Source organism: Sceloporus occidentalis, unplaced genomic scaffold, assembly GCF_023333645.1.
Source record: "Sceloporus occidentalis isolate IW3139 unplaced genomic scaffold, rSceOcc1.0.p SCAF_2, whole genome shotgun sequence".
In the NCBI taxonomy this organism is placed as follows: domain Eukaryota; kingdom Metazoa; phylum Chordata; class Lepidosauria; order Squamata; family Phrynosomatidae; genus Sceloporus; species Sceloporus occidentalis.
Window position 1 is genome coordinate 146,024,521 of NW_028316982.1, and position 540,876 is coordinate 146,565,396.

General features: G+C 42.6%; 7 protein-coding genes across 12 annotated transcripts; 2 read left to right on the forward strand and 5 right to left on the reverse strand.

Moving 5' to 3' along the window:
* Positions 1-40,283: 40,283 nt before the first annotated feature.
* Positions 40,284-49,894, forward strand: ACOD1 (aconitate decarboxylase 1). The gene is made up of 5 exons (XM_089508388.1): positions 40,284-40,362; positions 42,597-42,758; positions 44,329-44,418; positions 45,338-45,543; positions 48,937-49,894. The coding sequence occupies exons 1-5, from the start codon at positions 40,351-40,353 to the stop codon at positions 49,892-49,894; spliced, it is 1,428 nt and encodes a 475-aa protein (XP_089364514.1). The 5' UTR covers positions 40,284-40,350.
* A 1,810-nt stretch (positions 49,895-51,704) lies between these two features.
* LOC149319119 (glutamine amidotransferase-like class 1 domain-containing protein 3, mitochondrial) lies at positions 51,705-60,083 on the reverse strand. Its single transcript, XM_089511138.1, has 4 exons — positions 59,941-60,083; positions 57,391-57,562; positions 54,180-54,384; positions 51,705-52,004 (listed from the first exon to the last, which is right to left on the reverse strand). The coding sequence occupies exons 1-4, from the start codon at positions 60,049-60,051 to the stop codon at positions 51,812-51,814; spliced, it is 681 nt and encodes a 226-aa protein (XP_089367264.1). The 5' UTR covers positions 60,052-60,083; the 3' UTR covers positions 51,705-51,811.
* Positions 60,084-75,336: 15,253 nt separating this feature from the next.
* Positions 75,337-180,708, forward strand: CLN5 (CLN5 lysosomal BMP synthase). Of its 2 annotated transcripts, XM_089511140.1 has the most exons (5): positions 75,337-75,761; positions 75,909-76,083; positions 167,299-167,438; positions 169,916-170,141; positions 177,408-180,708. In XM_089511140.1, the coding sequence occupies exons 3-5, from the start codon at positions 167,355-167,357 to the stop codon at positions 177,923-177,925; spliced, it is 828 nt and encodes a 275-aa protein (XP_089367266.1). In that variant the 5' UTR covers positions 75,337-75,761; positions 75,909-76,083; positions 167,299-167,354; the 3' UTR covers positions 177,926-180,708. The 2 variants fall into 2 exon arrangements, with proteins under 2 accessions (XP_089367266.1, XP_089367265.1); XM_089511139.1 differs by lacking the exons at positions 75,337-75,761; positions 75,909-76,083 and adding an exon at positions 160,757-160,865 and having other exon boundaries at positions 167,273-167,438.
* On the reverse strand, positions 91,443-145,780 carry LOC149319121 (ATP-dependent chromatin remodeler CHD2-like). Its single transcript, XM_089507971.1, has 12 exons — positions 145,583-145,780; positions 144,647-144,688; positions 143,730-143,959; positions 143,246-143,384; positions 142,989-143,139; positions 141,750-141,875; positions 141,060-141,194; positions 94,439-94,585; positions 94,043-94,221; positions 93,087-93,186; positions 92,553-92,742; positions 91,443-91,803 (listed from the first exon to the last, which is right to left on the reverse strand). Exons 1-12 carry the CDS (start codon positions 145,693-145,695, stop codon positions 91,742-91,744), a joined length of 1,614 nt encoding a protein of 537 aa, XP_089364097.1. The 5' UTR covers positions 145,696-145,780; the 3' UTR covers positions 91,443-91,741.
* LOC149319122 (inactive C-alpha-formylglycine-generating enzyme 2-like) lies at positions 155,964-161,034 on the reverse strand. Of its 4 annotated transcripts, XM_089511141.1 has the most exons (4): positions 160,864-161,034; positions 158,177-158,245; positions 157,613-157,767; positions 155,964-156,436 (listed from the first exon to the last, which is right to left on the reverse strand). In XM_089511141.1, the coding sequence occupies exons 1-4, from the start codon at positions 160,945-160,947 to the stop codon at positions 156,409-156,411; spliced, it is 336 nt and encodes a 111-aa protein (XP_089367267.1). In that variant the 5' UTR covers positions 160,948-161,034; the 3' UTR covers positions 155,964-156,408. The 4 variants fall into 4 exon arrangements, 1 of the variants encoding a protein (XP_089367267.1); XR_016280131.1 differs by lacking the exons at positions 155,964-156,436; positions 160,864-161,034 and adding an exon at positions 160,540-160,602 and having other exon boundaries at positions 157,616-157,784; XR_016280132.1 differs by lacking the exons at positions 155,964-156,436; positions 160,864-161,034 and adding an exon at positions 159,913-160,268 and having other exon boundaries at positions 157,616-157,784.
* A 1,036-nt stretch (positions 180,709-181,744) lies between the features above and the next one.
* On the reverse strand, positions 181,745-197,091 carry FBXL3 (F-box and leucine rich repeat protein 3). The gene is made up of 5 exons (XM_089511143.1): positions 196,966-197,091; positions 192,311-192,677; positions 188,449-188,571; positions 185,903-186,074; positions 181,745-184,157 (listed from the first exon to the last, which is right to left on the reverse strand). Exons 2-5 carry the CDS (start codon positions 192,674-192,676, stop codon positions 183,514-183,516), a joined length of 1,305 nt encoding a protein of 434 aa, XP_089367269.1. The 5' UTR covers position 192,677; positions 196,966-197,091; the 3' UTR covers positions 181,745-183,513.
* Positions 197,092-201,584: 4,493 nt separating this feature from the next.
* On the reverse strand, positions 201,585-379,865 carry MYCBP2 (MYC binding protein 2). Of its 2 annotated transcripts, XM_089511144.1 has the most exons (86): positions 379,409-379,865; positions 359,853-359,928; positions 352,290-352,505; positions 352,011-352,164; positions 350,622-350,818; positions 348,928-349,170; positions 348,660-348,731; positions 346,987-347,083; positions 344,941-345,014; positions 343,006-343,144; positions 342,380-342,456; positions 341,552-341,756; positions 339,340-339,504; positions 337,895-338,053; positions 334,028-334,232; positions 333,222-333,367; positions 331,145-331,246; positions 326,549-326,656; positions 318,644-318,763; positions 317,954-318,035; positions 316,687-316,804; positions 314,547-314,751; positions 314,201-314,354; positions 313,005-313,177; positions 312,132-312,257; positions 311,594-311,721; positions 311,330-311,421; positions 310,700-310,834; positions 310,486-310,569; positions 309,370-309,466; positions 307,925-308,117; positions 307,157-307,431; positions 306,707-306,928; positions 305,085-305,276; positions 304,394-304,600; positions 302,620-302,751; positions 302,077-302,255; positions 300,287-300,429; positions 298,991-299,091; positions 296,993-297,211; positions 293,391-293,616; positions 292,741-292,859; positions 291,140-291,227; positions 290,168-290,217; positions 288,610-288,782; positions 287,675-287,819; positions 283,286-283,507; positions 282,436-282,491; positions 281,536-281,651; positions 279,938-280,035; positions 276,495-276,611; positions 273,719-273,859; positions 267,137-267,211; positions 265,982-266,206; positions 265,015-265,147; positions 263,636-263,761; positions 255,022-255,207; positions 246,332-246,433; positions 242,830-244,476; positions 241,467-241,636; positions 240,566-240,810; positions 239,167-239,334; positions 237,654-237,811; positions 236,456-236,655; positions 234,254-234,403; positions 230,970-231,130; positions 229,728-229,884; positions 229,002-229,226; positions 228,479-228,544; positions 225,636-225,875; positions 223,843-223,941; positions 222,619-222,699; positions 221,032-221,298; positions 220,585-220,868; positions 220,307-220,403; positions 218,059-218,178; positions 215,479-215,580; positions 214,470-214,598; positions 213,792-213,924; positions 211,980-212,083; positions 210,207-210,395; positions 207,814-207,921; positions 206,283-206,492; positions 204,598-204,705; positions 204,318-204,483; positions 201,585-202,395 (listed from the first exon to the last, which is right to left on the reverse strand). In XM_089511144.1, exons 1-86 carry the CDS (start codon positions 379,756-379,758, stop codon positions 202,280-202,282), a joined length of 14,460 nt encoding a protein of 4,819 aa, XP_089367270.1. In that variant the 5' UTR covers positions 379,759-379,865; the 3' UTR covers positions 201,585-202,279. The 2 variants fall into 2 exon arrangements, with proteins under 2 accessions (XP_089367270.1, XP_089367271.1); XM_089511145.1 differs by lacking the exon at positions 326,549-326,656 and having other exon boundaries at positions 255,022-255,183.
* Positions 379,866-540,876: the final 161,011 nt, after the last annotated feature.

A 540,876-nucleotide genomic window follows, 5' to 3' on the forward strand; every position in this document is an offset into this window, starting at 1 on the left:
CACGTATGGCAAGGTGATTACAGGTTTTGAGATAGAAGCAGGGAATGGTACATGAGCTGTTACAGATTTGGTAGGGGCATATGGGAACTGTAACCAAAAACAGATGGAGGGCCAGAGGTTTTCCAACCCACTGTAGCTAACACACATGTCACTCAGGTTGATTGGCAGAAGCAGTCGGACACCACTTTAAGTATAGTTTGACACCACTTTTAAGTGCAGTAGTGCCATCCTGTGGAATCCTGGGGTTTGTAATTTTACAAGGTCTTTAGCCTTCTCTGCCAAAAAGGGCTGTGGTGCCTCAGATACAAATCCCAGTATTCTGTAAGATGGAGCCACGGCAGTTAAAGTGGGCACGAACTGCATTATTTCTGCAATGTAGATGCACTCAAGGTTTCATCTTGTGTACCACCTTCTACTAGGTGTACAACCTTAAACCTGACTCATAAGTGGCACAAATAAAAGCCCCCCTGGCTGTGACCATATGTGTGTTCATCCTGCTCTTGAAAGAGGCTAATTTACAGGGGCTGTTTTAATGGTTAGTATAGGACCATGTTGGCAAACCTGTGGCATGCGTGGCCTCTCTGACACGCAAAGCTGTCTCAGAGGGCATACGGCAAGGGAGGCCTGGGCCACAGCAAGGAGGGTCGGGGAGGTGCATGTGGCTGGCCCGGCTCCTTGCCACAGCCTGGTTCTCCTGTGAAAAACCAATCCGCAACAAGGAGGGACAATGCAACCCTTCTGGCTGGAAGTGCAACCCACACTGGATGACACCAAACCCCAGGATGCCGTTGCCTGGAAAGTGTGTGCCCAACCCTCTCTCCAAGGACACTTGGAAGGAGCCTGCTCCCTGGCCAAACAGCCGTCCTTTCCAGCCTCCCCAGCGTTGGGAGTGTCATTCTCCTCCTGTTACCCTTCTTCAGGCTCTCCTTCATTGCCAGAGACTTCTCCCAGAAAAGGGCAGCAGAAGGGTTGCTCCTAGTCCTGGACGGGAAAAGTTGCTGCCCTCTGATAAGGCACAGGGCTGGGGTTGGGTTTTGTGCCTTGAAGTCCTTTTCAACTTATAGCGACCCTAAGGTGAATGTATCATGGGTTTGTCTTGACAAGTTTCTTCAGAGGGGCTTTCCATTGCCTTCCCCTGGGGCTGAGAGAGTGTGACTTGTCCAAGTTCTCCCAGTGAGTTTCATGGCAAGCTGAGATTCAAGCCCTGGTCTCCAGTGTCACATGCTCACACTGCTGGCTCTCTTTGTTCTTGTGCTGTGCCTTCTGTTGTTGTGTGCCTCCAAGTTGTTTCCATCTTATGGGCCTAGAGCACTCTCCCTCTCTTCCAAGTGCCAGTTCCTGGAGACCCTAATGTAAAACTGTCATGGGGCAAGCTTCATCAGAGGGGGATTTCTATTGCCATCCTCTGAGGCTGAGAGATCATGGCTTGTGTGTGTGTGGTGCCTTCAAGTCATTTCCGACTTATGGCAACCCTATGGTTAAACTATCGTGGAGTTTTCTTGGCATGTTTTCTCACAGGGGGTTGCTATTGCTCACCTGAGGCTGAGAGAGTGTGCCTTGGCTCCCCCCCCCAGATATCCCACCCCTGGAAGTCCCACCCTCTGGAGGGCAGAAGTCCCGCCCCAGAGGTCCCACTCCCCAGGAGGCCGAAATCCTGCCCTCCGGCACCAGGTGACACTTGGTGCGGGAACACCACTGAGTTTGGGCAATCGGTCTTTAAAAGGTTCGCTATCGCTGGTATAGAATTATAGAGTTGATAGAGACCACAGAAACCATCCAGTCCAACCCTCTGTCACACATGGATACACAATCAAAGCACTCCTGACAGAGGGCCATTCAGCCTGTGTTTAAAAACCTCCGAAGAAGGAGACTCCAGCACACTCCAAGGCAGTGTTCCACTGTCGAACAGTAAGAGTTTGTCTGCATTTAGTGTGCATATCACACACATACAAATACAGAGCCTGAAAAAAGTTTTTTGTTTTTTTTACATCTCCTGATATCTGGGGGACTCTGAGAGTTGTTCAAAAAGTCACTTCTCTGGGCACCACTGCCAAAGCATATTCATGTCAGAGGCCATGCTGAGTAAAGGATTCTGGGAGCTGGCATCCAAAAATGTTATTTTCTCTCCAGGCACTGCCTTGCTCCTGTGCTTTCCAACAGCAACCTGAAGCTCAGAAATGAAAGCAATATATGAGCTGAGTGAGCAAAATTTCACCTGCTAAACATCTGGAGCTCAGGCTGCAGTCCTCTTGCTACTTATCTGGGAGTAAGTCTTGTGGAATTCAGGGACACTTACCTCTGAGCAGGATGGAGAAGCACAGTACTTGATTCCTGGGCTGTGCAGCACCCACTTTCCTGGTAGTAAGTGTCTGTCAGTGAATGGGTTTACTTGTATATAATATTGTACTGTCGTTATACTTTCAGAAAAGTGCAATCTGTGTAAAAAAAATTGAACAGAAGCAAAAATTAAAAGTGCCAACAAAAATGTTCCATTCAGTTTAGTGGGAGGTGCAAGACTGGAGTGATAGTTTCTTGACTAGCAATCAAAGAGAATATAACAATCATAATGATATTAAACTAAGCTGTATTCATGCAGTTAATACCACAGTTTTGGGAAGGGAGAAAAGATGCTTTCTGTTAATTAATTAACATTTTGTGAGATTTGTTAAGAGTGTTAGGGATGCTTTTCTGTGCTTTCTTCCCATGATGCTTTATTTAGCATAATTTATTTATTTGGATATTTTTAGATTGCTTTTCAATCTGAAACAAATTATCAAAGCAGATTAGGGAGGAAAACATTTTACCCAACAAAGATGACTTCAAAACAAAATCAGAACAAGAGGAGAACAAAACAATTAAGACTTCAGTCTTATGCACTTACCTAGAAGTAGGTCCCACTAAACACAGTACACCCCACAAGCAAGTCACACTCTCTCAGCCTTAGAGAATGACAGTGGCAAACCTCTTCTAAAGAAACATGCCAAACAAACCCCAGTCCAGAGCAGCATGGAGAAGCAAGACATTCTCAAGTGTGGCATCACCAGTAAATAATGCCCAGCAGCCAAGATCTACTCTTGCAGTTCCCTATCTAACTTCTGTGGAATTGGCATTTTCTTCTCATTCTCTCTGGTGCTCTCGTTGCAGATACAACACACAACCATGCAAGAAACCCAATGGGCTCACTGTCCTCTGAAATTAGAGTAGACCAGGGACGCAGGAGGGTTGGCCTTTTGGTGGATGCAGTAGGATCCAGCAGAAATACACCATCAGATTGTAGCTACTTGTCTTGTTGCAGAACAGTGTAGTTCCCAGCTTCTCCAAGGATTCTGTCAGTGCTAGACACTGAAGCACATTACTGCTGTAGTGTAAGCTACTCAAGCGTTCTACCCTTTACATCTACACGTGGATTCACACCAACTCCAACATAGCATATGAATAAAAATATTTTGTTTATTTGGTGTGCGTATTTTTATTCAAAGATTCCTCTATATCCACACTGTAACATTACATAAGGAAATAACATCATTTGAATTAAAATAGTTTTATTTTATTTAATATGTAACTCAACACAAATTTTACACATAAAAAAGTCATGGCCTCCAGGTCTTGTGGCCTTCTTGAGCAACTGTCACCCACACACCCTCCTCGTGATCCCACCCGACAGTTTGAAAGCCACTGGCATAAGCTTTCTTGAAGGTAAATAAAGCAGCAGATGGTCCACAGCAGAAAAGCATTCCAGCCCTTTTGCTGATGTGGTCCAGCACCCCTCACAGCCAATAGGAACACCGGGCCCTGAAACAAATTCTACCCAGACTTGTCCTTCCAGCTGAAAATCAAATCAAATCCTTATTGCTGGACATATAGGGCACCTGGGCTGTCCTCCTAGGCTGAGGCAAATGGATGATGGACTCCAGGGTTATACAATGCAGAAGCAAATAAATCTAAAGTGTGCAAGCCTGATCCATCTCCCCCTTATCAGAATGAGAACTGTTCAAGCAGGTTAGCAAGAGAGAAAAATTCACTCATCCTTTAGTTCTCAGCCTTAATATCTTGTCCCAGTCTCAAACTGCAAAGGCAATGCAAAAAGTATTCAACAAGGTTACCCATACAAGTTAACCTTTTCTTGCCACTGGATAACTGTAAGGTTTGGCCATGGTGCTAACACGGACTCCAGAAGCCATCGGCTCAGTGGCAGAGATCCAGCTCAGTACACCACTGCTGGCAGAAATGTATATGGGAGTGGAAGTATGCCCCACACAATACGTTTTGGACCATCTCAAGCTATGGACTTATACCTTCAAGAGAGTGTCCTCTTTGAGTGGCATTGCCATCACATGAACCAGTGCTTCATCTGTGCATAGTTCACTGTCAAGTATGCAGGCCCATGCCCTCAAGGTATGCTGTTCTCTCCTTTGTTGGAATAGAAGATTTCATTTTCATATCCAGACATCACAGCTGCATTTTGACATAGGCACTTCAATACACAGCATGATAACATAGTGTTATTTAAAGTCTGTACTGCATCAGTATGATTAAACAAGTGGGCTGTGCAACAACGTTGGGGCAAAGCATCCATTTTCAAAGAGACCACTGAAACAAATGAGCAGCCTAAATACCCTAAAGGCACCAGATACGGTCTGATCTTGAAAGTTAAGCAAGGCTAGTTATGAATTCAGAGACACAGCTGCGTCAGTCTTAAATATCAATAGGCAAAGAGACCTTGTAGCACCTTTGAGATTAACATAGTGAAAGATGTAGCAGCATAAGCTTTTGAAGACTTTATCTACTTCCCCAGATGCATGGAGATCTATGCCAATAAAACAGTTCCACCCTTCATTGCACTGCCATTTGACAACTGCTTTCAATAATAGTTAACTTGAATTACAGAAATGACAGGCTCACCATGTGAATGGACACCATAAGCAAAACACATACATGGCTTTCCAGTATCCAGGAAATAAATAAAAAAGGCCATGACAATGATCTTTGTGTCCCATACACTATCAGTTTCCACACATAACCCAAATGCTGACAAGTTTATCTGGGTGTTATTAAGGTTTAATATTAGGCTAATGCTGGATATTAAGTGTTCTTTCAGCAGCAATAACTAGAAAAACATTTTGGTGAACCACTTGAATGTATATTTAGTGAAATGATATGTGGTTCCATATTACACTGTGAGCATTCACAGGCTCAATATAGTTGTGTGTGTACATTTCGCTCACATTTGTCTCCTAATTTCATTGCAACCTTACAGTCATATTAGGAAAATTCTCTCTCTGTCTTGGATATTCATTTATAAGCCAGAAATGTAACAACTACAACTTATTTATCCAAGAAAGTCAGATATGAGGGGGTGAGATCTATGTCAGGAAATGTTTGGGCCTAATCGCTACATGTCTATATCAAGTCTGACATTTTTAATTCAAAGTGCACAATCTGGTCAAAGATCCTGGTTTAACCTCTCCATGTTGTGATGCAGATCTTAGGCAGATACATAAAGGCAGGTATCCCAGTCCCACGCCACCTAAGGCTTTCAAAGGAGTGCAACCATTTCAGTGCTGGGAAGATATGTTTCTGGCAGCCAGAGCTGCCAAACACATTCTGTATCAATGGGAGTTTCTGACTAGGCTTCAAAGGGATCCCCAGGTACAAAACATAGAAGTACTCTAATCCATTTAATTCATCTGCTTAATTAAGACAGCCATTTCCTGAGTCTCTCTGTATGTCCCTCTTCCCACGGTGATGAGGGAAACTGATGCAGATGGACCCACTCACCTTTGAGTATCACTACCGCTAACTGACTGGTGGATATGCTGTCTAATATATGAGAATGAGAATTACTTTGCTTTTCTTCCCTATTTCCTTGCTTTAAGAGGAAGTCATACATTTTCTAACTTTAATTCTGAATTTAATTAGCTTTTCAAAAAACACTTAAAGTAGCACTGATGCATTTATTTATTTATTTATTTATTTCACTTATATCCCACCTTTCTCCCAAAATGGGACTCATCAGCAATGTTTTCTGATGTTTGGTCACTCGAGATGTGGCCATAGCCCAGAGTCAAACTATACACTGAGAAGAAAGCTGGTTCCCAAGGATTCTGACAATGAGATTTCAAATAAGAAGCTGAGCTTTAAATTATTCAGATATGGAAGAAACCAAAAGCAACATAGCTCCATCTTTTCTCCCCTCGCTTCTCCATATCTTCAATCTCTCTCTCTCTACAGGCTCCTTCCTGTCGGACTTCAAACATGCTCTCATTTCCCCAATTCTGAAAAAACCTTCTCTTGACCCCTCCTCTTTGTCTAGCTATCGTCCGATTTCTCTTCTTCCCTTTCTTTCTAAGGTTTTGGAACGGGTTGTTTATTCTCGCTCTCTTGAGTTTCTTGAAGTCAACTCCATCCTCGATCCCTTTCAGTCTGGTTTCTGCCCAAGGCATACTACAGAAACAGCTCTCACTAAGATCTCGAATGACCTTTTACAGGCCAAGGCTAATGGCCTTTACTCTGTTCTCATCCTTCTTGATTTGTCTGCAGCCTTTGACACCGTTGATCACTGTCTCCTAGTTGACATACTCTCTGACCTTGGGTTCTCAGACTCTGTTCTCGACTGGTTTAGATCTTATTTGTCAGACAGATCTTTTGCAGTGGTTGCAGGTGGTCAGACTTCATCTCCTGTTCCCTTATCTGTTGGAGTTCCCCAGGGCTCTGTCTTGGGTCCCCTTCTGTTTTCTCTCTACACACTGTCCTTAGGAAAACTCATCAGCTCTTTTGGTTTTTCCTACCATCTGTATGCCGATGACACCCAGTTGTATCTTTCTGCCCCTGACTTTTCTCCAAGGCTTGAATAGCAAGTTTCGTCTTGCCTCACAGCTGTCTCGCAGTGGATGCGCCATCGGCGTTTGAAGCTCAACATGTCCAAGACAGAGCTTCTTGTATTTCCTCCTAAGCCCACCCTTCAACACTCCTTTTCTGTCTCTGTGGACAACATCTCTATTCAACCAGTCCAGCAAGCCCGCAGTCTTGGTTTTATCTTTGATTCTTCTCTGTCATGTATCCCTCAGATCCAGACCACAACCAAGGCTTGTAGATTCTTTTTATACAATATTGCCAAAATCCGACCATATCTCTCCGCCTCAACTGCCAAAATCCTGGTCCATTCCCTAGTGGTCTCACGATTACTGTAACGTCCTCCTGGCTGGGCTTCCTCTTTCTCACCTCCGTCCTTTAATTTCTGCCCAGCATTCAGATGCACGCATTATCACATCCGCCAAAAGCTGTGACCATATCTCTCCTGTGTTGGCATCCCTTCACTGGCTCCCCCTCCCTTTCCGTATTCAGTATAAGCTCCTGCTGTCCACATTTAAAGCCCTCCATGGGCTGGCCCCTCCTTACTTATCAGGCCTTATTTCTCCTCACCTTCCCACCAGGGCCCTCCGTTCTGGTAGTCAAGGTCTGATGTCTCAGCCCAGGATTTCCTCTGCCCCATCTTGGATTCGCCCCTTTTCACTCGCTGCCCCTCACTCCTGGAACCTTCTTCCCCCGCGAACAAGAGCCATCACTTCTTTAACCAGCTTCAAAACGGAGTTAAAGACCACCCTGTTCAGGGCAGCGTTCCCAGGCATTGCATAATTGTTGCTTGCTATTTGATGTTCTTTTGTTGTCTGTTTTATTGAATCATTTCCTGTATTGCTATGTATTTTATATGTATCATCCTACTAGAGAAGCCCCTTCCTCACCACCACTCCCTTCTCCTTTTGTGTCGTGTCTTTTTAGATTGTAAGCCTGAGGGCAGGGAACCGACCAATTAAAAAGATTGTATGTACAGCGCTGTGTAAATTTACAGCGCTTTATAAATAAAGGTTAATAATAATAACAACAACAGTCCATTCTTGCTACTTTTCTCATATGACACTGAAGCTGTTGGGAGGGTGGTTTGCTGTCTTAGAGGTGATGATATGATCGAGTCCACTGACCTCTTGATTTTTTAAAATTTCATTATAAAGAAAAAAACCTCAAACAGGATTTATAATAAGTAGCAGAGAAAAATGTCAAAAGCATGGAAAATTAGCAGTCAGGTATCAACAAGCTGATTCAAATTCAAAGGATGAAGATGATGTAACAGTGATAGCAGGAGTAAAGGTAAAATGGTTACCAGACACTGTAAAAATATGAAAAGATAAAAGAGAGGAAATAAAAGAAACAAAGAAATAATAGACTACCCTTGGCAAAACAAGAATTCCCGAGTAATCTTGCCAGTATATTAAGGATGATAAAAATGTACTGAAAATGTTTACTGTGCAAATGAATGAAGTTACAAAAAAACAGAAGCAGCTCTCCAGGTGAGTTTAAAGTGTGAGAAAAAGAAAAGGTTATGCAACATTACTGAAAAACTTTTTTTAAAAGAGTACCGAGAAGATACAGATTATTACATGAAGATTTGCTTCCACTATTTTCCAGAGGGAAAGAATCAAAACAACCTCCTTTGAACTAATCATCATGTGGATTTAAGAAGTACAGCATTTTACAGTCTTTAAATAAATGTGAGGAGGGAATTCATCAATCATTGGGCCCTCAGCCCCAGCAAGACAGGCAATTAGCTGGAATGACTAACAAACAGAAGCTCCACCAAGATCTGTAATTTTATTTGAGATATATTGTCATAATGCCATGAATAAAACAATTGGGCAAGGTTCACGAATATGTAGAACCGTCTATTATCCCCTCTGTTGTAAGCCGCCCGGATTCCCAGTGATTGGGCGGCATATAAATAAATCCTATTATTATTATTATTATTATTATTATTATTAATATGTCAGAGAAAAATCTTTGGAAAATCCAAGGGTATGAGTCTTGTATGGTAGGTAGATTTAGGTCTAGAAATACCTGTGAAACAATGGGGTATAATTTGGACAACACCCTGTAAATCAATATCTACCTAGGCTAATGAAAATGCATCCAACCTGTCCATGAATGGCTAAACTACATAGTGTCAAAGTTTCAGTGGAGAGTTTAGGTAAAATATGAAACTGGCAACATGTGTGGCTTACTTTTCCAAAAGTATGTAGTTTCTGGGATAAACCATTAAATGGGTTAAGCCAAATAGCGCATTTTAGAGGAGCCAAATTGCCAAAGTGATAACACTTTTATTAAGGGCTATACCATTAAAAATAACAAAATTGTGAGACACTTTAGCAGGCCCTCTCTATACATATTCCATAACAGAGGAGCCAAATAGAATCAATTTGCATCAGTTTTCATAATGAGTAAGAACAATGATTTCCCAAATGTTAATTTACTAATTCCTGTAAGAGTATTCTGTTTTGCTTTGCCAAGAAGAGCATATAATGTTATCACTATTTCCTTGGATGTTTATTTCTATTTTCATGTGGACATGTGGTAAATCCTCCTTACCACTTGATAAAGACATTCTTGATACTCTGATTATAACCAGCCACATGCATGGCATGCCATGCCATATCTTTCAACATTTCTCCAGTGCAAAATGAGACTATACGGCCAAGCCATATCAGAGTGTGGTCAAGATGACAAAAGTTATTAACAAGGAAGAACAGACAAACTGCAGCAGTTGTCTTCTGCCTGAGCCTACAGGGAAGGATAAGATTCTCCCTGCCCTCTCCATCCTGCTTAATCAATTGAGCACAAAATATTTTTGCATTTTGAATTCACTTTGCAGCAATTGATGTAAGCCAGGGTTATAGAGTAAAGTGGGAGGAGGAAAGAGAAAGTGGGACATCTGAAAAAATGGAATGACCAGATGATTAATCGTGGCTATTCCTGCCAAATCAGTTGAACAGGACTATGGTGAACATTCACTACATAGCAAATGAGCACTTTGAATTCATCCCAAATCTGCACCGTATTTGAGCTCCTTTGATTCATAGTAAAAGTCCTAAAACACAGGATGCAATCAGTGATAGCAATCTGTCATTGTTTTTGTATATCAGCATCTGTAGGTGGTACAAAATGCAGATTAAAATATGAGTTGGGTTTCTGCGTGTATGTGTGTGTTTGTATTTGAAGTGTGAGCTGTGCTGTCTCTCTCTTTTTGTAAGCAAATCAGCAACAGCTTGATATGCTGTTCGTTACTGTCAGGGGCATTGCAAATGACAGACTAGGTGGTCTTTGCTGCAGGCTTTTCGGCTGTGATCCCTGCTTGGGAATTCTCTCCATAAAAGAAGACATCATAATTTTAGACAAGAAGGAATGCTATGTGATACTTTTTTTCCCATGCAGTAAGAAATGTTTTAGCAGCACAATTCTGTACATGTTCACTGAAAAACAAGACCCACAGGATACAGGTTTGAAGACTAAATAATATTACCTGTCCCTTTAATGTTTTGATTTCTAAATCGCATCAAAAATATCTTCAAATGTTATGTCTCCAACCATTGAAACCTGTGGAAATAAATAACCATGGAGGAATGAGTGTTTCAGGGTGTTTTACTGTTGCCATACAAATGCCTTCCTAAACTACTCCCATCACTCATGAACATTGGCTGTGCCAGCTGGAGCGCAACATCACCATGCAGATCTGCCAGTCTTGCTCTGTTGTTGGTCATCCATTAATTGGGATCCAAAACTACTGTAACCACTGTCTTTAATGTGTGTGTGCCTTCAAGTCACCTGTCAACTTAGGGTGACGCCATTAATTTCTTAGGGTTTCCTGTGTAAAGAATACTGTTGCCAGTTCCTTTCTCTAAAATATAGCCTATACAGCACCTGGCATTTGTTAGTGGTTTCCCATCCAAGTACTAACTAGGGCTGATCCTGATTAGCTTCCAAGATCAGATGGGATCTGGTGCCTTTAGGATATTCTTCCAAGTTCTATGGAAATATTAGCAAGCTTTTTATGGCATTTTGAATGAGGATGAAAACTTGAAAAAGATACTTTTTGTAGTATAACACCCAGAATATCCCTGCCAGCATGGACACTGATCAGAGAAGAATTAATAAGGCTTTCCTTTGTGTTTTTGGACTGAGAGTGAAACATGAGAGATAAAGAACAAAACAGGAGAGGGAAACGCATAAGAACTGCCAATGCAAGAAAAATAAATGGAAAAGGGAACCAAGGCCACGATCATAGACCCATTTAATTGGGACTAACCCCCATTGAACTCAGCTGGGCTTATTTCTGAACAGACATTGGACGACTGGGCTATTAGTGAGGCTGAATGCCACAATCAATGAAGATGCTCAGCTTCAAAAAAAACCAAGAAGTTAGCAAAAGACAGAAGCAAAAGCAACTGTAATAGATTCAAAAATGGAAAGAGAAAATGTACACAGACACAAAAGGAGTTGCACTTGCACACTAAGGGAGAGCTCTCAAGTCACCTCTCCCTTTTGTTGCCATGGTGGAGATTTTTTTTTTAAATCAAATCAATATCCCAGCATAGCAATCTATTCTTCACTCTGGTGCATGACAAAAGACATGAGATATTCTGAAGTCTGTTGTTCTGATGTGCTTTCCAAACAACTAATTGTGCTTTCAGCTTTTGATCTACAGTCTGCTACAGTTTTGATCTACAGTTTGGTACAGGTAATGTGATAAGAATGGAAGTGATTGCAACTCATTTGCAGTTTCTGGGATTCTGTACAGGCTTTACAGCACTGTATATACTGCTTCTGTATATTTTGTTCTAAATAAAAAAATCATTAACCCATTGGCCTTGAGAAATAAACCTCAACCACATTTTTTGTTTGCAGAATATTCTCAGTCCTTTAGAGACTGTGGGGCTTTACAGATTGGCAGGAAGGGACGGCAAGACGCCACCCCTTTCTGCCCCGGAAGCTGGCCGCGGCAACTACACACTGCAGACTGCGCACGGAGCAAAAAGCCCTGAAAAGGGGCTTCTTTTTGCACTGTAGAAGGGGCGCCATAACTGCCGCGGTGTGACGTTATGATGTCCCTTGTGCACAGTGCCGTGTGGGAGCTGCGCACAAGAGACGTCATCATGGCGCACCCCATGTAAACATCAGTGTTCATCTTTGCAAGTTTGGTTGCTCACACATGCAAGCATTCCAATAAAGATGGAGTTGTTGATGTAAATGCATTAAGAACACATTCAAGGAATGCAGAGTTTTACCTTGGGTCTATTCAGGTCTATTTGCATTGGTTATTCACTCTAACGATGATGCGTATCTTTTCTAAAAACTCGGGGCGGGGGGGGGGGGACTCAATATCAATTATCCCAGTTTTGGCAACACCCCCCCCCCCAAAAAAAAGATCTAATTGGGTGCATTTGGGATGCGTGTGAACAATGGAGATTCAACCCGGATTCATCCTGGATTATTTTCACCATCTCAATAACCCCTTGGGTTTCTGAACTCTGTTGTTCATGTTCATGACAGTGACAGACATCTTTCACCACTTGGGGTGAAAAGACATGTTCAGTGTGTGATCTAGTTTGTCTGTAAGAAACTTCAGTGGCCAGCAGTGGATGAAGGTGACTTTTTCAGTGCCCCCCCAATTCAAAGCCTCTCTTGAGGATAAGGGGACCTCCCCGTATCTTTTCCCTCCACTGCCCAGCCTATGCAAAAGGTCCCCTTGTCTCAGCAAGAGGTTTGGTGGAGTGGGGGGCAGCCCATCCTTTTCTGGCAGACCCAGATCCCGAGGTTTAATAACAGTTCCACAGGGTTGTTTTAAAAACTTTATAAAGAACTGTGGGGATAATCAGGGCCAATAACCTTTTCCTTGTGCCATCCTCCTAATGAAACTGCTTCCCTTCATCTGTTCTTTGCCACAAGGTAGAAGATGCCATGGGCGCTAGTGGACAGGGAAGGAAAACAATGGAGATTATCGCACTGCGTTCTGAGAACGTTCCTATCATCACGTGATGAAAACGTTCCTGGAACAGATATTACTGCATTAGTAAACTAGAACGTGATCAGAACGTGATCAGAACTGCATTTTACCGCACAGCGATTCCTGAAACCGTTCCGAGAACATATTCCACCAAGGCCGCCTCCGTCTCCTGATTGGCTGAAAGAATGACAGGCAGGGAGGCAGGAAAGCAAGCAGGCGAGCGACTGCAGTGAGGGAAGGGGGGTGTGTGAGAGAGAGAGGGGGGAAAGGAGGAGGGAGGGAAGGGAGGGAAGAAGGAGGGATCGGGAGGAAGGCAGGGAGAAAGAGAAATGGGGAGAGATCAGCCTTGCAAGTTACATCCCAAACCTCCTTTGCAAGGCTGGGAAGAAGGAGGAGCTCCATGCAGGTCTCTTCAAGCCGAAGAAAAGCAAGTTGCCAGGGAGGGGACTGGGCCAAGGGCAGAGCCCCGGCAGCCATAGCAGCTCTTTAAACCGGTTAGAAAAGAAGAGTCCTCTGCTGTCATCCCAATTCCCCATTTTGGCTGCTTGTCAGCCTTTTGCCTCCTGTGTGTGTGCGCATGTAATGTGTGCCTTCATAGAATCATAGAATCATAGAGTTGGAAGAGACCACAAGGGCCATCCAGTCCAACCCCATTCTGCCATGCAGGAAATCACAATCAAAGCATCCCCAACAGATGGCCATCCAGCCTCTGCTTAAAGACCTCCAAGGAAGGAGACTCCACTACACTCTGAGGAAAGAGTGTGTTCCACTGTCGAACAGCCCTTACTCTCAGGAAGTTCCTCCTAATATTGAAGTGGGATCTCTTTTCCTGGAGCTTGCATCCATTGCTCCGGGTCCTAGTCTCTGGAGCAGCAGAAAACAAGCTTGCTCCCTCATCAATGTGACATCCCTTCAAATATTTAAACAGGGCTATCATATCACCTCTTAATCTTCTCTTCTCCAGGCTAAACATCCCCAGCTCCCTAAGTCGTTCCTTGTAGGGCATGGTTTCCAGACCTTTCACCATTTTAGCCGCCCTCCTTTGGACACGCTCCTTTTTGAATTGTGGTGCCCAGAACTGGACACAATATTCCAGGTGGGGCCTGTGAGCTTCCCTCCCCGCTTTAATTCTTGTCTGGCTCTTTGCTATGGAATTCTGGGAGTTGTTTGCTTGCTTTTGTGTGTTGCTCCAAACAGAGGAGCTTTTGTGGGTTCCTTCCTGGAGGGAAGGAGGAGAAGGTCCTGGGCATCCCTGCCATCCTTGCCTCCTGCAGGCTGCCAGCACAGGAGCCCCGCTGGACATGACACTAGAGGCCCCCGCAGAAGCAGCCAGACCCTCTCCCTCTTGCTCTCTGCCCTGGCCCCCTGTTTCCCTCTCTCTTTCTCTCTCTTTCCCTTCTTTCCTCTTCTCTCACTTGTCCCAACTTTCCTCCCTTCCCTCCCTCCTTCTTTCCCCCCTCACACACACACACCTTCCCTCACTGCAGTCGCTCGCCTGCCTGCCTCCCTCCCTGCCTGTCATTCTTTCAGCCAATCAGGAGACGGAGGAATGAGAGAACGGATTTGAGAACAGATAAGAATATCGCACACACCTCTGTTGAAACGTTCTCATCACGTTTCAGCTCTCTGGGAACACATTCATATCTGTACCCTCCTGGAACACATTTGGAACACATTTAAGCGTTCTGAGAACCCGATTGGAACACATACGTGCGGTATACTCAAATGCGTTCCGTTCTCATCACGTGATGAGAACGGTCTCAGAACGCAGTGCGATAATCTCCAATGGCTCTAATTCTTGAGTAATTAGTTTAGGATGAAGAAATGCTATCTGCCCTGTAAGTCTTTGAAAGTAGTGTTTAGCAAAGTTACTTTTTTGGGCTGCATCTCTCTCATCCTGCAGCCGATATGGTCAACAATAACCTTATAATTTTGGCAAACTCTGCAGCATCTTAACTATTATTGCCACTTCATCACAAAAAGCGCACACATTCTTTTGTAGACAGAGTGAGGCATACAATCTCCTTGGCCTGGTATCTCTCCCATTTGTTCCAATTATCTTAATCAGGTAAGAATATTCATACATTCAAATGAGCTGTGGCTCCCTGGCCTGCACTACTTTGCTAGAGTTGCCTTCAAAACACTAAAAAAAATGGCCACCTCGGCTAATTTATATTTTCAGTATTTTTCCTCCAGAAGAGGAGTTATACAGGAGTCTGGAATTATATTCAAATTGTCTAGAGTATGGCAAGGTTTCAAATAACAAAGATATGGAGAAAGATAGGCAGCTCCTTAATATTTTTTATATTTTTTTGGTATTTATTTATATTTTGTACTTACTTCAATATATGTCTGCTATGTAGCCATAGGTTTACATGAGCTTAACTGGAGTTATTGGGGAGGAACATGTGTTTTTGCATGCTTCAGCAAACAAGCTAACAAAGTTATGAACACATTGGTGTACCATCTCATTAGAGCCCAACTAGAAATTGTTGCTTATTCACCACATAGTTTGAGACTATTAATAAAACCAGCTGTCTCTTATGCATTTATTTATTCCCAATTAGTTTCACTGCTGAAATGACTTGAACCTACACTTTCCATATCCCATCCTGACTTTCTAAGCATGACACCACACACTGTTTTGCCAAATAATTACTAAATGGTGATTAGAACATCTATCTGATTCCATGGACTCTTTTGTCTAGACATCTAGGGCTGAATCCACACCAACAAAATAATCCAGCCACAGTGACAGTAGTCTACCTGGCTTTCATTCTGTTAATGCCACACCTACCGGTAATAAACTGGACTCAAATTGTATTGATAGCCACACATTTCCCCTGCGCAAATTTAAATCAGTACAAAATGATGTTTCTTCCCATGCTTCAATTGGAGTATTTTAGATCACAAAATAGCAGCAGCTGTACTCCCCCCCCCTTTCCCAGCATGCATAAACCTATCAACTCATAGCCTTTCTTAATTTTCTGCCAGTTTTACCACCCACATTGCTATCCCTTTTAAGAAAAATTTCTAAACCAAGACATCAGATTCCAATAGAATATTGACTGTAATTTGCATTTTAGCATGTATTTTATAAATACACGAGGCCTTAAATGCATTGATTCAAGGATGGACATCTTGTGGCCTTCCAGACATTGTTGGACTGCAATGCCTATATACCTGACCATAGCCAGTAATGAAGGGTGATGGAATGTGCAGCGATGTCTGGGGTTCATAGGTTGCTTTTCAGTGGTTTAACTTAAAGAAGAGGACAAATTGGTGTTGTTGGTTGCCTTCAAGTCATTTCTGACTTATGGAGACCCCAAGACAAACCTATCATGGGATTTTCATCATAGAATTTATTCAGAGGAAGTTTGCCATTGCCTATCTCTGAGGCTGAGAGGTTGTGACTTGCTCAAGATCAGCCAGTGCAGTGGGTTTCCATGGTCAAGTGGGGATTTGAACTTTGGTCTCCCAGTGTCCTAGTCCAACACTCAAACCACTACACTGTGCTGGCTATCTAAGAGGACAAATACTCTACCAGACATAGCCACTGGAAATTGTGGCATCTGGAGATTGTGGCCGCATAGTATGTATGCATGCACATATTTGTGTTTGTTAAAAAAAAGAGATTCCATATATTTGCGGTTTAGTATATCCTGTACATTCCTGTTGTACTCCATACTTAATGGTGCAGAAAAATAAATTCTCACATGAGTTTTAGTTATTTTCAGTCCTTTTATCAGGCTTTTTAGTTGCTTTTTTTGCCAAAGGGCACTCAAAACAGAATCCCATCAGTAATCATGAACAAAAAACAGAAAGTCAATATTATATCAAAATGAAAACCCCATAAAACAAACAAGCAGATAACCAAACAAAAAAGCACCTGTAAACAGAAGCTTTTAAAAGCATCCCTGAATAAGAAGATATTCAACAGATGGTGAAAACTAAAAACATAAATAGAAGGGTGGACAGGCAGTCTTTGAAGGATGGGCCACTGAGAACTATAAATTCCAAGAATCACTTTAAGTGCTTTTGATCTTGGACATGCAGTCAGACCCGTTCTGAACCCATGTATTCAAACTCCTCTTCTTTTGGCAGGTGGGAGTGATAGCCATGAAAACCCATTGACCACCATACAAAAATCCACAAGCATGGCACTGCTTCTGTTCCTGCCTCCCACCTTACAACCCTTATGCAAACAGAGTACTTGCACAAGATGTTAAAAGTACAAAGAGATTACTGGTTGTAATGAATTAATCAGCTCTAAAGCATCACAATTCTAATCTCCTCTATAGGCATTGAATTCAATGGGAGAGTAAGTACCTGCTTAAAAAGCTTTCACTGGAATGCCTCAGATTTAGAGGGATTAGTTGTTTGGCATGATCAAGCCTTTAATTTCCAGGCCTTTTAGGGGCCAAAAGAGATGCCAAATTAAATTCATTTGCATTACAAGCCACAAACAGCAGCCTCTTGTGGGAGGACTGATAATTATCAATTTGAGCTAATGGAGAGAGAGCTTGACCCTTTCCTTCCAAGCTGCAGTCTTCTTGAGCAAAAATCCTCACTGTCTGTAGAGGTTTGTGCCAGTACAAAGAGCAACTTTTAAAGGATATCCTTTTTGTCAGAACCACAGAAAGAAAGAAAATGATGAAACGTCCCCACCTAGACTGCTAGGATCCTGCAGTCGGTTAAACTACCTACTCAAACTACGGTTTGAGAAATTTTGTAGATGATGGAGCATTGGACTAGGATTTGGAATATTCAGATCTGAATCCTGTCTGAACCATAGAACTGGCTGGTTCACCTTAGTCTACTCTCTCTCTCTCTCTCTCTCTCTCTCTCTCTCTCAACCTGACTTACCACATAGATTATTTTGAGAATGAAATGGGAAGGAGGAAAGTCATGTATACTGTCCTGATGTCATTGGAGGAAAGGCGAGATACAAAGCAAGGAATAAAATAGAAATTGAATGGATAGCCCAATGGGTGCTATTCCGTCCACCTCCTAAACAATGCATGTGGATACAGTTGGCCCTCCATATCCATGGATTCTTTATCCATGATTTCAAGTATCTACGGCTTTAAAGTATTTTTTTAAAAATATAAATTCCTAATAGCAAACCTTGATTTTGCCATTAATATAAGGGACACCATTTTACTATGCCATTATATTTAATGGGGCTTAAGCATCCAATGATTTTGGTATCGTGGAACCAAATCTCAGCAGATATCAAGTGTCCACTGTACAGGGTTGCATTTAACTTCACATTTGGTTTTAACTTCACATCATACTAACTGAGGTACTGTATTGAGGTACTGAAATGAGAGCCAGCGTGGTGTAGTGGTTTGAGCATTGGACTATGACTCCGAAGACCAGGGTTCAGTTCCCCGCTTGGCCATGAATGCCACTGGGATGACCTTGGGCAAGTCATACTCTCTCAGCCTCAGAGGCTGGCAATGGGAAAGCTCCTCAGAAAATATCTTACCAAGAAGACCCCATGATAGCTTCGCCTTGGAGTTGGCATAAGCAGGAAATGGCTTGAAGGCACGCAACACACACATGTGGAAATACTAGTGGCAATATTACATCCAAATGATCTATAAAAAATTAAAGCTGCCCTTACCTCTCTGATCAGGAAATGCAAAAGACTGGGAACACTGAGATAGCCACTTGTTTTTCTTTAAAAAAAACAACAACATTGTGTTTCATTACCATTAGATGTAATGAAATTACATTAAATTTTAAAGTAATTTTATTAAAATTTAAATTTTATTTCCTGGACGATATGACTCTTTGTCTCCCAGAACCCACATGGTCAGAAGGAGGAGTGGCCCGCCTTAATGAATATCCCTCCATACTATCCTAAATGTCAACAGCAGCAGGAAGAACAACAACAACAACAACTTGACAAAATGCAGGCTTGTCGCTAACTTTTTTTTTCTTTGTCCTTTATAATTTTTTGCCTGATGAAGAAGCCAGTGGAGCTTCAAAAGCTTGCATCATTTATTTTGTGCATTTTGGTAGGCCCAATAAAGTATTACTCTTTTGTAGATGTTGGACATTATTATATTTTGCTATATGGCCAACACAGCTATTCCTGGATATACTTTAAATATATTACACCATTTGCATTTTGCTATGTTGTTGTTGTTGTTGTTGGTACTGCTTTGTACTAAGTGTGCTTCCATACATCTTTAGCCTTCCTTACCACAGGAATCCTTCTACGTCCATATCAGATCTAAGATGCCTTGCAAGGTCATACAGCCATGACTATCACTTGATTACTGAATACTTGTTGAATAGAAGATAAATGTGAAAACCCATTATATTCAGGCTCACACTACACATCACTGGGATTAGTGTGTGGACATTACCAAGGCACATTTCCATGGTAACATGTAGTTGGAGAAACCATGAGGCATGATATGATCCCACTAGCACTTTCCTCTCCTCCCCTGTTTCATTGGCTGCTTGCTGTAGGCTATCTAGAAATAGTAACACAAACACATTGTGTCACACTTTTTTCCAGCTAATTTGTTACTGTGGATATTTTGCCTTGAAAGAAATAGTTTGGACCCGAAAAGGACTTTATTGAGGCCCTTCCCCACACTCCATGGTATTCTAATCATATATCCCAAGCCATAACAGAGAGTCTTTTCACTCTGTACAATTATAGCACTATGATTCCATATTAACTGGCATAGCAACAGCCTACAGAATCCATGAATTTGCAGTAGAGGAATCTCAGGCAGAGATCAGCTTTTTGTTGTTGTTAGTTGCCTTCAAGTCAACTTCAACTTATGGTGACCCTATGAATGAGAGTCCTCCAAGTCACCCCATCATCAACCACTCTGCTGAAGTCTTGCAGACTCAGGGCCATGCCTTCTTTGGTAAAGTCCATCCATCTGGAATGTGGTCTTTCTCTTTTTCTACTTCCCTCCACTTTACCAAGCATTATTGTATTTTCTGGAAAGTCATGTCTTCTCATGGTATGGCCAAGGTATGACGGCCTCAGTTTAATCATCTTGGTGTCTAGGGAGACTTTGGGCCTGATTTGCTCTAGGACCCTTTTTAGAAATCCACAGCATCCACAGAAATCATCTCAACCCAAATGCATGTATTTTCTTTCTTCTTGTCAGGTTTCTTCACTGCCCATCTTTCACAGTCATACATAGGAACGGGGAACACAATGGCATGGACCATCCGAACATTAGCTTTCAGTAACATATCTTTACATTTTAGGATCTTGTCGAATTTCTTCATAACTGCCCTTTCAAGTCCATATTCTCCATATTTGTTGATAGATTTTAGTTAAAATTAGAGCTGATTGTGTCTTTGTAGACTGAAGCAGCTCTATTGGTATGACATCTGTTCTTCCAAGTGCTCTGAGTGATGCTTCCACTTCACTTTCATTTTCAAATGGTTCTTCCTTAAATGATTCTGTCATCCTTTCATCTCTTTTATATAGTTCTTCAATATATGTTTTCCATTGTCTTTTTATTTCCATTTGGTCATGTAATGTGTTCCTTTGCCAGCCACAGAGTGTCTCCACTCTTGCTTTAAATTTCCCTTTGATGTCTCAGATCTTGTTGACAAGGTTTTTGGTTCTTCCTTTTTTGTTCTCAACTTCTGTTTCTTTACATTGATTATTATAGTAGTTCTCCTTATCCCATAGATGTTTCCTTATCCCATAGGCATCAACTCTAGTGCCTCCCTAAAGTACAAACCCCAGGATTCCATAGGAGATAGTAGTGGCAATTGAAGTAAAAACATAGTGCTAATGCTTTTAGTGTTGGATTATGACTTTGGGGGGCAGGGTTCAATTCACTGCTTGGCCATGAAATCCACTATGTCCTTAGGCAAGTCATGTGCTCTCAATCTCAAGGGAAAGCAATGGCAAGCCTCCTCCGAACAAATCTTGCCAAGAGAACCCCATGATAGGTTCACATTAGGGTCGTCATAAGACAGAAATGACTTGAAGGTACATAACACACACACACACAAAATTGGGAAGCGTGAAAGGAGCTTTGATGTTAAAGCAGTAATGCACTGAATGAAGAAAAACAGACTAAAGCTGAATCTAGACCAACTGGAGGTACTCACAGTAGGGGCCCTTAAAGCAGGTATTGGGTTACAACCTCCAGTCCTAGATGGTGTCAAGCTGTCCTCAAAGGACTGTGTTCACAGTCTGGGGATGCTCCTAGATTCGTCACTCCAGATGACAAATCAGGTAAACGCGATGGCCAGGAATGCTTGTTATCAGCTTTGGCTAATACACCAGCTGCACCCTTTCCTTGAACTGGGGGACCTAGAAACTGTGGTACATGCACTGGTAACCTCACAACTCCATTTCTGCAATGAGATCTACATGGGGCTACCCTTGGGCTTAGTCCAGAAACTCCAATTAGTTCAGAATATGGCAGCCAGGTTGGTCACCAGTAAAACCAGGAGTGACTATGTAACACCTATCTTGAAATCACTTCACTGGCTGCCTATTGATTTCTGGGCACAGTACAAGGTATTGGTTATTATCTTTAAAGCCCTATATGGCCTGTGTCCATCCTATCTAAGGGATTGCCTACTTCCATATAATCCACCCCACACGCTCAGATCCTCTGGGAGGAATTTATTGCAACCTATTAAATCCAGATTGACTGCAACCTCCCAGAGGACTTTTTCTGCTGCTGCTCCCAGACTGTGGAACACCCTGCTGGATGTTGAATGACTAGCTTAGACAACTTTAAAAAGGCTGTCAAGACAGATCTCTTCCAGCAGGCCTTTCCTGAATAGAACCACTCAGCCAAAAATGAATTCCCTTCCCATCATGTACTGTATATCACTCAGCTCATTTGGTTATTTGATTATTAATAGTTTATTTTAATTGATAAAATTTTAATTGCAATGTATTTAATTTTTTTAGCGGGAATGGGGGTATTATATGTACAGTGTATTGTATATTGGACTAATTTTACATGTAAGCCACTTCGTTTGGCAACAGAAAAGTGGGGTATAAATATTATTGTTATTGTTATTGTTATTATATAATCAGTATGTTTAGGGCTGGCATTACCACCAGACAGAAGCAAGCACCTCTGATGGCAGCTATTGAGTGTGTGTGTGGCAGTGACAGTCCTTCAACAACTCCTTCTGAGTCTCCTGGTGAAGGAAAGAGTTGTGTACACTGTACAATCAGTGCTGCGCCTTTTAAACTAGATTGCTGCTCTATTGCCAGTAAGATTCAACTGCCAATCTCATTTCCACTGGTATAAAGAATGGGACCTCGCATCTTGTCCTTTGCATCAAAATATTTAGGGCTGACCCTGATCATTTGGTGAATTTGTGTGCAGGAATAAGCCAGTTCTCAGCTTAGGACACAACAGTATTCCCTATATTTTATTAGCAAGACAAATGAGAAACTATCTACTAAAATGTACCTTTATTACCTTTATATACTGACTTGCCTCTGGGCTGCTCAAAATAACATTAATAGGGTTCTCTGACATGTGGTTAGGCTCAGCTGAATTTCTGTATCATGTCTCTTCAGGCCATGCCTTCAACCACTTGATGGATTTTGGAAATGTATACCCAGCTCTGTTATTCTGTGAAGAAAATTCAAGTCTCCATGGTCATTTAGATGGAAAACTAATTAATCTCCCAGCCTCCATTTCTGCTACTGTGAAAGAATTTTTAAAAAGGTTTTCCAGAGATAACTGTGAGGCTGAATTGGATTACTAACCTGAATGTATTATGATGGAAATTTAGTATGTGAGGCACTGATTGTCTTTACAGCTAGCGTCTTTGTCATAGGAACATGAGAAGACCTTTACTGGAACAGACCAAAGACCTATCTAGTCCTGCACTCTGTTCCCATAGGAGCCAATCTGATGTTCACAGGCACTTCACCATCAGTTTCGTTGTGGTTGTGTTCCTTCAGGTTGTTTCTGACTTATGGTGACCCTAAGGTGACCATAGGGGTTTTCTTGGCACAATTTCTTCAAATTAGGATTGCCATTGCCTTTGCCTGAGGCTGTGAGCATGTGACTTGCCCAAGGTCACCCAGTGGGTTTCATGGCCAAGCTGGGAATTGAACCCTGGTCTCCAGAGCTGCAGTCCAACACTCAAACCATTATGCCACAATGACTCTCAGTACACAAGTGCAATAGCCTCCTTATGTTCATGTTCCCCAGTAACTAATATAGAGATAAGTAGTGTTTCTGATACCGAAGGTGAGATATAGCCATTCCCATAGATTTGTTTAATCTCCTTTTAAAGCCATCAAGGTTCACAATCACTGCTTCATCTCGGTGTCACAACTTCCACATTTTAACTATACACTGCATCAGTTTATTTGTCCTGAAATCTTGCCATCCAGGTCCATTGAATGACTGCCATGATTTAATAATATGAGAAGAAGAAGAAAGAAACACCTATCTCTATTAATTTATTCAGCACCATACATAAATTTATACAGGTAAGCAGGTATAACTTTACGGAGGTAGGCAAGAGAATAGCTGTGGATACATGCCCACAAACCCTAATACTTCTGCAATGTATTTCTGCACTCCATGGCTTGCCATATCATTTGCAGCCTCCAAAAGTAGGTATGTGTGTGTTTAATGGAAGGGGGCAAACAAAAAGAGGCAAAGCTTTCTTTGCTGTGAAAAGTTATGGAATTCTATAGTTTTTTGTGGGTTTTTTGGGCTATGTGGCCATGCTCTAGAAGAGTTTATTCCTGACGTTTCACCTGAATCTGTGGCCGGCATCTTCAGAGAATGCATTCTCTGAAGATGCCGGCCACAGATTCAGGTGAAACGTCAGGAATAAACTCTTCTAGAACATGGCCACATAGCCCGAAAAAACCACAAAAAATATGGATGCCAGCCATGAAAGCCTTCACATTATGGAATACTGTCACCTTGGAGGCCTGATTGGTGCCAATATTGCAATCATTCTGGTGCCAAGTGAAAATACAATTGTTTATTTGGGGCCTAACTGGTTTTATACAAACCCTCGCAGCATGTATATGTTTTCAAGTTGTTTTAAATGAATTTAACCAATTTTAATCGGTATGTTTAACTTGTTAAATTGTTTAATATGTTTCCATATAATTATTTCAACTATTTATGCTATTTTAATTTTAGTCAGGTTGGCTTTATTGTATGCCACTCGGAGATGTTGTAATAGAAAGATATTGTATTTAATCTATGTACAAACACCTGTGTGAGCATGAAATATATATTTGTGGTTATAACCTGTTGAAGGACAGTTGTGTTGAAACATTTTTAAACATGAAAAGAACATTTACAAAAAAGGTTTTGAGTGAAGAACATAGAAGTTCAGTTTCACCCTCAAATGGGCTATGATTATTATAATGATATAGAAGTAGGATGCCTACTCCCTATGTCATTTGGTTACATAAGGCTGTCGTAATCTCCCCGGCATCTTTTGCTGTCATCTCGATTGACGCAGGAGACTATTAAGTAAAAGAATATGCACTGTGCAGAGATGCTGCTTCTGGAACTAAATGGTTTCATCAGAAATAGAGCCTGCTCCCCATGTGAGAACCTATTTATGGTGCAAACTGACAGCTTGGAGACTCATACAAACACTGCTGTGAACTTCCAGCTTGCCATTTCAGAATTAATAACAAATACCTGAAATCAAACAGCCAAATATTTTGTGCATTTCTTTTTGCAGAATCAAAGGACTAGATAGCCCTAAAAGGCATTCCACCCACCCTCTTCGCAAACAACCATATAAGATTGCCTTCTATAAAGTTGCCCTATTTAGAGTTGCTCACCAGTGTATATGACAGCCAGAGTGCTGTAGTAGTTTGAATGTTGGGACTATGAGTCTGAAAACCAGGGTTCGAATCTCCACTTGGCCATGGAAACCCACTGGGTGACCTTGGGTAAGTCACATTCTCTCAACCTCAGAGAAAGACACGGGCAAAACTCCTCTGAATAAATCTTGCCAAGAAAGAAAACCTGTGATAGATTTGCCTTAGGGTTGTCATAAGATGAAAATGACTTGAAGGTACACAACAACAACAACAACAACCAGTATATAGTTTTCCCTCCATCTGGTCCATTATTTTTTGTTGCTGTTGTTCTAACATGTCTTGGGGGAACCATAAATATAGAATTTGTGAAGTTACTTTTTGAAACTAAGAGTTAGGATTACCATTTGTAAGAGTTACAATTCTGTTTAATTTTTCATTATCAAAAATAACAAAAATAATTGCTTTTAGCTTTTGTTTAAAAAAAAACAACAACCAAAAGCTACAAACTACTTTGATGCAAAATATACTTAGGTTATAAAGCCATACACATGGCGTATAACTATAAAAGTAATTTAAATAGTTTCAGATACTCTACAAAAAATTACATTAATTAAGCAGCAATTGTAATATAACCTTATTATTTCTTACTTATTGTCAAATGGAAATTAATTGTAAGCAGCTTGTTATTTGTAACCAATTACTCCCAAGCTGTTAATAGAGATGCAACATTATGATAAATTTGTTTATTATGTTATGTGATCAACATCTTTCATCATCCCTCAAACCTCAGTTTGCAAGCAGAGTGCTTACCTATTTGGTTTCAGATACCACACATGGATGCTAAGAATACAGGGATGCATATAGATATTTTCTGTTGGAAAACTCTTGGTTTAGGAAGAAGATGTGTATTTTGCAAGGAAAGGGGAGCACCTAGTGGATAGAATTTTAACATGCAGCTCTTAAAAGATACTACAAGAAAATAAGGGATAACTGCCATGTTTGTTGAAAGTGCTGAAAGGACAGCTATAACCAAACTCCCATCACTGAATATAACTTGCATGTTTACAGGATTCATTACATGCCACATGATACACATCACTCTTTCCTCTGATGCTGCACTGCCATCCTCTGCTTGTGCCATCCGAGGTGACACCTTCTCTCTGACTAAAGCAAGGACCAGACCAAAACAGATACATAACATTAAAATATGTAATAATATATATGCACAACATTTTTTAAAATGAAGGGCCACAGCTTAGTCTCCTGAAAAATTACCAGATGGTTCACATTAGTTTTGAGGGCCAGCACGGTGTAGTGGTTTGAGTGTTGGTCTAGGATATTCGGAGAACAGATTTCAAATCCCATCTCAGCCATGGAAACCCACTGACCAAGTCTCTCAGTCTCCGAGGATGGCAATGACAACCCCCCACTGGAGAAACATGCCATAGAGCTCTATGACAGGTTCACCTTAAGGTTGCCATGAGTCAGAAATGACTTGATGGTACACAACAACAACAGCAACAACATCAACAGGGACTAGACACAGTTGCATGAACCCATTTTCTGCCAGTTAGTTATCTCTGCATAAAACTTTCCTTCATTACACATGCAAAAATCATGCGTTTTTGTTAGTTTTTATATAAAGTGGAAGAAGAAAAAAATGTCTCATGTGCTTAAGTAAATGGCAGGCAAAAGAGATGCAATATTTGAGAGAACTGGGGATACCGTGGTTCTGGGTGTTGAGAAAGCTTGGTATCTTTGGTGTGTTACAGACCGCCGCTTTGCTGCGGTCTGCCGGCGCTGCTAGTTGCTCCGCGAGGGAGCTGCAGCAGCCAAACCGCGCGGCTCCCACGCAGAGCAAAAAAGAAACTCCAAAATGGAGCTTCTCCCTGCGGTGCAGTTATGACGCCGCGAGGCGCCAATGGCGCACTCGCGACGTCATAAGCGCTGCGGGACGTGCGGATGCACAGCGTCCGCTACATCAATATGGCGGCGGCCATGTGGAACGGCCGATGCCATATTGTATGTATTCACTACGTACTAGGGTTAGGGGGTGCGGAAGCACCGCCCCTTCCTAACCCTAATACGTAGTGAATACGTACAAAATGGCGGTTTGTAACCCACCTTTCTTTCCCAGTGAAGAAGCGAAGTACATTTTGCAAACAGAGCTTCATTTGGTTCACTGTCCCACAGAGTGGATTTCTACACCTCCGAGGCAAGGATGGGATGAGTGTGGTTAAACTGCTCTTTCAAATTATTTTAATCAGTACCAAACACCTGTAAGTATGCTTGAAACGATTTTGAAGCAAAATATTTATCATGCACTTAACGGTGGAAAATAGTTCTAGCATAATCATAATTTAATCATAAACAGCTCTTGAGGTTTAAAGAGCTCAAAGATATCTTCCTCTTTATTTCCTGCAGAAAAAGAGGAAATGCAGCAGATTTAGCAATGAGGTTAGAAAACGCGCCAGTCTGCTTCTTGATTTTCTTCATTTCTGTACAGAAGCCTGTGCTGATCTGTTGCTGTCACTCCAGCATGGCACAGAAGTCACCACTTTGGTACATGGAATCACATTCATGCCAAGAGAATGTAAAGTTGTGAAGACGTTAGTTGCCAACACAATCTGACTGATCTTTTACATATCCAGAGTACAGCAATGTTCATATTTGATATGTTGCTTGTAGATAAGGGTAGAAAGAATACTTGTAATTATTTTTTCCTAAGTGAACAATTGGTTTCCTGAAAGCCATGAAAAGTGTCAGCAAAAAAATAATAGACCAATGAATTTTGCAATTTTCTTCTGGCATTCAAATATCCTGAAATACTCGGAGGAATGATTTTGCAAAGAATTACACATTTTTGTGCAAAAAACAAAACAAAAAAACTGTTGTCTGCACAGAAAATGGTGCTTTGAGGTCCATGTGTGTTGGCCAAGAAGTGATCTTGAGACACTTGCAAATACCATGAGTCAATATAAAATACTCGAGTTCTGTTTTAAATTCTAAGGAGATGTCCCACTAGCAAGGCCATCTAATTTTTTTTCTTCTCAAACTGTGTTGGTTACGTTGCCAATAATAGCTTAGCTTCTATTATGTCTTCGCATTATCACCACAAACACCAGGACATTAAGGGGTCAACTCTATCAGAGCCATTCTATTCATGGCAGTTCATGGATAATTTAATCTCCAACAATTTCATCTTCAGGGAGACTTACTATCCCAGACAGGTTATTGCCATCTTTAAATTTAGACTGAATACAATATGGGTAATATGAGAGTAATCTATGCCCACAACATTTTTCACTGCTGTGAGCATCCGCATGTTGCTGCTCATTGAATACGTCATGAGTGCACCAATGGCACACTCGTGATGTATGCAAGGCGCAGCAAAAAGAACCTGGAAGAACCAGATTCTTTTTACTGCAGAGGGACACCACACGGTTTGGTGGATGCAGCGTCCTTCCACAGTTAAAACGGGCAACTCCAGCCTGCCATTTCAGGGCGATCTGTACTGCCCCTTTGACAGCCTCATATTTCTCACTCTAACCTGCATATTTCACTCTGAGTGTAGTTAATAATAATAATAATAATACCATTCCCTTCTCCCAACAAATCCTTAGTGTATTGCATATATTGCACCTCACATACATTGCCATGTAATACCTTAATTTCTCTAATAAATACAACAACCTTTTCCCACCAGATGTCCATAACATCACATGTCTCACACCACATCTGGATTCAAGGGTGAAGGGAGGGGGGAGGCTGTGTTGAATCACAGTGTTGGAAATTGGCCCCTGGACCAATGGATCTTGTCTACCTCACCTTAGACCAATATTACTTGTTGCATATATATACAGAGAAGTTATATGAGGAGCCAGCATGGCATAGTGGTTTGAGTGTTGGATTACAACTCTGGAGACCAGGATTTGATTCCCAGAGCAGCCATGAAACCTATCTGGGCAAGTCACATGCTCTCAGCCTCTGAGGAAGGCAATAGCAAATCTCCTCCAAACAAATCTTGCCAAGAAAAACCCATGATGGGTCTGAAATGACTTGAAGGCACACAGCACACACACACACAAACACACATACACACACATGCACAAGTTATATGGGTATACACCACAAGAGTCTAGTTTCCATTTTAATTATCCACAAAGTGATGTTATGTCAGAGGTGTTATGGTGCCCAGTACTGCTAAGGAAATGAAGACACTGGAGCTGGTGTCAGCCATGAGCCCTGGTGGGTACTGAGGGCCAGGAAGCTACCCAAAAATGCCAGGTGTTGATACCATCCTGGTTGTAGGTAACACTGCAGAGCTTCTCTTGATAGAAATTAATCCTTGAGCACTAAAGGAATGAACACTGTGTTGTCCAAGAAAGATTAGTTTTGACCTCCACTTGATAGCTATCTATTAACGTATCAGTAGGATTTTTATTTCTACAGTGTAAAAGAAAATTCTAGCCCTTGTGATTGTGGGTTTGAAATGAGGAAAGCAACTGTCGAGCCAGAGAAATAAAAAGACATGCCCATTTCTATTAAGACTGAAGGAGATAATTAAAGGTTTTCAATTCAAAGATTATAATAGGGTAACTTACAATGCAATCATTTTATCCCATCCTAATAGGAATGCAAGTTGTCCAGTAGTGGGAGCTGAGCAAGCATTCATCGCCTTAATGAAAAGGATGTGCAAATTAGGCTTATACCTTGTAACTAGATAAGAGGCTCATGGTGTATTTTACATATGGCTGAAGCATTTATAAATTGGTTCTTCCTGTTGTTGTTGTGGTTGTTGTGTGCCTTCAAGTTGTTTCCAACTTATAGTGAGCCTAAGGCAAACCCATCACAGGGTTTTCTTGGCAAGATACGTTCAGCGGGGGGTTGCTTTTGTCTTCCTCTGAGGCTGAGAGACTGTCACCCAGTGGGTTTCCATGACCAATTTGGGATTCAAACCCTGATCTCCAGAGTCAGGGACATCATTGGGGGGTGCAGGGGGTTCAGATCATACTGGGTGACACTTTCCACCCCTGTCTTTGCTGCATGGGTGGAGGGAGGCAACCAAGACCTTCCCTCTGCCAGCATCATTGGAGCTGTAGGGTGGCTACTGGCCCAGAAGTGACATCATGAGTTACTGGGTGACACCAACCCTAGTATTGCCACTGTCCAGATTTGTAGGCCATTGTTCAAACCATGACACCATGCTGGCTCTCCTTAATGAATTATAGGACTATATATAATGAAAATATGACATCAAGCAATTCTAAATTATTTGTCACCCTTACTCTTCAGTTTGAACATTGTTTTTTCTCTCTCAGCATAGCCCTCCTTGGCAGAGTTGTAAAAGAAGAGCTGGACCTCATACCTGCATTTTGAAACAAGTTTTTTATGAAGCTCATTTTCCAACAGGATTGCTGAAAATGAAAGACGGCTGGATCTAACAGTGGGTACTAATCTAGTTCACAGCACTGATTCAGTGTGCCCCACTTCAGTCTTGGCATCAGTTTCTACCATTTTCTGTGCTTCTTGCTCTTCATTTCCACAGCTTTACCTTCCACACCTATCTCAGCCACCTCACTTCTAGCAACTTCGTTGCCTTAGAGGGAGGGCAGCCAACCATCATTTTGATTTTTTGAATTTTGGCAGAAATTGTTATTTTGATTTGAGGGAGGGTTATTTGTGATGAGCATCTGCTTAGCTTATCAGGAGCACAGAATAGTATATATTGGGGTTTTTTTTCAACTGCACACCTACAGACATTTAAAATTGAGTTTAGATATTTTATTTTAAATATCCAACATAAGCAGCCATACAATCACTCATGGAATTGAAGGTTCTTGGCAATTTGTGATATTTGCTGTGACAGAGCATTCATTTCCCTCCTCCTCAAATATATATATTTGGAAGTTAGACCATGCACCATTTGTTGGCAGCACAGAGTGCAAACTGAATCACTTTTTAACAACCAAAGCAAAGCAGTGGGCTTGCCAAATTTTAATGTCCCTACATGACATTACTAAAACTATAGTTGTTGTATGTATTCAAGTTGTTTCCAACTTATGGAGACAGAAAGGTGAACCTATGATGGGGTTTTCTTGGCAAGCTTCTTCAGAGGGGGTTTGCTATTGAAATCCTCTGAGGCTGAAAGAGTGTAACTTGCTCAAGGCCACCCAGTGGGTTTTTCTCTTCTGCTGGTGAATTGGTCCTTTTGTCTGCAATGATGGCTGATTCCCTGAGCTCAAAAAAGTCAGGAAGGGGGTTCTCTTGGGAACATGATGAGGCATTGGACTTTTCTTTTTTAATAACATTTGACAGCTTATGCGCATTGTTGCTTTTGCATTGTTGCCATTCTCTATCATTATGAAACTATCTTTAAATACTGATGTAAGCGGTATGATGAAGATGCACATCATTTGACTGACATTTTTTTAAAAAACCAAGAACTATCGAACACTTTTGAAATGGAGGCTTTATGTTAAATCACTACTACAGTAATGTGAACATAAGTAGGATTAAAATGCTACGGAGAGATTCGATCATGGTAAATGTAGTGGGAATTTCGATTTGGTATTGCATCACTGAATCTTCCCAGATCTCCTCAGTACAAAAATGTGAGTGTGAATGACTCCTGAGAGAAGTCTGTGGAGGAGGGAACAACAGGAGCCCTGGTGGTGCAGTGCTTAAATGCCTGCACTGCAGCCATTCACTCAAAACCACAAGGTTGCGAGTTCAAGACCAGCAAAAGGGCCCAAGCTCGACTCAGGCTTGCATCCTTCCGAGGTCGCTAAAATGAGTACCCAGACTGTTGGGGGCAAATTAGCTTACTTGCTAATTAGCTTACTTGCTGTTCACCGCTATGATCTTTGGAATAGCGGTATAGAAATAAAACAAATTATTATTATTATTATTATTAATAATAATAATAATAAATTTTATTTCTACCCCGCCCTTCCATGGAAATGATACAAAATTTATAAAAACATTACAATACAGGATTAAAAATTCAGTATAACAATTAAAACCATTACTACAAAAAACAGGAACAGGAAACAGTAAAATAGGAAAATACATATATCAGGGGCAGAAGAAAAATGCAAAAAAGTTCCATCGGTCCAGGGTCAGAAGGGAAAAAAGGGGGCAGGAAGAATAGACAAACAAATTAAGGTGGGAAGGCCAGCCGGAATAGATATGTTTTCAGCTGTTTTTTAAAAACAGCTAATGAGGCGGCGGAGCAAAGCTCTGCAGGGAGCTTATTCCAAAGTAAAGGGGCAGCAGTAGTAAAAGCCCTCTGTGAGGTCCGGGTAAGGTTAGACCTAGGGACATTTCCCCTAGCAGAGCAGAGTCTGATGTCTATAACTAGAGGTGGATACACAGGCCTGAGATGCTTGAACTCCTTATGGAGTTACTGGATACTATCTCATTGTGCTTCTTAGAGATTAGTTTTAAACCGTGTGCCACTCTGAGTTTGCCTATGGTTTCCTGCCCTCTGTCAGAATTCTTATGAATTGGTTGATTTTGGATAAGTTGAATGTTTATGTTTAAAAGTTATAGTTAATGTTTGACGGTTTTTAATATAATGTTCTAGGGAATATATACATAAGAGCCAACATGGCATAGTGGTCTGAATGTTGGATTATAGAATCAGGAGACCAGAGTTTGCTTCTTTGCTCGGCCATCAAACCCACTGGATGACCTTGGGCATATATCACATGCTCTCATCCTCAAGGGAAGGCAATGGCAAATCTCTTCTAAAGACATCTTGCCAAGAAAAACCCATGGTGTAAGGTCACCTTAGGGTCAGAATGATTTGAAGAAATGATTTGAAGGCACATAACAACAACAACGGTGGTCTTGAAACAGAAGATATTTAAAGACCTCTTGGAGGTCTTTAAACAGGGGCCTGATGGCCATCTGTCAGGGATGCTTTGATTGAGAGTTCCTGCATGGCAGTGGTTTGTACTGGATGGCCCTTGGGGTCTCTGCCAACTCTATGATTCTATGATTTTACGCTATATGTGTGTGTCTGAATGATGGGAGGTGGAGTGATGGAGAAACCCAGGCACTGGCTGGATCCTTGTGTTAAAGAAAATTGGCTTATTAAGGAATGTGTGGGAAATGCTGTTTTCCACAGGAAAGTACCACAGCATATAAAGTGAAAGTACAGTGCCATCTATGGCCATCCATGGGCTTGCCATCCACAGAGTATCCATGGACAGCAAGCCCCATTGTCCCAAATGGTGATGTGTGCACATGGCCACACTGTGTGCATGTCACACCACCATTACAGACAACAGCACTTGAGGTCCTGCTTTTTTTTTGTATCCACTGAAAGGGGGGGGGGGGTCTGGAACAGATTCCCTACAAATATGAAGGTCTGACTACAGTAATGGGAGGGTGGGCAATTTGGATTGAAAGGGTGGTACACAGAGTTGTACTGATTCATCGACAAATTGTTAAAAATGCCCACCAAACTGTAGGGCATGGTAAAGAGCATACTGGGCTGGTTTATGGGAATGATAACAGTTCTATCTTCAGATATCTTCCTGGTAACACTTATGGTTACAGTTTTACTGTTTGAAACACATAACACTGGTTCACTGAATTGTGTGTGGGTGTGGGAGAGCAGTTCTTGACACCCTCCTAGTTAAGCAATGCCTACATTAATAATTAATAATAATTTGTTTTATTTATATACCGCTATTCCAAGATCATAGCGGTGAACAGCAAGTAAGCTAATTAGCAAGTAAGCTAATTTGCCCCCAACAGTCTGGGTACTCATTTTAGTGACCTCAGAAGGATGCAAGCCTGAGTCGAGCTTGGGCCCTTTTTTTGCTGGTCTTGAACTCGCAACCTTGTGGTTTTGAGTGAATGGCTGCAGTACAGGCATTTAACCACTGCGCCACCAGGGCTCCATTCTGTCCTGTTCTAATATGGTGCACCCTGGTTGTTTCCTCTTTCCAGTAAATGTGGGTGTTGGTGGGATGGAGGCACTGGGCACAATTCTTCCCCTTCCTCTCTTTCAATTGACAAGGAACTGCCAAAAGAAAACACAAGTAGAAACGTGAGCTATGCACTTCAATATACATCCACCTTTCCATCAATGTCTGTGAAATTCTCTTCTCCCAAGCTCTTGCCATTGGTCTCCTCAAACCCATCACCTCCTGCAGCTGTGAAATAAAAGACATACATTCAAGGGTTCAAGGCACATGCCTTTGCTGTCCACATGATATCTAGTCAGGCTCTGATGGTATGAGTGGGAAGCCTAAGAAGCAGAATAAGCAGAGGTTTCCCAAGCTGTGGGTGGTGACAGCCGATTAAAAAAACCAAATGACACTTGCAGGAGGAGCTATTGGTGCGGTACTAAAAAGGGAAGAGGAAAGGCTTCAGATCTTCCTTCAGCTTAGGTACATAAAAATGATACCTAGCAGCACTGGAAGGAAAGGTGTTTTCTTAAGGATGTTCAGTGCCCTTTTGATACAGTGATTCTATCAACTGGGAAACAAATAACTTTTTTAATGTTTAGATCCACTCAGTAGTTGAACAAGTGAGCAAAACTAACATTTACATTTAGATATGGCTTTAAAAAGAAAAACCATGAGCAGCTGCCATATAACACTTGGCAGGCTGCCGAATGTTTGGGAGGATTTTTGAGGGATACAATCCAGTCTTGTCAAACATCGCCAAGCCTCCCCATGGACCCCTGTGATCTGAAACCATGACTTGAAGGACAGACAGTGCTCCCCATGGGTGCATGTTGCAAGGGAAGACTACTTTAGTACCTTGTTGTCACAGTGGGAAACACCTGACAGGTTTCCAAGCAATGTCAGCTAGTGGCTTTGATATCACTGGGGCAGAGAATCCATTCTAGGTATTAACCTGAATGTTAAAGGAGCTATACAAGGTACTAAACTTATTTTGGGGGTAGAATTCAGCATCTTGCATGGCTTCTTTAATGATGGTGATGATACAATTTATTTTCCAAGGTGGTAGCCTTGCTCTGTCATGTGCCCTAGCGCACCTTCTGCTGGTTGAAGGCATGTCTTGAATCAGCCTTCTGTCTCAAGATGCCCTCTTTATGAAGAAAATGAAGAACCTGGAGCCCTCTAGATGTTTTTGGGCTCCTGTAAATCCTAACCAGCAAGGCCAATGGTCAGGGATAAAGGTTCTTACAGTTCAACAAGAGCTAGAAGGCCACACACAACCTGATTGAAAGGTCTTTTCAAGGCATGTCTGAATCTGATTTAAAGATGAAAAACCCTAAAAAGGGAGAGACTTGAAAGGGACTTGAAGTTGCCCATCAGCACTTAGCACCTAAACAGCCCTTAGCACCTAACAGCACGTAACACCTACAAAGCAGGCAGACAGAGCACCTGGTCAGAGTCTTTGTTATTAAGATGACATTATTTATATCTCTATTTAAATTATAGAAATTCTTTTTATATTGACGTCTACTATAAAAAGGAGCACAGTTAAGAAGGTTACTTTTTAAGAGGTATTATCATAATGCCAAGCTAAAACCATCCATAATGCACTAGTTGTAGAATGATAATAATAATAATAATAATAATAATAATTTGTTTTATTTCTATACCGCTATTCCAAAGATCATAGCGGTGAACAGCAAGGAAGCTAATTAGCAAGTAAGCTAATTTGCCCCCAACAGTCTGAGTACTCATTTTAGCGACCTCTGAGGTCTCAAAGCATCATCCAGCTACTGCTCAGATATGGATGGCTTCAACATGTCATTACTTTAAAAACAATTTGCCAAGTTCTGAAGAGAGCCAAAAAAACAAAAAACAAAACCCAGTGGGGGGGGGGGGGGATACCAAACTTGTCACACTTTCTTGGCTTAAGAGGAAGGCAATGGCAAACCTCCTCTGAAAAAATCTTGTCAAGAAAAGCTTAGGCTAGGGTCACCACACGTTGGAGCTCACTTGAAGGCATATATCAACAAGAAGTTATGAAAATGTACATCTTCAAATCTCTTTTCTCTTTTGGAAATTTACATGGAACCCTGCCTTTTTGGGTTTTTTAAGCTACTGATGGAATAAAATAACCTGTACAAAATGTACCACTTTCCTACAAGTGCCAGCCTGCTTGGAGAGAATGAGATTTGGAGTTGATCTAACTGACCTTTCATGGAACTCTTCCATCTCTGTGATTTATGTTCTCAGAGCTATCCATGTGGGTTCCCCAGAGATAGGGTTGCCATAGCTGAGGACCTCCAAACCGGGACAAATGCAGGACAAGGTTTAAAAATGTAGGACCTTTTTTTTTTTTTTATTTCCTGGCCAGGAAATTAAAAAGAAAAAGTCCTACATTTTTAAACCTTGTCCTCCTTCACCTTCCCGGCTTGGGAGGAAGCCTTGGCCTGCTCCCAGGCTGGGAAGGAGTGTGAGGGCCGACTGTCATCGCGGCAATTGCCGCAATGGCAAGCGGCCTCCTCCTCCTTCCCGGCTTAGGAGGAAGCCTTGGCCTGCTCCCAGGCCGGGAAGGAGCGCGAGGGCTGCCTGTCATCGCGGCAATCACCGCGATGGCAAGCGGCCTCCTCCTCCTCCCCGGCTTGGGAGGAAGCCTCGGCCTGCTTCCAGGCCGGGAAGGAGCGTGGGAGCCGCCTGTCATCGCAGCGATCGCCGCGGTGGCAAGCGGCCTCCTCCTCCTTCCTGGCTTGGGAGAAAGCCTCAGCCTGCTCCCAGGCCAGGAAGGAGGCGGGGGCCGCTCCTAATCGTGGCAATTGCCACGATGGCTGGCGGCCTCCTCCTCCCCCCGCCTCACGGAGGCCTTGGAGGACCCGGCGGCCGGAGCTCCGACCACGGAGCCGCTTCCAGGGCCTCGCTGGGGCCTGGGAGACAGTGTCTCCCAAGCCCCAGAGAGGCCTTGGTTGGCTCCCCGATCGCGGAGCCGCTTCCAGGACCTCCCTGGGGACTGGGAGACAGCGTCTCCCAAGCCCCAGAGAGGCCTTGGAGGACTCTGCGATCGCGGAGCCGCCTCCAGGGCCTCGCTGGGGGGGCGTCCCGGGGCGGGAACAAACTGGGGCAGGACCGTGTGGACCCGCCCCAAACCAGGAAAGTCCCGCCCACAGGCGGGATATGGCAAGTCTACCCAGAGACAATATAACTTGAGATTGGGAGGGAGAGAAGAACTGGTCATAGCTCATAATATTTTGGTAATGACTCTCGGTGAGAGCTAAGACAGTCCAAAAAGGCACAAATGATAGAAGATGGCTCATTGTTATTCCCCTAACCTTCTGGAAAGGTAGTTTGTCAAACAATCTTGCTGTGAAGAAGCTGGCAGGTTTTAGAAAGAGAGAGAAAAAAAACTGAGGGATTCTTTTGAAGAGTCCGTTGATGCTGGCAAATCTACCAGAAATCAAATTATTTTTAAAGGTATTAATGTAATGACATGCTAAAGCCATCCATATCTGAGCATAGTAGATAATGGAGTTGTAATGCTATGAGCGTCTATTTATTATGAACTTGTGTATATATGTAAAAAATATATCTGAAATGCAGTCAGTCTCTAAGAATCTCTTACCAACTAACTATTCTCTGAGTAAAAACACTTATATCTTGGAGTTCTTACCACTCATACAATAAGTGTGTAAGGTCATTAGATAGAAGTACATAATATCTATTTTCCAAAGGAGGGAAGGAAGCTGGTTGTGAGAAATGCTGCATGAGTTTGTTGTCATAGAGGAAAGAGGCAACACTATTTCCCGGAGCCTGCCTGCTTAGGCTTCCTGTGTTGTGTTCAACATGTGTTTTGAAGAAGTTGAAAATGAAAGGGGAAGCTCAGATAGTAAGGATGACCCATGTTCTTAGATTGCACAATCTTAAATCGTAGCATCACAAAGCACATGCAAAGGAAATTTTGCTAGCAGACAGAGTTTCCCAAATTTAAACATTTACAAAAGTCACCACTCAGACTTTTTCTTTCAATCCATCTACTTGTTGTGCAGCTAGGTTGGAAAAAGAATGATAGAAAATGGGAGGAGAGAAATGTATTGTTGTTGTTAATTGCCTTCAAAGTTGCCCTTGACTCAGGGCACTGCAGAAATAATCCAGTTTGACACCACTTTAACTGCCATGGTTCAGTGTTATGGAATTCTGGGAATTGTAATTTGTTGTGGCACCAGAGCTCTCTAACAGAGAAGGCTAAATATATCACAAATCTACGATTCCCAGAATTCAGTGGCATTGAGCCATGGCAGTTAAAGCGGTGTCAAGCTGTATTAATTCTGCAGTGCAGATGCAGCCATGGTGACTCTATGAAAGAGAGATTTCCAAATCTCCCTATCTTCAGTCATCCTGCTTAGGCCTCGCCTTGCAGACTCAGAGTTATGGCTTCCTTTATGGAGTCTATCCATCTGTAATGTGATCTTCCTCTTTTCCTACTGCCTTCTACCTAACCAAGCATTACTGTATTTTCTAGTGAATAATATCTTCTCATGATGTGACCAAAGTACAACAGTCTCATTTTAGTCATCTTGGCTTCTAGGAAGAGTTCAAGCCTGATTTGCTGTATGACCCAATTTTCTTTTTAGCAGTCCAAGTATCTGCAAAACACTTCTCTAGCACCACATTTGAAATGAGTAGATTTTCTTCCTATCAAGCTTCTTCTCAGTCCAGCTCTCATATCCATACATGGAGATGGAAACATGGCACGGACAATCCTAACCTCTTAAAGTACATTATTGCCTCTACTCTCATATGAGAAGCTTGAGGCAACCAAGCTATATGATTAGCTGAATCATATCATTCAGTCCTCTCTTGCTGGAGTACATTACTACAGGTAGGATAGCACATGTTCTATCTTTTTTTGCTACATAAAAACCACCGCATCCTTAATACAGAAAACTACAAGTTCAAGACACAAGCTTGGCTAGAACTTCACGTGCACATTAAATGGTGGGAAGGGGGGACAAACTGTAATTTTAATATGCAACCCCAGCAAAGGAGTGAAGTGGTACGGTGCAAACAAGCACTGCATCACACTATTGTGTTAATCACAGAGACTAATGGGGTCTACTCACTCCTCCTCCGCCTGGACTACCTGACACGATTGTTGTGAGAAGAAAGATATGATAAAGAAGGAGAGCCATGGGTTCATTGGAGGATGGATGGAATACAAGAGTAACTTATAAACCTCCTCTGAGCTTTGAGTCCCTTGGGCTTAATAAAGGAGTAGGGTTGCCAGGTCAGGATTATCCCATGTCTTGAACTTCAGGGCCAAAATCTGAAACCTAGGGATGAGCCACTGTGATATCACAGGGCAATATGACAAAGGGCAATATGACAAAGGGCAGCCCCTGGTGGTGTTATAAAGCATGAGACATTAAGCATCAACCATAGTTGTGTGAAGTATGCCATACAAATTTCAATGGGAAATATACACATTTCTTCTTCCTTGTTATGAAGACCAGAGAAGAAGGGTCTGAGATTTGAGAACCCTATACAGGAGCCTTGAGTTACAGTTGGCCCGCCATATTCACAGATTCTTTATCCATGGTTTGAATATATATATATATATATATATATATATATTCCAAAATGCAAACTTTGATTTTGCTATTTTATATAAGACACACCATTTTACTATGCCATTGTTTACCATGGAACTTGAGCATCCATACATTTTGGGGATCCTGGAACCAACCCCAGTGGATAACAAAGGCCCAGTGTATTTGCAGTACATGGAAGTCCTTACACAGGACATTAATAATAAATAATAATAAAATTTATTTATATTTTCCCACCTCTCCCAAGTGGATCGAGGCAGGATTGGTGTGCTCTATCTGAGGGGTAATTCACACACTGATTTTTTACCACTACAATATGAATCATCTTACCCACACATTCCGAGTTATTCACACTATGGAACCACATCAACCTCAACTCTGGGATGCATATGAACATGTAGAACTCCTTTTTATGGGGTGATGAAAATAAACCAGGATGCATTCAGGATGAATCTTTGTTGTTCACATGCATCCTGAATACACACTATTATGTTGGAAGGGGGGGGGGGTTGCCAAAAATCCTACTTACCCCAGGATAATCAATATTGGTCTTTTTCCTGAGTTTTTACGAATGATTTGTATCATTAGTTGTGTGAACAATGATGTGAATAGACCCGAATAGACTCAGGTTAAAACTCATCAAGCCTTTAATGGGTTTCAAAGGTATTTGCATCATCAACAGTCCATGTGGTTGAGAAAACATCACTCCTTCCCCAGATTAAGTGGGGGGGGGGGGTTGGCAGACCTCCCTCCAAAACTTAATCAGGTGCATTTGGGATGTGTGTGAACAATGGAGATTTAACTCGGATTCATCCTGGATTATTTTCACAATGTGAATAACCCTTGAGGAGTATAGCCTGAGGATTACTAGCTCCCCAGCTCTGTTTGTGTTTTGCCTCTACTTGAAAATCTGAAATGCTTTCTGTCTTTTTTGTACATGACATAAATTTGACTCACACACTGCTGCAATTCAGGATCCACGGTAGTCTTCAGCCAGTGTGAACTTAGTCAGGGGAAAGTTGGAAATGTTGAAAAGGGGAAACTTCTGGGCAGAGGCAGGGCCAAGATGGGAACTCACACTCCACACAGCAGTTCTTCCCATCATATAAAAAGGAAGGGGGCCTTTTGCCTTTCTCAGGAAAGCTGATCACTTCCAAGGTTGCTCCTGGGACCTGATTTGAGAATCAAAAAGAAAGTGCCACTCACTGCAGGATGTGGGCAAAGGTATTCTTTTCATTTATTACTCTCTAGAGGGAGAAGCAGGGTATGTGGAGGCTCTAAAATCCTTGCCGAATCAAACAGCTGGAGAAAGAGGAAGATCAGGCCAGGGCACTTTCACATACCAGCGTGATAAAATTTGCTGGCATCCTATTAGTAGCATATGCAGGCATATATCCACTTTATGCCTGTGTATGCCTTTTTGAGGGACCACTGCTGAGGTTAGTATTCTCTTCCATCCTCTGCAATGATCAAATGGATCTCCCTGGATTCACTGAAGCCTCTCCATGGATAATGGGGATGGAGGATTGAAGAAACATCTGGCTATGCTCCAGATGCAGATAATTAGGAATAGCAATAGCATGTACATTTCTATATCAGTGAACCCAGCACTCTCTAAGCAGTTTACAGTCTGTAAGCTAATTGCTCCCAACAAGATGGGTACTCATTTTACCAAGTTACAATAAGATGGAAGGCTGAGTCAACCTTGGAGCCCCTGGGATCGAACTCACAACCTTGTGGCTACACTACCTAATCTATTAAGACTTCCAGGAGATCCCAATGGATCTTGATGGACAATGTAATCAGTCTGTGTCTGACTACAGGGACACAGTCAGACACTTCTCCAATCCCTCAGCCCACTCTCCACAAAACCACAGAATAGCTGCAGGGAGGGATGTGTGCTGCAGCAGCTAAACGACAAATCTGGGTGGTGTTGAATGGCCAGCTGTACAGTATTTCCACATGCAAAACCAGGGCATTGTGTATCTGCTGGGATTGAAGGGATCAGGTAACAAGTGCTAGGAAAGGATTTAGTCTGAGAACCTGCAGGTGAGGCACTGCCAGAGCACAGAAGATACTGGGCTAGGCATAAGACCAGCCCAAGAGATTTTGTTGCCTAGGGTAGTGCAACAAATGGTGCCACTCACCCAACCAAGTGAAGAGGCAGAGTACCTGAATTCAGAAATGGGTATTCTTACTTTTTGGACTACTACTCCCAGTACTGTGGGAACTAAAATCCAAAGAGTAACATTTCTAAGCTCTCCCTAAATCCTGCAAAGTTGTTATTGTTGTTGTTGTTGTTATTATTATTGGTAGTATTTTGGCTTCCTGGCAATAAATATATATAATATAACACATTAAATCATTATCTGGTGCCTTTTCTTGTTGCCCCCAAACTGTTGCCTCTTAAATGTGGAAGCAGTCTAAGGAAAGGGTCCTTAGGACAAGGAATTTGCATGAATATGAGGCAGCTTCTTATATTCCAAAGAACAAGACAACGTGGAAAATTTAATGTATTTGGACAGAGCTTTTAAGGGAACTGCAGGTGGCTTATTGCAAGTATTTGTTCCCGTGGTGTGGAAAAGGTCTAACCCAAATAACACAAAGAGGTAGCAGTCAGATCAAACCAAACCCAACCAAACTGAAATACTTAAAAAGCACACAACTGCAAAGCTTATAACATAAATCAATTTAATTGCAAAAACATAATTATAGAAAGAAAACATTTTCTCTCTATAGCCGTCTGTTTGCAAGTACATTGATTTGTTTAATATGATTTGCACTTGTGATCTTTTGAAGCATTTTGTTTTTGTGTAGAGAAGGTTTGCATAAGTAGAAAGCTGGCAAGGAAAATGCAGTCCAGCTCTATGGATGAAATCTACTAGGAACTGGATAGCCTTCCCCTATGTTTGTTGGGGCCAGGCTAGCAATTGGATTTGAAAAATAGACTTGGGATTAGATATGTTGGTCAGTCACTTGCTGTGCAAGCCTGGTCTATACATTCTCTTCTCTTTGTGGCCAAACTTATTTTGCAGATTTTGGGACTGTAGAAGACACCTAGAGCAATGGTTATGCTTATACTAATGCCACCCTGTTGGTTAAATGTCAATCAGAGGACACCCATTCAATCTATTACTGTAGTAGATATATCTAATGGATGCGGTGTATTTAGGCCACTGTTTCCAGCCCAAATTGTTGAACACTGAACAGTGGTGGCAGATGTATATGAAACTGCTTGTACTATGGCTCTCCAACAGAGTTTGGAAGTGTTCCTTCTTTGGACCATCTGAATCATCCAGGCAGCTTTTTAGAGCTATAGTCCTAAAACAAAACAAAACATTTACCCAATTCAGATCTGTGGAAGGAGTTTAGAAAATAGCAGCTATGGGGACAGGAGTGACACTGAGAATACTAAACATTGATAACTAAGAAAGATTGTTTGTTTGTTTGTTTGTTAGAATATTACTGGAAATTTTGCTAACATAATCCATGGGTTGAAACCAAGCTACCTGACAGATGTGGTGGTCCAGAGGAGCAAACGGATGATTCTGGACACCCTAGGAGTTGGGTTGCTGGGCACCAGGACGGATGTTTTTCAGAAAATGATACAATACAGTAAGGTATGATTCTCACAATATCCGTAATGTGAACAATTATTCTTAAAAGCAAGTACAGATTGAGTTTCTCTTATCTAAAATGCTTGGGACCAGAAGTGTTTGGGATTTTTTCATATTTTGGAATGTGATATCTTGGAGGTGGGACCCAAGTCTAAACATGAATTTCATTAATGTTTCATATACATCTTATACACATAACCTCAAGGTAATTTTACATGAATTGTTTTTAATAATGTTGCAATAATTTTTATCTATAAATACTATGACATTGCATAATGTATTCTAATTTATTTATTTATTTATTTATTTATTTACTTATTTATTATGCCACCTTTTTCCCAGGATGGGACCCAAGGTGGCTATACTCTCTCTCTCTCTCTCTCTCTCTCTCTCTCTCTCTCTCTGTGTGTGTGTGTGTGTGTATTGCTAGAAAGTATGTGTAGCATAGAGCACTGGCCCCAACACCAGCAGAAATTTTACTGTCCATCTGCACTTACAAACAGACTGTGACATCGTATATTTCATGGCATATGTTCATGGACTTGAGAAGAAAGGAATAGAGTACATGCAAAAGTTCCAGGGCCAGTCCTTGGCATCTCCATTGAAGTGAGGTGAGAAACCTCTCCTGACTACGGTTTCATCTACACTGTAGAAATAATGCAGTTTGACACTGCTTTAACTGTCATAGCTCCATCCTACACAATCCTGGGATTTGGGGTTTTTTGAGCACCAGCACTCTTTGGCAGAGAAAGCTAAAGACCTTATAAAACTCAGGATTCCATACACTTAAAGTGTTGTCAAACAGCATTATTTCTACAATATAGATGCCCCATGAGACTCTGGAGAGCTGCCACTTTTCAGCATAAACCACTGCTTTTCAAACCATTGGATGGGGTGGACCAGCATTCCCACCCCGCAAAATGCCAGGGATCAGTCTCATGTTTGTGCCACATTATGCTCATATTTGCATAGTTTCTTCCATGAGGACCGTCACGACTTTAAGTAGCGCTAGAGTAAAAAACAGTGGGCTGAGGCACCAACAGTCTAACTTTGCAAAAAGCAATTTCTGCTATTCTAAATTCAAGGCTACAAGAGAGCTCTCTGCAGATTTGTCAGATGCAGTGTGAACCTGAGCTTCCTCATGGTATTGCAGCGGTAATGTCCGACAGTGAGTAAGAACAAACCAGGCACAGGCTGTTAGTACTCTCACTTCTCCTGTAATTTAGGCAGGAAGTCTCCCTTATCTTTGATCCAGGCTGATTTTTTATTTTTTTTAAAAAGCTTCCTGCATGCCTTAATCTGAGGTGTTTACTGACCCTATGAGAATTTTGTGTATTGCAAGGAATACAAATGTCCATGATTGTAGCGGTATTTGTGAGGAATGCAAATTCTGTATTTTCAGAACACCCTTCTTTCTTCAAGTGGTTTCTGTGTAATACATTGAGGCAAAAACTAGCTTTATTTCAGTGGTATGAATTGGGGTGTTCGTCCTGCAAAATACTGAACTTAAAATGACATGTCTTTATGTGCCTTGTGCCTGAACTGTATATTAAACTGTGTCCTGTGATTTCAGATCTACAGCTCTGATACGTCCAGTTCTGTCTGGGGTCACTCAGATCTCAAGCTTCCTGCCCTGTATGCAGCTTTTGTGAATGGAGTGGCGGTAAGGAATGCTACAAACACACTTCTAGATGGTGCATGCTTTGCAGGCTATTTCAGTGTACTGTTAGACTGGGCGTTTAGTGAGAAACCACTGTGCTTGACATACAGTGCAATCCTATTCATGTTGATTCAGAAAGAATTTCCATGAATTCATAGAACTTACTCCCAAGTAAGTGCTGCATTGCAACCTTACTTGCATCCTATGAGGCATTTTACATGCTATATTCTTGCAATTTCTCTTTTCTGCACATCTGTCTTTTTCAGATCAAAGAAAAATCCATGTTATTGTTGCTCATGAGATAGCAATGTAGTTTCTAGTGTTATGTAGCCCAGAACCTATGGGAAAAATACTTTTTTTGACCACAATCTAGAATCCATATGCCACCATGATGGCTTGAGGATACTGGGTGCTACACTCCCCCCCAAAAAAGAAAGAAAGAAAGAAAGAAAGAAAGAAAGAAAGAAAGGTAATATTTCCAATCTTTCATGTAGTTTGAGCACTATTCTTCCACTTTAATAAAAGGTCCTGTCACATACAATGATGTCTTGGGCAAGTGAACCAATCACCAGTCTGCAGCCGGTTGCTATTTCTACATTAGTGTTAAAATATTGAGCCAGCAGTGTAGTGGTTTGAACTTTGGACTAAGACACAGGGAGACAAGGTTTCAAATCTCCACTCATCCATGGAAATCTACTGGGTAACCATTCACAAGTTATACTCTCTCATCCTCAGAGGATGCCAAAGGTAAACCCCCTCTGAACAAATCTTGCCAAGAAAACAGGGTAGCATTAAGTCAGAAATGACTTGAAAGTCCACAACAGCAATATTTTAATAGGAAGTCTTGAGATCAGCATTTTTATTTTTATAATATATACAAATCTTTGATTTAAAATTAGGATATCTTTCCTTCTTTCAAAAGACTCACTCCATGGATTTTGATGACACTTGGCATCCAACCACACACCCCTCTGGAGCTGTGTTGCCGGCTCTCCTTGCTGTCTCTGAAGCTGTGTCTGAAAAGCAAAGGATTTCTGGTCGGGACCTGCTTTTGGCTTTCAACATAGGCATTGAAGTACAAGGTAGACTGATGCATTTTTCCAAGGAGGCCAGCAATGTTCCAAAAAGGTATGTTAAGTATATAACTTCAGTATAGTAGAGTGAAGCCGAGTACAGTGTAGTTCTTATAAAAGGTGTTCACTGAGACAAAGCATAGATGGACCTTTGGACTTTGAAAGGTTTGGGATGCAACTTGTGTTTCACTTGACAAATTTCTCCCAGGCATATCTCGGTTTTCTGAGCTCAGGGCAATGAAACACTTGTATAGACAACTAGAATGATGAACCTGACTAAGTATGAGTTATAGCTCATTTTAGAGCATGTTTTGCAGCAGTGAAGGCAGCAAAGAAACAATTCTCTACTGCCTCTGTCACATCAGCTAAATCTCATCCAGCACCGCTGTTCCAGGTAGATAAAGGTCAGATTCGTTCTGACTGAGACAAGTACTTGTCCAGTTTTGATGGATGAGTTTCACGTATTATTATTATTATTATTATTATTATTATATTTACTTTTATCCTGCCTTTCTCCCACTACAGGAATTCAAGGCAGTGAACAGGAAGTTTAAAACAATACAATTTAAAAACTATACGAAAGCAATAAAATGTATAAATATAAATATATTTATATTTATATATTTATATAAATATAAATTGTAAAAACAATTAAACCATTTCAACAATTAAAACAGCTATGCTTTAAATTCTAAAATATGTTAAAAGCTCTATACAAACCTTAAAATCTAAAATGCTTTTAAAGCCCAACCCTTATCAGTTTGAAAAAGCCTGATGGCACAAAAGTGTTTGTATCTGTCAGTGGAAGGAGAACAAGGACAGGCCTGTCCTGGCATCTCTAGAAATGGAGTTTCAAAGTCTGGGAGCAGCCACCAAGAAGGCCCTCTCTTTTTCCCACCAAATGAGCCTAAGGTGGTGGTGGGACAGAACATCACCATGGCCAGATGCAACTTCTCCAGGAATGGGTGCAGTTGGCACGCTAGCTTTAACTGTGCAAACGCACTCCTGGTTACCATCGAAACCTTGGCCTCCAGGCTCAGCACTGAATCCGGACATACCCCCAAATGATGAAATTGAGTTTTCAGGGGGAGTGTAACCTCATTACAGCTGTCAGGTACTGGTTTAGTACAGAAACAGCTTCCATTGGATTAGATGGTAAGAGGTGCTAGAGCTGAGTGTCATCAGCATATAGGTGACACCTCACCCAAAACTCTGGACAACTTCGCCTAGCAGTTTCATGTAGATGTTGAAAAGCATAGGGGACAAGGCTGAACGCTGAGGGACCCCATTGGCCGATGGCCAAGGAATCAAACTGGAATCCCCCAGCACCACCTTCTGAGAACTCCTCTCCAAGAACAAATTGGGGCACTGAAGAACTGTACCTCCAAGCCCCATCCCAGAGGGGCAACTCAGAAAGATACCATGGTTGATGGCATCAAAAGGAGCTGAAAGGTCCACTAGAACCAACAGGGACACACTCCCCCTATCCAGTTCCCTACATATGTCATCTATCAAGGTGACCAAAGCAGTCTCTTTCTCATAACCAAGCCTGAAATGAGACTGACATGGATTTAGATAATCCGTTTCATCCAGGAACTCCTGGAGTTTAGAAGCCACCACACTCTCCAGTACCTTGCCCAAAAATGAAAGGTTCGAGACTGGCCTATACAGTGGGCTCTCCCCATACATGGGGGATCCGTTTCAGATGCCCCTGCGCGTATGGGGAAAAACATGTATGCTCAAACCCCATTTGTTTTAACGGGGAAGCATTCCCATGTGCGCTGTGGTGCGTGTGCCATTATATTCCAAGTGGCTTAACCTTCCACATAAGCGTAAAGCCACGTATAGCGCACCAGCATTTGGTGTGGGCACACTATAGTTATTTAATATAGTATGATCCAGGGAAGACTTTTTCAGAAGAGGTCTCACCACAGTTCAACATGATGATGTGGACAAGTGCTTGGGAAAGTGAGGCTACTACTTGTATGTTAGACCCAATGGCCAATTAAAGCTGCCAGAGGAGGACTGGCCACTTGGGTTGTGAAGGTTGTAAATCTTTTGTTGGAAAAGGATTATGTTCCAGTCTCTCTCAAAGAAGCAACTATAAAAGCTTTGTTGAAAAAGTCTTCATTGGATCCCACCTCTCTAGGTAACTATTGGCCAGTCTTTAGTCTCCCCTTTCTAAGTAAGATCCTAAAGAGAGTGGTATCAGCACAAGTCCAGACATTCTTGGTTGAAACGGAATACCTGGACTCATTCCAATCTGCGGTCAGGCCTGACTGTGGGAAATAGCCTTGATCACCTTAGTGGATGACCAACACAGGGAGTTGGACAGGGGGCATTGTGTCCTTGTTGATCCTCCTGGATCTTTCAGTGGCATTTGATATCATCATCCATGGTTTCTTTCTGGATTGTTTGGCTGATATGGGACTTGGAAGCAATGCTTTCTAGTAGTTCTAGTCTTTCTTGGTGTAACATTCCCACAGGGTGGTGCTGGGAGACTGTTGTTCAACCTTTAGGCCATCTGTCTGTGGTGTTCCATGTGGGTCAATACACTATGCTTTTTAATTTCTACATGAAGCTGCTGGGAGAGGTCACCCAGACCTTTGGAGTTAGCTATTATCAGTATGCTGACATTACCCTGCATTTTCTCTCTTTTACACCTGATGTCAAGGAGCCTGTGGTAGCACTGAATCATTGTCCGGATGCAGGTGAATAGACTGAAGTTTAATCCAGACAAGAGAGTAGCAAAACTAACCTTGGTTTGGGATTGCAGCCTGTTCTGGATGATCTCCCTCTGAAAGATTAGCTTTGTTCCTTCAGGGTGCTCTTGGACCCAATGCTGCTCCTGGAAAGTGTCCAAGAGCACCTTTGCCCAGCTTTGGCTCGTGTGCAAGCTGCACCTCTTTTTGGGAGAGCAGATCTAGCCACAGTGGTTCATGCCTTAGTTACACCCCAATTATAGAGGCATCCTAACACCCATTTTGATTAACTGACGCTAGCTTTATTCTCTCTCTCTCTCTCTCTCTCTCTCTCTCTCTCTCTCTCTCTCTCTCTCTCTCTCTCTCACACACACACACACACAGACACACTACCCAAAACTGCTTTAGTTACATTAATTTGTTTATGTATCTTCTCCTGTATTTCAATGGCATTGCCAAATATTACCAAAACATTATTGTAACAGACAAGTTATCTTTTTATCACAGGGACACCAAGAATTATCTGGGGTCAGGTTAGTGGGAAAGCTATTGGGACAGAGAGGATGGTCCAATTCTTTCACTTGCACTTCAGGTGGATATTGTGAAGAAAGAAACGTTGGTAACAGGAGACAAGCAACTATACATGGAAATATAAGGAATCATGTGTTGCTTTATGGGGAAATCAGTGGTTTCAACAGTGTAACATGAGTTACACGGCAACTAAAGCTGTTTCGGTCCTTTCACAGGTTTCACCCACCATCCATACTTGGCACCATGGGAAGTGCTGCAGCCACCGCTAAACTCCTGGGTCTTGATCAGTTTAAATGTAAGGAAGCCTTAGCTATTGCTGCCTCTTATGCTGGTGCCCCATTGGCCAACGCAGCCACCCAAACGAAACCTCTCCATATGGGCAATGCAAGCCGGCATGGCTTGGAAGCAGCCACCTTAGCATCCTTGGGTCTCCAGGGAAACAAACTGATCCTGGATCTAGAGTCAGGCTTTGGGGCCTTCTACACAGACTACTTGCCTCAGACTCTGCCAAGCTTGCCATCCTATTCTTGGCTGCTGGATCAACAAGACGTTGCAATCAAGAGCTTCCCAGCACACCTGGGGACACACTGGATGGCAGAGGCAGCCCTAGCAGTAAGGAGGCACCTCGCAAAGAACGGAGAGTCCCTTCCCAGTAGTCTAATCAAGACAATCGTGCTTAAAGTCCCAGATATGCAATACGTTAATAGGCCTTTCCCTTCCTCTGAACATGAAGCTAGGCATTCTTTCCAATTCGCTGCATGCTCTGCACTGCTAGATGGATGCATCTCCATTGAGTCATTCAAGGAGGAGAACATCTCCCGCCGAGAACTAAATGAGCTACTCAGCAAGACACACCTAGAGCATTCTCCCAACAACCATCCCAGTTTCAATACCCTTTACTGTGAAGTTGTCATCACCCTCCAGGATGGATACACCTTGTCAGAGCGTTGTGACACCTTCTATGGGCACTGGAGGAAGCCACTGAGCAGGGTGGACCTAGTGAAAAAATTCCATGCCAATGTCACCTCTGTTCTTTCACTGGAAGGTGCTGAAAGCATAATTGAAACAGTTGATCATTTAGAAAAACTAGAAGATTGCAGGGTGTTGACCTCACTTCTCCAAGAGTCAACAAAAGGTCAGCCTAAACTTACCTGCTCTGAAAGAGGCTTTTAAGATCATGCTTTGTTCTGGAAATATTTAGATGTCCTTGAATGTTTAAGAATGTGACTAGTATTCTCAAAAACCTCTTTGTTTGGACCAGGTGAACTTCTGCAAAGTGAATCCAAAATCTGTATGACACATAATGTATTTTATGTGCAGATCCTATAACTAAGAGCTAAAAACAAATGGACACTGCATGTATATATAGGAGGGAGGGAGGGATAGTGAATGTTATTGGAAGAAAATCCTCTATCAAAATGGAGGTCGAGATAAACAGCCCCAGTGCTTTAGCATAGCAAGACCAGCTCTTCAGAGCACAATGACACTTGCATTTGCAGAGGTATATATTCTTCAGGTGGCCCCTTCCACACACCACTTTTGGTTCAAAATATGGGTTGTTGTCCAAAAAGTAATATTTCTAAGCTCTGACCAGGATTGATTCAACGCAGTGTGCACAATCCAACTTTCTGCACAAACATGTGAAAGCTACAGGAAACCCCAAGTCCAACAGCTGGGGAATCTCTTCTTTTTATTTTTTTAAAAGCAAGTTTGTACCCCTTAGAAGTGTATACTTGAGTCATTTGGTTTAGTTTCCTGATATCTCTGTAGCTAGGCATACATCAAGAGTCTCCAGTCATTGGGGATGAGATTGCAGTGCACTGCACAAGTGGCCCCTAGAGGACTAGGAAGGTGAATGGAATCATGCCAAATAAGAAAAATGTTAGGAACGAGCTATTTTGCCCGAAAAGGCATAGGGCTTTGGTTTTTTGTCCAGATATGTCATACTGGCTACAACAAGAATTACCCAGTGCCAAAGATCTGTAGTTTTTTTCTTTTAGGGGTGGAGGGAGAGCCTTGTAAAATCAATATTCTCTACCTACAAAAGGGGCCGGTAGCCTCCACAAGGCAGGGACAGCTTGAATCTCAAGGGGAATTACTTTTCTGTTGCTAATAGAGCTGAAATTTGATTACCTGGATATACTTGTTTCCCAGTCCCACATGGCCAAAAATGGGGAGTGGCCTCTGCCTACACTAATGATCCCTCTGGAGCATCTTAACTGACAACAGATGAACAACCTAAAACAAAATATATGCCTGTAGCTCTAACATTGTCATTTCCTTTCTTCTGTATGATTTTTAACACCTTTGCCTGATGAAGAAAGCCAGTGGAGCTTTGAAAGCCTGCATCACATATTTTGTGCTTTTTTATTTGTCCCAATAAAGGTATTGCTGCTTTGTGGATTTTGTTATATTTTGCTGTATGGCCAACAAAGTTGCTACTGGACATGTAAATATAAGTGGCTGAAACTTGGTAATACTGTTTGCTGATGCAGAGGTAATAATATCTTGGGAGACGGTGGGACTCATGCAGTTCAATAATCCCTAGCCTAGGAAGACTATACTGTACTGTAGATCCACCTATATATAAATCCTGCATCTGTAGGATGATACTTAAAGGGCAGTGCGGTGTAATGGTTTGAGCACTGGACTAGGCCACTGGGAGACCAGGATTCAAATCCCAGCTCAGTCATGGAAACCCAATGGCTGACCTTCAAAAAGTCACATTCCCTCACCCTCGGGGATGGCAATGGCAAACCTGCTCTGAAGAAACTTGCTAAGAAAACCCCATGACAGGCTTGCCTTAGAGTTGCTATAAGTTGGAAACGACTTGAAGGCATACAACAATAACAAGACAATTGTCCACCTCAGTGCAAGTAGAAATAAAGTTCATGATGTATTTCATGACTAGGAGAAGAAACAAACAAACCTAACCTAATAAAAGATTAAAATAATTTAAAAACCACAAAACAATGTTTAGGGCTGTTGTTAAAATGTTTTTTTATTAATTACACTGATCATCCTAAGTTCCATTTGTTAAACATAATTACCAGCAGCCACCAAGTGCTACCTTAGTCTAGTTGTCCCCACTCATGCAATTTTCAGAACTTCAGCAACCATGGTTCCAACCCCATCAAAAATCTCATGCAAGGGGGCCTTGCACATGAACGCACAAGTGGTGACTATCTTGTTAGCAGAATCAACATGGGCTTCACTCACATCTTTACAAATGTGCTTGCATCCAAGTTCTTCTATTGCAGCCGCTGTGTCCGAATCAGGAAATCTGCAAGAAAGAAAGGAGAAGTGGGCTTCCCTTCCCCAAAGTTTTAGCCAGGCACTTTGTGGGATAGCAATTCTCATCAGTCCTTTTCAGCATAGGCAAGTGGCAGATGATATGAGCTGCAGTTAACAACACCTAGAGACAGACTAGTATTAAGGGAGGGGTTAAAACCGATTTCCAGTCATGAATGACCCATTTTCATTGCACCTAGCAACAAGCTTTAAAGCCTCCAATTTATATTTCCTCATTTCCACAGCATAACAGAGACAGCCAGCGTGGCATAGTGGTTTGAGCGTCGGACTATGACTGGTGAAAAGGATTCAAATACTGGCTCGACCAGGTAAACCCAGTGAGTGACCTTGAGCAAGTCTCACTCTCTCAGCCTCAGGGGAAGGCAACGGCAAAAAACCTTGAAGAAACTTGCCAAGAAAAAGTGTATATCTGCCAGTGTGAAAGGAGGAGCTGAGCATGCCTGGTTGATGAGCATGCTTGGGAATGCTATGAGGACTGGCCTACAGGGGAGAAAGGATGCAAAACTCAAGATTGTCTCTGAGAAGGCAGAGGGGGAAATGATGGTATACAGATAAGGAAGTACTGTAAAAGAGATAGGATAGTCAGCCTGAGCGAAGATCTGAACAAGGTTTAAAATAGTTCAGGGTTTAATGTTTGATCTAATTGTTTATTAATAAAATTCTACTTTTTTATTCTTTTCTATAAATTGCCTGACTGTTCCTGTTAAGTTTTGGTAGAATCTGGTCACACTTACCACAGTGAACCCATTGAACAACATATTCACTGGTTGGATCTGATCTGGGGGGGATGTTAGGGGAAAAGGCCCAAAGTGAATGACAGGAGCCTAAGGGTTTGAACACAGCTTGGGTCCAGACTATTTGAGAGACTAGGCCCAAACAGACAGGCCAAAATAAAGCTGCTTCACGTCACTATGGAGGTATGCTGTTTAAATGCTGCATGTGTCCTAAGAGGCCAGAAACTGCACCAAAGCTATGCTCCAATCCTAAAGACTGGAGCTCAGCTTTGGTGCAGCTTCTGGTCTCTTAGGACGCATGCAGCATTTAAACAGGATACCTCCAGAGTGACCCGAAGCAGCTTTATTTTGGCCTGGCTGTTCAGGCCCTGTATCTACCCATATGAAGCTGCAAGAGCCCTAAGATCTGCAGAAGAAGGCTTTCTCTCAGTTCCATCAAAATCACAGGCTCGATATAACCACTTGCCAGGCTTATGTTGCTTCTTATGTCTTCTCTCCCCACTGCTGATATATGGTGAAAATATACTTTATGTCAAATGAGAAGATGAGCATAAATATTAAGAAAATGTTGTATTTAATGGAAAAAAATATCACAGGCTCGCCTGGTGAGGACACGAGACAGAGCCTTCTCAGTGGCTGCTCCCACTCTCTGGAATGCCCTTCTGCAGGAGGCTAGGCTGGCCCCCTTCCTGCTGGCCTTTCACCGGGAAATAAAAATACTTTTATGTCTGCAGGCTTTCTGTACATAATGCATAGCAGTGTGGTTTTATGGAACAGGTGGGGTTTTAGTCTGTTTTTAACTTGTGTATATTTTATGCAATTTTATATGGTTTTAATTCTACAACAATTTTAAAGGTTTTATCTGTGAACCGCCTTGGGTCCCTCCAGGGGGAAAGGTGGGATATAAATGAAATGAAATGATACAAACAAACAAACAAACTGTAGGGTAAGTCTGGAGAGGCAATCCATACTAGCTAGCACTTCCAGGCACTCTTGACAGGGAATGAGTCCCTGGCTGCAGCTCTGTCATGTATACACTGTGGAATGCTTCCTATGGCTGGTCCCCTAATAGAATAATCCTACATACACCTCCTCTAGAGTAGGTTTGAGGTGCGTGGGGCTCATTCTTACGAAAATGTTTATACAAGTCTTCCCCAATCTGGTGGACTTCCAGATGTTTTGGGAAGCTCAGTTCCTATGATCCCTCATTATCAGCCATTTCAGCTCAGAATGATAGAAGCTAGAGTGCAAAACATTTGGATAGCACAGATTAGGGTAAAACTGATTTACAAGAATGCAGTGCAATTTATTAGAGATTCCAGTGATAACAGCTAGAGCATGAAAGAGGAGATCAGCAGCCATGTCCCCACATGCAGAAAGACGATATTCCAAACTGCCAGCTGTTTTCTTACCTTCCATCGACATTTTTATTGTGGCCAACAGTGACTTCACAGCCTGGGAAGACTTTTGCTGCCAGCACAGGGGAGATACAGCACAGACCAATAGGTTTCTTTGCACTGTGGAAAGCCTCAAGGGTGGACTTTACAAGTTCATTGACAGTGCAGTCCTTTCCTTTCACAGCCCAGGAACACAGGTTCTTAGCTACACCAAAACCCCCTTAAAAGGAAAAAAAAAAGGAAACTTGAATATTGGGAAGAAATGTCCCCTTTACCCCATGACACAACACCTCCTATTACTTAACCAAGGTTTCCAACTGAACCATCCATATACTCAACCCCATGTGGGGTCAAGGGAAGAGGGGAAGAGTACTACACTGGATCTTTCCTTTTATGTGTGGCCATGGCCCCTCTAATTTATGATGAAAAAGTTGTGGAGAGGCAAACATTTTTTGTTGTTAAGCACTTATGTCACTTTTCCTGGGGGGGAAATCTTCCAAGTTAGTTTACTAAAGAGAATGAGCTTCATCACACCAACACTGTATCAGCTGAATGGTTTATCAGTTTCTGAAGCTGATTCAAAGTACTGATACTAAGTTTTAAAGTCCTAAATGTTTAAAAGCTGAACAACTTGAAGGGGCAACTGTTCCATATGTTCCTGCCTGATTACTGTCATCTTCAGATGGTCTTTTCTGGGCACCACTACTTTAGATGTGAAGATCCAGGAATAAACACACAGATAAAACATCGGGGGGGGGGGGGGGAGAGACATTTCCCCCATTTTTTTTTCAAAACCTCCCCCGCCCAGAAAAAAGATAAATAATGTGTGATAGAGTTTGTTTTTTTTTTTAGAAAGATGAACAAAATATTTACGATAAGGTGTTCCTCTATTTACCCCACGACCATCATATTGTTTCTAAAAACTATGAAGTCTTTTCTGCAAGACTATGCATTTCTCATCTTGTTTTCCTTTTCTCGTTTCTTTTTTTGGGGAAGAGTGTATTATGTCTGCTTGGCACTATGGAAGCCCAGAGGAGACAAGTTTTGTTTTACTAATGTTGATAGTTTCTGCTGTTTTTATTGTTTTTTCTGTTTCTCAAAAACTGGCAAGACAGAAGAGGTTCAGGTTCCCCTTAACTCCATTTGTAGCATGCATAAATAAATAAATAGAATTTCAAAAGCATATTCAATTTGCAATTATATTTGAACAAACTGTGTAATTCATCAAAAATGATAATTGTATGCCAAATCAAGTTACACAATGCATTTTATGCTCCTAAAATAATCAATTGACTTTCAATCTGTAAAAGGAGTTAATACTGCATTTTAAAACTTTTCCAAATTTTTCCAATTATTTTCTGGGGGGGGGGGGGGGAACTCCAGAAAAAGTTCCCCCCATTTCAACCTTTCCAAAAATGTTATATCTCTTTATGAGTGACTTTGTAATAATATAAGAAAGAATTACAATTACTGTATATAACAATATAAGAAAGAATTATATTTTAATGTAATTCTTTCTTATATTGTTATATTCTAATGTAATGTATATAATTAATGTAATGTATATAATATATAATAATAATATTTTAATTATATTCTGTTTTTAATATGTAATTAATAGTTCTTTGGTCGATTAGAGTCTATATTGGCTGATAACTAACAGAATTTTGTGTATCATTAGCATTTCCTTTGAAATCCATCAATTTTGCAGAGGATGTTAAAACCAACTGACATAAAAATACTGAATCATAGAATAGAATCGTAGAGTTGGAAGAGACCACAAGGGCCATTCAGTCCAACCCCCTGCCATGCAGGAACTCTCAGTCAAAGCATCCCCAACAGATGGCCATTCAGCCTCTGCTTAAAGACCTCCAAGGAGGGAGACTCCACCACTCTCCGAGGGAGTGTCTTCCACTGTCGAACAGCCCTTACTGTCAGGAAGTTCCTCCTAATGTTCAGGTGGAATCTCCTTTGCTGTAGCTTGCATCCACTGTTCCGGGTCCCAGTCTCTGGAGCAGCAGAAAACAAGCTTGCTCCCTCCTCAGTAAGACATCCCTTCAAGTATTTAAACAGGGCTATCATATCACCTCTTAACCTTCTCTTCTCCAGGCTAAACACCCCCAACTCCCTGAGTCTTTCCTCATAGGGCAGAAGACAAAAGCATATGCAACACAGTCAGGCCCCAGACTCCGTTATTATCTTTTGTATCACCCCATGCCACTCCTGTATGGAGTTGCAGCTCCAGATCATTTGGAACAACAAAAGACATTATACCCTGCTGTCCTGACACTCCCTAGAGACTACCAAGAATCTTAACACTTTGAGGAGTGATCACCTGATGAGTTTAACAACCCATTTTTACAAGAGTGTAATCCAAGACATGTAGACTCATAAGCAAGTCCCACTGAAATCAGTGGGGTTTGCTACAGGTAAGGTGTTGTAGCAGGAGTGAGGAACTCTATGCTTCCTTTGGCACAAAGATCAGAAAATGGACAATGGGAGTAGGACAGACTGTATGGGGAGGACCTTGCAGTAGAACCTTCTTCAGTATCACCTGATCAGCTCACGTAGGAGGGGGGCACAATCTGCTGTCTGGCCCAAAACATTTCCCTGCTCCTGGATGACACACCTTAAGTGGCCAATCCAACCTCTCTTTCAGCCTGAAAGGCTTTGGGTAAACCTACACCAGTGATTCCCAAACTATGGTTCTCCTGGTTTTTTTACTTCAACCCCCAGAAGCCTCAGCCATCTTGACCAATGGTCTGGGATTCTGGGAGCTAAAGCCCCAAACATCTGGAAAACCAGAGTTTGGGAATCACTGATCTACACTGTAGAAATAATGGTGCTTGTCCCCAATTTAACTGCTGTAGCTCCATCCTATAGGATCCTGGGATATTTAATTTTGTGAGGCACCAGCACTCTTTGGCAGAGAAAGATAAAGACCTTGTAAAACTACAAATCTCAGGATTCCATCGGATGATGCTACAGCACTTAAATGTCAAGCTCCATTATTTCTACAGAGTAAATGCATCCTTTGGGCCCTCAACTTCTGCAGTGCTACAAAGAGATTTCAAGATTTCAGGTATTATGTATTTGAGGATGTTGTCGCGCTAGCAACACTGAAAGCTCACTTCACACCTCTCTCTTATTCCATAAAAGCAAAACTGTCATGGAACACAAAGAGAAGTGCATGGAGATTAAAATAATCACTTGTAAAAGGGCCCACCTGGGAAAATGACAGCATCAAATTCATCAACTTTCAATTCAGCCAAATCTTGGATGTTCCCTCTTGCAAGCCGGGCACTTTCCACTAAAACATTTCTCTTTTCTTTACTTTCGCTGCCTTTTAAATGGTCAATAACATGCATTTGCTCAATATTTGGTGCAAATATCTTCACCTGAAAACAACAGCAACAAATAAATGGCAAACAGGTGGATTATATAGTGAACAGGGAACTAAACACTCCTGCAGTTTCATGCATTGAGTAAACCATTTTTTAAAGCAAGATAATAATTGCAAGCATCCAGATTAAGAGGCTTCCTAAATATGAAGATCTCAAAATATAGTGAGACAAGACCTTTAAAATCCAACCAAATGTTCTCTTAAATTTTATGCATTATGTTATTTTAAATACTCTCTACTGACTTGGATCACCTGGTAGTAGAAATACCACAATTCAAACTTGCTTTTCCTAAAGTAGGCTACAGCACAGTAGTACAGTTACATACAATGCTGACAAGCTAGTTACCCTCCAAAGCATATGTTAAATTTAATAACATTTAGTTCATGCTAACTCAGGAGTGAACCTCTGAGGTTGAGAGAGTGTGACTTGTCCAAGGTTCATGTTGCTATTTAACTTGTGTTAAACACGCTCAGCTTCAGGGGAAGGCAATGGCAAACCTTCTCTGGACAAATCTTGCCATGAAAGGCTTGCCTTAGGTTCGTCAGGGATTTGGCAGGCCTCCCTAAACAGAAATGGAGTTACTTGACCTTTGCAGCAACAACACAACAACCCCCTCAACCCACACTATGCCACTTGATTTGAGGTTCACACATGAACTGGGGGTGCCTAAAAGCAACTGAGGCTGCACCTGCACAGCACAATTAATCCACTTTCACACTGCTTTAACTTTCTCAGACTTGCCCATAGAGAATAAGAGGATAACAGGGGAATACTTGCCCACAAAGAATAATAGGAGAGCACTTGCCTATAGAGAGCCATTGGAGAATACTTACTAAGATGTTTATCACACTATACTCTTAACAAGCCATGATTCCAGTGTGACTCCTCTAGCTGCCTCCTGCTGCATTCTGGGATTACCCTCCTTAAAACTGCCAATCCCAGAATGCAACAGGAGGCAGCTAGAGGAGTCACACTGGAATCATGGCTCGTTAAGAGTATAGTGTGATAAACCTCTAAGAATACTTGCTCAGTGTTTCCCTATGGGCAAGTATTCTCCAATGTTTCCCTATGGGCAACAATTCTCCAACAATTTCTTATGGGCAACTATTCTCCAGTGTTTCCCTATGGGCAAGTGTTCCCCAATGATTCCCTATGGGCAAGTATTCCCCAATGATTCCTTATGGGGCAAGGATTCCCCAGTGATTCCCTATGGGCAAGTGTTCCTCAATGATTCCTTATGGGGCAAGGATTCCCCAGTGATTCCCTATGGGCAAGTGTTCCCCAATGATTCCTTATGGGGCAAGGATTCCCCAGTGATTCCCTATGGGCAAGTGTTCCCCAATGATTCCTTATGGGGCAAGGATTCCCCAGTGATTCCCTATGGGCAAGTGTTCCCCAATGATTCCTTATGGGGCAAGGATTCCCCAGTGATTCCCTATGGGCAAGTGTTCCCCAATGATTCCTTATGGGGCAAGGATTCCCCAGTGATTCCCTATGGGCAAGTGTTCCCCAATGATTCCTTATGGGGCAAGGATTCCCCAGTGATTCCCTATGGGCAAGGGTTCCCCAATGATTCCTTATGGGGCAAGGATTCCCCAGTGATTCCCTATGGGGAAGGGTTCCCCAATGATTCCTTATGGGGCAAGGATTCCCCAATGATTCCCTATGGGCAAGTGTTCCCCAATGATTCCTTATGCGGCAAGGATTCCCCAGTGATTCCCTATGGGCAAGTGTTCCCCAATGATTCCTTATGGGGCAAGGATTCCCCAGTGATTCCCTATGGGCAAGTGTTCCCCAATGATTCCTTATGGGGCAAGGATTCCCCAGTGATTCCCTATGGGCAAGTGTTCCCCAATGATTCCTTATGGGGCAAGGATTCCCCAGTGATTCCCTATGGGCAAGTGTTCCCCAATGATATCTTATGGGGCAAGGATTCCCCAGTGATTCCCTATGGGCAAGTGTTCCCCAATGATTCCTTATGGGGCAAGGGTTCCCCAATGATTCCTTATGGGGCAAGGATTCCCCAATGATTCCCTATGGGCAAGTGTTCCCCAATGATTCCTTATGGGGCAAGTGTTCCCCAATGATTCCTTATGGGGCAAGGATTCCCCAATGATTCCCTATGGGCAAGTGTTCCCCAATGATTCCTTATGGGGCAAGTGTTCCCCAATGATTCCTTATGGGGCAAGGATTCCCCAATGATTCCTTATGGGGCAAGGGTTCCCCAATGATTCCCTATGGGCAAGTGTTCCCCAATGATTCCCTATGTGGGCCAGTACTGTCCCTCTCTAAGTGGATTCCAGGGCATGGCCTTTGGGGAAGGGGAGGGCCCCTCTTCCCAGACGTCGCTCCAAGGGGCCCGGGGGCCTGACCTCCGCTCCGCTGCGGCTGAGGTGGACCAGGACGGCGGAGGCCTCGTGGATCTCGCTCCCGTCGAAGACCCCGCAGCCGGCCAAGACCACCGCCACCCTCTTCTTCCCCATGGCTACTCTTCCTGCAATACCCACCGCGCCCCCTGCTGGCCCTGGCTGAGAAGACAGGCTCGCCACCTCTTGCGCTTGCTCAGGCGCTGCGCATGCCCAGAAGGAGGCCCTCGGGCGCCATTTTGAGTACCTCAGCACCATCCTAGGGAATCATGGGATTTGTAGTTTTTTAGAAATATTTTTATTCATGTTTTCCTATTTCTTTTTAAAAAATCATATAATCAAAGACAATTTACAATCAGTTTACACACACCAAGCTCATGACTTCTTTACATCACAATCAATTCAAACAAAACACTACCTCCTTCTAGTCAGATAACTACCAAACATATATCCCTCTACTATTCACTGCTTTATTTTCTGTGGCCTATGGGCTTGGCTAAATTTTACATATTTTGTCACAAAGGCTGCATCCACACTGGAGAGATAATAACCCGGTTTGAAACCGCTTTAACTCTTTTTTGGCTCTTTGCTATGGAATAGGGTTGCCATAAGTGAGGACCTCCAAACTGGGACAAATGTAGGACAAATGTAGGGCAACATTTTCAAATGTAGGACACATTTTTATAAAAATGGAGGACGCGCAAAAAATGAGGTTTTTTTAAAAAAAATGTTAATATAAATGCATGTTTTTAGGCATGATCAAAATGGAGGACATTTTGGCATTATTCCTAGACAGATGGCAGGAATGTACTTGCCCTCGGGTTCAACTTTACTTCTCAGAAGTGTGTACTTGGGCAAGGGACTGTGGTTTTTCTTCACTGCGCATGAGTCAGAGGCTTGTTGATATCAATATCACCATCATCATCATCATCATCATCACCACTATAATTGGCCAAGAAAGGCAGACTTGTTAGCATTCAAAGCACCATAAATACACAAAAAATGCACTTGCATATATTTAATAATAAAAAATAATGAAAAAATAAACAAGGCAGGGGTGTATATATTTGATAATAAAAATTAATGTAATAAAATAAAAAACAAGCAATAATAAAAATTAATAAAATAAAACAAAAACAAGCAATAATAAAAATTAATAAACTAAAACAAGCAATAATAAAATTAATAAAATAAAACAAGCAATAATAAAATTAATAAAATAAACCAAGCAATAATAAAAATTAATAAAATAATAAAAACAAGCTATAATAAATATTAATAAAATAAAATAAAAACAAGCTATAATAAATATTAATAAAATAAAATAAAAACAAGCTATAATAAATATTAATAAAATAAAAACAAGCTATAATAAATATTAATAAAATAAAATAAAAACAAGCTATAATAAATATTAATAAAATAAAAACAAGCTATAATAAATATTAATAAAATAAAAATAAAAAGCAATAATAAAAATTTAAAATATTAAATAAAATAAGTATTTTATATTTTTAAAAATAATTTAAAAAAACCCCAAAAACAAAGGCAGACCTAATGGCCACTGACTCAGCTTTCCTCCTCCTCCTCCTCCTCTGCCCCAATTCTGCCCTGGCCTAAGTTCAGGCACCCTTCCTCCGGCTCCTTCCTCCTCCTCCTCCTCCTCTCCCCCCTCCTCCTCCTCCTTATGAAGGCTGGCGCGCGTGCGGAGGGAAGCAGGGCAGGTGCGCGCGCGCTGCGCGGAATGAAGCAGGGAAGGCAGGCGCGCGGGGAAGGCAGGCGCGCACGCGCGCAGAGGGAAGTGGCGAAGGCGCGCACGCTGCCCCTGGCCCCTGCTGAGGCCTGGGCGGCGCGCAAGCCCTCCCAGTGGGGGCGCGGTGGCGGCGGCGCTTCTGCCGCCCGCTGAGGAAGAGGAGGAAGGCGGAGCCGGAGGAGGAGGTGTCTTGGCGCCGCAGCAGCCGCGTTAGCGGCAGCGGCAATGGCTGGAGCGGGCCCCCAAACCGGGAACAAGGCACGGGTGGGGGCCCAAACCGGACCGGGACCGGGAGGGGCCCCCCGAAACCGTGATTGTCACGGGGGCCGCCGGGATATGGCAACCCTACTATGGAATTCTAGGTTTTGGAGTTTGTTGTGGGGTCCACTCTGGAGACAAGGATTCAAACCCATTGGGTGGCCTTGGGCAAGTCACACTGTCTCAGCCTCCTCAGGGGAAAGCACGATAGCAAACCTCCTCTGAACAAATCTTGGCAAGAAAACCCCATCATAGGTTCGCATTAGGGTCACCCTAACCCAGATAGGACTTGAAGGCACTCAACAAGCACAGCAAGCCAAAGAGTGCTGGGGTCTCACAAAACTACATATCCCAGATTTCTGTAGGATGCAGCCATGGTAGTTAAAGTGAGGTCCAACTGCATTATTTCTACAGCGTGGCATGATGGTGGTTTGAGTGCTGAACTATGATTCTGGAGACCAAGGTTCAATTCCCAGCTCAGTCATAAAATCCACTGGGAGACCTTGGTCAAGTCACACTCTCTCAACCTCAGAGGGAGGCAAAGGCAAACCCCCTCTGAACAAATCTTGCCAAGAAAATCCTATGATAGGTTTGTCTTAAGGCTGCCATAAGATGAAAACTTGACAGGTCACAACAACAAAGACCCACCTCCTGTCATGAATGTTGGCTGCTCGCTATTCCTACTTGGAAAACTTTGCACCCCTTTCTTTCCCCACTGTTTTTCACCCCTTTTGTGTGATGCTTTAGATTTGGGCTGCCTGAGCCTGAAGGCCAAGGGCTGTTAAGTGACTTATTTCTTCCAAAGGGCTAGGGAAGCCTTTGTTTTGTGTGGCTCTTCGGTGAAAATGGGAATGGAGAGTTATTTATCATGAATAGTGGTAGAATTCAAAGATATAGCCATGTTAGGGCCTGTACAGACAGGCCAAAATAAAGCTGCTCTGGGTCACTTTGGAGGTATGCTGTTTAAATGACACATGCATCTTAAGAGGGTAGAAGCTGCGCCAAAGCTGCACTCTAGTTCTTAGGACTGAAGCATGTTTGGCATGGCTTCAGGCCTCTTTGGAAGCATGCAGCATTTAAACAGCATATCTCCAAAGCAAACCGAAGCAGCTCTATTTTGGCCTGTCTCTTTGGGCTCTTTGTCTATAGAATCCGTACATAGAAAAATCTTGTAGCACCTTTGAAACAAACTAAAAGAAAGAAGTTGGCAGCATGAGCTTTCATAAGCTTAAATCTACTTTAAATGCATCTGAGGAAGCAGAGTTTAGTCTAGGAAAGCTCATGCTGCCAACTTCTACCTTTCAGTTAGTTTTAAAGGGGGCTACAAGATCTCTCTACATAAAGATATAGCTGTGTTAGTCGGTAAAATCAGTATATAAAAATCAGTATCTTGTTGCCCCTTTTCTGAAAGAAAAAAGTTGGCAGCATGAGCTTTTGTAGACTTCAGTCTACTTCCTCAGATGCATTTGGTGGAGTGGAAGCCAGGCACAGACATGAGGATGTCAGTCAATTACCAATGTCATGCACATATATATGTGTGTGTGTGTGTGTGTGTGTGTGTGTGTGTGTGCCTGGCTTCCCCTCCACCAAATGCATCTGAGGAAGTAGACTGAAGTCTACAAAAGCTCATGTTGCCAACTTCTTTAATGCAGTCAGTCTCAAAGGTGCTACAAGAGCTTTCTACGAATTAATCATGTTGGGTGCCAATAACGGCTATTTACTCTCAGCCCCGCCCCCTACGTCACCGCCGTTGCCCCACTCACAGCCCCGCCCCTTCCCTCACCATCCTCGCCATACACATTGCCTCCGAGAGGCTAGCCCCGCCCACTTCCCATCTAAATGCGGCGATTGGGCGGTGGCTTCTCCTAGCAACGGCCTCTCTGCGCTGGTTGGGAGCGAGCGTCGCCCGTGTGCCCACCCATTCTGCCTTCGAGGGCTCCCATTAGCTGCGCTTGACGTTCTTCCCTGCCTCCTCCCACCCTGCCTCTCTGTCCTGGGTTGCCGGTGGCGGGCGCCGCCGTCACATGGGGGAAATCAGGGGGAAAGTGAGGGTTTAAACGGACATTAGCCCATAAAAATCCTGTGAATGATTTGTTGTTGGTTATTACCTGTTTATTGCCAGAATAAATCCTCTTTGATTGCAACATGTGAAAATCTTCACCATGATCACATGATTTGCATGGGCTAATGTCTGTTTAAACCCCCGCTTTTCCCTGATTTCCCCCATGCGATAAACTTCATATAGTCTTACTTGGAACAAGCCACTAAAATCATTGAGTCTGAATTCACAACTAACTTAAGTTCCATTGATTTATGCCTACATCTGGATTAAAACTATTGTCTTCTACTGATTTTTTTCTTAACAAAGGGTTAATAAGATTCATGAAAGAATCAACTCATACATGAAAGAAAGTGGACCCAGAGTTATCTTTTTTAATGTGGGAATTGGAACGGCCTAAAACAGACATCTGCCAAAGTTCTGAAAATCTCCCCATTAATGTATTTAAACTCAGATTTGAAAACATTTTTGTTTAAATGTGCACCTGCAGCCATTTTCTTGCTGCTTTATTGGCATTTTCAGAACATGGAACGGGAGAAGGAAGAGAGTTATAGCAGTCATTAATCTTCAACAAAGACAGTCAGGATGCTAACATGATTAGGCAGAGAACTGACATGCAAAATAAATTGAATCTAGCAGCATTGTGAGTATTTTTTTTAGTATATTAAAGACAAAGCTTGGAAAAGTTACTTTTTGAGTACAGTCCTCAGAATCCCAGTGAGCACAGCCATGGCCCATGCAGCCTGGGGATGCTGGAGATGTTAGTCCAAGAAAGTAATGTTTCCAAACTCTGATCCTAAATCTTCCAGGCTTTTCCCAGGGCTGAAGATCATCCTCATCCTCCCTCCCTCTCACCTGTGCACTGGCAGCTTCGGTTGAAGAATTTCAGTGGCCTATAAGACGACACCCGGCATATAAGACGACCCCTGACTTTTGAGAAAATTTTCCTGGGTTAAAAAGCAGTCTTATACACCAGAAAATACAGTGTGTGTGTGTGTGTGTGTGTGTGTATTCAAGCAGTGGGTGGGTGAATTTGTAGATCCAAAGTGATGTGAAACTGTTATGACTGTATAATGTAGATACATCCTGTGGTTCTCTTGACAACTATTAGAAATTCCCTCCTGAATAAATTGTGCCAAGAAAAAAGGGAGCAGGAGCAAGGAGAAAACACAGGATAGCTACAAATCAAAAATAAAGACTGTCCTGAAAGCACATTCTGGCCGGCTGCCAGGGGAAGGAGCCTCTGGTCACCTCTCCCTGTCATATCCTGACCACTGAGGGCCCCAAAGTGTCCCTGACAGGCCGGGAAATAGGCTTTGGAGGATGGCTGCCAGAGCAGGGAGCCTCTGGTTGCCACCCTCCATCATTTCCTGGTTACTGAGCATCCCTTTGGATCCCCCAGAGGCTGGAAAACGGGCTTTGGAGGATGGCTGCCAGAGCAAGGAGCCTCTCGTCACCTCCCTCCATCGTTTCCCAGCCACTGACAGTCCCTTTGGGTCCCTCAGAGGTCAGGAAATGGGCTTTGGATGATGGCTGCTGGAGCAGAGAGCCTCTGGTTGCCATCCTCCATCGTTTCCCAGCCACTGAGCATTTGTTTGGGTCCCTCAGAGGGTGGAAAATGGGCTTTGGAGGACGGCTGCCAGATCAGGGAGCCTCTGGCCCAAATTTATAGAACACATGCTTCATATTTACACTGGTAGAGCGAGAGTTGGAAATCCCACCTAACCAGAAGGAATTTCAATTGGAAACGCACCCACCACAAGCAAAACATTTTCACCTATCAGCGAAAGACCTATTTCTTAGTGAAATCAATTGTCTTTGACGTTACTGGTGTACCAAACCATAAACCCTGACCCTAACCATAAAACCTTACCATACACCCTACCCCTAAACACTAAACATTAACACTAATCCTCACCCTAAACCCTAACCGTAACCCTAAATCGATTGTCTTCGACTGTGCTGGTATTTCCATTTTTGAAAGTCTTTCTATTCAAACATTAACCTTAACCCCTAACTCTAACCCCTAACCCTAACGCTATATCCAAACCCTAACCCTAGTGAGCTGGTTTGGATTTATAGGGAGTCCTACATTTATAGTACATGTTTTACATTTTCAGGTTGCTCCCTCCTATCAGCTGAACACCAATTTCTTAATGAAATCGATTTTCTTCCATGGTATTAAATCCTACCCCTAAGCCCTAACCCTAACCCTAACCCAAACATAACCCTCATGACTTTGTGTGGATTTATAGGGAGTCCGACATTTGTAGGACGTGTCCTACATTTTCTGGTTGCCCCATCCTATCTGCTGAAGACATATTTCTTAGTGAAATCGATTGTCTTTGAAGGTGCTGGTGTTTCCATTTTTAGAAGTCTTTCAACAATAACCCTAAAACTTAACCCTACACTTTATCCCTAACCCCCAAACCCCTAAACCCTAATCTTAACCCAAACCCTAACACTAACCCTAAACCTTAATCCTAACCCGAACCCTGAATCGTAATCCTAACCCTTAATCCTAACCTTAACCCTAACCCTAATTCTAAACCCTAACACTAACCCTAACCCCTAACCCTAACCCTAGCCTTAACCCTAACCCTAACCATAATCCTAACCCTTGTGATCTGGTGAGGACTTATAGTGAGTCCTACATTTTTTGCTTCCCCATCCTATAGAATCATAGAGAAGTCGAATGTCTTCAACAGTGCTGATGTTTGCGTATTTGGAGGTTTTTCTATCCTAACCCTAACCCTAAATCCTAACTCTAACCCTAACCATAAATCCTAACCCTGGTGAGCCGGTGTGGAATTATAAGGAGTCCTACATTTTCTGGTTGCCCCATCCTATCAGATGAAGACCTATTTCTTAGTTAAATTAATTGTTCGATGGTGCTGGTGATTTCATGTCTGGAGGTTTTTCAACACTAACACTAACCCTAACCCTAAATTTAAACATTAAAACCTAACCTTAACCCTAAACCTAAACCCTAACCCTAATCCTAACCTAACCCCAACCCTAATCCTAATTTTAAACCCAAACCCTAAGGCTAACCCTAAACCCTAACTCGAAAGATAACCCTAACACTATCCCTAACCCTGAATCCTAAGCCTAACCCTAACCTAAAACCCTAAACTGTAACCCTAATCCTAACCCCTAACCACTAAACTCTAAACCTAACACTAACCCTGGTGAGCAGGTGTGGATATTTTGGGAGTTCTACATTTGTAGGATGTGTCCTACATTTTCAGGTTGTCCAAATTTATTGGGTGCATGGTTCTTTTTTATACTGCTAGAGCAAGAGTAAGCAATTTCTTGCTGTAAATACATGTGCCTGAACAATAGCAATTGTTGCAACCAGTTGCAACCAGGCAGGAACTCTTATCAAAGACCTCTTAGTACTGCTGTTTGTACCATACAGCCAGCATACTGGGTCACATCCAACTCCTAGATAGGAGCATGGCTTCTGGGACTGGTAAGCATTGCTCATTGCAACACTTTAATTTGCTACCCACTACCACCTGTTTATATACCTTAGTTCATGTGGTTAGTGTGCTGTGTGTGTGTGTGTGTGTGAGAGAGAGAGAGAGAGAGAGAGAGAGAGAATATGAGGGAGAGAGTTTGGTGTGTGTTGATTCCACCTCTAATAAACAAACTGAACTAATTTGGAACATGCATCTGGAGTCCTCTGGGTTCAGAACCGATATACAAAGGCTTAAGATCTCAGCTATATGTTACCAAAGCCCTCTCGCTGCTTCCTATTGAGCTAAAGCAGTTTCCCCATTGAACACAACCTGTGGGTGCCCTCTCAAAACCCATAGCAATTTAGGTAACAATATTAATGAAGTAACTATTTGAGAGGGAATTAAGAGTTCATGAACTCTGGTATTAGAAGGGAAAGGTTATTACTTTGTGATTAATTCATGTTTTAAAGTATAAGGGTTAAACATAAAAGTCGCTTCTTTAGCTCCATAGTAAAAGCCTACATTGTGCAGACCAGCTTGAGAGGGATAGAATGAATATCTTGGTTAACTGAAGAGAATACCAAGTGTAACAACACACACTCCTTCACCTTATGGCAGTCCTATGGGGTTTCCTAATTCTACCCCACTGACATCCAATTTATGTACCGAACCCCCTTTCTTATGTGGCAGGTTCACAGTATTATATAATATAGTAGCATGGATATAATATATATGGTAGACAAGCCTTTAGATAAAGCAAAATATGAACTTTATTAAACAAAGGGTTTAAACAGATATGACTTGAACTACATGGTATTAAACAGCTATTAGTTCAGGCACGTGTTACTTTGTTACATTTGTATTCTTTATTTCATTAACTGTTATTTCTCTTTCCCCAACTATTCTTCAACCGCCTAAGGACTTCCCTGTCCCCCTTTAGGTAATTCTTTTTACTAACTCAGCCAACAAGGCTATAATATCTCTCAAGAAATAATGTAACCGAAACCCCTCTCTTAGAGTCCAGCTACCCTGAGTCTCTCTTTTCTAGACTCCCCAAAACTAATACGGTCCCTCTCTGGACGAAACAGTTCCCTAACTGAACATTATTCCCTCAGGAACGTCTGGAACACAGTTCTTTCTTGGACTTGACTGTTGCCTCAACATTTTAAACCCCAACTGACAAAACCAATTGCATCTCTCCACATTCTATTGGCTGGTCCTCAGCTGCCTTCTGATTAGTGGGTTTTGAAATTCAGTTCGTCACACCAAGGAGTTTGACAGGTTAAGCTGTGTGTGCCTCCAAGTCACCTGTCAGCTTATGGCAACTGTATGAATTTCCCAGGGCTTCCTTAGGCAAGAAATACTCAGAAGTAGCTTTGCCACTTCTTTCCTCTGAAATATAGGGGTTGTACAGATGGGCAGGAAGCCCCGGATTAGTGCTGCAGAGAACGCCCACCGAGGCACCGATCCGACTTCTGCAGAGCACAAAAAGGAGTCGGGTTTTATTTGGCTTCTTCTTTTTGTGCCCGTGAAGGAGCACCATAGCCGCTGCTGTGCTGCTTGATAACATCCCTTTGGCACAGCGCCATTGCACCGTCTGAACGGTCATGTGCCAAGATAGCAGTGAGGGCTTTGAGCATGGCTCAGCCTTCACCCCTCCCACAGGATGATGCTTTTCACCCATCTATATTGGGCCATAGTCTACTTGTCCTTGTATTTGTTAGTGATTTCTCATCCAAGTACTAGCCAGAACCAACCCTCCTTAGCTCCAAAGCTTAGATGGGTCCTGATGCCTTTTGAAGCTCTATGCTACCAATAGGCAAAGAGGAAAATGTAGTATAGAAGAACATCCATAAGCTGGAGCTGACTCAATGGAAAATGATAAGGTCAACATCAAACAAGGACACAAGGAATAGCACCATAACATGTCTGCTCAGACGTAACCCCCTTTGACTGAAATGAGTGTAAGAGAGGTATGGATACTTGGCTGTTTAGATCTGGCTGCTTGTAATTTGCATGGCACTAGCCAGCATGGTCCAGGTATGGAGTGGTTGGGGGCAGGACAGGACATATCTGGAGAGCTGGAGGATGTGTTGGCTGGGTTATTTATGAATTTCAAAGATTTATATTCCTCCTTTCTCTGACAATGGGATTCAAGGAGGTTTACAGGGATAGTAGAGTCTACAAAGAATTTTTTTGTTGGGTTTTTTGGGCTATGTGGCCATGTTCTAGAAGAGTTTATTGCTGATGTTTCTCCAGCATCTGTGGCTAGTATATTCAGAGAAGATCCCAGCTACAGATGCTGGCGAAATGTCAGGAATAAACCCTTCTAGAATACGGTTACGTAGCCCCAAATACATTTTATTTAAATGTTTTCAGTTGAGGATGGTTACGCTTTTAAGTCAGGGGTGAAGGTGTCCCTCAAGGTGTTGCTGTTGTTATCCTTTGATAACTACACTGATGAATCTGATCTAAAAGCATGCACCCCTAGTCTTAAGACTGAAGCAAATTCTGCAAATTCTGCAAGCCAGAAATAAAATAAAATAAAATAAAATAGTGTATGTAGTGGTGATGGGGATGGGAAGTAGAGTCTACTTTGAACTTGGGTTTTAGAATTGTTCATGATCACACGATGTGTAATGGTTTGAATATTGGACTATGACTCTGGAGACAACAGTTCAGTTCCCCCTACTTGACCATGGAAACCCACTGGGTGACCCTTGGTGGGTCACACTCATCCCCAGAAAACCCTGTGGGCTGAGGGTTGCTGTAAGTCAGAAACAATATGAAAGTACACAACAGCAAATGTCCTGATAGCCATATTCTTGGCCTTCATTAACATGGAAGATCTTCTTTTGAATCACAGAGTTGGAAGAAACCACAAGGGACATCCAGTCCAACCCCTTGCCATGCAGTAAATCTAAATCAAAGCATCCCTGACAGATGGCCATCCAGCCTCTGTTTGAAGACCTCTAGGGAAGGAGACTCCACTACACTCCGAGGGAGTTTGTTCCACTGTCGAACAGCCCTTTCTGTCAGGAAGTTCCTCCGAATGTTGAGCTGGAATCTCTTTTCCTGGAGCTTGGATCTACTGCTCTGGGTCCTGCCCTCAAGTTTATTTCAATGGCTGCAAAATGAGTCCAAATTGCAAAAGGACTTTGCATTGGACTACCAAGACTTCCAGAGGACTCAGTGTTGGATCTGGGAAAAACATGGAAATTCCAATGAAAAATTATTAATAGAGTTGTACAATATGGCTGAGGCAGCTATATTGACAAATTTGTGAAATGATAAAATAATTAAACAGAGTTGCCATAATGACTTGGAGATACACAACAACAACAAATACGTAACCTGTTTTTGTGTCTTTGTGTTTTTTTAGTGGTTAAATGAATAAAAATACTAATTGTCTTAATCTCTCACTCTTACCACTGCAAAAAGCCGCAGAGAAGGAGCATGCCTGCCATCTGTTAATCTTTTCAGGGAGAAGGAAGGGCCATGGCGGGCCACGTTCCCAGCAGCAAGCAACAGAGAGTCCACCTTGGAGGATTTTGGAGCTTATGGAGGAGGAGAGAGAGAAAAATAAAGAGTGTGAGGAAAGGATGTGAGAGGGTCCTGGGTTCAAGAGGTGCCCAATTACAGAGAAAAAAACAAGCCCTCCCTTCATCCTCCATCTTGAGGGAGAGAGAGGCAGGCTAGCTCCACCAGGCCTGCCTGGAAGAAGACAAGCCCTCCCTTCATCCTCCATCTTGAGGGAGAGAGAGGCAGGCTAGCTCCACCAGGCATGCCTGGAAGAAGACAAGCCCTCCCTTCAGCCATCATCTTGAGGGAGAGAGAGACAGGCTAGCTCCAACTGCCTGCCTGGAAGAAGACATGCCCTCCCTTCATCCTCCATCTTGAGGGGGAGAGAGGCAGGCTAGCTCCAACTGCCTGCCTGGAAGAAGACAAGCCCTCCCTTCATCCTCCATCTTGAGGGGGAGAGAGGCAGGCTAGCTCCAACTGCCTGCCTGGAAGAAGACAAGCCCTCCCTTCATCCTCCATCTTGAAGGGGAGAGAGGCAGGCTAGCTCCAACTGCCTGCCTGGAAGAAGACAAGCCCTCCCTTCATCCTCCATCTTGAGGGAGAGAGAGGCAGGCTAGCTCCAACTGCCTGCCTGGAAGAAGACAAGCCCTCCCTTCATCCACCATCTTGAGGGAGAGAGAGGCAGGCTAGCTCCACCAGGCATGCCTGGAAGAAGACAAGCCCTCCCTTCAGCCACCATCTTGAGGGAGAGAGAGGCAGGCTAGCTCCACCAGGCCTGCCTGGAAGAAGACAAGCCCTCCCTTCATCCACCATCTTGAGGGAGAGAGAGGCAGGCTAGCTCCACCAGGCATGCCTGGAAGAAGACAAGCCCTCCCTTCAGCCACCATCTTGAGGGAGAGAGAGACAGGCTAGCTCCAACTGCCTGCCTGGAAGAAGACAAGCCCTCCCTTCATCCTCCATCTTGAGGGAGAGAGAGGCAGGCTAGCTCCAACTGCCTGCCTGGAAGAAGACAAGCCCTCCCTTCAACCACCATCTTGAGAGAGAGAGAGACAGGCTAGCTCCAACTGCCTGCCTGGAAGAAGACAAGCCCTCCCTTCATCCTCCATTTTGAGGGAGAGAGAGGCAGGCTAGCTCCACCAGGCATGCCTGGAAGAAGACAAGCCCTCCCTTCAGCCATCATCTTGAGGGAGAGAGAGACAGGCTAGCTCCAACTGCCTGCCTGGAAGAAGACATGCCCTCCCTTCATCCTCCATCTTGAGGGGGAGAGAGGCAGGCTAGCTCCAACTGCCTGCCTGGAAGAAGACAAGCCCTCCCTTCATCCTCCATCTTGAAGGGAAGAGAGGCAGGCTAGCTCCAACTGCCTGCCTGGAAGAAGACAAGCCCTCCCTTCATCCTCCATCTTGAAGGGGAGAGAGGCAGGCTAGCTCCAACTGCCTGCCTGGAAGAAGACGAGCCCTCCCTTCATCCTCCATCTTGAGGGAGAGAGAGGCAGGCTAGCTCCAACTGCCTGCCTGGAAGAAGACAAGCCCTCCCTTCATCCACCATCTTGAGGGAGAGAGAGGCAGGCTAGCTCCACCAGGCATGCCTGGAAGAAGACAAGCCCTCCCTTCATCCACCATCTTGAGGGAGAGAGAGGCAGGCTAGCTCCACCAGGCCTGCCTGGAAGAAGACAAGCCCTCCCTTCATCCACCATCTTGAGGGAGAGAGAGGCAGGCTAGCTCCACCAGGCATGCCTGGAAGAAGACAAGCCCTCCCTTCAGCCACCATCTTGAGGGAGAGAGAGACAGGCTAGCTCCAACTGCCTGCCTGGAAGAAGACAAGCCCTCCTTTCATCCTCCATCTTGAGGGAGAGAGAGGCAGGCTAGCTCCAACTGCCTGCCTGGAAGAAGACAAGCCCTCCCTTCATCCTCCATCTTGAGTGGGAGAGAGGCCTGCCTGGAAGAAGACAAGCCCTCCCTTCATCCACCATCTTGAGGGAGAGAGAGGCAGGCTAGCTCCACCAGGCCTGCCTGGAAGAAAACAAGCCCTCCCTTCATCCACCATCTTGAGGGAGAGAGAGGCAGGCTAGCTCCACCAGGCCTGCCTGGAAGAAGACAAGCACTCCCTTCATCCTCCATCTTGAGGGGCAGAGAGGCAGGCTAGCTCCAACTGCCTGCCTGGAAGAAGAAAAGCCCTCCCTTCATCCTCCATCTTGAGGGAGAGAGAGGCAGGCTAGCTCCACCAGGCCTAGGGTTGCCATAAGTGAGGACCTCCAAACCGGGACAAATGTAGGGCAAATGTAGGGCAACATTTTCAAATGTAGGACACATTTTTATAAAAATGGAGGATGCACAAAAATGAGGTTTTTTTTTAAAAAAATGTTAATATAAATGCATGTTTTTAGGCATGATCAAAATGGAGGACATTTTGGCATTATTCTTAGGCAGAAATGTATTTGCCCTCGGGTTCAACTGTACTTCTCAGAAGTGTGTACTTGGGCAAGGGACTGTGGTTTTTCTTCACTGCGCATGAGTTTGTAAAAATCACAGCAAGTTACATTGGCCGTGCCTCAGAGGCTTGTTGATATCATCATCATAATCATCCTCATCCTCATCATCATCATCATCATCATCATCACCACTATAATTGGCCAAGAAAGGCAGACTTGTTAGCATTCAAAGCACCATAAATACACAAAAAATGCACTTGCATATATTTAATAATAAAAAATAATGAAAATATAAATAAAAAACAAGGCAGGGGTGTATATATTTGATAATAAAAATTAATGTAATAAAATAAAAAAACAAGCAATAATAAAAATTAATGAAATAAAATAAAACAAGCAATAATAAAAATTAATAAAATAAAATAAAAACAAGCAATAATAAAATTAATAAAATAAAATAAAAATTAATGAAATAAAATAAAAACAAGCAATAATAAAAATTAATAAAATAAAATAAAAACAAGCAATAATAAAAATTAATAAAATAAAATAAAAACAAACAATAATAAAAATTAATGAAATAAAATAAAAACAAGCAATAATAAAAATTAATGAAATAAAATAAAAACAAGCAATAATAAAAATTAATAAAATAAAAAAGCAATAATAAAAATTAATAAAATAAAAAAGCAATAATAAAAATTAATAAACTAAAAACAAGCAATAATAAAAATTAATAAAATAAAAGCAAGCAATAATAAAAATTAATAAAATAAAAACAAGCAATAATAAAAATTAATAAAATAAAATAAAAACAAGCAATAATAAAAATTAATAAACTAAAAACAAGCAATAATAAAAATTAATAAACTAAAAACAAGCAATAATAAAAATTAATAAACTAAAAACAAGCAATAATAAAAATTAATAAACTAAAAACAAGCAATAATAAAAATTAATAAAATAAAAGCAAGCAATAATAAAAATTAATAAAATAAAATAAAAACAAGCAATAATAAAAATTAATAAAATAAAAAAGCAATAATAAAAATTAAAAAAATTAAATAAAATAAGTATTTTATATTTTAAAAAATAATTTAAAACCCCCAAAATACCAAGGCAGACCTAATGGCCACTGAGTTAGCTCTCCTCCTCCTCCTCCTCCTCCTCCTTCTTCTCTGGCCCAATTCTGCCCTGGCCTTCAGGCACCCTTCCTCCGGCTCCTTCCTCCTCCTCCTCCTCCTCCTCTCTCCCTCCTCCTCCTTAGGATGCCTGGCGCGGGAGGAAGGGAAGCGGGGCAAGCATGCGCGCGCATGCGCGCGCGCGGAGGGAATGGAGCAGGCGCGCGCGCGCGGAGGGAATGGAGCAGGCGCGCGCGCGCGGAGGGAATGGGGAAGGCGCCGCGCGGAGGGAATGGGGAAGGCGCGCGCGCTGCCAATGGCCCCTACTGAGGCCTGGGCAGCGCGCAAGCTCTCCCAGTGGGGGCGCGGTGGCAGCGGCGCTTGCCGGCCCGCCGAGGAAGAGGAGGAAGGTGGAGCCGGAGGAGGAGGAGGAGATGGGTCGGCGCCGCAGCAGCGGCAATGGCCGAAGCGGACCCCCCAAGCCGGGAACAAGGCACGGGTGGGGGCCCAAACCGGACCGTGACCGGGAGGGGCCCCCCGAAACCGTGAATGTCACGGGGGCCGCCGGGATATGGCAACCCTAACCAGGCCTGCCTGGAAGAAGACAAGCCCTCCCTTCATCCTCCATCTTGAGGGGGAGAGAGACAGGCTAGCTCCAACTGCCTGCCTGGAAGAAGACAAGCCCTCCCTTCATCCTCCATCTTGAGGGAGAGAGAGGCAGGCTAGCTCCACCAGGCATGCCTGGAAGAAGACAAGCCCTCCCTTCAGCCATCATCTTGAGGGAGAGAGAGACAGGCTAGTTCCAACTGCCTGCCTCGAAGAAGACATGCCCTCCCTTCATCCTCCATCTTGAGGGAGAGAGAGGCAGGGTAGCTCCAACTGCCTGCCTGGAAGAAGACAAGCCCTCCCTTCATCCTCCATCTTGAGGGGGAGAGAGACAGGCTAGCTCCAACTGCCTGCCTGGAAGAAGACAAGCCCTCCCTTCATCCTCCATCTTGAGGGGGAGAGAGACAGGCTAGCTCCAACTGCCTGCCTGGAAGAAGACAAGCCCTCCCTTCATCCTCCATCTTGAGGGGGAGAGAGACAGGCTAGCTCCAACTGCCTGCCTGGAAGAAGACAAGCCCTCCCTTCATCCTCCATCTTGAGGGGGAGAGAGACAGGCTAGCTCCAACTGCCTGCCTGGAAGAAGACAAGCCCTCCCTTCATCCACCATTTTATTTAGGTACTATGTCTAAGAAATATGTCTGTAGCTTTAGGAGGGAAGCAAAAAGGGGGTGGGAACAAGGAAGAAATTAAAGAAGTAAACAAATATATGTGGTTTATTTGTTTGTGTTTATTTAATTTATACTCTGCTTTTCTCTCAATATAGGACTTGAAGCAGAATGAAACCTGAAGATGTTTGAAGACGGAAGAAGAGAGAAGGAAGAAAAAAAGATGGCAGAGATGAAAGGAAAGAAAGGAAGGAAGAAACAAAGGAAGATAGGAACGGAAGGTAAAGCAATGCTAAGGTGCGGATGAACTGAAGCCAACTCAGTGAAGACAAGGTAATAAGGCCTTCCATCATGAAGGAAAATGCTGCACAAAAACACACAAACACATAAACACAGCGACTCCCATCCAAGTTTAGATGTAGGTTAGATCACACTCCAGGGATCTGTTTTAAAAATGCCTTGAGCCACAGGGGTTCTTGGAAAGAATTTGCAAGGAGCCACTGCCAGAGTTTAGCTAAACTTATACCTAGTGTTTAGATGCCACTGAGAAAGTGAAGAGTAATAGCATAGACACCCTCAGTTTCCTTCTTGCGCTTAAATCGAGATTGCAGCCTTGAAGACCTGCCTTCATAGCAACGGAAAACTGAAAATTTCCAATGCCACACCTAAAATAGGAACTCTTAAAACAGAATAGAAAAATCAGAATTGGGAAAATATAGCTAATGGAGTGGTAAAACATTGGCAATTACAAAGGCCTCTTCTTAGCTGAGGCAATAAGAAGGTTTCTCTCTACTGGGAGAAATCATCCTAAAAAGAAAGAAAATTTAGTAGAAGAGGCCCAGGAAAAATGAAGGGAGGTGGCCTCTCTACACTTGGGCCTCATATTTATGGAAAGCCTCTCTGACTTTACCTGCAGCCCCTATTAGAGTAGTTGAGACGATGACAGAACCAAAAAGGGATTTTGAATGTGAGAGAAAGACTTAGAGCGTATGAATTAAGGTATTATGTAAAAGACAAGACTAGAACAGAATCTTTATCATGTTCCTAGACTAGCAGAAGCATAAAAGACATTTAGTCTGAGCTATGGCCCATAAGATGCCTTAGAGGCCAGTGAACTCTCCTTCATTGGAAAGTCAAAGCAGAGGTTCTGTCATCACTGTCAGGAGACCTTTAGTGTGGATTCTCTGTCAGGGATGGTCTTCATGACCCCGTCTAACTTTATTGTTTTACAGTTAGGATCTGAGCCATAAGTTGAGAGATGGCAGAGATGCCTTTCTTTGCTCACCCTACAGTGTGGCTCTTGGCATCCTCCGCCAGGAATGGCTTTCTGTGGTCTGCCACAGGACCCTCTCTGGGCAGAAGAACAAAAGGGCAGAAGCCTGAATGCAGACCCTCCTTCTTTGAAGGTGATCTTTGAACCTTGGATGTCCCAAAGGGCATCATCTTCCAGGCGTGCCTTTACTGTCTGTTCCTGCATGGCAGGAGGATGTTGGACTAGATGGCCCTTAAGGGCCCTTCCAACTCGAGTGCCACCAAACTGGTAGCAGAGCCTTTTGCCCTCCCTGGTCATTCATTCTCTATGCTGCAAGTAGACCTTTTGGATGAAAAACAATGGGAAGGGATTTTGGAAAAAGAAACCCTTGGTTTGGGATACATTCTCTAATTGGAATCCATGAGTAGATATATTAAAAGAGAGGAGTCCTTTCCAGGTGTGTTGCACTTCTTCAGGGGGTCCCATGGTGGTTTCAATTGGGTCAAGACCACTGGCTGGTAATAAGGGTTAGGAAGTCAGTGGCAAAACCTGTTCTGAGCAGTAGTCCGAACTAGCCTTGTCTTTCTCTGAGTGTGGTGCTTAACACCCACTTGGTTTCTTCTCTGACTGTCCATGGGTTAGCTTGGGGTGTGGCCAATGGAGGCTGAGCTAAATCTCATGCCCTACTCTCCAGTCCAAGTCAAAGTTAAGGGGCAAAGGCGGGCAGGGACTGAGAGCGAGGTCTGAGGCTGTGATAGTGGCACCCAAGGAGGCTGTTGTTGAAACAGCAGAGACTCACTGAGCCAGATATTAAGGCTAGGGGCTCAGTGGCTGTAGCATTTAGCAGATTTCTAGAAGGGATGCACCATCAGCTGTAGTCCAGGTGCATGCCTCTCCTGCCATTGGCCAGAAGGCAGGGTGGTCCCAGGCAGAGCTCTGGATTTATGCACAGGAATGATGGAGGCGTGTGGCATGGCAGTGGCTTAGCTTAGGGTAGGGTTGTGTACTTCAGCTCTTGTTGAGACTGAGGTGCGGACAGAAGAGGACTTTGTTAATGGTTAGGAAAGTGCCTCTTCAGATGTCCTGCTGCTCGGTATTCCTTGGTATTGATCTCAAAAAGTCTTTTGACCCTTTCTAATATGTTTGTTCAACTAGGAATGGTTTTGGCCATCCATGGCTTTCAAATCAGAGTCTTTCAAACTTGATTCCTCAGGTAATTTTGAGGTGGCTGGTTCTCCTCCCAGAAAACCAGTGTTAGGACAGATTCAGTGAGAGAGGGACCAAGACCAGCCATTGGCTCATTGAGGAGTAGATCCCTGGCCATGGCTCATTGGGCAGTTGATGACAACCAGCCATGACACTTGTCATCCCACAGCTATACACTAGATGTTTGTTTTTTCCCCAGTTCTGTTCTTTGTCTCCATGCTTTAGTCAATTGCTATGTATCCCTTTGAATACTCTTCCTTTCTCCTAAGCTTTTAGTCCATTAGGAATCTGGTTTTAGGTTGGAGGGAGCCTCGGTTCCAGCAGGTAGGGCCTCATAGATTTGGATGGCTTTCAGGTAGGTTTTCCTCTTCAGGCTTTGCTGGCAGAGGGTGGCACACATTCCTTTCATGCCAATGTCCCCTTCCCTGGTGTCACTGGCTGTTGTACTGGGGACTCTCATCCTAGCCACCATTTATTTTTCCTTTTGGGTCTTAGCTGGGAAGGGGCAGGGGACAACTGGTCACTGCTTCCCCCTCTTCCTCCTCTGCTGCTTCCTCCTTCTTTGCTGCTTCCCTTGTGCCGCCGTCACTTCCCCTTTGCCGCCGCCGCCGCTTCCCCTTTCCCTCCGCTGCTTCCTCTTTGCTGCCACTGCTTCCTCTCACCCATTCGACGTTTCCTCTGCATTCGCCGCCGCTTCCCTTTGCTGCTGCCACTTCCCCTTTGCTGCCGCTGCCATTGCTTCCCCTTTGCCTCCCCTTTGCTGCCGTCACCACTTCCCCTTTGCCGCCGCCCCTTCCCTTTTGCTGCCGCCACTTCTCACCCATTCGCCATTTCCTCTGCATTCGCTGCTGCTTCCCGTTTGCCGCCCCTGCTTCCCGTTTGCCGCCCCTGCTTCCTCTCATCCTTTCGCCATTTCCTATGTGCCGCCGCCAGCATTGCCTGCCCCATTGACACCCTGTGATCCGGGCAATGCGTGTAGGCACTCATTGCCTTCTTTGTTCCAGCTCCATTTCACTTGGAAGTCAAGAGGAAGAAGTCGGGCAAAGCTCCATCCGGTCCATGTTTAGAAGCAAGCGAGGAAAGGTCCAACTAAGGAGGGAGAGAAGAAGAGGGGGAGGGGGAAGAGCCATCCCCATCAAAGCCCAGTCCTGGATGAAGGAAGAGAAGTCTCCGCTGGACCTGGTCTGTTGATACAAGTGTGAGCACGCAGAGTAATCTCGGAAGCCTGTATGAAGATAAACAACCGACAGGCTTGAGCTGGCCAGGAAAACAGCTGCTAGATGAAAGCACACCGAAGCCTGGCTTTTCTCCAGAGAGGTACTGTTTATTTTTAGTTGCAAAGACAAACATGAGAACAATACTATACATCCACCAACTACAAACCCCACAAACTGTACAATGAACATCTGGGCATATATACACATTTGCCATGCGGCCACTTTGCCCAGCCCCTTCCTGTACAAGTTCCTGTGCATCTTGGAATACTTCCCCCCATCCAAAGATGACACAGCATATTTACATATTGCTACGTAGGTACTCTCTGGCACACGCTGTGACCTTGGACATCACCTGCTGCCTCTGGTCCCAGCTGCAGCCAATTCCAGGCTTCTGCAAAGTAAATGACCACATCTCAACATTTTCATACAACTCTATACTTCAACATGGTCTCCCTTCCCCACTAGATTGTAAGCCTGAGGCAGGGAACCCCCCAACTGAGCCACTTGCTGAAAGACTTTTTAAGCTGAAGAGTGAGATGGAAATACTTGTCAATAAAGACATAATTTTGGTCTTCTTGGATTTTAAGGATTTGTTTTCAATAAACCGCTCCTCTTCTCCACATCAGTACACAAAAATAATAAATGTATGTGTTAAATATTGCATTGTATTGTTCTTTCTCTTCCAAATGTATCTGAAGAAGTTGACTTTAGTCTAGGAAAGTTCTTGCTGCCAATGTCTTTTTTTCAGTGGGTCTCAAAGGGGCTACTTACTGATTCGTGGCTTTGACTTTTGCAGATTTGGGAGATTATCGCACTGCGTTCTGAGAACGTTCCTATCATCACGTGATGAGAACGTTCCTGGAACAGATATTACTGCATTAGTAAACTAGAACGTGATCAGAACATGATCAGAACTGCATTTTACCGCACAGCGATTCCAAACCTCCTTTGCAAGGTTGGGAAGAAGGAGGTTTGGAATCTTCAAGCCGAAGAAAAGCAAGTTGCCAGGGAGGGGACTGGGCCAAGGGCAGAGCCCCGGCAGCCATAGCAGCTCTTTAAACCGGTTAGAAAAGAAGAGTCCTCTGCTGTCATCCCAATTCCCCATTTTGGCTGCTTGTCAGCCTTTTGCCTCCTGTGTGTGTGTGCATGTAATGTGTGCCTTCATAGAATCATAGAATCATAGAGTTGGAAGAGACCACAAGGGCCATCCAGTCCAACCCCATTCTGCCATGCAGGAAATCACAATCAAAGCATCCCCAACAGATGGCCATCCAGCCTCTGCTTAAAGACCTCCAAGGAAGGAGACTCCACTACACTCTGAGGAAAGAGTGTGTTCCACTGTCGAACAGCCCTTACTCTCAGGAAGTTCCTCCTAATATTGAAGTGGGATCTCTTTTCCTGGAGCTTGCATCCATTGCTCCGGGTCCTAGTCTCTGGAGCAGCAGAAAACAAGCTTGCTCCCTCATCAATGTGACATCCCTTCAAATATTTAAACAGGGCTATCATATCACCTCTTAATCTTCTCTTCTCCAGGCTAAACATCCCCAGCTGCCTAAGTCGTTCCTTGTAGGCCATGGTTTCCAGACCTTTCACCATTTTAGTCGCCCTCCTTTGGACACGCTCCTTTTTGAATTGTGGTGCCCAGAACTGGACACAATATTCCAGGTGGGGCCTGTGAGCTTCCCTCCCCGCTTTAATTCTTGTCTGGCTCTTTGCTATGGAATTCTGGGAGTTGTTTGCTTGCTTTTGTGTGTTGCTCCAAACAGAGGAGCTTTTGTGGGTTCCTTCCTGGAGGGAAGGAGGAGAAGGTCCTGGGCATCCCTGCCATCCTTGCCTCCTGCAGGCTGCCAGCACAGGAGCCCCGCTGGACATGACACTAGAGGCCCCCGCAGAAGCAGCCAGACCCTCTCCCTCTTGCTCTCTGCTCTGGCCCCCCTGTTTCCCTCTCTCTTTCTCTCTCTTTCCCTTCTTTCCTCTTCTCTCACTTGTCCCAACTTTCCTCCCTTCCCTCCCTCCTTCTTTCCCCCCTCACACACACACACCTTCCCTCACTGCAGTCGCTCGCCTGCCTGCCTCCCTCCCTCCCTGCCTGTCATTCTTTCAGCCAATCAGGAGACGGAGGAATGAGAGAACGGATTTGAGAACACATAAGAATACCGCACACACCTCTGTTGGAACGTTCTCATCCCGTTCCAGCTCTCTGGGAACACATTCATATCTGTACCCTCCTGGAACACATTTGGAACACATTTAAACGTTCTGAGAACCCGATTGGAACACATACGTGCGGTATACTCAAATGCGTTCCGTTCTCATCACGTGATGAGAACGGTCTCAGAACGCAGTGCGATAATCTCCCCAGTTATTTTGTTCTCTCTAGGTATTTGTAGTTCATCCAATACAAGACTATAGTCAGCGTCTGCCAGAAATTGCATTAGAGGACCTAGGGATTCCTAGAAAAAACACTCCTCCAGGCATTTGTGGGTCTTCTAATACAATTCTATGGTCAATTTCTGATTTTTTAAAAAGGTGTCCCCCCCCCCCCCCCCAGTTTTATGGTGGCTCTGCACTTCTAATGCTAATGGTGTGGAGATTCCATTGTAGTTCATAAACTATATAGCAATGGCTTCCTCCTGCAGAAACCTGGGATGTGTAGTTTGGGGAGAGCCTCAGTGCCATAGTCCAGGGGAGTGGATTGGCTTGTGTACCTTGTTCCCAGTTTATGGCAATTCACCTTAGAGAGTGGTTTGAACATTGGACTATGACTGGAGAACATGAATCCTGGGGGCTGATCCTGAGCAAGTCACACTTTCTCAGCCTCAGGGGAAGGCAATGACAATAGAAGAAACCTGCAAGGAAAAAAACAAACCCTGATAGCTTTGCGTTAGCCAGAAATGACACAAAAGCACACAACAACATAGTACCATCTATTTAAGCCTCAATAAATGTGCTTTATTGGTTGGAAATGACCTCTTTAAAAAAATCTCTCTTTAATTCCAAAAAAACCAACAGATTCCATCAATCTGGTGGTTTTTGGGAGTAACAGTATTTCTAGAAATTACTCAAAGATGGAAGGAGGAAGAGGGGAAGAACTAGCCATTTAAAAAACTGGAAAATGAAAAGTACAACTGAAAATGCCTCTAAAACAAAGGACATTGGGGAAATAGCTAGTAACCATTAGCAATAAGTAAAAGGTGATATAAGAGTCCAACAATTCTGCTTTTATTTGCTGGGTCACTTTTCAAATGTAACTATCTGATGCCCTAGTTACCAAAACAAACCAGTTTTTTGACTTGCGACAGTTAACTTGTAGCTTACTGCTTGGGAGTCACTTGGAAGTCAGTAATGAACTAGTATTGTTATTATAAGAAGAACAATGATTTATTATTCTTTTTCTTAGTCTTATTATAAGATATACCTGTGTTAGTCTGTAGAATCAGTATGCAGACAGATCTTGTTGCACTTTTGAGACTGAGGAAATAACAATAATGCATTATTGTTAATATTATTATAACAAGAACAATGATTTATTATGCTTATTCCGATTATAAGACATACCTGTCTTAGTCTGTAGAATCAGATGAAGCTGAGGAAATAACAATAATGATTTATTATTATTATTATTGCAAAAGCAAATAATTATTATCATTAGTAGTAGTAGTAGTAGTAGTAGTATAAGATATACCTGTCTTAGTCTGTAGAATCAGTATGCAGAGAGATCTTGTAGCACCTTTGAGACTGAAGAAATAAAAATAATGAATTATTATTAATATTATTATTACAAAAACAATGATTTATTATTCTTATTCTTATTATAAGGTATACCTGTCTTAATCTGTAGAATCAGATGAAGCTGGGGAAATAACAATAATGATTTATTATTATTATTACAAAAGCAATGAATTATTATCATTAGTAGTAGTAGTAGTAGTAGTATAAGATATACCTGTCTTAGTCTGTTGAATCATTATGCAGATCAATCTTGTAGCACTTTTAAGACTGAAGAAATAACAGTAATGAATTAGTATTATTATAATAGCAACAATTAATTATTATTCTTATTATATGTTATACCTTTGTTAGCATGTAGAATCAGTATGTAGAGAGATATCTTGTAGTACCTTTAAGACAAGAAATAACAGTAATGAATTAATATTATTATTATAACAAGAACAATTATTTATTATTCTTATTCTCATTATGAGATATACCTGTGTGAATCTGTAGAACCAGTATTGAGAGATATGTTGTAGTACCTTTAAGACTGAAGAAATAACAGTAATGAATTAGATATACCTGTGTTAGTCTGTAGCATCAGTATCAGATCTTGTTGTGCTTTTGAGAGGAAGGAAATAACAATAATGAATTATTATTATTAAAATGATTTATTAATATTAGCTTATTATAAGATATACCTGTGCTAGTCTGTAGAATCAGTATTGAGAGATATTTTGTAGCAGCATTAATACTAAACAAATAACACTAATGAATTAGTATTATTATAATAGCACAAAGGAATTCACTTCAAACATTATTTTTTTCCAGTAGAAAGGTGGTATATTAAAAAAGATGCAGGAGGTTTAAAGGGAAATGCATCTATTTTTTCTTTACATATGCAATGCAGTTATCCCAAATCTCCAACAAAACATTGATATCATCAGATATTCCCTTGGATCTGTAACCTAGTTGTGTGTTTATTTTGGTAATGAATTCACTTATTATACTTTTTTACCCCAGTGGCAAGGTGGTATTTAAATAAATCTGACTGGCCTATAAACTTCATTGAACGGCTCTCACTGAAGACAAAGGTCTGTGTCCCATTGTGTCTAAGCCACTTCGTGGCTTCCATCCTAGCGGGAGAGTGGATCCATGTTGGTTTGAATCCTGACTGGCCAAGACATTGAATTTATTGGGGAGAGGAGAGTTCATTAAAAAGTTTGGGTGGGTTTAATGTTGCCCTGCCCTGCCCTTTGTTACTTTAAGGATAAATTCTCAGTAGGGAGGAATAACTAGCTGTCTTTGCAAGAGAGCCAGATGGGAACCTGCTGCCCAACTCTCAAACACCATGGAAAGTGCATGAGGCTTCTTCTGTACCTTGTCAGTTAGTTCCAGTTCGTCATCTGATTCTATCAGATCCACCTTCCTGTAGCCATGCCAGCAAGATCCCTGGGGCAAACGTGAGCCATCCTGCGATTCGCATTCAACAGCCAAATGGGCTGCTTTGACTCCAGAGGTCAGAGAAGACATGTCCATTTGAACAAAGAGTAGAAGGATGAGATGGTGCCCCTTTTCCATATTGTGGCTTTTCTCCTAAGGCCAAGAATCTATTGCATAAAGTGTCCTAGACTCACTTGGCTCCCTCCTCTGGGTCAGCAGGAATGGGCCGATTCAGGATGGCCACCTCTTCTTCCTTTCTCATGTCGCCTTTGCCGTTCATCTTAATGCCAGACAATTATTCTTTCCAAGTCCTTTGTCTGGAGAATAATTTTTAAAAAAAGTCTAAGAACAGACTAACTTATAAATACAATTTTACTTCAGCAAATTAAGTGAAACTCAGAAGAAGCATCATAGGATATATCAGGTAGAAATCTCTTCATGCATCTCAACCTTTAACAGGTTCGCTAGTGGTCACGTCGATGGCAGTTCTTCATTTGTCTGGGTTCAAAGGAAGTTTGTCCTAGGCCACCTCCGCCGTATAAGTGTGGATGAAAAAACCCACCAACTTATATGCCTAGGAAAACAAATTGAAGGCACCTTCCTGGTAGGATTTTTCTTGAACTGCCTCCCAAATAATACATCTTTTGTGAAAGATTACAAGCATTGTGTTTTTAAGGAGCAAAACTGTGAATTAGCATGGCCGTGAAAGAGGTTCATAAATTTCTGCTTGGGATGGAGAAAGTGGAAGGAGACACAGTTTTCTCCTTCGTTCTTCACGCTTGATCTTGGGGTCATTTAGTGGAGCTAGGAAATTCAGGTTATAACCAACCCCTTGTATCGTGCCCGGAAACTAATTGGCAGGAAATGAAGAGATTTCTGTGCAGGTGCTATGTGGTCGGTTCCAGGTGTTCCAGCGAACAATTTGGCTGCTATATTTTGTACCAATTGCAGTTTCTGAACGTGAAACAAGGGTAACCCAAGGTAGAGCTCATTGCAGAAGTCCAGTTGAGAGGGTACCAGTGCGCGGACCACTGGTTCTAGGTCACCTGGCTCCAGAAAGGGTCGCGGCTAGCATATCAGCCGAAACTGATAGCAGGCACTCCTGACCGTCGCGTCTATCTGTGCTGTCAATTGGAGAGATGAGTCCAGGAGCACCCCCAAGCTGCAGACACAGTCCTTCCGGGGAAGAGTGACCCCATCCAGAACTAGTTGACATATCTCCATTCCTGGATTAGGGGCCCCTATAGCAAGTACCTCCGTCTTACCTGGATTCATTTTGAGTTTGTTTTCCCTCGTGCAGTCCATTACTGCCGTCAAACAGTCGTTCAGAGGAGAGATGCCATCCTTAGTTACTGCGTCAGTCCGAGACGTAGAGAAACATATTTGGGTGTCATCAGCGTACTTGTAAACGCTTGAAAACACCCACCGGCCTATACGCGGTGTAAAACACATTTAGGGCACCTTCCTGGTAGGATTTTTCTTGAACTGCTTCCCATATAATATATCTTCTTTGAAAGATTACAACCATTGGGTCTTTTAAAGGGGAAAACTGTAAATATCCATGGCCGTGAAAGAGGTGCATAAATTTACACATGGGGTGGAGAAAGCGGAAGAAGATGCGGGTTTCTCCCTCTTTCATAATAGCTGATCTTCAGGTCATTTGGAGGAGCTAGCAAGCTCAGGACAACAACTTTATTGATCGGTTTCCAACATTTCTTAAGTTTGCAAGGCGACATTATAGATGACTAGAAATTGGCATGTACATTATTGAGATTCCCATGGCTTCATTTAGTATATATTTTAACAAGGAACAATAGAGAATCGTAGAATGGTAGAGTTGGAAGAGACCACAAGGGCCATCCAGTCCAACCCCCTGCCATGGAGGAAATCACAATCAAAGCATCCCCAAGAGATGGCCCTCAAGCCTCCGTCGAAAGACCTCCAAGGAAGGAGACTCCACCACTCTCCGAGGAAGGAATGTGTTCCACTTTCCAAGAGCCCTTACTATCAGGAAGTTCCTCCTAATGTTGAGGTGGAATCTCTTTCCCTGTAGCTTGCATTCTTTGTTCCATGTTCTAGTCTCTGGAACAACAGAAAACAAGCTTGCTCCCTCCTCAATATGATATCCCTTCAAATATTTAAACAGGGCTATCATATCACCTCTTCGCCTTCTCTTCTCCAGGCTAAATATCCCCAGTTCCCTTAGTCGTTTCTCATATAGCATGGCTTCTAGCCCCTTCACCATTTTAGTCGCCCTCCCTTGGACACGCTTCAGTTTCTCAACATCCTTTTTGAATGGTGGTGCCCAGAACTGGACACAGTATTCCAGCTGAGGCTTGCCCAAAGCAGAATACATTGGTGCTATTACTTCCCTTGATCTAGACACTATACTTTTATTGATGCAGCCTAAAATCGCATTGGTCCTTTTAGCTGCCGCATGGCACTGTTGACTGATGCTCATCTTGTGGTCTCCTTGGACTACTAGACCCCTTTTGCATGTCGTCTCATTCAGCCAGGTGTCCCCCACCCTATATCTATGCGTTTCGTTTTTCCGCCCCGAGTGCAGTACCTTACATTTCCCCGTATCGAATTTCATTTTGTTAGCTTTAGCCCAGCTTTCTAGTCTATTCAGGTCATTTTGAATTTTGATCCTGTCCTCTGGGGTATTTGCTATTCCTCCTAATTTGGTGTCATCTGCAAATTTGATAAGTATGCCCCCAATTCTGTCATCCAGGACACTGATAAAGATGTTGAATAGCACTGGGCCAAGGACAGAACCCTGCGGGACCCCACTGGTCACTTCTCTCCAGGATGAACAGGAGCCATTGTTTTGCACCCTTTGGGTTTGGCCAGTCAACCAATTACAAATCCATGCAACAGTTGCCTTGTCTAGCCCACATTTCAATAGCTTGTTTGCAAGAATGTCATGGGGAACCTTGTCAAAGGACTTACTGAAATCAAGATATACTGTGTCCACACCATTCCCTTCATCTGCCAAGCTGGTAATTCTATATATAAAAAAAGATACGATTTGTCTGGCATGACTTGTTTCTCTGAAACCCGTCTTGACTTTTTGTAATCATGCCATTGCCTTCTAGATGTTCACAGACTCTCTGCTTAATGATCTTCTCTAGAATCTTTCCTGGTATTGGTGTCAGACTAACTGGACGATAATTGTCGGGATCCTCCTTTTCCCCCTTTTCGAAACTGGGAGCAACGTTTGCCCTCCTCCAGTTTGCTGGGACTTCTCCTGTTCTCCAGGAGTTTTCAAAGATTATTGCCAATGGCTCTGATATTACATTTGCCAGGTTGTTTTTTTTAACACCCTTGGATGTAGTTCATTTGGTCCTGGAGACTTATATTCACTTAGATGAACAAGGTATTCCTGTACTATCTCTTGACTTCTTCTGTGCTGAATTTCCCCTATTCTGTCCCCTCCTCCTTTATACTCATGTTTAGCACCCTTTGCCTTTTCTGAGAAGACTGAAGCAAAGAAGGTGTTGAGTAATTCTGCCTTTTCTCTCTCCTCTGTTAGCATTTTGCCATCATCTCCACGTAGTGGCCCTACCCTTTTCTTCTTCCTTTTGCTGCGGACGTACCCAAAAAAGCCCTTCTCGTTGTTCTTAATTCGTTATGTATTATTTTGTTTGTGGACTTTTTAGCGTGAGCCGCTCTGATTGTCTTGCTACAGAAGAGTGAGATAGATATCCACGATTGATTGATTGATTGATTGATTGATTATTTATTTAACCGCTCTAGCAAGCCTGAATTCATTCTGCGCTTGAGCTTTTCTGACTTACCTCTACATGTGCTGGCTATTAGTTTGAATTCCTTAAGGGTGATTTTCCCATTTTACCATTTCTTATACATGTTCCATTTAAAACTTAGCTCTGTTGAAAGTTCTGGTTTCTTGAGACACCTCCCATTTTTCTTTCTCATTGGAAGTGTTTTAAATTGTGACTTCAGTATCTCCCTTTTTAGAAACTCCCGTCCATCCTGAAATCCCTTCTCTTTTAGTATTCCTGACTGTCAGATCACCCCCCATATTTCTCTAAGTTGACTGAAATCAGCTCTCTTAAAGTCTGGAATGTGTGTCTGACTATGCCTGGCTTCTCCTTTCCACTGTCTAACAAACTCCAGGAGAACATGGTCACTTCCACCTAAGGATCCCACCACTTGCACCCCAGAAACCAAGTTATCCCTGTTGGTTAGGATCAGATCTAAAAGAGCTGACCCCTTTGTTGCCTCTTCCACCTTTTGGAAAATGAAATTGTCTTCCAGGCAAGTGAGGAATTTGCTAGACCTTGAGGTTTTGGCCGAGTATGACTTCCAGCAAATATCAGGGACATTGAATTGATTTCTCTTTAGTCAGGCCCTGTACAGAAAATGTATCAAAAGGGACCCATTTCATACTGGGAAGTGCAGTCTCCAAAAGTCTTGCAGCTGTAACTGCATCTCTCTCCGTTCTGCTGCTCAAGGTTGTTTCTCAACGGTCAGGACTCTGTAGTACGGTTGTACTAGAGGACCCAATCTACCTTCTGTCAGTCTCATAGATATTGATCTACTCGTTGGATTGTAATTCTGTGCTGCCAAGGTTTGGAAGGTACGGGTTTGATTGGGAGAAACTATTGATATCTTTCACTATTGATTGTAAATAGAGTGGAAACACTGCAAATCACCGTTGGGCTAAATTTTATGAAAATAAAGTAATTTCTGTGGGTTTAAATTTTGATTCTCCCCTTTTACTTACCGAAAAGCAGTGTCTTGAATCTATAGTCACTTTGGGGGTACTCCTGAGCTGGTTTCAGCACTGACCTGGAGTGTTTTCGCAGAGTTACAGCTAGTGTGCCTATTGCACCCATTCTGAAACAGAGCCTACAGCACCTGGTATTCATTGACAGTCTCCCAGCCAAGTACGAACCAGGACTGACTCTAGGTATTATTATTATTATTATTATTATTATTATTATTATTATTATTATTAACCTTTATAGCTTCCAAGATCAGATAGGATCTGGTGCCTTTAAGGTAAATATGCATCCCCAACGTGGAATCTCATCCTTGCACTGAGAAGCCCAATCGGTCCACCTTGTCCAGTCTTGCGCCTTACCCACAGCCCCACTAAAAACTGGTAGTGTCAGCAAATACTATATCCTGGACTTAGTCACGGGATACTGAGTACTCTTGATCCCACTGGAAGCCAGGAAACCCCTGAGACACAGCCATAAAACCCACTGAATGACCTTGGACAAGTCCCATGCTCTCAGCCTCAGGGGAAGGTAATGGCAAACCACGTCTGAACAAACCCCAGGACTGGTTTTCCTTAGGGGTTGTCATAAGCTGGAAATGACTTGAAGGCACACAACAACAATCCTGTTGTTGAGAATGACTCCCTGTTTGAACACGGTCTGTAACACGACTGGGTAAAACACGAAGCAGCGTAAGGCAAGAAAAGGAGATTCTGAGCCCGTCTTCCGTTGCCACACAAGCATGGATGTGCAGCTTTCCTTGACTTTCTGCAGTAATCCCAGATCAAGTTTGGAGGGCTGAAGGTCTTGGGCCAGAAAGCAGGCCTAGTAGGATGTCAACGCATCCTTCTGGGGTCCTATTTCAAAGCTTACTTTAAAAGAGTCCAGCACTATAAAAGCCCTTCTCTTGTTAACAATCAGTTCCCAAAGGCTTGGGATAGAAAGGTCTTGTGTATCTCATTGAATACTGGTTGGAGAGAGCAAGCGAGCAAGAGAACAATTCACGGAAGGTCCATTTTGTAAACGGCTTTAAAATAATGATGACAGAAGACTTACAGACTTATGCTAAGCCTAAGAGGCAGAGGTCCACGTAACATCACTCAGGGATGTATGTGGCCAAGCAAATGCTTGAGATCCGGATGATGAGATAGGCACAGGATTAGATGAAACTGTCCGATTTTAGAGTCTTCCACAGACAATATTAAACACTTTTTCAAAGATGCTGGCATCAAAGGACTTGCTCTTCATTATCTTCCATGTTTCTCACTCTCACAAACATGCACAATACATAGCCTAGTTGTGTCCTGTGTTTAAATGTGGAGAAGAAATTTGACACATTGGACAGTCCCTCAGAGAACTGCCACTCTGTATGGAAAATTCAAAGGGACTGCCCTGTTATTTGGGAAAGTCGGTGTGCAAAGGAATCTTGGAGGACCTTTGAGATTAACAAAAAGAGAGAAGCCAGTAAGATCAGCTTTCATAGATGTGAGTCGACATCTGCTTCTGAAGAAATAGATGCAAGTCTACAAAAGCTCGTGCTACCAGAGTCTTCCTTTCAGTTAGTCTCCAAGCTGCTTGGAGATCCTTTTGCACGCTGTATGGAAAACGGAACCCATGTTTGGTTGGTTGGTTTGCTTATTGATGCATTTTACAGCTCACCTCTAAGGCAAGGGGTGGTGGTCTTGGTTTGGAGTATTTTGCAGTCTTTCTGCCGTTAAGAGCTTGACTCAGAGACCCAAAACAAATTCTGTCCAGCAAAGAGCTAAAACAGAACTCCTCCTAACCCCAGTGTGCATCTCCCTATTACTGATCTCCAAATAAAGATGTCAATAAATAAACATCCTAAAATACAAGGAGCAACCCCAAAAAAGCACAAGGTAGTGAGCAGATGAGTGAAAATGTCCATCTTACATTTTATTACAGAAGAATACAAATTACAGCTGTTTTACAATCTAGGAAATTGAATAATTCCTAAATGTAATAAATGTAATAACCCTCTAAACAGCATACTCACTCTCTAAACAACAGATTTAGATCAGAAAACACTCGGTCATTGGCAAAGTGTTGTCCTAAATATAAAGGAATGCTAAGTCCTCTTTCTTTCTTTCTTTCTTTCTTTCTTTCTTTCTTTCTTTCTTTTGGTTTCTTTCTTGAGGCTTCAGAACTAGCTGATCTTTTCCCAAGACATCCAAGATTATTTTAAATTAATATTTTCTTATTTTTCCAATGTTCTTCAATAAAAACAGAAGAGTCAATATTGTATTCAAATCTATATACCTATATATATCCATACACGTAAGATATGGATCAGCACATGGTTCCTAGTTGAATGGAGACTTTCTCTTCCTTTTCCTCTCAATGGAATTCTTCTTACACCAGGGCTGGTGATAGGGATGGTGCCTTTATGCACCCTAGACGTGGTTCCTGTTGCCACCATAGTTGGACTTACGGTCCCGCTGCCACCTGCCTCGCTCTGCAAATAAAGGAAGGGGTCAGGGAAAGGCCTCAGTCTCTTCTGTAAGACACCCAGGAATTGAGTATTTTTGCTGGTTTCTTTGTTCCTGAACAAGATGCCATGCAACCTTTGGGGTTCTGCCTGAGCCGTAAAGGGGATTTCTGCCAGAATACATCAGTAAGGACAATCTCCTGTAGGGATGCTTAGGTAACATGCAATTGCCATGCTGTTTGATGGCTTGATTGCGTGATGCATCAAACAGACAATTACATTTTTATCATGTGGCTGAGATTGTTTTTAATCTTATGAAGCATCAGTTATAAAATTAGACATCAGTGGATGGCTACACATAAATTCAGTTCTTTCTTTCTGGTAATGACATCAAAGGGTGTATCCCCGCTGCAGAATTGAAGCAGTTTCACACCACTTTAACAGCCATGCCACAGCAGCAATAGCAAGTACATTTCCGTGCCGTTTCTCAATGCCCTTAAGCACTTTCTAAGCAGTTTACATAGTGTAAGCTGGGAACACATTTTAGTGACATACACCAGGAGGGCCAGTTGAAATATCTTCTTCTTCAAAAGCATTAAAGGAAGAGGAGCTCTCTCCAGTTTTCACTCCAGCAACCCTACAGAACCAGGACTTTGGGAAGGGACTTCTTTTCTGTGGCTCCCTCAATGTGAAATTCCCTCTCTTTGGAGATCTGACTTCATTACTGAGAAATAATGGAAGGTGCTGTGTGTGTCAGCTTCTGCCTGGACTCTTACCTGCACGACTAAAATATCTTTCGTTTGGGTGGTCGGATTTGCGGCGTTGGTATCCGTGCATCTGGGGAGGAGGAGGAGGCTGGTGGACCTTCTGAGGAGGACCATGAGTTATCTGAGGGACCACAGAATCCTGGCTGCTCCCAGAAGGCTCTGACTGAAAGGGCACAAGCTCCTCCTTCCGTTTCCCTTCCTATCAAGAGCAAAAGAGGGGAGAAAGGGAGAAGTTAGTAGCAAACTTGAGAGCAAACTGGCCAAAAAGGCTACTGGCTACTGACAGAGCTACCTGAGGGCAGCCTAAGAATGGAGGGTTGTGGTTTCCCTATATTCCCCCTCCCCATATCTGCAGGGCAGTAAATTCACTCTAGGTTCTGATCTCAATTCCTGAGCATCTATCAAAGGTACGACACCCAATGCAAGGAAAGCGCTGGGGATGGTCCTTTAAACTTCCGGAAACCCATATTGTTTCCATTCAGTGAAAAACGTCCCCATGACCGTCAACATATGTCCCTCCCATGTTCTGATTTTCAATCTCACCTCCTCATCCTTGGTCCGCTTCATGCGTGCCTTTTTGTAAACCCTGAACAAGCTCATCGCATCAAATTCAGCCAATTTAGATACGAATACCCATAGGTTCCTGGGAAATCAAATGAATGATATTTTCACTTTGTGCTGACTGCTGAGCAGCTATTCGACAACAAATATTCCAGCTAAGTTTCTCTTGAGAAAAATCACCCTCTCCTGACCCTAAAACAGCCAGGGCCACCTGAAAGTCTGCCAAAATCCCCCCCCCCCGCCGGCCACCCTGTTGGTAGGTGGCATTCAAGGGCAATCTGGGAGGTGCAGCCCTGCAAGGGCCCCTGGGGCAACAATTCAGCCTTCTAACCCCTAAATGTCTATAAAGTTGGTGTAGACCTCTAATTCCCAAATGTTGGTCCTTTGGGTGTTTTGGACTTCAACTCCCAGAATCACCAGTCAGTTTGAGCAACAGTCAGGAGTTTGGGGAGTTAAAGTCCAAAACATTGAAGGGATGAAAATCTGGGAATCACTGGTCTAGAATGGCTGGCGGTATAGAGCTGCCATATCAGAGTGTGGCCAGCTGAAGTCGGGTCATCTTGTCAAATTTAGTCTTTGCCAGAATTTCACACAGCAGACCATGGACAAAAAACTCTCATGCCATCTCAGCCCTTAGAGCTTCCAGATATTCTGGACTTCAGCTCCCAGAAGCCTCAGCCATCTCGATCAACGGTCTAGATTTCTGGGAGCCAAAGTCCAAAATACCAGTTTAGGCGTCAGTCCCCTAGAAGAACAATCCTAAATAGAAAGCAATGGCTGCCAAAGGATTGATGATGGTAGAATGGGGTGTTCTGGAAGAGGGCCTCAGTTATGATAAGGGGAGCCACCGAGAGCCAAATCAGCTCCATTTCTATAGCCTTGTCGGGGTCATTGGGTTCCATGGCAAAAGGCCTGGCAGGTAAGTAAGTGAGGCTTACCTTCGCCAGAGTATAGTTTTCTGCTTCTTAGGATAAGCTTTCAAGCACTCTCTGATGTGGTCGCCTATCTCCAGTATGCAGCTGTGCATAAGATTCTCCAGTTCTTCCACCGAGCGCCCCTTGCCTGGGTTGCCCAGATCTTGTATGGCCTTCCCGACTGGCCGCATCTTCTCTTCGCACTGAAGAGGGGAATAAAGAGAGAGGAGAAGCTATACTTTAGCCATGTGAAAGTGAAGGGTGGGAGGGAAGGCGGGAGAATTTTTTAAACTTGCCTATCGCATCGGACAGCTAAGGAGAGAGGAAAATCAGTTCATCTAAAATGTGATGCTGGAGAAGAGTTCAACGGATACTCTTTTCTGCATGCTTTCAGCATGCTAGGAGTGGCAGTAAACTTACAATGTCAAATGTTTCCTGATCCAGTAGCTCTTCCTCCTCTTCTTCCTCCTGTTTTGCCATAGCTATGGGCTCGCTCCCAGCTGTAATGTAGACAGGGCCCTGGGGTGGCTTCCCTTGATCTCCAACTTTGGCCTCACTCTCTTTGGCCTGTGAAAGAAGAAAATTGGTCAGATTAGTCCTAAAGCAAAACGAGAGATCTGACCCTTGGAAGAAAGGAGGGGAAGAGGGTGTGACATTGCCTTGTTGTGGTGCTGCTGCTGGTGGTGCTGGCGTGTCTCCAGGTCATTTTGGACTAATGGAGTCCTAAAGGCAAAGCTGTCTTAGGTTCTTCTGGGCTAATTTCTTCAGAGGGGCTTCAGAGGTACTCAGACGAGTGCGGTGCCTGGGAGGAAAATGACAGCATCCTTAGCTTTGTTGCGAGAATTCTTCCAAGGGACGGGGAGCATTAAGGACACGAACGGGATCCTGCAAGTAGATCAATCTAACCCTTGACCTTTTGACCTCTGAAGCTGACCTTTGACCCTGACCCCTGCCCTTTGATCCCTGGTCCTGACCCCTGACCTTTGACCCTTGACCCCTGACCTCTGAAGCTGACCTTTGACCTTGACCCCTGACCTTTGACCCCTCGCCCTGACCCTTGACCTTTTGACCTCTGAAGCTGACCTTTGACCCTGACCCCTGACCTTTGACCCCTGGTCCTGACCCCTGACCTTTGACCCTTGACCCCTGACCTCTGAAGCTGACCTTTGACCTTGACCCCTGACCTTTGACCCCTGGCCCTGACCCTTAACCTTTTGACCTCTGAAGCTGACCTTTGACCCTAACCCCTGACCCTTGACCCCTGGCCCTGACCCCTGACCCTGGCCCTGGCCCTGACCCTGCCACCCCCGTTTTGCAAGTCGTTTAGACCGGATTTCGCAGAAAAATGTTGGATTCCGGAAAGTACCAAAGTAATTCTGACTCCATGGTCTGATCATGGGATGCTTAGGATAGGATTCCGGATGGGAACCAAAGTAGAGAAGGGGAGGCCTCTTTGGAGGATCTCACCCCAAATGATGGAGGACGAAAGATGTGTCCTAGAGCTGGAAAAGAAAATCGCTCTTCTGCAATTGTTAAAAGGAAAAGGAGACTTTGTCCCAGTTTCGTGGTGGGAAGAGCTCAAGAGAGCCATGAAAGAACGGTGTGTGCAGTTACTGAAGGGCTATTATAAACAAGAGCTAAAAGATTACCAAGAAGCACTTTATCTCTTTTTGAAGATCCATTATAGGATTAGTAAGGGGTTTCCTTATGATCAGCAAAAGCTGGATCAAGCCAAGATGAAGATTAGAGACTATCACAAACAACAGAGGAAGATCAGGGTAGAAAGGCAGAGGAATAGGACAAAAGGACCGGTTTTGGAGAAAGGAGAATGGGAAAAAGACAGGATAGGAAAGATTAGAAGTGAGGAAATGACTAGCCTCCAGAATAAGAAAGACGGTCAGACCGTAAGCAATACTAGGGAGATGCTTTCGCTGATGGGACAGCTGTATGGAGAATTGTACGAGGGAGAAAACATTGAGGCTGAGACGATAGATAACTTCTTGAAAAGGGTGAACGGGGATAGCCATCAGGGCCTCTTGACGGAAGAGTAGAAGGAAGAGTTTTGTAGACCCATCACACCGGAGGAGGTCAAGAGAGTGATTACGGAAGGGAGGGTCAAGTCGGCCGCTGGCCCCGACGGTCTCAATTATAGCTTCTACAAAAGGTTTAAAGAGACCATGAGTACCATTTTGGCAGGAGTTTTTAACACCGCTCTGGAGACAGAGAACTTGGGAGACGGTTTTTATACTGGTCTCCTTATTTTCCTGCCCAAGGCGGGAGATGCCACGCTTCCAGAAAACTGGCGTCCCATCACCCTCACTAATGTGGACTACAGGATTTTGGCCAAAGTCCTGAATAATAGACTGGTAAAGGTCATATCGAAACTGGTGGTAGGTACTCAGACGAGTGCGGTGCCTGGGAGGAAAATGACAGCATCCTTAGCTTTGTTGCGAGAATTCTTCCAAGGGACGGGGAGCATTAAGGACACGAACGGGATCCTGCAAGTAGATCAATCTAACCCTTGACCTTTTGACCTCTGAAGCTGACCTTTGACCCTGACCCCTGCCCTTTGATCCCTGGTCCTGACCCCTGACCTTTGACCCTTGACCTCTGACCTCTGAAGCTGACCTTTGACCTTGACCCCTGACCTTTGACCCCTGGCCCTGACCCTTGACCTTTTGACCTCTGAAGCTTACCTTTGACCCTGACCCCTGACCTTTGACCCCTGGTCCTGACCCCTGACCTTTGACCCTTGACCCCTGACCTTTGACCTTGACCCCTGACCTTTGACCCCTGGCCCTGACCCTTAACCTTTTGACCTCTGAAGCTGACCTTTGACCCTAACCCCTTACCCTTGACCCCTGGCCCTGACCCCTGACCCTGGCCCTGGCCCTGACCCTGCCACCCCCGTTTTGCAAGTCGTTTAGACCGGATTTCGCAGAAAAATGTTGGATTCCGGAAAGTACCAAAGTAATTCTGACTCCATGGTCTGATCATGGGATGCTTAGGATAGGATTCCGGATGGGAACCAAAGTAGAGAAGGGGAGGCCTCTTTGGAGGATCTCACCCCAAATGATGGAGGACGAAAGATGTGTCCTAGAGCTGGAAAAGAAAATCGCTCTTCTGCAATTGTTAAAAGGAAAAGGAGACTTTGTCCCAGTTTCGTGGTGGGAAGAGCTCAAGAGAGCCATGAAAGAACGGTGTGTGCAGTTACTGAAGGGCTATTATAAACAAGAGCTAAAAGATTACCAAGAAGCACTTTATCTCTTTTTGAAGATCCATTATAGGATTAGTAAGGGGTTTCCTTATGATCAGCAAAAGCTGGATCAAGCCAAGATGAAGATTAGAGACTATCACAAACAACAGAGGAAGATCAGGGTAGAAAGGCAGAGGAATAGGACAAAAGGACCGGTTTTGGAGAAAGGAGAATGGGAAAAAGACAGGATAGGAAAGATTAGAAGTGAGGAAATGACTAGCCTCCAGAATAAGAAAGACGGTCAGACCGTAAGCAATACTAGGGAGATGCTTTCGCTGATGGGACAGCTGTATGGAGAATTGTACGAGGGAGAAAACATTGAGGCTGAGACGATAGATAACTTCTTGAAAAGGGTGAACGGGGATAGCCATCAGGGCCTCTTGACGGAAGAGTAGAAGGAAGAGTTTTGTAGACCCATCACACCGGAGGAGGTCAAGAGAGTGATTACGGAAGGGAGGGTCAAGTCGGCCGCTGGCCCCGACGGTCTCAATTATAGCTTCTACAAAAGGTTTAAAGAGACCATGAGTACCATTTTGGCAGGAGTTTTTAACACCGCTCTGGAGACAGAGAACTTTGGAGACGGTTTTTATACTGGTCTCCTTATTTTCCTGCCCAAGGCGGGAGATGCCACGCTTCCAAAAAACTGGCGTCCCATCACCCTCACTAATGTGGACTACAGGATTTTGGCCAAAGTCCTGAATAATAGACTGGTAAAGGTCATATCGAAACTGGTGGTAGGTACTCAGACGAGTGCGGTGCCTGGGAGGAAAATGACAGCATCCTTAGCTTTGTTGCGAGAATTCTTCCAAGGGACGGGGAGCATTAAGGACACGAACGGGATCCTGCAAGTAGATCAATCTAACCCTAACCCTAACCCTAACCCTAATCCTAACCCTAACCCTTGACTCTTGGCCCATGGCCCTTGGCCCTTGACCCCAGACACCTGACCCCTGACCCTGACCCTTGACCCTTGACCCCTGACCTTTGACCCTTGACCTCTGACCTCTGAAGCTGACCTTTGACCTTGACCCCTGACCTTTGACCCCTGGCCCTGACCCTTGACCTTTTGACCTCTGAAGCTGACCTTTGATCCTGACCCCTGACCTTTGACCCCCTGGTCCTGACCCCTGACCTTTGACCCTTGACCCCTGACCTCTGAAGCTGACCTTTGACCTTGACCCCTGACCTTTGACCCTGGCCCTGACCCTTGACCTTTTGACCTCTGAAGCTGACCTTTGACCCTGACCCCTGACCTTTGACCCCTGGCCCTGACCCCTGACCTTTGACCCTTGACCCCTGACCTCTGAAGCCGACCTTTGACCTTGACCCTTGACCTTTGACCCCTGGCCCTGACCCTTAACCTTTTGACCTCTGAAGCTGACCTTTGACCCCTGGCCCTGACCCTTGACCCCTGGCCCTGACCCCTGACCCTGACCCTTGCCCCCTGACCCCTGACCCTGGCCCTGGCCCTGACCCTGCCACCCCCGTTTTGCAAGTCGTTTAGACCGGATTTCGCAGAAAAATGTTGGATTCCGGAAAGTACCAAAGTAATTCTGACTCCATGGTCTGATCATGGGATGCTTAGGATAGGATTCCGGATGGGAACCAAAGTAGAGAAGGGGAGGCCTCTTTGGAGGATCTCACCCCAAATGATGGAGGACGAAAGATGTGTCCTAGAGCTGGAAAAGAAAATCGCTCTTCTGCAATTGTTAAAAGGAAAAGGAGACTTTGTCCCAGTTTCGTGGTGGGAAGAGCTCAAGAGAGCCATGAAAGAACGGTGTGTGCAGTTACTGAAGGGCTATTATAAACAAGAGCTAAAAGATTACCAAGAAGCACTTTATCTCTTTTTGAAGATCCATTATAGGATTAGTAAGGGGTTTCCTTATGATCAGCAAAAGCTGGATCAAGCCAAGATGAAGATTAGAGACTATCACAAACAACAGAGGAAGATCAGGGTAGAAAGGCAGAGGACTAGGACAAAAGGACCGGTTTTGGAGAAAGGAGAATGGGAAAAAGACAGGATAGGAAAGATTAGAAGTGAGGAAATGACTAGCCTCCAGAATAAGAAAGACGGTCAGACCGTAAGCAATACTAGGGAGATGCTTTCGCTGATGGGACAGCTGTATGGAGAATTGTACGAGGGAGAAAACATTGAGGCTGAGACGATAGATAACTTCTTGAAAAAGGTGAACGGGGATAGCCATCAGGGCCTCTTGACGGAAGAGTAGAAGGAAGAGTTTTGTAGACCCATCACACCGGAGGAGGTCAAGAGAGTGATTACGGAAGGGAGGGTCAAGTCGGCCGCTGGCCCCGACGGTCTCAATTATAGCTTCTACAAAAGGTTTAAAGAGACCATGAGTACCATTTTGGCAGGAGTTTTTAACACCGCTCTGGAGACAGAGAACTTGGGAGACGGTTTTTATACTGGTCTCCTTATTTTCCTGCCCAAGGCGGGAGATGCCACGCTTCCAAAAAACTGGCGTCCCATCACCCTCACTAATGTGGACTACAGGATTTTGGCCAAAGTCCTGAATAATAGACTGGTAAAGGTCATATCGAAACTGGTGGTAGGTACTCAGACGAGTGCGGTGCCTGGGAGAAAAATGACAGCATCCTTAGCTTTGTTGCGAGAATTCTTCCAAGGGACGGGGAGCATTAAGGACACGAACGGGATCCTGCAAGTAGATCAATCTAACCCTAACCCTAACCCTAACCCTAACCCTAATCCTAACCCTAACCCTTGACTCTTGGCCCTTGGCCGTTGGCCCTTGACCCCAGACCCCCGATCCCCTGACCCTGACCCCTGACCCTTGACCCATGGCCCTGACCCCCTGACCCTTGACCTTTGACCCCTGACCCTGACCTTTGACCCCTGACCCTGACCTTTGACCCCCTGACCCTGACCTTTGACCTTTGACCCTGACCCCTGACCTTTGACCCCTGACCCTGACCTTTGACCCCTTACCCTGACCTTTGACCCCTGACCCTGACCTTTGACCTTTGACCCTGACCCCTGACCTTTCACCCCGGACCCTTGACCTTTGACCTCTGACCTCTGACCCTTAACCTTTGACCCTGACCCTTGACCTTTGACCCCCCGAACCTGACCTTTGACCCCGACCCTGACCTTTGACCTTTGACCCTGACCCTTGACCTTTGACCCCTTCCCGTGACCTTTGACCCCCCGACCCTGACCTTTGACCCCTGACCCTGACCTTTGACCCCTGACCCTGACCCCTGACCTTTGACCCCTGACCCTTCACCTTTGACCCCTGACCTCTGACCCTTGACCTTTGACCCCCCCGACCCTGACCTTTGACCTTTGACCCTGACCCTTGACCTTTGACCCCTGCCCTTGACCTTTGACCCTGGCCCTTGACCTTTGACCCCTGACCCTGACCTCTGACCCTTGACCTTTGACCCTGCCCTTGACATTTGACCCCTGAGCTGACCTTTGACCCCTGACCTTGACCCTTGACCCCTGGCCCTGTCACCCTGACCCTGACCCCTGACCCCTGACCCCTGACCCCTGGCCCTGGCCCTGCCACCTGCGTTTTGCAAGTCGTTTAGACCGGATTTGGGCAGAAAAATGTTGGATTCCGGAAAGTACCAAAGTAATTCTGACTCCATGGTCTGATCATGGGATGCTTAGGATAGGATTCCGGATGGGAACCAAAGTAGAGAAGGGGAGGCCTCTTTGGAGGATCTCACCCCGAATGATGGAGGACGAAAGATGTGTCCTAGAGCTGGAAAAGAAAATCGCTCTTCTGCAATTGTTAAAAGGAAAAGGAGACTTTGTCCCAGTTTCGTGGTGGGAAGAGCTCAAGAGAGCCATGAAAGAACGGTGTGTGCAGTTACTGAAGGGCTATTATAAACAAGAGCTAAAAGATTACCAAGAAGCACTTTATCTCTTTTTGAAGATCCATTATAGGATTAGTAAGGGGTTTCCTTATGATCAGCAAAAGCTGGATCAAGCCAAGATGAAGATTAGAGACTATCACAAACAACAGAGGAAGATCAGGGTAGAAAGGCAGAGGAATAGGACAAAAGGACCGGTTTTGGAGAAAGGAGAATGGGAAAAAGACAGGATAGGAAAGATTAGAAGTGAGGAAATGACTAGCCTCCAGAATAAGAAAGACGGTCAGACCGTAAGCAATACTAGGGAGATGCTTTCGCTGATGGGACAGCTGTATGGAGAATTGTACGAGGGAGAAAACATTGAGGGCTGAGACGATAGATAACTTCTTGAAAAGGGTGAACGGGGATAGCCATCAGGGCCTCTTGACGGAAGAGTAGAAGGAAGAGTTTTGTAGACCCATCACACCGGAGGAGGTCAAGAGAGTGATTACGGAAGGGAGGGTCAAGTCGGCCCCTGGCCCCGACGGTCTCAATTATACCTTCTACAAAAGGTTTAAAGAGACCATGAGTACCATTTTGGCAGGAGTTTTTAACACCGCTCTGGAGACAGAGAACTTGGGAGACGGTTTTTATACTGGTCTCCTTATTTTCCTGCCCAAGGCGGGAGATGCCACGCTTCCAGAAAACTGGCGTCCCATCACCCTCACTAATGTGGACTACAGGATTTTGGCCAAAGTCCTGAATAATAGACTGGTAAAGGTCATATCGAAACTGGTGGTAGGTACTCAGACGAGTGCGGTGCCTGGGAGGAAAATGACAGCATCCTTAGCTTTGTTGCGAGAATTCTTCCAAGGGACAGGGAGCATTAAGGACACGAACGGGATCCTGCAAGTAGATCAATCTAACCCTAACCCTAACCCTAACCCTAACCCTAATCCTAACCCAAACCCTTGACTCTTGGCCCATGGCCCTTGGCCCTTGACCCCAGACCCCCGACCCCTGACCCTGACCCTTGACCCCTGACCCTGACCCTTGACCCCTGACCTTTGACCCTTGACCTCTGACCTCTGAAGCTGACCTTTGACCTTGACCCCTGACCTTTGACCCCTGGCCCTTGACCTTTTTACCTCTGAAGCTGACCTTTGACCCTGACCCCTGACCTTTGCCCCCTGGTCCTGACCCCTGACCTTTGACCCTTGACCCCTGACCTCTGAAGCTGACCTTTGACCTTGACCCTTGACCTTTGACCCCTGGCCCAGACCCTTGACCTTTTGACCTCTGAAGCTGACCTTTGACCCTGACCTGACCCTTGCCCCCTGACCCCTGACCCTGGCCCTGGCCCTGACCCTGCCACCCCCGTTTTGCAAGTCGTTTAGACCGGATTTGGGCAGAAAAATGTTGGATTCCGGAAAGTACCAAAGTAATTCTGACTCCATGGTCTGATCATGGGATGCTTAGGATAGGATTCCGGATGGGAACCAAAGTAGAGAAGGGGAGGCCTCTTTGGAGGATCTCACCCCAAATGATGGAGGACGAAAGATGTGTCCTAGAGCTGGAAAAGAAAATCGCTCTTCTGCAATTGTTAAAAGGAAAAGGAGACTTTGTCCCAGTTTCGTGGTGGGAAGAGCTCAAGAGAGCCATGAAAGAACGGTGTGTGCAGTTACTGAAGGGCTATTATAAACAAGAGCTAAAAGATTACCAAGAAGCACTTTATCTCTTTTTGAAGATCCATTATAGGATTAGTAAGGGGTTTCCTTATGATCAGCAAAAGCTGGATCAAGCCAAGATGAAGATTAGAGACTATCACAAACAACAGAGGAAGATCAGGGTAGAAAGGCAGAGGAATAGGACAAAAGGACCGGTTTTGGAGAAAGGAGAATGGGAAAAAGACAGGATAGGAAAGATTAGAAGTGAGGAAATGACTAGCCTCCAGAATAAGAAAGACGGTCAGACCGTAAGCAATACTAGGGAGATGCTTTCGCTGATGGGACAGCTGTATGGAGAATTGTACGAGGGAGAAAACATTGAGGCTGAGACGATAGATAACTTCTTGAAAAGGGTGAACGGGGATAGCCATCAGGGCCTCTTGACGGAAGAGTAGAAGGAAGAGTTTTGTAGACCCATCACACCGGAGGAGGTCAAGAGAGTGATTACGGAAGGGAGGGTCAAGTCGGCCCCTGGCCCCGACGGTCTCAATTATAGCTTCTACAAAAGGTTTAAAGAGACCATGAGTACCATTTTGGCAGGAGCTTTTAACACCGCTCTGGAGACAGAGAACTTGGGAGACGGTTTTTATACTGGTCTCCTTATTTTCCTGCCCAAGGCGGGAGATGCCACGCTTCCAGAAAACTGGCGTCCCATCACCCTCACTAATGTGGACTACAGGATTTTGGCCAAAGTCCTGAATAATAGACTGGTAAAGGTCATATCGAAACTGGTGGTAGGTACTCAGACGAGTGCGGTGCCTGGGAGGAAAATGACAGCATCCTTAGCTTTGTTGCGAGAATTCTTCCAAGGGACGGGGAGCATTAAGGACACGAACGGGATCCTGCAAGTAGATCAATCTAACCCTAACCCTAACCCTAACCCTAACCCTAACCCTAACCCTTGACTCTTGGCCCATGGCCCTTGGCCCTTGACCCCAGACCCCCGACCCCTGACCCCTGACATTTGACCCCTGGTCCTGACCCCTGACCTTTGACCCTTGACCCCTGACCTCTGAAGCTGACCTTTGACCTTGACCCCTGACCTTTGACCCCTGGCCCAGACCCTTGCCTTTTGACCTCTGAAGCTGACCTTTGATCCTGACCCCTGACCTTTGACCCCTGGTCCTGACCCCTGACCTTTGACCCTTGACCCCTGACCTCTGAAGCTGACCTTTGACATTGACCCCTGACCTTTGACCCTGGCCCTGACCCTTGACCTTTTGACCTCTGAAGCTGACCTTTGACCCTGACCCCTGACCTTTGACCCCTGACCCTGACCCCTGACCTTTGACCCTTGACCCCTGACCTCTGAAGCCGACCTTTGACCTTGACCCTTGACCTTTGACCCCTGGCACTGACCCTTAACCTTTTGACCTCTGAAGCTGACCTTTGACCCTAACCCCTGACCCTTGACCCCTGGCCCTGACCCCTGACCCCTGGCCCTGGCCCTGACCCTGCCACCCCCGTTTTGCAAGTCGTTTAGACCGGATTTCGCAGAAAAATGTTGGATTCCGGAAAGTACCAAAGTAATTCTGACTCCATGGTCTGATCATGGGATGCTTAGGATAGGATTCCGGATGGGAACCAAAGTAGAGAAGGGGAGGCCTCTTTGGAGGATCTCACCCCAAATGATGGAGGACGAAAGATGTGTCCTAGAGCTGGAAAAGAAAATCGCTCTTCTGCAATTGTTAAAAGGAAAAGGAGACTTTGTCCCAGTTTCGTGGTGGGAAGAGCTCAAGAGAGCCATGAAAGAACGGTGTGTGCAGTTACTGAAGGGCTATTATAAACAAGAGCTAAAAGATTACCAAGAAGCACTTTATCTCTTTTTGAAGATCCATTATAGGATTAGTAAGGGGTTTCCTTATGATCAGCAAAAGCTGGATCAAGCCAAGATGAAGATTAGAGACTATCACAAACAACAGAGGAAGATCAGGGTAGAAAGGCAGAGGACTAGGACAAAAGGACCGGTTTTGGAGAAAGGAGAATGGGAAAAAGACAGGATAGGAAAGATTAGAAGTGAGGAAATGACTAGCCTCCAGAATAAGAAAGACGGTCAGACCGTAAGCAATACTAGGGAGATGCTTTCGCTGATGGGACAGCTGTATGGAGAATTGTACGAGGGAGAAAACATTGAGGCTGAGACGATAGATAACTTCTTGAAAAGGGTGAACGGGGATAGCCATCAGGGCCTCTTGACGGAAGAGTAGAAGGAAGAGTTTTGTAGACCCATCACACCGGAGGAGGTCAAGAGAGTGATTACGGAAGGGAGGGTCAAGTCGGCCGCTGGCCCCGACGGTCTCAATTATAGCTTCTACAAAAGGTTTAAAGAGACCATGAGTACCATTTTGGCAGGAGTTTTTAACACCGCTCTGGAGACAGAGAACTTGGGAGACGGTTTTTATACTGGTCTCCTTATTTTCCTGCCCAAGGCGGGAGATGCCACGCTTCCAAAAAACTGGCGTCCCATCACCCTCACTAATGTGGACTACAGGATTTTGGCCAAAGTCCTGAATAATAGACTGGTAAAGGTCATATCGAAACTGGTGGTAGGTACTCAGACGAGTGCGGTGCCTGGGAGAAAAATGACAGCATCCTTAGCTTTGTTGCGAGAATTCTTCCAAGGGACGGGGAGCATTAAGGACACGAACGGGATCCTGCAAGTAGATCAATCTAACCCTAACCCTAACCCTAACCCTAACCCTAATCCTAACCCTAACCCTTGACTCTTGGCCCTTGGCCCTTGGCCCTTGACCCCAGACCCCCGATCCCCTGACCCTGACCCCTGACCCTTGACCCATGGCCCTGACCCCCTGACCCTTGACCTTTGACCCCTGACCCTGACCTTTGACCCCTGACCCTGACCTTTGACCCCTGACCCTGACCTTTGACCTTTGACCCTGACCCCTGACCTTTGACCCCTGACCCTGACCTTTGACCCCTTACTCTGACCTTTGACCCCTGACCCTGACCTTTGACCTTTGACCCTGACCCCTGACCTTTCACCCCGGACCCTTGACCTTTGACCTCTGACCTCTGACCCTTGACCTTTGACCCTGACCCTTGACCTTTGACCCCCGAACCTGACCTTTGACCCCCCCCGACCCTGACCTTTGACCTTTGACCCTGACCCTTGACCTTTGACCCCTGCCCTTGACCTTTGACCCCCGACCCTGACCTTTGACCCCTGACCCTGACCTTTGACCCCCCTGACCTTGACCCCTGACCTTTGACCCCTGACCCTTGACCTTTGACCCCTGACCTCTGACCCTTGACCTTTGACCCCCCGACCCTGACCTTTGACCTTTGACCTGACCCTTGACCTTTGACCCCTGCCCTTGACCTTTGACCCTGGCCCTTGACCTTTGACCCCTGACCCTGACCTCTGACCTCTGACCCTTGACCTTTGACCCTGCCCTTTACATTTGACCCCTGAGCTGACCTTTGACCCCTGACCTTGACCCTTGACCCCTGGCCCTGCCACCCTGACCCTGACCCCTGACCCCTGGCCCTGGCCCTGGCCCTGGCCCTGCCACCTGCATTTTGCAAGTCGTTTAGACCGGATTTGGGCAGAAAAATGGTGGATTCCGGAAAGTACCAAAGTAATTCTGACTCCATGGTCTGATCATGGGATGCTTAGGATAGGATTCTGGATGGGAACCAAAGTAGAGAAGGGGAGGCCTCTTTGGAAGATCTCACCCCGAATGATGGAGGACGAAAGATGTGTCCTAGAGCTGGAAAAGAAAATCGCTCTTCTGCAATTGTTAAAAGGAAAAGGAGACTTTGTCCCAGTTTCGTGGTGGGAAGAGCTCAAGAGAGCCATGAAAGAACGGTGTGTGCAGTTACTGAAGGGCTATTATAAACAAGAGCTAAAAGATTACCAAGAAGCACTTTATCTCTTTTTGAAGATCCATTATAGGATTAGTAAGGGGTTTCCTTATGATCAGCAAAAGCTGGATCAAGCCAAGATGAAGATTAGAGACTATCACAAACAACAGAGGAAGATCAGGGTAGAAAGGCAGAGGAATAGGACAAAAGGACCGGTTTTGGAGAAAGGAGAATGGGAAAAAGACAGGATAGGAAAGATTAGAAGTGAGGAAATGACTAGCCTCCAGAATAAGAAAGACGGTCAGACCGTAAGCAATACTAGGGAGATGCTTTCGCTGATGGGACAGCTGTATGGAGAATTGTACGAGGGAGAAAACATTGAGGCTGAGACGATAGATAACTTCTTGAAAAGGGTGAACAGGGATAGCCATCAGGGCCTCTTGACGGAAGAGTAGAAGGAAGAGTTTTGTAGACCCATCACACCGGAGGAGGTCAAGAGAGTGATTACGGAAGGGAGGGTCAAGTCGGCCCCTGGCCCCGACGGTCTCAATTATAGCTTCTACAAAAGGTTTAAAGAGACCATGAGTACCATTTTGGCAGGAGTTTTTAACACCGCTCTGGAGACAGAGAACTTGGGAGACGGTTTTTATACTGGTCTCCTTATTTTCCTGCCCAAGGCAGGAGATGCCACGCTTCCAGAAAACTGGCGTCCCATCACCCTCACTAATGTGGACTACAGGATTTTGGCCAAAGTCCTGAATAATAGACTGGTAAAGGTCATATCGAAACTGGTGGTAGGTACTCAGACGAGTGCGGTGCCTGGGAGGAAAATGACAGCATCCTTAGCTTTGTTGCGAGAATTCTTCCAAGGGACGGGGAGCATTAAGGACACGAACGGGATCCTGCAAGTAGATCAATCTAACCCTAACCCTAACCCTAACCCTAACCCTAATCCTAACCCTAACCCTTGACTCTTGGCCCATGGCCCTTGGCCCTTGACCCCAGACCCCAGACCCTGACCCTTGATCCCTGACCCTTGACCTTGACCCTTGACCCCTGACCTTTGAACCTTGACCTCTGACCTCTGAAGCTGACCTTTGACCTTGACCCCTGACCTTTGACCCCTGGCCCTGACCCTTGACCTTTAGACCTCTGATGCTGACCTTTGACCCTGACCCCTGACCTTTGACCCCTGGTCCTGACCCCTGACCTTTGACCCTTGACCGCTGACCTCTGAAACTGACCTTTGACCTTGACCCCTGGCCTTTGACCCCTGACCCTGACCCCTGACCCTGACCCTTGCCCCCTGACCCCTGACCCTGGCCCTGGCCCTGACCCTGCCACCCCCGTTTTGCAAGTCGTTTAGACCGGATTTCGCAGAAAAATGTTGGATTCCGGAAAGTACCAAAGTAATTCTGACTCCATGGTCTGATCATGGGATGCTTAGGATAGGATTCCGGATGGGAACCAAAGTAGAGAAGGGGAGGCCTCTTTGGAGGATCTCACCCCAAATGATGGAGGACGAAAGATGTGTCCTAGAGCTGGAAAAGAAAATCGCTCTTCTGCAATTGTTAAAAGGAAAAGGAGACTTTGTCCCAGTTTCGTGGTGGGAAGAGCTCAAGAGAGCCATGAAAGAACGGTGTGTGCAGTTACTGAAGGGCTATTATAAACAAGAGCTAAAAGATTACCAAGAAGCACTTTATCTCTTTTTGAAGATCCATTATAGGATTAGTAAGGGGTTTCCTTATGATCAGCAAAAGCTGGATCAAGCCAAGATGAAGATTAGAGACTATCACAAACAACAGAGGAAGATCAGGGTAGAAAGGCAGAGGACTAGGACAAAAGGACCGGTTTTGGAGAAAGGAGAATGGGAAAAAGACAGGATAGGAAAGATTAGAAGTGAGGAAATGACTAGCCTCCAGAATAAGAAAGACGGTCAGACCGTAAGCAATACTAGGGAGATGCTTTCGCTGATGGGACAGCTGTATGGAGAATTGTACGAGGGAGAAAACATTGAGGCTGAGACGATAGATAACTTCTTGAAAAGGGTGAACGGGGATAGCCATCAGGGCCTCTTGACGGAAGAGTAGAAGGAAGAGTTTTGTAGACCCATCACACCGGAGGAGGTCAAGAGAGTGATTACGGAAGGGAGGGTCAAGTCGGCCGCTGGCCCCGACGGTCTCAATTATAGCTTCTACAAAAGGTTTAAAGAGACCATGAGTACCATTTTGGCAGGAGTTTTTAACACCGCTCTGGAGACAGAGAACTTGGGAGACGGTTTTTATACTGGTCTCCTTATTTTCCTGCCCAAGGCGGGAGATGCCACGCTTCCAAAAAACTGGCGTCCCATCACCCTCACTAATGTGGACTACAGGATTTTGGCCAAAGTCCTGAATAATAGACTGGTAAAGGTCATATCGAAACTGGTGGTAGGTACTCAGACGAGTGCGGTGCCTGGGAGAAAAATGACAGCATCCTTAGCTTTGTTGCGAGAATTCTTCCAAGGGACGGGGAGCATTAAGGACACGAACGGGATCCTGCAAGTAGATCAATCTAACCCTAACCCTAACCCTAACCCTAACCCTAATCCTAACCCTAACCCTTGACTCTTGGCCTTTGGCCCTTGGCCCTTGACCCCAGACCCCCGATCCCCTGACCCTGACCCCTGACCCTTGACCCATGGCCCTGACCCCCTGACCCTTGACCTTTGACCCCTGACCCTGACCTTTGACCCCTGACCCTGACCTTTGACCCCCTGACCCTGACCTTTGACCTTTGACCCTGACCCCTGACCTTTGACCCCTGACCCTGACCTTTGACCCCTTACCCTGACCTTTGACCCCTGACCCTGACCTTTGACCTTTGACCCTGACCCCTGACCTTTCACCCCGGACCCTTGACCTTTGACCTCTGACCTCTGACCCTTGACCTTTGACCCTGACCCTTGACCTTTGACCCCCGAACCTGACCTTTGACCCCCCCGACCCTGACCTTTGACCTTTGACCCTGACCCTTGACCTTTGACCCCTGCCCTTGACCTTTGACCCCCGACCCTGACCTTTGACCCCTGACCCTGACCTTTGACCCCCTGACCCTGACCCCTGACCTTTGACCCCTGACCCTTGACCTTTGACCCCTGACCTCTGACCCTTGACCTTTGACCCCCCCCGACCCTGACCTTTGACCTTTGACCTGACCCTTGACCTTTGACCCCTGCCCTTGACCTTTGACCCTGGCCCTTGACCTTTGACCCCTGACCCTGACCTCTGACCTCTGACCCTTGACCTTTGACCCTGCCCTTTACATTTGACCCCTGAGCTGACCTTTGACCCCTGACCCTGACCCCTGACCCCTGGCCCTGGCCCTGGCCCTGGCCCTGCCACCTGCATTTTGCAAGTCGTTTAGACCGGATTTGGGCAGAAAAATGGTGGATTCCGGAAAGTACCAAAGTAATTCTGACTCCATGGTCTGATCATGGGATGCTTAGGATAGGATTCTGGATGGGAACCAAAGTAGAGAAGGGGAGGCCTCTTTGGAGGATCTCACCCCGAATGATGGAGGACGAAAGATGTGTCCTAGAGCTGGAAAAGAAAATCGCTCTTCTGCAATTGTTAAAAGGAAAAGGAGACTTTGTCCCAGTTTCGTGGTGGGAAGAGCTCAAGAGAGCCATGAAAGAACGGTGTGTGCAGTTACTGAAGGGCTATTATAAACAAGAGCTAAAAGATTACCAAGAAGCACTTTATCTCTTTTTGAAGATCCATTATAGGATTAGTAAGGGGTTTCCTTATGATCAGCAAAAGCTGGATCAAGCCAAGATGAAGATTAGAGACTATCACAAACAACAGAGGAAGATCAGGGTAGAAAGGCAGAGGAATAGGACAAAAGGACCGGTTTTGGAGAAAGGAGAATGGGAAAAAGACAGGATAGGAAAGATTAGAAGTGAGGAAATGACTAGCCTCCAGAATAAGAAAGACGGTCAGACCGTAAGCAATACTAGGGAGATGCTTTCGCTGATGGGACAGCTGTATGGAGAATTGTACGAGGGAGAAAACATTGAGGCTGAGACGATAGATAACTTCTTGAAAAGGGTGAACAGGGATAGCCATCAGGGCCTCTTGACGGAAGAGTAGAAGGAAGAGTTTTGTAGACCCATCACACCGGAGGAGGTCAAGAGAGTGATTACGGAAGGGAGGGTCAAGTCGGCCCCTGGCCCCGACGGTCTCAATTATAGCTTCTACAAAAGGTTTAAAGAGACCATGAGTACCATTTTGGCAGGAGTTTTTAACACCGCTCTGGAGACAGAGAACTTGGGAGACGGTTTTTATACTGGTCTCCTTATTTTCCTGCCCAAGGCGGGAGATGCCACGCTTCCAGAAAACTGGCGTCCCATCACCCTCACTAATGTGGACTACAGGATTTTGGCCAAAGTCCTGAATAATAGACTGGTAAAGGTCATATCGAAACTGGTGGTAGGTACTCAGACGAGTGCGGTGCCTGGGAGGAAAATGACAGCATCCTTAGCTTTGTTGCGAGAATTCTTCCAAGGGACGGGGAGCATTAAGGACACGAACGGGATCCTGCAAGTAGATCAATCTAACCCTAACCCTAACCCTAACCCTAACCCTAATCCTAACCCTAACCCTTGACTCTTGGCCCATGGCCCTTGGCCCTTGACCCCAGACCCCAGACCCTGACCCTTGATCCCTGACCCTTGACCTTGACCCTTGACCCCTGACCTTTGAACCTTGACCTCTGACCTCTGAAGCTGACCTTTGACCTTGACCCCTGACCTTTGACCCCTGGCCCTGACCCTTGACCTTTAGACCTCTGATGCTGACCTTTGACCCTGACCCCTGACCTTTGACCCCTGGTCCTGACCCCTGACCTTTGACCCTTGACCGCTGACCTCTGAAACTGACCTTTGACCTTGACCCCTGGCCTTTGACCCCTGACCCTGACCCCTGACCTTTTGACCTCTGAAGCTGACCTTTGACCCCTGGCCCTGACCCTTGACCTTTTGACCTCTGAAGCTGACCTTTGACCCCTGGCCCTGACCCTTGACCCCTGGCCCTGACCCCTGACCCTGACCCTTGCCCCCTGACCCCTGACCCTGGCCCTGGCCCTGACCCTGCCACCCCCGTTTTGCAAGTCGTTTAGACCGGATTTGGGCAGAAAAATGTTGGATTCTGGAAAGTACCAAAGTAATTCTGCTTCCATGGTCTGATCATGGGAAGCTTAGGATAGGATTCCGGATGGGAACCAAAGTAGAGAAGGGGAGGCCTCTTTGGAGGATCTCACCCCAAATGATGGAGGACGAAAGATGTGTCCTAGAGCTGGAAAAGAAAATCGCTCTTCTGCAATTGTTAAAAGGAAAAGGAGACTTTGTCCCAGTTTCGTGGTGGGAAGAGCTCAAGAGAGCCATGAAAGAACGGTGTGTGCAGTTACTGAAGGGCTATTATAAACAAGAGCTAAAAGATTACCAAGAAGCACTTTATCTCTTTTTGAAGATCCATTATAGGATTAGTAAGGGGTTTCCTTATGATCAGCAAAAGCTGGATCAAGCCAAGATGAAGATTAGAGACTATCACAAACAACAGAGGAAGATCAGGGTAGAAAGGCAGAGGAATAGGACAAAAGGACCGGTTTTGGAGAAAGGAGAATGGGAAAAAGACAGGATAGGAAAGATTAGAAGTGAGGAAATGACTAGCCTCCAGAATAAGAAAGACGGTCAGACCGTAAGCAATACTAGGGAGATGCTTTCGCTGATGGGACAGCTGTATGGAGAATTGTACGAGGGAGAAAACATTGAGGCTGAGACGATAGATAACTTCTTGAAAAGGGTGAATGGGGATAGCCATCAGGGCCTCTTGACGGAAGAGGAGAAGGAAGAGTTTTGTAGACCCATCACACCGGAGGAGGTCAAGAGAGTGATTACGGAAGGGAGGGTCAAGTCGGCCCCTGGCCCCGACGGTCTCAATTATAGCTTCTACAAAAGGTTTAAAGAGACCATGAGTACCATTTTGGCAGGAGTTTTTAACACCGCTCTGGAGACAGAGAACTTGGGAGACGGTTTTTATACTGGTCTCCCTATTTTCCTGCCCAAGGCGGGAGATGCCACGCTTCCAGAAAACTGGCGTCCCATCACCCTCACTAATGTGGACTACAGGATTTTGGCCAAAGTCCTGAATAATAGACTGGTAAAGGTCATATCGAAACTGGTGGTAGGTACTCAGACGAGTGCGGTGCCTGGGAGGAAAATGACAGCATCCTTAGCTTTGTTGCGAGAATTCTTCCAAGGGACGGGGAGCATGAAGGACACGAACGGGATCCTGCAAGTAGATCAATCTAACCCTAACCCTAACCCTAACCCTAACCCTAATTCTAACCCTAACCCTTGACTCTTGGCCCTTGGCCCTTGGCCCTTGACCCCAGACACCTGACACCTGACCCTGACCCTTGACCTTGACCCTTGACCCCTGACCTTTGACCCTTGACCTCTGATCTCTGAAGCTGACCTTTGACCTTGACCCCTGACCTTTGACCCCTGGCCCTGACCCTTGACCTTTTGACCTCTGAAGCTGACCTTTGACCCTAACCCCTGACCCTTGACCCCTGGCCCTGACCCTGACCCTGACCCTGACCCTTGCCCCCTGACCCCTGACCCTGGCCCTGGCCCTGACCCTGCCACCCCCGTTTTGCAAGTCGTTTAGACCGGATTTGGGCAGAAAAATGTTGGATTCCGGAAAGTACCAAAGTAATTCTGACTCCATGGTCTGATCATGGGATGCTTAGGATAGGATTCCGGATGGGAACCAAAGTAGAGAAGGGGAGGCCTCTTTGGAGGATCTCACCCCAAATGATGGAGGACGAAAGATGTGTCCTAGAGCTGGAAAAGAAAATCGCTCTTCTGCAATTGTTAAAAGGAAAAGAAGACTTTGTCCCAGTTTCGTGGTGAGAAGAGCTCAAGAGAGCCATGAAAGAACGGTGTGTGCAGTTACTGAAGGGCTATTATAAACAAGAGCTAAAAGATTACCAAGAAGCACTTTATCTCTTTTTGAAGATCCATTATAGGATTAGTAAGGGGTTTCCTTATGATCAGCAAAAGCTGGATCAAGCCAAGATGAAGATTAGAGACTATCACAAACAACAGGGTAGAAAGGCAGAGGAATAGGACAAAAGGACCGGTTTTGGAGAAAGGAGAATGGGAAAAAGACAGGATAGGAAAGATTAGAAGTGAGGAAATGACTAGCCTCCAGAATAAGAAAGACGGTCAGACCGTAAGCAATACTAGGGAGATGCTTTCGCTGATGGGACAGCTGTATGGAGAATTGTACGAGGGAGAAAACATTGAGGCTGAGACGATAGATAACTTCTTGAAAAGGGTGAACAGGGATAGCCATCAGGGCCTCTTGACGGAAGAGGAGAAGGAAGAGTTTTGTAGACCCATCACACCGGAGGAGGTCAAGAGAGTGATTACGGAAGGGAGGGTCAAGTCGGCCCCTGGCCCCGACGGTCTCAATTATAGCTTCTACAAAAGGCTTAAAGAGACCATGAGTACCATTTTGGCAGGAGTTTTTAACACCGCTCTGGAGACAGAGAACTTGGGAGACGGTTTTTATACTGGTTTCCTTATTTTCCTGCCCAAGGCGGGAGATGCCACGCTTCCAGAAAACTGGCGTCCCATCACCCTCACTAATGTGGACTACAGGATTTTGGCCAAAGACCTGAATAATAGACTGGTAAAGGTCATATCGAAACTGGTGGTAGGTACTCAGACGAGTGCGGTGCCTGGGAGGAAAATGACAGCATCCTTAGCTTTGTTGCGAGAATTCTTCCAAGGGACGGGGAGCATTAAGGACACGAACGGGATCCTGCAAGTAGATCAATCTAACCCTAACCCTAACCCTAACCCTAACCCTAATCCTAACCCTAACCCTTGACTCTTGGCCCTTGGCCCTTGGCCCTTGACCCCAGACCCCCGATCCCCTGACCCTGACCCCTGACCCTTGACCCATGGCCCTGACCCCCTGACCTTTGACCTTTGACCCCTGACCCTGACCTTTGACCCCTGACCCTGACCTTTGACCCCCCTGACCCTGACCTTTGACCTTTGACCCTGACCCTTGACCTTTGACCACTGACCCTTGACCTTTGACCTCTGACCTCTGACCCTTGACCTTTGACCCTGACCCTTGACCTTTGACCCTAACCCTTGACCTTTGACCCCCGAACCTGACCTTTGCCCCCAACCCTGACCTTTGACCCCCGACCCTGACCTTTGACCTTTGACCCTGACCCTTGACCTTTGACCCCTGCCCTTGACCTTTGACCCTGGCCCTTGACCTTTGACCCCTGACCCTGACCTCTGACCTCTGACCCTTGACCTTTGACCCTGCCCTTGACCTTTGACCCCTGAGCTGACCTTTGACCCCTGACCTTGACCCTTGACCCCTGGCCCTGCCACCCTGACCCCTGACCCCTGGCCCTGGCCCTGGCCCTGGCCCTGCCACCTGCCTTTTGCAAGTCGTTTAGACCGGATTTGGGCAGAAAAATGTTGGATTCCGGAAAGTACCAAAGTAATTCTGACTCCATGGTCTGATCATGGGATGCTTAGGATAGGATTCCGGATGGGAACCAAAGTAGAGAAGGGGAGGCCTCTTTGGAGGATCTCACCCTGAATGATGGAGGACGAAAGATGTGTCCTAGAGCTGGAAAAGAAAATCGCTCTTCTGCAATTGTTAAAAGGAAAAGGAGACTTTGTCCCAGTTTCGTGGTGGGAAGAGCTCAAGAGAGCCATGAAAGAACGGTGTGTGCAGTTACTGAAGGGCTATTATAAACAAGAGCTAAAAGATTACCAAGAAGCACTTTATCGCTTTTTGAAGATCCATTATAGGATTAGTAAGGGGTTTCCTTATGATCAGCAAAAGCTGGATCAAGCCAAGATGAAGATTAGAGACTATCACAAACAACAGGGTAGAAAGGCAGAGGAATAGGACAAAAGGACCGGTTTTGGAGAAAGGAGAATGGGAAAAAGACAGGATAGGAAAGATTAGAAGTGAGGAAATGACTAGCCTCCAGAATAAGAAAGACGGTCAGACCGTAAGCAATACTAGGGAGATGCTTTCGCTGATGGGACAGCTGTATGGAGAATTGTACGAGGGACAAAAGATTGAGGCTGAGACGATAGATAACTTCTTGAAAAGGGTGAACAGGGATAGCCATCAGGGCCTCTTGACGGAAGAGGAGAAGGAAGAGTTTTGTAGACCCATCACACCGGAGGAGGTCAAGAGAGTGATTACGGAAGGGAGGGTCAAGTCGGCCCCTGGCCCCGACGGTCTCAATTATAGCTTCTACAAAAGGTTTAAAGAGACCATGAGTACCATTTTGGCAGGAGTTTTTAACACCGCTCTGGAGACAGAGAACTTGGGAGACGGTTTTTATACTGGTCTCCTTATTTTCCTGCCCAAGGCGGGAGATGCCACGCTTCCAGAAAACTGGCGTCCCATCACCCTCACTAATGTGGACTACAGGATTTTGGCCAAAGACCTGAATAATAGACTGGTAAAGGTCATATCGAAACTGGTGGTAGGTACTCAGACGAGTGCGGTGCCTGGGAGGAAAATGACAGCATCCTTAGCTTTGTTGCGAGAATTCTTCCAAGGGACGGGGAGCATTAAGGACACGAACGGGATCCTGCAAGTAGATCAATCTAACCCTAACCCTAACCCTAATCCTAACCCTAACCCTTGACTCTTGGCCCTTGGCCCTTGGCCCTTGACCCCAGACCCCCGATCCCCTGACCCTGACCCCTGACCCTTGACCCATGGCCCTGACCCCCTGACCCTTGACCTTTGACCCCTGACCCTTGACCTTTGACCCCCCCCTGACCTTTGACCTTTGACCCCCTGACCCCTGACCTTTGACCCCTTACCCTGACCTTTGACCCCTGACCCTGACCTTTGACCCCTGACCCTGACCTTTGACCTTTGACCCTGACCCCTGACCTTTGACCCCTGACCCTTGACCTTTGACATCTGACCTCTGACCCTTGACCTTTGACCCTGACCCTTGACCTTTGACCCCCGAACCTGACCTTTGACCCCCCCCCGACCCTGACCTTTGACCTTTGACCCTGACCCTTGACCTTTGACCCCTGCCCTTGACCTTTGACCCCCGAACCTGACCTTTGACACCCCAAACCTGACCTTTGACCCCCGACCCTGACCTTTGACCTTTGACCCTGACCTTTGACCTTTGACCCTGACCCTTGACCTTTGACCCCTGCCCTTGACCTTTGACCCTGGCCCTTGACCTTTGACCCCTGACCCTGACCTCTGACCTCTGACCCTTGACCTTTGACCCTGCCCTTGACCTTTGACCCCTGACCTGACCTTTGACCCCTGACCTTGACCCTTGACCCCTGGCCCTGCCACCCTGACCCTGACCCCTGACCCCTGGCCCTGGCCCTGGCCCTGGCCCTGCCACCTGCGTTTTGCAAGTCGTTTAGACCGGATTTGGGCAGAAAAATGTTGGATTCCGGAAAGTACCAAAGTAATTCTGACTCCATGGTCTGATCATGGGATGCTTAGGATAGGATTCCGGATGGGAACCAAAGTAGAGAAGGGGAGGCCTCTTTGGAGGATCTCACCCCGAATGATGGAGGACGAAAGATGTGTCCTAGAGCTGGAAAAGAAAATCGCTCTTCTGCAATTGTTAAAAGGAAAAGGAGACTTTGTCCCAGTTTCGTGGTGGGAAGAGCTCAAGAGAGCCATGAAAGAACGGTGTGTGCAGTTACTGAAGGGCTATTATAAACAAGAGCTAAAAGATTACCAAGAAGCACTTTATCTCTTTTTGAAGATCCATTATAGGATTAGTAAGGGGTTTCCTTATGATCAGCAAAAGCTGGATCAAGCCAAGATGAAGATTAGAGACTATCACAAACAACAGAGGAAGATCAGGGTAGAAAGGCAGAGGAATAGGACAAAAGGACCGGTTTTGGAGAAAGGAGAATGGGAAAAAGACAGGATAGGAAAGATTAGAAGTGAGGAAATGACTAGCCTCCAGAATAAGAAAGACGGTCAGACCGTAAGCAATACTAGGGAGATGCTTTCGCTGATGGGACAGCTGTATGGAGAATTGTACGAGGGAGAAAACATTGAGGCTGAGACGATAGATAACTTCTTGAAAAGGGTGAACGGGGATAGCCATCAGGGCCTCTTGACGGAAGAGTAGAAGGAAGAGTTTTGTAGACCCATCACACCGGAGGAGGTCAAGAGAGTGATTACGGAAGGGAGGGTCAAGTCGGCCGCTGGCCCCGACGGTCTCAATTATAGCTTCTACAAAAGGTTTAAAGAGACCATGAGTACCATTTTGGCAGGAGTTTTTAACACCGCTCTGGAGACAGAGAACTTGGGAGACGGTTTTTATACTGGTCTCCTTATTTTCCTGCCCAAGGCGGGAGATGCCACGCTTCCAAAAAACTGGCGTCCCATCACCCTCACTAATGTGGACTACAGGATTTTGGCCAAAGTCCTGAATAATAGACTGGTAAAGGTCATATCGAAACTGGTGGTAGGTACTCAGACGAGTGCGGTGCCTGGGAGGAAAATGACAGCATCCTTAGCTTTGTTGCGAGAATTCTTCCAAGGGACGGGGAGCATTAAGGACACGAACGGGATCCTGCAAGTAGATCAATCTAACCCTTGACCTTTTGACCTCTGAAGCTGACCTTTGACCCTGACCCCTGCCCTTTGATCCCTGGTCCTGACCCCTGACCTTTGACCCTTGACCTCTGACCTCTGAAGCTGAACTTTGACCTTGACCCCTGACCTTTGACCCCTGGCCCTGACCCTTGACCTTTTGACCTCTGAAGCTTACCTTTGACCCTGACCCCTGACCTTTGACCCCTGGTCCTGACCCCTGACCTTTGACCCTTGACCCCTGACCTCTGAAGCTGACCTTTGACCTTGACCCCTAACCTTTGACCCCTGGCCCTGACCCTTAACCTTTTGACCTCTGAAGCTGACCTTTGACCCTAACCCCTTACCCTTGACCCCTGGCCCTGACCCCTGACCCTGGCCCTGGCCCTGACCCTGCCACCCCCGTTTTGCAAGTCGTTTAGACCGGATTTCGCAGAAAAATGTTGGATTCCGGAAAGTACCAAAGTAATTCTGACTCCATGGTCTGATCATGGGATGCTTAGGATAGGATTCCGGATGGGAACCAAAGTAGAGAAGGGGAGGCCTCTTTGGAGGATCTCACCCCGAATGATGGAGGACGAAAGATGTGTCCTAGAGCTGGAAAAGAAAATCGCTCTTCTGCAATTGTTAAAAGGAAAAGGAGACTTTGTCCCAGTTTCGTGGTGGGAAGAGCTCAAGAGAGCCATGAAAGAACGGTGTGTGCAGTTACTGAAGGGCTATTATAAACAAGAGCTAAAAGATTACCAAGAAGCACTTTATCTCTTTTTGAAGATCCATTATAGGATTAGTAAGGGGTTTCCTTATGATCAGCAAAAGCTGGATCAAGCCAAGATGAAGATTAGAGACTATCACAAACAACAGGGTAGAAAGGCAGAGGAACAGGACAAAAGGACCGGTTTTGGAGAAAGGAGAATGGGAAAAAGACAGGATAGGAAAGATTAGAAGTGAGGAAATGACTAGCCTCCAGAATAAGAAAGACGGTCAGACCGTAAGCAATACTAGGGAGATGCTTTCGCTGATGGGACAGCTGTATGGAGAATTGTACGAGGGAGAAAACATTGAGGCTGCGACGATAGATAACTTCTTGAAAAGGGTGAACAGGGATAGCCATCAGGGCCTCTTGACGGAAGAGGAGAAGGAAGAGTTTTGTAGACCCATCACACCGGAGGAGGTCAAGAGAGTGATTACGGAAGGGAGGGTCAAGTCGGCCCCTGGCCCCGACGGTCTCAATTATAGCTTCTACAAAAGGTTTAAAGAGACCATGAGTACCATTTTGGCAGGAGTTTTTAACACCGCTCTGGAGACAGAGAACTTGGGAGACGGTTTTTATACTGGTCTCCTTATTTTCCTGCCCAAGGCGGGAGATGCCACGCTTCCAGAAAACTGGCGTCCCATCACCCTCACTAATGTGGACTACAGGATTTTGGCCAAAGTCCTGAATAATAGACTGGTAAAGGTCATATCGAAACTGGTGGTAGGTACTCAGACGAGTGCGGTGCCTGGGAGGAAAATGACAGCATCCTTAGCTTTGTTGCGAGAATTCTTCCAAGGGACGGGGAGCATTAAGGACACGAACGGGATCCTGCAAGTAGATCAATCTAACCCTAACCCTAACCCTAACCCTAACCCTAATCCTAACCCTAACCCTTGACTCTTGGCCCTTGGCCCTTGGCCCTTGACCCCAGACCCCCGATCCCCTGACCCTGACCCCTGACCCTTGACCCATGGCCCTGACCCCCTGACCTTTGACCTTTGACCCCTGACCCTGACCTTTGACCCCCTGACCCTGACCTTTGACCCCTGACCCTGACCTTTGACCTTTGCCCCTGACCCTTGACCTTTGACCACTGACCCTTGACCTTTGACCTCTGACCTCTGACCCTTGACCTTTGACCCTGACCCTTGACCTTTGACCCTAACCCTTGACCTTTGACCCCCGAACCTGACCTTTGACCTCTGACCTCTTACCTTTGACCCCCGACCCTGACCTTTGACCCTGACCCTTGACCTTTGACCCCTGCCCTTGACCTTTGACCCTGGCCCTTGACCTTTGACCCCTGACCCTGACCTCTGACCTCTGACCCTTGACCTTTGACCCTGCCCTTGACCTTTGACCCCTGAGCTGACCTTTGACCCCTGACCTTGACCCTTGACCCCTGGCCCTGCCACCCTGACCCCTGACCCCTGGCCCTGGCCCTGGCCCTGGCCCTGCCACCTGCCTTTTGCAAGTCGTTTAGACCGGATTTGGGCAGAAAAATGTTGGATTCCGGAAAGTACCAAAGTAATTCTGACTCCATGGTCTGATCATGGGATGCTTAGGATAGGATTCCGGATGGGAACCAAAGTAGAGAAGGGGAGGCCTCTTTGGAGGATCTCACCCCGAATGATGGAGGACGAAAGATGTGTCCTAGAGCTGGAAAAGAAAATCGCTCTTCTGCAATTGTTAAAAGGAAAAGGAGACTTTGTCCCAGTTTCGTGGTGGGAAGAGCTCAAGAGAGCCATGAAAGAACGGTGTGTGCAGTTACTGAAGGGCTATTATAAACAAGAGCTAAAAGATTACCAAGAAGCACTTTATCGCTTTTTGAAGATCCATTATAGGATTAGTAAGGGGTTTCCTTATGATCAGCAAAAGCTGGATCAAGCCAAGATGAAGATTAGAGACTATCAAAAACAACAGGGTAGAAAGGCAGAGGAATAGGACAAAAGGACCGGTTTTGGAGAAAGGAGAATGGGAAAAAGACAGGATAGGAAAGATTAGAAGTGAGGAAAAGACTAGCCTCCAGAATAAGAAAGACGGTCAGACCGTAAGCAATACTAGGGAGATGCTTTCGCTGATGGGACAGCTGTATGGAGAATTGTACGAGGGACAAAAGATTGAGGCTGAGACGATAGATAACTTCTTGAAAAGGGTGAACAGGGATAGCCATCAGGGCCTCTTGACGGAAGAGGAGAAGGAAGAGTTTTGTAGACCCATCACACCGGAGGAGGTCAAGAGAGTGATTACGGAAGGGAGGGTCAAGTCGGCCCCTGGCCCCGACGGTCTCAATTATAGCTTCTACAAAAGGTTTAAAGAGACCATGAGTACCATTTTGGCAGGAGTTTTTAACACCGCTCTGGAGACAGAGAACTTGGGAGACGGTTTTTATACTGGTCTCCTTATTTTCCTGCCCAAGGCGGGAGATGCCACGCTTCCAGAAAACTGGCGTCCCATCACCCTCACTAATGTGGACTACAGGATTTTGGCCAAAGACCTGAATAATAGACTGGTAAAGGTCATATCGAAACTGGTGGTAGGTACTCAGACGAGTGCGGTGCCTGGGAGGAAAATGACAGCATCCTTAGCTTTGTTGCGAGAATTCTTCCAAGGGACGGGGAGCATTAAGGACACGAACGGGATCCTGCAAGTAGATCAATCTAACCCTAACCCTAACCCTAACCCTAACCCTAATCCTAACCCTAACCCTTGACTCTTGGCCCTTGGCCCTTGGCCCTTGACCCCAGACCCCCGATCCCCTGACCCTGACCCCTGACCCTTGACCCATGGCCCTGACCCCCTGACCCTTGACCTTTGACCCCTGACCCTGACCTTTGACCCCTGACCCTGACCTTTGACCCCTGACCCTGACCTTTGACCTTTGACCCTGACCCCTGACCTTTGACCCCTTACCCTGACCTTTGACCCCTGACCCTGACCTTTGACCTTTGACCCTGACCTTTGACCTTTGACCCTGACCCCTGACCTTTGACCCCTGACCCTTGACCTTTGACCTCTGACCTCTGACCTTTGACCCCCGACCCTGACCTTTGACCTTTGACCCTGACCCTTGACCTTTGACCCCTGCCCTTGACCTTTGACCCTGGCCCTTGACCTTTGACCCCTGACCCTGACCTCTGACCTCTGACCCTTGACCTTTGACCCTGCCCTTGACCTTTGACCCCTGAGCTGACCTTTGACCCCTGACCTTGACCCTTGACCCCTGGCCCTGCCACCCTGACCCCTGACCCCTGGCCCTGGCCCTGGCCCTGGCCCTGCCACCTGCCTTTTGCAAGTCGTTTAGACCGGATTTGGGCAGAAAAATGTTGGATTCCGGAAAGTACCAAAGTAATTCTGACTCCATGGTCTGATCATGGGATGCTTAGGATAGGATTCCGGATGGGAACCAAAGTAGAGAAGGGGAGGCCTCTTTGGAGGATCTCACCCTGAATGATGGAGGACGAAAGATGTGTCCTAGAGCTGGAAAAGAAAATCGCTCTTCTGCAATTGTTAAAAGGAAAAGGAGACTTTGTCCCAGTTTCGTGGTGGGAAGAGCTCAAGAGAGCCATGAAAGAACGGTGTGTGCAGTTACTGAAGGGCTATTATAAACAAGAGCTAAAAGATTACCAAGAAGCACTTTATCGCTTTTTGAAGATCCATTATAGGATTAGTAAGGGGTTTCCTTATGATCAGCAAAAGCTGGATCAAGCCAAGATGAAGATTAGAGACTATCACAAACAACAGAGGAAGATCAGGGTAGAAAGGCAGAGGAATAGGACAAAAGGACCGGTTTTGGAGAAAGGAGAATGGGAAAAAGACAGGATAGGAAAGATTAGAAGTGAGGAAATGACTAGCCTCCAGAATAAGAAAGACGGTCAGACCGTAAGCAATACTAGGGAGATGCTTTCGCTGATGGGACAGCTGTATGGAGAATTGTACGAGGGAGAAAACATTGAGGCTGAGACGATAGATAACTTCTTGAAAAGGGTGAACAGGGATAGCCATCAGGGCCTCTTGACGGAAGAGTAGAAGGAAGAGTTTTGTAGACCCATCACACCGGAGGTGGTCAAGAGAGTGATTACGGAAGGGAGGGTCAAGTCGGCCCCTGGCCCCGACGGTCTCAATTATAGCTTCTACAAAAGGTTTAAAGAGACCATGAGTACCATTTTGGCAGGAGCTTTTAACACCGCTCTGGAGACAGAGAACTTGGGAGACGGTTTTTATACTGGTCTCCTTATTTTCCTGCCCAAGGCGGGAGATGCCACGCTTCCAGAAAACTGGCGTCCCATCACCCTCACTAATGTGGACTACAGGATTTTGGCCAAAGTCCTGAATAATAGACTGGTAAAGGTCATATCGAAACTGGTGGTAGGTACTCAGACGAGTGCGGTGCCTGGGAGGAAAATGACAGCATCCTTAGCTTTGTTGCGAGAATTCTTCCAAGGGACAGGGAGCATTAAGGACACGAACGGGATCCTGCAAGTAGATCAATCTAACCCTAACCCTAACCCTAACCCTAACCCTAATCCTAACCCAAACCCTTGACTCTTGGCCCATGGCCCTTGGCCCTTGACCCCAGACCCCCGACCCCTGACCCTGACCCTTGACCCCTGACCCTGACCCTTGACCCCTGACCTTTGACCCTTGACCTCTGACCTCTGAAGCTGACCTTTGACCTTGACCCCTGACCTTTGACCCCTGGCCCTTGACCTTTTTACCTCTGAAGCTGACCTTTGACCCTGACCCCTGACCTTTGCCCCCTGGTCCTGACCCCTGACCTTTGACCCTTGACCCCTGACCTATGAAGCTGACCTTTGACCTTGACCCCTGACCTTTGACCCCTGGCACAGACCCTTGACCTTTTGACCTCTGAAGCTGACCTTTGACCCTGACCCTGACCCTTGCCCCCTGACCCCTGACCCTGGCCCTGGCCCTGACCCTGCCACCCCCGTTTTGCAAGTCGTTTAGACCGGATTTGGGCAGAAAAATGTTGGATTCCGGAAAGTACCAAAGTAATTCTGACTCCATGGTCTGATCATGGGATGCTTAGGATAGGATTCCGGATGGGAACCAAAGTAGAGAAGGGGAGGCCTCTTTGGAGGATCTCACCCCAAATGATGGAGGACGAAAGATGTGTCCTAGAGCTGGAAAAGAAAATCGCTCTTCTGCAATTGTTAAAAGGAAAAGGAGACTTTGTCCCAGTTTCGTGGTGGGAAGAGCTCAAGAGAGCCATGAAAGAACGGTGTGTGCAGTTACTGAAGGGCTATTATAAACAAGAGCTAAAAGATTACCAAGAAGCACTTTATCTCTTTTTGAAGATCCATTATAGGATTAGTAAGGGGTTTCCTTATGATCAGCAAAAGCTGGATCAAGCCAAGATGAAGATTAGAGACTATCACAAACAACAGAGGAAGATCAGGGTAGAAAGGCAGAGGAATAGGACAAAAGGACCGGTTTTGGAGAAAGGAGAATGGGAAAAAGACAGGATAGGAAAGATTAGAAGTGAGGAAATGACTAGCCTCCAGAATAAGAAAGACGGTCAGACCGTAAGCAATACTAGGGAGATGCTTTCGCTGATGGGACAGCTGTATGGAGAATTGTACGAGGGAGAAAACATTGAGGCTGAGACGATAGATAACTTCTTGAAAAGGGTGAACAGGGATAGCCATCAGGGCCTCTTGACGGAAGAGTAGAAGGAAGAGTTTTGTAGACCCATCACACCGGAGGAGGTCAAGAGAGTGATTACGGAAGGGAGGGTCAAGTCGGCCCCTGGCCCCGACGGTCTCAATTATAGCTTCTACAAAAGGTTTAAAGAGACCATGAGTACCATTTTGGCAGGAGCTTTTAACACCGCTCTGGAGACAGAGAACTTGGGAGACGGTTTTTATACTGGTCTCCTTATTTTCCTGCCCAAGGCGGGAGATGCCACGCTTCCAGAAAACTGGCGTCCCATCACCCTCACTAATGTGGACTACAGGATTTTGGCCAAAGTCCTGAATAATAGACTGGTAAAGGTCATAGCGAAACTGGTGGTAGGTACTCAGACGAGTGCGGTGCCTGGGAGGAAAATGACAGCATCCTTAGCTTTGTTGCGAGAATTCTTCCAAGGGACGGGGAGCATTAAGGACACGAACGGGATCCTGCAAGTAGATCAATCTAACCCTAACCCTAACCCTAACCCTAACCCTAACCCTAACCCTTGACTCTTGGCCCATGGCCCTTGGCCCTTGACCCCAGACCCCCGACCCCTGACCCCTGACATTTGACCCCTGGTCCTGACCCCTGACCTTTGACCCTTGACCCCTGACCTCTGAAGCTGACCTTTGACCTTGACCCCTGACCTTTGACCCCTGGCCCAGACCCTTGCCTTTTGACCTCTGAAGCTGACCTTTGACCCTAACCCCTGAACCTTGACCCCTGGCCCTGACCCCTGACCCTGACCCTGACCCTTGCCCCCTGACCCTGGCCCTGGCCCTGACCCTGCCACCCCCGTTTTGCAAGTCGTTTAGACCGGATTTGGGCAGAAAAATATTGGATTCCGGAAAGTACCAAAGTAATTCTGACTCCATGGTCTGATCATGGGATGCTTAGGATAGGATTCCGGATGGGAACCAAAGTAGAGAAGGGGAGGCCTCTTTGGAGGATCTCACCCCGAATGATGGAGGACGAAAGATGTGTCCTAGAGCTGGAAAAGAAAATCGCTCTTCTGCAATTGTTAAAAGGAAAAGGAGACTTTGTCCCAGTTTCGTGGTGGGAAGAGCTCAAGAGAGCCATGAAAGAACGGTGTGTGCAGTTACTGAAGGGCTATTATAAACAAGAGCTAAAAGATTACCAAGAAGCACTTTATCTCTTTTTGAAGATCCATTATAGGATTAGTAAGGGGTTTCCTTATGATCAGCAAAAGCTGGATCAAGCCAAGATGAAGATTAGAGACTATCACAAACAACAGAGGAAGATCAGGGTAGAAAGGCAGAGGAATAGGACAAAAGGACCGGTTTTGGAGAAAGGAGAATGGGAAAAAGACAGGATAGGAAAGATTAGAAGTGAGGAAATGACTAGCCTCCAGAATAAGAAAGACGGTCAGACCGTAAGCAATACTAGGGAGATGCTTTCGCTGATGGGACAGCTGTATGGAGAATTGTACGAGGGAGAAAACATTGAGGCTGAGACGATAGATAACTTCTTGAAAAGGGTGAACAGGGATAGCCATCAGGGCCTCTTGACGGAAGAGTAGAAGGAAGAGTTTTGTAGACCCATCACACCGGAGGAGGTCAAGAGAGTGATTACGGAAGGGAGGGTCAAGTCGGCCCCTGGCCCCGACGGTCTCAATTATAGCTTCTACAAAAGGTTTAAAGAGACCATGAGTACCATTTTGGCAGGAGTTTTTAACACCGCTCTGGAGACAGAGAACTTGGGAGACGGTTTTTATACTGGTCTCCTTATTTTCCTGCCCAAGGCGGGAGATGCCACGCTTCCAGAAAACTGGCGTCCCATCACCCTCACTAATGTGGACTACAGGATTTTGGCCAAAGTCCTGAATAATAGACTGGTAAAGGTCATATCGAAACTGGTGGTAGGTACTCAGACGAGTGCGGTGCCTGGGAGGAAAATGACAGCATCCTTAGCTTTGTTGCGAGAATTCTTCCAAGGGACGGGGAGCATTAAGGACACGAACGGGATCCTGCAAGTAGATCAATCTAACCCTAACCCTAACCCTAACCCTAACCCTAATCCTAACCCTAACCCTTGACTCTTGGCCCATGGCCCTTGGCCCTTGACCCCAGACCCCAGACCCTGACCCTTGATCCCTGACCCTTGACCTTGACCCTTGACCCCTGACCTTTGAACCTTGACCTCTGACCTCTGAAGCTGACCTTTGACCTTGACCCCTGACCTTTGACCCCTGGCCCTGACCTTTGACCTTTAGACCTCTGATGCTGACCTTTGACCCTGACCCCTGACCTTTGACCCCTGGCCCTGACCCCTGACCTTTGACCCTTGACCGCTGACCTCTGAAACTGACCTTTGACCTTGACCCCTGACCTTTGACCCCTGACCCTGACCCCTGACCTTTTGACCTCTGAAGCTGACCTTTGACCCCTGGCCCTGACCCTTGACCTTTTGACCTCTGAAGCTGACCTTTGACCCCTGGCCCTGACCCTTGACCCCTGGCCCTGACCCCTGACCCTGACCCTGACCCTTGCCCCCTGACCCCTGGCCCTGGCCCTGGCCCTGACCCTGCCACCCCCGTTTTGCAAGTCGTTTAGACCGGATTTGGGCAGAAAAATGTTGGATTCCGGAAAGTACCAAAGTAATTCTGACTCCATGGTCTGATCATGGGATGCTTAGGATAGGATTCCGGATGGGAACCAAAGTAGAGAAGGAGAGGCCTCTTTGGAGGATCTCACCCCGAATGATGGAGGACGAAAGATGTGTCCTAGAGCTGGAAAAGAAAATCGCTCTTCTGCAATTGTTAAAAGGAAAAGGAGACTTTGTCCCAGTTTCGTGGTGGGAAGAGCTCAAGAGAGCCATGAAAGAACGGTGTGTGCAGTTACTGAAGGGCTATTATAAACAAGAGCTAAAAGATTACCAAGAAGCACTTTATCTCTTTTTGAAGATCCATTATAGGATTAGTAAGGGGTTTCCTTATGATCAGCAAAAGCTGGATCAAGCCAAGATGAAGATTAGAGACTATCACAAACAACAGAGGAAGATCAGGGTAGAAAGGCAGAGGAATAGGACAAAAGGACCGGTTTTGGAGAAAGGAGAATGGGAAAAAGACAGGATAGGAAAGATTAGAAGTGAGGAAATGACTAGCCTCCAGAATAAGAAAGACGGTCAGACCGTAAGCAATACTAGGGAGATGCTTTCGCTGATGGGACAGCTGTATGGAGAATTGTACGAGGGAGAAAACATTGAGGCTGAGACGATAGATAACTTCTTGAAAAGGGTGAACAGGGATAGCCATCAGGGCCTCTTGACGGAAGAGTAGAAGGAAGAGTTTTGTAGACCCATCACACCGGAGGAGGTCAAGAGAGTGATTACGGAAGGGAGGGTCAAGTCGGCCCCTGGCCCCGACGGTCTCAATTATAGCTTCTACAAAAGGTTTAAAGAGACCATGAGTACCATTTTGGCAGGAGCTTTTAACACCGCTCTGGAGACAGAGAACTTGGGAGACGGTTTTTATACTGGTCTCCTTATTTTCCTGCCCAAGGCGGGAGATGCCACGCTTCCAGAAAACTGGCGTCCCATCACCCTCACTAATGTGGACTACAGGATTTTGGCCAAAGTCCTGAATAATAGACTGGTAAAGGTCATATCGAAACTGGTGGTAGGTACTCAGACGAGTGCGGTGCCTGGGAGGAAAATGACAGCATCCTTAGCTTTGTTGCGAGAATTCTTCCAAGGGACGGGGAGCATTAAGGACACGAACGGGATCCTGCAAGTAGATCAATCTAACCCTAACCCTAACCCTAACCCTAACCCTAATCCTAACCCTAACCCTTGACTCTTGGCCCATGGCCCTTGACCCCAGACCCCCGACCCCTGACCCCTGACATTTGACCCCTGGTCCTGACCCCTGACCTTTGACCCTTGACCCCTGACCTCTGAAGCTGACCTTTGACCTTGACCCCTGACCTTTGACCCCTGGCCCAGACCCTTGCCTTTTGACCTCTGAAGCTGACCTTTGACCCTAACCCCTGACCCTTGACCCCTGGCCCTGACCCCTGACCCTGACCCTGACCCTTGCCCCCTGACCCTGGCCCTGGCCCTGACCCTGCCACCCCCGTTTTGCAAGTCGTTTAGACCGGATTTGGGCAGAAAAATATTGGATTCCGGAAAGTACCAAAGTAATTCTGACTCCATGGTCTGATCATGGGATGCTTAGGATAGGATTCCGGATGGGAACCAAAGTAGAGAAGGGGAGGCCTCTTTGGAGGATCTCACCCCGAATGATGGAGAACGAAAGATGTGTCCTAGAGCTGGAAAAGAAAATCGCTCTTCTGCAATTGTTAAAAGGAAAAGGAGACTTTGTCCCAGTTTCGTGGTGGGAAGAGCTCAAGAGAGCCATGAAAGAACGGTGTGTGCAGTTACTGAAGGGCTATTATAAACAAGAGCTAAAAGATTACCAAGAAGCACTTTATCTCTTTTTGAAGATCCATTATAGGATTAGTAAGGGGTTTCCTTATGATCAGCAAAAGCTGGATCAAGCCAAGATGAAGATTAGAGACTATCACAAACAACAGAGGAAGATCAGGGTAGAAAGGCAGAGGAATAGGACAAAAGGACCGGTTTTGGAGAAAGGAGAATGGGAAAAAGACAGGATAGGAAAGATTAGAAGTGACGAAATGACTAGCCTCCAGAATAAGAAAGACGGTCAGACCGTAAGCAATACTAGGGAGATGCTTTCGCTGATGGGACAGCTGTATGGAGAATTGTACGAGGGAGAAAACATTGAGGCTGAGACGATAGATAACTTCTTGAAAAGGGTGAACGGGGATAGCCATCAGGGCCTCTTGACGGAAGAGTAGAAGGAAGAGTTTTGTAGACCCATCACACCGGAGGAGGTCAAGAGAGTGATTACGGAAGGGAGGGTCAAGTCGGCCCCTGGCCCCGACGGTCTCAATTATAGCTTCTACAAAAGGTTTAAAGAGACCATGAGTACCATTTTGGCAGGAGCTTTTAACACCGCTCTGGAGACAGAGAACTTGGGAGACGGTTTTTATACTGGTCTCCTTATTTTCCTGCCCAAGGCGGGAGATGCCACGCTTCCAGAAAACTGGCGTCCCATCACCCTCACTAATGTGGACTACAGGATTTTGGCCAAAGTCCTGAATAATAGACTGGTAAAGGTCATATCGAAACTGGTGGTAGGTACTCAGACGAGTGCGGTGCCTGGGAGGAAAATGACAGCATCCTTAGCTTTGTTGCGAGAATTCTTCCAAGGGACGGGGAGCATTAAGGACACGAACGGGATCCTACAAGTAGATCAATCTAACCCTAACCCTAACCCTAACCCTAACCCTAATCCTAACCCTAACCCTTGACTCTCGGCCCATGGCCCTTGGCCCTTGACCCCAGACCCCCGACCCCTGACCCCTGACATTTGACCCCTGGTCCTTGACCTTGACCCTTGACCCCTGACCTTTGAACCTTGAACTCTGACCTCTGAAGCTGACCTTTGACCTTGACCCCTGACCTTTGACCCCTGGCCCTGACCCTTGACCTTTAGACCTCTGATGCTGACCTTTGACCCTGACCTTTGACCCCTGGTTCTGACCCCTGAGCTTTGACCCTTGACCGCTGACCTCTGAAACTGACCTTTGACCTTGACCCCTGACCTTTGACCCCTGACCCTGACCCTTGACCTTTTGACTTCTGAAGCTGACCTTTGACCCCTGGCCCTGACCCTTGACCTTTTGACCTCTGAAGCTGACCTTTGACCCCTGGCCCTGACCCTTGACCCCTGGCCCTGACCCCTGACCCTGACCCTGACCCTTGCCCCCTGACCCCTGACCCTGGCCCTGGCCCTGACCCTGCCACCCCCGTTTTGCAAGTCGTTTAGACCGGATTTGGGCAGAAAAATGTTGGATTCCGGAAAGTACCAAAGTAATTCTGACTCCATGGTCTGATCATGGGATGCTTAGGATAGGATTCCGGATGGGAACCAAAGTAGAGAAGGGGAGGCCTCTTTGGAGGATCTCACCCCGAATGATGGAGGACGAAAGATGTGTCCTAGAGCTGGAAAAGAAAATCGCTCTTCTGCAATTGTTAAAAGGAAAAGGAGACTTTGTCCCAGTTTCGTGGTGGGAAGAGCTCAAGAGAGCCATGAAAGAACGGTGTGTGCAGTTACTGAAGGGCTATTATAAACAAGAGCTAAAAGATTACCAAGAAGCACTTTATCTCTTTTTGAAGATCCATTATAGGATTAGTAAGGGGTTTCCTTATGATCAGCAAAAGCTGGATCAAGCCAAGATGAAGATTAGAGACTATCACAAACAACAGAGGAAGATCAGGGTAGAAAGGCAGAGGAATAGGACAAAAGGACCGGTTTTGGAGAAAGGAGAATGGGAAAAAGACAGGATAGGAAAGATTAGAAGTGAGGAAATGACTAGCCTCCAGAATAAGAAAGACGGTCAGACCGTAAGCAATACTAGGGAGATGCTTTCGCTGATGGGACAGCTGTATGGAGAATTGTACGAGGGAGAAAACATTGAGGCTGAGACGATAGATAACTTCTTGAAAAGGGTGAACGGGGATAGCCATCAGGGCCTCTTGACGGAAGAGTAGAAGGAAGAGTTTTGTAGACCCATCACACCGGAGGAGGTCAAGAGAGTGATTACGGAAGGGAGGGTCAAGTCGGCCCCTGGCCCCGATGGTCTCAATTATAGCTTCTACAAAAGGTTTAAAGAGACCATGAGTACCATTTTGGCAGGAGTTTTTAACACCGCTCTGGAGACAGAGAACTTGGGAGACGGTTTTTATACTGGTCTCCTTATTTTCCTGCCCAAGGCGGGAGATGCCACGCTTCCAGAAAACTGGCGTCCCATCACCCTCACTAATGTGGACTACAGGATTTTGGCCAAAGTCCTGAATAATAGACTGGTAAAGGTCATATCGAAACTGGTGGTAGGTACTCAGACGAGTGCGGTGCCTGGGAGGAAAATGACAGCATCCTTAGCTTTGTTGCGAGAATTCTTCCAAGGGACGGGGAGCATTAAGGACACGAACGGGATCCTGCAAGTAGATCAATCTAACCCTAACCCTAACCCTAACCCTAACCCTAATCCTAACCCTAACCCTTGACTCTTGGCCCATGGCCCTTGGCCCTTGACCCCAGACCCCCGACCCCTGACCCCTGACATTTGACCCCTGGTCCTGACCCCTGACCTTTGACCCTTGACCCCTGACCTCTGAAGCTGACCTTTGACCTTGACCCCTGACCTTTGACCCCTGGCCCAGACCCTTGCCTTTTGACCTCTGAAGCTGACCTTTGACCCTAACCCCTGACCCTTGACCCTTGATCCCTGACCCTTGACCTTGACCCTTGACCCCTGACCTTTGAACCTTGACCTCTGACCTCTGAAGCTGACCTTTGACCTTGACCCCTGACCTTTGACCCCTGGCCCTGACCCTTGACCTTTAGACCTCTGATGCTGACCTTTGACCCCTGGCCCTGACCCCTGACCTTTGACCCTTGACCGCTGACCTCTGAAACTGACCTTTGACCTTGACCCCTGACCTTTGACCCCTGACCCTGACCCCTGACCTTTTGACCTCTGAAGCTGACCTTTGACCCCTGCCCCTGACCCTTGACCTTTTGACCTCTGAAGCTGACCTTTGACCCCTGGCCCTGACCCTTGACCCCTGGCCCTGACCCCTGACCCTGACCCTGACCCTTGCCCCCTGACCCCTGACCCTGGCCCTGGCCCTGACCCTGCCACCCCCGTTTTGCAAGTCGTTTAGACCGGATTTGGGCAGAAAAATGTTGGATTCCGGAAAGTACCAAAGTAATTCTGACTCCATGGTCTGATCATGGGATGCTTAGGATAGGATTCCGGATGGGAACCAAAGTAGAGAAGGGGAGGCCTCTTTGGAGGATCTCACCCCAAATGATGGAGGACGAAAGATGTGTCCTAGAGCTGGAAAAGAAAATCGCTCTTCTGCAATTGTTAAAAGGAAAAGGAGACTTTGTCCCAGTTTCGTGGTGAGAAGAGCTCAAGAGAGCCATGAAAGAACGGTGTGTGCAGTTACTGAAGGGCTATTATAAACAAGAGCTAAAAGATTACCAAGAAGCACTTTATCTCTTTTTGAAGATCCATTATAGGATTAGTAAGGGGTTTCCTTATGATCAGCAAAAGCTGGATCAAGCCAAGATGAAGATTAGAGACTATCACAAACAACAGAGGAAGATCAGGGTAGAAAGGCAGAGGAATAGGACAAAAGGACCGGTTTTGGAGAAAGGAGAATGGGAAAAAGACAGGATAGGAAAGATTAGAAGTGAGGAAATGACTAGCCTCCAGAATAAGAAAGACGGTCAGACCGTAAGCAATACTAGGGAGATGCTTTCGCTGATGGGACAGCTGTATGGAGAATTGTACGAGGGAGAAAACATTGAGGCTGAGACGATAGATAACTTCTTGAAAAGGGTGAATGGGGATAGCCATCAGGGCCTCTTGACGGAAGAGTAGAAGGAAGAGTTTTGTAGACCCATCACACCGGAGGAGGTCAAGAGAGTGATTACGGAAGGGAGGGTCAAGTCGGCCCCTGGCCCCGATGGTCTCAATTATAGCTTCTACAAAAGGTTTAAAGAGACCATGAGTACCATTTTGGCAGGAGTTTTTAACACCGCTCTGGAGACAGAGAACTTGGGAGACGGTTTTTATACTGGTCTCCCTATTTTCCTGCCCAAGGCGGGAGATGCCACGCTTCCAGAAAACTGGCGTCCCATCACCCTCACTAATGTGGACTACAGGATTTTGGCCAAAGTCCTGAATAATAGACTGGTAAAGGTCATATCGAAACTGGTGGTAGGTACTCAGACGAGTGCGGTGCCTGGGAGGAAAATGACAGCATCCTTAGCTTTGTTGCGAGAATTCTTCCAAGGGACGGGGAGCATTAAGGACACGAACGGGATCCTGCAAGTAGATCAATCTAACCCTAACCCTAACCCTAACCCTAACCCTAATCCTAACCCTAACCCTTGACTCTTGGCCCATGGCCCTTGGCCCTTGACCCCAGACCCCCGACCCCAGACCCTGACCCTTGATCCCTGACCCTTGACCTTGACCCTTGACCCCTGACCTTTGACCCTTGACCTCTGACCTCTGAAGCTGACCTTTGACCTTGACCCCTGACCTTTGACCCCTGGCCCTGACCCTTGACCTTTAGACCTCTGATGCTGACCTTTGACCCCTGGCCCTGACCCCTGACCTTTGACCCTTGACCGCTGACCTCTGAAACTGACCTTTGAACTTGACCCCTGACCTTTGACCCCTGACCCCTGACCCCTGACCTTTTGACCTCTGAAGCTGACCTTTGACCCCTGCCCCTGACCCTTGACCTTTTGACCTCTGAAGCTGACCTTTGACCCCTGGCCCTGACCCTTGACCCCTGGCCCTGACCCCTGACCCTGACCCTGACCCTTGCCCCCTGACCCCTGACCCTGGCCCTGGCCCTGACCCTGCCACCCCCGTTTTGCAAGTCGTTTAGACCGGATTTGGGCAGAAAAATGTTGGATTCCGGAAAGTACCAAAGTAATTCTGACTCCATGGTCTGATCATGGGATGCTTAGGATAGGATTCCGGATGGGAACCAAAGTAGAGAAGGGGAGGCCTCTTTGGAGGATCTCACCCCAAATGATGGAGGACGAAAGATGTGTCCTAGAGCTGGAAAAGAAAATCGCTCTTCTGCAATTGTTAAAAGGAAAAGAAGACTTTGTCCCAGTTTCGTGGTGAGAAGAGCTCAAGAGAGCCATGAAAGAACGGTGTGTGCAGTTACTGAAGGGCTATTATAAACAAGAGCTAAAAGATTACCAAGAAGCACTTTATCTCTTTTTGAAGATCCATTATAGGATTAGTAAGGGGTTTCCTTATGATCAGCAAAAGCTGGATCAAGCCAAGATGAAGATTAGAGACTATCACAAACAACAGAGGAAGATCAGGGTAGAAAGGCAGAGGAATAGGACAAAAGGACCGGTTTTGGAGAAAGGAGAATGGGAAAAAGACAGGATAGGAAAGATTAGAAGTGAGGAAATGACTAGCCTCCAGAATAAGAAAGACGGTCAGACCGTAAGCAATACTAGGGAGATGCTTTCGCTGATGGGACAGCTGTATGGAGAATTGTACGAGGGAGAAAACATTGAGGCTGAGACGATAGATAACTTCTTGAAAAGGGTGAACAGGGATAGCCATCAGGGCCTCTTGACGGAAGAGTAGAAGGAAGAGTTTTGTAGACCCATCACACCGGAGGAGGTCAAGAGAGTGATTACGGAAGGGAGGGTCAAGTCGGCCCCTGGCCCCGATGGTCTCAATTATACCTTCTACAAAAGGTTTAAAGAGACCATGAGTACCATTTTGGCAGGAGTTTTTAACACCGCTCTGGAGACAGAGAACTTGGGAGACGGTTTTTATACTGGTCTCCCTATTTTCCTGCCCAAGGCGGGAGATGCCACGCTTCCAGAAAACTGGTGTCCCATCACCCTCACTAATGTGGACTACAGGATTTTGGCCAAAGTCCTGAATAATAGACTGGTAAAGGTCATATCGAAACTGGTGGTAGGTACTCAGACGAGTGCGGTGCCTGGGAGGAAAATGACAGCATCCTTAGCTTTGTTGCGAGAATTCTTCCAAGGGACGGGGAGCATTAAGGACACGAACGGGATCCTGCAAGTAGATCAATCTAACCCTAACCCTAACCCTAACCCTAACCCTAATCCTAACCCTAACCCTTGACTCTTGGCCCATGGCCCTTGGCCCTTGACCCCAGACACCTGACCCCTGACCCTTGACCTTGACCCTTGACCCCTGACCTTTGACCCTTGACCTCTGGCCTCTGAAGCTGACCTTTGACCTTGACCCCTGACCTTTGACCCCTGGTCCTGACCCTTGACCTTTTCACCTCTGAAGCTGACCTTTGACCCTAACCCCTGACCCTTGACCCCTGGCCCTGACCCTGACCCTGACCCTGACCCTTGCCCCCTGACCCCTGACCCTGGCCCTGGCCCTGACCCTGCCACCCCCGTTTTGCAAGTCGTTTAGACCGGATTTGGGCAGAAAAATGTTGGATTCCGGAAAGTACCAAAGTAATTCTGACTCCATGGTCTGATCATGGGATGCTTAGGATAGGATTCCGGATGGGAACCAAAGTAGAGAAGGGGAGGCCTCTTTGGAGGATCTCACCCCAAATGATGGAGGACGAAAGATGTGTCCTAGAGCTGGAAAAGAAAATCGCTCTTCTGCAATTGTTAAAAGGAAAAGAAGACTTTGTCCCAGTTTCGTGGTGAGAAGAGCTCAAGAGAGCCATGAAAGAACGGTGTGTGCAGTTACTGAAGGGCTATTATAAACAAGAGCTAAAAGATTACCAAGAAGCACTTTATCTCTTTTTGAAGATCCATTATAGGATTAGTAAGGGGTTTCCTTATGATCAGCAAAAGCTGGATCAAGCCAAGATGAAGATTAGAGACTATCACAAACAACAGAGGAAGATCAGGGTAGAAAGGCAGAGGAATAGGACAAAAGGACCGGTTTTGGAGAAAGGAGAATGGGAAAAAGACAGGATAGGAAAGATTAGAAGTGAGGAAATGACTAGCCTCCAGAATAAGAAAGACGGTCAGACCGTAAGCAATACTAGGGAGATGCTTTCGCTGATGGGACAGCTGTATGGAGAATTGTACGAGGGAGAAAACATTGAGGCTGAGACGATAGATAACTTCTTGAAAAGGGTGAACGGGGATAGCCATCAGGGCCTCTTGACGGAAGAGTAGAAGGAAGAGTTTTGTAGACCCATCACACCGGAGGAGGTCAAGAGAGTGATTACGGAAGGGAGGGTCAAGTCGGCCCCTGGCCCCGACGGTCTCAATTATACCTTCTACAAAAGGTTTAAAGAGACCATGAGTACCATTTTGGCAGGAGTTTTTAACACCGCTCTGGAGACAGAGAACTTGGGAGACGGTTTTTATACTGGTCTCCTTATTTTCCTGCCCAAGGCGGGAGATGCCACGCTTCCAGAAAACTGGCGTCCCATCACCCTCACTAATGTGGACTACAGGATTTTGGCCAAAGTCCTGAATAATAGACTGGTAAAGGTCATATCGAAACTGGTGGTAGGTACTCAGACGAGTGCGGTGCCTGGGAGGAAAATGACAGCATCCTTAGCTTTGTTGCGAGAATTCTTCCAAGGGACGGGGACCATTAAGGACACGAACGGGATCCTACAAGTAGATCAATCTAACCCTAACCCTAACCCTAACCCTAACCCTAATCCTAACCCTAACCCTTGACTCTTGGCCCATGGCCCTTGGCCCTTGACCCCAGACCCCCGACCCCTGACCCCTGACATTTGACCCCTGGTCCTTGACCTTGACCCTTGACCCCTGACCTTTGAACCTTGAACTCTGACCTCTGAAGCTGACCTTTGACCTTGACCCCTGACCTTTGACCCCCTGGCCCTGACCCTTGACCTTTAGACCTCTGATGCTGACCTTTGACCCTGACCTTTGACCCCCCTGGTTCTGACCCCTGACCTTTGACCCTTGACCGCTGACCTCGGAAACTGACCTTTGACCTTGACCCCTGACCTTTGACCCCTGACCCTGACCCTTGACCTTTTGACTTCTGAAGCTGACCTTTGACCCCTGGCCCTGACCCTTGACCTTTTGACCTCTGAAGCTGACCTTTGACCCCTGGCCCTGACCCTTGACCCCTGGCCCTGACCCCTGACCCTGACCCTGACCCTTGCCCCCTGACCCCTGACCCTGGCCCTGGCCCTGACCCTGCCACCCCCGTTTTGCAAGTCGTTTAGACCGGATTTGGGCAGAAAAATGTTGGATTCCGGAAAGTACCAAAGTAATTCTGACTCCATGGTCTGATCATGGGATGCTTAGGATAGGATTCCGGATGGGAACCAAAGTAGAGAAGGGGAGGCCTCTTTGGAGGATCTCACCCCGAATGATGGAGGACGAAAGATGTGTCCTAGAGCTGGAAAAGAAAATCGCTCTTCTGCAATTGTTAAAAGGAAAAGGAGACTTTGTCCCAGTTTCGTGGTGGGAAGAGCTCAAGAGAGCCATGAAAGAACGGTGTGTGCAGTTACTGAAGGGCTATTATAAACAAGAGCTAAAAGATTACCAAGAAGCACTTTATCTCTTTTTGAAGATCCATTATAGGATTAGTAAGGGGTTTCCTTATGATCAGCAAAAGCTGGATCAAGCCAAGATGAAGATTAGAGACTATCACAAACAACAGAGGAAGATCAGGGTAGAAAGGCAGAGGAATAGGACAAAAGGACCGGTTTTGGAGAAAGGAGAATGGGAAAAAGACAGGATAGGAAAGATTAGAAGTGAGGAAATGACTAGCCTCCAGAATAAGAAAGACGGTCAGACCGTAAGCAATACTAGGGAGATGCTTTCGCTGATGGGACAGCTGTATGGAGAATTGTACGAGGGAGAAAACATTGAGGCTGAGACGATAGATAACTTCTTGAAAAGGGTGAACGGGGATAGCCATCAGGGCCTCTTGACGGAAGAGTAGAAGGAAGAGTTTTGTAGACCCATCACACCGGAGGAGGTCAAGAGAGTGATTACGGAAGGGAGGGTCAAGTCGGCCCCTGGCCCCGACGGTCTCAATTATACCTTCTACAAAAGGTTTAAAGAGACCATGAGTACCATTTTGGCAGGAGTTTTTAACACCGCTCTGGAGACAGAGAACTTGGGAGACGGTTTTTATACTGGTCTCCTTATTTTCCTGCCCAAGGCGGGAGATGCCACGCTTCCAGAAAACTGGCGTCCCATCACCCTCACTAATGTGGACTACAGGATTTTGGCCAAAGTCCTGAATAATAGACTGGTAAAGGTCATATCGAAACTGGTGGTAGGTACTCAGACGAGTGCGGTGCCTGGGAGGAAAATGACAGCATCCTTAGCTTTGTTGCGAGAATTCTTCCAAGGGACGGGGACCATTAAGGACACGAACGGGATCCTACAAGTAGATCAATCTAACCCTAACCCTAACCCTATCCCTAACCCTAATCCTAACCCTAACCCTTGACTCTTGGCCCATGGCCCTTGGCCCTTGACCCCAGACCCCCGACCCCTGACCCCTGACATTTGACCCCTGGTCCTTGACCTTGACCCTTGACCCCTGACCTTTGAACCTTGAACTCTGACCTCTGAAGCTGACCTTTGACCTTGACCCCTGACCTTTGACCCCCTGGCCCTGACCCTTGACCTTTAGACCTCTGATGCTGACCTTTGACCCTGACCTTTGACCCCTGGTTCTGACCCCTGACCTTTGACCCTTGACCGCTGACCTCTGAAACTGACCTTTGACCTTGACCCCTGACCTTTGACCCCTGACCCTGACCCTTGACCTTTTGACTTCTGAAGCTGACCTTTGACCCCTGGCCCTGACCCTTGACCTTTTGACCTCTGAAGCTGACCTTTGACCCCTGGCCCTGACCCTTGACCCCTGGCCCTGACCCCTGACCCTGACCCTGACCCTTGCCCCCTGACCCCTGACCCTGGCCCTGGCCCTGACCCTGCCACCCCCGTTTTGCAAGTCGTTTAGACCGGATTTGGGCAGAAAAATGTTGGATTCCGGAAAGTACCAAAGTAATTCTGACTCCATGGTCTGATCATGGGATGCTTAGGATAGGATTCCGGATGGGAACCAAAGTAGAGAAGGGGAGGCCTCTTTGGAGGATCTCACCCCGAATGATGGAGGACGAAAGATGTGTCCTAGAGCTGGAAAAGAAAATCGCTCTTCTGCAATTGTTAAAAGGAAAAGGAGACTTTGTCCCAGTTTCGTGGTGGGAAGAGCTCAAGAGAGCCATGAAAGAACGGTGTGTGCAGTTACTGAAGGGCTATTATAAACAAGAGCTAAAAGATTACCAAGAAGCACTTTATCTCTTTTTGAAGATCCATTATAGGATTAGTAAGGGGTTTCCTTATGATCAGCAAAAGCTGGATCAAGCCAAGATGAAGATTAGAGACTATCACAAACAACAGAGGAAGATCAGGGTAGAAAGGCAGAGGAATAGGACAAAAGGACCGGTTTTGGAGAAAGGAGAATGGGAAAAAGACAGGATAGGAAAGATTAGAAGTGAGGAAATGACTAGCCTCCAGAATAAGAAAGACGGTCAGACCGTAAGCAATACTAGGGAGATGCTTTCGCTGATGGGACAGCTGTATGGAGAATTGTACGAGGGAGAAAACATTGAGGCTGAGACGATAGATAACTTCTTGAAAAGGGTGAACGGGGATAGCCATCAGGGCCTCTTGACGGAAGAGTAGAAGGAAGAGTTTTGTAGACCCATCACACCGGAGGAGGTCAAGAGAGTGATTACGGAAGGGAGGGTCAAGTCGGCCCCTGGCCCCGATGGTCTCAATTATAGCTTCTACAAAAGGTTTAAAGAGACCATGAGTACCATTTTGGCAGGAGTTTTTAACACCGCTCTGGAGACAGAGAACTTGGGAGACGGTTTTTATACTGGTCTCCTTATTTTCCTGCCCAAGGCGGGAGATGCCACGCTTCCAGAAAACTGGCGTCCCATCACCCTCACTAATGTGGACTACAGGATTTTGGCCAAAGTCCTGAATAATAGACTGGTAAAGGTCATATCGAAACTGGTGGTAGGTACTCAGACGAGTGCGGTGCCTGGGAGGAAAATGACAGCATCCTTAGCTTTGTTGCGAGAATTCTTCCAAGGGACGGGGAGCATTAAGGACACGAACGGGATCCTGCAAGTAGATCAATCTAACCCTAACCCTAACCCTAACCCTAACCCTAATCCTAACCCTAACCCTTGACTCTTGGCCCATGGCCCTTGGCCCTTGACCCCAGACCCCCGACCCCTGACCCTTGACCCCTGACCCTTGACCTTGACCCTTGACCCCTGACCTTTGACCCTTGACCTCTGACCTCTGAAGCTGACCTTTGGCCTTGACCCCTGACCTTTGACCCCCTGGCCCTGACCCTTGACCTTTTGACCTCTGAAGCTGACCTTTGACCCTGACCCCTGACCTTTGACCCCTGGTCCTGACCCCTGACCTTTGACCCTTGACCCCTGACCTCTGAAGCTGACCTTTGACCTTGCAATCCTATGAGGCTGAGAGTGTCTGATCTGCCCTAGGTCACCCAGTGGTTTTTTGATGTTTGATCAGGGAACTGAACCCTGATCGCTAGGGTCCTAATTTAATATTTAAACAGGCATGCTATACTTGCTATACCTTCTCTGTCTTGTCCTTGGTTTTTTCCGTCTCCTTCTCATCCTTCTTTTCTGGACTGATTGCAAAAACTTCTTTCTCTTCTTTCTTCTCTTTCTTCTGCTCTGTTTTTGCAATCCTCTTCTCCTGTCCATCCTGCTAGAAAAAGGGAAGAAAAGATGGAGGAAAGGAGACAAAGGGAATCTTTGGGAGTCCTAGTTTAAAACTAAAATAGCCGGGTCGTGCTGGCTCTACCTTCTCTTTCCCCTCTTTTGTTTCTTTTTTTTCATGTCGTCCCTTTCTGTAGCTTTCTCGCTCTCCTCCTTCTTGTCAAGAACAATACCCCTCGTGAAAGAGCTGGCTGGCCCATGGAGGAGACTGGCTGGGGGGACTATGCAAGACTCCATTTGGCTGGCTCAAATGGACCTGCTCGTGAAGTCGCTGCTTAAGGCGCTGTTTATGGTGGGAGGAAGTGAGAGAGGGCCTTTTCTACTAGGGCACCTTCGGGGGTCCAGTTGGCACCGATTTTATTGAACGCCAAATAAAACATGGCTTTTGGATTCCCGGTGCCTTTGGATTTAATCCACATTCCTGCATGTGTTTGGTTTCCAATTGTTTTCAAAGGCTGTCAGCTCTTCTGTTTCAATTTTTTGAATATAGGCTTACCCCACTTAATTCACCCTTCCTTAAATTTGCAAAGAGATCTTGTGGCACCTGTGAGATTTGCTGTTTCAAGCACTCCTTTTCCTGCTCTTTTTCCTTCACGAAATTCACGAGGTAGTCAAGCTGGGCTTGGAGATGCTTCTCCTGTGGCGTTTTGTCTGTCTGAACTGGCAGGATCTTTAGATGGGACACAAAAAGAAAAGAAAATCCCATATGTTTTTGTTAAAAAGTCCCCTGCCAGAGCAAGGCAAGCAAGAGTTGGAAGGTGAGATTCTGAACCTGATGCGAACATTGTTTTCTGCAAGAAGTTTGTAAGTGACGCATCTGGTTCACATGGTCATTATGGTATGAATGGTTGTTCCTTTGTAATAGGAACACAACAACACATGATCTGTGACTGCACAGTTTTTCTGCCTGTCATTCTGTCTTAATAAGTCTAACAATGAGAAATAACAGTTACTCAAAGGTAATGATACAATATACAAACAAGTGAGTTTGGACAACAATCGCCAAATCAAAATAGCAAAACCCAGCAAGAAAAATCATTTCCACCTGTGTACCTTTCTACAAATAGATGCAGGAGTTTTAAAGGGAAATGTATCTATTTTTGTTTAAATATGCAATGCAGATATCCCAAATCCCCAGCCAAAAAGCAAGATACTCAAATATTCCCCTGTATCTGTTAGCTAGTGTCTTTATTTTTGTTAGGAATTCACTTGCTCTATTATTTTTACCACTAGTAAGGTGGTATTGAAATAAAGCTGACTTGCCTCGTAAAATTCATTGCATGGCTCTCACTAAAGACAAAGGCCTGCGTCCCCCTGTCCAAAGCATTGAATTTACTGGGGAGAAGAGAGTTCGATAACATGTTTCTAGTGGATTTAATGCTCGCCTGACTCAGAAACCACCACTCACCCAGACAAACTTATAAATTAAATGGCATCCCCAATGAACTCAATGGGATATAGGACTGTAGGGTTAGGTTCTCAGCTTGGAGCCAATTGCCTGGACCACATATTGCTCCAGGCTGGATGACAAACTTTCTTAGGGGTGCGGGGAACCAGCCAAATGAAATGTTTAGATCTCCTTGAAGCAAAATTCCACCGCTAGGATCAATCGCTATCCTTGCAGCAGAATTGGGGAGACTCAAACGTGCTTGGGAGGTGCGAGATAGAGATATTCTGTGCACCAGCAGACCCCTCCCCCCCAAAAGCAGCACAACACAGCCAGATGCAAACATGCTGCCCAAACCTAAAACCCAGCCAAAAATCCATGAGGCTTCTTCTTTACCTTGTCAGTTAGTTTCAGGTCGTGGTCAGATGTCGTGAACTCCAGCTTCCTGTTGTCATGCTTGTCTGTTGCCAGCAACAAATGCGAGTCATCCTTCAAACCCCGGTCATGATCAAAAAGGGCTGCTTTGACTCGGCAGGTCAGACAAAACCTGTCCATTTGAGCAAAGAGGAGAAAGATGAGGTAGTGCCCCCTTTCCATATTGTGGCTTTCCTCCAAAGGCCGAGAACCTATGGGAAAAAGTTTCCGAGACTCACGTGGCTTTCTCCTTTGGGTCTGCAGGAATGGCCTGGTTCAGGATTGCCATCTCTTCTTCGTTGAGTGTGACGTCTTTCTCCTTCACCTTGACGTCAGGCAATTTCGTGGAGGGAACTTTCTTCTTCCCCAGTCCTTTGTCTGGAGAACAAATTTTGAAAAAAATCAGGTCTAAGAACAGGTGGCTAGAGGAGTGTTTGCGATTTGCAACCCTCCGTGGTCTAAAGATAAGCATCCTCAGACGTTGCGCACTCCCGGTTTAGCAGAGATGGTGCAGATTATGAAAACATATTTTGCATCATTCTGCCAGTTGAAGAATTCCAACTTAGGTGGTACAGAAACACAGTTCTGGAACCTCAAAGCTCAGCCAAGGATCCTACCTGGAAATTCAAAAAGGTCTTGGGGAGGTTGCTCCAAACCTCTGCCCCATAGACCTACAAAGCCTAATCCACCATCAGGCTGAGGGAGCCCAGGTCCTTTATTTACCTTCTCTTGCGTCATCGTTCAACTGCTCTTCATTTTCCTTCTTGTCCGATCTGTAGATGTTCTCAAAACGCTCAACCAAATCTTTCAGTTCAGCCTCCGACTTTTCTTGTAGCTTCTCTGCATATTCGTTCAGGGCCGATGCACAGCTGTTATGAAGAAGCTCCCCCAAATATTTCAGATCAGCCACCGACTTGTCCACCAGCTCAGCGTCTCGGGCAATGGACTTGAGACTGGAGATGGGAAAGGAAGCAACCAGGATGTTTAGTGTCTTGGGATGGGGCACTGAGGAGTCCTACCACCTGCAGACTGTCCATGCAGGCTTATCTGCCTCTAAAAGAAATCCAAAGTAAACTGCAACCATTGCAAGAAGAGAGTCAAACATCCCACCCTGGATGCTTGGAGGTTGCACCTCTGATTTCCAAACCTACCCCTCGTATCTAAAAGGTTGCTTCTGGTTTCTTCTAAAACTCTTGGGGAGAACTAAAGACAAAATGGGCAGCTGACATTCCATGCTCTCCTTTTACATTTCAAACCCAAAAGATAAAAAGAAAACTCTGTGATGTTTCTCACGGCAGTGGTTTTCTACTACCTGTTCTTACTTTCAGACATTACTAAAACCTTTGTTTATTATTCTTAGCTGTCACGCTCTGACTTTTTCCTGATGCTATTGATAGTTTCGTGTCATTTCATCTGGTATGTTTCAATCATAGTGGGCTTTCCTTCCTCCATTTGAAAATTGCCCAGAGTCCTCGTTTATTTTATTTTATGTTATTTGGCCGTGTGTGTGTGTGTGTGTGTGTGTGTGATGGGAAATAGAAGTAAAGGTTACAATCCCAACCGTAGGTTAAATAACAGCAGCTGTTCGTAGTGAAACCAGATTCCCAGGATCTCCCCCCAAAAAGTCGAAAGCCACTTACTGCTCCAAGGGAATTCCAAATTTCGTGTAGGACTCAATAAACCTGTGGGATTAAAACAAAAAGATGGCAAGAGCTATCAGAGATTTGCACCAAATCCATGCCTATTTGATTAAATATCTAATACTGTTACAGTTATACAGGAGAAATGGGATAGCAACTTCCCATGGAATCGTGGGGCTGGCAGTTTAACAAAGACCATTAAGAACCTTCAGCCATAAAACGTTAAAGCTCCCCTAAACTGCACATCCCAGGATTCCATAGGATGTTGCCATCTCAGACCCTGCACTTTCCCAACTTCTATCCATAATTTCTCCTAAGCGGTAGTAGCTGTTGCTGTTGTTGTGTGCGCCTTGAAGACGTTTCCAATTTATGGCAATCCTAGGGAAAACTTATCGGGAGGCTTTCTTGGTGAGTTTATTGAGAGGGGCTTGGCTGTTGCCATTATCTGAGGCTGTCAGTTGCCCAAGGTCACCCAGTGGGTTTCATGACTGAGCTGGGAATTCAACCTCGGTCTCCAGAGTCATAGTCCAGTATTCAAAGATTACTTCTCATTGGCTGTAGGGCTAGTCAGGATAGATGGACCCATCAGTTGACTCACGATCCATCTACCTCTCTTCTAAGTCGTGTGGAGCAAACTATGGCCCTGAAGAGGTTTTTGAATACCACTCCCAGCTGATATTCCAATGGCTGTGTTCCATCTGCCAGGAATACACTATGGGGGAGTCCCTTAGAATTAGATCACATCTCTTCATGCAAAGGTGCTTTGAGACCTTTTGTTAGTATTATTACATTTTTCATCAACTGGCTGTGTTAAGAATTCATTGGATCCGGACAGAGATGCTGGAATAGGGGAGAAAGAAAGAAAGAAAGAAAGAAAGAAAGAAAGAAAGAAAGAAAGTGGCGCCTCCGTCATGGGCCCTTGGATGAAATACCAACCTTCTGACTTCAGTGTTTGTGAATCCTTCCACTGGGTATGTAAGGTTCTTCTGGGACTTCCACTGGAACTTTGGCCTCTTCATATACTTCTTGTAGTCCATCTTGCTCTTCATGTCGAGGTCTAAATCTCTCTCATGGGCTTCACCCTGTAGAAAATAAGAAGGGTCAGCAAGATGGCTTGCAGAAGATGCTACTCGACTGCTTAGCCTCCCAGGTATCATTTCCTCCATGGCAGAAGAAAAATGCCTTCATTCATGGAATTGTGGTATTCTTACAGTGTTATGGGGATGTGCGTTCAAGTATTTTCTTACTCATGGTGGCCCAAAGGGGAACCTATCTTAGGGTTTTCTTGGCAAGATTTATTCATGTCATTGGCTTTCTCGTTGCCTTCCTCTGAAGCTGAGAGAGCGTGACTTCCCCAAGGTTGCCCATGGCTAAGAGCAGATTCAAAAAGGCCCTCTCTTGGTCTTCAACAGATTACATAAAGTGCTTCCCGCTAGTTTGCAAGACTACCTCTGACCCATGGGAACGAGGAACTTAGATTTTATATTAAGGTATTTAAAGATTTCAATAGCTTGGGAACCTCAAAACCTGAAGGCGTGCTTCCCATGTACCCACCTGCCTAAGGACTAAAGTCTTTTGGGGGGGGGACTTCCTCCATGTCCCACCAGTGGGAGCTGTATATGGTGGGAGAATGTGAGAGAGGGCCTGTTCTGCTGGGCAACCTTGCGGGGTCCAATTGGCACAAACACCAATTTTATTGGATGCCAAATAAAACATGGCTTTTTGCAAGAGCCTCCCCAGTGCCATTGGATTTAATTGACATTTCTGCATGTCTTTCGCTACAAATTATTTTAAAAGGTTGCCGAAACTTATGTTTTAATTTGCCAATTTTTTTAGCCCACTTAAATCACTCTTGTCTTAAACTGCATAGACATCTTGTGGCACCTGTGAGACTAACTGAACAATAGAAGTTGAAGCATAAACTTTTGTAGACTTGGTCTCCATCCTCAGATGCATGGAGTCAAGGGGTGCCCAGGAAGGACCTTAGATCCTTCCGGAGCACCCTCCCACTCCTTGCATCTGCCGAAGGAGGTCAGGTCTACAAAAGCCGATGCTACAACTTCTTTCGAAGGCAAAAGACCTGCTCCAGCCCTTCTGGGCTTCTTCACTGGGTTTTTGCCTCAACTGGCCTGACTTTTATCGTTCACACAATATTTTCTCCTTTTACTGGACGAAAAACTCGGGCTTGGAGCTGCTTCCTCTCAGGCCTTTTGTCTCTCTCAACTGGCATGACCTTTGGATGGGAAAATAAAAAACAAAAAGAAAATAAAAGATTATTTCATTTTTGCAAAAACCAATCCCCTGCCAGAGCAGGACAAGCCAGGGTTGGAAGGCAAGATTCTGACCCTGATGTGAACATTGTTTTCTGGGGGCAGGTTGTAGGTGACACATCTGCTTCACATGGTCATGGTGGTATTCCTGGGTGTTCTTTTGCAATAGGAACACGACAACGCATGCTCTTTGATTGCAGATTTTCTCCTTCTTATTCTGTATCAATAAACGTAACACTGAGAAATAACAGTCACATGAAGGTAATGATGCAAGAAACAAACAAATGAGTGTCTGAGGCATTATTGTCTCACCCAGCAAGACAAATCATTTGGACCCGTGTACCTTTCGACAAATAGATGCAGGAGTTTTAAAGGGAAATGTGTCTATTTTTCTTTAAATACGCAATGCAGTTATCCCAAATCTCCAACAAAACATTGATATCATCAGATATTCCCTTGGATCTGTAACCTAGTTGTGTGTTTATTTTGGTAATGAATTCACTTAATATACTTTTTTACCCCAGTGGCAAGGTGGTATTTAAATAAATCTGACTGGCCTATAAACTTCATTGAACGGCTCTCACTGAAGACAAAGGTCTGTGTCCCATTGTGTCTAAGCCACTTCGTGGCTTCCATCCTAGCGGGAGAGTGGATCCATGTTGGTTTGAATCCTGACTGGCCAAGACATTGAATTTATTGGGGAGAGGAGAGTTCATTAAAAAGTTTGGGTGGGTTTAATGTTGCCCTGCCCTGCCCTTTGTTACTTTAAGGATAAATTCTCAGTAGGGAGGAATAACTAGCTGTCTTTGCAAGAGAGCCAGATGGGAACCTGCTGCCCAACTCTCAAACACCATGGAAAGTGCATGAGGCTTCTTCTGTACCTTGTCAGTTAGTTCCAGTTCGTCATCTGATTCTATCAGATCCACCTTCCTGTAGCCATGCCAGCAAGATCCCTGGGGCAAACGTGAGCCATCCTGCGATTCGCATTCAACAGCCAAATGGGCTGCTTTGACTCCGGAGGTCAGAGAAGACCTGTCCATTTGAACAAAGAGTAGAAGGATGAGATGGTGCCCCTTTTCCATATTGTGGCTTTTCTCCTAAGGACAAGAACCTATTGCGTAAAGTGTCCTAGACTCACTTGGCTCCCTCCTCTGGGTCAGCAGGAATGGGCCGATTCAGGATGGCCACCTCTTCTTCCTTTCTCATGTCGCCTTTGCCGTTCATCTTAATGCCAGACAATTATTCTTTCCAAGTCCTTTGTCTGGAGAATAATTTTAAAAAAAGTCTAAGAACAGACTAACTTATAAATACAATTTTACTTCAGCAAATTAAGTGAAACTCAGAAGAAGCATCATAGGATATATCAGGTAGAAATCTCTTCATGCATCTCAACCTTTAACAGGTTCGCTAGTGGTCACGTCGATGGCAGTTCTTCATTTGTCTGGGTTCAAAGGAAGTTTGTCCTAGGCCACCTCCGCCGTATAAGTGTGGATGAAAAAACCCACCAGCTTATATGCCTAGGAAAACAAATTGAAGGCACCTTCCTGGTAGGATTTTTCTTGAACTGCCTCCCAAATAATACGTCTTTTGTGAAAGATTACAAGCATTGTGTTTTTAAGGAGCAAAACTGTGAATTAGCATGGCCGTGAAAGAGGTTCATAAATTTCTGCTTGGGATGGAGAAAGTGGAAGGAGACACAGTTTTCTCCTTCGTTCTTCTCGCTTGATCTTGGGGTCATTTAGTGGAGCTGGGAAATTCAGGACAGACCAAAGCAAAATAAAAATCACATTTCACACAGTTCATGTCAATTTTGACAGATTGTGACTCCCATATTATTGGGGCATTGAATTTCCTCCAGGTTTTCGTCCATAGGACTGGAGCCCAGTTTTAAGATAGAGTCAGCACCACAGAGAGTTCAGATTATAACAGACAGAACAGATTCACCAACCCCCTCACTTGGAAATCATCATTTACTACTGTCTACATGAGATCAATCCAAGCCATTGTCCCCCAATGTCCTCTTTCCCTCCCAGTTATCATTTCTAGATTATCCCTTGCAGATCTTGGAGAACTAGTTTCCAATCGAAGGGAACAGCAGTATCCTTTTCTTTTACTAGCATGTTTTTTTTTTTAATGTATTCGTTCAATCTTTATTTTGTATTCTAAGCCACCTTCAGAGCCACCCATGGGAGAAAGGTGGAATGAAATTGAATAAATAAGACAACCGTCCAGTTCAAGGAACGTACAATAGGAATGCATGAATAGGAAGGATGCTTTCAGGTGAGATCAACCAGTGCAACTTGTGATGCCTTCACAAAGCAGGAGTAGGCTTCGCTCTAAGAAAGACAGTACTCAAAACGCTCACCTAAAATAGGGAATAGTCAAACTAACCAAGAGAAATGGCTCTTGTTGTGAGGTCTCTCCACCTCTCCAGCTCCTCTCAGCCTCAACTGACTCAACTTCCACCTTGGCCAAGATTCTCAATTGTTTCCAGGGAAACCAACCAAAGAAATACATTCTACTCGGTTCCATCTGACCACTGCTCCATGAGTTCTGGCGGCATGGGTTACATTTCTCTGAATAGGATGATTTCAACTGCTTTGTAAAATTTCACGCTCAGCTCTCAGTATCCACAGAGTCTGCCTCTCAATATATCCCCAGAAAGCCAACCTTGATTTTGCCATTTTCGGTAAGGCACCTCATATTACAACCCCATTGTTTGTAATAGGACTTGAAGATCCATGGATTTTGGCTACTACGTGGGGTCCTGAAACCAAACCTCAGCAGATACTGAGGTCAAACTAGAAATAAGGTTCAAATTCTTTTCATTTTCAAAATAAACAACCATACAATCAATAAAATTACAATTCAAACGTACGTCACACTTGTTCTTATTTTTTTCTCATTATTCCCATCTACTTCTTCCATCTACATCTTTCTTCTTCCTACCTCCTCTATTCTTTAGACCGCATGTCATCCTACCTTCCTACTACCTTCTTTCTCATTCTTTCCACCTCTCTCCTCCTTTCTCCCTCTCTCCTTTCTCTCTCTCTCTCCTTCACAACTGTAGCACACTCTCTCTCATCATTGCAGGGAGTCCTGCAAATAGTCTGGACCCAAGCCATGTAGGGCTTTAAAGGTTATAACCAACCCCTTGTATCGTGCCCGGAAACTAATTGGCAGGAAATGAAGAGATTTCTGTGCAGGTGCTATGTGGTCGGTTCCAGGTGTTCCAGCGAACAATTTGGCTGCTATATTTTGTACCAATTGCAGTTTCTGAACGTGAAACAAGGGTAACCCAAGGTAGAGCTCATTGCAGAAGTCCAGTTGAGAGGGTACCAGTGCGCGGACCACTGGTTCTAGGTCACCTGGCTCCAGAAAGGGTCGCGGCTAGCATATCAGCCGAAACTGATAGCAGGCACTCCTGACCGTCGCGTCTATCTGTGCTGTCAATTGGAGAGATGAGTCCAGGAGCACCCCCAAGCTGCAGACACAGTCCTTCCGGGGAAGAGTGACCCCATCCAGAACTAGTTGACATATCTCCATTCCTGGATTAGGGGCCCCTATAGCAAGTACCTCCGTCTTACCTGGATTCATTTTGAGTTTGTTTTCCCTCGTCCAGTCCATTACTGCCGTCAAACAGTCGTTCAGAGGAGAGATGCCATCCTTAGTTACTGCGTCAGTCCGAGACGTAGAGAAACATATTTGGGTGTCATCAGCGTACTTGTAAACGCTTGAAAACACCCACCGGCCTATACGCGGTGTAAAACACATTTAGGGCACCTTCCTGGTAGGATTTTTCTTGAACTGCTTCCCATATAATATATCTTCTTTGAAAGATTACAACCATTGGGTCTTTTAAAGGGGAAAACTGTAAATATCCATGGCCGTGAAAGAGGTGCATAAATTTACACATGGGGTGGAGAAAGCGGAAGAAGATGCGGGTTTCTCCCTCTTTCATAATAGCTGATCTTCAGGTCATTTGGAGGAGCTAGCAAGCTCAGGACAACAACTTTATTGATCGGTTTCCAACATTTCTTAAGTTTGCAAGGCGACATTATAGATGACTAGAAATTGGCGTGTACATTATTGAGATTCCCATGGCTTCATTTAGTATATATTTTAACAAGGAACAATAGAGAATCGTAGAATGGTAGAGTTGGAAGAGACCACAAGGGCCATCCAGTCCAACCCCCTGCCATGGAGGAAATCACAATCAAAGCATCCCCAAGAGATGGCCCTCAAGCCTCCGTCGAAAGACCTCCAAGGAAGGAGACTCCACCACTCTCCGAGGAAGGAATGTGTTCCACTTTCCAAGAGCCCTTACTATCAGGAAGTTCCTCCTAATGTTGAGGTGGAATCTCTTTCCCTGTAGCTTGCATTCTTTGTTCCATGTTCTAGTCTCTGGAACAACAGAAAACAAGCTTGCTCCCTCCTCAATATGATATCCCTTCAAATATTTAAACAGGGCTATCATATCACCTCTTCGCCTTCTCTTCTCCAGGCTAAATATCCCCAGTTCCCTTAGTCGTTTCTCATATAGCATGGCTTCTAGCCCCTTCACCATTTTAGTCGCCCTCCCTTGGACACGCTTCAGTTTCTCAACATCCTTTTTGAATGGTGGTGCCCAGAACTGGACACAGTATTCCAGCTGAGGCTTGCCCAAAGCAGAATACATTGGTGCTATTACTTCCCTTGATCTAGACACTATACTTTTATTGATGCAGCCTAAAATCGCATTGGTCCTTTTAGCTGCCGCATGGCACTGTTGACTGATGCTCATCTTGTGGTCTCCTTGGACTACTAGACCCCTTTTGCATGTCGTCTCATTCAGCCAGGTGTCCCCCACCCTATATCTATGCGTTTCGTTTTTCCGCCCCGAGTGCAGTACCTTACATTTCCCCGTATCGAATTTCATTTTGTTAGCTTTAGCCCAGCTTTCTAGTCTATTCAGGTCATTTTGAATTTTGATCCTGTCCTCTGGGGTATTTGCTATTCCTCCTAATTTGGTGTCATCTGCAAATTTGATAAGTATGCCCCCAATTCTGTCATCCAGGACACTGATAAAGATGTTGAATAGCACTGGGCCAAGGACAGAACCCTGCGGGACCCCACTGGTCACTTCTCTCCAGGATGAACAGGAGCCATTGTTTTGCACCCTTTGGGTTTGGCCAGTCAACCAATTACAAATCCATGCAACAGTTGCCTTGTCTAGCCCACATTTCAATAGCTTGTTTGCAAGAATGTCATGGGGAACCTTGTCAAAGGACTTACTGAAATCAAGATATACTGTGTCCACACCATTCCCTTCATCTGCCAAGCTGGTAATTCTATATATAAAAAAAGATACGATTTGTCTGGCATGACTTGTTTCTCTGAAACCCGTCTTGACTTTTTGTAATCATGCCATTGCCTTCTAGATGTTCACAGACTCTCTGCTTAATGATCTTCTCTAGAATCTTTCCTGGTATTGGTGTCAGACTAACTGGACGATAATTGTCGGGATCCTCCTTTTCCCCCTTTTCGAAACTGGGAGCAACGTTTGCCCTCCTCCAGTTTGCTGGGACTTCTCCTGTTCTCCAGGAGTTTTCAAAGATTATTGCCAATGGCTCTGATATTACATTTGCCAGGTTGTTTTTTTTAACACCCTTGGATGTAGTTCATTTGGTCCTGGAGACTTATATTCACTTAGATGAACAAGGTATTCCTGTACTATCTCTTGACTTCTTCTGTGCTGAATTTCCCCTATTCTGTCCCCTCCTCCTTTATACTCATGTTTAGCACCCTTTGCCTTTTCTGAGAAGACTGAAGCAAAGAAGGTGTTGAGTAATTCTGCCTTTTCTCTCTCCTCTGTTAGCATTTTGCCATCATCTCCACGTAGTGGCCCTACCCTTTTCTTCTTCCTTTTGCTGCGGACGTACCCAAAAAAGCCCTTCTCGTTGTTCTTAATTCGTTATGTATTATTTTGTTTGTGGACTTTTTAGCGTGAGCCGCTCTGATTGTCTTGCTACAGAAGAGTGAGATAGATATCCACGATTGATTGATTGATTGATTGATTGATTGATTGATTATTTAACCGCTCTAGCAAGCCTGAATTCATTCTGCGCTTGAGCTTTTCTGACTTACCTCTACATGTGCTGGCTATTAGTTTGAATTCCTTAAGGGTGATTTTCCCATTTTACCATTTCTTATACATGTTCCATTTAAAACTTAGCTCTGTTGAAAGTTCTGGTTTCTTGAGACACCTCCCATTTTTCTTTCTGATTGGAAGTGTTTTAAATTGTGACTTCATTATCTCCCTTTTTAGAAACTCCCGTCCATCCTGAAATCCCTTCTCTTTTAGTATTCCTGACTGTCAGATCACCCCCCATATTTCTCTAAGTTGACTGAAATCAGCTCTCTTAAAGTCTGGAATGTGTGTCTGACTATGCCTGGCTTCTCCTTTCCACTGTCTAACAAACTCCAGGAGAACATGGTCACTTCCACCTAAGGATCCCACCACTTGCACCCCAGAAACCAAGTTATCCCTGTTGGTTAGGATCAGATCTAAAAGAGCTGACCCCTTTGTTGCCTCTTCCACCTTTTGGAAAATGAAATTGTCTTCCAGGCAAGTGAGGAATTTGCTAGACCTTGAGGTTTTGGCCGAGTATGACTTCCAGCAAATATCAGGGACATTGAATTGATTTCTCTTTAGTCAGGCCCTGTACAGAAAATGTATCAAAAGGGACCCATTTCATACTGGGAAGTGCAGTCTCCAAAAGTCTTGCAGCTGTAACTGCATCTCTCTCCGTTCTGCTGCTCAAGGTTGTTTCTCAACGGTCAGGACTCTGTAGTACGGTTGTACTAGAGGACCCAATCTACCTTCTGTCAGTCTCATAGATATTGATCTACTCGTTGGATTGTAATTCTGTGCTGCCAAGGTTTGGAAGGTACGGGTTTGATTGGGAGAAACTATTGATATCTTTCACTATTGATTGTAAATAGAGTGGAAACACTGCAAATCACCGTTGGGCTAAATTTTATGAAAATAAAGTAATTTCTGTGGGTTTAAATTTTGATTCTCCCCTTTTACTTACCGAAAAGCAGTGTCTTGAATCTATAGTCACTTTGGGGGTACTCCTGAGCTGGTTTCAGCACTGACCTGGAGTGTTTTCGCAGAGTTACAGCTAGTGTGCCTATTGCACCCATTCTGAAACAGAGCCTACAGCACCTGGTATTCATTGACAGTCTCCCAGCCAAGTACGAACCAGGACTGACTCTAGGTATTATTATTATTATTATTATTATTATTATTATTATTATTATTAACCTTTATAGCTTCCAAGATCAGATAGGATCTGGTGCCTTTAAGGTAAATATGCATCCCCAACGTGGAATCTCATCCTTGCACTGAGAAGCCCAATCGGTCCACCTTGTCCAGTCTTGCGCCTTACCCACAGCCCCACTAAAAACTGGTAGTGTCAGCAAATACTATATCCTGGACTTAGTCACGGGATACTGAGTACTCTTGATCCCACTGGAAGCCAGGAAACCCCTGAGACACAGCCATAAAACCCACTGAATGACCTTGGACAAGTCCCATGCTCTCAGCCTCAGGGGAAGGTAATGGCAAACCACGTCTGAACAAACCCCAGGACTGGTTTTCCTTAGGGGTTGTCATAAGCTGGAAATGACTTGAAGGCACACAACAACAATCCTGTTGTTGAGAATGACTCCCTGTTTGAACACGGTCTGTAACACGACTGGGTAAAACACGAAGCAGCGTAAGGCAAGAAAAGGAGATTCTGAGCCCGTCTTCCGTTGCCACACAAGCATGGATGTGCAGCTTTCCTTGACTTTCTGCAGTAATCCCAGATCAAGTTTGGAGGGCTGAAGGTCTTGGGCCAGAAAGCAGGCCTAGTAGGATGTCAACGCATCCTTCTGGGGTCCTATTTCAAAGCTTACTTTAAAAGAGTCCAGCACTATAAAAGCCCTTCTCTTGTTAACAATCAGTTCCCAAAGGCTTGGGATAGAAAGGTCTTGTGTATCTCATTGAATACTGGTTGGAGAGAGCAAGCGAGCAAGAGAACAATTCACGGAAGGTCCATTTTGTAAATGGCTTTAAAATAATGATGACAGAAGACTTACAGACTTATGCTAAGCCTAAGAGGCAGAGGTCCACGTAACATCACTCAGGGATGTATGTGGCCAAGCAAATGCTTGAGATCCGGATGATGAGATAGGCACAGGATTAGATGAAACTGTCCGATTTTAGAGTCTTCCACAGACAATATTAAACACTTTTTCAAAGATGCTGGCATCAAAGGACTTGCTCTTCATTATCTTCCATGTTTCTCACTCTCACAAACATGCACAATACATAGCCTAGTTGTGTCCTGTGTTTAAATGTGGAGAAGAAATTTGACACATTGGACAGTCCCTCAGAGAACTGCCACTCTGTATGGAAAATTCAAAGGGACTGCCCTGTTATTTGGGAAAGTCGGTGTGCAAAGGAATCTTGGAGGACCTTTGAGATTAACAAAAAGAGAGAAGCCAGTAAGATCAGCTTTCATAGATGTGAGTCGACATCTGCTTCTGAAGAAATAGATGCAAGTCTACAAAAGCTCGTGCTACCAGAGTCTTCCTTTCAGTTAGTCTCCAAGCTGCTTGGAGATCCTTTTGCACGCTGTATGGAAAACGGAACCCATGTTTGGTTGGTTGGTTTGCTTATTGATGCATTTTACAGCTCACCTCTAAGGCAAGGGGTGGTGGTCTTGGTTTGGAGTATTTTGCAGTCTTTCTGCCGTTAAGAGCTTGACTCAGAGACCCAAAACAAATTCTGTCCAGCAAAGAGCTAAAACAGAACTCCTCCTAACCCCAGTGTGCATCTCCCTATTACTGATCTCCAAATAAAGATGTCAATAAATAAACATCCTAAAATACAAGGAGCAACCCCAAAAAAGCACAAGGTAGTGAGCAGATGAGTGAAAATGTCCATCTTACATTTTATTACAGAAGAATACAAATTACAGCTGTTTTACAATCTAGGAAATTGAATAATTCCTAAATGTAATAAATGTAATAACCCTCTAAACAGCATACTCACTCTCTAAACAACAGATTTAGATCAGAAAACACTCGGTCATTGGCAAAGTGTTGTCCTAAATATAAAGGAATGCTAAGTCCTCTTTCTTTCTTTCTTTCTTTTGGTTTCTTTCTTGAGGCTTCAGAACTAGCTGATCTTTTCCCAAGACATCCAAGATTATTTTAAATTAATATTTTCTTATTTTTCCAATGTTCTTCAATAAAAACAGAAGAGTCAATATTGTATTCAAATCTATATACCTATATATATCCATACACGTAAGATATGGATCAGCACATGGTTCCTAGTTGAATGGAGACTTTCTCTTCCTTTTCCTCTCAATGGAATTCTTCTTACACCAGGGCTGGTGATAGGGATGGTGCCTTTATGCACCCTAGACGTGGTTCCTGTTGCCACCATAGTTGGACTTACGGTCCCGCTGCCACCTGCCTCGCTCTGCAAATAAAGGAAGGGGTCAGGGAAAGGCCTCAGTCTCTTCTGTAAGACACCCAGGAATTGAGTATTTTTGCTGGTTTCTTTGTTCCTGAACAAGATGCCATGCAACCTTTGGGGTTCTGCCTGAGCCGTAAAGGGGATTTCTGCCAGAATACATCAGTAAGGGCAATCTCCTGTAGGGATGCTTAGGTAACATGCAATTGCCATGCTGTTTGATGGCTTGCTTGCGTGATGCATCAAACAGGCAACTGCATTTTTTATCATGTGGCTGAGATTGTTTTTAATCTTATGAAGCATCAGTTATAAAATTAGACATCAGTGGATGGCTACACATAAATTCAGTTCTTTCTTTCCGGTAATGACATTCACAGAGTGTATCCACACTGCCAAAATAAAATGTTTTGACACCACTTTTAATTTCTATGGCTCAATGCTATAGAATTCTGGGATTTTCTGTAGCACCAAAGCTCTCTCAAAGGGAAGGCTAAATATTTCACAAAACTACAAATACTGAATCCCTTAGCATTGTACAGTAAAAGTGTTTGTACTGCAGCCATTCACTCACAATACCAGCCAGGGGCTCAGAGTCAACTCAACCTGGCATCCTTCTGCAGGTCACTAAAATGAATGTCCAGCTTGTTGGCGGCTATCCGCTTACACTTTGTAAACCGCTTAAGGACTGCTTAAGTGCACTGAGAAGCGGTATGGAAATGTATTTGCTGTTGCTGTTGTGGCATTGGCCAAACCTGTCTACCAAAAATTGGGTGAGGAAGAGAGGGGGGGAAAAGAAATAATTTGATTCTGTTTGGTTTGTCTTTCTATTAGCTTATTTCTTTTCTTCCCAAACCTGAGGCTCAATATGACTTACTAAATATTAAATGTTATAAAATATTTCATGGATGTATGTCCTGTTTTTCTCCCAGTGTGGGACCAAAGTCGATTTGTAATATCGATTTAAACAGAATACAGCGAAAGAAAATTAGTGTGATAGTACCAGTTGCGTATCTGAATAAGTTTTGCAATTTAAATTGTTTAATCTTATCTGTTGTCTGCATTCAGGGACCTCAGAGGGATGTAGAATAAAACCAATTTTGTTTGTTCCTCTCCTGTGGAGTTAAGGCGGGTTAAACGGAGAATGAATAGTTCATTTGGGGCCATTGTGGTCCACTTGGTTACGTATTCTCCAGGCCTCCGCAGGAGGCAGATTCCCATTCCTCTTCTGTCGGAAGGCGCTTTCCTCTCCATGCGCAGAAGGCCCAGGCATCATTCCAGCTCACATGCAGGAGAGGGTGGTCTAGCTTGTCCTTGATGCTGGATCTGGGCCCTGAGGGCTGTTGGAGGGAAATTCCTATCAGTATAGAATCCAAGAATCGTAAAGTCAGAAGAGATCCTAAGGGCCATGCAGTCCAAACCTCTTCTGCCATGCAGGAACTCACCATCAAAACACCCCTGACAGATGGCCATCCTGTCTCTGTTTAAAAACCTCCAAAGGAGTTTGCACTGAATTAAACCAGCAAGGGAGAGAGGAAGGGGTGAAATCTTGTTCTTTGCAGTCAGCTCTGGCAAAAGCAAACTGCTGCATAATCTCCTAGTTAATTTAACTTTATATTAATATAATTTTTGCTATCTTGCCTATACTTTCATGCTGTTTGGCCCCACACATGTTGTGGTTCCAACTGTGAAATACAAACAGCTATAAAGCCATAGAGGTGAAGATTTAGCAGAGCCATAAAGACTCACCTGCCTCCAAAATGTTTTCTCGATCGGAAGCCACCGCGGAGCAGACTGGAAAGAAAAAGACGAGCGGGTCTGAAAATAAAAATAAAATAACATAAAATTAAATAAAATTAAAAAAGAGAAAATAAAAGTCCTAGGCAAACTCCAGACATGCAAATTAAATACAATTATAATGCAATTGGTGCAAAAATGCAGCAGCTAGAGATGGTTACAGGGAGCTCAAAACTCATTTGCTGAAATACAATTCAAAGTGATCTTGATGATTCATAGAGCGTACCTTCCCACTATCCCTATGACTAACATGGGTATGTCTTTCAATAATAATAATAATAATAATAATAAACCCTAACCATAAAACCTAAATACTAAACCAAAACTCTAACCCCTAAGTCTAAACCCTAACCCTAACATTAACTAAACACTAACCCTTACCCTACTCCTAACCAAACCCTAACACTAAACTTGAACCTAACACTAACTTAAAGCCTAAGCCTGACCCTAACTAAACCCTGACCCTAACCCTAACTAAACCCTAACCCTAATGCTAACGCTAACCCGAACCTTAACCTTAACTAAGCCCTAACCCTTACTAAACCCTAAACCTAACCTTAACCTAATTAAAACCTAACCCTATCCCTAACCCTAAACCTAAATAAACCCGAACCCTATTACTAACCCTACTCTTAACCCTCACCCTCACCATAACTAAAACCTAATCCTAACCCTAACCTTAACCCTAACCCTAAATAAACCCTAATCATAACCATAACCCTAACCCTAACCATAACCCTAACTAAACCCTAACACTAACCCGAACCCTAACCTTGACTCTAACCCTAACCGTAAACCTAAATAAACCCTAAACCTAAGTCTAACCCTAACCCCTAACCCAAACCCTAACAAAACCCTGACCCTAACTCTAATACTAACCCTAACCACAACCCAAACTAAAACCTAACCCTAGCCCTAATCTTAAGTAACCATAACCATAACACTAAGCTGAAACTTATCCTTAACCCTAACTAAACCCTAACTCTAACTAAAACCTAATCCATACCCTAACCTTAACATTAACTAAACACTAACCCTAACTAACCCTGACCTTGACCTTGACCTAAACCCTAACTAAAACCTAATCCAAACCCTAACATTAATTAAACACTAACCCTAACACTAACGCTAACTGACCCTGACCTTAACTCTTTTTCATATTGGTTGACCAAGAGTTGGAAATCCAATCACACCAGAAGCAATTTCATTTTGAAACACGCACCATAAGCTGAACATTTTCACCTATCAGCACAAGACCTATGCTTCTTCGACAGGGCTGTTTTTTCTGTTTTTGGATGTCTTTCAACCCTAATGCTAACCCCTAACCCTAACCCAAAATCTAAACCTTAAACCTACACCCTAACCCTAAACATAATGCTAAACCCGATACCCTAACTCTAACCCTAATCATAAACCCTAATCCTAACCCTAACCCTAAACCTTAACACTAACCACTAACCCTAAGGCCTCACCCTAATCTTAAACCTTAACCCTAACCCTAACCCCTTACCATAAACACTAAACTCCAACCCTAAACCTAAACCTACACCTTAACCCTACACCTAACCTTTAACCTGTAACCCGTAACCCTAACCATAAACTTAAACCCTAACCCTATCCCTAACCCTAACTCTTAATCCTAATCCTAACCTCTAACCCTAATCCTAAACCCTAACCCTAACACTAACCCTGGTGAGCTGGTGTCGATTTATAGGGAGTCCTACATTTTCAGTAGGTGTCCTGCATTTTCAGGTTGCCCCTTCCTATCATCTGGACCTATTTCTTAAGAAAACCGATTGTCTTTGAGGGTGCTGTTTCCCCCATTTTGGAAGTCTTTCAGCAGAGGAGGGATGGAGTCATTTAGGTGGATCTGTTTCTCCATGGAAGGATGTTGAATAAGGCGGCTGTGGGCATCTCTTCCAGTTCTAGGATTCTTTCATTCTCTAACTAACTGGCATTTTAGAATCATAGAAGAGTAGGAAGAGACCACAAGGGCCATCCAGTCCCATGATGGTGTGGGAAGAGAAGGCAAGGGAGGCTTCATGTAAGGAGCCTGGGTGGATGGGAAGCCAGGGTCCCTGAAATCACCTGGAAAGGAGGAGGCTCTTCTGTTGGGCAAGAACTCTTCCCATTAGGATGGGAGGGCCTTCTGAGGGTCAAGTGGAATGTCTTTTCAAGTCAGAGAGAGCTCTGGTGCCAAGACACACTACAGTTCCCAGGATTCCCTAGCGCTGAGCCAGGGCAGTTAAAGTTATTCCTGTAGTGTGTCTTGGACCTAGGAAAGGTTATGCTTCCATGTATTAGTCCTAACTAACAAGATGCCTTTCTTTTATGACTGGAGTCCAGGAGGGTCTGGACTGGCGCCCCCCCTCCTCCTCTGAGGCGACGGCTAATATTTATTCTCCAGTGTGGACCATGCAGCCTTGTCTCAGAGCCGCCTCAAGGGCGCATGCGCGCTCTCTCCGTCTGGCGGTCACCTGACCCCTCCTGGGCCTCGCGGTCACCTGACTCCCCAATAGCAGCACCCTCCGAGCAAAATGGCGGCCCTTTGCTGGCTCCTGCTGCTGGCCCTCCATCCTGGAAGCCTGGCCTGCTGGACGGCGCCCTCCCCTCGGCCTCCCCGGTGGCCGGTGCCTTACAGGTGAGCCAGAGGCGTCCCTCAAGACCCCTCCTGCCCCGGCCTCTGCTTCCTGGGCTCTGGGGCTGAGACGGTGGGCTTCCATGGCCAAGCGGGGGACTGGAACACTCTCCTCCAAAGTCACAGTCGGAAGCTCAAACGGCGCCCTTTAAGGATTTTGGGCTCCAGCTCCCAGCATCCCAGGCTACTGACTAACACTGCTGAGGCTTCTGGGAGTTGAAGTCCAACTCTCTTAAAGGGCGCAGTTTGTGGTATTAGAATACTAGATATCAGTGGTCCCCAAACTGTGCCCTTTAAGGGATTTTGGACTCCAGCTCCCAGCATCCCAGACTGTGCCCTTTAAGGGATTTTGGACTCCAGCTCCCAGCATCCCAGACTGTGCCCTTTAAGGGATTTTGGACTCCAGCTCCCAGCATCCCAGACTGTGCCCTTTAAGGGATTTTGGACTCCAGCTCCCAGCATCCCAGGCTCTTGGCCAACACGGCTGAGGCTTCTGGGAGTTGAAGTCCAACTCTCTTAAAGGGCGCAGTTTGTGGTATTAGAATACTAGATATCAGTGGTCCCCAGACTGTGCCCTTTAAGGGATTTTGGACTCCAGCTCCCAGCATCCCAGGCTCTTGGCCAACACGGCTGAGGCCTCTGGGAGTTGAAGTCCAACTCTCTTAAAGGGCGCAGTTTGTGGACTACCGCCCTACACCATGTTTGCTCCCTTGATTATCATAATTAAGTATTTGTCTATAAATCAACCTTCATTTTATCACTGATATGATATTGACTATGACACCATCTAATGTTATTTAGCTGAAAAGAAGAAATAAATTGATGTTGGCCGCCTCATAAAATATGGCACACCTATTTTCCCGTGACTAAAGCCCATTCAGCCAGCTGCTGCCCGATTTCAATGACAAACCAGAATGCCAGTTACTTTATAAAATGAAGTGGAGGCACTGGGCCACACTTTTATCTTCCGGGTTAATGACAAATGTTCTCCAGGATTTCAAGCAGGAGCCTTCCTTAGCCCCTCTCTGGAACTTTGCATGAAACCCATATGCTTCGCCAGGGTCTGGGCAGGGTGGCCACAGGTCCCCACTACAAAATGGAGGACGTCCAAGGAGCATGGAGGGCATTAAAAGTCAAAGGTCCAAAGCACACTGCAGAAATTATCCAGTTTCAGACCGCCTTCACTGCCCCGTTTCACTGGGATTTGTGGTTTTGTGAGACATTTAGCCTTCTCTGCTAGATAGTTTTGGTGCCACAACAAACTACAGTTCCCAGGATTCCCTAGCACTGAGCCAGGGCAGTTAAAGCAGACTCTAACTGGGTTTTTTCTGTAGCGTGTTTTGAACCAAAGCTTCCAGGAACAGTAGAGAAGTGGAAGAGAGGGTTTCTTGGAGGTGTCTCATCTGCAGGGTCACCATGAGTCACATAGTGTTCTCAAGACACCCATTACCTAACATTTGCTGTCCTTTCCTCTCTGAGAAACACCCCCCCCCCCCTTTCAGTCCTGTCTGCTGCTGCTCTTAGGGAAAAAGAACTTTAGAAGGATCCGTCTCCTCCCCTTATTTGCATCAAGGACAGGCTGCCAAGTAGACGACATACTTCTTGAAGTGGAACAGCAAGTGTGATATTGCTCAACATGCGTCTTAGTCATGCTGAAAATGGAGGGCATTTTGGAATTCTTCCTGGACAAAAGGTCATAATGTAGGGCATCTTCAGGGAAAGGATGGCATCTCTTCTCCCTGGATCTGTGGGATTGGAGGGCTGGAGGCTTCCCTGCTCCTTGGAGGCACACACCAGACCTCCACCCCTAGGCTGCATTGTCACCATCCTATACACTGACCAGGAGAGGTGTAGGTATAAGAGGTGTGGGCAGGACAGCAGTCTGGGTCTGCTGGTAGAGTAAGTGTTATATTCACAAAGATTCTGTTTTACTCCTAATTAGTTAACAAGAGCAACAAAATGTCTCCTCTTAGCCCCATAAATTAATTGTGAGTGTGTGTCACCTGTCAGCTTGTGGCAGCCTCATGAATACTGCTGTAAGGAAGAAAGCTTGAACAACCAGGGAATGGGATTTGTGTGTAGAAGTACAGTACTGTGAGGACGATTCAGTTCTAGTGTTTCCTCAAAACAGGAATGATTGGATTCTAAGTGTATGCTTTTTCCACTAGGTTCAAAACAGGAACTAGGCCTAAGATCCCACTGGCCTCAAGCTTGTCCATCCTGGCTTTGTTGTTGTTGTTGTTGTTGTTGTTGTTGTTGTGTGCCATCAAGTTGTTTGTGACTTATGTTGATCCTAAAGTGACTCTATCATGGGTTTTTCTTGACAAGATTTCTTCAGAGGAGGTTTGCCATTGCATGTCGCATGTGACTTGGCCAAGGTCACCCCATGGGTTTCATGGCTGAGCTGGAAATTGAATCCTTTTCTCCAGAGTTGTAGTCCAACACTCCAACTGCTACACCATACTGGCTCTCATTGTTGTTATGTGCTTTCAAGTCATAAGGCAGCACTAAAGTGGACCTAGCACAGGGTTTTCTGGAACTGAGAGATGTGACTCATCCAAGGTCACCCAGTGGGTTTCCGTGGCCAAGGAGGGAATCAAAACCCATTCTCCAGGGTCCTAGTCCTATGCCCAAACTACTACGCCACACTGGCTTTCTCCACGCAAATGTATGTATTACTACTGCTACTACTATTAATAATAATAACCTTCCTCTCCCTATGGATTGAGGCAGGGAACAACAGATTAAAATACAGCAACACCACAAGATGGCATAATGTTGCAGAGGAATTTGTACAGAACAATTACCTCTGTGTGACATGTCCAATATTGTGTTGAAAGTGGGCTGAAATGCAATATGGGACAACACATCCTGTATGGTTGCAGAGCTTTGTGAACAGAATGCTCTGGGCTCAGTCCTGACACACCTTCAGGGTACAGGTGGCGTGTGATGGAGAAGACGCTTGTTTGCCTGAGGCCCAGAGCTGCTGCCAGTCAGGGCTGGATGGAAGAAATAGATTGAAGTGCTCTACTATGATTTAGGCGCAGTACAGGCCGCCTGAAAACAGTGGTCTGCAGGCACCCATTTTAACCCCAGAGGGACGTTGCAGCCACCAAACAGCATGACGTCCCTTCGGAGTAAAAAGAACCCGGTACTGGGTTCTTCTTGTGGCACCCAATTAAGTCACGAGTGTGCCACTGGCGCACTCTTGATGTTATGGACATGCAGCGATGTGCGGACGTCGTGCATCCCTTACGTAAAGATGAAGGCGCCTGTGTGGATGGGACGCTGCCACCAGGCCGCCGTCCGCATGTAGTAGGGCTCAGGACCGTGTGGTTGGTGTACAGTCCTGAGCCCTACTATTACTGCCAGGACACCACTTCCTGGTGGTGTGTACCGGGCTTTAGTTTGCTTCTAATCGACCCTTTTAACATTCACGTTGTGTTCTCAAGCAGCCTATTGCCTAATGTGTTTGTTCTCCTTTCCCCCTCTGAGGAACAAATACCCCCTGAGCTCTGGGTGTGAGTCTTATTTGCTGCTGATTCTGCTGCTTAACTGTTTGTTCTTGTTGTTATTGTGTGCCTTCTCGTTGTTTCTGACTTATGGTAACCTAAGAAAAACCCATCAATGGGTTTTCTGGGGCTGAGAGGGTGTGACTCATCCAAGGTCATCCAAAGATTTCTACAGATTTCTACAAAGATTTCGATCCCTGGTCTCTAGAGTTGTAGTCAAATGCTCGTAGCACTACACTGCCAAATTCTTGGGAAATGTGTAGCATGTAGAATACAGCCTGCAGACTTTTCCTTATACAGTCAGCCCTTAGTATCCACAGAGGATCTGTTCTGCACCCCATCCCACCCCCCCATACCAAAATCTGTGGATGCTCAAGTCCCATTGTCCCTAATGGTAGAGCAACCATGTGGCCACACCCAGATGTCCTTCCTCCTTCCCTCCTTCTTCCTTCCTACCTTTTGTTCTCCTTCCCCTCTTCCTCCCCCTCCAAAGCTTCTGCCCTGAGCCTGGCTTCAAGGGCTGTTCAGGGGCTGAGGCTGGAACCCTGTCGGCTGGACCTTGGGTCTTGTAGCCCCTCCCCCAAGCCCAACACCTGGGTTGCCATCAGTGGGAAATGCTGTAGCTGGAAAGTTTTCTTGGAGATCATCTAGTCCAACCTACTGCTGGGGGGGGGGGCATTGATCATATCCTGAACAGGAGGTTGGACTAGATGACCTCTGAGTGGAGTTTCCCCAACAACCAGTCAGAGTCAGGCTGGCTGCAAAGGTAGGGGCTGCCTGAGGAGTGACTATAAAAGGGGATGGGTGAGTGGGAAAGGACTATAGTGTGTCAGTTGAGAGTTTAAGAGCCAGTTCAGGGTGGCTCATACCTGCCTTGTTCTGTGGGGATGTTGAGCCAGACTTTGACAGGATTCATAATCCAGATGAAGGGGCATTAGAATTAGATTTTTAAGGGAATTAGAAAACAGGTTAAAGTTGAAGCAAATTCAGTGAAGGAACTGAAAAAAGGAAATAGTTTGCAAGTAGTGAAGATCCTGTATATAATGTAGCCACACAATTTGAGAACCAACTGTAAAAAGATGCAGACTTAAGATCTGACTGTAAATACAGTTTATATTCCTTCTCGTTTACAGAAGAGTGGCTTGAATTAATTTATAGCCAAAAAACATTATAAGCACACTACCAAAATAATTAAACACATATAAAATAAGGATACTGGGACCCATCCCTAAGGCACTTATTACAAGAGTGTATTAGGGAAAGTACTGGGGCCAGTAGTCGGACCAAAGGTTAAAGGAAAAACCTCAGATTATCATAAGGAAAGAAGAACAAGCTCCAAGAAATTTTTCCAGCGCTAAAATTCTGTGGCCTGGAGGCTTGTCGCTCCTAGGATAAAAAGGTTTCTGCCATTCTTTGGAGGAATGCAAGATCCAGCAGAGGCTTCCAGCTTAATGAAGTGTGCAAGACTATAGTTTTCTCCAGTTTCCTTATCCTACATGTTTGCCTAGTTTAGAGGATCTCTCATTGCTTTTCAATACAGTAATCTGAGGAGAAATGCTTGGTGCTGAGAGGAGAAATGGAGGATAAAATCACCTTGCTAATCGCCCATTCCTCCAGTGCTAATAGAACTTTGCAAATTGCAAGTCTGTGTCCAGTGATATGATTTTGTGGTATGTGAAGGGTAAAGTCCCCAATTCAGCCCTCACCCCACTGAATGTTCTTGGCCAAGCTTACAGTCTCAGTTTTCATGGTAGGTCACATTCCTTACCTGTCCCATCATGTGCTGTAACATAGATCAGGCAAAGTATCAAAGATACTTCTGATACTTCAGAAGGCAAAAGATAAAGCAGGCACTGCTGGTAGTTCTTAGGGCAATTTTCAGTATATCTAACGTTTACTCTCATTTGTTTAACAATAATATTAGCCAATGATTCTCCTCCCTTGTTCTAAATCAGGGGTAGGCAAAGTGCAAACCACCACATGATGTTGGACTGCATCTCCCATCATTCCTCACCACTGGCTGTGCTGGCTAGGGCAGCTAGGATTTGCAGTTCAGTAGCATCTGAAGGGCCACACTCTGCCCTCAATATTTCTGAAATGAAAAGAAAGTTTAGGGTAGATAAGAGTAAGTTTTCCTGCACTGTAGAAGGATTGTGAACTCCATTTGGTTCTAGTGCTCAGAGTAAATTATTGGATTCAAGAATCTTTAATTCTAGATGTGTACTTTCTGTTACAGGATTCATTTGGTGGATCTCAGAGTTCTTGTACAAAAGACTAGAGAACTTATAAATCTGAAATCTTCTCACCCCAACATAGTATTGGGGCACTTGGAAAACTATTCAGCCAGAGTTGGTGAATGGACAGCCCTCCAGATGTCGATGGGCTGCAACTCCCATCTGTCCTGTCCAACAAAGCCAGTGGTGAGAGATGGCTGGAGCTGCAAGCCAGATTCATCTGGAAGGCCACCTGTTTCCTTATTGTTAATGGTGCTGGGGAAGATGCTACTGACCCATGTCTTTCAGTTCTTGTTTTACTTCTTTGGTGAGATATGGAGGGAACACAGGCAAAATTGCAGTCTAGGCAAGCTCTTTGATTAGAGTGCCATGAAACAAATATTGGATGTACTGGCATCCTTAAAAGATGAATCACACATGTGCTTATTGCCTACTGGCAATGGTTTCAAAGAGAACGTGATAATGTATGAAAAGCCTAGTGTTAACTCACAAACTTCCCAGGCTAAGCTTTTTACAGGGAATTTGAAAATTATAGGTATATTTAGATGAAAGAACCCCTCCCCCCAAGATGTGCAGGTGAAAGGGAAGCATAGCAGCTGTCAATCTATTGTGTAAATATTTTTGTGTCTTATTTTTTTGAAATAATGAATTTATTTTAATGCAGGCGTTTTGATTACCGCCCTAAAACAGATCCTTACTGCCAAGCCCTCTACACTTTCTGCCCAACTGGCTCTCCCATTCCAGTGATGAGCGACAAGGATGTCTTGGAGGTGTATCGATTGCAGGCTCCTGTCTGGGAATTCAAATATGGAGACCTCCTTGGTCATATGGTATGGTGACTTCTTCCCTCTCTCCCTTCTTCCCACACTGTGCCCCAACTAACATTAAAATCAAGAAGTATAATGTAGATGGAATGGCATAAATTCATTCATTCTGGGCCTAGCTAATATATTTAACTAGGTTAATGTATAGCAAGATTGATGTGTAATGTATTTAGGAAACCCCAATATGGCAACTTTGGAGTACTCTCTACAGGAGGTTTCTACATCTTTGATTTGTTTATTTTTTATCATTTCAAAACTTGATTAAAGAAGTACTTTTTAAAATTACACTACAGGGTTCACTTTTTAAATATTTTCTCCTAGCTAGCACTGTTTCCCATGTAAGCAAAGTTATGCTTTAAATTCTACAACAAAGACTTGCCATATAGGAAGTGAGAAATACCAGATGTCAAAATTGGGCTCAGGAAAGGAAGAAGCACTAGGGATCGTAGTGTAAGTACTGTTGGATAATGGAGCATACAAAAGAATTTCAGAAGAAAATCAGTCTGTGCTTTATAGATTATAGCAAAGTCTTTGAATGTGTAGATTATGAAAAACTATGGATTATTGTTAAAGAAATAGGTGTGCCACAACATTAAATTGTCCTGATGCATCACCTGTATTCAATACAAGAGGTCACCGTCAGGACAGAATACAAAGAAATTGAATGGTTTCCAGTTGGCAAGGCTGCATTTTATCACCTAGCTATTTAACTTGTATGCTGAACATATCATAAGTAGGATTAGCAGGATTAGACTCTTGAGAAAGATGGCATGAAAACTGGAGGGAAAGCAACAATTTTAGATATGCAGATAAAACCATACTACTAGTAGAAAATAGCAAAGACTTGGAACGATTACTGAAAAAAGTTAAAGAAGAAAGTGCAAAGGCAGGTTTTCAGTTGAACATTAAGAAAACAAAACTAATGACCACAGAGGATTTACATAACTTTATATAACTTTAAAGTGGATGATGAAAACATTGAAATAATTCAAGATTTTCCATACCTTGTCTCAGACATTAATCAAATTGTAGACTACAGACAGAAAATGAGAAGAAGGCTAGGAAGGGAAGCTATGAAGGAACTAAATATATATCATTGAATACCAATGGTAGAATTGTCCCTGCCATTATATTTCCAATTTATTGTTATAGTTGTGAAAGCAGGACAGTGAGAAAGCTGATAGAAAGAAAATTAGTTCATTGTGCTGAAGAAGAGTTCTATGGATACTGTGGACTGCTAAAAAGACAAACCAATAGGTCCTAGAGCAAATCAAGCTTGAACTCTCCCTAGAAACCGTGGCCTGTTACAGACTGCCAAAATAAAGCTACTTCGGGTCTCTTTGGAGGTATGCTGTTTAAATGATGCATGCATCCTAAGAACCTGGAAGCTGCACCAAAGCTGCACTCCAGTGCTTAGGAATGGAGTGTGGCTTTAGCACAACCTCCAGACTCTTAGGACCCATGCATCATTTAAACAGCATACCTCCAAAGAGACCCGAAGCAGCTTTATTTTGGCAGTCTGTAACAGGCCCAAGATGACTAAACTGCAGTTGTTGTATTTTGGACGTATCATGAGAAGAGATGACTCACTAGAAAAGACAATAATGCTTGGAAAGACAGAAGGCAGTAGGAAAAGTGTGTGCATGTGTGTGTTGTGTGCCTTAAGGTTGGTGCTGACTTATGGTGTCCTAAGACAAACCTATCATGGAGTTTTCTGGGCAAAAATTGTTCAGAGGGCATTTGCCTTTGCCTTCCTCTGAGGCTGAGAGTGTGTGACTTGCCCAAGGTCACCCAGTGGGTTTACATGGCTGAGGAGGGAATGAAACCCTGGTCTCCAGAGTTGTAGTCCAACATTCAAACCACTACATCAGTAGGAAAAGAGGGAGACCATATTCCAGAGTATAAATTCAAACAAGGATGCCACAGCCCTGAGTCTGCAAGAGCTGACTAGGGCTGTTGAGCATAAGGTGATGTGAAGGTCTATCATTTATAGGGCTGCCATTAGTCGAAGTTGCCTTGACAGCCATTAACAAGAAGCAATGTTTGTTCATGTGTTATAGTGATTCACCTCTTCCTCCTAGTTTGGGGTGGAGAACCTTTGACTCTCCAGATGTTTTGGGCTTACCAAATGGTCTAATTGCCTGACAATATAACAGATGTTTTGGATTTAACAAATGGTCTAATTGTCTGAAAACATAACAGATGTTTGGGACTTACCAAATGGTCTAATTGTGTAACAGGTGACTGGTTAGAGTGTTGAGCTCGGACTTGGGAAATCCAGGTGTAGGTCTCTAGTGAGTTATGAAATCCATTGGATGACTTTAGGCCAGTCACTTTCTGGCTCTGTCTGACCTACTTCACAGGGATGTTGTAAATATAAAGTGAGGAAGAAAACATATCTCCTTGAGGAAAAATGCAGGATATAAATAGAATGAATAAAAAAAATATTGCCTACATCATGGTTGGTTGTTTCCCTCTTTCAGAAAATCATGCACGATGCTGTTGGTTTCAAGAGCACTTTGTCCGGGAAGAACTACACAATGGAGTGGTATGAACTTTTCCAGCTAGGAAATTGTACATTTCCACATCTGCGACCAAACCTGACTGCACCTTTTTGGTGTAACCAAGGAGCTGCCTGCTTCTATGAAGGAATAGATGATGCCCACTGGAAAGAGAATGGGACATTGGTCCAGGTGACTACAGTTTCAGGTAAAAAAGCAACATTGCCATGGGTCTTGTTTATACAGTCTAGGATTTTAGGGTTTTGTTTTTTCTTATCATTGTCACAAGATAATATGCCTAAGTTTGTCTCTCTATTTACACAAAGAATAAATTTAAAGTGATTGTGTCCACAGTGCATGGGTAACTTACTAAAACTTATTATGTTTTCTGTGGAACTGAATAAAATAAATAATAATAATGTTTAAAAAAACTGAAAAGATTTCTTCCAGATTGCCTTTGGCTGTGTTTTCACCTTTAGAAAGCAGTTATTTCCTCCATAATATTTCAGTTCTGTACTATTTGCCTCACCTGCTCAGTAAAGAGTGAGCTGCTTTGATTTCTTGCCCTTCTGCACCACAGAAAACAGAAAGTTGCCCCCTTATTTTGTTTGTATTTTGAAATGACTCTTGATTTCACTAGATCTTCTTAGGCCAGGAATAGGAATTATGCAGATGTTTTTGGACTGCTGCTTCCAGCAACCCTAGCCAATATAGACAGTGGTGTGTAATGCATGGAGTTATAGCCAAAAAATAATTGGAGGGCCATAGAATTCCATTCAGGAGGACAAAGTTAACTATACTGTACAGTAGAGATGGGTGGCTCTTTGCAAATCTACACTTTCCCCCAGCCCTGGACACTGTAGCCAACAGGCATGAATTAAACTTCAAAAACATTTAAAGGATCTCATCTGCCCAAGAATTGCTTTATTTCTTTACTATTCTCTGTTTGCATTGTTAATTGCATCTTGGTAATTTTAACACTGGCCAAGCTTTAAGGCAGGGGTAGGCAACCTTTTTGAGCCAGAGGCCGGGTTGCTGTCCCTCAGACAACTGGGGGGCCGAAGCCAGGGGTGGAGCTTCCACCCTCTGGAGGCAGAGCCACATGCCAGGGGCGGAGCTTCCACCCTCCAGGGGCCAGGCCTCCTCCTCTTTGCCGGCCCCTGATGGGGCCCCAGGCCCTGTCAGAGGCCGGGAAAGAGCTGGCGGGGGCCGCCAGCTCTGGAGGCCTCCCCCTCTTTGCTGGCCCCTGACGGGGCCCCAGGCCCCGTCAGAGGCCAGCAAAAAAGCCAGTGGTGGCCACCAGCACTGGAGGCCTCCTCCTTTTTGCCGGCCCCTTTGCCGTCGCTGGGGCCCTCCAAGAGGGCTCCGGCCACTGCAACGGGTCTCCCAGAGGCCTGCTGCTGCCGCCAGAGCTCTGTAGCAGGGCCCTGGCCACCGCAGTGGGCCTCCTAGAGCCCGCCGCCAATGTCGGCGAAGTCTCGCGCCACCTTTCCTGTGGTCGCGCGAGACTTCACCTCTAGGCCGCCGCCATTTTGTTTCTCAAAATGGCGGTGAAGTCTTGCACAACCACGGGAAAGTTCGTGCTAGACTTCGCCGCCATTTTGAGAAATAAAAGGGCGACGACTGGAGCGGCGAAAAGCTGCAATCGGCGGCGGTGGCAGGTTTGAGCAGGGGCAGGCCGAAAGGCCTCTGTGGGCCGCATCCAGCCCACGGGCCGGAGGTTGCCGACCCCTGCTTTAAGGCCTACAGCAGTAGGAGACACTCTGCAGTCAATAATTGCAAATACATCCATTATTTACATGAGTATTTAGGCAGGAGGAAAGAAAGGTGAGTTAAGAGTTTTGACTCATCTCTTTTAACTTGTAAAAGAAAACAAGAGCATCTGCTTCCTTCCTGGCTTGCTTCCTAGAGCAGCCTGCATAGCTATTGGTTAAAAAGAAGACAGTCCCTGTACAAAGGTTTACCCTCTTAGAAACATGAAATAAAAGGAAAGAGGAAGGATGAGAAGAATATACAACATCAGGCACTAATTGTTAAGGTTGCACAGTGGATCCTATAATGTCCAGTGGGAATGGAAAGAGATCAAGGAGACAAGGACCTCAAAGGAGTTTGTCTCTTAGTACAATTAATGAAGTGGTCATTCCTCCCTCCCTCCCTCCCTCCCTCCCTCCCTCCCTTCTTTCCTTGCTTCTTTCTTTTGTCCCTTCTTCCTTCTTCCTTCCCTCCCTCCCTCCCTCCCTCCCTCCCCTCCCTCCCTCCCTTCTTTTTCTTTCTTTTCTTCCTTCTTCATTCCCTCCCTTCTTTCTTTCATTTTTCAAATCTTTGCTTCCTTGATTATTTATTTCCTCCCTCCCTCCCTTCCTTCTTTCCTTCCTTTCTTTCTGGAGGAGGAAGAGAAGGATGGGGAAAGAGACAGGGACACCCGCCCACCATGTTGTCCTCTTCCTCTACCAAGTCGTTTGCCTTTGAGTGGCCTACTGGTTTTGCCAGGCAGGCTGCCTTGCCGCTTTGTAGGTGAACAACTCGGCAGAGGAGGAAGAGGACAACATGGGTGGGTGTCCTTGTCTCTTTCCCCCATTGCTAGGCAGGCAGCCTTGTGAGGAGGAGGGGGGAGGACGGGGAAAAGAGACAAAGCAACCAGCCCACCGCATTGTCCTCCTCTTCTTCTGCCAAGTCGTTCATCTTTGAGTGGCATGGCTGCCTGCTTGGCAAAAACCCCAGGCTGCTTGAAGGTGAATGACATGGCAGAGGATGAGAAGGACAATGCGGTGAGTGGGTTGCCTTGTCTCTCTCCCCCTCCTCTGCCAAGTCATTTGCCTTTGAGTGGCCTGTGGCCTTTGCCAGGCGGGCAGCCTTGTGAGTATGAGGATCCCGAATCCCAGGCTGCCTGCCAAAGCACAGCAGCCTCCTCCTGCCCCCCCCCCCACCCAAACCAAGGGCCCAAGGCCAGATTTTAGGCCACCTGCCAAAAGCGCAGCAGCCTCCTCCTCCTCCTCCACTTCCATCCACACCCCAGTGAAGATCCTTAATGGCCCAAGCCCCTGCCTTCTCTCTCTCTTTTGCTGTCTTGCTCCCTGTTCTCTCTCTGCCCTCCCGGCTCTACTCTGCCACTTGCCCTGCAAAAAACTGCTCCCTCTGAGCCTGTCTGGCCAAAGGGGTGAGAAGGGCTGTAAGCCTGCCTCCAACAAAAGCTCTCCTGGGAGGGAGAGGCAAAGTCTGGGGGAAGAGTCCATTGCTCCCATCCTCCAAAGCTCCGTGTGATTGGGGAGGACTGGGAGCCAAGTTATCTTCCTCTTCCTGACCATTTGGCCCCGGGCCTCCAGAAATCCTTTGGCGGGCCGCATGCGGCTCCCCGGCCACATGTTGGACATCCCTGCCTTAATCCAATGAAATCTCAGAAAAAACTAAGGGTGTGTATGTGGTGTGTTTAAGTCAAAAGCTGCCCGGGGAGAACTGATGCTAGGAGAGACTATCAAGGACCCAATTTCTGGGGAATCTGAGGTTCAGGAGGAGAAGCAGTGAGAAAATTTAGAGGCCATTCATGCCATACCATCCATGGAATGGATCCCATGCTGAGAGAGGGCCTTTGATAATGGAGATTATATATAGCTATCCTTAAAAACAACAATTCATGAAGCTTTCTGCCTATTCATTATCAGGTTTTGTGTCCCTTATCCAAAATGTTTGGGACCAGAAGTGTTTTGGATTTTGGGTTGTTTTTTTAAAATTTTTATTTTGGCATACTTATAGTTGCATATACCTGATGTACATAATGAGATATCATGGAGTTGCATCCAAATCTAAACACAAAATCCATTTATATTTCATATGTACCTTATACACATAGACTGAAGGTAGTTTCATGCAATATTTGTAGTAACTGTGTGCATGAACCAAAGTGTGTGAACACTGAACCCTCAGGAAGCAAAGGTGTCACTATCTCAGCCACCCATGGAAAGAAGTTTGGTTTTTGGGATATCTTGGATCTCAGAATTCCAGATGAGGGAAACTCAACCTATATCAGGGGCATCACTAGGAGGCGTGAGGGTGTGTGGGACACACCACGTGGCACCCTAAGGGGAAGTGTCACCACTGCTCCCCAAACATTGCTTTTTCACATAAACGGGCTGTGGCAGTTGCCTTACCTCCCTTTAAAACATTGAAGAGATGATCTGAGTGGTGTGAGGCTCAGTGGGAGGGTTCTGTAGGGGAGGAGGTCAATGGAGGGGGTGACACCATGAGTTATTGCATCAGGTGACGCCAACCCTAGTGGTGCCACTGGCCTGTATGTCATGAGACTTGAGCTCTTCATGCCTTTGTTTTCATAAGCAACATTTCTCCCTCTCCTTCCTTGCTCTCTAATTTGAAGGGAAAGGGCGTGTGTCCTTATGGTCTGTGTCATATTGTGATGGATATGGAGGCATGCAGACTGTCTCCTCTCCTCCCCAACAAATAGTACAGAGGGTGTGAAAAGGCAGAAGATTATTTTTAGGAAAGATGGTGTGAAAATGCACATTGACAGGAGAGGAGAATAAGAACATAAGAAAAGCCATGCTCATCTGTTGTGGCCGGTCAGTTGCTTCTGGGAAGGCCACCACTAGGATGACCGCACCCTCCATCTTGTGCTCCCTGACAATGGATATACAGAAGCACAATGCCTGTGATCCTGGAGGTGATATGTAACTGTCCTGACTACTAGCCAGTGATGGCCCCATCCTCCATAAATATATCCAATCCCCTTTTAATGTTGACAGCTCTTAACTACATTTTGTGACAGTGAATTCCACATTTTAACTACCTACTGTGTGTGGAATGATTATTTGTCTTAGATCATTCATACCACCTGCTATATGTAGGCATTTTATTGAGCCTGTAAAAGTTTCACAGAGTTTGCACAGCTGACGTATAAGCCCCAGCCCAGTTAGTTAAAGAATTTTAACACAAGTTAAACACAGCTCTGTTGGAGCATGATAATTATAGGTAGTTCTGTTAAAATGCAGTACTCACATTGACCCATGGATAAGTTGACTCAGGTTTTTTGGGTCAATTTTTTGACTAAAATTTCTAGATGTATACATGAGTATATACACTAAACATTTAGAATCATAGAGTTGGAAGAGACCACATGGACCATCCAGTCCATGCAGGAAATCACGATCAAAGCATCCCCGACAGATGGCCATCCAGCCTCTGTTTAAAGACCTCTAAGGAAGGAGACTCCACTACACTGTCAAACAGCTCTTACTGTCAGGAAGTTCCTCCTAATGTTGAGGTGGAATCTCTTTTCCTGTAGCTTGCATCCATTGCTCCGGGTCCTAGTCTCTGGAGCTGCCAATAACAAGCTTGCTCCCTCCTCAATATGACATCCCTTCAAATATTTAAACAGGGCTATCATTTATAAGAGATGGCTGTATAATTTTCAAACCTAGGTGACTTGTACCTTGTAGAAAGAAATTGGGTGACTACAGAATAGGCTAGAGAAAAAAACATACCCACAAATTCCAGTTGGCATGACCTTCCCTGTGGCTCATCTAATCCTTTCTTGCCATTGAGCACCTGGTCATCTATTACTTTTGTGCCTGTAGATGTCTTTTTTCTTTGATGGCACCTTACTTGGCATCGCATGGAAAAATAATGAAAATCTATATGTATCTATATTTCAGATCCACTTTTTTGTACCATAGCCTACAGGGAACTGAGCAACAGGCCCAGCAAATTACTATCCTGGAAGGAACTGTTATTCACCCTAATTGAGTGACAACATCTTGCCAGGCTTGTTCTAAAATTATTACATGATCTTTGATTCATCTAAGTGTATGGCGTTAGTCTCAGTTGAAGAAACTGCTCATAGACAGAGCTGTGGGCATGGCTGCATGCATTCCAGTCCTTTCTGCAATTTCAGAACAACATATGCAACACAGAATTCAGCTCCTCAAGACTCTCAGCATGAATTTACATGTTTAAAAGACCTCTTCTGGTAGATAGGTGTTTGATTACTACCAGGTGTTGGTGCCAGTGAGAGTATAGGGTCTTCTAATTCATGAGAGATGTGAGCACTCTAAAGCGTATGAATTTCAATGCAAAATTATCACAGAAATATTGAAGCTCACTGTTCAGGAAATTGTACCCTGTGGTATCTTTTTGTTCTTATCTGTCTTTGTGGGTGTGAACAATTTGAATCATAAACCTGTAATTGTACTGTCGTTAGTTGTGGTTTGTTGTTGCTAGCTGCTTCAAGTCAACTTGGACGTATGGCAACCCTATGAATGAGAGTTCTCCAAGTCACCCTGTCATCAAGCGTTCTGCTCAGGTCTTACAGACTCAGGGCTGTGGCTTCCCTGATTGAGGCTATCTGTCTGAAATGTGGTCTTCCTCTTTTCCTACTTCTCTCAACCTTACCAAGCATTATCATCATTTCTAGTGAGTCATGTCTTCTCGTGATATGGCCAAAGTATGACAGCCTCTGTTTAGTCATCTTGGTTTCTAGGCAGAGTTCAGGCCTGATTTGTTCTAGCGCCCATTTATTTGTCTTTTTATCAGTCCATGGGATCAGTAAAATTCCTCTCCAGCTCCACATCTCAAATGAGTTCAATCTTGAACTACTTCAATGTCTTCATATCTGTTCTAAAGTTATGTAATCCTCTATAGTCACTATTTTTGTTTTCTTAAAGATGAGCTGTAAACTTGATTGTGGTATGCTAAACGATTGCTAATAGTTGTAAAAACCTGGAGAGACTTAATTAACACTTTGGATAAGTTAGATACTGTATGTTGTCCAGAAAATGGGACATGAAAATAAACCCTTGAAAGGTTTAGAATTGAAATGTATTGAAATGATATCTCCTTTTCTTATGTAAACCAAGCCAGACACACATAGTCCTCATCCCACCTATTCTAGTTTTTGGGAAATGAGTTTTCTCATTTATGACTATGCCTTAATTTTTCTTTTGCAGTAGGAGTAAATTTTATTATATCTTTGTACAGATGGACAGTGTGAACTTTTTAGTAAGGCTCATCTGTTTACAATTGAGAATTTTTATCCTTATGATATTTTATTGTTATATTTTATGTTGTAATCCACCTTGATTCCCTTGGGAAAAGGCAGAATATTAATGAATTATATTATGATTATGATTATTATCTTAATAGTTTTTAAAAAGGGAGATTATGTGCTCAAGTCGATGAATAACCAAAATCAAAGTAAATACGTTGAATGCATAGAAGCATTGAACTAAATATAATTTTGATCCCAACTAGAATAGACCTACTGAAATCAATGAAGCTTTAATGTCCGATTCCTATTCATTTTAATGTGTCTATTCAAATTCAAACTAAAATACAATTTAGGTCATAGCAATTAATACTATTTGTTTATTTTGTGAAGTCTGCATTTTCTGGCCTGCAGATTTTTGGCTCAGAAAACATACTATACAAATCTAAGCAGAGTAATGTAGTTATTTTTGCTTTCTTACAGGAACAATATTTAATGAAATGGCAAAGTGGGTGAAATATGACAATGACACTGGCATTTACTACGAGACATGGACCGTCAAAGATAGCCCGGATGAAAATGCTAGAGCGTGGTTTGAGCCTTACGAATGCGCCAAGTTTGTACAACGGACATATCAAAAACTGGCTGAACTTGGGGCCATCTTCAAGAAGATACAAACTAATTACACCACCATTACCCTCTTTAGTGGAGAGCCCACTTGTTTGGGGAATGAAACAACTATATTTGGGCAACATGGAAACAAAACACTAGCTGTTGCTATTAGGAACTTCTACTTTCCATTTGAACCTGTTCATTCACTCAAAGAATTCTTCATAAACCTCTTGAGAATATTTGACAAAGTGGTTTTGGACCATCAGTTTTACCTCTTTTACAATCTAGACTATTGGTTTTTGCCCATGAAGTATCCTTACGTGAAAATAGCCTATGAAGAAACCCCATTGCCTGTCTCAAATGCCACAAAGTTTAGGCATGATGTTTAACCTGCAAGTGTTAGTACCTCATTTTGCTGAAGATAGGCCATGAAATTCTTTCAGGGTGATGTGGAAAGCAGCAATTGTAGGCATCTGGATTTCTATCAGTACTGGAATAATTCTCGGACAAGTTGAATTCATGTGAACTAAACTGTCTTACCTCATGTTGAAGGAGAACATGAGGGGTTTTTTTAAACACAATTTGTACTTGCCCCATTTTTTTTCTAAATATTCTTTGGGATAAACTCCCTGGAATCAATTTTTGGTGGGTGGTGTACAAAAAATAAAATTCACATGTTTTTGATAGGTGTACTTCATCAAGACATGGTCCTGTGCCTCTTTATATGAGAATACTGCAGTCGTTCCCAGTCTGGTAGACTGCAGATATGGCAGATAACACCCATTCTCCCTAACAAGCATGGCCATACTGGTTGCATTTAAATCCAGGATGGCAGTCTTCTGAACTGATGATTTTCCACATGTTGACAAGTTTCTGTTTTCATTTTAGCCCATTTCCTACTCTAATCCTGTAGGTCTACAAGAGCATTCAGTCAGCTGAGAAAGTCAGAACAAAGATGGCATATCTCAGTATGTTGAAACAGTGACTTTCAAGTGGTGTATCATTGAAAATAATAGTGACAATCATGTAGTCAGGGGTGTTCAAAGTGTGGCACAAAAAAGTTGTTTTTTGAACCCCTTGATCATTCCAGACTTTCAGAACTGCTCTTCTGACCAAAAACGGGTGAATTGCATCTCTTGGAAGCCTAGAGGAGCAGTAATTCTTACTTTAAATAAATTGCAGCCCTCCTCTCCCATTTTAACATGAAATACCTGCTTTCAAAGCCAGTGATGGATATACAGACCTCTTGGGTGTCTTTCCCCCCCTCCTTTGGCAGTGTGTGTAGCATTCAGAAGGTTTCAAGAACAGAAAACTAGTCCCCAGATCAGCTGTAGTTGCCACTCCAATGTAAATGAAAAACCTAAAGAAGTTTTGTCTCTGTAGTAGAAGATGGACTGGTTTATCTCACTAATATTATTTAGGGACCACAGTTATTAGAATTCATAACTGAAGGTGTGTGGCTGTTAGGAATCTATATTTGGAATATCATGCACTGGGGATGTAAGCCTTCTTAAGATGTTCTGCATTGGATACATACATAGTGCCACAATCTTACCTTAGAATGACTGGGCAGCAAACCAAATAGCTATGAAATGTGGGTAGATGCACAATGTAAAGTTTGAGCATCTCTTGCAGGTATAAAATATTGGCCCCACATCTGGTTTCCCACTTCCTAGTTGAAGAAAACGTGATGGCTAAAGGCTAAGACTCTTGCCAGAAACACACTGATTCTTAGGAGAAGAGTAATTGGTTCTTAGATAGCTGAGCCATGTGAACTGGCTTTAGAGGAGAAAGCCACAAGTGCTGTTGCCATAGGATTGCTCACTGCACAAGGCAATACTGTGGCAGCTGCCCAGCCAGTCCCATTTCTGCTCTCAACCCAGGGGGTAATTACTCACCGTAGGCACCCAGATGAGTCACAAGTACTGAATTACTAGGCTTTTGCAACCTTTCATTTTAAAAACGTTTTTCCTGTTGACTGCCAACCATTTTTTGCCGTCACTGGAATTGTTTTTCATGCTAGTATCAATGAATTGACTTCTACGGTATTATCTTTTGTGCCATAAACCTGAAAATAAATGTCAGTTGCTTACTTTTAAGAACCAACTTCTTGTTTATTAAATTTTGTATAATTTGGGTTTTTTATAAACAGGCATTTACATTTAATGTGTGTTTCACACACGCCTTTATTGCACTATTAACTCTTTCAGGTGAAAAGTCCCCTGCACATGACTCTTCTCACTTAACTATCTCTGGGGCTCGTTTTCTCTGCATAAAAAGGGGCAATGAGCTCTCTGATCATATCATATATCACTAGCTGGTTGTTTTACATACTGTACATAGTGTCAAATTGATGTAAGAATTCACTTGATTTAAGCCTGCTCTCGGGTCTAATCGTGTGATCACTGCATGTTGATCTTCCCATCATTACATGCAACAGGCAGAGTGAAGATCACTATCCCATCCTCTGCTTTGGGCAAAACAGATGGGCTGGCTTTCAGACACTGGGGCAGCGTGTGACATGTAAATGCCATGCTGCTGCAGCATCTTCATGCCACCCACGTCTGGGTGGCTGCTCAACTTCCAAGCAGCATGGGAGCACGTGGCATATAAACGCCATGCTGCCAAGCTGCCTGGACTGTTCCTGCTTATTGTTGGCTTTGAAGAAAGAAGTGTGCCTCTTTTGATTGCTTCAATATAAGTTTTTTAAAAAAATTAACAAGGCTGCCATCAAATTTGTATGACTTAGACCACAGGATATAGTTTAACCACTAGGCAGTGAGAACATATGTGAAAGATGAGTTTATGCTACCTTGATCTGGGACTTTATTCTGTGATGGATTATTTCCTCCAAGATATGGTAAAACTATCCAGTTTGGCTTCAGATGATTTAGTGTCTATGTGGTTTGGGTCCAGGTTACGTACAGGATTGCTTCGCCCCATATAATCCTGTCTATACACTCTGGCGGGCATTTACTCCAATCAGCCAGGACTACATTGGCAACTGTCAGCTGGAGGACCTTTTCTTCAGCCACCCCATGACTATTCTACAACTTGCTGGAACAGATTCAGCAGCTGAACACACTGTATGAACTTAAAACAGCATTAAAGACCAATCTCTTCCAGAAGCCTTATCTATATGGTTTTAAAATAAATTATGAAGTTTAAAAGATGGGTTGATTGTTTTAATGTGTTTATTGTTTGTTGTTGTGTACTTTCAAGATGTTTCCGATATAGGACGAGCCTAAGGCAAACCTATAATGGGTTTTTCTTGGTACGTTTCTTCAGAGAGGGTTTGCCATTGCCATCCTCATACTCTCTCAACCTCAGGTCACCCAGTGGGTTTCATGGCCAAGCCAGGAATTGAACCCTGGTCTCCAGGACCTATTACAAACTCATAAAAACACCCTCCTTGTGCTCATTATTCCAAACTGTTATGTGGGAGAGGTTTTTCTCAGCTCTGATGTAATTTAATCAACTTTTGGTTGGAAGGGCAACAATTTAAGAAACTGGGTCAACTCATTGTGAAAGGTCTTCCCACATCTACAGTCTTATAACCTAAGCAACAAAAAGGCGAGCAGTCACACTACTTAATCTATATCGGCTATCACAATAGTATTTTTTGTAATATACAAACATAAAGTCATGGAAACAACAGGACTTAATTTAGTGTCTCTCTTAAAAAATGGGAACATACACCAAACACATCTGCAAATTGAAAGGACATTACGGTGCTACAATAAACACATTCAAAGAAAATCTGCTTACTCAAAATAATTTTCAATCGGAGTTGTACAAAAACATGCTATTTTCATGTTTAGCCCATTAAGCAGTTTCCTCAGCAATATACTCTGGCACTTGAATAACTTGTTCTTACCTCTACATTTGGTATAGAAAAATTACATTTTCTAGCTACAAGAGTGCTACATCGCAGCCTTTTCTAAAATTAAGTATTTTTTTTAACTATAAACCAATAAGCAGCCAATAATTTTTTTTAAAGCAACATTACACAGCTCAAAAATTTGCTTTTAAGCTGAGAGGAATCTCAAAAGGTTTACCATTCAGCTGGGGAAAACCTGTTGCTCAAAGAACAAACTCATCTTCAAACCAATGGACTAGTCTAACACTTCTTTTTACCCTGATCATTGCCAGGAAGTTATATGGTGGTTCTTCGATTTGAGAAGAAGACACAACAAAATACAAAATCCTCAAACACTGATACCTTTATTGGTCCAAACACATAGTACAAAATACATCATGCTATCTTTCAAAGCTTCATTGACTTCTTCACCAAGTCAATATATTAAAAATCATACAGAGGAAAAGTGACTGTGTTAAAGTCACAGGCCTACATTTTGCTCCAGATTTACTTCTCATTTTGTCTCAGATTTACTTCTCTACTCAGTTAAGAGATCCTGGAGGAATATCACCAAAGGCAGAAACCATTTCGCTTCTTGATCATGTGGGGACAAAGAGTAAGTGAAACACAGGCAATAAAATCCCAAATCTATGAACAGCAGCACTGTAACTTCTGTTGAGATCAAGGCTATTTCTTGTCCTATGCAAGGCTAACGTAGGCAGAAAACATTGAATTTCTCAAACGTCTCTGTACTGTTACATCTGGAAAAACCTCTTGGTGCTGTACAGTTAAAACTTGCCAACTGTAGTCCAAATGGAAGCATTCACCTTTGCTGGAGGTAAAACCTCAGAATTAAGTCCCATTCCATTATCTCTCTCTTGTTAAATGTTCCTTTGTTGTGGTTATTACTGTTTTGTGGATTTTGTTGAATTTTGTGTTATGGCCAACTTAGCTACCCCCCTGAATATGTTTGCTAGATTTTAGATGATTTTGTGCATATGCAAAATGGCTTTTCAGCAATGTCTTTCTTCCTATAACATCAAGTTGTTATCCCCACCCCATCAGCACAAATACATACACAAACCCCTTGCCTTTAAGTGAAGGAACTCTCCAGAAAATAAAATACAGAAGTGGCCAAACTCTCCTACCACTGAATATAAAAACATGAGCTGCCCAAGCATAACAATAGCAGCTTCCCACCTTACCTGCCGCCTGCTATTCTAAGCTGCCAAAGGATTCATGGAGTCATTACTTTTTCATTTACACTACAATCCACCTTTTTTTTTTTAATATTTGTGTACAAAAGCTTGGCTTCCTTTACTGGAGAACATATGCAACACTCATAAAAGCAATGTTGCAAAACAGTGTAAGAGGAAAATAAGCACTTCTCCCAGAATGTCACCAAATTACAGCATACTTGTACCAGAATACTTTAGCTACCTGAGCTTTAGTAATACCTTAAAACAGGTTTATATAGAAATATTAACATTCTACAAATGTCAATTTTCCATTTTAAAAACTACAAAGAGAAAAGGAACTTGAGGCTAGTAATTTACACACAACTACGTATTCTAGTCTCCAGAGCAATTTAATAAACAGCAGATAAAACACATTTTATATACAATATGTTGAACTACATTACTGTATTGCTGTCTTTGTAATTTTAATATCAAAACATTTACAACCTACAGACGATTTGCAGTCTAATCTGCTGATTATTCTTCAACTCATGTATTTTTAGTGTTTCTAGGAGTCGACAAAATAAGTCATCATCCAAGCCTTGCAAACTGAATTTCAGTCAGCCACTTCAGTCGTAGTACCTAAAACCAAAGTGCAGTTTAAAACCGTTTATGAATATGGAACTTGAGTATCTGAATAAATGAACTGATTTCTACCTATATTTAGGGCATCTCAATGGAAAAAGAGCAAACGATAAAATGTTGTATACAGGCAAGTGCTTCAGAATATCCTCAGATTCCCCTGATAACCTGGATTTTAGAAACCAGCATTAAATAATACATGTTGTCTAGGACACAAATAGCTTATATGATTAATTTGCAGTATGGTATGCTCAAAATAGAAGACACTGCTCCACAAGCCCTCCTTTCTTTTGAGAGTCTACCATGTAGGCATCATGTCTGGAAACCAAACTCTACCAAGATGTTTCGACACTTCCCAATGAATCTGCTCCAAACTGTACTTCTGGTCAGGAATCAAGACTTCTTCCATGATAGACAGCTGAGACAAGCGGCCACCACACATCTTCACAAATTCAACAAAGGCACTGCAGGAGACTTCACACTCCCCAAGGCCAACAGCTGACAGGTTTTTACAATGTTCTGCAATGCGAATCAGTTCTTCATCCAGTGGCCGTAATCCATTGGCACACACCACTAGTTCAACTAAGCGAGGGCATGTCATTCCAACCCGGCCAAGTACATCTTTGCTGACTGATCTTCCAAAATAAAGATGAGTGACTGGAATTTCATAACGAAAGAATGGATCGAACTCTTCTTCATATAAGAAAAAATACATGACTAAGTTCACTTTGGGAGAATGTCTGATAAAAGCATCCCAGCTGCTCTTCTCAATTGTGTGGAAGTGTGTCTGTCCTGGATTCTCACTGACTACATCAATGCGCAAATGTTCTAATCTGACATGTTTTTCAGAAGACAAAGCAAGGAGGAGCTCATCACTTAGCAGATGGTAGTTCAATGCCAATTCACGTAAACCATGACACTGATCAGCCACACAGAGGATACCTAAAAAAAGAAAATGAAATATCAGAATGTGAGTTCACATCCAACCTGTCATAGAAAGGAAAGGTTTTGCCCTTAAATGGAAAGTGTTCCTTAATCTTAAATACATAAACTAGGTGTTTTGGAAATAAAAATCAAGTGATACAATCATGCTTCACAAACAGGGTGCTGAAAAATAATACCCAATGACAGTCATACTGTCTGACAATGACAGGTTACCAGTCTAGTACTTCTATAAGGCACCAGTTTGAGAAAGGAGTTTAATTGAGTTGACAAAGTGACCTGGATTGCTAGCAAACAATGTCTTAATAATACAGTATGTGTTCTCTATGTTATACAATTTCCCCAAGCTTTGCTAACAAAGATAAGAAGAAGATATAGAAACAAAGAGAATGGTAGCCCTGAAATTAGTTTTTAAAAGTTTGTATTTTTCCACTGTCTAAAATTAAGACTGATTTTAATGGAGCATTTGATTCAGATAAATTATTTGTTAAAATATAGGCCATGTGTTGTGGAAGTCATTAAAGCAGTGACATATTGGCTGAACCATTTAGATAAATTGCTGGAGTGACACATATAAGTAGTTAGGACAAGAAAACACTAAGGTACTACACTCCTTCCATTGTTCCCCATTCATTCATAGAAGGGAAAAATACAACAAGAGACACTGTCAGAAAAAGTACTTAAAAGATACCCTTCCCAATTGACAGGGAAAATCCCTAATCAAACTAGTCAGACAGTACTCTTAAAAGTAAGATATCTCCTGGCTGAAAACCTAATGTTTGTCCTAACTAAAGAAGAGCTAATTTGGCAAGTCAACATTTAAGTAAGTTTCACCGATTCTATGGCTCTACTCTACTTGAGACTAAGCAGTCTACTATCTCAATTTGGAAGATGGAGAAGATGTAAGAGAAGAAAGAAGCATGAGGGGAACAAATTCATTCACAATTTATTATTCTATAATTAAATGTCTATTCTGTCTTTCTGCTACTATAGATATTACTCACATTATACTCAAAATTATAATCACAACATAAATAAATCATTGAAAAATAATCAGGGCATTTATACAAATGATTAATCTGCACTACTGCATGCTTATATTTTGTAAAGGCAAAGCCAAGCAAACTGCATTTCAACTAAAATGTTTATGCAACAGGAAGTTATATATGTGTCTCATGATTTCTGTACAAACTCAATTTCACTGTGTCCAGAACACATAAATATAATGTTACCAGAGGCCTGATTGGTAGAAACTTGAGTATGGACCTGCAAAGCATACATTGCCCCCTAATGCTGAATAAATGAATGCCTTCCAACCCAAGCAATGCAATCCAAGCCAAGCAAGCCTTTTAAATTTCCATTGATTACAATGGAAAAAAATTAAACACGAGCAGGTTTTGAATCTTGTTTGAAATTACTATAATTTATTGGAAGTTACAAGTAATTAATTTAATGTTATTAAATCTACATTCAGTTCCTAAATACACAGTTGCCCAGTTTGAAAGTACCTATCTTCGTTTCGTAAACTGCAAGTTCAAAGTCCACATTATAAGTAACAGCATTATTACCTAGCATAATGTATACTATATGTAATCATACAATTCTGATACAATTAAGTATGTTGTCTTCAAAAATGTGCAAACTTCTGAAGTTTCTTGGCCAGAAAATACAGTTGCAGCAGATATCTGATCAGTCTGGCTGTGTGAAGATAGTAACACAAGAGATAATTCTGACAGCAAGCTCACCTGCTGGAGAAACATGAGGACAGCTGCTCATCTTTAACAGTTTCAGGGTATCACTGTTATTAGCCACTAGTACCTTTAGAGACGGATCATCTACTGGTGTATCATCTATCTTAAGTGAAGAAAGGGATTTGGAGTTTACAAATACCACGGTCAGTGCAGAAATGAAGTGTGACTGTAGAAAGAGAACAGTAAAACCAAAGAGTGAAACCTAAGACCCAATACAGAATATATTTCATCCACAGCAGAAAATTTGGACAAGTACTTTAGATTTTTTAGGCCTCTCCTAAAGAGTACAGCTCAGATAACCAAGCTCCTGGTAGACTGACAAATCCAGATCTTCACACAAGCATGACACTGACTGCATAATGCAGAGCCAATAAAATGCACTGAGTTATGGCTTAATGAAAGTAGGGACTGGTTTTGTCTCCAAAAGTATGAGCAAGTTTCACAAAGTCTGATGCACCTAATCCCATTTTTGTCCAGCAAGCTCAGGATCAGTTTACATGAGAAAAATATCCAGACTAGCACAATGGTGGATGGCCTTGCTCAGTAACTGCCAATCTACAACTCAAATGCCATTCAAACAACATAACTCAGAGTTAAACAATATGTTTAAGAATCAGTTACATTTTTCAGTCTTCAGATGAACCACCACATCATTATTGCTAGTATTTTTGTAAAAGTAAAAAGGGTGTGCTGCACATTCACACAAAAAAAATGAGTCTCATATGGAATCTCCTACAGCACCATATACCAATTACAACACTTATACAGAAATATAAATCAAACCTCATTCTGTGAATTACCTAATTTGAGTTGTTCCTTTTATAAATGCTAGTTATAACTTTCATTTGCTCTGTCTTAGGAAGAGCTCTGGAAACACTCATGGACAGATAACTTTTCTACATTGACAAAGTTATTTCATGATAACTTGACTTAGGAACTGAAAGGTTTCCTACATCTATGTAATATTGGAAGAGATTACATTAAAATACCTACTTCTGTAAGAAACAAATTAATGTTGGCAATAATTGCTATTACACATCTGTATGAGCATATTCAGAGTTGTAGATGTTCAAATTTTCTACACTGAGTAGACTGAGCCTGAGAAAAAGATCAGAGAAAGTTCCAAGGGGAAAAAAAAGCTAAAAGAAAATGGTTTATGGAAGAGAGGCCATGGCAGGAGAACAAAGAGAATGGAGCAACAGAGATACAAGGGTATCTTTGAAAGTTTATTATTTTTCAAAGGTTTTAGAACAGCACATGTGACTTTCCCGTACAGTGAGTTTTCTTCCTTGTTTACTCAAAACACTGCATTCACTGTTTACAAAGATAAACAGAAAGGAGAGGAGAATGGCCTATGTTAGTTCTGGTATCCTAAGGACAGTAAAGCAACAGCCACTGTCTGTCCACAGCCAACGGAACGCAGCACTATGAAGCAGCCCTAGCTTACCGTACTCTGGGAAGCAGTGACAAACTATGGTTTATAATTCCAAGAACAAACTTTGGTCTTTTATCTCCCCGCCCCCTTGCCGAATAAGCCTCAAGATTACAAGCTTTTGCTTTACAGCCAACTGCAGCTTGGCATGCAAAATCCAGGTCAGTTAAATTAGTCTTAACTATGACTAATTTAAAATTTAAGTGAAGACTTTTTAACCTCACAGACTTGCCAGAAAAGGGCTGGGGAGCACAGAAGCTGCTGGATAGTTCATGAAACAATAAATCAGTTCGTCACTGCATCTAAATATAGGCCTGGTACAGACTGGCTGAAAGCAGCGGTCTGGGGCCGATTTTAGGACTTGGGAATGCAGAGTGTCTGCACGCTGCCAAGCCCTACCGCACACTGCTGGTGCCATCATGGCATGGCCCCACCCAAACTGCACTGGCTGGAAGTGATGCGATTGGGCGCATGAGTGCTCCAATTGCACCCCTTCCAGGAAGCTGCTTTTGGTTGCCGTTTTTGCTCCCAAAAGGGAGTGCATCGTTGCCATGCCTTTTGCTTGCTGCAGCAACGATGCGGGGCAAAAACGGGCGGCACAGAGCCGCTTGTCTGTCGCACCCCAAAGTCTCTCTCTCTCTCTCTTTCTCTGCATGAGGGATAAACAAGAAGACATGCACATGCTGAAACAATTATACCATAATGTTTCTTTTTCTTCTTTCTCTTCAGGTACCTACAAGCATAATGAAAGCAGCTAGTGAGAAATACCAGGAGAGAGGAACATGAATTTGCTACCTGGGACTCCAGGCAGTAAGGGGAAGTGAGTTTAGTTTCTGCGAAAAGCATTAGATGACTTTGTAAATGCAAGCACAGCAAGATTTGCAAGGTAAGTTTACCCTTGGCATGAAAAGGAACAGACTGAAAGAAAAAGTAATAGGACCATACCATGGGAACCCACTGCAGCTCTGAAATATCTGGACCATGATCACCAGAAATAGAGCAAAGCTTATTGCGGCAGTTACAATGATAGACAGCAGATCAGACATTCATAATTTATTAGTTTAATCTCTTGAACTTTTCGAGCATTAGTTTTCAGTATGATTTATACCTTTGGTAAATCCATGAAGCTTGGTCGAGCTGTTGAAATTAGTCCTAGTGTTTTTAAAGAACAGTTCACAAGCTGCGATAAGATATCACAAGCTGCTTCAGCTGATTCCTTGCTACTGTCCACCTTTAAAAGAAATAAAGACTCCATTGATGCAAACATCCCTCCAGAAAATGAAAACATTCTATGTATTTTCAAAAACATATCTATGATCCACTATGTAACGGACATAAAGTGACTGAAGGGAATAAAGCATTATTATTCACTTTTATTCTGGCTATGAAGAGTCAGATGGGAAAAGTTTCTCCATTTTGACATACAAATGATTTTGAATATCAACTAGGAGATGATCCAATCATTGTTAACTTTTAGGAAGACACAAGAGATGAAATTTTGCAGCTTATCTTCCATCCAGCAAAATCCCTTCTGTTCAATCAGGATTTTCCATCACATATCCAGGCTGCATCCTCTCTGCAGAAATAATCCAGCTCGACACCATTTTACCTGCCATGGCTCCAGGCTAAGGAATTCTGGGAATTGTAGTTTGTTGTGGCACCAGAGTTACTGAAGGGCCTCCTGCTCCCTAAAACAACACTATCCTTTCTGTCCTACTGTACCTTATGCCCGAAACTGTCTCCCAAGCCACATCTCTTATTTCTTTTAAACCAATCTTCAGAACTCAAGTTTTGTGGTTGGAATAACGCAATAAATTATTATAATAAATGATAGTACATATAATTAAAACCATCACATATTCTTTCCTCCCTTATCTATCATTTTAGATCATACACGCTTTTGGTTTGGTCTTCATAGAGTACATGCATATAAACAATTAAATCTGTTATTAAAATATGACCCTTGTTCATGGATTTCAATTAAATAATTGGAAAAGCTTCTGAAATAACTCTATAAGATGCAAATATAGTGTGTGCTTTTTATTAAATATCAGACAAATGTGACAGATCCACTGTGTCTAAAGATGTATGGCCATGGCTGGAATTTATTTGGGTTACTATTTCCTATGACCAAGATGTTACATCTCTTTTAGCTTTTTTAAAAGTTCCATGGTAATCTGTGAGTTTAACAGATTACACACGGCAACACAGTATCAAAATCCCAGGTGCCAGTTACTATTGGCAGCTGACAGATAGCACGTATTTTCCCAAAACACCAAGATGTTTTATATCAAGGGTGGACAACTGTCAGAGGTTAAGAAACTGCACTGAATCTCCAAGGAACGTCAGAGAGCAGTCCCTACCCAGCCTTTAAACAAAATAATCCTTAAAAACGTATCCCTCTGAAATGGCCACTCAACACTCCCAAGAAGCACAAAAGGCAGTTTTGCCATGTGTGGGAGTGAACTGGTTTTAGACCCAGGAGCAGCATTTCCCCCCCAATACATCCTATTAAGGAAGTCCTCCCTTTGTCTTGAAATATCCCTGCCTTCCCATCCCCATAGGATAAAACTGCATCCTAGTGGGAATAAAAAGATATTGGGGTGACACACACAATAAATAAATGTTTTGGGTCCTTGGGATGCTAAAAAATGGCCTTGGTGGTCACATGAAACATGTATGCCACATCTTCCCTTGTGTTATATGAACAATGGTGGTCATGAGTCAATACATTTTTGCCTGGCCTTGGTGGCCTATCAAAGATTGGTGGCACAAGGACAATAACCCTTCATCCTTATACCTAGAGGACGTGGCGAGTGGGATGGTAGTTCCCATACAATAAAAAGTAAGTCCAAAGTCAAAACCCACATGGGGGTATAACTTGTTCTTCATGTCTCCTTGATTTCCTACTCCATCTCAAGTGAATGAAAAATAGAGATGGAACTGTACTGACCTCGTCTGCATATGAGGGTTGCCAGAAACTCCAACCACAAAATGTCCATCAGGTGTACATCTGCTTGTCCCTGTGCCAGCTCAGAGCATGAAAGCAGAGACTTGCATTTGGTAAAGTCTCCCTTTCCACAGGTTCAAGTTTGGGTGGAATCCTCAGGATTCTCTGATTCACCATAGCATGTCTGACCACACACTGAGATCTGTTAATACTGTCCTCTTGGTGTCTTCTCAACTCCGTCATTATCCAAACCACCCAATAAAGGACACAAAATACACAGAGAATCCCTACTCATCCTGAAGTACATCTTTCCAAGCCTCATTAGGACTCTTAAGGCAACATATTAATTCCTTTTACTGCTTTATCACACCAGTGGGCAAACAGGATTTAAATGAGAGTTAAACTAGAGAAAACCAGGAAATGCCTGAAGTATATCACACGACGTTTTCTGGTTTTCTCTAGTTAAATTCTACTTTAAATCCCATTTGCCCACCAGTGTGATAAAGCAGTTAGACTTTTTGTTGAGAAGCAACGAGGAGTACGGAAACAGCATCTCAGCAAGTGTATCCCCAAGAACAAATGCTCTACTATTTATAAATAAATGAAGATTCAAGCAAGATAATGCCCTTGTAGCCTAAACTTCGTTAGTATAACTCAGACATAAGAGGGTGATAAACAGTAAAAGGTTTAGCAAACTATAAACACAAACTTGCAAGTCTAGCACCATGAACTGGATGAAAGGTAGTAATAAACAACTTGTTCCCAGAAAATACCAAGTGTGAAACAGAAGCATGCTTCATGCATAACATAAACTTTCCAGAACAGTTTCTGGAAGTTTGAGAACCTTCTGGGTCCATATATTAAAAGAGGTATCTTCCATTTGCAGTCCATGCATGAAACCTAATGTTCATACTATGATTAGAATGGTTTCCCATTCTGCTTCTTCACAGCAACCAAACTTTATTCCTGAGTCCTTCTCTAGAAATGTATGACACAGAGGGAAGGTGGGTAAATATATCTATATATATATATATATATATATATATATATATATATATATAAACAGTAGATGATCAGAAGTCATTGCAAATCTAAGTAATTTATTCTACAAGTGTAATGCAACAGCTGAAAGAAGAAGCCTTTGCAATGCATTGATTCAGGAGGAACGGTAGAAAATGTCTGTTCAGAAAATGTCGCTACCAGTCAACTAGGACTACGACAGTCACAATGGGAGAAAAAACCATCTTTGTGCTTAAATGTCAATAGTTACTCTAAATCCCTGCAACACAAAGCACTTCTTCCTGCTTGCCTGCTATTCTTTCTGCTCAGAACAAAATGTACAGGTGTCTTTGCTTTCCCAACACAGTTTTGTTGTTTCGTTTGAAGTTGGAATGTTACTTGTCTGAATTGATTTTTACTACCCTGGAACCAGCTAGCATTTTCAAGTAGAATATTTTTCATGTTAAAACTACCATAGCAATATAAACCAGTCTGCTGGATTAGTGCAAACAAAACAAAATCAAACAGCACAAAAATCAAACATCAGTTCTGAATGCAGATTTTCCATGTCTGGTTTAAATTTCAATATTCAGTGTCTGTTTGAGGTAACAATATAACAACATAAAGGTTCAGAATGAGGTGAGGTGCATTTAAAAATGTGAATAAATTAGATTAATCGGACCCAGTCTCAGCAAGGTGTATTATCAAGTACCAAAATATATTTCAGATTTTTAAAATTAATACCTTTGTGTAGTCTTCATTTTCCTTGATAATACCAAATATCTCTCTACCAAAGACGAGGTACTGTAATAATGGCTTTAAAATAGTTTAAGCCACTTAAAATATATATTTAATACAATTCAACACCACAATCTAATTTAATTTTTTTATTAAGCAGTATGCTTAATAATGCAGCATGCAGGTATCTCCTCAGGGCTACCACACGTATGTTGAGCTGGAACAGAACCGGCAATTTACAAAGCATTTAAGTTAATTTGTTTTTAAAACTTAAATTAGTTACCTTGAAGCTGACATACTGCAGATGATTGGAATGCCTTTTGATAATTTGCTTGATAAGCTCTGGATGGGTAGCCTTTAGGTAAGATGTAGCTGGCTGATTCAGTTCAAACTCGAAACGTCTCCAGAGCTCTGGCATATGAAACACTTGGTTCCACCTGCGGCAGACTTGTGAGGCATGCGCGCGATCAAGGAGAGGCAAATACTGGAATATGTGCAGAACCACCTCCGGGATGAGGTTCCCCCATTCAATGCTCTCAATATCGCTTACAGATTCTTCATCTGGGATTTTCAGGTTTTTGCCACCAACTGTATTCTCCTCTTCTGAGAACTGACTGCCAGCTTTACTGTTTTTTCTTCCTCGTTTCATTCTGTTCAGGCAAAAACATTTTCAAGATACATTTTCCATAGATCAGAAACCCATTTCCCCAAAATCAGACATTATTGCCTCCTTTTTTTTAATTCTCACCACATAAAACAAAATCTAAAGGAGAAAAAAATTGCAAATGTTCATATTTTTTTTCCAGATTAGAGACTTCTTTTTGTAATACTGTTTGTATAACACTGAGGATATATTTGTCATTTATGAACGCAAAATAATGATAAACAGTGGAAGATACGATAAACACAGTTCGCATACTGATCTTTATGATATATCTGCATATGGGATCAAGTATCTTAATACGCTATTTTCACAGCAAAACCATCATGCTTTGGTTAGCATGATTTGGGACTGTATAGATTAAACCAGCCAAATTCACTGTTAATAATTCAAACATTAAGCATACTTGCTCATACCAGGTTATCTACCTCCGACATCAGTGGATCAGCATAGTTTGTGAGATCTGTCTCACAAATCCATCCTCTGCTCCACCCCAAGAAGCCATTTGTCAGCACATAAAATCTGAAGCACTGGCTGAAATAATACCAGCTGAAAATTTTGGCTGTTATTTTACATTTCCATGCTTAGTTATTTAAAATAAACATATATACACTGCTTCTTTTGATCTTCCTAACTCCCAAATTCCATGTTAGAACATAACCTAAATAAACTAGTTCTAACACAGTCATACTCAGAAACACAGAAATCAGTCCATCAACTGTAAAGAGAAATAAACCAGCCCTTTGTTTATGTTTTGGATACATAAGTGCCAGCTCTGCCAATGAGGGATAAATGTTCAGTACTGTTTACACTGAACAGACCTGTTACATAGAAACAAGACAAACAGTTATTTGTTGTATTCTGTTAAAATTACTTTTGGCTGTACAGTCAGAAGACAAAGGAGGGGAAAAACATTAAAGAGACTTTAAATTAGTTTGGGTTACTCCAGAGCCTTGAGAATTGTAAGAACCAGTCTGTATCGTAAAATAATGCAGATTTACTACACTTCAATTCTTCTTCTTGGATAGACATATGAACAACCTCCAGTGTTTCTATGGCTGTCAGAAAAAATAAGTTCCCAGAAGGAGCCCACATTTGAGGACATTCTCTGGATTGCCATCCAGACACACAACTGGATATTTCTAAAATTGCAACTGGAGTCTCAAGCGTTAATATCCTTCCACATCCTAATATGATTCAAGCCCCGCACAAGATGCCACTGACAACAATACATAGCATGTACAGGTGGCACAGGCATTGCACATCATAGATAAGTGACCCACTGTAGTGGGGGGGGGGGAACCCACTATACAGGGAAAGGGAGGTGATGTAGGTGCGATTGACAGAAGTGTCGTAAAAGCTCTAGCACATTCTTTGAGGAAAGCAACCATATTAATAGAATACAACATACAACAACGGCCCTCACACAAGCTATGCCTGAATTGGGGGCAACACCGAAGAGAAACAATCTAACTCTTGATTTGGGTGTCCAAGTGAAAAGAAGAAAACAATACAATCTCAGGCTCTGGTATACAGTGGGGGTGAAGGTAGGGAGAGGATGCACAGGGAAAGGGGAGTAATACCTAGCATCTTCAATCTATCTGTCCTCCTTCAGAGACAGGCATGGGAAGTCAAAGGCTTCCATGGCTGGCATCCTTAGTCTTTTGTGGGTCTTTCGGTCTATGTGGCCATGTCCTAGAAGAATTTATTCCTGACGTATCACCAACATCTGTGGCATCTGGCATCTTCAGAGAATGCTGGCATGGAAGAGAGTTTTGTGTGTGTGTGTGTGTGTGTGTGTGTGTGTGTGTATACACATATAAATATATATATATCTTCAACTCTCTTCCGTGCCAGCATTCTCTGAAGATGCCAGATGCCACAGATGCTGGTGAAATGGCAGGAATAAACTCTTCTAGGACATGGCCACATAGACAGAAAGACCCACAAATGAGAGAGGCATGCCTTTGCAAAGCATATTTGCAATGTGAAGGGTTGGGTGGGCAGGTGAAAACAGGAGAGATGGGAGGGCAGGGAGACTGAGCATGCTGGGTCTCAGGTGCAGCTGTACAAGATGATGATGATGGTTTTATTCCTATATAATAGTAATAATGTATAATAGCAGTATTACAGTCAGCCCTCTGTATCCACAGACTTTTTTTTATCCATGGCTTCAAGCATCCATGGCTTGAAAGTATTTTAAAAATATATAAATTCCAAAAAAGCAAACCTTGATTTTGCCATTTTTTAAAATATAAGGAATACTATTTTACTCTGCCACTGCATTTAATGGGACATGAGCATCCATGGATTTTGGTATCCAAAGGGAGCCCTGGAATGAAAGCCCAGCAGATACTGAGGGCATCTTATTACAATAGCATTTCAATCCTTGAATCTCTGTAGTGGTTTAGAGGGTTTCTATACCCTTGAATCCCTATCAAGGTAGAAAGGCAGGTTATTATTATATTATAATATCCCACCTTCCTACCAATATAATATAATATAATATACTAATACCCTACAATATTATTATTATTAGTAGTATTAAAATCCCATATATTAATAACAATACAATAATATCCAGCTATATTACAACACTAATAATAATAATATCCCACCTTTCTACTGGTATAATTAACTAATAATAAGACACTAATAATATTTATAATACATTATTATTGTTGTTGCTGTCGTTAATATCCCACTCTTCTAAATATATATTAATAACAATACACTAATAATATCCAGCCATTCTACTTATACAATAATACACTAATAATATTCCACTTTTCTACCTATATAGTAATAATAACAATATCCCAATTTTCTGCCAATATAAATAATAATAATAATACACTAATACTTATAATACAATACAGTATTATTAATAATAATACCCCACCTTTCTACCTATATAATAACAATACACTAATAATAACAATATCCCAAGTTTCTTCCTACACAGTAATAATATCTCACCTTTCTACTATAATAAACTAATAATAATACAATTATACTGTATTTATAATAACAACACACTAATAATAATACCCCACCTTTCTACCAATAGACTAATGATATTTATAATACAATATTATTACTAATAATATCCCACTTTTCTACCCTATAAATAACAAGGCACTAATAATAATGATATTCCCTCCTCTCTACCTAAGTAACAACAACAACAACAACAACAACAACAACAACCCCATGTCTCCCAATGCAGTGGGCTCAAAGGTGGCTAACAGGAGAATGATAAGAGTAGACCTACTTCTTGCCACAACAGTCTTTCAGAACCCAAGGGAGGAAGGAAGGAAAGAAAGAAAGAAAAGAAGGAAGGAAGGAAGGAAGGAAGGAAGGAAGGGAAGGAAGGAACGAAGAGAGGGAGGGAGGGAGGAAAGAAAGAAAAGAAAAGAAGGAAGGAAGGAAGGAAGGAAGGGAAGGAAGGAAAGAGAGAAGGAAGGGAGGGAGGGAGGGAGGAAAGAAAGAAAAGAAGGAAGAAAGGAAAGAGAGAAGGAAGGGAAGGAAGGAACGAAGGAAGGAAGGGAAGAGAGAAGGAAGGAACGAAGGGAGGTAGGGAGGAAAAAAGGAAGGAAAGAAAGAAAAGAAGGAAGAAAGGAAGGAAGGAAAGAGAGAGAGAGAGAAGGAAGGGAGGGAAGGAAGGAAGGAAAGAGAGAAGGAAGGAAGGGAAGGAAGGAACGAAGGGAGGGAGGGAGGGAGGGAGGGAGGAAAGAAGGAAGGAAAGAAAGAAAAGAAGGAAGGAAGGAACGAAGGAACGAAGGGAAGAGAGAAGGAAGGAAGGGAAGGAACGAAAGGAGGGAGGGAGGAAAGAAGGAAGGAAAGAAAGAAGGAAGAAAGGAAGGAAGGGAAGGAGGAAAGAAGGAAGGAAAGAAAGAAAAGAAGGAAGAAAGGAAGGAAGGAAAGAAGGAAGGAACGAAGGGAGGGAGGGAGGAAAGAAGGAAGGAAAGAAAGAAAAGAAGGAAGAAAGGAAGGAAGGAAAGAAGGAAGGAACGAAGGGAGGGAGGGAGGAAATAAGGAAGGAAAGAAAGAAAAGAAGGAAGAAAGGAAGGAAAGAAGGAAGGGAGGGAGGAAAGAAGGAAGGAAAGAAGGAAGGAAAGAAAGAAGGAAGGAAGGAAGGAAGGAAGGAAGGCAGGCAGGAAGGGTGCTAGGAAACGGGAGGACAGAGCCCTGAAACGCGGGCGAGGGGAGGGAAGGAGGAGGGAATGAGAGGGTGTGTCTGTGTCTGTCTATGATCCGTCTCCTTGAGGGCTCACCTGGGGCGCTTCCCTTCAGCCGGGGCTCCTTCCTCCTCATGGGTCGCCCACAGCTCCAGCTGCACAAGGGAAGAACGACCTCCTCCTGCTCCTCCTCCTCCGAGGAAAGCGTCGGAGGCAAAATGGCGGCCCCGGCCCCTGGCGCGCTGCGACGGCGCTGGCCCTCAGGGCGCATGCGCGGGAAAGGAGGGAGGCTCTTCCCTTGCTCCTCCTCCCAGCCCCGCCCCTCCCGCGGAGATCACTCAGGAGAGGGCTCTAGGGGTTCGGGCGCTTTTGTCCGCGGGCGACAATTCCGGATTGTTTTCGATGCTAGCGCTCTTCTGGCCTGTCGCAAAAGGAGTAGAAGAAGAAGAGAAAGTGAGGCGCGCTTTACGGCCAGCGAGAGTGGCTGAAGAGGTGCATTGCTTGCAGTGGCACCTTTGCAGACCTATTATTATTATTATTATTATTATTAGTGTATCTTTATTATTATTATTATTATTATACAGGTAGAAAACGTGGGATACTATTATTATTATTATTATTATTATTTATATCAATGTATTATTGATACTTATGATAATATTAATAAAATAATATTAATATTGTGTATTATTAGTGTATTATTACTACTATAGTTTATGATACAGGTAGAAAGGAAGCATATTAATAACAACCAAGATACTTGCAGGCAGTGAGATCTGAGGTATTTGCTGCTATGGAGGCTAGGCTGAACCTTGCTCATCCTAAGGTTTAGAAGGAAGATACATGTTTGAAGGAAGGAATTTGATAGATTGAGGAAAATGAGGGTTTTTTTTTAATTATTGAAAATATATGAATTAATCAATTTTTGCCACTTTTTAATTCTCAGGGTTGAAGGATATCATTTGGAATAAAACAAAGAAGGTGAGGGGCAATAAACATTTCCACAAGAGCAATTCTCCCCAACATAGAGGGGAATAGATGTCTCCATCCTTTTAATTTTGCAGTCATCCAACTAGTGATGTCTTTTAATTACGTGGTTAATTACGTAATTATTGCCACGTGGCCACATTGCAACAACTACCCTTCATAATGCCCTTTCTACCAAAGCGTGGGACATCAAACGTATATAACCAAAAACGGATGATAAAACACAACACTATGAAATGAAAAGATACTAAAACAATAGGTTGATACTAAATGTGTTTAAAATGGTTTCCGTCCAGAAGCCAAGACAAAAATATAAATTGTGGGTAATGCTGAATATAATTTTAAGCATGGCATGGACCACGCTTAAAAGGAGTAGCCAAACTGTCTTTGGTGAGAATGGTTTTGTTTCCTTTTCTGAAAATAGGGCTAACAAATAAAACCAAAATATTAGATTGTGAAATATTGTCTCAATAACTGATATTTTATTAATAGTTTATTGATGAATAAAATGCTTACGATAATCTTCAATTAATGCTATTTGGGCTTTGTTTCTAAGCACACTTAGGACTCAATCTGGGAAAGGAACTTAGAGACTTGCAGAAGACATCTCTCCCCTGAAACTTTACTGTATTGGTTTGGAAGACCATCTGTCTCCTCTGCTTTTTGCCTATCAGATGTTCTCTCTTTCAAACTACACCAAATCAAGAACTAAATTGAAATGTTAAATGGCTCATCTCAATCCCACCAAACAGCGCCGGAGCCTCTTAAAACAACTTTATTAGTGCATGCACATTTGCAGACAACAACCTGCTTCGTCGGATATATGGAGTGTCATCCAGGATTTCAGGTTTATATACAGTAATCTTGGGTTGGAGTTTGTAGACAGTGAGAACAACAAGAAATTAAATGCAGAAAGACAGTTACATTACTAACACATTTGGCAAAACTGATGCTGAGAACACACCTGTCAGTTGATAAGGCAATTATGATATGTAGTCTGATAAGAAACCATTATCCAAATAGAAACCTCTAGCAATACACTGAAATTAATTGCAAGTCGTTCTGCTCTCCTTTTGAAGTTTCTTTGCTCCTCAGTGGCTACTTTACATTCAGTAATAATAAAGTGGGTTGTTTGAAATTTTGAGGTGTGAACAAAGGTGCTTTAAAAAAGGAAGGATAAAATGAAAGCGCTGATATTGGTGTTTCAGAAAATGAGACTGATTACAAGTTTCAGATTTAACATTAAATGGATGATTCTAAATATGAGAACCCTAAATATGAGATTCTAAGTATTGAGATATTGCTACTCACCTTGATTTTAACCATTTATATTTAAAAATTTTGCTATTTCAGCTGACACGGGAGGAAACAACCCACTAGACAGTGAGCAGTGAGTGAGGCAGGGACCTGGCAGGAAGCTGATTCTCTGTCTTTTTTCCTCCTCAAAAACCATGTGGCTACCTGGAGAATAAAGCCTGGGTTTATTATCTGGTTTTGGTGAGAAGGGGTAGGGGTGAAGCAAGCCAGCAACACAGGTCTCTGATGGGTTCTCATGGCACAGTGAGAAACAGACAAACTGCAAACCCAAGACTCGTGACTGGTTAGACACTCCAAGTTAGCCAACATGCCCTAGCAAGTCTGGAGGGAATATTGCACTAGTGTCAAGTAAAGGTGTCTTGTGTCCCTTGGGAAGAAGTAGTGATTCTGGGATACTACTTACAGTTTGGTGTTCTTCTTGGAGCCTTAAGAGCTGTTTTGAATCTATTAAAATAGTTTCCTACATTGGTAATGATTCCTATATTCAAATCTGTCTCTGTGCAGCTTTTTAATAATGTTTACTGCAGCAGTTCTCAACCTGTGGGCCGCGACTCCTTTGGAGGTTGAACGACCTTTTCACAGGGGTTGCCTAAAACCATTGCAAAACACATATTTCCAATGGTCTTAGGAACCGAGACACTGCTCCTCTATGGTTGGGGGTCACCATAACATGAGGAGCTGTATTAAAGGTTGCTGCATTAGGAAGGTTGAGAACCACTGGTCTACTGAATCTTTTATGAACCCCATGTGTTTTAAAAAACAATTTTTAGCATTGAATTCCTGCAGAATTTCCATAATCACTCTTTCCATGTTCATTTGACTTAATGCCCGGTGACCTAAGTTTCGTGAGCCTATTCCACTCCTAACAACATGCAGACATTTTGGAGTGCACACTGAATAAGCATTTCAAGCATACTCATTTGATTATTATGCAATTGAATGCCTTATAAATAATATATACTCCCTTGCTTATTCATAGCCTTATTTTGATCCAGTTGTGGCTATCACAACGCCACAAGGCTGGAATCCCAGTGACCTGCCTTGATATAAATGAATTTGTATCATAGACTTCTAGCCAAGATGGTGTTCTGATCAAACACAGATATGTTGATTCCTTTATTATTTTATTTGTACTTGCGAGAATGGGGCACAGGAACTGGTGGAATTTTTTCATCATTTTGCAGAATGACTTGCCTGGATTGTGGTATTTTGCACCTTGAAATGAGGGGAGGAACACTATTTGTCTCTTAGGCAGCAAGGTTTCTTGGGTAGGCTTGGTTTGGTACATAATATTCTTATTCAGCATAATTTTGCAGTACAAACCATGGCATCTATGACTGCTGAAACCTTCTACCAAAAGGAAAAGTTACATTCAGGAAAACCACTACTGTTAAAAACATACTATTATTCTTACTTTTGTTATATTACTCAAGAAACTGTTGTGGTGTTGTGTGCCTTCAAGTCATTTCAGACTTGTGACAACCCTAAGAACAGGATTCTCTGAGGTTGAGTGTGACTTGCCCAAAATCACCCAGTGGATTTCCATGGCTGAGCAGGGATTTGAATCCTAGTCTCCAGCGTTGCAGTCCTACACTCAAACCACTATACCATGCTGGCTATATTTCAAATCAACTCATAAGTTGGTTTACCAATCCTGGGTCCCCAGTATCTGAATATGAAGGCCATCATAACATGGCAAGTCTGTTAAAGTTATGTGTCTGTCCAGGAAAGCAAATGTGATTTTGATCCTCAAGTTAAAAGGAAGAATTGGACATGGAAGAAGACAAGAAATAATATCCAAGAATTGTGTTTAAAAAGACATTATGTCTTTTGAAAGATTCCTTCTACAACAGGATTGGGAAACTGGTGGCCCACAAAATGTTACCAGTCAATTAGTAGTCAATTAGTAAATGGCAACTGGTGGCTCTGAATTTCAAGCAAGCTCCCCAAGATGTTGAATCAATGGCTCTATTTAGGGCTATTTTATGTTACCCATTTATAGTGCTATGATTCCACTTTAGCTGCCTTCACTTCCTATGGACTCCTGGAGTTTGTAGTTTAGGGAAGGGCAATTAGAATTCTCAGCCAGAGAATTCCAATACCTCATCAAACTGCAAATCTATGGATTCTACAGAAGACAGCCTTGGTAGTTAACATGGAATCATTGTCCTGCAATTGTGTCCCATGAGAAAGCCTTAAATAGACAGCTCTTTAAAGTGTGGGCTACAATCTACAGCAGCGGTTCCCAACCTGTGCTCCATGGAGCCTTTAAAGCCATGTCAAAATGGACAACAAAAGCAATTGTTTTCTAACTTCGTGAAAGCTGAAATAAAATTCTGATATTGTTTCAACATTTGTGAAAAGACATATTTTTGTTGCTTCAAAAGAAAGGCATTACAAATTCATTAGACTTTCACTGTATAAAAATGTACAGCGGCTTTATTGACATATACATTCCATTATGTTTACAGCTGCAAGATATGAGGCACACTCAGTATTGCACTTCATTAAAATTTCAGGCTCAAACATAACCCAGAAGTTTAAATGAAACTGCTGTTTACAATTTAGTAATTCTTATACAGGACAAACATTGATCTTATATATATACAGTGTGATACTGGTTACATTTATGCCTTCCTAACACTTTTTATTTTAAATAACAGTCTAAGAAATAAACCAGAATACTTCTGTTTTCCACCCCCTACCCGTGATGCAGTTACAATTGTACAGGATTACAAAAAAGTCAGTATACAATAATCAACTTTTTCTTCATCTGATATCCAGCATCATTTGGAGTCCATGGAAACAGAGCCTTGAATGCTTCTTTGATAGCAGTTATTTATTTGTAAGTGTCCAATGCTTCGTAGCTGATGCGCGTAATGGCCACATGCAAACACCTCACAAGATTTTATTTCTTGAGTCATAAATGTCAGTTTCCCATAGCAAGGATTATGTACAAGGTATTTGGCATCCTTCTCGCGCTCTCATTTTCCTTTCCCTGGATTAAGAAATGGTCCCATACTCTTTCCAATTGTGGTTTATATTGAATTCAAGACACTTATGGGATGACAGCAGCTTTGTTTCTGGCAAACAAAAGAATTATGGACTAAAAAGTATGTGCATTTCTGCAGACTCCACAGCCTAGTGCAAATTCCTCACCAGTAGGTGGATGGACTACATGGAGGGGACATTCTGTTCCTTCAAGCTGCTTGCCTTTGGGACCTGAAAAACAGTTTAGCAGCAAACAGAAACTGTAACTTTCACAAACTTTTGGAAATTCATACAGCTAAGCAGTGATATTACAGAACTTTAAGAGCACTAAACTACCATTTCATGGAGGGAATTCTACATCTGATCATTTTGCTCTCTAGGTACTACAGCGATTCTATCACCTAACAATACCCATACTTTCTCTTACTGACAGCACATAATGGCTCTCTTCTTTGATAAATCTGTGAGAATAATCTTGCATGAACACAAGTAGTCTGGCAAATCAGATGGCATGGAAAATGGTACTAGTGATGGCAGCATTTAACAGAGATCTCTTCTCAGAAGAGAACTGTGGGAACTGGACAGAGCACAGATTTGGGATCTTAAAGGGACAAAATAAAAACTAGTCTCCTCCTCTATGAAGGGCTTTATGCCTGTATATATATATCTGACACTGTAAACCAACTCAGGTTCACAGAACTAGTAGGTTTTTGTGAGAAGGCAGTGTTAATTCCTATCTGCACCTTGATTTTTAGAGTGCTGGATGACCTCATCTATAACAATTCTCTTGTGTTTTCCTACTTTTATCTTTTTTTTTTCTTACCAGGAAAAAAGCCTGGTAAGTAAAAAGGTAGAATTAACACACAATACTTTTTGAATGTCTAGTAGCAGGTTTCTATCGGAAAGCACCCTTAAGGTACCGTACTTAAACTTTTTACAAATGAAACTAAACTTGTGCCTTGGGGAAGTGGAACAGATCTCAGATTACATTGCTCTATAATGGAATATAGAAACAAAAGGAGCACCTGGTTATTTCAATGTGTCTTTATTAGTTGCAGGCTCTTTGTAAGGCAGAAAATACTGAATTCATCAATCCAAACAGGATGCTTGCAGTACCGTCTTTTTATGCTACTGTTCAGCATGGACATGCCATAAAGTGTTGTGGAATTTGCTTGGGAAAGGAGGGCTTCCCATTTTATTGTTGATTAATAGCTTTCGTCATTTAAGAATTTACTTATAATGCTAATTTATTATTGATAAATTAAGCAAGCCTTTACACATACAACTTTACAGAAATATCAGTTATCAAATGCTGTCTGGTGGAACGTGAGGAATGGCTCTTGGGGGGGGGGGGCAGCTCCTTCAGCCTCTAGAGCTAGTCTGGTCTACTTCTTGTAGTTCTAGGCAGACTTTTGACTCAAGCATGCTTTGCGCAACTAGATGCTGGGGAATGGGCTTTTAATGCTTTCTTTGTTGTACTGTATCTGTACTTTATTGATGTGCTTTTAAATTTTTTAAATTCAATTGTGTTTTAATATTAGAATTTATTTCACTGTTTTAATATAGTAACTTTGTGAATTTATCTGATTTTTTTTTTAAAGTTAGTTTGGTTAATCTTGTCAACTGCCTTCCTTGAGTCCCAGGTTTGGGAGAAAGAGGTACTACAGATCAAATATAGAAGCAGATTTACTATAATTCATCTGCTGGAGGATATTTTGATTTAAAATATATCTCTATTGAGATGCAAATGGACTTTAAATTTCCTGGACTTTGAAAATCTCCCAATTTCCATATGACCAGAAGGAGGAGGAGCCCACCTGCAAAAGATATCCTCCCCAGCATACCATCTTTACTAACAACATGCAGGCATATGACTAACATCTCCAATTGTTGTTTTTCCCCCCTGTTTTCTTTGTAATATCTTTGCCTGATAAAGAAGCCCGTGGAGCTTTGAAAGCTTGCAACAAATATAGTGTGCATTTCAGTGGCCAATAAAGGTATCACTGATGGATTTTTGTTTGGATTTGCTAAATGGCCAACACAACTACCCCTGCATGTTTTCTACAAGAACAATGTTTTACAAAATCATGACAAAATATTACTTTACATGTTACTAACTTTCTGGAGAGTTCAGACAGCTTTAACGTTATTACCTGCAGGACAATGTGGAAGTTCTTCTTTAGGAATGCTTGTCATTCTTTGGAAGTCATCATGACAAGCATTGCAAAAATGTGTTGTCCCAAAACAAAAAAACACAGCCACTGAGCAGCAATAGCGGCATTTGTACTCTAGAAAATCTGTACCATGTTTCGGACACATCTGTGAGGAAAGAAGAAAAGCCACAGGTTAAACTAGTGTGTGAAGCCTGTCTATAGAGTGAAAGTTTGCTCTATATGTTGGAAAGTAAAATTTCAAACAAAAGTGTTTCCCCACCTGAGCCCTTGAAACATCAGAGCAGGCACCACAAATGAGCTCTCTGGGATCATAGTCATCTCCTTGGCCAGCCTCTGCATCACAACGTGCTTCTCCACCAAAATAAGCCTACAAGGGAAAACACAAAGATGAACATCAGAACATGTAGGCAAACAAAATACATTGGCACATTTTAAAAATTAATTAACTTTTAATCTACTGGAAGTAAAAATGTGCACCTAATTTAATGGGATGTGATAATAATTGGAGCTGTGATGGGTCACACCTCCACAGCCATTTTTGGGTGATAAGGTAGACTGGATACAGTGGCACAAGAATTAAATAATTAACTGCTGGAAGAATTTCATGGTGGAATGGAGAAAATGATTTCTATTCTTCTTTCCCTGACCCAGCTAAACTACATAATTTTCTGTTTTGCCCTCATTTCTCTGGGAATTTCTTTGAAATACAGCAGAAATTGCAGTGGAGAAAAATCAGTGTAAAGAAACACAAAGAGGTACTCCTCCTAACATGCATGACTTGAGTATAATTGTTATAAAGATGTGCTTAGAAATATGAAATATGAAGTTATAAATTTTGTAATAAAGTTGAAATGACTATGAATATTCATTGTGATAAGCAATAATGCTTCCCCCAAATTTCTGCAAATGGATAGGAATATTTAGTCTTAAGAGAAATAAGTTTTATACTGTTGCGGTTGAATCATCTATCCTGGAAATGCACTGAGGAAGTTTGTGAAGACAATGATGGCTAACCAAGTGAGATGAGTTTCTGGCTGAAACTAAGCCGCTTGCGTCCTAGATATGAGGAAAGCAGGCAAAAGTATATAGGGAAGAGAGGCAGATGTAGGCAGGGCCTCTGAAGAGAGGAGCTAAGGAACTGATAAGGCAGCGGAGCAAAAGGATGAAAGCAAGAGAAGAAAAAGAAAATATTTAAAGAAGAAAAAGCTTATCAGATAATGTGCAAAAAGCTAAAAAGGAGAATTTAGGTCCAAAACACTTCAGAAATAATCCAGTTTGAGACTGCTTTAATGGTCATTGCTCAGTGCTAGGGAATCTTGAGAACTGTAGTTTATTGTGGCACCAGAGCTCTCTGACAAAGAAGGCTAAATGTTTCACAGAGCTACAGTTCCCAGGATCTCCTAGCACTGAGCCACAGCCATTCAAACAATCTCAAACTGGATTATTTCTGCAGTGTGTTTTGGACCTACAAAAGGGAAACAGGTAGAAAGCAACTGTATCCAGGAGCTGCAAGAATGAGGCGTGCTGATGTTTGTATATTGACTGACAACAGCCACCAACATATTTGCTTGCAGTTATCTACTTTAAATGAAATGTCACTGACAAGGTATAGACTGCTAACAAGGAAAAAGAAAAGTCTTTAAAGTTCATCCTTCACTAGATGATTTTTAAATGTTTATTGCAAGAATAAAGCTGAAATGGAAGAATAGTACAACTGCACTAGAATGGATTTCAATACACTTTAGATTAAATACAAACTGCCTTAATGTAGAACAATGTTAATATGTCTTCAACGTGCTGTTCTTAAACTTCAGTCTTTCAAATTACAAATGACAGGCTTATCTTTATTCATACTTAAATGGTAGAATTAATCAGAATACACCAGCTTCTCAGCAATTTCTGTGCAGACTAATCCAAGTAATCTGTCTAATCGCTGAATTATACCTTTTTGCATTTGTAGCAAACGTAATAGGCATATCTGTTCATAGCATAGCCAGCAGGGTCATTATAGAACCGAACTCCAGGTGTTGTGATAGCCTCGCTTTTGTGCAGCCCTTCATATTCCAGTCTCATTAATGCTTTCCTTTTTACATCTTCATAGAGCTCCTTGATAGGATCAAGCAACTCCTTTAATACTATATGATTAATTTTGTTCTGGTATAAATGAAAAGAGAAAGAGAAAGTAGATAAGCAAAACTGAATCATATATTTGGCCAAAAATCAGTATTTTCTTTGATATATAACAAAAAGAAAACCAACCAAAATTTCTGTGTATATTACACAACACAGTAAAATCCTCAACAGGAGTACAAAACAATAAAATAATGCTTTGTCCCATCATTATTAAGTAACAGAGTTAGGATAGTTTTTTTCCTACCCTTTCTAGCCTCTGGCCTGTCTATGCATTTTGGAAATACATAAAACCTGCTCACTTGATGCATGGCAGTGACTTCCACAGTTCAGACATTGCACATTACCTTTGCAGGGTGTCTCCTTATATGTGAAATTTTAATTATATTATGTGAAATTATGTGCATATCACAAACGTTATTTTGTAAATGTCTTTTCCTATACAGTATCCAAATAAAATCTACCAAATTGGGTTTTTAAAATCCCTGGAACCATACAATATGGTCTACATTCAGTTGTCAGCCCCAGGTACACCATAACAATAGATCAATGGTTCATGAAGACCCAATTAACACATTGATTCAACAGGAACTAATAATTAGATTTAGGCCATTATCTAACTGGGATGCAAATTTCAAGCTTAATTTTTTAATCATGATTTTGATATCTGCAGAGGGGTGGTGGTGGTCCCCCAGAGACTTCCTATACCAAGGGTCCACAACCTGTGCTCCAAGGAGCCCTTAGGGCTCTGCATGCACTTCCCAGGTGCCCCGCAGCCACTCCAGAAAAATGAAAGAAACTAAAATTGAATGAAATTAAAGAATAAAAATATATTCTTATATATATTCCTAAACACCATTAACTTGTAAGACATAGGATAGGCCTCTTAGGGGCTCCGCCATAAAAATAAGGGCTCTGCAAGCCAAAAAGATTGGGAACCCCTGTCCTATATGCACATGTCCAGGAATTGTTGAGATATGCACAGGAAAGCTTTGTATAAATGGATCACTTCACATTATAATTTCTTTTCATTTTCTCCAGCAGACTGCTACAAAGTTGATGCAAATCTTAACTGTGGGTGAGTGGCCAAGTATGAGTGTCTTCATATATTTTGTTCACTATTTAGCTGATTAATATTTTACACGGAAAACAACGATTCATTTTCAAGTATCGAACTGCTATGAAAGTTAATAGAAACTCAATTGTTTATTTTTCACAAATCAACATTCTAATTCCTGTAAATTATCAAATGCAATCCTAATACTGATTTTTCAAATCTGAAGAGCACATCTTAGTTCTTCAATATCTTTTTAAAGGTATGAAACAGTACTTGTCCTTCGCTTACCTTGCAAATAGGACAGGACATGAACCCAAATGTTATCCGTGGCCCAAGCCATCTGTTTTCTAGAACTCGACAACAGCACTGCAAGTGGAATATGTGACTACAGTCCAGCTGCAAAGAGGAAAATTTATCACTTCATTCTAAATAATAATAATTTTGTACACACATTGTAATGTTGAGTTTATGCTGATAAATTTTCAAACTAAAAAGTCATTATCGATCCACAGGGAGAGGCAGGAAATATAAATAGACTAATTTATTATTATTATTATTATTATTATTATTATTATTATTATTATTATTATTTTCATCATTCTAATTTCACAAGAAGAAAAATAAAGAAAATTAGTTCAATGCCACTTGAATCTATTACAGTGCAAACTGTGCAAAATCACACTGAGGTTTACAAAAACGTATCCTCTCAATTAGCATCATGGTGATTTTTAGGTAAGGCAGAATGTACTTAACCTTATGATATGAGAGAATTTTAAGCTAAAATTTCATAATGCTGTTTTAAAGGCTCAGTCTAGACACAACACACAGCTATGGCTAGTGCTAATGATAAAGTTGCCTTAACCACTGTTGCCTTAACCACTGTTAGGAATCAAGTTGTCTGAGTGAACTCATGTGTTTGCTAGGCCTTCCACACTGAACATGCCTATAGAGATCCCAGCAAGATATGCTTGTCTCCTTACACTCAAACAAGCAAGTCAACACCCTTTACCATGGTTTAGAAATCTTGTTTCAAATTGTTTTCATATCCTTGTTTGCAACTGCACTTTAACTACAAAGTGTCCACACTTCATGCTTAATCATGGTTAAAATAAACAACTATTATGTTTGAACAAAACAAAAGTGATTATCCATATTACATCAGATAGTATATATAGAATTATAGAGCTGGAAGGGACCACAAGTCATTTAGTCCAACTAATGTACTTCAGAAAGTGCCCTTCCAACCTACTGACTGTAATGAAGATGTGAAATACAATTTTGAGACAGGACAAATTGTGAACTTTACAAATTGCAACTCGTGGTACTAATGTCAGATTATTTTTAGTTTCCTGGTGAAACTGATTTTACAAACTTAGGGGCCCATATACAATTTAGTTTCTCAGGGAAGCTGAATATTCTTTCAAATATTTATGACTCTTCTCTTCACTACCAAAAGAAAAAGAAAGACTCAGAGCTGTTTTCAAAAACTAAGCAAAAGATATACCTAGGACTATGGATTTTACATATCACCTCAATGGTAGGTATCTTAGACATCAAGCTAACTATTTCAGCTGATGTTTTAAGGATTAGTTAGACTTTCTGTTAACAGTACACACTGTCCTGGTATGGCCTGGAGCTGCCTCAAATCCTATCAAGTATTTTAGTTTTCTGTCCTTCTGGTTCTGGACACTTTTAACAGTTTCACTTCTAGCAGCTTCTATTGGTAATAGGATGGGCTAAAGTAATGGTCTGAATACAATATGTGCATTATCAATAGTTGAGGAACGTCAAAATTAACAAACTGGCTTTTGTTAATTAAGTAATTATTTCTAGTGAAAAACTGACTATGTATGTCAAGTGCTAGAGAAGTCTGAGATTGTATGGGCTGTGATTAGTTCTCTTAAAACTTCTGGATTGCAATGCATACAGAATATAAAAATAGAACCCTTGAGACATAATCTTCACCTCACAGAGTCCTGCTGCTGTTCCATGAAATCCATGTTACTGGTATATACCAGTTAAACAAGCTTTCTTATCCTTGTTTATGTACATATTCCCACTGTTACAGTTGTTATTCTAATTGTTTTATGATCTTCTTTTCCACTTCATCAACTAAACAATAAAATCTGATTAAATCAGATCCCTTTGTGTCTGCTCATTCCAGACAGGCTCAGTAATGAATCAATGAATTTTATCCGTTGATGCTTATTGGTGTCTGGTCTGAGTGGTGCAGAATTTAGCCCCTTGTTTGCTTTGGAGCCCAGTCACATCCTATGACATCTCAGATTCTACTGGCTCAGAATGGTGGCAATCTACCTCACCTTAGATTTGGGGATATATTTTGACCTGTTGCTGCTATTCCCAAGCACTATGATAGATTTTAGCACTGGGTGAGCCTGTTGTAATAAGGCTACCAAACAGAAATAAATAATACTAATGCAGCTTGGAACCAAGAAAACTTTGGTTGTACTCTGTCAACTGTAATAGCAGAAATGCACACATTAAAATGTATTAGCACTAATACCACAGAAAAGGAAGCACAAAGGGAGTATACATAAATCTTATATAGCTTACATGCTGGCATTAAATAATTTCTAGTGGATTCCTCCCCACTAATTAATTATAAACTCTTTGACAATTAACATTTTAGAGATTTCACAAATGAAAGACCAAACCCAAACCTGAATAGCTGGTGCGGCTGAAAGTGCTTCTGTGAAACAGATCATACACATGTCATCTGCATCTTGTTTAAGGGTGGTGGTGCTCTTGTCACAACCGTGCAAACAGGGCAAGCAGTGCTCTTCATTCTTGACCCCTCCACAGGGGTGACCACAAGGATGTGTTTTACTGCAAGCTATCTTAGCATACTCCTATGAAAGACAGATATAAACTAACACTGTAAGTGTCAACAACTTAGAAGATATGATAATGTCTTGTAATACATCTAACAGACAAGTAGTAGTTATTCTTATGCATGTTTCTCTGCTTTACAAAGACAGCAATATCCTCTCCATTTCCAGAAATAGGTATTTCAGCTAAGACAAGGCAAAAGGAGGGAGATCAGTGTCTGGTGATACAGAGAGACAAGAAGGACAGAAAAAAGCAAGATGAAGAAAAGACTAAATAATGTAACCTGCCTATGATCTCTCACAGTTATGCCCTTCTCACTGCCTGAATTTTTTTTTCCTGGAAATCTGAATAGCAGATACACTGGTAGTCTCCAGTGTTACTGAAAAGTTGTAACACAAAAGAATGACAATACTCAGTGAAATACAGTGGGTCCTTCCCATACATGGGGATCTGTTCCGGACCCCCCCCCCCCCACACACACACATGTATGGAGAAAAACGTGTAAGCTCAAACCCCATTAGTTTCAATGGGTGAGCATTCCTGCATCTGATGCAGTGTGCGCACCGCACGTGGTGCGCCATTCTCCTTACAGAGGCTTAACCTGGCGCGGGCGTGCTGTATGTTACAAGAGAAACAATGTAAGAAAAGCACACCTACACTTTAACATTTTCTTTTAGAGGAAATTGAAAACTTCTTTGTGTAATAAATGTCCAAATCAGCCATTAGTGATTGTTTTTATTGTCTATTATTGAACTCAAGCCTTCATCATCTTTGTATCTAAAAAAATAATAATAATTGGGGGGAGGGGACATTTATCCAAATGCACAGCTTCCATTGCCAAATTATCTGAAAGATTAAGGGGCACAACAGACCACTTATGAGAAAGCTGGATTGTGGTTGTGGCAACCACATGCCGCAGCCCTTATCCGCCTTTTTGACGGCCTAAATTGCTGCTCCATTTTGCGTTGGCAAAAAGACGGCTTTTACTGTCCCCCACTGCAGCTTTGTGGCACTCCTTTACAGTATGCGGCACACCTGAAAGCTGGTCCACATCTGGGCAGCCAGAAGGTGTGAAGCCGGCTTCCAGGCATCTTGGGAGCCGTGCATCATCTGCATGCCATGTCCCCAAGCCAGCTGGAAGCTGGCTTTCTTGACCAGTCTGTTTGGCCCCTAAGTCTCTGGCTCTTTGGGATCAACTATATATGGTAAGAAAAACTTGACAGGCCACTTCTTTCAAAGTAGAGTTAAGAATTGATTGGAGGTGCGGGATTGGAGCAGAGAAGTCTTGGGGATACTATTTTTCATGACTTCTTGCTACATTTTGCTCTCTCTTCAAGTTTATCCTTAGCAAAACACATGCAGAAAATTTTTAGTAATCTGTTCCCTATACCACTTCACTGATCCAAATCATTCATCTACTTGCCCATATATATGTAATGGAAGGCTTTGGGGGATTTCTTTGTATGCTTTCATGTAACCTGTAGCTGGGTCCTTAAATTACAAAAGAAAATGCTTATAGGATGTTCTGCTCTTATTTACTGGGAAATAAATTCAAAGATTCCTGTAATGGAACTGAATAATTCCAGGGTTTAATATACACAAACCTGACAGTCAGCATCAGAACAGACACTGCCTACTGCTGATAATTCTGTTCCATTTCGGCAGCCACAGAAACGACATGCTTCAGAACTGCTTGTGGTCGGTTTGCCTAGGTTAACAGAGATGACTGGGAATCAGAACTCTCCCCAAATTTTAAAAAATGTTAGCAGATTCCATTATTTATCAAGCAAATGTTAACAATTTTACAAGCAGAGAAATAGATCTAAAAGGCAAATATGTCACCACAGCTATCAAGTGAAGCTGGTCATAATAAAGCAAAGCCATGTCTTGACTGAATACATTACTCTTCCTGATGTGGAATCAGGTAATCAGTCCATGTAGCTCAGTATATGGATTATCCCCAGTACCTTCATAAGGTTTCAAGAAACTATGACCTGGGATTATTTTCAATAACAGGTTGCAGAAATTGAACCTGAACAATTTTTGTCTTGGAGATAGGACCCTTTGGAATGATTACCATATATACTCATCTGTAAGTCTAAACATTTATGACTAAAAATTGACCCTAAAATCCTAGGTCAACTTATTTACAAGTCAGTATGGTAATGTGATAGCTCATTCAGATTTCCCCATGTGGTCGGGAGACAGTTTCTTTTTCTCTTGAGCCAAGCTGAAAGAATCCTGGGTGATTGATTGCTGTTAAACAGAGTCCCTCTCCTGCTGCTGCTGTCTGGGGAATCAAGGGTGAAGTCAAAGTTGAAACACTGAAGCAAAAAGCCTCGATTAGTGTTTCTTGTGCTGTATGCATACACACACACATTGAAGGAGCCTCCAAGTTTTACCCTGGATTTATCCATGGGTCATGGCAAAATCCATAATTTTGGCCCCAAAATCTGCCCTCGACTTATGCATGAGGTCGATTTATAGTTGAGTATATATGGTAATCTTGGCCAAATTATATTTGGGGCCAGACTGAACCCACCAGTCTGACTCCATCAGATGTCACTAGGTTCTACTCTCTTCCAAGTTTCTGGAAGCACAGAGTTCTGTAAGTAATTCTCTTAGCATAAACAAAAGAACTTGTTTAGCACAGGAAAAAAGCAGTGAAATCTCTTGATTTCTCTGATCACTATTTGCTGATAAGGAAGATTCTCCCTAGCATGCTGATTTTTGCCCCATCTAGGCAGCACACAGTGGAAGTATATACCATGATGCTCTGCAGGTCACACAGGGAAACTTCATGTGTTAGATTTGGCTGGGGGCACAGAGGTTCCCCTTATCTGACTTACATACATGCATGTTTCTGCAACATGGCCTAGGTACCACACTTAAGTAAAGAATACCTGAGAGCTAAAATTCTTAGACGGTGGAATTGTTCTATGTGTAAGAGAAAAAAATCAGACAGAGATCTATCTTACTCCAAGAAAATTTGTATCTTTTGTAATCAATACCTGAGTCAAAGCAAATATTTAGTGGTCTATTTTATGTGAAACTACAGTCACCCCTATGTTTTCGCGGGGGATCCGTTCTGGATTCCCCCACAAAAATGAAAAACCGTAAGTATTCAGGCTTCAGTGGCTTGAGTAACCTTGAATGGCTGCGTGCGCGCACGCTATTTTATCCCCCCGTGCTTGCAGTTTGCAAAAGATTGAGGGACACGAATGGCAAGACTGCAAACATTGAGGGACAAGTGTACTTCTTGCTTGAGCAAGCTAATACAGTACTGTCTGTACTCAAAATCTGCTGTTTGCTATTTAATGCAAAACTTGTATGTAATTTATATACTAGTGGGACAATAGGCAATATTCTCTCCTCTTCCCCAGGATCTGTCTGAAAAATAAATGCAAATATCTCACCTGTTTGTTCTCTGAACTCCACCATTGCCTTCATAGTTTTGGAATCTGCTAGTGCCATCAGCCAAAACAATTTGGTCCTACCGCAGCCTTCATGAAGATCAACCTTAATCGCTTCTTCCTCCTCTTTGAATACCTGCCAAGTTTGGCCAAACACATATTAAAGCAAGGGTAGGCAAGCTTTTTGACCCGAGGGCCGGGTTGCTGTCCCTCAGACAACTGGGGGGCCGAAGCCAAAAATTAAATAATTAAATAATTAAAAAATATTTAAATAAATAAACTGGGACAAATGTAGGACAAAATTTTCAAATGGAGGACACTTTTTATATAAAATGGAGGACACGCAAAAAAAATTGCTGATTTTTTTAAAAAAATGTTAATATAAATGCATGTTTTGGAGGCTTCTATAGACAATTCCCCCCTTGCCTGCCGCTTGCCCCCTTCTCCTGATAGGCCAAAGGCCCCATGCCCTCACGCGAGAGGCCAAAGGCTCCAGCGGCAATCGGCAGCAGGACTGGGCGGGGGCCGGTCCCAAGGCCTTGCCGGGCCGCATCCGGCCCGCGGGCCGCAGGTTGCCTACCCCTGTATTAAAGCTACAGAACTGGATAGCTGAAGTTACTCAAATATATGGTTAGTGTTGTACAGATCAAGTTTACATTTTAAAAACAACCTTGTCCCTACCTGTCTCTGGTGAGATTTCGTTCGCCGATGAAGATGAAGGAACCTATCACAATCTGTACAGAGATTGCCACAGACATTACACAGGATGATTGCAGCAGTTTCCCCATCATCATGGTTATCACACATGGGCTGAGAAGGAAAACAGAGGGGAACAAAAAAATCCATGTCACATTTTGTATTCTATTTTAAAAAGTTCAATTATCAGGCCCCTCTCTCCTCTTATACAAAAATCCCTGATTGGCTTTCTTTTTTGTTGTATAATAGGAAATAAAGCCAATAAACCATGTGTTGTTGTTTTTAAAAAAAGTATTAATAGTCTTTAAAAGAATGGGGTAATTGTGGCTGGGTTAATTTTAGCATACCTTACAAAAATCAAGAGGAATGTTTGTTAATCTAAGTCAATGATTTAAAAAGGTGATTTAAGCCAATTAAAAATGTTATTAAAATTAAATAGAAAGTGTAGATGTTAGTATCTTCTCCAAGAAATGCAGTCAGACCCACTATATACTAAACAAGTGGATGAAACCTGTTTAAAAACATGGTGGGCAGTAATGCAGACATAAAGCAAAACACACCTACTTATTACGAGACCTATGCATAAAGTAAGGATGCACTAGTAATATTACAAATTTATTTTTGCTGGTAAACAGAATATCAATTTATGCTTTTGTAGAGATTTTGAAATATACTGATATAATGTGATAGCCTCAGGTGATAAGAAATAATTGAACTCATATAAGAATTCTTGATATTGATGAGGTACATATTTATCAATGTCTTCAGCTAAACCTTTCCAAACGATCAATACCTGCACAATACTTGCAGTTCTAATCTATATTTAGAGATGGTTCCAATAATTTATATATTTAGTTTAGCATTATATCTTTAGCTTAGTATATTTCAAAACTTCAAAATGAAAATCTGTGGGTAGAGGAGGGCAAGTGAGATTGAATTAAATCAAAAGGTTGAAAAGAAAATGACTTGAGATTTATTTTCGTCCATTCCTCACCATCTGTTTTTGCTGCCCATCCTTTCCCATCCATCTTCCAGAGGAAAGTCTGTCTACATGGTCCTGATCGAGCACACAAAGGGATGCAAGTGCTAGCCAGAGCTGTTGAAAAGATGACAATATCACATATTTTTATCAGTATGTTAGGCTACATCAATCTGGTTAATTCTTTTATTCTGGCAGTTTATATACCAGACTTCATATATTTCAGACAACAATTTCTGTCTTGTAACATCAAATATAACAGCTGAGCAGCAAGGCTGATAAATTAAACACTTGGGATAACAGATTATTCACTGTCAAGTAATTCAAATTGTATTTTAAGTACTGTCAGAACCATTTTATTTATATTTTACAGAATAAAGTGATCACACAAACACTACTTTAAAAATGGACAATTTTACAATATATCTTTAAATGTAAATGGGCTGGGCTCATCAACTAAAAGATGTAGAGACTGATAGTTGACTAAAAATTGGAAACCAGGTATTTTGTTTCTGCAGGAAAGCTTTGAAGAAAAGAAATAAAAAAGTAATGCCATAATCCTATTCTGGGCCTCAATTTAATTCAGAAGGAAAATGGCCCAGGCAGGAGAAACAGCCATACTGATTTCTAAAACTAAGTTATATTTATTGGGGTCAGCATTATGGAGGAGTCACAGACATCAAGAGAGACAATTGCCTACTTGGGAAGAAGTGCCAAAGCTTCAAGGTGCTTCCCCAGTGAGGTATATAAAAACCTGGGGTGCCATGAGGCATGGAGAGAGAAGACAAAGAGAGACAATGAGGGATAAAGATTGGGGTCCTGTCCCACCTAGGGAAAACTCAATGGAGGCTGGACAAAGGGTCCAAACTCCCAGCTCCCCACTTCGTGAACATCCAAAACCCAGAATGCCATCTGCAGAATTAGTAGGGTAGGAATGTGTTATATTAGAGAATGATGATGATGATGATTGCCTTTCTCTCAGTGTGTCTGTGCATGCGTGTACCTAGGACTCTCAACTCCCCAGAGTGGCGAAGGACAGTCTTTACAGAATCAGAGGTGGAAAAAGTGCAAGATGAGCCTACCAATAACTCCCTCTGAGTTACTGAGTCATATTAGAAAAATCAGTGGATGGTTGCAGTAGATGATCTTCAGGGATCATCATCATCATGGGATCATCTTCTACTCAGGAGCAGGACTGGGACTATTACATGTGCCATCAATTTGGCTTCAAAATATGACGAGGCTATGAATGAGAGATGTTTTAGAGCCCCAGTTGTCAACAGCCCACCTTTGGTCTTGCAGGGCTGTGGCTTCCTTGATGGAATTAATCTTATTGTGTTCTTTCTCTTTTCCTACTGCCTTCAACTTTGTCAAGCATTATTGCCATTTCTCGACAGTCATATCTTCATGACATGCCTAAAGTATGAGAGCCTCAACTTAGTCAATTTAGTCATATTGACTTCTAGGGAGAGCTCACTTGGTCTAGGGCCCATTTATTTGTCTTTTTGGTTATCCATGGTATCTGTAGTATTCTCTTCCAGTATCACAATTCATTTCAATGTTGGTTAGATTGTCTGTGGGGAATTGCCCTTTCAGAAAAAAATGACTAGTAGAATTAGAAAGGCCAAAGATAAGTTTGTTACAGTATGGGCTCCTTTCACTGCTTTATTAACTGACCAAGATTTACAGGGTGATCCACCATCCTATCGGCAATCATTTTGAGCCTCATTTTTAAAAGTTTGTATTACTTGGTTGACCATGCTGTGTTTGTTGTCTTTTCTGTTTTTGTTTGTGTGCACTCTTCTTTTTGAAAATAATAAAAAAGCATACATCTCCTTCCTCCAAGTCTAATCCTCCTTTCCCTATAATGTGTTCAGTCTATAAGTTAAGTAGGTAAAGATAAAGGTAAAGGTTGTCCCTTGACATGAATGTCTAGTCATAACTGACTGTAGGGGACGGTGCTCATCTTTGCTTCTAAGTCTAAGAGTCCGAGGACTGCTCTGGTGGACATGTGGCTAGCATGACTTCACCGAACGCTATTACCTTCCCACTGAGAAGTGGTGGTACCTTTCAAAATACTAGGTTGGCAGAAGCTGGGGCTAGTGACGGGAGCTCACCCCATCATGCAGCACCTGGACCTTGAACTGCCAATCTTCTGATCATCAGAATTGGCGTCTTAACCACTAAGCCACCACATCTTATGAATTTGAAAACATTCTGTTTCTCCATAGTCTATCCTGATAGTGGCTTCTTGTCCAGTTTATAAAGCACATGCTGATTTCTTCTGAAATTATGGGGTTCCATTAGCCAATGTATGTTTACAATGAAACCTCTGGTGCCTCTTTCTTATCTGAACAAAAATTGGATGTTTGGCATGTTTCACTCCATATATGGTGCAAGTCTTGAATGAATAGACAGACTTAAAAAAAGAAATAAAGCAAACAGAATACAAAGAAATAAACCAACCACAAAACACAAGCATATCTAGCTATAAGGGAACAGAGGTACCTAGCTGCAAGAAAACAGATATCTAGATAAATAGCTGCAAGAAAACAGAGATAGATATACTGTGTATTGGATGAAACAACTTCTTACCCGAGTAGTTGCAATACACCGCACTGGTGATCTAAATTCCTCTTCCATTTTGGTCAAAGCAATGATTGTTTCTGCAATAGCATTTTTTGTTACACGAGACCAAGCTTCAGACAAGTGACCCTATGGAAAGAAAAACTTAGGCCATGACGACTCATGTCAATTTATTTACATGAATGAATCACACAGAAATAAAGGTAACCTGAGAACCTGATGAATTTTACTGAGAACTTTACTGAGATATTCACAATCAAACATAGCTTTTGTATTTGACTCGACCCTAATCCCATTAGATTGGGAAAAAATACATTTTATATATTTGCCTGCATGGAGTTGTGCTTTTAAGAGAATGGATGCATGTTTTCTTTGAGGATGAGGCATCTGGATAATAACAACCCTTGAATTTATAGAAAAAAGCTCTTTGATGCAGCACTCATTAATTTTTGACAACCACATTACATAAGGCGAATATGGTATGTATAAAACTGAGCATACATCTAGCATATTTGTGCATTGCTGGGTAGCAGTGCACTGCAGTGAAGCTATACCACAGCAAGACTGGGAACATACCAGCCATTTCAGCAGTACACCTGCTTTCAGCCATAGGAAAATTTCTTTTTCTCCTTTTCTCCTACTAATTAAACTGAGGGCAAAACTTCAACTTTGTTTTCTTGTGCTGGTTGTTTCCATATTGCCAAAGTCAGCAGACTGGGTAGTGCTATGGCAGCATCACATTCTCTATGTAATCTCTGATTTGCTATGATCCCTTGGGGGAAGGGTACTAGGAAAGCAAAAAAGACACCAAAGCAGCAGAAAGGAGATAATGGAGAAGCAGAAAATAGATACTTTGGACTTTTCCTTCTTGGAAAGTTTGCAAAACTCAATCAGTCTAGTTTAGCTCTATCAACACTGCTTAGCTGATCATTGAAACAGAAATTATTCTTTATTAAATCTTATTCAAATGTCATCTAGTATGAAAGAGAGCACAGTCTGTAAAACTGTCTCCTTCTTTCTCCCAGCAATGGAAATGTACAGAGATGTTAATATCTTGACTGACACTGACATTATACTGTCATCTACAGTAGGCTCTCGGTGTACCAAAATCCGTGGATGCTCAAGTCCCATGGAACTTTGCAGCTCTGGCCACTTGAAGTCCGCCTCACCGCTCTCATTGTAGCAGGTGGCTGCCTCCTCTTCCTCCCCGCTGCCTCCCTCCTCCTCCCCCCTCTATTTCCCCTGCCTCTGCCTCCCTCCTCCCCCTTGTCCTTCCTCCTCCTCGGCCATCTCCTCTTCCCCCCACCGCCACCTCCCTCCTCCTCCCTCTTTTCTTCCTGGAGAGAAGTGACCAGTGGGGTCCCACGAGGCTCTGTCCTGGGCCCAGTGCTATTCAACATCTTTATCAATGACTTGGATGACAGAATTCAGGGGCATACTTATCAAATTTGCAAATGATACCAAATTAGGAGGAGTAGCTAATACTCCAGGGGACAGGATCAAAATTCAAAACTACCTGAATAGACTAGAAAGCTGGGCTAAAGCTAACAAAATGAACTTCAACAGGGAGAAATGTAAGGTACTGCACTTAGGGAGGAAAAATGAAATGCACAGATTACTGGATGGGGGACAACTGGCTGAATGAGACTACATGGGAAAGGGATCTAGGAGTCCAAGTAGACCACAAGTTGAACGTAAGTCAACAGTGTGATGCGGCAGCTAAAAAGGCCAATGCAATTTTAGGCTGCATCAATAAAAGTATAGTGTCTAGATCAAGTGAAGTAATAGTGCCACTCTATTCTGCTTTGGTCAGGCCCCACCTGGAATATTGTGTCCAGTTCTGGGCACCACAATTCAAAAAGGACATTGAGAAACTGGAGCGTGTCCAAAGGACGGCGACTAAAATGGTGAAGGGCCTGGAAACCATGTCCTATGAGGAACGACTTAGGGAGCTGGGGATGTTTAGCCTGGAGAAGAGAAACTTAAGAGGTGATATGATAGCCCTGTTTAATTACTTGAAGGGATGTCATATTGAGGAGGGAGCAAGCTTGTTTTCTGCTGCTCCAGAGACTAAAACACGGAACAATGGATGCAAGCTACAGGAAAAGAGATTCTACCTCAATATTAGGGGGAACTAATGGCTTTTGTTTTCTTTAGTTCACATTCTCAACTCATTCACAAAGAGAGTATCCTTCTGTGCTGCATCAGTGTTCAATGTACAAAGAGTTAAAAGTACAGTAAGATATTAAAAGCTTACAGCTGCCATGTCTTTTATGAGTTTAATAATGATCTCTGAAATTTGTGTTGGGGTTGAGCCTTTCATCCACCAATGGCTTTCACCTCGTCTAAGATAACTAGAGAGAGAAAAAATATAATCAGAGTCAAGGAACAAATTAAAGTATCATTGAAAGTAAAATATAATTTAGAAGCTTCAAAAAGAGTATGTACACTTTTTTTTTTAAAAAAAAGGAAACTGTAAAACATTTTTTCCAGTTTAGCAAAGTCAAAAATTGAAACAGTACAACTTCTACTAACCTGGAATTGAAAATCATTGGCAGTGTAACCGTAGTTACCCCTTTGCCAGCTGCAGTACCAGCTGTACCAGTTATTGTGGTTCCTTTGGCCTTTAGCTGTACAGTGAGTGCTTTGGCAATACATCCTAGAAGCATGTCCAAGATACCCAGTTTATTCCAATCTCCCTTCTCTGTTGAATGAATGATATCACTTATATCCGCTGGGGGTAGTGCCTTGACCCCTATGATACTAGCCAAGCGACTAGGAGTTACTTCTGGCAGCACACGCCTCAGTAAGGATGTTACCTAGAAGAAGCATCCAAGAAGTTAGTTATTTTTTTGCTGGTATATTTAATGCATCAATTAAGCCTTACAATAACTTTAATTGTATACTAGAAGTGCTTGAATTCGGCCGTGGTTCTTTTTTTTCTTCTTTTTTTTTTTGAAAAAGACTTTTCTCTGAACTAACCTGCCTCTGTACCCTGGGAGAAGCAGTATGTAGCAGTGAGAAGAGATCCTGAAGCAAAGTCAGTTGCTGAGCCAAATACTGACGCCCAACGTTAGAACCACTCAGTGCCAGCACCATGGAGAGCAGCTCAAAACAATAGGCATCAGATGATGCATCTTCATCACTGGGCTGAGAGTTAGCATTCTCCTTGCTAGAAATGGCATGTTCCCATTCTTCACGTACACGAGTGGCTTCCATTCGGATAGCTTGTACGATATGAGCACAAACCTAACCAAAACAAACCAACAGGCACACAGAGTGAAAACAAATTAAACTGGAATTCAGCCACAGTCTGACACCAAGATAATTAAAAATGGAAGTTAATTTGCAATTCCCTTCAATCAGTCCCCCAGAATGAACAATTTTTTGGACTTTGCTCTTAAGTGTAATGCAATTTCAGGATCCCTGAACACACCTTTTATCTATAACTTTTTAGTGTTTAGTTCCTGGAAGCTTCCCCTCCCTTGCCATGAACTTTCCCCATATCAATAGAGGCCTCCAAGAACATTTACACAGTTGAACATTTTAATGTTTTTTTACAGTTTTTAATGCTTTTATACTATGACTGTTTAATCCTGTTTTAACATTGGGAATGGGGGGTGGATATAGGGATTGTTTTCTTTTTGGATTTTATTGTAACATTGATAAATAATTTTTTTAAAAAAAGTGTAATGCAATGGTAATTCCATCACCAAATTGCATACACACAACTCTTCCTTTCAGTAAAGTGATGCAAATATGCTGCTTTAGGTAGTAGAATTAAAGGCCCATTCCCAATGTGCTTTGGTGTACAATTACACTATAGTGTGAAATCAAGCCTTAGAATGCTTGACCCTTTTCACTATTTTGCATGCATCAGTGTTAATGTGTACCTGGATTCTGCCCAAATAATCCAAGTGTCGACAAAAAAGCAGTGTGCAAAATATGTCTGTCTATGAACAGAGGTGAATACATCTCTGAGATGAATATTTATAGAAAATATTATCTTTATGGTAGATAGGAACAAATAAGCCAACAGTTGCTCTTGTATGTCACCATGCATTTAATGCATAAAACAGGTTCTACTTTCAAATATCATTTTTGAGAAAAAACAGAAAAAGCTTCTAACTCTGCTTATTTTTCTCCACTACCATCTGTCACAAGAAAATTGTGGATCTAGGTAATACTCCTTTTCAGTATTTTGAAACTAATTCCAGTTTGACAGATTACAGCCAAATTACAGCCAAATTATATGAACAAGTAGGCTTTGCACACTTATGTATGTGCCTTGGACCAAAACAGATTGGTCACTACATCCTCTTCCCTTCAATGGAAATTAAGTACATTGTGCTTTTTTAAGTTGTAATGAGATGGCAGAAATACTTCTTTGGGACAGAAGGTGGCTCTGGTAACACCAGGCATAACACTGGTGTCTACATAATAGGTTTTGTCCTCTTCTCTCCAATGACCTAAGTTTTGCTAGACTTCCTCTCCTTGGACCCTGGAGATCACACATGCAAGTCTGTGTATAGTATTTAGAACAGCAGAAGATTATTATAGTAAACAAACCTGCTTTTGCAAATTGGTCAGTTTACTTCTACTGAATATGATTCCAACCATGTGCTCCTTCAGGTCTGCATCTGAAGTGGCCTTTAAATGGAAATGTTAACATTTGATGAAAATAACTGAGAGAATATCAAATTTCACATTTTGACTTCTGGAACGTGAAGCCTTCTATTATCAGAATTTTAGAGTAGTTTTGTTACTCTTAGGTATGATATTTAGCAAAAGAAAAGATTTAAGTCAATCTGAAACCACAGAAAAAATAGATACATTTAACATATTTTCTCCATTTTTAAAGGGGTACTATGCACAATAAATATTTGATCAGAGACGAACACTCTTACACTCCTAATGCTGCTCTAAGCATTTAATGATCAAGATACTAATCTTTCAACTTTACGTCAGAGAGCTTCATCCCCTGAGCTAATAAGGAGATTACTACACTATACTCTTACAGTGTGGCTATTGCACTATAACTGCTCTGGCTGCCTGCTGTTGTTTCTGGGATTTGCAGTTTAAGGAGGGGGCATTTAGAATTCTCAGCCAGAGAGCTCTTAAACCTTACTGAACTACAAGCCTCAGAATGCAACAGGAGGCAGCCAGAGCAGTAAAAGTGGAATAGCAGCATTGTAGTGCAGTAAACTACTATGAGGTGAAGCAGATAGCCCAAATAAAGTGATCTCTGGCTGTTTCGGATGCAATCGCTCTGGGACTGTGGTAACCGGAAGCTGTGGTCCCAAAGCCGGCCGCTGCCTGGATCCCGAATGGGCTGTCAGCAGGAGCAGCTTTTTGCAGTTCCTTTTTGGGCCTGCTTTGGGCCAGTTTAGCCAGTCCCAGAGCAGCTTCCAGGAGGCTTAGAGGCATGCGTCATTTGAATGCCATGCCCCCAAAGTGCCCAGAAGGCACTTTATTTGGCTCGTCAGCTTCAGGTCTTAGTTTAGTGGCTGTTAAGTATGGAATAATACAATGGCAGCACAAGTGTGCATAGGTTTATTAACTTGTGAATCAAAAGATCTGAAATAAATTGCTTCCTAAGACTCCTGCTACCTGAGACTGGAGTATTGGTAGAAGTAATTCAAATTGATATTCAAAGCTTCAGAATTTATGCATGAATTATAAGGAATGTCTGATCAAAGTACAAACAAGATCTGACAAAATTTGCATTACTAGCATCACCATTTTAGAATAATTGTTTTAGAATCATAGTAATTATGGAATACAAATAAATACATTGTGTACTTTTTCTTCTCCTTCAGGTGAAGACAGCAGAGCCTTTTCTTCTTGCTCTGGCGTAGGCTCTGCATCTCCAGATATGAGTTTTCCAAATACCTGTTAGAGAACATAAAATATATAATGGAACAGTACAGAGGGGAATCCACAAACCTTTTATAGAAGCATATAGGAACACTAGATACAAAGACCGTCATAATTCAGGATGTTACATCCTTATCTACTGGGAAATAACAATTTAAAAATATTTGTGTGTGCAGTGCATTATGTGTCTCAATGCCAATTATAAAGGGCAAATAAGAGATTTTTTGTGGGTTTTTCAGGCTATGCGGCTGTGTTCTGAAAGAGTTTATTCACCAGCATCTGTGGCTGGCATCTTCAGAGAATGCTGGCATGGGAGTGAGTGGGGTATATATACTGTGTGGCTCTTGGTTGAGAGGAAGTGATTTACATGTTAATCTGTGCGTTGGTCTGTTGTTGTATGGCAAGGCCTCAGTGTGTGATCCATTGTCTGCTGGGAACCCGCCCCCCCTTTCCGACCCAGGGGGGAAAAAAGAAGCACAATAAAAAAACAGGTAGACCAGGCAAAAAGGATCTGTGAACTCCACTTCCTGTAAGATGAATTGAAACACCTAGAGTGGGCTCTACAGGCTAATGGTTACTCCAGTTCAGACATCAGAAGGGCTGCCAGACACAGAAAAACCATAGGAGTGAAGACAAACAACCACCCAAACAGAAGGTATTTTTACCATACATCAAAGGAGTCACTTCCTCATTCACTTCCATACCAGCATCTCTGAAGATGCCACCCACAGTCAAGAATAAACTCTTGCAGAACACGGCCACATAGCCCGAAAAACCTACTTAAAACTATGGATGCTGGCTATGAAAGCCTTTGACTTCACACAAGTAAGAGAGCTTCTACTGCAGCCAAGACTTGCAAACACATTACATGTGCCCTGAAAAATAATGTTAAATAGGAAACTGTTCCCTATTTGCACAAATCAATTGGTTCTGATACTATAAAGCAGTGTTTTAAAGGTAGAGATTGCATTTAAATATTTACTTTCAATTAGTATATATCAGTACCAGCTGCAGACCAAGATGTTAACATTCCTACTACCTAAACATATGGACTAATTCACTAATAAAGTCTACCTACTGTGAAAAACAGAATTATTAAGAAGGTATTTGTTAAAACTATGGGAAATATACAATATATATACAAAAGAAATGGGTACCAGAGTTACAGGTTGAGTATCCCTTATCAGGAATTCTGAAATACTCCCAAAATCCAAAGCTGTCCACATGGGTGGCTGAGACAGTGACACCTTTGCTCTCTGATGGTTCAGTGTACACCAACTTTGTTCCATGCACGAAAGTATGAAAAATATTGCATATAAAATTATCTTCAGCCCGTGTTATCAGGTGTATACAAAACATAAATAAATTTCATGCTTAGACTCCTGTTGCTTATTTATCTCTCTCTAGCCTCACATCTTGTTCTTTGCTACTTGTATTGTGTATGGGACAGGAGGCTGGAGAGAAACTGAGGATCTGAGAGATGAATGAGCAGGAGCACTGCAGCCACCTACCTCGAAGGTGGTAGCTGGCAGCAAAAAGTTTTAGTTTTTGGAGGTTTTCAGATTTCTGGAATGGGGTATTCAACAACCTGTATAAGTATTTGTAAATAAATTAATACAAGAAATAGAATACAATAGAATGGAGAAAGAAAGCCATGCTTTGTTTATAATGTTTGAAATGAAGCTGTACAAAGAGTCTTAATATCTCACCTGAGATGTAATGAGTCTGAAGACTCGAAGTGTCTCAGCTTCACAGTTTCTTTGTTGAGCTACACTTGCTGAGATCTGGCCTGCTATTTTGATGTTTTCACCATCCTTCCATCCCAGTACTTTCACTTGCCTAACTCTAAGGGTATTCTCTGGCCCTTTCAATTCAATTTTGATGATATGGTTATCTCCACCAGGAAGTTCGCTTGTTACCCAGCCAATATGCCTTGAATCCAAGTCAACCTGGCACATAGGAATACAAAGACAGAGTTAAAAATGATTCAGGGACTTGCATTAGGCAGTAACTAATACAAAAGTTAAGACATCAGGTTATCAACATTCATCCTTGTGGTTGCAGTCAGTGAGGGTACAGGGAAGTCATACACTTTTTAAACTATAGCTATACCGGCTTAGCTCAGCATGTGCTAACAGATACAGATATCTGACAACCCACCTGTTCTCCAATATGCTCCCACCCCCTTCAGCCTGCCTGCTGAGGGACCACCATGGAGCAATATTCATGGAATCTATGGAATTCAGCTTCTGTGTGATTTCTTTACCACCTGGTGATGGCCCAAAAGCTCCTGAGCGGGGCCTGACCCTAGTAGACTGCACCCCCAAATTCCCAAACATAGGGGAGGATTGGCATGCAGTCCCTGTCTCCTCTCCCAAACTAGAGCCATCTTTATGACATACCAAGAAAGCTGCGACAAATTAGAGACAATTTAACCAAGCACACCAAAGTCAATACAATCAACCAAGCATTCAACCTGGGATAGGTGAGTGGAAAGGTGGTCAAACACTGAATGACAGGAGTCATTCCCTTAATGGTATAAAGGGGCATTTTCTAGCATTTGGACCAGGCTGCCTCTGATTTCTCTAAATGCTATACAGATAGATTGGAGTGATGTCCGTCTGGGGAAAGACCTGCCACCCCCAGTCACTGAATAATCCCCCACTACGAGGTCAGCAAAAATTGCATGCAATCCTCTGGAAACTAGACTGGCAACAAAGGACCCACAAATAAGCCACTCAGTAGGTTGGGGCCTTCTGCTTCAATCCAGCCAACTGCAGTCAAGTAATAAATATGCTCATGTGGATCAGCTCTAAAACAAACCAAGTATGGCCTTATAGCTTTAAACAGTTAAGTCTGGTGCAGTATGTGGCTTCTACAGTCGTGTTATAATTTATTACAGGCACAGAGGAGGGATGTAGTGCTTAAAATGAGGGAAATCCTCACAGACACTCCAGTTATGTGTTTCTCTTACTGCTGCAGCAAAGAAATGGTGCAAGCAGGTCTAGTGCTCATTCATGGAATCTAATGGAATGTTAGATACACAGCATTAGGTATGTTGCCTGATTCACCAGCAGTGCAATTTATGACTGCAGACAAAGTGAAGACAGGTGCCCCATTCCAGACAATGGCACTGTTTCTCCTCCCTAGACGCCCACAAAGTTTTTGAGAGCTCTGATATGTAACGGGAAATTCAGCCAAGCAGAGGCAGCCTGTTTGGTATGCAGGGCGTGGAGCTCAGGCGCAGGCAGAAGTTTCATTCAGATCCATTCTGAACCCATATAAGTGGCTTCCCCATTACAGCAACTAGGGTATTACATATTGGCTAGGAAGATCTCATGATTTGGGCAGATAGGCTGTGAGACGTGTTTGCTACATGCTTTCTTATTTCATAATCCTGATGCCATTCAAACTTTATCTTTAAATTTCTACTGCTAATTGCCTATTTAAGATGACTGAGGAAATTCTCTGATTGGTAAGTAAAGCAGGAAAATAAAAACTGAGGAGAGAGGGGTTTGAGGCAACATTTACAATGGTTTAGAATTCTGAGATCCTACCTGAACTGGTTGGCACAAGGGATTAATTCATTTATTGTGGATTGTGTCTTCAGCCCCACAGAGAATATTTTAAACATCTAGTTTAGCAAGTGCAATTATTCAAGAGACTAGACCAGATGTCAAGAATGAACTTTGTCACCAGCATAAAGCCTGACTCACTTGGAAAGGCAGAGCTGAAATTAAACATAAAACTCCCAGAAGGTGGACATGGTGGAGAGGAAAGTATCCTGGATGGTTGGGGAATTTCTGATGACACCAGAGGTAGGTGGGAAAAGGATTCAATATTCACATCTGGATGAAGCCACTGTATTGATCCATTAAACTGCATATTTGAGCCCGACGCATGATTTCTGGATGCATGCAATATATTTATAATCTTGGTTACAACTGCAGTAAGTTTGGTAGAGGGTGTGGTCAACCTCCACCTCTCATGATTGTGCCTGGAATGGGGGTTGGCACCAGTCTGAGGGCAGATGAAACCCCAAAACTTTTAAGGAATCTTGGGGAAGGGCAGATGGCTCTACTGGCTTCTACCCCAATGGTTTCCTGTGCCTGTCAATCCATGCTACTCAGAAGGCATGGTGACTGAATAAATTTCCACTAGCCAAGAGGCAAACCAACCAATGAATGGGTTGCCAGAGCTCAACCAGGATTTGGAGCCAAGCTATTTAGCCATAACATTGTGTTTTTAATCCATTCCAACAAAATGTGTCGTAGGATCATTTTTGCTAAACATGAAGCCTCTGCAGGGTCCACAAATCATAATGTATTCTGTATGCCAGGGGTTCCCAACCTTTTTGACTTGCAGAGGCTTTATTTCTATGTTGGAGCCCTTAAGAGGCCTACTCTATGCCCTACCCTATACTCCAAGTTAATGGTCTATACAAGTTAATCCTTATTCTTTATTTTCATTCAATTTTTATTTCTTTTATTTTCCTGGAGCGGCTGCGGAGCACTTGGGAATATTGTATGCAATAATTACATGATCTATTCACCTGTTTTATTCTACAAAGATCTTCTACTGCTTTTCCTGTTAAAAAGGTCATTGAAGTCACTTTGTTCTGCAAATGATAAAATGAAATAAAAGTTTGTTAGAAATCTGTTTATGCTATGGACACCACAGTTTAAGTAAAAGACGTGAATATAAATGACTAATGAATAAATTTATTAAATTAATAAAAAAAGGCATGAATAAAAATAAGTCATGACTAGCAACAGTGAAAAGAGAAAAATATCTTCTACTAAAATAGTACAGCCTAAAGTACAACCTAAAGGATTCAAAAAATCTGTTTGAATCATTTGAAACTATCACTTCTACATGTTTCTGCTTACTTCTTGAATCTCATCGGATAGCTGGGAGATCATTTCTTTGAGCAATAGCTTGACTGTGAACTTCCAAATTATAATTTATTCATAAATTCATAATGTACGTTTATAAACCCGAGATGTATGCTCTGTTAAATTCATTTCAGCACATTTCATTTGAGAAAATGTAACCGAGTGAATTTTAAGTCTTACCCCAAGATCCCTTGAGTTATCAACATGGACAGACACATAGCGAGCATTAATTCCTTTGACACAATTAATTGTAATGTTTTTTGTTTTATTTTTATCTTCATCACCCGATTCCCAGAAGGTTTCCGTTGACCCATCAGTTAAACTTCCAATCATGGCTGGTCGGCTTGATGTTTTAATATCAACAATGCTGGTTAAATCTTTTAGACAAACTACTATACATGATTCCTATTTTTTAAAAAAGAAATTTTAGAGTAAAATTAGTAGCAATTAGTAAACAAATATCAGTTCATGATTATCAACAAGTTCAACAAAGTACTAAAATGAGACAGTAGATTTGTAAACAAAGGCGGCACAAGAAGCTAAAGGAAATATTAGTATTCATACTTCTCTCTTTTCTCCATTTTAATGAAAGTCAGCATTTTGTAAAGTTATTTTGAACTCTGGAATAAACTTTCAGTTCTCAGAAAAAAGTAAAATAAAAATAATTTGCAGTACTAAAATATAGATTATGAGGCATGTCAAATTTCAGGTAAATTTATTTGAAGCCATTGGCCTACACATCATAATATGAACATTTGCCCATTAAATCTTTACAAATAGGAAATATAATTATATAAATGCTCCTGCATTTATGGAAGTAAAACATTTCAGAAAACTACCACATTTCTAGTAGTACTTTATACTCATAATGATTAGCTTTTATGATTATCTTGAAATAAAACTTGCCTGACTTATAGCTTCAAAACCAGACTGGATACTGATACTAAAGCTCTCTTCACTATCTCCATCATCAGACTTGGACAGAATGTTATTAATGTGGTGAAATACATTACTCTGGTGCAGAAACTGATGGTCAGATTGCTTGAATTTGAGGCTCCAGCATCTGGGGGAGAACAGCAAAGAATAAGATTACTTCCATTTAAAAGCATGCAAACAAAGTGTGCCCACGCCATATGCAGGCTTGTCTTACATGGATTTGAGCCTACGCTTAAGGCTAGCCGCAGAGGACAAAATGCCACCATAGAGAGTAATAGGATCTAAGCATACACTGTTTTTCCTAAACGCAGGAGGGGGAGGGAGGTCCAGAACGGATCCCCCACGTATAGGAAGGGGCCACTGTACTCAAATAGGGGTGGGAATTATGGAGCCCTCCAGATATTGTTGGACTGAAACTTCCAGTAGACTCAATCATGACAGTCTGTGGTGAAGAATGCTGAGAAGAACAGCCCAACAACATCTGGAGGGATGCATGATTCCTACATAGAGCATGCATCCTTTAATACACTGAAAGAACAGATATAATTCCACTAAATATTAAACTAAATTGGTATGTCTGGAAGCTTTGTGATGATAGACAACTGATATCTATTTATCTCCCTATCAGAACTCCTAAGTGTACGTAAGGTAAATGATGTAAGTGTATAGGATGGCAGGAGGAGCAATCCATCATGCTGGGTTTATCCCGGCGTACCAACCTGACAAGGCAAGAGAGTTAAAGCTCTTTTTGTTTCTTTCATTAACACTCCTCCCTTCTATGCCATTTTTATTATCTAGCCTTGTCTAAAAATCATTTTCCCCTCTTACTTGCAGTTTAAACTGTTAACTAGTCTTAATTTACATTGTAACTTCTTTGCCCTTATTCCCCCTTTGAAATTTTAATGACATTCCTAATAAGGGAGCATATGGATTGTTTCTCCTGCCATCCCAGAATGAACCTTCTTGGTAACAAATTCTCATTCTTGGGATGGCAGGTGGAGTAATCCACCATGTTTGGGATCTACCCAAACTCTGCAATACTGGATGGGATTCTCAACTATGTCTGAACTACTGCTTGAAGCACTGTTCTTCCAAAGGAAGCCCATGCCAATCTGTATTTATCTAATTCGCAGTGTTTAATGAAAGTAGTTGGTTCACACCATCCTTTTTAGTTTTCCCTGCTCAAATGCCTTTTCTGTATCTAAAACCTACCTCAGAGCCATCTGTTGTAATGAACTTCCACTTGGGAGAGACATCATGAGATCAGAGATTGTCTGTAGTAGACGATGGAAAGTGTGGGGTAAAGGATGAGCTGCTTCACCAGCAATCACTATGTCTGACAATGGATGTTCACAAACTCTTGTATCCTTTTCCTTGAAAAAAATCAAATATATGTTGCATTTATTTCAAGACAGAAAATATGAACGCGATGTTTAAAAATTACCACCAAAAAGCAGAGTAATCCCATCAAATCAAGTTTTTTGTAAAGTCTGACAGAAAAATGAATCTCTGAAGAGTTCCTAGATGCTGCTAGTGTGGTGGACAAAAGTAACTGAAGGTTTAGGTGGGAAACTGGCTAATAAGGCAGTTGGAGAGTGGGCAGGGCTACTGCCAAAACGCCTCTAATATCTCCAAGAAGGTGCCGAAGCTAACTGTGCAGGCACAGAATAACCCATTTGTTTGAATTCACAGATGACCACTCGAAGAAATACCATTACAGGTAAGCAATCTGTCCATACTCATGCACAGGCTGGAAAAAGGTTGTAACGTTTCCTTCAGCAAAGTTCGGGAAAACAAGCTGATACGTCAAGCTTGTTTTCTGTTAAGTCAGAAGGCTAAATAAGAGAAACATCCTTTCTGTATGCCTGAGAGGGAGACTCTGCTCCTATCACAAGCTGACAGGACCCCAATGAATACTAGTAGGGCGGAGGTACACCTGCTTGCTGTCCCACCCCAGACTCCTTATGGAACATAGGCGTTTAAAGTTTTGCATTGTATAGTCTTGTTCTGCATTAATATATTAGGTTGGTCAGGTTAATCCCAACAAAGGAGATCCAAAGAAGTTTCTGTATATTCTGCACTTCATTCATGAAATCCATAATTATATGGTACACAGGCATTGCAGAAGAAAAGAATCAGCACTTAATATATGCCAGAGGTGGAGCAGAATGACTGGTTCAATGTTGCTCTCTCCCTTATTTATTTTGGCCCATCCCGTCCCATCCCATCATTTCTTCCCTATTTATGAATGTCAGTTGTCTTGGGTGTCAGCACTCCCAAATACTTGTGTTATACTGACAGGCCTATTCTTTGCTTATTTTACCACAGCAGATCTCACTAGCATTTTCATGCTGAGCCAAACTGAGCTCTGGCATCTCCTTTTTTCACTGAATCCATGAACCTGGAGGCTAAGCTCAGCCCTGAAACTTTGCTCAGTGGGAAGGTCCAAGGACAGGGATTTTTCTTGAAACCTTAATGATGTGTGTGTGTGTGTGTGTAGATATTTTATCAAGATACCTGAAAATGTGACTTTTCTAGCTACTCTCTTTGATTCTGATCAGAGGTAGAAGTGGCTTGCTTTGTTTGGGCTTTATGGGTAAACTGAGGATATGACAGCCTTGCAGTTTGGAAGGCAAAGGTGCATAGAATTCTTTCAAGAATGTACCATACTCAATCATCTTTTTTTTATTTTATTTTATTTATTTATTTATTTATTTATTTATTTATTTAAATCCCACCTATTGTACTTGGGACCTGCTGGGAAATGATTCAAGTGACTGCCTCCTCCTGTCTCCAGAAAAAGATTTAGTTCAAACTGCTCTGATAAGATAGTACACAGACTCTGCCATGGCCTATCAGCAGTTTGCATTTCATTGTCTGTTTAATCAGAGCATTAGTGTACAAAACCTGCATTGGTGTTGTATTTAAAAACTGAACCAGTTACATTCAAAACTAAAATACAGAGAAAAACTGCATATATTATAACACTTTTGCAGTCAAAGCCAAAGAAAACAAATTATTTGAATACTGTTACGAACAGCAAGTGATGGATCCAGTTGTATATTTCTTAGGAGGAAATTCAACAGAGTGGGGACCATAATTAAAAAGGGCTGATCTTTAGTGCCTGCAAACCGTACAGATCTTAATGACACATTAGTGAGCCCCAGTAATGTTTTTAACACTGGCGCAAAGTCCAGGAGAGTGTTGGTGGTCCTTCAATAATGTTGACCCAAACTAACACTTTGAATTGGATATTAAAATATAACAACCATTTCTGGCATCATATTATTTGTATACTAAAACTGTTTAGCCCCAACAATAGCTTGAACAGATGTGTTCTATACTAGCTGAAATTCTCAAGTCATCTTTAAAGGCAGCCTTACATAGAATACACCACAATGATCTTGTCTGGATGTAACTACTGTGTGGATAATGAAAGCATCTCATAATTAAAGTTATACCTGACACACCAATTTTACCAAGTTGGTAAAAGGTGCTCCCCCTCCCAGTACCACTTGTTGCATCCACAAATATTGTCAAATTTTGAAGCAGTTCCCAAACTATGAACTAACTGTTTCAGGGAGAGTGTAATCCTATCCAACACTCTCCTACAGATCAGCAGGCTTCCCTACTCACAGTCCTCTTGTTTAACCAGTATTTTCAAACAAGGGCACATTCATTTGAACTCTTACTAATGGTCTGCATATTCATATTCAAGACTTCCAATGCACCTGAATGTTTTAACAAAATAAATTGGGAGTAGGCTTAATTACATACTCAGAAAAATAAAAACTGAGTTTAATATCACTAAAATCATCTTTCTTACTACCTACCCTGTTAAGATGAAAACTAGCATTATTTTGGTATATTTTCCCCATTTCTTTTTGCTGAAAAAGGATCTGCCTTAATAGTTTTAATGCACTAAATGCACCTTAGCGCACTAAGGAGGATCTGCCTTAATAGTTTTTGTGAAGAATACTATGATGATCTTGACTGATAGGAAAGTTTTTTTTAAAATGGCAATGAACATTCTATTGTATCTTATTCAACTCAACACTCAAGGATTAAATAATTCTAACAAAGTCCTACAATGCTCTTCCCAAAAAATGTACTATATTTTGTACATACAAAATCATATTAAATGTACAGACAATTTAAGGAAGCCTAAATAAAATGATTTCCATCGAGGCAAATAAATGTTTAAAAAGCTTTTGATTATTCAAAAACAGCTGCCTCCATACTCTTCTAAATATGAAAGCATGCTACCCTTCATGTACATATCATTTTTAAACTAATTATGAAAAACGTCAAGCTGTCAAAAGTTTAAAACTTATTTTTCAAAATTACTAAAGTTACTGTTCTTCACTAACTGATGAAGTGATCAGTTAAAAAAATCATCTAGATATTTAGAAAAAAATCTGAATATATAATTATATATGGTTTCATAAAACATCACCAATATTAATATTAAAGGATTTGTAAGCAGTTCAACATACTTGTTCAATATTTTCTTTGTTTGCTTTGTTCTCCTCATCATCTTCTTCCTCTGGCTCCATAGGGGCAGGGGTAAGAGAAGCCACAAAATGCCACAGGATATCATGAAGAGATGTTGTTTGAATGACATTACAGAGAAGCCAATTAAATGCCTAGAAACCAAAAAGTTGTACTTTGTAAATATAGATGAAAATTAGAAGATCTAATAATACTATGGAGAAAATATACATAGTTTGTGCAGTTCATCACAGTCAAGAGAACAGTGCCCAATAATACTGTAAATGTAGTCTATTTTTGGCAATCGTTTAAGATTAGCTGCTTGAAACTAAAAACATAGGAATGGTTTCACAGCTAAATTGAAAGGCAGATGACTAACAGGAAACTGAGTAGAATACTTAAGGCAGTAAAAGCAGATGCTATAATAGTTGGTTCATATGTTGATTGTTAATAAAAGTTTAGAAAAATCAGGATTCTGACAATAATACAAATAAAATTATGGAACAGATATTCCATTAGCAGATATTCCTGTTCATCTTTACTCAGATTCAAGCCCCACTGTGTTTAATGGAGCTATTTCCAGGCACATATTTATATGTTTTCAGCCTAATATTGTAATTATTCACCAGAAAGGATTAGAAGATATTGAACTTCTTGTGTGGTTTTGTCATATCATTATAAATAGATACAATGCTTTAATAGCAGGTATAAATGATAGAAGATATGAGTGGATAACTAAGCATACTGTGCAGACTGGAACAGGTGATGTGTGCACAACTCAAATCTCTTTGTACTCTTTTTATACACTTTACAGTAACTCAGAAAGACCATTTTTCCAGGACTTTCTTAACTGTATTAAAGGTGCTCCACAACTTACCATGGAGCAAGTTTGCGGGCTAAGGTAGCATGTAGCAAAGAGCACCATGCTGGTGATGGTACAATAGCGGCTTTCTCCATTCCATAAGCCTATGAGATTTTCATGGACCAAAGAGTGGAAAATACCAGCCAATGAATCTTGAATTCATTGACTGGCAGACAGGCCCAGAGAAGTCTGGCAGGCTTGTAAAAGCTTGTAAAGGCTTCACTTTGGTCAGGTGCTAGAATCGTTAAGGCTGTTCTCAGCAGTCCAGCTTCAGTTGGCTTTGAGAAGTCATCCCTACCCACCCTCACTCTAATTTTGTTTCCTATGATGTATTGCTGTTTGTGTGTATTCTTCTGTCCTAATTTTTGGGGTTGTTTGATATGGGATCAGGATCCAAGAGGAAAGCAGTTGGAGTTTGCATGCTCCATTAAAATAGTAAAGGGGCTCCTTTTTGGAACATTGTTAGTGTGGGCACCTCCTGCTCAGAGGTGTCTGTCTTTGCTACACTCCCAGGTGTACAGAAATAGTACAGTGACGTTACCCATGTAGAATCCTATATCTGTCATCCTGGCTGTCACTTAGCAAGCAGACTGGGTTACGTGGCTTGTCAATCAGCAGGTACATCAGTCAATGTTCAGTCCAGACCCTTGTGCTAATCCTATGTGTAGCTTTAACCAGTAAGAATTGTGGCCTACTTCATTCCAAACAATTTATGTAGCACAAAGACAGATAGCTAGGATCTCAGCCATACAGGAATTGGGCTGCACATACCTTGACAACTACTTATAAAATATATGCAGTCAAGTTAACCTGGTGGCACAGTGGTTAAATGCCTGTACTGCAGCCATTCACTCGAAACCACAAGGTTGCGCGTTCAAGACCAGCAAAAGGGCCCAAGCTCGACTCAGGCTTGCATCCCTCCGAGGTCGCTAAAATGAGTACCCAGACTGTTGGGGGCAAATTAGCTTACTTGCTGTTCACCGCTATGATCTTTGGAATAGCGGTATATAAATAAAACAAATTATTAAAATTAAATTATTAAACCAAGGTGTGGTTGTTATCTTCTCTTCACTGCTATTGCAGTGGAATAGAAAACAGTCAGGCATTGCAGGCAAATGTAATATACATTTATATGTATGTGCTGTTCAAGATAGTAGTACATATACCATTACATGCTTGTATCTACTGAATCTTTGTTCACGAAGCAAAGCCAGAGAGAACATGCTTGTATTAGGCTTTCCTGGAGAGTTCAGTTTTGAAAACTAAGTATTAATACAATATAACTACTACTATAAATACAATAAAGTACTGCCACTGTTAGGAAGAAAATTAATGTACTAAATACCTCCATGGCAAAAACTCGGCAGGCTGATTTTCTTAAAGCTTGTTTCATTGCTATTTCAAGTCCCTCCAAGTCATGATGTTGGATTACAAATGCCAGAACAGGCCACTGGAAATTTCTCTCTCCTTTGGAAAGAGAGCTGTGGGCGGAGATTAACCGAGAAAGTTCAGGAGATGGATGTCTCAGAAGAGAGGACCCCACTTCTATTTAAAAGCATAAAAATATGTACATATTAGATGGTTAATTTTTGTTGCTTCAGCTACATAAATAGAAGCATTAATATATTAGTACTGTATCAAATCTAAAAACTGCAAAAACAATCTGTTACTGCTTTTAAAATCTCATACTTCATGCTATTTCTACCAAATACCAAACAGATAATGAGCCTATAACATATAAACTTCCAGGGTTTTATTTATATGCAGAGTATACTAAGAACCATACCAACACTGTCAGGTGAAAGTGATGGTACCAATAAAAAAGCAGCAAGAGTGAGCAAAGAGGTAAGTGCCATGCCTCTTTGACTATTATTTTTATTTATATTTTCCTGCCTCTCCCAGATGGATCGAGGCAGGATTACAGTCCATTAAAACCCATACATCAATAATAAAATACATATAAAATATATCAATAAAAATAATACAATTAATTTTAAAACTAACAAACTATATGAAATAACAGAAGCCCTCCTGCTAATACTCTTTCTCGATAGTTCTAGATCAGGGGTAGGCAACCTGCGGCCCGTGGGCCGGATGCGGCCCGGCAAGGCCTTGGGACCGGCCCCAGCCTGGTCCTGCCACTGGGGCCTTTGGGGGGCAATTGTCTATAGAAGCCTCAGAAATATGCATTTATATTAACATTTTTTAAAAAATCAGCAAATTTTTTCGCGTGTCCTCCATTTTTTTAAAAAAGTGTCTTCTATTTGAAAATTTTGTCCTACATTTGTCCTGGTTTATTTATATATTTAATTTTTTTAAAATATATTTAATTATTTATTTATTGGCTTCGGCCCCCCAGTTGTCTGAGGGACAGCAACCCGGCCCCCGGCTTAAAAAGGTTGCCTACCCCTGTTCTAGATCTAGAATCTAAATTATGTTTTGCACAGACACAGAACTGGTATGCAGAGATAACAGACAAAAGCAGAATATACAGTTGCAAAGAGGAAAAAAAATCAAAACCAAATTGGAGTTTACAACTTTACCTGCATCTCCACTGTTAACTCTCCTTCTGGGAATGGCCTTTACTCGTGCAGGTAAAATGGAGTGTTGTTTGTCATATTCGGATGCTACAACTGAATATGACCTTTGAAAAACTGTGCGCTTTGCAAGATCCGTATCTGTGATGGGGCTGGTCTCTAAACTAGAAATAAGTCAGTGTACAAATTATGTTCATTACAGCATAAGCATTTGAGAACTTCAATGTGATCTATCTAATTCCTAACCATTTACTGGAGAACGATTTGTTCAAGGATGTGATTAGTGTAAATCATGATTAATAACTGTGTATATACCATGACAAACCATGGTTAATGAGAGATAAGGTTTTGCATAGAAGAAAGAAGTAGAGGAAAAGGGAACAAAATCCCATGGGCTATGTTCTTTTGAAAAAGTAAAAGTTAATTTGCACTGGTCTATAAAAACCTTAAATCTAGTAGGCAACTTTGGAAATTATAAAGAACTGATCAGGGCTACCACATGAAAGGAGATTTGAGGCTAGTTAAAGAAACAAAGCCATGGTTGCAAAACATTTTAGATGCAGCAGGTATTTCACAGTTGAAAAAGCCAACTTGCCCACACTGCTTTAGCCAAAACCTAACATTATCTACCCAGCCATGTGTGCTCTCCCCTTGTGGAAAGATCCCAGATTGGAGATTGCAGTTTATACAGAGTTAGACAAAGAAATCCCAAGTACAACAAAGTATGATCTCTTTCTCCTTATGGAAACACCAAAAGACAAACAAGCAAATAAAAACACAGTGCAGCAAATTTCTCCCCCTCCCAAATTTTCACAGGATCTCATGGAGTTTTATTTATTAAAATTTATTTTATTAAAATTTATTAATTAAAAAGACACTGTCAAGTGCATAGTGCAATGTAGCCTCTTCAACATGTGAAATAACCCTTTCAGAGATGTTTTGGGTAGAGATGTGCTACAGCACTGTGTGCTCACACTTCTTACAGCAAGACTGGAGGCCAAATTTTCACCCACAATACCCATTATTTACTGAACACACCAAATAATCAGTCAGAAGTGACCTGTTTGATTTTTGGACCTCAGGGTTAGATTGTGTCACCCTGCACACAAACTATCAGAATCCAAAACAGCACTGTTAGAGGCCTGCAGAAATGGCAATAATGATTGATAGCGTAGCTTCCATTTATCTAGTATGAAACAAGCGCTTCCAAAAAAAAATTAGAAAGCATGGAACTTTTTTAGAGTTATGTCAAACATCACAGCATCACTTTTCAATAAAACTACTGGATTGGAGATATTATGAAGGTTAGTGGAAAAACTCAGAAATTCTCCTTGGAGATTAAAGTGTTACTGAGGATTATTCTCAACACGTGATCTTTGGTTTCAACAAATAATAAGATGCATTCTGTCAAATATTTGAAAAGTAATTAACAAGCATCACAAAATGTCATAAAATTCTGTTTTGGGGCAGAAAGTCTGTTAATTACCACACCCACTTAATAATAATATATATGGAATACCTTGGTGGCATGGACTTCATGTTACTTTCTGGCTCCTCAAAGACATTAGGACTGGCATCAGGAGTGACAGATATGTAAGGGGCAGGTACTGAAGTTGAACGCAGATACCTCATCTCATCCTGAAAGAGGTTATCATCTTGGTAACCAACAAAGCTTTCATGATGATGTCTGAAAAAGAATTAGATACTGCATATTGTTAAAACAGTATCTTTTAAAAACAGTAATTCCATCACATTCTACCCTCTAAATGGGTACAAATCAGGGAAAAAAAAGAATGCACATAATAATGTATGTACTAGCTATCCACCTCAAACACCTTGAAGTTGTAACACTTGAAATTACAGAAACACTTGTTTATCAAAACCACACCACGTCTCTGGTAACCTCTGTACTTCTAAGATGCAATCCACTGGGAATATTTTAAAGATTCTCAAGTTCTTGTTCAATAGTCTTCTTTTACCCCAAGGCTTTCACAGCTAATAATATATTGAACCAAAACAACCTTAGATCAAAATAAGAAAAGGATATTTTCTGCAAATTCAGTTATATCTCTACCTACATCTCTACCTTCCACAAACCAAACTAAACCAAACCAAGTTCTAAACAGAATCAGCACAGTATGGTCAATTCTAGGATGATTTCTTCCATGTCTTTGCTTTCTATACTTTACACATTAATCCCATCCTGTTGTTTGAACCGCTAAAATGGTTCGGCCACCATATGATATATATATATACTAGTTATGAGTTCAGAGACAATCAGGTTTACATATGTCATGCAAGCTTTTCAAAGCACTGACACAGGGTGCACCTACACTGTAGAAACAGTTCAGTTTGACACAACTTTATGTAAGTGCTATAGCTTCAGGGATTTGTACTTTTACAAGCTCTTTAGCTTTCTTAACCAAAGTGCACTGGTGCCTCACAAAACTACAAATCCTAGGTTTCTGCAGGCTGGTACAACATCAGTTAAAGTAATGTCAAACTGCATTATTTCTATAGCGTAGATGCATCTACAGAAAGAAGATACAAGTCCTCAGAATGCTTTGGAAGAACGTGAACTGACTGGATGGTAAATACAATAAAGATTAGGACACGGTTATTCATATTCTTTTAAATTCTTTGAAATCAGCATACTTTATGATTGGAACAATTTTATACTCTCAAGCAACATTCAATACACAGGAACAAGGAAATAGTTATAATCATCAGTGATAACTGTAATTAAAGTAGTGCTTCCCTCAACTAGGAATATTTCAATAGATGGAAATAATGATTAACATCACTTCTTGTGAATTATAATTTTTAAAGTAATTGCATTCTCAAGGCCAAGTAAACTATTTTCAGATGAGAACAGTTATTTTTTATAACAAGGACAGAACAATTGAATTTAAAATTACCTTGCTAATGTCTGAAGATAGAGACATGTCATTTTAACTGGGAAATCCTCTGAGATGCCTTCCTTGACGCTAGGTAGCTGTGACTGGAATGGTTTGGAAGGGTGGTAGCACAAAATACTGGGTTCTGCAGCACTGCTCAAGGCCAGCAAGAACAGTGCATTTGCTTTGATCACTTGATGAGCTTCCATGGTAGGCAAGGCACGAGGTGTCTTAACTTGCATTGGCTTTCTCCTAGATTGTTTGACCTATGAAAAGACAAATAAGGCTACTACATGACTGCAGCAGGTGATTTCCAGGATACAAGAGGAACACTATATCCTGCCAACGGGAGTAGGATTCTATATGCTGCCTTTGCTAGATACTGCAGCTATTACTAGCTCACACTAGATCATCTTCTGGCCCATCCTCTCCCCATTTCTCAACCAGAGACGTATGTTCAAAACACAAGGAGTTTTAAAAGTACAAAAGGCTGCTTAATAGTGAAACATCAGAAGGGGGCAGAAAAATGAGTCCTGCAGCTTATATCCCATTTTAAGCAATTTTCTTAAAGCTGCCATCCCATCTACCAGGCTTCCATTCGTGGCGCTGACAGCTTGAAAGAAAGACCAAACACTACAAGGACCTCATGGCCGACTCTCTTGAAAGAAATTGAGAATTAGCTGATACAAAGTACATGCAGAGACAGAACCATTTGCTGAAGGCCACTTCTCTAGCCCAGAGCCCAAAAAGAACCCAGACTGCCAAGCTCAGTATAGATACAAGTAGCTGGACAACATCCCACCTTGTTTATTCCTGGATTAATGAAAGGAGAGCAAAGGAATCTAGTATTCTTATATAACTTTATGGCCACTTGGGACTGAAAGAAACTAGTGATAATAAGGAACAGATTATTTAAAAATACCTTTTCTCTTGCTGCAGCTTGCTTTTCACGGAGATATTTTTCTCTGCATCGGTCACAGACAAGGTACCATGTGCTTCCTCCTATGCCACCATCACCACAATTACCAGCCCATCCGCCACAAAAATGTCCAATACTGTTATAGCCTTGTCCGCCTGCGTAGCGGCCACAACCTTAAAATAATAAAAAAAATCTACTTAATACCACTTAATAGTAAGAGCTATTAAATACAGGATTTAATTTGCTCAGCCATGTATTTGTTGTCAAATTCAGTCTTTGGAGATTTAAAGGATCACTTTTACTATTGTGATATAAGCCAAAACAAAGGCTGCATATGAGAACACATCCTATTGGCATAAGAATGGCAGAAATCAAATGTTTAATATAGTCATCCTGAGCATTACTAATGACATTGGCAAAGTTTACAAATTCCAGGTGAAAGAATCCATAACAATTGCCTTCATTCTGAAGCATTATTGTCCTGTGAGTTTGTGTCCAACTTGGACCGAAATCTGAGCTGGAAAAAAATTCACCTTTCTGCTATGCCTGAGGTGTCTGTAGTTTTTAGTTGATTGATGTGTATAAAAAGGATCCATATATGATTAGAGTATTAATTTTCCTTCTTGCTATCTGGGAGGCTGCCACAGCAAAATAACAGGAGATGACAGGAATATACAAACACTCCCTCCCCCAGTTCAAGTGGTTGAGGACTCACAGGTAATGCAAAGGAAGAAAGTGTTTCAAACCTGTTGCACTGTAATATCATTAGAATTAGAACAACTTTGACTCAGAATAGATCAAACCAGTTCTGGATGAATTAGAGCAACTTGGGCTCAGAATAGATCAAACCAGTTCTGGATGAGAAAACAGAGCGCCAGATAAAAGATCAGGATGCATGTTTGTGTATATTTCAAATAAAAAACTAAATACATTTATAGGATTGAAATCTATAGCAAATCACCAGCACATTTGATTAACATGTTTGTCTGCCCTGTCCATTTATGAAACAGAGATTTTGAATCTAGCATAAAAAGCATCACATTGATGAGGTAATTATTGGGTTTTTTAATGTTTTGTTGCATACAAGAAGCAAAGTGGGTCACAGAAAGTCTATCTTGGGCGTGGGGATGGAGCATGGGAAGACAAAGCCAGAGATGATTCAGAGCCTTACCTCAGACTGGATCCAACAATTCCCTGCTATAAATATGAACAAGACAGACACAAGACTAAATAAAATGTGACTCTTCCTACCATGTCAAGCTTGGTCCCTTAAATGAACTTCTGGGCCAGCTTGCACTCCTTTACCATGTTCAGAAACAGTTAACTGGAAACTTAAACAATCGTTTGCGCACAAAGGCTATCCTACCTGGATGAGCTTGTCTCATGTGATAGGTGACTGGATATGGGTGGGATTCCCCACAGAGTTCACAGATGGTATCCTTTTCTGGTCCACCAACTGCAAGCTGGGCCATTTCACCAAAGAGGTTTCCCCTTGGTCTTGCCTCAGCCTTTTCTTTTTTCTTCTTCTCCTTTTTGGATTTCTTGTTATCTTTATCACTTTCTTTCTTCTTTAACACAGCACAGGACCCAGGGCTTGGAAAAATCATGTTCTGAGATGCTGCCTTGATAGTGGCCAGAGAAATATCTTCCCAAAAGGCTACCAGGTGCTGCAGCGTTAAGGGAAGTGGAGATTTGGACTTCATTGTATGATGACCAGATGTTTCAAAAGAGGTAGTTTCACTTTTTCCATCCTCACATCGTTCATGAAGAGGAGGCTCTTTAAGCATAGACAGAACCTTGTTTTTATTAATACTTCCCATTTTTGATATGTCAGGCCCATGAGGGGCTATGTTAAACATATTCAGAGCAGATGATATTTCCAGGGAATGCCTATTCTTTAGCTTAGTTTCTTTTTCCTCTATGGGCTGTTGGCCAAGATTGCTTCTAATTGGTGCATGTTCTTTAGAAAGTTCAGGATTAAATTTCAAAAAGGATGAGCAGGCCATTGCATCATGGACTATTCCTTCATGCCACAGAAAAGAAGCAAAGACAGCCCGAGCACACTCTGCCACAGAGGGAGACATGGCTTGCTTGGCAGGCTCTATGGATCTGGCCCCATCACCTTTGAAAAGACAGACAGACTTTTCCTTCTTGGGCCTCACATGCCTATTTGCACACTTGCGGCTGACTTTTGGAGATGCTCTTGTATCTTGTTCATCTCTCAATGGTGCTTTTCCTATGCTGAAATGAACTTTATTAGAGGCATCATCCACACTTTTGAATTCAGAATTATCTTCGCATGTACTATCTATAATGCTGTTTGTCTTTAAAGTACTTGAAGTGCATACTTCAACAACCTCACTGTGAAGGTTTTCTTGCACAACATGGGGGGAAGGGGCTCTGTTTTCTGTTTCATTAACAGGTTTTCCATCTTTTGATGCAATTTTTGGTTTGGGAGAAGTTGAGCGTCCCCTTAGGGGTTCTGTTAGGGGCACTTTCTTTTTCCGAAGAGTATCTGGGTCCAGTGTATATGAGTCTGATTTAGAACGCTCCCTAGGAGGATCAAGCTTTGCTTTCACAGGGGCTGAAGGCTTCTGAGACATAGATTTATCATGAGGAGATGAAGACCGTCGAGACCCAACTCCAGAAGTACAGGATTTACCAGCTGAGAGTATCTTAGGAGAGGATGACCGAGTTCCTGGCCCTGGTGATTCTGCCCTCAGACTAGATGTTGTCCTTCCATCAGATTTTAAAGTTTGCAAAGTGTTATGGTTTGGAGACAGTGATCTGCTGTGAGAATCAGACCTCAGCTTTCCAGTGTCTGATTTCAGCATCAGAGTCTCACTAGCAGATAAGATCTCCATATTTCTGGGTTTCTTCTGGTCTGCAATAGGATGGCTCAGGCGACCTTCAGGCTTTGGTGACCTACTATCCACTCTGTATTTTGATGCCATGTCTGACTTCCCAGCTGGAGAAACTGGTCTAGCAGATGCAGAAAAATTCACTCTATCACCTGTATGACACATATTGTAATGACAATAAAAAGAAAATGCTTATCTATATTATGAAGAACCAGAAAACTGAATGGCCATAAACATATACATTAATACTTAACAGTTAAAAAAAATTAACAACTAGAGAGCAAAATAAAATGTTTTACTACATTGATATAGCAATACAGAAAAGAGAAAAGGCTGTGAGCTTAGTACTTATGGGTTGGATCCAGAGAGGTACAAATGGAACTCAGCTAGCAGAAGGAAAGGTTCCTTTCTCCCATCCCCAAAAGCCACTTCTGAGTCATCTTCTAGTCTAGAATAATGTGGACAGAGGAGGTTTGCTAAATTGGGAATGAGTGGGTAGTAGTACCTTTCTGCTGTATAAGCTAAGTTAAGGTAACTTAAGGTAACTATGATCCCCCTGCTGAAACATTAGTACTATCAAGTGCTGAGTTTATTAAGTGTTCAATACATAAAGAGAGGAGAATGGAATATTTCTCTGTTGCAAAAGATTAATATGGCCTCATCCAGGGCTTGCATGATCCTAGCCAAACAAGATATACTGCAACTACAGCTAGTATGTAGGGGTTCTTCTCAAAAAGCACCTTTGTGTATGCACAGGATCCAACACAAATGGAAATTATGAATGGAAACAGGTTTCTCACCGTGTTGTTGAATCCACAGGTCAATGAAAACTACTCCATAACTAGAATAGAGTGCTTTACAGGCCCCAAACCCATTCCAGAAATCATATCGAACAACGTAGAAGAGAGTATAGGGAGTGAATTGGGAAAGAGGGAATTAGTGATAATTGTCTCTCCTTTCACTCATACAACCTTCCCTCAATCTAAGCCCTTTCCACAAATGAAGAAGAGTACCTTTGGATCAAACTCACAGATCATCCTTTCAGAACAGATTTTGCAACTACAGGAATGATTAAAATCTATACCTTCCAAAATATTCAGAGAAAATATTTAAAAACACCTTAATGTGCTAACGAGTATCTAAAGAAAATAAAATTAAAATATTTATTTCACAGTTTTAAAATAAAAGATTTGTTTCCCCTGTACCCAGGTATCAGCATACAAACACATTCTATAAACCAATTATTACAAATAATTTTTACCAGAAGGATACCAATCCGTGTCATGCTTTTCTGAAGTATCAAGTACAAATGCTAATTAAGACTAAAGGAAAAGTTCTACGCTGGGTCAGAAAGTCATGTTTGCTACATTTAATATCATTTACATGGCTGCATAATGGTTTACAACTGTATTTTCTTCACAAACAAGTACACAGGTTTTCAAAGTATAAGAAAGCAATCCCATTTTGATTTTGGAAGCAGATCAGACTGCCAATCACTGGATTAGGTGTGAGATCTGCTTATTCTCAATGGGATCTTTATATACAGAAAGTAACTCCACCACCTTTTCAGAGATCTCCCACTTCCCCACAATTCATCTCATTCAGCAGAGTCTTCTGCTTCTCAGCACTGCATTTTCAGGGATCTGGAGAAATCCCCTTTCATCAGCTCACAAGTAAAATGTTGAATCTGGATCCAACCCATTGTATTTATACAGAATTGTGCCCCATTTCCCTCTAAAAAGAGAATAATATTTTTTCATGTACTTCTGAATATCACTGTTGCACTAGCTAAACAATTAAAAAGCTTTTCACATTAAATTCGTATAGGCTTTTCACTAATATTTCATAAAGAATCTATACATTTACGGTAAGCCATTAAATACCACTCCAATTATATAAAGCACAAACTTCTTTGTGAATGGAATGAGATGGACTGAATAGGAAAAGATATTAAAAGGATTTTCAATAACTTTTGCACAACCTGTCTACAATTGCATGCGTACCCACCCTTCAGTTTGTGTGAGAGAGATGAAATAGCAGAGGCAGGCACAGCTACATCATTACTTTTGTAAATGCGCTCACGAGAAGCAAGGCTGCGGGATGGAGTTTCTACAGTGGAAAACAGTGGCACAGAAGCAGCATAGATTCAATGGAAAAATAGCAAAGATAAAACAAGCAAAGCAAGCAATTCAGATGTCCTACGGCACAGTCAAATATACTTTAGTTCACTGTTAAAGATTTAACAAAAAAATAACAGCAATTGTTCTAGATGTCACTTGTCTTCAAAATAATAAATCAATGTTATTTTTCAAGCCAGCATAAAGAATACCTAACTGTGAATTCTTATGGAAGCAGCAGATGGGTTGATTAAGGACAACAATGGAATAGCAGCTAATGAATAATTTTGCTTGTTCATTTATTGCTTTGTTGTTATTACTTCCAATAGCCTAAAGTGTATCTGATATTCTATAGATGTGACTATAGATGTGTGTACCACTCTTTAAGCTTAGGTGAACATGAGATTTCACTGCCTGCGTAAAATAAATTATCACAAGGAAAACAACTGTAGGATTATTTTGTTACTTCTGAATTGGGGCCAACTGCTTATGCAAGTTCTTCTTCCTAAATTCTTTTATTAATTTTATTTAGCAAAACTAGAATAAAACTTTTGTTGAAACTAATTCATACAATAGATGATTTCACAACTGACAATATCTTACACAATAGGTGAGCTTGTGCCAATCTATAGCCTTCAGGCCAATTCAAGCTTTAGCAAAAGGCTAACACTTTTAATGCTGCCTTGTTAAACAAAATCAGTTTTCAATAGCCCCATAAGGCAAAACTTTTACTACCATTATTTTTCAATTCTGTGCTTTTCAGTAACAATCCCAATGATGATAGCTAGAGGAGATTAAAACTGGATTAAATTTTAGCATAAGAATGGAAACAAACAGCCTATTTTTATTTTTTATTTTATTTTTAAAAAAGCCTCTCTCACTCTAGACTTGCAGAATGCAAAAGGATCTTGTAGGATGTTTGAAAATGAGCAAAAGACATTGTAGCATAAGGTTTTGTAGACTTGGTCTACTTCCTCAGATGCATGGCGATGCCTGCAACTGAGGAAGTAGAAAAGTCCACGAAAACAGATGCTACAACATCTTTTGCTCAGTTAGTCTCAAACGCGCTACAAGATCCCTTTGCATACTGATATTTCAGACTACGGCTATGTCTTTGAATTCTAGGGTTACAGAGTTCTGTTTCTGAAGAGGAAGGTAGGCTTACTTAAAGGATACGTTTCCTCTCATCTCATCCCTAATATTTGTAAGCCCAGAACAAGAAAAATACTGCACTGAGGTAGAAGAAGTTTCTCTGACTTCCATTTTGCTAGGAACAGAATGGAATGGGGAACAACCTATAACTGAAATAGATGATGGCAGTCATCTTAGGTACCACAGTATGGCCTGTTCTAGAGATGTCTATCACATCTTTAGTTCTGCAAACACAGTGCTGTATTTTTCTTATTCTTCCTAAATCCAAGTTGCATTGCAATAAGAAAATTCTTCCTGACTGCAATTCAACACTATAAGGAGATTTGAAAAGCTAAAAGAAAAAAGAAAAAGAAAAAAGGGGGGAGGGGGAACCTGCGATTGGAACCTAAGACCTCCTGCTGATTAATACTGGGGCTTGTGCACACCAAGGCCCAAAGCAGATGGGCCAAAAGTGTCAGCTTCAGACTGCATTGGGGCTGTGGCATTTACACGCCGCACGCCTCAAACACAACCAGAAGCTGTATAGAGCTCACACCAACCTGGAAGAGCTGGCACAAAAAGGGTCAAGGACCTCGGCAGAGGCCTAGATTGGGACCAGGCCCGTGTGGTCGCTGCAGTCCCTGTCTGCATGACCTCAATGTCAGTTTTTTAAAACAATATATTTTAGCAAGTCTCCTTTGTGCCAAATCATGACTGTTCTTGTAATTTCCCTCAAGATTTTAAACATTTTTCATGCTGCACAAGCAGTTACCACAAACACATTTAAGGACATCTTGGGCTAACAGAACTGATTCCATGGTCTATCTAATATTGGTTCAAATGTGCGTATAACACTGCTACTCTAAGGAAGTAATTGAACTTGAGACAAGAATGGATACCCAAACATCAGTGTTATGTATACCTTTCTCAATGTATATCCAAATGAACACAGTGGTTTTTGTTTCCAAATAAATATACAGATGAATGCCTTTTAATGTGGCCAAAGGCTTAATGCAAAAAATGGCAAAAAATGTACATGACTATTTGACTCCCACGCAAACAGATTGTTGTATGCAATGCTCTAGTCTCATCAGTTCACAGGCAAACTACAAGTGATATCAAATGTATCCCTAATGCCAAGCAGCATTTCATCCCCTTACAAATAAACTTTCAGAGGAGGGATGTTATTCAGGATCAATTGTTCAGGAAGGGAGGACAGAAGAATAAAATTCTCTCTCCATGTCTGTTCTGATTTTATTAACTATCAGCCCTCCAAGTTGACGCAATTTCCATTTTGAAAAATATATCTTTAATATCATGTGCTATTTGGGCCTTAGTGACCACAAGAATATGAAAAAAATAACTAAAGAAGGTGAGCAAATTTAGAAATTTTGATCCAACTGTGTGATAACACTTCTCATTCCCATCAAAATATGCTCTTAACATTGCAGGTCAGAAAGGTCCTTACATGATTCTCAGCAGGGGTAGCATGTAAATTATTAGGAGTACAGTTGTCTGACCTTTTCATTTAAACAACCAGGCAGTCCATGACTATGTCAACAGACCAACAATTCTAATATAACTAACAATTTGGGCTATTACGGGAGTCATCAATGGCTCAAATGTGCTCATGAACACTTGGTATTCCACAAAATTGCCTGCCAAAACAGCCATGGGAGTCACATCTGACTGGTAAATAACAGACCTGTTTCATGTATTTCATTTCAATTTCATTTCAATACAAAACAATTATATAAACAATGCATTTTAAAAGTGTGATTTTCATGATACGAGGAACTTAATTTGCTGTACATTGAGGGTTATTGTAGAATGACATCAACCAGTTGTTTGAGAAGAAAGCTGGTGCAGCAGCACAGGACAGATTTCCTTGTGATGAGAATGCAGATATATAGTTTGCCTTCATAATGTACATTGATAAATACAAAGGCACAGCACAATAAAACTAACTGGATCCAGGACTACAATCCTGCTCTCTGCCTTAGAAGAGGGGATCATTCTTTCACAAACTTTCCTTTCACAGAATGACCACAGGGACATCTCCTTTGTCATGGAGGTTGCATTACTACCCTCAGACCCCAGCTCAAAGCCATCACTACACTGCAGTCATCACCACTTTGTCACAGATAAAAGTTTCTTCAGTGGAAAAGGCTTAATTCAGTTTGGGGACAAAAGCTACCGGAAGTCAAAATCCTATTTAAAATTTATTGAGCTGTAGATGCAACTTACATCTGGTATTTGGTTTCCAGACCTGCTTTTGGTGCTGCTGTCCACTGCCTGTTTGTCCAGAGTTGTCTGAACATTCCCTCTTCACAGCTCTGTATGGTGCTAGTTGTTTTTGTTCTACCTGTCAAAGACCTGATCTAAGACCTCTTAGATTTATCTGACCACATCCATGGAACTTCCCCTGTGCTGATTCCCCTGTCTAGGGCCCAAAGTATACTAGATTCTTTCTTTAGGATGGTATGCTGTCTCAAAATGAATATAAACAGATTCCTATAGCTGGCAATACAATTGATATTCCACATATTCACAAAGAGCAGCCACATTGCACCAATGCCTGCATTTTAGCTTACCCCAGCTAAAGACTTGCAGTTCTAAATTCAATGTGTAAGTTGCTTCTGGCTGTCTCTTCCCCAATCTTTGCTGGGTATAACATTCCAAAGATTGGCGACAAATTCCAGGCCATTAAGAACCTTTTAATGCTATTACTGTTGTTGCAATATTGATCACACATCAGTATCTAGGTACAAAAAACTGTAGTGACAAGCTCTATTGCAGTAAAAGGCAATATTGTGAACATGAAATAGTCGGAAGTGGATGACAGTGAAATGAACCTGCATTTAGTCCTGGCAAATAATAATATTAAGCTACTTAGAAACTCTATATTGGAGGAATGAGAGCTTCAGAACGAAGTTTTCCTAAGGAGTAGATGAAAAGAGGCCTCATGAACTCCCATGATAATGGCTCTGGAACAATCTGGATAGGAAAAGCACCCAGAGTTCTGTGACAGCTGGATGATTAAGCTCAGTGTAGCACAAGCTTCCTAAGGTAAGACCCGACATCAGATAGGAGTCCAATATAATAGGCTGGTACCCTAGGAGTGGGAACTCTCAACACTGTCAATGCCAGTTTGGGCTGCTTAGAACTGTGTTCAATGGCATCTGGAGGGCTGCACAATTGTCACCACAATTGCTGTTGCTCATGACACAGTAAAATTGTTACTTTAAAGATATCGTAGAAATCCTGCCTTTTTGACAAAACCTAACAGTCTACTTTTACTTCAGTCCCGTAAGTCACTTCTGCTTTGATTCAACCAAAGTTATCTTGAAATTATTATAGTAGAATTTCTGTGAGGAGTGTTCTGTACATAAAAATATGTTTTTAAAGTAGTGTCCTCAGATAAAACAGAATACATTAATCCAGCACTACACCAAAAACTAAAGATCTAGTAAAAGATGAAGTGCACATTACTACAACCGAAAAAGATCTTTTACATTTCATTGAAGTTTTTGAAGAAAAATGTCTGACAACTAATAGCATATTCAATATGAATAAGAGCCATGGATACCATTAAAGAAGAAGAACATGTAGATTTTTTTCCCTTAAGTATCTATCATTTTGAAGCTGTACTGCTTTTCTCAGACTGCTCAAACCTTGTTATGTGAGACTGAGGAGAGAGATGGAAACAATTATTTTCAGAAAGGGAGCCAAAAAATAACAATGTTAGGAGGAAAATAAGTGAAACCTTCTCTGACAAGTCTTGGTGCACAGCAAAATTAATTGGTTAATCTTGTCTTAGACAGGCAAAGTGAAGAAGTGGTATGATATGCCAGTTTAATACTGGTGCACAGATCAATGAGATCTATGAAAAAGAAAGCTGCCTCCTTTGGATGGCTGCCACAATTGATACTAGATTCTGCAGACTGGAAGAACTGATGTTAATGAAGGAGCCAAGCTGATTGAAATCAAGGACCATTTTTTAAAATCTTGTCTCATTTTGGCATATGAAGGTCTATAATTTTCCACATTGGTTGACCAGCTTTGGATACTTATAAAATAATTTTCAGTTTGGGTAGATTCCTTGACACTAAGAACCAGGAAAAACTCTGTAAGGGAAAACCTCAACTCTAAGTCCTTAGCCCTTGTGGTTCACTTCAGTAGCTACCTGCTGATTGTAATTTTCCACAAATAAATGTAGTCTCCTCCTTTCCACTACACCTGACTCTGGGGAAGACTGGTTAGCCTTACTTGACTGAATGCCAATCCTGATCAACTTCTAGTGATCACTAGAGAGGCACAAAAAAGCAATCAAATACAAGAAGGCAAGGGGGGGGGAGCAAAATCCTATAAATGGAACGACATTGAGATCTCCTGAATTGCTCCTCAGGTGGCTTCTCCTCCATCCATCTTCACTGATGTGTTTATCATCTGACACCTCAGCCAGATGGGCAGCTATACTGGATCCTGGTGATACTGTCAAGAATACATTCTCTTCTCTGAGTTTCTAGCATCTTGTAATCAATTATTTAGCAACCTGAAACGTAGGACTATTCATGTGAAACATTTGATGTTTCTCTTGTTTTATTTCATACTGAGTCTTGGTAACAAGGATACTTTCTTTTAATTTAATTTGTATGTGTTCATAAAGTTCTGGAGATCTCTGTACATTAGATGCTCTAATTCGTTAACTGGACCCATTTTAGCTGCCATGGTTGTTAGTGTAAAAGCAGCCTTCTTATTTGCCTCACACAGTTGCATGCTTATTTGCCTTGCACATTTACAACATTCTTTAGTGTTTATACCTTGATTTGGGCAGTCTCAGATCTGGTATTAGTGATGTTATACTGATATGGATATTTAGATTTAGCTATACATTTGGTCATACTTCATTATTCATAAAGAGTTACTTCCCTTCATTTGCATATAACTTTTCCTTTCCTTAACTTCATTCTGTGTATTATTCTAGAAACTGCAGTGATATTAAATCCACTCATTACCTTTAGGCTATTGTTTCTGTTTAAGATTTATAGCCAAGAGGATGCTGGCTTAGCTCCTAAAGGTGTCCTGTGTACATCTGGATTCCCCATGCCCCATGCGTACAATACTGTGGTGGTAGGAGTCTTACTTTAAAGGGCAGAGTTACCTGCCTATATTTATAAATTGCTGGGTTGTGACAGACACTGCAGATAGTTTGAAGTCAATTAAGATGTCTGCCATCCATAAAATATCAACATGATTTGATTGAAAGCAGTACTGATGTTAATTTAGGGGAGAAACAGACTGGCATAAAAAGCCAGCTTCCAGATGTCTTGGGGTCGCGGTATACAAACGACACACACCCCCAACACGTCCAGAAGCTGGCTTCACGCTGGGCAGCCACCTACAAAACGCTGGCTTCCGGGCGCTCCAGTGGCATGGCGTTTATACGCCGCATGCTGCCAGAGTGCCTTAAATCCAGCTTCCCCGTGCGGTGGGGCGGAAAAGCTATTTGCTGCTCCTTTTTCGGCCAGAAAAAAGGTGCGTTGGGGCTGCAGCATGTGGTTCCTGTGCCACCAATCAGGGGCGGCCTGTTTTGCTCCACAGTGAAACAATCCAAATGTCTTTCATAAATGGAGCCAAGCAAACATCTGGAAGTTCATGTCTATGTCTCATGATTTTCAGGTCATTAAAACCTATTAAGGTTTGACGTATTCCTGAGATTATATATTTTATATATATTCTTACTGATAGCAACAGACAGCATGACAAAATCCACCTCTGGAGGAAAAGAAGATTCTAACTTTTGAAGCAAAGGATAGATTTAAGACAAACTGTCTGATATTAATCAGTCAATTTATTCTTAATGGACTACTCAAAAAAGGTCTAACTGAATGTAGTCATCTTCCTTTTGCTTTTAAACTAACTTTTAAAACCTTAAATCCATTCTTAGCCAAAACGTGGTGTGTCCTAGACCTAAGAAGTTGTCAATTACCTTATCTACCCCACTGGAAGTAATAGGTTCTACCTGTGGCTTTTTACCTTTTCTATAGAAGAACTGAAAGAAGGTGCCCCCTTCATGTATTCTGGTAAAGCCAAGGTACAGTGAAAGCATCAACACTGTCAGTTGGAATCCTTTACTTTTGCGACTTCTTTCCCTCCAGTTGTCACACTTCCAAATTTATTTTGATCCCTGAAGTTCTTTGCTACCTCACACAGGTGGACATGCTCTCTTTGAGTATTAAGTCAAGCCTGACTGGATGCTGGGCCAGTTAGAATGGATTTAGGTCCTTTGCTGTTTGTACCTTGATATGCTTAAGGGTCTTGGAATCAGAGATCAACACTACAGAAGAGGAGGCTGTTTCTGTATTACTCACCCAAAGCAGATGACACAAGGTTAGTTCCACCAAATTCTGCATGTCCTTGGTCTTCATAGGGAAGGCAGATGTGATTCCCTTCAGGCATCTCAAAACCAGGTATAGACACAGGTGAATAAGGTGAGATGAAGAATGCTCACAAACCTGTGTGGGCTATTTACAGACAGTGCCATAGCTGAGTTGAGGTCTTCATTCCTGTAGTCATGGTTTTCTTTTGTCAACTTCACTGGGGAAGAGTGGCTAGAAAGCTTGGCATCTGCCAGTGCTCTTCCAGTTGAAAGGAAGAAAGCACCAACAAGTGCTAGTATATCCAGCTCACAGGGTAGGTTAACAGTTTTTTGTTTGTTTTTGTTTTTAAACAGGCATAAATAAAGCCTAATAGACATAACATTCATTCTGGATCAACCATTTAGATCCCTCTCTAGGCAAAGAGAAAAATAAAACTGGACAATGTAGTTGGGTCATTACAGTGACTCATCTGATAAGCTATGTGAAACAAACTGACAACAGCTGAAGGAATTGGGATTCCAGAACTACAATCAGCACCACATAATTCTACAATACTTTTCAAGTAAATGGGGGGGGGGGGGGGGGGGAGATCTCACGGAGATTTATTTTGTTGTTGGTGAAGTTTCCAAGTATATTGTTTGTAGAGAAATTAAGAAAAAATGGAACTGAAATAGTCATCATTGGCTTTGTCATTAAAATTAGATTCTAAAACAAAGAACTAGTATAACTGCAATAGGCTTGTGCACTACAGCTGAAGCTGTACCCATGCACATTTTAAATTTCTTTAAATTTGAAACCCTTAAACTGAATTAATACCCCCCAAAATTCTTAAAATCCCTGTTTAAATGTATTTTGTACACTACAGAACAGGCACAAGGTCAGTGCAGCGGTCCTTGCTAATTGTGGAAAGACTGAAGTTTGCTTCAATGCCATGGAAAGCCAACATAAAAGAACAGAAGACAGAAGGTGCAATGATGATTAGCAGCTGATAAGAAACTAAGTTTGTTAAAGCAATGACAAAGGTTCAGAAATGGACGGATCAGGCAGGAAAGGCTGACAGACTTACTCTGAAGCTGTGGCTGAGGTTGCTGGAAGGAAAGGGACTGTCCAAACACAAATGGGCTGTGGACTAGGGAAGAGGGAGGTTTTGCAGCTTGATCAAAGATGGAAGGAGCTGGGAGACTAGGCCGTGACTGAATGGAATTCAGTATGGCACTCAGTTGGTCACCTGCAGTGGGCAAAACAGTCAAAACTACAACCTGTTACTTTTCCAAAAAATGCTACGTGAAGTTCATTTGATAAAATGGATAAAGCTTGGCCTTGTCTGCGATCTTGTAACTAAATATTACTCCATATAACAAGACACAGTATATAAAGTGATGTAACAACTGAGAACTAATTTGGTAGAGCCAGGAGCAGTTCAACCAAAAAGTTGTGAAAAGGAAGAAGAGAAAGGGATGGCTAAATGTGCAAGTGATTCATCAAACATTTTTTAAAATTTTTCCTTCTTAGTAGCTTCCTTTTGAAAACCATGTTCTTAAAAAAGGAACTCTCATATGACTAGATGGGGAACAATGTCTTGACACCCAGGAGTAAAGAAACAGCAAAAAAATAATAATATTTTTTTACAAAAAGGTTTATGGGAATTGTTAAAATCAATTTCCCTTCAGAATACTAAGCCAAAGACTGCATGTGATTTGTGTATATGATTAAAGATAATGGTTAAGGAAGCACCACAGCTAGACAGTAAGTTCAACCAGCATATTAGTTTTCAGTAATTCTCATGCTTTTCTTCTCAGAAAACAATATTTAAGCATGCACTGTTTTTGAAATGTGCACATTTCAACTTTAAAGACTGAAATATTTTAACAAAAATGTTATGATCCTTGGCTAAATGGATCTCAAAAAGATTTTCCCTCCTCTTTTACTAACGTTAACCAAAACACTAATTTGTGTAAATAGATCTAGTTGACTATATGGCTATGATCCCAAAAGCTGTATATTTAAACAGTAACATTTATCTGTTTAATTTTCAGTTCTCAAAAGGTGGTCTGAGGGCAGTTTTTCAGTGCTGGAAATATCCCCTTCTGTCAGGCAACTAAAATTATCTGACTTTTCAAGACTTTGGGATATGAATGGTTCCTACACTGATTTGTGATTTGTCTGGCTGCACTGAATTGTTTTATAACTCATGGTATTTAATTGTTTTAATGACTGCCTGACTTTTTGTATTCTGTTGTTTTAAGTCATTTTAGTTTCTTAATCTATTACTATTAGTGAAATTGACTTTTTTTATAAAGGAAAGGTAGATTATATTAAAAGTTTTAAATAAATCCTCCTGGTTACACAAAAAAAAAAAGTCCACAGAAAGGATAAATCCTGCTCCCCCAGGTGGAATTCTGCCCTTAGTGCAGAATAATGAAGTTGCTAAACATTTGGCCATTAGGAAAACAACAAAATGAAATCATAGAGTAACATGGTGATATTCCAGCAATGTGTTATCCACCTTTCCACATGATTATTCACATACTCAAAGCGAAAACACACTAGCCAGATGGGTAAACCCATGGCAAGCTCTGAGGAAAAATATTAACAGCAAGTCAAAATTTCCCTCTTTCCTTTAAATAGTCGTAAGGGTAGCCTTTCATTTCTAGAAAGTTCATGCAGTTTATGGCCACACCTTAAGCCATACATGTTACACTCCCAAATAGTGTATCTGCATACTAATGAAGGGTTGCTAGTGAAAGATTTTATGAATGCTCATGCATAAATTTACCTAGAACATCAACCACAAAAGACTGCTGAAATGACTGCCAGGAACAGAGACCAGCATAGTGTAACTCTTAGAGCATTTAACTGCGACTCTGGAGATCAAGGTTTTAATCCCCACTCAGCCATGGAAACCCACTGGGTGACTCTGAGCAAGTCACACCTTCTCAACCTCAACCCTCTGAACAAACCTTGCCAAGAAAACCTTGTGATAGATTCACTTTAGGATTGCCACAGATTGGAAATGACTTGAAGGTACACAACAACAGGGAGACACAAAGAGGGCACAAAAGTATGGGAGAAACAAATCTGAAAATGTGCCTGTTTATTAGGGTAGGTTAAGTGCAGCAGTAAGGAATCAATTTTACTACTATAGGTAATAAAGGATTAGATCTCCTAAATGCTGTAGTGGCACAAAAATAAACAGGCACTGTGATTTTATGTCACCTGTGTTCTGATATGATTTCCTCACAGTGTGCCAACAATTTACTTAAGGAACTTTAGTGAATTGTTAGATGTTTGAAACTGAACTGCTGTCTGAGCCACTAGAATTCTGTGGCTTTGCATATCACTTCAACTAAGATAAGAAGCAGTCACAAAGAGAATCTCACTAGCTGAACTCCAAATCAAGTAAACACAACTTTGGAATTTCTTTACAAATCCAATTTGTGTCCTTCTTTTTCCTCTAACTGGAAAGACCTGAGACAGAAAGTTACCACTATCACTTTGTGTATTCTAAGAATAAGGAATTTAATTTAAGACATGAAGACTTGATTAGTGCTTTATCAAAATTATGAGGGGAAAAGCAGGCTAAAGCAGGCCCTGGTGGCGCAGTGGTTAAATGCCTGTACTGCAGCCATTCACTCAAGACCGCAAGGTTGCGAGTTCAAGACCAGCAAAAGGGCCCAAGCTCGACTCAGGCTTGCATCCTTCCGAGGTCGCTAAAATGAGTACCCAGACTGTTGGGGGCAAATTAGCTTACTTGCTAATTAGCTTACTTGCTGTTCACCGCTATGATCTTTGGAATAGCGGTATATAAATAAAACATATTATTATTATTATTATTATTAAAGTTCTGAAAGGACAGAACCCAGCTGTTTTTTCAGAAGACATAAGCATGACTGGTAGTCAAAGATCTACTTTTTTTCTGGAGCTGCTATTTTGGAAGTGAAATCACTTGGCCAGTTATGGGGAATCACTTGTTCGTATTTGTTCCTACTCTTCAACTATAATACAGCCAGGCACATCATATCCATGGATTCTGCATCCATGGATTCAAACATCCATGTCCTGAAAATATAAATTCCAAAAAGCAAACCCTGATTTTTCCATTTTAGACAAGGGACACAGTTTTACTAACCCATTGTATATAATGAGACTTGAACATCCACAAATTTTAGTATCCATGAGGCGTCCTGGAACCAAACCCCAGGGGATACCAAGGACCCACACTGTACAGATTTTTATTCAGATGGCCCACCTTATCCTCGGATTCCTTATCCTTAGATTCAACCATTCGTAACTTGAAAATATTTTTAAAAAATATAAATTCCAAAAAGCAAACCTTGATTTTGCCATTTTATATAAGGGACACCATTTTACTACCTCACTGAATATAATAGGACTTGAATATCCACAGATTCTGGTACACCCAGGGGGTCCTGGAACCAAACTCCAGCGGATACTATGGGCAACCTGTAATATTAATTTAAGACCTTAAAACTACACTCCAGAAAGGGCCAATCACATTCCCTTAGCCTCAGAGGAAGGCAAAGGCAAACCCCTTCTGAACAAATCTTGCCAAGAAAAGCCCCGGTAGGGTTGCCTTAGGGTTGCCATAAGTCAAAAATGACATGAAGGCACACAACAGTAACAGTATTTTGGAGTAATTCTGAGAGGTAATACGACCTTCCATAAAAGTGTTCCCAAAAATTGTTACTTCATTGGTGACAAGAGCCTAATGAGACAATATACTCCTATTCTACAAAAGGAGCCTAGAAAGATTTCCAAAGTCAAAATTATTTCTGTAGTGTATCACTGATACGATTATAATAGTATACAGTTAAATGTATCTTATTCCTCATGAGCTTTCTTCTTAGTGCTTCTTATGAAAATATGCACCCATAAGGCTCCTTGTGACATAAGTAAGGACTTTATCTCAAACCCTACAAATGGCATGCTGCTGCACCTACTTTAAAGTAAATTTATTTCAAAGTAGGCATAATAATATGCCCATTGAAATGGTATGGTTAAATTGCTTTGTATCTCTTGTTGCTGCACTCTTCTTTGCAAACATTCAGGAAGAATGAAACATGAAGAAACTAAAGCAATAAAACATGCAACATCAAAGGTGCTCCAATGCAAAGCAAAAAGCTAAAAAAGGGTTTCCAAGAATCATGAATTATATAATTGTTGACATGAAAGTGACGCTGACATTTCTACCAATAAAAACAAACTTTAACTCTTTGCCTGTTACTGTATAGAGAAAACAAAAAGACATTGAAATGCAGAGGTTATGTTGAAAGAAGTTCATGGTTCATGACTGTTCCTTAAAGACAAAACACTGAAGTTGAAGCAATACCTGGCTAACACAACATTTCTTTGCAGTCATCAATATTATAGTTGTAATAAATATGCTCCAAACAAAGTTAAGTTCATAGTTTTTTGTGGGTTTTTCAGGCTATGTGGCCATGCTCTAGAAACTCTTCTGGCCAAAAGGGCTTGAAATGACCTGCTCTACAGATACAAGAGTTTTAATTTTAAAAAAAACAACAACTATGGATACCAGCCATGAAAGCCTTTGACTTCACGAAGTTAAGTTCATCTTCACCCTGGAATTAATGGGACTTAAGCAATGCTTTCTTTGGATATACAGTGCGCCCGCTTCATATGCAGGTGCACCATACGCGGCTTTCACTTTATGTGGAAGCTGCATTGCAATGAAATTGATGGGGTGCGCACCTATGGCATGCACACCCTGTGCTGCTATGAGCACAAGCCCCATTCAATTTGTGGAATTTGCCATACGTGGGGGGGAGGGTCCAGAACGGATCCCCCACGTAAGGAGAGGCTTCACTGTACAATATATACTCGACTATAACTCGATCTCATGTATAAGTGCTGGGCAGGTTTTGGGGGCAAAATTAGGGATATGACCCATCGATAAGTCAAGGGTAGAATATAGGGTCTCAGCACCCTTCCTCACCCTCTACAGTCTGGTTGTCCCCTTGGGAGATAGCTGGGCTGGGGAGAAGCTTGAGTGGTGAGTGGCCATCATTCTTCCTCTCTGCAGGCCAGGTGTGACCTTGGACAAGGCTTCGGGGGCGAGCGCTTGCCCTGCCTTCTTGTCCACACTCTGGCTGTCTCCTGAGGGGCAGCCAGGCAAGGTTTGAGGGGTGAGAACTTGCCCTCCATCCTCCCCCCCACCCTGACTGTCTCCTGTGGGGAAACCAGGGTGGGGATGAGGCTTGGATGTGTGTGACTGTTTGCCCTCCATCCTCCTCCCCAGCCTGACTGTCTCCCATGGGGCAACCAGGCTGAGGATGAGGCTGGGGTGGTGGTGGTCAGTGCTCGTGTTCCATCCTCCTCCCTACCCTGCCTGTCCTCCGTGGGGCAGCCAGTCTGGGGATGAGTCTTGAGGGGTGAGTGCTTGCCATGCCTCCTCCTCCGCAGCCCGTCTGTCCTTCGAGAGATGTCCAGACAGGGGAAGAGAGTACTACTGTATTTACCTGTGTAAAGTGGGCCCTTCTTATTTGCAGACTTGCCATGCACAGATTTGAGCATCTGCAGATGGCAAGCTCATGGGGGGAGGGGCAGAGGAGGAGGAATGAGCAGTGCGGCGCGAGGCAGGAGGAAGAGGAGGAGGAGGAGGAAGGCACAGCGTGGCACAATGAAGCACATGGACGAAGAGGAGGAAGGCGAGGTGAGAAGAAGAGAAGAAGGAAGGCACAGCGCAACACGAGGCGAGGAAGAGGAGGAAGGCACAGTGCAACACAAGATGGGAGGAGAAGGAAGGCAAGGCATGAGGAAGAGGAGAAGGAAGAGGATGATTCTATGATTCTATGAAGCAGTGGCGGGGAAGAGGTAGAGGAGACGGGAGGAGAAAGATGCAGCGGGGGAGAGGAGGAGGAAGCTCCTCCTAAGTGCCATTGTCTGCAATGGAAGTGCAGCCACGTGACCACACAACCACATTGAAGTAAATGAGACTTGAGCATCTGCAGATTTTGGTATCCACGGGGGGATCTAGAACAGATCCCCCGCAGATACCAAGGGCCCACTGTATACATCAACTATTTTGGGGGTCAATTTTTTTTTGAGGGGGGATTCAACTTATATATGAATATATACGGTGTTTGGTACTTATTTTCCAAAACAAAACAAAAATCCTAAACAAATACTTTGTTCTTAATTCTGTGCTGTTCTCTTTGTTCCACTGCAAGAAGTAGAGTCACAGACTCACAAAACCATAGAGTGGGAGGGGCCCCATGGGCTATCAGGTCCAAACCCATGTCCAGTGCAGGATCTTCAGCTAGAGCATCCCCAGCAGAAGTAATTCTTCTCACACTGGATGTACTAACCTCACTTATCACATCCATTATTAATAAGATCCAGAATCAAAAACAATTGAAAAGTTTGAGGTTGCAAAGCAGTTCTACAGAGAGATACAGAGTGATACATATGAAAGTCTCAATAAAGTCGAGCCAAAACACACTGTAGAAATAATCCAGTTTGAGACTGCTTTAACTACCCTTGTTCAATGCTAGTGAGTGCTGGAAACCATAGTTTGTTGTGGCACTAGAGCTCTCTGACAAAGAAGGCTAAATGTCTCACAAAACTACAGTTTCCAGAATTCCCTAGCATTGATCCATGGCAGTTAAGTGGTCTCAAACTGGATTATTTCTGCAGTTTGTTTTGGCCCAATATTAGGAAAATAAATGATGAGGACTACAGCTTTTGACTGGTGAGACATATTTTATGGTAGATTTAAATGAAGGACATGATTCCAGAAAAAGAAAACAAGTATTAAAATTAACTGACACTGAAATTTTAATTTACCATATATACTCGTGTATAAGTCAACCTCATGCATAAGTCGAGGGCAGTTTTGGGGGCCAAAATCATGGATTTGATATGACCTGTGGATAAGTCAAGAGTCAAACACTGGGGCATGTTACAAAAGATCTAAAGGGGGAAGCAAAGTACTACTTCCCTCCCTAATGCTCCCTCTCTGGACCTCTCCCAAGGGTCACAGTCTCAGCATGGAAAATGGGGAAACAAATCTTGGAGCACACACACACACACACACACACACACACACAATCTCCCTCTCCCTTTACCACCAGGTTTTTCAAGGTTCATGGCTTGCAAAATGGGGTACAAACTTCTCTCTCTCTCTTCCCTTCACCCCCAGGATTTCCAAGGCTCATGGCTTGCAAACTGGGGTACAGACCTCTCTCTCTCTCTCTCTCTCTCTCTCTTCCCCTCAGCATACTCTTTCTCCCTCCCTTGCCTCACCAGCTGTTTGTTAGCTCTGGCTATGAAGGAAGACTGAGGGATAAGGATCACAAGAGAGACAGGAGAGCATGCGGGGACTCAAACAAGGAAACAAACTCTCTCTCTCGTCTCAGCAGCTGTTTGTTAGCTCTGGCTATGAAGGAAGACTGAGGGATAAGGATCACAAGAGAGACAGGAGAGCATCCTTCAAACAAGGAAACAAACTCTCTCTCGTCTCAGCAGCTGTTTGTTAGCTCTGGCTATGAAGGAAGGCTGAGGGATAACACGCACACAGAAACACACACACACACACAGAGGGGAGCGTGCGGGGATTCAAACAGGGAGGCAAACTCCCCCCCCCCCCTCTCCCATCTTTCTTGTCTCACCAGCTGTTTGTTAGCTTCGGCTGCAAGGGAAGGCTGAGGAATAAGACAGAGAGAGAGAGAGAGAGAGAGAGAGGAGCGTGCACCGAGGATCAAGTGGAGAGCTCTTTAAAGATCCCTGGATATGAAAGAAGGGTGGGCACTTCTTTTAGGAACTTTATAAGCAGTATTAACTTATTGCCCCGTATATAAGTTGACCCATGATTTTGGAGTCCATTTGGGGGAATAAATTTCTTGACTTATAGTCAAGTATATACAGTAGTTTAGAAGTGTTAATAATACCAGTACCAGTAATATATATTCAAACAACTCTACTTTTTGCTGAAAACCTTTTGACAGGTCAATCCTGTCTTTAAAACTCTACTTGTACTATACTGGTCTTGTTTACCAGAATTCTTATAGGATGAAGCACACTTGTGCTATACAGTGATGGGGGGGGGGGGGACAGAGGAAATTGTGACTAGAATGTAAATCAACTGAATGTAATTCAATTACCTATGTGGCTTCTCAAAAGCTATCAGTGTGGATACTGAATGTTTGTAATCTACTTTACACTATACAAAAGGAGGAGGAGGAAGGCGCGGCGTGGCACAATGAAGCACAAGGAAGTTCATAATGTAAGGGAAGTTGTAGAAAGAAGCACTCTTATATAAAGACACATAAGTCACAAATATTCCAAATTGTAAAACAGTTCTTCAAAATTAGTTTTCTAGCCATAAAAGTAGAAATATTATAATCAAGAATGTTTGGTTGAACAAAGGATGATTTCCCATGATTTTACTGTTACACCTTGTCCAATAACCAACATCACAATTGTGTTATACCTCTGCTGCCTCATATAACATTTTAGGGTAATATGTTATTTTACAACTAAAGCTACTTTACAGCATCAGTTCCTTATTTAAAAAAAAAATCACAGAAAAAAACTGTCTCAGATTTTTTTTGAAGTGCATATCCTGATACAAGAAATACTACAGTAGAAAACAGACTCAATAATCAAAGTGGCAGAAAGACAATATTTGCCGCAAAACATACCTTTGTTATTGCCAATGCCATAATCAAATCCTTGTCCATTACTGCACACTGTTCCCTTATTGAAAGTCTGCAGTGAGAAAGGGCTTGGTGGAGGAGTCTGTCCATTTTGATCTAGAATAATTTGTTCTATAAAAACAAAGGAACATGCCTTTAATTTAATTGATCATGACTTCAAAAGAGGGATTGTATGAAATTATGAGGCTAGTGGAAATGTACTGATGAAGAGATGATGGTACAATAACTAACTCCAGAGAAGTCTTGCACTGAAAAGAACGTGAGTGTTCTAAATTAAAGTGAGACTGTAGTGCTTTCAGGCACATAAAAAGGAGTTACAACAAGAAACGAGAAAGGGAGAATGATAATTCCACACACTTAGTTGTTGCTTTGTGAAAAGTGATGGTTCTGAAGAAGAGAGTCTCTTAGGCATTTGAGAGGGAGCTTGTCACAAAAGCCAAGACACTGGAAAATCCCAGTTCTGGCTTGTGTGGAGAACTTTCACACACAGATGGTCTACTGCTCAGAATAATCACTTTTCATACAATATATACAAGATAGCAACAGAAGATTGTATGCTCTCCACCTTTCATCAGGTTTTAATGCCCCCCCCCCCCGGCCCAATTCCTGAATAGGGCTAATGTCAAAAAGTGTGAAGAGGTTTCATGCACAAAATGAGCCTTTAAGGCTCCATTCTCAGTGACCTATGCATTGATAGTGAATGTCTAAGGAAGAGAACCTAGAATATAATTGATCCTGAACCCTGTGTGATAAGAATGCCAGTTTTTATAAAGTGTACTTGTGTGGATCTTTCCATCTCAGACATTCATTTGGGGAAAGAGTGAGAGTAAAGCTACACAACTTTGAAAGCAGAGCCAGCATCTTTGGTCCATTGTCCCCTTCTTTGCATTGACCACCCATCATGCTGTTAATGTGTTTAAGGGCTCTGTGGTGCTACACATAATTGATATAAACTGTTAAAACTATTATGAGTTATTTAATGCTGAATTCATAACATGTGAAGAACAGCTTAGGAATACACTTTGCATTCTAACTGCTTATAACTTTGTCATTTCATTAAAAAAAACATTTTATGGAGTATACATCTGCCCTCATCCTCAGATTTTTGCCTAATCCTAATTTAACATGGGAAGATCCACCCAGGCAGTACTGTATGGCTACAGCTCGGGTAAAAAAATAGCCATATTCTGAAACAGTCTCAACTCTGTAAAATAAAGGCCTTCCAATAACATAAAATTAAGCCTGTTCTCATTTACATTTTTCCTTATGAAATTATTTACAGCTAAGCTTGATATTGCTTGTATGCTTAAGGTAGTTTTAAAGCACTTAGAACAGACAGTTTCATAATAATTAAGAGGACTTGCCATCTTCATGCCGCAGATACTGATTTCCACCTCTGTCTCTGGCCAAGGACCATGCTTCGCCTTCATCACTTTCACAAAACTCTACCATGCTGTTCTTATCCATTTGCACCCATGTCCCTTCAGAGTTAGTCACCTGGTACATACACACACACACACATATATACAAAAGGCACATGTAATTTACTTTGCAAATGAGATATCAGTGAGATGCAGAAAAATGTTTCCACATGTGAAAATGCGCCTCTTTCCTGTCATGGAAAGGCAAGAGACATTCTTCATGTTAAGATCCAAAGAATAAGGTAGAATAAAAATCATGTGCATTCACAGGAAATTTAAGATCATTAGTATTTTCAGCATGTTAGATCGAATGATGTTCAGAAGAAAAGAATGACCAGATCAACCAAAAAGCTCCCAATTTGCTACACAGATGAAAGCAAGGTTGGATTTACTGATTTACTGAAGCCTGAAACAGAGAAAGTCTGAAAATTGGTGCTATGTATTCAATATTCACAAAGTTGCTATTATGTTTATAGGCTGTTTGAAAAATAGCATGACACACTACATCCTCAATCCCACTGTGACAGAAGAGCACCAGCTCATGATCACTGCATGCATCAGTTGAATCAAAGCCAAAAATAAGGTAATTTTTAATCTCTGCTTTATCCCTCAAAGTAATTCATCAGGAAACTTCAAAATACACAGTTAAAACATTTTACTCTGATGAATCAACAATATTCTGAAATCACGTGGACAGTAAATATCCAAATAACACCGGTTGATAAAATATATGATTAAGGCAACAGTGATTTGCATCAGTTTACAACATACACCAACCTCCAGAAAGTTAACGATTAGCAACCCAGGGTGGAAAAGCAAACGTTGAGTAGGACAGCTGCTTTTCTTACGATTGCTACTATTATAAGCCAGTATCTATGAAGATAAGAACTGAAGCTACAAGGATCCATACCTCGCCTACTGCCTTGACTTTGTTTCCCAGAACTAACATTCCAATTGGGATACCTCTAAGGTTGGGACAGCTTCTGACGTTGTGACCTGAGGGGCCAGTCTTCACTACCTTATACACTCCAGGCCCACCACGAAGGAATGGCATATCTGGCTCCTGCATTACCGCTTCCTGAGGGCAGTGTGAGTTTAGGTCTTTGAAAAAGTCATCTGCATTAGATCTAGACTCCTGAAAAATTTGAACAAAAGACCAAAACAAAACAAAAATCCCATTAATAATCCCTTTTTGTAATTTTGACCTAATTCCCACCCACCCCTTTGTTAAACCTGCAGCAACTATAGCCTTGAACTCTAAAAATGTCAACATTTATTGCACTGTAGATTTCCTTATAGACACTGAACTATTCCTGAACACAAAGAATGTAAAACATTTGCTATATGAATGTTTATTAAAAGAAAAAAGACACATTGGAAACACAAACATTTGGGAGCATCACACAGGCAGTTCTCCATCTACCATTTTAAAAGATTATGATACAAACACAAGAAAAAGATGACTATGACCTAGTAAAACCATTCATGCAGGACAGCGCAAGATGGAAGGGGAAACATAAGGTATACACGTGACTATAGTGAAGTGGTACAGCATCAATTTATCTTAGAATAACACATCAAAACCACGTACTTCCTGCACAAGGTTATATGAACAGAAACTGTTGACAGACAAAGAGACCTGGGGGTTTTAATGTAGTGTATGCAAAGCTGTGTTTCAACAAACACAGGACAGGTGCTCCTCAGAAGACTACTAGGGACTTCTCAGGATCAGTCAAGTATGGACAAATCTGTCTAAAGGACCATTCTTCCATCACTACCAGTCCCCCCCTGCAGTGTGCAGCGGCAGAAAACTGTTGGGTTACATTCTGGGTGTGCTCTCAGTCGCTACAGGAGGATAACCAGATCAAAGGACAATTAAACGAACTATGAGTAGTGGGATATACTTGAACCTTTCCTGTAACGCAAAAAGATTCCTCAGGATTTATAAATCTGGAAGGAGTTTTCCAAAAGTTGAAATTTTCAAAATCACCCACTGAAATGAACAGAGGATCTCATACTCCAAAATGCCAAAAAGTTACTGATCCTGATAGTTAAGAAAACTCACCTGAGAGGGAAAAGGTTTGGAAGTCCATGCAAATAAGTCCAAATCCCTGACTCCTTGGCTAGCATTAAAGATACTCTATGTAAAGTTTAAGATAGACAAATATCAACAAAGAATTGGAACATTCATACATCAGTAAAACAAAACAGATCAATTTAAAACAAATATTTGGTTATCTGCATCCTTGTAACAATGCTCATTTCTCTTTACAAAGAAAAGGTAGCCACTGTTTTCCATGAGGGGAAAATTTGTTGAAGACAAAACAGTTTATACTGAAAGCGCTAACTGATGTAGTGTGTCATGCCATTCAGAAATAGAAAGTTTACATATATAATATATATATTAGAACTTAACACATTTTGTGAAAGGTAATTCCCATCCTCCTATCTGAATGGGAATGCCAGTCCTATCACAAGCCAGATTTGTTTTATGAAAGACAGTCTGCCACTTTGTGAAGATTTTTTGCTGGGGTGTGAGAGGAGTGAAAAAAGATATTGAATGGGGATATTCAGCCACCTATTTGTAACTTGTGACGTTTAACTGCAGCTAGCACACCATGCTTAAAGAGAACTTTCAAAAACACTTAATGTAATGTCTCAACCACATTAAGCAAATACCATGTACATATCAAAAAGTGTACTCTAAAATTCTCATGTGTATTTACCACATGTCCTCTTTTTATTAAAATATGTTAATTTCTGAAGTTCTGAAACCAACTGCTACATTATCAAATGGAGAAAAACTAATTTTTAATCAATGAAAACTAAAATGTCTAGGCACTTTCCACTTTGTACAAACAGTAGTCCTGGAAATTAGAAACTACCCTGCTTACAGAAGGGCCTAATTAACCTATGGCAGACCTGCACACTTCCACAACTTCCATTTACAAAAGCACCTTGTAGCTTATTTTTAAAGTATCAGAACCCATTGCAAACCTGTAGCTCAGTACTCTAATCCCAAATGTATACAGTGAAATGTATGAGAGAAAATTAAATTATTCTGCACAGTCACTTTGCTTAATTTTCTTTCAGATGATCTAGAGCTGAGCATTAGCACTGAACACAATTTCTAGCTTGTATAAAGCCACGGAAGCATTAATGCTTAATTTAGAAAAAAAGAAGTTGTTTAATGTTAAGATATGCTGTTCCCCAATGTTATTTTTGGATGAATGAAGCTAAACAAATGGAAAATGTATACAATGTTTAATAATGAATAATTAAAATGCTTGTTTTTGTTTTTTTAAGTAAAGATTAGAGCATCTTAGCCAAAACTGATACCACCTTCAGGCAATACACTCTTCTTTCTATGTATGTACGTATATACGTATAATCTTTACAACCTTAGCCAGCTCAGTTATCAAAATAGGTTTCTGCAAAAAGTCTAAGTGTTCAGCACATCCATTTAGGAAAGATCCATCTATCCATGGACTACATTCCATGCCTGTGCTGAGCCTCACACCCTCATTAAAGCTGATTTTGAAGGTCAGATGATCCTCTGGAGCAGGAAAAAACAACACAAAATTGCCAAACTCACTTCCAAACAGAAGTGACTTCTAGTCACACATGGGGTTATTTTGAACCTGGCCTTCAATTTATAATATATCCAGTGCTCATACACAAATCAGGTGGCTGATGACCTTTTTGTTCAAGTGGGACCATGAAATATCAATTTTGTACACATCAAAAATGAATCTTATAAAATAAACTGTATCGAAATCTGAACCAGCAGACTAAATAGCAAAAAGGAATTAAGAGGTTATATTGCAGACTTTCCACACATAAAACATTCTATGCAATTTTCCACAGTGCTCTCTCAGACATATACATTTATTATTCTTGTGATAAACGAATTATGGAAAAAGCAATGAAAATGTAATTAGTAGGTTAAGAGGCAAGTGACAGTTGTGCAATATTCAAAGTGAATGAGATCCTTGGATACAGGAAATGATGATGGTGGTAAAAGAATTATTTGTGTGAATAGTGGAGCTAATTTTTTCCTAACAGATCATCTTCTCTCTGCCACTTTTAAATAAAGTTTCAAATTTGGAATTGTCTCTGTTCAATGTTTACCTGCAATTTTAAACTTTCTAATGCAATGTCTTAGCAAAAACAAAGACACTGTAAACATTTTAATAATGTCTGACTTCAACAGAACATCACTAAAGTATGTGCTTTTCTTTTAAAGTTTGCATAATGGCAACTTACTAAACATTTCTTTAGATTGTCATCATGTTTCAACAATAATTTGTGTATCACCTAACACGCCCTAAAAACAAACTACAAAAAGTGATTTCTAGAATCAATAGTCTGAAGTGTTAAAAAACCTTTTTTTTTTTGCCTTCTGTGTTTTATCTTGAGCCCATTTTTTACAACAAATGAGTTTAGGTTTTTTATACTTGTAATTGAACACTTTTTGCTTGGCATTTGAGTTTGTTAAGGAGAAGCCTCAAATCAGGAAGAGCTCTGATGTTTCAACTCTTTCAGGAATGGGATAACATTTACACCATATCTAATTTCATGTGCCATATCCCTGATCAGAAGAATGGACCATTTCTGCTCAAGTCTCAGGGATAGAAGATGTAATGAGCAATGTGGGGGAACTAGGCACAACACTTACAAATTTGATAATTCTCCCTGTAGGAACAGGCTAAACATAAAATATTTCTACATTTTTAAAGGTAAAAATAAAAATCTAAAATGTTCAAAGGCCATTCAAGCAAGGAAACCAGTAAAAAAGTAAGTTTTTGTACGTACAGTATGTATAAAACAATATTTCTAAAATGTCATTCCTCCCCCTTTTTTTAACTGTTCACTACTTGAATTTCTAGAAATCAGTCTTGTAGCAAACCATTAAATAATATATTGTCAAATCCAACTTTCAGATTTGCGAACAATGATGTAAGAGTTCTTAAATAAAAAAATTCTTAATGGAAACTGATCTCTCTCAAAAGGAAACAGAAAAAAAGTTTTAAGTTCTCATGTTGTCAGTGTTACTCATGGCCCCTGAACAGTTTAAAGCATTAAAACATTTTAAAATGCATTTTAAAAAGTTTATTTAAAAGCCTGATGAAACAAGTAAGCAATCAACAACAAACTAATAATAATAGTACTGCTGGACACTGAGTATCAGTACCCTTCAAGAAGTAAAAAGAGCAAGAGACAGATGGACTATCCCTGTTGACCCCAAAGCCTGAGGGAAAAATGAACATGCAGGCATGCAGTCAAGAAGCACACATGCAGCCCTAGACCTAGTAGCTGGGTGTCTGCTTAATTCAGTGAAGACTGTTGTCCATGAGAAATCCAAACCTGGTGTGGAAGGCTTTACAACCGCCTTTACGTTGGGGTAATCAATGTGTGACATGAGTGAGTGGTGTCACTCTGCAGCCTAAGCACACATCATAACCTAAGAACATTCCCAGATGCAGCCCTGGTTGCTTTAACTGGCAGTTCCATTCCGCCAGCTGCGGATGTCTGCTGTTCATCAAGTGCCTTTCATAATGCTAAAATACACATACACACACCACTACAGTAGACATCTGTTTAACCATTCCTAACTGGTGGTTTTATGCCCTATGAGTCAAAACTGGCCGTCAGGTTGGCTCATTCTGTAGGGTGTTAGGAAGGGGCACCTTGCCTCTTCTGAAAGGAGATGTGTGAGAGATTTTTTCATGTGGCTCAGTTGCTTTGCTCCTCCTTCACCTTTGCCCCTCAGAGGTTCTTGCTGGATCAATTTAACAACTTTCCTGCCTCCCCTACACAAAGCAAATGAATGAATGACAAAGACACACAGTGTTCAAATGGCAATCAAGGAACATGAGAGACACTGCAGACTGGGCCAGCCAGTAAAAGCAGCAGTCACAGAACATGTTATAAACCAATCTGGGCATAAAATGCTATTTGAAAACACTGAAATTCTGGACTATGCCAACAACTATCAGGTCTGAATGCACAGGGAAGCCATTGAAATCCACAAACGCCTGGACAACTTCGACAGGAAAGAAGAAACCCTGAAAGTAAACAAAGCTTGGCTACCAATCCTGAAAAACACCAAAACCAAGACTTAGCAAATGCAAATGTACATCGCCCAAGGTCAGGGGGTTTCCCAGCTGACAATGGATCACTAATTAAATAGACACCCTGAGGCCTTGCCATCCACCAACAGACCAATACATTGTTTAACATGTAAATCACTTCCTCTCAACCAAGGGTCACACAATATATAAACCCCACTCACTTCCATGTTAGCATTCTCTGAAGATGCCAGGCGAAACATCAGGAATAAATTCTTCTAGAACATAACCACATCACCCGAAAACCCACAAAAAACTATGTATGCCGACTGTGAAAGCCTTCAACTTCACAAAGCCACGATGATTCAGGCACCAGCTGGAAGAACACTCCTTCATCTGGCAGTTGAGTCCAGGCAATTGCTTTACAATTTTTTATCTTTTAGGGAGCCCTGATGGCACAGTGGTTAAATGCCTGTACTGCAGCCACTCACTCAAAACCATAAGGTTGCGGAGTTCAATCCCAGCTAAGGGGGCTCAAGCTCGACTCAGGCTTGCATCCTTCTCAGGTCGCTAAAATAAGTACCCAGATTGTTGGGGGCAATTAGCTTACAGTTGTAAGCCGCTTAGACACTGTTAGTTCAGCATGAAACAGTATATAAATGAAGCTGTTTGTTTTTTTTGGGGGGGGGTTGTTTTGTTTTGACTTGTGGAAGGGTTTGGGGGAGGGCTCTTCCAGGTTCTACACCTATTTAATTTGCAATTTGTATGGCACTACTTTTCTATGGTAATGGGAGTGTGTGCAGCTGTGAGGCAGGAGACTATGCTGATAGCCCCAATGCTGCCAGCATCCAACCAACCATTGTGCTAAAAAACAACCTGAAGAACATACACATAGAATTTAAAGATAAATAAAAAAATAGATTTGCACTATTCAGTCTAATTGGCTGAGAGCCAGAAGAACTCTGGACTGAAGCCAGGGACACTGTATCTTCAGTCAAAAAGAGAAGACTCAATAGATGACCGAAGAAACTCTTCAAGCAGATAGGATGCAAAGTTAAAGGGTACAGAAATAGGGTCAGAACCTATTGACATGGGCACAGGGACAAAGAGAACTACTACAATAATCAATGCAGAGACATAGAAGATTATAACAAAAAAGGAAGAACAAGAAATCTCTTCTACAAGATCAGGGAAATCAGAGGGAAATTTAAATGAAGAGTGGGGATGCTAGGCAACCAGCAGGGAAACACGTTACATGACCAGGTATAAACAAAATGTCAATGGAAACAAGATACTGGCTCATCTGTGCACACTACCAACGATCACACTTGCTTGTATTTTTAGGGTTATGTCCAGAACAGGAAGCCTGGCTTATCACCCCTCTAAAAAACAGATTGATTATTAAGGAACCATCAGGACTGATTATGAGAAAATTCCTTATTAGCAAAATAGAAAAAATGTGATACATTTAACTTTCCTTGAATAATATCAGAAATTCCTGGAATGTTATTGAAAGTTACTCTGATTCATGACTGACTTAATGTCAGAATTCGAGCACAGAAAATTTAGAAGTAACTGTGATACATCATGATGACCTGTTTTACTGCCTTTCGCCAGTGGAAAGCAAAAGAAACGTCAAAGCCCTTCTGTCAGCATCCTATCCATTAATGTGTTTTCTAATTTTAAATATTTTTTTTGTTCAATGCATAAGTGTTAATGAAATGGCATATTCCTATTGCCATAGACAACAGTGTTTTGTAAAACCTACTGACAGCTCTACAGTTAACTTACGGAATGTCAACACGTGGAAAAACATCAGCTAACTCAGAGGGTAATAACAGAAGTTTCTACATGACAGAATGGGGTCTGTTATTCTTATTTTTAGTATTTGTTTCGAAAATGCAGTTTTTCAGAGCCCTGGAAGATCAAAACTATTCAGTCCCATCCTGTATCCAAAACCCAAGTAATTTCAGCATGTTGTTCATGCTACAGTTCACAGCCATGGATATTATTTTAAACAGAGGCTGGATGGCCATCTGTCTGGGGTGCCATGATTGTGAGTTCCTACATCAGAGGGGGTTTGGACTGCATGGTCCTTGCGGTCTCTTCCAACTCTAATTCTGTGAACCCAGAGTTTGAAGTCAGGGGATTTGTTAGCCTTTTTGGTCCTGGCTTAGCTATTTATCTCCTCTTCAGGAAAAAAAAAATATTTCCAAGGGCTTTCATTCTTTCTACATTTTATTAAAAGGCATAAAATTGTTTAATTGAAATCATTTCCCTTATACAGCAAATGGAATAGATCAGTGATGGCTCACCTATGGCACACATGCCAGAGGTGGCACTCAGAGCCATCTCTGTGGGTACAAATGCTGTCACCCTAGCACAGAGTTTGCCAGAGTTTCTTACTAGACAGCCAGAGGGACGGGGCACTTTGCAATATATAAGTGGGGTCTGGGTTGCAGTTTAGGCACTCGGTCTGTAAAAGGTTCACCATCACTGGAATAGATAGATGAATGGATCAGTTGCGATAGCCTTTAAAATATTTATATTATTCTACAAAGTTGTATTTTACTTACATCAATAGGGACCAAAAGACTCTTGCCAAGATGCTGGTTAAATGAAAGGCACCAGGCTTCAGTATAGCCATTCATATTAGGAACATATTTTCTTATTGTCTCATCATTCAGTCGTAGCCATACACCATCATCATTATGAATCTATGAAGAAAGAAAGAACACAACTCAGGTTGCTTATGTCAGAAATGATGAAAAAAAGTGTATATATGACTTTTTAAGAAGTGTATAAATGGCTTTTGAAATTACAAGCAGACAATGAACCTGTAAAAAATGTACATGATAACATGGGCCCAAAATGTTGGGCAAAACATTCAAATGTTTTGAGGAAACATGTGATACGCCAAACTGTGACCCTGTCTAACCCGAGGGGACCTTGAAACTGTGGTACATGCTCTGGTAATATCTCGGTTAGATTTCTGTAATGTGCTCTACATGGGGCTACCCTTGTACCAAGTCCAGAAGCTTCAGTTAGTACAAAATATGACAGCCAGATTGGTCACCGGTTTATCTAGGTTTGACCATATAACACCTATCTTGAAAGATCTTCATTGGCTTCCCATTCGCTGCCGGGCACAATACAAGGTGTTGGTTATTACCTTTAAAGCCCTATATGGCTTGGGCCCAGGTTACTTGCGGGACTGCATCTCCCTATATAATCAAACCCACACCCTCAAAACATCAGGAAAGAATTTGATGGAAACAGCGTCTACTAAATATGTGTCAACCTTGCAAAGGGCCTTTACTACAACGGCTCTGAGATTGTGGAACAGCCTCCCAGAGGAGATTTGCTTGATAACCTCCCTGGAGTCATTCAGAAAAGCAGTTAAAAGGAACTTTTCTGTCAAGCATATCCCCCCGATATGACATTATCAAGAATTTTCTGCTGCCTTATGTCTGCTGAATTTATTAATTGTTTAATTGCTGATGTTTTTAATAAATTAATGGTTTTAATGGTTTATATGTGTATGAATTGTATTGTATGTTTTGTATAATTTCAAATTTTTATTATTATTATGTGGTCTAAAATATAAAATTTACTTTGAGAAGTAATTAAAAAGGAAACTTATATAAGATGGCACTTAACCTCAAATAAGCTATTGAAAATGTCTAAGAATGTTTCAAAGCAATGTTGGGGATATAAAGACAAGCGGGCTCCTTCTTTTACATGGGGCTGACTTGTTGGAAGGTGAATAATTATTGTCTAAGATTTATATGTTAATCCCCCAAAAATTTAAAGCTAGATTTTGTAATATTACCAGAAGTGCTTTGTTGGGAATTCTGAATAAAGAACTGGATAGCAAACATTGACCACTTCTTCAATATATAACAGCAGCAGCAAAAATACTGTTTGCTGAAACTTGGAAACAGACTGAAGCACCAGCACCAGAAAAATCAATTATTAAAGTTGCTAAGTTAGTCCAAATGGTTAAAATCAATGTGGATTCTAAAGGATAAGCCAATTGAAGGTTTTTTGGGAGGAAGATTGAAAATTGTTTATGGACTTTTTGAACAATGAAAAATCAAAAATGTAGTAATCTGGTTATGGTTATTAATTTTTGTAGGATTACAGTATTTAGTTGAATTTGTAGTGGTGGAATAATAAATTTATTTTTATTTGTTTTTCATTTCATTACAGTTCATTACAGAGCCCTATTGTTTTTGTTTTCTTTTTCTAGTTATGTTTTTGTTTTCTTTTTCTTCCATTTATTTTTGTATCTTTGGTTTCTTTATTTTCTTTATGTATTTTCTGAATATATATCATTTTGATTTTGACTGTATACCAGATTGTTAGCGTTAAATATCAATAAATAAATAAATTGCAAAGAAGAAGAAGAAGAGGAGGAGGAGAAGGAAGGAGAAGAAATGGTGAAGGACTGGGTTAAGCATAATAGAGCTGTGTGGGAATTCAACATTTGGGCAATTTTTTAACATGAAAATTTAAAGTAGATGAAAATAATTGATACAATAAGAAGAACTCTGCTGAACGTTTACTATCTTAATCTTAGCTATCTACAGCAGCAATGTAACATTGTCATACAGAACACTTTTCTGGAAAAGAATTGGAGACACTATGAAAACCATTTTTTTTTACTTCACATATATAAAAATTGATTGTTATGGTCAGGGGAAAGAATGCATGGAATTGCAAAGATTAAGTAAACTACCAGAAACCAAATATAGATCATGTTTATAGTACATGATTTGCAAATTATAAATGGAGCAGGTTGACTTATAAACAGGACACAAATGTTGTATGAAGAGAAATGTTTAAATTGACTGTAAATTTGTTTTTTTCAAAAGCTGACTTCATATAAAATTGACATAAAACCGTTCATTTCTGAATAATCAACAGACTCTTTAAACTGTTGACAGCTACTTGGTTTCACAAAAAAGCAGTCTTGCAAGACTGCTTTTTTGTGAAACCAAGTAGCATGAATTTAAAGCAACACAGAAAGCCAAATGGCTGATTAATAACACAGAGTGAGACATTTATCTCCATCTACCTAAATACTATGCATATGATCTAAAGATCTTACACATCATTGGGTTTACAAGTTTCCCTTTGAACCACAGGTTCCCATTTGTTTTTGAAACCATTCTGTTTCAAAGACTATGACCTGGGACAGTTCGTGTCCAAAGCTCATTGGCCATACTTGAGACATGTAATACAATTCTTTGAATGCTGGCCTGTATATACATACATATGTTTGTGTGTGTGTGTGTGTGTGTGTGTGTGTGTGACTGTTTTATTTCAAATAGATTTCTTGCAAGTTACCTCATCAATAAATGTAATGGATCCATTGACTTTTACTATGCCTATCTGCTCACTTTGAAGGGAAGGGTGGCTACGGATACGAAGCCCTGCACTGTCCTTGGCCACAAATTTCCGAACCTAAGAGAAGCAGAGACACAGTAAGGTAGAGAAAACTATAAGAGACAGTTTTTTAAAAATAAAATAAAAAAGGATATAGAGATAAAGCTTCAGAATATGAAAACTAACAGTTTCCAGGTGAAAGCCTACTAGCTGCTATAATCTGCTACTAAATACCAAAGACTGATACAAAAACTTTCAGATTTGTTTCTTCTGTTTTCTGAAAGCCATTAATAATTAGGTTTAATTAACAATCATGCACATGTACACAAACTATGATAGATTCAACTATTTTAAATATGTCAGAAGCAGTTATTACAATAAACTGAATGAGGTGGCAGTCTAATTACGTCAGCTTAATGACTTACCAGGGAGTGCCATTTGTGGCACTTGTCAATGGGCAGTGGTTGTGGGCGCCATGTTACTAGGTACCTCGGCTTCTTTTTCCCAGAAGCCCACATGATTTTCATGGGCTTTGGGAGAGAGTGGGAAAGCCAGCCAATCAGGCATATCCTAATGGACTGGTGGAGCTAGGAAGCAGAGTGATACTTCACCTTGGTCCATTCCCATGTCATATAAAGAGGCCTCACAGCATGCAACAATCACTTGATTCTTGAAGGGTCATCCCAACCACTTTCTCTTACTCTTGTTGGGTATTGTGAAGGCTGCCATTGGGGTCAGATGCTATATACCTTATTGGTATCTGTTCTACTCTAATAATTAGACAATTTTGGAATGGAGCCCAGATTCACTTTGAAGGGAAGGGATGGGGCCTGTGTGCCTATGATTTCCAACTCAGGATGCAGATTGTAAATAACTGGAGTCAAACCCAGCTGGAAAAAGATAGCTCTGCAAAGTGGATTTTAATTTAAAATCTTGGCTCTCAGGGTGTCTGATGGAGTATCTTCCCATCTTTGTAAAATCTTTTGAGCTTTCTCTTTAGTCCAGATACACCTATGTGTCCTTGAATGTTATCTATCTTTTTTCATACATTTCCTTACAAGATATAGAATCATAGAGTTGGAAGGGGTTTCATAGGCCACCAAGAACAACCCCCTGCTCAGTACAGGATTTCCAGCTAAATCCAGCAAGTACATAGCTGTCTATCCACTTTTTGAAGACATCCACAGGAGGAGACTCCACCACCTCTCTAAGCAATCTGGTTCATTACCCAACTGCTCTTTCTATCAAGAGGTTCCTTCTAATGTTCCTAGAAACCCCAGTTTTGAAATCTATCTCATTGTAACTAGTGTTGGCCCTACCATCTGGGTCAGCAGAGAAGAGGCCTGCACCTTCCTGAGTGACAGCTCCTGAGTTATTGTTGTTGTTATTACTAAAGAGCGCAATCATATCACTGTTCAGTCTTCTCTTCACCAAGCTGAACATGCCCAGCTCTATCAACCTTTCCTATTTGGTTCTTTACATATCTTATCATCCTTGTTGCCCTTCTCTGAACCTGCTCCAATTTGTCTATATCCTTATTGAAATGAGGCTCTCAAAAGTGAACACAATACAATACTGAACACAGTACAGTGGATCTTTGTTATACGCTGGAGTTTGGTTCCGTGGATGCTTAAGTCCCATTAAATATAATGACATAGCAAAATGGTGTCCCTTATAAAAAATGGAAAATCAAGGTTTGATATTTGAAATGTATACTTTTTTGAACATTTTCACACTGTATATGCTTGAATCAGTGTATAAAAAATCCGTGTATAAGAAGGGCCGACTATACTGCTGCTGAGGCCTGACCAATGCAGACTATGGTGGGACTATTATTAAGCCACTCGGGGCAGGCAAGAGCCACAAATGTGACAGAACAACTTGAGTGGCCTTTATCCATCTCCAGAGTGAAAAAAGGAAAAATGGGGTGGGTGGGGTGTTTATTCATTCTTCCAATCAGCCTGCCAATGGTTGCATCTTTTCCCCCTGATATTCTGTTCCTCCATCCCCAAACTGATATTCTAAATAGTTTTCCTGTTTCTGCTTCAAACTTTGGGGGTTCTCCAACAATGCTGGAAGATTTCTTTTGTCCCATACAGTGGCTGCTGCTCTGGCTACAGGACACAAACACACTCCCAATGGGACATCAAAGAAAGAGACAGCAAGGGGCTCAGCCCACATATGCTTGTGGTCCATTTCTGCTGTGCAGACAACTAGAAGATGTGGAATAAAAACGAACTCCCTGCTATAATTTGGTCTTACGAAATGAGCCATTTCATTTTGTTTTCAGATGTTTGAAACCCAACAACCAACTTGCATGCAGGTTAGTAAAGCGTAAAGCTTCAGAGGAAATGCAGGAATAAGCAGAATCTGGCTTGAAACATGAACAGCAAAATGCACTGTCCTTATCTAAGTCTAACCTGTAATTGGGAGGATAAAAGCATTGGATAATGGATAAAAACATTATCCACTTAATGGACAAAAGCAACACAACAAGGCTATAGGGAGCTTCAACCTAATCTGCAGGATTTCCCTAATATTTGTGTACAGTACAGCAAGGTTCTTGTAAACCATTGGTTGAATTACACAGCAGTGCACTCATGAGCCATTTTCTGCCATAGCATCTGACAGACTGGCAGTACAGAGACAGATAATGCTTATTTATGTATTATAATATTTGTTTATTTGCTTCTCAAGCTTTGGGGGCTTCTGACGCAATGCACAAAAATAGAACTCTATAATTCTCCTATTTCACTATGTGAAAAGGGATCTGGGGCCATCTATTAGTCCAGCCCTGACTAGTACAGGAATCTATTTTCTATCTTATTTACATCTTCATCTGTTATTGAGCTTCCTGGGTTTTCATTGGGATTGTTTTTGACCTCCAACCTCAGCAGGGAGTACATTTGCAGCTGACCTTTAAGCTTTCAATCACTTTGCTATGGAGCATTAATGTGATGGGCAAATTATGGAAAGAAAGCAAATGGTGAAGAATGGTGACTGGAACAATTTGCTGAGCACGATTTAGAAATACAGAGTTAACCTGCTCTCCTTTCTCAAATGAGAGCAACAAAGTCTTTATATATTAGGTGGAGATCATTGGAGGGTGATGTTTTTGCTTTAGCAGTTTTCTTTCAGAATTTAAATACATGAGACTACCTTCAAATCAGGCCACTTGCCAATCTAACCCAGTATTATATAATCTGCCTAGTAGTGGCTCTCAGGCAGATATTTTCATGGACAAGTGACCTGAAATTTTTTAAAACATATTTGAGATAGAACTTGAGATCTCCTGATTGTGAAGTCTGCCTCTCAGCTCAGCCTCAGCTGAAAAACATTAGCTAATATATCACATGCATTTACATTCATTATTGTCAATTCAATAAAAAAAATAGTTCTTATACCTTGTTTGGTAAAGGCTCTGCTTTTGGTTTTACCAGCTGAGTGCCTGGAGGTATCATTCCTTTTGGAGGATCTTTTACCTTTACTTCTAGGCCAGCATCTGTAGAATAAGAAAGAATGCCAAAAGGTAGATAAGGGTAGATAAGTAATCTAAGTGAATTTTTGAAAGTTATTTAATTGATAAGTGCGTTACATTCCAGTTTCTGGCCATACATTATTGCAACATAAAAATTCTAGCATGTTCAATTGGCTATTGGGTATACAAACAGCCAAAGCCTGTAAAACATAATCACATATGAGAAGTGTGATCCCTGAATTAACTAGTCTACTTTTGAAAATATTAGTTTTGCTTTTCTAATGACCTATTAGAAAAACAAAGAATAGCATGGTTAGAAGTTCCAAGGAATATTCACTCAGTTAAGAGTTCAGTTGTTTGCATATGAGATTTCAAGAGCTGCTTCCTGCTAATAGGAAGTCTAGAGGCCAGTGATATCATACATGAGGAAAAGTGCTGTATGAAGAACCTACATATACTAGCTGCTCACAAAGAACATAAGCAGATGTTGTCTTACAGAGTTTTATTTTTTATTAATTTTATTTACATACTGTGTCTCTCCCAGCATGGGACCCAACGCATCTTAAAATAATGTAAAACAAGGAAAAATCTTATTTTATAATAAATAAAAACAATTAAGCAAACCAAAATACATGGTTAAAAACAGTTTAAACCTATTTAAAATACAGTTTAAAAGATAAAATATAATAGTGTAACACACCACTTTCAAAACACCCTCTGACACATGATTTAAGAGCTGCTTATAGGTCTATTTACAAAAAAATGTCTTAGCCTGCCAGCAAAAAAAGAGCAAATAGGGACTAGCTGAATCTCCCGAGGGAGAGAGTTTCACAGGCTAGGAGCAGCCACCAAGAAAGCTCTGTCCCATGTCTTTAGTAAATATCCCTGTGATTGTGGTGGGACTAAGAGAAAGCCATCCCATGAAGATCTTAAGACAATATAGCTCATATAGGGAGATACACAAAGGAGATCAACATAACTAGACACCAAAAGACTCAGTATTTCAATTATAGATGAATAAAACGCTGAACTACAGTCTGAGACCACAAAGAGCCAAAGTCTAGAATTAAGTTCCCATGTGTGGTGGCAGGAAAGCTCAAGCAAGTACAGCAGCGATATAATTAAACAGCTATTATACAAATATACTACACCACATTTATTACTATTAATATGTGCTAAAATGTATACATTTATACATGTATACAAGTATAATTAAACACATTATCTAATTATTTGGTCTACCAGATTTTTTCACTCGTTTTCATATAATTTAAATATATTCCTCCCTTCCCTTAAACTGGGGATTCGTTCTGGATCCCTCCCTCCGTGTAAGGGGGAAATTGCGTATGCTTGTGCCCCATTGAAAATACAGGGGTGCATGCATGCAGCGTGGTGCATGCACCACAGGTGTGCATGCCATTCATAAAATTGTGCCACAGCTTCAGCATATGCCTCATGATGAAATCTTGGCTCAATGGACTTGCTAACAATATGATGCGGTACAAAGATAAGACTATTATATACCTATTTCAATGCCATCAATTGTAACATGAATGGTGTAAAGACCAACTGCTCCTGGGGTCCAGTTAGCACAGTAAGTACCATCATTGTTGACTCTGATCAACATGTTTTCACTTGGTCTAGAAAAAATGGACAATGATATCAAATCACATATTTTCTAATTCTTAGATAATATAACATTACAAGATGAAATACAGGAAATTTTAAAAAATCTAAGCAGTCTAATAAAATTTCTTCTGTCCAAACAGTTAAAATATAACCTAAGACTAAGATTCTTACTTTTGCTCACCGCCCCAAATTGAGACAATGGAGACTTGATAGACAACATATAGAGCAGGTTAAAATATAACCTTTTCCAAACATTCTTTTGTAATTTAACTCCAACATTTAGCTCCTGAGGCATCTACAAGGCATTTGCTCTTACCAATTTCAGTTGGGATCCTAAGAATTGTGCAGCTAAGTCCATGTACCCAAGCAGGCACTAGACAGTTGTGTTTTTTCAAGCAGTAGTACCATCCTATATATCCTCCATGATGGATCACTTTTGAAATTAAACCAGTTTCAAAAGCAGTTTGTGTTATGATATAAAGGCTATTGTTCAAAGCGGGTGGGGGGGAGGGGAGGGATAGTTAAAAATTCCATTCATATATGCTTTTCAACAAAACTAAAAGGATTTGATTCCTTGTTCTGTTATTAACAGATGTAGACATTTGGAAAATATAAAATCCAAATATTTTCTCCAGGTTCTGATTAGATGAAATAAAGCAGTTTTAAAACTTTTGCTTTCTTAGATATCATGCTTTCTAAAGCATTGATATTTTTTAAAAATTACTATACTAACACTATAGAACATAATTTTCACCTTTCTTTTATTCCTTATATTTTGTACAAAATCATTATTACCTCTTTGGTGTTGGTGAAGCAAAGCGTAACTCTTCAAAAGAGTAGTTTTCATATACCTATAGAGCAGAGAGCACATCAAATAGCATCAGTGGTAATGCTAACTAAAATAGTAATTCCACATCTGTAAAATATAGAGCAGACACAACTTGAAATGGATAAACGTGCTCTATTCCTGAAGGAAACATTCTGAATGGGAAAGGTGACTCTATATCAAAGTCTTATATAACCGACTCAATCACATGATCACTATTTTCTCTGCTACACTGTGGTCTCTCTACTGTGTATCAAAAAAATATTATCTAACCTAAATAATTTTTCGAAGAAGTAAATGTATGAGAATAACCCACTTCAATAAACCTGTAATCTTTGGGGAAAGGACTACAAGAGTAATTGCCTGTCTTAAAATGAGCCAAAGGGAAATGATAAAAGTATAATCACATGCAAAGCTCTAAGTATTATTTTATGGAGCCCTGGTGGCGCAGTGGTTAAATGCCTGAATTGCAGCCACTCACTCACAATCCACAATGCTGTGAGTTCAATACCAGTCAGGGGCTCAGGGTCGACTCAGCCTGGCATCCTTCGGTAGGTCGCTAAAATGAGTATCCAATTTGTTGGGGACAATTAGCCAACACTTTGTAAACCGTACATTAGTACATCAATAAGTGATATAGAAAGGTACTTGCTATTGCAATTTATATCAACAGTAGTTTCTATAGAGAGCATTTAGTCTGAACAATATATACCAACGTAAAAAAAAAAATGCTTTCTTTTGATGGAAACAATGCAACTCGCTATTTCACTGCTCAGCTTCCTTTCCTCAGAGAAATATGACATAAATGCCACAATTTACCTTCATCATTGTAATAGCAATATAGCGAGCCTCCTTCACTATCATCGGTTCATATGAAGCATCAAGTTTGGGGGACGGGAGTCCTCCAAAGGTCATGTCAGTGCTAGCAGCAGCAGCACCACCACCACTTGCTGGACTACCAGGAATGCGTTGCAGTTTTTTTGCCTGTTCTTGCTGTAAAGATGATTTTTTCTGGGAAACAGGAATTGCTTTGACTTCCACCTGAGAAATTTCAGGAAGAAACATGAGGATATAGGAGGGGAAAAAATGGCTAGCAAATCCAAACGTATCTGAATTGTTTTAGAAATTTTTATTCATAGCATTTTAATGTTGCTCTTTATTTTAAAAATCTCAGTGATTTAAAACCAAATGTGTCTCATTTTAAATATAACATCTTTGTCTTCCAGAAGTACTTCTAAATCAGTGAAACAATCTAACAGAGAATCTCTTTTTGTTTCAGTAGCCATAAGTCAGAAAAAAACAGGTTAAACATTTATACAATTTTCATTATTCACTTCCTAAAAATCAAAGTCAGACTTAAAAGATGAGAAGCTCAAGATGTGAACATTAATGTATTTACTGTTAAATTATGTTCTTCCTTTCTGATAAAAAATGGCACTAAAACCTTAGCTGTATAATGAAAGCAGGGTTTCTGTCTAAAATATCCCAATTAAACAGAGTTGTAAAAAACAAATGGTGCTTTTTAAAGTCCTTGTGGGAGGCACTGATATTTAAACACAGGAGACTGAATGTTTTTCTACAGAATATTTGAATAGTAAATGAGAGATTGGATTTACCATGAAAATTCATTCAGGGATGGTAGGAGGATCGATCTACTATGATTGGGTCTTCCCCGCGTGCCAACAGAATCTGCAGGACTATTGAGCCCTGTCTCCTCTCAGCCAATTTGTTTATCTAGCCCTACTCCAATAATTTTCCACTGTTCCTACTTTACCTGGGTAGATATGTATTATTCCTCCTTCATCCCTGAAGGAATCTTTACGGTAAATCCAATCTCTCATTCACAGGATGGCATGGAGAAACAATCCACTATAATTGGGATGTCAAATCGGATTTTGACTCAACAGGTCTGGTTGACGTGGCAACCACTGACATTCTCACTAATTTTTTTCTGGGTTTTTTGAGCTATGTGGCCATGTTCTAGAAGAATTTATTCCTGACATTTTGTAAGCATCTGTGGCTGGCATCTTCAGAGAATGCTGGCATGGAAGTGAGTGGGGTATATATACTGTGTGACCCTTGGCTGAGAGGAAGTGATTCACATGTTAATCTGTGCGTTGGTCTGTTGTTGAATGTCAAGGCCTCAAGGTGTCTATTTAATTAGTGATCCATGTCTGCTGGGAAACCCTCCTGACCCTGGGTGGTTTTCATTTGCATTTGCTGGGTCTTGATTTTGGTGTTTTTCAGGACTGGTAGCCAAACTTGGTTTACTTTCAGGGTTTCTTCTTTCCTGTTGAAGTTGTCTAGGTGTTTGTGGATTTCAATGGCTTCCTTGTGCATTCTGACTTGATAGCTGTTCTCGGTAAAATTGGAAACCATGGCCTGCGGGGCCAGTATGGAGCCACTAAGACCACAATCTCTCTTTTTGTATTTTGTGTAACACTTTTGCACTGATGGAAATACATAGTGACAGCCTTTTGGCCAATGAACTGTCAGTGAGTTGTGAGCCTTCACTTCTCTGTTTTCAACTATGGGGAAACACCTTTTTAATTTAGTATTCTGTGCTGTTGCAAAGAGATGCACTTTGAACAGACCCCATATTCTCTGATGATCTTGAAACACCAAGGGAAGTAGTGCACATTCTCCCAAATGCACAATGCACAAATAATCCGCCCTGACATTCAAAACACCTTTCAGGTATATCACTGTGATTGACTGTGTTTTTCCACCCAATGAAATAGCTTGTCTGATTCCTTCACTAATAAATTGGACTGTAGATCTCTCTATTCCTTGATGACAAAAAAAATGGAGTCTGAGACATAGAAAGTGGGCAAGTGTGTAACACAAAAAGGAAATTACCACATGCATACCTAGAAAGAAAGTCTCAGCATGCATAAGTTGCTATACCCAATAGTTCCTGCATCCAAAGTACCACCCTTGCAACAAGGATGTTGCCACCAATTTTATCACTGACAATGACGACATCTTATGTGCCTTACTTAAGACATTATCTGCCCTACATTCAACCACTTCACCCAACACTGTGTCCCCTTTTCAAAAGAATATAGTTTATTGGAGTGCCCCTGTAAACTCCTGGTATTTAATGGTGTGCTCCACTCAGTCTGAATCAAATACAGTATTTAAATAATACAGGCAATGTCCCCTGAGGTACTTTTCTCCATATTATTGAGGCCACCCTGTCCTGCTTCTTCTCCTCTTTGACCATCTCATCCTTTGATGTACCCATACTGTCTAAACCTAGGGTTCTCAGTACTCTCTTCATTAAATTCTTAAAATCCTCTAAGTGAAACAATGTGTCTGTTTCCAACTCTTTATCATTCTCTTGATCTGCTGAGTTCTCTACATCATCAGCTGTATCAGATTCCACCTCCTCCCACCACATGTCATGGTCCACTTCCACCTCTGTATCACGTAAATGTTTTGTATCGTCTTCTATCTTCCTTTTCCTATTATCTGTTTCCATTCTATCCTGCCTCTCATTCTCTTTATAATTTTTGTGTATTTTATAATATTCTGAAGTAGTTCCTCATCTGAAGTCATAGTTTTCTGGTAATTCATTTCTCTTGTTTTTTGCTTATCATTTATTAGATGTTTAAATTTTTGATCTAATTCTTTTACTACATTTCCCCACATATATTTCTTTGTAATCATTCACTAGTAATCATTTTTCTAATTTTTGTATGCAGACTAGTCAAATTAATATTGTTTAAATACAATTCTGTTTCTATGTCTTCCCAATGCATTATGTCTTGTTCTGGTCTTATAACGTTTCCTGCCCCATATATTACTGTTCTTATCGACTCTCCCATCTCAATTTTTTTCTGGTATTGCTGGGTTTCATTTGGTAGTTAAGGCAGAACTTTATACATTTTAAACAAATAATGTATAAATTGTTGTGTTTCACTTTGTTGTGACTCGCTGTGTTCAGAACCTGACTGAGCTCTGCATGGCTGTGTTTGCTGCTCTCCATCTCCAATACACACTTCTTCAAGTGCTGTTTGTGGCGATACCAAGCATGCTCATAAGGAGGAGCTCCATTTCAAGTTAGCCCTTACGTTCAGCATAGATTCCTGGTTTCCAAGATGCTTCCCAGAAATGGTCGTTGGAGATTTCATTGTTTTTATTTTATCTTATTAACTAATTTTGATTTTGTTTTTCGCCATCCTTATTTTTTCCTTCCAGCCCTTGTTTCCTTATGTCTTGCTTTGGTAATTTTTCTGTTTCCCGCAGTGGCTCTCTGGCTCCCTAGTGGTTTCAACACCTTGGTGTCACTTTCAATGGATGTAATATTCTCCTCAAATCCTCTGCTTTATCCAACTCAGAGATTCACACATTGACGGCAATCTGAGGGGTATTTTTATTATTATTTTTATTTCTCCCTTCTTTAGCTGTTCCGCCTTTAAGGAGCTGCTGCCTGTTATTTAACTTTCTCTATCTCTTCCTTTTGGTTCATATTCTCGCTCTCTCTTCTCCACCTTCCATCTATCCTTCCTGCCTTTTATTTTTTAAATTTGACTTGGTTTGAGTGGGAAGGCAAAACGTGACCAGTTGATAGCACAGGATATAAAAACAAACTGAGAGGGAATGGGGCTCAACTAAAACAAGAATGTGGGCTCCTGCAAATTTGTCTGATACACAGGGAAAACCCAATCATAGTGAAATGATCCTCCTGCCATCTGTGTATGATTCTTCACGGTAAATCCAATCTTGTGAATAAAGTATCTATAAACTGGTTGAGCTTGAAGACATAGGTGCGTTACATAGCGGTGCCATCGTTACGCGTGGGGGCGGCGCTTCCTGACACATCTTGCCCCTCGCGTGTAACTAATACGACGAAATGGCAGCGGTGCTGCCATTTTGACGTTGCGGACGCACAAGTGGTGCCGCGAGTGCGCGCCTCGCGGTGCCTCTTCCGGGCCCCAGGTGAAGTGCTATTTTGGCGCTTCTTTGTTGCTGCGCCTGGGAACTGTGCGGTTTGGCTGCTGCGGTTCCTGGACGCAGCAACCGGCAGCGCCGCAAGACCACCCATTTTGGGCGGTCTGTAACGCGCCACAGTGACCAATTTTATATCGAGTGGATTTTTGCATTTTTTACTTTTCAAAATGTTATTCTCTCAAATGCAAGTTGTACTGCTAAAATGTCATTACCTAACATGAAAAGGCACTTTTTAACTTCACAAAATATTACCTTCATATTTGGCACATGAACAACATCACCATATTGGTCTTTTGTTTGCACTGTAATAACAGTTGGCCAGCCACATCGGATGTCATCTTTATTCAAAATCAAAGATGTTTTCTGGGGATCTGCATATGAATCTGGCTGAAGCCATCTAAAACCAAAATAATAAAATGACACACATATTTAAAAACCTTTACAGCATCATCCTTCATGATGATACAATATCAGAGTGTCTAAAACAAGGTTTGGTTAACATGCAGTTTATAATATGATAGAAGTCAACAAAAAGCTACTAGGAACTGAAGAAAAACTAGGATACTACCAGTTGCATTCTATTTTACTATTCTGTAACAAATCTGTCTTTTTACATGTACAGATTAAATCACTTGCTTAAATTTATAATCAGCTTTGCAGCATTTTAAATTATTTCAATTCCATGTCAACATGACATGCCTTTCCTGTATATATTGAAAGCTGCTCAGACATCTAAACAAAAATGGAAGCAAAATATTTATTTTTCAAATGTAATAAAGGGGCTGAACAGACTGGCAATTTGAGCCGGTTTCCTGGCGGCATGAGGATGTCGTGATCGCATGCTGCATGCCCCAACTTTGTCCCCCATCTGGCCTCATGCTGCCCACCTGAGCAGATGGCAAGCAGCGTTGGGGCAGTTCTTGTGGTGCAGTCACCAGATGCTGCACGCCACAGGAGCAGAGAAGAGTGCCCCTTTTCCAGTCCAAAAGGAGCAGCATTTTGCAGCTCCTTTTTGGATCAGAAAATGCCAGATCAGGGTCGCAGCGTGCAGTTACAGAGCAGCTCCTTTATGGCTGTCTGTTTCGATCCTTAGACAACAAAAATCACTTTAGAAGGATAGTGTATGCCATATTTTTACCTCAAAACAAAAACACCATAACAGCAGTGCAGGACAAGCTAGTAATTACCGTGCAAGCCGCCCTCCACTTGATCCTGGAACACAGGAAATAAAATCCTCCAAAAATGACTGTTCATTGCTTTGTACTTGCAATGGAAGATTTCCTTCAAGTGCTTCCAAGATAGTCGGTGAATGAGACAATGCTAAACCTTTACCCAGGATTCCTGAGTGAGATTTACAAACCTGGTCAGGGTTAAGAAAACATAGACTCTTTAGCATCTTCACCAATTTACTGCTTTTTAAAAAAAGATTACCTTTGGGAATAAACCCAATTATTTTTAAAATTGGTACCCAATTACTAGAAAGTCCTGAAGTGATGAAAATTTGGAACAGGTGCATGAAGTGTGGTCTGCAAGCAACATGTAGTCCCAATACCTTTTCAGGCCTCCCAAGCAACTCCCAAAAATATAAATTAAGTCTAAATTATCTGTTGCTGAACATTCACAGGCAATCCACTGGCTGTACTAATATTAACATTGGCAGAACATCCCAGGAGAGAGAGAGAGAGAGCCTCTTGATGACTATCTGGGTGCTGTGGGAAAGAAGAGGCTGCTGGCTCCAAGCCTGCTTTGGAACTCTCTCCTAGCAGGACTCAGGCCCTGGCTCAGCAGGCACTGTATTCAGAAAGTCTACCCATTCCTCTGCCACAAAAGGAATTATAAGTGTTGTAACTTCCTCTGTGAAACAGGGATAGTCAAAGCAAGTAACAAGCCCTACTATGCTTTGCACCTCCCATGCCAGTTTTAACAGTCTCATCAGGCAAGTTTTTGCTTTAGTTTTTACTTATCCTTTTTTACCTTTCCATTTTCATTCACCTCATTTCTCCCCAATTTACCAAGATTACCTGCTGCTACTGCAGGGATTGGTTTTCTTCCTCTCACTAGATGAGAGGAAACTTTTCTTTAGAAGTGACTCTGAATCTGTCTCGGTAACCTGTCATAGCGCTTTATAAATAAATAAATAAATAAATAATCATAGCAGCATATGGACCTTGGCCTCTATGATTTGCTTACTTGGAGCCTTGGAGAGATATAAAACCTCAACTACCTTCTGCCTCTGTTTTTCCAATATTAAATTGTCAGTTTCATAAGTGTTCTCTATCTCTTATTGTTTCTGTTTCTTGCCCCTATCTAAATATATCTAACTATTTTATTTTATGTCATATGAAGAGAAGGAATTTTGGAGTTGGCACGAAGGGCAAACCCATATGCTGTGGACTGTGCCTTGAGTCTCCAACGAATATGGCTCTATTGTAATCAAATCTATTCTCAAGCTTACATAGAAATTAACTGAAAAATCCCAACTGCAGATTTCATATCATTGTGACTGCATATGAAGTGTTGAAATTATAGACATCTAAAAAGGTGGCTCTAGCTACAATAAATAAGGTGGAGAGCTTCCATGCAGCAGACATCATCACAACAGATTCCCACTGGGTATTAACGAATACTACAAAACATTATCTTATACAAACCAATTAAACCAACTTCCAACATTTTTCTGTTTTGTGTCAATTAGCAATGAAGCCCAAGCATTTTATTTTACAAGGGCAGTCAGCAACAACCCACCTGCAGAGCAGCCTCTTCCAGTATCTCAAGATCTTCTTCAAATTCATTGCCTGTTTAGAAAGAATAAAATGTATCATGAAATCGAATACAGTCGTCCCTTATGATTTGCGGGGGATCCATTCCAGAACCCACACCGCAAATCCGGAAAAATGCAGATATTCAAGTCTCCATTGGTTACAATGGTGGCACACTCCCATGCACACCATTTTGTCTTTCTCCACTTGCCATCAGTGAAATAGCAACACCGTGGACTCCAAGTCCATGAATGGGGAGGGAGGAGTGTGTAAGTAAAAGCTTAAAAAACATTTTAAATTCCCATGTAATGGACAGTTGACTTTTGTCTTAATCTCACTCCACTTTCTTACTCCTACGAAAGAGAATCTTTCGAAGCTTTTTCAAATTGTTGGTCTGAGAGGCTGGCTCTTCTAATGATAAACCCACTTGAGAAATGGATAAGAAATGCATAAATTCACACAAACAAATCCCAAAGGGGAAAAAAATTAAACAAATATGAGTACTAAAAAATTATGAGCCAATCATTCTTTCTAGTTCTGGTAGACCAGAACACAAAAAGGGATGAAGACAATTAATTAAAATGTTTAACAGGGTACTAGCTTCAGGAAAATACTATGAGCTTGTAATATGTTGTAATTTTTTAAACCTGCTATAGAGCAGTTGTTGACAATCTTCTCCAAGAGTTCTGGTTGGCTCTCCCACATCACACACCAGCCCTGCGCACCACATAGCTCATTTCTACTGCAACTTGGGAGACAACTCAAAAGCAGTTTGTGATATGGCATCAGGGGATGCTACTTAGCAGAAATAAGCTAAGCGGGTTAGAGAAGCCAAAGCATGCCTAAAAATCTCACAGCTTTGAGACAGTAATCTTTGATGTCACACCCTCACCTCTTTTTCAACCTGAAAACATATACATTACAATTCTGTGCTCAATGCTTTTTAAGAGATGCATACCAATGGGAAGTGCCAGATCCTTTTTCATCAAAGCAGCTGCACATGCTCCTCCTAGATTGGCCAGTTCTTTTTCAAGCTGAATGATACCCTAAAAATAAGTAAGAAAAAAAAAAAAACTTAAATGACCTTGGGTGTTAGCAAATTCCCACCTTCCATTTCATGAAACTAGTCAAATAAAATTTATAGGCTGCTATAAATCTCACATCTCTAAAAGGCAAATATTTTGTACAACAGCATAATTCACCATCCCCTCCTTTTGGGAGCATAAAGTCAAGCCATGGCTAGACCCATGGGGGATGTAGATCACAGCTTTGGAGAAAAAGTATGCCTGGTCATCTAGGTGCTGAGAGATCATTGGTCAGGGCACACTAGGTTTCTGTTGAACATGCTGTTGAACATCTAGATAAAACAACTGAGTGAGATTATCAAAAGAGAGAGAGTGATTTTGAAGATTTCTGGGCTATCTTTTATTTTTTTTAAACTGATTTAGATTTATTTAAGGCAGAGGACATAATCAGAGGTAGCTGTGTTGGCCATGTAGCAAAGTACAATAACATCCAAAATCCACAAAACAGTGATACCTTTATTGGAACAACCAAAATGCACAAAATACATATTGCAAAAGCTTGCAACAGCGGAATACACTCCCTTGGAGAGTGGTGGAGTCTCCTTCCTTGGAGGTTTTTAAACAGAGACTGGATGGCCATCTGTCAGCAATGCTTTGATTGTGTGTTCTTGCATGGCAGGGGGTTGGACTGTTTGGCCCTTGTGGTCGCTTCCAACTCTATGATTCTATAGTATTTTGTGTATTTTGGTTGGACCCATAAAGGTATCACTATTTTGTGGATTTTGGATGCTATTGCACTTTAAGACAGAGGAATTACTGAATTGCTGTGAAGATCAGTAATGTTCTCAACTAAGTAATATAAATTAAAACCTAGCAGCTCAATCCTTTTTCACTTCCCACTACTCTTTCATAAAGTTACATTGCTGGTATTCAACTGGTATGCCATAAATGACATGGATAAATGGACATCCGCTAATAAAATTTTAAAAAATATTCTCATTTTCCAGTTTATGTGGACAAGGGGTGTGAAACTACAGAGCTTCAAGGGTAATGAAAAGTATACAAAAATGATATACAGTTGGCCCTCAATGGATTCTTTATCCATGGATTCAACCATCCACTGTTTGAAAATATTCAAAAAAATATAAATTCCAAAAAGCAACCCTTGATTTTGCCATTTTATATAAGAGACACCATTTTACCATGCCATCGTATTTAACGGCATTTTGATAACCACAGGGGTCTAAGGAAAACAAACACTAGTGGAAACTAAGGGTTCACTGTACAAAGAAAATGCAGATCTGTATGATTCAAGGGATATAAACATTTGCCCTCATTATTAAGTCTTTAAATCCTTCTAGTGGGCTCTGATTTATAGACCTGAAAAAAAGTTCTAAACAAAAAGCAGTATTATTACAGAAGAATTTCAAGTATGAAATTTTACAAGTACGATTAAGTTAACATGCATGTAATCTGCATGCAGAAAAATTATTATCATTTTTAAAAATGTTGCAGTAATTAAACTCATCCTCACCTCATCAGAGCCTGGACTAAATTCATAGCCAATTGCAAAACACTTGAAACCATAAAAAGTAGCCTTTTCATCTTTCACATAGTCTGACGCTGTTTCCAATGAGAAAAGTGCTTCATTGCCTACAATGAAAGAAAGGATCGGTGAAGTAACAAAAACTGACAACAGGTCATGCTATAAGTAGGTTCAAAATACACTTGGCATTTGTATGATCATTTGTAAAGTCATTTACACAAATTACATACAGAACTTGTTATACATTATGTTATTTTCCAATTAATTATTGGCATGGCTATGTACAGTGCACACCACAGAAAAAAGTATTAATGTTTGAGTGTTTCAAACCAAGTACATCTGCACTGAGTAGTAATTTCATAGCACAACTGTCTTCTGTCAATGAACAAGTTTTAATAGATACCCAACTGATCCTGTCTTTGCAATAAAAAGGAACTGGTACTTCCAAAGATTTCTGTTTCAAATAATTATACACTTAGATTTGTGCATTTTGAAACATAAAACAGAACAAAACTCAATCCCACTTCACTTATTAAAATCTTACATTCATAAAGTTGACATTTCTACCTGGCTGAAGTCAGATAATTTATTTTCTAAAACTACACGTCCGTCTTGATCAGCTATCATTAAAAAAATACCTGGTAACACTAAGACCATAGTAGGCCACCCAGATGAGCCTGAAAATTTCTTCAGTTCTATCCAAGAATTGAGATTTTCATGAACAGAAGATTGTTTTGGTCCAAATGCTGAAATCTGGATGATTCGAGCAGGAATGAGCAAGCGAAGTACATCTTCTGATTGAGCAGTTCCACAATGAGCATCAAACTCTACTGTCATCCATCTAACACATTCTGGAAAAGTCACCTAAATGAAGGTAGGAAATATATATTCATTTTCTGCTGACAGTTTTTTATTGTTTTTTATTCCCAATTGAGTTATATTCAGTACCAAGATGAAACTGATTTAATCAGCTCTAACAAGTACCCATTACACTAACCTCAACTATTTTGAAGAGAGACACATATTTCTCTTAATAAGGTATATAAAACCCAATGCAGATGAATACTGACTAAATCCAAATTAAGCTAATATTGCTCTTCTGTGATGTTCTGGGTTATCTGATGGTCTTTCGTTTTGTCCATTTGTAGTTTAAGAAATATGAAACATATCTGTTCTTTGTCTACTTGTTTCACAACCTACATTAGTCAAATCAGGCCTGCACAACATATGGCCCATATATGCGATTGTAAGTTATATCCCTCCTCTCCCTCCTGCTCTTCCCTGGTGGCAGTGGGAGTTTGTGGGTTCTCCTCAGGTACAGCTGTGAGATAGTTTGCCAGACTGTGTTATGGGCACCACCGGCTCTGTCACCTCTCTTTGTTGCCACAGCTGCCGTGCTCCCTACCCATGTTGATGGCTGTATCCTGGTGTGTAGAGTTGTGAGGTATGATTAAGCCCTGTTAGTGTGTTACTGTTGTTGTTGTTTTTGTGTGCCTTCAAGTTGTTTCTGACTTATGGCGACCCTAAGGGAAGTCTGTCACAGGGTTTTCTTGGCAAGATTTTTTCAGAAGTGGTTCTTCTAGTGGCTCCTTCTGAGGCTGAGTGAATGTGACCTGCCTAAGATTACTCAGTGGGTTTCTGTGGCCAAGCAGTAGTTCAAACCCTGGTCTCCAAGGTGATGGTCCAGTGCTCAAACCACTACACCACACTGGCTCTTTCTTGAGGCTTTGTTGTTTTTTGTGGCATGGCTTCAAGTCATTTCCTACTTATGGCGACTCTAAAGCAAACCTATCTTGAGTTTTATTGGCAAGATTGGCTTCCCTTGAGGCTGAGAGAGTGTCACTTGGCCAAGCTCACCAATGGATTTCATAGCTGGGCGAGTCTCCAGAGTTGTAGCCCAACACTCAAACCACTACATCACGCTAGCTCCTATTCCCATGTATCAGCTATGAAACAACTGCAGACTTTTTGTCCTTTCCAACTTATGGTGACCCTAAGGCAACCTCAAGTTTCTTCAAAGGGGGGTTGCCATTATCATCCTCTGAGGCTAAGAGTATGTGACGTGCCCAGGGTCACTTACTTGGCTACAAACTGTACATACCCTGGAATGCATCACCTAATAAATTGGCAATCCCTCCCCCAACACTTTCTCATTTCCCCCTAACCATCTCATAGCTGGGAGATTGAAAGAATTTTTAAAGCAGCATTTAAATCTAGATTATTTTTTTAAGTGAGGTCCAGAACACACTGCAGAAATAATCCAGTCTGAGATCACTTTAACTGCCCTGGCTCAGTGCTAGGGAATATGGAAACTGTAGTTTGTTGTGGCACCAGAGCTCTTTGACCAAGAAGGCTAAATGTCTCACAAAACTACAGTTCCCAGGATTCTTTAGCATTGAACCAGGACAGTTAAAGTGGTCTCAAACTGGATTATTTCTGCAGTGTGTTTTGGACTTAAGTGGCCCATATGTTATTACCGTTATTCAGTTTTGTAGCTATTATTATAGAAGGACATAGAGTGCAAACTGCTCAAGCATATTTATCTTCTGGAGTGAGATGTGCTTTTCCAGCTGACTCACCTATAAGGAGGGGGCTGCTAGAGGATGAGAGCACAATGACATGGCAACCATCAAGAGGTGTTTTTTTGTTCTTTTATATTTATAGATACTGTGAATTTATGATATTGTTTTTAGCTTTTATTTTGTAATGTCCTACATTTTTGGTTTCTTTTCCTCCATTCAGGTCATGACATCTAGTTACCCTGCTCAAAACTCCTCCACTGCTTGGCCTTCTCCCAAGAAAAAGCAGGGTGGTGGTAGGAGAGGATGGAATTAACATTAATAATATATAAATTATCATTTATTAATAAATAATTAGTAATTAATAATAATTCATGATATTAATTAATTAAACCTGTCTATGGCCCGAAGAAGTTTTGTGATTTTAATTTTGGCCCCTGCCTAGTTCCAAGTTTTGCAAGTCTGGTTCAAATCCATTTTGCTTCTTTGCTCCTTTATTAGTTTTGCTGTTTCTGAATGTCTGACAATTTGGAGTGTGGGGTTATTAATAACAAAAACATTTGAATGAATTATTTAAGTACAGCTGCATCCACACTGCAGAAATATTCCAGTTTGACACCATTTTAACTGCCCTGGTTCAATGCTATAGAAATCTGGAAACTGTAGTTGGTTGAGGCATCAGAGTTCTCTCACAGATAAGGCTAAATTTCTCACAAAACTACAAATATCAGAACTCCATAGCATTGAGCCATGACAGTTAAAAGTGTGTCAAAAAGTGGTGCCAATATTCCTTTGAATAAGTAATTTTGATGAAGAAGTTTGGATTGCTGTGTGATCCAATTTATTCTGAGAGTTCTTTAGATCAGATTGAATTGAATATTTAAAGGTGACAAAAAGGCTTTGCAAACGCACCATAACATTTAACATGATAACCAAATACTAGTAAGTTCTATATTAGTATATATACTAATAATATAAATATTAAATAATATAAATAATATAAAAATGCAATTCCTTAGACACTATAAATATTTCTTTTTTATAGCTCAAAGTAATTAATTGTCAGAACCAGGCTTAACCTTCTGGTTCTGTCAGTAGTTAGGATTGTGTGTTAGAGATTTATAGGGATATTGGGTTAGGCTTAGTTGGTTTATAATGTGTAGGATACGTTGGCTTATAGTGCTTGGGGGATGGGGTTGCAGGTGGCTGGCTATCTTAGATATGTAGCCTTGAGAAGCTGAGTGTCTGGCAGATAGTCTTGCAAGCGGCTTGGAATGTGGGAGTGGTGTGGGATAGCTTGGTAGCACTTGGGCTGGATAGAAAGGGGGGTTTGTGAGGGGAATTGCTCATGGGAATAGTAGTAGGGGAGCTATCGTTCACACCAAAGGGAGAGGGTGGAGTTGTGGATCTTTTTTTTAAAATATACTGTTTGTGCTTTTGGGGGGGCAGCTCCACCTTAAACACTGAATGTGAATTTCTAACATTGTGACTTCACTAAAGTTTTGTTCTGGTTCATCATACAAGAGTCACTGACTGCACAAGGACTTTGTGTTCACTGGTTCTGACATTACTATTGGACGTGTTTGTTTTGCTTAAATATTCATATGCTTTATTTTCTGCCCTTTACATGTTATCTAATAATTACAAAATAATTTTAATGGTCTGCTTTACAATCAATCAAACCCAACAAAATGGATGACAAACATGAATGCATAGCTTACCTTGTACTGTATAACACATGCTGGCTTGTAGGGGTGTTCACTTTCAATAACAGCATAATGGTTCGAGGTAGTACAAGCAGAGAGCCCTTGTTCAGGTTGGTTTCCTGTGGTACTATCTGTGGATTGATTGGGGTTGAAGGCAGGAGGGGCATACTTCTGATTCAAAATTGCTACAGATGGAAGCAACTGCTGAACTAAGCCAAAAACTTCAACAGCAACCTATAATATGGCAAAGGATACATGCAGGTAGTTGAAAAAAACCCAAATCTGCATTTCTAGTCCCCTTTAATGTGCTTCGTTTCAACACACTCATATCAGATTAAGTGAGCTTTAACGTTTGACATAAAAATACAAGCATCTTAATAAATAATATGATTTTAAAAATCTCAGTTATATAGGCCCTTTGGCTTGGCCTGAAGGAGATAATCTGTGATTTTCACAGCACAGAGTTCAAAGAAGAACTGACTCTGTGGGATGTAAAGGGTGTAATCCAGATGGAAAAGGATCCATTATATAGAAGCATGAAAAAGAAAATTGAGGCGATATACATAAATAGCATGTTCCAAAACTTTAATGCTTTCCTTTTTTGCTTTCAGATACTAAGAGCTTATCTGAAAAAGACTACACTATCTTAAATTTTGTTGCATAGGTAACACCTGTAATGATCCTATTTCGGGCAGCAAAAAGCTGGCTTTGTGCCCGCACAACAGCCAGAAGTCGGCTTCATGATGCTCTAGCGGTGTGCAGTGTGTAAACACTGCAGTGCAGGAGCATCATGAACCCACCCCCGTGTAAACGGCCAGGCGGTTTCCAGTCAACTTGGGAGTGTGTGGGATCTAAATGCCATGCTGCCAAGCCGCCTGGAAGGTGGCTTAATTTGCTGGTCTATTTTCTCGTAATACACAATATTTGGTTAACGTTATCAGTTCATATGGATTTCAACATCATCTTTAAGCTGATGATACCCAAATGTATTTATCTACTGCAGAACTCTTTTCTGACATTGAACACTGTATTACAGCATGTCTTTCAGCTAGGTCAGCATAGATGTTTCATTGTTGCCTGAAACTTAACATGGCAAAGACACAGCAACTTATTTTTCCTCCAAAATCTTCTTTACAACATACATGTAATGTCAATGTTTTTCTTTATAACATTGCCAAAATCAGACCTTTCCTTTCTGCTTCCTTTGCTAAGGCTTAGTTCATGGCTTGATCATTTCACACCTTGAACACTGCAATTGTCTTTTGACTGGCCTTCCATTATGTCATGTTTGATTATGGATCTTGTTGGTCCATCATTTTGATCATGTTACCCCACTTTTGATATCTCTTCACAGGTTGCCCATTCCTTCCAGAATTTAGTACAAGTTTCTTGTTTTAAATGTTCAAAGCCCTGCATAATTGATCTCCCTTATCTTTCAACCCTTTAGCTCTTTCTACCAGCATGCCCAAGATCTGCATACCAGAAACTCTAGGCTTCTCGCCCAAGAAAAGGTTTCCTCTTCCTTGGCTTAGCTTCATCCTTTTTCACGTGCTGCTCCATACTCTTAAAATTTCTTCCCTGATTTGCAATTACTCCTTTCCTTCCAAAATCCCAATTAAAAATTTGCTTGTTTTCAGATTTTAGGATTTTATTTCAATATTGTTTTATAATCTTGTATATTTTGATTATATGTATTTGTCAGTTTGCTGTATATTATACTATATTTTGTTATTTTATCTGGATAATTTGTTCCATATTTTTATAATTCCTTCCTTCCCTCTGTGTGTGTATGTGTGTGTGTGTATTTATACATACACGTATATATTTTAGATTTTGTGCCTTTGATAGGACATACTGTTCTTGGTCGTTTTACTTGTAAAGCACCATGTACATTGATGGCGCTATATAAATAAACAACAATAATAAGGAGAAAAAAGAAAGTATGTCCCTATTGCTCTCAGAATTTGTCTTATGGTTGTAAAATAAAACCTAGAGAATTTTCAAACATCATACCTTAGGAATAGCTGCAGCCACAGGCCCGATATAAGCTATGATAAGAGGAAGGAGCATAGAGAACAGACTGGAAGAGCTGAGAAGTTCTGGAATGTCATCAACTAAAAAAACAAAAAAACCCAGAAAGATCATCATAAATCTGACATATTCTTCTGCAAAAACCCAAATTCATCACTTTTCCAACATTCACTGAAACAGTTAAACTCGAAGTGAGTTGTCAATTCTAGTCATGCCAGAAGAAATGCTGTGGCCATGCGGGATGGCTGCCTTCCACACCGTTGATCCTTTCATAGTAAACTAAACCTGAACTATGCCCTATAGATTTTAACTGTCATGTTTCAGTTTTACCATATTTCCATGTCTTTATTTAAAACAGTAAAGTATTTTAAATCATTACATAACACTTTATCATTTGCTTTGTCAGAAAAAGGGCTTTTTCAGATGCTACTCCTCTCCCTTTACCTACAGGTAAGAACAAGTTTGGAACAAGAGCACTCTTGTCTCGCTCCTCCCATATGGACAGAAAGTAATAAGACTGGTGCAATCATTACAATGCAAACATGATGGAAATATCTCATTATCCTCACTGACCTAGTGTACACAGGTGCTGAAGGGAGGTATCAAACTGGATGGCAAAATTTCTCACTTATCAAAACCACTGCTTAATATAATTTATTTGGATTTAACCTTTCTCTTCATCCCCTTTCTCTATGTCTAGTATAAATTTATACAGTGTACCTAACAATACAGAGGGTATAAATACAGTGGAACCTCGCCATACGCGGGGGATCCGTTCTGGATCCCGCCGCGTATGGCGATTTCCGCCTATGCTCGAGCCCCATTGTAAACAATGGGGCTCGTGCACAGCGGCGCGGAGGTGCGCGGGGCGCAACGGGCGTGCACACCCATTCAACTGAATGGGATGCGCCACCCCTTCCGCCCCACACGCGCCCAGCGGCTTGAGCGCGTATGCTCAAAGCCGCTTTAAAAAAGTCCGCGTATGCGGAGGCCCCACTGTACCCTAAAGGCACCAGATCTTTCTCAACTTGGAAGCTAAGCAGGGTCAGCTAAGGGTTAGTACTTGGAGAGGCAGGAACTGGCAAAACTACTTATGAATACTCTTTGCCTAAGAAAACTCCATGGAATTGATGGGGTCACCAATATGTTAACAGGCAACTTGTAGGCACACACACACCTCTTAGGAGCAGAAGAGTTAACTGTCTCACTACAAAACCTCACTAAAACCAACTGAACTATAATAAGTGGAAAGCAGGCCTTATTGTAACATATTCTTACCATCTACAGCAAGAGCCCTGTGTAAAAGGTCTTTGGCGGCTCGTACCACTGCACTCACGACAGAAAGTGCTCTGCTACAATTTTTATCTTCTTCATTGGCTTTACTTAAGAGCTGTGACTGTAGATCGCCATCATACTCACTTCTGGAAAATGGATAAACGAAGCCATATAAGTTTGTATGAGTCTTAAGTAAAATATGCTAACCCTAGACTTCAGACAATGCAGCAAGGTTCTTCTTTGTATACTAATGTGCCCATTTATTAGTTACAATTAGATCTTGCCTTTCTTCTCATGAGTTTAACATGGTGTTCACAGCCCTCCTTCTCTACACTTTATCCTCCCAACTACCATGTGAGGCTGCGCAGCCTGAGATGTACCGATAGGTTCAAAGTTACCCAAGGGAGTGCTATGACTCTATGGGAACTTGACTGTGGATCGCCCAAATTCCACAGCAACTTGGTATGGGAGAAGAGTGGCCCATGAACTGCCTATGGGCTCTGAGTTCCACTTTTACATCCCCAAGCCCCTCTGGAGACTCCCAAACATTTCTCAGATGATTTTGAGCAATTTTTTGGCTGTTTTCACAGGAAAATGGTCTCATTCTGCTTGAAACCGCATGCAAAGTCGTTGGCTTCACTTGTCCAGCAATCCAAAAAACCCCAAGTCTCAAAAAGAAAGAAAGAAAGAAAGAGAGAGAGAGAGAGAGACAGAGAGCAGCATGCAGATGAAAAAAATTGCCCCCAGACAGTTGCTCAATGCTGCTTTAACCGCTACCACTAGCATAATTTATAATAAATAATCATGAAGGAAAAGGCCCCTCCCTCCTCAACTGTCATCTCGGCCTCAGAGGGAGCCATCAGGCAGACCAGCAACATCAGGGACTGCCTGAAGGAAGAGGCCCCTCCCTCCTCAACTGTCATCTCGGCCTCAGAGGGAGCCATCAGGCAGACCCAGCAACATCAGGGACTGTCTGAAGGAAGAGGCCCCTCCCTCCTCAACTGTCATCTCGGCCTCAGAGGGAGCCATCAGGCAGACCAGCAACATCAGGGACTGCCTGAAGGAAGAGGCCCCTCCCTCCTCAACTGTCATCTCGGCCTCAGAGGGAGCCATCAGGCAGACCCAGCAACATCTTGGACTGCCTGAAGGAAGAGGCCCCTCCCTCCTCAACTGTCATCTCGGCCTCAGAGGGAGCCATCAGGCAGACCAGCAACATCAGGGACTGCCTGAAGGAAGAGGCCCCTCCCTCCTCAACTGTCATCTCGGCCTCAGAGGGAGCCATCAGGCAGACCCAGCAACATCAGGGACTGTCTGAAGGAAGAGGCCCCTCCCTCCTCAACTGTCATCTTGGCCTCAGAGGGAGCGATCAGGCAGACCCAGCAACATCAGGGACTGCCTGAAGGAAGAGGCCCCTTCCTCCTCAACTGTCATCTTGGCCTCAGAGGGAGTGATCAGGCAGACCCAGCAACATCAGGGACTGTCTGAAGGATGAGACTTCTCCCTGCTTTAATTGTCACATTGTATTTGTATTGTATTCAATTTTTATTGTACACCGCTATGATCATTGCGGAATAGCGGTCTATAAATAAAACGTATTATTATTATTATTATAATTTCTTTTCAAAATTTTCAAAACTGTGTGCCATATGTCATTCATAGTTCATTTTGAAAAATTTGCAAAAGAACAGTTTTATAACATTTCTACCTGAGAATAATATTATCTTTCCTGTGTACGACTTCGCACAAAATATGAGGGGGGGGGGGAACCATGTAATTAGTTATTAAGTTCATACCTATAATAAAGAATCTGTGGAATCTGCCCACGTGTTTGATTTGTGCCATTGCTGCTCAAGCTGCATGTACTGAAAGTAAATGTTACACCATCTGGACACTGGACAGTCGTCATTCCCCCATCTCCGTTCGCTGTGCGACTTCCATAGTTCCTCAAGCGGACTGCATATTTCACATTTTCCTTCAAATTAGAAAATTTAAAGGGCAACATACACATTTTCAAAATTTTATTTTTTCTAAAAACTGGATTCCTGATTCCTGTATTGATTCAGTGTGGTCTGGTCCACAATAATTTTCTATCAAACCTGTTTTTCTGTACTTGCATGAAACACAATGGAGAGGCCTTTCAAAATTGATTTTTATCAGTAGGATTTTCTACTATTATGTCTTAATCATTAAAATATTTCGCAATAAAAACAGTAAAGCCCTTTTAAAAATGAACACATTAGATTTGAGACATGGATGGAGTTGAATCTACTATTCTAAATGAGAATGTAATATGGTGATTTTTTTACATTCAAAAAACTTTATTTTACAGTATTTACCTTCAGGGGAACAACTTTGTCAAGTTTAATTTCAGCAATATCACTTGGGGAGTCATCTGTAGTATAGGTTCCTTTAACTAATTCTAGAGATGTCCATCTATGTGAGTGAGTTGAATCTCCTGTATGATCACTCTAAATAAAAAATAAAAAAATGGGTCAAGCAATGTAATAATGTAAAACATATTCTGCTATAACTATGTAATACATATTTTGCCCCTCCACTGTCTGAAGGATTCCTTCTTCCTCAGAAGTCCTCATTTTTCTTTCTTGCTGTCCCATACACTTATGATTTCAATACAGAACACCTGATCATCTTGGCACATGCAATTTTCAAAAGCTAGGAAATTCAACTATAAAATAAAACACGTTCTTCTGCTTTGTATCTCAAATTCACAGCAGTAGAAACATAATTGCCCTGTCAGAGTAGTACAGAGGGCCCCATTATCTGTGGATAACAAGCCGGGGGGGGGGGGGGAGGGGGCAGAGGAAGAGGAGGAAGAGGGGTGGTGGCGGTGACGGAGGGATAAGAGGAGAAGAAAGAAGGAGGCAGTGGGGAAGAGGAGGGGGAGGAGTAAAGAAGGTGAGGAGCAGCGGTGGCAGGGGAAAGAGGAGAAGGAGGAAGGAAAAGGAGGAACCACAGTGGCAGTGGGGCAAGTGAGAGGAGAAGGAGGAGAAGATGAAGGAAGTGGAAGAGGAAGAGGAGGAAGTGCAGTGGTGGCGGGGCAAATGAGAGGAGGAGAAGGAGGGCGAAGGAATTAGAAGAGGAGGAAGCGCAGTGGTGGTGGGGCAAGTAAGAGGAGGAGGAGGGGAGGAGGAGGAGGGAAGAAAGAAGAGGAATAAGAGGCAGCCCATGCCATGGTGAGAGGGACAAGGTGGGATTCAGGGGGGATGGGATGGTGAAGTCCCACTGTTTTCAATCATGGTGCGGCCACAACACCATTGAAGACAATGGGACTTGAGCATCCACAGGTTTTGATATCCGTGGGGGAGCCAGAATAATAAATAATAATAATAATAATAAAATATTTATTTATATCCCGCCTCTTCCTCTTTGAGGATCGAGGAGGGCAACAGCAGAGTTTATACAATATAGAACAATAAAAACAACAAGCCCCACAAGACCCCGGCCCAACCCTCCCTCCCAAGTATAAAATTAAACGATAAAACATGGTTAAAAATACATAACAATATGACAAAATTAATAAACAAACCACGAATAAGAAAAATAATAAAAGAACGGATCCCCCCGTGGATACCAAGGGCCCACTGTGCTTTGAGGAAGTACTATATTGTATTTCTGGTCTATAACTAAAAGGTTAAGGTGAGTAAAATTTCTATTCCCTTCTTTTTTATAAGGAGAAATATCAAAATGAGGGAAGAGAAACAAGAATGACTGTACTACAAACGCAATTAAAATGGTTTATCATGGCTCCTTCAAAATACCCTTTAAATTGTAGATCAGGATAAGTTACATAATTATGCTAAGGATTTCTAGCACTTTCCCTCCTCCCAAGGAACTGCTAACATTGTTATGTCAGGTGAAGCCTAGGCTTCTAAAGGTGAAAGACTACAGCAGCTGGCTAGATTACCAAAAGAAATAAACAAAGTAACAGGAAGCATACAAATCCACATGCAATTCAAACAGTTTTGTGTGGATATTTTAAACAACAGCAACAAATGTTAAGAGTGAAGAAAGTGCTGCATTTACAGTAATTGTGTGGGCTTTTGATGAACAATTATGAAGTGATTTACTACTTTCATGCACAGTACATACATCATCAACTAGAACTTCCAGTTCATATTCATGGATTCCACCTCCACCGTAGACAGAGAATCCTACAACAATGACCCCAGGTTTATCTACAGAGAAACAAATGGCATCAGGGGACCCATTCCCAGTGTTCCAGCTTCTGCCTTGGCTTGTTTTTGTGAATCGGTTTGGGCTTGACTTGACAGAATGAAGAGAGTTAAGTCCTTCAGCCTGGAAAGAAACAAAGCAGAAATTGCAAAAGAATTAATAGACACACATGAAACTTGAGATTACTTTGAGTTACTTCTTATACAAATTAACATGAAACAAATTGGACAATAATGTTTCTTTTCTTAATAAACTATTTCTTTTATTTCTAGACTGTTCAGTTAACTGTCCCTACAAAAGCTACCTGTGAAACTAGAAACTCTTCAATATCCTGGAAGAAAAAATAGCCAGGCAAGATGCATCATAAGCCTGAATCTCTCTATGCTATAAAGGAATAAAAATTGATTCAAATATCTATATTTAACATGAAAATATTAACTATCTTATTGTGGCATTGCAATTCTGCTAATGAATTAATCCCATCCCACACTGCCATACCCTTTTCCCTTTGTGTTGTCTTAATTAGATTGTAAGCCTAGGGGCAGAAACTGTTTTGTTCTTCTATTACATAAAGTAATGGTGCTACATAATAAATGATAACAACTACCTCTGATCCCAGTGCAGAAGCTGTGAGTTCACTCACAATACTTGCAAGTAGTCCGCAAGTGTTAGAAACAAGGTGTGCAGAGAACAGCTCATTTTCACGTCTGAGGCTATTTCTGACTGGCAACACAACAATAACCAGCATCTTTTCAAGCACTTCACGAAAGCTTGTCATCCCTGAGATATTTTCTTCACTCTATAGAAAAAAATGACAGATGAAAAGTGAGCAAACCATGTAAAATAACATAATACAGGTATGGTAGACGCGCACAGATGCACACAAACGCTTAAAACCATTCAATAATTGAAATGGAACTGCTGAACATTTAAAGAAAGTTAGCATAGTGTAGTGGCTTGAGTGTTGAATGAGGACTCTTGAAAGTTTTGTGCCTTCAAGTTGTTTCCGACTTATGGTGACTCCAAGGTGAACCTATCACAGGTTTTCTGGGGCTGCTAGAGTGACTTGCCCAAGATCACTCAGTGGGTTTCCATGGCCAAGGAGAGAATCCTCATCTCCAGAGTCATAGTCCAATGTCCAAACCACTAACCTATACTGGCTCTGAGAGCAGGGTTCAAATCCCTGTTCACCCATGAACGACCTTAGATAAATCACATTCTCTCAGCCTCAGAAGAAGGCAAGTGCAAACCCACTCTGAACAAATCTTGCCAAGAAAACACTATGATGGCGTAACCTTAGGGTCACTGTAAATCAGAAACCACTTGAAGGTATATAACAACTTATAATTTAAGGCAGATGATATAAATCTGAGTAAATGCTTTTATCACCCGTGCTTTAGGAGATACAAACTTTGATTCATGTATTTGGCACACGGTAATTGTTTTACACATTAAATTTTTTTTTTGCTTGATACTGCATTCTATACAAGATGACCATACACGCATGAATTCACCCACATCTACACAATGTGGCCTCTTAAATTTTTAATACAGTCTGAAAATTCACATATCAGAATATACTGAGGCTGTTTCCAAGTCTTTAATTCTGTTTTTTATGATGTAAAAATATGCCATAATGCAGTGTTATTAGAAGGATGAACACTGAGCATAGAACTTTCTATTTGCTTTGTATAACTGAAACATCACTTCACAGCCAATTAAGCTGATGCTTAAGCTATGAATCAATGCTTTCCTCTCAAGCATGTAATAGATGCTTTCTATTTTTTCAGCAGTTCAATAGTCCATGAATGATATTAAGCTTACATACCAATTGCTGTACAAGAATGGAACAGTGTTTTGGATATCTAGTATTCAACTACCAGTTGTAAATTCATAGTCATATAAGGACAGTCTTATTAATAACCATGTTCTTGTGTTACTATGTACAAAGCAACTGAAACAAAGCATAGTTTCTACACAGATTCAGTATAAAACAGACAACTGGATCGGTCCTGAAAATGTGAGTCTCATTCCACATAATGTTATCTGGAGGTTTTGGGAATTGCGATTTCTAGGCAAAAGAAGTCTGGATCCTCTAAATTTGGAGGGGAGTGCAAGGAATAAAAAATGAGGAGTGTCCAGTGTTGGGCCAATGCAGCCCCCACAATCCCTAGCAGCTACACATCCATGGCTTATAGTTTAGAAGTGTTTCTCCAGTTGAATACTCACCTGACTAAGTTTTTCCATATGTGCTACCAGTAAAGGGAAGCGATGGGCCAATGCAGAGTCATTTTCAGTGCTAACTTGTTTTACCATAGAACGCAGTAAGACTTCTCCATCATAAGCAATGGGAAAGATAGAGGTAAGTTTCACAGATGTGTGGCAGAGGGCTGACATTACAGCTGCAAGAAGCCTGCTACTTGAAGTCTTAAAATTTGCTTCTTGGATATCCTTTAAAAAATGAAAAATAAAAATGTTTGTAAAGATGACCTACTGGAACAACTTTTAAAAAAAGAAAAAGAAAAGAAGGTAACATAACTACTTATTTCTTGGTATTTTTTCACCATCTTTCACAAATCTTTATGTGATAGTATGCTAGTCATATTTGGAACAGTGTTCAAAAGATTAATGTGGAGATTTTACAATCTTACTTTTGACTATAAAGAGACTTGTTAGTACCTGATCCAAACAATTTAGTAAGTCACAAAGGCAAGCCCACTGCAGAGCTGGTGTTGGATAGAAAGAATGAAAACAAGCTGTGAATGTGTTATGACACTCTTGAAGAACAGCTTCTAGAAGACTCAGTGGCTGAGTAAGATATCCTTGGGGGTCATTATCCAGCTTTATCATACAATGATCAACTCCTTCAGATAAAATTTTTCTTAGCAGTGTTCTAGTCTTCCCAATACAATCAGCCAGCTTGCTAGTTTCTTCAACAACAGCTTTTGTAGTAGCTAGAAAGAAACAGAATAATATCAATAAAATCACTACCAATATTCCAGTCAGGTAATTTAGTTTGGGTTCACATAGGAAAGACATAGCCTCTATCCAAACAATCATATCTTGAACCCTGCTTAATAACTAAGATACAAACAAGCCTTTTGGATGCCCTTCACTTAATATCACGGATTATTCTGAAGTCGACAGCCACAATTTTCCAGTTGGACAAAATGGGAAATTATAGTTAATTGAAGACTTCTTGGTCTGTTTGTTCTGATTGCAAAGAAAATAAAAGATAGTATAAAGAGACAACCCAAACTTATTAAGCCAAAATATGGCAATCTGAAATCATTCATGGTAGACTATGATATCTCCAAGAAACTGCTATTGGAAACATGGCTACATACCATCAGACCAGTTTCATATTTACTGTATTTACAGTCTATAAATTCTCATGTAAATTTGCATTTCATTTGCTCTTAAATATGGTAAAACTAAGCGGGTTACCTGACACTGGATATATCTCACATGTGTAGACACGCAGTAATCTCAAGCAACAAGTGCCAACAAATCGAAGCCTTTCCAAATCCAGAAGTGTAGCAGTATACTGGAATCCTTTCAATCCCCGAAGTTCTTCTACTCCCAGCACTAAGGTTGTCCAGCTCCAATGAAGAATGCTCAGCAATGATTCAAAGCATTCCTGTTTCAGAACAAGAAAATTGGGGGGGGGGGGGACAGGACATGGTGATGAAAGCAAACAATTTGAAATAATGAACAATAAGTATTAAAGTGGTTCTCAAACTGTGACACTGCACCCTTTAGCAGTGAGTAACTTCTGAAGCAGGATACAAAGTTCCAGGGAGACATATAATGCTGAAGCAGATGGAATTTCCTTTCTTCTGGCTAGGACTGTCATTAATCTACAGCCACCGCCACATATTTACAGTAACTCAGGTTTTTTTATTATGACATGTCCCTGTCTGAAACAAAGAATTTTAAAGGGACCCAGATAATGTTTATAGCTGTCCCATGTTTTCCCATTGCTTCTTCTAACATTTTTCTCTTGTTGTTGTGTGCCTTCTAGTTATTTCCAACTTATACCAACCCCAAGGCGCTATGAGAACAAATGGCCACTCAACACTGGAAACTATCTCTTAATCTGGTCTCAAAAAATCTTATTTTTTATGGAAAGAAGTTAGCCGTTAAAGTAATGGATTATCTGTATATCACATGTGGAAATAAGGCCTTGTTTGCACAGACCAAAAGGCCAGTTTTCCTCGTGTTCTGGTGGTGTCCTGGTCGTATGACACACAGCTCAAACCCCATTCTGGTGAGAACAGTCCAGATAATGTTGAACACATTCAATACCAGAACCGGGTATAATACCCTTAACATGAATTTTTTAAAAATACCTATTACTCTGAATCTTCTAGGAACATCTGAACCCTTTGTTTCTGATCCAGGGTAGCTGTCTGCACAAGCATCCTGCTGAGCTATCTGGCACATCCACTGCTGTTACCAGTCACTTACTCTGAGGTCAGAACGAGGTGCCCAGCCTTGTGCACTGGGTACCTAATTTGTACCTCAGAAACAAGTGACCCACAACAGCAACAGTTATGGGGGCTCAGTGGGCTCCTCATGCAAGCAGCCTCCCCAGCATGGGAATGGAGGACCAGATAACAGGGGCAGGTTGCAGCAGCTCTAGAGCTAGGATAGTCTGGGTTGCCCCTGGAGTATCCTGGCCAATGCAGACAAGGCTTAAGACTCATGTTTGCCTATTCTGTTTCTTGAGCAGTGCAGGACTAATATAACACAACTCTAAGTAAAGAATGAATATGCATTCATGCTACCAAACAGGTGAAAATTTAGGTTTGTATAGAAACTGGGCAATTAAATATAGCCTATTAACCAATTTTGAATATTATAATAGACACAAATGGCTTGATACGCACCACTGAGACAGTTCTGGCAAAAGATCGCTTTAGAATATGCACAGGCTCACTTGTTTGCTGTTTCCCTTTTGATGCACTGCCATCACTTGTGGGCAGCCTGGAAGATGAAATGAAGAAATAAAACTACTGTACGCTTCAAGCAGATTTTAAAGTAACAAAGCACTGGATACTGTATCACACCTTAGAGAATTTTGTTAGAGAAGTTATTTTATTTTATTTTATTTTAGATCGTTTAATGAATGGTGAGGGGGCACCCATTTAGGGTGCTTCCCACCCATTTTAAGAATTTTACTATTCAGTCTTGATTCTGAAGACATATATTCTATCATTTTGTAAAATGCTATGTTCTTCGGCTATAAATTATAGTTTACTGCTAGATTAATGCGCCAGGTAAAAAGGCAAATATTGATAGCCCTTCATCAATAGAAATGAAATGATTCTTCAAAAAGGAAAAGAAATTAGTAATGGCAACTGAAAGAAATCCAGTACACAGTTGTGCTTACTATGCTAGGCTTAGCCAAGGCAACCTAGGTACAAATCCCACTCAGCCATGAAGCTTTGTATGCTCCGTTGCATTATCACTCAAACTAAAGCAACTCAGAAACTGTAAGTGGAAAAATGAGATAATCCTCTATATAGCACCCTGAATTCCTTGAAGCAGGGGAAGGATGCAAATATAATAATTAATAAATATAATGAAATACTGGCTGAACAATTACTCCATCTTCATCAAGCATGAAAAATTACCGAACTGCAATACTGCTTTTAAAAACCCTGTTGTTGGCAGCAAACTACAGTGGACCCTTGTTATATGCTGGGGTTTGGTTCCATGACCCCCCGTGGATAACAAAATCTGTGGATACTCAAGTCCCATTAAATATAATGTCATAGCAAAATGGGGTCCCTTATAAAAAATGGAAAATTAAGGTTTCATATTTGAAATTTATACTTTTTTTTAACATTTTCAAACCATGGATGCTTGAATCCATGTATAAAAAAATCAGTGTATAAGAAGGGTCGATTGTATATACTTCACTAAACACTGATTTAAATCTCTCTACTATTACCACGCTACCTACCACTAGTGTGAAAAGAGGGAGATAATTAAGGCATTACCTGTACAGTAACTGAGGGATCTGACCTGCATTAACATCAGTACCATTATTCGATTTCTTGGAACTCTTAAACTGGAAGACAACTCTGAAAGAAGAAACATTATTCAAACCAATCATGTAGCCTTTCTGAAAGAAGAAACATTATTCAAAACAATCATGTAGCCTTTTCAGATGGTAATACATGTAAAACAGCATACACAAAAGAAAACATTTACCCATCATCAGTAGTTATGGATGCTTGACCATGGGACCCACAATCACTGCTAGGACCAGATACTCTTGCCCAGGCTACATACCACCAACCAGCTTGCAAAAGAACTGGTTCATCAAACATCATTGCATACTTTTCCCTGAAAGAAAAGAGACACAGAAAAAAATCACAATGATCCACAGCCCACAGCAAATGGAATAATAAAATGCATTTTTTGCAGCCCATCCGTCTTCTAAGTTTTACCCTTCACTTATACACAGGTCATGGCAGAGTACATAATTTTGGCCACAAAACCTGACCTCGACTTATATATGAGGTCAACTTATACTCAAGTATATATGGTAATGAATGCTGCCATTTCCCCCTCTGCATGCACACACCTCTTTGAAAAATAATAGTAAATAAATCCAGTTAAAAGTAAACAAAAGAATGAATGACAGATGAGAGAGAACTACCAGATGTTTTGACATCTTTTTTTCTCTGTATTGACTAACTATATTCCCTGTCAAAAGAGTGTATTTTTGTCAGATTTTGACATATAATTGCACTTTATAATTATATTTATCTGTCAAAGAATTCTGTACAAGCAAACAACTCTATATTCAAAATAGAGGCAATAAGTTTTTTACTTTACCTGGCAGCACAATCATATGCTAAGACATCAGTTTCAGCAAGAAGGTCACCATCTGTCTCGTGATCACCTCCATCTGGACCCAGTTCAAACAACTGAAAAAAGAAGCCTTTAAGAGTTTTACTTTCCTGCCTTATTTATATGTCATTCCCAATATCTCTCCCCTGTCATCCTTCTACAGCTTCCTTCCCAACATCAGGCTTGATCAACAGAATGTTAAATTCTAAAATCATATTTAAAGAGGCTCCAAAAAGTGCCTTTTCTTACCTTTATTTTAGCAGTGTATTCCCCTCTGCCTCCAAAGAGACCAAGGCCACCAAGTAAAATGTCAGTGTCAGCACAAAAGCGGATTGCTTCCACTGAGTGGGCTGAGTAACCCCAACCTCCTCCATGACCTAAAAGAAAAAATAATTCAAGTTTTATACAATAAATAATGTATAGGTTGAGGATCCCTTATACAAAATAGTTGAGGCCAGAAGTATTTGGAATTTTGGATTATTTGTGTATACATAATGATACATATTGGAGATGGAATCCAAGTCTAAACATGAAATTCATATATGTTTCTCATACACCTTATATACACAACCTGAAGGTAATTTTATACACAATATTTTTAAATAATTTTGTGCACAAAACTAAGTTTGTGTACACTGAACCATCAGAAAACAAAGGTGTCACTATCTCAGCCACCCATTTTGGACAATTTTGGAGTTTGGAGTATTTTGGATTTTTGGATAAGGGATACTCAAGCTGTATTACATGAAGGAATAAATATATGTATATTTGGTGCATTGATAGATACTTTCAAATCTGTTGACAATATTATAGTCTTCTTTGGAATATACTTTCATCACTGCTTGTGTCTCTTCTTCTGTATTTGCCACACCCATTTTTAAGTCCTGCATAGCAGCCAATGTATCAAGACAACCTAAACAAAAAGGAAGGAGAATAATAGTAGTAGCAATAATTAGATCCAACTACACCAGACTTCTTGATCAGAAGGGAGGAAGAAAAAACTTTAAAAACCAAAACAAAACTAATCTCCAAAAACACCCTTATCAGCCTTATCAGTAATTTCGTATTCTACTACATTTGCATTTTAGGAAAGGTAATCACCCAAAGATTAAGGCAGAATGTGTGAGACACATTTTCAGATGATCTGGAATGCCTCCTGGCATATAACTGGTAACCTAGATTAAACTGGCGATTGTTTGCATTAGTTTTTAACAGAGGTACTGAAATCATCATAAATTTACCCTAAGCAAGAATCGTCATTTTTGGCACTTTTATCTAACTGTAAAACAATTCCTTCAGATTAGAGTTCTACTCCTTAATGACAATCTGTTCAATTTCTCAGTTCTCTAAACTTTATCCACATTACCCACCACATGAACTCTTTCCAAGTGGTTTTATAAAACAATACATACATTAAATTAAATTAAATTAAGGCACAATTGTGAGATTTGAAACTTGCTAAGACTCTATCAGGATCTGAATGGAAAGTCACTTGAACAATAAATAGGCTTGTGATTCAATAAATAACAAAGCGTGGAGTAACTGAAGTGCTGCCATCCACCACTGAAAGCTTTCACCTAAAGCCATAAATAATTAGGATAAATAAAGCACTTTTTTGTAGAACATAATAAAATTGCACATGATCAGTTAACATTCTTACCTAGAATATGCAAAGCTGCATGTGACCTTGTGGTTAGAGCTTTGGACCCTGTTGGTAAAGCCAGTTCTGGGCTTAAGATGCTACAACGGGATTGCATGTCAGGTGATGAGGGAAGCCTGGAATCAGCTACAACGGCATTGTAACTCCACAGCTCTCTTGTATCTGGTCGAAACCTAAGCAAAAGAAGACATTATTTCAATGTAACAGACTCTGAAGAACAGTTATACAACCTAACCAATCCACAAATATGTTCCTCAGAGTAGAGTTCCCAAATACTCATGTTCTCTCATTTTGCACACAATTTAATGGATGCCAGGGGTGAGGGGGAGCTCATTCAGCCTCTAGTCAAATATGGAAGTCAGTCTGCCATCTCTGTGACAACAGCAACTATTAAACAGAATCTTGTTGTTATATAGACTTAGAAAAAAACAAGGCTCCAATCCCAGGCACCGCTATCTGGGAATAAGCTCCATGGAACTCAGTAGGATTTGCTTTGAAGTAAACATGCTGGGGACTGGGGGCTAGAAGCTTCTGCAGGCAAAACTTTTCTCATTTATTAGCAGACACTAGCTACAATGAAAGAATTATGTTGAGCTTTTGAGACCTCTTGAACTCCTTTATGCAGCCCTCATTTTAGCATTCAAGCAAAAGGCCATTTGTGAAAAGGAGGCGAAGGGGACACCTACAACGTCAGGCTCTCAGCATATAATATTCTTGGATTCCTTTACTGATATATGCTCACAAATATTAATTCCTGGATCTTCTTCCCCCCCCCCCCCCCCCCCACATCCAATAACTGCCTTCAATATCCAGGCTTGTTCTCATAAACCCAGGCTGTCATCCCTTTAGCTTCAATTTCTTTCTTTCCTATTCTTTTCTGTCTTCTCCCCTTTTCACTCTACCTTCTTTGTTCCAATATGCCTCCCCCCGGCTCAGTTTCTTATGTACATACTTCCGGTATTCTAATTCCTTTAAGCAAGCCAGGTGTGATTTCAAAGAATACACACCAAAAGCACACACTTCTAGTTAAGTTTCTACACCTTAAAAAGCTGGGGTTTTAAGATTCAGCATTCCAAGTGAGTTGGCAGTTGGTGGAACATATGTTCATTGCTTATACACTGTGTTTTAAAAGTCTGTCCCCTCCTCACACATCATTTTGTTTTCATTTAAAACAGATATTACCAACCAACTCTTACCTCCAAACTACATCATAAACAGGATCTAAACATACACCAAATCCTTGCAGATCCTCCTGTTCAGAATCATTAAATGTTTTACAGCTTCCATCAACTTTATTTATCAAAAGACACTTAAATGGAGGCGGCTCTGATATAGAAGCAGGTACCAAGCCTGGGGGAAAATGTAAGCAGAAATAATATATTTAATCCCCAGTCATTTCTTTAAATGCAAATAATACACAGAAGTGAAACTGTATGTACATTGTTTGGAGGAACTCAATGCTCCAGCAAAAGTGATAAAAATACATTGAGTGTGATGTCATTGATTCCCTTCAATTACAACTAAAGAGCAAATGAACCTTGCCTATTATTTGCCTGCTAGCAAAGATTTCTGATGTAGCAAGTACATGAGAATTAATGAGAGCTTCATCAATCCGAAGAAAAGTCTGGTCACCGCTGGCTCCAATCCAAGTAGCTTTGCGTCCATATTTAGATCCTATATTAGGCATAGGTGCTGGTTTTGCATTCCAATAAGGAACATCCAAAATGGGCCTGCCAAGTTGTCCTTTCTAAAGATGTAAATTAGAAATGGAAATAGTTATAAACTCAGACATTACACGAGCTAGCACTCTCAAGCATTCATACAGTTGTAAACATCAACTGTAGCATTAAACTGCATAAGTATTATAAAATATTATTTCATCAGTTTTCATCTGTATTTTCATATTGAAGCTTCAATTTTTACAAATATCATGACTTGTGCATTGTAAATACTGGCTTCAGTATTACCAGTATTAAATTTGTAACTAATAATGGCTGAATGGGCCCAGTGAGGAACAGATGCTACTGAAAGGAATTTATGATTGAATAAGATTAAGCCCAAGTAAATCATTTACCCTATATGCTCAATTATAAATCAACGGCATGTATAAGTCAAGGGCAAATTTTGGGGCCAAAATTAGGGATTTTGATATGACCCATGGATAGGTTGAGCGTAAAATACAGGATCTCAGCACCCTTCCTCCCACTCTTCAGGAGACAGCTGGGCTTTGGGAGAAAGAGCTTGCCTTTCTTTCGCCTCCCTATCCTGGCTGTCTCCTAAGGGGCAGCCAAGCTAGGGATGAGGCTGGGGGGGGGGGGGCTTCCCTGCCTTCTCCTCCCCAACATGGCTGTTTCCTGTGGAGCAGCCACACTGGGGAAGAGGCTTTGAAGATGAGTGCTTACCCTTCATCCACCACCACCACGGCTGTCTCCTGAGGAGCAATCAGGCTACGGATGAGGCTTGGGGGGCCAGCACTCACCCTCCACCCTCTTCCCCACCCTGGCTGTCTCCCACGGGGCAAGCCAGGCTGGGGACCAGGCTTGGTGGGACAGAGCTTACCCTCCATCCTCCCCACCCAGGCTGTCTCCTGTGGGGCAGGCAGGCTGAGGACAAGGCTTGGGGGAGACAGAGCTTGCCCTCCATCCTCCTCCCTACCCTGGCTGTCTCCTGTGGGGCAGCCAAGCTGGGGATAAGGCTTGGGAGTGAGCGCTTGGCTTCCATCCTCCTCTGCAGTCTGGCTGTCCCTTCTGGAGACAGCCAGGTTGGGGAAGAGAGTATTACCATATTGACCCAGGGGATGGATTTTTTGGAAGAAATTTTTTGACATATACACGAGTATATATAGTAAGCAGAATAAATGATACAGACTGGATATAGATGCATTTTTGTTCCAAACAGCAATCCTGCTACTTGCCTTTCTCATGCAAACATGGCTGTGCTACTAGGGAGGAACAGCACATTTCATGATCCTCAGAGGCCCTGGACACAGTATGAAAGCCCCGTGGACCTAACCACAACATAGTTCCTCACTCTGGTGGGAATAAGGAAGGAGGCATCAGAGAATTCTAATCATGTTGAGCCAAAACCATTATGAAAGACTGGGTTCAGGTAGGGCTTGGGCCTGCCTCAAATGGGGGTTGGGAAGAGATTTAAACCTGTATGTTTTCAACTTCAGTTCCACATCTCTGATGACTTTACAAATTTTAGTTTTTTCCTTCCTCAACAAGAGAGTCAGTGTGGTGTTGGAAGATGACTCTGGAGACCAGGGTTCCATTTCCCTGCTCAGTCATGAAACCCACTGGGTGACCTTGGGCAAGGCACACACTCTCAGTCTCAGAGGAAGGCAAAAGAAACCTACTCTAAACAAATTTTGCCAAGAAAATGCCATGACAAGCTCACCTTAGGGTCACCGTAAGTCAGAAACAATTGAAAGCAAACAATAACAATCCCAACAAAAGTAGCTTCTTAAAATCATGAAACATGCTCTACACCAGTGGTCCCCAAACTGTGCCCTTTAAGACATTTTGGACTTTAGCTCCCAGAAGCCTCAACCATGTTGGCCAATAGTCTGGGATTTGGGGAGCTGAAGTCCAAAATCTTTTAAAGGGCAGAGTTTGGGGACCACCGCTGTACAAGAACTCAGCTTATTAGGAAAAGAAAAGTAATGTTTAAAAATTCTTACAGAGAAGCTTCCAAAGGTGAATACTTGTCCATCCATTAAGAGAATGGCTGTATGATTGCTGCCAGCAGTAACTTGTGTGCTAGGTCCTGGTAGTGCCTGTACCAGAGTAGGACATCCCCTAAGTCAGAATAAAGCCACTGTAAGTGCATCCATTAATTCTCTAGCAGAAATATATAAGCCATGTATACTGTGCTTGACAGTAATAAATAAAGCTGAAGTGGTACCGCTAAATCAAGAATACAGAAGAACTGAAATGTATTTAACAGAACTGTGAGGAGTAAACAAAATAATTCGAACTGTAAGAATAGCTAACAGTAGACATTAGTATAAAGCAGTGTGCACAACTTAGTAGTTTAAATACTATTAGAAGATCCATGTCATTTTTCAGTTGTCAGGAATACAGTACTATTATGTTTCATAGAAGCTATTCTTTAATTGACTTAACTCTGACTTGCATCACCTTATGCATCCCTTTGAAAATTTAAGGCAAGGGTCATTGTTTGCATATTTCTGGATCCTATTATATTCCATCTCACTTCCACACTTTGTAAATATGCTTTATATCCTGTTACCTGGATATCGCTCTGTACTGCATATGAAGAACTAAGCTTATATCCAAGAAAACTCATGCTAAAGTAAAAAACCAGTTAGCCTTAATGTTACTTCTACGTACCTTCTTTCCCCACTTCCCCATTCCTCCCTTTTATTACTATAATTGATTTACTTTCTTTAATTATTGTTACACTGGACATGGCATGTATACAACCAAAACTATAGCAACAGTCAGATAACATACAGTGATTTTCATTCAATGTTACCACACCTCCTCAGTTCATCAGTCTGTTACCTTCACCTTAAAAAAGAAGGGCCCCTATCTTTTAGTTACATAAATCTTAGCAATATGGAAACATAGGTCACATTATCAATCAATATATATTTAATTATGCTCCTCTACAGTGCTATTGTATGTACTTGCAGTAAGTGCAAGTATAATTACTAATATAAGTAAAGAAAACCTACAGCCACCAAAATAAAATATGGCCCAATAGTAAAAAATTAAAGGTTAGTAATGACACAGTTCTACTGTTTTTCTAGAATTTACATCTCATAGTTCTGGGGTCTCCCTCAGGCCAGAGCTCAGCTTCAAAGAAAGAGCTGGATCAATCTGGGAAGATGGGAAAATTTTAGGTTTATTCTGTAAAGGGAATAAAAAATGCAATCATTTCACAGTTGCAAGAGTTATATTTGCATTACAATGTAAACACACCTGGAATTAACATCACCATGCCCAAGCTGCCCATGCTGTCCATATCCAAATGTGTAAACATCTCCATTCTCCATCAATACAACTAAGGGTTAAAATATAATATTTTAAAGGTTACATTTTTACATTATGAATTGCAACATTTGATAAAAAAACATTCAAGATAAGTAGTAGCTGGGTCTACTGAATAAAAAAAAGTCCCTTGAAGCAAGAATTGTTCAAGGGAGACTTGGAGGCCCTGATTCCTCCTGCTCTCTCAAATATAATGTGTAAAATTTACACATGCATTGAGTTAAATATTGAATTTATTTAAATAAAACTGTGCTAATTTGAACAATATTATTTCCTTATAAAATGTTAAAATATGAATATACATGAATGTGTGAATGAAAATACACACACTAAATGAAGTATTTTTATTCAAATATACATCAAGAGGGGGTTGCAACATCCACATGCAGATGTAAAGGAGGTTCCCAAGTGTAAAAGTACAACTGCCTTAAAGAACTCCTGGAGGGAGAGAAATAGTACAAGTAGTACAATGCTTTTAGGACAAGTAGTACAATGCATCAAATACCATTTCAATATCCAAAGAGTTCTGAAAATCTTCTCTAAAGAAACATAATGGCCTAAAGTAATAATTAACATGGGAAATAGTTAAAACAACTCGATAGAAGTGCTTTAGTTTTGTACCTGAATGGTGAAATCCACAGCTGACTTGTACTGCTCGAAGTTCACAGTCAAAGCGGACAGCCCCAGGTGGATAGGTTGTGATTTTGCTGGCATCCTTCTCACTTCTATCTCCACTTCCATCTACAAATGTAATATACCATTATATTGCACATTGTTCTTCTATATGCTTCACAGTAAGTGGACATCAAACCATAAGGCAGTGGAGCAAGAACAACTGACTGAGCAATAAGAATTATGTAATGTAAAAAGGTGTATGTGTGTACTGCCTTCCAGTCAGCCTTGACTTATGGTGATCCTGTGAATGGGAGTCTCTAAAACACTCTATCCCCAATAGTCCTGTTCAGGTCTTGCAAACTCAGGGTCTTGGTTTCACTGACCGAGTCTTCCCACTTGCAATGTGGTCTTCCTCTTTTCCTGCTGCTTCCTACCTTCCTTAATATTATTGTCTTTTCTACTGCGTCACGCCTTCTCAGGATATGACCAAAGTATGACAGGCAGATATAAAAATGATAACCATGAAAATCTTGAGTTTAAGTACTATCAGACTGTTAGTGACAATCTGAAATTTTATGGTTTTAAATATTACATGGGTTACTCAGCAAATTCAGCAGAATCTACATCACATAGGCTGCTTTAATTAAGCACACAGGGAGAATGATAATAAATTCAAAGAATTATAATGCTGGTGAAAGTTGTTGTTTATGCATTCAATGGGTTCTCTTCATAAAAAAAATAAATTTAAATATAAAACCATCAATAAAAGCTTTGACCTTCTCTTCACATATATAGTATTCATGTGATATACCATGTCAGGTTGGCACAGAGCTTCCTAGAGTCTTAATTAAACAAATAATAAATAGCATCCATTAAGATATATGTTTAATTTTAATGCTGGAATGACCACACTAATCTAACTGCATTGCAAACTGATCCATGCACCGTTCCAAACAAGTGCTAACCTCCAGCAACATTAACTATGAGAATATTATTCAGAACATGAGCTGTTCGAGGGCTGCTGTTTTTAAAATGGAAGTAAACCAAAATAAGAAACACAGTGTGCCCATGTTATATGCGGGCGTGTTTTACGCAGCCTCCAGCATACGCTGGAAACCACACCAGAAGGAAAGAAGGTGTGCGCCGGAAGAAAACAATGGTGTGCACTCCAGTGGCAATAAGGCTAAGGCAATAGACAAGGTATCTGAGGAAAATGGTAGAAGTAACAGCCAGACATACTGCATCTTAATTTATTATATAACACCATTAATACTTTCAATGAAGAAGTGAACTGGCTCTTGTCAATGCTGCTCCCAGATTTGCAGGATTTATTACTATCTTTAAGTATAGAAAGATACAGAAGGATAGAAACACAGTTTCCTGGAGGGTGCTGGGGAGCTATCTGGGAGAGACACACACCCTGGAAACTACAACATTCCCCACTGCAAAGCCAAGGATTTAGAAGGATGCATTAAGGTTAGCTAGACAGAAACTTCCTGGATGGACCTTGTATAGCCCATGCTGAACAGTTACAGAAACTCACCCCCCAACTTGGTTGGTGATCTATTACGCTCAAGTATGAACAAGCTGCATCATAAATAATCAAAGTGAAGTCTCTATTGAGAAACTATTGGAAAGTGAGACTAAATGAAATTAACAGCTGAGACAGATTGATATCAGAAAGCTCAGAAACTGAATATTAAACTAAATGGCAATTTGGACTGAAATAGGAAATAGAATTATGGCTCCAAGACTTAAAAATTAAAAGGTCTATGTGGAAGCCCTATTTTAGAAAAGGTGAAATAAATAATGCCTGTGACACCAGGATTCAAACAGAGAGTGATTTACATGACACCAGAAACATAAAATGTCCAGAACTGTGCTAGACAAAACTGATCCTGTGCTCATCAAAATGCAAGCCATAATATCCATTAATAAGCCTTAATAAAAGAAGAGAACCAAGACAGAAAAATAATGTTATGCATTCCAAACCAATTAACATTTTAAGGGAAATGGCATCTAATACAGTGAATACGCTGTAATAAGGGCCCTAACATGTAACAATTTGCTGTTTTCAATTCAAAATTGTAACTTTAGCAACCAAACCCCATATTACCTTACAGTAGGGATGGGCAAAGCACAGAAACTTGGAAGTCAATGTGTGTGTGTGTGTGTGTGTGTGTATTTTGGAGGCCTCAAATCTGGGAGGCTTTTTGGCATGTTTCCACCTTGCCCCCTGGCTATGTCAGGACAAGGAAAGGCCTTTTTAAAAATCTTAAAGTAAATCAGAAGTGACCTAGTCACTTTGTTTTGAAATAAGGCCTCTCCTGGATGTAAAGTAGGCCCAACCCTACCTCCAAAATATGGCAATATTGCCCTCAACAGCCTCTATAGGATATTGGAGGGCGTTTCTGGCAAAAACATTTTAAGGTTCTTTGTTTTGGGGAGGTTGTGGTAGGGGTGTATAGTGGGGGGCTGGGCGCCCCTCCCCCAGTCCTTAGGGGGTAATGCAACTCCCTAGCTTCCCACAGTTGCCCGCCCCAGTCTACAGTCAGGGAAAGGAATTCAATACTTTTAAGTCTTTCAACTAAATCAGTCAATTTCCTACCTGTCTTTTCTTTAGGATTTGCAAAACTGTCCTTTCACAGTGAAAGGAAAATAAAGTAGATAGAAAGGAAAAGGAGAATACTCCTAGTGGGAAAAGTCAGAGAAGTTTTGGTTCAATTGACATTACCATTTGTGAAATTCTGCCCTACAGAAGTATTCTTAAACACTAATTAAATCTATTGAAGTACTGTAGAGCAAAGCTGGCAAACATAGGTCCCTCCAATTGGACTACAATATCAAACAGCACAGCCTAGCTAATTCAGCCAATTGTGAGGAATGCTAGAAGTTGCAGTTAAGCAACCCTTTGTACAATCATGATTCCTCCATTTGCCTTAGAATGAAGAGTATACAGATTTAAGAATGAATACTTAAACACACATATGTAATGTAGTCTAAAAATTCTAAATTCTAATTTTAAAAGTCTCTAAACAATTCTTTGCTTTTGGTTACATTGTACTTTCATTGACTGTGGTTCAGAGTGGGCATTTATTATTTTCCTTGAACTTGATTAACCCTGTACTAAATCCAACAGATGTGACTCATCTCTAACTGCAGCTGAATGAAATACTTTAGCACTAAAATAATTAATGCTAGTTTAGCCACACACTGAAAATCCTTATAAATTTGTCTGAAGATGTTGAGCTGTGGATTGTTACATGTTGATATGTGGATTGTTCTGTTGTTGAATGGCAAGACCTCCAGGTGTCCATTTAACTAATGATCCATTGTCGGCTGAGAAACCCCCCCACCCCCACCCTGGGTGGTTTTTATTTGCATTTGCTGGATCTTGATATGTTCTACTGTTGAATAGCTCTTACAATCATGAAGTTTGTCCTTGTCAGAATCCAAGTCGAGTTCTGTCATACTGGTTCTGGAAGGAAAATGTATTGTGGGGTTGGTGTTGGGGAGGATGGGTTGACCAACGCGCCAATGCTTTGCTGGTAACTTCTGTTCTAATGTCTGCAATAAAAGTATTTTGTTTTTCATCACAACGGAACTAATTGACTGTGCACTGGAATTTGAGTTTGCTGGTTCTGACAGTTCTAATGCTCAGAATCTCTTTTCCTGTAGTTTGACTCCTTTGCTCTGTCTCCTAGTCTCTGGAGCAGCAAAAAACAAGCTTCCTCCATCCTCAATGTGACATCCTTTCAAATATTTAAACATGGCTATCATGTCACATCTTACCTTCTCTTTTCCAGTCTAAACATACCCAACTCCCTAAAGCTGCACCTCAGAGGGCATGATTTCCAGACCAAGCCAAATCAAAGTACATTTCATTTTTATGGAAAGATGACCATGCATGTTAAAGGGGAATTCTCATAAAGCAAAGCTGAAGTCCTCATGGGTTGTGAGGAATCTCAAACAAATCTAGGGAGAATAAATCTGCACCCCAATGCACCCTTATCTGGCAAAAGTACCAGTGGGCACAAGTGGGTGTCTGCACCATAGGATCAGGCTGCACATGCCATCGTCTGGCTACTCAAGGAAAGAACTGCATGGAGTAGTATATACCTGAACAATAGTCTCAAGAAATCAGAGAATGAGAAACACAGTACTAAAATGATATGGTAGCATTACCACCATCACCACCGCCACCCTACTACTATTACTATTAATTCATTTATATCTTGCCCTTTTGCCAGTATTGGGACTCAAGGCAGCTCACAAAGATTAAGGCAATATTATTGCATGAGACTAATGAAAGTCTGCTTGTACAGTGGAACCTCGGGATACGAAATACCCGGGTTACGAATTTTTCGGGACCCGAAAAAATCCAATTGGAAATAATTGTTCCGGGTTACGAACGTTTTTTCGGGTCCCGAAAAAACTTTTGGTGCTTTTTGCCGCGATTTTACACCAAATCGCGGCTTTTCCCCATTAGCGGCTATGGGGATTCGGCTTGCGAAAGCCGTTCGGGTTACGAAAGCGGCCGCGGAACGAATTATTTTCGTAACCCGAGGCTCCACTGTATTAATTTTCAATAATCAGGTAAATGACATAATTTTGGCCTTTTAAGGGACTTTTATATTCCTCCCCTCCAAATGCACAGACCAAGGGTCTGTGACAGGTTAATTTGGGTCCTTATGAATGTTTAAAAAATATTATTTCAAGGCCTTCCATTCCTCTCACTAGACCACAAATCTCTGTATCACATCTTATTACTGATGATAGCTTCCTACTTTTAGGAAGCTAAAAACCTACCTATGTACATTAAACTATTTCAAGGCAGGCTCTGCTAACCTTCTGGCGGACTAGATCACACAGTAAGTTCTTTTCAGAGAAGCTGCCATGTAACTTTTGGTATTGTCAGGTCAAAATAGTTGAAGAATCTGAGTACTTAGATGTTTAGCCAAGATTACTGTTAAATCCACAGTTCCCTGCACCTATGGTTTGTACGCTTTGTTATTTTCAATGTCTGTGGTTGTCCATTATTTATGGGATCACAATAATTTGATGATTTGAAAGTGCACACTCTAGGTTGACAAAATAATTAATGCTAGTTTACCCACACACTGAAAATCCTTATAAAATTTGTCTGAAGATGTATTAAACTTGCCTTCCATTTTAGGAGACTTTAAATCAACAGGCAATATGCTCTTAATCATATGAAGTGCAGACATGAAGACAGATGGAAAGCATGTCACTTTCTACCAAATATTTCAAATACAGCAACATAGGAATCTGCTCTATACAAAATCAGATCACTAGATCCATCCAGCTCAGTGCAATACACCAGAGTTGAAGATCATGTAACCTGCAAACCACATGTGGCTGGGAGATTATGTACGGCCTTTGGGTTCCCTCAGATGCCAACTGCCTCAATTCCCCACTGCACCAATTCAGTTGAGGGGGGTTAAGTTTTAATGGGGAAAAAACCTCAACTGGGTCCTTATCCCAAAACAGAAAAAAGAGCCTCCAAAATGCCTCCCAAAGCAACCAGGAGGGATTATTACTTTCAGATGCCCAAAATGACAGCTACAGTGGTACTATATATCTCATATGTGGCCAGCAGGTGCTAAATTTGCTCCTCTCTAAGCCCCATGTGAACCCACTTGAGATTACATTTATAACTAGTGCCTTTCCTTTAGAACAGTGGTCCCCAAACTGTGCCCTTTAAGAGATTTTGGACTTCAGTTTCCAAAAGCCTCAGCCATGTTGGCCAATAGTCTAGGATTCTAGGAGCTGAAGTCCAAAATCCCTTAAAGAGCACAGTTTGGGTACCATTGATTTAGACGATAGAGATACCAGAAACTGAGCCTTAAAGCTTCTACATGCAAACCAGATGCTCAACCACTGAGTTACAGTCTTCCCTAATTTGGCTGCTTATACACTCAACTCTAAAACTACAGAAGAACTGAAAAATAGAAACAAATAAGGAAGTCATATAAGGAAGGCATAATATGCAATGTGGTTACAAAAAGTTTCATACTACAGCTAGTCTAGATATATTAGTCTAGATCAGAGGTTCTCAACCTGTGGGTCACAACCTCTTTGGGAGTCGAACAACCCTTTCACAGGGGTCGCCTAAGACCCAGGGTTGGTGCCATAAACTATAATATTCTAGTGCAGCAGATCTCAACCTGTGGGTTGTGGCATTACGAAGGTTGAGAAACACTGGTCTTGATCCAGTATAAGCAGCGTTGACTCCTGGGCTAAAATCAACTTGCCAAATTGCCACTGTACATTTCCTTGCAACTTTGAGTTTGAAATTTGAATGAAAACATATTTCTGAAGAAAAGCAGTGAGAAACTATGTTTTGCGTGGCCTTGTTCTCACGCTAAGCTGGTTGGTCACTTGGGAGTACATACACACATTATTCTATTACAAGACAATCTATCAAGCTGGCTTTAAAATGCTTTTTGTGAAGGTATACAAAACAAGTACTGTAAAGATCATTCTGAACTTAATATTTTTAAATTATAGTTGCTCTGTATGCAGCATACATGTTAAAATATATTTCTGAAAAAGAAATTAAGCACACACCCAGTTCACTGTGCTGCACAGCAAGATTTATGTTTGTTTATTTATTTAAATATTTATAACCTGCCCTTCATCCAAAGCTATCGGTGCAGCTTACATGATTAAACTGATTAAAACAATCTTGAACAATCTAAGTATAAGATATGTGCAGTCTGGATAAAATCAATTTGGCCTAAAGGCTTTAATAAAAAGCCAGGCTTTAACTTGGCGCCAAAATGATTCTAATGTTGGTTGTCTATCTTCACAGTTCAGCAGGCCAGAATCCGATCTCTCGTTCTTAAATTGTTTGCAGATTTATGAACTTATTGGAAAGCCTTTAACAAAATATACAACTGATGCTTTAATAGACTTAGAACGTTTTGTAGCTTTATCAAGGAATTCTAACAGTATTAGTTAATGCATTTAATTTTGTTACCTTTCGTGTTCCACAATGTGATAAATATTTTTCTATTTGTTTTTTTAATACATACAAAGTCCACAACTCCCAATCTCCTGACCATAAAGAGATTCTGTTGCAAATGTTTAGCAGTTTACAACAGAATTTTTTTTCTTGCAGTGTACCAATGAAGAAAGAATGTCCTGTGTGTTGATGTTCTGCATGAACTAAGTCTTTCTTTAAAAATGGGAGTACCAGTATATTAGTTGCTGTCAGCTTCAAGATTTCCATGAATAAATACATAAACAAAAGAGTGTTACATTATTTACCCCACATATGTCTACTGTATATACTCATGAATAAGTCTAGAAATTTTAGTTAAAATATTGACCTAAAAAACCTGAGTCTATTTATCCACAGCTCAATATAAGTACTGTACTTAAACGCTCTATTCTATCATCCAGCCCGGTTTTAGGGTGAACACAAACAGTTATGTCTGCTAGAATTTTGTTAAGTTCTTTGGCATCATTTTCCTTTGCTTCGTCCTTTGTTGCTTGCCCCTAAATTGTACCCTCAATTTATTCAACGGGTCATATCAAAATCTATAGTTTTGGTCCTTAAACCTGCCCTCAACTTATACATGAGGCAGACTTATAGTCGAGTATATACAGTACCTTTCCTACTGGAAAGGCTTATTTGACCATCCTTCCTCTCATTAAGGATTAGGGGTGGAGGGGGGGATGAAAGAAAGAAAAGAAAGTTAAAATTAATACATATTTTGATAGACTCATCCTAGTAAAGAAGCTTGATAGGGAAAATATGTTTTCTTTCTCCTCAGGTTACAGAAGGTTAGCCAGAAAAGTCTAACAATTTTGTGCATTTTTCTTAATATCGAGAGAATGAAGGATAGATGTACGTCAACCCAGTCAAAAAGGAAGACCAAATACCTTTATGCTTGTCCCGTTTATGCTTTAGCTGTGATGGATGGGATCTTATTCTGGCTAGAGCCTGCTCTCGATGGTTCATAAAAATAGGACCAGGAAATACAAAGGGTCCTGAGGAGAAAATTTTTTGCACATGCATAGGAAAGCTCACAAAATGGAAATAATGTGTTTATCCAAAAGAAAAGAAAAGAAACCTCTTAAATTATAAAAGCATCAAACATGATGGAACAATCAATACTCAATATATTATTTCTGAAAACAACACTACATTTCATTTAGAAGCACAGTTGCCCTGCCTCTTCCACAGGCTTTCCTTTTGCGGACTTGAGGGAACGCATCCCATTATAGTTTGGGATTTGAGCATTGGGGGGGGGGTCCGGAATGGATCCCCCGCATAAGAGGCGGGCTCTGACTGTACTTCTGTTACATAAGAACAAAAACAAACGTTCCTAGTATTATAAACAAGTTGAGAAATTTCCTTCCCAGATCAGTTTTCTTTTCTTTCTTTCTTTCTTTCTTTCTTTCTTTCTTTCTTTTTTACAAATAAAGCCCATATCTATCATTCTTGAACTGACAAGGTATTCTATCTAATTGGAAAACATCCAGCATGAGAACATGAAAACTAAGCAGGCAGCACTTGACAGCATGCACTGGGGGACTCTGAATTGCTTGCTATGTATTTAATATCACAATTATGAATATATGGATAGGTCCTAAAAACATTATCAATCCAAATGACCTTGAGGGCTACTGATCACACCATCAGATCTCGGCACAGAGATTTCTATTCCAACGTGATACCCAATGTGCCAACATCACTCAGGCAAGACAAGCAAGAGAACAGAAACCGACAGCACTATACCATTCTCTCATCTATGGGCAGGCACTGACTGCATCAGCCTTGAAACAAGTGTATTGCTGACAAAAAGATTTGTGTTCAACAAAAAATCAGAACAGAACAAAACAAAAATAATTGAACCCAATTAACTCATCTAGTACAGTGGGCCCTCCACATTCACTGGGGTTAGAGGCACAGGACCCCCTTGAAAGGGGAAAAACTGAAAATAAAACACAACCTTTAAAAAAAACCTAAGAGGATACCTTTAAAGGAATCTCTGGGTCTTCCAATGCAACTCTATAGTCAACATCTAGCAGAAACTGACAATTAAATCACACTGGAGAACCTACAAATGCCTAGAGATGTGTTTTCTCTATGTATCTCTGGGTCCTCTAATGTGATCTTACAGTCAACTTCTGGCAGAGTAGGACTGAAGAACTTATGTTCCTAGAGAGAACATATTAATTAAATCCATGAATAATTAAATCCGCAAAAGTCAATGCCACAAATGTGGAGGGCTGACTGTACATTGAAAGCACATTGTGTATTATTTACATCATAACATATTTAATCATATTCAGTATAGTAAATCCTAAGAATCAATCACAGACCACTGTTAAATGAATATCTGAATGAACAATTCAGATAGGACTCTGATCAAGTTTCTCCATCTGCTCTGTTAGGTAGGCAAAACGATCTTTTCTGCCATTTATCAATCAGCTGTCCAGGGATGGAAAGTTGGAAAGACTGACCTCACGGCCCTTGCCAGTCACTCCCTCTTGTTCTGGTCCAGGCTCTGCTACCTCAACTCTTTTCGGCCTTCCCAACCATTTAGCTTGGTACGTGTTTTCCCACTCAGCCCCTGAACCTTGCTCTTTTCCAGCCATGCCAGTTCTCTTCCAAGAGGCTTAACAGCAGTCAGGGCAGCCAGAACAAGTGAGCAGAGGTCAAGCAGAACAAAGCATGCAAATCTGATAGATAGTTGAAGAAAGAGGTAGAGAGAAACTCTTCTTTGAGAGATGGCGGATATGGAATTTGAAAGGTGTGGTGGTGAATAGGATGGTTAGATGACTCCTAAGACTTCTCAAAAATAAATCCAACTGAGCTTGAGGGGACTTCCACATAAGCAGCACGAGTATTGCAGCCTTAGAAAGGAAGGAGTGACAGGTAATGGTAAAAAGTATGTGTTAAAAGCATCTCTTGACAAATGATGGGTTGTTTTTCAGTTTGCCTTCTTGAATTTTGTCTTTAGTTCAATGGAGATTAAATATCATATTTGGTATTCAGGCCTTAGATTCAACCCCCACTTTGCAATCAGAGTTGTGTGTGTGTGTTTAACAAATTACCAATCCTCTGGGATTGGCCATGGCAGTCGTTTTGTGATAGGCTATGCCTCTTAATGTGAGCTGTCCATAAGGGTTTTTCAAATTTTCAAAAAAGCTGGCAGAGAAATTGAGTACAGACTGTTCTTGCTTATGTCATAATAAATTTGTTAGCCTTTAAGATGCCACAAGACTCTTTGTTATTCTAAGGTCACATAGAGGAGTATTAAGTACTGTAAAACATGTTTTATATAAAATTCCGTATTTCTCAAAAACAAACATTACTAAAGAGAGTGGAAAACTGTCACAAAAGAGTTATAACAGAACAATGTTCCTAAGATAACCACCTGCAACTCTAATTGAGTTTTTAAAAACCTTGTAAAAATTGTTATATAAGCCCTTCTCTACCTCTTCTGAACTGCCTTCTGGGTTTATTTTTACTGAGGATCACTGCTAGTTAAATTAACACTTATAATATAAACAATGCAGATCAGACTTGTGTTGGGAAGACTATTCCTGCATTAGACATAATCACAAAACAATGATTACTTCTGTCCTATGCAGCCTGAGGAAACTGTGGCTGAAATCCAGATACTGAGGATTTTCACAATTCTGGAAAAGAGATTTTAAGACTAACAAAAACCAGTAGTTTCCGCACAACAACCTTATCTAACTCCTAAGAATTCTGAATGCTTTTCTGTTTTTTTCAAGAGCAAGTATACTACCATATATACTCAACTCAAGTCGACGTCATGTATAAGTCGAGATCAGGTTTAGGGGTCAAAATTATGGATTTTGATATGACCCATCAGTCAAGGATAAAACCTAGGGGCGTTTAATAAAAGATCTAAAGAATGAAGCAAAAGAAAACAATGCCAAATAAGTTACAAAATTCCAACAAGCATAACTGTGTTCACACTAAAGGCTGTATGAATAAGAGAACAGAAGAGGGGCAGTGCTTTCAGGATCAATTACATTCTTGCCTTTCACCAAGGGATGGCTCCTTTTTGAATAAGAGTTTAAGTACAGAACTTACAATGACCCGTGGAAAAGTCGATTCAGGTTTTTTGGGTCAATTTTTTGACTAAAATTTCTGGACTTATACTTGAGTACATACAGTAAGATTTCAGTTGTGAAAAAGACCTATTAAGAGGTGTTTGTTTCTTTTTAGACTTCTGCTGCTGGAACAGCTCCCTGCAAAGTGTACTTGAGTCACGTATGTGTGTGTGTGTGTTTCAAAAAAAGATGTCAACAATATCTCAACACTTACTTTTTCAAGGAAAGGTACTTTGAGACTTGATACTAGAAATTTACTTACTCCCTTTCTATATTGCCCTGATCATGCAATATCTTGCAGGGCCATAGGTGATCTAACCTAGGCTTCATAATACTTGGTAACATTTTGTCATGGTACTTCACCATGTGGCATAAAAAGCAATAGAAAAAATTACAACCACATGCTAAGTCAAATATGAAAAGTACAAATTAACAAGCATTCTTTTCCCAATATAGAATCCTCAGAACAACATATTATCTTCCACTTCAATTAAGCAGTCTCCATACCTAACAGGTGGTCCTGCAAATGTCATGATGGATTATTATCTAATTTACTGAATGAATAAACTAATCAGCAATAATATGTGATCGCTACAGTCTACCATATAACACAGAGTCTTACAGTTGCCTTCCATGTTGCAACCATTCTGAAATGAACTGAAATGTTTAATGTAGATCTAATCAATCCCAAATGAAATCTTATTAGACTCTGGAATAAATTAACGAAATGTAGAATCTGTCTTAAAACCAGCTTCAAATGTTTCAGACAGCTACATCCACCATCCCTGATTGTTGATCTGGGAATCTGATGTGTCTTAAGACACCTGGAGGATAAAATATGGAAAGGCCAAGCAGTTAAATAGAAGTTTATACAAAAAGCTTTGATATGCTTCAGAAAATCCCTGCAAATTCAAGATCTCTACTGATCTTTCTGTTTTAAAAAAGGGGGAAAGCAACCATTCACAAGCACAGGGGTCTATCACAACTGGCCCACCAGATATGTCTTTTGTAGTCTACTATCTATACCAAAAAACATAGCATTCACCACCACCTGAAAACATCATGCTCCTTTAAACTATTTGTTGTAACAGCAGCTATTAGATCTCAAGGGGGTGGGGGTGGGAGTGGGATTGAAATTAAGATAGACAGACTATGTCAGTTCTAATTCCCTTAGCTAAGCTAGTTTTGCAAGACTGGGACTGGAAATTTAGGTTCCAAGCCCTTCTTCACCATAAAACAGCAAGGAAGTAAGAGAATGTACAGCCCTCCTAATGTCTATCTTCAGAAAGTATACACTCATATCTGTACAAGAGTTTATCAGAATTATGTTTATTCAGCTATCATGACTGCATGACAGGTAAAACAAAACCAAATCCTGCTAACCTCTTCCTTCTTCCAGTCTGTGCCTCCTGTTCACACGCTGCCGCTTTTCTTCTTGTCGTAACTGGAGATGTTCTTCAATATTAACACCTGGCACAGGGACAGCTGCATCAAAGAACAACAGAGTTGTCAATTTTTCTAGTGTAGGATAGTTTCCTAGTACGCTACAGTTCACAGAGGTGGGCAACTGTGAATGCTGGCAGGGCTGCATTATCCTCCAGTATACCTTGGAGAACCTTACTCCCACACCACATCTGCACATGCCAAAAAAAGGGGGAAAAATCCCCAAATCCCTTTAGGGGAGATGGGAGCATTTTCATCATGTTTTGGGGGCTTCCTGGGCCATTTTAGGTTGATACGCCAGTTGCAACCTTGCCTGGACCGGAGGGACCTTGAAGCAGTGGTACATGCACTGGTAACCTCTCATCTTGATTTCTGTAATGCGCTCTACATGGGGCTACCCTTGTGCCAAGTTTGGAAGCTTCAACTGGTTCAAAATATGGCAGCCAGATTGGTCACTGGTACTTCCAGGTTCAACCATATAACACCTGTATTAAAATCACTTCACTGGCTGTCAATTAGCTTCCAGGCACAGTACAAGGTGTTGGTTATCACCTTTAAAGCCCTATATGGCTTGGGCCCAAGTTACCTGAGGGAATGCCTCTCCCTATATAATCCGCCCCGCACTCTCAGAACATCCGGGAAGAATTTACTGGAAATACAAACAACTAGATTGTCTATGACTTCCCAAAGCACCTTTTCTGCCGCTGCCCCTAAACTATGGAATGGCCTGCCGGAAGAGATCCTTCTCATTGGCCTGTTACAGACTGCCAAAATAAAGCTGCTTCAGGTCTCTTTGGAGGTATGCTGTTTAAATGATGCATGCATCCTAAGAATCCGGAAGCTGCACCAAAGCTGCACTCCAGTGCTTAGGAATGGAGTGTGGCTTTGGTGCGACCTCCAGACTCGTAGGACCCATGCATCATTTAAACAGCATACTTCCAAAGAGACCCGAAGCAGCTTTATTTTGGCAGTCTGTAACAGGCCATTGCCACCTTGGATGCTTTCAAGAAGACAGTCAAGATGGAGCTTTTCTGGCGGGCCTATCAATCCGACCCTGTTTAGGACCCATCCTTTAGTTTTAATGATGATTCTGCAAAATTCCACTGTGGTAAAACTCCTGTATTATGATAAACTAGTCTTAATTAACATTATTACTGTTGAGATGATCTTCTATGGATTTTATTGAATGTAATTGTGCATTTTTGTCATGTTGTAACCCCGCCTCGATCCGAAAGGGAAAGGCGGGGAAATATAAATAAATTATATTATTATATTTTTAAACAGGAAATGAAAAGAAGGTACTTTCTGTTCATTTCCTATTTCAAAAATGCCTCTCTCTTTGGCTTACGGGCCCAGAGGTCCCAAAAGATGGTAGAAATGACCCCCATATCTGCTAGAGTGCATTTGGCAATAAAGAAAAAATCTTTAGATTTTTTTTTAACTCCTGAGGGCTTTCCTGTGTGACAGAAATACCCTCCACATCCCCATAGGGCATTTTGCAGGGACACATCAAAAGTTGTAAACCAGTGGTCCCCAAACTGTGCTCTTTAAGGGGTTTTGGGCATCAGCTCTCAGAATCCCAGAATATTGGCCAACACAGCTGAGGCTTCTGGGAGCTGAAGTCCAAAATCTCTTAAAGAGCACAGTTTAGGGGCCACTGTTGTAAACCAACAGATCATCTTATTTAAACCAAGTCTTAGAAAAGAGAAGAGGTGCAGATCTGCTCAAGATCCAAATGAGAGAGACAGCTTTAAGATGACAGTTACAGTATAAGCTGAGTAGGCAGACCTCAATGAAGACTTTGCCAATCATGGTGCTCTGAAAATTCCTGTCCTCAACAGCCAACCAATGCAAGTGTTGACTGGCTGGCCATTAATGCCATAAAGCCATAAATTCACAAGGTGTCCTAAGAAGGAAAATCTGCCACACCGCAGCAATACAAATCTTGAAGCACTTGTCACCTTGCCGCTCAGGCACAAACAAAATCTTTGAAAACTACCAGTTTCAGATCAATTACCTAGGAGAAGGTCCAGAGGGATCATTTCTTTAACGGCATCCAGGATTCCTCTTTGTCTTGCTTCCTGGCCATCCAATTCTCTAGCACAGGCTTTGCAACAGCCACACACAGCACAACCAGACTCACCTGAGCCACAGCCACAGATTCTAAAGAAAGTAATGATAGTTGATTGCGGGTAGCATACAACACTCATTCACACAACTATTCTAGGAGCACAGTCATTAGCTTCTCTTTCAGCTGAACTCTTAAATATGATTTTTTTTGACTTATGCAACAAGTACATTTTATGCTTCTTTCACATCTCCCAGCAAAATTGGCAATATTCCTTGCAATTACCATTTCACATCTGAATCTCAAATAAATTGTGTTATCTACCTTGAGAGTCTTTCCAGGTGACAATCAGGATTAAAATCTTAGGATAAAAATATATATATTTTTAAAAAATTAAAATGGGTCAAAATATTTTATTAAAGTCTATTTTGAAAAAAAAAAAGCCAGCAAAAGGATTTAAATAAAACTATGAAACTAGGTGTCCCTTTAGCTCAGATTACCTTAGTCAGTAACACCAAAATCAAAAAGTTAAAAGTACTCTAATCCTTACTACTGTAATGAACAGGTAACTATGCACAGAATTGCAGCCTAAAGACCTGAGATTCATCAATTCACTATTCCTACAGCTTGTTAACATGACTGAATTGCAGGAGTTTGCCAAGTTTTCTGAAACTACGGTAATTCATTTTTTTAAAAAAAGAAATGATATACATATAACAATATTGTGCCAATACACATTTTACACTTTTACTTACCCTCCAGGTACTCTGTCAGGTCGCCCACTGCTAACACAGCTTGCTCCATAACCAGTGCAATCTCCACAAACAGTACACACCATACATTGTTCCAGCTTCCATTTATGCATGCCTGGTGGACACATCATGGATTTTTCATCTTTTTCCTCTAGCTCTTCTTCTAAATCTTCATCCATTGCTGTTGCCATATTTTCTACGCCAAAACCTACCAAAAAAATAAAATAAAAAAAAAATAAAATAAAGGGGGGGGGGGAGATATACCACATTTCACATAAAAACACAGGCCTCAAATGGTATGTTAAGTGTAGTCCAAAAAGCACTGCAGAAATAATCCAGTTTGAGAACACTTTAACTATCCTGGCTCAGTACCAGTTTATTCCGGCACCAGAGCTCTCTGACAGAGAAAGCTAAATGTCTCACAAAACTGCAGTTCCCAGAATTCCCTAGCATTGAGCCAGGACAGTTAAAGCAATCTCAAACTGGATTATTTCTGCAGTGCGTTTTGGATCTATGAGAAACAATAATTCTGTTTTTTATTCCAATAAACAGAGCTATTTTAAAGCTTCACAAATGAGAAGACAAGTAAAAACTTCATTTCGATTTCAACTACACCATGGTAGTCCATAATATACCACCTTTCAAAATTATAACTCATTGTAGTTAACAAACCAGAATAGTTCCAAGGTTTACATAGGTGTCCATGCCAAGATGGGACACTTCCTCCCCATCTCCCATCACGTCTGGCTGCCAGAGGTAGAATCTTTGTCCTGCTCTGAAGGAGAATAGTGGTCCTTTAGACAGCTCAAATGAATGTTGATGATTCTAATCTAAGGATGCTATTTATGCATATTTTACAAGATTTAGACACTCTAGGAATTAATGTACAGCCAGTGGGATATAATCATATATAAGAACTTGTTTTTGGTATAAAACCCATCATTATTTTACCAGGTGGGGCTATGACTGCAAATGTGTGCTATGCCAGTTTTGCAATGTAGCACAGTACTGTTATACTCATTTTTGTAAGTTAAAAGTCTTCCATTACAGTACCATAATATGGTACACTGTTATTCACTTTCATTACGTGCTGGCTTTTTGTAGGCAAGCAATAATGATTGTAGCAATTTATTAAGGAACAAGGGGCCATTTCTGGTAAAGGAAACAGAAACTTAGGGTGTTAGGTGTAGTAGAAACGAGTATTTTGGCACTAGTTGTTCTTGTTGCTAACTGCCCTCGAGTAGATCCTGACTCATGGCAACCCTGTGGATGAAACATCTCTAAGGCCCCCTATCTTCCACTGCTCTGCTTAGGTCCTGTAGATTCAGGACCATGACCTCCCTGATTGAGCCTATCCATTTAGCATGCCATCTTCCTCTCTTTTTACTTTCCTCCATCTTTCCTAGCATTATTGTCTTTTCTAATGAGGCATGCCTTTTCATGATGTGGCCAAAGTACGACAGCCTCAATTTTTTCATCTTTGCTGCCAGGGAGACTTCAGGCTTCATCTGTTCTTGGAGCCATTTGTTTGTTGTTTTGAATGTACACAGTATCCTCATCACTCTTCCCTAGCACCACATCACAAATGAGTATTTTCCACTTATCAGCGTTCTTCATTGTCTAGCTCTCACATCCATACATGGTGATGGGGAATACAATGATTCTGACTTTAGTGTTCCGTTGTATGTCTTTACTCTTCAAGATCTTGTCCAATTCTTTCATAGCTACCCTTCCCATTGCTAGCCTTCTTCTGACTTCTTGACTGCCGTCTGCATTCTGATCAATGTTTGATCCAAGGTAGGAGAATTGTTTAACTATTTCAATTTCCTCATTGTCTAGGTTGAATTTATATATTTCTTCTGCTGTCATTATTTTGTTTTCTTTATATTCAGCATCTCCACTTTCTTCTTTGACCTTCCTTATAATTTTTGCAAATCTATGATGTTTTCTGCTAGTAGTATGGTGTCATTTTCCAAACAAATCTTGTGAAGGAGTCAACATCATGGCACAGGTGATGATGCCCCACCCCCCAATACTCTTAATTCTTACACTATTCTTAAGCACTGTGTTTACCTGGTTTCCCCTTTTTCTTATTATGTTGTTCTACCCACTCCACCCAACCCCTTGGTCTCTTATTCTACACATAATCTTTTGCTAGAGCAAATGACACTTGTGTTTTGCATTTTAAGGTCTACAAACGTATTCCACATTCTGAGGATTTTCCTCCCTCTGTTTGTATTCTTCTAAATAAGAACTGATACATGTGTGCACATGAGGAAAATGTGTTATAGCAGCATATGCTACCTGTATGAATTATTCTCACATGTAGCTTTGCTCCATCTGGAAAAACTGTGATGGGATAGCCTTGTACTGAATCATGTTTCATCATTCCCCCCCGCCCTTCAAGCTAGAGTTAGAACAGACTTCAATTCACTGTATGCATACTAAATTGAAATCTCTCATTCACTCAAATCTGAAGAAAACCTTTAATTTCCTGATCTCACATGCATATCAAGAGCAGAAATTGCAAGCTCCTTCTTGAGAAAACAAACCAGGACACAAAGTTTTTGCTTAGTGGCTTAATGTGTTTTCAAATTTCTTAGGCTTGGTAAAAATTAGGCTTTAATATTAAATATATTTACTAAAGATTAGGTCTTAATATATAGAGTGGAATTTACTTCTGAATAAATATGCATAGAAGTTACCTGCTAGAAGCTCTTCACTGAAAACATAATTAAAAAATTTGCTTCTAAAATATATGCCAATATTACCTATTCTGTTCTGGTATGTAATTAGGGCGTGTGTGTATGTCTTTTAGCAGAGTACTTGGTGACCTGATACTGACTAAACATCTGAGACATTCTATTTTACCAAATGTTCCAATGCTTTTCCTGTAGATTTTGTTCTATGACCTCTGAATTTTTCCCTGGCCATGAAACCCACTATGTGACCTTTGTCAAGTCAAATGCTCCCAGCCTCAGAGAAGGCAATGGCAAACTTCCCCTTAACAAAGCTTGCCAAGAAAACCTCATGACAGGTATGCCTTAAGTCACCATAAGTCAGAAATGATTTGAAGGCACACAACATACACCCACAAAGAAGCAGCTTTAGTACCTCTGGTACCAACTTCAACCCCTTAAAACTCACTGTTGGCAGCACTCATACACACTTGACTGACCCACCATTGAAATCTAGCCAAATATAGTGCCAATGGTACTTTTTAAAATTGATCTGACCATAGCGGAGGGAGCACTGCTTCATATCTTTTGTTTTGTGTTTGCACAGAAAAATTAGTTTGAGTATCTATATATACTGGTCAGAAGAGAAGGAAAACTTATTCTGGTGAAGAAAAAAAACCTTAAACCGGCAGCTGTGTTTTAACAAAATTGAATACCTACTGTATTGTAAAGAATATAGAAAAATATGAGGCCTATGAATTCCATCTGCATTTGGAAAGTCCACAAGACCAGAAGACAGTTCAGCTGGAAACCATACACTGCAAGAGTAGTGGGCAGACAAGCATGTAAAGCAGTGACTCCCCGAGACCATAATGGTTGGATTATGAAAATTGAATAGTATTGTACTACACGTGCTAGCATTACTGTACAGACAATAATATATGTATACTACTTAGACTAAGTAGCAAAAATCAGGACTGTAATGTCAGATGGAGGACAAGTTTACACCTTCTGCAGGTAAGATGGAAGTGAGCTGATGCATATGCAAGCATAAAATAGTAAGCCGGAAAACTATAAAAAGAACAAAACAAAACAAAACAATTCTTGATAGCAACATGTTGCAACTCCAAAACTAATGGGGACAGAATAGGAACAGAATAGGAACACAGTAATTAAAAAGAAAAGTGCCAACCTTTTCCTCCCTGATTCATGGAGCCTGTGTCTCGCCCACATTGACCTTTGTTATTCACACCAAATGTCCAAACTTCTCCATTCTTCATTAGCACACAGGTATGAGCTTTGCCCATAGCTACCTGAGTTGCAAAATGGCCTTTCAAGTCTGTTACTAAACCTGAAAGATGAACACACAAGAGTGGTAAACATTTGCCTTCCCTGTTTTGAGGAATGTGATAGATATTTAGATCTTAGGGGTAGAAAAATGAGAGGTTGTTAGTAACAATAACCAGTAGCAGGATATAACAAGTAAAAATGGTACTAAGTTGTAAGCATGTTTATGACATTTTATCTGGTCTTAATCAGAAATTATCCTATTACAGGTTTTGGTTTTTTTTCTAATGGAACAACACAGCCATATACACACACACACAAAGACCAAAAGTGAATTCACACTGATTAACATGACTGAGCAACAACAATAATAATAGAATAATAATTGCACATCTGTCACAGCTTGAATTCTTTTCTTGAATTTTTATTTATAACAAAGAAAAACAAACAAAGCCACAACAAACACCACAACAAATATCTATTAATATGATAAAACAAGATATAAGTTTGGCAAACCTAAACATAAAAAAAAAACTAATCTAATTGACTAACATATCACCAAAGATAGGGGAACTGTGGTTCCCAACTTGTCTGGCAATGGTCAGTTACTCAACTATGGCCCTGTACACACCGGCCATTAAGGCCGACATGGGAGCGAAGTTGGGACATAGCATCCTCACAACGTACGCCTGATTCTGCCCGCCAAGTCATGGCGCTCCTCCGGTGCTGTGTCCATACAATGCAGTGCCAAAGGAGCGCTATATAGCTGTGCCACTGCAGCTATGGTGCCCTTTCAAGGGCGCAAAAAGGAACCACTCTTTGCACCCTTGAAAGGCTGGATCAGGGCTAAGGCCCTGGTCCAGCAAGGAAAGGGGAGGCATCTCACTACGCCTTTAATCTACTCCTCCTTACTATTCAGAAGTTAATCATATATCTTAAAAGTTAATAAAATCCAAACATCTACCAATAAAACAATTCTATACTTCTCAATTCTACGAATACAAAAATCTATACAGTACTTCTATAATTTCTCTAAACTTATCACAGAGCCCTAATTTTCCACATAATCTATTAATAACTTCCATTATTTTTTAAAATCACCCATAGATTTATCATACAAGTGTAAGCTTGTCCATTTCAGCAGATTCATAGTTTCAACATCCATTCTTCTTGAAGTGGAAATGTTGTCTCTTTCCATCTCTTTGCATAGGTAATTGTCGCAGCATTTAATCGTATACTGCATAAATTCTTTCTTTTTTCAAATAGCTCTCTGCATGTGTATTATAAATCATTATTCTTTACCATGCTAACTGTACCATAGTATTTAAAATATCTCAAATATCTACTTACTTGTGCTGTCAGAGTAAATAGCATCCTTTCCAAACATGTATAGTTCCCCATCTTTTGAAATGACAGAACTACTCCCATTATTGCACGCCGTATACACCACAATCTTTCCTTCCATCTTGATAATCTTTTTGGGTTTATAAGGTTTAGACTGCCTCCTGCTTTTGGCTTGAGAAAAAAAAAGCAAAAATCAAATTATGAAGTGTTAATTTATACTGTGTAAATTTTAACATGGAGAGCCAGTGTGCCATTGTGGTCTGATGGCTGGATTATGACTCTGGGGACCAGCCATGTAAAATCCTGGGCACGACACATTCTCTCAGCCTCAGAGAACAGCAATGGCAAACCCATTCAGAAGAAACTTGCCAAGAAAGCCCCATGATAGCTTTGCCTTAGGGTTGCCATAAATTGGAAATGACTCGAAAGCACACAACAACAACAACAAGTTTTAACATAACACTGAAGAAATAAATGTATTTAATAAACAGCAATATGCAAGATTATGGTTGTTCACAGATAACTAAAAAGAGGATGAATAGGCTGCCTAACTATAACTGTGGTTCTTCGAGTAGTCATCTGTGCACACAAACAACTCGCCCTCCCATCTTCTTTATGCCACCTCTTTACTCCAGGGCCCACCACTAGTTGGACTGGGAACTAGGATTAAGTGGGAGAGCATGGTTTATATTCCTGTGGTTAAGAGGGTGGGGTTACCACCAAAACATAGCTCTAGAAGCTTCTAAGGATCTCTGCTCAGGCTCAGAATGGACCCCTATGTGTGAGTCACAGAGATCGCAAAGAAGAACAAGAGATCTTTATTCTAAATTAGAACATAAATATCCATTATATTTCCTTCATATATATTTCTACATCTTTTAAGTTAAAATCAAAGGAAGAATGAAGGTTGGCAATATGAGAAAAAGAAAAGCCTTGCTTGTTTCCTCTCTTCCTGTTTTCAAAGACAGATTGCAAAATAATGCACATATTTGATGACTCAATTACTGCAAGTAGAGCAATCAATAACACCAACCCCTAGAGGTTTTTTTAATGTAGTAAAGTTCCAAGGTATAAAGTGTTGTCAGCATGACCAACTAGGCAACCCCTATCCAAAGTGTCCTTAAAAACAGAATCAAAACAAAGCACATCCCTTCAATACACATGAAGATGTACGGACAGGAAGGTATTTCTAACACCAGTGCAGAATACAAAACCATGCAGATAAAGACACCTAAGTAAATACAGTTGGCCCTCCATTTTTGCTGGGGATCTGTTCCAGACCCCCCTGCGAAAACAGAGGCTCGCACTTATTCAAGCCCCATGCTCCTGGGCACGGGAGCCATTGCAAATAGTGGAAGTCACCCCTCTGCATATATTCAAAGGTGTGGATCTGAGATTGGCACATTAGGATGGGCAACTGTACTACAAAATGTAGTGGGAAGTTTATGCTTTATATTACATTTTACATTCTGTTTGTAATCAATACCATTTTACATTCTGTTTCTATCAATACCAAGAAGTGTAGATACAAATATAGCTTATTCTTCTCAATAACAAGTTGTGTTTTTTGCATAAACAAAATGGTTATCAAAGTACTGATTGTCTATTTGAGCTAACTGTATTATTTTTCAGAAAAGTTATTTCCATCTAACTTGACACAGATTTTTTCCTCTACAGAATTACATTTATAGCCCAGAATGTAAGATAAATGAGGATGGTAATCACTAAAACAAAAGAACACACCTTCAAAAGTTACCCTTCTTTTCATTCAAACTTCATTGTTATCTGTCTGTAATACAGTGGGCCCTTCACATTCACTGGGGTTAGGGGTGCAGGTCCCCCATGAAAGTGGAAAAACAACAAATAAAAAATATATTTTTTTTAACCTGAGAGAACACCTCTCTAGGAATCTCTAGGTCCTTTGTTGTCAATATCTGCTGGAACCACAGAATTGTGCAGGAAGACCTACAAATGCCTAGATAAGTGTTCTCTCTAGGAATCTCTAGGTCCTCCAGCATGACCTTTGGCAGACACTGACCATAGAGTCACTCTGGAGGACCTAGATATCCCTAGAGATAACATATTAATCAAATCTATGAATAATCAGATCCACAAAAGTCAAAGCTGCAAATGTGGAGGGTCAACTGTAGTTCTTAATGTAGACATCATAAGATATCAAAGTATTAACAAAACCTATCACAGTATTAACAAAACATACTTGATTCACCATCTTCTCCTTTACTTGCTGAGCCTGTGAAAAATATGCTTCCATCTTCTGCAACAAGTAAGGCATGGGAGCCATCGTGCCCAACAGAGAATTGAACAATCTTTGGAGATTTGGTGATTGGCAGCTCTACCCACTTCCCTGATGAAGGACCACCTTGTTTGATTCCAAGGCTCTGATATTTGCCAGTGTAATAAATCTATGAGCAAGAAAAACACTAGAGGGTTAGACTGAACACAAGAGACACGTACAAAGATCAATGTAAAAAACACTGAAAACTACAGGCTATGACCTCCTTGGCTATGTTTAATAAAACAAGAAAATGTCAGAGAGAAAATTGCATTTGTCTGAACCACACACAGAGACTGTGGCCTTGTGATTGAAATGCTTGTTGATTTGTATTCATTCTGAAAAAGTTCCTCTTTTGTGTTTAAATTAGGACTGGAGACCAAATGGAGTATCAAATTAATGTATACAAGCATTTTTCAGAACTTTCGTACTAATTATTAGCACACTAATACATAGAACATCTATTTACCTTTAAGTAACATTAAAATATTTACTTACAAATCTGTTGAGATCCCACTGTTTTTTCCTCTCTTCTCACTTTTTCCTGCTTAAAAATCCCTTCTCATGGCCAACAGCTGGATTTTTTAAAGTTAGAGATGCTATACATAATAGAATTTATATAAAGTTTGGCCCAGTGATGAAATAATGCCCAGATTCCAAAACATACTATTTTGTAAAGCCAAGAGGACATTATTCTACTTTACAAATCCCAGTTATATTATAGAGTTGATCAGCTAAAAATATTTCCAATACCTTCCCACTAGCCGTTTTCATGAGTGCAAATTCTCTTCCTGCACCGAGAACAGCTGACTCCTCATCAAACCCTGTACCTGTGAGCAAAAAGAGCACAAAATTAACTATTAAAAACATGTTTCAAAGTCATGTGTGAGGGTTAAACCTAACAGTGAAGTACTCCTACAAGCCATTCAGTAAATGTGTGCTATATACAGTGGGCCCTTGCTATTATCCCTTGGGGCTTCGTTCCAGGATCCCCTGTGAATATCAAAATATATGGATGCTCAAGTCCTATTATATACAGTGGGGTAATAAAATGGTGTCCCTTAAATAAAATGGCAAAATTAAGGTTTGATTTTTTGATTTTTTTAAGCAAGCTGTGGATGGTTAAATCCACAGAATCCATGGATAAGAAGGACTGACTGTATTCTCAATTTAAAGTAACAAACATAATGATGGGCAGAAAGGTATCAAAACTAGCATTTCATGTAGAAAGACTGACACCATGGCTCCACACAAGGCGAGTAAAATTTGTTGTATACAATGCTATTACTGCAACTATCTGTTCTCTAAATTTTAAATTATTTTTACCCTTTCTATGACTACGAAAACATGAAGACAAGAGTAAAAGAGTTATTTCTTACTGATAATGTGCAAGTCTTTCTCCAGATCAAATAATGAAATACCACAAGCATGTAAACACTTTCTCGCAAGCTTAAGCTGCAGTTCTTGCTGTAGCACTGGTTCCGTGCTTGTTGCAAATATTCGAACCACAAAGCCATCCTACAATAAATAAAACACTAATTTAAACAACTTAAAAGTATTAGCTGATACAAAGGTACATGCAATCCCACTCTTCTCAAATTGCACTGTGAATGCTCAAGCATCTCACAGAACACATCATAAAATAAAATATATGCAAGGTAAAATGATGGTTCGTTTTAATAAATGTATAAACACAAGCAAAAAACCACACTGCTGAAATATTAGTCATAATCTGAAGTGCTTTCATATTATTCACACATCCTGATGTCATGACAGCCACTATGACATTTAGCTTATACCAGACATAATAACTGCAGCTGATAAAATGCATACCATACTTTCAGAGTGATGTCCAATGAGTATTAAAAATTGAGATATTAAGAAAAGAGGTAATGGAAAGGTGCTGAAATCCCCAGTTTTGCAGTTCTTTAAGAAGCAGTTGGATGTTGCACCTCAATATACAGGAAATTAACCAAAACAGTGTGTTTCCTGCAGCACTTCCCAAGAATGTAATGAGGTGACAAAAATATGTTATATTCTTTATTAGTAAAATGAGAAATCCTACATTTTACTTAATCTCTGGCACTATTCCATTTCAAATACTCTCCCTTTCGTGAATCCAGGGAAAAAATACATCAGCAATCTGTTAAGAGGAATTAAAATGCTATCAAAACCTTTAGGGTCTTTTACATGCTTTTCACATACCTTCCCAAGGCAACTGCCTCCCTGCAAACAAGTGAATGAATGTTAATAGTATCAACCAAAATGCTGGGCTTTTCTTGTCACTTTGGATGCAGAACAAGATATATGGACCAAAGTAAAAAATATGCAGGAAAAAGATGCTTAGATCTTGTGGTACCTTCTGTTTTTCCTAACTAGAGAAGTGAAAGAGGGGACTGGAACAGTAGCTTGAAGGAGAGCAGGAGTTTAAACATTTTGTCCTGCAATTCCTCTCCTGAAAGTGCTATTAGCCATGAAGGAGAATACACAAAAATACAGTACCACCTGTATATTTCTCCCTCTCAAGCTACAGTAAGAGGCGCACAGGGCACACTAAAGAAAGATGTATTGGAGAGATGGTGCTGAGAGAAACAGTTAAAGCACACATTTTTCATTCCAAAATCACTACAGATGTGCAGATGCTTTTAAGGGAGGGGGGGGAATATCCAGGGATCTGATTACCGACCTCCCACTTGGTGTGTAGTGCAGCCCTCTGAAGAAATTAGAGACAAAGAAAGATCCAGATATGCAAAACAAATATGAGTGATATGAGAACTAAAACCATCCTTTTCTGCAAGAAATATTGTGGAAAACATTTAATTTAAATTGCTAAGAATATACACAACATCCAGTGAAATGTATGCTAAAAGATGGAGAGTTTGAAGGATAGTATTCATATCATGGTAGGAATCATGCAGACTATGGCCGGCTTGCAACCCTTGGGAGGATCCCATGTCACCCATGACGTCTGCATCATCTCCAAACCCCGTATTATAATTTTTGAAATGGCTGAAAAATTATTCAGGGTGTGTGTGTGGGTGAAATAATGTCTAAACACTATTTAGAGATCTTATTACACTGAAACAACAATAACCAAAATACCCAGCCAGAGGTCACCCCAACACTTCTGGTTGCTGCCACCAGAACCTCCAAAATGGCCCTCTAACCTTCAGCACCCACTGATCCAATTTAGATTATTCAGTAACCAACAGTGTGCACCTGAAAGCACACAAATGTGCATGTGTTTTGCGTGCACATTCACAAACATACAAATGCACTCCAAAAACAAAAATCAGACGACACACTGTACTTACATCTCTAGAAGCTGCTATTTGATTAATATACTCTCCATCAGTGAAAAGAATATTCTGCCCTTCAGTCTGGCAATCTAGAGAACAAACAATTATGCTTTATCTGTTTAATTTTTTTAAACTTCCCTTTTTCTTGCAATTATACACAGAGTGATTTTAAAAAAATGGAGCGACACCAAATAAAAACAGCTTTGTTTCTGCACCATTCTTTTTGAATCACCTGGTACTAAAATTTAAAGGATATGTGCTTAATCACAATCACAAAATTTAATATATTATGTATACCAAAACAAATCTTGCTGTAAGTTTTTTGGACCCAATCCACCAACTCCTTTGGTTAACCCCTGAACAAACACATTATTTTTTTGTAGTCTGGGTCCCTGAATGAACATTTTGAAACAGATGACCACAGCAACCATACACTGCGGCCACTGTGGTTGAAAAAGGAGATCCGCTCATATGGGTTCAGTGAAAGTGGGTCTCTCTCTACAGGTTAAAACTAGAATGCTAGAAAAAACTGTATCTGACCTTCATCCCTAGCTAACTGCAAAACACAATTACACTTTAAAACTGAAATCACTTAAAATGTTGAGCAGGTGAAAAGACTCTCAGTCAGTCAACAATGTATTCTACCCTGCCTTTAGAGCCACAATATGGAACAAAAGCTTCTCCAGGTGTTATGGACTACAACTCCCACTATCCTTCACCACTGACTATCGAGGCAACATCTGATGGGAGGTGCAGTGCTATGCTACCTAGTGGGCCTGTGTTTCCCACTTCTGCTTTAAAGTGGCCACACCCACATCCATGCACATAAGCAAGATCTCTACAATTCAGTCATTAGTAGAAGCTTTCTACAGATGGCTGCTGCACAAAATCACAGCCATTTGTGGAATTATTGTATGTACTCTTCTAGAAGTCTAAAGAATTATGCCCAAAACTGACCCCAAAATCCCAAGTCAACTTATTTATGGTAATATGACAGCAGCTCTTTCAGATTTCCCCATGCAGTTACTTTCTGTTCTGAGACAAGCAGACAGAGTCCTTGGTGATTGTTTGATTGATTGCTGTTTATTTAACAGTTCCTCTCCCGCTGTCTCGGAGTGAAGGCTGAAACCCTGAAGCTTCATATTGACTGCTACTTCCATCTTGTCACTGGCATACACACACTGAAGGCGCCTCCAAGTTTTATACTCGACCTATCCACAGGTCATGTCAAAATCTATTTTGGCCCCAGAATTTGCCCTCGACCTATACATGAGGTCGACTTAGTCGAGTATATATGTTACAAATGCAGTCATTCAAAATAGAATCATAGAGCTGGAAGAGACCACAAGGGCCATCTAGTCCTACCCCCTACTATGAAAGAACTCACAATCAAAGTACCCATGACAGATGGCCATCCAGTCTCTGTTTAAAATAATATCCATGGCTGTGCACTGCAGCATGAACAACATGCTGAAACTGCTTGGGTTTTGAATACAGGATGGGATTCAATAGCTTTGATCTTGCAGGGCTCTGAAAAACTGCATTTTCGAAACAATTACTAAAAACAAGACTGACAGACCCCATTCTGTCATGCAGAAACTGCTGTTATTATCCTCTGAGTTAGCTGATATTTTTCCAGGTGATGGCAAGTAAACTATAGAGCTGTCAGTAGGTTTTACAAAACACTGTAGTCTATGGCAATAGGATAATGCCATTTCATTAATACTTATGCATTGAGCAAAAAAAAAAAATTACATTAAATTAGAAAACTCAGTAACGGATAGGATTCTGACAGATGGGCTTTCACATCTCTTGCTTTTCACTGGTGAAATGGAGTAAAACAGGTCATCATGATGTATCACAGTTACTTCTAAATTTTCTGTGCTCGAATTCTGACATTAAGTCAGTCATGAATCAGAATAACTTCCAATATTATTCCAGGAATTTCTGATATTATTCAAAGAAAGTTAAATGTATCACATTTTTTTCTTTCTTGCTAATAAGGAATTTTCTCATAATCAATCTTGATAGCTCTCTAACAATCAATCTGCTTTTCCATACCTGGCAAAGTTACTGTACCATCCTGCTCCAGAGATTCGGGATTTATTCTTATTGCTGTCATGCTATGATTGTTCACATCTCTGTATAACAAATAACCCTGTAAAAATACCAGAGAATGAGCATGAAATTTTCAAAGCCACATTTACACTGACAAAACCTAATATTAATTGGGCCTTTTCTCATCTACCACTTTTAAAACTACCACAGAAATCTGAGAACTTGGGTGCATGCACATATGCTGTCTTTAACAGTAACTAACTTAAAGTAGCTACTTTAAAGTAACCCCAGTGCAATCACAATGACAAACAGTTTGACACATCATCACACTCACATGGCACCATAATGATCATCCAATCTATAATAACAAGATGATATCATTATAAGAACAGTTCAGTGCCATGTGAAGTAATATGAAGGCAAATATACTCCAAGGTTAGGAATGTTGGTCAGTTTATTAATACTTTGATCAGACTTAGACTGACTTATTCTCAGAGGTAACAGTCATCAGCAAGATGGAAAAAATATGCTTAGTGACCCTAAATATGTCCTCCACACAACAGCTTAGAAGAACTCAATGCTAGACATACTGAAAAACCTACAAGTATTATGAGTGAAACATTTCCTCACTGTTCCCTGAAGATCAGTTGTTTACCTCTTGAGGATGCAATACAAATAACAGAAATGGCCAGGAAAATGAAATTATAAGTGAAGTCATATAAAACTAAGCTGCTACATGAAAATTGCTCCCATGGCAACTCTCTATATATAGCAGGCTGAACATGTATGAACTTACCTACCATATAAACTGTCCTATTGCCAGTACAAATACCAAAGAACAAAGAAAAATGTACTGAAAGTAAAATCTGCCAGGTAACATACGCATTTAGAAATCATGCTGCCAACCAATTAATTTAAAATTGGCCATATTATGAAAGTGCTGAAGACACAGGTTGTGGTTTTAAAAAAGGTTTCAAGATAAATAATCCCTGTCCATTAAGAAAAAATCCTATGCAAAATTAATTTAGGTAAGTAGCCCTATGTACGTGGTACCGCCATATATGTTTTTTAAATTTGTATTTTAGAACTAAAGCTTTAAAACTAAAGAAAGATACGGTTTTCCTTCCATTTGTTCTAATAGATTCTGACACTGTGATAGCACTGCAGATTTCCCTAGCTTCTCTTCTCCATGTCAGCCCCTCAAGACTCCTGCAAATACTACACAGATACTTCAGGGATTCCCTTGAATGGGTTAGTTGTGGAGCACCTGAAGGCCTGGAGGAAACTGAGAGTGGGGGACATCCCTGAAAATCAGATGGAAACATCTTTTAGGTAAAGAAACCAGATATACTGTTTTATCTCCTAACCCATATATCAGCCTATGCAAATACAGCGGGCCCTTCTTTTACACAGGGGATCCGTTCCGGACCCCAACGTGTAAAAGAAAAAGCGTGTAAGCTCAAGCCCCACTAGAAGTAATGGGGCTCGTGTCCGCCACACAGTGCCACGCGGCGCCATGGCTGCACGCCCCATTACTTCTTCCGGGGTGTGTGAGCCTTTTTTCCGGCACGGCTTCCAGCGTATGCTAGAAGCTGCGTATGACACGGGTGTACTGTATGTACAAAGTAAATTTCAAATGAACTTTCTTGGTGTAGCTTTAAATTATTTTTGCCTACCTGAGCATAGCCCAACCAAGATTTCTTCTCTTTCCTGTTTCTGAAGCGAGATGTAGAATTATATATATGGCCCTGTAGAAAAAGTGTCACACAAATTATTGAAGTGGTAATTTATTTTTAAAAATGCTACAACAACCAACAATTTAAAGTAAGAAAACTGGTTAGCAGCCTTTGCATAATAAAATATCCAATATAACCAAATATATTCACTTTAGAATCAGTTTTGTAGAAACATCAATGAATAATTCAAGCTCAAAATATACATTACCCTGACGGTTCCACTGTAGCCAGAGCCGATTTTGTATAGTCCATCTTTGCATAATAAATACAAGAAGTAACCATCACTCTGTAGGAGACATTGGTCATCATCATCCACAGAAATTTCCTTCAGTGACCACTTGTGCATTAGAGCAGCTTTCTTAATCCCATTGCTAAACCAATCTTGGATTTGTATTTTGCCCACCAGAACTGCTTGTACACTTCTCTGGAGGGAATTTAAGATGGTTGGCACCTAAATAAAGGGGAAAACAAAACAACTATCAGTTATCACTAGAAACTTTAAAGCAGCAATCTTAAAATGGCAGGGAAGGGGACAAGAATCACCTTAAAAATTATTTTTAGAGTCAATTAGTAGTATATTACTATCATTCATTACTGTATGTTCAATACATTATGGTTATCCTATTCGGCCCTCCAAAGTGATGAAGAGGAATTAGTGCCATGTATAGCAAATGACTGCTCAACTTTCTTGAGCAAAAATTAAAAATAGATGTATCTTCATCATGCTCCCTTTCATAAAATTATTACAAAGTCTACTTTTCTCCCAATAATGGGACTCAAAGTGTTTAACAACCTATTTAAAACAATGCAGACTGTTTTACACTCAGAAGTTGTTCGACCTAGTTCAGAACAGTTTACTTTTTTTGATCATGTTCAGGATTGAAGTGCACTAAACAGTTAAGAAACTGCCCATAAGCTATTTTTATTTTTTCATGCTCCTCCTTTAAATCTGCTGCTCCTTCAGATTTTCTGTTGTAATCATTGTTGTACATTTACTATGTCACTTTATTTAGTCACCTTGGGAACAATATTGGAGGCAGTTTAATAACACTGATAAACAAATAGAACATGCAGCTTGTGAGCTATCTTTATTGTCTGAAAGTACTGTAGAGAAACTCTAGATTTTGCAGTACTGACAAGTAGACACACAACTATCTACATTTCTCCTTTTTGTGACACACAAAAAGACAGTATATGCATGCATCATATGGACCCTATGGTTTGCATACCTCCCTTGACTATTTTCCCTTTGAATTTCTCAGAAAAAGCATACACACACATACACACACATACACATACACACACCCACACGCAAACCCTGCAAAAACATTACCAGTTATCTTTTTTTTAAAAAAATGTCCAGCGCTCCTCTTCGAATCTAAAAAAATTAGAGCTTTTACTAGAAGCCTGAAATAGTGACTCCAAACAAGGAAGCAGCTACTTATAAGTCTGAATTTATTATGGTTAGAATTCAAAGATATGCTTTAAGAATGCCGAAGGGCTTGGCCATGCCCAATGGAAATTTTGTTTTTATTTTTTACTAGTTCACAGCCTTTCCTTGCTTTCAAAAGATTTACGCCAAAATTCCCTTGGGCTCTTGGAACCAATCACATCTTTCTTTGGATCAGGGCCACTACATTTTAGTTTAGGATATTTAAACAGACATTACAATTTCTCAAGAACTGACTGAGACATTTCCTTCTAAACTCTTCAGAATAAAATAAGCTGTATCTGTCAATTTTGTGACATGTGTCAAATTCATGAAAAGCACAGGCTATGCTTAGGTGAATTGTATTGCCCAAATATACTGTCTCTCTCACAGTATTTCCAACATGTTGAGATTAAGGCCAGATACTGATGTGTACATTCAGCCAACACTATAAGGTAGTTGTGATAAAACACCTGGATAGTTTGACAAGCATGGCTCCCGTTGTTGGTGAGGATAGCAGAGATGGCCTGAAGTGTTCTTCCTGTTTCTCCCCATGCAGCTACAAGACTGAAGAGGCAAGCGCAGGAAAGTGCTGTCAAAGACTGACCAGTACTGTCATTCATCCCAGTACTCCGAACAGTTATTTCTAGAAGAAGCTGGAACAGAGACTCTAAAGATAAAACAAAATGTTACTTACACAAAGTAGAGGGCTTTCACAACACACACAAAAAAAAACTAAAAGTAAAACAAACCCAACCCCAACATGAGACTCTAGCTTTGTTGGTGGTGAGACTGAGGGACAGACAACTGAAGTTAGCAGTAATGTCATCACATGCCCTGGGAGCTCCTGCTCAAAATTTACTCTCAATTGCTTATATGCTTTTCAAGGAACTAAACATCATCTGTGACATATTATAAACATGATGCACTGTTCTTTAATTGTTAACCATCCCATATCATGGAAATATACAGTGGATAAAGAACAAACAAGGCATCCAATACTGTCAGTGTTGCATTTAAGTGATGGAAGATTTCTGCCTGCTAAGTTAGAGTTCGATTCACAACGGAACACTTTAAAATACCTCACCCTGCCATACTAAAAAAGTTTTGCCTCACTACTTAGGGTGTGGCAAATAACAGCTGTAACTGGTGCAATAATGGCATGCTTCATATTTGTGTGAACACTGACAATTGTATGCACATGCCTCAACAAATGAGAAATCAACCTTTATGCAAATCTATTCTGCAATGATTACAGAAGAATGAAAAAATGTTTTGTTAAAACTGCTGTTTTTATTATAATTTTGTTGTAATTAGAACATAACTAATACAGCAGTGGCTGTCAGCAGTCTGCATGTTGATGTTGCATATTATTTAAACTAATTCGAATATCCTTGTTTTCAAACATTAAGAGATCTTTTAATTTAAATTATTTAATTATTTAACCATATAGATGCATTAACTCAGAAGGAAGCATGCCAACTTTATGCATGTCATTACAATGAGCAATCTTAAAAATGTGTATCTGTTATCTTTCTGTCATCTTTTATCCTTGCAAAAAAAAAAAGGGGGGGGGTCTTAACAGAGCAAAGACCGTATTTCTCTAAGGAGATATCTTCCTCAACAGGGTTTGCTATCTCTTTGTTCTGATTTGTTTCAACTTTGCTTGCTCTCCTTGTTCATGAACTTCTACTTTTATTGCTATTTTGTTTTTCATATTAAGATATGAGAAGTCAGAGAAATATTTATCAGCTACCCAAATGCTCACTATTGATTACTAAATATGCCTCCCAGGATCTGTGATGAATATTATCAACATTTCCTATTTTGGAAATTCAGAATGAAATTGCAGAAAACATTACCTAGAACTTCAGGGGGTTCTGACTGGAGACCTTCTGGTTGCTGGCCTTGAAGCACATTAAGTAGGGCCTGCAGACTTCTTAAACAAAGGGAAGGGTGAGAAAATCTTGTCTCTTTGATGAGTTCAAACACCTCACATAGTCCAACTTCAATGATCTAAAATACAGAAGAAACACTCCCATTAGAGAAAGGATGCTTTGAGTTCTGTGCTACAGACTATTTCAAAGAGAATGATGTTAAAAGCATGGCAACTCAACACAAACTGCTCAGGTACAGTTTACCTTTGGAAGCTTGATAGGTGGTTCTTTAGCCTCTTCTTCTTCATCACTATCAGAATCACCACTCTGCACTGTATTTTTTGAAGCCAATGCCACTGAAGTTTCCCTTTTCTGCCATTCCAGAACACAATGCCGCACGTTGCAATAGACATTGAAAGCTGAAGGATTGCTGTGAAGTTTGATGTCTGGTATGGTTACCATACTATCCAGGTTTTCACTCTGATAAGAAAACAGAATTTTTTCTTGCAATTAAGAATTCAACAAAGGCTTCATTCATGTTTTATTAGAGAACCATTCATCATAACTACATCTTTATGACAAGCTCCCTGTATTGTTTAAGTAACAGGTCAGTTATTCTTGTCACTTAAAGGAACCTGTGAAAGGAGGAAAGTCAGATTTAAAACTGACAATCACAATGTTCAATGTAAAAAGATTTTTTAAAAAAAAGTACTACTGAAATATATCTGCTTTTGTTAGAAATTAGAGACAAGCCACAAATGAGTGAACTTTTTTTCTTATATAGCTTCTCTACAGGAATCACTTATAAATTAACTGAAGCAAGGATGCCACGCTGTATGAACTCACTCATTAAGCAGATTTCACATCCAATTCCCCTGGAGGTGTGGCACCAAGAAGATGTGTGCTAAAGATCAGGAGCAGATTTTAATTAAGGGCACAAAGAAAGCCCACCTGCTACTACAGCCCACAATGCCCACTTCCCTGTCACCACCACTGTTGTCATGGGATGCGCAATTGTAAAGGTGTCTTTTCTTGAAATTCTATGATCCTTCATCACATTTTTACTTGGCAGTTGCAAATGCTACATCAGTGCTCACAGAAGAAGATTCAAAAAACAGGAAAGGCAAATATACATCTTAAGCATTCTGATTCACGTGCCAAAGAACACCAACTAGATGAAGATGCATGATTAGCTGCCTTGTGTGATTTATACATTTATGGTGAAAATACTGAGCTAGAGTTAAGGACATCCTTAGTTTGCATCCTAAGTCTGCCATAAACTCACTAGTTGGCCTTAGATAAGACAAGATCAACCTTGACCCTTACCCATCTTCAGTCCAAAAACAGCACATCTGACCTACCATACAAAATTACTGAAAGAATTAAAACAATGTATGTGAAACATTCTGAATGTTTTACTGTGTGGTATAAATGATAACTATCATTATCATTATTCTCTTAAATAATAGTCCAGGCAAAATACTGCAAGATACATGTGAATGAGTCTGAAAGAAGAGAGTAAAGCAGCTTTCTCTACTCCAGCCTGGAAATCGTTACAGAAAGAAAAGAATGGAAAGAAGTGGTGTTCCAGTCTTCCTGTTCTTCATCCACAAATTACACCAAACCATGCCCTATGAGGAATGACTTAGGGAGCTGGGGATGTTTAGCCTGGAGAAAAGAAGGTTAAGAGGTGATATGATAGCCCTGTTTAAATATTTGAAAGGATGTCATATTGAAGAGGGAGCAAGCTTGTTTTCTGCTGCTCCAGAGAACAGGACCCGGAACAATGGATGCAAGCTACAGGAAAAGAGATTCCACCTGAACATTAGGAGGAACTTCCTGACAGTAAGGGCTGTTCGACAGTGGAATGCACTCCCTCGGAGGGTGATAGAGTCTCCTTCCTTGGAGGTCTTTAAACAGAGGCTGGATGGCCATCTGTCAGGGATGCTTTGAATTGGATTTCCTGCATGGCAGGGAGTTGGACTGGATGGCCCTAGTGGTCTCTTCCAACTCTACGATTCTATGATTCTATGAAAAGCACCCTTGAAAATCTTTACAAGGTTTCTTTACTTTCTGCACTTGCTTTCTGCACTTTACAGAGTGCAGTTTAAAAAATTCCTATTTGTGCTTTCCCCTAGTTTCCTCTGATCTCTAAAAGGAATAACACCCTGGAAGAGAACATGTAGGCCTCGTTCAAAGATAAACGAAATAGAGCACCTACTGGGGAAAAACAATGTACACTTTATGACAATACAATTTACAGTGTCTTGTAGAAATATTAACACACCACTTTTAAGTTTTCCATAATATGTTGCATTACAACCTGGAGCTGAAACTGATTTAACTGGAATTATTGCCAATTGAGGTACACAAGATAACACTGTGAAGAAGTAATACAGCTTTATTTAGAGCTCAAAAACTAAGTAAACAATAACAAATTGGTATTTGTGGTTGCCTTTTTACTCTGGCAAACCTAAATAAGCTCTGATGTAATTATCTCCAAGAAATAGCTGAATGGAGTCCACCTGTGTGCAGTTCCAGTGCCACATAATCTCTAATTAAATATCTATAATCTGAAAGGTATCAGCTTATGGAAGTTTGTCGGTAAACAAACAATATCATGAAGACCAAAGAGCTATCAAAACAAATCCTGGATAAATCTGTGCAGAAGTAACAATCAGGATTGGGTTATAAATTAATCCCCAAAGTATGAACATCCAGCATGGTGTTGTGGTTTGATTGTTGGACTGCCACTCTGGATTCTCTGCTCAGTCTTGTAAAGTGACCTTAAGCAAGTCACCCTCTCTCAGCCTCAAATGACAGCCGAGAAAATCCCATTACAATGTCGCCATAAATTGGAAACAACCTGACAGCACACCACCACCACCACCACCACAACAACAATCAGGATTGGGTTATAAATTAATCCTCAAATAATGAACATCCCTGAAGCACTGTTATATCTATTCTTTAAAAAAAGAAAGAATACGGATCAACCATAAGCATGTCTAGAGAAAATCATCTGCCTCAACTATGTGACTAGTTAAGGAGGGCATTCACTGGACAAGCAACCAAGAGGTCAATGGTAACTTTGAGGTGGTTCAAAATTTTGTTTTAAAAAGAGATAGAGACTGTAGTAAACTGACAGATGCACTGATGTACAAAACTGACAGAGCTTTGCCCAAGAAGACTCACAGGTGTAATTTCTGCCTACGCTGTTTCAACCAGGTATTGACTCAGAGGACTGAATATGTGTGTAATCAACCAATTTACTTAACTGTTATGTCCCAATAAAACTGTTTTGCACCTTCATAGTGGTCAGTATCTCACACTGTTACCATATTGAGTGGTAACAATGGTAATTAAATCAATTTCAATTCCAGGATGTGGAACTGAAAACAAAATGTGGAAAAGTCAAAGTGGCAAATGAATACTTTTGCAAGGCACTATACAAATTGAATTATGGCAGGTCTTAGTCAAAAGGATAATACATTCAACAAAAAGGGAGGGGGAGCAGGAATGAAATCAGATAGCAAAGCTTTTAAAGTAGAAAACATTACTGTCAATTTTAATATATGAATTGTTTTTCCAAAAGAAGTACTTTTAGCTTTGATTGCCTTTGCATCCCACTACAGACCTCACTCAAGTCATCAGACCTGGAGTACTTTTTTTTATTAGTCATTGCTCAAATTGCAGTGATGAAAAAGATTATTTTGTTATCAGCTCTTATCTGCAAATATTTCCATTGCCCTTCACCTTTACAGTTTGGATGCAACAAGCATTATTCATAACTTTATAGCCACATTGCTAGTCTACTCCAAAAGAGTATTTGTGTCTAATGATTCTATGGAAGTTTAGCTGATGTAAGCAGATCACAGAAAGTAAATTACACCATTGGTCCAGTACCTTTGTTGACTGCCCATTGTCTTTGAGGCACAACTAAAACCAATTTTAATGTACAATTTTAAGTCTTAAACAGTTCAGATCTTTAAAAAAACATATTCTGTCATGTTCCATTACAATTTCTGGAGATCAGTTAAATACATTCCACTGATCGCTTTGGAATTCTATTCCATGAGGGCATGAAGAGAGGAGTCCTTGGTAGCTGCCCAGAATGTTAAACTCCTTTCCCTTAAATGGCTTGCTGAAAGATAGACCTGCACATTTTTCAACTCAATTACAAGCCCTCCAATATTGTGACCAGCTGGATCCAGGGGATAAAACCAAAGCATTTATGAGTTCCTATCATTCCATCCCCGCAAGACCACCTTCATGTGCCAACATCAACAATACTTCAAACAGACAATAAAATATACATTCAAAATGTAGATCAGTATTTTAATTCTCAAATCAAAATACAGGCTTATTCCCTTTTTACACGCCAAACAAATACCACATTATTACATATTTAATACTTTATATTTTAATTAATTTTTAGTAGGTGCCCATGATATAATTATAGTCAATTAACCAATGTAATCAGAACTGAATTCTGCAAACTCATAGCTGCAAAGGCATACTTTTGGTGACATACATCAACTCTTTCTTTATCTTATGACTCCTATAGTCTAAAACTCTAATGCAGCATGCATTTGTTAGAAACCAAAGGAGAAAAACCAGAAGCATTGCAGCCACAAAAGTTAGTTCCAATTCTTTTTTCTCCAGCTTCCCTGGGTTACTATATTTCCAACTTAATTATCCTCATGGTTCAGGCTTCCAAACTATTACCCTAAGGATGTGTGGAACACAGCTCTTCTGCAATAGTTTGAATAACAGACAATTTAAATGATATAAAAGCAAATTGACATATATTACCAATAGTACATTTGATGTTTCAGAATTAAGATAAACAAGGACACTTTTATTCTCTCATTTTTTTTCCAGTGATGAAAGTATTGTTTCATTTACAGAGTACCACACCCTTAAGTATCCATTCATAGTTATCTGAATTTAATTTAAAGTTCTATGTTTTTATGGGTGCATCTACACAGCAGAAATAACACAGCTTGACACTTTAACTTCCGCGACTCTATCCTACGGAATCTTGGGAGTTTGTGGTTTGGTAAAGCACCAGAGCTCTCTGATGGATTAGGATGAATACCTCACCAAACTACAAATCTCAGGATTCCATAGGATAGATGAAGCGAAAAACAGAATGAGTGACAAATGGCACAAGCAAATCAACAGGAGCCACTCTGTGCTGAATATGAGGCAGTACAAGCAGTGTGAGTAGCATGGAGAGATTCTTCACGTTAGATCAAAACCACATAATAAGGATCTGCATAATACAGGGGTAGGCAACCCTTTTGAGCCGGGGGCCAGGTTGCTGTCCCTCAGACAACCGGGGGGGGGGGGGGGGGGGGCGAAGCAAAATAAATAAATAAATAAATAATTTTAAAAATTAAATAAATAAATAAACCGGGACAAATGTAGGACAAAATTTTCAAATGGAGGACACTTTTTTAAATAAAAAATGGAGGACACACGAAAAAATTTGCTGATTTTTAAAAAAATGTTAAGATAAATGCATGTTTCTGAGGCTTCTATAGACAACTGCCCCACCATGCCCCTCGCACGAGACGCCAAAGGCCCCGGCGGCAATCGGCGGCAGGACTGGGCTGGGGCCGGTCCCAAGGCCTTGCCGAGCTGTATCCGGCCCGCGGGCCGCAGGTTGCCTACCCCTGGCATAATACTTGTTCCGCCTGTAAAGAAAAAATGCTCAGCAATCTTACAGAATAGCCAAAGAAAGAACTGCAATTACCAAAGTGTTGCTGCAGTTCCAGACAAAAAATAACTGATGATAAAGGTGGGTATCCTGCATAGACATGCAGTTTGAGGTGTGGCAGGGTTCCCATCCAAAATACTTTGCTCAGCTTTAGAAGTCAACAAGCTGCACATGTGAATCACAGAGACCACAAATAATCATCATCTTCAAGGACTGGGTCAGGAAGCATTAGGCACAAATCAAACTAGAGGTTTGCTACTCCGGGTAGGGTGGCAGGATTTGGTCAAGATACCGTAACTTACAGCATAGAAGGAATACACCATGTATATAAAGTAATACAATAATAAAATGATAAGCAACATATAACATATCTGTTACCAAGTGATTCTTACACTGCACAATCTAAAATGAAGCAGGAAATATGTTTGAAAGAAGGTATGCTTACAGAAAAACAGGAAAAGTAGAAGAAACAAGGATTATTCAAATAAATTCAGATCTTGATAGGAAGGGTAAGAAATCTACAGATTTGCATCAAACTGGCAGAAATAAGGAAAAGAAGGGAAATAATTACCCCTCTATAGAAATGACTATAAATAACATGCCTGATATTGAATTTATCTCATGTGAACTGGAACTGATTCAATGCATTATGAGCATCAAACCAGTTGCCAAAGGTTTGGTGAACTAAGTGTGTGTGTGTGTGTGTGTGTGTGTGTGTGTGTGTGTAACAGATTCATTTGTAGCTGTATTTGAACCACAAACAATTTTTAAAAAGTAATGGTTTGACTCCCTGCTTCAAATCATGATTTGCTAAAATCTCCTCTGATACAGTTAGGGCCGATACAGACAGGCACAATATGGCGACTTCAGAGCGGTGTGGCATTCAGATGGCACACGCCCCTACACCGCTGGGAAGCCGCACAGCTGACCAAACATGCGGCAGCTTCACAGCATTTAGACACCATGCACAGCCAAGCCCAGGTGGCACAGGGAAAGCTGCCAAAAAAGGGAGCAGCGATTTTCTGCTGGTATTTGTGTTAGCAACACCCTGGAGTGGGGCCATGGTATGCAGTTGCTGTGGTGCCCACCCGGCTCTTTCAGGGGCAGCATCACGTCACCCTTTTGGGCCGGTCTGTTTTGGCTCTTACTTGCATGCTATACTGTATATTAACAAGTTTGGTAACTGGAAAGATACTTTGAACCCATTGAAGTTTCTGAATAGTTTCCAAAGACAGCCCCATGTAGAGTGAATTACAGTAATGCAAACGGGATGTAATCAAGGCATATGTCACTATAGCCAGATCTGACTTATCAAGGAATAGGCACAGCTGGTGCACTAGTTTTAACTGTGTGAATGCCCGCCTAGCCACTGCCAAAACCTGGACATCCAGGATCAAAGTAGAGTCCAGGAGCACACCCAAGCCGCAAGCTAGAGATTTCAAGGGGAGTGTAACGCCGTCCAGCACAGGGCAAAGTCCCTATTCCTTGATCTACCTTATGACAGCTTCCTTTCTCATGGCAGCTTTTTGTACCACATGGGGTATCCCCACTTTAGCAACTCTTTGTACCACAGCTGCAGCTGAAAATAGGGAGCAAGACACATTTTGTGTAAGCTACAACATACGCTTGCATATACACACTTGTATTCATGTTATTTCCTAGCAATTATGTTCAGACACAACTGCAAGTTTTTCTTATCTGAACTTGTTTTAGGTTCCAAGCTAAAAAGGAGTTGTTCAACTGGCTATTTTAAACCGCTGAAAATGTAAATTTTCATTGCAATACCTGCATTACATTTTAGAAACTGTATATATTTTAAAATACCTTGCAATTAATAAAGAACCTTAAGACTGAAATCCAAATCCAAATAATATAATAACTGAATATAGTAAAACAAAAAGAAAGCACAATGTAGTTGTGCTATAAACTATTCAAACTAATCCAGACTGAATGGAACTTCTTGGATTTCTTCAAGCAATGATTATTTTAATAATACAATCTTTCTCTTAAGGATTTCTCCCTAGTTTTCAGTCACCTAGTCCAAGCTGAAATACATAAATATATATAATGCAAGCATAAAAGAGAAGAAATATCAGATTTACCTTGTTCCGAGTTTTTATTTTCAGTTTACTTTTCTGCTTTCTTTTTAGCTTCTTCTTGCTTAAAAGCTTTTTACACCTAGGTAAAAGAAAAGAAAAAATGTCATGCTGGGGGGGAAACCCAACAACACATACAGGATTACATTAGCTATGTGTATAAGGTGTATACAAATGAATAAATAACATAACATAAAAGAATAAATGAATTTCATAACATAAATTTTATGTTTCATTTCTAAGACACCTCAAGTATATGCAAATATTCCAAAATCTAAATAAATAAATAATCTGAAATCCCAAACATTTCTGGTCCCAAGCATTTTATTACTTATTATTTATTAATTTCATTTCATTTATATACTGCTTTTCTCATCAGAGGGAATCCAAAGTGGCTCACAGATAAAACCTTTACAATTCTTATAGAATTCAAATAATTAAAATGTCTATATATAAAAACACATAAAATATACACAAGCAATATTTGGTATTGCTATTTGCCCCTCCAAGCCTCTTCCCAACCACCTCCCAAGGGGACAGCTGAGCTGAAAAGAAAGAGGAAGGGTGAGCATTAGCCCCCTGAGCCTCTTCCCAGACTAGTTGCCTCCCGAAGGGACAGCTGAGCTGAAAAGGAGGAAATGAGATAGGGCAGAAGTAGAGATATTTATACAAATAATGGCGGGTTACAGACCGCCGAAAAGCGGTGGCCTGTACCCGCCCCTTTCCCCAGGGTATCAGGGCCTCAGTGGCCAGAATAGCAGCCGCTGAGGCCCCGATCCGCCGCTTTCCAGGCTGCAGGGAAGCGGCAAAAGGCTGCTTCCCCGCAGCTTGAAAAGGGGTGTCCTTGGGGCTTCAAAACCCAAGGACACCCCGCAGCGGCGGGGAGGAGGAGGAGAAAGGGGCCGCTTGGCCCCTTTCTCCCTTGTGTTGCTGGGCGCAGCTGTGTGAAGGCTGCGCCCAGCAACGCAAACCAGGAAGGCGCTCCGAAACGGAGCTCCTTCCTGCTCCGCGCAAAGGGCGCACTAAGTGCCCTGGCGCGGAGCGACGACGTCATGTCCGCGCCGCCCCGTATAGAGGCGGTGCGGTCGTGACGTTGTCATGGCGGCCCCCATGTAGATGGGGTGCCGCCATTTTGTACAGACTCAGTCCGTACTAGGATTAGGGGGGTGCAGAAGCACCGCACCTTCCTAACCCTAGTACGGACTGAGTCCGTACTAAAAGGCCCGTTTGTAACAGGCCAATATTAACTTTTCCAACCTCTGTTTTACACAGAGACACATACAGACATCTCTCTCCCCAACTGTGAGTTAACACAAGGTGGATGTTGGAATAGGTTATTATCATAAAAGCAACCCTTTCGCAACCTCTGCCTTGCACACATACATACAATCTCCTGAAATGTAGGTTATTATGGGGATGTGATAATGAGAAAGCAAATGTTCCATAAAGCAAACTCTTCAAAGATGTTTTTCACATGAAAAGCAACCCTTTCCAACCTCTGCTTCACACATAAATACAAAATCTGTGGATTTACTACACTGAATGAACGTAGTAGCCCACCAAAGAAAGAGTTCAAAGCATGCTTTCAATCCCAACTGCTACATGATGAGCTGTTGAAAAGGATTCAAAAGCAAGAAGATGTTGGAACTACCAGTGACTATCCTGCTGGCCGGGGATTGCCTGAGTTGCAATAGATGTGTAAATGCAGAAGAGTTCTGAGATAAAGCCAGGCAAGCAGTGCTGTAAGTCAGTCAGCACTATCTCACTTCCCAAACTCCCCTCATTCATCACATTCAGCCTCAAATGGTAGGCAATGTTTTTGATACTATCAAAATACTCATTTCTCAGAAAGAAAAATGGTGATACACAGAAAATCATATACATCCAGGCAATAAACCACTTTCAAACTCTCACACATAACTACACGCAGGCAGCCTTCCAATGAAACCTCACATAAATACACTGGAGTAGCAACACCTCTCCTTCAAAGCCCACATATACAACCACCTAAAAAGCAATCTCCCACACCTCACATACACCCAGTTATCTTAGATAATCCAGAAAACCACTCATGCAACACACTACCCCCTCTTCTAGCTAGGGAAAATACACCAAATATCCATCCATCCATCCATCCATACATACATACATACATATATATATTTAAATCTAACAGCTGCTATCTAAGCTTTCCCATTTTCTTTAATACCCCCCCCCCCTTTTTTTTCAAAGTAGCTTGGCTGGGCACAGTGAAAAAGCAAGGCATTCAACTCTCCCATCCTCTGTCTCTTCACATTTCCTTTCTGCATGTGAGACTTCGACTTGACTGTACACACACCCACACTCATATCCCCACAGAATCCACCATGGGCTCCCTCAGCCCCTTGCCAAAGATTCACCTCCAGAGTCCAAGATCTCAGTCTCTCTGATGTCATCTTTTCTTCCCCTTGGTTTTCAAGAAAAAAAGAGCTCATTTCAAAGCACTTGTTAATGGCATGAGCACTAGCAAACAGGCAGCCTTGCTATGCTGTCTCCACTACTGCTATGAAGACAGAACACACACCATATACTAGGGATGTATATACTAGGCATGCATCTTCCTCTCTCCACAAGTCCTTCATGATCACTGTTTCCTCTATGAGCTGATAATGGGTCCCTCCTGCTGACCCTGGTGCCAGCAGGTGGTAACTGACAAGATAATTCAAGAGGCTTTCAGAGTGGGGAGGGAGGAAGTAGGCAGGCAGACCACCTGGAGCATCTATATTGGCTGGCTGGAAGGAACCTGCAGCAGCAGCAGCAGGAGCATACATTTTAAATGCCCATACACTTTTTTACCCTGTGCAATGCTGTCAACCTGAGACTCTTCCCCCTGAGAAATGAAGGCTGTCATTTCTGAGAATGCTACATCCCTTACAGTCACCTGTGCTTCTCATAAAATGTCTCTGGAAGGTTGGTGGAACTCTCCTACACAAAATGGAATGGGGTGCAAAGGAGAAAGTGGCAAAAAGAGCACAGGCACTGTTTCTTCTGTGAACATCCTGAAGTTCATGTATTTTGGGATCCCAGGCCTTCTTAAAGCCACTTCCCTCTCACCCAGCAGCTGTTCCATTCCATAGCACATTATTCAGAACAGGCCCAATCCTCCACAAAGATTTTATACAGAAGGCATTAGGCCGGGCCGGGCCGGGGGGGGGGGGGAATAAATGTTCAGTCCATGAAACTTTTAAGTTATGTCATTTCTACCCTGGCATGAAAAAATTGCAGTTTAAGTTGGTTAACGGTAGCACTATTCTAAGGAAATGGACAATCAGGCGGTGTCACAGTAAAATTTCTTCAAAGTGTCCAAGTGCTGCTTAACTGCCATTTTCATATATTGTGTTTCGAATATTTGATTGTATATGTTCTGATGTAAGGTGCAATAAATAACATTGTTGTTGTTACAAAAGAACATTTATCATTTTGGAATTACAGCTGGCTTGCTTCTTCTACAAAAAGGGCAAACAGTTTCAAATGATGAAGGAGTGTATGAAACAGGCCTGTAGAGTTGGGAGTCTCAGCTGGGAGAAATTTTGGTTGGAGTCAGAGTTGGAGTCAGTAGAACATATTAACTTAACACTTCAAAATAAAAAATTATAATGTTGAATGTCCAGTTTGTTGCATATTTAATCAGACTTTAAAAAAGGTTTCTTACTCAGAAAATTGAATACAAATATGTATTTCATATTCTATCAACCTAAACTCTCCCTTAAATTGCCTCATTGTAATCGGGATTAAATTTTATTGTAATTCTAATGCAATTTTAATAACTGATTTTTATGTTGTTGTATTTTAAATTGTGGGTTAGGGATTGCGTTACTATTTTACTATGTTTTATTTTTTATTGTAACCCGCCTCAAACCTCTGGGGAGAGGCGAGCTATAAATAAATATCAGTCGTAGTAGTAGTAAACTCCCTGTTGATTCATGTGGTGATAGTGAAATCCCTTGTTATTTCATTAAACTTGTCCTAAGTAATATACATTTACCATTTATGCAACAGTTGGAGCGGGACAGTAGAAAAACAGAGGAATCACAGTTGGGAGCTTTGGCACACTGACTCCATAGCCCTGGTACTAAATATTAAGATAATTCTACATTTAACACAGAGCTGTGAAAGATTCATCATGCCACAGACATGAAGTGTGACAAAAATCAGTAGTTCTTAAAAATGATCATGAGATACATTAAGAAACAACACATTTTGTTACTTTCCCAATGCATGACCAACATGAACAATCATGAAGCAAAACTATTTGTCTTACATTTAGATGTCAAACAAAACAAACAGGGTCTTTTTTTTTCCTTATAAAACAGCGACTGGCAGCTACTTGGGAAAGTATGCTCTGTGTTAAATTTCACTTTGCCTAGTACAGCCCTTCATTTCACACCATTAATCTCACTTGTTTCATTTAAGAGTCTATCCCAAATTCCTTTAATCCAGTGATCCCCAAACTTTGGTCCTCCAGATGTTTTGAACTTCAGTTCCCAGAAGTCCCAGGCAACTTGGCTAATAACCAGGACTTCTGGGAAGCAGCCATAAGTGTTTTTTTAATGGACATGTAAAACTTTTCCCCACCATCACTGAATCATTTAATATATCAACACTGTAAATGTAACATTTCCAGACATTTTGAAGCCATAGAGGATATTTTCCCTAGTATATGATTGACGTGTATACAGAGTACTTACTTATCAAATATAATCTTACTTTATAATTTGATCAATATAAATATATATGGATAAATAAACTAGAGCATGAAATGGTTTGGTATAATTTATAAGCATTTTTGTTTTAGTTAAAGTGTGTGTGTATTTACCTCCAGTGTTAGAAATCAATCTCCAAACAGCTAGTATTCCAGTGGCTCTATACATACTTAACTATATACCATTCTGTTTTGAAATCTGGCCAGAATCCTGTATAAACTACTTAGTATACTTAACTAAGGCTGACTCTGCAATGCAGATTTAATGCAGTTTGACACTGCTTTAACTGCCATGGCTCAATACTATGGAAATCTGGGCTGTGTCGTTTTGTCAGGGTGTACGGACTGGCACTTTGTGCTGGGCTGGACCCAAACTATTATTATTATTATTATTATTATTATTATTATTATTATTATTAACCTTTATTTATAAAGCACTGTAAATGTACACAGCACTGTACATACAATCTTTTTAATTAGACGGTTCCCTGCCCTCAGGTTTACAATCTAAAAAGACATGACATAAAAGGAGAAGGGAACGGTGGTGAGGCTACTAGGCTAATACATATAAAGTACATAGCAATACAGGAAATGGTTCAATAAAACAGGCACCAAAAGAACATCAAATAGCAAAGCGACAATTATGCAATGCCTGAAACTAGGCTTCAGTGAGGGCTGAGCGTTTACACACTCGAAGACCTTGTGCTGGCACCCAGGCACCATCTTGGTGCACGCCTGACCAGATGGTGTGCACTATGATGACACCACTCTTGTGCAGCATGCACCATGGCGCTTATGGTGCCCTTGTAGCAGCACAGATAGCGGCGCAATTACTTTGTAATTGAAAACATTTGTTTCTAGAATATATCGTGGGATTTACAGACTATACCATGGAAGTCGTTACCATCGACCCTTGTGGCGTATTTTGTTCCTGGAACCTTCAAAAGTGCTTTCGTTTTGTAGTTTTAAATTTGCCTTCCCCCTACCTGCAAGTGAACCTGTAATATGAAATACAAAGACAGTAACAGAATTGCCTGTGGATGGCAGGAGTTCAACATATCTGGAAATTGTTGGCTGCCCTACCTGAACAACAGCTTTCTCTCTTTCTCCCTACAGCAAGCAGATCACAGCTTTCTCTCCTTCTCCCTACAGCAAGCAGATCAACCAGCCTAGCAACAAAGGCATATGATGCATTTCATCCAATCCTAACGCTTCTTCCTCTTTGGCCTTCCTGTTTTATTGAAGCTGCTAGAGGAAGAGCCATCCACCCCAATGAAATCTTCTAAAAATAATTACTCGTTAAAATATAAGATTAACTTTAGCATCAGCTCGGAAATCTAGTGCTCTTTTTTTGCCGGCAAGCAAAGACCTTTTATTTAGAAAGACTTTCAGCCTTTAACTGGCTGTAGCACGAGGATTTTATGGTATCTTGTACTTTCAACTTAATGTATTTTAAACATGTTTTAATACACTGTAAATTAATGTTTTAACAGTATAGTTTGTTTAATACTTTTTTAAAAAACATTTATTCTATATACTGTTTAGTTGCATTTTGTTTTGATCTATAAAAGCTAACTTTTTAATAACCCACTGACTAGTTATTTTCATGCTCTAGTACAAGTAAAGTATGTGCCTTTAACTCACTTGTTGACTTATGGCAACGCTGTGAATTTCACAAGGTTTTCTTAGGCAAGGAATACTCAGAAGAGGTTTGTCATTGTGTTTCTATGAATATAGGCTGCAGCATGTGCTATTCGTCGGCAGTCCCCCATCCAAGAAGCATACAAAATACTGTGCCATTAACATACCTACATCATAACTACAGGTTGAATATTCCTCATCCAAAATTGGAAATTTGCCAAAATCCCTAACTTTTTGAAGGCCAACCTGATAGGGCAACAACAGAGGTGGTGGCAAGCCCCAGTGGCCAAATGCACATTCTTCAGGCTCCTCCACCGAGAGCGGGAGATGGCACAGCCAGGTCTACAGCCAAGCTTTGCACAAGTGGCAGCCACAATGGCTGGTGCTACTTCACCACTACCACTCAGAGAGTGGTCCAGAGTAGACATGTGAGGGCCCATGGAAAAATTAGGGGGGGGGGGGAATCCATTTTGTCCATGTTTTTCCTCAATCATGCTAAAATAAAATATTCATTAATTTATTTTGTTCCTTTTTTCAATTTTTTCTTGTTTTTTTTTCTCTTCAGATTTTTTTCTGGGAAAAAACAAAAAATTGAAAAAAGGAAGAAAATCAATTATGGAATATTTTATTTTAGCATGATTCAGGAGACACAGGTAAAAATAGGGTTTTTTCCCCAAATTTTCCACAGGCCTTCACATCTGTGGTCCAGAGTAAGACGTGGCAACAGCAGCTGCTGGCAACCATCTCCAGTTTTGGCCCCAAGAAGAGCTCTGATGTGCTCCTGCTCACAAGGCTGGAGAGAGATGCTAGAAAGCCTCAGGGGTTACAAATGCACCCTTCCTGCCATAAAATATTGGGAAGCTACTGTGAAAATGGCTATTGCAGAGACATGGTGATCTCAGACATGAGTGATAAGGTAATACTGGAGGAGAGACAGGCATGAGTCTAGCCTGTTCAAGGTCATCCTATGAAAAGAATCTAGCTATAACAACAAAGAAAAGAGGATATGGGAATGAGAGGGGCAGATGTATTTATCAATTATTACAAATGAGAATTGTGCTTCTCATGAATTTAAAATTGTACACAGTTTAATTGAGAATGTTAACGCTTGCTGTTTAGTTCTGATAATGAATGTCTCTGGACTGGTTCTACAGTTACAGAATAAAGGTTTACTGAGTTTTAACCACTGAAGAGTGAATTCTGAATTTGGTGTCTTGACAGAGAGAGATCCTGAAGAAGGAGCAAGAGTGCTGTAGCTGCTGCTTTGAAGGCAGAAACAGGGAGCTAGCAGTCCTGCCGCCACTGTCAGAGTTGGCTGTGATCACTGGGTTCCCATCCACAGAAGACTTGGGTAAGAAAAGTACTGACTGGTATCTGAGCTTTGGTGGAGGAAGAAAGGAGAAGACCTTTGTGGGGGAGATGCTGTCTCCTCCAGGCCAAAGCTAGAAGCAATCACCAGTAGCCACTGCTGCCATGTCCCACTCTAGAACTCACTTTGGCTGAAGGTGGAGGAGGAGCAACAGAAGCAGCCACAGGGGTTGCTGCCTGTGCAAAGTTTGGTTGCAAACTCAGCCATGCCATCTCCCTCCCTTCTGCTGCTCTCTTCAGAGAAAAATGGAGCTTACCACCACCTCTGCAGCTGCCCTATGCCATTTGATAAACTTGTATTCCAAAACTCCAAAATTCAAAACACTTCTTGTTCCAAGCATTTCTGATAAGGGATATTCAACCTGTAACAATGTGTAACACAGCATAAATTGTGAATAAACTGCTGACAACAAATCCTGAAAAACCTCCATACACACTAGCCATAACTGCATGAGGAGGCCAGTTAAGAACATTCCTGATTCTATTTTATGCCACTGCACAGACCAATGATATCTGCCTTTTTCCATTGTCAGTACTGGTAAACTCGGACATTTCTGGGGTTACTTCTTGATGTCCCTGTGAAGACCATCTTGCCACCTTCAGTTCTATTATGATAAATAATGTCAGAGTCTGCATTCCAGTTTGAGATTGTTGCAATATTATGAACTGATTAAAAGAGCTTCACTCTCCTTCCTTTTTTTTTTAGTATTTTATATTTATTAGTGTATATCCCACCTGTTTCCTAGCACAGGACCCAGAGTAGCATGTAAGTTATAACCAGCAAATCTCTGAAAACCCAAAATGTGACTGTTGAAATATCTTAAAGAACTCAAGGAGAAATTCTGGTCTGTTTCAACCAGTCATGTATTTCTTAACTAGCCCTGTTGCTAGTGGTGTATTGGTGGAAATGTTATCAGCTCCTATATTTTGTCCAGTATCCTAAAAATGTATGCTAGTATCCAGTTCAATAATTAAAAGGTCAGAAGTTAAACTTATGATCTTGTAACTTCTAGCATTCATGGTTGTGGTTAACAGCAGAACATGATGCCCCTTCCCAAACCTACCTTTTCATCCAGGGAATGTCCCAACTGAAGAGTTTTGAGGACAGTGCAGCTCAGAGTGCTGGAAAATTACATCTGCAATGTCACTTGCATTGAGAAATGGAGTTGTAGCTGGACCCTGAAGGATTATCCCCAGCTACCTGTTCTCAATGTGCTATAAGACCAGGAGAGCTCTGCAGACATCATTTCCCCAGTGCCCTGACCTTCACTACCTCAAAAATTCTTCAGTTGGGGCATTCCCTGGCTGAAAAGGTAGCGTTTATTGTCAGACATAGCTATGACAACAGAGCTCCATCACTGTACAGCTGTACACAGATTCTTTATCCACAGATTAAAACTTTATGGCTTGAAAATTTTCCAAAAAATATAAATTACAAAAAGCAAACCATGTTTTTGCCATTTTATATAAGAGACACCATTTTATTGCATCATTGCATTTAATGGGCTTGAGTAGTCACGGATTTTGATATCCATGGGGGATCGCAGAACCAAACCTCAGCAGATACCAAGGCCCCACTGCAGTGATGTTTAACGCTGCAGGAACTTGGCTGCAGTGTTAGTTTCTCAGCCACCGGCTGGCCCAGGTTTTAAGATGCTGGGGGTAACTGTTTACAAAAACAATCAGAAAGCCTCAGAAATACCTTGCAAATCTATGTTTCTATTATTCTTGAGAGAGGCCCTTAGTACATATCACGTGGATCTTTCTGTAAACAGACAAAAGTGGTCATCTAAAAAAGGTAAAGGGAGTCCCTTGACATGAATGTCTAGTCGTAACTGACTGTAGGGGGTGGTGCTTATCTCCGTTTCTAAGCTGAAGAGCCAGCGTTCTCCGAAGACTACTCTGGTGGTCATGTGGCCAGCATGACTGCACCAAATGCTGTTACCGTCTCACTGAGAAGTGGTGCCTATTTAATTGTATTTGGATGCTTTCAAACTACTAGGTTGGCAGAAGCTGGGACTAGTGACAGGAGCTCACCCCATCATGCGGCAATTGGGCCTCAAACTGCCAACCTGCCATTCTTGCAATCAACAGAGTAAGCGTCTTAACCACTTGAGCCACTGCATCCCTCTAGTCATCTAAAGCAGGGCCGAAAAGAAATGTACATCTAAGTCTATTGGTAGATCACTACCTCCACAATAAACTATGGGAAAAAGAAGGTTGGGCTAATCAGCATTAGATTTTTTGTGTGTGCAAAAGCAAATTCCTTGATTCAGAATTCCTTAACTCTATGTCTTTCACATCAGTTTCCAAAGAATGGCTCTAAGGGTTCAATTAAAAAAACTTACAACAAATGCCAAAAACTCACAGCCTGTCTACCCTAATCTAAAGATTCTTGCCTGAGAGTTTCCATAAAAGTTGCCTCCTCTTGAGATAAAAGTACAGGTTGCTTGCAAACATCTGTGGGCCTCATTTGCAGTAAGTGACCCCTAAACCTGAATACAAACATAATATACATGAGTAGTAAAATGATTTTGCAAGGCAATACTAACTGTTCTACTAAAACTCAGATTTATACCAGGATTTAAAAACATGTATGTTATGGCTGACTCCTAATACTATTTGTGGTACTAAGGAAAGTGAGCAAATTATGAGAATAAGTGTCAATTATGAAAATAAAACAAATATTGTATGTGGACATTATGCTCAAGAAAATAAAAGCAGAGATTCTGGATTAAGCATCTGTAGCCTTTAAAAAATTATACAGGTTTTTTTTAGTACATATGGACCATTACCTCACAGTTCCTGAGACATCCCTGCTATGTTGGCAAAATACATACAGTGCGCCCTTCCCTTATGCAGGGATCCATTCTGGACCCCCCACACACATAAGGGAAAAATGCATAAAGTCAAACCCCATTAGAAGTAATGGGGCTCATGCTCGCGGGGTGCCGCTGGGCGTGTGCCGCATTACCTTTTCCTGGCGCACCATGGCTTCTTCCGTTGCAGGTTTCCAAGCATATGCTGGAAGCCGCGTAAACCTCATCCTCATATAATGCAGGCGCACTGTGATATCCTCAGAGAAACTGAAACCAAATAGCCTAGTTTATAACTGTTTGTTGGAAAGTATTAAATGTGATGTTCATGATGTGGGCAAGTTTGGGGATTATTCCTTTTTGGCTGGATGTGACACAACATATTAATTTTACATCAGAAAAATTTTGGCATTTGTAGATCACTCCTGTGAGGTGGAGTTTAAATGAGTCAACATTGTTGAATCCTAAATGTTTTTACTGTTGCAAAATGACTTATACTCCAACACTAGAAAGATAAATATTCATTAACCATTGTTCAACAGTGAGTTAATCTTACTGCTTTCAGTATATATATTTTTACAGACATCAATTTCAATTTTTGGAGGTATGGTCAGTTTAACATATATGCCCAGTCCTTTTCTTTATCCAGTACATTTTCCTGCCCTCTTTTTTCTTTGTATTTCTTTATTTTTTTTCTATATCTTTTTTTATCACACTTTCTCTAAAGAGGCATCTGGACAGAGCAAACACATGTAACAACTTAATTTCAAGCATTATATCTAGAACTGACTTCAAAACTCTTTAAAAAGGAAAAACATCAGTTTTTAACTAGATTTAAGGGGCACTTTAAACATTCCATGGCAATTCACAGCTACAAATTGTTGAAGCCACAGGGAATGGTTTCTTCTGTGCTGCCAGGGAACATCAACCCTACCTGTTGACTGCAATTTAAGTTTTAATTGTAGAAAAGTAAAAGAAGGAAATAAAAGATGAAACCTGAAATTACTGAGATAAAGGAGATATTAATATTAATCAGAAAAAGAAAAAAATATCTCAAAGGACTATTAAAACTATTATCTGCAAAATTCTAATTTACAATCAGAATCACTGAAAGAGCCTTATCTCTTCATACTCTGACTTCAAGCTTCTTGAACCCAGGAAGACTAGTTATGAACTGAAACAAGCTCCTCACCTCTTGACATGCTAATTGTGTTCCCTGATTGTGTTTCTCTGTGTATTTTCAAACATTCAGGTATTCATGCTGACTGAATGAAAAGGAAAAACATGAGCTATCAAGAACTGTGTTGTATAAACATCTAGCCACCAAATCTCCTGGATTTCACACTTGGACAAACAATCTGAAGATACTTTCAGAAACCTGCATGTGCTTTACTGACTACAGTAAAGTTAGGATCATCCAAAGCCATGGTATTCCAATCTACAGATGTGACAACTGGAGAACAAATACCAAAAAAAATCACAAATGCTCATGAATTATTCTAAAGAAAATCTAAATTATGAAAATATGTTAAAACATCCATAGTTGTATTCTGCACTGGTACAATATAAGTATAGTGATGTTCTGCACATAATTTAGTGTTTGCAATTTTAGATTACATGTCCAATGGCTTTCATGGCAAAAAACAGTAGCACAGGCCTCTTGGGTTAACAACTGAAGAGTAAGATGCAGATCTTTCACTAGGATAACATTTGACAAACCCTATACCATGGACAGCTGAAAAGACAAATAAGTGGGCTCTTGAGCAGATAAAGCCAGAAATTTCCCTGGAAGCCAAGATGATCAAATTAAAGCTCTTGTACTTTGGCCACATCATGAGAAAGCATGACTCATTAGAAAAGACAATAATGTTAACAAATGTGGAGGGAAGAGAGGGAGACCACTCGCCAGATGGACAGATGCAATCAGGGAGGTCATGGACATGAATCTACAAGACTTAAGCAGAGCAGTGGAGGACAGAGGGGCTTGGAAAGTTCTCATCCACAGGGCTGCCCTGAATCAGGGATGAATCAAGACAAGTTAATAAGAATAACAATATCAGATCATGTCAGTTAGAGGCATCCAACTTTCCCCATGCTGGGTGAACCATGAACCATCATTGTGGAAGCAAAATACTGTTTTTCTTGAGTATCACTGCCACTGAATGACTAAAGAGAATGTTATTGTCCAGCTCCTAAGAAAAACTGAAAGTGATCAGAGAAGGATATACATTAAGTCATGCCTCTGGGCATATGCCAGGTGAAGCAAAAAAGCCATGTTATTTTCAAGAACTTAGACTCTCTAGAATGAGCATGGATTTGGGGCAGACTGTGATGATGTGAAAAGATTTCAAGACTGCTCTGCCGCTCTGCCTCCTCCTGAGGAGAGGGCTATGCAGAGGAGGAAGGGTGAACGCTCGGCCTGCAAGGATTCTTGCAGGGCCAGGCAGCAGAGGAGGAAGACGGGCAAACACTTGTCCTGTGAGGCTCTTCTGCTGCCCGGCTTTCTCCCAAGGAGAGGTATAGGTGGAGAAGGAGGATGGGAAAGGCTCCTTCACCACTCAGCTTTCCCCTGAGGAGTGGGCCAGGCAGGGGAGGAGGAGGATGGAATTAATATTAATAATTAATTAATTAATATTTAATTAAAGCCTATCTGTGGCCCAAAGAAGTTTAGCCCACCTAATGCCAAGTCGTGCAGATCTGCTCTTGAGTCTTAAATCCTTGAGATTAACATGGCTTTGTTATTCTGTCACGCTGTTTCATATAGCACCTTTCAGTGGCCCCATGAAGATGCAGCCAATCATGTTTTCCCCCATCTGCTTACAGGAATGCAATTGCTGTTCATATTTTTGACTTACACTGAGAAATATGCGCAACCATACCTGACCACATAAAGGCCAAGAACCTGTATGGTAGAGTACAGCATAACAAGTTCCACAGGTGGAACTATGCTACTGTATATATTCAACTATAAGTCAATCTCATGTATAAATCAAGGGCAAGTTTTGGGGCCAAAATTATGGCTTTTGACATGACTCGTAGATAGCTCAAGTGTAAAACTTGGGAGGCTCCTTCAGTGTGTGTATGGCAGAAGGAAGTAGCAATCAATACAAGACTTCAGTGTTTCAGCCTTCACTCCTGAAACAGCAAAGCTGGCGGATGGGGTAGGGACTGTTAAACAAATAGCAATCAATCAATCAATCAATCAATCACCAAGGACTATCTGCTTGGGTCAAGACAGAAAGAAACTGCATGGGGAAATCTGAAAGAGCTGTTATCACATTACCATACTGACTTGTAAAGAAATTGACCTAGTATTTGGGGATAAATTTTTGGACATGTTTTGACTTATAGACAAGTAAATACAGTATGTCTCATCTCTTAAACTTCTCCCCAGATTCACTATTCAGCTGCTGCAGTCCCAGATCTAGATCCATTTCAATTTGGTTTCAGACCTCGCTATGGAACAGACAGCCTTGGTCACCTTGATGGATGAGTTACATAGGGAACAAGACAGGGAGAGTGTGTCCCAGTTGGTTCTACTGGACCTTTCAGCAGCTTTTGATACCATTGACCATGGTATCCTTCCAGGCCACCTCTCTGGGATGAAAGTACTGTTATACAGTGACTCTAATCCTTCTTGGAGGGGCGAACCCAGAAGGTGGTGCTGAGGGATTCCTGCTTGACCCCCTGGCCATTGACCTGTGGGGTTCCTTAAGTTTCTGTGTTGTCCCCTGTGCTATTTAACATATACAGTGGTACCCCGGGATACGAATGCGCCGCCTTACAAAATTTCCGGGTTACGAAAAAAATCTATTTAAAAAAACTGTTCCGCGTTACGAATGTTTTTTCGGGTTACGAAAAAACTTTTGGTGCTTTTCGGCGCTATTTCGCACCAAATCGCGGCTTTTCCCCATTAGCGCCTATGGGTTTTTCGGCTTACGAAGCCTTTCGGGTTACGAAAGCGGCGGCGGAACGAATTATTTTCGTAACCCGGGGTACCACTGTACATGAAACCGCTGGGAGAAGTTGTCTGGAGTTTTGGGGTACAGTGTCATCAATATGCAGATGATACTCTACTACTCCTTTCCACCTCAATCCAAGGAGGCTGTCCTTGTCCTATACCAGTATCTGTCATCAGTAATGGACTGGATGAGGGTAAACAAGTTGAAACTTAATCCAGACAAAAGAGATGTGTCAGACGGCAGATCAAGGAATAGGGATCCAGCCTGTGTTAGATGGGGTTACATTCCCACTGAAAACGCAGGTTCGCTGTTTGGGGGTAGTCCTGGACTCAGCTTTGAACCTGGAGGTCCAGGTCTCTACAGTGACCAAGAGTGCTTTTGCACATTTAAAGCTTGTGCAACAGCTGCATCCATTCCTTGAGACACCATCTGGCCTTAGTAGTACATGCCTTGGACTAGTGTTACATCTCATTGGGACTACATGGGGCTGCTTTTGAAGAGCGTTTGGAAATTTCAGCTGGTCCAAAGAGCTGCAGCCAGGCTGTTAACTGGGGCAGGTTACAGAGACCACACAACGACCCTGTTGAAACAACTCCACTGGCTGCCAGTTTGTTTCACGGCACAATTCAAAGTGCTGACCTCTAAAACCCTGTATGGCTCAGTCCAAGCAAGATTGGTGGAGAGGCGAGAGGGGGCCTTTTTGGTGGTTGCCCCTAGACTCTGGAACTCCCTTCACAGGGAGATCAGAGTGGCTCCCTTCTTGTTGGCCTTCCACCAGCAGACTAAGACCTACCTGTTCAGACAGGCTTTTAAAATGGAATGTTTGTAAAGGACCGGCTTGGGATGTTGCTTCATTTGAAAGTGTTTTATACAGTTTTATCTTTATAAAATGTATTTTATTCTTTTAATAGCTATCTGTTTTAATATTGTAATAATCTAATTCCTTTTTAATGCACCTCTTTTCTATGTTTTTAATTGTATTGCTCGTTTAATATTATGAAGTCGTTCTGAGTCCTACTTCTGGGAAAAGAGTGGGATACAAATAAATATAATAATTATAATTATAATAATAATAAATATAATTTTAAAAAACCACTGCATCCATTCAGTGGCTGGTGTGGTGTGGAAGGGGATCACAGAAGTATCTCTCCCCTCAGTCATGTGCAGACCAATTACAACATCCACTGAAATCCCTTGGGGTTTCCCAGAGGCCCCAGCAGTTGATGTAAACTTTCTGCATCTGGCCCCAGGGACATAGCTGACACTCTTCCGATCTTCGACTTTCTACCAGCCACTGAATCGCTGGGCTACAGCAGCTAAATGTTGGGGGGGAGGTCTTGATGTAAAGAGATGATAATGTGAATCACTGTAATGACCAAAGGAGGGGGGAAACCCAGGATAAATGCAAATATATGACCCAAAAGGGCATATGTTGTACATCTGTGACTAACAGGATGGGCCAATCGACATGTTATCCAGCCAAGAAAATATGATGACAAAAAGACAATACTGATTCTGATAGGACTGATAGAAAAAATCAGCTTAGATTTAATATCATTCCCTTCTGAAGAGGAGATGTTAGAGATGAGATTCTATAAACAGCAGGAGGCAAAACCTAGGAATTTCCATGTAGCAGCCTCAACAATTTGGAGTAGGAATTAAACTCACACCCTGGAAAGGGACGAACAGTCACCGTGCAGTTTTTCACTGCGCTTCCCTCCCAAATAGTGTTGCTGCTGCTTCTTTCTTTTTGTACCCAGTACATAAAGATATAGGGAATATAGAGCCAGTGTGATGTAGTGGTTTCAGTGTTGACTACAAATCTGGAGACCAGGGTTGAAATCCCCACTTGAACATAAAAACCCACTGGGCAAGACATATTCTCTCAACCTCAAAGGATGGCAATACCAAACTCCCTCTGAAGAAACTTGCCAAGAAAACCCTATGACAGGTTTTCATTAGAGTAGCCATGTCAAAAATGACTTGGAGGCACATAACAACAACCTGGATTTTATAACACATCTTGCCTTCTCAATGTGTGAATTATCACGCTCTCAACAGTCCTCTGAGGTATCTGAATAAATACAGCAGACTGAAATTAATGGAAGTTTGTGTTAACTAGTATTAGATCCCTCCCACTTTCTTTAAACACTTAAACAGACTAACACTGGTATGTCTCTGTAAGCAGTCTCAATATCCTTAATATTATTTAAGGCTCCTGTGAATTTCATCTTCCTTAATGTCAGCTACTGGCTCCAGCAAATCAAGGGTAATCAAATGATACTGAGAAATCTGGTACTTGTTGCTCATTATCTAAATCTGGATCTGGCATCTTTTGTTTTGAACAAAAGATGGCATCTTGCATTTTAAAAAAGATGTGTAAACCACATTTATCCTATGCAGAAAAGCACTTCTATTCCAAAATCCTCAGTTACAAGAAAGTGAATTAAAAAAATACCTTACACCTTCAGTAAATACTCAAACTACTCCAAAGTATCACCACAGTTTCACAAGAAGTGAATATAATTAACACTGTGTATTGCCTAATCCTATATATATTTAGGCAAATCCAACAATCAGTTATTGGACTGCTAACCTCTACTTATTGTATTGTTGCATATGCACGATTATGTACAGGATTAGGGTACACATAGCATTATAACTAATGCTATGTGTAGTCACAGTGAAACTGTGGTGATACTGGTATATACAATAGTGGACTGGTAACCTTTACCTGGGAGCCAGCATGGTGTGTAGTAGTTTGAGTGTTGGACTACATAAGAGTTGGATCCCCACCTTAGGGTCAGAATTAAGTGAGAAATTACTTGAAGGCACACAACAACGAACCCCGTACTTTCGGGTCTAGAATGGACCTGTGCTTTTTAAACTAAGGGACGTGGGCTATAAAATCCAAAGACAAAGCAGGCATCTCTTTCCTCCACCCGTATAGGTCAATTTTCATTAGCATAATAAACTTGTAGAGTTCTTTGGATGACTAGGATTACATATAAATAATGCCTCTGCCAAAAATGTGATTAATTCAGTGAACAGTCCCCTTGGATTCAATCTCTTCCTAAATTACCCAACTTGTACATGATCCCAAAGCCAGAAGTTCAAATACATACCATATTTCTTATTTTGTGTGTCATCAGTCCTTGCTATTGGTATCTCCCTGGTCTGGCCTCTCCCACTATCAACATGCAGTTGCTCAGCACAAAAATAAACCAGATCTTTAAGAGTGCCACGTGTATCTATAGGACTACATAAACAAGTGCCAGCTGTACCACTTAACAGCAATCCGCCACCTCTTCCTACTTTCGACTTTCTTCTAGGGTTAAAGGAATAAAAATTACAACCAGTCATCTTTAACTGGCACATGCTAACGTTTTAACTGTGATTTCAGGTATTCTGGTTGCTCAATGATACTAACATTACAGTAAAGAAGCTTATTATGTCCTCATCCTAAAACAGTATGTTGGTCAACCTTTGTCTATTCTGAAAGCACTGCATCTTCGCTCTGACATTAAGAGAGGTGTATTCTTAATTGACAGGTCCTTACAAGTTTAATATGCTTGTACAGTAAACTGAGACAGCATATTCACTTCTGTCCAATTAGCTGGTAACACCTATACGCAACTCTCTGCAAAGGACTCATGTGGAAAAATCTCCTTTCTTCCAGAGGGGGAAGATGTTGTGTCAGGTGTTATGTTCAAAATCCACATGGTTTAAATAAAATCCACGCTTGCAAGCAAAACTGATATCGTCAAAATTCAGAGGTTGGTTTCACATTCTACTTTATTATTATTATTATTATTATTACACTTTATTTATATAGTGCTGTAGATTTCAGTAAAATCAATAAAAACAAAACCTGCCAATGGTGTCCATTCTACAGGATTATATCAAAATGCATATAAAACAATAGCTAATAATACAAGACAGAATTAGATAAAAGAAGCAGGCAACAAATTAAAAACATCAAATATCAACCAGATAAACAATCACACAATGCCTGGGAATGCCTCCCTGAACTTAATGTTCTGGCATGTATCCCTTGGTAGGCAACCCTACAAGAAGGGAAGAAAAGACTATCACTAGAATAGGCCTGAGGCATCAGGTTTCAATTCGTGGAAATCTACAACTGCCTTGCTGAACTACATGAAAGATGTGACTTACTATTAAGAATTATCCAACATTAACGGCAAGTCCTCTTTCTCCCTTAGTTTGCATGCATTTAGGCAAATGTAAATTAAGGGGACAGGACACTGTAAACGATAACAGTGAAAATGGTTTAATGCTCCACACAAAACCGGCTGCATACTGACAACGTACCCTGCACTGCAAGACAAGGACTATGACGCTAACTCTGACATGCCTCCTTATCTTCCTAAAGGTGTACCAAGAGGTACAGCATAGAGACCCATAGTTTATTATCCATGTCAGCCTCCAACCAAAGAGAAAGCGGCGGCTTCCTAATCCAATATCCAAGGAAGCAATGAGGTATTGGCTTGAAGCAGCAGGGATGTCTTTGTAGGAAATGTTTAGCAGGGTTCTGAGAGACAGCAGAATAACACCTTCCCCAAATTACAACCCACTTGCCTTGTGTTGAACCCAATTCTACACAATGGGATGAGAAGCCACATACGTAGGAATACAGTGTTGGGACCCAATTGAATGGAAAAGACAGTGTGCCAGAGTGGTTTGAGTGCTGGACTGAGACGCCAGAGACCAGGGCTTGAGTTCCAACCCTGTGGCCAATGGCTCTTGGATGCTGACCACAGAGACTATTCCTAGAGAGGACGCTACTCCGCCAGGCGTTTGTAGCTCCTCCAGTGCAACTCTATGGTCAAAGTCTGGCAGGCGTGGGCCATAGAGCTGCACTGGAGGACCAGGAGATTCCTAGAGCGGTGTCTGTGGGGGAGATGGGGTTCCGGGGGTGACAAAGGCTGCGTCGTGGGCGCCGTGGCAGCTAAACCGGTGTCAAAGCGGGTTATTTCCGCCGCGAGGGCGCCGCTTCCATCCCGCGCGTCCTACCTCCCCAGGTGTCCGCCGGCCTGCTCCCTCTCGCTCAGGGCCGCCGCCGTGTAGATCCTCCGGTACCTCTCCGCCAAGGCCCGGCCCGAAAGGAGCAGCTGGTAGCGGCCACGGCATCCTCCTCCTCCTCCTCCTGCTGCTCCGCCAGAAGGAGAGGCCAGCCCTGACGCCGAGGATGGGGCCGGCCATTGGGATGCGAAGGCGGCGGCGGCGGCGGCGGCGGCAGCGGTAGGCTCCCCGGGCCCCATGGCCGCGCAGGTCCCACTGCTGCTGGGGAAGAGGAAGAAGCCGCCACCACCGCCGCCGCCGCCGGGCGCGGAGCCGCTACAGGAGGCAGGGACAGCGCTCATGGCCCCCTCCTCTTCTCCTCCTCACGCTCCGCCCTTCCTTCCTTCCTTCCTTCCTTCAGCGCCTCAGCGGCCCTCCTGCTGCTGCCATCGACGCCGACAGAGACAACCCAAAACCCACCCGCCCGGCCAGCGCCTCCTGACTGACTGACTGCTGGGCTGACTGACAGGCCTTCCGCCCCGCCCCCTTTGCCCTCGCGCTCCCGCCCTCCCTCCTCGCGCATGCGCAGACTACTAGGCAGAGCGGGAAGCGAGCTGCTTGCTGCTTAGGCCCGAGCCCAGGGCGCGAGACGGGATGCGTACACGCATGCGCGCGCGCTTCCTCCTCTCCCCCGCCCCTTTCGTCTTTTCTTTCTCTCTCTTGTCTTTTCTCTTCCGTGTGTGACCCGCCCACCTCGGTCGGGAGTACGCGTGCGCAACGGTCTCCTTTTGTGTGGCCCCACCCACCCTCTTCTTCCCCTCCTTCTACTTCCTGGTCTTTGACTCGCGCAGGGGGGCGGCGCATGCGTAGAAAGCTGCTCCTTCCCGTTGGACGTCCCTCTTTCGCTGATTGTTTCTTTGTGTGTTCGTTCGGTTGCCTTTGGGGGGCGCGCGAGAGCAACGGTTGCAACTAGAAATAGTGGCTAAGAAAAACCAGTGTTGCATCTGCACTGGAGAAATAACCCGGTTTGGAACCGCTTTAACTGCTCTGGCTCATGGGTGTGGAATTCTGGGAGTTGGAGTTTGTTGTGGGCCCCACAACAAACTCCAACTCCCAGAATTCCACACCCTTGAGCCAGACAAAGAGTTAAAGCGGTGCCAAACCGGGTTATTTCTCTAGTGTGGATGCAGCCCATGTTATTTTTCAGCAAAGCACAACAACACACCTCTGATTGCAACTAGACTAAAATCCTTCAACCATTCAGGAAATACAATAAGTGTACATTAAAGTCAATGTTTAGTACGGCTTGAGCATTGGGACTATGACTCTGGAGACAATGGAAACCCATTGGGTGCTTGGGCAACGAGTCACACTCTCTCAGCCTCAGGGGAAGCTCCTCTGAACAAATCTTGCCCAGAAAACCCCATGATAGGTTTGCTTTTGGGTCCAGCGTAAGTCAAAAACAACCTGAAGGCAAACAACAACAACAACAACCTTGCAGTCAACTTTGCAGGCAAAGATGGTTCCACAGAAGTGACACTGCTGTTACAAGTCTGAATAGCGGGAGACGAAAATGAAGGCTGTGCAGATGCTTCCACCTTTTGTTGTGTTTAAAAACTATGGAGAGAGACCACACTTGTATAATAATAATAATGATAAAATTTATCCCGACCCTTTCTGTAATACATTCTGTAATTGCTTACAGCAATTAAAACATACATTCCCACATCCCAAAATCCCACCCACCCCTTAAAATACAATTAAACAGTTCGGAATTAAAACATAGCATAAATATATCTTAAAATAATAAACAAACAAACAGCAACTGCAGCCAAGTCAGGGTCTAACAAGTGGGCCTTGTTTTGGTGGCTGGGGATCTAGTCGGGAAAAGCCTGCTGGAAGGGCTCCGTCTTAACAGCTCTTTTAAAAGGTGGTAATGTGACGCATCTCTTCCGGCAGGCCATTCCACTTGTACAAATTAGATGTCTTCATTAAGATTCCTGTTAAAGTCTTCCTCTGGCTGATGACATCGAATAATGTTACTTATTAAACTACAAATCCCAGGATTCCATAGGATGGAGGGACAGCTCAAAGTGGTGTCAAACTGCATTATTTCTACATGGACCCTGTATTTGTATTAATGACCACAGCGTGGTAACCACTGTGATTATATTGCAACCAAGTGTGGTACGCCAGTACAGGAGAAGAGACTTTTGAAAGCGGACATGTATTTTCACACTTTCACTTACTGCATAATAAGCCCATAGTGTAATTCTGCAATTGTGAAGGATGTGGGAGGCCATACTACTCTTGCTAGTTGCTCTTCTTACTTTTAGGCAGGGACGTAGCCAGGATTTTAGGAAGGGGGGGGGGGGGTTCCAGACTAAGTGCCACCATTATAATGGGGCTTGGGTGCGGCGGCGCAGCAGCACACGCCATTCATTTTTCTAATGGAAGGGGAGGGGTCCGGACCCCAAGATTCCCCCCCGCTTGGCTACGTCCCTGTTTTAGGACTAGTAAATAGATGTGTTTTTCTGCAAGAAAGTAGGTTTTTAAAAATAAAAATATTTAGAAAGTGACATATTAATGATAGCAGAAATTTTTACTTTGCCCCCCACTCACCCAACACACATATTTATATATAACATACTTAACACTAATGGCTGTGCTGTTTTTCCAGCTGAGACATGCATCATCCAAACTGTGAGCATTTGTTCTGGCCTCCCTGATTGAATCTTCACATCAGGTGTATGGTCTGCCTCTCTGCAGCCTTCTACCTTCCCCAGCATTATTCCCTTTTCTAATGAGTTGTGCTTTCTCATGATGTGGCCAAAGTACAACAGCCTCGGGTTTGTCATCTTTGCTTCCAGGGAGAATTATGGGACCCAACTGTTTATAATAATAATAATAATAGGATTTATTTATATGCCGCCCAATCACTGGGAATCCGGGCGGCTTACAACAGAGGGGATAATAGACGGTTCCCTGCCCTCAGGCTTACAATCTAAAAGACATGACACAAAAGGAGAAGGGAATGGTGAGGGAGGGAGGGGATCAGGTCCAGCAGTTCTTCTCTCCCTCTGAGGCCTGGACCAAGGCAGATGGAGCGGAGGGAGGGCTCTACTTCTTCTTCAGGCTAGCCCTGGTGGAGCTGGACCAGCCTATTCTCTCCCTCAGAGGCCGAAGGATGATAGTTATGGAGGGAGGGCGATCATTTTTTATCTTTTTTGGCCAGCCACAGTATTCTCATGACTCTTCTCCAGCACCACATCGCAAATTAGTTTGTTTTCTTCCCTGTCCAGCTCTCATATCTGTACATGGTAATATGCAGGGGGAGCTGTATTGGCCATTTAGTAAATTCAAACAAAAATCCACCAAAGAGTGATATCTTTATTATCCAACCGAAATGCACAATGCACTTGTTGCAAGCTGTCAAAGGTGATGGGGAATAGAGTTCTGAATTTAGTGTTTAGTTGTATATTTTTACACTTTAGGATCTTGTTTAGTTCTTTCACGGCTGCCCTTCCCATTCCTAGGCTTCTGATTTCTTGGATGCAATCTCCATTCTGATCAGTGTTTGATTCAAGGTATGGAAAATCTTTATTTCAATTTCCTCATTATCTGGGTTTGAATTAATGTAGATACTCAGTGGTCATTATTTATGGCCTGGGACAGGCTGCCCAAAAAGAGCGACCTGCCGGCAGCCTATTTCCTCCGGAGAGAAGCCACAGCGGCCAAAATGTGTGGCTTCCCTCCGGAAGAAAAAGAACCTGGGAAAAGTGTGTTCCTTTTCCACCGCAGGGCAGATGTAACAAGTGCGCCAATGGCGCACTCTACATAAGCGATATGCAGCAATGTGCAGATGTTGTGCGGTGCTTACGTTACAATGGCGGTATCCGTGTACATGGGGCACGCCATTGTAACGCCGCTGCTGCATATTAGGCTTAGGGACAGTGCAGTTGCCACACGGTCCCTAACCCTAAAATCGGTGCCAGCACAGTGCAAACGGGCAGTATGTACCACGCCTTTGTGGTTTTTTTTGTTGTTGTTCAGCAGTAAGCCCGTTTTTAGACTTTTTTTGGGCTTCTGGAATTTGCATGACTTAAGCAGTTAATAACAACATGCCCACCTTAAAGGTTGTTTTTGATGAATTGGAGCATGATGCAAACTTAAAATAAATCAGAAAATGATTTAATGAGGCTCTGTATTGTATTGGTGGTGTGTCCCCACCACTACTGCCACTCTTCTCTCAAACGTTAAGTGCTATTGGACTTTTTCCAGATATGAGCAGCATCTGTGCCATTATGCCAGCCATTTGCCTGCCTTCTTGATGACTAAGACATTGCTCAGCAATGAAGCTTAATGAGGCAGTGTGTAGTCCAGCTTAAAAATGTGGATTTATCAAGGCTTTGTTCAATATTAAGTCTGTTTGCTTTTGTGTGTGTGTGTGTGTGTGTGTGTGTGTGTGTGTTTTAAATTGGCTATTTTTATAGTTTGGCCTAAAAACCCAAATGTACCAGATCCCATTTGATCTTGGAAGCTAAGCAGGGTCAACCCTGTTTAGTCCCTGGTTGAGAGACTGCCAATGTAGGCTATATTCCAGAGGAAGGAACTAGCAAAACCGCCTATTAAGAACATGCTATGAAATCCATGGCATCTCTATAAGTCAACAAGCAACTTGAAGACACACACACACACACACACACACACACATTTTTATACTTAGTTTCCAACATTCTGTTTCTGTCACCCACTGAGATGTCAAACTCACAGCTTGTCAAAGAAACAGAAGGCAGGCAATCAGTTTGTAAGAAGACATATATAAAATCTAGTGTTATAAAATTGTTTAGTCTGGGTTGAAGACTCTGGGGAATGGAAGGTAAAGGGGTAAAGGTTTAAGAGGGCCAGAATGACTTGATAAAAGTATTTAATAGTTACTCAATGGCATGGCCAGTGTGTCAATTACATCTTTAATTAGGGAAATTATAGGTAATATCCCAGAATGACTAGGAAATGGCTTGACCTCTGGAAGTTGAAAGATGAGAATCATTTTCAGCAAAGGCATCTTGTCACCATTGCTCTCAGAAAGAGAAACCAAGCAAAATAGGTGCATATTTACTCAATGGAAGCATCTGCACGGAGTGGACAGAATGAGAAAAGACACACAGAAAAGATTGGGAACTATAAGCAAAAGGTACTGTGGTACAGTTATTCCCCCCTCCCCCAGATCTGAAAGTAACAGAAGAGATTTGTTTGTAATATTGCTATGCTATCTACTGTGCTCAGGTTGTATATTTACAGATAAATTTGAGCATTACAAAAATGCCCAAAGCTTCCAATAGATTCTCCTTCCAAAGTAAGTCAAAGAAGTGCTGCCCTGGAACTTGTGAGCAACATTTGGGGGTGTGGGTAGGGTTGCCATAAGTCAGGACCGCCAAACTGGGACAAATGTAGGACAATATTTTCAAATGTAGGGCACCATTTTAATAAATGGAGGACATGCGAAAAAATTTGATGATTTTTTTTCAATGTTAATATAAATGCATGTTTCTTAGGCATGATCCAAATGGAGGATATTTTGAAATTTGACAGAAGAGGACATGTCCTAGAAAAGGAAGAGGATGTCTGGTCACCTTGTCTCTGGTCCAAAACACAATGCAGAAATAAAACATAGCTGGACTGAAATGCCCAGAGCTCCCCACTGAGGAAATAATCCAGTTGGAGAGTGACTTAACTGTCCTGGGTTAGTGCTGGGAATTGTAGTACACTGTGGCCCCAGAGCTATCTCTGATAGGGAGTCAAAATGTAGTGTGAACTGCAGTGCCCAGAATTCCTCACCAGGTGCATCCACACTGAGGAAATGGTCCAGTTTGAGACTGCTCAGTGCTGGGGAATCCTGGGAATTGTAGTCTATTGTGGCCTCAGAGCCATCACTGACAGAGCAGTCTCAATGTCTCCCAAACACTAGCATTCCCAGGATTCCCTAGCACTGAGTTAAAGCAGTCTCAAAGTGGGTTATTACTCCTGCAGAGTGTGAGAAAGATATAAAGGCTAGGGACTGGATTCATTCATTAACTCACAAAAGGAGGATCTCTGTGTCCAAAACACACTGCTTGGACTGCCAGGGCTCAGTGCTATGGAATCCTGGGAATTGTAGTTTATTGTGGCACCAGAGCTCTCTAACAGAGAAGGCCAAATGCCTCACAGACACCAGAATTCCAGAGCATTGAGCCCTGGCAGTCAAAGTTAGAAAAAATACACAGGGGCAAAATAAATATTGAAAATGGCCACGCACCTCCTCCTCCTCCTCCTCCTCTTCCTCGCCTCGGTGCCAAAGGAAATGGCCCTCTCCCCCCAGCTGCCTTGGGGACCAAACAGTGGAGGAGCTCCTCTTCCTGAGTCTGGCAACCTCCTGTTGCCAACAAGCCTCGAAGATAATTCCCCAAACGTTTGGCCAAAACTCACCAAATCCACCCCCCATATCTCACCAAATATTCAGTCAAAATCTCTGAAAAGTCCCTGTAAGGTTCATATGGCAATAAAACGTAGCCCTAATTGAATAAAAATAATTGGAACTTATTTCAACTCTCAAAATTACCATTAAAACCAACCACCAAAATCACACCAAAGGCTCTGAAAAGGACCCATTTTGGTGTGAAAGTCACCATATTGGCAACACGAAAACGCAGGACAAACCTGAGTCAAGGAGGAAACCGTGCAGGGACGCCCCCTAGTGGTGATAAACCAGGAATGTCCCGCCGGCAGGAGGGTTATGGCAACCCTAGGTGTGGGAAACATATGGCATGATCAGAGCTTTGCTCCCCCAGTCCTTTGCTATGCCTTTCTGGGGGCCCCTTAGCTGGGACCTCACCTTCTTTAGTGCGTGAAACTAATTCTTTCCAATTCTGATGGTCAAGTTCAAAAGCAACATTTGCAATACTTGTAACTTACTACCTGTACTTGTAATCTTAGCTGACACAATGACACAATTGCAACAATATTTGTTATTTGTGCTAAGCAGAGTGGAACTAAGGGCCCGTACAGACAGGCCAAAATAATGCTGCTTCGGGTCACTTTGGATGGATGCTGTTTAAATGATGCATGCGTCCTAAAAGTCCGGAAGCCGCACCAAAGCCACGCTCCAGTCCTAGCATGGCTTTGGCACGGCTTCCGGATTCTTAGGATGCATGCATCATTTAAACAGCATACATCCAAAGTGACCCAAAGCAGCTTTATTTTGGCCTGTCTGCATGGGGCCAAAGATAAACAAAAGAAAGTTATACTGTATTTAGTTACAGCTAAAGTTGGCTCTTTTGTGTGGGAGTAAACTAGGGTGAGAGCCCGCATGGCATAGTGGTTTGAGCGTTGGACTATAGCTCTGGAGACCAGGGTTTGATTCTCCACTTGACCATGGAAACTCCCCTCGGTGGCCTTGGGCAAGTCACATGCTCTTAGCCTCGGGGGAAGGCAGTAGCAAACCTCCTCTGAACAAATCTTGCCAAGAAAATCCCATTAGGATCGCCATAAGGCGGAAATGACTTGAAGGCACACAGCAACAAAAAAGCTAGCAATAGTTATTGGGTATGGAATCCCTCATGGCTATCTAGGTTTGCTGGCTGTCCCTATTATAAGGAATGTTCCTTATTTGAGGACCTGAAACCAGTTTTAGGGCAGGCTACGGAGTTGAGACTGCCATGGTCGCCTTAGTTGATGATCTCCGTCTGGGTACCAACAGGGGAAGTGTGACCCTGCTGGTGCTCTTGGACCTCTCAGCGGCCTTCGATACCATTGACCACGGTATCCTTCTGGGATGCCTGAGAGAGTTGGCAATTGGGGGTACTGTACTCCAGTGGTTCTGGTCCTACCCCTCGGGCAGATTCCAGATGGTGTCGCTTGGGGACAGTTGTTCGGCCAAGAGGGAGCTCAAGTTGGGCGTCCCTCAAAGTGTGATTCTGTCCCCAATGCTGTTCAACATTTCCATGAAGCCACTGGGCGAAACCATCCAGAGACATGGGGTGGGGTGTTATCAGTACACTGATGACACCCAAATATATTTCTCTATGTCTCAGACTGATGCAATGACTAAGGATGGCGTTTTTCCTCTGAATGCCTGTCTTAATGCGGTAATGGACTGGATGAGGGAAAACAAACTCAAATTGAAACGCTGGTAACCTCTTGACTGGACTTCTGTAACATGCTCTACATGGGGCTACCCTTATGCCAAATTTGGAAACTTCAGTTGGTACAAAATATGGCAGCCAGGCTGGTCATGGGCACATCCAGAATTGCCCATATTACACCAGTTCTTAAATCTCTCCACTGGCTGCCAATCAGTTTCCGGGCAAGGTACAAGGTGTTGGTTCTAACCTTTAAAGCCCTACATGGCTTGGGTCCTGACTACTTGCGGGAGTGCCTACTTCCCTTTGATCCTCTGGAAAGAATTTGCTACAACCTAAGAAGACCAGACTTTAAGTGGTGACCCAGAGGACCTTCTCATCAGCCGCTCCCAGGCTCTGGAACGACCTGCCTGATGAGATCTGCCATATTACCACCTTGGAAGCCTTTAAAAAGGCTATTAAGATGGATTTCTTCTAGCAGGCCTTCACAGACTTGCCTCTCCCTCTATTGACATCCCTATTGCTACTGATACCAAAATAGTTTGATACTATCACCCCCGTCCCTCCCTCCCCTAGAGGAAGATTCGTTTCTTCCACTAATCTGTCCGAAATTTTAATGTATTCCTATTGGATAGTTTTAAATTTTTGATGTTTAATCTGTTTTTATGAGTTGATCACTGTTTTTATGATTTGGGGGAGGGTTGGGGTCGTGGGGGTTTTAAAATGAAAATTTTAATTGTTCGATGTTTTATTTATACTGTTGGAATCTACTTGGATTTCTTCGGGAGAAAGCGGAATATAAATTATTCTTATTATCCATTTTGGTCTTTATTATAATTTATGTCACCTTTCTAAGGGTTGGAAGTTGTTGTTTTCGTGTACTTTCAAGACATTTCTGACTTACGGTGACCTAAGGCAAATCTATCATGGAGTCTTTGCACAGAATGTCTTCATAGGGGGTTTGCTTTTGTCTCCCTCTGAGACTGAGTGGGTATATAATTTGACCAAGAAGCTTATCGCACACATTGTTTTCCCTGTTATGGGAATGGGAAGGGGACTCTCGGGGCGCATGTGACTGGGGGAAAATGGATTTTACTGCACAGCAAATCATCCTCAAAATGGCCCCGTTCCATTCTGCGGCACCAAGCCATCTCCATTCAGTGCTGAGGGTGCCATTTTGCTTGACTGGAAGACTTCTGACCCGAACATTTAACCCATATGTGTCACCCATATATGTCAGTCACAGAGACAACAACAACAACAAAAAATAACACGTCGCTTATCTCTAACTGTGGTTCTTTGAGGGGGTCATATGTGTACTCACATAACCCATCCACCCCTCCTTGCCACATCACTGCAATGACTCCTATGGGCTGCATATGTGATACAGTGGGGGACAGGCTACCCCCAAAGCTTCTGACATGTTTCATGCAGGTATAGCATGACCCATATGTACGAGTGCACAGATGAATACTCGAAGAACCATAGTTATAGGTAAGCAACCTATTCTTTTTTAAAAACTTTTTTATTTAACAGACAAATATACAAATATGTCAAAATATTTTAAAAAAAGCAAAAGGAACAATATATCATTATATTGGAATATATCATGATCAAATATGTCTTTTATCAACCTTTATATTCCTTCTGTTTCTTCATATCTTACCAACATTCATTCATTTTTTATTTAAAAAAAGAAAAAGAAAGGAAAGCAGTAAAAAAACAACACACACAAAACAGTATTGTAAGACTTCGCTTCTAAATATTTTGGTCTTTATAGACTATTATATGGTTCCCCCTTTATTTATCCTTTTCTCCTTGTTACTGAATTTCTCTCCTATGATTTAACTAAATTTTAATCTGTAAAATTATTAACATAATCCTTATAGTAGTCCAGTCCTTATAGTAGTTTCTAACGAGTTATCTCTTAATAATTGAGTTAGTTTATCTGCTTCTATGATATCATATATTTTCCAAATCCAGTCCTCTTTTGTGGGAATTAATTTTTTTTTTCCAATTTTGGGCGAAAACGATTCTGGCTATAGCTAACAGATAAAATAGTATTTTTCCATATTTTTCCCCCAAATTGTCATCCAAAATTCCTATTAAAATATATCTGGTTTCAATTCGATTTTTATACCTAGTATTCCATTTATTGGTTAATTGATCATATTCCAATATTTTGTTGCTTCTCTACAATTTCACCAACGATGAAAAAAGGTTCTTGTTTTGTTTTTGCAAGAGGTGGCAGTGAAATTAACTGGCAAATTTTAAAGTTAATCTTGGGTGTGTACATTTCCCTGATCTGCTAAGACTAATAAAACAAGAAAACTGTGTTGCTTAAGTGCAACAGGAAAATGAATAAATGAACCTGCATCAAACTTGTTATCTCTCTCTTTCAACTGGGCATGGATCCCAAAATTCTTTCCATCTAACATCTTTGAAGCTGCCTGTTCTGTTTAACCTGGACAGAAGTATGTGCAAGACATTGTAGCTGTCTTGCCAATGTAGGCTGGTCTGTTGTAGTGACTAAAACTGAGCTATAAATCAGAACTGAATCCTTCGGATAAACTATGAATCTAATTCTTTTTCCTGCCAAGAATGCACTAGGTGTCTTAAGGCAAGCTATTCATTCTGAGCCACAGCCACCCTTTGGCAACATGGGTCTCATAACATATTATTAAATAATCCTTTATAACAGTGCAATACCTGTGAAGATTTTTAAGATTATATATGACATTTTATATATTAAATGCAGAATGCAAAACATTCACATGGCCTTGTGAGGTGTTGTTGTTTTAATTTGATATCAAGGTAAGCTAAAATGACTTTTGAGTATGTTCCAGCCTGGTAAAGTTTGACCTCAACAAGCACAAACGGGGTGAATTTGAAACATATGCCACTCAGCTTCTCCTGATCTTGGCATCAAGGCACTGGATTTGCAGGATTAAATAGTCATGATCCAAAGATCTGCTGAGCCAAGCAAACAGAGGAAATTGGATGACATCACTGTCTCTAAATGCATGGCTAAGCCATGCCCCAATTCCTATTAACCATTTAACTGGTCTGATGTGTTTAGTTTTAAACATTTTCCCCTCTATTACAAGCATACCGTATATTTGCCTCTCAGGATAATTTCCCCCCAGTAGTCGCATATTTTCATAGGTATTTTCCAGGTGTTACAATGTCTATAAGGCTATTATTTTATCTATTTTAATTGATTGCATGTACAGCGCTGTGTAAATTTACAGAGCTTTATAAGTTTAAATATTGCTCCCGTCAATATTGCGCAATAACGCTAAAATTTTCACACAATGTCACTCGACGTTGTGGTTATCGCACAATTATCCTGTGAATAAAGAGGCAATCTAGCGCCGCTTTTTATTCATGGGAAAATTCCATGAATAACAAGTGGTGCCAGAATGCCTCTTTGTTCATGGGCTAATTGCAAGATAATTAAGCGATAACTGCAACGTCATGAGACACTGTGTGAAAATCTTAGTGTTATTGCATGATATTGACGGGGGGTATATAACTATGCTCCCATCTTTTTTGATAGTGTGATAAGGTTCAAATCCCTGTTCACACATGGAATCCCACTGGGTGGACTTGGGCAAGTCACATTCTCTCACCCTCAGAGGAAGGCAATGGCAAACTTCCTCTGAACAAATTTTGCCAAGAAAACCTTGTGATAGGGTTACTCTAAGTCAGAAAAGACTTGAAGGTACACAACAATTACACTATTATGCCTCCTTTCTGAATATATGACTTTCTTTTTAAACATTTTACAGGAATGTTTTTAATAGTATTACATTTATATTGCATCTTTTATGTAAGCAGCTCAAGGCACTGTGCACAGAGATTCGCCTCATTTATATTGATTTTGAAAGATAATGGCTGGCACATGGTTAATAGCACAATTATCCTGTGCAGCTCATGGTCAAGGGAACTTTTAAACATGGGGCTCCATGCTCCTTGGGCATTTTCACAGTGCTCTATAGCACTATGGTTCCACTTTGACTGCTATGGCTGCATGCTACAGAATGCTGGGGCATATAGTTTGATCAGAAGCAGTACTCTGGCTGAGAACTCTGAATGCCCCTCTCAAACTTCAAATCCCAGAATTCCAGAGGACAGAATCATGGCCATTCAAGTGCAATGATAGCTCTATAACTGGGTAGTGTGAAAGCGCCCCAGGTCACATTCACTAACAACTACACCATGCTGGCTGTGTGTATAGAAACAGTTTCCATTTTAATTCTAGCCCCCAGCCATCAACTCTCAGCCTGTTCCTCACACACACGTACACAGTCCATACATATATATATTGGTGACATTCCAACACTTGACACCGCCTTCCTGGTGTGGTCCAAGCAAAGTCTCGCTGATGTACAGCTCCCTAGTTCAGCCCAAGCACTGAAGGTTTTGCAAGTTTTTGCAATTTTCTTTGTCTCATACATGCCAACTAGTCCAAGACTGCTCATGTCGGTACTTCTTGACCCATCTTTCATAGTTGAGTGGATATTTAAAGTTCCAGTGATTAAAACTGTATGTAATCCAAACTAAAATATAGGTATCTTTTTAACTAACAGTGGGAAATGTCAGATAAATGAGTACACAAAAGTCAGCCCCCACAGTTATAGACATGCCATTTTATCACACAGGAGGCTTACTGTGGGTTAAAGGCCTGAAAAATGCTCCAGGAGCATGAAGGTGTGATAGCTGGTCGTGCTTCTGAAGTATCACTGAAGCGTCCCCTCTCCCATCCTCAAAGCGTTGACAGAGCAGCCGTTTCTTCCATAACGGGAACTTCTGTTATGAAGAAATGGCTGCTCCGTAAATGCTTTGCTGACAGGAGAAGTCAGGGGACGCTTCAGTGATGCTTCAGAAGCGTGACCAGCTATCACACCTTCATGTTTCTGGAGCGTTTAACCAGCATTTTAACCACGGTGAACTCGAGTGTGATAATCTGCTGTACTTCTCTATTATATTTCTAAATGAAAAGCCAATTATCTGGAAATAATAAATGAGTGTGATCTGAGACACAACCCTACTGATTAACATTTGCCATCATCAATTAGCCACTTAAAGGTTTGGTTTACTCTATAGATTAAAACAGTTAAATTACAGACCCAAAAAATACAAAATAAGGAAAAACAGTTTGAGATTTATCAGGGAGCAAATCCCATTCAATTCAAGCAAACTTACTTCTGATCCAACTTGCTCAAGATCACAGAGCACACTGGACAGTGAGGTAAGTTCTGGAAGGTAGTTTAACAATTTTTGGCTATGTTCTTCAGGACATAATAAAATAATTATAAAGTCAAATTTCAGGGCCACCTGCTAGAATTAGGGTCTGGATAATACCTGATTATGTTGCTCTGAGTGAGACAACTATTCCTATGTCTTATGAGCAATCCTCTTCTTGAAGACACTGACTGGTCCAGCTAGGATGCTCTTTGACTGGCTCTGAAGAACTTCCTGCAGTTGGTAGATGTTCTGCTTTGTGACTAAAATCCTTCAAAGTTGCCTGATTACCAGGATGCAGAGAAAATTTCACAGGTCAACCTTTTTCAGAGGCTGTATGGTGAGGCCACTGTAGGTATTCTTATTGCTGTTCGGCTGAAATAAATAATGTAGAAATAACAAATAAACAAATAATGTAGATAATAAATAAATAAATAAATAAATAAATAAATAAATAAAGTAGAAAAGGTTGCATCTGTTCTAAGATTGCATCTGTTTTATTTTATATGGTAACTTAGGAGTTTATCACATCACTAAAAAACCTGGCTTATCTTTCCCATTTTGAATTCTAATTCAGGATGCAGCCAGATATTATCAGATGCATTTTGCCACCGATGCCACTATCCGAGTGCAGCCCAGCTAACTTCCAGCTAGAATCCAGTGGCATCGGTGGCAAAATGCATCTGATAATATCTGGCTGCATCCCGAATTAGAAGCTCCCGGCTTTGCAAATCGGCCGGCTAAGCTTGGATTGTAGCCAGAGGTTAGCTGGGCTACTCTCGGCTGGTGGCATCAGCAACAAAACATGTCAGATAACACCCGGCTGCATCCCGAATTAGAATGCAAATTGGGAAAAGAAAGCCAGATTTTTTAGCAATGCGATAAACTCCTTAGTAAAACTGAGTATAAAGATTGAAGGATGCAATCAGCTACCTGTGTGCACTTACGCTAAAAAGAGATGGACAAAATACAAATAAATTAGATAACAAAGCCAATTCCCAAGACTGTGCTATTCTGTTGTATAATGGACCCTGCTTTCATGCTTGTTGTTTCTCTGCAATTGCCATTTTTACAGACCAACAGGATGTAGTTGTTACTTGTATTGTTTTGATCCAAAATTGTTTTTTTCCCTTTTAGATTAATCAGTCAACCAAATGATAGATTAATGATTAAGATCAGAATGGCCTACATAGGATATATGGGGAAAGGAACAAGGGAGAAAAAGAGAGAAGAAATAGTGCCTTAATTGTTTATTTAATACTTTCAATAATTAGAGAAGTTATCAAACTTCATTACAAACACATTAAACAATAAGGCCATTAAAACATCACAATAATCAATCTGCATTCCTGTCAAAGCTAGCACTCAAACAGGGGCTTAAATAGGAAAGCAGAAGTGTAAAGCTGGATCAGATTTTCACTAGAGTCTCTTCACATAAGTCACATTCCTATGTATGCGCTGTCATTGTACCTCATGGCATTCCATTAGTCTCTGATTAAGCCTCCTGTCTTAGATCTAAATTGTCTTGTGTTTATTTGCTACTGATATCACATAATTTCATCACCACCCAGTCCAGTCTGACAAGCCAAATATTATATATGGCTTTTCAGAGCACCTGAGCCCTTATTAAATACTTCCACTTTGTAGGTAAACCATTACATTGCTTCCTGTTGGTCTTGGCTGGGAGGATTAGTAACCAACAGCCTTTAATGTCTTCGATGATTTGCCTCTCTGTCTAAATGCCTCTAATGTCTGTTGCTCTTCTAATATGCATGGGAGTATGGAGAGAGGAGACTATAATTACTGGTCTCTTCTTATAGGTGTGTCTATGTATAGGGACAAAACACTGCTATTTCTAAAACAGAAAATAATGAGGGAACACACCTAATTAAAGCACACACAGGAGGATAAACTGCTATTGTGTCAATTTATGGCAATTTATTACCATTATAAAGTAATAGCACTTTGATTCCACTTTATCTGCCATGGTTTGATCCTATGGAATCCTGGGATTTGCTGTTTAGAGAAGAATGCTTAGAATTCTCAGCCAGCTGGCTCCTGACTACACAACTACACCAAACTACACAACCCAGGATTCCATAAATTGGAGCAGTAGCGTCACTAGGGTTGGCCTCACCCAGTGTGATAATCCATGGTGTCACCCCCACATTGACCTCCTCCCCTACAATACCATACAGAATCCTTAGTAATGTTTTTTGTACCAATGTTATGCATAAATCATAAATCCCCTATATCACTGAATGTAATGGCAATAGTTGTGACATGAACAACTAGCAAAATTAAAATTATACCTTTAAGTTACACTATCATATGCACAGACTGCATGTATTTACATGTACATTTTTTTCATGTGGTTAAAGTGAAAAATTGGTAAGATGTGCCGTTTTTAAATAAATATATAAAAATAATAAAAAATATTTTTTTGAAAATTCTTTTTTTTTAAATTAAATTAATTTTTAGAGCCTGGGGCCTCTCCTTTTCTCTTCCCACTGAGCCTCACTCCACTCATATAATCTTGTCAGTGTTTTAAAAGGAGGCAGGCAAACTCCACAGCCCATTTCTGGCAAAAGGCGGATGTTTGGGGACCAGTGGTGTAACCCCCCATTAGGGCGTCACCTGGTGTGGAATAAACCCACCTAGTGATGCCCCTGCACTGGAGTCATGGCAGTTTAAGTAGAAGCATAGTGCTATAATTGTATAGTGTGAAAGGTCCCTATGCAAGAGAGTATGGCGGGATACAGACGGGCAAAAAGGGGTGTGTTCATGACGTCATGAAGGTAGAGCCTTCAGACGGCCCTCACCCGAATGCCGCCATGAACACGCTGCCCTCACGCCCCAAGCGGGAAGAAGCGGCATTAAAAAGGTGCTGCTTTTCCCCGCTTCTTTTCTGTATGATGCGCAGCTCCGTCTGTAAGCTGCTGCACCGGTACGCCAGAATTGCTAATTTAAGTTGCCCATTTAAAAGCTCCGTGTCTGCTGCATCACATAATGAGTCGGGGTCCTGGAACATGCGCAGTTTGCAGTCAGGCTTTAATTGCAGCGTCAGCTGCCATGCAGGTGTGGAAGCTGCAGCACAGCTGCAGCGCATTTTAAGACTCGTAACCCTAACCCTAACCCTAACCCTAACCCTAACCCTAACCCTAGAGCAACATGTACGCATGCGCTGCTAGAATTGGGGAAAGTTTGGAATTTAAAGTGAACCCCTACACACATTCCTGCGCCATTTTCACCTAACAATAAAAACTCCTAAAACTTTAAATATTTACATATGTACAAGGGAGGTGATGGGGGATGGCAGGGGGACAGCGGTGGCAGCGGCGACAGCTGTGGCTGTGGGGGACCAAAGGAGAGGAGGCATCCAAGATGCTGGTGACACTACCAACGTGCCAGCGGACAAGGATGCCAACACCAGCTGATCACCAGCTGGCAGGAGACCACCATTGTTCTTGGGCAGGGCGAGGGAAAAAGTTTAAAGGGGCCTGGGTGCTTTAAATGTGCCCATAGGCTTTCTGCCGCCGCTGCTTAGCGCTGCAGCTGCACAGCTGCGCATCCGCCAGCCGGCAAAAGAAAAAAAAAGCCCCGTTTTTGGCAGCCTGTGCAGAAGCTGCCTCTCTCTTTGCAGTGTCCTCCGAGGTGGCGGTTTGGAAACTGCGGGTCAGAAACGGCCCCAGGTGAGGCGTCTTCACTACCCCCCGGTCTGGAGGCTCCGTATTCAGCAGAATACACCTCCAAGACATCTTCCCCTGCCCGTCTGTATCCCGCCCATGATGTTTATCACACTATACCCTTAAAGTGCTACTATTCCACTTTGACTCCTCTAGCTGCCTCCTGTTGCATTCTGGTATTGGCAGTTTTAAGGAGGGGTATTTAGAATTCTCAGGCAGAGAAGTTCTCTGCCTGAGAATTCTGAATACCCCTCCTTAAAACTGCATATCCCAGAATGCAACAGGAGGCAGCTAGAGGAGTCAAACTGGAATAGTAGCACTTTAAGGGTATAGTGTGATAAACATCTATGACTCCTCTCTCCATAACTGTCATCTTCCAGCCTGCAAGGGAGTTGACCAGGCAGGCCCAGCTCCATCAGGGCTAGCCTGGAAGAGACTCCTCCCTCCATAACTGTCATCTTCCGGCCTGCGAGAGAGTTGACCAGGCAGGCCCAGCTCCATCAGGGCTAGCCTGGAAGAAGAGACTCCTCCCTCCATAACTGTCATCTTCCGGCCTGCAAGGGAGTTGACCAGGCAGGCCCAGCTCCATCAGGGCTAGCCTGGAAGAGACTCCTCCCTCCATAACTGTCATCTTCCAGCCCATGAGGGAGTTGACCAGGCAGGCCCAGCTCCATCAGGGCTAGCCTGAAGGAGAAGAGCCCTCCCTCCAGGTCCATCTACCTTGGTCCAGGCGTCAGAGGGAGAGAAGAATGCTGGACCTGATCCGCTCCCCCTCTCACCATTCCCTTCTCCTTTTGTGTCGTGTCTTTTTAGATTGTAAGCCTGAGGGCAGCGAACCGTCTATTATCCCCTCTGTTGTAAGCTGCCCGGATTCCCAGTGATTGGGCGGCATATAAATAAATCCTATTATTATTATTATTATTATGTAAGGGGCAAATCAAGGTCTTTTAATCACTATTTTCCAACCCAAATCAACAGGATTTAAAAAAGCAGAACCTGCCAATAGGAAGATTTCAATTAGTGTTTAAAAAGTTTGCTAAAAGAAATTTACTTCTGAATAAATATTATAGAAGACACTTGGCCACAAAATAGGACATTGCTAAATAATATAGCAGCCTAATAAGTGCTGTATAGAATAAATGCTGTGTAGAACCACCATTTTAATTCTCTCTCAGGCAGGAGTGGAAAAGCAATGCCTCAAGTGCACTGATGGACCATAGTATGGAAATATCTCAAGAAACACATCCAAAGATATAGTGATTCAGATATGGATTATTATATCTTGGCTTTTAATTTTTCTCATTGAGTGCTATCAGTCAAAGTAAGAAGGCCGCAATCTCTGACATGACTGGGAAGGGTCTAAATACTTTTCTAGAAATGGGAGCTGAACCCTTTCCTCCTGTCCCCAGGGCAAAGGGGAAGGAATCTCAAGGTGAGACTGCTGTCTTGAAAATTGTGTGAGTGTATTTCTTCATTTGTTAGGCTTGTTTTATTTATTCTGTGCAACTCTGGTTCATGCATAATGTATCATGCTTAATGACTTCACCAGGGCCTGCCCCCTGCGATATCACATGGGTTCATCCCTAGATCTCATCTTTTGGTTCTGAAATCACATGGCCTTTGACAGTCATGACCTGGCAATCCTACCGGAGGAGTTGCTTCACTCATTGTGTCCACAAATATGTCATTTTATTTTATTTTTATGGGGAAAAACAAAGGAAACCCTGCTTTTCCATGAAAAGGGCAAACTCAACCATTCAACCCTTTTGCTAAGTGGCTTGGACTCCCTGACAAGTCCTTGCAACAGATCCTTCCTCCACACGTCTAATGAGAGTAAACTTCCAGTGAGATATGAAAGGGCACAGATTCCCCAAACCAGAAACAGAGGAAAAGAACAGAGCTGCCTTTCAAAGGCCTTAATGATCTTGAGGATCAGTTTCACTTTTCCTACTAAATTGTACAATATGCTTTTGATGTGGGAGGTAAATACATTTCACAACAGGGTTGTGAAGACTAGCTAAATCATTATAAAAGTGCTTTGACAGCAAAATGCTAATCTAATTTAATTGTTTTTAGTTAATACCATGACAGATTCAATCTGCTGGCTAGTTTTTCAGGTCTTCTAAGTGGTGCTTTGTTAATGCTCTGCATTCTTGTGTTAGACCTGCCTTTGCCAGTTCCTTGTAGGATGATTAACAAAACTGAGAGGTGAGAAAACAGTGACCAACAGGTTATCATCAATGTTCTTATATATTAAAGTATCCTAAGAATTTTGAGCATTATGGATCAATATAGGGATGAAATAAAAGGCTAACATATAAGCAATTTTCCCATGTAAAATAGATTAAGATAATTTAGAAACAGTTACTATATGTTTAAATTCTGAAACTCCCAGGATTCCTGTTTTAGAATATATATTTTTAGTTTCCATAGGGCTGAATCTTGGGGTTCGTGTGTAAATGATTTGATGGTTATGTTGTAAAAATATGAGATGCGACCCATTCTCTTATGTTAGGTATATTGAGAAACTTCAGTGTTAGGGAACATGCCTGTCAAGCTGTGTCTCCTGAGCTCTGTTAAAGGACAGTGATGAGACAAAGTCCACAGAGTTGTATCCAGCCTAGATGGCGTCTAGAACCTGATTTCTTCCTGGCACACATTGCAAGTCACTCTGTCCATGAACCCAGTTGGCGTTGTGTCTTTATAAAAATTGGCAGCCTACATAATAGGGAATACAATGCTAGTTTTCTGTCATGTTCTGCCAATTCTGCTCTATGAAGTCTGGCAACCCTACCCTGTTATTATTTCCTAGAATACTGTATGCTCATATAGTTAATTGTATACTAGAGTGATGAGAGTGAAGAAGCATCAATGGAAAAATGGTATAGAGGTGTTCTCCAATTGGGAAGGATGGAGAAGATGCCTTGATCTGGCAGCGGCAGTCCCAGTTAATCCTCTGTCCTCTCACTTTTTCAGCTGCTTTGAAAATGTCCCACTTTCTCTCTCCTCCACTTTCCACCTTAGCTAATTTCACATGCTGCAAGATCTGTTCACATTGCACTCACTCAGCAGGGAGAAGAAGAGAAAAAGTGATAGAATACTGTATTTCCATTCCCTGTAGCCTCAGGCAAAGCAACATGCCACAGATTCTCCTAATTCTTGTGCTCTCTCTGATTAAACACTTTTGTCATCATGACCACACTCTGTTATTACTTGGCCACCCATGTCTTGGTGTTCATTAGTGAAATGTTGGAGGGTATACTCTAAACCTCTACACTTCTAGTGCACGCCTACTAGTGTGGAGCTCTATGTGTGCAGGAAAAATATATACATTTAAAGTAAACGATTAGAAACGGGAATGTTTGGGTAGGACTGAAGGGAAGAAAGAAAAAACATTTCACTTGACCTCTTTAGGAAGCTTTGCTTAGGGCTATGCGAAACTCAGGGTAACATTGTGCCGAGGCTCAAACCAGAAGTGCTCTCAGTTCAGTTCAGTTCAACTTTATTACGGTCATAGAACCAGCACAGAGAAAGTGCTCTTATTAGAGGTTAAGGATACAGCGGGAAATTTAGTTGCAGGTCCAGTTTGCAAGTAGTATTAGTTGTTCTCCAGTTCACTTAAAAATGAATTTTTGTTGTTGTTTCCAACCTATGGCGACCCTAAGGCGAACCTATCATGTGATTTTCTTAGCAAGATTGGTTCAGAGGGGATTTGCCATTGCCATCCTCTGAGGCTGAGAGAGTGTGATAAATTAGGATCAAGTGCTAATCTCCAAGAAAATGAGCCCCCCTCTAAATTGCCAATCCCAGGATGCCATAGGATGCTGCTATGACAGCTACAGTGAAATTATAGTGATATAGCTGTTTAGTGTGAAAACCCACCTCAGTTTCTCCTCTGCTCTGCAAGTGATATTTAAATAAATGTGGCATATTAAATGGTTATGTTTATTTCATGTATGCTTTGGCTCCTCCATTTATTTTTGAGATGATGTGCAATTGGTGTGGAGGAAAGTGCAAAACAACAAGTCGTGAAATATATATACACACACACACACACACACACACACACACACACACTCTGTGGGTTTAAATCTGGAGAGCCAAATTAGAGCCTAATTAAATTCAGAGCCAAATTAGAAAGTAAATCAAATATGTCTTTTCAGCTATCCTTTATTTGTTTTTTAAAATACACCAGTTTCAAGGAGACTGATAATTAATAGGAAGAGGACAGACAGTATGGGGAGAGAGAGAGTTGGACATGTTATATTCCCAAGGAAAAACTCTTTTCTGAAGCAAAGCAAATATTAGCTTCAGAGGAGGGTTTTTCTTGGGGGCAGGGAGATTAATCACTTCTACTTTGGCTTCTTTAATTGTTAAAAATATTGATATCCGAACCAGTGTTGTGTAGTAGTTTGAGTGTTGGACAAAGGTCCAAAACACACTGCAGAAATAATCAAATTTGAGACTGTTTTAACTGCCTTGGCTCAATGCTAGAGAATCCTGAGAATTGTAGTTTGTTGTGGCACCAGAGGTCTTTGATAGAGAAGGCTAAATAAATGCCTCATAAAACTACAATTCCCAGAATTCCGTATCGCTGAGCCAGGCAAGTTAAAGTGGATTATTTCTGCAGTGTGTTTTGGAACCAAGACTCTGGAGACTAGAGTTTGAATTCTCACTGGATGGCCTTGGACAAGTCACACTCTCTCAGCCTCAGAGGAAGACAAAAGCAAACCTTCTTTGGACACATTTTGCCCAAAAAACCTCCCAATGATACGTTTGCCTTAGTGCTACTGTAAGTTGGGAATAATTTGAAGACACAAAGCAACAACAATAACCCATACCCAGAAAGCTATTGCAGTTTGCATTTTTGAAAGAACCTGACTATAAAGACTCATGTTATTTCTAGTTTGGTCATTGTTCACCTACTGTATCTACCCCTGAAGGCTTAGATCAGTTTAATAATAAATGGATTCATTTTCATATTTGATAATAGGATGAGGAATGACAGCTCATCCCTGGGCAATACATGCTTGAAGGAGTCTTGTATTACATCTGAAAGATTTGTGAGCATTGCTTTTGTTTGCCGCTGGCTGTGCACTCAGATGCAACTAATTGTGTCACTACTATGCCGGTGTGGTCCAACATACCTGATTCTTTCTTTATAGCTAAAAGAAGCTTCTACTAATATTATTAGGAGGGGAGAAAATCTACTATCTTGTTGCTTTCAGTTGGACTGAACAGGGCTGATGGGAGTTGCAGTTCAATAACATCTGGAGAACAACCCGCTGCACTCCTGGGTTGTTTTGTAATAATGTATTCATCAAACCACCTCCAAAGCCGTGTTTATTTGTTGCCACTAATCTGTCCATTAGCTTCATTAAAAGGATAATAGGACAACAGCCTATTCCAAGTATCTGATAGAAAGTTAACTTTGTATAATACATGAATGTAGACAAACACACAAATTAATTTCATTCCATGTATTCAATTAATGTCCAGGAGATCGTCTGAAGATGGTACAACAGTTCTTTTCCTATCCATGGATGGAAAATCTGTGCCCTTGAGCTGTGGTTAGATTCCCATAATGCCCGAACAGCACATCTGGGAGATTTGGGGAGTTGTCAAAAAAAGCAACTTGTAGAAGCTCTACACTCTGAACAAATAGGGTGATAAATTTTATTTATGATACAAAAAGAATAAGAAGAGGTTTAGACTCAGAAGGAGGAGGCATGAACATTGAAGAAAGGAACATCAACAATCTAAGATATGCGGACGACACCATATTACTAGTGAAAAACATCACAATCTTGGAACAATTGCTATGGAAGGTCAAAGAAGAAAGTGCAAATGCAGGCTGAATGCTGAACACAAAGAAAACAAAAATAATGACTCGGAGGAACTACTTTAATTCAGCCTAGCTAATGAGGACATTGAAGAAGTTACAGCTTCCCACACCTAGGATCAAACATTGATCAGAATGGAAATGGCAGTCAAGAAATCAGAAGAAGACTAGGAATGAGAAGGGCAGCTATGAAAGAACTAGACAAGCTCCTGAAGAGTAAAGATATACAACTGAACACTAAAGTTAGAATCATCCATGACATTATATTCTCCATCATCATGTATGGATGTGAAAATTGTACAATGAAGAAAGCAGATGGGAAGAGGGGGGAAGCAACAACTTCCAGTTTTATATGTCATTACCAGTTTGCATTTTGAAAGAGCTGATTATTGATCCACTGGCTGGAAGCAGACTTTGAGGCCTAGTGTACTACTAAGGCAATAGAAAATACATCTGAATTTGCATCACTTACATAAATAATATTATTACACTGGATGCAGTATGAGATATTACTCTGAATGTTGTCATGTGGTGCTATTAAGATATTTTAATGTAACCAGTGAGGTGGGAGACAGAACACAAAAGCTACAAAAAGGCAAGCATAAAAGGAACTGCAAAAACCACTTTTTTAAGGTAATTATTCCTTACCTTTAAAAAAACCCTATGAGATTCATGGGTTGCCACAGGTCGACAAGCAACTTGAAGGCACACACACACACAGGGCTTAACACAAAATAGGGCATCCACTCCAGTGTCCTTTCCAAATTAGAGTGGAGATGAGCATTTTAGCAGAAGATAACAAGAAAAGCATCACTGATAGATTTATAGGTGGCTTTGTTACTGCTTGGATAATGGAAGACATTACAATATACCACTGAAAGCAGGGGGAAATGGGGGTGGCACATGTTGGAGATCCATCATTTTTATTGTTCTGTGACTCATATGAATTGTAGTTTATTGCTTTGGGTCATCTACCCTGCCCCTACTGTGTTTCTAAAGCAAGGTTATTGTCTGTAGGACACTTTCCAGCATATTATGAGCTACTTACTTCTACCTCCCTACTAACAATGGAACACATACTCCCTTCCCTTGGGAGATTATTTCGCTGTCTAATAGATTTCTGTTAACCAAAACCTACTTACCTTTCTTGATTCCTAATCCCTTTGACGTCAGTGGGGCTATACACATGAGGAAAACATGGGCATTTGCCTGTCTTTTTCCAAAACAAGACCAGGGGCTTAATCCTAAAACTTGATGTGTCTGCACAAAGGTGCTTCAGAAAAAGCTATGAGTGGCTATCCTCAACTCCATCATGGCATATTATGGGAGCTTGGCACTGGCAGCACCACAAGCAGTCTGTGAGCTATATCATGTAAAAGAACTGCTAGGGCACCCAGAATTGGGAGAAATTCTGTAACTCCCAGCATGACAGACTGATTGGGGGATTCTAGGAGTTGTAATCAATTAAAAAAATCTTTCTTAGGCTCTGAAAGATTCAAAAGATTTTGAAATATCACAAGACTTGTATGAGTGTGCCACTTATCCACAGATTTTGAGTTGCATTTGGTGGTACCCTCCCCCAACTTGGTGCCATTCAAATGTGTTAGACTATAATCTCTCATTATGGGTGACCATTAGCCGTGGCAGTTAGGAATAGTCTAACTCATCTGAATACAGATTGGGCAAGGCTGCTATGAGGCCTCTGTGGCTCCGGTTCCGATCACAAAAAAAGCATTTCTTAGTGAGAAATGGCAGCCCTTTTGTTGTCATTTTCCTCTAGAAAACCCAGATCACCTTTCTCAAACCTACATGTTTCAGACAATGGCCTTCAGTATTCCTAATGAGTGAAAATGGTGACTGGCAATGATATGAGTGGCAATCCAGCACATCTGGAAGACTAGGGAACATTGCATTAGACCATGTCCAACTACTTATTAGCAGACAAATCTCCAGGCCCAGCACTGACTTGTGGCATCTGTGGGCTTTCCCCTACTCAATGGGAGAAATTAAGTTTCAGTTGAAGCAATGTCAACTTGGTAAGTCAACACTTATGTAACATGGGTCCTCGCCAGGAGAAAGGCTGAATATAAATGAAATAAATGAATGAATTTTGTTGATTCAATGGGTATATTCTAGTTTGGAATTAACAATTGGATTGAAACCTTTATGTTATTGAAACATTTAATTTAAACAGCATGACATTTTCTTATGACATAGAATACAGCCCCCCTTCATAAGTTGCATGAAGTAGTGGCTGCAACAAACTATCTGCTTAGATTTTTTAAAGTATATATCATTATGTATTAGTATAATTTGTTCCCCTTCCAGCATTCTTATTTATTTTCAACTTCACCATTTGGGAGACTTTACTTTTATATCCCCAGCTGAATATGGCAGTCTCAAGTGGATCAGTGGCATAAAATAACCGAAGGTATCTCTCCTACCCTTATCTATGATACTTCTGTTAGTGTAGCAAAATGGGAGTGGGGGAGAAGGAGAGTTGGTCAAAGTCAATTATCGTGCTTTGAGGAAGTTTAACAATCTGTTTAATGTAGACTCTTGCCAAAATCTTTTGATTTTTTTTTTAAATCCTGATTTTAAAAAAAGATTTGATGTGCTTCTAAATGTTGCAATATTACTTTCAGGATTATTACTAGCTGAATGGAGGATAACACAAAATTGTTTGTCATTCAGCTTGTAAGCAATACAGAGGGGAATGTTTCTGTTGATCAAGGGACTAATTAGTAGAGATAATTTCTGAATTATTCAAGACAATGTTTCTGTATGCCATGGAGAAGCTACATGCTGTGGAACACTCTCAGGCATAATCTATCACATTTGAACCAGCAAGTCCATTTACCAATTCACTGTTCTGACAGAGATGACCACACTAGCTACAGTAGTTTTGCCTCCAACAAAACAATGTGTCTTTCACAGCCCTCAGACCTCTAACCCTCTAACATTATACATTTGGCAGCCTTGCCACCTTGACCACTTTGCATGAATAAGATCCATTGTAGAATGAGGCAACTATATCAGATATTGGAAGACATTGAGTGGGACAGCCATGACAGTCGTTTAGGTGTCCCCCCTGACCTCATAGGGTTGGGCTTTCATGGACAACCGCCTTGACAACTGAGCCATATATGCCACCCATCTAGCCTGCCCCTCATAAACTGGCTTGCAATCCTCAGGTGTGGGGATCATAACCCATCACCAGGAATTGATATAAGATTCAACTACCAGTCCAGCTGCATTTTTTGCATACAATGGAGAGTACCATCTTGTCCTTCACCTCAGACACCAAAATGTCTTTTTATACACCTTCTCCAAACTCTTTCTCATTGCAACCATTATGTTTCACATGATGAGTGGAATCAATACCTGGGTCTTCCTCCTCCTCCTTAATTTTAAAAAGTGTGGTGCTACTACAACTACAACCAGTTTCAATAAAATTTCAGCTGAAAACGTAAGCATAATTGGTGGGACAAATGTTGTTTTCTGATCAAATGAATTACATCTGAACAGACATATACAGGATCAGTATATTTGAAAAAGAGTCTGGTGTGTGTGTTTGAGTTAATAGTTAAAAAGATATTAAGGGACAAAACAGACCGGCACAATATGCTGGCCTGGGGGGTGGTGTGGGAGCGTAGCATTTAGACAATATAGGCCCCGATGATGCCCCCAAATTGGATTCACACTGCCTCCCCAACCACATGGGCAGCATTGCGGCACTCCAGCTGCGCAGTGTTCATATGCCACATGCCGCAGGAGTGCAAAAAAGTCACCACTATGGCAGAAAAGCCACCCTTTTTCAGGCACAAATAGGACAGCATTTTGCCACTTCTTTTTATACCAGAAAAAAGACAGATCAGGGCATCAGCATGCAGTTGCTGCAGCCCTAATCCAGTGCACAAAAGGGCGGCATCAACCTGCCCCTATACAACCATCTGTTTCAGCCCTAAGTCATACAGATAGACTTGGGTAACATTGAACTTAGGTAACATGGTTAACTTGGAATTTTAAATGAGTAGTGTGAAGGACTTAGAAAAGTAACATTTGGGGGTCTTAATCCTGTTGATATTACTAACTAAAATCGACCCACTGAATCAGTTGTTGAACTCTGACTTCAACATTTACATCCAACCCATTGCTTCATTTGGGACTACAACTATGATCCAGGCCTTTCATTAAAAATACCTGCAGCCAGAGGGATTCTGGGACTTTTCTTTTTCAAATCATGGCCAATAAGCGGCATACCAGGGCCGATACAAGGGTTGAGGACCGTGTGGCAACCGCACAGTCTCTAACCCTAGTATGGACGGATGGTGTAACAATGGCGGCGCCCTGTGTACACAAGTGCCGCCATTGTAACGTAAGCGCCACACAACATCCACACATTGCTGCACGGCACTTACATAATGAGTGCGGCAGTGGCGCACTTGTTACGCTGCCCCTGTGGCTTAAAAAGAACCCGCTTTCCTTGGGTTCTTTATCCACTGGAGAGAAGCCACACAGTTTGGCAGCTGCGGCTTCCCTCCACAGGAAAAAGAGGGGCTGGCAGGCCACAGTTTTTCAGTGGTCTGTACTGCACCCATGTTTCCAAAATCTAGTGGGAAAGGAGTCCAGGGGTGACTATTGTGTTCCAGGTTTCCTTCTCCATTTGTGCAGCATATTTCTTAATTTTATTAAAACAATTCTACTTCACCTTTTGTATTAAAATTGTTCCAAACTACCAAAGCAGTGTGTACAACAAAACATAAAAACAGATTTACAGTAATCAAACAGATTAAAAGCAAAGCTGTTGATGAATCATTCTAAAGAACAGAAGTTGTCTCATGAAAAACCATTAAAACCTGCATAAGGAAAAGTACCACACATTTTCACTACTAGTCCACATTGGAGCAAGGATGGGGCGACTTTAACCACAGCTGTTAGCTTTTCTCATGAGGAAAGCCCATATTCAGGGTTCTGCCATAATCATCCTCATCTCTCTACCAACCTGATCTTTCTTGATGGTGAACTATGGAATAGCACTTTTGATCTAATGGCAACTGTCAATTACAAACAGGTTCGTATTAGGAGGAAAAATGTGTTAGCATATACAAGCATTTACTATAGAACAGAGATTCATGCAGCATTTTCTGACAGCTAGGCTCCAGAATGTACTATGTTGCATCTTATTTGGACTGTGATGAATTACTTCTCTTTCTTCTTAGCATTCATAATCTTTTTTGTGTGCCCTCCAAGTTACCCATGCGCTAATAAAAATAATTTTGGCATTCAAATGCAGGCTTTTAATTCCATTAATAACTGTTCTCTGAATTCACTTTATCGTTTGTCTAATTTTTCCCCTGGAAATGCTAGATCCAAATCAACATCACTGCAACTGCTTGTGATTTCAATGAACTGCATTGCTGTAATATTAGTTAGCACCCAAGAAAATTTCCTCATGCAGTGGGCTTACCTGAAAGGCTAGGGGTTACATCCCAAAGACAGTGTAACAGTCTGTATGATAATTTCCAAAACATTTGTGACTTTGCTGTACCCCAGACATTTGGAAGAGATCAAGCCAGAGAGATTAAGTTCTCCTGAAGAAAAGCTAACAGATGTGGTAGCAAAGTAGTAAACTAAAGTTCTTGGTGTCTCTTCTTTGAGGGTAGCTTTTCTTAATCGTCAGGGCAAGTTGAAATTAAGCAGACATTTAGTGTTTACTACCATCTCTCCAGTATCTTGACAACAACAACAACAACATTTATTTCTTACCCATCTCTCCCCATGGATCGAGGTGGGGACAACAACAATTAGCAGCTGTACCACATCAGGTAAAACAATTATTAATGAGAAACCACCATCAAAAGGCAGGATGCCTTAATATGCATTTTGTATTTATTTTTTTAAAAATATGTATTTAATTTATATCTTACTTTTCTCATGTTAGCACAGAAATTTGTTGTGGCTTAACAGCAACACTACACATGTAAATTTTTGCAAGAGATGAAACACTGGCCCCATACAGACAGGCCAAAATAAATCTGCTTCGGGTCACTTTGGAGGTATGCTATTTCAAAGATGCATGCGTACTAAGAGTATGGAAGCTGCGCCAAAGCTGTGCTCTAGTCCTTAAGACTGGATCATGGCTTTGGCATGGCTTCTGGACTCTTAGGACTCATGCATCATTTAAACAGCATATCTCCAAAGTGACTTGAAGCAGCTTTATTTTGGCCAGTCTGTATGGGGCCACTGTAATTCTGGTGGCAGCCACCTTCTCTTCCTCCTCCTCTTTTATATCCCACCATCTTCCCAACAATGGTACTCAAGGCAGCTAACAACATAGCTGAAACAATCCAGATTCAAAAATATAAAATATTTTTTAAAAAATAAAAGTATAAGTATAAAGTAGCTTTAAAAGCAATTAAACCATTTGTCAGGTTAAAAAAGTAAATGTTAAGAACATCAAAATGCATTGAAAGATTAAACAGACCACAGATCATAAAAAAGCATAGCACATCATTAATGGCTAGCCCATACCATTTCCAAAAACCTGGTGTCACAAGAATGTTTTCAGTTGTCGATGGAGAGTAAGGTGGGAGCCACCTTGGTCTCCCTAGGAAGGGAGTTCAGAAGACTGGGAACAGGCACTGAAAAGGCCCTTTCTCTTCTCCCCACCAAATGGTCCTGAGAAGGGCCTCTCCTGAAGATCTTAAAGCTCTACTGAGCTCATAAAGGGAGATATGGTCCTTCAGATATCCTGGACCCAAGCCACATTTAGCTTTATAGATCATCATCTGCATTTTGAATTGTGCCTGGAAACAGACCAGTGGGGCTGTTGTAACAAAGGAATTGTATGCCTCCTGTAGCCAACCCTAAGTAGCAATCTAGCTGCAGCAATTTTGAGAAACTGAAGCACAGAGATATACTCATGCAGGCTTCCCCCTGCTGCAAATGCCCATGATCAGCTATCCATGAAGAGTAACAGCAGTGACCACCATTCCAGAGTGTTAGCATATCCTACATCCCTCTTGCTGAACTATAGGGTTTCATATGTTGATATCTAGAGTTAGTCATGTTTTTAAGCTGTCACAATGACCTTTGAAACACCAGGAAGTTTTACGACTTGACACTACTTGAAGGTACACAGCAACAATAACAAAAACAGTTATTAGGAACAGATTTACCAAGCCTTGTAGAGAAGAATGAAACCACTGGAGACTGGTGATTCAGCGTATAAAAATGAGCAGGGGAAGCATTAAGACCCTTTCCTATCTTGATATTTTTCTGTTTGATCCCATCCAATTCCAATTAGCTTTGATTAGAAGAAAAGAAGAGCTAAGGCACTATAAGGTGAGGTTTGCCCTTAGAAATCACAGTCATTCGCAGACTAGTTTAGCATTGATTACACCCTCTTTTTGCAAGAATATTCTACAGTGGGACTGGAGACATATTCAGTAATTCATATGTATTGATTCATTTCAACCACAACTTGGGTAAAAGCCAAGCTTTATTGAAGCAGGCTTATTTGTCAAATTATGTTATACATACATTTCCTTTTATTTGCTAATGGAGAGGTTTGTATGTGTCCAAAAGTATCAAAAGAGTTTCCTTTTGTAACATGTTATCAGGCCATTTAAAAAGAAAGCAGAAGAACAATAGCTGTTCTAGATACAGTAAATACCTACAACCACATGTGAAGGCCATCTTGTTAATCACATTTCTTAAATTTGGATCTTCCAGATACTAATTTATCATCATCAATTCAGCAGCAGCAGCTAAGGACAATTGTCTCTGCTTGCTTCTCACTGCAAAAAGGAGGCCTATCATTGCCTGCCTGCCTACCCGCCCTGTTATTCTACTTAGTATCTCTTCTGGTATGGCATAACTTCATTTATCTGCTGGCAACGTGTGGTAAAAATATACCTCAGGCTGGAAATGGATATTATCTGGCCACCTTTTGCAATAAACAAGAATGGGGATATTGGGGTCCTTCAGATATTGTGAAGGCACAATTCAAAGTGCTCGCCATGACTTATAAAGTACGATATTCTATAAAGTACTTAGGATCAGATTATTTGGAAAACTGTATATCTCCATATGAACCTGCCAGAAGACTAAGATCTTCAGGGGAACGCTTCCTCTCAGTCTTGTCAAGGAAGGAGGGAAACAAGGATAGATAATGAAAATAATTAGAACAACTAAAACAGGGACGTATCTAATTTACAAAATATATGCATGTGTATTAACAATATTGAATCTCAGTATTAAGAAGTCGAGCAACAGTATACAAATCAAAAAATACTATTCCAACTTAAAAAACATACCCTATACAACAAGCGTAGAGGAGACCTGAACTTGATGGGTCCCTGTGTTTAGCACGTGTGATGTAGTGGTTTGGGTGTTGGCCTAGGATCCTGGGAGACTAGGGTCCAAATCCCCACTCAGCCCTGGAAATCCAATGAGTGACCTTAGGCAAGTCACACACTCTCAGCCTCAGAGGAAGGCAATGGCAAACCCCCTTTGAACAACTCTTGCCCGGAAACCCTCCTTCACATTACGGTCGCCCTAAGGAATTATTTGAAGGCCCATAAATGTGTTTAGTCCTTTCCTCCCTCCACTCAGTCAAATGTGATATCAATCAGACCCATTTGCACACTCGTCCTTCCACATTTGCGACTTTGACTTTTGGGTATTTGATTATTCATGGATTTTATTAATATGTTCTCTCTAGGAATATCTTGGTCCTCCAATGCAACGCTGTGGCCAACATTAACCAAAAGTCGCACTGAAGGATCTAGAGATTCCTAGAGAGAACACTCCACTAGACATTTGTAGCTCCTCCAGCTTAATTCTGTGGTCAAGGTCTAGCAGATGTTGACCACAGAGTTGCACTGGAGGACCTAGAGATTCCTAGATAGGTGTTCTCTCAGGTAAAAACAAGTGTTTTTGTTATTTGCAGTTTTTCTGTATTCACAGGGGTCCTGCGCCTCTAACCTCAGCAAATGTGGAGTGATGAGTATATTTACATCCCACCCCCCCGCTACTTATAATTTTTGGGTGAGGAGATCACTGTCAAGGATCTCCATTATCATATGTCATTTAGACCTCAATGGTGAAGAAAATTCTTTCTGAACAAATATTCTCTTCATTATTTGTCTGAAAATGAGTTCTGAGTCGGCTCAAGGATTCTGTTGGGAGACAGCACTGAGACTGTATCATCATGGGTTCCTGGAGCGTTTGGAGCCAATCTGTGAGATCTTAGCTGCTGGTCTGCTGTGAGTTTCCATGAAAGAAGCAAAGAGTTGTAGTCACTGGGCACAAATAGGGGACTGGTCTCTGGCACACTGGGGGGAAATACCCCATCTTTCCAGTTCCCTGCATCAGACCCAATTATTGCTTGAGAGCAGTCTCCTCAAACCTCTTGTGTGATGGAGCTGGGCATTAGTAAGAGATGTCAACCTTAAAAAGTGAGGACATTTTGAAGCAAATTTGATCCGCCTTTAACAACTCTTCACAGCGTTCCTGCTTTTCTTTCTTCGCAGAATGTCTGTACCTTTTACAAGAGAAAACAGAAGGGGAAAAAGGTGGCTTTCTCCCTATCACACAAATTTTAGAGGAGGAGTGGGAATATGTTGCCCTCTAGATGCATTTGGACTACAAGTCAGAGCAGCCGTACGCAGCAAAGGAAATTGTGAGACATGTTGGGAGTTGCAGTCTATCGACATATTGTTTGTTCTTAACTGCCATCAAGTCAACTTTGTTTTATGACAACCCTACGAACGAGAGACTGCCAAATCCCATGATCATCTACTGCCCTGCTCTAGTGTTGCTGTCATGGCTTCAGCTATCCATCTGGAATGTGGTTTTCCTCTTTTTCTGCTGCCTTCTGTCTTGCCATCTAATTCCCTTCTCTCTTTTGGATGCACAGGAAGCCATTTTGCGATTGCCCTTTTCTACTTTCAGTCTCAGGAATCTATTACTGGAAATAAGTGTTCACCAAAATGATCAACATCCTTCTCGATGGGCAATTGGTTAATCCTTCCTGCCAAAGACTACAGGACACTGTGGCATTTTAAAAATAGTCTGCTAGCCACAGAATTTTGTTTGTTTTTCACCTTTTAATGCCATCTTTTCACCAAGGAGTTGAAAGCGGTGCTTTGCCCTCCACCTTCAACCAGCCAAGGGCTGTTAAGTTGCCAAACAGTGAAGCCCACGGCCACCTAGCTACTTTCACAGCTGAATGGGGATCTAAACAGGGACAGAGTTTTCCATTCTCCTTTCTCTCATGCAGAGACTCCCAAAACGGCATTTTTAAAATGGTACTTAGAACTTCTGTGACTAACATTTTCATTTTATAACAATTTTTCTCCTGGAGGATTTTCAACAACTTTGTCTAATGAAGAATTCAGGGGAGCTTTGAAAGCCAGCTACATGTACAATGTGCATTTGGGTTGGCCAAATAAAGTTATCATTAGCTCCATACAGACAGGCCAAAATATAGCTGCTTCTAGTCACTTTGGAGTAAAAGATGCATGAGTCCTAAGAGTCCAGAAGCTGCACCAAAGCTGCACTCCAGACCTTAGGACTGGAGCATGCCTTTGGCACGGCTTCTGGCCTCTTAGGAAGCATGCATCTTTAAACATCATACCTCCAAAGTGACCCAAAGCAGCTTTATTTTGGCCTGTTTGCATGGGGCCATTGTTTTGAACGTTACTGTATTAGAACAGAATCTTTACTATAGTCATAGTTCAGCACAGTATTTTGGTGTAGGGCCTACATGGCAACCCGAATCTTTTTCATGAACCATTTGTAAGTCACCTTGGATGCCTTCGCTGAATTGAGACACGGAGTTATTAAGTAAGGGTTCGTATAATAATGAAGTGCCGGTCCCTGTTAGGTTAGAAAGGCCCCACCTCTGTCAGCTAAATACTAATTTGGAATTGCCTTCTTTTTATGATTTCACAGGTAATTTTGCCTTGTTTTACTTTGTTATGTTTTTTAAATGTTCAGATGTTTGTAATCGTATTGGAATCAGCTATTAAATACTGGCCTATTACCACAATAAAACATTTACTTACTTACTAGGAGACAGATAAATCAAATAATTATTTCAAGGTGTGGGTGGTTTCAGGGTTGGACTAGGATGCTGGTGGCCAGAATTCAAATCCAGCTTGGCCATGGAAACCCACTGGGTTCCTCTCAGCCTCAGAGGATGGCTGTGCCAAACCCAGTCTGAACAAATTTTGCCGAGAAAACCCCATGATACCTTTGCCTTAGGGTTGCCATAAGTCAGAAACACTTTGAAGGCACACGACAACAACAATACCAAACAAGGTGACACATAAATAAAATAATTATTTCGGTAGGCATGTGTGTAGAAACCACTATTTCTGAACTCTCCAGGTGCCTGTTCCCTGGAGAAGTAAACCTAAGCTTGCAGCTGAGCCGCACCATCCTAATACTTGGATGCCAGTCCCAGCCAGTTGAAGGCAAGCACGCCTGCAGAGTGGGAAGTCAGCCCTGCTTTCTCTACATGCTTTTTGAGTGCCAGAGTGGTTTGAGTGTTGGCCTATGACTCTGGAGACCAGGGCTCAGTTCCCCCCTTGGCCTTGGATTCAATGGGTGACCTTGGACAAGTCACACTCTCTCAGCCTCGGGGGAGGGCCATGGCAAACCTATTCTGAACAAATCTCATAGGAGCATAGAGCTGGAAGAGACCGCAAGGGCCAATATTACATCTAGTCCAACCCCCTGCCATGCAGGAAGACATGAACAAAGCACTCCCGACTGATGGCCATCCAACCTCTGGTTAACAAGGCTGTTAGAAAAAAACATTATTCACACTACCGATGATGCGGATATTTTTAAAAAAACTCGGGGTTTATTCACACTGTGAAAATAATCCAGGAGGAATTTGAGTTGAATCTCCATTGTTCACTCGCATCCTTAGTTACTACTAAGGGTCATATAGGCCAACCCTCTTCTGCCATGCAGGAATACTTAGGATTCGAGAGCTGGAAGTTATAATAAGGGTTATATAGGCCATCCTTCTTTGGCTGTGTAGGAATACATAGGGTCTGAGAACTGGAAGTTACTACTAAGGGCCATATAGGCCTAGCCTCTTTGGCTGTGCAGGAATACATAGGATCCGAGAAATGGAAGTTACTACTAAGGGCCATATAGGCCTAGCCTCTTTGGCTGTACAGGAAGACCTAAGACCCGAGAGCTGGAAGTTACTACTAAGGGTCATATAGGCCAACCCTCTTCGGCCGTGTAGGAATACATAGGATCCGAGAGCTGGAAGTTACTACTAAGGGCCATATAGGGCGACCCTCTTCAGCTGTTCAGGTATACATAGGATGCTAGAGCTGAAAGTTACTACTAAGGGGCATCTAGGCCGACCCTCTTAGGCCGTGCAGGAATACATAGGATCCGAGAGCTGAAAGTTACTACTAAGGGTCATATAGGCCGACTCTCTTCAGCCGTGCAAGAATACATCGGATCCTAGAGCTGAAAGTTACTACTAAGGGTGATATAAGCCAATCCTCTTCGGCCGTGCAGGAATACAGATAATTCAAGACAGTGGGAAGGGAAAGGATTAACTGGGATAATTGGGGAGTTTGCAATGGAAGGAAGGTAAGGATGAAGGAGAGAAGGGAAAGAGAAACTGGTACATTATTAAAAGCAGCTGAGAAATTGGGAGGTCAGAAGGTCTGAAGAAAAAACACAGCAAAGAGCATGAACACACAAATTACTATTTAACATAACCATTTTTTATTATAAAATAACCATACTAAAACTGTCTTTCGCCAGCCTTTTTGGACTCTCTGCTGCTGGTTTCGCCTCTTTGGCCTGCTGCTGGGCTCATCAACAGGGAGCTGGTTCATCATCATCATCATCATCCCATTCTCTGCTGCAGATGGCAGGCAGGCAGACGGACGGAAGGAAGGAAGGGCCATGCTAAGCACCAGCAGAGACCCATCATTATTCTCTGCCGCTGGCTCCCAGAGTCTGGATTATTGGGAGCCCTCCTCTTTCATGGGAAGGGAGGGAGGGAGAGGGGAAAGGGAAAAGGGGAAGAAGGGAAGGAAGGACGGGAAGGGGAAGAAGGGAAGGAAGGAGGTATGGGGGAAGGAGTGAAGGAAGGAGGGGAAGGGGGAAGGAAGGAGGGGAAGGAAGGAAGGAAGGAAGGAAAGAAGGAAGGAAGGAAAAGGGATGTAGGTAAGAAAGGAAAGAAAAAAGAGGGAAGGAAGGAAGGAAGAAGGAAATAAAGAAAGAAGGAAGGAAGGCATGAAAGAAAGAAAGGAAACAGAGAAGGGAGGGAGGAAGTGATGAAAGGAAGGGGAAGGAAGGAAGGAAGGAAGGAAGGAAGGAAGGGGGGAAGGAAGGGAGTAAAGAAGGAGCAAAGAATGGAGAGAGGGAGGGAGTAAAAAAGGAGGAAAGGAAGGAGGGAGGGATGTAGAAAGGAAGGAAGAAAGGAAGAAAGGGACTAGAACTTCTTTTTGGATGGTATAGATATCTATTTTATACTAAATTAAATTCTAAGAAGCAATTAAGAGTATTGGTTGAATATTAAACCTAAATGTTGTTCAGTCCTTCCTAAATGGGCATCCATAAAGGAAGCGTTTTGTAACTGGGTCCAGCTAAGCCAAGAAAAATGGGTAAGATATGCAGATCTGATTGATCAAAAAGGCAAAAGGCATACAAATAAAGTCACAAAGCAATTGATATTAGAAGGTCTTAGCTGTACCCGGTTTACTTATAGACAGATTGAGGAAAGGTTTATAATGGAAGTTAAGACTTTAGCAATTGGTGAAGCAGATATGGAATAGGAAAAAAAATTGTTGAATCAGAAGATAATGATAGAATCAACACTTTTTATAAAATGTTATTAAAATTGAATTAGAGAATGAACAAGTCAAAACCCGGATGGTGAAATGGGCGCAACATTTGGGACCAAATATAGATTTTGATCAGTGGGAGAAAACAGGAGTGAAGAGATTAAAGTATAGGTCTTAAAAGCAATGGGAGCCTTTGATAAAAAGTTTTAAAAACAGAATGAGGAAAAGACTTTACTTTTGGACTGGAGTGATAAAAATATTTGTGAAATAGTTACTGTACTTTAAAGCAACCACAAATAGATGGACTTTACAATCATGTATGCGATTGTAGATACTTCTTGAAAATGGAGTAGGTTTACTTTTAGATTGTAAGAGATATATTTGACTGTTAATAATGTCTGGAGACCTCATTTAATACTAGAAGGCAGGAGATCTCAAGGAAAAAGAAGGAAGAGTTGATATGGTTTAGACATATAATTAGATTTCTCTGTGGTTTGTTATGAAAGAAAATGAATTGTATGTGTGTGTTTAAATTATATATATTATTGCTTTTTAAAAATTTAATGACGAATATATTTTTAAAAAAGAAAGGAAGGAAGAAGATGATGAAGGAGAAGAGGAAAGAGGAGGAAGGAAAGCAAGAGGGGGATGAAGGAGGAGGAAGGAGAGAAAAGAGGAGAAAAAGAGGAAAGAGGAGGAAGGAGATGAAGGGAAGGAAAGAGGGAGAGGAAAGAGGAAGTGGAAAGAGGGAGAGGAAAGAGGGAGAGGAAGGAGGGAGAGGAAAGAGGGAGAGGAAGGAGGGAGAGGAAAGAGGGAGAGGAAAGAGGAGGAAGGGGTGGAAGGAAGGAAGGAAAGAAGAGAGAACTATATCTCCCAGCAGCCCCTACCCACCATGCCCTTCCATCCTGCCACTGTTGGTCAGTTGGCTGGACTCCACTAAGCGCCAGCCAACTGACCAGCAGTGGAAGAATGGAAGCGCATAGTGGGTAGGGGCTGCTGGGAGATATAGTTCTCTCTTCCTTCCTTCCTTCCACCCCTTCCTCCTCTTCGTTACTTGCTTCTTTGGTTAAGCCGAGGTTTGAATCCAGCCAACGCTCAAAGCACCCGGCTGGATTCTGAGAGTTGAAGCCCTAGAGTTCAATCCATACCCAGGTTTGGGTGCTAGTGCTCCCCTCGTCTTCTCCATTGGTGCAGAGATGCGTCCGGTGACTTGAACCCAGCAAAGGCAGCCCGATCTGGATGAGACAATTTAAGCCTGGGTGGAACCGGTGAGATTGTCCCGCCCGAAATGGGGAAATGTCCACACCCAACGTCCGAGTGGCACAGCTTGGAAAGGCATGATGGCATCCTTCTCTTGCCATGCCCTCCTGCTGCTGCCTGGCCCCTGCTGCCTTCTGTGCCCTTGGTGGAGTTGGGGGAAGAGGGAAGGCTTGCTTCTGGCTTGGCTGCTGGTCTTCCTCAGGGCTGGAGGAGTGGCTTTTAAGGCTTACCACTCCTGCCATGTCCTCCTGCTGTTGCCTGGCCTCTGCTGCCTTCTGTGCCCCTGGTTGAGTTGGGGGAAGAGGGAAGGCTTGCTTCTGGCTTGGCTGCTGGTCTTCCTCAGGGCTGGAGGAGTGGCTTTTAAGGCTTACCACTCCTGCCATGTCCTCCTGCTGTTGCCTGGCCTCTGCTGCCTTCTGTGCCCCTGGTGGAGTTGGGGGAAGAGGGAAGGCTTGCTTCTGGCTTGGCTGCTGGTCTTCCGCAGGGCTGGAGGAGTGGCTTTTAAAGTTTCCCACTCCTGCCATGTCCTCTTGCTGCTGCCTGGCCTCTGCTGCCTTCTGTTCCCTTGGTGGAGTTGGGGGAAGCGGAAAGGGCTCCTGATGGCTTGACTGCTTGTTTTCGTGAGGGCTGGAGGAGTGGCTTTTAAAGCTTACCACTCCTGCCATGCCCTCCTGCTGCTGTCTGGCCTCTGCTGCCTTCTCTTCCCTTGGTGGAGTTGGGGGAAGAGGGAAGGGCTGCTGCTGGCTTGGCTGCTGGTCTTCCTGAGGGCTGGAGGAGTGGCTTTTGAAGCTTACCACTCCTGCCATGCCCTCCTGCTGCTGTCTGGCCTCTGCTGCCTTCTGTTCCCTTGGTGGAGTTGGGGGAAGAGGGAAGGGCTCCTGCTGGCTTGACTGCTTGTTTTCGTGAGGGCCGGAGGAGTGGCTTTTAAAGCTTACCACTCCTGCCATGCCCTCCTGCTGCTGTCTGGCCTCTGCTGCCTTCTCTTCCCTTGGTTGAGTTGGGGGAAGAGGGAAGGGCTGCTGCTGGCTTGGCTGCTGGTCTTCCTGAGGGCTGGAGGAGTGGCTTTTGAAGCTTACAATTCTGGCCATGTCCTCCTGCTGCTGCGTGGCCTCTGCTGCCTTATGGATTATTGGGAGTCCTCCTCTTTCATGGGAAGGGAGGTAGGGAGAGGGGAAGGGGAAGAAGGGAAGGAAGGAGGTGAAGGGGAAGAAATGAAGGAAATTGGGGAAGGGGAAGGAGTGAAGGAAGGAGGGGAAGTGGGACGGAGGGAGGGAAGGAAGGAAGGGAAAGGGAGGTAGGAAAGGAAGGAAAGAACAAAGAGAAAGAAAGAAGGAAGGAAGGAAAGGGGGAAGGAAGGGAGTAAAGAAAGAGAAAAGAAAGGACACAGCGAGGGAGGAAGGAAGGAAGGAAGGAAGGAAGGGACTAGAACTTCTTTTTGGATGGTATGGATATCTGTTTTATACTAAATTAGATTCTAAGAAGCAAAAGGAAGCGTTTTGTAACTGGGTCCAGCTAAGCCAAGAAAAATGGGTAAGGTATGAAGATCTGATTGATCAAAAAGGCAAAAGGCATACAAATAAAGTCACAAAGCAATTGATATTAGAAGGTCTTAGCTGTACCTGGTTTACTTTAGACAGATTAGGGAAAGGTTTATAATGGGTGTTAAGACTTTAGCAATTGGCGAAGCGGATATGGAATAGGAAAAAAATGTTCAATAAGAAGATAATGAATTAGAGAATGGATGAGTCAAAACCCAGATGGTGAAATGGGCGCAACATTTGGGACAAAATATCGATTTTGATCAGTGGGAGAAACCAGGAGTGAAGAGATTAAAGTATACTTTAAGTGTTAATGACAAAGACAATTATTGTAAGATATATTTACGTTGGTATAGCCCCTTTAAAAAGGCAAAAATGTTGAAAAACACAAAGAAAATTTGTTGGAAATGTGAGGAAAAAACACGGTACGCTATTTCATATGTTCTGGGAATGTGCTGAAACTAAAAAATACTGGAATGAAATACATAAGTCAATACAAATTATATTAGAAGAAAAGATAGAAAAAGACCCCAAAATGTATTTACTTAATATTATCTCAGATGATAAATTAGAACAAAAATATGGGAAACTACTATTTTATATGATTTCAGCTGGCAGAATGGTTTACACTCAGAAATGGAAAATGAAGACAATACCTAATGTAAAGGACTGGTTAATAAAATTGTATGATGTTATAGAAACTGATGAATTAAGACATTTATTAAAGAAGAATTCAATGAATACGTCTGAAAAGCAATGGGAGCCTTTGATAAAAATTTTAAAAACAGAATGAGGAAAAGACTTTACTTTTGGAAAGGAGTGATAAAAATATTTGTGAAATAGTTACTGTACTTTAAAGCAACTCCAAATAGATGGACTTTACAATCATGTATGCGATTGTAGATACTTCTTGAAAATGGAGTAGGTTTACTTTTAGATTGTAAGAGATATATTTGACTGTTAATAATGTCTGGAGACCTCATTTAATACTAGAAGGCAGGAGATCTCAAGTAAAAAGAAGGAAGAGTTGATATGGTTTAGACATATAATTAGATTTCTCTGTGGTTTGTTATGAAAGAAAATGAATTGTATGTGTGTGTTTAAATTTTATATATTATATCATTTTTAAAATTTAATAACTAATATATTTTTAAAAAAGAAAGAAAGGAAGAAGATGATGAAGGAGAAGAGGAAAGAGGAGGAAGGAAAGCAAGAGGAGGATGAAGGAGGAGGAAGGAGAGAAAAAAGAGGAAAGAGGAGGAAGGAGATGAAGGGAAGGAAAGAGGGAGAGGAAAGAGGAAGAGGAAAGAGGGAGAGGAAAGAGGGAGAGGAAGGAGGGAGAGGAAAGAGGGAGAGGAAGGAGGGAGAGGAAAGAGGGAGAGGAAAGAGGGAGAGGAAAGAGGAGGAAGGGGTGGAAGGAAGGAAGGAAAGAAGAGAGAACTATATCTCCCAGCAGCCCCTGCCCACCATGCCCTTCCATCCTGCCACTGCTGGTCAGTGGGCTGGACTCCACTAAGCGCCAGCCAACTGACCAGCAGTGGCAGGATGGAAGGGCATAGTGGGTAGGGGCTGCTGGGAGATATAGTTCTCTCTTTCTTCCTTCCTTCCACCCCTTCCTCCTCTTCGTTACTTGCTTCTTTGGCTAAGCCGAGGTTTGAATCCAGCCAACGCTCAAAGCACCCGGCTGGATTCTGAGAGTTGAAGCCCTAGAATTCAATCCATACCCAGATTTGGGTGCTAGTGCTCCCCTCGTCTTCCCCATTGGTGCAGAGATGCGTCCGGTGACTTGAACCCGGCAAAGGCAGCCCGATCTGGATGAGACAATTTAAGCCTGGGTGGAACCGGTTAAATTGTCCCGCCCGAAATGGGGAAATGTCCACACCCAACGTCCGAGTGGCACAGCTTGGAAAGGCATGATGGCATCCTTCTCTTGCCACACCCTCCTGCTGCTGCCTGGCCCCTGCTGCCTTCTGTGCCCCTGGTGGAGTTGGGGGAAGAGGGAAGGCTTGCTTCAGGCTTGGGTGCTGGTCTTCCTGAGGGCTGCAGGAGTGGTTTTTTAAGCATGCCACTCCTGCCACGCTCTCCTGCTGCTGCCTGGCCTCTGCTGCCCTCTGTGCCCCTGGTGGAATTGGGGAAAGAGGGAAGGCTTGCTTCTGGCTTGGCTGCTGGTCTTCCTGAGGGCTGGAGGAGTGGCTTTTGAAGCTTACCACTCCTGCCATGCCCTCCTGCTGCTGTCTGGCCTCTGCTACCTTCTGTGCCCCTGGTTGAGTTGGGGGAAGAGGGAAGGCTTGCTTCTGGCTTGGCTGCTGGTCTTCCACAGGGCTGAAAGAGTGGCTTTTAAAGCTTACTACTCCTGCCACGCTCTCCTGCTGCTGCCTGCCCTCTGCTGCTCTCTGTGCCCCTGGTGGAGTTGGGGAAAGAGGGAAGGCTTGCTTGTAGCTTGGCTGCTGGTCTTCCTGAGGGCTGGAGGAGTGGCTTTTGAAGCTTACCACTCCTGCCATGCCCTCCTGTTGCTGCATGGCTTCTGCTCCTTTCTGTGCCCCTGGTGGAGTTGGGAGAAGAGGGAAGACTTGATTCTGGCTTGGCTGCTGGTCTTCCTGAGGGCTGCAGGAGTGGCTTTTGAAGCTTCCCCCTTCTGCCATGCCCTTCTGCTGCTGCCTGGCCTATGCTGCCTTCTGTGTCCCTGATGAAGTTGGGGGAAGAGGGAAGGCTTGCTTCTGGCTTGGCTGCTGGTCTTCGTGAGAGCTGGAGGAGTGGCTTTTGAACCTTACCACTCCTGCCACGCTTTCCTGTTGCTGCCTGGCCTCTGCTGCCTTCTGTGCCCCTGGTGGAGTTGGGGGAAGAGGGAAGGGCTGCTGCTGGCTTGACCGCTGGTCCTCCTGAGGGCTGGAGGAGTGGCCTTTGAAGCTTCCCACTCCTGCCATGCCCTCCTGCTGCTGCCTGGCCTCTGCTGCCTTCTGTTCCCTTGGTGGAGTTGGGGGAAGAGAGAAGGCTTGATTCTGGCTTGGCTGCTGGTCTTCCTGAAGGCTGGAGGAGTGGCTTTTGAAGCTTATCACTCCTGCCACGCTCCCCTGTTGCTGCCTGACCTCTGCTGCCTTCTGTGCCCCTGGTTGAGTTGGGGGAAGAGGGAAGGCTTGTTTCTGGCTTGGCTGCTGGTCTTCCTGAGGGCTGGAGGAGTGGCTTTTGAAGCTTCCCACTCCTGCCATGCCCTCCTGCTGCTGTCTGGCCTCTGCTGCCTTCTGTGCCCCTGGTTGAGTTGGGGAAAGAGGGAAGGCTTGCTTCTGGCTTGGCTGCTGGTCTTCCACAGGGCTGAAAGAGTGGCCTTTAAAGCTTACTACTCCTGCCACGTTCCCCTGTTGGTGCCTGACCTCTGCTGCCTTCTGTGCCCCTGGTTGTGTTGGGGGAAGAGGGAAGGCTTGTTTCTGGCTTGGCTGCTGGTCTTCCTGAGGGCTGGAGGAGTGGCTTCTGAAGCTTACCACTCCTGCCATGCCCTCCTGCTGCTGCCTGGCCTCTGCTGCCTTCTGTGACCCTGGTGGAGTTGGGGGACAAGGGAAGGTTTGCTTCTGGCTTGGTTGCTGGTCTTCCTGAGGGCTGGAGGAGTGGTTTTGAAGCTTACCACTCCTGCCATGCCCTCCTGCTGCTGCCTGGCCTCTGCTGCCTTCTGCTCCTCCATTGCTTAGCCACCCACATCCACAAACACCAAAATCCACATCCACAAAAAGATTCGCGGGCCCCATAGCAGATCTGTAGACGGAAAGATTCTTCTTCTACAGTGGGGTCTTCTTGACCTCTCAGGCTGAAGAACAACAGCGGCAGAATCAGGAGAGGAAGCAGAGTGGATCCAGCCATGTTGGCTTCTCAAAGCCCATCTGGCCAAGTGGATGCATTCTGGAACCTTTTCAGCCCTGTAGCTGATCTCTCATTGTGACTTCATATGACCTCAGGGCAGCTGAGCTGTCATGGTTGACTCAAAGATATATGCCATTGTTTTGCTATAAAATCAGTGTCTCAGAAAGAGATAATTTGGCAGGAGGAGCTTTCCTAAACTCCAATTGCGTGAGGCCACTATGACCACGATGTGGATATCTGGCCATATAGCATAAGACCGTAACATTTGTTTTATTGTATTGATAAAATCAGTTCCTCCTCCTTCTCCATGGATTCTCCAAAACAAACCAAGTTATTTTTGTTTTTATGTGTTTACGGTATTTCTAGCCTGCTTTTCTCCTGGGTCAGGCTGTTGGTTAGGAGGGGCTGATCCGAGGCATAGAACATGGGAAACTCTCTTTCTTTGTGTCCATCAGGTCACAAGATGGGAGCCCCTTGCCATTTATTGGGATTTGCGGAATTAGCAAAAGCATCCTTCCTCCAGACTTTAAAGCAGAGCACTCCTTAACGCTGTGTCTACATCACACGACATCCCATTATTAGATCAGTTTCATACCAGCTGAGCCTCCATCCTATGGAATCCTGGGAGTTGCAGTTTTGTATGATATTTTAGCCTTCTCTCTCAGAGAGTTCTGGTGCCACAGCAAACTACTGCACATCCCAGGATTTCTATCAGATGGAGCCACCGCACTGTCAACGTGGGCTGTATCTACACTGTGGGAATGAATGCAGTTTGACGCTGCTTCAAGCACCGTGGCTCAGCGCTACAGAACACCTGAGATGTGTAGTTTTTGTGAGATGGCTTTTGTGCCACAGCAAACTGGGCATCCCAGGATTTCCATAGGATGGAGCCATGGCAAGTAAAGCGGTGTCAGGCTGCATTGATTCTGCAGTGTGGCAGCAGCCCGGGCTTGAAATTGAATTGCTGCTGTGAGGGCATTTCCCATTCTCAGCTCAGTTCCCAAAGAGGGATTGTGGCTGGCCAGAGCCGCTGGGGCTCTTAAACGGCTGGTCTGATCTGGAAGCTGAAATGGATGAAGGCACTTCAGATGTCAGGCAGAGGTTGGTCACCCCTCCCTCGCATTCGGCACATGGCCAGGGGCCTCTTTGCGCTTCTATTGTGGTTCCATCCAATTTTAGACCAAGTGCTTTGAAGTTGTTTCCAACTTATCAGGGGGCTTCCTTGGCATCTTTCTTCTGGGGGGGGGGGGGATGTCTTTGTCATGGCTATTCTCTGAGAGTGAGAGAGTGTGCCTTGCCCAGGGTCACCTACTGGGTTTTCATGGCCGAGACAGGATTTGACCCCTTGCCTCCCAGGAGTCTTACTAGACCGTCAGTGTGATGCTTCAGCTAAGAAAGCCAATGCAATTCTTGGTTGCATCAACAGAAGTGTAGTATCTAGATGGAGGCAAATGATAGTACAGTGGGCCCTTATTATCCGCTGGGGTTTGGTTCCAGGATCCCCTGCGGATAACAAAGTCCATGGGTGCTCAAGTCCCACTGAATAAAATGGCCTAGCAAAATTGTGTCTCTTATATAAAATGGAAAATCAAGGTTTGCTGTTTAAATCTGTGGATAAAAAATCCATGGATAAGGAGGGCCGACTGTATTCCAGTCTATTCTGCTTTGGTCAGGCTTCACCTGGAATAATCCTGTGTCCGGTTCTGGGCCCCACAATGCAAAAAGGATGTTGAGAAGCTGGAACGGTGTCCAGCGACTAAAATGGTGAAGGGTCTTGAAACCATGAAGCCTTATGAGGAAAGACTTAGGGAGCTGGGGATGTTTAGCCTGGAGAAGAGACGATTAAGAGGTGATATGATAGCCCTGTTTAAATATTTGAAGGGATGTCATATTGAGGAGGGAGCAAGCTTGTTTTCTGCTGCTCCAGAGAACAGGATACAGAACAATGGATGCAAGTTACAGGAAAAGAGATTCTAGCTCAACATTAGGAGGCAGTTGCTGACAGTAAGAGCTGTTTGACAGTGGAATATGCTGCTGCCTTGGAGAGTGGTGTAGTCTCCTTCTTTGGAGGTCTTGAGACAGAGGCTGGATGGCCATCCGTCTCAGGGAGGGCTTGGATAGTGTTTTCCTGCATGGCAGAACGGGGTTAGATTGGATGGTCCTTGGGGTTTCCTCCAACTCTATGATTTTAATATTACAAAAAGGCAATAATTAAATAGCAGCAAGACTGAGAATCCACATTAGGCATTCCCTTTGCATTCTGGCACCTCCTAGCCAGCGTCTGGATGACCATCAGGATTGCCTCAATGCCCATCAGTGCCTGTTGCACCTTGGGTCCGTGGTGCATGAGTCACTCCACCGTCAACTATTGCACAGCGGTTGTCTCGATGTTGTAATGTTACAGTAGCCCCTGAGGTGAAGACGAATATTGCAAAAGTACTTAATTATGTTTTCCACACATGTAAGTATCCTTACAAAGACCCAAGTCCCATGCCAAATTGCAGCCATATTCTTAGAACCTGGGAGCAGCCATAGAGAAGGCCCTGTCCCTCATTCTGATTAAGTGTGAAGGTGGTGGGATCCAGAGTAGCTCCTCCCCTGAGGATCACAGCGGCGTTGGATGTTTTATGAGATCAAAATCCTAACATCTGATCACCAGTGCTTAATATATGAGAAGAAATCTGTTAGGAAGGCCATGGTACCCAAGTGACCAGATATTCTAAACAGAAAGGAGGACAGGCACCGTGAAATGTAGGGCCTTCAAAATGCAAGCTAAAAACACTAATACGGTCAGCCCTCAATATCCACAGATTTTTTTTTAATCCACGGATTCAAGTATCCATGGATTGAAAATAGTCCAAAAATATATATATTCCAAATAGCAAATGTTCATTTTGCCATTTTATATAAGGGACACCATTTCAGCATGCCATTGTATTTAATGGGACTTGAGGATCCACAGATTTTGCTATCCATAGGGGATCCTGGAACTAAACCCCAGCAGGTAACAAGGACCCACAGTAATAATAATAATAATAATAATAATAATAATAACCAACCCCATTGTATTTAATTGGACTTGAGCATCCATGGAATTTGCTATCCACGGGGGATCCTTGAAACAATCACAGCAGATTAGAAGGACCCAGAGTAATAATAATAATAATAACAACAACAATAAATACAAACCCCATTGTATTTAACTGGACTTCAGCGTCCATGGATTTTGCTATCCATGGGGGATCCTGGAACCAAACCCCAGCAGATAACAAGGACCCACAGTAATAATACTAGTAATAATAATAAGAATAAGAATAAGAAAAATGACAAAGGGTGAGTAAGAGTACTTAAAGTGCAGGGGAAATAATAATATGAAGCATTTTCTGTGTAGAGCCTCTGGATCAGCAAGTTCTGCCAGAAATTGAAAAGTTGCGTCATGATGCCGCCTGCACCAGTGCTATCCTCCCTTTGGGGAAAAACTGGACTTTTGGACTCCCTGGTACTGGGATATCTCTGTAGAAAATAATTTATCAATTTCCAAATGTGATTTGGATATCATATGAAATAGTATCAAAAATTTGGCCACCTGATCATCCAGTGTCATTATTAGATCAGTTTCATACCAGCTGAGCCTCCATCCTGTGGAAATCCTGGGATGCCCAGTTTGCTGTGGCACAAAAGCCATCTCACAAAAACTACACATCTCAGGCGTTCTGTAGCGCTGAGCCACGGTGCTTGAAGCAGCGTCAAACTGCATTCATTCCCACAGTGTAGATACAGCCCACGTTGACAGTGCGGTGGCTCCATCTGATAGAAATCCTGGGATGTGCAGTAGTTTGCTGTGGCACCAGAACTCTCTGAGAGAGAAGGCTAAAATATCATACAAAACTGCAACTCCCAGGATTCCATAGGATGGAGGCTCAGCTGGTATGAAACTGATCTAATAATGGGATGTCGTGTGATGTAGACACAGCGTTAAGGAGTGCTCTGCTTTAAAGTCTGGAGGAAGGATGCTTTTGCTAATTCCGCAAATCCCAATAAATGGCAAGGGGCTCCCATCTTGTGACCTGATGGACACAAAGAAAGAGAGTTTCCCATGTTCTATGCCTCGGATCAGCCCCTCCTAACCAACAGCCTGACCCAGGAGAAAAGCAGGCTAGAAATACCGTAAACACATAAAAACAAAAATAACTTGGTTTGTTTTGGAGAATCCATGGAGAAGGAGGAGGAACTGATTTTATCAATACAATAAAACAAATGTTACGGTCTTATGCTATATGGCCAGATATCCACATCGTGGTCATAGTGGCCTCACGCAATTGGAGTTTAGGAAAGCTCCTCCTGCCAAATTATCTCTTTCTGAGACACTGATTTTATAGCAAAACAATGGCATATATCTTTGAGTCAACCATGACAGCTCAGCTGCCCTGAGGTCATATGAAGTCACAATGAGAGATCAGCTACAGGGCTGAAAAGGTTCCAGAATGCATCCACTTGGCCAGATGGGCTTTGAGAAGCCAACATGGCTGGATCCACTCTGCTTCCTCTCCTGATTCTGCCGCTGTTGTTCTTCAGCCTGAGAGGTCAAGAAGACCCCACTGTAGAAGAAGAATCTTTCCGTCTACAGATCTGCTATGGGGCCCGCGAATCTTTTTGTGGATGTGGATTTTGGTGTTTGTGGATGTGGGTGGCTAAGCAATGGAGGAGCAGAAGGCAGCAGAGGCCAGGCAGCAGCAGGAGGGCATGGCAGGAGTGGTAAGCTTCAAAACCACTCCTCCAGCCCTCAGGAAGACCAGCAACCAAGCCAGAAGCAAACCTTCCCTTGTCCCCCAACTCCACCAGGGTCACAGAAGGCAGCAGAGGCCAGGCAGCAGCAGGAGGGCATGGCAGGAGTGGTAAGCTTCAGAAGCCACTCCTCCAGCCCTCAGGAAGACCAGCAGCCAAGCCAGAAACAAGCCTTCCCTCTTCCCCCAACTCAACCAGGGGCACAGAAGGCAGCAGAGGCCAGGCACCAACAGGGGAGCGTGGCAGGAGTGATAAGCTTCAAAAGCCATTGCTCCAGCCCTCAGGAAGACCAGCAGCCAAGCCAGAATCAAGCCTTCTCTCTACCCCCAACTCCACCAAGGGAGCAGAAGGCAGCAGAGGCCAGGCAGCAGCAGGAGGGCATGGCAGGAGTGGGAAGCTTCAAAAGCCACTCCTCCAGCCCTCAGGAGGACCAGCGGTCAAGCCAGCAGCAGCCCTTCCCTCTTCCCCCAACTCCACCAGGGGCACAGAAGGCAGCAGAGGCCAGGCAGCAACAGGAAAGCGTGGCAGGAGTGGTAAGGTTCAAAAGCCACTCCTCCAGCCCTCAGGAAGACCAGCAGCCAAGCTACAAGCAAGCCTTCCCTCTTTCCCCAACTCCACCAGGGGCACAGAGGGCAGCAGAGGGCAGGCAGCAGCAGGAGAGCGTGGCAGGAGTAGTAAGCTTTAAAAGCCACTCTTTCAGCCCTGTGGAAGACCAGCAGCCAAGCCAGAAGCAAGCCTTCCCTCTTCCCCCAACTCAACCAGGGGCACAGAAGGCAGCAGAGGCCATACAGCAGCAGGAGGGCATGGCAGGAGTGGGAAGCTTCAAAAGCCACTCCTCCAGCCCTCAGGAAGACCAGCAGCCAAGCCAGAAACAAGCCTTCCCTCTTCCCCCAACTCAACCAGGGGCACAGAAGGCAGCAGAGGTCAGGCAGCAACAGGGGAGCGTGGCAGGAGTGATAAGCTTCAAAAGCCACGCCTCCAGCCCTCAGGAAGACCAGCAGCCAAGCCAGAATCAAGCCTTCTCTCTTCCCCCAACTCCACCAAGGGAACAGAAGGCAGCAGAGGCCAGGCAGCAGCAGGAGGGCATGGCAGGAGTGGGAAGCTTCAAAGGCCACTCCTCCAGCCCTCAGGAGGACCAGCGGTCAAGCCAGCAGCAGCCCTTCCCTCTTCCCCCAACTCCACCAGGGGCACAGAAGGCAGCAGAGGCCAGGCAGCAACAGGAAAGCGTGGCAGGAGTGGTAAGGTTCAAAAGCCACTCCTCCAGCTCTTACGAAGACCAGCAGCCAAGCCAGAAGCAAGCCTTCCCTCTTCCCCCAACTTCATCAGGGACACAGAAGGCAGCATAGGCCAGGCAGCAGCAGAAGGGCATGGCAGAAGGGGGAAGCTTCAAAAGCCACTCCTGCAGCCCTCAGGAAGACCAGCAGCAAAGCCAGAATCAAGTCTTCCCTCTTCTCCCAACTCCACCAGGGGCACAGAAGGCAGCAGAGGCCAGACAGCAGCAGGAGGGCATGGCAGGAGTGGGAAGCTTCAAAAGCCACTCCTCCAGCCCTCAGGAGGACCAGCGGTCAAGCCAGCAGCAGCCCTTCCCTCTTCCCCCAACTCCACCAGGGGCACAGAAGGCAGCAGAGGCCAGGCAGCAACAGGAAAGCGTGGCAGGAGTGGTAAGGTTCAAAAGCCACTCCTCCAGCCCTCAGGAAGACCAGCAGCCAAGCTACAAGCAAGCCTTCCCTCTTTCCCCAACTCCACCAGGGGCACAGAGGGCAGCAGAGGGCAGGCAGCAGCAGGAGAGCGTGGCAGGAGTAGTAAGCTTTAAAAGCCACTCTTTCAGCCCTGTGGAAGACCAGCAGCCAAGCCAGAAGCAAGCCTTCCCTCTTCCCCCAACTCAACCAGGGGCACAGAAGGCAGCAGAGGCCATACAGCAGCAGGAGGGCATGGCAGGAGTGGGAAGCTTCAAAAGCCACTCCTCCAGCCCTCAGGAAGACCAGCAGCCAAGCCAGAAACAAGCCTTCCCTCTTCCCCCAACTCAACCAGGGGCACAGAAGGCAGCAGAGGTCAGGCAGCAACAGGGGAGCGTGGCAGGAGTGATAAGCTTCAAAAGCCACGCCTCCAGCCCTCAGGAAGACCAGCAGCCAAGCCAGAATCAAGCCTTCTCTCTTCCCCCAACTCCACCAAGGGAACAGAAGGCAGCAGAGGCCAGGCAGCAGCAGGAGGGCATGGCAGGAGTGGGAAGCTTCAAAGGCCACTCCTCCAGCCCTCAGGAGGACCAGCGGTCAAGCCAGCAGCAGCCCTTCCCTCTTCCCCCAACTCCACCAGGGGCACAGAAGGCAGCAGAGGCCAGGCAGCAACAGGAAAGCGTGGCAGGAGTGGTAAGGTTCAAAAGCCACTCCTCCAGCTCTCACGAAGACCAGCAGCCAAGCCAGAAGCAAGCCTTCCCTCTTCCCCCAACTTCATCAGGGACACAGAAGGCAGCATAGGCCAGGCAGCAGCAGAAGGGCATGGCAGAAGGGGGAAGCTTCAAAAGCCACTCCTGCAGCCCTCAGGAAGACCAGCAGCAAAGCCAGAATCAAGTCTTCCCTCTTCTCCCAACTCCACCAGGGGCACAGAAGGCAGCAGAGGCCAGACAGCAGCAGGAGGGCATGGCAGGAGTGGTAAGCTTCAGAAGCCACTCCTCCAGCCCTCAGGAAGACCAGCAGCCAAGCCAGAAACAAGCCTTCCCTCTTCCCCCAACTCAACCAGGGGCACAGAAGGCAGCAGAGGTCAGGCACCAACAGGGGAGCGTGGCAGGAGTGATAAGCTTCAAAAGCCATTGCTCCAGCCCTCAGGAAGACCAGCAGCCAAGCCAGAATCAAGCCTTCTCTCTACCCCCAACTCAACCAAGGGAGCAGAAGGCAGCAGAGGCCAGGCAGCAGCAGGAGGGCATGGCAGGAGTGGGAAGCTTCAAAAGCCACTCCTCCAGCCCTCAGGAGGACCAGCGGTCAAGCCAGCAGCAGCCCTTCCGTCTTCCCCCAACTCCACCAGGGGCACAGAAGGCAGCAGAGGCCAGGCAGCAACAGGAAAGCGTGGCAGGAGTGGTAAGGTTCAAAAGCCACTCCTCCAGCCCTCAGGAAGACCAGCAGCCAAGCTACAAGCAAGCCTTCCCTCTTTCCCCAACTCCACCAGGGGCACAGAGGGCAGCAGAGGGCAGGCAGCAGCAGGAGAGCGTGGCAGGAGTAGTAAGCTTTAAAAGCCACTCTTTCAGCCCTGTGGAAGACCAGCAGCCAAGCCAGAAGCAAGCCTTCCATCTTCCCCCAACTCAACCAGGGGCACAGAAGGCAGCAGAGGCCAGACAGCAGCAGGAGGGCATGGCAGGAGTGGGAAGCTTCAAAAGCCACTCCTCCAGCCCTCAGGAAGACCAGCAGCCAAGCCAGAAACAAGCCTTCCCTCTTCCCCCAACTCAACCAGGGGCACAGAAGGCAGCAGAGGTCAGGCAGCAACAGGGGAGCGTGGCAGGAGTGATAAGCTTCAAAAGCCACGCCTCCAGCCCTCAGGAAGACCAGCAGCCAAGCCAGAATCAAGCCTTCTCTCTTCCCCCAACTCCACCAAGGGAACAGAAGGCAGCAGAGGCCAGGCAGCAGCAGGAGGGCATGGCAGGAGTGGGAAGCTTCAAAGGCCACTCCTCCAGCCCTCAGGAGGACCAGCGGTCAAGCCAGCAGCAGCCCTTCCCTCTTCCCCCAACTCCACCAGGGGCACAGAAGGCAGCAGAGGCCAGGCAGCAGCAGGAGGGCATGGCAGGAGTGGTAAGCTTCAAAACCACTCCTCCAGCCCTCAGGAAGACCAGCAACCAAGCCAGAAGCAAACCTTCCCTTGTCCCCCAACTCCACCAGGGTCACAGAAGGCAGCAGAGGCCAGGCAGCAGCAGGAGGGCATGGCAGGAGTGGTAAGCTTCAGAAGCCACTCCTCCAGCCCTCAGGAAGACCAGCAGCCAAGCCAGAAACAAGCCTTCCCTCTTCCCCCAACTCAACCAGGGGCACAGAAGGCAGCAGAGGCCAGGCACCAACAGGGGAGCGTGGCAGGAGTGATAAGCTTCAAAAGCCATTGCTCCAGCCCTCAGGAAGACCAGCAGCCAAGCCAGAATGAAGCCTTCTCTCTACCCCCAACTCCACCAAGGGAGCAGAAGGCAGCAGAGGCCAGGCAGCAGCAGGAGGGCATGGCAGGAGTGGGAAGCTTCAAAAGCCACTCCTCCAGCCCTCAGGAGGACCAGCGGTCAAGCCAGCAGCAGCCCTTCCGTCTTCCCCCAACTCCACCAGGGGCACAGAAGGCAGCAGAGGCCAGGCAGCAACAGGAAAGCGTGGCAGGAGTGGTAAGGTTCAAAAGCCACTCCTCCAGCCCTCAGGAAGACCAGCAGCCAAGCTACAAGCAAGCTTTCCCTCTTTCCCCAACTCCACCAGGGGCACAGAGGGCAGCAGAGGGCAGGCAGCAGCAGGAGAGCGTGGCAGGAGTAGTAAGCTTTAAAAGCCACTCTTTCAGCCCTGTGGAAGACCAGCAGCCAAGCCAGAAGCAAGCCTTCCCTCTTCCCCCAACTCAACCAGGGGCACAGAAGGCAGCAGAGGCCAGACAGCAGCAGGAGGGCATGGCAGGAGTGGGAAGCTTCAAAAGCCATTGCTCCAGCCCTCAGGAAGACCAGCAGCCAAGCCAGAATCAAGCCTTCTCTCTTCCCCCAACTCCACCAAGGGAACAGAAGGCAGCAGAGGCCAGGCAGCAGCAGGAGGGCATGGCAGGAGTGGGAAGCTTCAAAGGCCACTCCTCCAGCCCTCAGGAGGACCAGCGGTCAAGCCAGCAGCAGCCCTTCCCTCTTCCCCCAACTCCACCAGGGGCACAGAAGGCAGCAGAGGCCAGGCAGCAACAGGAAAGCGTGGCAGGAGTGGTAAGGTTCAAAAGCCACTCCTCCAGCTCTCACGAAGACCAGCAGCCAAGCCAGAAGCAAGCCTTCCCTCTTCCCCCAACTTCATCAGGGACACAGAAGGCAGCATAGGCCAGGCAGCAGCAGAAGGGCATGGCAGAAGGGGGAAGCTTCAAAAGCCACTCCTGCAGCCCTCAGGAAGACCAGCAGCCAAGCCAGAATCAAGTCTTCCCTCTTCTCCCAACTCCACCAGGGGCACAGAAAGGAGCAGAAGCCATGCAGCAACAGGAGGGCATGGCAGGAGTGGTAAGCTTCAAAAGCCACTCTTTCAGCCCTGTGGAAGACCAGCAGCCAAGCCAGAAGCAAGCCTTCCCTCTTCCCCCAACTCAACCAGGGGCACAGAAGGCAGCAGAGGCCAGACAGCAGCAGGAGGGCATGGCAGGAGTGGTAAGCTTCAAAAGCCACTCCTCCAGCTCTCAGGAAGACCAGCAGCCAAGCCAGAAGCAAGCCTTCCCTCTTCCCCCAACTCAACCAGGGGCACAGAAGGCAGCAGAGGTCAGGCAGCAACAGGGGAGCGTGGCAGGAGTGATAAGCTTCAAAAGCCACTCCTCCAGCCCTCAGGAAGACCAGCAGCCAAGCCAGAAGCAAGCCTTCCCTCTTCCCCCAACTCAACCAGGGGCACAGAGGGCAGCAGAGGCCAGGCAGCAGCAGGAGAGCGTGGCAGGAGTGGCATGCTTAAAAAACCACTCCTGCAGCCCTCAGGAAGACCAGCAGCCAAGCCTGAAGCAAGACTTCCCTCTTCCCCCAACTCCACCAGGGGCACAGAAGGCAGCAGGGGCCAGGCAGCAGCAGGAGGGCGTGGCAAGAGAAGGATGCCATCATGCCTTTCCAAGCTGTGCCACTCGGACGTTGGGTGTGGACATTTCCCCATTTTGGGCGGGACAATTTAACCGGTTCCACCCAGGCTTAAATTGTCTCATCCAGATCGGGCAGCCTTTGCCGGGTTCAAGTCACCGGACGCATCTCTGCACCAATGGGGAAGACGAGGGGAGCACTAGCACCCAAATCTGGGTATGGATTGAACTCTAGGGCTTCAACTCTCAGAATCCAGCCGGGTGCTTTGAGCGTTGGCTGGATTCAAACCTCGGCTTAGCCAAAGAAGCAAGTAACGAAGAGGAGGAAGGGGTGGAAAGAAGGAAGGAAGAGAGAACTATATCTCCCAGCAGCCCCTACCCACTATGCCCTTCCATCCTGCCACTGCTGGTCAGTTGGCTGGCGCTTAGTGGAGTCTAGCCCACTGACCAGCAGTGGCAGGATGGAAGGGCATGGTGGGCAGGGGCTGCTGGGAGATATAGTTCTCTCTTCTTTCCTTCCTTCCTTCCACCCCTTCCTCCTCTTTCCTCTCCCTCTTTCCTCTCCCTCTTTCCTCTCCCTCCTTCCTCTCCCTCTTTCCTCTCCCTCCTTCCTCTCCCTCTTTCCTCTCCCTCTTTCCTCTTCCTCTTTCCTCTCCCTCTTTCCTTCCCTTCATCTCCTTCCTCCTCTTTCCTCTTTTTCCTCTCCTTCCTCCTCCTTCATCCTCCTCTTGCTTTCCTTCCTCCTCTTTCCTCTTCTCCTTCATCATCTTCTTCCTTTCTTTCTTTTTTAAAAATATATTAGTTATTAAATTTTAAAAATGAAATAATATATAAAATTTAAACACACACATACAATTCATTTTCTTTCATAACAAACCACAGAGAAATCTAATTATATGTCTAAACCATATCAACTCTTCCTTCTTTTTACTTGAGATCTCCTGCCTTCTAGTATTAAATGAGGTCTCCAGACATTATTAACAGTCAAATATATCTCTTACAATCTAAAAGTAAACCTACTCCATTTTCAAGAAGTATCTACAATCGCATACACGATTGTAAAGTCCATCTATTTGGAGTTGCTTTAAAGTACAGTAACTATTTCACAAATATTTTTATCACTCCTTTCCAAAAGTAAAGTCTTTTCCTCATTCTGTTTTTAAAATTTTTATCAAAGGCTCCCATTGCTTTTCAGACGTATTCATTGAATTCTTCTTTAATAAATGTCTTAATTCATCAGTTTCTATAACATCATACAATTTTATTAACCAGTCCTTTACATTAGGTATTGTCTTCATTTTCCATTTCTGAGTGTAAACCATTCTGCCAGCTGAAATCATATAAAATAGTAGTTTCCCATATTTTTGTTCTAATTTATCATCTGAGATAATATTAAGTAAATACATTTTGGGGTCTTTTTCTATCTTTTCTTCTAATATAATTTGTATTGACTTATGTATTTCATTCCAGTATTTTTTAGTTTCAGCACATTCCCAGAACATATGAAATAGCGTACCGTGTTTTTTCCTCACATTTCCAACAAATTTTCTTTGTGTTTTTCAACATTTTTGCCTTTTTAAAGGGGCTATACCAACGTAAATATATCTTACAATAATTGTCTTTGTCATTAACACTTAAAGTATACTTTAATCTCTTCACTCCTGGTTTCTCCCACTGATCAAAATCGATATTTTGTCCCAAATGTTGCGCCCATTTCACCATCTGGGTTTTGACTCATCCATTCTCTAATTCATTATCTTCTTATTGAACATTTTTTTCCTATTCCATATCCGCTTCACCAATTGCTAAAGTCTTAACACCCATTATAAACCTTTCCCTAATCTGTCTAAAGTAAACCAGGTACAGCTAATACCTTCTGATATCAATTGCTTTGTGACTTTATTTGTATGCCTTTTGGCTTTTTGATCAATCAGATCTTCATACCTTACCCATTTTTCTTGGCTTAGCTGGACCCAGTTACAAAACGCTTCCTTTTGCTTCTTAGAATCTAATTTAGTATAAAACAGATATCCATACCATCCAAAAAGAAGTTCTAGTCCCTCCCTTCCTTCCTTCCTTCCTTCCTTCCTCCCTGTGTCCTTTCTTTTCTCTTTCTTTACTCCCTTCCTTCCCCCTTTCCTTCCTTCCTTCCTTCTTTCTCTTTGTTCCTTCCTTCCTTTCCTACCTCCCTTTCCCTTCCTTCCTTCCCTCCCTCCGTCCCACTTCCCCTCCTTCCTTCACTCCTTCCCCTTCCCCAATTTCCTTCATTTCTTCCCCTTCACCTCCTTCCTTCCCTTCTTCCCCTTCCCCTCTCCCTACCTCCCTTCCCATGAAAGAGGAGGACTCCCAATAATCCATAAGGCAGCAGAGGCCACGCAGCAGCAGGAGGACATGGCCAGAATTGTAAGCTTCAAAAGCCACTCCTCCAGCCCTCAGGAAGACCAGCAGCCAAGCCAGCAGCAGCCCTTCCCTCTTCCCCCAACTCAACCAAGGGAAGAGAAGGCAGCAGAGGCCAGACAGCAGCAGGAGGGCATGGCAGGAGTGGTAAGCTTTAAAAGCCACTCCTCCGGCCCTCACGAAAACAAGCAGTCAAGCCAGCAGGAGCCCTTCCCTCTTCCCCCAACTCCACCAAGGGAACAGAAGGCAGCAGAGGCCAGGCAGCAGCAAGAGGACATGGCAGGAGTGGGAAACTTTAAAAGCCACTCCTCCAGCCCTGAGGAAGACCAGCAGCCAAGCCAGAAACAAGCCTTCCCTCTTCCCCCAACTCCACCAGGGACACAGAAGGCAACAGAGGCCAGGCAGCAGGAGGAGGGCATGGCAGGAGTGGGAAGCCTTAAAAGCCACTCCTCCAGCCCTGAGGAAGACCAGCAGCCAAGCCAGAAGCAAGCCTTCCCTCTTCCCCCAACTCCACCAAGAGAACAGAAGGCAGCAGAGGCCAGGCAACAGCAGGAGGACATGGCAGGAGTGGTAAGCCTTAAAAGCCACTCCTCCAGCCCTGAGGAAGACCAGCAGCCAAGCCAGAAGCAAGCCTTCCCTCTTCCCCCAACTCCACCAGGGGCACAGAAGGCAGCAGAGGCCAGGTAGCAGCAGGAGGGCGTGGCAAGAGAAGGATGCCATCATGCCTTTCCAAGCTGTGCCACTCGGACGTTGGGTGTGGACATTTCCCCATTTCGGGCGGGACAATCTCACCGGTTCCACCCAGGCTTAAATTGCCTCATCCAGATCGGGCTGCCTTTGCTGGGTTCAAGTCACCGGACGCATCTCTGCACCAATGGAGAAGACGAGGAGAGCACTAGCACCCAAACCTGGGTATGGATTGAATTCTAGGGCTTCAACTCTCAGAATCCAGCCGGGTGCTTTGAGCGTTGGCTGGATTCAAACCTCGGCTTAGCCAAAGAAGCAAGTAACGAAGAGGAGGAAGGGGTGGAAGGAAGGAAGGAAGAGAGAACTATATCTCCCAGCAGCCCCTACCCACTATGCCCTTCCATTCTTCCACTGCTGGTCAGTTGGCTGGCGCTTAGTGGAGTCCAGCCAACTGACCAGCAGTGGCAGGATGGAAGGGAATGGTGGGTAGGGGCTGCTGGGAGATATAGTTCTCTCTTCTTTCCTTCCTTCCTTCCACCCCTTCCTCCTCTTTCCTCTCCCTCTTTCCTCTCCCTCCTTCCTCTCCCTCTTTCCTCTCCCTCTTTCCACTTCCTCTTTCCTCTCCCTCTTTCCTTCCCTTCATCTCCTTCCTCCTCTTTCCTCTTTTTCTCCTCTTTTCTCTCCTTCCTCCTCCTTCATCCCCCTCTTGCTTTCCTTCCTCCTCTTTCCTCTTCTCCTTCATCATCTTCTTCCTTCCTTTCTTTTTTAAAAATATATTCGTCATTAAATTTTTAAAAAGCAATAATATATATAATTTAAACACACACATACAATTCATTTTCTTTCATAACAAACCACAGAGAAATCTAATTATATGTCTAAACCATATCAACTCTTCCTTCTTTTTCCTTGAGATCTCCTGCCTTCTAGTATTAAATGAGGTCTCCAGACATTATTAACAGTCAAATATATCTCTTACAATCTAAAAGTAAACCTACTCCATTTTCAAGAAGTATCTACAATCGCATACATGATTGTAAAGTCCATCTATTTGTGGTTGCTTTAAAGTACAGTAACTATTTCACAAATATTTTTATCACTCCAGTCCAAAAGTAAAGTCTTTTCCTCATTCTGTTTTTAAAACTTTTTATCAAAGGCTCCCATTGCTTTTCAGACCTATACTTTAATCTCTTCACTCCTGTTTTCTCCCACTGATCAAAATCTATATTTGGTCCCAAATGTTGCGCCCATTTCACCATCCGGGTTTTGACTTGTTCATTCTCTAATTCAATTTTAATAACATTTTATAAAAAGTGTTGATTCTATCATTATCTTCTGATTCAACAATTTTTTTTCCTATTCCATATCTGCTTCACCAATTGCTAAAGTCTTAACTTCCATTATAAACCTTTCCTCAATCTGTCTATAAGTAAACCGGGTACAGCTAAGACCTTCTAATATCAATTGCTTTGTGACTTTATTTGTATGCCTTTTGCCTTTTTGATCAATCAGATCTGCATATCTTACCCATTTTTCTTGGCTTAGCTGGACCCAGTTACAAAACGCTTCCTTTATGGATGCCCATTTAGGAAGGACTGAACAACATTTAGGTTTAATATTCAACCAATACTCTTAATTGCTTCTTAGAATTTAATTTAGTATAAAATAGATATCTATACCATCCAAAAAGAAGTTCTAGTCCCTTCCTTCCTTTCTTCCTTCCTTTCTACATCCCTCCCTCCTTCCTTTCCTCCTTTTTTACTCCCTCCCTCTCTCCATTCTTTGCTCCTTCTTTACTCCCTTCCTTCCCCCCTTCCTTCCTTCCTTCCTTCCTTCCCTTTCCTTTCATCACTTCCTCCCTCCCTTCTCTGTTTCCTTTCTTTCTTTCATGCCTTCCTTCCTTCTTTCTTTATTTCCTTCTTCCTTCCTTCCTTCCCTCTTTTTTCTTTCCTTTCTTACCTACATCCCTTTTCCTTCCTTCCTTCTTTCCTTCCTTCCTTCCTTCCCCTCCTTCCTTCCCCCTTCCCCTCCTTCCTTCACTCCTTCCCCCATACCTCCTTCCTTCCCTTCTTCCCCTTCCCGTCCTTCCTTCCCTTCTTCCCCTTTTCCCTTTCCCCTCTCCCTCCCTCCCTTCCCATGAAAGAGGAGGGCTCCCAATAATCCAGACTCTGGGAGCCAGCGGCAGAGAATAATGATGGGTCTCTGCTGGTGCTTAGCATGGCCCTTCCTTCCTTCCGTCTGTCTGCCTGCCTGCCATCTGCAGCAGAGAATGGGATGATGATGATGAACCAGCTCCCTGTTGATGAGCCCAGCAGCAGGCCAAAGAGGCGAAACCAGCAGCAGAGAGTCCAAAAAGGCTGGCGAAAGACAGTTTTAGTATGGTTATTTTATAATAAAAAATGGTTATGTTAAATAGTAATTTGTGTGTTCATGCTCTTTGCTGTGTTTTTTCTTCAGACCTTCTGACCTCCCAATTTCTCAGCTGCTTTTAATAATGTACCAGTTTCTCTTTCCCTTCTCTCCTTCATCCTTACCTTCCTTCCATTGCAAACTCCCCAATTATCCCAGTTAATCCTTTCCCTTCCCACTGTCTTGAATTATCTGTATTCCTGCACGGCCGAAGAGGATTGGCTTATATCACCCTTAGTAGTAACTTTCAGCTCTAGGATCCGATGTATTCTTGCACGGCTGAAGAGAGTCGGCCTATATGACCCTTAGTAGTAACTTTCAGCTCTCGGATCCTATGTATTCCTGCACGGCCTAAGAGGGTCGGCCTAGATGCCCCTTAGTAGTAACTTTCAGCTCTAGCATCCTATGTATACCTGAACAGCTGAAGAGGGTCGCCCTATATGGCCCTTAGTAGTAACTTCCAGCTCTCAGATCCTATGTATTCCTGCACGGCCGAAGAGGGTTGGCCTATATGACCCTTAGTAGTAACTTCCATTTCTCGGATCCTATGTATTCCTGCACAGCCAAAGAGGCTAGGCCTATATGGCCCTTAGTAGTAACTTTCAGCTCTCGGATCCTATGTATTCCTGCACGGCCTAAGAGGGTCGGCCTAGATGCCCCTTAGTAGTAACTTTCAGCTCTAGCATCCTATGTATACCTGTACAGCTGAAGAGGGTCGCCCTATATGGCCCTTAGTAGTAACTTCCAGCTCTCGGATCCTATGTATTCCTGCACGGCCGAAGAGGGTTGGCCTATATGGCCCTTAGTAGTAACTTCCAGTTCTCAGACCCTATGTATTCCTACACAGCCAAAGAAGGATGGCCTATATAACCCTTATTATAACTTCCAGCTCTCGAATCCTAAGTATTCCTGCATGGCAGAAGAGGGTTGGCCTATGTGACCCTTATTAGTAACTAAGGATGCGAGTGAACAATGGAGATTCAACTCAGATTCCTCCTGGATTATTTTCACCGTGTGAATAACCCCCGAGTTTTTTTAAAAAGATGCGCATCATCGGTAGTGTGAATAATCTTTTTTTCTAACAGCCTTGTTAACCAGAGGTTGGATGGCCATCAGTCGGGAGTGCTTTGTTCATGTCTTCCTGCATGGCAGGGGGTTGGACTAGATGTAATATTGGCCCTTGCGGTCTCTTCCAGCTCTATGCTTCTATGAGATTTGTTCAGAATAGGTTTGCCATGGCCCTCCCCTGAGGCTGAGAGAGTGTGACTTGTCCAAGGTCACCCATTGAATCCAAGGCCAAGGGGGGAACTGAACCCTGGTCTCCAGAGTCATAGGCCAACACTCAAACCACTCTGGCACTCAAAAAGCATGTAGAGAAAGCAGGGCTGACTTCCCACTCTGCAGGCGTGCTTGCCTTCAACTGGCTGGGACTGGCATCCAAGTATTAGGATGGTGCGGTTCAGCTGCAAGCTTAGGTTTACTTCTCCTGGGAACAGGCACCTGGAGAGTTCAGAAATAGTGGTTTCTACACACGTGCCTACCGAAATAATTATTTTATTTATGTGTCACCTTGTTTGGTATTGTTGTTGTCGTGTGCCTTCAAAGTGTTTCTGACTTATGGCAACCCTAAGGCAAAGGTATCATGGGGTTTTCTTGGCAAAATTTGTTCAGACTGGGTTTGGCACGGCCATCCTCTGAGGCTGAGAGGAACCCAGTGGGTTTCCATGGCCAAGCTGGATTTGAATTCTGGCCACCAGCATCCTAGTCCAACCCTGAAACCACCCACACCTTGAAATAATTATTTGATTTATCTGTCTCCTAGTAAGTAAGTAAATGTTTTATTGTGGTAATAGGCCAGTATTTAATAGCTGATTCCAATACGATTACAAACATCTGAACATTTAAAAAACATAACAAAGTAAAACAAGGCAAAATTACCTGTGAAATCATAAAAAGAAGGCAATTCCAAATTAGTATTTAGCTGACAGAGGTGGGGCCTTTCTAACCTAACAGGGACCGGCACTTCATTATTATACGAACCCTTACTTAATAACTCCGTGTCTCAATTCAGCGAAGGCATCCAAGGTGACTTACAAATGGTTCATGAAAAAGATTCGGGTTGCCATGTAGGCCCTACACCAAAATACTGTGCTGAACTATGACTATAGTAAAGATTCTGTTCTAATACAGTAACGTTCAAAACAATGGCCCCATGCAAACAGGCCAAAATAAAGCTGCTTTGGGTCACTTTGGAGGTATGATGTTTAAAGATGCATGCTTCCTAAGAGGCCAGAAGCCGTGCCAAAGGCATGCTCCAGTCCTAAGGTCTGGAGTGCAGCTTTGGTGCAGCTTCTGGACTCTTAGGACTCATGCATCTTTTACTCCAAAGTGACTAGAAGCAGCTATATTTTGGCCTGTCTGTATGGAGCTAATGATAACTTTATTTGGCCAACCCAAATGCACATTGTACATGTAGCTGGCTTTCAAAGCTCCCCTGAATTCTTCATTAGACAAAGTTGTTGAAAATCCTCCAGGAGAAAAATTGTTATAAAATGAAAATGTTAGTCACAGAAGTTCTAAGTACCATTTTAAAAATGCCGTTTTGGGAGTCTCTGCATGAGAGAAAGGAGAATGGAAAACTCTGTCCCTGTTTAGATCCCCATTCAGCTGTGAAAGTAGCTAGGTGGCCGTGGGCTTCACTGTTTGGCAACTTAACAGCCCTTGGCTGGTTGAAGGTGGAGGGCAAAGCACCGCTTTCAACTCCTTGGTGAAAAGATGGCATTAAAAGGTGAAAAACAAACAAAATTCTGTGGCTAGCAGACTATTTTTAAAATGCCACAGTGTCCTGTAGTCTTTGGCAGGAAGGATTAACCAATTGCCCATCGAGAAGGATGTTGATCATTTTGGTGAACACTTATTTCCAGTAATAGATTCCTGAGACTGAAAGTAGAAAAGGGCAATCGCAAAATGGCTTCCTGTGCATCCAAAAGAGAGAAGGGAATTAGATGGCAAGACAGAAGGCAGCAGAAAAAGAGGAAAACCACATTCCAGATGGATAGCTGAAGCCATGACAGCAACACTAGAGCAGGGCAGTAGATGATCATGGGATTTGGCAGTCTCTCGTTCGTAGGGTTGTCATAAAACAAAGTTGACTTGATGGCAGTTAAGAACAAACAATATGTCGATAGACTGCAACTCCCAACATGTCTCACAATTGCCTATGCTGCGTACGGCTGCTCTGACTTGTAGTCCAAATGCATCTAGAGGGCAACATATTCCCACTCCTCCTCTAAAATTTGTGTGATAGGGAGAAAGCCACCTTTTTTCCCTTCTGTTTTCTCTTGTAAAAGGTACAGACATTCTGCGAAGAAATAAAAGCAGGAACGCTGTGAAGAGTTCTTAAAGGCGGATCAAATTTGCTTCAAAATGTCCTCACTTTTTAAGGTTGACATCTCTTACTAATGCCCAGCTCCATCACACAAGAGGTTTGAGGAGACTGCTCTCAAGCAATAATTGGGTCTGATGCAGGGAACTGGAAAGATGGGGTATTTCCCCCCAGTGTGCCAGAGACCAGTCCCCTATTTGTGCCCAGTGACTACAACTCTTTGCTTCTTTCATGGAAACTCACAGCAGACCAGCAGCTAAGATCTCACAGATTGGCTCCAAACGCTCCAGGAACCCATGATGATACAGTCTCAGTGCTGTCTCCCAACAGCATCCTTGAGCCGACTCAGAACTCCTTTTCAGACAAATGATGAAGAGAATATTTGTACAGAAAGAATTTTCTTCACCATTGAGGTCTAAATTGCATATGATAATGGAGATCCTTGACAGTGATCTCCCAGGATCCTAGGCCAACACCCAAACCGCTACATCACAATAGCTAAACACAGGGACCCATCAAGTTCAGGTCTCCTCTACGCTTGTTGTATAGGGTATGTTTTTTTAAGTTGGAATAGTGTGACTCTACAGAAACCACCTATCCCATTCTTAACACAGACATCCAGATGAATTTATGTTGTTCATGATTTCAGAAATTAGCAATTCTTTTTTAAATATTTGCTTTTCAAATTGGTTCTCTTATCACTCAGTTTTTACATGTGAAATAAATCACAGGTAACTATTATGAGGGTGCGTTCCTACATTTCTTCCTGTTACATAGAAAAGCTATAGATGGGATTTGGGTTATAGTATCTACTTAGTTAATGTGAGATAACAATTATGATAAGGAGTCTAGAGTGGGGGAAAAGAAAAATAGTATGGGGAAGCTTAGCTATTGCTGAGTTACACTAGAGAACTAGAACAAGACTACTTTTCAGTTCTGAAAGGGACTGAAGCACTCCAGTTCTAAAATATAGAGATAGAGCTTGTCGTAGTGATGGGAGATTGACACTGGATGATCAGGTGGCCAATTTTTTGATACTATTTCATATGATATCCAAATCACATTTGGAAATTGATAAATTATTTTCTACAGAGATATCCCAGTACCAGGGAGTCCAAAAGTCCAGTTTTTCCCCAAAGGGAGGATAGCACTGGTGCAGGCGGCATCATGACGCAACTTTTCAATTTCTGGCAGAACTTGCTGATCCAGAGGCTCTACACAGAAAATGCTTCATATTATTATTTCCCCTGCACTTTAAGTACTCTTACTCACCCTTTGTCATTTTTCTTATTCTTATTCTTATTCTTATTATTATTACTAGTATTATTACTGTGGGTCCTTGTTATCTGCTGGGGTTTGGTTCCAGGATCCCCCATGGATAGCAAAATCCATGGACGCTGAAGTCCAGTTAAATACAATGGGGTTTGTATTTATTGTTGTTGTTATTATTATTATTATTACTCTGGGTCCTTCTAATCTGCTGTGATTGTTTCAAGGATCCCCCGTGGATAGCAAATTCCATGGATGCTCAAGTCCAATTAAATACAATGGGGTTGGTTATTATTATTATTATTATTATTATTATTATTATTATTACTGTGGGTCCTTGTTACCTGCTGGGGTTTAGTTCCAGGATCCCCTATGGATAGCAAAATCTGTGGATCCTCAAGTCCCATTAAATACAATGGCATGCTGAAATGGTGTCCCTTATATAAAATGGCAAAATGAACATTTGCTATTTGGAATATATATATTTTTGGACTATTGTCAATCCATGGATACTTGAATCCGTGGATTAAAAAAAAATCTGTGGATATTGAGGGCTGACCGTATTAGTGTTTTTAGCTTGCATTTTGAAGGCCCTACATTTCACGGTGCCTGTCCTCCTTTCTGTTTAGAATATCTGGTCACTTGGGTACCATGGCCTTCCTAACAGATTTCTTCTCATATATTAAGCACTGGTGATCAGATGTTAGGATTTTGATCTCATAAAACATCCAACGCCGCTGTGATCCTCAGGGGAGGAGCTACTCTGGATCCCACCACCTTCACACTTAATCAGAATGAGGGACAGGGCCTTCTCTATGGCTGCTCCCAGGTTCTAAGAATATGGCTGCAATTTGGCATGGGACTTGGGTCTTTGTAAGGATACTTACATGTGTGGAAAACATAATTAAGTACTTTTGCAATATTCGTCTTCACCTCAGGGGCTACTGTAACATTACAACATCGAGACAACCGCTGTGCAATAGTTGACGGTGGAGTGACTCATGCACCACGGACCCAAGGTGCAACAGGCACTGATGGGCATTGAGGCAATCCTGATGGTCATCCAGACGCTGGCTAGGAGGTGCCAGAATGCAAAGGGAATGCCTAATGTGGATTCTCAGTCTTGCTGCTATTTAATTATTGCCTTTTTGTAATATTAAAATCATAGAGTTGGAGGAAACCCCAAGGACCATCCAATCTAACCCCGTTCTGCCATGCAGGAAAACACTATCCAAGCCCTCCCTGAGACGGATGGCCATCCAGCCTCTGTCTCAAGACCTCCAAAGAAGGAGACTACACCACTCTCCAAGGCAGCAGCATATTCCACTGTCAAACAGCTCTTACTGTCAGCAACTGCCTCCTAATGTTGAGCTAGAATCTCTTTTCCTGTAACTTGCATCCATTGTTCTGTATCCTGTTCTCTGGAGCAGCAGAAAACAAGCTTGCTCCCTCCTCAATATGACATCCCTTCAAATATTTAAACAGGGCTATCATATCACCTCTTAATCGTCTCTTCTCCAGGCTAAACATCCCCAGCTCCCTAAGTCTTTCCTCATAAGGCTTCATGGTTTCAAGACCCTTCACCATTTTAGTCGCTGGACACCGTTCCAGCTTCTCAACATCCTTTTTGCATTGTGGGGCCCAGAACCGGACACAGGATTATTCCAGGTGAAGCCTGACCAAAGCAGAATAGACTGGAATACAGTCGGCCCTCCTTATCCATGGATTTTTTATCCACAGATTTAAACAGCAAACCTTGATTTTCCATTTTATATAAGAGACACAATTTTGCTAGGCCATTTTATTCAGTGGGGCTTGAGCACCCATGGACTTTGTTATCCGCAGGGGATCCTGGAACCAAACCCCAGCGGATAATAAGGGCCCACTGTACTATCATTTGCCTCCATCTAGATACTACACTTCTGTTGATGCAACCAAGAATTGCATTGGCTTTCTTAGCTGAAGCATCACACTGACGGTCTAGTAAGACTCCTGGGAGGCAAGGGGTCAAATCCTGTCTCGGCCATGAAAACCCAGTAGGTGACCCTGGGCAAGGCACACTCTCTCACTCTCAGAGAATAGCCATGACAAAGACATCCCCCCCCCCCCCAGAAGAAAGATGCCAAGGAAGCCCCCTGATAAGTTGGAAACAACTTCAAAGCACTTGGTCTAAAATTGGATGGAACCACAATAGAAGCGCAAAGAGGCCCCTGGCCATGTGCCGAATGCGAGGGAGGGGTGACCAACCTCTGCCTGACATCTGAAGTGCCTTCATCCATTTCAGCTTCCAGATCAGACCAGCCGTTTAAGAGCCCCAGCGGCTCTGGCCAGCCACAATCCCTCTTTGGGAACTGAGCTGAGAATGGGAAATGCCCTCACAGCAGCAATTCAATTTCAAGCCCGGGCTGCTGCCACACTGCAGAATCAATGCAGCCTGACACCGCTTTACTTGCCACGGCTCCATCCTATGGAAATCCTGGGATGCCCAGTTTGCTGTGGCACAAAAGCCATCTCACAAAAACTACACATCTCAGGTGTTCTGTAGCGCTGAGCCACGGTGCTTGAAGCAGCGTCAAACTGCATTCATTCCCACAGTGTAGATACAGCCCACGTTGACAGTGCGGTGGCTCCATCTGATAGAAATCCTGGGATGTGCAGTAGTTTGCTGTGGCACCAGAACTCTCTGAGAGAGAAGGCTAAAATATCATACAAAACTGCAACTCCCAGGATTCCATAGGATGGAGGCTCAGCTGGTATGAAACTGATCTAATAATGGGATGTCGTGTGATGTAGACACAGCGTTAAGGAGTGCTCTGCTTTAAAGTCTGGAGGAAGGATGCTTTTGCTAATTCCGCAAATCCCAATAAATGGCAAGGGGCTCCCATCTTGTGACCTGATGGACACAAAGAAAGAGAGTTTCCCATGTTCTATGCCTCGGATCAGCCCCTCCTAACCAACAGCCTGACCCAGGAGAAAAGCAGGCTAGAAATATCGTAAACACATAAAAACAAAAATAACTTGGTTTGTTTTGGAGAATCCATGGAGAAGGAGGAGGAACTGATTTTATCAATACAATAAAACAAATGTTACGGTCTTATGCTATATGGCCAGATATCCACATCGTGGTCATAGTGGCCTCACGCAATTGGAGTTTAGGAAAGCTCCTCCTGCCAAATTATCTCTTTCTGAGACACTGATTTTATAGCAAAACAATGGCATATATCTTTGAGTCAACCATGACAGCTCAGCTGCCCTGAGGTCATATGAAGTCACAATGAGAGATCAGCTACAGGGCTGAAAAGGTTCCAGAATGCATCCACTTGGCCAGATGGGCTTTGAGAAGCCACCATGGCTGGATCCACTCTGCTTCCTCTCCTGATTCTGCCGCTGTTGTTCTTCAGCCTGAGAGGTCAAGAAGACCCCACTGTAGAAGAAGAATCTTTCCGTCTACAGATCTGCTATGGGGCCCGCGAATCTTTTTGTGGATGTGGATTTTGGTGTTTGTGGATGTGGGTGGCTAAGCAATGGAGGAGCAGAAGGCAGCAGAGGCCAGGCAGCAGCAGGAGGGCATGGCAGGAGTGGTAAGCTTCAAAACCACTCCTCCAGCCCTCAGGAAGACCAGCAACCAAGCCAGAAGCAAACCTTCCCTTGTCCCCCAACTCCACCAGGGTCACAGAAGGCAGCAGAGGCCAGGCAGCAGCAGGAGGGCATGGCAAGAGTGGTAAGCTTCAGAAGCCACTCCTCCAGCCCTCAGGAAGACCAGCAGCCAAGCCAGAAACAAGCCTTCCCTCTTCCCCCAACACAACCAGGGGCACAGAAGGCAGCAGAGGTCAGGCACCAACAGGGGAGCGTGGCAGGAGTGATAAGCTTCAAAAGCCATTGCTCCAGCCCTCAGGAAGACCAGCAGCCAAGCCAGAATCAAGCCTTCTCTCTTCCCCCAACTCCACCAAGGGAGCAGAAGGCAGCAGAGGCCAGGCAGCAGCAGGAGGGCATGGCAGGAGTGGGAAGCTTCAAAAGCCACTCCTCCAGCCCTCAGGAGGACCAGCGGTCAAGCCAGCAGCAGCCCTTCCCTCTTCCCCCAACTCCACCAGGGGCACAGAAGGCAGCAGAGGCCAGGCAGCAACAGGAAAGCGTGGCAGGAGTGGTAAGGTTCAAAAGCCACTCCTCCAGCCCTCAGGAAGACCAGCAGCCAAGCTACAAGCAAGACTTCCCTCTTTCCCCAACTCCACCAGGGGCACAGAGGGCAGCAGAGGGCAGGCAGCAGCAGGAGAGCGTGGCAGGAGTAGTAAGCTTTAAAAGCCACTCTTTCAGCCCTGTGGAAGACCAGCAGCCAAGCCAGAAGCAAGCCTTCCCTCTTCCCCCAACTCAACCAGGGGCACAGAAGGCAGCAGAGGCCAGACAGCAGCAGGAGGGCATGGCAGGAGTGGGAAGCTTCAAAAGCCACTCCTCCAGCCCTCAGGAAGACCAGCAGCCAAGCCAGAAACAAGCCTTCCCTCTTCCCCCAACTCAACCAGGGGCACAGAAGGCAGCAGAGGTCAGGCAGCAACAGGGGAGCGTGGCAGGAGTGATAAGCTTCAAAAGCCACTCCTCCAGCCCTCAGGAAGACCAGCAGCCAAGCCAGAATCAAGCCTTCTCTCTTCCCCCAACTCCACCAAGGGAACAGAAGGCAGCAGAGGCCAGGCAGCAGCAGGAGGGCATGGCAGGAGTGGGAAGCTTCAAAGGCCACTCCTCCAGCCCTCAGGAGGACCAGCGGTCAAGCCAGCAGCAGCCCTTCCCTCTTCCCCCAACTCCACCAGGGGCACAGAAGGCAGCAGAGGCCAGGCAGCAACAGGAAAGCGTGGCAGGAGTGGTAAGGTTCAAAAGCCACTCCTCCAGCTCTCACGAAGACCAGCAGCCAAGCCAGAAGCAAGCCTTCCCTCTTCCCCCAACTTCATCAGGGACACAGAAGGCAGCATAGGCCAGGCAGCAGCAGAAGGGCATGGCAGAAGGGGGAAGCTTCAAAAGCCACTCCTGCAGCCCTCAGGAAGACCAGCAGCCAAGCCAGAATCAAGTCTTCCCTCTTCTCCCAACTCCACCAGGGGCACAGAAAGGAGCAGAAGCCATGCAGCAACAGGAGGGCATGGCAGGAGTGGTAAGCTTCAAAAGCCACTCCTCCAGCCCTCAGGAAGACCAGCAGCCAAGCTACAAGCAAGCCTTCCCTCTTTCCCCAACTCCACCAGGGGCACAGAGAGCAGCAGAGGGCAGGCAGCAGCAGGAGAGCGTGGCAGGAGTAGTAAGCTTTAAAAGCCACTCTTTCAGCCCTGTGGAAGACCAGCAGCCAAGCCAGAAGCAAGCCTTCCCTCTTCCCCCAACTCAACCAGGGGCACAGAAGGTAGCAGAGGCCAGACAGCAGCAGGAGGGCATGGCAGGAGTGGTAAGCTTCAAAAGCCACTCCTCCAGCCCTCAGGAAGACCAGCAGCCAAGCCAGAAGCAAGCCTTCCCTCTTTCCCCAATTCCACCAGGGGCACAGAGGGCAGCAGAGGCCAGGCAGCAGCAGGAGAGCGTGGCAGGAGTGGCATGCTTAAAAAACCACTCCTGCAGCCCTCAGGAAGACCAGCACCCAAGCCTGAAGCAAGCCTTCCCTCTTCCCCCAACTCCACCAGGGGCACAGAAGGCAGCAGGGGCCAGGCAGCAGCAGGAGGGTGTGGCAAGAGAAGGATGCCATCATGCCTTTCCAAGCTGTGCCACTCGGACGTTGGGTGTGGACATTTCCCCATTTCGGGCGGGACAATTTAACCGGTTCCACCCAGGCTTAAATTGTCTCATCCAGATCGGGCTGCCTTTGCCGGGTTCAAGTCACCGGACGCATCTCTGCACCAATGGGGAAGACGAGGGGAGCACTAGCACCCAAATCTGGGTATGGATTGAATTCTAGGGCTTCAACTCTCAGAATCCAGCCGGGTGCTTTGAGCGTTGGCTGGATTCAAACCTCGGCTTAGCCAAAGAAGCAAGTAACGAAGAGGAGGAAGGGGTGGAAGGAAGGAAGAAAGAGAGAACTATATCTCCCAGCAGCCCCTACCCACTATGCCCTTCCATCCTGCCTCTGCTGGTCAGTTGGCTGGCGCTTAGTGGAGTCCAGCCCACTGACCAGCAGTGGCAGGATGGAAGGGCATGGTGGGCAGGGGCTGCTGGGAGATATAGTTCTCTCTTCTTTCCTTCCTTCCTTCCACCCCTTCCTCCTCTTTCCTCTCCCTCTTTCCTCTCCCTCTTTCCTCTCCCTCCTTCCTCTCCCTCTTTCCTCTCCCTCCTTCCTCTCCCTCTTTCCTCTCCCTCTTTCCTCTTCCTCTTTCCTCTCCCTCTTTCCTTCCCTTCATCTCCTTCCTCCTCTTTCCTCTTTTTCCTCTCCTTCCTCCTCCTTCATCCTCCTCTTGCTTTCCTTCCTCCTCTTTCCTCTTCTCCTTCATCATCTTCTTCCTTTCTTTCTTTTTTAAAAATATATTAGTTATTAAATTTTAAAAATGATATAATATATAAAATTTAAACACACACATACAATTCATTTTCTTTCATAACAAACCACAGAGAAATCTAATTATATGTCTAAACCATATCAACTCTTCCTTCTTTTTACTTGAGATCTCCTGCCTTCTAGTATTAAATGAGGTCTCCAGACATTATTAACAGTCAAATATATCTCTTACAATCTAAAAGTAAACCTACTCCATTTTCAAGAAGTATCTACAATCGCATACATGATTGTAAAGTCCATCTATTTGGAGTTGCTTTAAAGTACAGTAACTATTTCACAAATATTTTTATCACTCCTTTCCAAAAGTAAAGTCTTTTCCTCATTCTGTTTTTAAAATTTTTATCAAAGGCTCCCATTGCTTTTCAGACGTATTCATTGAATTCTTCTTTAATAAATGTCTTAATTCATCAGTTTCTATAACATCATACAATTTTATTAACCAGTCCTTTACATTAGGTATTGTCTTCATTTTCCATTTCTGAGTGTAAACCATTCTGCCAGCTGAAATCATATAAAATAGTAGTTTCCCATATTTTTGTTCTAATTTATCATCTGAGATAATATTAAGTAAATACATTTTGGGGTCTTTTTCTATCTTTTCTTCTAATATAATTTGTATTGACTTATGTATTTCATTCCAGTATTTTTTAGTTTCAGCACATTCCCAGAACATATGAAATAGCGTACCGTGTTTTTTCCTCACATTTCCAACAAATTTTCTTTGTGTTTTTCAACATTTTTGCCTTTTTAAAGGGGCTATACCAACGTAAATATATCTTACAATAATTGTCTTTGTCATTAACACTTAAAGTATACTTTAATCTCCTCACTCCTGGTTTCTCCCACTGATCAAAATCGATATTTTGTCCCAAATGTTGCGCCCATTTCACCATCTGGGTTTTGACTCATCCATTCTCTGATTCATTATCTTCTTATTGAACATTTTTTTCCTATTCCATATCCGCTTCGCCAATTGCTAAAGTCTTAACACCCATTATAAACCTTTCCCTAATCTGTCTAAAGTAAACCAGGTACAGCTAATACCTTCTGATATCAATTGCTTTGTGACTTTATTTGTATGCCTTTTGGCTTTTTGATCAATCAGATCTTCATACCTTACCCATTTTTCTTGGCTTAGCTAGACCCAGTTACAAAACGCTTCCTTTTGCTTCTTAGAATCTAATTTAGTATAAAACAGATATCCATACCATCCAAAAAGAAGTTCTAGTCCCTTCCTTCCTTCCTTCCTTCCTTCCTTCCTCCCTCGCTGTGTCCTTTCTTTTCTCTTTCTTTACTCCCTTCCTTCCCCCTTTCCTTCCTTCCTTCCTTCTTTCTCTTTGTTCTTTCCTTCCTTTCCTACCTCCCTTTCCCTTCCTTCCTTCCCTCCCTCCGTCCCACTTCCCCTCCTTCCTTCACTCCTTCCCCTTCCCCAATTTCCTTCATTTCTTCCCCTTCACCTCCTTCCTTCCCTTCTTCCCCTTCCCCTCTCCCTACCTCCCTTCCCATGAAAGAGGAGGACTCCCAATAATCCATAAGGCAGGAGAGGCCACGCAGCAGCAGGAGGACATGGCCAGAATTGTAAGCTTCAAAAGCCACTCCTCCAGCCCTCAGGAAGACCAGCAGCCAAGCCAGCAGCAGCCCTTCCCTCTTCCCCCAACTCAACCAAGGGAAGAGAAGGCAGCAGAGGCCAGACAGCAGCAGGAGGGCATGGCAGGAGTGGTAAGCTTTAAAAGCCACTCCTCCGGCCCTCACGAAAACAAGCAGTCAAGCCAGCAGGAGCCCTTCCCTCTTCCCCCAACTCCACCAAGGGAACAGAAGGCAGCAGAGGCCAGACAGCAGCAGGAGGGCATGGCAGGAGTGGTAAGCTTTAAAAGCCACTCCTCCAGCCCTCACGAAAACAAGCAGTCAAGCCATCAGGAGCCCTTTCCGCTTCCCCCAACTCCACCAAGGGAACAGAAGGCAGCAGAGGCCAGGCAGCAGCAAGAGGACATGGCAGGAGTGGGAAACTTTAAAAGCCACTCCTCCAGCCCTGAGGAAGACCAGCAGCCAAGCCAGAAGCAAGCCTTCCCTCTTCCCCCAACTCCACCAGGGGCACAGAAGGCAGCAGAGGCCAGGCAACAGCAGGAGGACATGGCAGGAGTGGTAAGCCTTAAAAGCCACTCCTCCAGCCCTGAGGAAGACCAGCAGCCAAGCCAGAAGCAAGCCTTCCCTCTTCCCCCAACTCAACCAGGGGCACAGAAGGCAGCAGAGGCCAGGCAACAGCAGGAGGACATGGCAGGAGTGGTAAGCCTTAAAAGCCACTCCTCCAGCCCTGAGGAAGACCAGCAGCCAAGCCAGAAGCAAGCCTTCCCTCTTCCCCCAACTCCACCAAGGGCACAGAAGGCAGCAGGGGCCAGGCAGCAGCAGGAGGGCGTGGCAAGAGAAGGATGCCATCATGCCTTTCCAAGCTGTGCCACTCGGACGTTGGGTGTGGACATTTCCCCATTTCGGGCGGGACAATCTCACCGGTTCCACCCAGGCTTAAATTGTCTCATCCAGATCGGGCTGCCTTTGCTGGGTTCAAGTCACCGGACGCATCTCTGCACCAATGGAGAAGACGAGGGGAGCACTAGCACCCAAACCTGGGTATGGATTGAACTCTAGGGCTTCAACTCTCAGAATCCAGCCGGGTGCTTTGAGCGTTGGCTGGATTCAAACCTCGGCTTAACCAAAGAAGCAAGTAACGAAGAGGAGGAAGGGGTGGAAGGAAGGAAGGAAGAGAGAACTATATCTCCCAGCAGCCCCTACCCACTATGCCCTTCCATTCTTCCACTGCTGGTCAGTTGGCTGGCGCTTAGTGGAGTCCAGCCAACTGACCAGCAGTGGCAGGATGGAAGGGCATGGTGGGTAGGGGCTGCTGGGAGATATAGTTCTCTCTTCTTTCCTTCCTTCCTTCCACCCCTTCCTCCTCTTTCCTCTCCCTCTTTCCTCTCCCTCCTTCCTCTCCCTTTTTCCTCTCCCTCCTTCCTCTCCCTCTTTCCTCTCCCTCTTTCCACTTCCTCTTTCCTCTCCCTCTTTCCTTCCCTTCATCTCCTTCCTCCTCTTTCCTCTTTTTCTCCTCTTTTCTCTCCTTCCTCCTCCTTCATCCCCCTCTTGCTTTCCTTCCTCCTCTTTCCTCTTCTCCTTCATCATCTTCTTCCTTCCTTTCTTTTTTAAATATATATTCGTCATTAAATTTTTAAAAAGCAATAATATATATAATTTAAACACACACATACAATTCATTTTCTTTCATAACAAACCACAGAGAAATCTAATTATATGTCTAAACCATATCAACGCTTCCTTCTTTTTCCTTGAGATCTCCTGCCTTCTAGTATTAAATGAGGTCTCCAGACATTATTAACCGTGAAACATATCACTTACAATCTAAAAGTAAACCTACTCCATTTTCAAGAAGTATCTACAATCGCATACATGATTGTAAAGTCCATCTATTTGTGGTTGCTTTAAAGTACAGTAACTATTTCACAAATATTTTTATCACTCCAGTCCAAAAGTAAAGTCTTTTCCTCATTCTGTTTTTAAAACTTTTTATCAAAGGCTCCCATTGCTTTTAAGACCTATACTTTAATCTCTTCACTCCTGTTTTCTCCCACTGATCAAAATCTATATTTGGTCCCAAATGTTGCGCCCATTTCACCATCCGGGTTTTGACTTGTTCATTCTCTAATTCAATTTTAATAACATTTTATAAAAAGTGTTGATTCTATCATTATCTTCTGATTCAACAATTTTTTTTCCTATTCCATATCTGCTTCACCAATTGCTAAAGTCTTAACTTCCATTATAAACCTTTCCTCAATCTGTCTATAAGTAAACCGGGTACAGCTAAGACCTTCTAATATCAATTGCTTTGTGACTTTATTTGTATGCCTTTTGCCTTTTTGATCAATCAGATCTGCATATCTTACCCATTTTTCTTGGCTTAGCTGGACCCAGTTACAAAACGCTTCCTTTATGGATGCCCATTTAGGAAGGACTGAACAACATTTAGGTTTAATATTCAACCAATACTCTTAATTGCTTCTTAGAATTTAATTTAGTATAAAATAGATATCTATACCATCCAAAAAGAAGTTCTAGTCCCTTCCTTCCTTTCTTCCTTCCTTTCTACATCCCTCCCTCCTTCCTTTCCTCCTTTTTTACTCCCTCCCTCTCTCCATTCTTTGCTCCTTCTTTACTCCCTTCCTTCCCCCCTTCCTTCCTTCCTTCCTTCCTTCCCCTTCCTTTCATCACTTCCTCCCTCCCTTCTCTGTTTCCTTTCTTTCTTTCATGCCTTCCTTCCTTCTTTCTTTATTTCCTTCTTCCTTCCTTCCTTCCCTCTTTTTTTCTTTCCTTTCTTACCTACATCCCTTTTCCTTCCTTCCTTCTTTCCTTCCTTCCTTCCTTCCCCTCCTTCCTTCCCCCTTCCCCTCCTTCCTTCACTCCTTCCCCCATACCTCCTTCCTTCCCTTCTTCCCCTTCCCGTCCTTCCTTCCCTTCTTCCCCTTTTCCCTTTCCCCTCTCCCTCCCTCCCTTCCCATGAAAGAGGAGGGCTCCCAATAATCCAGACTCTGGGAGCCAGCGGCAGAGAATAATAATGGGTCTCTGCTGGTGCTTAGCATGGCCCTTCCTTCCGTCCGTCCGTCTGCCTGCCTGCCATCTGCAGCAGAGAATGGGATGATGATGATGATGATGAACCAGCTCCCTGTTGATGAGCCCAGCAGCAGGCCAAAGAGGCGAAACCAGCAGCAGAGAGTCCAAAAAGGCTGGCGAAAGACAGTTTTAGTATGGTTATTTTATAATAAAAAATGGTTATGTTAAATAGTAATTTGTGTGTTCATGCTCTTTGCTGTGTTTTTTCTTCAGACCTTCTGACCTCCCAATTTCTCAGCTGCTTTTAATAATGTACCAGTTTCTCTTTCTCTTCTCTCCTTCATCCTTACCTTCCTTCCATTGCAAACTCCCCAATTATCCCAGTTAATCCTTTCCCTTCCCACTGTCTTGAATTATCTGTATTCCTGCACGGCCGAAGAGGATTGGCTTATATCACCCTTAGTAGTAACTTTCAGCTCTCGGATCCTATGTATTCCTGCACGGCCTAAGAGGGTCGGCCTAGATGCCCCTTAGTAGTAACTTTCAGCTCTAGCATCCTATGTATACCTGCACAGCTGAAGAGAGTCGCCCTATATGGCCCTTAGTAGTAACTTCCAGCTCTCGGATCCTATGTATTCCTGCACGGCCGAAGAGGGTTGGCCTATATGACCCTTAGTCGTAACTTCCATTTCTCGGATCCTATGTATTCCTGCACAGCCAAAGAGGCTAGGCCTATATGGCCCTTAGTAGTAACTTTCAGCTCTCGGATCCTATGTATTCCTGCACGGCCTAAGAGGGTCGGCCTAGATGCCCCTTAGTAGTAGCTTTCAGCTCTAGCATCCTATGTATACCTGCACAGCTGAAGAGGGTCGCCCTATATGGCCCTTAGTAGTAACTTCCAGCTCTCGGATCCTATGTATTCCTGCACGGCCGAAGAGGGTTGGCCTATATGGCCCTTAGTAGTAACTTCCAGTTCTCAGACCCTATGTATTCCTACACAGCCAAAGAAGGATGGCCTATATAACCCTTATTATAACTTCCAGCTCTCGAATCCTAAGTATTCCTGCATGGCAGAAGAGGGTTGGCCTATGTGACCCTTATTAGTAACTAAGGATGCGAGTGAACAATGGAGATTCAACTCAGATTCCTCCTGGATTACTTTCACAGTGTGAATAACCCCCGAGTTTTTTTAAAAAGATGCGCATCATCGGTAGTGTGAATAATCTTTTTTTCTAACAGCCTTGTTAACCAGAGGTTGGATGGCCATCAGTCGGGAGTGCTTTGTTCATGTCTTCCTGCATGGCAGGGGGTTGGACTAGATGTAATATTGGCCCTTGCGGTCTCTTCCAGCTCTATGCTTCTATGAGATTTGTTCAGAATAGGTTTGCCATGGCCCTCCCCTGAGGCTGAGAGAGTGTGACTTGTCCAAGGTCACCCATTGAATCCAAGGCCAAGGGGGGAACTGAACCCTGGTCTCCAGAGTCATAGGCCAACACTCAAACCACTCTGGCACTCAAAAAGCATGTAGAGAAAGCAGGGCTGACTTCCCACTCTGCAGGCGTGCTTGCCTTCAACTGGCTGGGACTGGCATCCAAGTATTAGGATGGTGCGGCTCAGCTGCAAGCTTAGGTTTACTTCTCCAGGGAACAGGCACCTGGAGAGTTCAGAAATAGTGGTTTCTACACACGTGCCTACCGAAATAATTATTTTATTTATGTGTCACCTTGTTTGGTATTGTTGTTGTCGTGTGCCTTCAAAGTGTTTCTGACTTATGGCAACCCTAAGGCAAAGGTATCATGGGGTTTTCTTGGCAAAATTTGTTCAGACTGGGTTTGGCACGGCCATCCTCTGAGGCTGAGAGGAACCCAGTGGGTTTCCATGGCCAAGCTGGATTTGAATTCTGGCCACCAGCATCCTAGTCCAACCCTGAAACCACCCACACCTTGAAATAATTATTTGATTTATCTGTCTCCTAGTAAGTAAGTAAATGTTTTATTGTGGTAATAGGTCAGTATTTAATAGCTGATTCCAATACGATTACAAACATCTGAACATTTAAAAAACATAACAAAGTAAAACAAGGCAAAATTACCTGTGAAATCATAAAAAGAAGGCAATTCCAAATTAGTATTTAGCTGACAGAGGTGGGGCCTTTCTAACCTAACAGGGACCGGCACTTCATTATTATACGAACCCTTACTTAATAACTCCGTGTCTCAATTCAGCGAAGGCATCCAAGGTGACTTACAAATGGTTCATGAAAAAGATTCGGGTTGCCATGTAGGCCCTACACCAAAATACTGTGCTGAACTATGACTATAGTAAAGATTCTGTTCTAATACAGTAACGTTCAAAACAATGGCCCCATGCAAACAGGCCAAAATAAAGCTGCTTTGGGTCACTTTGGAGGTATGATGTTTAAAGATGCATGCTTCCTAAGAGGCCAGAAGCCGTGCCAAAGGCATGCTCCAGTCCTAAGGTCTGGAGTGCAGCTTTGGTGCAGCTTCTGGACTCTTAGGACTCATGCATCTTTTACTCCAAAGTGACTAGAAGCAGCTATATTTTGGCCTGTCTGTATGGAGCTAATGATAACTTTATTTGGCCAACCCAAATGCACATTGTACATGTAGCTGGCTTTCAAAGCTCCCCTGAATTCTTCATTAGACAAAGTTGTTGAAAATCCTCCAGGAGAAAAATTGTTATAAAATGAAAATGTTAGTCACAGAAGTTCTAAGTACCATTTTAAAAATGCCGTTTTGGGAGTCTCTGCATGAGAGAAAGGGGAATGGAAAACTCTGTCCCTGTTTAGATCCCCATTCAGCTGTGAAAGTAGCTAGGTGGCCGTGGGCTTCACTGTTTGGCAACTTAACAGCCCTTGGCTGGTTGAAGGTGGAGGGCAAAGCACCGCTTTCAACTCCTTGGTGAAAAGATGGCATTAAAAGGTGAAAAACAAACAAAATTCTGTGGCTAGCAGACTATTTTTAAAATGCCACAGTGTCCTGTAGTCTTTGGCAGGAAGGATTAACCAATTGCCCATCGAGAAGGATGTTGATCATTTTGGTGAACACTTATTTCCAGTAATAGATTCCTGAGACTGAAAGTAGAAAAGGGCAATCGCAAAATGGCTTCCTGTGCATCCAAAAGAGAGAAGGGAATTAGATGGCAAGACAGAAGGCAGCAGAAAAAGAGGAAAACCACATTCCAGATGGATAGCTGAAGCCATGACAGCAACACTAGAGCAGGGCAGTAGATGATCATGGGATTTGGCAGTCTCTCGTTCGTAGGGTTGTCATAAAACAAAGTTGACTTGATGGCAGTTAAGAACAAACAATATGTCGATAGACTGCAACTCCCAACATGTCTCACAATTGCCTATGCTGCCTACGGCTGCTCTGACTTGTAGTCCAAATGCATCTAGAGGGCAACATATTCCCACTCCTCCTCTAAAATTTGTGTGATAGGGAGAAAGCCACCTTTTTCCCTTCTTTTTTCTCTTGTAAAAGGTACAGACATTCTGCGAAGAAATAAAAGCAGGAACGCTGTGAAGAGTTCTTAAAGGCGGATCAAATTTGCTTCAAAATGTCCTCACTTTTTAAGGTTGACATCTCTTACTAATGCCCAGCTCCATCACACAAGAGGTTTGAGGAGACTGCTCTCAAGCAATAATTGGGTCTGATGCAGGGAACTGGAAAGATGGGGTATTTCCCCCCAGTGTGCCAGAGACCAGTCCCCTATTTGTGCCCAGTGACTACAACTCTTTGCTTCTTTCATGGAAACTCACAGCAGACCAGCAGCTAAGATCTCACAGATTGGCTCCAAACGCTCCAGGAACCCATGATGATACAGTCTCAGTGCTGTCTCCCAACAGCATCCTTGAGCCGACTCAGAACTCCTTTTCAGACAAATGATGAAGAGAATATTTGTACAGAAAGAATTTTCTTCACCATTGAGGTCTAAATTGCATATGATAATGGAGATCCTTGACAGTGATCTCCCAGGATCCTAGGCCAACACCCAAACCGCTACATCACAATAGCTAAACACAGGGACCCATCAAGTTCAGGTCTCCTCTACGCTTGTTGTATAGGGTATGTTTTTTAAGTTGGAATAGTGTGACTCTACAGAAACCACCTATCCCATTCTTAACACAGACATCCAGATGAATTTATGTTGTTCATGATTTCAGAAATTAGCAATTCTTTTTTAAATATTTGCTTTTCAAATTGGTTCTCTTATCACTCAGTTTTTACATGTGAAATAAATCACAGGTAACTATTATGAGGGTGCGTTCCTACATTTCTTCCTTTTACATAGAAAAGCTATAGATGGGATTTGGGTTATAGTATCTACTTAGTTAATGTGAGATAACAATTATGATAAGGAGTCTAGAGTGGGGGAAAAGAAAAATAGTATGGGGAAGCTTAGCTATTGCTGAGTTACACTAGAGAACTAGAACAAGACTACTTTTCAGTTCTGAAAGGGACTGAAGCACTCCAGTTCTAAAATATAGAGATAGAGCTTGTCGTAGTGATGGGAGATTGACACTGGATGATCAGGTGGCCAATTTTTTGATACTATTTCATATGATATCCAAATCACATTTGGAAATTGCTAAATTCTTTTCTACAGAGATATCCCAGTACCAGGGAGTCCAAAAGTCCAGTTTTTCCCCAAAGGGAGGATAGCACTGGTGCAGGCGGCATCATGACGCAACTTTTCAATTTCTGGCAGAACTTGCTGATCCAGAGGCTCTACACAGAAAATGCTTCATATTATTATTTCCCCTGCACTTTAAGTACTCTTACTCACCCTTTGTCATTTTTCTTATTCTTATTCTTATTATTATTATTATTACTAGTATTATTACTGTGGGTCCTTGTTATCTGCTGGGGTTTGGTTCCAGGATCCCCCATGGATAGCAAAATCCATGGACGCTGAAGTCCAGTTAAATACAATGGGGTTTGTATTTATTGTTGTTGTTATTATTATTATTATTACTCTGGGTCCTTCTAATCTGCTGTGATTGTTTCAAGGATCCCCCGTGGATAGCAAATTCCATGGATGCTCAAGTCCAATTAAATACAATGGGGTTGGTTATTATTATTATTATTATTATTATTATTATTATTACTGTGGGTCCTTGTTACCTGCTGGGGTTTAGTTCCAGGATCCCCTATGGATAGCAAAATCTGTGGATCCTCAAGTCCCATTAAATACAATGGCATGCTGAAATGGTGTCCCTTATATAAAATGGCAAAATGAACATTTGCTATTTGGAATATATATATTTTTGGACTATTTTCAATCCATGGATACTTGAATCCGTGGATTAAAAAAAAATCTGTGGATATTGAGGGCTGACCGTATTAGTGTTTTTAGCTTGCATTTTGAAGGCCCTACATTTCACGGTGCCTGTCCTCCTTTCTGTTTAGAATATCTGGTCACTTGGGTACCATGGCCTTCCTAACAGATTTCTTCTCATATATTAAGCACTGGTGATCAGATGTTAGGATTTTGATCTCATAAAACATCCAACGCCGCTGTGATCCTCAGGGGAGGAGCTACTCTGGATCCCACCACCTTCACACTTAATCAGAATGAGGGACAGGGCCTTCTCTATGGCTGCTCCCAGGTTCTAAGAATATGGCTGCAATTTGGCATGGGACTTGGGTCTTTGTAAGGATACTTACATGTGTGGAAAACATAATTAAGTACTTTTGCAATATTCGTCTTCACCTCAGGGGCTACTGTAACATTACAACATCGAGACAACCGCTGTGCAATAGTTGACGGTGGAGTGACTCATGCACCACGGACCCAAGGTGCAACAGGCACTGATGGGCATTGAGGCAATCCTGATGGTCATCCAGACGCTGGCTAGGAGGTGCCAGAATGCAAAGGGAATGCCTAATGTGGATTCTCAGTCTTGCTGCTATTTAATTATTGCCTTTTTGTAATATTAAAATCATAGAGTTGGAGGAAACCCCAAGGACCATCCAATCTAACCCCGTTCTGCCATGCAGGAAAACACTATCCAAGCCCTCCCTGAGATGGATGGCCATCCAGCCTCTGTCTCAAGACCTCCAAAGAAGGAGACTACACCACTCTCCAAGGCAGCAGCATATTCCACTGTCAAACAGCTCTTACTGTCAGCAACTGCCTCCTAATGTTGAGCTAGAATCTCTTTTCCTGTAACTTGCATCCATTGTTCTGTATCCTGTTCTCTGGAGCAGCAGAAAACAAGCTTGCTCCCTCCTCAATATGACATCCCTTCAAATATTTAAACAGGGCTATCATATCACCTCTTAATCGTCTCTTCTCCAGGCTAAACATCCCCAGCTCCCTAAGTCTTTCCTCATAAGGCTTCATGGTTTCAAGACCCTTCACCATTTTAGTCGCTGGACACCGTTCCAGCTTCTCAACATCCTTTTTGCATTGTGGGGCCCAGAACCGGACACAGGATTATTCCAGGTGAAGCCTGACCAAAGCAGAATAGACTGGAATACAGTCGGCCCTCCTTATCCATGGATTTTTTATCCACAGATTTAAACAGCAAACCTTGATTTTCCATTTTATATAAGAGACACAATTTTGCTAGGCCATTTTATTCAGTGGGGCTTGAGCACCCATGGACTTTGTTATCCGCAGGGGATCCTGGAACCAAACCCCAGCGGATAATAAGGGCCCACTGTACTATCATTTGCCTCCATCTAGATACTACACTTCTGTTGATGCAACCAAGAATTGCATTGGCTTTCTTAGCTGAAGCATCACACTGACGGTCTAGTAAGACTCCTGGGAGGCAAGGGGTCAAATCCTGTCTCGGCCATGAAAACCCAGTAGGTGACCCTGGGCAAGGCACACTCTCTCACTCTCAGAGAATAGCCATGACAAAGACATCTCCCCCCCCCAGAAGAAAGATGCCAAGGAAGCCCCCTGATAAGTTGGAAACAACTTCAAAGCACTTGGTCTAAAATTGGATGGAACCACAATAGAAGCGCAAAGAGGCCCCTGGCCATGTGCCGAATGCGAGGGAGGGGTGACCAACCTCTGCCTGACATCTGAAGTGCCTTCATCCATTTCAGCTTCCAGATCAGACCAGCCGTTTAAGAGCCCCAGCGGCTCTGGCCAGCCACAATCCCTCTTTGGGAACTGAGCTGAGAATGGGAAATGCCCTCACAGCAGCAATTCAATTTCAAGCCCGGGCTGCTGCCACACTGCAGAATCAATGCAGCCTGACACCGCTTTACTTGCCACGGCTCCATCCTATGGAAATCCTGGGATGCCCAGTTTGCTGTGGCACAAAAGCCATCTCACAAAAACTACACATCTCAGGTGTTCTGTAGCGCTGAGCCACGGTGCTTGAAGCAGCGTCAAACTGCATTCATTCCCACAGTGTAGATACAGCCCACGTTGACAGTGCGGTGGCTCCATCTGATAGAAATCCTGGGATGTGCAGTAGTTTGCTGTGGCACCAGAACTCTCTGAGAGAGAAGGCTAAAATATCATACAAAACTGCAACTCCCAGGATTCCATAGGATGGAGGCTCAGCTGGTATGAAACTGATCTAATAATGGGATGTCGTGTGATGTAGACACAGCGTTAAGGAGTGCTCTGCTTTAAAGTCTGGAGGAAGGATGCTTTTGCTAATTCCGCAAATCCCAATAAATGGCAAGGGGCTCCCATCTTGTGACCTGATGGACACAAAGAAAGAGAGTTTCCCATGTTCTATGCCTCGGATCAGCCCCTCCTAACCAACAGCCTGACCCAGGAGAAAAGCAGGCTAGAAATACCGTAAACACATAAAAACAAAAATAACTTGGTTTGTTTTGGAGAATCCATGGAGAAGGAGGAGGAACTGATTTTATCAATACAATAAAACAAATGTTACGGTCTTATGCTATATGGCCAGATATCCACATCGTGGTCATAGTGGCCTCACGCAATTGGAGTTTAGGAAAGCTCCTCCTGCCAAATTATCTCTTTCTGAGACACTGATTTTATAGCAAAACAATGGCATATATCTTTGAGTCAGCCATGACAGCTCAGCTGCCCTGAGGTCATATGAAGTCACAATGAGAGATCAGCTACAGGGCTGAAAAGGTTCCAGAATGCATCCACTTGGCCAGATGGGCTTTGAGAAGCCAACATGGCTGGATCCACTCTGCTTCCTCTCCTGATTCTGCCGCTGTTGTTCTTCAGCCTGAGAGGTCAAGAAGACCCCACTGTAGAAGAAGAATCTTTCCGTCTACAGATCTGCTATGGGGCCCGCGAATCTTTTTGTGGATGTGGATTTTGGTGTTTGTGGATGTGGGTGGCTAAGCAATGGAGGAGCAGAAGGCAGCAGAGGCCAGGCAGCAGCAGGAGGGCATGGCAGGAGTGGTAAGCTTCAAAACCACTCCTCCAGCCCTCAGGAAGACCAGCAACCAAGCCAGAAGCAAACCTTCCCTTGTCCCCCAACTCCACCAGGGTCACAGAAGGCAGCAGAGGCCAGGCAGCAGCAGGAGGGCATGGCAAGAGTGGTAAGCTTCAGAAGCCACTCCTCCAGCCCTCAGGAAGACCAGCAGCCAAGCCAGAAACAAGCCTTCCCTCTTCCCCCAACACAACCAGGGGCACAGAAGGCAGCAGAGGTCAGGCACCAACAGGGGAGCGTGGCAGGAGTGATAAGCTTCAAAAGCCATTGCTCCAGCCCTCAGGAAGACCAGCAGCCAAGCCAGAATCAAGCCTTCTCTCTTCCCCCAACTCCACCAAGGGAGCAGAAGGCAGCAGAGGCCAGGCAGCAGCAGGAGGGCATGGCAGGAGTGGGAAGCTTCAAAAGCCACTCCTCCAGCCCTCAGGAGGACCAGCGGTCAAGCCAGCAGCAGCCCTTCCCTCTTCCCCCAATTCCACCAGAGGCACAGAAGGCAGCAGAGGCCAGGCAGCAACAGGAAAGCGTGGCAGGAGTGGTAAGGTTCAAAAGCCACTCCTCCAGCCCTCAGGAAGACCAGCAGCCAAGCTACAAGCAAGACTTCCCTCTTTCCCCAACTCCACCAGGGGCACAGAGGGCAGCAGAGGGCAGGCAGCAGCAGGAGAGCGTGGCAGGAGTAGTAAGCTTTAAAGGCCACTCTTTCAGCCCTGTGGAAGACCAGCAGCCAAGCCAGAAGCAAGCCTTCCCTCTTCCCCCAACTCAACCAGGGGCACAGAAGGCAGCAGAGGCCAGACAGCAGCAGGAGGGCATGGCAGGAGTGGGAAGCTTCAAAAGCCACTCCTCCAGCCCTCAGGAAGACCAGCAGCCAAGCCAGAAACAAGCCTTCCCTCTTCCCCCAACTCAACCAGGGGCACAGAAGGCAGCAGAGGTCAGGCAGCAACAGGGGAGCGTGGCAGGAGTGATAAGCTTCAAAAGCCACTCCTCCAGCCCTCAGGAAGACCAGCAGCCAAGCCAGAATCAAGCCTTCTCTCTTCCCCCAACTCCACCAAGGGAACAGAAGGCAGCAGAGGCCAGGCAGCAGCAGGAGGGCATGGCAGGAGTGGGAAGCTTCAAAGGCCACTCCTCCAGCCCTCAGGAGGACCAGCGGTCAAGCCAGCAGCAGCCCTTCCCTCTTCCCCCAACTCCACCAGGGGCACAGAAGGCAGCAGAGGCCAGGCAGCAACAGGAAAGCGTGGCAGGAGTGGTAAGGTTCAAAAGCCACTCCTCCAGCTCTCACGAAGACCAGCAGCCAAGCCAGAAGCAAGCCTTCCCTCTTCCCCCAACTTCACCAGGGACACAGAAGGCAGCATAGGCCAGGCAGCAGCAGAAGGGCATGGCAGAAGGGGGAAGCTTCAAAAGCCACTCCTGCAGCCCTCAGGAAGACCAGCAGCCAAGCCAGAATCAAGTCTTCCCTCTTCTCCCAACTCCACCAGGGGCACAGAAAGGAGCAGAAGCCATGCAGCAACAGGAGGGCATGGCAGGAGTGGTAAGCTTCAAAAGCCACTCCTCCAGCCCTCAGGAAGACCAGCAGCCAAGCTACAAGCAAGCCTTCCCTCTTTCCCCAACTCCACCAGGGGCACAGAGAGCAGCAGAGGGCAGGCAGCAGCAGGAGAGCGTGGCAGGAGTAGTAAGCTTTAAAAGCCACTCTTTCAGCCCTGTGGAAGACCAGCAGCCAAGCCAGAAGCAAGCCTTCCCTCTTCCCCCAACTCAACCAGGGGCACAGAAGGTAGCAGAGGCCAGACAGCAGCAGGAGGGCATGGCAGGAGTGGTAAGCTTCAAAAGCCACTCCTCCAGCCCTCAGGAAGACCAGCAGCCAAGCCAGAAGCAAGCCTTCTCTCTTCCCCCAACTCCACCAAGGGAGCAGAAGGCAGCAGAGGCCAGGCAGCAGCAGGAGGGCATGGCAGGAGTGGGAAGCTTCAAAAGCCACTCCTCCAGCCCTCAGGAGGACCAGCGGTCAAGCCAGCAGCAGCCCTTCCCTCTTCCCCCAACTCCACCAGGGGCACAGAAGGCAGCAGAGGCCAGGCAGCAACAGGAAAGCGTGGCAGGAGTGGTAAGGTTCAAAAGCCACTCCTCCAGCCCTCAGGAAGACCAGCAGCCAAGCTACAAGCAAGACTTCCCTCTTTCCCCAACTCCACCAGGGGCACAGAGGGCAGCAGAGGGCAGGCAGCAGCAGGAGAGCGTGGCAGGAGTAGTAAGCTTTAAAAGCCACTCTTTCAGCCCTGTGGAAGACCAGCAGCCAAGCCAGAAGCAAGCCTTCCCTCTTCCCCCAACTCAACCAGGGGCACAGAAGGCAGCAGAGGCCATACAGCAGCAGGAGGGCATGGCAGGAGTGGGAAGCTTCAAAAGCCACTCCTCCAGCCCTCAGGAAGACCAGCAGCCAAGCCAGAAACAAGCCTTCCCTCTTCCCCAAACTCAACCAGGGGCACGGAAGGCAGCAGAGGTCAGGCAGCAACAGGGGAGCGTGGCAGGAGTGATAAGCTTCAAAAGCCACTCCTCCAGCCCTCAGGAAGACCAGCAGCCAAGCCAGAATCAAGCCTTCTCTCTTCCCCCAACTCCACCAAGGGAACAGAAGGCAGCAGAGGCCAGGCAGCAGCAGGAGGGCATGGCAGGAGTGGGAAGCTTCAAAGGCCACTCCTCCAGCCCTCAGGAGGACCAGCGGTCAAGCCAGCAGCAGCCCTTCCCTCTTTCCCCAACTCCACCAGGGGCACAGAGGGCAGCAGAGGGCAGGCAGCAGCAGGAGAGCGTGGCAGGAGTAGTAAGCTTTAAAAGCCACTCTTTCAGCCCTGTGGAAGACCAGCAGCCAAGCCAGAAGCAAGCCTTCCCTCTTCCCCCAACTCAACCAGGGGCACAGAAGGCAGCAGAGGCCATACAGCAGCAGGAGGGCATGGCAGGAGTGGGAAGCTTCAAAAGCCACTCCTCCAGCCCTCAGGAAGACCAGCAGCCAAGCCAGAAACAAGCCTTCCCTCTTCCCCAAACTCAACCAGGGGCACGGAAGGCAGCAGAGGTCAGGCAGCAACAGGGGAGCGTGGCAGGAGTGATAAGCTTCAAAAGCCACTCCTCCAGCCCTCAGGAAGACCAGCAGCCAAGCCAGAATCAAGCCTTCTCTCTTCCCCCAACTCCACCAAGGGAACAGAAGGCAGCAGAGGCCAGGCAGCAGCAGGAGGGCATGGCAGGAGTGGGAAGCTTCAAAGGCCACTCCTCCAGCCCTCAGGAGGACCAGCGGTCAAGCCAGCAGCAGCCCTTCCCTCTTCCCCCAACTCCACCAGGGGCACAGAAGGCAGCAGAGGCCAGGCAGCAACAGGAAAGCGTGGCAGGAGTGGTAAGGTTCAAAAGCCACTCCTCCAGCTCTCACGAAGACCAGCAGCCAAGCCAGAAGCAAGCCTTCCCTCTTCCCCCAACTTCATCAGGGACACAGAAGGCAGCATAGGCCAGGCAGCAGCAGAAGGGCATGGCAGAAGGGGGAAGCTTCAAAAGCCACTCCTGCAGCCCTCAGGAAGACCAGCAGCCAAGCCAGAATCAAGTCTTCCCTCTTCTCCCAACTCCACCAGGGGCACAGAAAGGAGCAGAAGCCATGCAGCAACAGGAGGGCATGGCAGGAGTGGTAAGCTTCAAAAGCCACTCCTCCAGCCCTCAGGAAGACCAGCAGCCAAGCTACAAGCAAGCCTTCCCTCTTTCCCCAACTCCACCAGGGGCACAGAGAGCAGCAGAGGGCAGGCAGCAGCAGGAGAGCGTGGCAGGAGTAGTAAGCTTTAAAAGCCACTCTTTCAGCCCTGTGGAAGACCAGCAGCCAAGCCAGAAGCAAGCCTTCCCTCTTCCCCCAACTCAACCAGGGGCACAGAAGGTAGCAGAGGCCAGACAGCAGCAGGAGGGCATGGCAGGAGTGGTAAGCTTCAAAAGCCACTCCTCCAGCCCTCAGGAAGACCAGCAGCCAAGCCAGAAGCAAGCCTTCCCTCTTTCCCCAATTCCACCAGGGGCACAGAGGGCAGCAGAGGCCAGGCAGCAGCAGGAGAGCGTGGCAGGAGTGGCATGCTTAAAAAACCACTCCTGCAGCCCTCAGGAAGACCAGCACCCAAGCCTGAAGCAAGCCTTCCCTCTTCCCCCAACTCCACCAGGGGCACAGAAGGCAGCAGGGGCCAGGCAGCAGCAGGAGGGTGTGGCAAGAGAAGGATGCCATCATGCCTTTCCAAGCTGTGCCACTCGGACGTTGGGTGTGGACATTTCCCCATTTTGGGCGGGACAATTTAACCGGTTCCACCCAGGCTTAAATTGTCTCATCCAGATCGGGCTGCCTTTGCCGGGTTCAAGTCACCGGACGCATCTCTGCACCAATGGGGAAGACGAGGGGAGCACTAGCACCCAAATCTGGGTATGGATTGAATTCTAGGGCTTCAACTCTCAGAATCCAGCCGGGTGCTTTGAGCGTTGGCTGGATTCAAACCTCGGCTTAGCCAAAGAAGCAAGTAACGAAGAGGAGGAAGGGGTGGAAGGAAGGAAGAAAGAGAGAACTATATCTCCCAGCAGCCCCTACCCACTATGCCCTTCCATCCTGCCACTGCTGGTCAGTTGGCTGGCGCTTAGTGGAGTCCAGCCCACTGACCAGCAGTGGCAGGATGGAAGGGCATGGTGGGCAGGGGCTGCTGGGAGATATAGTTCTCTCTTCTTTCCTTCCTTCCTTCCACCCCTTCCTCCTCTTTCCTCTCCCTCTTTCCTCTCCCTCTTTCCTCTCCCTCCTTCCTCTCCCTCTTTCCTCTCCCTCCTTCCTCTCCCTCTTTCCTCTCCCTCTTTCCTCTTCCTCTTTCCTCTCCCTCTTTCCTTCCCTTCATCTCCTTCCTCCTCTTTCCTCTTTTTCCTCTCCTTCCTCCTCCTTCATCCTCCTCTTGCTTTCCTTCCTCCTCTTTCCTCTTCTCCTTCATCATCTTCTTCCTTTCTTTCTTTTTTAAAAATATATTAGTTATTAAATTTTAAAAATGATATAATATATAAAATTTAAACACACACATACAATTCATTTTCTTTCATAACAAACCACAGAGAAATCTAATTATATGTCTAAACCATATCAACTCTTCCTTCTTTTTACTTGAGATCTCCTGCCTTCTAGTATTAAATGAGGTCTCCAGACATTATTAACAGTCAAATATATCTCTTACAATCTAAAAGTAAACCTACTCCATTTTCAAGAAGTATCTACAATCGCATACATGATTGTAAAGTCCATCTATTTGGAGTTGCTTTAAAGTACAGTAACTATTTCACAAATATTTTTATCACTCCTTTCCAAAAGTAAAGTCTTTTCCTCATTCTGTTTTTAAAATTTTTATCAAAGGCTCCCATTGCTTTTCAGACGTATTCATTGAATTCTTCTTTAATAAATGTCTTAATTCATCAGTTTCTATAACATCATACAATTTTATTAACCAGTCCTTTACATTAGGTATTGTCTTCATTTTCCATTTCTGAGTGTAAACCATTCTGCCAGCTGAAATCATATAAAATAGTAGTTTCCCATATTTTTGTTCTAATTTATCATCTGAGATAATATTAAGTAAATACATTTTGGGGTCTTTTTCTATCTTTTCTTCTAATATAATTTGTATTGACTTATGTATTTCATTCCAGTATTTTTTAGTTTCAGCACATTCCCAGAACATATGAAATAGCGTACCGTGTTTTTTCCTCACATTTCCAACAAATTTTCTTTGTGTTTTTCAACATTTTTGCCTTTTTAAAGGGGCTATACCAACGTAAATATATCTTACAATAATTGTCTTTGTCATTAACACTTAAAGTATACTTTAATCTCTTCACTCCTGGTTTCTCCCACTGATCAAAATCGATATTTTGTCCCAAATGTTGCGCCCATTTCACCATCTGGGTTTTGACTCATCCATTCTCTAATTCATTATCTTCTTATTGAACATTTTTTTCCTATTCCATATCCGCTTCGCCAATTGCTAAAGTCTTAACACCCATTATAAACCTTTCCCTAATCTGTCTAAAGTAAACCAGGTACAGCTAATACCTTCTGATATCAATTGCTTTGTGACTTTATTTGTATGCCTTTTGGCTTTTTGATCAATCAGATCTTCATACCTTACCCATTTTTCTTGGCTTAGCTAGACCCAGTTACAAAACGCTTCCTTTTGCTTCTTAGAATCTAATTTAGTATAAAACAGATATCCATACCATCCAAAAAGAAGTTCTAGTCCCTTCCTTCCTTCCTTCCTTCCTTCCTTCCTTCCTCCCTCGCTGTGTCCTTTCTTTTCTCTTTCTTTACTCCCTTCCTTCCCCCTTTCCTTCCTTCCTTCCTTCTTTCTCTTTGTTCTTTCCTTCCTTTCCTACCTCCCTTTCCCTTCCTTCCTTCCCTCCCTCCGTCCCACTTCCCCTCCTTCCTTCACTCCTTCCCCTTCCCCAATTTCCTTCATTTCTTCCCCTTCACCTCCTTCCTTCCCTTCTTCCCCTTCCCCTCTCCCTACCTCCCTTCCCATGAAAGAGGAGGACTCCCAATAATCCATAAGGCAGGAGAGGCCACGCAGCAGCAGGAGGACATGGCCAGAATTGTAAGCTTCAAAAGCCACTCCTCCAGCCCTCAGGAAGACCAGCAGCCAAGCCAGCAGCAGCCCTTCCCTCTTCCCCCAACTCAACCAAGGGAAGAGAAGGCAGCAGAGGCCAGACAGCAGCAGGAGGGCATGGCAGGAGTGGTAAGCTTTAAAAGCCACTCCTCCGGCCCTCACGAAAACAAGCAGTCAAGCCAGCAGGAGCCCTTCCCTCTTCCCCCAACTCCACCAAGGGAACAGAAGGCAGCAGAGGCCAGACAGCAGCAGGAGGGCATGGCAGGAGTGGTAAGCTTTAAAAGCCACTCCTCCAGCCCTCACGAAAACAAGCAGTCAAGCCATCAGGAGCCCTTTCCGCTTCCCCCAACTCCACCAAGGGAACAGAAGGCAGCAGAGGCCAGGCAGCAGCAAGAGGACATGGCAGGAGTGGGAAACTTTAAAAGCCACTCCTCCAGCCCTGAGGAAGACCAGCAGCCAAGCCAGAAGCAAGCCTTCCCTCTTCCCCCAACTCCACCAGGGGCACAGAAGGCAGCAGAGGCCAGGCAACAGCAGGAGGACATGGCAGGAGTGGTAAGCCTTAAAAGCCACTCCTCCAGCCCTGAGGAAGACCAGCAGCCAAGCCAGAAGCAAGCCTTCCCTCTTCCCCCAACTCAACCAGGGGCACAGAAGGCAGCAGAGGCCAGGCAACAGCAGGAGGACATGGCAGGAGTGGTAAGCCTTAAAAGCCACTCCTCCAGCCCTGAGGAAGACCAGCAGCCAAGCCAGAAGCAAGCCTTCCCTCTTCCCCCAACTCCACCAAGGGCACAGAAGGCAGCAGGGGCCAGGCAGCAGCAGGAGGGCGTGGCAAGAGAAGGATGCCATCATGCCTTTCCAAGCTGTGCCACTCGGACGTTGGGTGTGGACATTTCCCCATTTCGGGCGGGACAATCTCACCGGTTCCACCCAGGCTTAAATTGTCTCATCCAGATCGGGCTGCCTTTGCTGGGTTCAAGTCACCGGACGCATCTCTGCACCAATGGAGAAGACGAGGGGAGCACTAGCACCCAAACCTGGGTATGGATTGAACTCTAGGGCTTCAACTCTCAGAATCCAGCCGGGTGCTTTGAGCGTTGGCTGGATTCAAACCTCGGCTTAACCAAAGAAGCAAGTAACGAAGAGGAGGAAGGGGTGGAAGGAAGGAAGGAAGAGAGAACTATATCTCCCAGCAGCCCCTACCCACTATGCCCTTCCATTCTTCCACTGCTGGTCAGTTGGCTGGCGCTTAGTGGAGTCCAGCCAACTGACCAGCAGTGGCAGGATGGAAGGGCATGGTGGGTAGGGGCTGCTGGGAGATATAGTTCTCTCTTCTTTCCTTCCTTCCTTCCACCCCTTCCTCCTCTTTCCTCTCCCTCTTTCCTCTCCCTCCTTCCTCTCCCTTTTTCCTCTCCCTCCTTCCTCTCCCTCTTTCCTCTCCCTCTTTCCACTTCCTCTTTCCTCTCCCTCTTTCCTTCCCTTCATCTCCTTCCTCCTCTTTCCTCTTTTTCTCCTCTTTTCTCTCCTTCCTCCTCCTTCATCCCCCTCTTGCTTTCCTTCCTCCTCTTTCCTCTTCTCCTTCATCATCTTCTTCCTTCCTTTCTTTTTTAAATATATATTCGTCATTAAATTTTTAAAAAGCAATAATATATATAATTTAAACACACACATACAATTCATTTTCTTTCATAACAAACCACAGAGAAATCTAATTATATGTCTAAACCATATCAACGCTTCCTTCTTTTTCCTTGAGATCTCCTGCCTTCTAGTATTAAATGAGGTCTCCAGACATTATTAACCGTGAAACATATCACTTACAATCTAAAAGTAAACCTACTCCATTTTCAAGAAGTATCTACAATCGCATACATGATTGTAAAGTCCATCTATTTGTGGTTGCTTTAAAGTACAGTAACTATTTCACAAATATTTTTATCACTCCAGTCCAAAAGTAAAGTCTTTTCCTCATTCTGTTTTTAAAACTTTTTATCAAAGGCTCCCATTGCTTTTAAGACCTATACTTTAATCTCTTCACTCCTGTTTTCTCCCACTGATCAAAATCTATATTTGGTCCCAAATGTTGCGCCCATTTCACCATCCGGGTTTTGACTTGTTCATTCTCTAATTCAATTTTAATAACATTTTATAAAAAGTGTTGATTCTATCATTATCTTCTGATTCAACAATTTTTTTTCCTATTCCATATCTGCTTCACCAATTGCTAAAGTCTTAACTTCCATTATAAACCTTTCCTCAATCTGTCTATAAGTAAACCGGGTACAGCTAAGACCTTCTAATATCAATTGCTTTGTGACTTTATTTGTATGCCTTTTGCCTTTTTGATCAATCAGATCTGCATATCTTACCCATTTTTCTTGGCTTAGCTGGACCCAGTTACAAAACGCTTCCTTTATGGATGCCCATTTAGGAAGGACTGAACAACATTTAGGTTTAATATTCAACCAATACTCTTAATTGCTTCTTAGAATTTAATTTAGTATAAAATAGATATCTATACCATCCAAAAAGAAGTTCTAGTCCCTTCCTTCCTTTCTTCCTTCCTTTCTACATCCCTCCCTCCTTCCTTTCCTCCTTTTTTACTCCCTCCCTCTCTCCATTCTTTGCTCCTTCTTTACTCCCTTCCTTCCCCCCTTCCTTCCTTCCTTCCTTCCTTCCTTCCCCTTCCTTTCATCACTTCCTCCCTCCCTTCTCTGTTTCCTTTCTTTCTTTCATGCCTTCCTTCCTTCTTTCTTTATTTCCTTCTTCCTTCCTTCCTTCCCTCTTTTTTTCTTTCCTTTCTTACCTACATCCCTTTTCCTTCCTTCCTTCTTTCCTTCCTTCCTTCCTTCCCCTCCTTCCTTCCCCCTTCCCCTCCTTCCTTCACTCCTTCCCCCATACCTCCTTCCTTCCCTTCTTCCCCTTCCCGTCCTTCCTTCCCTTCTTCCCCTTTTCCCTTTCCCCTCTCCCTCCCTCCCTTCCCATGAAAGAGGAGGGCTCCCAATAATCCAGACTCTGGGAGCCAGCGGCAGAGAATAATAATGGGTCTCTGCTGGTGCTTAGCATGGCCCTTCCTTCCGTCCGTCCGTCTGCCTGCCTGCCATCTGCAGCAGAGAATGGGATGATGATGATGATGATGAACCAGCTCCCTGTTGATGAGCCCAGCAGCAGGCCAAAGAGGCGAAACCAGCAGCAGAGAGTCCAAAAAGGCTGGCGAAAGACAGTTTTAGTATGGTTATTTTATAATAAAAAATGGTTATGTTAAATAGTAATTTGTGTGTTCATGCTCTTTGCTGTGTTTTTTCTTCAGACCTTCTGACCTCCCAATTTCTCAGCTGCTTTTAATAATGTACCAGTTTCTCTTTCTCTTCTCTCCTTCATCCTTACCTTCCTTCCATTGCAAACTCCCCAATTATCCCAGTTAATCCTTTCCCTTCCCACTGTCTTGAATTATCTGTATTCCTGCACGGCCGAAGAGGATTGGCTTATATCACCCTTAGTAGTAACTTTCAGCTCTCGGATCCTATGTATTCCTGCACGGCCTAAGAGGGTCGGCCTAGATGCCCCTTAGTAGTAACTTTCAGCTCTAGCATCCTATGTATACCTGCACAGCTGAAGAGAGTCGCCCTATATGGCCCTTAGTAGTAACTTCCAGCTCTCGGATCCTATGTATTCCTGCACGGCCGAAGAGGGTTGGCCTATATGACCCTTAGTCGTAACTTCCATTTCTCGGATCCTATGTATTCCTGCACAGCCAAAGAGGCTAGGCCTATATGGCCCTTAGTAGTAACTTTCAGCTCTCGGATCCTATGTATTCCTGCACGGCCTAAGAGGGTCGGCCTAGATGCCCCTTAGTAGTAGCTTTCAGCTCTAGCATCCTATGTATACCTGCACAGCTGAAGAGGGTCGCCCTATATGGCCCTTAGTAGTAACTTCCAGCTCTCGGATCCTATGTATTCCTGCACGGCCGAAGAGGGTTGGCCTATATGGCCCTTAGTAGTAACTTCCAGTTCTCAGACCCTATGTATTCCTACACAGCCAAAGAAGGATGGCCTATATAACCCTTATTATAACTTCCAGCTCTCGAATCCTAAGTATTCCTGCATGGCAGAAGAGGGTTGGCCTATGTGACCCTTATTAGTAACTAAGGATGCGAGTGAACAATGGAGATTCAACTCAGATTCCTCCTGGATTATTTTCACCGTGTGAATAACCCCCGAGTTTTTTTAAAAAGATGCGCATCATCGGTAGTGTGAATAATCTTTTTTTCTAACAGCCTTGTTAACCAGAGGTTGGATGGCCATCAGTCGGGAGTGCTTTGTTCATGTCTTCCTGCATGGCAGGGGGTTGGACTAGATGTAATATTGGCCCTTGCGGTCTCTTCCAGCTCTATGCTTCTATGAGATTTGTTCAGAATAGGTTTGCCATGGCCCTCCCCTGAGGCTGAGAGAGTGTGACTTGTCCAAGGTCACCCATTGAATCCAAGGCCAAGGGGGGAACTGAACCCTGGTCTCCAGAGTCATAGGCCAACACTCAAACCACTCTGGCACTCAAAAAGCATGTAGAGAAAGCAGGGCTGACTTCCCACTCTGCAGGCGTGCTTGCCTTCAACTGGCTGGGACTGGCATCCAAGTATTAGGATGGTGCGGCTCAGCTGCAAGCTTAGGTTTACTTCTCCAGGGAACAGGCACCTGGAGAGTTCAGAAATAGTGGTTTCTACACACGTGCCTACCGAAATAATTATTTTATTTATGTGTCACCTTGTTTGGTATTGTTGTTGTCGTGTGCCTTCAAAGTGTTTCTGACTTATGGCAACCCTAAGGCAAAGGTATCATGGGGTTTTCTTGGCAAAATTTGTTCAGACTGGGTTTGGCACGGCCATCCTCTGAGGCTGAGAGGAACCCAGTGGGTTTCCATGGCCAAGCTGGATTTGAATTCTGGCCACCAGCATCCTAGTCCAACCCTGAAACCACCCACACCTTGAAATAATTATTTGATTTATCTGTCTCCTAGTAAGTAAGTAAATGTTTTATTGTGGTAATAGGTCAGTATTTAATAGCTGATTCCAATACGATTACAAACATCTGAACATTTAAAAAACATAACAAAGTAAAACAAGGCAAAATTACCTGTGAAATCATAAAAAGAAGGCAATTCCAAATTAGTATTTAGCTGACAGAGGTGGGGCCTTTCTAACCTAACAGGGACCGGCACTTCATTATTATACGAACCCTTACTTAATAACTCCGTGTCTCAATTCAGCGAAGGCATCCAAGGTGACTTACAAATGGTTCATGAAAAAGATTCGGGTTGCCATGTAGGCCCTACACCAAAATACTGTGCTGAACTATGACTATAGTAAAGATTCTGTTCTAATACAGTAACGTTCAAAACAATGGCCCCATGCAAACAGGCCAAAATAAAGCTGCTTTGGGTCACTTTGGAGGTATGATGTTTAAAGATGCATGCTTCCTAAGAGGCCAGAAGCCGTGCCAAAGGCATGCTCCAGTCCTAAGGTCTGGAGTGCAGCTTTGGTGCAGCTTCTGGACTCTTAGGACTCATGCATCTTTTACTCCAAAGTGACTAGAAGCAGCTATATTTTGGCCTGTCTGTATGGAGCTAATGATAACTTTATTTGGCCAACCCAAATGCACATTGTACATGTAGCTGGCTTTCAAAGCTCCCCTGAATTCTTCATTAGACAAAGTTGTTGAAAATCCTCCAGGAGAAAAATTGTTATAAAATGAAAATGTTAGTCACAGAAGTTCTAAGTACCATTTTAAAAATGCCGTTTTGGGAGTCTCTGCATGAGAGAAAGGGGAATGGAAAACTCTGTCCCTGTTTAGATCCCCATTCAGCTGTGAAAGTAGCTAGGTGGCCGTGGGCTTCACTGTTTGGCAACTTAACAGCCCTTGGCTGGTTGAAGGTGGAGGGCAAAGCACCGCTTTCAACTCCTTGGTGAAAAGATGGCATTAAAAGGTGAAAAACAAACAAAATTCTGTGGCTAGCAGACTATTTTTAAAATGCCACAGTGTCCTGTAGTCTTTGGCAGGAAGGATTAACCAATTGCCCATCGAGAAGGATGTTGATCATTTTGGTGAACACTTATTTCCAGTAATAGATTCCTGAGACTGAAAGTAGAAAAGGGCAATCGCAAAATGGCTTCCTGTGCATCCAAAAGAGAGAAGGGAATTAGATGGCAAGACAGAAGGCAGCAGAAAAAGAGGAAAACCACATTCCAGATGGATAGCTGAAGCCATGACAGCAACACTAGAGCAGGGCAGTAGATGATCATGGGATTTGGCAGTCTCTCGTTCGTAGGGTTGTCATAAAACAAAGTTGACTTGATGGCAGTTAAGAACAAACAATATGTCGATAGACTGCAACTCCCAACATGTCTCACAATTGCCTATGCTGCCTACGGCTGCTCTGACTTGTAGTCCAAATGCATCTAGAGGGCAACATATTCCCACTCCTCCTCTAAAATTTGTGTGATAGGGAGAAAGCCACCTTTTTCCCTTCTTTTTTCTCTTGTAAAAGGTACAGACATTCTGCGAAGAAATAAAAGCAGGAACGCTGTGAAGAGTTCTTAAAGGCGGATCAAATTTGCTTCAAAATGTCCTCACTTTTTAAGGTTGACATCTCTTACTAATGCCCAGCTCCATCACACAAGAGGTTTGAGGAGACTGCTCTCAAGCAATAATTGGGTCTGATGCAGGGAACTGGAAAGATGGGGTATTTCCCCCCAGTGTGCCAGAGACCAGTCCCCTATTTGTGCCCATTGACTACAACTCTTTGCTTCTTTCATGGAAACTCACAGCAGACCAGCAGCTAAGATCTCACAGATTGGCTCCAAACGCTCCAGGAACCCATGATGATACAGTCTCAGTGCTGTCTCCCAACAGCATCCTTGAGCCGACTCAGAACTCCTTTTCAGACAAATGATGAAGAGAATATTTGTACAGAAAGAATTTTCTTCACCATTGAGGTCTAAATTGCATATGATAATGGAGATCCTTGACAGTGATCTCCCAGGATCCTAGGCCAACACCCAAACCGCTACATCACAATAGCTAAACACAGGGACCCATCAAGTTCAGGTCTCCTCTACGCTTGTTGTATAGGGTATGTTTTTTAAGTTGGAATAGTGTGACTCTACAGAAACCACCTATCCCATTCTTAACACAGACATCCAGATGAATTTATGTTGTTCATGATTTCAGAAATTAGCAATTCTTTTTTAAATATTTGCTTTTCAAATTGGTTCTCTTATCACTCAGTTTTTACATGTGAAATAAATCACAGGTAACTATTATGAGGGTGCGTTCCTACATTTCTTCCTGTTACATAGAAAAGCTATAGATGGGATTTGGGTTATAGTATCTACTTAGTTAATGTGAGATAACAATTATGATAAGGAGTCTAGAGTGGGGGAAAAGAAAAATAGTATGGGGAAGCTTAGCTATTGCTGAGTTACACTAGAGAACTAGAACAAGACTACTTTTCAGTTCTGAAAGGGACTGAAGCACTCCAGTTCTAAAATATAGAGATAGAGCTTGTCGTAGTGATGGGAGATTGACACTGGATGATCAGGTGGCCAATTTTTTGATACTATTTCATATGATATCCAAATCACATTTGGAAATTGCTAAATTCTTTTCTACAGAGATATCCCAGTACCAGGGAGTCCAAAAGTCCAGTTTTTCCCCAAAGGGAGGATAGCACTGGTGCAGGCGGCATCATGACGCAACTTTTCAATTTCTGGCAGAACTTGCTGATCCAGAGGCTCTACACAGAAAATGCTTCATATTATTATTTCCCCTGCACTTTAAGTACTCTTACTCACCCTTTGTCATTTTTCTTATTCTTATTCTTATTCTTATTATTATTACTAGTATTATTACTGTGGGTCCTTGTTATCTGCTGGGGTTTGGTTCCAGGATCCCCCATGGATAGCAAAATCCATGGACGCTGAAGTCCAGTTAAATACAATGGGGTTTGTATTTATTGTTGTTGTTATTATTATTATTATTACTCTGGGTCCTTCTAATCTGCTGTGATTGTTTCAAGGATCCCCCGTGGATAGCAAATTCCATGGATGCTCAAGTCCAATTAAATACAATGGGGTTGGTTATTATTATTATTATTATTATTATTATTATTATTATTACTGTGGGTCCTTGTTACCTGCTGGGGTTTAGTTCCAGGATCCCCTATGGATAGCAAAATCTGTGGATCCTCAAGTCCCATTAAATACAATGGCATGCTGAAATGGTGTCCCTTATATAAAATGGCAAAATGAACATTTGCTATTTGGAATATATATATTTTTGGACTATTTTCAATCCATGGATACTTGAATCCGTGGATTAAAAAAAAATCTGTGGATATTGAGGGCTGACCGTATTAGTGTTTTTAGCTTGCATTTTGAAGGCCCTACATTTCACGGTGCCTGTCCTCCTTTCTGTTTAGAATATCTGGTCACTTGGGTACCATGGCCTTCCTAACAGATTTCTTCTCATATATTAAGCACTGGTGATCAGATGTTAGGATTTTGATCTCATAAAACATCCAACGCCGCTGTGATCCTCAGGGGAGGAGCTACTCTGGATCCCACCACCTTCACACTTAATCAGAATGAGGGACAGGGCCTTCTCTATGGCTGCTCCCAGGTTCTAAGAATATGGCTGCAATTTGGCATGGGACTTGGGTCTTTGTAAGGATACTTACATGTGTGGAAAACATAATTAAGTACTTTTGCAATATTCGTCTTCACCTCAGGGGCTACTGTAACATTACAACATCGAGACAACCGCTGTGCAATAGTTGACGGTGGAGTGACTCATGCACCACGGACCCAAGGTGCAACAGGCACTGATGGGCATTGAGGCAATCCTGATGGTCATCCAGACGCTGGCTAGGAGGTGCCAGAATGCAAAGGGAATGCCTAATGTGGATTCTCAGTCTTGCTGCTATTTAATTATTGCCTTTTTGTAATATTAAAATCATAGAGTTGGAGGAAACCCCAAGGACCATCCAATCTAACCCCGTTCTGCCATGCAGGAAAACACTATCCAAGCCCTCCCTGAGATGGATGGCCATCCAGCCTCTGTCTCAAGACCTCCAAAGAAGGAGACTACACCACTCTCCAAGGCAGCAGCATATTCCACTGTCAAACAGCTCTTACTGTCAGCAACTGCCTCCTAATGTTGAGCTAGAATCTCTTTTCCTGTAACTTGCATCCATTGTTCTGTATCCTGTTCTCTGGAGCAGCAGAAAACAAGCTTGCTCCCTCCTCAATATGACATCCCTTCAAATATTTAAACAGGGCTATCATATCACCTCTTAATCGTCTCTTCTCCAGGCTAAACATCCCCAGCTCCCTAAGTCTTTCCTCATAAGGCTTCATGGTTTCAAGACCCTTCACCATTTTAGTCGCTGGACACCGTTCCAGCTTCTCAACATCCTTTTTGCATTGTGGGGCCCAGAACCGGACACAGGATTATTCCAGGTGAAGCCTGACCAAAGCAGAATAGACTGGAATACAGTCGGCCCTCCTTATCCATGGATTTTTTATCCACAGATTTAAACAGCAAACCTTGATTTTCCATTTTATATAAGAGACACAATTTTGCTAGGCCATTTTATTCAGTGGGGCTTGAGCACCCATGGACTTTGTTATCCGCAGGGGATCCTGGAACCAAACCCCAGCGGATAATAAGGGCCCACTGTACTATCATTTGCCTCCATCTAGATACTACACTTCTGTTGATGCAACCAAGAATTGCATTGGCTTTCTTAGCTGAAGCATCACACTGACGGTCTAGTAAGACTCCTGGGAGGCAAGGGGTCAAATCCTGTCTCGGCCATGAAAACCCAGTAGGTGACCCTGGGCAAGGCACACTCTCTCACTCTCAGAGAATAGCCATGACAAAGACATCTCCCCCCCCCAGAAGAAAGATGCCAAGGAAGCCCCCTGATAAGTTGGAAACAACTTCAAAGCACTTGGTCTAAAATTGGATGGAACCACAATAGAAGCGCAAAGAGGCCCCTGGCCATGTGCCGAATGCGAGGGAGGGGTGACCAACCTCTGCCTGACATCTGAAGTGCCTTCATCCATTTCAGCTTCCAGATCAGACCAGCCGTTTAAGAGCCCCAGCGGCTCTGGCCAGCCACAATCCCTCTTTGGGAACTGAGCTGAGAATGGGAAATGCCCTCACAGCAGCAATTCAATTTCAAGCCCGGGCTGCTGCCACACTGCAGAATCAATGCAGCCTGACACCGCTTTACTTGCCACGGCTCCATCCTATGGAAATCCTGGGATGCCCAGTTTGCTGTGGCACAAAAGCCATCTCACAAAAACTACACATCTCAGGTGTTCTGTAGCGCTGAGCCACGGTGCTTGAAGCAGCGTCAAACTGCATTCATTCCCACAGTGTAGATACAGCCCACGTTGACAGTGCGGTGGCTCCATCTGATAGAAATCCTGGGATGTGCAGTAGTTTGCTGTGGCACCAGAACTCTCTGAGAGAGAAGGCTAAAATATCATACAAAACTGCAACTCCCAGGATTCCATAGGATGGAGGCTCAGCTGGTATGAAACTGATCTAATAATGGGATGTCGTGTGATGTAGACACAGCGTTAAGGAGTGCTCTGCTTTAAAGTCTGGAGGAAGGATGCTTTTGCTAATTCCGCAAATCCCAATAAATGGCAAGGGGCTCCCATCTTGTGACCTGATGGACACAAAGAAAGAGAGTTTCCCATGTTCTATGCCTCGGATCAGCCCCTCCTAACCAACAGCCTGACCCAGGAGAAAAGCAGGCTAGAAATACCGTAAACACATAAAAACAAAAATAACTTGGTTTGTTTTGGAGAATCCATGGAGAAGGAGGAGGAACTGATTTTATCAATACAATAAAACAAATGTTACGGTCTTATGCTATATGGCCAGATATCCACATCGTGGTCATAGTGGCCTCACGCAATTGGAGTTTAGGAAAGCTCCTCCTGCCAAATTATCTCTTTCTGAGACACTGATTTTATAGCAAAACAATGGCATATATCTTTGAGTCAGCCATGACAGCTCAGCTGCCCTGAGGTCATATGAAGTCACAATGAGAGATCAGCTACAGGGCTGAAAAGGTTCCAGAATGCATCCACTTGGCCAGATGGGCTTTGAGAAGCCAACATGGCTGGATCCACTCTGCTTCCTCTCCTGATTCTGCCGCTGTTGTTCTTCAGCCTGAGAGGTCAAGAAGACCCCACTGTAGAAGAAGAATCTTTCCGTCTACAGATCTGCTATGGGGCCCGCGAATCTTTTTGTGGATGTGGATTTTGGTGTTTGTGGATGTGGGTGGCTAAGCAATGGAGGAGCAGAAGGCAGCAGAGGCCAGGCAGCAGCAGGAGGGCATGGCAGGAGTGGTAAGCTTCAAAACCACTCCTCCAGCCCTCAGGAAGACCAGCAACCAAGCCAGAAGCAAACCTTCCCTTGTCCCCCAACTCCACCAGGGTCACAGAAGGCAGCAGAGGCCAGGCAGCAGCAGGAGGGCATGGCAAGAGTGGTAAGCTTCAGAAGCCACTCCTCCAGCCCTCAGGAAGACCAGCAGCCAAGCCAGAAACAAGCCTTCCCTCTTCCCCCAACACAACCAGGGGCACAGAAGGCAGCAGAGGTCAGGCACCAACAGGGGAGCGTGGCAGGAGTGATAAGCTTCAAAAGCCATTGCTCCAGCCCTCAGGAAGACCAGCAGCCAAGCCAGAATCAAGCCTTCTCTCTTCCCCCAACTCCACCAAGGGAGCAGAAGGCAGCAGAGGCCAGGCAGCAGCAGGAGGGCATGGCAGGAGTGGGAAGCTTCAAAAGCCACTCCTCCAGCCCTCAGGAGGACCAGCGGTCAAGCCAGCAGCAGCCCTTCCCTCTTCCCCCAATTCCACCAGAGGCACAGAAGGCAGCAGAGGCCAGGCAGCAACAGGAAAGCGTGGCAGGAGTGGTAAGGTTCAAAAGCCACTCCTCCAGCCCTCAGGAAGACCAGCAGCCAAGCTACAAGCAAGACTTCCCTCTTTCCCCAACTCCACCAGGGGCACAGAGGGCAGCAGAGGGCAGGCAGCAGCAGGAGAGCGTGGCAGGAGTAGTAAGCTTTAAAGGCCACTCTTTCAGCCCTGTGGAAGACCAGCAGCCAAGCCAGAAGCAAGCCTTCCCTCTTCCCCCAACTCAACCAGGGGCACAGAAGGCAGCAGAGGCCAGACAGCAGCAGGAGGGCATGGCAGGAGTGGGAAGCTTCAAAAGCCACTCCTCCAGCCCTCAGGAAGACCAGCAGCCAAGCCAGAAACAAGCCTTCCCTCTTCCCCCAACTCAACCAGGGGCACAGAAGGCAGCAGAGGTCAGGCAGCAACAGGGGAGCGTGGCAGGAGTGATAAGCTTCAAAAGCCACTCCTCCAGCCCTCAGGAAGACCAGCAGCCAAGCCAGAATCAAGCCTTCTCTCTTCCCCCAACTCCACCAAGGGAACAGAAGGCAGCAGAGGCCAGGCAGCAGCAGGAGGGCATGGCAGGAGTGGGAAGCTTCAAAGGCCACTCCTCCAGCCCTCAGGAGGACCAGCGGTCAAGCCAGCAGCAGCCCTTCCCTCTTCCCCCAACTCCACCAGGGGCACAGAAGGCAGCAGAGGCCAGGCAGCAACAGGAAAGCGTGGCAGGAGTGGTAAGGTTCAAAAGCCACTCCTCCAGCTCTCACGAAGACCAGCAGCCAAGCCAGAAGCAAGCCTTCCCTCTTCCCCCAACTTCACCAGGGACACAGAAGGCAGCATAGGCCAGGCAGCAGCAGAAGGGCATGGCAGAAGGGGGAAGCTTCAAAAGCCACTCCTGCAGCCCTCAGGAAGACCAGCAGCCAAGCCAGAATCAAGTCTACCCTCTTCTCCCAACTCCACCAGGGGCACAGAAAGGAGCAGAAGCCATGCAGCAACAGGAGGGCATGGCAGGAGTGGTAAGCTTCAAAAGCCACTCCTCCAGCCCTCAGGAAGACCAGCAGCCAAGCTACAAGCAAGCCTTCCCTCTTTCCCCAACTCCACCAGGGGCACAGAGAGCAGCAGAGGGCAGGCAGCAGCAGGAGAGCGTGGCAGGAGTAGTAAGCTTTAAAAGCCACTCTTTCAGCCCTGTGGAAGACCAGCAGCCAAGCCAGAAGCAAGCCTTCCCTCTTCCCCCAACTCAACCAGGGGCACAGAAGGTAGCAGAGGCCAGACAGCAGCAGGAGGGCATGGCAGGAGTGGTAAGCTTCAAAAGCCACTCCTCCAGCCCTCAGGAAGACCAGCAGCCAAGCCAGAAGCAAGCCTTCCCTCTTTCCCCAATTCCACCAGGGGCACAGAGGGCAGCAGAGGCCAGGCAGCAGCAGGAGAGCGTGGCAGGAGTGGCATGCTTAAAAAACCACTCCTGCAGCCCTCAGGAAGACCAGCACCCAAGCCTGAAGCAAGCCTTCCCTCTTCCCCCAACTCCACCAGGGGCACAGAAGGCAGCAGGGGCCAGGCAGCAGCAGGAGGGTGTGGCAAGAGAAGGATGCCATCATGCCTTTCCAAGCTGTGCCACTCGGACGTTGGGTGTGGACATTTCCCCATTTTGGGCGGGACAATTTAACCGGTTCCACCCAGGCTTAAATTGTCTCATCCAGATCGGGCTGCCTTTGCCGGGTTCAAGTCACCGGACGCATCTCTGCACCAATGGGGAAGACGAGGGGAGCACTAGCACCCAAATCTGGGTATGGATTGAATTCTAGGGCTTCAACTCTCAGAATCCAGCCGGGTGCTTTGAGCGTTGGCTGGATTCAAACCTCGGCTTAGCCAAAGAAGCAAGTAACGAAGAGGAGGAAGGGGTGGAAGGAAGGAAGAAAGAGAGAACTATATCTCCCAGCAGCCCCTACCCACTATGCCCTTCCATCCTGCCACTGCTGGTCAGTTGGCTGGCGCTTAGTGGAGTCCAGCCCACTGACCAGCAGTGGCAGGATGGAAGGGCATGGTGGGCAGGGGCTGCTGGGAGATATAGTTCTCTCTTCTTTCCTTCCTTCCTTCCACCCCTTCCTCCTCTTTCCTCTCCCTCTTTCCTCTCCCTCTTTCCTCTCCCTCCTTCCTCTCCCTCTTTCCTCTCCCTCCTTCCTCTCCCTCTTTCCTCTCCCTCTTTCCTCTCCCTCTTTCCTTCCCTTCATCTCCTTCCTCCTCTTTCCTCTTTTTCCTCTCCTTCCTCCTCCTTCATCCTCCTCTTGCTTTCCTTCCTCCTCTTTCCTCTTCTCCTTCATCATCTTCTTCCTTTCTTTCTTTTTTAAAAATATATTAGTTATTAAATTTTAAAAATGATATAATATATAAAATTTAAACACACACATACAATTCATTTTCTTTCATAACAAACCACAGAGAAATCTAATTATATGTCTAAACCATATCAACTCTTCCTTCTTTTTACTTGAGATCTCCTGCCTTCTAGTATTAAATGAGGTCTCCAGACATTATTAACAGTCAAATATATCTCTTACAATCTAAAAGTAAACCTACTCCATTTTCAAGAAGTATCTACAATCGCATACATGATTGTAAAGTCCATCTATTTGGAGTTGCTTTAAAGTACAGTAACTATTTCACAAATATTTTTATCACTCCTTTCCAAAAGTAAAGTCTTTTCCTCATTCTGTTTTTAAAATTTTTATCAAAGGCTCCCATTGCTTTTCAGACGTATTCATTGAATTCTTCTTTAATAAATGTCTTAATTCATCAGTTTCTATAACATCATACAATTTTATTAACCAGTCCTTTACATTAGGTATTGTCTTCATTTTCCATTTCTGAGTGTAAACCATTCTGCCAGCTGAAATCATATAAAATAGTAGTTTCCCATATTTTTGTTCTAATTTATCATCTGAGATAATATTAAGTAAATACATTTTGGGGTCTTTTTCTATCTTTTCTTCTAATATAATTTGTATTGACTTATGTATTTCATTCCAGTATTTTTTAGTTTCAGCACATTCCCAGAACATATGAAATAGCGTACCGTGTTTTTTCCTCACATTTCCAACAAATTTTCTTTGTGTTTTTCAACATTTTTGCCTTTTTAAAGGGGCTATACCAACGTAAATATATCTTACAATAATTGTCTTTGTCATTAACACTTAAAGTATACTTTAATCTCTTCACTCCTGGTTTCTCCCACTGATCAAAATCGATATTTTGTCCCAAATGTTGCGCCCATTTCACCATCTGGGTTTTGACTCATCCATTCTCTAATTCATTATCTTCTTATTGAACATTTTTTTCCTATTCCATATCCGCTTCGCCAATTGCTAAAGTCTTAACACCCATTATAAACCTTTCCCTAATCTGTCTAAAGTAAACCAGGTACAGCTAATACCTTCTGATATCAATTGCTTTGTGACTTTATTTGTATGCCTTTTGGCTTTTTGATCAATCAGATCTTCATACCTTACCCATTTTTCTTGGCTTAGCTAGACCCAGTTACAAAACGCTTCCTTTTGCTTCTTAGAATCTAATTTAGTATAAAACAGATATCCATACCATCCAAAAAGAAGTTCTAGTCCCTTCCTTCCTTCCTTCCTTCCTTCCTTCCTCCCTCGCTGTGTCCTTTCTTTTCTCTTTCTTTACTCCCTTCCTTCCCCCTTTCCTTCCTTCCTTCCTTCTTTCTCTTTGTTCTTTCCTTCCTTTCCTACCTCCCTTTCCCTTCCTTCCTTCCCTCCCTCCGTCCCACTTCCCCTCCTTCCTTCACTCCTTCCCCTTCCCCAATTTCCTTCATTTCTTCCCCTTCACCTCCTTCCTTCCCTTCTTCCCCTTCCCCTCTCCCTACCTCCCTTCCCATGAAAGAGGAGGACTCCCAATAATCCATAAGGCAGGAGAGGCCACGCAGCAGCAGGAGGACATGGCCAGAATTGTAAGCTTCAAAAGCCACTCCTCCAGCCCTCAGGAAGACCAGCAGCCAAGCCAGCAGCAGCCCTTCCCTCTTCCCCCAACTCAACCAAGGGAAGAGAAGGCAGCAGAGGCCAGACAGCAGCAGGAGGGCATGGCAGGAGTGGTAAGCTTTAAAAGCCACTCCTCCGGCCCTCACGAAAACAAGCAGTCAAGCCAGCAGGAGCCCTTCCCTCTTCCCCCAACTCCACCAAGGGAACAGAAGGCAGCAGAGGCCAGACAGCAGCAGGAGGGCATGGCAGGAGTGGTAAGCTTTAAAAGCCACTCCTCCAGCCCTCACGAAAACAAGCAGTCAAGCCATCAGGAGCCCTTTCCGCTTCCCCCAACTCCACCAAGGGAACAGAAGGCAGCAGAGGCCAGGCAGCAGCAAGAGGACATGGCAGGAGTGGGAAACTTTAAAAGCCACTCCTCCAGCCCTGAGGAAGACCAGCAGCCAAGCCAGAAGCAAGCCTTCCCTCTTCCCCCAACTCCACCAGGGGCACAGAAGGCAGCAGAGGCCAGGCAACAGCAGGAGGACATGGCAGGAGTGGTAAGCCTTAAAAGCCACTCCTCCAGCCCTGAGGAAGACCAGCAGCCAAGCCAGAAGCAAGCCTTCCCTCTTCCCCCAACTCAGCCAGGGGCACAGAAGGCAGCAGAGGCCAGGCAACAGCAGGAGGACATGGCAGGAGTGGTAAGCCTTAAAAGCCACTCCTCCAGCCCTGAGGAAGACCAGCAGCCAAGCCAGAAGCAAGCCTTCCCTCTTCCCCCAACTCCACCAAGGGCACAGAAGGCAGCAGGGGCCAGGCAGCAGCAGGAGGGCGTGGCAAGAGAAGGATGCCATCATGCCTTTCCAAGCTGTGCCACTCGGACGTTGGGTGTGGACATTTCCCCATTTCGGGCGGGACAATCTCACCGGTTCCACCCAGGCTTAAATTGTCTCATCCAGATCGGGCTGCCTTTGCTGGGTTCAAGTCACCGGACGCATCTCTGCACCAATGGAGAAGACGAGGGGAGCACTAGCACCCAAACCTGGGTATGGATTGAACTCTAGGGCTTCAACTCTCAGAATCCAGCCGGGTGCTTTGAGCGTTGGCTGGATTCAAACCTCGGCTTAACCAAAGAAGCAAGTAACGAAGAGGAGGAAGGGGTGGAAGGAAGGAAGGAAGAGAGAACTATATCTCCCAGCAGCCCCTACCCACTATGCCCTTCCATTCTTCCACTGCTGGTCAGTTGGCTGGCGCTTAGTGGAGTCCAGCCAACTGACCAGCAGTGGCAGGATGGAAGGGCATGGTGGGTAGGGGCTGCTGGGAGATATAGTTCTCTCTTCTTTCCTTCCTTCCTTCCACCCCTTCCTCCTCTTTCCTCTCCCTCTTTCCTCTCCCTCCTTCCTCTCCCTTTTTCCTCTCCCTCCTTCCTCTCCCTCTTTCCTCTCCCTCTTTCCACTTCCTCTTTCCTCTCCCTCTTTCCTTCCCTTCATCTCCTTCCTCCTCTTTCCTCTTTTTCTCCTCTTTTCTCTCCTTCCTCCTCCTTCATCCCCCTCTTGCTTTCCTTCCTCCTCTTTCCTCTTCTCCTTCATCATCTTCTTCCTTCCTTTCTTTTTTAAATATATATTCGTCATTAAATTTTTAAAAAGCAATAATATATATAATTTAAACACACACATACAATTCATTTTCTTTCATAACAAACCACAGAGAAATCTAATTATATGTCTAAACCATATCAACGCTTCCTTCTTTTTCCTTGAGATCTCCTGCCTTCTAGTATTAAATGAGGTCTCCAGACATTATTAACCGTGAAACATATCACTTACAATCTAAAAGTAAACCTACTCCATTTTCAAGAAGTATCTACAATCGCATACATGATTGTAAAGTCCATCTATTTGTGGTTGCTTTAAAGTACAGTAACTATTTCACAAATATTTTTATCACTCCAGTCCAAAAGTAAAGTCTTTTCCTCATTCTGTTTTTAAAACTTTTTATCAAAGGCTCCCATTGCTTTTAAGACCTATACTTTAATCTCTTCACTCCTGTTTTCTCCCACTGATCAAAATCTATATTTGGTCCCAAATGTTGCGCCCATTTCACCATCCGGGTTTTGACTTGTTCATTCTCTAATTCAATTTTAATAACATTTTATAAAAAGTGTTGATTCTATCATTATCTTCTGATTCAACAATTTTTTTTCCTATTCCATATCTGCTTCACCAATTGCTAAAGTCTTAACTTCCATTATAAACCTTTCCTCAATCTGTCTATAAGTAAACCGGGTACAGCTAAGACCTTCTAATATCAATTGCTTTGTGACTTTATTTGTATGCCTTTTGCCTTTTTGATCAATCAGATCTGCATATCTTACCCATTTTTCTTGGCTTAGCTGGACCCAGTTACAAAACGCTTCCTTTATGGATGCCCATTTAGGAAGGACTGAACAACATTTAGGTTTAATATTCAACCAATACTCTTAATTGCTTCTTAGAATTTAATTTAGTATAAAATAGATATCTATACCATCCAAAAAGAAGTTCTAGTCCCTTCCTTCCTTTCTTCCTTCCTTTCTACATCCCTCCCTCCTTCCTTTCCTCCTTTTTTACTCCCTCCCTCTCTCCATTCTTTGCTCCTTCTTTACTCCCTTCCTTCCCCCCTTCCTTCCTTCCTTCCTTCCTTCCTTCCCCTTCCTTTCATCACTTCCTCCCTCCCTTCTCTGTTTCCTTTCTTTCTTTCATGCCTTCCTTCCTTCTTTCTTTATTTCCTTCTTCCTTCCTTCCTTCCCTCTTTTTTTCTTTCCTTTCTTACCTACATCCCTTTTCCTTCCTTCCTTCTTTCCTTCCTTCCTTCCTTCCCCTCCTTCCTTCCCCCTTCCCCTCCTTCCTTCACTCCTTCCCCCATACCTCCTTCCTTCCCTTCTTCCCCTTCCCGTCCTTCCTTCCCTTCTTCCCCTTTTCCCTTTCCCCTCTCCCTCCCTCCCTTCCCATGAAAGAGGAGGGCTCCCAATAATCCAGACTCTGGGAGCCAGCGGCAGAGAATAATAATGGGTCTCTGCTGGTGCTTAGCATGGCCCTTCCTTCCGTCCGTCCGTCTGCCTGCCTGCCATCTGCAGCAGAGAATGGGATGATGATGATGATGATGAACCAGCTCCCTGTTGATGAGCCCAGCAGCAGGCCAAAGAGGCGAAACCAGCAGCAGAGAGTCCAAAAAGGCTGGCGAAAGACAGTTTTAGTATGGTTATTTTATAATAAAAAATGGTTATGTTAAATAGTAATTTGTGTGTTCATGCTCTTTGCTGTGTTTTTTCTTCAGACCTTCTGACCTCCCAATTTCTCAGCTGCTTTTAATAATGTACCAGTTTCTCTTTCTCTTCTCTCCTTCATCCTTACCTTCCTTCCATTGCAAACTCCCCAATTATCCCAGTTAATCCTTTCCCTTCCCACTGTCTTGAATTATCTGTATTCCTGCACGGCCGAAGAGGATTGGCTTATATCACCCTTAGTAGTAACTTTCAGCTCTCGGATCCTATGTATTCCTGCACGGCCTAAGAGGGTCGGCCTAGATGCCCCTTAGTAGTAACTTTCAGCTCTAGCATCCTATGTATACCTGCACAGCTGAAGAGAGTCGCCCTATATGGCCCTTAGTAGTAACTTCCAGCTCTCGGATCCTATGTATTCCTGCACGGCCGAAGAGGGTTGGCCTATATGACCCTTAGTCGTAACTTCCATTTCTCGGATCCTATGTATTCCTGCACAGCCAAAGAGGCTAGGCCTATATGGCCCTTAGTAGTAACTTTCAGCTCTCGGATCCTATGTATTCCTGCACGGCCTAAGAGGGTCGGCCTAGATGCCCCTTAGTAGTAGCTTTCAGCTCTAGCATCCTATGTATACCTGCACAGCTGAAGAGGGTCGCCCTATATGGCCCTTAGTAGTAACTTCCAGCTCTCGGATCCTATGTATTCCTGCACGGCCGAAGAGGGTTGGCCTATATGGCCCTTAGTAGTAACTTCCAGTTCTCAGACCCTATGTATTCCTACACAGCCAAAGAAGGATGGCCTATATAACCCTTATTATAACTTCCAGCTCTCGAATCCTAAGTATTCCTGCATGGCAGAAGAGGGTTGGCCTATGTGACCCTTATTAGTAACTAAGGATGCGAGTGAACAATGGAGATTCAACTCAGATTCCTCCTGGATTATTTTCACCGTGTGAATAACCCCCGAGTTTTTTTAAAAAGATGCGCATCATCGGTAGTGTGAATAATCTTTTTTTCTAACAGCCTTGTTAACCAGAGGTTGGATGGCCATCAGTCGGGAGTGCTTTGTTCATGTCTTCCTGCATGGCAGGGGGTTGGACTAGATGTAATATTGGCCCTTGCGGTCTCTTCCAGCTCTATGCTTCTATGAGATTTGTTCAGAATAGGTTTGCCATGGCCCTCCCCTGAGGCTGAGAGAGTGTGACTTGTCCAAGGTCACCCATTGAATCCAAGGCCAAGGGGGGAACTGAACCCTGGTCTCCAGAGTCATAGGCCAACACTCAAACCACTCTGGCACTCAAAAAGCATGTAGAGAAAGCAGGGCTGACTTCCCACTCTGCAGGCGTGCTTGCCTTCAACTGGCTGGGACTGGCATCCAAGTATTAGGATGGTGCGGCTCAGCTGCAAGCTTAGGTTTACTTCTCCAGGGAACAGGCACCTGGAGAGTTCAGAAATAGTGGTTTCTACACACGTGCCTACCGAAATAATTATTTTATTTATGTGTCACCTTGTTTGGTATTGTTGTTGTCGTGTGCCTTCAAAGTGTTTCTGACTTATGGCAACCCTAAGGCAAAGGTATCATGGGGTTTTCTTGGCAAAATTTGTTCAGACTGGGTTTGGCACGGCCATCCTCTGAGGCTGAGAGGAACCCAGTGGGTTTCCATGGCCAAGCTGGATTTGAATTCTGGCCACCAGCATCCTAGTCCAACCCTGAAACCACCCACACCTTGAAATAATTATTTGATTTATCTGTCTCCTAGTAAGTAAGTAAATGTTTTATTGTGGTAATAGGTCAGTATTTAATAGCTGATTCCAATACGATTACAAACATCTGAACATTTAAAAAACATAACAAAGTAAAACAAGGCAAAATTACCTGTGAAATCATAAAAAGAAGGCAATTCCAAATTAGTATTTAGCTGACAGAGGTGGGGCCTTTCTAACCTAACAGGGACCGGCACTTCATTATTATACGAACCCTTACTTAATAACTCCGTGTCTCAATTCAGCGAAGGCATCCAAGGTGACTTACAAATGGTTCATGAAAAAGATTCGGGTTGCCATGTAGGCCCTACACCAAAATACTGTGCTGAACTATGACTATAGTAAAGATTCTGTTCTAATACAGTAACGTTCAAAACAATGGCCCCATGCAAACAGGCCAAAATAAAGCTGCTTTGGGTCACTTTGGAGGTATGATGTTTAAAGATGCATGCTTCCTAAGAGGCCAGAAGCCGTGCCAAAGGCATGCTCCAGTCCTAAGGTCTGGAGTGCAGCTTTGGTGCAGCTTCTGGACTCTTAGGACTCATGCATCTTTTACTCCAAAGTGACTAGAAGCAGCTATATTTTGGCCTGTCTGTATGGAGCTAATGATAACTTTATTTGGCCAACCCAAATGCACATTGTACATGTAGCTGGCTTTCAAAGCTCCCCTGAATTCTTCATTAGACAAAGTTGTTGAAAATCCTCCAGGAGAAAAATTGTTATAAAATGAAAATGTTAGTCACAGAAGTTCTAAGTACCATTTTAAAAATGCCGTTTTGGGAGTCTCTGCATGAGAGAAAGGGGAATGGAAAACTCTGTCCCTGTTTAGATCCCCATTCAGCTGTGAAAGTAGCTAGGTGGCCGTGGGCTTCACTGTTTGGCAACTTAACAGCCCTTGGCTGGTTGAAGGTGGAGGGCAAAGCACCGCTTTCAACTCCTTGGTGAAAAGATGGCATTAAAAGGTGAAAAACAAACAAAATTCTGTGGCTAGCAGACTATTTTTAAAATGCCACAGTGTCCTGTAGTCTTTGGCAGGAAGGATTAACCAATTGCCCATCGAGAAGGATGTTGATCATTTTGGTGAACACTTATTTCCAGTAATAGATTCCTGAGACTGAAAGTAGAAAAGGGCAATCGCAAAATGGCTTCCTGTGCATCCAAAAGAGAGAAGGGAATTAGATGGCAAGACAGAAGGCAGCAGAAAAAGAGGAAAACCACATTCCAGATGGATAGCTGAAGCCATGACAGCAACACTAGAGCAGGGCAGTAGATGATCATGGGATTTGGCAGTCTCTCGTTCGTAGGGTTGTCATAAAACAAAGTTGACTTGATGGCAGTTAAGAACAAACAATATGTCGATAGACTGCAACTCCCAACATGTCTCACAATTGCCTATGCTGCCTACGGCTGCTCTGACTTGTAGTCCAAATGCATCTAGAGGGCAACATATTCCCACTCCTCCTCTAAAATTTGTGTGATAGGGAGAAAGCCACCTTTTTCCCTTCTTTTTTCTCTTGTAAAAGGTACAGACATTCTGCGAAGAAATAAAAGCAGGAACGCTGTGAAGAGTTCTTAAAGGCGGATCAAATTTGCTTCAAAATGTCCTCACTTTTTAAGGTTGACATCTCTTACTAATGCCCAGCTCCATCACACAAGAGGTTTGAGGAGACTGCTCTCAAGCAATAATTGGGTCTGATGCAGGGAACTGGAAAGATGGGGTATTTCCCCCCAGTGTGCCAGAGACCAGTCCCCTATTTGTGCCCATTGACTACAACTCTTTGCTTCTTTCATGGAAACTCACAGCAGACCAGCAGCTAAGATCTCACAGATTGGCTCCAAACGCTCCAGGAACCCATGATGATACAGTCTCAGTGCTGTCTCCCAACAGCATCCTTGAGCCGACTCAGAACTCCTTTTCAGACAAATGATGAAGAGAATATTTGTACAGAAAGAATTTTCTTCACCATTGAGGTCTAAATTGCATATGATAATGGAGATCCTTGACAGTGATCTCCCAGGATCCTAGGCCAACACCCAAACCGCTACATCACAATAGCTAAACACAGGGACCCATCAAGTTCAGGTCTCCTCTACGCTTGTTGTATAGGGTATGTTTTTTAAGTTGGAATAGTGTGACTCTACAGAAACCACCTATCCCATTCTTAACACAGACATCCAGATGAATTTATGTTGTTCATGATTTCAGAAATTAGCAATTCTTTTTTAAATATTTGCTTTTCAAATTGGTTCTCTTATCACTCAGTTTTTACATGTGAAATAAATCACAGGTAACTATTATGAGGGTGCGTTCCTACATTTCTTCCTGTTACATAGAAAAGCTATAGATGGGATTTGGGTTATAGTATCTACTTAGTTAATGTGAGATAACAATTATGATAAGGAGTCTAGAGTGGGGGAAAAGAAAAATAGTATGGGGAAGCTTAGCTATTGCTGAGTTACACTAGAGAACTAGAACAAGACTACTTTTCAGTTCTGAAAGGGACTGAAGCACTCCAGTTCTAAAATATAGAGATAGAGCTTGTCGTAGTGATGGGAGATTGACACTGGATGATCAGGTGGCCAATTTTTTGATACTATTTCATATGATATCCAAATCACATTTGGAAATTGCTAAATTCTTTTCTACAGAGATATCCCAGTACCAGGGAGTCCAAAAGTCCAGTTTTTCCCCAAAGGGAGGATAGCACTGGTGCAGGCGGCATCATGACGCAACTTTTCAATTTCTGGCAGAACTTGCTGATCCAGAGGCTCTACACAGAAAATGCTTCATATTATTATTTCCCCTGCACTTTAAGTACTCTTACTCACCCTTTGTCATTTTTCTTATTCTTATTCTTATTCTTATTATTATTACTAGTATTATTACTGTGGGTCCTTGTTATCTGCTGGGGTTTGGTTCCAGGATCCCCCATGGATAGCAAAATCCATGGACGCTGAAGTCCAGTTAAATACAATGGGGTTTGTATTTATTGTTGTTGTTATTATTATTATTATTACTCTGGGTCCTTCTAATCTGCTGTGATTGTTTCAAGGATCCCCCGTGGATAGCAAATTCCATGGATGCTCAAGTCCAATTAAATACAATGGGGTTGGTTATTATTATTATTATTATTATTATTATTACTGTGGGTCCTTGTTACCTGCTGGGGTTTAGTTCCAGGATCCCCTATGGATAGCAAAATCTGTGGATCCTCAAGTCCCATTAAATACAATGGCATGCTGAAATGGTGTCCCTTATATAAAATGGCAAAATGAACATTTGCTATTTGGAATATATATATTTTTGGACTATTTTCAATCCATGGATACTTGAATCCGTGGATTAAAAAAAAATCTGTGGATATTGAGGGCTGACCGTATTAGTGTTTTTAGCTTGCATTTTGAAGGCCCTACATTTCACGGTGCCTGTCCTCCTTTCTGTTTAGAATATCTGGTCACTTGGGTACCATGGCCTTCCTAACAGATTTCTTCTCATATATTAAGCACTGGTGATCAGATGTTAGGATTTTGATCTCATAAAACATCCAACGCCGCTGTGATCCTCAGGGGAGGAGCTACTCTGGATCCCACCACCTTCACACTTAATCAGAATGAGGGACAGGGCCTTCTCTATGGCTGCTCCCAGGTTCTAAGAATATGGCTGCAATTTGGCATGGGACTTGGGTCTTTGTAAGGATACTTACATGTGTGGAAAACATAATTAAGTACTTTTGCAATATTCGTCTTCACCTCAGGGGCTACTGTAACATTACAACATCGAGACAACCGCTGTGCAATAGTTGACGGTGGAGTGACTCATGCACCACGGACCCAAGGTGCAACAGGCACTGATGGGCATTGAGGCAATCCTGATGGTCATCCAGACGCTGGCTAGGAGGTGCCAGAATGCAAAGGGAATGCCTAATGTGGATTCTCAGTCTTGCTGCTATTTAATTATTGCCTTTTTGTAATATTAAAATCATAGAGTTGGAGGAAACCCCAAGGACCATCCAATCTAACCCCGTTCTGCCATGCAGGAAAACACTATCCAAGCCCTCCCTGAGATGGATGGCCATCCAGCCTCTGTCTCAAGACCTCCAAAGAAGGAGACTACACCACTCTCCAAGGCAGCAGCATATTCCACTGTCAAACAGCTCTTACTGTCAGCAACTGCCTCCTAATGTTGAGCTAGAATCTCTTTTCCTGTAACTTGCATCCATTGTTCTGTATCCTGTTCTCTGGAGCAGCAGAAAACAAGCTTGCTCCCTCCTCAATATGACATCCCTTCAAATATTTAAACAGGGCTATCATATCACCTCTTAATCGTCTCTTCTCCAGGCTAAACATCCCCAGCTCCCTAAGTCTTTCCTCATAAGGCTTCATGGTTTCAAGACCCTTCACCATTTTAGTCGCTGGACACCGTTCCAGCTTCTCAACATCCTTTTTGCATTGTGGGGCCCAGAACCGGACACAGGATTATTCCAGGTGAAGCCTGACCAAAGCAGAATAGACTGGAATACAGTCGGCCCTCCTTATCCATGGATTTTTTATCCACAGATTTAAACAGCAAACCTTGATTTTCCATTTTATATAAGAGACACAATTTTGCTAGGCCATTTTATTCAGTGGGGCTTGAGCACCCATGGACTTTGTTATCCGCAGGGGATCCTGGAACCAAACCCCAGCGGATAATAAGGGCCCACTGTACTATCATTTGCCTCCATCTAGATACTACACTTCTGTTGATGCAACCAAGAATTGCATTGGCTTTCTTAGCTGAAGCATCACACTGACGGTCTAGTAAGACTCCTGGGAGGCAAGGGGTCAAATCCTGTCTCGGCCATGAAAACCCAGTAGGTGACCCTGGGCAAGGCACACTCTCTCACTCTCAGAGAATAGCCATGACAAAGACATCCCCCCCCCCCCCCAGAAGAAAGATGCCAAGGAAGCCCCCTGATAAGTTGGAAACAACTTCAAAGCACTTGGTCTAAAATTGGATGGAACCACAATAGAAGCGCAAAGAGGCCCCTGGCCATGTGCCGAATGCGAGGGAGGGGTGACCAACCTCTGCCTGACATCTGAAGTGCCTTCATCCATTTCAGCTTCCAGATCAGACCAGCCGTTTAAGAGCCCCAGCGGCTCTGGCCAGCCACAATCCCTCTTTGGGAACTGAGCTGAGAATGGGAAATGCCCTCACAGCAGCAATTCAATTTCAAGCCCGGGCTGCTGCCACACTGCAGAATCAATGCAGCCTGACACCGCTTTACTTGCCACGGCTCCATCCTATGGAAATCCTGGGATGCCCAGTTTGCTGTGGCACAAAAGCCATCTCACAAAAACTACACATCTCAGGTGTTCTGTAGCGCTGAGCCACGGTGCTTGAAGCAGCGTCAAACTGCATTCATTCCCACAGTGTAGATACAGCCCACGTTGACAGTGTGGTGGCTCCATCTGATAGAAATCCTGGGATGTGCAGTAGTTTGCTGTGGCACCAGAACTCTCTGAGAGAGAAGGCTAAAATATCATACAAAACTGCAACTCCCAGGATTCCATAGGATGGAGGCTCAGCTGGTATGAAACTGATCTAATAATGGGATGTCGTGTGATGTAGACACAGCGTTAAGGAGTGCTCTGCTTTAAAGTCTGGAGGAAGGATGCTTTTGCTAATTCCGCAAATCCCAATAAATGGCAAGGGGCTCCCATCTTGTGACCTGATGGACACAAAGAAAGAGAGTTTCCCATGTTCTATGCCTCGGATCAGCCCCTCCTAACCAACAGCCTGACCCAGGAGAAAAGCAGGCTAGAAATACCGTAAACACATAAAAACAAAAATAACTTGGTTTGTTTTGGAGAATCCATGGAGAAGGAGGAGGAACTGATTTTATCAATACAATAAAACAAATGTTACGGTCTTATGCTATATGGCCAGATATCCACATCGTGGTCATAGTGGCCTCACGCAATTGGAGTTTAGGAAAGCTCCTCCTGCCAAATTATCTCTTTCTGAGACACTGATTTTATAGCAAAACAATGGCATATATCTTTGAGTCAACCATGACAGCTCAGCTGCCCTGAGGTCATATGAAGTCACAATGAGAGATCAGCTACAGGGCTGAAAAGGTTCCAGAATGCATCCACTTGGCCAGATGGGCTTTGAGAAGCCAACATGGCTGGATCCACTCTGCTTCCTCTCCTGATTCTGCCGCTGTTGTTCTTCAGCCTGAGAGGTCAAGAAGACCCCACTGTAGAAGAAGAATCTTTCCGTCTACAGATCTGCTATGGGGCCCGCGAATCTTTTTGTGGATGTGGATTTTGGTGTTTGTGGATGTGGGTGGCTAAGCAATGGAGGAGCAGAAGGCAGCAGAGGCCAGGCAGCAGCAGGAGGGCATGGCAGGAGTGGTAAGCTTCAAAACCACTCCTCCAGCCCTCAGGAAGACCAGCAACCAAGCCAGAAGCAAACCTTCCCTTGTCCCCCAACTCCACCAGGGTCACAGAAGGCAGCAGAGGCCAGGCAGCAGCAGGAGGGCATGGCAAGAGTGGTAAGCTTCAGAAGCCACTCCTCCAGCCCTCAGGAAGACCAGCAGCCAAGCCAGAAACAAGCCTTCCCTCTTCCCCCAACACAACCAGGGGCACAGAAGGCAGCAGAGGTCAGGCACCAACAGGGGAGCGTGGCAGGAGTGATAAGCTTCAAAAGCCATTGCTCCAGCCCTCAGGAAGACCAGCAGCCAAGCCAGAATCAAGCCTTCTCTCTTCCCCCAACTCCACCAAGGGAGCAGAAGGCAGCAGAGGCCAGGCAGCAGCAGGAGGGCATGGCAGGAGTGGGAAGCTTCAAAAGCCACTCCTCCAGCCCTCAGGAGGACCAGCGGTCAAGCCAGCAGCAGCCCTTCCCTCTTCCCCCAACTCCACCAGAGGCACAGAAGGCAGCAGAGGCCAGGCAGCAACAGGAAAGCGTGGCAGGAGTGGTAAGGTTCAAAAGCCACTCCTCCAGCCCTCAGGAAGACCAGCAGCCAAGCTACAAGCAAGACTTCCCTCTTTCCCCAACTCCACCAGGGGCACAGAGGGCAGCAGAGGGCAGGCAGCAGCAGGAGAGCGTGGCAGGAGTAGTAAGCTTTAAAGGCCACTCTTTCAGCCCTGTGGAAGACCAGCAGCCAAGCCAGAAGCAAGCCTTCCCTCTTCCCCCAACTCAACCAGGGGCACAGAAGGCAGCAGAGGCCAGACAGCAGCAGGAGGGCATGGCAGGAGTGGGAAGCTTCAAAAGCCACTCCTCCAGCCCTCAGGAAGACCAGCAGCCAAGCCAGAAACAAGCCTTCCCTCTTCCCCCAACTCAACCAGGGGCACAGAAGGCAGCAGAGGTCAGGCAGCAACAGGGGAGCGTGGCAGGAGTGATAAGCTTCAAAAGCCACTCCTCCAGCCCTCAGGAAGACCAGCAGCCAAGCCAGAATCAAGCCTTCTCTCTTCCCCCAACTCCACCAAGGGAACAGAAGGCAGCAGAGGCCAGGCAGCAGCAGGAGGGCATGGCAGGAGTGGGAAGCTTCAAAGGCCACTCCTCCAGCCCTCAGGAGGACCAGCGGTCAAGCCAGCAGCAGCCCTTCCCTCTTCCCCCAACTCCACCAGGGGCACAGAAGGCAGCAGAGGCCAGGCAGCAACAGGAAAGCGTGGCAGGAGTGGTAAGGTTCAAAAGCCACTCCTCCAGCTCTCACGAAGACCAGCAGCCAAGCCAGAAGCAAGCCTTCCCTCTTCCCCCAACTTCATCAGGGACACAGAAGGCAGCATAGGCCAGGCAGCAGCAGAAGGGCATGGCAGAAGGGGGAAGCTTCAAAAGCCACTCCTGCAGCCCTCAGGAAGACCAGCAGCCAAGCCAGAATCAAGTCTTCCCTCTTCTCCCAACTCCACCAGGGGCACAGAAAGGAGCAGAAGCCATGCAGCAACAGGAGGGCATGGCAGGAGTGGTAAGCTTCAAAAGCCACTCCTCCAGCCCTCAGGAAGACCAGCAGCCAAGCTACAAGCAAGCCTTCCCTCTTTCCCCAACTCCACCAGGGGCACAGAGAGCAGCAGAGGGCAGGCAGCAGCAGGAGAGCGTGGCAGGAGTAGTAAGCTTTAAAAGCCACTCTTTCAGCCCTGTGGAAGACCAGCAGCCAAGCCAGAAGCAAGCCTTCCCTCTTCCCCCAACTCAACCAGGGGCACAGAAGGTAGCAGAGGCCAGACAGCAGCAGGAGGGCATGGCAGGAGTGGTAAGCTTCAAAAGCCACTCCTCCAGCCCTCAGGAAGACCAGCAGCCAAGCCAGAAGCAAGCCTTCCCTCTTTCCCCAATTCCACCAGGGGCACAGAGGGCAGCAGAGGCCAGGCAGCAGCAGGAGAGCGTGGCAGGAGTGGCATGCTTAAAAAACCACTCCTGCAGCCCTCAGGAAGACCAGCACCCAAGCCTGAAGCAAGCCTTCCCTCTTCCCCCAACTCCACCAGGGGCACAGAAGGCAGCAGGGGCCAGGCAGCAGCAGGAGGGTGTGGCAAGAGAAGGATGCCATCATGCCTTTCCAAGCTGTGCCACTCGGACGTTGGGTGTGGACATTTCCCCATTTTGGGCGGGACAATTTAACCGGTTCCACCCAGGCTTAAATTGTCTCATCCAGATCGGGCTGCCTTTGCCGGGTTCAAGTCACCGGACGCATCTCTGCACCAATGGGGAAGACGAGGGGAGCACTAGCACCCAAATCTGGGTATGGATTGAATTCTAGGGCTTCAACTCTCAGAATCCAGCCGGGTGCTTTGAGCGTTGGCTGGATTCAAACCTCGGCTTAGCCAAAGAAGCAAGTAACGAAGAGGAGGAAGGGGTGGAAGGAAGGAAGAAAGAGAGAACTATATCTCCCAGCAGCCCCTACCCACTATGCCCTTCCATCCTGCCACTGCTGGTCAGTTGGCTGGCGCTTAGTGGAGTCCAGCCCACTGACCAGCAGTGGCAGGATGGAAGGGCATGGTGGGCAGGGGCTGCTGGGAGATATAGTTCTCTCTTCTTTCCTTCCTTCCTTCCACCCCTTCCTCCTCTTTCCTCTCCCTCTTTCCTCTCCCTCTTTCCTCTCCCTCCTTCCTCTCCCTCTTTCCTCTCCCTCCTTCCTCTCCCTCTTTCCTCTCCCTCTTTCCTCTCCCTCTTTCCTTCCCTTCATCTCCTTCCTCCTCTTTCCTCTTTTTCCTCTCCTTCCTCCTCCTTCATCCTCCTCTTGCTTTCCTTCCTCCTCTTTCCTCTTCTCCTTCATCATCTTCTTCCTTTCTTTCTTTTTTAAAAATATATTAGTTATTAAATTTTAAAAATGATATAATATATAAAATTTAAACACACACATACAATTCATTTTCTTTCATAACAAACCACAGAGAAATCTAATTATATGTCTAAACCATATCAACTCTTCCTTCTTTTTACTTGAGATCTCCTGCCTTCTAGTATTAAATGAGGTCTCCAGACATTATTAACAGTCAAATATATCTCTTACAATCCAAAAGTAAACCTACTCCATTTTCAAGAAGTATCTACAATCGCATACATGATTGTAAAGTCCATCTATTTGGAGTTGCTTTAAAGTACAGTAACTATTTCACAAATATTTTTATCACTCCTTTCCAAAAGTAAAGTCTTTTCCTCATTCTGTTTTTAAAATTTTTATCAAAGGCTCCCATTGCTTTTCAGACGTATTCATTGAATTCTTCTTTAATAAATGTCTTAATTCATCAGTTTCTATAACATCATACAATTTTATTAACCAGTCCTTTACATTAGGTATTGTCTTCATTTTCCATTTCTGAGTGTAAACCATTCTGCCAGCTGAAATCATATAAAATAGTAGTTTCCCATATTTTTGTTCTAATTTATCATCTGAGATAATATTAAGTAAATACATTTTGGGGTCTTTTTCTATCTTTTCTTCTAATATAATTTGTATTGACTTATGTATTTCATTCCAGTATTTTTTAGTTTCAGCACATTCCCAGAACATATGAAATAGCGTACCGTGTTTTTTCCTCACATTTCCAACAAATTTTCTTTGTGTTTTTCAACATTTTTGCCTTTTTAAAGGGGCTATACCAACGTAAATATATCTTACAATAATTGTCTTTGTCATTAACACTTAAAGTATACTTTAATCTCTTCACTCCTGGTTTCTCCCACTGATCAAAATCGATATTTTGTCCCAAATGTTGCGCCCATTTCACCATCTGGGTTTTGACTCATCCATTCTCTAATTCATTATCTTCTTATTGAACATTTTTTTCCTATTCCATATCCGCTTCGCCAATTGCTAAAGTCTTAACACCCATTATAAACCTTTCCCTAATCTGTCTAAAGTAAACCAGGTACAGCTAATACCTTCTGATATCAATTGCTTTGTGACTTTATTTGTATGCCTTTTGGCTTTTTGATCAATCAGATCTTCATACCTTACCCATTTTTCTTGGCTTAGCTAGACCCAGTTACAAAACGCTTCCTTTTGCTTCTTAGAATCTAATTTAGTATAAAACAGATATCCATACCATCCAAAAAGAAGTTCTAGTCCCTTCCTTCCTTCCTTCCTTCCTTCCTTCCTTCCTCCCTCGCTGTGTCCTTTCTTTTCTCTTTCTTTACTCCCTTCCTTCCCCCTTTCCTTCCTTCCTTCCTTCTTTCTCTTTGTTCTTTCCTTCCTTTCCTACCTCCCTTTCCCTTCCTTCCTTCCCTCCCTCCATCCCACTTCCCCTCCTTCCTTCACTCCTTCCCCTTCCCCAATTTCCTTCATTTCTTCCCCTTCACCTCCTTCCTTCCCTTCTTCCCCTTCCCCTCTCCCTACCTCCCTTCCCATGAAAGAGGAGGACTCCCAATAATCCATAAGGCAGGAGAGGCCACGCAGCAGCAGGAGGACATGGCCAGAATTGTAAGCTTCAAAAGCCACTCCTCCAGCCCTCAGGAAGACCAGCAGCCAAGCCAGCAGCAGCCCTTCCCTCTTCCCCCAACTCAACCAAGGGAAGAGAAGGCAGCAGAGGCCAGACAGCAGCAGGAGGGCATGGCAGGAGTGGTAAGCTTTAAAAGCCACTCCTCCGGCCCTCACGAAAACAAGCAGTCAAGCCAGCAGGAGCCCTTCCCTCTTCCCCCAACTCCACCAAGGGAACAGAAGGCAGCAGAGGCCAGACAGCAGCAGGAGGGCATGGCAGGAGTGGTAAGCTTTAAAAGCCACTCCTCCAGCCCTCACGCAAACAAGCAGTCAAGCCATCAGGAGCCCTTTCCGCTTCCCCCAACTCCACCAAGGGAACAGAAGGCAGCAGAGGCCAGGCAGCAGCAAGAGGACATGGCAGGAGTGGGAAACTTTAAAAGCCACTCCTCCAGCCCTGAGGAAGACCAGCAGCCAAGCCAGAAGCAAGCCTTCCCTCTTCCCCCAACTCCACCAGGGGCACAGAAGGCAGCAGAGGCCAGGCAACAGCAGGAGGACATGGCAGGAGTGGTAAGCCTTAAAAGCCACTCCTCCAGCCCTGAGGAAGACCAGCAGCCAAGCCAGAAGCAAGCCTTCCCTCTTCCCCCAACTCAACCAGGGGCACAGAAGGCAGCAGAGGCCAGGCAACAGCAGGAGGACATGGCAGGAGTGGTAAGCCTTAAAAGCCACTCCTCCAGCCCTGAGGAAGACCAGCAGCCAAGCCAGAAGCAAGCCTTCCCTCTTCCCCCAACTCCACCAAGGGCACAGAAGGCAGCAGGGGCCAGGCAGCAGCAGGAGGGCGTGGCAAGAGAAGGATGCCATCATGCCTTTCCAAGCTGTGCCACTCGGACGTTGGGTGTGGACATTTCCCCATTTCGGGCGGGACAATCTCACCGGTTCCACCCAGGCTTAAATTGTCTCATCCAGATCGGGCTGCCTTTGCTGGGTTCAAGTCACCGGACGCATCTCTGCACCAATGGAGAAGACGAGGGGAGCACTAGCACCCAAACCTGGGTATGGATTGAACTCTAGGGCTTCAACTCTCAGAATCCAGCCGGGTGCTTTGAGCGTTGGCTGGATTCAAACCTCGGCTTAACCAAAGAAGCAAGTAACGAAGAGGAGGAAGGGGTGGAAGGAAGGAAGGAAGAGAGAACTATATCTCCCAGCAGCCCCTACCCACTATGCCCTTCCATTCTTCCACTGCTGGTCAGTTGGCTGGCGCTTAGTGGAGTCCAGCCAACTGACCAGCAGTGGCAGGATGGAAGGGCATGGTGGGTAGGGGCTGCTGGGAGATATAGTTCTCTCTTCTTTCCTTCCTTCCTTCCACCCCTTCCTCCTCTTTCCTCTCCCTCTTTCCTCTCCCTCCTTCCTCTCCCTTTTTCCTCTCCCTCCTTCCTCTCCCTCTTTCCTCTCCCTCTTTCCACTTCCTCTTTCCTCTCCCTCTTTCCTTCCCTTCATCTCCTTCCTCCTCTTTCCTCTTTTTCTCCTCTTTTCTCTCCTTCCTCCTCCTTCATCCCCCTCTTGCTTTCCTTCCTCCTCTTTCCTCTTCTCCTTCATCATCTTCTTCCTTCCTTTCTTTTTTAAATATATATTCATCATTAAATTTTTAAAAAGCAATAATATATATAATTTAAACACACACATACAATTCATTTTCTTTCATAACAAACCACAGAGAAATCTAATTATATGTCTAAACCATATCAACGCTTCCTTCTTTTTCCTTGAGATCTCCTGCCTTCTAGTATTAAATGAGGTCTCCAGACATTATTAACCGTGAAACATATCACTTACAATCTAAAAGTAAACCTACTCCATTTTCAAGAAGTATCTACAATCGCATACATGATTGTAAAGTCCATCTATTTGTGGTTGCTTTAAAGTACAGTAACTATTTCACAAATATTTTTATCACTCCAGTCCAAAAGTAAAGTCTTTTCCTCATTCTGTTTTTAAAACTTTTTATCAAAGGCTCCCATTGCTTTTAAGACCTATACTTTAATCTCTTCACTCCTGTTTTCTCCCACTGATCAAAATCTATATTTGGTCCCAAATGTTGCGCCCATTTCACCATCCGGGTTTTGACTTGTTCATTCTCTAATTCAATTTTAATAACATTTTATAAAAAGTGTTGATTCTATCATTATCTTCTGATTCAACAATTTTTTTTCCTATTCCATATCTGCTTCACCAATTGCTAAAGTCTTAACTTCCATTATAAACCTTTCCTCAATCTGTCTATAAGTAAACCGGGTACAGCTAAGACCTTCTAATATCAATTGCTTTGTGACTTTATTTGTATGCCTTTTGCCTTTTTGATCAATCAGATCTGCATATCTTACCCATTTTTCTTGGCTTAGCTGGACCCAGTTACAAAACGCTTCCTTTATGGATGCCCATTTAGGAAGGACTGAACAACATTTAGGTTTAATATTCAACCAATACTCTTAATTGCTTCTTAGAATTTAATTTAGTATAAAATAGATATCTATACCATCCAAAAAGAAGTTCTAGTCCCTTCCTTCCTTTCTTCCTTCCTTTCTACATCCCTCCCTCCTTCCTTTCCTCCTTTTTTACTCCCTCCCTCTCTCCATTCTTTGCTCCTTCTTTACTCCCTTCCTTCCCCCCTTCCTTCCTTCCTTCCTTCCTTCCTTCCCCTTCCTTTCATCACTTCCTCCCTCCCTTCTCTGTTTCCTTTCTTTCTTTCATGCCTTCCTTCCTTCTTTCTTTATTTCCTTCTTCCTTCCTTCCTTCCCTCTTTTTTTCTTTCCTTTCTTACCTACATCCCTTTTCCTTCCTTCCTTCTTTCCTTCCTTCCTTCCTTCCCCTCCTTCCTTCCCCCTTCCCCTCCTTCCTTCACTCCTTCCCCCATACCTCCTTCCTTCCCTTCTTCCCCTTCCCGTCCTTCCTTCCCTTCTTCCCCTTTTCCCTTTCCCCTCTCCCTCCCTCCCTTCCCATGAAAGAGGAGGGCTCCCAATAATCCAGACTCTGGGAGCCAGCGGCAGAGAATAATAATGGGTCTCTGCTGGTGCTTAGCATGGCCCTTCCTTCCGTCCGTCCGTCTGCCTGCCTGCCATCTGCAGCAGAGAATGGGATGATGATGATGATGATGAACCAGCTCCCTGTTGATGAGCCCAGCAGCAGGCCAAAGAGGCGAAACCAGCAGCAGAGAGTCCAAAAAGGCTGGCGAAAGACAGTTTTAGTATGGTTATTTTATAATAAAAAATGGTTATGTTAAATAGTAATTTGTGTGTTCATGCTCTTTGCTGTGTTTTTTCTTCAGACCTTCTGACCTCCCAATTTCTCAGCTGCTTTTAATAATGTACCAGTTTCTCTTTCTCTTCTCTCCTTCATCCTTACCTTCCTTCCATTGCAAACTCCCCAATTATCCCAGTTAATCCTTTCCCTTCCCACTGTCTTGAATTATCTGTATTCCTGCACGGCCGAAGAGGATTGGCTTATATCACCCTTAGTAGTAACTTTCAGCTCTCGGATCCTATGTATTCCTGCACGGCCTAAGAGGGTCGGCCTAGATGCCCCTTAGTAGTAACTTTCAGCTCTAGCATCCTATGTATACCTGCACAGCTGAAGAGAGTCGCCCTATATGGCCCTTAGTAGTAACTTCCAGCTCTCGGATCCTATGTATTCCTGCACGGCCGAAGAGGGTTGGCCTATATGACCCTTAGTCGTAACTTCCATTTCTCGGATCCTATGTATTCCTGCACAGCCAAAGAGGCTAGGCCTATATGGCCCTTAGTAGTAACTTTCAGCTCTCGGATCCTATGTATTCCTGCACGGCCTAAGAGGGTCGGCCTAGATGCCCCTTAGTAGTAGCTTTCAGCTCTAGCATCCTATGTATACCTGCACAGCTGAAGAGGGTCGCCCTATATGGCCCTTAGTAGTAACTTCCAGCTCTCGGATCCTATGTATTCCTGCACGGCCGAAGAGGGTTGGCCTATATGGCCCTTAGTAGTAACTTCCAGTTCTCAGACCCTATGTATTCCTACACAGCCAAAGAAGGATGGCCTATATAACCCTTATTATAACTTCCAGCTCTCGAATCCTAAGTATTCCTGCATGGCAGAAGAGGGTTGGCCTATGTGACCCTTATTAGTAACTAAGGATGCGAGTGAACAATGGAGATTCAACTCAGATTCCTCCTGGATTATTTTCACCGTGTGAATAACCCCCGAGTTTTTTTAAAAAGATGCGCATCATCGGTAGTGTGAATAATCTTTTTTTCTAACAGCCTTGTTAACCAGAGGTTGGATGGCCATCAGTCGGGAGTGCTTTGTTCATGTCTTCCTGCATGGCAGGGGGTTGGACTAGATGTAATATTGGCCCTTGCGGTCTCTTCCAGCTCTATGCTTCTATGAGATTTGTTCAGAATAGGTTTGCCATGGCCCTCCCCTGAGGCTGAGAGAGTGTGACTTGTCCAAGGTCACCCATTGAATCCAAGGCCAAGGGGGGAACTGAACCCTGGTCTCCAGAGTCATAGGCCAACACTCAAACCACTCTGGCACTCAAAAAGCATGTAGAGAAAGCAGGGCTGACTTCCCACTCTGCAGGCGTGCTTGCCTTCAACTGGCTGGGACTGGCATCCAAGTATTAGGATGGTGCGGCTCAGCTGCAAGCTTAGGTTTACTTCTCCTGGGAACAGGCACCTGGAGAGTTCAGAAATAGTGGTTTCTACACACGTGCTACTGAAATAATTATTTTATTTATGTGTCACTTTGTTTGTTATTGTTGTTGTCGTGTGCCTTCAAAGTGTTTCTGACTTATGGCAACCCTAAGGCAAAGGTATCATGGGGTTTTCTTGGCAAAATTTGTTCAGACTGGGTTTGGCACGGCCATCCTCTGAGGCTGAGAGGAACCCAGTGGGTTTCCATGGCCAAGCTGGATTTGAATTCTGGCCACCAGCATCCTAGTCCACACCTTGAAATAATTATTTGATTTATCTGTCTCCTAGTAAGTAAGTAAATGTTTTATTGTGGTAATAGGCCAGTATTTAATAGCTGATTCCAATACGATTACAAACATCTGAACATTTAAAAAACATAACAAAGTAAAACAAGGCAAAATTACCTGTGAAATCATAAAAAGAAGGCAATTCCAAATTAGTATTTAGCTGACAGAGGTGGGGCCTTTCTAACCTAACAGGGACCGGCACTTCATTATTATACGAACCCTTACTTAATAACTCCGTGTCTCAATTCAGCGAAGGCATCCAAGGTGACTTACAAATGGTTCATGAAAAAGATTCGGGTTGCCATGTAGGCCCTACACCAAAATACTGTGCTGAACTATGACTATAGTAAAGATTCTGTTCTAATACAGTAACGTTCAAAACAATGGCCCCATGCAAACAGGCCAAAATAAAGCTGCTTTGGGTCACTTTGGAGGTATGATGTTTAAAGATGCATGCTTCCTAAGAGGCCAGAAGCCGTGCCAAAGGCATGCTCCAGTCCTAAGGTCTGGAGTGCAGCTTTGGTGCAGCTTCTGGACTCTTAGGACTCATGCATCTTTTACTCCAAAGTGACTAGAAGCAGCTATATTTTGGCCTGTCTGTATGGAGCTAATGATAACTTTATTTGGCCAACCCAAATGCACATTGTACATGTAGCTGGCTTTCAAAGCTCCCCTGAATTCTTCATTAGACAAAGTTGTTGAAAATCCTCCAGGAGAAAAATTGTTATAAAATGAAAATGTTAGTCACAGAAGTTCTAAGTACCATTTTAAAAATGCCGTTTTGGGAGTCTCTGCATGAGAGAAAGGAGAATGGAAAACTCTGTCCCTGTTTAGATCCCCATTCAGCTGTGAAAGTAGCTAGGTGGCCGTGGGCTTCACTGTTTGGCAACTTAACAGCCCTTGGCTGGTTGAAGGTGGAGGGCAAAGCACCGCTTTCAACTCCTTGGTGAAAAGATGGCATTAAAAGGTGAAAAACAAACAAAATTCTGTGGCTAGCAGACTATTTTAAAAATGCCACAGAGTCCTGTAGTCTTTGGCAGGAAGGATTAACCAATTGCCCATCGAGAAGGATGTTGATCATTTTGGTGAACACTTATTTCCAGTAATAGATTCCTGAGACTGAAAGTAGAAAAGGGCAATCGCAAAATGGCTTCCTGTGCATCCAAAAGAGAGAAGGGAATTAGATGGCAAGACAGAAGGCAGCAGAAAAAGAGGAAAACCACATTCCAGATGGATAGCTGAAGCCATGACAGCAACACTAGAGCAGGGCAGTAGATGATCATGGGATTTGGCAGTCTCTCGTTCATAGGGTTGTCATAAAACAAAGTTGACTTGATGGCAGTTAAGAACAAACAATATGTCGATAGACTGCAACTCCCAACATGTCTCACAATTGCCTATGCTGCCTACGGCTGCTCTGACTTGTAGTCCAAATGCATCTAGAGGGCAACATATTCCCACTCCTCCTCTAAAATTTGTGTGATAGGGAGAAAGCCACCTTTTTCCCTTCTTTTTTCTCTTGTAAAAGGTACAGACATTCTGCGAAAAAAGAAAAGCAGGAACGCTGTGAAGAGTTGTTAAAGGCGGATCAAATTTGCTTCAAAATGTCCTCACTTTTTAAGGTTGACATCTCTTACTAATGCCCAGCTCCATCACACAAGAGGTTTGAGGAGACTGCTCTCAAGCAATAATTGGGTCTGATGCAGGGAACTGGAAAGATGGGGTATTTCCCCCCAGTGTGCCAGAGACCAGTCTCCTATTTGTGCCCAGTGACTACAACTCTTTGCTTCTTTCATGGAAACTCACAGCAGACCAGCAGCTAAGATCTCACAGATTGGCTCCAAACGCTCCAGGAACCCATGATGATACAGTCTCAGCGCTGTCTCCCAACAGCATCCTTGAGCCGACTCAGAACTCCTTTTCAGACAAATGATGAAGAGAATATTTGTACAGAAAGAATTTTCTTCACCATTGAGGTCTAAATTGCATATGATAATGGAGATCCTTGACAGTGATCTCCTCACCCAAAAATTATAAGTAGCGGGGGGGTGGGTGGGATGTAAATACACTCATCACTCCACATTTGCTGAGGTTAGAGGCGCAGGACCCCCGTGAATGCAGAAAAACTGCAAATAACAAAAACACTTGTTTTTACCTGAGAGAATTGGATTCTTTCACTAATGAACTCAAAGCCTATAAAATTAAAAAATTTAAACATGACGAAGTTGATTATATTAATGAAACAGTTTACCCCGGCTTAAGAGTTCTTCCAATAAAAGGGGACGCTTTGCAGAAAGGTCTAGTTTCCCTTCAGATGTGGCGTCTTCTGATGAGCGAGGATACTCTACAGACACATCCACTAGGGAGGAACACTCGGATGAAGGTTTTTTACAGACAGGTCCACGATTACGCAGATCTGCCCAAACAGGTCCTTGCAATTACAAATACAATCAAAGAAGAAGAACAAGGACTTAGTGGTGAATTTGTCCTCACACAATGTATCTCAAGAAGAGCATTCTTTATTAAATAGAGGCCTTTCATTTGTACCTATCCCTAATTATAATTCTTTTCAAACCAGAATTGATATTTTCAAACTAATAAGACAACGTAAATTACGATTTTTCTTTGGGGAATCTTCCTATAATTTTTAATACACCTTTAAACGTTCCTCTACGTTTACTCCCTCTGAAGTACCTTTGAAGAAGTAGTGTTAAGAGATATTGAAAAACTAGATTCTTCTTTAAAGAGACCATAGTATAATTTAAGTTATCAGGAACACTGCACCTTACAGATGCTAGCTTCGAAAGAGGAGATAGTCATTAAGCCTGCTGATAAAGGGGGAGCTATAGTACTTTTGGATAGAAAAGATTATCTTCAAGAAGTAGAACACCAACTTACTGATCACATTAGTTATCAAGCCTTGGAAAAAGATCCCACTAGCTCTATCAAATTTGTGATGAAAATTTTAGTTCAAGAAGCGGAAATGCTGGGATATATATAGATTCCTCCACAGCATTATTTTTGATACGAGAATATCCTCATATTCCTATCTTCTATGTGTTACCTAAAATTCATAAGGGAGGTTTTCCTCCACCAGGCAGACCTATCATCTCAGGGTCAGGATCTCTTTTCGAGCCTTTATCTCAATATTTGGATTCATTTTTGGCTCCTTGAGTAGCTAAAGTACCATCATACATTAAAGATACTCGTCATTTCATACAGAATATTCAGAATACAGAGATCAATTCCAATGGATGCTTAATCACCCTGGATGTAAATTCTTTATATACATCTATTCCCCATTCAGAAGCTAGAGACATAATAGAACATTATCTAAATTCTAATAATGTGAAAAAAACCTCCCATTCACTTTTTGTTGGATATTCTGGATATCATCCTAGAAAAGAACTATTTCAGGTTTAACACTCAATTTTTTCTTCAAATTAAAGGGGTAGCGATGGGTAGCCCAGCAGCTCCAAGTATTGCCAATTTATATATGGCTCATTTGGAATCCACACATATCACTAATCCAGAAAGTAATCCTTTTTTCAAATATTTTCAATATTATGGATGATATATTGATGATATTTTTGTTGTATTCTCTGACAGAACTAGAGCTTTTTTCACTTGGATCAATTCTGTTAGTCAGCATATTAAAATTTCTTGTCAATTCAATATCCAGCACATTTCATTTCTAGATGTAGAAGTTTATATCCATAATTCCAAGATTGGAGTCCGCAATTTCCATAAGGCAACGGACCCTAATTCCATGTTACATTTCTCCAGCTGTCATCCCCATCAACTGAAAAAAAACTTACCTTATTCTCAATTCCTAAGATTAAAAAGGAATTCTTCCATAAACACTCATTATGAAATGGCAGCTGACCAATATCAATTAGATCTACATGACACAGCTTTCCCCCTCACATAGTGCAAGATGCTAGGAACAGAGCTTCTCTCAAGGATCATTCCGCATTATTCCTCCCCTCTAATAGAACCAATGACAATAGGATTATAGGTTCTTTCTCCTTTAACCATGCTGCCCATCATATTAAACATATCATACGAAAACATTGGCATATTGTGCAGAATATTCCAGGCTGTTCACAGGCACCCATTATAGCTTTTCGGAGAACTAGAAATCTCAAAGACTCTTTAGTTCATACAGATTTTCATGTTCATGCTCAAGAGACATTTCACATCAGAGGACACTACAAATGTGGACATTGTAGCTGTTGTAGACTATCTTTAAATATAAAATCATTTACACATCCGGTATCTAGGGAATGTTATGAGTTGAAATCATTTACAAACTGCAATTCTTTAAATGTCATTTATGTGATTTTGTGCCCTTGTCATAAAATATGTGTAGCACAAACTATGAGACCATTAAGAACTAGAATTTCCGAACATAAAAGTACCATTCGTAATAATAGCTTGGATACCCCATTAGTTACACATTGTTTACAATTACATCACTCTCCGGACTCTTTAAAATTCTTTGTAATCGAACAAGTTAAGTTTGGCCCCTTTTATAGTGGTAACATACAAACCAAACTATTACAAAGAGAATCATTTTGGATACGTAAGTTAGCATCATATATACCCAAGGGCCTAAATGAACGTTTAGATTTGACTTCTTTTCTATGAAATTGGTGAGATTTAACTACTAGGCAGTACTGCACATATATTAAGTTGCAACTAACAAAGACAGTTAGTAATGTGCGACGGAGGTCAATTTGATAACATGAAGTTATATCTTTTCTATAAGATTCATGACATGTTGGTTTTCACAGAATATGTTAGTACAGTCCGTCCTTGCCTTACGTGGGGGATCTGTTCCGGATCCCTCCGCGTAAGGCGAATTCCACCTAGGCTCGAGCCCCATTGGAAACAATGAATGGGACGCGCTGCCCCTTCCGCCCCGCTCGCGTCCCGCGGCTTGAGCGCGTATGCTCAAGGCCGCGTAAGGCGCGCCCGCGTACGGCGCAGGCGCGCTGTATGGTTTCATTTATAACATATAAGTATGGCAAATGTTTTTATGTGTGTATGAACAATGTACATGTACAGTACATTCAGCTGTGTATCAGGCGTACATTTTGGGTCATGCAGGACATTACAATTCTGAAAGATATACCTTTAAGAGATTAAATGTACCAGGTAATCACCTGTAGCCTATTGTATAGGTAGAGTATATTACAACATACAATCCCTGTAATTTCTCACCAGAAACCCTCCTATTTGTGAAGTCAACCTGATTTATGGTTTGGGTAAGCAATAATGTTGTTTGCTTGAAGCTTTTTACAATTGTGTACTCTGTAGCTTATATATATTACTTTACTACTGGTTGTTAACCTTGTATATTTAGAAGCATGGAATATTCAGATTGAAATATTAATCTGGCATAGAATGTTTCTGTATTGCTGATAAAGATTTCTTGTGAGTTGAAACGGCCACATAGTACTCCGGAGGTAGCCGTCTTTCCACTTTTGAAAGCCTCTACTATTGAAAGAGTATAACTATTGAAGGACATTGCTACCAGTGAAAGTTACATTATTTATCTTCATGCTACCATATTGCAAGTACCATCAATGATTTTTCCCAGACTTTGGACTGGATATGTTTGGTGAGACAGCAGGATAATTTTACTGCCAACACTTTGGACATTCATCTCATTGGTTTGGACTATCATTGATATTCATAAGGATACAGCATAGTTTTTTCTATTTGTATACTGTTGCTCGACTTCTTAATACTGAGATTCAATATTGTTAATACACATGCATATATTTTGTAAATTAGATATGCCCCTGTTTCAGTTATTCTAATTATTTTCATTATCTACCCTTGTTACCCTCCTTCCTTGACAATTATAGTGTAAGCTTGCTGCTCGTTGGTTTGTTTCTCTCAGTCCTGCTACCATCCCAGGCTCGCTTGGTGAGGACACAAGGGAGACTTCTCGGTGGCTGCTCCTACCCTCTGGAATGCATTTCCATGGCAGACTAGGCAGGGCCACTCCCTACCTAAAAACAACATTTTAAATAAAGCATGTTTTTAAAATATATAATCATATCAGGGTGGCTTTTATATGGGGTGTGTATTTTAATTATGCTTTTCAGCTCCTGTATATTTTAAATGTAATTTTACACTGTTTTTAGTTAAATGATTTTAATTGCTTTAAAAAGTTTTATTGTAAAGTTTTTAAAACGTTTGTCTGTGAGATGCCTTGGGTCCCTTTCTGGGAAAAAGGCTACATACAAATCATCATTATCATCATCATCATCTGGGACTCCAGTTCCCATGGCCCCCAGCCAGGATGGCCAGTGGGAACTGTAATCTGTAATCTAATCTAACAACATATGGAAGGGCCACAGCCCTCTGCTCCCCCTCTGTGGCTATTTCTCTACAAAATGACATTGATATTATTGTTGTTTTCAATTATTTCTAACTCATGGCAACCCTAAGGCAAACCTATCATGGAAGGGTTCTTTGCAACATTTATATAGAGGAGTCATTGAGCTGGATGGGATCTCATGGGCCAGAGGTCCATCCCCCTGCTCAGGATCTTTATATAGAGCACCCCCAGCTGTCCAATGTCTTTTTGAAGGACCCCCCCCCCCCCCCAGAGTAGGAGATCCCTTCACTTTTGAGGCAACTGGTTCCATTGCTGAACTGCTTTCACTATCAAGAAATTCCTCCAATTGAAATATACTTTTCTGTTACAGAAAAGTATATTTCAATTGGAGGAATTTCCTAGCTTTACCTAGCTTTACCTTCAGAGGCAGCAGAGAGCAAACCAACTGTCAGACCCATATGCATGGTTCTGTCATGATGAGATGAGATGATACAATAATGATATGATGATATAGCACTGTAATAATATGCTGGTTTATTGAGAGGGGCTATTAATCATGCTGGAATCTAAGCTTGAGGAAAAAAACTGGAAGGCCAAATGGCCAGTGGTGAGAGAGACTGGTGATTTTATGACCCCTTCTTCCTGCAACAGATCTCAGCTGTAAGCTAGGGATGCTTTTCTTACTTCAGCGAGACTGGGTAATAATACAAGAAGAGAAAAAGGGAACATGAAATGCTGCTTTAATCTGGATCAAAGGGACTGGATAAGGGGTACTTTTAACTCATGGTTGAGGGGAGAATTTCCACTGCTGACACAAACCCTGGATGGGGGAACTTCTATCTCATTCCCTGGAATAAAGTCTTTTGTTTAACCACACTAAGGACCGGTACAGATGGGCTTTACATGACGTCCTCATCACATGCTAGGGTTGCCTCGGGGCGCTCCACCCACATGCGGCCTAACCCTAGCACAAGACGGTGGCGTAATCATGCGACCTCCCATCCACACAGGGGCCGCCATGATTACATCACACACGCGCGGCATCCAAACTGCGTGGCATGCATGTGTTGTCACACCACCCCAGGCCTCTTACGGTGGCCTGGGTATGGTGTGTGAAGGCGCTCCGAAACGGAGCTCCTTCTGAGGGCACGCCTCATTCTCACAGCCACCAAACGGCTGCGGGAACGACGCCAGGGGGAAAGGGGCCAAGCAGCCCCTTTCTCCCCTAGCTGCTGCTCCTGGGGTGTCCTGGGGCATGAAGCCCCAAGGACACCCTTTTTGGAAGCAGGCAGAAGTGGCATTTTGCCACTTCTCCCTGGTCCCGAAAAGCTACAGATTGAGGCCTCTGTACTGCCAGTGTGGCTGCCCTGGCTCCAATCTGTGGAGTAAAGGGGTGCGTGCAGGCTGCCCCAAAGGGGCAGTCTGTACCCCGCCCAAGATGTTCTCCTCTTTGTTGGGAACCAGGCTGCTGCTCCTGACACCAACACTCTCCTCTTTGTGATGGAGGAAGTTTACCATTGTCTTTCTCCAGGAAGAAAGAGAGTGATTTGCCCAAGGCCATCTAGCAGATTTCCATGGTTGAATTGGGATTTGACGCCTGGTGTCACAGTCCAATGCTCAAACCAGATGTTGGGCTATTGTGTTCCTGAATTACATGACTTGTAATGGTTGTCCCAGTCCAATATCCAGTCAGGTTTTATTTATGCCCAAAATATACTCCCCCCCTCTGAAATGTGAGGTTTCCTCCCTTCCACATCGGAATGTAGTAAGCTAAGGAAGGTCAGAGGAGAACATCTGCAGCAAAGATCATACCCTCATTCCACACATCATCAAAGGGACTTCCCAGAAATAAAGGAAAAACTGAGACAACAGAGTCAGATGTGAAAACTGCCCCCTGCTTGTATTGTGGGTCCTTGTTATCCATTGGAGTTTAGTTCCATCTATTGCATATTTTCAAAGCAAAATAATAGTTTTTTGGGAGAGTGGATTATAAAATCAATAAATATATAATGTATTCTTTCTAATTTTAATTTTCTTGTTGCCCAGGCAACCTCAAAATAACAAAATTCAGTTAGTTCTCCAGCTCCATCTCTACGTCTGTCTGTTCCTTTTGTAGGCTAAAGAAATCCAGAGATTTTCAATACAACTTTTTTTTTTGGGGGGGGGCGGGATTGGTTGGTTCCTGGAACTAACAGAACTACACCTAAAGAAAGGGTGGCTTACAGTACATGGGACAGTTTTCTAGAGCAATTTCCTAGAGCATTTCACATGCTTTCTAGTCAGGCATGTGAAATTTTTGTGCATGCTTAGAATTATCTGTGGAAGCTATGTAGATTTAACTAGGCAGGGTGTAATGGATCCGTCCCACACTACACCAATATTTTTTAGAGAACTGCCAAGCAATTTTCTCCTCCAGGTTACGAACATGCACAAAACATTTCATTCAAGTCCATGTTAAAAACTGATTTGATAGATGGTCTCTGGACTAATATCCAGATTAGAAAATAGTTGAGAGCCAGCGTGGTGCAGTGGTTTCAGTGTAGGACTGCAGCTTAGAACCAGGGTTCAATTCCTTGTTGGCTATGAAAACCCACTGGGTGACCTTGGGCAAGTCACACATTCTCAGCCCAAGTCAATCCTGTGATAAGTTCACCTTAGGGATGCCATAAGTAGGAAATGACTTGGAGGCACACAACAACAGCAAAGAACATAGTTGTCATGTTTAAATTTCTCAGAATTTTATAAAACAGTTCTTGTTCACACATTCTCAAAAATCTGTGAAGATGCACATAAAAGGCGGGGAGTGTTGATCCTGTGTATTGGGAAAGAGAAGGCAAATAAACAGCTTTTCAAATCTCTTTGGTTAAATCAGGTGGGGAAAGGGTGAGGTTGTCTTTTGCCTTTATGACAAAGAAATATCATACATATGTGTTTAACCTACTAAAAGAAGACTGCAAGTGGAGTTGCTAGGAAACAGGCAGCAACACACTAGGCAAGTCTGAATGCGTTGGAGAGACTGTATGTAATAGCAAATTAGGGTAAACCAACAACACCTACTGTTGCTGACGATTTGAAAAACTAAAAACAGGTGTGGCTTTGCTAGTTTGTGTTTTGTTAGGCAAGATCTTAATTTTTTTGGCTTTCAAATGCAGAGCAAAAGAGAAAGTATTACTTGTGCAACCCAACAAGATTCTTAATTGCCAAGTGCCTGCTTTCAAATCTTGCCAGATTTCTGTCCATCTTTTCAGACACCATTGTTTTGAATAAAGGTTTTGCCCTCCTTGTTTCATTACTTTATATTCTGTCTGACCCACATGGCTACTATGTGACTCTGTTCTAGGACAGTTGGCCCGCTGTATCCATAGATTCATTACTCATGCATTCAACTATCCACAGCTTGAAAATATTAAAGAAAAATAAATAAATTCCCAAAGCTTGATTTTCCCATTTTATAATAAGGGGCAACATTTTACTGTGCCATTGTCTTTAATGGGATTTGAGCATCCACAGATTTTGGTATCAAAATCTGAAACCAAACCTCAGCGGATCCTAAGGGCCCACTGTAGTTGTTTATTTCTATATACTGGTAGTTCAAACTTTGGAAAGTGTAATTCCCAAACACAGAATTGTTTTCTCATTTGTTCAGCTCAGTATTTTTATTTGGACAAGTGCTCTGAGCAGCTGTAGTTGATAATGTAACATGCATATGGGCCTCCCCAGGACCAAACACTTATTCCCAGATCTCAGGGTCGGGCCTCTCTTTTCTGATCCCCATGGGAAGGGGGAGAAATCTCAGGGTATGAGTGCTGCTTTGAAAAGTGTGTGTGAGCGCATACACACACACATTTTTCCTTTGTTAGACTTCCTGTGTTTTATTTGAATGGCATACTCTCTGTAACTGCAGTTGATGCTTAATGTATCTTGCTTAATGATGTGACCCAGGCCCACTCTTGTGGCATCAGAAGGGGTGGTCCTTAGGTTCTGGCCCTGAATTTTCAGGGCCTGCAAGAGTTCTGACCTGACAACTCTACTTGAACATCATCAGGGACTGTGCCCTGTGGCAGCACTGGTGGCTGCCTCCTCTTTTTACCAGAACGTCTCACTAGCTCTCTGGCTTTGGACTTTCATTCTCTGGGTCTGTGATGTTCCTATCTGGCAACTCTACTTTGGAACTAGGGGAGAGAAATCTGCACTATTGCCTCCTTCTGTGTTCTGCTTGAAAATGTTAAAATTAAATTAATTAAATCATATACTACAGAATAATACAAAAATCAAATAATACAGAAGTATTGTGTTGGGATAGCAGGGAAATAGGCAAAGATCAAGCAGGCCTCTCAAACACAACTACTTTTTTCCTTACACTGCATATCATGGCTGGAATAATGTCCATCTGTACACCACTGCAGGAAATAGCAGCAGGAATTCATGAGTGCCCCCCAGCATTAATACTGAATCATAGTCTCTCCTGCCATACTTGGGTTTTCTCCAAAGGAGGCCAAACCCAGACCACACTAGTTTTGGAACTGTGTGGCACACATACCAAGTGTGGCACATATAACAATACTTTTGGGAGAATATTGATGAACTGTTTCTGATCTGAGTTTGTAAAGGGATCTTGTAGCACCTTAGAGACCAAAAGAATTTGGTATGATGTAGACTTAAGTTTACAAAAACCTATGCTACCAACCTTTCTCTCAATCTCAAAGGTGCTACAAGATCCCTTTGCATACTGATCCCTTTGCATACTAAGGTATAAGGATTTTAATAGTTATCTTGAGGGAATTTTGTAAATTTCTTGTTATTTTATGTAGCTTTGGGGGGGGGGACTACTTTGGGAACTACAACTCCCAGTATCCTTTCCCAGCATGGGTTATGGACAGTTTTGTGAGCTGTAGTATAGAAAAGTAACCTTTCCCCCTGATACAAGCAGTGTGGCTTTCTCAGATGCTTCCAGGCAAGGTTGGCTCAAGGAATTGCCTTGTTTCTTTCACATCATTTATGGCTGTGTGTACATGGCTGGCTGGGTGTCCAGACATCATCATCTTCCATTTGTATCTAAGATGTTGTATCATCCGTTCTTCCACTTTTTTAAAATCACAAATCCCTATTAAGAGTGGAAGGACAGAATTGCTGCACAATGACCAAGAACATACAACAAAGCATAACTGTTAGGAGCCAAGTCATCCAGCTTGCCTGCCATAGTTAATAGAGGTCAGCTTTGCTTGCTTACAACATATTATACTCTACTAATACTAATACTAATAGGGAGCCCTAGTGGCACAGTGGTTAAATGCTGGTACTACAGCCAAAAGGTTGTGAGTTTGATCCCAAAGGACTCCAAGGTCCACTCAGCCTTCTATCCTTCCATAGATGTGTAAAATGAGTACCCAGTTTGTTGAGGGCAATTAGCTTACAGACTGTAAATCACTTAGAGAGTGCTCAGTTCACTGATAAGTGGTATAGAAATGTACATGCCATTGCTATTGAATGCTGGGATGTGTAGTTATAAGTTATTTGCTAAGGCCGGTGCTCACATTCGTTTGGTGATTAATGAGCAGATGGGGAAAAGGGAGGAGAGATGTGCTGGGAGTCTCAAGGTTAATCTCAAGAGGATGGATGGTATGGAGCGAAAGGAGTGGTAGCCATGGGAAAGAGGGAAAAGTGAGCTTGGTTGCTTTTATGGGGGGATGAGGTGTCAGCTCACTAAAAATGAATTGCTCTGTGCTTTAATTATGCTGTATTAATTCTGGCCTCTGGGATGCTGGAAACATCTTTGGTTTGTGAATAAAGTTTTTTCTGGTTCACTATTGAACCAGAACTACAGCAATCCTGTACATGATGATAACATTCCATACATGCAGTTTATTTTTCTCACTGGCAGCAGCTGTCAAGCCTTAGGGTTGCTACCACAGCCATTTACAGGCTGGAAGGGAAGCAAACACATAGTGCCCATTTCAACTGCAGTTTTGCAGCTTGAGGAAGACACATGAGGTTTTGAGGTTTTGTGATTTCAATCTGTTCTGTATTGCTTGATTTTTGTTCACAAAGAAGCTTGTGATTGTGTCATTTGAATGTAGCACCTTGTCAGGAGCTTAACAACAGAATCAAGAAAAGTACTATGTTAACATCAGACTCTTGCAATCTATTCGCATCCCTTGGTGATCCTAAGGATGATCTCTTCATAATATTGATATAGAAAAGCATGTTTTCAAGCAAACTATCCCAATTTTCAGTTTGGGATTTGTCTGAATCCAAAAAACACTTTAAGCATTTTTTTTTTTTTTTTGCAATGCCTTAGGCACTAATGATTTATTGTGGCCTAAGCTTTTGTTGACTAGCACTAACTTCATGATGTGATAAATCAGTTAAGTTTTAAACTGCTACAAGACTTGTTGCTGGTTGTGACTGCAAAAGAGGAACATGGGCACACATATGGAGGTTGCATTTCTAGATAACATGTAACTTTTAATTAGGAACATTTCCCACATTTCTTCCAAGGGGACAACTGAATGTGGCTCAACACATCTTCCTTATTGTGGACCTGAGAAGGGCCTTCCAACTTTACCTTCCTAGATATCACTACCTTCCTCCCTCTTTTCTGCCATCTCTCCTCGTCTCTTCCTAATTGACCTTTCAAACATTCTGAAGGGAATTTCAACATCTTTAGGTAAACTTTCCTAAACAGTAGAAAGGGATTTTTGCTGTCTCATTCTCAGTGGATCTGTTATAGCAATCTACAGTTACTTCTGTGTTGTTGTTTTTTTGTTGTGTGTGAGTTTTTGTTTTTGTTTTTTGGCTAGAATCCTGTTGGTGAACTATGCCAGCAGTTGCACTTTTTGCAGGGTTACACAACAGTGGCGAAAGAAGCTGTGGTCTCCAATAGCTCCCTTCCTATAGGCTGCTTGTATCTATAGTCTTTCCCAGCCCTGCCAGCAGCTCTTCCAGTATTTGCTGGTGTAGTTCATCAACTGGATCCTGGCATTTATTCCTGTTACATTGTGAATACTTGTAAGCTCTTGCATGTTTTGCAAATACTGTTTTTAATGGATTTCCTGTCATATGTGATGAGCAAAGGCTGTTGACTGTAATATGCTGCAATACTTCATATAATATGGAGATAATTTGGGATTATTTTCAAATAAAATGCAATATTCAATAAACAAAAATAAGATTTAATGACATTAAGCAAGCAAAAGTTTGTTTTAACAACAGCATGGCTTTCTAGAAATGTGGCAAAATTACAATCCAACTCCAGCACCAACTAATCTGCAAAGCTATTATTACAGACATCTGTTCATCAGTTCCATTGCCTATCTTCATCTAGAAAGACAGAAGAAGTAGTAAGAAGAACAAATCTGAAAACAAAGAAGATGAAGATTGGATGTTTCTGTTGTCCTGGATTATTTTCCAGTAATTCCCATGACCGGCTGCAACATCTTAATCTTACTTTTGAGAGGGCCTATTTTCAATTCCTAGACAGATTGGAAGAAACTTCTATCTTTCTCGTCTCTTCTTTTTTCTTTTCTAATTTTTAAAAAGAATTATAATGCTATAGTAGAGCAGTGAAATGACTCTTTTTCATTGCAGTCATAGATGTTTAAGAACAAAATTCAGAAGGGTAAAATTTGCCCCAGTTCTTAAAATAAAAAACCCTTTGGAAAAGCCCTACTCATGGAGTAAGCCCCCCCCGCCTTGCCCCACCATGAAATGAGTCAATGTAGAATCAACAACAACCAGCAAAACCGAAGGTGGTATATGGTGAGAATTCATGTCTCTTTAGCCCAGTTGGAAGAGTCCCCATTTTAAAGCAGCCAACACTTTGATGCCTGTTCCTGTGTAGCAGCTGTAAAGGAGCTTTTGGTTAGTCCGGGGTGCTCTGAAATTCCTCATCAATGGTACTCTGCTGGCAGGGTCATCCTTCAAATGATTTGTTTCAAGCTGAGGAATTGGATCTGATTGCAACTCTTTCAACAGCAAAAAAGATCAGATACGTTTCTGACATCAAGAGTGAAGATTGTTCAACTTACCTGTCAAGAACAGCTCAAAAGATATAACCATCTCCTTTTTTAAAAAATCTAACTTCATTATCTCCATGCTCAGCCAATATCATGCCTTTCAAAATAAAGACAAAACAAAGCTAGCTGTTGCTGAAGAAGTGAAGAATAGGTATCAAAGGTCCATGCCCCCCTCCACACTTTTGAGAGCAGCGTACAACAAAAATCAATTCCATCAGTGCCTATGGCAAAGGAGTCTTAGTACTGAACAAGATGACCTTCTGCCATCTAATGATGAGGCTTTCAAGGGAATGTGCTATGCAAGCACTGGGTAATGCTCTCTGCCTAGACTCCTACAGGGTAAATTGCACAAAGTAACATTAATCTGAATCTTAGCTGGAATAAGGGCTACTCTATTTCCATTGTTTTTGTTTTCTGATTTACAAACAACGTATCTCTTCCAACTGTGTTAGGAGGCAGATAACTCCTAGCATTTGTTTTCAAAGAAAGAGCAGCTATTCTTTCTTGATTCTATTAGCCTTTAGCTATAGCCTAACATCCTAGTATAGTTCAGCCCGGTTAAGGCTGCCATTGTGAGCACACATAACTGTCCTATCTTGGAGACCATCCAGTGGCAAAGGTCTGTTAGCAGAGTCTGTTAGACTAGCATATCCAGTTGTGTACAGAAGCTTACCAGCCAATTGCAGCCCTCAAGGGCCAGACATTTCAAGTCAGTAGGATACAGCAAGAAGTCCGAGGCTTCAGTCCAAGGGAGCATCCTGTAGCCTGATCAGTTTAAGATGCAAGGTTCAAAGTTCTTCAGAAACAAGAGCCAGGACTCAAGAGAGGAGAGTGCTGTTTTCTCTTGAATCATCAACGACCTCTTGAGGGAGTTACTGGATTATTTATGGCCTGGCAGCCTCTTGCAGCTGTTGTCTGATTAATGAGCTTTTCCTATATAAATACTCAGAGCTGGTTTCAAACCCTCCCTCTCTTGTCTATGTTTCAATATGGATGGTATTACTGACTCTATATGGCCCAAAGCACCAGCTTTAGGCCGATCCGGGGGCATTGTGTACAGATGATACATGCCCCCCAGATTGGGCCGAAGCTAGCAGTTATCTGCCCCCTAACACTAGTTGGAAGAGATATGTTGTTTGTAAATCCAAAAAACAAAAACAATGAAAATAGAGTAATCCTTATAGCATCTAAGCTTCAGATTAGCATTATTTGCTTTTAGGCCCGAGGAAAGGCGTGGCTCTGGGGATCCCTCTGCCTGGGTCTCAGCTGGTGTGACCACAGCCAGTGGCCCCCAAATGCTACCCAACTCTGTGCTTGCTCTGCAGCTTGAAAACAAGGCCAGGGCAAATGGTAAATGCTCCAAAGCCTTGGGGAGGGCCAGGGAGAGAGATATACAGCTTCCCTTTACCTAAAATAATTTCTCTCTCTTTGTGTGGTGCCAACAACCTCATGGGGCCCATGACAGTCTTGGAACATTTGTTCCAACTGCATCCTAGATAATCCACCCTTTTCCACACCTGCTTTAAAGTAAATGCAATGGGCAGAATCCAGATTGGGACTCTAGTGGGGTTGTAGGATATGCTTAACTCTTTGTTCCCAATCTGGATTTGTGCCTACCATTTGTACTATCAAACAGTGATCTCTTAAAATAAATGAATCATGTTTTAGCTATAGAAACTGTAGGCATGTGGGTGGCGGTGAGGATTAATCCTACCTGTTGCTCCTCTTGATTCTGGTCCATCAAGGAATGCATAGTTAAACTGAAGCCCCTTTGAAGACACTGGGTTTTAATTCCAGGTAAACATGTGTAGAATCGTGCCATAAGTCTAAGGGTGGACTCTGAGGAACTCATAAGCATGTCTATTCTTTTGTTACATCTTAATTAGAATCATAGAATGTATCCGCACTGCAGAAATAAAACACTTTAACTGTCATGGCTCAATCCTGTGGAATCCGGGGGTTTGCCTGGTCTGTTAGAGAGCTCTGATACCTCACCAAACTACAAATGCCAGGATTCTGTAGTACAGAGTCATGGCAATTAAAATGGTGTCACTGTCAAACTTCTTTATTTCTGCAGAGAGGTTTCTTGCCTGATTTTACAGTATGAGCACTTTTTTATTTTTGTTCCTCCAATGGACCAATTTATATTGATTATATGGGTTACTCTTCTGTACAAGGTTTCATAGTTTATTGGTTTTGTTTTGTTCTGGCCTCAGCCAGGGAGGATTACACACAATCTGTATGTTTCTCTTTTCCCCATTCATTCCTCCCTTCCCCCATAACCTCTTCCTTCCTTAATAAAGATGGATGAATTCAACCTTCACATGCCTGTGCATATTTTATGGGCAGGACTACTTCCTTTCTTTTCTCACCTGAAATTTATTTACACAGGGTGAAGTGAGCTCCAGTCAAACAGGATTGTTTATACAAGGCTTCCAAAAATAAGACCATACTAACCAGAATTCTACTAGTTAAAATGCAATTTCAAGAATATGGTTGCCAGAAATAGAATTTTATTCATTGGTATGGGATAATTTGACTTTGGATAATGACTTTGGATAATTTTGCATTGATTCTACAAGAGTTTTTTGTCTCTGAAACAGAGATGTACTTGAGAAAAGACAGACTGGAATTAATTCATTGCTTAATGTCTACATTTGCCAGGTTTTCCTTTGCAATAGTTAAATAATCTCTTTGGAGAAAAGATGGTGTTAAGTAACACAGTCCTGCTTGCATAAGCTGTAACCTAGAGTTGAAAAGTCTTGCATCATCTCTGAAATATAAAACCAATTTTCATTGTATTGGGAAGAATTGGGACAAACGCTACTACCTGGCTCTTTTTTTATGCAGTCTTCCACTAGGAACATGGCCAGCTGATTCAATGTGACTTTGCCTAAATGGTGCTAAATAAACCCTAAAGCTGTGGTTGACTTCTTTTGTAATACCTTGCCAAGTCCAATGTCACTGGGAAAATTCACAATGAGAACACTCTTGTTACAGTCCAGCCAAAGCTAAGTCCCATCAGCTTTACAATTACTGTATATGCTGCCATAAATTTCTTCTGTTAAAAAAATAAATAAGAAAATAATAGAAAAGTACTTCATTTTAGCTGGATGGTTTGAGCCTTGGACCATGATTCTGGAGACCAGGGTTTGCTTCCCAGCTCAGCTATAAAACTCACTCTCACAGCCTCAGGAAGCCAATGACAAACCTCCTCTGAACAAATCTTGCCAAGAAACCCCCATGTTAGAGTCACCATAACTCAAAAATGACTTGAAGGTACACAACAACAACAACAACAACAAATGTAATTGTTTCCTCTAGAGAAAAAAATGCAGCTAAAGAGTATGTGGAGAAGAGGGACTGGTGGGCTTAAAAAGACTTTGTAAGAAGGAACTTGTCGGAGGCTTTGTTGACAGAAGTGTACCTGTATTGTTATTTAGTTCTCTTTTAACTTTTGTAAAATAAGATTTTAATTTAATCTAGTTTTAAACTTTGGGAAGCCACCTTGGATTCCATCCTGGGAGAAATGCAGGGTATAAATCCAATAAATAAATAAAGTATAGCATTACTTGGAAGCACAACTGTTTTGTGCCACCAGCCTTTCCCTCTTCTTCCTTTATATTTGTTTTCAAGTCGTTTAGGAGCTGGGAGGAGAGGTACATTAAATAGTACATTGGTAGCAAGCATTTCCCTCCCTCTCCACCACCATATGATTCCAGATCTGTTCAGGAAGGTCACATCCACCCACCTGGTTCAGATGGAGTGGCACAGGAAGTTGTAGGGGACTAAGAAACCCACTCACAGTATCTGTTTTGTTTGAAGAAGGGTAAGACACACTCCTGCGCTATTAATGTATACTTCTGACAGCTCAAGGATAATGCACACCAGACTGATGCTTAAAACCTTGGCAAAGGAAAGATAAGAAGGAAGCAGTCTGAACTTCCTCATTATGTGATTCCAAAACTCCCAACCATTTAGAGGTCGGCATGCTCTAGTATTTTGCTTAGATTGCCATTGATGAGGGCTAATGAACAGTCCATGCTTGGAAAAAAAAATCAGTCCAAGCTAATGGTGAAGTAATTTGAGACAAGCTCAGACACATTTGTTTTCATTTAAGATCAAGCATTCCCAAAAGTATACATTTAACATTTTTCCCTAACCAAATTCAACTGGGAAAAAAACATTGCACTCTGTCTCTAATGGGCGCATGTACTAATACTCTTTCATTCTGTGTTCAATATCTTTTTAAAAAGTGTGACTGGGAATGGGTTCTTACTTCTGTTTTGAATAGCCTAAACCAATGAAAGTAGTTTATTTCAACATATCCAGCAAGTCTATCATAGACAAATATATTTAATACTATAAATTATGTGGGGTCCTAGAAGCAGGAAAAGAAGACAGTTTTAGCTTAAATGTGAGGTTTAGCTATGCCATTTGGTATATGCCAAGATACAGACACACAGCTCTATGCTAGTCAACTTGTGTTGAAGCTAAAAGCTGGGCTAAAAGCTAAACGCTCTCCTGGAGCCCTGGATTTCTTATTACAGTGGTCTCTTCACATTTGCTGTGGTGAGGGGTAAAGGACCCCCATGGATGTGGAAAAATCGCAAATAAAAGAACAATATTCTTCTTCCCTCAGAGAAGACCTCTGTAAGAATCTCCAGGTCCTCCAGTACAACTCTTTGATCAATATCTGCTAGAGGCTGATCACAAAATCATGCTGGAGGATGTATAAAAATGCCTAGAGAAGTGTTTTCTCTAGGAACTTCTAGGTCCTCCAGCACAACTCTATGGTTAATTTCCAGAAGAATCTCTCTAGAGTACCTAGAGATTTCTAGAGAGCCCTGGTAGTGTAATGGTTAAATACCAGTACTGCAGCCACAAGGTTGTGAGTTCGATCCCAGGCAGGGCTCCAAGGTTGACTCAGCCTTCCGTCCTTTCGTAGGTTGGTAAAATGAGTACTCAGCTTCTTGGGGGCAATTGGCTTACAGATTGTAAACCACTTAGGGAGTGCTAGTTCACTAATAAGCAGTATATATACTTCATATTGCGATTGCTAGAGAAAACATATTAATAAAAAGTGCACATAATAAAATCTGCAAAAGTCAAAGCCACAAATGTGGAGGGCCAACTGTAGATCCTAAATCAGGGGTAGGCAACCTTTTTGACCCGGGGGCCGGGTTGCTGTCCCTCAGACAACTGGGGGGCCGAAGCCAAAAAATAAATAATTAAATAATTTTTTAAAAAAATTATATAAATAAATAAACCGGGACAAATGTGGGACAAAATTTTCAAATGGAGCACAGTCTTTTTTTAAAAAATGGAAGACATGCGAAAAAAATTGCTAATTTTTTAAAAAATGTTAATATAAATGCATGTTTCTGAGGCTTCTATAGACAATTGCCCCCCTTGCCCGCCGCTTGCTCCCCTTGCCCACCTCCTCCTGATAGGCCAAAGGCCCCGGCGGCAATCAGCGGCAGGACCGGGCTGGGGCCAGTCCCAAGGCCTCGCCGGGCCGCATCCGGCCCGCGGGCCGTAGGTTGTCTACCCATGTCCTAAATCCATTTTTTTAAAGAAAGAAAAATATTTTGAGATTTCTGTGTGGTTCCACAAACAAGTATGACTATACTGTATTATATTTTATGGCTGAACAACTCACCTGTTCTGCTTCACTACTTTCCTGCCTCTTTAGTCAAACACAGGCCAAAAATCTGATTTTGTAACTTTATGATATTATTGTTCACAGATCAAGATGGATTTTTTTCTACATTTCAGATGATAAACTGAAACATCATCTACCTGCCATTGTGCTCTGTGATGAGTACAAACTGGCTTAGTGCTCTGTGTGGAGTACAAACTGGGCCTAAGACTAATTGCTCCTTCTGAATCAATGAGACTTACATAAATGCTGACTTAACAGTCAACAATTGATTCAATGGATCTGCTCTAACTGGAACTACCTATGTTCTTTTCTTTCTGCAGGAAAAAAATTCGTTCACTAGAAGGATGCTGTCAAAACTTGGATATGTGATTATATAATACATGTTGGTAGGCAGTCTTTGGGACTCAGCCACTTTCTTGTAGGGTTGCCAGATTGCTTCTTAGATAGCTACATAAAATGGCATGTTAGGAAATTCTGCCTTTAACTATTATGGTAGTGGAGGAGGAGAAGGGGGTGGAGGAAAAACACAGACAAAAACACTGGGTCCAGACTAGAACAAGAAGTCACTGCTCCATTTTAGAGCCTATGTAGGATAGTGGATAGGAACCTGAGCTGGAACTTGGGAAAGCCTCCTTTGAGCCATGAAACTCATTGGTTGGCCATGGGCCAGTCGCTCTCAATTCAGCCTGGCCTGCCTACTGCACAGGGTTGTTGTAAGGATAAGGTATGCAGGGGGAGAATCTTGTATGCCTCCTAGAGCTCATAGGGGGAAAAAGATTTTTAAAAAGTAATATAGAAAAACAAACAAACAGCCATCTGTTGGGTTAGGATGAAATTTTATTCCTAGTGGGCTGCTAGGTTTGTGAGTCGTGGAAGGCTGGGGAAGGATTTCTCCCTCTGTGCCTTTATCAATATTTGGAAGTGCCCTCTGGGGCATCAAGTAAAATTGCTTCAGCAACACAGGCTATAGACCAGTAGTTGTTTTATCCCTAGCACAGATAATCTGAAGATCCTTTTGTTACATAAACTGTGGTTCATGCTGCTCACTACAGGAGGCTGATGGGACACTACATTGTCCTTGTTGGTGGTTTTCCTTCTCATAAGCCAAGGCTGGGATTGCCCCCTCTCATTTCTAAAGCATTTAATACAAACAGAGCTGTATAAGACTAGAACAGTATTGTACAAGGCGGAAAAGTGCCACCTGCTGAAATTCGTACTGAAGTTCAACTAACTAAAGTACCAAATTAATATTATTAATACATACCCAAGGTTCTCCACAAATAAAACTCATGTGGCCTTATTTATGTTCTTTTAATCAACCATGATACTCTGCTTTAGTAACTGTGAAATCGTTGTATTAAATTGATTATCATTGTTTTTCTGTGGTGGCTGAGTACAAATAGATTGGCTATTTATTATTTATTATGATATTCCTGAACTAATATGTATTATATGAAATTAAGGGTCTCAAGTCGATGAACCTTATTATGGAAGCCCCATTGATTTAAAGCAGAAATCTTATACTGCCTGGAAATCAATGGGATTTACTAGCTATGATCCCACATGTAGAATATATATTTCTGTTCAAGATGCATATTATTCCAAAATTACTACTCATTATTTTGGAATAATAACTCCCTCCCTCCTGCCCTCCAGTCTATCTTTCTCTGTGGAAGCAAAATGTTTCATGCTTTGTTCTTTAAAATGTGCCATGGATATTTCTTCCCAATCTGGGTCTGCATTTTCACAAGTTGCCAATCAGTGTTCCTAATGTAATATTACCTTCCTCTCATTCCAGCTGTGCAAGATGAGTCATATTTAATCAGTGCCTGCCACTTATATTTCTCAGGGCAGGCTTGTTCTCGTTTCCCATTAATTGAAACTTTACATTATTTTATTCCTAAAGGGATTTAATGAAATCACTAAAAAGCCCTTAAAATAAAATTTAAAAAGCGTAATTCTTTTGACTGCATAGAATCCTTTCAAATTCATCATTGTTTACCAAAACTGTTTTTATCTTGTTATCCTTGTTTTCACAATGACACAGTACAGATGGTTTTTATGGGTACAGATGTGGGTAGGTCCCATCCAAGACATTTTGCTTCAGAGGCAGAGCAGCAAATGGTAACCCTCTTCTCTGTCAAGTGTATGACTGCTAAGCTATTTTGTGATCTCAAAAATAAAATCTCACAAGTACCTCTTACCCAACAATAAAAATGCAATAGGCTTGTTCTAGTCTTGTCCCTCCATTTAAGGACTCAGGTTTAATGGAAGTTTCCTGCTGGAGGAAGAAGGTGGGGAACAGTTTTCTCTAATTCCACTTGGAAGCTAAAGGACCACTTCACAGCAGAGGAAAGGAATAAAGAAAATAGTTGCCTCCAACACAAGGGGAAATCTATTGAATCCACATCCTGGTCCCGCCCAATCACTTGGCCCAATGACAGGATCATCATATTTCTGTGTCAATGCACGACAACATAGCATGATACACCTATAACTACATTGTAAGTTGGCCACCTGTCCTACCAAACAGTGAAATGAATTACACCACCTTTTGACATCCTTCAAGTTCTAATCAGAGTTTTAGAACTGTGGAGAGATTTGCTTCATCGCTTAGCATGACTACAGAGTGTATCATCAGCATCACCATCTTCCTTGGTAGGATATAATAAAATCTCAACAGCTTAAAAATGATAAATATCTGAAAACACATCAAGAGACAATGTATAGACAGACTGGTGGAAATAATAATTGTCAATGAAGGTCTACATAAATACACTGACAAAGTTCCTGGGAAGAGTCTTACAAAGAGTGGGTGCCACCACTGAAAAGCCTACCTTTGTCATGTCATTGATGACAGGTCAACCAATACATCTTCCAGTGAAGATCACAGGAAGTGACAGGGGGAGGCAATAGAGGTTTTAGAGTTTAAAAAAATCTGTATTGCTATTTTGATTAATAACCTTGTTTTTTGATGTTTGTTTTTAATGCAAATTGATGTTATGCTTTTTGTCATGTCTGCAAGAGGCTGGTTGGCTCATGCATAATGAAACAAGCATGCTAGGTATATGTGGATACTTTGGTGAATGATCTATCTATATTCTCTCCCACTTTAAAGAAATCTGCAGTTGACTGAATCCATTGCTTTTTCATTAATTGCACCATGACTTAAGCTACATTTCCCTCTGCCCCAAACGTCAATTAGCCTGAGTACATGATAGTGCTTGCCAGGGAATGGTGTACTTCTCCTCCCATCCCTGCTGCCCAGACTGCAGTTTTGATCTTGAACTGCTGCCATTTTGCAGCAGTCATTGAAAGGAGGGATTGGAAAAGGGGGAGAGTGATGTCATCAAAAGAGCATGTCCCGAATCATTATGTTGCTGCTGCGGCTGCACTCTCTCAAGAAAAAGGGTCAGTGTGGCGAAGGCTGCTCATTAGCTGACAATGAGGAAATGCCTGCAGCAGTCAGCAAGGTTAGTCAGACTGTGGCTCTCTGCTGCAGCTATTAAAATATATATAGAGAGAGTGCTCTTGAATTGTTTTAAGATCGGATTTGCCCAATTCTCAATCTTTAATAGAGCTGGAAAATCAGCTGAAAATATTAAAGACAAAATAGTTCAATCATTTCTTTTTTCAAAAAAGAACACCTGCAAGGGCTAAACGAGGCCTAAATGAAAAAATAAATGATAAAATATATACAATTTTGTCAAGTGACATTTCTAAAATGACAGGATGAACATTGTCATGGAATGACACCAGCCGATCTGGGCATTATTTTCTCCAAGATCAGAATGCTGGTTGCTGTAAAAATCCACAATAAGTCCGTTCTTGTAAGCTGGGTTACTGTGTAAGGATAGGATTGTACATTCTATCATATTTCCCATTTCTATGTATGGTTGTGAAAGCTTGACACTAAAGAAAGTGGATAAAATGAGAGTGAACTCATTTGAAATGTGGCGCCAGAGAATAGTTTTTCAGACACCCTGGACTGCTCAAAAAACAAATCAATGAGTCCTAGAGCAAATCAAACTTCTTCCTAGAAGCTGAGATGATTAAATTGAGACTATCATACTTTGGCATTATCATGAAAAGACATGTTTCATTAGACAAGATAATAATTCTTGGTAAAGTCAAGGAAACTAAGAAAAGAGAAGGGCCATCTTCCAGATGGGTAGTCTCAGCCACGGTACCCACAGCCCTAAGTCTGCAAGAGTTGGGCAGGGCCATTGAAGACAGTGTGACTTAGAGGTCCCTCATTCATAGAGTCGCCATAAATCGACGTCGACTTGACAACAGTGAACAGCTGATGAAAGGCTTTCCTCCATCCCAACTGCCACTACTGTGGACTCTAGAGGGAGAGAACAGCAGCCAGCATCATCTGGACTTAATCTTCTCTCCCAATGCCATCCCTTTTTTCTTGTGTGAAATGTCCTTTTTAGATTGTACGCCTGAGGGCAGGAAACTGTCAAATCAACAATTGTAAACTGGTCATGTATAGCACCATGTACACTAATAGCACTATTTAGATGATGATGAGGAGGAGGAGGAGGAGGAGGAGGAGGAGGAGGATGAGGCACAGGAATAGGCCAGGGTGGCTTTACTTGCCATCAGTTAATAATGCTTGTGTCTGCAGGATATATGGTACCCACACATGGTGTCAGATTGTATGTAGATGAGTGATTTAGTGGATGTGCAGGAAGGAAAGTACATACAAGTTGAATAGAGAAAAGCATAAACAGATAAGTTGTTTATCTACAAGTCAGTACCTTTGCTAGAAGACAGAGTAGTTATTTTGTACAATGCTGTAAGTTGATTGTAGCAGGACAACTTGTTCTACTTTTTGTTATGTAAAGAACTCAGATTTATAATTTATCTGTCCAGGAATCAAGTATGCTTTGTTAAGCTCTGATCGAAAGAGCAGCAGGTGAAACAGGCACATTGTAATTCAGTCTAGCAAGATGAGTCACTGGCATTGTAAGAACCACACCTAACAATGCTCTAACAGTAGTCTAACCACGCAGAAGGCAAATTGCAGCACCTTGCTTTCAAATGGGTCTTATTTTATATGTTTCATGACATCATTGTCACATATACAACTTTTAATAAGAAATATTGACAACAAACAAACTCAACAAACTTTGCAGAAGTTACACTTTCGGATGCGGAGGATCCCGGAGTCATAGTCCCCCCCTAAAAATGTATCCGAGTTACCTATGTGAGGGTCCCATATAGGCCTGATGTGCTTGGGGGCGTTCATTAAAGATAATCTACATGGTGGGTAAGGATACATATAAATTCAGGCTTCAGTGCCTTGCTATAAACCCACAGTACAACCAATATACTTAGGCTATATAGGCCTCCGGCCTAGGACAATTCAAATAGGACAGTTAACATGACTGTGCAGCTGCAACATAAAAACTGATTCATTTTAGTTTTCAATTGTATTGGCAGCAGAGCTATTATCATTGAATCCGGGTAGTCCCTCCTATAAATGGAACTGCTGCAATGGCTTGCTACAGCCCACTAGAGTTCCAGAGGAGCCAAAAATCAGGGTGTGTGGTCCTCCAGGTCCTGGAACATGACCACGCTGGGATGGCTTATACATTTGCCACACAACTATTTCTATTCTAGGTTTGCCCCATGTTTATTCCATCTTAGCTAGTGGCTTCCATGTCAGTGGGGCAGTGAATCCAATCAGAATTTGCAAGGAGTTATCCAAGGTGTTTGACTCCTTCCCAGTGCCATGAACAGAAGCCAGCTGGCCTGGCATTTCAGTCTTACATCAGCACTGATAAAAAGAGAATGTCCTTCAGTCCACCAAAGTTTAGAGGTCTTAGGACAAATTGTGTGGAAAAAGGTAACAGCTGTAAAGTCCAAGAGGAACAGCTGAGAGCCTGCTTTTACCCCTTGTATCTGCTATCTGAGGCAATAGCCTCACTTTGCCTAGTAGTAGGGCCACCCAGCTCTGTTAGGCACTTTTCAGGTATTCAGTGTACTTCTCGATGCTGAGCTCAAGTCAGAGTGTTCTGAAATATTCACAGCTTTCTGTCAGCTGGAATGACTCATAAAACAAAATAATATGCATGCTCTAGAAACCATAATCAGTCGGGCCTGTTTCTGTACTTTAGACAACTGGGGAAGCTTTTTCTCTAGTCCCAAATTTTTGAAGTTATATGTCTAATTTCCCCTTTCTTAAAAAAAATCAACTACCTGGACTGGGGAACCATGCCTGTTTTAAAGTTCCTCGGTTCTATTAACCCTGTTCAAGATTTTTCCTCCACACATCACAGTGAATATTCTTCAGGGGCGATGTTACAAATGATGGTTTGCATTTTTCCTCCTCTGCTTCCATCTAGTGCTCCAACAGCAAATTACACTTATGTTGTATAACTGCATTTTCAAAAAATCTGTAATAGGGGAAAATGTGCCCCTGTAGTTGTTATTGGACTGTACCTCCCATCATTCTTAGGTTTGCACAATCAGTGGTGAAGGATAATGGTAGATGCTTTCCAACAACATATGGAATGCCATATACAGTTAGACCTTGGTATCCCTGGGGGATTACAGATCCCCCCCCCCCCCCCACTGATACCAAACAATGTGAGACTTTAAGTCCCATTGTCCTTAATGGCAGTGTGATGTGCGTGTGACCGCTACTGTGGCCGCTTGCACGCACGGCTGTTGCAGACATTGCAAGGTTTGCCATACATAGATGCTTAAATCCACAGATGGCAAGCCCAAAAATAATAAGACAAGCCCACAGATAATAAGGCCCCTCTGTATAACTCATCCTTTTGGTAAATATTGCTGCTATGTTATGAACATTCTCAAGGCCAAATGTCAAATTGTTCAGGCATGTTGTTTTGGAGGTTGTAATTGTTAAACTTCAGGCATTAGCAATCCATGGCCCAATATGGATAGGAGCACTCATTTTGGCAATTATCATGCCAAGAAAACCCCATGATAGGTTCTCCTTCCAGTTGCCATAAGTCGGAAATGACTTGAAGACACGCAACAACGACAAAGTGTCTGAACACTAAAGCAAGGATTGTTCAAGCCATTGTGTTTCCCATCACCATATATGAATGTGAGAGCTGGACAGTGAAGAAAGCCAACAGAAAGAAAATCAACTCATTTGAGATGTGGTTTTGGAGAAGAGTGATGAGAATACCGTGAATTGATAAGAAGACAAACAAATGAATTCTAGAACAGACTAAGCCTGAACTATCACTGGAAGCCAATTGAGGTTGTTGTATTTTGGCTACATCATGAGAAGGCATGACTCATTGGTAAAGACAATGATGCTAGGAAAGGTAGAGGTCAGTAGAAAGAGAAGAAGACACATACCAGGTGGTTGGATTCAATCAGAGAAGCCAAGGGCATGAGACTGTATGACTTGAGCAAAGCAACGGAGGCAAAAAACCCTGAAGATGTCTCATGCATGCAGTCACCATGAGGCAAGACCGACTTGAGGGCAGTTAACAACAATGATGAAGAATCAGAGCTTGAAAAAACGACTTTGCAGGACTCCAACTTCTGTTGTCCACCAGTCAGCATAGGCACTGAACTACTGTAGCAGTTTAAAAAACTTCTCCCATCTTTGTCTGAAATCAATATGGTTATTCCATCATTATTGTATATGATGTTTGAAAAGGCCCTACATAACTGATGTGACAAATGTGCTTATGGTGTGGATGCAGATTGTATGGGTTTGTCATTGTAGCAACTTTGTGCTGGGAAGGGACTTGGCAACTTCCTCCTGCATACTGGGATGCAATTAACTCCTACAGCTGATGGTGAGAAGTACAGAGCAGTGACAATGTGCTGAAGTCAGAGCATTTGTCCCATGCAGCCCTGCACCCTTTAGGCATGTCTATGCCCTTGGATGCAGTGGGGATGTTATCCTGTCACCAGATCTAAATTAATGGAGACAGGAGGGCTTTGTCTCAGGCAGCAAATTATCTTGGATTAGTTATACCAGTGAGCAGACTCTACCTATGGGCAGAAGGTCTAGTTTTATTAGACCCAGGATTTATAGAACTAGGCATCAGGTGTTCTGATCAGTTTTATGCAGAACCTGGCAAAGGTGGTTCTTTTCCCCCTGGATGACAGCTCCAGAATCTCCCAGCTAACATGACTAGTGGCTAGGGATTTGGGGTCTAAAAGTCCAAAGATAATAACCTTTCTGAGTGCTTGTTTTTTGTTTTGTTGTTAATAGCAGGCTGAGAGGACAGGGGGAAATAAAGCCAGACTTGCACCCTTACATCCTTCCTAAACAGTTAACAGAGTGGTGGCTTTTCTTTTCCCTTTCCTTTTACCAATATGCATTGGTTAATGACCAAAAGGAAAGTTTACTGGACAAGGTTAAGCACAGACAGCTGTGAAATCGGGCTGGGCAAATTAAAGTATGACATCCATTTGTATAGATGCTCCCCATTCAGGTCAGTAAAGGGCTCCCAAGCATGCTCTGATGTGTTCTCCTAGTTTCTTGTAGGTCCCAACTAGAATTCTGTCTTGAGTTGTGAAGCATTTGAAGTGACCTGTAAAAAGAACTGGATAGATACATATACTCCAGAGTACATATCTTTCAAGCAGAATTTCTCTACAGAATGAGCTCATATTTGGCTGAAGCTCTTGCCTCTTATTGATATCTTACTGAGCATTATCATTAATCCACCACAGCTGCCAGTTTTGACACAATGGCAAGCAGACTTGGCTAAAACTCACTTTGGCCCCAAGAACTCTGAACACCTAATTTAATCACATTAAAGCTGCTTGTTATTTCTCCTGTAACAAAATTTGGATTGTCCCCCCGCCCCCTCCTCTGACATCAGGTGAATTTTTCCAAGAAAAAGGAAATAGATTTATGATAATATCCAGCTTTGCAGCGGCAGGAATACCACAGCCCAGTTACATCAGGGTGCATCTACCCTGTGTAAATACAGTCAGCCCTCCATATTCACAGATCCAACCATCCACAGTTTGAAAATATTCAAAAAATATATAAATTCCCAAAACCAAACCTTGATTTTTGTCATTTTATATAAGGGACACCATTTTACGACACCACTGTGTATAATGGAACTTGAGCATTGATATTTTGGTATCCCTGGGAGGGTCCTAGAACCAAACCCCAGTGCTTACCAAGGGCCCACTGTAATGCAATTTGACACCACTTTTAGATGCTGTAGAGCCATCATTTCGAACCCTGGGGCATATAATTTTACCAGTTCTTCAGTTTTCTCTGTCAAAGAGTGATAGTGCCTCACAAAACTACAAATCCCAGGATTCTGTAAAATGGAGCTGTGACAGTTAAAGTGGTGTCAAATTATTTCTACAGTGCAAATGTACCCTAATAGTACTACCCACTCTTTCGTGAGGAATAGGAGCAAAATATATAATGTTTTCTCAGGGCTGGCTCTACAACTGGGCACCGAGACAATACTCTTGAGCTGTAAGCTGTTGGAAGGGGGAAGCAGGGTATCAGAGGAGGACTCTAAATGCCCTACACCAGACTATCGCCTTCTGATGCCCTGGAGGATCCTGTCACTAGTGCTTCAAAAAGAGCCAACAGCCAGCCCAGTCAGCTTTTGTATATGGCAGGGGAAGGCACACCACCTTATTTGTCACCTGAGACATCAGACTGACTTGGCCGAGCCTGTGCTTTCTAAAACAATGAATATACCCACATTTCCAGATCTTAAATGAGGTCAGATCTTGAATGCATGTTTCCTGTTAGCAATGATGAACACAGTAGTGGTTCATTCCAACAAAATGCAGGTATGGACAAGGTACAACCTGTTCAATTGACAGTCTTCATCGAATGTTGGAATGGGAAAGAATGAATTAAATGCTCTATTTCAAGCTTGACATTACAATGCTCTTAAACCTGTTTTCCCACTCCTAATTTCTTGCCACTCCCTAAGGGAACCACACGCACACTAATGGCAAGTTGCAAATCAAGTTTCAAATCAGGTTTCAAATCAAGCAATCTATCATGCAGCATGTTGTGGGGATTTAAATACACACCCAAGTCAGCCATGTCACTAAGCTGAGCTAAAGTTCAGCAGTTGAGATTGTTCTCACCACCCAATCTAACTGGCGACAACACGTCCAGTTAAATTAAGAAACCTGGAAATTTCAAAACAATGTGGAGTTTAAGAATCCTTTTGACATGGCCAGAACCTTCATCAGACTTGGGGGAAAAGATGCATTCTCACTTTGCATGTTGTCATGCTGGTTGAGGGATTCTGGGCACTCTGATAAAAAAATAACATCAACATTTCTAAGTTCTAATGGTGGCTGCTGGCTTCCATGTCAGTGTGTATGTGTTTGTGTGTGTGCATTCCAGGTTTTGGCTAGCTCTAAAGGAATTGTCCAAGGTGCTGAACAAATTTAGCACATTAGAGCCAACACAGTATAGTGGTTTGAGCACTGAACTATGACTCCGAAGACAACGGTTTGAATCCGCACTTGGTGGTAGAAACCCAGAAACCCAAGCTCTCTTAGCCTCTGAGAAAGGCAAGGGCAAGCCCCCTCTGAACAAATTCTGCCAAGAAAAATCCATGATAGACGTACCCTAGGATCACCACAGGTAGAAATCAGTTGAAGGAACACAACCAGGAGAAACCCACATGACAGAGAGCTCCTTTAAATCCTTGATTAGAAATTGTAGTGGACTAACTAGTCCACTGACATGGGAACCACTAGAAACCAGTGCCAAACAGTTTGGTTTCTTGATTGTGCAGATGATGGGCAATGATTAAGTGAGGGATGATTGTCCATACCTGTTTACTACCCAAAAGGGTCACTGCCCACAACTATTCACTATCCAATCCTTGAACTGGTGACCTAAAGGAGGTGTTGTGGAAGTTTAGTTTGTGCACTACCTCTGTATGCTCTGACTGAAGGAGGGAGCAACATGGAGTGCAACCTCACCATTTAAAAAAAAGGCTTGTAGGCCATAGTGCACCAGGATATAGTCTTTGACTTCTCTGGAGAAGCAACGTATGAAATGTTCTGCTCTGCTCCATATCTGCCAAGAAAGAATTGCTCAGGAAGAATGGCTGGGAGACTGATGCTGTATCACCTGCATCAACCACTTGAGGCATTGCTTCACTCTGGTTAATTTTAGGGCCAGCCCTGTCACAAAACAGAATCACCTTGGTTTCTATACTCCAAATGAAACACAATAAAATGTTATCAAGTTTTTGGTATTAATGGTTGCTGTCGCTGTTGTTAATTACCATAAAATTAACTTCAACGTATGGTGGCTGTATAAATGAAAGACCTCCAAGATACCCTATTATTAGCTCTGGCCTGGTCTTGCAAACCTGGGGCTATAGCTTCTTTGACTGAGACTATCCGTCTATAATCTCATCTTTATTTCCTACTGTCTTCAACCTTACTGAGCATGCATTGCAGAAATAATGAGTTATGTCATCTCATGCCATATCAACATTGTGACAGTCTCATTTTAGTCACTTTGGCCTCTAGTGAGAGTTCAGGCTTGATTTGTTCTAGCACCCACTTACTTATCTTTTGGTAGTCCATGATACCTGCAGACCTCTCCTCCAGAGCCACCTTTCAAATGAATTCATTATTTTCTTGTCAGCTTTCTTCACTTTCCAGCTTTCACAACCATACATACAGATTGGAAATACAAGGGCATGAACAATTTTGACTTTAGTAGTTGATGATATATCTGTATACTTGAGGATACTATCTGATTTCTTCATGGCTACCATTCCAAATCCTAGGGCTAGTCTACATTATGTGAACTGCTGCAGATTGTTGCCCATTCACATTGATGGTTAATCATCTTCACTTTCCTAGGCAAATTCATATCTATCCACATCTGTTCACCCTTCCTCTGCCAAAATGTGCAGCCATTCAAATTCATGCAATAATGAGCACTTCTACAGATTTCCATAGATACATAGGTAAAAACTGCAAAGCCTTTTCTGCAGAGTTTAAACAGTTTTTCAGCCCCACCCCTGACAAAAAGCCCAAACTCCTACGAATTGCATGTGGTCAGATCACATTCTATTTGATTGGAATGAGGAGCTTTGTAATTATGTAGACAACCCCTTAGTCTTCTACTGCCTTCTTGACTACAATTTCCATTTTGATTTATAACTGAGACAAGATTTAGAACATTTTTATTTTTATGTCACTTACTTGAAAGTTATGCAGATAATCCATGGTTACCTTGTTAATGGTATCTGTGGTGTCATGTTAGTATCTGTGGCAATGATGTTAATGGTTACAGGCACCTATAAGCACCTGTAGGGTGCTGCTAGAACGAGTCATCATTCCATGTTTTGTGCCTGTCACCCTTCTATGCTGTCCTTTCTCCCCCCTTGAAATGTGATGCCATGACTTTAAACTCTAATATCGAATGTCATGAAGGTCATTTTTACTTGTGCAATTGAGTCAGGGATGTGCCAGCAATCAATAACCTGGACAGAACCACAATGCAGTGCTGTGTCATGGGCTCCACTGAACCAGCAATAGAGAGTGACCAAACATAGGGCTTGGAAATAACATGTTACAAATAGAGTAAGAGTAACATGTAACTTGTTGCCTTTTCCAGTAACAAGGCCATAACAGCAGTGGCAGCATCCTCTGAACTGCCCCTCCTGAGCCCTTTGACCATGCTTCTCAGTTTGTGGACAGTTTCTTTCATAATTTCAAAAGTAACTCATTGATTAGGAACAACACTACTCCATTTTTTTTGTTTAACAAGTAATTCTAATTGCTTCCAAGAATGTAATTTTGGCATTTTAGACTGTACATTCAACAAACGTACCATACAATACATCTATGCACACTTGAGATCATATAGCAAACTAATATTAGACTGGACCACTGGAGACAAAGAATCACATCATAGATTCTTTGCTGTGTAAAAATCTGGTTTCACATAGTCAGTTAGACATTGATACTGATTAGGGGTCCAGCCCTTTATGGGAAAAGAATCTGCTTCCTGTTTTGTTTTGCTTTTTTGCAGTGTGTGTATTGTATGACTCACTCAACTATGGTCTAAAGTGTATATCATACAATGCACACACTGCATTGACCAGGAACAGTTCTACCACATGACTGGATATTTAAGTCAGTATTTGGCTTTTTCTATGTTTGAATATTTTTTCTTATTTTGACAAGATTGGATGTTTCTTTATCTTGCCTTGAGTGTACTTAATGAGTTGTTTTGCACAGGGAGCTCATAGCACTACCATTCAGCAGGCCCCGTGCAATTAATTTTTTCCTCATTAACATTTTTTTTGTTTGTTTTGGTGGCAAGGAAAACGATGGAAGAAGCGGTAGAAAAACACCTGAGAGTTATGAGTGGACTGTGGCAATATCTGGATCTACTGTAAAATACAATGACCAAGGCCAAAGCAAAACAAAATCAAACCTGAAATTTTGAAGCATCTTACATTTCCTGGTGTCAGAGGAACACCAGGTTTTATTTAGATCTGATTTAGGAATCTTGGGCTGCACTGCATTGCAGAAATAATGCAATTTAATACGACTTTAACTGGCATAGCTCAATGCTATGGAATCCTGAGCTTTGTAATTTGTTGTGGCACTAGAGAGAGCCAGGGTGGTATAGTGGTTTGAGTGCTGGACTGCAACTCTGGAGACCAGGGTTCAAATCCCAGCTTGGCCATGGAAACCCACTGGGTGACCTTGGGCAAGTCACACACTCTCAGCCTCAGGGGAAGGCCATGGCAAACTTCCTCTGAACAAATCTTGCCAAGAAAACTTCATGATAGGTTTCCCTTAGGCTCACCATAGGCAAGAAACAACTTGAGGGCACACAATAGCAACAACAGTGGCACTAGAGCTCTCTGACAGAGAAGATTAATATCTCTCAAAACTACAAATCCCAGAATTCCATAGCATTTTGCTATGTAGTGTCAAACAGCATTATTTTGCAATGCAAATGCAGCCTTGGTTTCTGAAAACATGTGAATTTTGCATTAAGTTAATATGAGGTGAGCTGTTCAGAAGATCAAGAAGCATGTGCCTGCCCAGCATGAGTTGATGACATATTTCACTGTGTGCTTGGGTTAAAATGCATGAAGTCACCCTATACTTTTGATGACTAAATGCAGATATGGGTGTATTATTTTGATAAATGTGTTATTAATAACTTGTGTTCTAAGGAAGTACCAATCAAGGTGACAGTGAATGTTGTTGTCAGGATAGTGTGCATAACTACTTTACCATACACTATAAACACACTTGTTAATCACGCTAAGCAAGAAGCAGTCTATAGCAATAATAAACACCATAAAATATTTAAACATAGGCCTAGAGTCATCCTTATTCATTTAATTTTTAAGCTCTGAATAAAGACACAAATGTCAGCAAATAAATGGCTGGCTGGTTTATAACTCTGAAACATTTAAGTCTTGGCCTCCT

Excerpts from the sequence above, each read along its gene's own strand:
- MYCBP2 (XM_089511144.1), bottom strand. The coding sequence starts at position 379,758 with ATGAGCGCTGTCCCTGCCTCCTGTAGCGGCTCCGCGCCCGGCGGCGGC. Across the intron at positions 308,118-309,369 it reads TTGCCAGAACTGTCTCAGTG|GAATGCTTTGAATCATTGCT; the intron begins GTGCGTATCAAG and ends GTTCTGAAACAG. Across the intron at positions 287,820-288,609 it reads AGTGGAGGGCGGCTTGCACG|ATGGCTTCAGCCAGATTCAT; the intron begins GTAATTACTAGC and ends TTTTGGTTTTAG.
- FBXL3 (XM_089511143.1), bottom strand. The coding sequence starts at position 192,676 with ATGAAACGAGGAAGAAAAAACAGTAAAGCTGGCAGTCAGTTCTCAGAA. Across the intron at positions 188,572-192,310 it reads TGCAGTATGTCAGCTTCAAG|GTGGACAGTAGCAAGGAATC; the intron begins GTAACTAATTTA and ends TTTCTTTTAAAG. Across the intron at positions 184,158-185,902 it reads TCCTCATGTTTCTCCAGCAG|GTATCCTCTGTGTGGCTGAT; the intron begins GTGAGCTTGCTG and ends TTCTTTTTTTAG.
- CLN5 (XM_089511139.1), top strand. The coding sequence starts at position 160,762 with ATGGCGGCCCTTTGCTGGCTCCTGCTGCTGGCCCTCCATCCTGGAAGC. Across the intron at positions 160,866-167,272 it reads CGGTGGCCGGTGCCTTACAG|GCGTTTTGATTACCGCCCTA; the intron begins GTGAGCCAGAGG and ends ATTTTAATGCAG. Across the intron at positions 167,439-169,915 it reads GAGACCTCCTTGGTCATATG|AAAATCATGCACGATGCTGT; the intron begins GTATGGTGACTT and ends TCCCTCTTTCAG.
- LOC149319119 (XM_089511138.1), bottom strand. The coding sequence starts at position 60,051 with ATGGGGAAGAAGAGGGTGGCGGTGGTCTTGGCCGGCTGCGGGGTCTTC. Across the intron at positions 57,563-59,940 it reads TCAGCCGCAGCGGAGCGGAG|GTGAAGATATTTGCACCAAA; the intron begins GTCAGGCCCCCG and ends TGTTGTTTTCAG. Across the intron at positions 54,385-57,390 it reads TGATGCTGTCATTTTCCCAG|GGGGTTTTGGTGTAGCTAAG; the intron begins GTGGGCCCTTTT and ends TTTCCTTTTAAG.
- ACOD1 (XM_089508388.1), top strand. Across the intron at positions 42,759-44,328 it reads AAATGATACAATACAGTAAG|ATCTACAGCTCTGATACGTC; the intron begins GTATGATTCTCA and ends CTGTGATTTCAG. Across the intron at positions 44,419-45,337 it reads CTTTTGTGAATGGAGTGGCG|ACTCACTCCATGGATTTTGA; the intron begins GTAAGGAATGCT and ends TTCTTTCAAAAG.
- LOC149319121 (XM_089507971.1), bottom strand. The coding sequence starts at position 145,695 with ATGAAGAGCAAGATGGACTACAAGAAGTATATGAAGAGGCCAAAGTTC. Across the intron at positions 143,385-143,729 it reads GAACGATGACGCAAGAGAAG|ACAAAGGACTGGGGAAGAAG; the intron begins GTAAATAAAGGA and ends TTTGTTCTCCAG. Across the intron at positions 94,222-94,438 it reads ATCAGGAAACATTTGACATT|TGCGAAGAGAAGATGCGGCC; the intron begins GTAAGTTTACTG and ends TCCCCTCTTCAG.
- LOC149319122 (XM_089511141.1), bottom strand. The coding sequence starts at position 160,947 with ATGGAAGCCCACCGTCTCAGCCCCAGAGCCCAGGAAGCAGAGGCCGGG. Across the intron at positions 158,246-160,863 it reads GGGACGCCTCTGGCTCACCT|ACCCGCTCGTCTTTTTCTTT; the intron begins GTAAGGCACCGG and ends TTTTATTTTCAG. Across the intron at positions 156,437-157,612 it reads TGCGGAGGCCTGGAGAATAC|AGCGAGGCAGGTGGCAGCGG; the intron begins GTAACCAAGTGG and ends CTTTATTTGCAG.